The following is a 576,716-nucleotide window of genomic DNA, read 5'->3' as shown; positions in this document are numbered from 1 at the left end:
ACGAATGCCTCCAACCCAGCCCAACCCAGGCCAGTACGCGCTGACCAACGGAGACCCCCTCAACGGCCATTGTTATCTGTCCGGATACATCTCGTTATTGCTGCGGGCCGAGCCCTACCCCACGTCCCGGTACGGGAGCCAGTGCATGCAGCCCAACAATATCATGGGCATCGAGAACATCTGCGAGTTGGCTGCTCGCTTGCTCTTCAGCGCCGTGGAGTGGGCCAGAAACATCCCTTTCTTTCCCGACCTGCAGATCACCGACCAGGTGTCGCTTCTCAGGCTGACGTGGAGCGAGTTATTTGTGCTTAATGCCGCCCAGTGCTCCATGCCCCTTCACGTGGCCCCTTTGCTGGCCGCGGCGGGCCTGCACGCCTCGCCCATGTCCGCGGACCGTGTCGTGGCTTTCATGGACCACATCCGGATCTTCCAGGAGCAAGTGGAGAAACTCAAGACCCTGCACGTGGACTCGGCAGAGTACAGTTGCCTCAAGGCTATCGTGCTTTTCACGTCAGGTGGGTCCCGTGCGCGCACGCGCAGGGCCCAGTCGTGGCCCCGCGTCAACTTGTAAACAAAAACAAAATAGAACTCGCGCAAGGGATCAATCGCTCTTGTCGATTGCGGGTGCTGACAGGCGTTCTCCTGTCACCTCGGGCCGCAGTTTGCAGAAAACGGGGCGCAAACACACCCGAACATCACTTTGGCAAGCTCGTGCGAGTATTTATCATTTCATAGGAGATAAAACATGTTGTGTTTGTTTTGATGACGATGGATGGGCAGCCCTAAATGTTCAGTAGACATTTCAGACAAAGGTGCCTAAAAGGTGAAAGTGTGCGTGGCAGATGGCACGTTTGGAACCGCGAACGCCACACAAAATAATCTATCATGCTTGGGAAAGCTTGAGGAACACTTCACAGGGCTAATATTTCACAAAGTGCATGTATTTTATTGAAGAGCACAATTTCTTTGTATTTGCTTTCTAATTATATTATTTGAGAGACGAATTGATGGCTGGCGCTTGCAAACCATCTATGGGAAGCAAAAGTACCAAAAAGTTGAAACTAACACAGGCCGCAAACTTCCACTTCAACTCTGCCACAAGTTTATACTTCGATGTCACATTTGTTTAAAAAAAAATGTTCCCTGAAACGTTGGATTTTTTTTAATCTACGGTGGTGTGGCTCATTCTTTATTTTAGATTTTGCTTTATGAGATAGCGATTGTGATCACTAATAATTAATTATTTCTTATGCAGTTATTGTTTTTTTTATTGTACCCCAAAAGAAAGAACTGCAGAGTGAATTATATTATATTATATTATATTATATTATATTATATTATATTATATTATATTATATTATATTATATTATATTATATTATATTATATTATATTATATTATATTATATTATATTATATTCCCGACCACTGCGTCAAAAATAAAAAATAAAAGCTTTAGTTCACCGCAAACATATACTTTTCCCATTCATGCAGAATATAACATGTCCTGCTAAATGGAATAAATACAAGATAGCTACCGCAGGCGTGATGTTTCTACACGCAGAGGGGCCATATTTAACTTGTTTACCATTTCCTGTTCTTCATGTGTTCTTTTCACCTTAAATAATCCCAAAATGAAGGGACGGAACGTGTTCATCTTTAGCGACGGCTGTTGAGGTTCCTTGATAGGGTTCAGCGTGTGGCGTGTGTTGGATGAGTTGGGGGAGCACCAAAATGAGGTTGCTCTTGCGTGGCGCTTTGCCAGGAGCGGCGTGGATTATTTGCCTTAAATAAATAACCTCGGTGCTGTCACTATTTGATGCATAAATAATGGTGGTCGTGTTTCAACACAGTTGACTGACATCAGCCCCTTATTGACATGTACTGCCCTTCACTAAAATGCATAAACGCTGGTTTGCAAGTGTGTGTGGGTGTGTGTGCTCCCATGTCAGGGTGTATTGTTGGGTTAGGGTGCAGGGCACACACACGCCAGACACACACACACACACACACACACACACAAGCCTGATTGATAATTTAGCAGTGTGTTCAGCTTTCCATACAGACACATTCATCCCTTGTCTCTTTCTTTTTTTTTTCTTTTAATCTCACCTGCATTTTATTGCAAAGAGGAAAATCTCGATTGGATGGAGTTAAACCATATTGGCTGCTTCGCCTTGAAAGGGACACTCAGCCTTAATCCAAAGGGATTTGCATACATGCTTCTTTGAGCAGCCTCGCTATAGGTCATACTAAATCACCCCGAGTTCTCCGGGTTGCCCTCGGGTTCACAAGGTTATTGTGTCTGGGCCACACTGAGTTATAGCTTGAAACTCACCAATACGCTCCAAAAGCACACCCCCAGCATCCTATCCCTTCCTCACCCCAAATAATATGTTTCAGTGGAAAAAAACAAAACAAAAACAGGCTCGTATACATAGTCAAACTGCTATCTCCAGTTTAAACACAAACACAACATAGACATTTCAGCAGCTCATTCTTGCACATTTTATGTTCCCTCTAAGTGACTATTGACTTTACCCCCCTCTTTCCCTTATAATAAATGTGATTGCTTCTAGCGGCCGTGCACTGTATAGGCTCCTGGGCTTGGAGGTGGAGAATAGGGAAGAAAAACAGGCCAGAGTGGTCTATGGAGAGAAGAGGCGAAATGACTTAACAGCTTACTGCGGAGTAATTAGGTCACATTACAAGCAGAGCAATTTCACATTCATCAGGGCCGTTTGGGTTTCCTTAAAACTTGAATCTCCAGAGTGCAGGCATCAAGAGCATGCCGGCCTTTGGGCCTCCACACCCCCACCTCCCCTCCCAAAAATAAATAAAAAATAGATAAAATGCATTTATGCGCAGCACTTTTACAATGTTCTCGTATGATCGCCTGTTGCATTCTTTTTTGTGACGAATGGAAGTTGCCTCTACTCAGTGTGATGCAGCAAATTTATGCATTGAACCCAAAGTCAAGCAGTCATGCTGATCAATGTTTGCTGATCAAAGTTTTTTGTTCCATGTTAGTTGAAAATACTAGAAGTTGTGTTGCTTAGTAACATTCTTGCCAAATTATATATGATGTCAAATCAAGTGATGGTTAAATGAAAATGTATTTGCAAAACCCATTTGTCACAGAATTTACAATGGAACGTTTACATGTTGACGAATAATATTCCACTGCCTAATTAATGAAAAAGGCAACACCAAAAAAGCATAGGGATTTTTTTGGAGAGTTGAACGGCATCCTTAAAACCCTTTTCTCATATTTTTGTTACGCTAAAGGCGAAACGCAGTAAATGTTTGGTTCTTTTGTACTGTAAATGTGCCTTTAAGAATAACAAGTGCAGCGGCGTTCATTTCGGTCGCTGTACAGTAACGGGATTGTTCCGCACACGGTTGAAAGTGTAAGTTTGCCGTTGGATGCTGACCACCGTTCTTTTGGCAGACGCCTGCGGCCTGTCGGACGCTGCGCACATCGAGAGCCTGCAGGAGAAGTCCCAGTGCGCCCTGGAGGAGTACGTGAGGAGCCAGTACCCCAACCAGCCCAGCCGCTTTGGCAAACTCCTTTTGCGGCTGCCCTCCCTGCGCACCGTGTCCTCGTCGGTAATCGAGCAGCTCTTCTTCGTCCGCTTGGTAGGTAAAACTCCTATTGAAACGCTCATCAGGGATATGCTATTATCCGGGAGCAGCTTCAACTGGCCTTACATGTCCATCCAATGATCCTTATATGAGACTAAAAGAGAGGACACGGACCAAATTTCAGCACCCATCTTCCTCTAAGAAGACTATATATAAGACTTTTTTTCTGACAACTTTGGAAGACTTTTGCCCTCAACCCCCCTTTCTCTCCCCTGTCTTCTGGGACTGAGATGGAATATGTACAGAAAAATAATGGAACTGGACTTTACACCTATGTAAATTTGCTCTCATCTTCAAGAACAATACTCGTCATTTTGTAAAATACTAGTCTTTATTTTCTTTTTTTGTAAGAAAAATTACAAACAAATGGAAAAACATCATATGCGCAGTAAGGAAAAAAATGAATCAAGACTTAGCGGGAAATTAATGTTTCCAAGCAATTATAAGAATTTGTCCTGTGTCTATGTACCTCTCTCTGTTTTGTATTTTTTCTGGTTCTAAACCAGGCTTTCTGTGATTCTATACTAATAATTTTTGATATAACCTTTTGCTTCTTATAATGAGTGCGGTATATGTTGTCGAAGCTATGTTCTCCAAGAATTAAAATTGAAGTGAGAATTTAAAAAACAGGCAAAAAAATAAAGAAATTTAGACAATAAGAAACAAGTCTAATCGCTATGACAATATCACCACTGATGGTTGAACATTATTTTTTTTTTCAACACGATGGACCTGCAACAACAAACTGACCCCTTCCCACCGAACCCACCCTCACCCCCCAGGACATTTTTTTCTGAGAGGACATCTGGGGAACCCCCCCTCTCCCCCACAACCACCTTATACCCCCCCCCCCACCCCCCACCCCCCCGGCGGCCATGAGTGCGATCATCATTCAAAGAGGAGAGACATGAAAAATCAAAAGCACTTTTAATATATCATTTCGAATACATTTTTGTTTGTTTCGTCTTTGGAAAAAAAAATCATTGTTTCTTGAATTTTATTGGTTGTTGCCTTCAATTTGCTTACTCCATGATGCAGCTTTTTTTGCAGAAAGGCTCGGTTGATGAAGTTGTGTGATGGTGACTGTATTATTAAAAGACAAATAGGCAACGATGTTTGTCCCCAAGCATTTTCCTCCGTTTCTTTGAAACACTTTCGCTCTTGAAGCCTGAAAGTCAAATATACTACAGTATTTGCACCAGTGAACACAGATGATGCACGGCATTGGTTAGCATACGACGACTCCATTACATGATACAAGCGATTTGATTAGAAATAAAAATATATATATATATATATATATATATATCATTCACATCTGTTCTAAAGACTGGACTCAAATGGCAAAAACGAAAATTGATAAAGTAAATAAACAAATAAATATTTAAATAAATAAACTGATAAACTATTCAGGCCCGCAAATCTGTTGTAATAGGTGTGGTCAATAAGGAAGCTATATTTTACAGCATGTAAACCAGTCGATAAGCACAAGCTGTGGTGTGATGAATTGTGTGTTGGTGTAATTGTGTACTTAAAAAAAAGCACCCCCAGTTAGCATTCACTCTCGCTGTCACTGAACTTCTACTGACGGGGTAAAATGACACATTTTCATTTTATGACAACACAACGCATACGAAAAACAGTCACACAAAAAGCCGCCTTCCGGTGTGACATTTACATTTGCCTGTTACCAGAAGCAGCAGCCCATTCTTAATCATCAGATGTGTTGCTTGCGTTTGCCTTATGGCCCATGCACATTTTGGCACCGTGGTGACAGGAGGACAAGTGAACGCATCAAGTCGTATACAGTTTGTGTCATCTCTTGTGTGTGTGTGTGTGTGTGTGTGTGTGTGTGTGTGGGGGGGGGGGGGGGTTCTGTTTGTATTGCTGGTCTTACTCTCTGCAAGTAATGTACATATGGGCTTGTCCTCGTGTGCTCCCGCTCGTAATGTGACGCTATTGGGCATTCAATCGACTTAATTGAACAGTATACCTTTCTGTGCAATATGTTTGCTCATCGTTCGATGGATTGCGCGTGGAATTCTGGAGTTTGTGCTAGAAACACACAAAATGATCATATAGGGGTGAATAATCTACTTGTGTTTTTCACCCCGGCTTGATTGCATGCGGGACGGGGATGTTTGTTTGGCTTCAAAAGGAGCATGACAAAAAGCCCATGCAGGCAGGCAGGTCGTTGTCGTTTTATGTTGCCGTGGACTAAATGCTTTGCTGGGTTATTAAACGCAGCGTACAGCTGCTTGTCTCCAACATAATGTATTCTAGATCCCTCCAGAGTATAACCATCTTTTATCCTCTCGCTGAGAGCATTTTGTTGTACAATTGTTACACTACGGGCTGTATAAAGAGAGCGGCAGATGAAATAGTGGCATGTGTTGCTAATTAACGTTTGTGTACCGGCAATACGAGAAAGCACACAGCCGAGGAGAACCGTTCGATGCCTGACGTCACTGGTCCGTGTTTCCAACGTTGCTAATGGTCAAATAATACGCACAGACAAAATACATAAATAGGAATTGCGCATCTCTAACAATTAGGAAAACTCCGGTTAGGGCGTCCTGAAAACAGAGTTAAGCGAGCATTTAGCTCTGTCTGCTTTCATTCATCAAAGCCCATAAGTGGAGGACTCCCAACACGAGCGACTATTTGTGTGCTTTTTACGCAAGCAGCTGGATGCGATTTCACGTTTGAGGTGTCTGTCTGAAAGAGGAACATTTATTATCCCAAATGTCAGCCGGCCCAGGTCGTCTTCTGCAGAAGGGCTTCTTTGTTACGTCGGAGCACGATTCGTGCCCATTCGGGCCTATAGTGGACTTTTATTACGCTGTGTGTTTTCTTCCTGTGCGTTATTCATTTTGCGCGTACAAGTGGTATACGCAAGCTCCCCATTTCACCTTTTGGAGCGAAAAAAAAAACTGGACAACCAATGTCTTGAGAAGAAGTCTCGCGATATGTTTATTTACGCGTGTATTGACTGTGCAGGGCGTCGATGAGGACAAACATGTCTTCTGATAACATCGAAGGCGCAGCCAAATTGGAGCCCCTGCTGCTTTTTAGAATGTCCATGAACGCTATACAAAGGGCCACCTCCTCGTGCCTGCGTGCGTGCGCGTGCGCGTGCTAATGTTTGTGCAGGTTGTCATAGCAATGTGTCAGCTCTGGTCATGTTTCATTTCGAAAGGATTCCTCGACGCTTGTGCGTAAAAGCGCATATCCACTAGAGAGAGAGAGAGAGAGAGAGAAAGAGAGAGAGAGAGAGAGAGAGAGAGAGAGCGCAGAGAGGGAGCAGATTGCTGCGTAAGCGGATCCTTTTGTGTTGATTTAGGAAGACGTTTGCTGTATATAACGTTCAAGGCTGATAATATCATTGCCTGGTCAGATAAATAGAGCATTGGCCGAAACCATCGGGTCAGCTATCGATCCGCTTTCTCTCCTCGAGACAGGGAAGGGGAAGGGGGGGGGGGGGGGGGGGGGGGGGGCGGAGCGAGCCCACTCATTAGCATTCCACAGCCACGGACTAAACGCTGACAACTAACAGAGATATCCAGCTCCACACCGCTGCATGCACTCGCCTTTGTCCTCTCCCCTCCTGGCCCTTCATTTCGCTCTCGCATCACAGCCAACCACTCATTCTTTCCTCCCTCCCTTCTTCTCGCTCCCCTCTCTTCTCTTCTCTTCTCCCCTCTCTTTTGCACAAGAGCCAGAATGCTCCCCGAAAAAAAAAGAGGAGGAGAGGAACGGGAAGGAGGGGTGATGTTGTAAAAGCTGTGCAGAAGTGACAGCGCTAAGCGCAGCGGATTTAGTCGGGACAGATACAATTGTGTGTGACTTGACAAAATAGAAGGCGGGAGACGTTTTGAATTGAAACTGCCATTGTGGGTTATTTTAAACCAGCCCCCCAAAAAGGGAAAGGACATTTGGACCGCTCTGTTTACTCCAGGATCATCCGTCTTTTTCGTGATTTTCCTCGCGGTGGAGAATCAGAATTCTTCAATCATGTCTGCACGCTTGAGAAATATGTCTTAAGTTGCCGCGCAGGGAAAATAGTATGGCAACTTCACCTTTACGAAAACTCCAATATACCAATAAATAGCTCCACGAAAGCGACGTTACTTCAAGTAATGAGAGAAGAACGAGTTTCTTCTAAGTTTGTTTAGGGACAATTAAATTATGCAAGCCACATATGGTTAAAAAAATAATGGTGTGTGTGTGCGTGTGTGTGTGTGTGTGTGTGTATATATATATATATATATATATATATATATATATATATATATATATATATATATATATATATATATATATATATATATATGAAGTTTGAAAAATAAATTCAGTTATTTAATGTTGTTTGAACAATTACCTAGAGTTGTAGAATTTTGCGTGCAATCACCTATCGATTCATCAAATATGAATATATTGCAATTGTTCAGTTAACGAAAGGGTTAATCAAAACAGAATATGTTTTATTATTTTTAATTCTCAATGTGGCCGGATAACGGCTTTGCACATCTTGGTATTTTCTCAGTCAGCTTTAAGATGCGGGTGTTTTTTTATGAGCTGTAATCACTTTCAGTTCACAGCTGTGCATTTTTCAAGAGTTAATTGATTGAATTCCTTGTAGCTTCTCAGTGTGTTTGATACCTTTTGAATTTGATCGTGTTTCTAAACTTCTGACTGCACGAGACATCCATTTATAACGAAAGCACCTTGCGCATACTCCATACATCATTTCACGATGTTAAATCATAATAGCAAAACATTGCATATCGTTATGGAAGTTTACATTATTTGGAAAAAAAGAAGAAAAGTTGACCAATTCTACTGAACGAGTTCATATTTTGTAACACAGTAAATGCACCGCGAAGCTTTATTTTACGTTTTTATATACTATGAAAAAAACTGAAAAAGTTAAATAATCGACAAATCTAGAAATTTACCAGCAATGACTATCGGCTATCCTTTAGAAGAGATATATATATCTCAATAAGTGTTCCAATGACAGCTGTTCATTTGATGCAAACTTCTTTCCAAAGTTTTCAGCCCTCCCACCTTTGCCCCCTCTCCCTTTTCCCCTCTTTTTCTCTCTCCTCCAGCATTGTTGTTTTAAAATATGCATGTCTCTCCGGAATGCCAGTCGCTGGTCCAAACTTTGTGTTCCAACCTCCCACATGATGAAATGACCTCCCCCTCTATACACCCCCACACTCCTGCACTTTTTTTTTTTTTTTTTTTTGTAAGCGAGCTCAAAATGTCTCAATCTGCACTCTTGTTGGAGAACTACCACTTGTGGACTTGGGTCACCGCACCCTTCCCCCCAAAATATTAATTTAAAAAATGGATTAAAGAGAAAAGTACAAGAAAATCAATGGATGTGTAAGGAACATTCACCCAAGGAAAAAAAAGTAAGACTCGTTTCCTTTTTTACGCTTTCCATACCTTTCATTTCACGGTGCTTCCGTGTGACTTGAAAAATGAGACGATGGTTGCACAGCATGTGGGCAACGATTCACGTGTGGGTCTTCATTATTGGCCTACAGTATTTTTTTTTCGTTGTATCGTAGCCGATGCGGTTTTAGGATGCGACGTAAAATGGTATGAAGCGGAAGTGGAACCTTTTCCACCATGTGATGACGTAGATAGAAAAGGCGCACGCACGTGACAACGTCAGTTGGTTCGGTGCTGTCAAAAGCGAAAGTAAAAATGGAAGTGGAATTCTGTGAGGCTCTATACACCTGTTGATATCTTGAAGCTCCCCATTTCCACCATTAGTAATAATAATAATAATAATAATAATAATAATAATAATAATGCAAAATGATTGTATATATTTAATTTAAAATTTATTTTACATTTATTGACTTTTTAGTGTAGAACCGTTTAGCAAAATAAAAAACACTAACATTTCCACGCTTTAGTCAAACAAATATTAATCTAAATTATTGTTCCCACGTGGTCCGTTTGGCGAAGTGATAAAAAATAAAAAGGACTTAGGCCTCATTCATTCTCAGGCATTTTTGCCAGCGCTTGTGACGTTTGTTTCAGTCAGGCAGAAGAATGAGCGTAAAGATATAATCCTACACTGAGCCTGATTTCCTCTGTGTGTGCTCCTTATCCTCTGCTCAGAAACGTCCTTCGAGGGCTCTTCAGCATTTAAATGAACGCACGATGAATTATGGCACGTTTTGCTTGTTATTATAGGCGACATTGTATGGACTAAAGTTTTGGGACACCTGTTTGATAAAGAAGGAACACATGGAGCTGGAACAGTTAAATGCGACTCACAAAATACTCCAGTATATTCACCTAGAGGATTTTTTGGAGAACTATAGCAACAGGGGGATTCTTTATAAGGTCAGAGGTTCAAGGGTGTTGAGAACCGGGCCAGGAAAATAAAATGTAGCCGCTTTGTACATTATCACGCCATTCCATTCAATTGCTCGATTGCAAAAGAGAAGCATGCACTTTTTGGTCATGGTCATCTAATCAGTTAGCTTGCCTGTATGTCAGTGGCGCATTTGCTCTGATATTAACAGCCTCTCCCATTCCAAGGGCACTTTCCCCAACTCTTACCAAACAACACAAAGTGTCCATCCATCGATCCATCGATCCATCCATCATCCATCCATCCATCCATCCATCCATCCATCCATCCATCCATCCATCCATCCATCCATCCATCCATCCATCCATCCATCCATCCATTTTGTTATGAACAAAAGCGAAATACAAAATATTACTAGGTTGAGTATTTCATTTGATTACAATTTGAATGATCAGTTTATCAATTTTGTAGGAACCCTCCACAGTGGGGCTGTCCACAAAACGCACATATACCGCCTCTGTGACTTTGAATCCCCAACTCCACCCCCCATTTATCTTAAAGAAGCTCTAATCATGAACCCTGTGTTGAAAATGCAAGCATGTTGTGTAAAGAAGAAGAAGATAAAAAGAAGAGGAGGAGGAATAAGAAGAAGAAAAAGAAGAGGAAATGGGGGTTTGGAGGGGGGCGGGTAGAAAGGATGATGAAGAGGAGGAGGAGAACGGAGTGGCCCTCTCCCTCTGCTGAGTGACACGACCCCTCACTTCTCTTCAAAGGCCACGCACAGATCCGCGCATGCGCATCTCATTTGAATGGAGACTGCTCGCTGGTATGCCCCCACACCCCCACCCCCGCCCCACACGCGCTTAGAAATAAATGTGGCAATATTGGATTCAGGTGGGCATTCATTGGTCTCCATCTCGGTGCATCCCCCCAACACACAAACACACACACACCCTACCACCTCGTCCAAGTTCATTTGCATCCACTGATTATATCAGTAATGAATAGGTGGCACTGTATGATGCAGTTTTAGGGGTCTTTTTTAGACAGAAGGGGGCTTAGGTAGACACAGTCCTAAAAGGTCAGCAGTACATTTATGTCACGGTGTATGGTGTCACAAGGGTGGCCCATCACAGCTGACTTCCGGCAGTGGGCGGGGGACACCCTGAAGTGGTTGCCAATTGCATGGCACACACAACCATTCACGCACTCAATCACACCTAAGGACAATTTAGTGTGTCCAATACATCTGCCATGCATGTTTTTGGAGCCCAGATAGAACCCACGTGGGCTCGGGGAGAACATGCAAACTTCAAGAGCGAGGTGGATTTGACCTCATATATATATATATATATATATATATATATATATATATATATATATATATATATATATATATATATATATATATATATATATATATATATATATATATATATATATATATATATATAGATATAGATATTTGTCTCCACACCTGTGAGAGGGAATTTTGATATTTATGGATGGATTTATGGATTTTATTTGTGTGTGTGTGTTTACTTCAAACGCGCGTATGCGTGTGCGTGCACGAGTGAGTGTGTAGCGTGTAAGTGTGTGAGTGTGTGTGTACGTATGTATTTACGTGTGTGTTGCAAATTACGTCGAATATAATGTTTCTTTTCATTAAGAGTAGATTATTTAACTATCATTGTAAAGTGGAATTTAGGACGCAGGTGATATCTGTCTGTCTAATGCAAACGTATATATATCAAAATACAATTATTTTGTATGTATTTAAAAAAAAAATCCAACACATGCCAACACTTTTGCCCCTCCTTAAATAAATAATATTGTTGAACTTTTGGGGGGTGTCAGTGAAAGCTTTCCGGATCGCTTCTTTCTCTTACGTGTGTAGTTTTTTTTTAGGTGCACACCAATTTTTTTGTTTTTATTTAATTGCGAGGAAAACGCCCAAGATATAAAATTTCAAGTTACAAAATGTACAAAATGTTCCATTTTAGCTCGTCAGGTGGTTTTAAACAACAAATAATCTAGATGCAGATACAGCAGTAGACCGATTTAAAATGTACCATGGATTTCAACTTTTTTTTTTTCTTGCAACCACTTGCTGAAATAAAACGGAATAAATCAATGCAACACTTATTTCAGCTGCTGCAGCCTCAGTGGCCACAATATTAGGTGCACCTGCATGCTCCCAATAAAAGTCAACGCATGATTGAGTGCAGATGCAGAATGCAATGTATATTATTACGTATAATATTTGTTTTTATGTGTGGTCGAGGTCTTATCAACGAGAGAAAAGACAATATCTATCATCTTTTACTTCCTCACTCGTTTGCTCTCTTTTCTCCCTTTCTTTCTTCGAGCCGTTTTCTCTTTCTAGTTTGTGTGTGTGAGCCCCTCCTGGCAGGCTGTTATTGTTGCTACCTTTGTTTGCTAGATGGCGCCCTGCCTTAGGGGGACCCTCTGACATTGTTCAGCTCACATCTCTGCATGAAAGTTCTCCCCATCTTCGTCTCTAAAATAATATTTTTGTGAACAACTCTTATTTAATAGAAACAGCAGTACATGCATTTTCATTTAAAAGATAAGAACTCAACAATTAATACAGTAATGATTCTTTTAGATTAAACGCGATTATATGAATAGACGGTTTTTTTTAAACTGTTGTTTCGATTGAGGCATTTGGTTATTAAGTAAATAATAAGAAATATTAAATGGGTGCGAATGATTTTAAACAATGTGTTATTGTTTGACTGAAGTAAATATATTCGAAGGAATTTTTGAAGTTGTTCAAGCCCATTTATGGATGATATTCGCATTTTAAATCAATGAATGATTGTTATGTTTTATGTTTATTTATTTTTTTAGGTGGATATTCAAACCGATAGATTGTGACCTCAATTTGGTTCAAATCATCCATCACGTGCAGGGAATGTTAATAATCTTTTTGTGTATCATTTTTTTCCCCCGAAAGGAAATAAACAAAAATCTTCAGCTGATCCATTTTGACGAAAGAGCAACTTGTGAGACGTTGATGGATGTGGTAGACACTTGGAGAGCCTGGTACTGCCCTCTTAAAAAAAAAAATAACAAAACAAACAAAAAACAAAACTAAATGAGTTGCACGGGCTGATAAAATTTTGATAAAGAATATCACACATTGGTAAACAGATTAAATCAAAATGTGTTTGCGAGTGTGTTTTTTTGAAGATGTTTTTAAATATCAGCGCCACCAACACACATACAAACAGACCAAATAACTATATTTGTGACTGCATGCTCCTGAGCCCTGAATATATATATATATATATATATATATATATATATATATATATATATATATATATATATATATATATATATATATATATATATATATATATATATATATATATATATATATATATATATATGTATGTGTGTGTGTGTGTGTGTATATGTATAAGATTTTGGGTTGTAGCCATTAAAGTGTCCAGCGGGCGTTTCATAGCACACGTGTGCATTCTTGCGCAATGTGGTCACCACAGGAGGAGAGAGGAGAGTGCATGATGTGTTTTACGAGGGTGATATTGTCTTTACTTGAAGTCGTCTAATGGTTCCCAACTGGAAGTCATTATCGGATCTTCCATCAGATATTTGCCTCCATTTCGACGAGAATGTCTTCTCGCCAATCTGGGCTGCATGCGAAATTGTTTTTCTCCTGGCCTTTTCTTCTATGTGGTGTCAATAAAAAACGTTAAACTTGTAAAATCACAATCAAATACATTTTTACAAGCACTGTTAATCTGTGTACTTTTTTTGTAGTAGGTTGATGGCTTTGTCTGGTAATTAGTTTTACGCTAACAGTTAAATGTTTCATCATGCGTTTCTTTTGTCTTTCTTTTTCTTTTTTGTCCCGAGACGCTTCCTCCTCTTGTAATGTAGCAGGTTGCCGTGTAGCTGAACCACCCGCAAACCCACAGTCAAAGTATGAATGATTGTCCCACAAGCACGCCACCTTACTTTCATTATTTAGAATTTTTTTAATTTAATAACAAAGACGCAAGTCCCCTTATTGATACAGCATCGCACTCTGTATTTTTGTTTTTCCTATAACAAGCCTTCAATCTGACACTTGCACAAAATGCCCTCCAGGCATAGGGCGGACTTTGGGTTCAATTAAGGCGGAATAATGCATGGGTGATGTCCACAGTTGCACACTAAAGAATAGAAAAAAAACTTTCTTTGTTTTAACGAAGCTCTTTGTGTGCATCTGTGCCATCAATGTCATCCCGGGGCTTAATAAAGTATTTAACAGCAATCGTCTCTAATTCAATCCATTTTGACATTCCTTTCTTTCCCTCTTTTTAATCGAATTTGCCACATTTAAGCTGCCTGCCGCGTGGATTTGGGAGCTCATAAAGCAGCCAATTGGGCTCTATATATCCTCGCGGAGTGACAGGGAATGTGGTGGTTTGTCGTCATTCCTTAAGTAGAAAACAAGATAGTTCTCAGCCACAGTGGGATTTGGACGCATTAAAATATCGCACTGCTCTGCTGTGATAAAAAAAAAAAAGGTAGAGGATTGGTGTTGAGGTAACTTGCTGTCTGTCAGTGTGCTTAGCGGCTCACTGATATGGACGCTGGCTGCACAGACTCATCTCTTGGGCTTTTAATTAACAAGCTGTCTCAAAGCTTCAGCACAGCACCATCAAACAGCACCCCCACGCCCGAACCGAGCAAATGGAGCACCCCGCGAGCACACTGCATGCAAAAAAAAAGTTCAACAAATAAAAGTGTCCAAATCTGCGTCATGCGCTGCTTGCCTCTGTGCGTAAAATACGCACGTCTCATTTTGGCACGTAATTGGATCATATATACAGTATGTCAGTTTAAGTCACGCATATGAGATTATATGCATCGTAGCCCGTGCATATCTGTCATTTAAAACACCAACAATGCAAGCAGCCTATTGGGATATCTTTAATGTGCGTAATGGTGTAGTACATTGAAAGCAGTTATTATGTGTGAAGATATACTATTCACAATACCATTTGGGCCACAGCAAATGGACCCAACCGCTTTCTATGTTCACAAAGAGCCAACAGGAAAGAATAAAGCGTTCTCTCTCTCTCTCTCTCTCTCGCTCGCTCGCTCGCTCTCTCCGTGTCTGCTCTTGGTGGTGTCGCGTCCCACGCAGGGGGAGTGTGATAGCGAGGCAAGGTCAACAACAAGGGGAGGGGGCAGGGGTCGCTGTCCATGGTGCTACGACCACCGGCCTCGAGGTCCTCGTCACTTTTGACAGAGCAAGTTGAGAATCAAGTTGGACCCGACCAAGACCGTCCCGACCGTATGTGGAAGTAAAATGTATTTATAATTTATTGTGTTACAGCTTTCATAGCTAAACACTCACTCTCAAGCAATCCCGTAAGGCATGCGGTCCCCAAACACTGGCCCGTGGCCCGTTAACTGGCCGCAGAGAGACAGATGGTTTTTTTTTTTTTTTTCATCTGCTTTGATGACCTTCCATTTGGCAATATAAATACAGCTCTATGAGGATGATCTAGAACTGGTACAGGCTATATTACTTATTTGGCCATTTCAGCAGTAAGAAAAAAATGTATTAAAAAAGTTAATATTTGGTCTATAATTTGACAACTATTTTTAACGCACAATTAATACCTTTAAAAGGATATTTTGCTGCTTGCTGTCGACTGAAAAATGACATCACATGTGCTCCGGGCTCAGGTAACAACCAATCGAGGCTCGGGTTTGAAACATCACATGATCAAATCCGTAAACAGGTGAGCGGATTTATGCTCAAAATAGCTAAAATATCCCTTTGTATGATGATGAACAGCTGCAAGTATCAGCAAAAAGTACACACGGGAACAATGCGCGCCACTGCTGCCAGTCAGGGTGTATTTTATTTTTATGTATGTTGCTGCGCATGTTTAAACAGAAAGTTAAAGAAACGGGAACTCAGATTGACCAAGGGCGCGGCCTCAGTGAAGCTGCATGTGACTGACTTTATGTGCCAAAGATGAAACTATTTGGACAAGATGGTTTCCGCCCTCGCTTCTGTAGAGACGGCGTAAACGCATGAGGTGGCTTTTCAGAAACAAACAACAATGCTGTTAAACCATTTGAACAAATAACACCTAACTGTTGGGTGCCAAGCATGAATGTGAGAGGAGTTTGCCAAAGTATCAATAGTTTTAAGTCGACGAGCAGCTACCTAACCAAAGCAATTAATAAACTCATATTCTGATTATGCGGGGTGGGATGTTTTGCTTCCATCAAGTTATTTCTTACTGGTTTTTGGCTGAATTGCGTGTTTGATGGTTTAATGCCTCGCGCTAGACGTGCTCGCGAAATTTAGTAAACACACACATACACACGTATACACAGGTAAGACTTAAGAGAAATAGGTATATACATTATACATGCTTTTGTGCATTTGTACAGTGTCTGTCGAAAGTTAGGAAAAAGCTTCAATTTCAAAATGATCTCAAAAACATTAAAAGCTGAAGAAAACAAATCTCTTGAAAGTTCACAGCTGTGAACTGAAAGTCATATCAGGCTATGAAGCTGACATATATACAAATGAATGACAAAAAAAAAAGCTGTTTACTGAACTTTGAAGAACCTAAACGATTAAACATTCTATTTCTTTCTTCAAATTAATATATATATATATATATATATATATATATATATATATATATATATATATATATATATATATATATATATATATATATATACTAAAGAAAAAAAGATTTACATGAAAAACTTTTGACCGGTACATTAATTGTCCTGTTATAAGAGCAAATGACAAACGAATAGCTTTTCCCTTTTGAAATAACCTCAGAGCATTTTTTTGTCATTTAGTAATTTATTCACTTTGATATTTCGTAAGCCTAATGGCATAATTGCACGAATTTTAACGCAAAAAAACACAGTGCGTTAAACAAAATGATCCCGCTTAGCTGATTCAAACTTTGTGTGTGTGTAATGAGAACCACAGTTATTTTTTTTTAATTAAAAACAATTTAATAATATTGTATAAAAAAAAACTATTATAACATATAAAATAAATTGGAAACTTATGTTAAACTAATGATAAGCAGATTCTGTTGTATTTTTTGTACCGTTTCTTTTAGGATTTATAGACTAATATTTCTTCCCAGCTGATGTTTTTTTCTTTTAAGAAAAATCCCCAAGATGAATGACATACCGTCCTTATTCCAATTTTAATACTCTTTAAGTGCGCATTTTGGGTGCACCTGTTACGAGCATAAGTAGTATTGAAAAAAAAAAAGATAATTTCGATTGAAAAAGATAAATTTTTCACTGACAAACTAATTCTCGTTGTTCGTTTCATAATGTCAACAAAGTAAACGCAAAATATGAAAACACCTTTCACTATAAACATGTATTTTTCATATTACGGAGCCTGTCATTACGGTGTTTTTGTGTTTCAATTGCTTTTAAAACTTTCCCGATTGTTTTAGTACTTAAAAAAGAAGCCCATGCAGGCATTATACCGAACTCTTACTTAGCGTCCATTCAGAGCAAGAGCGAAGAAATAAGTTGATTAAACATTCTGCCAATCTGTCACCGCCTGACAGCTTTTGCTGCGGGGATAAACAGCAATAAAGTAGAGTTGGCTGGACCACCAGCACACACACACAGACACACGCACAAACACACCCTCCCCAGACTCTCCTCTTCCTCTCTTTCCATCCTCCCTGCTGACTCAGGTGACAAACACAATGAGGGACACTGGAATGGCTGATAGAGGAAGAGATGGCACAAAGTCTAAGCTGTCAGGAGGGGGGGCGGGCGGTTGTGCAGGGTGGGGTGACACCGAGGGGCGAGGCAGGCAGCAGGCTGCAGGCCCTTTAATAACGCACGTATATTAACTCGCTTAACCACGGAGATTCCGAGCCCCGCCGAGGAAGCATGCAAGAGAGAAGCGTGAAATGCGCATCCAAACTCACACATACACCTGCCCACGGCCCCGCCCACGTGTCCATCACGCGCGCGCACACGCACAGCTGTCAGTCGGCTGAATGGCAAGAAGTTCATTTGAAGAAACTCATCTCTTCCCGATGATATAGAAAAGGGTGTAAAAGGGGGTTGCCCCCTCTTCCTCGCTGCAATAACAACTTCTTCTTTTGAGCCCACGCACACACGCACGCACGCACGCACTCACGCCGTGTTTATCCTCGAAGGGATGCGTGCACATGATGAAACCCATCTATAATGTGCGATTTCATATTGCCTTCAACTGTTCTTTTTTCTAAACTTTTTTCGTGTTCGAAAATGTACAGGGTGCTTCGATAATCACAAATTAAAAGTTCACCTATAGTCTCTATTTAATTGACTGTCCACATTTTAAAAAATATGAAAAAAATTGCCTTCTTCCTTACTTTGACTGTTTCCTCAATTTGTCTGTCAATCAAATATGATATAGCCAGAAGCGCATTGTACAGTGATTTTTTTTTTTTCCATAAGAATGAAACGATTTTTATCCCTGTAAGAAGCCTGAACCGAAACGTCACCATGCAGGTCCGTGCACACAGGCAATAATGATCTAATCTTGATTGTGATTAATCTTCCGATGGTAATCTTGATTATTTCGTTGCTTTGAGAAGAATCTAACACAATTCGATCGATGATTTTTTACTTTCCTTACGATGAAAAATATAAAGAAAAAATTGTTGTTTACATTTTTGACAAGCTGTCAAAAAAACAAAAAACATTGTGACACGAGTAAAATTGACATATTAATTATACTTCGATATATCTCGAGCAGTTTTATTCTTTATTTGTTTGTTGAAACGAATATAAATATGAAAGTACCTCAACCACAGTAAAAATGACCATTCTTTAAACTGTGTGTTAGTGCTCAAAGCATTTCCCCTTGAAGCTGTTCTATTAGATTATTTTTAAATATAAAACAAAGCATAACTTTTCATGTGATATTTTACTAGTATATATATAAAAAACACATTGTCTCGCGTATTCCCTTTACTGTATATATGTTTGGGTTATAGCCGTGCCTGATGCAGCCAAAATGTAGCCCTTTTGGTTTTAATTTTGCTTTGTATGATTTCAATAATATCACTTAAAAACGCACTTAAAATGGGGTTGTGTAACTAGTACTTTAAAGTACTGTGGAATACATTAAAACCGCTGAATGAGAAATTAAACTAATAAGTCTTTATTGTCTGTATAACGTACAAAATCAGAGATAAATTATCTGTATTGTGCGCAGGGGCGTGTGTGTGTGTGTGTGTGTATATATATATATATATATATATATATATATATATATATATATATATATATATATATATATATATATATATATATATATATATATATATATATGAAAAAAAACAATTTAAATGTGCATGCACGCTATATCTAATACACAAAATTAAAATAATTAAACCAGTTTATTTCTTCTTCTTTCCAGATCATGCTCAAAACGCCACTAATAACTAAATAACTAATAACTCCCGCAAACGCCCGGCTCTAATAAATCTTAAAAATCAGTGCCCGACTTTCAAATGCATTATTTTTTTTCTGCACGCGGTAGTGTTGAGGCCGGCAGAGTATCAGAGGAGGTGTAATTGAGGGGGCGGTGAGGGGAGAGAGCCTGAAAGCTACTATTAAAGCCAAATGGACTCAACAACAGCGTCAGAAAAGACGCTGCCAACAGCTGGCCCACCACCGCCCGGACTACATGCACGCGCGCGCACACAAACATCGACTCATCAGCATGGCAGTCCTTTGCATTTCAGTGCACATTCATCATGGGAATTAGACAAACTTTTCTTGGCTTCCAAAAACGAGCAAGTGTTTTAACTCAAAGGCGAAGCGCAGTGGCGTCGGGAGACCGTTTTTACTAGAGCTCATGCCCGGACTGGCCAGCGTGACTGGAGTGGAAAGAACTCAATTGCCGCGCGCTTGAAATGTGGAAGCCAGCCTCAGTTTTGCGACTTGCCTGCGACGCTCGCACAAAACTCCTTCACTGATCCCTCCCCTCTTTCTCAAGTGCTAGTGTCGATCAGTCAACTGGAAAGTGAGCTCCACCTCTGACAGATTGGTATTGGGCTATGAAAACGACACAGGTTTAAAAAGTCGTTATAATGACAAGTGGCTTCTGAATGAACAAAACTGATCAGAAATAACTCCCACGAATGAAAAAAAGTCTTAGTAAACATGATCTTGGTGAGTCTGTTTTTTAAACGACCTTGTATTGTTTAAATGTTTTTTTTATTAAAACAAAACAAAAACCATAAAACATGTATAACAAACATTTGAAAATGACCAGATACAAAGCCAATAAAAATCCTTATTATACTATAAATCTCTGCTTCAGAACCCCAAACCTATTTTGCACTTTACTTTGAAACCATAATAATCGTTTGAAAGCCTATAAACTTTGGGAAGCTAACCCTAGTTTAAAGTCTTAATTGAAGACACCGTCGTCCGAAACCCTAACAATATTTAAAGCCCTATTTGAAACATTTACCCTTGTTTGAAACCCTACTTTGAACCCTCATATTACTTTAAAACTCTACTTTTGAATCCCTAACCATAAAACCTTAATTTGAAACCATGTCCCTAATCTGAAACCCTACTTTGAAACCCAAACACTCTTTTAACACCGCACTTTTCCATTTCCAGCCTATCCCAGCCGCCTTCGGACAGTAGGCGGAGGACTTCCCAGACTGGTTGCCAGCCAATCGCAGAACACACAGCGACAACCGTCCATTCACACTCACAATCACACTTAAGGGCAATTTTGTCAAAATATGTTTTTGGAATGTGGGAAGAGACTGGAATGTCAGACGATGACCCACGCAAGCACAGGGAAAATGTGCGAACGCCACACAGAAAGGCCGAGGTGAGCGGTAATTGAACCCGAGACTTCTGAACTATAAGGCAGGCATGCTAACCGATCGAATCATTTAAAACCTTATATTGAAATTTTGAATCCCGAACACTAGTTTCAAAGCTTAATTCGAAACCCTAACCCTATTCCATCACTACAGTAGTGTACAAACAGTAACTACTATCTTCTACTTTGAAACCCTAACCCTAGATTAAAACCCTACTTTGAAACCATTACAACTTCACTCTGAAACCTTAATTTTTAAAAATGAGGTGTAGTAAGGTGTTAAAAAAGACTATGCACAAAAAAGAATGTATAGTAAGACATGAAAAAAATACCACGTGCATTAGTCATTTCAAAAAAGGGTGTTACATCCTATTAGGCATTAAAAAGTACCTTTAGTAAGGCTTTAAAACAACATGTTTAAACAATAAGGTGTTCACAAAAAGAACATATAAAGCATTTTCTTTTGTAAGACTATGCAGAGTAAGGCTTTTTTTCCAAATTGCTATGTGTACTCAGGTGTTAAGTAAATCAGTTATTAAGCAGTGGTTGTTATGGACTACTATAATACAGGGCCCGCACCCTGGATTTCGATACCTCGTAAGGCCTCCGCTGCAGCCAAAAGCCTCTTGACACCACACCGGCACATTCTGTCTTCCTCATCGGGCTTATTGTGGCTGCGCTTGATTCCTTATTAGAATATGGAAGAGTTGTTTCCATTGGATGAAATAGCTTCTCATGCAAGTCAATGAATATGTAATGAGTTGGGAAGGAAACCGGTCACTGTGCGCAGTTCACATTATGAAAAATAAATCGGATAAATATAAACATTGGATGACTCTGCTGCAGAGGTGCAAAATGCAGAGTTTGGGGGGGAGGTGCAGTCTGAGTTTAGGACGATGATGATGAAATATTGCTAGCGATGGCTAGTGGACTGCGTTGATAGGGGCTGATCACGTGAGGGAGGTGGTGAGAGAAGAAAGAGCGTTCCTGCACTTCTGCTTGTTAAAGATATTTTCCCTTAGTAGGGCAGATAAAACATTGATTGTTGCAGTTAGCTGACCCGTAAAATTTGGGGGTTACTTTCCTCCTTGGAGCTGAGCATATCATTATGCAAATAGTGATGTGACAGTGATCCGCACCAGTGTGTGTGTGTGTCAGAGGGGTGACATTCCAACTGCCCGGCTCCTTTGGCGGGACTTCATCTTTAGAGGGGCTGTTGAGCACATCACACACACACAAACACGCACAAACCCTGGCGCACAGGGCCAGTGCAGGCAAGCGTGACAACAACTCTCTCAATGGGATGAAACAATTAAAATATCAAGCGAGTAGAAAAGTTTTCCATGTCAAGGCGTCCGCGGCTTCACGTTGTCAATGAAAGGGTTTAGGATGATGACGCACTTAAAGGAGTGGCATGAGGATTAAATGAGTCGTCCCGAAGCAAAGATTAAGACCTGGCGACCTGACGCGGTAAAGATCGAAACGGATGCATTCTTTATGCAATCGATTACCTGCTTTGTAACAAGCGAGCAAACAAAAATCGACAACACGGTATTTGTACATTTTATTGCCTTCGGAATCTTCGGTTACGCTAAACGAAGTTGCAAAAAGAACAAATCAACCCTTTATTCAACTAAGACAAAAGGAATCAATAACCAATATGCAAAACTTTTATTTGCATCTAAAGGTTAGATTTACAGGTATCGTCATTAACTGAATCTGTGAAACCTTCGTAACCTTTGAAAACTTTGAAACTACGAAGAGAAATTAAAATGAAAAATACAGACCTCTAATGAAATCCAAACATGAATGCCGGTATTTTATTGAAAGAATACAAAGAATAATCAATGTCTTGAAGAGAAATTGGCAAAATAAATCCCTTTCTATGACTTTGCAGGCGGTTCTTTGGATTTTGGCCGCTCTTTCATCTCCCGTTCGATCTTACTTTGGCTTGTTATTAGAAGCGCTGAGCCTTGTTTGTTCCCTCAAGGCAACAATATATAATTATGGAGAGGGGGAAAATGAGCGGATTTTTTTTTCCTGTGAAAAACAGAAAGATGAGCAACGCTATCTGGAAACCAAAATCATCAAATCAAATAATAAGCAAATCATTTTTTTTTTTTTTTTTTTTTGCTGAAACCAGGAAAGATGGGAATCAAATTAAAAGGAAATTAGGCCTTGAAACCATCAGCCACAGTTGTCTCATTACAGCACAAAGATAATCCTCAAAAGCATTAAGCCGCACACACACTTACACACACACACACACACACACACACACACACAGAATGGGCATGGGGGAGAAATAGGATTTCACAGCTAAAAGTTAAACAATAGTCACGATGGTAAGTGAAGGGGGAATAAGGGGAAAGTACATATTTAAGAAAGTGTCTGGAGGTATCATGAGATTTAGCATTGGCTTTGAGATTTGACTAATGTCGCCGCACGTTAAAAGCGTATCCCGTTAAGCCTTGAGTGGTTTATGAATCTTAAAAAAATGTTATCATGTTTATGTCATATACTCAAGATTATGTGCGACTGAGCAGCCAGTTGTCACATCTAAGAACACAAGAAAAGGACTTTGGTGGAGGAAAAAAATAGATATGTTATACTTTTCCCTAACATCACTCAGGCTTAGAATAATATTGAGATCTTGGATTTCCTGACATGTCTCCTCTATTGAGGCTTTGTGAGTGTATAGAGCTGACATATAGCTCCTGTTCAAAAGTGATATCCTTTAAGTCTATTTGATGCTTGACTTTAAGTGATTTCAAATGTGCAAAGTGACCCGCAGTGGCAGAACTGAGCGCGGCTTGAGTTTGTTTTTGTATTGCGTCGCATCCGATAATTTGGAGGCCTTGGGGGGTGCCGTGAAAAAGCGCTTGCCCTCTTCTCAAAGTTTTACTCCTTCCGTAGCTTCAGAGAAAATCAAACAACGATAAGTTTAACAATGAAATCATAAAAACGGCACCGCAAATGGGGAAAATACCTACACCGAACAACAAAATACAAAGAAAACAACGCTTTCATCGGCACTAAGGTGCCCCAGCGGCCACTGTACCGATCCCGCGTGGCCTTAAGCTACGCAACCCTTCGGAAGCTCAAACGCTCCCACATATTTTGCTTTCGACACTCATTTTGAAACAAAACAAAACATTGTGATGCAAACACCACTGAAGCGAACTCTTGTCTTATAGCAAAACAAAAACAACAACAAGTAGGCTTGTGTGTAAAGCCGGAAGGGAGAAAAAAAACGCCCACAAGGACGTCAGAGAGGCTAGAAAAATATACCAAAAATTGGCCTCCTGTAATCTTCCCGTACGCTATTATTCAAATGAAGTCATTGCAGTTGTTTTACAAATCTTGGTGTTTGCTTTTGAGGGCGCTGCTTCGAGTGGTAACAATGTTGGATATCTCCTCAGCTTCCTCGTCCTCCTTCGCCTCCACGACTTTGCTGAAGAACTTGAAGATGGAGTCAAAACTCATCCAGGAGGTCAGCTCGTGTCGCTCTGTGCCTACACACAAAATCACAGGGGCGAGCAGAAAACGTTCAAATGAAAGCCGAGCTTAATGCCGCTGCAGAAAGAAAGACATAGTACATGGGGGACAGACAGCCTACGGCGCATTTACCCAAGAATTTTAAATATGATTTGACAGAAAAATGCTTTTGTGTGCTTGTGAAAAACGAGAAAAAACAGCATTTTCATTTTTGTACATATTGATCTCAGTGAATCTAGCGTGCGTGTTTGAGAAGAAGAGTGGGAAGATGTTAGCAAAAACCTACACAAAAACAAGAGATGGAAATATTGCCTTCATGTACGGGTCAAAATTCTGTCTATGAGACCAACCACGCAGTAATGCAAAACAAATCATTTACTGAAGTTAAAAATGGTATTCAAACCAAAATATGTTTTCGTCTTTAAATTCAAAAGCAGCCACCTTTTGCCCACCGTTTATTGGCCACCATTATGATTTAGGACCTAAAATGTCCTTTCAGTGCACACCTGTGAATTTTTGAGAGCTTGAATTTCTTGACATCTTAATATTACTCAATTAGAATCAAAAGGTGTTTGCAGACTTTAGATCGGTAATGTACACAATACAAGACTTATTTATTCATCACAAAATGACCGACTAGTATTCGATAAACTGATTTTTGAAACGACAACGGCCACTGCGTTACCTCGCTGCAAAGCTCAGTCTATTTAAGTCTTTTCCACTTGACATACTGTAGCTCTGAGCTCAAATGATGGCGAAAGCAAAAACTGCTATGACTTTGTGTCTCTCTTCTCTCTCTGTGCACTTCTCAGGCCCGAAGCATGTGAGTCAGCACAGCCTATGACCCGGTGGCCCAATGGGACAGACTTCATATGTTATCCAAGCACACATCTGATAATCAACACCCTCGCTCGGTTTTCTATCCATTTCAGGCTTTTGGAACAAAACCGGCGCGATGCACAAAGGACGCACTAAGCGAAAGCAGCGGAGCGGTACTGCTTTACTTTAAAGAGTCGATTGAGAGAAGTGGAGATAGAAGAGGGGAGAGGGGCCGTCTGCTTGTGCTGGGTTTCTCCATGACCTCTTCCAGGTGAGCCAGTTCTCAAGTTTTACATTTTGAAGTTTGTTCCTCCAGAGTGGCTTATGCTTATTTTTAGAGCTAGTTTTGCTGCAACAGATAACCATTTGGGTTGGCGCTGGAGTGCCTGCTATGAGGACAGCTTGGTGGCTAATACCCAACCCAAGACATTCCTATACTTGCTCAAAAGCCAGAGTTGGAAAGTCTGATTAGTTCTGAAGGGTGGTCCTAATATTAATAACAAAACAAAACAAAAAAAAGACTTCCTGTCATCACCTGTTTAGCCATGCCTAACACACTGCCAGGGAGACAACATCACGTCACAAGCCAATGGTGTTCTGCGGAGATCACCTTCAAAATAAACACACTAGATAAAACGTACCCTGCATGCAATGCACGTAGTATCTTTTTATTTTGAAATTTGCCTTTGCAGCAGTGGTTGCTACCAGGCAGCGTTACTTCACTTTGTGCCTCCATTTGTAATGCCATCACATCAAGTCTCTAAACACCAACACACCAGCATTAAAAACATAACAGTCATTTAAATGATGCTAAAAAATTGCTTGTCAGTTATGCTGTCATTGTGCACTACGGCATCTCCATCGTTTGCGCTAGCCGGTTACTGCGTGGTGCATTCAAAAGCAGTCAGAAATTTCGATCTAATTAAAAAAATAGACAGTCCAGCTATGCATAAAATGTTAATAACTGCCACGTGGGCTTCCTATAGAGCTATAAGAGCTGACATACTGTAAATGAAGAAGAATGATGGCTGTAAAATTACTTTGATATTTTATTTAATTACAATTAATGGTCCATCAAGTCACCAAGGTTTATAGTACTTAATCATATAACAAGACTTCCATCTTCCATTCTCATGATTGCCATGTCAATAGATCAATATCAAGAATAAAGTAGCAGTTGTGGTTCACACACAGTTTTTGTGGGAAAAAGACACTTTCCTTCCGATTCAAAACTCAATACAGGTTTTTAAAAAAAGAGGACACTTTAATGTCTCCATTTGTCATTCTCTTTTGCAAAACAGGCTGGAGTAGATTGTGCCGATTCTTTGTTCATTTATAGATTCAAGCAGAAATCATTGCCAATCAAGTAAGTTTGAATCGAAAATCGATTCTAAATCGAATCAAAGTCCCAAAAGCCAGAATCGTGAGGTAGTCAAGGATTTTCACCCCTTGTAAATAACGTCAGTGGCTCCGACGCTTCAATTCACCATGCGGGTTGTTCAACGCCTCTTCCGTTCCGCTTGTCAGCGTTTTCATTTAGCATTTGATCCGTTCGATTAACGCTTGAAAACGCATCTGTGACTGTCTTCTGTGTCACTTCATTCAAGCACCGGCACAGCTGAAGCTTGCTTATGATTAGATTTTGGACTCACAACACAAAGCAAAAATGACCAAACGAATAAATGAACAAATAAATAAAAATTGGCCCAACAATGGCTCTGAACTTGAAACTCCTAAATGAAGGTACCACTGTGCAAATACATTTGCTAGTAATATAATAAGGAAGGTCTAGCAGAAAGGTTACCTTCATACTTCAATAGTCAATACATTTACATGCATGATTGTCACACAAGATGAAAACTACTTTAGATGTATTAATATTAGTATTATAATAATATAATAGTCGTACTAAATCCATAGGTCTTTCTGAATGTACTCTTTTATGGTAACTGTACCTACTAAATTGGTACACACAAACACAATAGCCTTCAGGGAAGAAACTCAAGCTGCTTAGCAACTACCTGTAACTGAACTTGAGGAGACTCCTTTTATTCTTTTTATTTTTTACCTCCCAGTGGGGAGATTACATTTTTCCGTGCGCAGATATTTAGACTTTTGTGTTTACAGACAGAGGAATGAGTGAACACATCCCTGGAAGTAATGCTTCTTTTTTTTTCATCTGCATACTTAAGACTTCTTTTTTGTTGCTACCTGTATTTGTTTGCGACGATAAGAATATTGAAATAGGCTCTCCTAATTTTCTACGGAGGATTAAAGAAGGATAAGCTTCGTATCTAAGATCAGTTCAAGCAGTGAAAAGTGCAACCTTGCTTTGCCTGCTTTCGCCTTCTTCTCTTGCCTCCTCTTCTCCACGGCGTAGAGGAGATTGGCTATAAAAAGGATAGAGTAGAAGGCCGCGGGGATACAATTAGAAAGCACCTTAAAGGCTCTCTCTCTCCCCGTCGACGGGCCTCCGATGACCACTGCGCCGACCCCATGTTTATTAGATTGACCTCTGCCTGGAAACATTAATGGAGATGCCGTGTGTGTACAAGGCCGGAGAGCTTGGGCGTAAACTTTGGAGGGTTTCTGCCGCGTTTGCTCAAAGTCGGACGGAAGAGTCTGAGAGCGAGCCGGGGTTCCGGATCGAAGTCAGCACCTTGGGTCAAGTATAGCGGTCTGACAATCACGAGAGCAAATAAGTCGACATTCTCGGTGAGTGCGCTCCCTGTGCAGGGCTCCTTTTAACACGCGCCTCCGGAAAAGCACAACACAACCTTCTCACGCCGCTTATCTATCATTTATATCCAATTTGAGGCAAAATGTTCATCTCTCACTACTTTTGACTTGCGTTTTGTCCTTTTTATCCGCCCAGCACAACCGATCAATGCAGCGGCGCTCCGCCGTTCACCCTGAACTGCCGGTGAACTCCCACGGAATGCCGCCCTATCCCGTCGGTTGGGGGTCACCGAGGGGGCGTCGCTGTGCCAATATGCAGATGAGCCCATGCCCCTTCCACGACTCTGATCCTAAGCCCCGCCCCTCTATGGCTTTGAATCGAGGGACGGCCCCCTTACAACGCCGGCACCTGCGCCGACACACTAAATAGTCCGTTAACTGTGTAAGCGCACCCTTCGGTTAATTGCCCGAGTGTGTCCCACCTAATGGATGTTGTCAGAGATGCGATGCGATCACTGATTTACAGGCCACCTCAATGGCCAGCCTTCATGAGCCACTAAAAACGAAGGAGGGGATTACCTCAGCCGTGGCACAAATCAAAGTAATATCTTTAAGAGATGTTGGGATCAATGAGGTGTCATCCAGCTATACGCGCTGAGTGTAAAGTGACCCCATAAACATGACAGGACTAGGTTTTAGCAGCTGTTTATCAAGAGATAAGTGGATTTATTTATGAGCAATTAAACTAAAACACTGCAAAATAAAATCAGTCATGGAAATATTCGGCGTGGTTTGCAAAGATCTTTTTTGGCAATACCATGAAGCGCCTTCTGGCTTTTTTCTCTCACCTTACAACAATCGCAACTACATTAGTCAATAATCTTCAATCTTATTCAAATATATTGAACATGTATTACAAATAATGTGACAGTGAGAACAGATGACACTTGTCATTTGGAGAGAAAAAATAAAAAGAAAACAAGATCCACTATTTAAAACAAACAATAATCCATTCATTAAAAACATGAAGTCTGAAGGCCATTACTAAAATTGTGTTATTATTAAAATGAGGCAGTGAGCAAGTTTAGCTTGATAATAATCATAATGACGGATGCAACAATTAGTGTTGAAAACACAAAAACCTTACAGCTGTAAATTCAAACAACCACAATCGATAATGCCAAAAGATTTGCATTTTTTGGAGCCTCAACATAAAATGGTAAAGTGGACATCAACATCCCAATTTTCTTTTTAATAACATGCTATAAGTGGCCTCAATACATCTAATATAACGTTCAGAAGAATAACATCCACCAGTTTTTGTTTTTTTTTTTATCTCAAGTGGGTGGTCATTTTGCCACTTGCTGTCTATAGAAAATAAGATCACGGTTGAGCATGGAAAACAGGCGAGCCATGAATGGTCATTAAGCGAGCCCTGAATAACTGTGGTTACATTTTCAGGCAATTGGCAAAAGGCTCTAGGTTCTTGATAATGGCCACCCTTTGCTCTGATTACTGCTCTGTACACTCATGACGTCACCCGAAATGGTTTTCACATCACAGGGGTGCCTTATCAGGGAAGAATTGTGCAATTTCTTGCATATGAATGGGTTCGGGACCATCAGTTGTGTGGTGCAGAAGTTAATACACAGCCGACAGTTCTATTGGACAACTGTTGATTGAGAACAAATGTTAACATTCATTTTAGAGCGAAAAAACAGCTAAGAAAATAAAATAAATTGAATGAGTCCAAACCTTTGGCTTGATGACTTACAGTAAGTCACATTCCCATTAAACATGAGAAAACTTTGGCCTGAAGACTTAAATCATATTGCCATTTAAGTTTAGATGCGTTTTTGTTTTAGCTTTTTTATGATTAACACAAAAGATTTTTTTTAATGAATGAATACTTTTTCTTACATTTAAAATTGTGTCGTTTTGTTTTTGAAGTCTTTTCTGGGTTTACAAAATTTTGTACAAGACATTGACAAGAAATAAATCAAGTTACAATTACACAAGGATTTTTCTTTTCAATTACACAAGGAGTTTTCTTTTCATTTGTCTCACTTTTCAATTTCAACATGATTTTTCCCACTTCCGTGTCGTTATACTTTTATAGGTTAGGATATTCCTAAACACATACACATTTAATACATTTGTTTGAGATGTTAGCATATCAGTATACTACCTGTTTACTGGTATTACTGTTCACACCTCAGTTTTATAAATTCAATTGTAAAAAAAAAAAAAGGGTCACATTTCCTTTATACTAATGTCAATTTAATTGAGGCCCAACCTAGCACCTGAGCTGGATACCCTCTGAATGCTCTCCACTCAGGGTCATGACAGAATTTCAGTCAAACTCCTGGCCCCTGGCTTTGTTTTTGAGCCTTTTGTGTTAGTGTGTGCGTGCGTGTTTCAGTGTGGGGACTGTATCACTTTTGCGACAGGCACACTGTGCATCTGATCCCTGATATTTAGCCTCGTCCTCTGTCACAGCCACTGAAGACCTTTCAGGGTAATTGACTGACTGTTTGATCCCCTGTGCCTACACTGCTATACAGCGATTTGCCACTTGCAAGCGTTTCTTCATGCATGGCGCGCGCACGCGCGCACACACACACACACTCGCATGTACCCTTGTCTCGCTACAAACGCACGCAGTTGTTATCGTTTGTGTGCAGTGGGGAAAGGGAACAAGAGAGGAGGAGAGCTGTTAAAAAGGAAACACAGAACCTCTTCCATAGCTATGGGCCATGCTTTCTTCCCCGCGCAGCAAACACCGCATGCTGTTACAAATGGTAATCTGCTCTGATTGTCACCAATTTCAAAACAAACGCTAGGTGACTGAAAAGCCAAAGTGACGCCCCGAGTGATACTCCGACAGAAAGCCTGAATCAAAGCGTGCCGACTATAATTAGGTTCCATCTGGGCGACATTATTTAAAGTTGCAACAGTTAATTGCTTGTATACAAATGGCCCATTTTATTTGAATCAACTCTTCTTATTTTTTGCAGTGATTCGTAATTACACCGATGCAACGACGGGTCGGATGGGTGGAAGACATTCATTAAGAGGACTTTGGGACATGGGAAATGTCAAGCGATGATCTTTCCACAAGGTGAATTACATATTTTTAAATGAATAAACTACCTTGACGCGGCTCCAACAATTGATGAAGTCCAATTTCAACAAAGGACGATTTAATCACAGTAAGAGTAGAAATGACAAAAAAAAGGAGGGCAGATGATATTAAAACATGCAGAAGCAAACATTTTCTCATTTCCTTTTTGATCAAAACGGAGCACAAACAAAGCATTTTCTTATCAATTTCCTAACGACGGTAACCTAAGCTTTTGTTTTATCTCGGTGTGGGGCCAGGCGGCGCATTTCTGAGCGGGCCCTCGCTGGATGCAACCTTAGCCGGGCCGCTGTTTGTGGAAACTATCTGTTGCATGGATCAGCCGTGGGGAATCGCTATCTGCATCCTGCTTGTCAGACAGTCGGATTTCCGCCGCTGACGCTCTCTGATATTAAACGATCTTCCGCGGCGTGTGCGCCTGTTGGCGGGGAACGCGTGAGAGTGTGGTGCCGTTTTGCGTGTATTTCTTCTTGTGCACGCAGAAGGACACACAGAAAGGTCAAGAATGTCGTTTGGCCCCCGTGAGGCTGTGGGTCATGTTGCCACTGGAGATGAGGTCAAAGGAAGCCTGGGCAGGTGACAGCTGCCACAGAAACTCGGTCCTCTCCAAGAAAACACGCAAAGCTTGCCTTCAATCCGAAAGCTAATTAAATCCAAATCTGTCTCCCTCCCCACTGCCGCTACACAATTTCCACTCAGGGTGAAGACATCCACAACTGACATGCTCTTAATCAGGATTTGTTTACGACATACCCTGGTTCGCATCTAATTTGGAATAAAAATCAACACAGCACTAAGGTTTAACGCCTGTACCGTACAAAGACAGAAAATATTGAAGAATAACAACTACACAACTATCAAAACAGAGCGTGTATTTGCACTGCGGTTCCTTCCTCTTGAATGCAAATCATTTTTAATGCTAGTCAGTTAAGTGGGATCCGCGTTTCCCTTCGTACCGCTTTTAATTACTTGTCTTATTATTGTGTGCTGTTGTCGGACAAAAACAAGGCAGAACTCATTAAACGCCGAGAGATGAGGAACCTGAATTGCTAGCGACGGGGACTTGCGGGGACTCGCTTGGAATTAAAAAACAGTACAGACAGACATTGAGCAAAAGCAGAATGTCATTGAAATCATAAAGAGCTTTATATTCCATTTCCAAAAGAAACAAATACAACTAAAACATAACTCATTTAAAAGCAAAGTTTCATGAAAAACCGTCCTCCTTGCAAAGTGAACTCATGAAAGGAGGTAGAATGTAATAACACACAAAAAAGTGCTGCAGTTCACTGTCTTTGTCCCCCTAGTCACTGAGCTTTCACTCCTTGACACCTCCCAACCAGACTTTTTTTCTTTTTTTTTTTTTAATATTGACGTGAGTAAGTGGCCTTGGCTTTCAAAAAGGACCCTCACTTTTATAGACTTGGAGCGGAGTAGTTACAAGATAACCCCAACCCAAGGACAGCGCGGGCTATTGGATAGCAGTGTCAAACTCTGCCCTTTTCTCTTCAGTTGAAAAGCAAAGCACAATCATGCTCTGGCCTTGACAGCATCACTGCGTGCCGATTGTTTTACTCTGATCCATGTAGATGGGATAAAACTTTTGAAAGGAAGAAGGGCTTTTACTAACATTTAATGGGTTCAATTCATCCTTGAGAAAAACAAAGCAATGCGGTGGCACAGAGTGATATGTATTAGGCCGGGTGGATGAGGGAGTAGCACAACCACCTCATAATTCTTAGGTCACGGTCCAAATCTTTGCTTCCTCCATGTATTCTAGCTCCCTCCCACATTCCAAAAACATTCATGTTTGGTTAATTGAGGACTCTTATGTGCTTATTGGTATGAAGGCCAGTGCTAATGGTTGTTTGCACTTCTGTTTGTGCCTTTTGATTGGCTGCATGGTGACGAGTTCAGGCTGCGCTCAGCTGGGGACAAGCACTATAGAAAACCAATGGCCATTATAGAATGTTTGTTTTGTATATTTAGATGCATTTCCTTGGTGTATATGAAAGTGCATATATGTGGACTCTAATGAGAAACTTGAAACGTATTAATATTGAAACAAGAACCCGTCAACTGGTCCAAATCTATCAATAAGGAAGGAGACACTATATTCATTTGCACCGAGAGCTAATTTGCATTCAACACAGGCAACTATAATTACAAACCTTAACTAGCTGAAAAGACAGACTGCAAATGTAAACATTCCAACACTCTGTGTGCAACGCAAACATAATAGAAGTTTGAATGTGCACTGAACAGATAAGAGACAAAGTATAATTGACAAAGCAGGAATTACGTTTGTGACGTCATGACTAAACAGGTACCCGTATTTATGTGAATTTTATGATGTGGCAACAGCATGGGAAGTACAACTGTGACATTTTCAAAACAGAACATTACCAATAGAAGGAAATGCATTCACATTCACGGCCGTGTGGATTTCGTGCGTCACACGAGTTTGCAAAATGTGGCAAGACTTCGTTGCTCTTTATGTGCATGCATCATGTTAGTGCCGCTGTGGTCTTTTCGGCTGTCATGGCCGACTTTTGGGAAAAGCTATGGCGTAATTGTCTGAGCTGGAAAAAAAATCGGGATGTTATCGCATACAGTGTTGCAACTGTCTGCAACACTTGCCATCATACCGACAGGGTGTGAATCTTTGCTTTCAATGAGGATGCGTTGGATGAATTTTCTCCATCTTTGATTTTGTGCATACTGCCTCGCAACTGGCGGCATAGTGACGTCATGACATAGTGTTATTGACCTATTGATGGCCAATGAAGAGCTTCTATTTCTATGGTCAAGCACAACGCGTCTCCAAAAGCAGCATGGCTAAAAGAAGAGGATCCAATCAAAGATTGCCGATTAACAAACACATGCATGTGTTGGTATATATGAAAGTTGCATAGGCACAAATGCACACAGCTGGAGTGAAACACTTCATCAGGACACACATTCTGGCCAAAAAGTGAGCTGAGCATGTGCACACTTGAGTATATAACGAAATTCATAACAGACCGCATATTGGTTTCACCAGTTCACTATATTACACGCCCTCCTTACACAAGTGCAAAACCTCATACCACACCTAGGTGTGAAACACACAGACACACACAACAAAGTCTCTCTATGGCACCATAAGGACAACGCCAGGCAAAGAGAAACACACACGAACACTTGCACACCAATATGCACCTTTCCACAATTTGAGACATGCACACACCATTGAGTGACAAAAGAGGTGGTAGCTGAGGGGAGGAGTACGAGAGGCCTCCCTGCACCTGTAAGAAAGACAGGCTGAATTCGGCATTTATGAATAGACAGCCTTGAGAGTAAAAACCCCCACCCCGATGAACCCCCGCCACTGTGCATGGAGAGAGGCCTCCTTCAATAATCAGGTTGTGCAAGTTCAATACACCAATGCCAAAATCATTGTCCTGCGCAAAGCAAAATTAAATACCTGTAGGTATTATATTCTGGAAACACGCAAAAGTTCAGAGCAATTCAAATTGATTTTTTTTTTTTTAAATTACACCATATTAATATCTACCCTTGGGGTGCAATTATCTCACCCTGCCCTCGCTATTTTCAGTGTTTATGCACAGAATAAATATACATACTGTTGTAGTTTCTTCACTCTAAACAAATACATGTGGTGCTGAACAGCTTGAAGAAGATTCAATTATTAGCAGCACCTCACTTTTTCTACGTGTGCCAGCTTCTGGTTGAGTTTAGCTGAATCACGCACATGAAAAGCAGCCGAAGCATGACATCAGCGATGACACGATACTTTTGAACATGAAGTACAGCGAAAAAACAAACTTCACAGCAAGGCTGCGCATGTGCACTCATGAATATGTATTGTTACACCAAGGATGTTTCAGTCAAATATTTTCCGATGATATTCAAGTACCATATTTTTCAGACTATAAGGGACACCTAAAAGCCTTTATTTGTTTTCAGAAATTGACAGTGCGCCTTATAAACAGGTGAACCTCATGTATGGATATTGTATTAGTATCGAATAAGTTGAATAAAATCTAACTCATTTTCCACACTGGTTTGTTTCCCTCAATGTGCAACCATGCCAAAAAGTGAGCTGAGCACGTGCACGTTCGAATATATAACGGAAATCACAACAACAAACTGCACATACGATAAATTACAGAACATTATTTCAAAAGGAGCTTTCTGCCGACAACGGTTACTGTATGAGGAGAAGTGCATTAATGTTTGTGACAGATTTTTTTTGGGTGTGTGTAGTTTTGATTTGCGTTATACATGATGTGTGTTAAATATTAGAAACCCTCACAAGCACTCGATGTGAAGCAGTGCAGTTACACACCATCACTATAATAAACGATCACTATAATAAACATATTGACTGACCTGACCTTGCCAATCAAAACATGGTGATTTTGGAAAATAGTCAGAAAAACGGGGGTTTCCTCTGTTATCCATGACAAAAGGTACTTGTACTGAAACTAATGCTAGGGAGCCTGCAGTATATAGTGCACACAGCTGTTGTCAAAGTCAAAACAGGAAAGTGGAAGAACCACGGCATAGTAGGGGATGTGACAATCCATCAACTGTGTGATTTTCACACATTTTTCAACCGCAATGGACGTTTAACATTGAAATAGACTGAGAGAGCACCACGTGAGCCTCAAGTGGCTTTTTGTCTCAAATGGGCACCCACACATACACCTGCTATTCACATTCCGAGCTACTTGTCACACGACCTTGTGATCCAGCGTGATCCAGAGAGGGGAAGGTTTTGTGTACGTGCGACAGCGTGTGTGTTTATGTGCGAAAAGACCGAAGGTTGGGAGTCGGAGAGTGTGCAGACGAGAGGACAGGAGATGAAGTGAGGAGAAGAGGCGAGAGGTCAGGTGGGGGAGGAGCAGGGCAGGGATGGAGATAGCAGGGAGTGGGTGTTGAGGGCGGGACAGGTCTGAAATAGATCACTTAAGGGAACAAAGTGTAATTAATGGGTCGCCACAGATAAGAGGGCTCTGCCCCTATCGGGGGAATGTGCTAATGGAGTTGACGCACACTCAACAAGATCAGTAGACGACTCCTATTTATTGTATACGTGTGTGTGCGTGAGAGGGAGTGAACGTGAGTAGCGTGATTTAAGGGCAGACAAAAGACGAAAAGCGGGAGGAGCCGACAGGTTAGCATGGTTTCCTCTGTGACGGAGATCTGCCCTCCTTGTAATCAGAGAAAAGCCAGGAGGAAATCCGTGCACGCGCGCACGCAGACCGACTTTTGTTTTGTCCAACTTCATTCAATCATATAACACAAACATCTCAAACTCACGTAGATGCAGCGCGTCAAATCAAAACATGAGGGATGTTATTAGTGTTGGCGGGCCGGCGCGCCTTCTGTGGCTGGGATGTGCTTGTTTATGGAGTGATGGAGTGGGAGGAAGCCACATGCCGCAGTGTGGGTCAGACCCCAAGTCTTCTATAGAGAAGCAAATTGACACAAACCTCCCCTCCGACTTCCTGTCTGCGTGTGTCCTTTGCGTCAGGGGAACCCAGCTGGAGCCAAGCAGCCTGCCCAAGATATGTGTACGAGTGTGTGTGTGTGTGTGTGTGTGTGTGTGTGGTGGATGCATTTCCATGTTTTGGAGCCTGGCCCAGGAGGTTGAGGGAAGCTTTTCTGTCGCCCACGTGCCTCGGACCAGTGAGATGGCCCGTGATGGACAAGGCAAGACAAGGAGGATTTCCCTTGTTTGTCTCAGAGAGGGAGCCGCAGTGCCACACACACACACACACACACGCACACACACAGACATGTGCACGAGTATGCGCACGTACACTGAGGAAGAAGTGTAGGCATGAGGACACAGGTCAGACATCGGACTGGTTTTGTATTTGTGTGCGGGTGTTTTGTGTGTTCAGGGTCACAGGTCCCCAGGTCATGTTCTTCACTTTGCTTGAGTAGGACACACCAAGGCTACATTAATGCTACGCATGTCTTAATAACAGCATAGACCAAACCTCAGGTCGGTTTACATGAGGCAGTTTCAAACCAAAAAATAAAAATGTACAATGTTGTTACATGCAAACAAAAAAAAAATAAGAATTTAAACCTGTGTATGAGTATTAGACAGCACTGCATCAGTATCGGGCTGATACCAGCCTTATCTTCAAGTACCTGATACTTGTAACAGCCAACAAATGTTTGTCTGAGTGAACTTTATCCATTTTAACCCTCCCATATGCATATTAGGATACAAGTATAATTATTAGTATGTTTTTACTAATGTATGTATGAATAAATGGATATGTTTATTTGTTAACAAACGCTCGTCCCTTTTAAATTCCGTTTGTGTCCTTTGTCTCATATTCAGCATTAAGATGCAACATTTTATGATTATATCGCCGGCGTCAGCACATGTGAGGCACATTTTGGTGAATTTCATATTTTTTCAAAAATCGACTCTTGGTCAGTCCAAACGCATGGGTGTGTGTGTGTAATTTATTGACCAAGTTCAAGTGTTTAAAGTAGCTCTTTCATGATTCAATGCTAATGGCCGAGCAAAGATGCCATTTTGTGATGTTATGATTTTAGTGATACAAGGAATATACCTGATGCCAGCAATATGTATGTTTATAAGTTTTATATTAATACTTAGAGTGCATTTTTATTCAACTGTTAGCTCAATTATCACATGGTTATTTTTCATTTCAATTCCGTCCAGGTCTATTGATCTAATACACAAATATATACAGTATCAGTTTTTAAGTAGTAATGGTATCATTCAGTACTTAAGAGTTGAAAAAAATGTTCTGGTGTTGACCTGAAAAAACCAAGACAAACAAAACGAGCAAGCAAACATCCATACATTTAGAAATCTAATCTTTCTAAACCATGAATGAAGCATGTTGATTTGTGAAAAATCCATCAGATAATAGGCACGCTCACAATTTAGTCCAATATTTTTTACGGTCTGCAAATGTATAGCTACTGAAATAATCTGAAAACACAAGGGCGTAACCTGAACACTGGAGTGGAGTAGTACTGCGCCGTAGGTGCATCTTGAATCCAGCACTGTACTCTTGTGTTTGTCATGATAAGTGTTGCGTGTGTGATGTAGTATCAGGGGGTTAAACGGTAGGGGACTCATCTCCAAACTGTCAGGACAAGAGGAGAACAGCCTCAAAGACTCAGTGACGGACAGACGACCGCTCCCAGCATATCTCTACTTTGTCCTTGGACTGTCTGCCTAGCACTGGAGGAGGCGAGCGCGATGGGAGCCAGCAAGCAAGAACAAGACAGAAGGAAGTTGCAGATGAGGGAGACAGAGAGGGAAAGGAGAGAAAAGAGGCGCCCCCTCAATGACATCGAAAGAGATAACTCCCTCTCTTTCTCCAGAGCCTCTTTTCTCCCGCTATCACTTTCCCAGGCAGTACTCTTCTTCCACATAAGGCCTCAAGGGTGAACTGTTTCAACTCGGCGTATGTGTGTCTCTATGAATGAATGACAGAGGTGGATGTGGGGATATGGTGTGTGTGAAGGTGAAAAAGGCAGACAATGTTTAAATCTCCTATGTAATTAGAAAAATGAACACTTATTATGGAAGTTAAAGCCCTGGTATTTTAAAAAAGAACACTTCTTTCTACTATTGAGGAAATCTTAATGCAAATATCATACGGAAACACATGTATTGCCTGCTAAAGCAACAGTTGATACTGCCAACTTTGATTTAAACATACAGTAACATGAATCATACAAGTACAATACAGTATACTGTATATTGCAAAATAAAAAATGTCTCATTTACAGATGTAACGGCAAAAACAGAGTACAAAGGAGACAATCTTAGGATTTGAATCTGTTTTGAATTCAATTTAAAAAGAAAAGTACTAGGGATAGTTTACCCATATAGTCATTTTCAGCTGTAAAGAGTTAATATTTATATTTATTTAATTCGATGATGATTATTTTCCATCCATAACGCCTTTAAAAATGCATTTTTCCACTTGCTGACTAAAATGACCTCTCATGCGCTCATGGCTCAGGTAAGAATCCACCAACACGGCTAACCTGTTTTCTGGATTTGGTCATGTGACAATCACCAACGGAGTTCCGTGAGCAGTTTGCAACTGTGATGCCATTTTCAGCAGACAACAAGTAGCAAAATGAGCTTATAATAGTATTCATCGTATGTGAAAACTAATGAAGTTGTTAAATTAATAATAAAGAAAATAGTCAGCATTTACCGCTGAAAATGAAAAGTAAGTATCCCTTTAAATGCGCAAAGCCCATGGCTCAAACTAATTTGAACAGACTTCACGATGGATAAAAAGCCTTCGATTCCAATTAGCAAACAGATGAAGATGCAAGTTGTTTGCATGTTTGTTTTGGGTGTATTTAATATAATTGTTGAAATATCATGATGGGTTTGACAATGTGTCTACCATATAGCAGCGTGCAGCATCATACAGTATTTGTCATTTTGCATCAAATGCGCACTCAGGCTCCTGCCGGTGAAATTATGTACGGATCACAACACAAACAACAGCTGGCCTGTCGCTTGATTGAAAGTTAACTTGTGGAAAACAAGGCATTTGGTCCACCAGAGGGTCAAAACAATGTTGACAACAGCAGAACCAAACAGCAGGCAAAGGCAACATTCTCTGTCGCTGCCGCCGTCGTCGGAATTGCTCCCCTTTGTAGGCACAGACAACTGTGGGGAAGCGTTAACCTTTTGACAAGCTGCTTCCAGCAACAGTTGTTTGCCTTTTTCATCAAAATGAGTGAGTCAGAAAAAGAATAATTATCTCCATTTAGTTCATGGCAAGGGGAGGGTTTTGCAGCCCCCGTATGGTTGCTATAAATCAACCTTGCAATAAGAAAAGCTGAACTATGCCAAACTATGCTAATTTAACAAACTTTGAAATATAAACTCAACTCTACCACAGCTTTAACAAAGTGCTGTACATAAGATGCAAAGTCAAATACAAATGACAAAATATAGACTACTGGTATTACTATCAAATATAATGGTTAAATAAATAAACAAATAATTATGTTTGCTGTTTATTACACAAGAAGAGCTCTCTTCACATTGGCTTTTAACATTAAGGAAGTCCAGATTTTTTTTTTTTTTTTAATTTGCTTGCACAGCATTCTATTGGAAGTTGTTCATAAACAGAGGCTCATGACCTCAATGACATGTAAAGAAGAAATGGTTCCATCCCATTGAATCCTCTGCCTTAAACATACTATTTATCACCACCTTTGGCTGGACTTATCATACCGGGGTGCAGTACCATAGTCAAATGATGTTGCTTGCAAATACTGTAAATAAATGAATTCATACATTAAAAAAATAACTTGTGATTCACAGGCATACAGAACAACAAAATTGAGTATAATGAGTAAGTTCAACCCACAATCACAAGTGTCATAAAACGACAAAAGAAATAAATTTGTTGACAGCTTAATTAACACTTGCATTTCGTAACATGCTACATGGTTTTGTTTAATTGGTACAACACCAAGACATAAACAAATGTAATGATTTACAAAGGACTGCTGAAATAAATACCCCTGCTATTTGGGGACCACTTTCACACTTTGAGGTTGTGGAATCCGTTCACACCTTGGCACAAAAACCGATCACCCACAACAGCGATCCATCAGTCTATTATCTGACAATATCAGCTGACAACAAATACATGCACGGTCCAGACGTTGTATTATGTTCAAGTTAATGAAAATTCGAGCTGGGATCCTTGGTGATTTTATAACAGTTTCCATGCATTTGGACAAGACCAGAGTTAGAAAAGTGAGGGAGGGTTGGCCGAGAGAGGAGGGAGGTCACTCTAAATTGTCTGCTATTGACTTGTTGGGCAGAGAAACAGTGCTGAGAGGTCAGTATCAAATAGAATAAATTGATCGATAGTCTCACACTTTTCAGGAAGGATGGAGGAGACAGAAGTGGCCATGTTAATATGCCGAAAGAGAGGATTGAACAAATCAGCTTAGGATGGCCCTGACATTTGTTTTCTTGCATCAAGAGACCATTGGAATAGAAAGACAATGAGAGGTTCAGCAAGAGAGCCTTGAACAACATGAGACCACATGTAGATACAACATATAAAACAAGCACTAATTTAAGGCACTGCACAAACCACAACATTATGTACAATACCATGTGAGCAGCAGAATTTGGACTCAGAAGCTGACTGGACATGGAAGTGGAAAACTACCAAATATTATTGTGCAAAAATCCAACAGAACCACAGCCAGTGGAAACTAGAATCACAAAACTAAGCTTGGAAACAAGACTGGCAACCAGTCTTGAAAAAACGACACTTTATAAGCATGATAACATAACAACCTGCCATTCTGACGTGTCACAGAAGACCTAGAGATATAGCCAAAGAAGATGTTGCATATATATATATATATATATATATATATATATATATATATATATATATATATATATATATATGTATATATATATATATATATATATATATATATATATATATATATATATATATATGTGTGTGTGTGTGTGTGTGTGTAAACACAGGAAGTAAACAAAGCCACAACATTTAAATGTTTGAGGTTACATGGCTTAAACCAGGGGTGTCAAACTCATTATTATTGAGGGCCACGTTGCAGTTACAGTTTCTGTCAGAGGGCCGGGATGACTGTGATAAAATACATTTTGGGTTTATTTGTCACACTTCCAACTAGTTTTAAAATCAGAGAGAGGGTGAGGGCAAAAAGCGTTTTGCTTTTTCCCCTAAACAATTTTAAATGCTGAAAACGACTTACAAATGTGGTATTTTGACCGGTAACTTGAATTGGAATGGGCATTTCGCGGGCCGTGTGAAATGATGTGGCGGGCCGGATCTGGCCCCCGGGCCTTGAGTTTGACACCTGTGGCTTAAACTAATGCTTTACTAGCCCCATAAAAAAATAAAACAATTTTTCCTGTCAGTAATATAACACCAAAGTATCGAATCAGGAATTGGTATCAAGCGATCCTCAAAATAAGTTAACTCAGACTCAGATTATTGACCCATGGCTAGTCCTATGACCAAAAAAAAAAAAAAAAAAAAAAGTATTGCATGGCAACTAATACACCAAGGAACAAGCCAGTCACAACAGTAAATACACAATTTTGTATGAAAAGGTAATACATACAAATGACAACAAATACCAAAGCTACTGCATACCAACTGATATCACAATGCTATAAATATTTTATTGAATTTTAAACTTTCAACGGCAGTGCTTTTTGATGCCCTCAATCCGTCCACTTTTTATCGCTTACCTTGTTCAGAGTGCCAGGTGAGCTTGGTCTCAAAGACAAAGAGAGAAAGGTAGAGTATACCTTGCCAGTCAACCACCCATTTGAAAAATGACTTGACTTCGAATATCTTTACACTAGATGAGCTGATGTGCACTACCTATGAAAAGATATCAACTTCCTGCATATGCAATGCTTTTGCGTTAACCTGAAAACACTAAATACCATCAGCGAAGATAGTAAATTTGGTCGCCAAGAGAGTCAAATCACATTCAAACTTTTAACTCATTTAATAGCAATGATTGGTTATATTTTAAAGTGCTTATTGAATGGCACTGTAAACTCTCAGCCAAGCGTACGCTCCCAGTACAGATCAATTCTTCTTGTCAAAGAAGTTTTTTCCTTTGCGCCTGTGTTTCTGTTTCCTCCGGCAGCCTTCTCCTTTCGTATTCTCTGCCACATACTCTCGTCTTCTTCCTCAGCTATCTGCAATCGAGTCGCACGGGCTACATACTGTAGTGTTTGTGCTTGCAGAAAATTCCCACTGTGTCTCCTGGGGAGGGAACTGCGTTTTTCTCTGCTTTGCTCGTCCCTCCTTTTTCTCTTGTACATTTGTGCGCCGGCAATGCCGGAGTGCTGCATCTACAACTGTCTCACAAGGGAATCCACACTATGATGTTACAATCCACTCACATCCACAGGATGCTCTCTCCAACTTTCTCTCTCTGACTGCTTTTTTCTCGTTCCTTCATACTCAAGCCAGGACGCCTTTATACTTGTTCTCTCTCTTGACGTTACCCTATCCTTTCATACATACTTTCTTAATCAGATTATCACTCTTCCCCCATGACACGTTTCACCTCATACGCTCCCCCTCAGTTTTTCCACTGTCATCCCACCACATTTCAATTCCCCAACCTTGTTTGCTTCCCTTGTTCTGTCATGTCAAAATAGCAACTAAAATGCAGGCAGGTTAAAAAAAAAAAAAAGACCAAAAATGTAAAAAAGAAAAAAAAAAGAAAAAAAGAAAACGTAAAGAACCTTACAAATCGCCAACTGAGTCAAATAAATTGCTTTAATTAATCGTTTACAGTTGCATTTATGTGACTGTAAATAAATTATATGTGAGTTGTTTATTGCTGGCATCGGGATGAAATCATTACCCTCAACAATATCCACTTTTCTGGAGAGAACAAAAATACATTTGTGATTCAAGGTAAAGATTTGTAAGAATAACAACCAAATATGACATTAATTATTAGCATTCAATGCAAAAGCCATTTTAACAGAATTTGGGAACCAGTCCAGGGTGTCCCCCCGCCTACTGCCAAATGAGGGTTGGGATGGGCACCAGCAAGCCAGCAACTTTGACAGGATGAGTGGCTAAAGAAAATGGATGGATGAATGGACAGTCTAGTGATGATCAGAAATTATTTCAGGAGTAAAGCTGAGTACACGGAGAAAAGGCACACGGGCACAGTGAGAAGATGCACTCCACATAGGAAGGCCGCAGGGTCAGGCGCACGGGGACCTCGGGGATGGGCTAACCAATCTTCCACCATGGCGCCCAACTTGATTTAAAATGAATAAGTAATTAAAATATTCAATCAAAGCCTTAAAACAACTTTTAAACACGATTCCTTTGATAGAAATGCAGGCCTCAAAGTCAACCGATAGGGTGAGTGAAATTCCCTTGACCTGCTGTCTATGGACAAGGTCTCCAGTTAATTACGTTTCCAACTCCCTGTCTATTACATTCCCAGTTATCCTTGGAGAGTAACACTGTAGCCTCTAAATCCAGCACACGATTTCTATTTCATTCGGCAAAATTTCCTTTCTTTTGGCAAAAAGCATCATATCGGCTGCGTGATACGTGGGATGGGAGATAATATACATATTTGCGTGTGCAAATGTACGTGCATGCATGGTTCTTTTGTGTTTTGTCTGTCCTGTAGTGAGAGATAAAGAGGGATATCATACACTCACACTCTTTTCAGCGCACATTCTGGTCTATGTGTGTGTGCGTGTGCGTGTGTGTGTGTGTGTGTGTTCAAGTGCGAGGTTTTCAATTCTAGAAATAGGGTAGACCATACAATCAGATTTTTGGTTCCAGCTGAGGGCAAAACATGGGTCAGCGGTGTTCTCACACACAAAGTGGGAACCTGATGCCAACGTGATCAAGAGCGTAGAACAAGATGACAAGGGCTCACCATAAAAGACTGGAACACAATCCCACAGTGTAAATGCCAGCCACATGCAAAAATATACTGACATGCACCCAGAAGAGACGATTCGTAGAGTATATTTGTTTGGGTGCAACCTGAACCCGTCTGTGCCCTAAAGCCACATCCAAACAGGTGTTACAATACGTACACGTTTACACACATAAAGCAAGAACAAATGGATACATGAGCTGGCCTGTGCAGTACTGTCAAACTCACAAGAGCTGTCACATTCAAAAGTGACCCTCACATTGTCGGGCATCCACCTGTGCCTTGGACCTCCCCCCTTGTGTGTGGAGAACCCTCATAAAAACACACTGTGACAAAGCTGTGGGCGTTTCATTGCCACTTCAACTTGCTCACTGCTAATATGTGTAATAATGACTTTAAAAGTCATCTACGTCAACAAAAGGACTGGAGGGCTTCAAGAGTCAGAGCACTGCAGCCACAGAAACACACTTTCCACTAATGTTATGCAGTATTTGGAAAAACACATGCTGAATATTCTACATAATATGGTCACCACAAGTAATCCAAACTATGTACATGGTTGACTCGCGAGTTCAAGGTTAGTGGCTACAGTTTTAGTGGCTAGTGGCTATCTAACCTTACCAAAGGGTAAGGCTAGATATGGACTGTGGCTTGGTTAAGAATTTGAGCAGACTTCCACATTACACTGCAATGAACAATCATCAAACCACTTGTGAGTTTTGGGGCTCTTTGCTCAGTTGCTGACGTCAAGTGTGTTTCAAGTATGTGGAGGAGTCAAGGGATTAGGATATGGTTCAGAATTTCAGACAATGCATAAATATACAATCCAATGTAACAAATGCCTCTTGCCTATTTCAGTTTCATAAATACAAAAATATACAACGTAAATATTATAGAATTCTTACAATTTTTGTACATAAATGGGGTGTAGGATCCCACCCAAAAACATTTTGAGGGGTTGAAAGTAAATCTAGTTGCCCTGGGGCAGGCTGTCGGAGGCGTGGCTGGAATTTTTGCACCTACGGCCCCACCGACCGTCCAATGAAGGCAAAGTGGGTGATGTGTCTTGCCCGAGTACACAACGCCACATGACTTGGACAGAGAGGAATTCAAACAGCCAACCCCTCTGTTACGGGACGACCTGCTCTACCACCTGAGGTACGACTTCCCAAGTATGATAGCCACCGGACAAACTGTACAAACTCTAATGATGTCTACGGACGCCATTTTAATGTGTAAATCTCTAGGCGGTGCACAAAAGCTAGGGCTATATCTAGAAATGCAACTGTACTGGTTCATGAGTTTGAATTTGTGTCCATGCATGGTTGGAAGACAAATGGACATAAACCACGGGAGCGTAAATCACATTTAGACACAAAAAGATAAAAACAAGACAAAAAATGCAGTGCTAAAACGTCAATACTACAATTCCAGGCAGGGCAGTTCAGATAGTCAGGGAAAAGGGATAATGTAGGGCTTTGGGCATGAGGGTCCTGTCCTGCCCTCGACCTGTGAATGCTGGCGCACCCTGCCCTGCAGCTGGCTAAATAAAGAGCCCCAGGGTGGGCTGGACAAGGCGGCAGCAGAAACAGACACAGAGTCGGCATTACCCAGTTAATCTCATTAGGGAGGCAGCCCTGCCAAGCTACCAGGGGTCAGCCAGAGTACCACGTCACTCAATGCACCTTTGGCACTCCCTGTAACCCCCGGGCAGGTTTGGGCTGAGACTTATGGTCAACTACAGTGAAGGGTGTTGGGTGAGGAGGGCTGGAAGGTTCAAAGTAAATGTGGATGTCAGGCAGAAAAGCTAATGTAGGCTGTGAAATACTTTCAGATTGAAAGTACAGAAGGTTTTGGGGACCTGACGAGAAGTTTGAAAAAAAAAAAGAAAAAAAACAAATTGCACATGCTGCTCGCCACAGACTTAAATGCAGCTTTTAAATTTTTTAAAAGAGGGATTTTTTCACAACAAAAAAGGGAGCACAAAGCAAGCGCAAACTGAAGTTTGAGTAGATGTAATCAGAAGTATTAGTCGAAGAGAAAAACAAACAAATTGCTGAGAGGATTGACAGAATATAAAAGCACTCTGTCTGAAAACTGTCCTGGCAGAACACATTTTGACACTGTGCAAAACGGTGTTATTGTAAGACATACGAGTCAATATATGTCCCTAGGTACAATGTATGCTCACCATATACTTGCCTAGTTGACAACAAGGATTTTTTTTTCCAGGTAGGAATCTTTTGACAAGTTGGTAGAAAGGAAGAAACTGGATGGCACCGCCCCAGTAACAAGCCATGAGCCCTCATCAGCTTCAACAGGGTTACTCTTTCAGTTAATACTTTGGGCACAGCTAGCTTTCGCTTAGCCTAACTGTCATGACTAAAGACAAAGTTAAATTCATAATAGGTACATGCTTGCCAACTGTACAAATACTGGCTTAAAACGTAATCATAAATTAGCTGAAGAAAATAGTTTAGCTGTTTTCAACATGCATGCGTGGACCAGTGCCTATCCTGACCCTTGAATGCCAGCAAAACTAAGCAGGGTGATGGCCAAAGGCTAAGCTGTTAAAAACCTAAATCTCATTAATGTAACTCCTGATACTAGGCAAATATATTAGTTGAAAGGGAGCACAGGAGATAAAGTGGATGGGTGCGTGAAAGTAAACTGAGGCAAAAGTTTTGACGAGGCTCAAAAAAAAATCTGTTGGCCAGGTCTTCAGTCATTAGCTACTGAGGTGTTACCCTTGACACTTTGAAACGAGATTTCAAAATACTTTTTCATGGTCAAAAAAAATGAGAGGGATCGGCATTTTTGAATTATTGGCTGTTTGACGTACTAGGTGAGTACCAAGAGGGTTGTTTGACTGACAGCCTTGCGACAAGTTACTCCCCTGGTCAGCTTGCCAATGGCTGCCTGTGTAGGAAATTTGGACTGAACATCATAATTAAGATTAGACACACGCTGTAAACTGTCCATAAAATCCTCCATAGCCTATCAAAACCTTCTCCAGCAAGTCACAAAAAACAAACAAACAGAGGTTAAGTCCAACTAAAGATGGAGGTTGCTTACTTACTATGTAAGGGAGTCAAGGGAAAGGGTGAGAGCCTACAGTAGAGTTCAGCCAGATTCTGCATTGCTTTGGGCAATTGGCCAAGGCTGAGATTGGGGTAATCTCATGATGGTTTCAGTGTGAAATGAGATCAGACGAGGGATGGGGAAGGGGGTCACTGTACGAAAAGGATAACGTTGGCCTTGAGATCTAAAATTGTTTAACAAGCTGGTGGTGTAGGGCTGTCTAAACTGTAGCAGTACAGAGAGAAAAAACAGAGCTGGATGCTTTCCCACTTTCGTCATTCCAAAGTTTAAAGCTTGACAAAAGACCTGATCTGATTCCCGAAAGATCTGTGCGGGAGGAAATTACCCTCAGTGTATCAAAGAAAAGTGAATGAACAAATCAATCCAAGGAACACACCACGTGACCATATAGCACTATATAACTGATAACATATTCATACTAAAAATGACCTGGTAAACACAAAGTTAAATTACACAGTGGGTGCCAGAGTCTTCTTATTTAAAAGCCGATCAAGCAAACCTGACAGTTACTTCGATTTTAATGCTTCAGGTTTGAAGTGTGGGAGTACCCTTTTTCCTCTCAGCAGGGGTGAGACAAAGTAGAAGAAGAGAGAGGGATGCGTTGATAATGACTGTCTCCATCGCATAGACAGAAGATTAATTTGCTACTTAGAAGCGCCACTATATGCCCGATGGGGACAAAAGACACTCCTTATTAAAATCAATGCAAGAATTCTTTGAAAATTTTTACACTTTCTATATCGGTCAGGTTGTACTGTCAGGAAATTACAACGCTGGTTGACATAGTAGTGATTAAGATATGTTTTCAAGTAGAGAATGGATAGGACACCCACCCCAATATAAAAAGAAACAACACATTCACTGCCAAGCGGGTAAAAATGGAACTTTGGCGTTTATACCCGTCAATGGCAGTGAATGAGTTAAATCCTTGACCCTATTCTTTTTTCCTGCCTTTGCACTACTTCTGTATTGTGCAACATAACATAAACAGAAAAAGTTCTGCATTGCTTCTCACTACCTCACTTGGCTGTCTATACCTGTATCCGTCCATAAACCCTAAAAATTTTTCCTGTGCTCAAAAGTGATCAATGTTTCATTCCTTGTCACTTTTTTTTTTCCTGGTTTTTTGATAAGTGATGCTATCTAACACAAGCCCTTGGAAAGCTACATGAACGAATGGGACGGATGCTGGCAAAAGGAAATACAGGTGAAGAGAGCAAAGACAGAACAGAATAAGTGAAGAAATCGTACCGTAAAAATCAATGATGGCGATTCAAATCAAATACAGAGCCATCCTATCGAAAGTTCATCAAAAAAATCCACAATGAAAAAAAAACCCACTCCTTTTTCTAATCACCTCTTTTTTTTCCCCTAAATTAATTTTACTGTAGCAGGATTGCTTTTTTTGTGCTTCGAGCAAGCGATGTAGACTTTGTGGCGGTGTTCCAGGCTTGGGATGTGAAAATAGGCAGTAAATCTAACTGTTCCATTTCAAAGATTTTTTTTTTTTTTTTTTACTGTTGCTAATGTGCCTTAAATACCTTACGCCACAGCTGAGTGAGTTGGCACCTGCTACAAGCAATAGCTAGCCTATTACAGCTCAGGACAGTTCTGTCGCTAATTTTCTGATTCAATTAGCATGCCTCAGAGCTTTCCACGCTAATGCTAAAATACTTCACAGTTACTTCTCTGATTAATCACTGTCCATCTGTGAACCATTGAACACACAATTTGCAACCAATGTGTTACTGAATTCTTAAATGTCAACACCACTGTTCTGGACAAGACCACTACTTTCATTTGGTCACCAAAACAAATAATCTCATATGAAACCACTTCATGATTTATGTGGAGTGCCTGAAAAGCTGCCAAGTGAAAGTGTAGAATAGTGAGACTTTAACTGCAGAAAGGTGGGACAATCAGAAAAGCAAGCCACGTCCAATGTGGCCAAGTACAGAAAATGTACTGAATGAGTGAAATCCCAACCCATTAATTTTCCCAAATGCCAGGACCCCCAGTGCTGCATGCTGCATTCCAGGGGAACCACGGGGATCAAAACCCAATGGTCACCAAAGACCAATGGTGTGGTGGTTCGGTTGCCAATAAGTGTTTACTGATGGAGCAAAGTAAAGAATATAACAAAACCAAGATAGAAAGTTGAATGAAGGCAAACTGAAAACCAAAACATGAGGGTAGTAAGATGTATTGCCAACTTCAAACTTGGATTTCATCTTGCCATAATGTATTCACAAAATGGAGACGCTACTTTCCACTCAGCTTGGAAAGTCAGAAAGGAGAAAGCAGAGGTGGTTATACAAGAACAGTTTGCGGCACAACTGACATATCCCACCAGTAGTCAGCTTGTTGCCATCACGGCTGGGGCACATTGTTCTGGATGGAGCACAAACCTTTCCTCTGTTCTCAAACCCGACCCCGATTAATAAATAAATAACCGAGGTCAAATCAGTGTTTGCACAGCCTTCGGCCCAAATTACATCATCTTAAAGCATGTTTGCTGCCTGCATTGCACCGTTAGTGAGCGTATACCATGGAGCCTTGTATCAAGCTTGCGTTACCTTCGTCCTCATTTGATGACCATATATTTGACAATCAATACATGCGATTTGCAACACTGTTTACCAACCCATGGTAATGTTGGACGCCATGAATATAAATTGCAGAATACTCAATATAACTACCATTTAGATGTTTATAAACATATACTTCAGAAACCATGACTCGTCTATATACATATAGGGGAATAATGGCTTATTGCATATAGAGGAGTAATGCAAATGCTTACCGATTACAGTAAGCAGAACAGTTATGTAACACCAATGCGATTTGGTCACATTTTGCATGGTTATAAAGGTTTATCGACTGGTTCAGGGTGGTTGCGTTGTAATGACTGGCCATGCGCCTCACTGTTGATTTCAAGTGTGTGTAGGTCATTTGCCTGACCCTTAGCTCATCAATACTTTAACTTGATCCCGCTGCTTGCCTTTCCCACAAGCTCGAGAGTCTAGAGACGTGTTTGTCTAGAGTCTAGACAAACACATCTCCTGCAACGCCTCCAGAACACTACCCAAAAACCACAGCTTCACTTCAAATTCTGTCTATCACTTCTGTTTTCCGTTTCAATAATTTCTATTGTACTTGCGAGAAAAGAAAAACATTTTTTTGATAAAGTAAGCAAGTGCTTACTAGTGCGTCTGAAAATTATGTAAATATACTGCCGAAAGTTTTACTTTTCACAACAGACCACACAGAAAATGTCAGAGAAATGCCAAGCAAATGTCACTAACAGCTGTAAGGCATTAATCCTAATGATGATTAACATTATGACAAGATGAAATCAAAGTTTGAAGTTGGCAAGATGCGTGTGCTCTGGCACATGATGTCTTTGCTTGGGCAGACAATTTCCCGACGAAGGAATTCATTGGGAAAATCTCCATACGACACATTAAGAGGTTTGTGCCATGAAGGTTTCTCCAGGAAGTTTTCCAGCAAGTGTCATTTTAGCTTTCAACAAATTAGTTGCATATCACAGTTATCTCCACAACAACCCCGAGTTTTATCAACGAAGCAAGCATTTCAAAGATAACGTTAACAATGATCATTATTGAGTGCGACTATCAAGAGATTTATTTATTTAAAAATATATTAATTATTTCGATTGCTGTTCGCTGTGTTATCAAAAGGCACTGCTCTGTGCTGACAACTGCTTTACATTGTGGCTAAATACGATATGAAAACCTTACAACTTGCAGTAAGGTCTTTTAAGGCAGTTTTTTTCCTCATACAAACAGGTACTTTGTACGGTAATGAGCCAATGTTACATTTGCTGGTCAACATTTTATTTTCTAAATCCGTGCCGTTGTCTTTGGGTCATCTAATAGAGACCAGTGTCACTTCTTGCACTATGTTTTGTTTGTGAATAAGGTGTTTTTTGCAAATAAGCCCATCAAATATTTTGTTACTCTGTTCTTGCCATCTGGGAATCGGTTCAAACTCGATTAAAGTTTGAGAGAATACACAGTATGCTATTTTTTGTAATTATTTTTTTTAAATAAATATTATATTTATTTTTATTATAAATATATATATATATATATATATATATATATATATATATATATATATATATATATATATATATATATATATATATATATATATATATATTTTTTTTTTTTTACAATCATTAATTCACATTATTTAAAGATGTGTAAATGTGCTTGTGAATATAATCAAATACCTTAATGGGCGTTTCTGTAGAATGAATTCTGTTAAAATTGAGTAAAATTTCCATTTGTATATACGGACAAGATTCTGCTTTCAAGTGGCTCATTTGGCATTCCTCCCAAAAACTCAAATAAAAGCACAACATTATGAAGATTTAAAAAAACACAAACCCACAGGATGGTTTCATCACTCTCAGAAAAATATGCTGCAATTATGAAGAGTGCAAAGGCCAAAAAGCCACAATGGTCATTTGCTGTGACAGACCAATTCCGAAACATCTCTGTTTTCGTTGTTATGAAGCCATTTGTGGAACACAAAGAGCAAGGGGTGGATGAAGAAGAAAAGGCTATATGAAAAGGGGTGTTGGAAACAGGCAGGCAATGGTCCTTGGTTGAGAGGTCAGAATGAAGGCAATGCGGCTATACCCACTGTGGGCACTCAGCTGGAACTAAACGTGGACGCCGAGACGCCAACTATTGGACCACATCCAAAGACATGCTGGGCTTTCTCTCGCTCTCTTTCTGCTCCTGATTCAACAATGAGTGGGAGGCCTCCCCACCTGCCCCAAAACTCTTCAGTCAATCACTCAGTCAGAGTTTAACATTTTCATTATGGGAAAAACAAGGATGGCTGGGCAGGGGGAAAGATCGTTGGAGGAGATGAAAGCGAGGGGTGAACTCTACGCAAAATTATTTTTTCATCCATATTCCGGCAGCTTTGTGATTGGGCTGCGTGTATTTCGGACCACCCTCACCATATACATATGAAAACAAACACACACGCATGCACGCACCCACACACACACAAGCATAGCCATACACACACACACACGCACACACACACGCACACACACCATCTGTGAACACTAACACATGACAGAGCAAATAGGATTACAGTATGGAGGAAGGCAATGAGGATGATCCAAACACTATAATATCATTTCTTAGAGGGGATAGGAAGTGGTGGGGGCTGGGGCAAGAAGAAGGGTGGGCAGGTGTAGGGTAAATGAGGGGTTTATTAGAAACCAGGGCGGGGGCAGACAGAGGCTTAGTTGGTGAAAAGTTCAAACCTAGACAGCAATGATCTAATGGCTCTCTCCTTTGTGAAGCGAGCTTAGTTTAGGTTGGAAAAAAAGATACAGTACATAAACTAGGGCAGAACTGAGCAGATGAAAGGACACAAATGGAAGTGAGGAAAAAACAAATTGCGCTGAAGTTTAGACAGTTTGACTTTAAGGGCAGCAAAACCGGCATTTGAAATTTCAGTCGAGAATTTTTCTTTTTAAATTAAGGCGAATGTTAACAGTCCACCTGTGCCCTTTCCTTTGAAAATTAAAAATCCCATAGACAAAAGCAAAAATAGAAATAACTCATACTGAGTTCATACCATCACAAAACCTTTATTTTCAAGTACGATTGTGACTTTAGACGGTAGTCTATATATGCCTTGCGATTGGCAAGCAACCAGTCTAATGTGTACTATGTCTATTGCTGCCAATAGAAAATTCTGCTGACACTCTGACCTGATGAGGAAAAGTGTTTCAGAAAAGGTTGGATAACAATAAAACAATGTATTTTCTTCTCATTTTGGAATGTGCCATGAATGGCCGCAGTTGGATGTCCTAAGTAGTGTGAGATGTTTTCTTCTACCAAAAAATAAAAAAGTAAAGATTTCCAAATTGTATTGCTTCCAACCCACTGTATAATACAAACAATATACCGTATTTTCCATTTCCAATTCCATCCTTGGTATGTTATTTATAAAACCGTAAAGATGCATGTCAGTGTCGAGAGGTTGATGAGATTTTAGATCCCAATTTTCAAGGGTTATAGACCATCGACAGACATAAACCTTTGGCCATGGTCAACACAACATGTACAGTGTCAAGTGTGATTAAAGCTCATGGCTAAATCCTTAGTATAACCCTGTCATTCGGAAGAAACATTTCCATATCACTTTATTATCATGTGATTTGTCAACTAATATTGAATGTATTAAAAGAGATTATGGTAGCATTAGAGGATTATAGGTCTTTTAAGGAACCGGGAATGGCACACATGGCTTCAATATGCATACGTCCATGAAGATCAATCACAACAACCTTGCCGTAAATGAAAAGGATTACAGTGAGGTTTGCCAAAATTGTATTGCAAAGCAATACATTTTAAGCCATATGCATGTTTACAGATCACCACCGATTGGGGGAAACGAGCAGACTGCGGGGTAGGCAAACATCTCTTGGGGCTAAAGCAGGGCAGGAATCCCAAGCATGGGTTAAGCCGTAATGTAACATGTATGTCAAAAGCCTCAAAGGCTGCAAGGCTAAATCTCTTGGTCGGGTTGGGTAGGTCCAACGCAGGAACTAGTCGGAAAATCTTACATGAGTGATCCACAGGAGCCAGCCTGACATGTGACTGACTGCGACACCTCAAGATCAAAGTTCAATACAGATTTCAGCAAATCTGAACATGCACGGCATGAGCTTATAGTCGGTGAGGGGAGGGAGCATGGCTTGGCCTCCGACCTTTACCCGTTAAGACCCTTGAAGTTTTTTACATGGACCTCAACTTGACTCCTTCATCTGGGATGTTAGCTATACTAATTACAGCCTGATAGGTGCCTGGTGCCAAACACAATTATTTTCCCTCCAGTTCTCAGACTCTGCTCCAACTGCTGGTCAACCTCACTTAGCCATTGTGAAGTGTTCGCAACATAAAGTTCAACCCGCAAACTTTTACAGAGCTCCTTTCCTATCTAGTATCTTTTGTTTAGCCTTTTTCCTCAAAACATTTGCTTGACGGCAGGAAAGAGTTCTGAAATAGCATCGGAAGATGAAATGACATATCCTGTTCCAATTTAAGACAAACAAAAGGAGTTAGAAAGGGTGTCATGAGTCTCAAATACTAACTCAAGCTTTCTAGTTCTCAGATATATAAAAACATACTTCATGGTAAACTTGACCTGCCTTGGGTTGTGAACAAGGAACAATGATTGGTGGAGAGGCATATCAATGCACTACATTTGACTTTATAAAAACAAAGAAATACGTGTATGCATCATGATTCCAAATATTAATTCATTGTGCACTGGTGTTTCTTTTATGTTCAAGTTTTTTTTCAACAGAGAGTGGCAATAAACAACTTAAAATATTCACCACATCTATCAAATAGCTGCTTGCTGTGAGAACCCCCACCAAATCTGCAGAGCACTAGCTCATAGGTCAGGTCCAGATACCCAAGTCCAGATACTGTCAAAGTAATCATGTATCAATTTTAACTCTCATCGACTTGAGGCTCCGTCCTGTTCACTATATTGGCAGTTTACCACCAGTTTGCTGGGCCGACACGAAGAGGCTGATAATAGGGGGCAATCAGCAAATATAGAGCTATTGGTGATTTCTGAATAACTATTAATGGAAATACACCAACATATATTAAATTATTATCCCTTCTTTCGCAGTAATACCACCAAACAATGTCATAGTCTGACTTGGTCAGCTTACTTAGAATTGCAGTACTCATTGCTTTTACTTTCAGGCAGGGAAGAGTAAAATGACATAGGCAGGCAAGTCACATTTACCGGGCAGTAACTATGGGATGAGATCTGTCTTTTTTTTTTTTTTTTAGCTTGTTGGCCCTGAAATGCAATGAGACCTGCGGAGAATCCGCCGCCTGTCAAGCCACTGTATTTTTGTCAAACAACCAAACATTGGGAGAAAGCTAAACAATGCTTCAACATAAAATGTGTGGGATATCAAGTAATGTATAAAATGAATGACTTTGGAATATTTTTATTTCGGAGTTGCTCCTGGAAGCAAGATTGTGACAGTGGTCTACTACTTGATCTTCTTTACCGCCGAGCATCAGCAGCATTAGTAGTAAACAATTGCTGGTTTCTTTTTATCGCGATGTCTTGGGGGCAAATAAAAAATATCTAGACGGACCACCAGTCGACCACGAGCGGCACATTGGGCACCTGGCGTACATGTTGGAGGTGCCCTACCAAGCCCACTACTTGTACAAGAATGCTGGGACAATGCAAGCAGTTTGATTTCTATTCCTTAGAGAGTTAAATCAGCTACTTAGAAAAACAAGTACTTACTAAAACAATTTTGTCTATTCAACAAAATATAGATGTATTTTGAACACTACGTCCAAAGACGGACAATTTAACACTAGTCTATTAGATGGAGCGCTAACTCGCAAAACCTGCCACTCGGCCCAAACTTGGAAAGTGTGACCAACTTGTGAGCACCGCCGTATCAGGGAGGACGTATCTGTAAGTGTGTCTACATGTGGAGGGCCTGTCGCTGAGCATTCCCATGCACATGCAGATATCCGTGCACACATGCAGTTTGTGTGGGAGTACACGTTGACAAGTGAGCCCTGCCATCGGCGACATACTGGCTGAACAGCATGAAGGAAGAAAGGAGGACGGATGGGCAGGGGTAGTCTCCGAGTTAACGCACTTTGTAACCGCGGCATTCAAACTGAGGATTTTAAACATACGCATGAGATTGTATACACCGGAATGCCTTGTCAAAACTTTACACACAAGTGATTAATGTGCACGCACTTCTGGTGAAATGGGTGTAAACAAAAGCACTTTGTTGCTTTGAGGACACAACAAACAAAATTATTCAAAAGTAGAGCACTATCAAAATTTAGCTGTGTGAAATATCATACAGGCCAAAGAGCTGGCGGCTGTCTGTCAACAAAACCTTAGCTTCCCTAAATGTCTGACAAATACTAATGGTTGAAGTGGACAACATGAGATATGTGCAAATGAATTTTGGTGCCCATTGCTCACTGTTAATGAACATATTAACCCAAGTCAGGAAACACTACAATGTTCGCCATTTACCTTTTGTGACATTGTCTGACTGATGTGCCAATTGAGCAGTTTCTACCTCTATTTTGGGGCGTCTCAGAATTCGTTTGAAAAACCCCATCTTAAATCAGTTCAGAGTTTTTATTGAACATTTTAGAGTTAATATATTTTTTAAATACAGCTCTGTTATATAAGTTGAATCAAGTAATTTCATTATGAATAAGTTTCTGACCAGTGCAAAATTATCAAATTATGTTTAATAAATAGATCTTTCTAATATTTTAGTTACCTTTTTAGGAAATGTTAGGCTAATCATTGAACGAGTGAGAAAACACTCAAAAATCACCTTAAATCACTTCAGTGATTATTGAGAGACTTTTAGTGCAAACATTATGTTTACATACAGATCTATTAAAAGAAGTGCCAATGCTCAAGCCAATCAAGCCCCTTTTTAAAGTGTAAATATAATAAACAGTGCTTTCCAATATTTTGCATTCTTTATTTAGGAAAGGCAAGCCTTATTAAAAATGAGGTGGAAAATACTATTCAGTGCAATATTACGAAATATTGCAATGAGATGCAAACTACCCACTAAGAGGCATCGCTCGTCAAATTGCTCAAGACTTAGTGGGCTATTTTCAGTGAGGTCAGCCGACACAGGCCACAGGTCACCCCAGGTTGTCTAAAGTGGCGACAGGTCAGTGATGGTTAGAAGGACGCTGGCGGATAAACACATCAGGAGGAGGTAGAAACAAGGGTTGGGGATTAGGAGTTGTAGATTTCGGTGAGACAACAGCACAGCCTCTCATTACTCACAGGCACAACAACTCTCAAAGCACTTTATAATTGCTGCTTCTAAGACCGCAACATGCTATGTTGTTGCTTGCCCCTCTCTTCCCGGTGTTGCTTTCAGTGGGGTGGGTGAAGATATCATCCTCTAATTGCAACGTTTTTCCTAATAGAGCACACATTGGTTTTCACAAATTGTTTGTTTCCTGTCAGGGAGATGGTTGGTTAATAAAGTGTATATCTGTCAATAAGCGGCACATGGGATAAAGCAAGGTCACAACTGCTGACTCAAAACCACCACTGAAATCTACTTTGAGTATTCAACTTTTATCTACATGCACACTTAAAAATAATATGATGTTTTCTCTTAAAAACGATGATAAAATAACAATCATTTATGGCTAATTATGATGACTCAAAGATGTCTCAGTTTGTATATTGTGGGAAATGTGGTTGCATAAGTTCTATGTTTTGAACTCATAAATAGACTGAGCATACAGTTAATTACAAACTAACGATCAAATTCCGAAGTTTACAGAAGCGTATTTTAAGAGGCAACAAAGTTTTACGTTTCCAAGACACGCATACACAGACACACAAAAACTGACTGATTTTCAGATGTTAAATCCCAGCAAGGGATTCTCACAACTGGGCATAAAATGTATTTGCGTGTGTGCTGTCTCAATGACGCAGTGGTTAGCACGTCCACCTCACAGTTCAAGGACCGGAGTTCAAATCAAATCAAATCAAATAGAGTTTGCATTTTCTCCCCGGGCCTGAGTGGGTTCTCTACAGGAACTCCGGCTTCCTCCAACACTCCAAAAAACATGCATGACCGGTATTTTGAACATATTAAATTGCCCTTGGGTGTGTGAATGGTTGGTCTCTGTGTGCCCTGCAATTGGCTGGCAAACACTTGTTTGCCTACTGTCCGAAGTCAGCCGGGATAGGCTCTAGCAAGCCTGCGACCCTTGTGAGGACAAGCGGCTGAAGAAAAGGTCTGGATGTATGTATCTGTGTGAGAGTTAATTAGCAGCTAAATAACAGTGAGTAACAATCGATCATTGGGTAACAATCGAAGGTGACATCCTTGTATATTTGCCCTTGAATGTTCGACAACAACCTGATTGAGTTGTGTGATGTCTTTGATGCGATGTAGTGCTGGTTGTTTCAGCCACCTTTGAGCATTTTCAAGTGACACCCGTGTGATTACGCAATAGATTAGCCTCTCCCTACACTAATCTACTTGATCCCATTAACTAAATTCACCTTATGGTGGCACCTATGGGGAACCATTTACAGAGGTTAACATAGGATTATATGTATTTCACTAGTCCTACCTGCATAATAGATTGGTGAGCCAAATAAACGTTTTTTTGAATTTTTGAAAAGATATGTCATTGTAAACATTGTTATAGCTTCCCAAATAGTCTTGTAGTGACTTGGAAATAGCAGATAGGTTCAAATTTTCAGGATATGTATTGAACGTTTTAGCACATGCCTTTTTTTTTTAGAATATTCTAAAAACTTACACAATGAAATACGCTGTTAGCCTTCTTACGGACATAATGATACTCTGAGACGTTGGGATAAGGGTGATTTTTTATTTTTTTTTTGTAGTTGAATGCTAGGCTAGCCATGGTGAGGATTTGCTGTGACCCTCTGGGGTTTATTGGATTAATTTCACCCCATGGATTGAACTTTAAACCAGTCTAAAGTCAACAGAATTGAGGATGTAATTATGAGATTTCTTTCTTGACTGACTTAATTTATATATTGGACAGAAATGGCAGACGTTCAAAAAGATTAACTATAAATAAGACCAACACAGACTGGACAACAAATTTACTATCATCTTCTTTACAGTGGAGAAGTCATCAAATGTGTAGGACGGTTTGTGTTTTTCTACGCCTAAGTGGTTTGCCACATGTTTAGGTCAGGGGTAAAGGCTGGGCGGATTACAGCCTATATCAACTCAATGAGAAAAGGCCATATGGGCAAATGAGATCCATGTCCGTGAAGCACTAATCTGGGGATGCCCTCTGTGTGACCAGGGATGGACACTACCCACTGCAGCTAAGAGGCTTGGAGATTCGTGACCTGCTTTACTGTATCCAGCATGTTAGCTCCCCCACCTGACCTGAGCTTTTCACACAGGAAAGAGCTTGGCCTTGGAGGTGCTAAGACCCTAGTAAATTCATGACACCCAGTGCAACTTTCACAAATGGTTACACACTATTCAAATGAGACTAGAAGAGACAAGACTAGAATTATTTTCATTTAAAATTTCTTTGCTTTATACAGTGGTACTTATGAAATTAATTGGTTCTGGAAGAAATTTCTTCGCTAGAAAAGTTTGTAGGTAGAGATGCGTTTTCCATGTGAATGGCCTAATCCGTTCCAAGCCCCCCACTAATTCGGACATAAATGTTTTAGAAAGCATAACATTGCATCAAAACATGTAACAAATACATGTTACAATTAGATCATTGCACAATAAATTAGCGTTCTGCATTAAAAAAGTAAAGAACAAAGAAAGGAGTAAAGAATAAAAATGATGGTCATTTACCTTTTAACTGCTGTCCTTTTAGCACAGATTCGTCAGCCGCTTTGTAGTCGGTTCTACTTGCCTCACCATACCTCACTTCTCTACACACATACATACATTCCGGACGGCTGTTCCTTAGCGGAATTTGTTTGTAAGTTAGCAAAAAAAAAAACAAACAAAAAAAAACGATGTTTAGTAAATCAAGTGCTACTTTGGGAGGAAGTGATCAAGTTCACTGTTGTCACTGTACCAGGCTTGAGAGGAATTTCAAAATAAAAGTGCACCCAGAAATAACTTTTGATTTAATAATAAATTATAGTTTCAATCAAATATAATTTGAATCAAGAATCGGTTCTAAATCAAATAGGGAGACCCAAAAATCGGAATCGAATCAAGAGACAAAGATTCCCACCCCTAATACATATATATGGGTATGTTTATTTTATTATTCATAAATAACTATATAAATACCATGTATTAATGAAATAAATAAATATATAAACAATTGCGATCTTACGATGGGCACTAACAATGTTCTCTTTGCCCATGAAAAAAAAAAAGATGTAAAAAAAACTAAATGAATGAATGAATAAATAAAATATACAAAGCAGTATGAAAAGCAAGTGGAAAATATGAAAGAGAAGTAAAAACAAGAATGGGAATGGTAATTAACGGAGATTGTGCCCCAGCAATCGGCTGAGGAGCGGCTACCAGAAGGACAAATGGACAAATCTTAAGGAGCTAATAAAAGTGAATAGAGAACAGTCCTCGTGGGCAAATCTGGCACTAAGATGATAATGAGATTATAAGACCTCGCTATATTGCAGCAAATTGTATAAGTGTTTCATTGAACCTTGTTGAACTTTAATTTATGCAGACCAGGCTTTCTCTGATTTTGTATCCATGTTGCTTTCTTTCCTGTTAAATGATGTTTACGGTAAAAGAAAGAATGATAGGATAAAAGGCCTCCTGGATAATTTATGGAATGCAAACGTGAACTGAAGACCAGAGATTGAGCATTGCAGGCATCCTTGTATTTAGCATAATCACAACAGACGATGTTGTGAAAGCTGTTCAAGCAATATTGCTCTTATATTGTCATAATCCTTCTTATGGCCATGTGCAACATCAACCAACCAGACACATTAATTAATGAATATATGGTAAACCTTGTAATAGCTAGTGCGCCTCTAATGATATTTATTTTCGAGTACTTTCGTGGAGGTTAAGCCATATCTCACAAAGTGTGAAAAGTGAGCTACAGATTATATGACATTGTAAATGTGCTTCATCTCTTTAGAACTTCAGTGACACCGAAATATTTTAGGGGAGAAAACCGCAAAACCATTTTCATGACAAACATTTCACTCAAACAGAAAAAAATGGATACAAAAATCAAACATGTATATTCACATAGGTTTATAGGATATAATTTAGGTGGAGTCTATCAGAGAAAAAATGTAGTTTCCCTAAAAAGGTGCACTACGTCATTTGGAGAAATTATTTTCAAAGAGGTTGATGGGATTGAGCATTTTCTGCTGAAACATAAGCAAAATCATTTCCGAAAAACAATTCTCTTAAGGCCTACAAGAATATTTTGTGCCCCACAAAATTAAAATGAATTGAGAAGATTGAACAATAATTAACTTCAATAACTTCGATCAATAATCGCCTTCAACCTCCTCCTTTGTATGCTCATACAAATAAATGGAAGCATCCTTGTCTTGGTCATGTAGCAAAGGCTTGTCTATTGACCACAGCGGCATATCTTTGATAATCCTGATGTAGGGGAAGATACGGGTCGGGCACAAATCAAAGCACTCAACTTGATCAATAAACAGGGACAGTTGCCTAGAATGGTATCAAAGAAATCCGTCAAAGTGGTCAAGTGTTTGATTCAAAGTACACATCCCCAGGAGAAGGGAACCATACATGATGGATCAGATTGCCTCGCTACCATGGAATAAGAGCGTGACCGGACAATGGAGCGAGCGCACCCAAGTGTGCATCTCCAAAAGAATTTCATCAGATGCTTTCCAAGTCATCCGTTGCACCAAATTTTTCAGAAGAGAAGAAAAAACAAAGGAGGTCAAAATGAGGTCAAATGCTGTTGTGGAGCTTGATACTAAATCTTGTCACAATTCAGTGAAATGTTCATGTTCAAAGTTGAGAAAATTAAAAAGAGAAAGACCAACTTACAGGGTTCACCTATAATAGTTTGCTAAGGTCAAAAACTGAATGCAATAATGTGGTATTTAAAAATCTTAAGACGTCTTGAAAATTGCTCTTTCTAAAGGATAAGATGATTCATTCACTGCCTTTGACGGTTACAGATGTCGAAACATTTTATTATTTACTTTAAAACGGCCTGAGCAAATACTGTTTATGATATTGTAATATAGAGCACAACATTTGTGATCAAAGCCTAAGACAGTCCTAGTGAATCTAGGCCAAAGGTTAGAGTTTGGCTCACTAGAGTTTACCTGTCTATTTCCTCCTACACGCGCCAATGCGTCGCAATTGGACTACGTAAACACCGAAACACATTTTAAAAATAAGATATCGCCTACTGCGAGCATTGAGCGGACTTCCACATTAGCAAGCTGAAATAACACAGATGTTGAAGGTGGATGAGGTTAATTTGAGTGAGCTTGAGTTTCCTTCTGGAGTCAGTCATCACACAAACATCAGTCTGCCTGCGTGTGTGTGCGTGCATGTATAGACGGGGTGCCGACAGCAAAAAGATGTTTCACGGTCAACAGTGCATGGATCAGGGAGGTGAGGGTTACTGTAAAACCTGACATGGAACAGGGGTTTATTGTTTTTGTGTTTTAATGCTCTGATTCCCAATCTTAGACTAGAGGCGCAAAACGGGTCCCAGCTCAGATTTTATGAGGCTACCACCTGTCTGAGTAAAAGAACAGTGCATTTTTGGACAAGGACTATATTGCCTAATGGAAAAATAGACATGCTTGTGATAGATTATTTTGTAAATTTGGGTTCTGGGAATGAAAACACAATTCGAGAATGGGTCCAAACGCCCACTTTGTGAATGCCGTTGTTGTTGTGTCATTTAAAATGTGCCGTTTTAAATTTCACTTTTTCAATTTATCGAGTATGTCATTAAAAATGAAAACAAATATATCAGGATTAAAAAAAGACAAAAAAAACAAAAACAAAACCCAAACAAACTAAACTCCTTACAATGGCTCATTAGGTTTAATTACTGCACTGTGTTAGGTTGCATGTAATGGCACACATTTGGTAATTAAAGAACAGGTAAGACATTAACTTACTTTTGTTAGCCATTAATCAGTGTTTACCTACAGAGAGTTAAGCCTTTGTAATTAATAATCGGCTTGGACAATGAGTAATCACGACAGGAAGTGTGTGCATATGAGTGGCCATGTTCCTTTTTTTTTTTTTAAATGAAAGTCTGGTCTTTTGCAAAACTGGTTCAATAAGCTAAGCATTGATAACAGCAAAGCTCAAAACGGTGAGATGGTTGGTTTCCGTCTCTATTCATCCGTCTAAGTGTGATGAGGACACTTACTAAATATCATCCCCAAAGCTAACCATCCCCCAGCGTGCCGTAGTCTCACTTCTGTCTCCAAGTGACAATTTTGGAAGGGCTTACCTCACTCCATCCCATTTTCCAACTGATTTTAATGTCAGCTTACCAGCAAGAATAGTAATTCCCCCTCATTTGCATAAAGGAAATATGCAAACAATGAGGTGGGGTGATCCCATGGAGACAACTTAATGGGGAATAAAATGCTTTTCAATTCAAGCAAGAAATGATAATGAACTGCAAATAAATACTTTCATTTAAGGATGAGGGAATCGGACCCAGGCTAGAAATTCTAGCACAGTCTCAGTGCCATCTCGGTGCTCCAAATGCCGCTTCACAGAAGACTAGCAGACAAACTTCCTCCATACACTACCTCCCCTTGAGGTAAAAGTCTCAGTGCATGGAGAACACAGTTCATCATATCATCATTGCCGCAAACATGGAGGCAGGGTGGATGTGAAGGAAGGGGGATGTATTGCAAAAGAAGTGAGTGAGGAAGAGTGGAACGGATGCAGAGGCAGAAGGAGAAAAGACTTGTCTTTCCACATGTTTCTCTCTAGTGTCATAGTTGAGACATTCTGTTTGTAGGAAACTGTCAAAATAAAAAAGTTTTGAGTTGCATTTCCAATGAACTGGACTACTTTCTAGACCAGGGATCTTCAATCCTGGTCCTCACAGGCCCGTTTCCTGGATGTTTTATATGTTTCTCTGATGCAACACACCTGATTCAAATGATCTGATAATGAGCGAGGTCTGCAGAAGCTGGATAACAATCGTGATCTGATTTGAATCAGGTGTTTTGCAGTAGTGAAACATATAAAACATCCGGGAAACCGGGCCTTGGGGAACAGGCTCGAAAACCTCGCTTCTAGAAGCATCAGGGTCTCATGACAAGAGATGCTTACATGTGTGATGACAAAATCAAAACAAAAACTAAAAAGAGAGGTTTGAAGATTTCATTCATGACACAATCTAAAAAATGTAGACTTGGGAAAAAAGTAAAATTGAATTCAGTAAGGTTTTTATATTTTTGTACAAACACATTCCACGGAGAGATGAATATTTTTTTTAATCGTAAAAAGTCAATTTTTTTTTTTTTTGGTACATTTGGTACAGGAGGATTAATATAGCTCCTAACTTTAACACGCCTTCACAAACTGTTGCGGCAAATTAAATACACAATGCTAACATTCAAAAGAAGATGACGGAAAAGAGTTACTTTTGGAGACGTGATGAGAAATAAAAGAAGTTAAGCATGTCTTTAGGGAGCATAGAAATTTTGTGGGACAGCTAACAGACCACTATTGGGAACAGGTGGATGTGTGCGTATTCCAATTAGGATTGAATAGTGTTTTCTGTAGCTAAGAAACTATATAAGGTGACAACCCCCACCTATACACAGGCCCACTACATACTCTTTGCATAGCAACCCCAACTGGACAATTCATGGCAGCAGAAGAGGTGGCTGCATGTTTGTTGATTGAAGTGCTAGGCCACAGTGCCCCGACACCCTTCCCTCAACCTCGTCACCTCTGCAGCTCCGCCGCGACTCTCGCTACAATTGCCGCTGCCTGCAAACCTGCCGAGCTGCCAAGGACACAAAGACGACCGAGTCAACCTTTGACATGAGAAGCTGCTACCAAAAGACCAGAGACAAGCTGAGTTGGCAGCTTTGTTAACAGGCCTGAGCTTGGAATCTTTTCAGCTCGGTTAAAGTCAATAGAGCGCAAGTCAATGGCGTACACATACGGATGGACGCGGTGTCAAATGGTTTAGTGCTCTAACCATACCATTCATGCCATGTTTGAAAAAAAGGGACCTGGATATATGGACTCAAAAGGCTGCAGTTTTTTCAAGATGCATTAAACTCCAGAAGTGACATTTGAACATGAAATACAGTATGGGAATAATAGGGAAGGCTAGCTGACATTTGAAGTTGCTGATTCACCGTTAGATGTGGAGACGTACCACCCACACAGCGCCATGTGGAACACGGTGCTTTAGCGGTTGAGATGAGATATCGCCATAAGAGAAATTCAGTGACATGTGGAGCCTGTGAAAAATGACCTATACTTTCACAAGCATTTCAAAGAAGAGATATGGAGAGGATAAACAGCAATGTCCTAATTTGGGGACAAAAGCTGTCTGAAAAGGTACCTGTGTAGTCCCAACATGTACAATGGAAATAAAAAGTCCACACACTCCTGTTCAAATGCCAGATTTTTGTGATATAGCATGACATGATCCAGATGAATGTATTTAAAAGTTTCTCCCACTAGAATTACAACCTGAAACTCGCAGACTCAATTGAATAAATGAAAGACAAATCCTTGGTAGGAACTCACACAACAGAGAAAGTGGTTGTGGCTGTATTGACAATTAATCACATATACACTTAAAGGTTAAATGGCAGTCAATATACTGTACACCTGCCACCAATTAAGAAGCGTCTGATGAATCCTAAATAACTCCAAGCTGTTCTAGTAGGCTTTTCCTGGCAACTGTCTGAAGGCTGTCTTCTAATACTGGTAGCTATTTGGAGCTGTTCATAACCCCCTCCAACCTTACAAGGGCCCCAGTACCCGTTGAAGAGAAATTGCCTCAAAGCGTGATGCTCCCACCACCATGCTTCATTACAGGTACACACTACAATGTTAAAGCCAAACATATCAGTTGGGGGTACGGCAGAAAAGTTGAATCTGGTCTTTACAACTTTCCAACACACTTGGTAGCTTCCAAACACAATTGGGGAAATCTGTTATGGTCCAATGAGTTGAGGTTATAAGTAACAATTGTGCAGGAAAAATTTTTAAGATGAGTAAACTTGGGCTCACTTCACAGTAAACAGTATATACAGCCGCATTTTAAAATGTGTGTGTAGACTTTTTATACAGCATAGCGAGGCAGCAAAAAAACCTGAAAGTTATGTTTCCTGACTTTTCAATCTCAGTAAGAAGCTTGAACGTCCTTTTGCATGTATTCTAGGATGTACAGGATGTCAGACCTTCAACAACACTTGCAATCATCATCTCTTATCAATGCTCATGTTGAGGATTACAGCTTTCATCTCTAATCCTACATTAAGGATACATTCTCATGATGGCTGTGACATCATCAAGGCCAGTCAGCAGCAGAGAGGGCACGGGGACAGGAAGCCAAACACCACAGGGGCGGATTAAGCGTTGTGGTCGAGCGAGTGGTTGATGAAAAGGAAAGAGGAAGCAAGGGAGCAACCAAGATGATAGAAATGGAAACCAAATCCAACAGAATCTTTGGTTTATGTATGTGAAAGGACACTGTGGATTTTATTTCTAAGATTATCTGACACTGATTGAGTCTCTCTGCTAAAGATCCATCTCAATCAGCTCGATAGTAGGAGAGCTCTGATCTACCCAAAATGTTTGAACACTGTAGTTTTAGTTGGAATGTAAAAAGTCATATGGGACTGACAAACTGTTTTCAAGACTAAAGAATATATGCATTTTGGACACCTGAGATACCCAAAAATAACTGTGCATCAAGTCCCTCATTTAACCACCTTTCACTTTAGGGCATTACATAGCCAAATCCATGTTGTCTGGACTCAATTCACTTTATGTGTCAACTATATATAAATGTCTTGCATTTATACTCCACTGCTGAAAACAATGTCTGATCAAACAAGCAAAAGGACACAAACAATTATAAAGAAAAGAAAAAAAAACAAATAAATAATATTGTAGTGTGTGAGTCTATTTTAATTTGGTACCTGCAGAGACGCGTGGACAGTCTGGCAGCATGGACTCCAGTGGCGTGTCCAGGGGCTCTGGACTTGAGACCCAGTTGCAACAATGCTATCAGTAAACAAACAAACACGCACACACACACAAACAAGGATGTCAAACCACTGGTATAGGTAGGTAGGTAACTGTACAATGTAATCAGCCCCCATCAATAAAGTGTATTAATAACACGTTTATAAAAGTAATGTTAATCATTTTGCATGTGTACTGCAATGCCATAGATCTACGAGCATCACCCAAAGAGAAGGCTTCCAGAAATATAAAAGACATCTGAGCAAAAGTGGGATTTTTGATGAAGCTCTTACGTACCTAATGAAGTGGCCAGTGAAAATAGGCTCAAAAGAAACCCACTCTAATGCAGATTGAGATATGACAAAGAAGACAAAAACACATAGAAAATGGAAGATGGAGGAAAAAATGGAGATGCAAGAAAACAAAGAAAAGCTGAAAGGAGGGGGGGGGGGTCAGTATTTGCGAGAGGTAAGTGTGAGTGAAGGGGGGTAGGAGAGCGAGAAAGAGACTGGAACAAGCAATTAAAAGCTCTTGTGACATGTTGCTTAGATATCTTGCTGTTTGTTTGTGGGAGAAAGCTGAGGCCCTGTGGATCAGTGGGTGCACTGGGGGAGGGAGTCAGCCCACTTTGCTGACCCATAACCCCGTGCAAACACCGGGGTTCTCTCAAATCCCCCAAGTGGTTGACAGCATGACTGTCAGAAAAAAGGAGTGGACCTCTTTATCTACTTTTGCTCTAGTCATCTACAAAGCCCTCACTTGCGACAAACTCGTAAAATAATACACTAAAAACCATCTCCTACATTGTATACCAAGGTAAGCTTATCTAACACAGTTGCAGACCTCCACCAGGCCCAAACAAAAATGCTTGAGACGTGCAATTGTGCAAATGTAATGGCTGAAGATCATTCTCTCAGGATTCTCATCTTGTGAAACATTATCGGAGAAGTTGTATGATTGATTTGATGCTAAATTATTCTTTAATGTGGATAAATGCAAAAAACTTTTTTATTTTATTTTGTTCCTATAACACGGGGAGGGGGGGGGGGGGGGGGGGGTATAAGAGGCTAAAGTACACATTTTAATCCGGAATGCCAAACATTATGGTGGGCACTCTATGTGACTCGATGTAGCAAAATGAATTGCAAGTAGCACAGGTACATTCTGAGATATGTTGCAATAATTATTCAGTGGGTCAAACTTCATCTTTTACTGATTAAACATTTGTTGTTGTTGACTTTTAGCATAGTCTCTGTCAGTCGGAGGTGTTGTTGTTTTTAGCATAGTCTCTGTCGGTCGAAGGTCAACGCAGTTTCAATTTCATGTAATCAAGATCAGGAATTGTTAAAAAAATGAATTTTGTGAAAAAGTGCTGAATAAAAAAGTCAGTATTGGAAAGTCTAGCAAAATAATCACTCATTACATTGTCCTTGTTGTAAACAGCCATGCATGGAATCCCTGACATATGGATGTCAGGATAAACCGCCGATTCCTGTTAGCTAATGTATTCATTTTATAATTCTCTGTCATTATGAGCTAATATTCGGCTAGGAATCCGCAGAATTTGGATAAACAATCCCCTTGATCTCTGGCCTAGCAAGTGTTATGTTTCAGTTTATGACCCCAAAATACTGGCCTCTGATTGGTGTATTGTTGTTTGAGTCATGCAATAGACACACAGTTCAAAGGTGGTGGGGGTTATATTGATCTATTCATATCTATACCAAGAATGTAATGGGTTGGTACAGTATATATATGAAAAGCTGAGACCATTCTCTTTTTTGATTATGCCAAAAACTCATTTGAAATATTAAAGAGGATGAACATGAAAGCTGCATTTACCAAAGTTAAAAAGTCTGAACAAAACAGTTGGAAAGGAACAACAAAAGCGACCCAAATTGTAGAAAATGTGTGCACAAAATAATTTTAAAAAAAAGTACAGAGGGAGGCTTGGCTTCAAATATCAGTATACAGCATTAAATTGTCATAAGTTCAATTTATTGGGTAGGGGAGTCAATTGTGTAGCCAAGATTAGCTATACTAATTTCACGCTGAACAACTCTTTGCTCAGCTGCTTGGGAGTTTTTTTTTGGGGGGGGGGGTTATATATATATATATATATATGTTTTCTCTTGTCAAAATGCGTGTGTGTGTGTGTGTGTGTGTGTTGAGGCAAAGTGACGGCAGAAAGGGAAAGAGGGCGGCTGCGAAGGAATGCTCGGAGAAGACATTCGCCTGATAAGATAAAAGTTCAATAGAAGAAAGAGAACATGTAACGAGATTACAATGTGCAGCTGGCGTCCTTCTGAATCACTGCTTATCTGCTCTTGTTTACTTTCACCCTGGCCCATTACAGGGTTGTGCAACAACTTTGTGTGTCTACTGCCGCTAGTGTGGGTCACTCGTTGAATTGTGGGGGGTCTTGAAAAGCATACAGCCTTTTTTGCATGTTTGCACTCACCGACCTTGACTCCCGAGGCCTGGGCTGACAAATTTATGAGCCGTCTCTCACTTTACTGTAGCTCTCCGAACACCCAAGCATGACAAACTCTACACGCACGCCTGTAACCATGTAGTCAAGATTCTTCTTCATGTCTTTTTATTTTGCTGTACGAATATTAAAATACAAAAAGGGTATGTTAACCCAGCAGTTGTTGAAAGGAGCGCAATCAAAACATTTTTTTTTCAGTTTCTGCCTGTTTGACGTGTGCGGTATTTTCTCTTATGTCCCACCAATGATATACGTATTTAATACAAGCTTAAAAATATAGCAACTCGTGGCGGAAGTAATTATGATGAAACATCTGCCCTGTGAACACAAATCCTCTGCAAATATCAACAAGACATGAAAAATTCTATTGGGACGTGTACAAAAATTACAGTTATTATAATAAAAGCAATAGGCTCATGTGAGATTTGCTGCAATCCATTTCTGGGAAGTAAATATACATTTAAACTAAGTATGCGCCCAAAAAAAGTCCCACTTTCTTGCTTTCACTTCCAAGTATCACAACAGTCAGCAAATCAAAAAATTACAAGCACGGGAGTATGATTTGCTATGTTTTCACCTCCCTCAGTTTACCACGCCTCGAACTGGAATGAAATTGGAGGGAAGTGAAAGCAGCAAGGGTCCTTGACTGTGACATCAAGTCATCTCGTTGTGTTTCATTTCATTCATTCGGCATGTGTCAGCGGAAGATGTCAGCGGGGCCACAGAGTGGCCGGATGAAGGTGGCGAGAGATCAGAGAAGCAGGGGAGCCTTTCAAGGGAGCGCTCCTCCCTTCACCTTGACCATTGCCACTAGGTCTGAATAGATTTCTTTAGGTAAATCTGCATAGGTGCACACAAATGCTTAAATATTGCACAAATGCGCCAAAGCTGCGGGAGACCACCACGACATAAAGGCAAAGCTTGCTGGCTGGGATTAGACAGCCGCGAAAAAAAGGATGCGACATTATTACATTACAGTATATGCCTCCAAAACGAATCATCGCTTCAAGTCGCAACAGTCCAACCAATCAATGCCGCCATTCACCGAATCGGACTGCCTGGAATGATCAGATGTGTATACATACAGTGCAGGAACATTGTCTGCATTGAGCGTGATGGTTCACCTGTGATGCAATTGAATGGATCTGAGAGTTGCTTGAACATAGACATGCTTTATTTCTACAAGCAGTGGAAAAGAAACACTGAAGTAATAATAGGAAAAAGGCCTTTTTCTCCTTTACAATTTGATTGCAGAGTTCATTTTCAATTAGGCCAAAAAGTGGTCAATAGAAGGGTTTCCAGAGCTGCTTTCCTTCCCTCAAGAAAGTGAGAAAAACAATGAAAAAATTAAAAAATAATCAAAGAAATACAAATAAAATAATAACATATTTCATTTATTTATTTTATATATATATATATATATATATATATATATATATATATATATATATATATATATATATACATACATATATATATATATATATATATATATATATATATATATATATATATATATATATATATATATATATAAAATAAAAAAAAATAATAACATTCTCCCCACTTATCTTTACATCTGGGGATCCTGACTTGGCTAACATAATTTTGCATTTGGTGCACAAAATGGTAGAATTTTTGATGAAAATTTTAATGAAATGCTCATAACTTTGTGCAAAATGTGAATTTCCTAATTATAACATAGCTACACACACAGAGCAATTCATTGAAACAAGACAACATGACTTTTCTGAATACAATAACAATATACAGAAAAAGTATAGGTTAGCATTGTGGCAAGCTTTTCAGTTTCTCACGTGGCATCTTTAGTATAGTGCAATTATACTTAAAGCGTTTCATATTTTTGCTAGGCATTAGACTAGCAACTCGAAATTAGCAGGCCAGGGCTTCCTTCTGTCAAATGTGCAAATGATGCACACATAGAAATCATAGTTCACTTTCTTTTCAAATTTAGAGATGTAAATATTCTACATGTTGGTTAAAAATCAAATAGAATGTACGCGATTGAAAACAAGTATTTATCAAAATATTTGCAGATACTCCATTTCAGAGCTGTAATTGAATTATTGTGAGACGGTGAAACCATACCATCAGAATCTAATAGTGTGCAATATGAATCAATTAAGAAATTTCACAACACCAGAGCGGACTGTTCTGAAAATTGGGCATTAGGATATGGAAACTCCTACGAGAACTATATCTCACAGTCTGCATATTTATGCATTCATCCTTTGTATTTCACCTAACACGAGTTAGGGGCATAAACACGGGTTTATTTTTGCACGGAATGAGTCCAGTGAACAATTAAGTGACTAAACAATTAAGTCAGACAATTATCTAGCTAATGAATCACATTACACGGTGCTGTTGTATTGATCCCTGCCTCAAGACAAACAAAACTGTGTTGCTTGTATACAATGTGTGTGTACACGCCTGCCACCATTGCATTGATTCTCTTTGCAAACAGAGCCGACTGTGACGCATGCTGGAAACTGTGCACTAACTGCAAAAAAGTCTCCAAAGCCCTGAAACAGCTGTCACCTACCAACATCTTAGAAAGTTGTTGTCTTGCTCTTTCGTCCAACCCATTCTCATTTTCTCCACAAGCTCTCAATGGATTAGGATGCTTTATTCATGATTATACAGTAGTGTCTGTATGTGTATGTGTGTGTTTGTATAAGCTCTAGGCAGGCCACTAGAGTGTGACAGCAGGCCAGCACTGTGACAGGAGACACCTTGGAGACTGTGACAGGCTGCCAGCTGTACACCATCATTCACATTTCTCTCTCACACATGCACAGACACACACACACACAGTAGTGTTCACTGCACTACTCCTCTTTTTCCACATAGAACTCTTCATCTCCCCTAGTCCATCTGCATCCCAATCCTTGCCCGTCTGATTTTCATGACCAACTTTTTGTTCTTTTCACTCAGCACTGTGAGGGATTCGAATGGAACGTGTGTCAAGGAAGAGCGTATAGATCCCCAACCTTTGTCTGTACCTTCTTTATGGCATTCACACTCCTTTAAATTGTGTTTTGTGTTTCTTTGCGGTGACGTCATTTGCCCCTCATCTGAACCATTTGGTCCATACAGCCCAACCCAGCGGGCGCTGATCTCTAAATCCCATCGCCTTCTTTTTTACTCCCTTCTCCTCCTCGCCATCCAGTGACCTCTCTGACCTCAGAGGGAGGGAATTATCTCTGTCCAAGGAGAACAGAGCAGTATACTGCTGGGGTGCCCCGACCTCACATGCACCCACTGCTGTGGGCACCCATATTTATACACCTCCCTGAGCATTATCAAGGGTCACTGCTAGCTTCACTCTGTGGGGTGAAGCACCATCTGTGCTGCACTACCAGTGTGTATGTGCGCGTGTGTGTCCCTGATCACAGTGAGCAATGCTAACACTGTTCACTTTGAGGATCCGACTGTGTCAGAGTTGTTAATGTGGTGTACCTGAGAGGGGTGTGTTACTTTTGGTGTCTCTGTGTGTGGCTCCAGGATATATAGTATTACACAGTAAATGAAACGACGCCAAACCCCCATCAGACCAGTACTGCGGTGGACCTGTGTTGGAAATGGAACAAGACTGTACACATCCAATATACACGCCGCCCAAAAAGGAGGGGATATTTGTCATGTCCACTGTTTGGACCCGCTGATAACAGTGTGGCACTGGATGCTCTAGGGCCATTTACCTCCGAGAACATCCTGTTTGAAGTCTCACAATGGTGGGGTACTGTGTTGGTGACTTGTCTCAGTCTCATGATATTAAAATGTGAACACCGAGATGGAGTGGAATGTTTGATTAGATACGAATTGTAAATGCAACAGGAACTGTATCGGTCAAGGCAAGGTCGAGACAAAACCCCTGTTACCATCCTTTATGTTTTGAGACAAAAAGCGGCGCAAAAAGGGCTGGCTCAGCTTGTGAATGTCACATGACCAAACCAGGTGAGTTGGGATTGTTATTACTTGAGCCTTGAGTTCATGTGACATCATTTTCAATTGACAGCCAGTGAAGAAATGTGTTTTTAAGGTTATTAATTGTAACTGAAAAATAGTTCAGCTATCAAATTAACTAGAGGAAATACTAACTTTATACTGCTGAAAATGACTGAAAAAATAGTATCACCTTAAATAAATGGACATGTGTTCAGAAACCTCCTGAAGGTTGAATGCACCTGTAAAAGTTTTCATGTATTTTTGACTCACCCTGAAATTTTAAGCGAGACCTGAATTACTTGAATTTTTTTACACAGTACATTTTACACAGTACATTTATTGTAAAAAAAAATAAAGAAATAAATAAAACAAACAAAAAAATGTTGTCCCTCTGTCTGTCCGTCCTTCTATTATTGTAACTACTAATCAGTTACAGCTGTTACCGACTCTCTTTGGGCAGTAGGCAGGTTATACCCTGAACTGGCTGGCAGCTAATTGCACACAAAAAGGCATTCACACTAATGAACACACCTAAGGGCAATTTGGTGTGTCAGTATATCTATCATGCACATTTCCGGAATGTAGAAGGAAACTGGATTACCCGGAAGTACCTGGGAAGAGTACCTGGGAAGAATATGGATATTCTTCTGTGGTTGACAGTATCACAACAATGCATTCACAGTAGAAGGAAGCCTAAACAACGGATTGGGTTAAGATGAGAATCATTTGAACACAAGCCAGACTGGAACTATACCAAGCTGAGTGAAGTTTTGAAGTTTTTTTGCCTTGAAGGCCCAATAAAAACAAGTATCCAAAATCAACAAAAGTGCACCTTCAATCCGGCTTTTACATTGGTTTGCACAAAGCAACACTCAAAAGACCACACAGGAGTGTGTTGTTGCAATGCAGAAGAATACTGTGTAATTAGTATACTCATACTCATCAATTTATTAGGTTAATTATAACAAGAACATCATTTTTGCCTGTCTCATTCCTCCTTGACAAAGAAGCTGATTTTAGTTCTACTATTCTATGTAATCATCACAAATAGAAAACAATTTAACATCCCAATTATACTCTGTCCCGTGCCTCCCTTGGCTGGAACAAAAATAGGAAACGCAAGACAAGAGGGAAAATGCAACCTTGAATACCTACGACTCGAACAATCAGATTTGATACCAAATCAAAACGCAAGGGACCTAAAAGTGGAATGTTATGAGTGTGAATACATTAATGAATGAAATCTGTATATGCATACTCAGAGAGGTCAGTTGCTGCAAGTAGTGCAGAGGTCGCACTAGAAGAGTTTAGCACTTGCTAGAATAAAGCTAAGAAAGGTAATTGGTGACTTCTAATGTAGAGGTTCAGGTCAGGAAGATGATGCTGATCACAAACTGAAACATTTTACTGTAGCGATAAACTGTACAATATATCGGAAACTTCAAGATGGTCCAATAAAATGTATCCTTCTGTATAATATTATATAAAATAACAATGTTCTATTATGTTGCCAGTATCTGATCTCATTACAATGTAGCGTTCCTAATGTTATGACAGGTGGGTGTACACCTTTGTCACGTGTGTGTGTGTGTGTGTTTGTGTGTGCATGCATTTATTTTACCTGCTGCATCCAGTCCTGGGTGCTTTTACTTGTCTCCTGCAGCCACATGCTGTGAGCGGAATCCGTCAGAGCCACAGCACACACTTTGTTCCTTACCTCGGCTTCCCTGTGATTCATCTACGATGAAGAGCAAAAGGAAAAAAAAATAAAGCTATGATGTTGAGCGGTCATATATTTGCTGCTTGCCAAATGGACATAGCGACATAGTCAATATCAATATCATGACTTGAATATGATGGATGCGTCCGGTTTGATTCTGGCAGCATATTCTAAGGCTATATTTCATACAATGCACCTTCTTTTGACAATGGTGGATACAAATTCAACCAGATGTATAGCATAGTACTATTCTGCAATATAAAAGAGCTGCTCCACTATAGCATGTCCTTGTCATGTACTGTGCAAAAATGTCCTTCCTTGTGCACGTTCAAATATCTTGGCTTCCATTCTTAATACCTTTTCCCTTCACATGTCACAGAAAGTGGCGTCTGCAGGACCATCTTCCTATTCCCCTCTGAATGTCAACGCCAAGGAAAATGTCACACAAAGGACTTGTTACCGTACAACAATAGACTTCCCACACCGCTGGACCCACCCCAAGGAGTACTGGAGCCAGACCTTGGGAGCGAGCCTTTTCAATGTGCTTCACATAAGGATGAAATAGTGAAGAAAGGAGAACAGGGCTTACAACAATAGGTTAACAATCTCTTGCTCTGTACATTTAGTAAGGCCGTGACAGGGGACGTGCAGCAGAGGAGTACAACATTATATTTACTGATTTCTTGCTTGGAAATTTTTACAAGCCACAGTATTAAAGAATCCTCCATATTGTGTCATGTGGTGCATATTTTGCTAGGTGTCTTGGAAATAGGATAGCAGAGTTTACACAGCGTATATATTTACAACAAAGCCATTAACTTTAAGTTTTTATTGTGAGATTGAATGGATATCAAAAACAAATGTGTACACAACTGTTGTGAAAATGTGCGTAAGCTTACAGTAAATATACAACGCGTCACAAAAACATCTGCTCATCGTATTGACAGTTGTATATAACTGTCAATCACCTTGTTTTAAATGACAGTAAAAGCATATTAGTGTCACAAGAAATAGGCCAGGATGTTAAGACAATCATGATGGATAGTGTATGCATAGGAACACATGTACAAGATGAATGATGCAATGCATAGTTGAACTGTATTGTGTCAAATGAGTCTCTAAGACAACAGCAAGAAGGCAAGGCCTATTCAAAACTGAATTCATCCTCAAACTGCCCCTGGACTATTATGAAGGCAACATCAATGCACCTTCGATCCTATCACAACTGTACGTGTGACAGCTGCCTCAAGCAACTTGAAGACGATGGAGCTAATAACAGCTTACACAGGTTTATGTTGGCATCACGGTGTTGGGTGGAAATTTGGAGCATAGTAAAGTAGTTGGTAGGATTTGTCAGTCCTCATTGGAATAAAAGCTGTGTAAAAATATCATTTAACTGATAACCGCAATCCAATGGCAAACAACCACACAGCCATTACAGATAAGTGGTGTCATCAGCCTGGCCTTTCTCAACGTTTGGCTCAGACTAACCTAGATGGAACATTACAGTGAATTCAAAGTTAACAGACTACTTTGCACACGATGACACAATACCGGACCATCACCAAGCACCTCATTGGGTACACTTCATCACAGAACAAGTCCCTCCCCTGTCATGTAGTTCAATATGATCACCAAAAGCCTTAGGCACACTACTTGTGTAAGTTTGTGGAGCACTATAAAGTACACCTGAAATTGTAAATATATTGATGAATTAATCCCACTTTAACATTCACAATTAACCACAGCCTTTATCATAATTATAAGGGCAGACTATTTCACAAAAATTCTATGATTTTGTCAATCAATCAATCCATCAATCTATTAATTCATCCATCCATCCAAAATGTCTAAATTAAGGGAACAAAAAGACATGACGATATAGTTGTGATATATAGAACAAATACATCTGGAAGTCAACTCTTCAACAACATAATATTAATCATGTTGTGTCCTTAGTCACAACAAGGCACTAAAACACATTCTTCTTCCCAAAATATAATTGCTTTGAATTGGCAACAATAGACCAGATTGTCTCTTCTGCTCTTAACTGGTATGTGTTCTCATGTTTCACCATGATTCCCTCTTCAAAGACCGATTTCCATTCAAAGCCACTTAAGCGATAACTTCAATTTACTAAGATTGGGAAGTAAAATATATCAGGGACTCTCCCCAAACAAGGTTTCTAAAATAATTCCATCCTGCATCAATCAGGCCCTTCGACAACTCTGCCTGTTATAACATTCAGTAACAGGTTGACAAATACACACTCAAAGCAATGTGGCACCAAATTATGGTAATCTTGACAATGCAGTTTGCTCTTGGAGCTACAGTGACAACTGTGGTTAGTAAGAGTGGAACGTAAACACAAGCATCTTTGGCACTTAGAACTACAATGGCACTCAAGGAGCACAAAGTCCAACTAAGGCCAAAAAATCTTACTTTTGGGTCAGCAACATACTGTGTACGGGGTGTGTGTGCGTATATGCATTACAAATATAGTTGATTTATCCACAGCTTTTCAGTCTTCTAACAAAACCAAGCCAATCAAAGATCAAATATTCAGAAATGAATGTTTTCAGTCTTTCTAACAAAACCAAGCCATTCAATGATCAAAGATTCAAAAATGAAATTGATTCAAAATCTGTTGTGAACATTAATTGCAGCTGAAAATTAAGAAAACGATCCCTAACTCACAAGTGCACAACCACTCAGCTAAGTTCTGTTGGATCCAGTTAAGACATTTTATATAATTCTACTGACAAAGAAAAAAAAAATAAAATAAACACGTGGCGTTCGCGTTGGCAGAGGGTAACAATGATGCCACATTCTTGCAAGCAAGAGCCCAGTCTCTAACCACCTCTGTTGTCTGCAAGTTATCCCCAATGTTAGACATGCTGATCCACTATGCAAACACATGCTTTAACAAGCAAACAGAGCAGCTGTTGTGTCTCATATTGGGCAGGCAAATGGAACCGAAACGTGGATATACTTGTTGAGCTAAAACCAAAATGCAGATGTTGTGGGATTTCTCCGCTGGCCTTCTCTGTAATGTGAAAGCAGCTGGATATGCAAAGTGAAGTTCAGGTGGGTGTGGGCCATGGTGGCTCTTGCTGTATAGGATTTAAAACAGATAAGGGAACGGCAGAAATGAAAACAATGATGTGAACTGGGAATATCAATAGTGAAGCCTGACGAGCGCAACTGATGTTTGATTTTTAGTGTAGTGTAAAACAGGTCGCCAGAGTTGCTATCCTCATTGTAACATGAATGTAAGTGTACTTCCACATCACATTTACAATCTTCTAAGCCATAAAAACACAGCTGAGTCACCATTGATGGCCATGACTCAACTTCAGCCCCGCCTTGCATCCACTCAAACTCTGGATGAACTATGAAATCCTTTTCCCTCTGCTGCTCCCCTGTAAAAACCAGCGAGGACTCTGAAGAGGGCCCAGTTGCTATAGAGACCAAAACATCACAGATCTCTGACCCCCTGGTTGGCAAAATTCTGCTTAATCCAGCTTTTCACGGATTCTGTGAAATAGCCAACTCCTGCAAGTTTAGTAAATCAAAAACACACAAACACAGACACACACTCATTTGTGTGGCCATTGTATAAGACCTTATGTGTGGCCTTTCAGCAAAGTACAATATGTGGAGTTTAAAGCTGCTTCTCCCTCCAAAGCCAGATAATTGTGGTATTTTAGATTTGCACATAATTGTATCGTCGCCACTGGCAGTTCGTGCGCTCTGCAACGGGCAGGCAAAACATTTATATGAGAGGTAAGTGAGGAAAGGATTCATGGAGTCATTAGAATTATGATTCATCCGGTCAAAGAGTTGATACGGTCTTGATAACGAGACATTGTTTAGCCGTATGCAAAGCAAATATTTTCGCACAAAGACACCTTTTTTTTTTTCCCCCCTATCCCTGTGATGCCCCCACGCTTGCGACTGCTCTGCTAAAGCTACATCCAAATACCGACAACAATAAAAGACAATTATTTAGGCCTTTGATAATTATGTGTCAAAGGCAGTGAAAGCCACTAGATAATTAGGCGAAAAAAAGAATGGTAATTCACAATGGAGATCCCCTTGGGGAGACAGGCAGACTCATCCCTAGAAAGAATGCGAACGGGTAGAAAAGAGAGGCAAGTAGGCAAAGACATAAAGATGGCAGCTCTTTATGGGGCCTTGCTTACTGTCAAAAAGCCAATGTGAAAAGCCACAATTATAAACAGAGTGCAAGTGCAAATAGAAAGCAGAAAAATAACAAGCGGTAAGCAAGTGACAGGAGGGAGGAAGAGTGCAGAGCGTTGGTAGCAGAGTGCAATGATGGGAAGGGAAGAGCCCTATAAGCATACACTTGACTCAACTCATAACGTGCCTGGACTGTGGACTGCCAAGCGGCGCAGATAATGTCAGACTACCCACTGAGCACTGGAGCGCTGCTTAAATATTTGATTGATGAACTGTCCTGTTGCTGCCAAGAGTACGAGGCGAGCAGCGAGAGCAAACAGACACCAAACAAACAAACGCGTATGCGGCTGCGCACCGGAAGCTTAGACAACACATGCGCTAACACCCCCATAAATCTTGACAACACTGAAACACACACGCACGCACACACACATGCGCACACTCTTAGTTGAGCACAAACTCGGCAAAGATAAGTGGCACAGGCTGGAAAAACAAACGTAAACCTCTAACTGATGCTAAGGATTTTGCCACCATAAATCAATAGAGGATAATACACTCCTGGACATGATTAAGTTACAATGCGTTCCCATGGGAATTAAGCAGGAAATCAGACATGCCGGAAGTTCAGCAACATGAGTTTGAGAAGTTTTACACACAAACTTTAGTTTTGAGTTACAGAGTAGCAAAACAAAAAATACAGGCCTCTGCCGAGTCCGTCATCATTTGAACAGTTCACTTCAAAGTGGACACAATAACAGTATAGCGGTCACTGGGAATCCTTGGACTGTAAATGACACCACAAAGTGGCAAAGGTCTATTAAGAACATGGCGTCAGCAGATATTGGTTTTATGCGGTTTTATTTTGCACATTCTGACAAAAGGAACGTCTAAATTATTCAGACCTATCATAATGCATTTCAAAATTTGTCGCACTGTAATTTACCAGGTTGCTTTAGAATTGTGCAACTATACTCATTATACTAATAAATCATCATGTATATCGTTAAGATAAGAGCATTTATTAAACCTTTATTGTGTTTTGAACTGTATATCTACGATGCATATAAAACGTCTATACGCCCCTACTAAAACACCTTTATTGATTATGAATAAAATCCGAGCGAAACAAATAATTTCAACAGTTTTCCATCACCTGTAAGGTTAGGTTTAACCCTAACCCACCATAGTAAAACTAAAATGAGAAAATGTGGGGATGTGGAAAATTACCCAATCATGTTAAACTCATGTTGAATGGGACACCTTTTAAAGTGCCTTTGATTAACCCCAAATAAACTCTCCAGTTCTCTCCTTTATATTTTTTGTTTGACCACAAGCCTGAAAGTTTTATGCAGACAGTGACTGGAATTTTTGAATCGTTCATAACTCATTTAACACTGTCAGCATGCTGTTCTTTTGTTGATACATTTAGGAATTATGGCCAATATGTTCAATCTTGGGTTCACCGATGTGTTTTGGACATTTCAAATTTGTTTTGTGATATATGATTCTTTTTTTTGTTTTTTTTTGCAATCGATGAGTTGACATGTCGGACATTGCAATGGTGGAAAACGTTCTGAAATGTGAACAAAAATAATGACTATTATTTTCATATATATGAAAAAAAAATCCCACCGGATGTGGATCTTTTAATAGGCCCACCTTGGCCAATGCTCATTTTTGGTAGTAAGGTTAAGGGGGTGACCGGTGCCTTGATCAGGGTTACTTTGATTACTCATGAAGCAGACCAACCTCTATCCAAAAACATTCTTTGTCTGTTGCAGTCCTCCACAAACTCCATTTTCATGGACACGGGCCAAAGTTGATGAGGCACTTCACTACTGAGGTGATTCATTTGTGTACAATTGCTTTTATGAGTTTCGGCATGAGGTCACAGTGAGGTGGACAGTGTTGTGGGTGCGGTGCACTCAAGCTCCCCTATGTACCCCGTGTCATCCACTTACACATAAACACACTCATCGCTGGCTGTGAAAACACAGGCGTCTGTCGCCCCACGCTCCAACACCCTCCACAGGAAGAGACAACACCAGCGCTTCCTGTGGCTTTGAAGCGGCAAACCCAGGTCCCCTGTCAGTCCCTCGCTTCCTTTGTCTTAACCGCAGGAAGGAAACCCTCTGCAGCACGATGCCACGGGGGCCCTTGGGAGATACACTGTGCGTGTTTGTGTGCGTGTGTTGAGGGGCTGCGCACTAAGGTCACATGCATTTACTCTCGCACTTGCCCCTACCTTTGGCGTGAACTCTTGGAGAGGCTGTAAAAGGGAGGGAAAGTGCAGGAGGGAAGGGCAACAACTTCCTCCTCTCTTTCCTTTCACCGCTTATCGGCACAGACATGATGGAGGGACGACGAGGGAGCGCGTGAGGAAGTGAAGCCGGAGTGGCGAGCAGACTGATAGGGCGAGTTGGGGAATTAGGTGAGTGACATTGTCAAAGTCAGGAGGTAGCGAGAGGTGGTAGCTCGTGTATGTTCAACGTGCGTGTAAACATGCAACGTGTGCGCACACACCTAAGTGGGAGTGCAAAGGAAAAGGAAGGGCAATAAATATTTACTGACACAGCACAAGTGAAGAATGGCTGTCCACTGGTGGAAACAAAAGGCAGAGGATGAGAAGCAGCGTGCCAGGAAACCTACCGGCTGCGGGTGCTGCGCCTCGTTTGTGCCCGGATGGAAACGAGAGGAAGACGGGAGAGGAGGAGGGGAGGTGGTTACAAAGGGCAAGAGAGGAGAGGAGGAAAAAAAAAAAAAAGGGTAGCGGGAGACAAAAATGGGGCTGCGGGTAATGAGCGATCATAAACAATAACAGCCCGGTGGAGAGCAATTGCTGTACACTCAAGAAAATTGATTTAGTTTCTTGATGATTAATTTGAGTGAGGGTATTTATATGCCAGAGCATTGGGTCATGCAGGATGGCCCCCCCATATTCCTTTCACACAGGTGTTGCTCAGTAATCTTTCTACATAATCAGCAGTTACTTTCAACATACTGAACAATCTTTGTCTGCAATATTTGTGGATTCACTGGCCACAATATAATCTAATGAGATCCATTGCAAGGGAGCTTTTACATTGACAATAATTGATTAATGTAATACTTGAGTGTGATGCATATCACGCTAAAATCGTTGTAGTATTTTGCCTTAATAGATCATTATAAAATGTGAACAAAATGTTAGAAACCCAATCATAAAAGTATATTATTGTTGTTTTTTTTTTTCCTTCATTATGCAGACACTGTCAATGAAAAGATGGCAGATTTATCTGGAAAGGCAGAAAATCTCATTTAAGGATGTTCCACACACGTTTCAGATCCAAAAACTGCAATCCAAGAAGACAAAAATTGCCCGTCTAGATTTCCTTGTCTATTTTTTTAAACATTTGCATAAATGTACCAGCAAATGATACATATTTAATGGTTGTCAGTCTGATGCAGCAGGGCTTCTTCATTTCTAAGAAGTAGTTTCACTTTTACCCACAAATAAAACAAACGTTTAGAGCAGTAAAGGATATAGAGTAAGACTATTTTTGAAGCGAACACCCACAATCTCAATTCCATGTCAAGTTTTCGATTTACAGACATCACGACAGACATAACTACTGTTGCAGTGCTGACGCTTTGAAAATGAAAATACTTCCAAAATGCATGCATTATGCTTGTCCTGAGACACTAGCTTCATGGTCATGGGATCTACTAGTTGGAGCAGGCCAACTGTCAGTTGGCTAATGTTTTTCTATCACGTGGCTGGATCAGAAAAACTCTTATTTTATTTACTTGTGCCACCTAACAAACTCTTGATGATAATTGGCACCACCACTGAGTCTGAAAAACAATCATAAGCCTAAAGCTATGAGTGTGAGAGCTACTAAAAGGTATAGACGAGTAAAGATATCAAGTATGGGTATATTCACTACCTTCGCTCTTCAAGTGTCGCTTCTCTAAATACGTAAGTAGACAAAAAAAGAACATTTTAAAATGGGGAATATCATTCTTGGAAAATACCTATAATTTTTTAAAGGAAATATATCTAACCTGTTCATCTTTTTTCTAATAAAATGTACCACTGCTATTAGTACTTCTTGTCGGTGTCAGTGAGCATTTAAGAGTCAGTCCTCTTAATGAAAAACAAGTGGTATTTAATATCCCTATTTACTACGACAACATTCAATTAATTTGTAATGAGCAAAAAGCACAGTCCAACTAGCAACATCGTAAAAACCTGACACTAAGATAGGCTGCTGTGCAGTAACCCCAAAAGTTAGATTACGTTCACATTGAACTGATATTGACACAGTTAACAACACATTTTAATAAAATTAAGAGAGAATAATGATCAGTGCAATCACTACAAAACCTCCACAAATGGATATTTCTAATTAGGCAACGTTCCTTTACAAAATAGATTGGCAATGCTGTGACTAATTAGCGTCCTGTGTTAATTGGAATAAATCTGACTTTAGAAAATCTGTGTGATGTACTGTACAGCGGGCAGCGTCTCATCATTCCCCAATCAACAGGCCGCATTAACAGCTTTGGTCTAAAAGCTTAAAAGAGAAATTTGCTTTTGTGCATTGGAAATGATCGGATCAGCCTCATCTTCTCTGCCTCCCTCCCTCACCCTTTCTCCTTTTCCTCTTCCCTGTCTCCCAACCCTACGGCAATGCTGTAAAATAGAAACCTAACCTCAATATTTTCCCTCACGGTGCTGGGACTTGCTGGCCCATTAAATTCCCCTTCCCATGTGTCAGCTTGGACGTTTCCACCATGAAAATTCAGTATAATTAAAGTTTCTTAATGATTTATAAGCTATAATAATAGCCGTAAGTATTTGAGAGCAGGTTAAAGGGACAGCCTCTAAGTGCACGCGAGGGGATGACCCTGTTTTAACATAGTTTCGGATGGGTGACTCCCGGCTGGAGACCGCGATGGAACGGGCGAGGGGGAACGACGCTGATGCGAGGGGGGAGGGAAGGAGGTAAAGAGGTAGAAATGGAGTGGGCCTAACAAAGGGTGTGTGCGTTGATATTGACACGGGGAAAAACTCGGGCCTCAGAGAACTCTGGCAAGGAGGAGACAGCTGATTGTGGCCCAACAAAAGCACATGCAGATGTTGCTGTGCACAAAATCTGAAAAAGTTACTGGAAGGACGTGACCTTAGACCGGGAGAGGGAACGATAAATGGACGCAAACAGAAGAGATTTCACAATGACCATGAAAAAAACGTGACACTAAATATGTCAAAGTGAATTATTGTGGATTACATTTCATTGATTTTATAGTACCGTAGTTTGTTTTTTGGCAGGACCCCCCTCCGCACTTGTTTTCCTTTCTTTTTTTTTTATTAATGAATTCATTTGTTTCATTGTTTGACCTTAATATTTCAAACTTTAGAAATTGAAAATTCTACAACGTAAATACCCATACTAAACTTCCATGTAGGTTCAAAAAGAAAAATGAAGAATTCCCCACTAAGTGCAATCTAAAATACATGCAGTGCAAGTCAAACGTTTAGAAACACCCTTACATTCAACTCGTCTAAAACACATAAAGAATTGAAGAAATTCACAGTTTCACTTCTTGAAAATGCACTAATGTGAACTGAAAACCGTTCCAAGTCAAAAGGCATTATCTACATGATAAGAGCTGAGGGGGAAAAAAAATACCAAGATGCAATAAGTTGTTTTCTGGGTAAACCTTTTTGTTTGCAGCATCAAAATGATCAAATACATTTTGTTTTAATTAAAATCTGTTTGTTAACCAAATAATTCCAGCAACATTTCTTCACAAATCAGGACAATTTTAAAATTAGAAAGCAATGAATTAAAAAGTGTTTCCAAACTTTAGACTGGTACTCTATACATAAATGTACCATTTTATTTTATAAAGCATGAATATGAGTGCTCCAGATATTCTATTTAATGAATGGCCCTCATTGCTCTTTTTTGCAGGGTGATTAATGACTGTAATTTATGTATTTGTTCCCCTCAACACCTCAAACCTCAACACAATACAATACTGCAAATACTGCAGAACAAGGCAACAGTACTTAGTAAGTAGTGCTTTATGTTGTCATATGTTGCCAGCTTGGCAACGGCAATGTATTCTGCTACTTTAATTGAAAAAGCTACAAATGTGGCTCAACTAATCCACTCATCAAGTATGACCTCTAAAAAAAAAATATCTTGCATTATTTTAATTATAATCCCTTCAATGTTATCTACTGGTCTAGATCAAGTGTAAAGTCCATATAACGTTCATTTGATTTTTGTTTGGTGTCTTAAATCATTAATCATAAAACATGTTCTATTTATGTGCCATCTGTGTGAATGGAGGCAGCAAAATTGATCCACTGTCAATTAAAAAAAAAAAAAAATCCAGGACCCCTGTTAGCCATTGGCCCTTGGAGTAGTCACTATGCACACACACATGCACAGATGTTTGCTCTCTGCTGCCTTTCTAATGGTGAGGATGATATAATTGCCACTTAAGAAATCAGTGTGTTTTCACACTCTGCCAAAGCAGCAACAATGTGTGGTTCAGCATGAGTGTCGCTGTCCATATCTGGTACATGCACACACACCCACACACGTACGCACACACACACACATACAAAACAGTTACACACTGATTCTTCATACTAACTGCCCAGAGTTGGTGTGCAGCATTCTATTTCCAAAGTGCTATGTGCAGTGAGAATATTTGCAAAAGTTTCACTCACGTCCTTTTTGTGAAAAACTTTAAAAGAATGTAGAGGGAAAAAAAACATGGAAATAGAGTAAGTCATTGTGAACGGGCAAACACAAAAAAAGTTATGCTCATGAGTAGTGTTTGAAAAAAGGTGGAACGACTAAAATAATGGTAGCAACATCTCAAGTGACCAAATTTTCACCTTAGCTGTGAATGAAGAGGGAGGAAGAGGAGAACCAAATGAGAAAACAACAAATCTGGAGGCGCCTGCTGCTCCGCAAATTACTGGTAAAACAGGTTTCAGTGTGTATCTGTGTGTAGGTTCGATTGGGTGTGAGTGTGCGTATGCGTGTGTGAGAGGGGTCATCAAGGCTACGGGAGGAGGATCCGAGAAGGATTAACTTCTAGGGCCACTTCAAAACCAACGCCGAATGAGGAGAAACCGGCTGCCAAATATCCATCCCTCCATCCATTTGCTTATTTAAAAAAAAAAAAAAAGAACGACAGAAAATCATGGGTAATAGACAAAACTACTTGAGCAACAAAGTTTTGCTTTTTTTTTTTAATGGTCCTTAATATTTGCTTGTCTTCTGTGCTGCTGGGGATAGAAAAAAATATTATTAAAAAAACAGGTTGTGTCATCCACATGCACTCAAGGGAAAAAGCCATAAGAGAGCCAAAAATACAGGAGGCTGACTAAAATTAATGGAAATATATAACAATCTGAAATTAACTTTTCATTGCCACTAGCCATGATTTAAAACAGCCTTTCCAGAAGAAAGAGAGTTGAAGACATGTGACAAATTGGACCGACTGAGAGCTACGAGGTAATTTGCCACATCAAGCAAACATTTTACAGTTCAAAAGATTTTATTTTATCAACAATTTGATGAAGGATTCAAGGATAAAACAATAGATCACATTACTTGGATGTTATTCAAAATTTTTTGATTTAGCAACTGCAACCTAAAATTACAAATAATGTGAATTAAGTTTAATTTGATTATTTATTCTTTAGTTTCTTTGTTGAACTCTAAAAAAACCAAAGCCTGGAACATCTTAAAACGCATTTTGTGACTTGAATTATGAAGTAAAATACATTTCTTCATTAAAATGCATAAGGGCAAGTTATTTCAAGATGCAATTAAATGACTTAAAGGCATGCTGCGGTGCTTTGCATTTGAACAATAAAATAAATAAAGAAATAAATACAAAATAATAAAAATAGTAATAATAATATAATAAGAATAATTATTATTATAATTATTACTGTACAATTTCTAGGGATAATATCATTAAAACACCGCAGCCACGCCTCAAATGAAGTAAGCGCAGTCCGCTTGAGTCATATACATAGTCAGTAGATACTGTTGATTTTAAACTGCCTGAGCGTAAGATGAGGGACACTCATACACAGTATGCACTGCGATACACAATTCACTATGAAGTATATTATTAATCTTAAAAAAAGCAATTAAATCAAAGTGGTATAGAGCCTGAAGCTATGAGAACTGTCATTTCTGCTGGAAATGCCACAGAAGATTACAGCTAGGTTTGTGGCTTCCATCAACCCCCTTTTTGATTAGGGAGTCAATTATTTCTCATTACTGAAGATGCTATTTCGGAAAAAGACCTTGTCAGTCAATCATGCAAAAAGTCCTCGAAAAGCGTGAATAAACCATTAAAGCCAGAGAGGCACATCGGGGGAGGAGGGAGCTGTTGGGAGGAAAGCGCGCTGACCCCTTTACTCACCCAAACTCTAACTTGTAGTCAAATTACCTTTTTAACTATTACACCTCTGTCAGGTCTTCGTCGGCTTATGGTAATTAGAGCCTTCAGTGGAGGACATTTGAAAGGAAAACAGTATATTTATGAGTTTATCTCACGGAAGGCATTTACGCAGAAGGTACGTTGGAATGCGGTGATTAGCTTGTCATTTGATGGTTGTTTGTGTAAGAGTGAGTTTGTGTGTCTAAGAGTGTGTGTAAGCAATACGTCTGAGTCGTGGACAATCTCTGGTAACTTGGTATTTTTTGCACATATGAACAAATGTGCATGCATGCAAGCACATATACAGCCGACATTTATTTATGTGTATACGTATGGATGCGCATGAGTGTGAGTGTTTGTGTGTGTACTTTGCCATTGCAACACACTGATGGACGAGCACAGCACATTTCTCCCGTCCTCTTTGTTCTGTGTTGGGTTTGACACCTCAAAACAATAGCAGCACTTCAAGTCGTCCAACCCCATCCACACACTGCCTGGATGGGAGCTGCCAATTAGCACTATCAAAACACCCCACATCATCTGTCTGCTTACCAAGAATGGAAAAGAAAAAACATCACATTATGCAGTGGCCATAAGGAACCGGTGCACATGTGGTGTGCAATAACAAAAGTTGTATAAATGATGCAAAATGAGAAAAAAAGTCCAGAAAAAGTGGCGGGGATAAAGTGTTAGGCATTAGAAGAGCGAGAGGGGAAGATGCTTCTTTTGCAAACCCACAAAGTGACAAGTTCAACATTCAAATCTTTTTTGACTTTACATGGCGGTCGCGGGCATTCACTTGTTCCTTCCTGCGTTTGTATAATGCCATGCTTGGTGAGCAGTGTTTGGTATCAAGCTGGCAGCCAGACATTGGCGCGTGACCCAAGGGGCCGAGAGCCAAACTGGGCAGAGAGAGAGGGGGATGCTCGGCTGTCATACAGACTAGCTCTCTACGGGTTAGAGGTGAGCACAAGTGTCTAGAAGATGACTTTCCGTTAGCCTGCAGACCCGCGTTCAGCTAGCAGAAATGGTGGATGCGGACGTGGGGGGAGAAATGGGCTAGCGGAGCAGAGCGCAGGCCCTGACGGCCACAGGAGAGGTGTTGCCTGCCTGTCTGAAAGCAGCTCCGTGTCATCCATTACAGACTTTTTTTTTGTTCGTATTGAACAAACTGAGCACACATAAGACACACATATCTACAAACAGACTTGTTTTGAAGCCTGGGGAAGAGAAGGGTAGCAAAGGACAGGCAGTGCCCCCTAGTGTTTGACAGAATCCAGACCAAATAAACTAGCCTCTACTAGAAGCAACGGTGCACAAACACACCGGACACAAAGCGACACTTGAAGAGCGAAGGTAGTGAGCGGTGAGGAGGTCATAGCACAAGTGGCATCACATGAGGGAAGAGGAATAGTGGAGAGGCCAGGGACTGAGGAACGGAGAGAGGAAAGTTCAAGAGCGTGCGTAAAACATGGCTGGTACATTCTATATGTCCTCCACTTGGTGTGGAGGGTATACAGCTTAAAAAAAGAATGTATGAAACAAGCAAGATGGTTCTTATGTTATATTCTGTGAGTGTGTTGTAAAAGTACATAAGTTTTTGCCTTTCATGAGCTACTTTAATGAAAACCTGGTTGGATTTTACAGAAAAAAATAAACACACAAAAAATGTAAATATTCAATATTTTAAAACAAGAAATAGTTTGTTTTCAGTATATTGCCGAATTAAATGGAAACCCTATAAACTGGCTAGAAACGTTTTTGCATTGGAGATCAAGCACCGACAGACAGGTAATATAACAATAGATTTATTTATTTTTAAAATTTCACTTGATGCTCATTTATTTTCTGGCTTTTATTTTCAATTATATTTCATGTTGAGTTTTGTTAGTCTAACAAATCTAAAGTTTTGAAGTCAATCATAATTTCAAAATCAATCAAAATAAATGAACATTTTTTTCTGTCATAACCTAGCCCTAAGAGAAACAGAAGCATAAATGATATGGGAATTATAACATCTGATGTAACTTGAAAAGCTAAATTCAGATTACTGAATGAAATCACCACAACAAAGGAAGATTAGCGAATATTTTCACGACATAAAACATAAAAATCTACAACGCGTATGCATGATGACTTTATTTTTGGGGTGAGGATATGGCGTGCCGTGCTGCACTATGAAACATGGCGTCCCCTCCAGTGAGTGTCCAACTGCCAGTCAGTGAACACATCAAAAGCTCCTCAGTACGCTGAGTCTCTCCCTTGCTCGCCTTATGCAGTCCTCTCTCTACCGTCCTTTTGGCTCTTTTACAACCCTCATCGTATTTCACACCACATAAAGCCCTAAAATGGCGCATAAAACAGTTCATCTCCTTTCACTGTCAGCTTTCCGGGCTTAAAAAATTAAATATGTTTTACCGCAAGTACATAACTAAAACACGCCCCTGGAAAAAAAATGCCATAAAGAATTCAAACACAGGCTTGCTATAAGTAATGGAGTATGTAGGGCCCATCATAGATCAGCTAAGAGACAAAGTGGGTAAATGAAAGCCCCCTGAATGTGATGTGGGGGTGATTTTTTTTTCTTTGCTGTCAATCACTTTTCATACTAAACAAAAAAGAATGCCACTGAAGGACCAAATATGAGAATGAAGATATGAATAGAATGGCAAAATAGGAGAAAGATGATTTAAACTTCCACCCTAAAGTCACTGAGTTCACTGACATTTGCACCAGGATCCGCCTTGCTGTTCCTCACAGCTTTTCAGGAAAAAGCCGCTCCCTCTTGTCAATTCTTAAGATGTTTTCTTCTTGCTACTTTGAGCTCAGAGTGAAACCATTCACAATCAAGAGGGACAGAAAAGCAAACGAGACTGAATGTGATGAATTCAAGGCATGCCATGCCAGAGCGGCAATTTGCAAATGTCCTAAGGATTCCTCTTGTATATCAAATGTGTTCTTAAGGAAAAATTAGCAAGGAGGGGGAGGAAAAATGACAAGTGACAAGCGATTCATTGGAGCTGTCAACATGTCATCTGTGGCACATTCAAAGCTCACGTCAAGCGAGCGTATTCCCTCGCTGGTGAAGGTGACCTGGGTCATAACCATCTGACTCACCCAGACACAGCAGGTGAACGCCTGGAAATGTGACAATGAGGAGAATAGCAAGCCAGCACAAAAAAAAAAAACAAAAAAAAAAACGCAGATGCAAATAGTAGAACAGAAAAAAAAATCCCCAATACTTTTTAAAAAGGACAATATGTCATTTGCATGTTCATAGTTGGATTCAAATCAGCTGTCACACAATACTTAAAATCCTGTTTAGATTTTAGCGCTGCGGACAGGGAGTAGAAGAAAAAAGGAGGGGAGACGTAGAAACATTTTCTTATGAAATTCTATAAAAAGTTAAGCACGCTTCTGTCAAAAACGGTGCGAGCCCCAGCAAATGTACGATGACAAGCAAAGCCAAAGATATCATCACATAAGAACGCACTCCAATCATGTGGCAGCCATATTTTGCTTCAAATAAATAAAAAAACAAAACAAATAGCTTTTCTTACGCATAGTTAATAAAGTTCATTAAGGCTATTTTATTTTTAATTAAAAAAAAAAGGTAATTTTGCTCAAGCACAAACAGCTTTTTAAGTAAGTATGTCCCACATCGGAAATCCCTTTAAATTAAACAAAGTATCACAATTAGACACCACTTAAAGTACGACTGGAGTTCTACACATTTTTGTCCAGAAACTGAGTGCTAAAAGACAAATATGAACTAACATAACTAATGATGAGGGGAAAAGGTGAGCAAAAACCATCGATGATGGCCAGAAGATCAATCGTGACCTCTGTCAATTTAGAAGAGCTGAAAACACAACTGACGCCCACAGGGACAAGTTGCCGAAGTCAGCTGAGGCGTCAAAGGCTTGTTTGAAATGAATGACGGCAAGAGGGAGGTCGCAAGAACAGGAGAGTGAAGAGAGCGGGAACTTGCCTCAGAGGCTACGAGCTGAAGGGGAAGCTGGAGTGTGGCAGACAAAGCGGCATACTGCTCTTGTGCGGAGGAACAAAGAAAAGAGGTGCATTATGGGGGTTTGAGCCCTGTGCTGCCACGGTGCTTAAGCGGACAATATACATAATAACACTATTTTGTTGCAATGAAGGACACTTTTATTTTAACCCCAAAAAATGCAAACTTACAAAAAAAAAGGCGACCAGGACAAAGTATTTCAGATACTCATAGTCCATTATTAGAATATGCAATGAAATGTGATTGAGAAATATCAGGATGATTTTTTTTTTTTTCAGGAGTTCTTAAGTAAGAAACAACAAAAGTGTTACGATGAAGAAAGATGGATATTAGGAAATTATGGTCGGACGAATTGTAGTAATCGGAGCATATTTTTTTAAAGACTGCTCATGGAGTTAGTACCACAAACAGCATAAATGTGTGCATTCAAGAAATCGAATGAAAAAGATTAAAGGTACATTTTTCCGTCCATTCTGACGTGAAATTCTATTATCAATCCGTCCTCTTCTTCTGTCAGGTCTGCTGAACCAGAGCTGCGGCTGAACTCTGGGTAGCACTGTCTCCAGGAAAAAAAACAAAGTGATCAATGTGAGGAGGCACGAGACGCTCATGGACAGGCCAATCAATGGTAAAAAGAACCTTGCCCAGGGCCTTATGCAAATGGAAGCACGTCCCATAACCTCGGGAGTGAACATGCGCACTAGATCAATGGGACGAGGGTAGGACCTTACAGCAAGATCAGCTCAGCCAGTAAATATGTAATGAAGACTCCCTTAAGATTTGCCTGAACTCCTATGAACGAGCCAAGATTCTTACATTACAAAGTGGTGCAAAATAATCAACAATAATACTGGAAATACTTAGGTATGGCATGGGCTGGGACGTTCACGAACAATAATTTGAGCCTTGAGAACAGATTGATATTTCGCATCCCTCTTGTCGACAAAGAAAATAAGACGGCAACAAGAGAGAGGCTTATGAATGGTGCCCTCGATAATACTTGTCGCAGATGAGGTTCTATTACATCACCATGGTAACAACGGTGTTTTGACAAACAAACTAAGAGCCCTTGACCAGATAGCCAACTTGCTCAGACATTGCCAATTAACTTTTTCCACAGCAATACAATATGAGGATGAACAATAGAAATTACAGCAAAGTCATAAGTAGCCAATTATCTGCTGAATAATAGTGGTACCAATGGTTTCAGTTTCCATTAAGATTCAGACCAATATAAGACCTGTGCATGAAATTTTTAATAATTGGTGACAAAGACATCAAAATTCAGACGAAACAGGGCCAAAGTACTGTCAAAGAAGTTGGAGACATACAGAGGAAAAAAAACAACAACCATTCAAATGCAGAGACAATGGAAACAATACATGGAAGTGATTCCTGAGGCGTATTGACCATTGCTGGGTTACAGCTGAGAGCAGCAGGTCCTTGTCTGCCTTAAGTCATAAAGTTGGATCAAAACACAAAATATACAATCATCAAGTTTACTAGTTTATAAACAATGTGAATGTAATTAGAGAAACACATTGGATGTTGAATTGCCCTTGGTGGTTGGACACTTCAGATGACCTTTGTAAGCCAAAATGAAGAAAACTAAAGTGAATGTAAAGTGAATACAATTACGCAATATCTATTACTTTTAACTTGTAAAATTCTAGAGTGTAAAAGGAGAAAGCTTGGCAGAATCCATTCTGCTATGAGCACTTCATCACAGATTTAAAAAAAAAAAATGTATATGAGTTTTTACCGTATACGGGCAAGTCTGAAATTAGAGTTCAGTGAAGAAAATGTATAATTACCGTAATTACCCAAATATAGGGCTCGCCTGCGTATAAGACTCACCACTTGTGTCACCAGACATTTTACTTGGGCACGTGCCCCAGTATAGATCTGCTGCGCCTCAGTAAAAATTTCAATAGAAAAATAAAATCACTTCAGAGAGCACATTCTACTTTCTATAGCACTTCATTGCTACTGTATTCACTCCACATAAGCAATGCACACATGGCTAATTAATATGGTAATTTATTCACGTGCAGCGACTTCAGCTAATGCGTTAATACTTCCTCGTCAGCAAGCGAGAGAGAAAGAGCATGACAGAGAGAGAAAGAGAGGGCGGTGAAGTCGGTAAGTATGGAATTCTATTTGTGCCACTATCGACAGATAGGTGATAGCTACGCCTTTCATACCAAATTTTTGCCATATTGTCATGAATAGCATGCGCATTTGTTTCAGCTGTTAGCTTGACTTGGAGAGTACGTAAAATAAATGGGTAGTTAAGGCAGACAAAATGCAGGGAGCATTTTTATTCAACCGAAACTATCATCCCATTTTTTATTTTATTTTTTTTCAAATAAACAGTCCCATCTATTTATACTGGCCGATTAGACATTTCACATTTAAAGCTTTCCGATTTCACATTCATAACATCTACCTCATTTGTTTAGCCTTAGGGATCATTTCCAACATTCCAATAATTCACACGTGGCATTTTTTTTGCCGTAATTCCATGTTTTTCTTAAATAAATGGTCTCATTCACTTTAATGGCAGATTAAAGATTTCACATTTTAAGATTTCTGATTTCACATTCATAACATTTACCTCATTTGTTTCGCCTTAGGGATCATTCTGAACATTCCAATAATTCACACGCTGCATTTTTTTTTTCTCCATAATTCCATATTTTTCTCCGAACCAATTCAACATTCATTCGCAGTGGGAGACAACCCCATTCATTCTCAATGGGAAATTTATCACCCCTTTGATTACTTGGTACAGTGCTTAGAGCATCGGTTCTCAATGCGAAGGGGTGGTGGTTCCATCCCTGATAGGGTTCACTCTTTTCTTTTCTTCAGAGATATATGAATTGTTTTTATATTTTGATAATTCCAATCTCATAATATTGTACTGTAGATATTCACGTGTCGACCGTGAATTTTTCTTATTACAAATATGTACCCTATTCTCATAAATCATTTTCTATTCAAAAAATTCCCATCGAATAACATTGGACAAAGTGACATTTAACTAAAAACATTTTATGAATGTTCGACCATGTTCACTATTGTGTGTATACTGTATGTCAAAAGACCGCAATTAATGAACGAGTTAAATGGAATACATTCTCGTCTTCTGTAACCGGTGCACACAGCTCTATATTTAGCCACTATTAATTGAATGAGCTGGAGACATTAAACCTTTACTTGATCTTCTCTGTTTCACTACTGTATTCTTATGTGTGAAAAAGGATGGACTCTAATGTTGGTTCAGCCTGCTCTCTTCTTTTATTGAAAATAATGCTGCTGTTAGCTGCAACAGGCACTGGCTGCTAACAGCCAAGAGACGTCTGCCCTCTAGCTCGTCCTGTTACGGTAATTATTGTATGTAAGAATACGGTGATATAGAAATGCACATCTGTGCATCAAAACTCGCCTTATGCGGCTGAGATCAATCTTCCTCGAATGGTGTCAAAAAAAAAATAGAAATCTAATCTTTAATGTGACACATACCTTCTTTTGGTCTTCATATTTTTGTATGTCATATATTTGGGGAATTATGGTACATCAATGTTAATTTCCTTTATGATATTTCACATTACATGTTCGCTTGAAAAGAGCAGACTTACATTCGCTATACTATATGGTTAGCTTGAACATTTTAACTTTAAAGATACGGTGCTGGATTCCCTTTTTTATGGGCAAGAGTGGGAACAGGAGCTAAAGAATATTTTAAAACTCATTTACAACCAACCCTTACGTAAAACATGGATATTTCAAATCTATAGTAGTCGTTGTCAGTGGAAGAGTTGAAAAATGCATTCAAGTAAGTTTAAGAGAGTTAATATATTTAAGCGTATTTGAAGTGTGTGGAAGTAATCAAACCATATACAGTAAAAGGCTCAAAGATACCACTTTGCTAGCCTAATTCGGAGAGTGAGATTTCATCTGACTTCACAAAGTCACGTTCTGCTATGGCCACCATTTTCAGGCAAAAAAAAAAAAAAAAAATCCCATCTCCAATAGCCATCGGCTTTCAAATTAAACGCCTGCCACTGTCTGGGCTGTATTTAAGTAAATAAATGCCTCCAGCCACTGATATAATATGGTGTACAAGAAAACCAACATATCGTATTTAGTGACTGAAATGGTTGTGATCAGCTTTGCAGTTGCTATGATCATGTATTTGTTACCTTTGTCTCAATGGCCATGTATTTGTATTCGTAAACTGTATTTGTCATTTATTTATGTATTTATCTTATTTATTGTCTTTGTAGTATCAGATCCAGTATTTATTGTTGTGACTGGTTGGTTCGTTGGTTTCGTTTTCTTCATTGTGTCATAAAGAAGTTATATCTGCCGGTTTTTAAGCTCTTAGGTTCTCGGGAACAATTCGGCAAATTGTCGTTGAGGTCACAAGCTTACATGTCAGACATGTCTCTCTAGTAGTCTAGTTTCCAAGTCCAGGATTTTTGCGTGTAGAGTCATTCGGCTTAGGCGGCACGGTGGACGACTAGTTAGCACATCTGCCTCACAAGAGAAGGGCGGGCCTTCCTGTGTCAGTTTCAGTTCTGGTTGTGGCGTTCCTTTGTTGAGTTTGTATGTAGTCCCCTTGCCTGCGTGGGTTTCCTTTGGGTACTTCGGTTTCCTGCCACATTCCAAAAACATGCATTGAATAGTGACCATTCTAAATGTTTACTAAGTATGTTTGTGTGAAAGGAATGATTGTGTGCGTGTCCTACTATTGGCTGGCAACCAGTTAGGGGTGTATACAGGCTTGTGCTCAAAGACGGCTGCAGCATGACCATGACTCGTGTGAGGATAAGTGTTTGAGAAATGGATGGATGACTCTCATGAAGATAAGCGGCTGAGAAATGAATGAATAAATGAATGAATGGATAGATGGATGAACTTTCGGCTTTTCCACCTCCATGCCCTATCTCATTCTGGGCCCAAATCCTGCTCCTCACATCACACAAACAATCCAGATATGGACACATTGAGAAAGCACGGACACACAAGCAATACCTGAGTGGGCCACACACTACGACACGTGTCATCAAAAAACACTTTTGCATTGATACTTTTTAATGAGCCATGATTTCCTTGTAAGCACACACGGTCATAAACATGCGAAATAGGCTCAATTAAAAAACAAACCCAACACAAAACACAACATACAATTCACGGCGATATTGAAAGACTCACAAATGATTCCAAACCCCCATCCCTCCCCTTTGCACTACAAATGTAATCTAGAAAGCATGGAAGCTCCCAAAACATAGAGAGAAACACCAACAAAGGTGAGCATAATGGCGTTGTATTGAAGGGAATACTTCACAAAGCCTATTGTGAGAGTATCCTTTTCAGGCGGCAAACCCGCTGTAATTTGGTCTGCGTCATCTGCCTCCAGTCACAATGCAGCACTACAGCTTTGAAATGGATGGCAAATGAAGGCCATTTGTACATAATCACAGCAGATAGAAGAATTCAGAAGCTCTACAATGTGTTGTTGAGGTAAAAAGAAAGACCTTGGTCTATCTGTGGCAGCCAGCACCGCCAAGGTCTGGCAAGGGAGGTCTTTTCTCCAGAAACAAGCAACTCAATTCAAATCAAATCAGCTTGCAAGCCGTGACATTTAAACAGTTCAATTTACATCCTTATGTTAAGAGGAGAGACGCTCTCTAAGATGCCTATTCATTGGCAAGGAAATTAGATGTCTATATTTCACTCGGTTAATAGAGCAAATATGCTGTAGCGTCGGTGAGGAAGAAACCCTGTCTTTCCGCTGCGTACAAAGAGCTAGGCGTGTATGTCATTATGAGCGACCCACAAAAAACAGAGGGGACAATATACACATTATAGACAGGTCTGGAAAGAAGCGCCGCGCATGATACGCATGCATTAACACATTCAGGCAAGAATGTAGCCACGCACGCACGCACACACATTTTCTCAGTGTTGATGATGTCTGTCCTGAGGGCTGCCGCCCCGCTGTGAGGGCCGGCAGGCACTTTTGTCATGGTGGTCCTTTTGTTTCACATCAGACAAAACGCCACAGCTTTGCATATGGCTCCACTAATTTCTGCTAGTGTGCCCCAGTCATTTATCATTGCCTCTCACCCTCTCCTCCTCTTTTTCTCCCCTAACGTGGCTCTGATAGCTGCTAACCACCAAGCTGTTCTGTTTAGGATGATGCAGGCTTCTCCAGGCTACAACTGACACACGCACACGCACAGATGTGCGCATGCGTATAAATGCACATCAATACACACATGCAGGCTCAGGTAAGCCCGCAGACTATCTGTGTAGCCACTCGCGCAAAAAGACAGACACACACCCACATCGGCACACGCAGATGGACACATTCACAGGAAACGACACAATGCTGCACCGCTTGCAAGCCCGCTAGCTAAAAAGAAAAAAAAAAAACCTTGAGATTAAAAAAAAAAAGGGGAAAAAAAGAACAAGACATCTCTTTAGCCCTCCTGAAGCAATAGACATGATAGCACTCTAGACGTTCGAGGGTGGTTGAGATGTGCATATAAACATTAAATGAAGAGATTTCCTGTTCATCTTTCTCCGCACAGTTTGCTTGTTTTACACATTCAGTTTTCAAAGGGAATTAAAAAGCTTTTCCAAATCAAAATACAAACTTTCAAATGTCCATGTTATGAGCCAGATTGACAATTAATTAAAGATGTGATAAATGAATGTTTATGCCTTTCTTCATTTGTATTAGCAGTAGGAAAAAAAATGAAAATGTTGATGAACTGCTTCTTAGTAAAATGTGCTTTAAACTTATAAAATAAGAAGTAAATTTCCAACATTGGGCATTAAGGTGCCACCTTACATTTAGGTCGATATGTATTCAGACATAGTTGTCCATTTCATTTGGCACATTTGGGAAAATACATTTTGAGGAAAAAACCTTTTTACAGTCTGACTATATTTGTCATGTAAGAAAAAAAAAAGATCCTCCAGTCTCATGCCTGTGCATTGAGCGGCGAGCTTAGTACAGGATGTGCTTAGGCTAGGTGGGAAAAAACACAGGAAGCAGGTTGGAAATGGACAACTTCCGACAAAAAGACATACAAAAAAAGTCTTAGTTTAATACTTATTGAGCGTTTCCTAGAAAATCCCATTACAAGTTCATTAATCTCGGCTTTGTTGAGAGATTGGTGTAACGTAATTTGCATTTGCTCTCATATGAGGCTTTGTGTCTTCCATGACTCAATTAACTCTGATGTTCTGATTAGATAAATAGACATAGAGGAAATTAAAATGTTGGAGGTGATCTTAAACATAAAATGTCCCAATCAATAAATGATAGTAAAATAAATCCCAGTACTTATTAAATGAAAGCAAGAAGGAAAATAGGAGCAGAAGCGTTAAGACAGCAGGCTGTTACCATGCCAGTCATGAAGCAAGAGTCCTGCACAGAGGGCAGAGTTGGCCCGGCTGCTGCCCCGAGGGTCACCCCGGCCGGGCGAGGGAGGCTCCGCAAGGACAAAAGAAATGAGTATGAAACAGAAAAAGAGAAAAGAAAACAGTGTTGCTAAGGAGAACTAACTTCTCCGAGTTAGGCTGACTCACTCACGACTAGCGGCATCCACTCGTCTTGGGTGGAAAACGGACCTTTAAACTACTCATACTTGTTCGTTTTTATACACAACAGGACAAGTGGGAATAAAAAAAAAAAATGGTTGGCTCCATGCAGAAAGTGTCTCAAAGCCATTTGGCCAGTTTGTTCAACATAGATGATGTATCCTCATTTCTATACTTTGAGGGGCTTTTGCAGCAGCTGGCTGGTTGGCACCCACACACTTGACAGATGCCTTCTTATATAAGATCTTATATAAGGCTACCACATCCTTTCCAATAAAACTGCTCTTTTTTCCACTTTGTGAGCGCATAGGTTAGAGTGGGATAGACAAATCTTCCGGAACACGATCGCCGACACCGATGTTCAGACCCACTCCTGGCAATGAAAATGGATGAAAAGACACGGTACAGATGGCTTCTTGGTTTTTGTGGTTGTGCTGCTGAGATCAGTATGGTTTTTTTTTAATGTAAAACTCATCACTATGCAGAACATTGAAATACATTTTACATATATTTGGCTTGCCTTCTAAGTAAAAATCATTGGTGACAATCAATGAGTGTCAATAATATGCAATAACACTACTGCACAAACCACATACAGTGACAAGTTTAGGGTCAATCATTGGAACTGAAATAATCTAAACAAGTCAAATCTCTTTGAAATTGAAATGAATAGATAAATAAATCTTCATTCACTGTAAAGACAATGTGTAATGGTCATACAAATGCAAACCGAGTTTAACCACAACTAAATTAACGTGAATATAGCAGCATAGCTTACTCAACCCAAGACAGATCATACTGTATATGTAACGTTTAAGGCAGTGATTCCAAATGTTTACTCAATTTCACCACAAATATATTTCTGTTCATTTATCGATACCAGTGGCTCTTACATTAGATGGGAAAATGGGAAATAAACCTGTGTACCTACTGTGTACCTAGATATAGGGAAACTCAAGGAAGGCTTGCCGAAGGCATTTTATATTGCGCTTCAGAGCTGGGCATTCCGTCACCAAATTGAGCCGTCGCTGAAGGAACACCCTGCTTCCGCGAGCACTTCCGCACTTTCAGCGAGTGTTTTATGATGTCAGCCCTCGTAAAAATAGCTTGAAAAGGGGCATCTTTACTGACATGATTGACAGACGTAAACCCTCTTGTCCATGCTTAGTCCGTGTATTGTTTTTAGGGCTTTGCGTCATAAAACACATGCTAAAAACGCAGATGCTTAATGTCCACTTAAGGTGGACTTTGGGTCAGTTCGCTTTGGTGACGAAATGGCTCGCTTTGGTAAAACCTCTTTACAATAAATAGCAAATAATAAAACTCAACCCTATTCATAATTGACTCAGACACGTGACAGATGTACTGAAACATTTCCGTTTGTGCCTAGGAGTTGAATATCACAAACGAAATAAACAAAATACACACAAAATAAAACTATATGTTCATGTATGTTGTTCTTTTGTAAGTGATGTCACCGTATTGTTTCTTTCTTGAAAGAAATGGAGGACATACCCATCTCTGATTCCATTTGCCAGCACAATAAAGCGAATGAATGTTTTTGATGCATTACAATAAGACATAGCCTACATAAGTAAATCATTCACATAGCCAAAGAGATACTCATGTGAGAATAAAACAAAACAAAACAAAACTAAAAAAAAAAAAAAAATCAGCTCCTTGCAAGATTTTTTTCAATACTTGCCTTTTATCCTTTTATACTAAACTTGCCTCTTTTCTATGGCGGCATCTTTCAAAGTGGCAACGAAAGGAGAAAAAGAGAGCTGCAACAGTTAACTTAAATGCACAGATGGAATGTGTGCAAGGGTAAAAGGGTGAAGAAATAGTGGGGGTGAAGCAGAAAGAGCAAGCAGTCTTTCGCCCTGTAGCTCCTTTTTCTCCATTCACAGTCAAAGGCAGTTAGCTCCTCTTTGATGTATCTATAATTAGTCCGTACGCAGTGTTTTTAAAATGAAATCAAATTGCAATGAAACTCTTGAGCACACCACACAGGGGTTAACATGCTCCAGAGCATGGGGAGCGAGCAGGAGAAATTAACAGCGGGCCCTTTTGATAGGCTTGATCAGAAATGTATTTATTAACTGCAAAGGGGAGCAGTAATTAACCCGCAGACAGCTTGTTTTCTCTGGGTCTTCTCATGTGTCGAACAGTTCATCCCGCAAGGCTCAGCACAACACACACACGCGCGCACACACACACACACACACACACACACACACACACACACACACACACACACACACACACACAACACACACATACTTCCCATCCCGCTGGACCAATTTTTCCTCAATTAAGTAGATGGTGTATGTATGCCAGCGTGTGCTTATAAGTGCAGTGAGTCAGTGGGAGTGAAGAGTGAGACACACAAATGTAGAAAGGAAATACTCGTTGCTTTAAATCTTGTGTATTTGTGCATGTGATCTTTCGGCATCCGCAGCAAGGCTTGAGTGCTTTTGGCTAAAATGTCAAAGAGCTCGGAAGAGCTGCGACTGTGTATCAGTGTTCCCAATTAGTTTCAGGTTGGAAAGAGTCAAGGAATCACAACAATAATAGAGAACAGAGGCTGGTAGGGCCTCGAGGGAAACTTGGCGGTGGCATTTACCAACACTGTCACTTAAAATGAACAAAGGATATCTTTCAGCTCTTTGTCTTGAAATAATCTTCCCTGTAGTGCATGAGTACTAGGTAATGTATTTATACACACATATGCATAGACCTGCATGTGCGTGATTTAACAGGGTTCTTACTTGACGATGACATTACTGAGAACCTTGCAGAAGCCTTTAAATACACTGAGATGCTGAGTGAGGGAAACACACAAGGAAAGAAGGGATACAAAGTAGCATGAATACAATTTGTCAACACACAGTCGAAGAGCCCAAGCGATTGTGTTGCTGTCACGGACAAAGCAATACATGAATATTTAACAGCCAAATCAAAGTTCCAAAATACCAGGGGGAAAAATAAGCGAGGTAAATATATGAGGAATAAAATATTTCAGGAAACCCCAGTGGGACAAGTGACCACCTTCAATGGTCCACTAGGTGTATTCTGGTTATATTTTCTCCCCTTGCTAAGAAAAGACTTGCGAAATGTCAAAAACAAAGGAACTGACTTGAGCGGCGAATCCTTATTTTCACCAAAGCAGAAACAGTCTGATTACCTGAATTAACTCATTCATCATACAAAGGCTGTTGCACTAACTATGCCTACTTGCCAAGTTCTAAGATGAAAAATCTTCATACGATGAATTGGTCAACAAATGATAATGATAAAGAAAAAAAATAAGTGGCAAATTCATCACAAAGCATTTCAGACCTTTCCATTGTGATCTGCAGAGATCACATTAAAACAGTCTGACTACAAGTTCAGAGTTACCTTATGCCAATGCCATAACAAAGTTACTAGACTTTGATTTATCTAATGAAGTTTGATATTTTGAAAACAATTGTTTTTTTTTTTTTTGTTTTGTTTTGAGAACATTACAGCTCCCTCAAAAGACCACTGCATTTTAAGAAATGAACTCAATATGTTGGGAAATGTCAAAACAGTAAGGTACTAAGGTATCATGATGGTGTTTTGTTGCACAGTTGTTAACTACACCGAATATTGCAGTCAGTTAACTTTATCGAAACAAAGTATTATAAATTATCAAGGAAAGACAAGCAAAATACTAGAGCAAACTGACGATTCTATCCTTTTAGGGGAAATTACAAAGTTCTATTTTGAGATCCAGATCTCGATGGTGACATGAAGCCATTGAGACTCTTTGTATGCCATAACCCAAAGTCCCAACCAAAGTTCTCATTGGATAGTTTTTGTGTTGCTGTTATTTTCTGACACCTATGCCAACAATGAACTGAGCGTTAAACAATAACTTAGTCCCAAACTGTATGAATATTCAGCACATTACAGTGTCCATCATTTTTCTTTGTTTAGTGGGGACTGAAAACACCTTGCGGAAAGTGAAATATGCGAAAAGTAGAACACGGGCAAGACACATGATTGGCTCCCGTAACAACATAGAACAATCAGGGCAGAAGTGGTTTTCAATTCCTGGGCAAGAGTGGATTACAACTCCTGCCCTGCCCTCACTGGTCAATGTGGCGCTGGAAGACAACCATGTGTCTTGTAGGAGTGCCTGTGAGCTGACTGACCGATTGCTTGGCCAGTCTTGTTGAATCTGTTGACCGTACCTGCAGAAGACAGTCTCCACCTCACACAAGAGTGACAACGCACGCAAGCAATTTTTGCGAGGACAAACCAAAGCGCTATTGTAGTAAACTGGAATTTCAAGTGTAAACTCTGTTACCCTGTGATCATGTTTGGTCAGCTACGGGCTCCACTCTAGATCGATATCGGAGGAGTGCCCACGGTAGTGGCGTTTACAGTCACCTCGTCATTTTGGCAAGCAAGTAACCTTCAGAGTGCGTCTCTCCGCAATATAGCTTTTCTTTTTTATGGGAAAAAAAAAAGTATTCTTATTGCAGGTGCTGAGCCTCTAATAATAATTACAATGCAAGAGAAAGGGATGATCAGCATGAAAAAAGAATTATTACAAAATCATTAGGAAAACAATCCCTCCAGTTCCATACATATCCTGTCGAGCTCACAGGAAGCAATAGAGCTTATCACAGCTGACAAGTGAAACATGTCAGCAATGTAAATGACGATATCACTTCTTCTCCTATTATATTTCAACATACCAACTCTCAAGGCTGAAGAAACCGCATGTCCGTAACAGTACCACAGTTCTGCCATCCCGGCAGAATTTATTGGAGGAAGTCAATTCTTTATCTAGTGGTTGAATGGAGCCCAAGGACAGGACAAAACAAATTGCTAATTGAACAAGTACTCTACTACGTGACTCCCTCAGGTGTCTGGCACTGGCACAGCTATTTAGGTTATATTATACTATTACTGCCCATTTAATTTGATTTTTTAATATTCTTTCTAGGGGTTACTTTTTTCCGACAATTTGAGTTGTCCCACTAAATAAGTTCCTACAATTACAGCAGATGTGTGCCCTAAAATGTGATAAAAGCCAGAGTCTTACTTGTACAATTCCACATAATTCTTGTTATGACAATGTTATGCTTGTTAAAGATAAATAACATCTTGAATTGAACTCGTAGCACAACCTTATGTTATACTTTTAGTGAGATTGTGAAGCAGGGGAAAGAAAACAAAAAACAAAACACACTGACCAGCTCAACAAAGGACAGCCCTCCGTAGCTGTGGGCCACGATGAAGACATGCTTGGCAGCAGCTTTGGTTACAAAGTGATCCCACACATACAGCACGTGTTCCTCAGAGGAGCTGTTTTCCTGCAAAAGGCAAACACACTTTTTAGTTATGGACTGTGAGAAAATACATCTTTTAATGTTGACAAACCTCGATTGAGTCGATCATACATGAAATGAAAAAACAATGGATGTGTTATATGCTACAGTAACAGGAAACAAAAGAGAAATTTAAAAAAAAAAGTGGTTGCCTGAGGAGATATCTATAAAGAGCCACCCTTTAGTCAATCAATAAGTCTTGCATATTGCAAATGCCCTAAATGTAAAACTCAATAAGCTCGGAGAGGTAACGTTTAAATCTTAATTTGTAACTGGTTGCTGAATCAATGGCCTATCTATACGCCAGTGGCGACCACACACTTGGGAAGGTCAAAACAAAAACAAAAGGACAGCTCATACATGTAAAGTACACATGAAGAAACACAACATAAATCATCAGACGCATAATAGCACACACTAAGAATGACTGCACGCATTTTACCTTGGTCCCTTTATGGTCACTGCGTACATTGTAAACAAGTTGACATGTTTAATTAAAAAGAGATGTAAACACTTATTCGGTGCTGCAAAGAACAATAGTAAAAGGAGACGAGTGAAAAGGGCATCCATTAATGAACTTGTGACATTGATTTGAGACTTTGATTTCCTATCAAACTGTCTGCCTGGCAATAAAAATAAACAATGCGTTTCTGCACAACTCACAGAAGCGAACACGTGTAACCGTAGATCACTAACACACCTGGTCTAATGAACAAGGTGTGACCCTGGAATGTACAGTTCAGGAAGTAAGTGAACACCTAATACCAGTCAAAAGGTTTGAAACACTGTTTAATTCATGAAACACTGTCTAATTCAGTGTTTTTGGGAAAGGGTAAAAAAAAAATCTTGTAAGATAATACTTAAGGCATCAGCAGTATGAAAAAATATATGGTAGATGAAAATATTTGGTAAACAACAGAGACAATGTTTAGGTAGCTCTGGTTTGATCATTAAACTGGGGGGGGGGACTTAACTCAAGTCAGCCAGAATGCTGTAATTTTGCTGGCAGGTTCCATTTTTTTTTTCCCAAGAAATGTCCGGCAATGAAATTGCTAATTGAGAATCAGACCATGAAATATGATTCTATAACCATCGATATTGAGAGTAAAGGACACATTTACCTTTGGCTGATAATGACTTTTCTAAAATTGTTTGCATTTCAAAATTAATGACCACATGATAGGTATAAAAAGTTATTGTCTTAGCATTATTTCTCTTTAGGTAAAAGGTTAGAGGTCAAATAACATTTAAGACGATTTTAGCCGATTTCAAACAGTTGTATTACTTTCTCCCAAACAATATTTTATACAATTTAATAGTACATCTCAAAATCCTATTAATTAATCTCTATTTTGCAGTGTAATTCCTCTGCACAAAAGTTTGTGCGCACCATTTGATGTGTTTTTGTTGCCGTGTTTGTCCGGAAGTAAATTAACCTGTCAGAGTGTTTGTGTTTGCCACTAGATTAGCATGAGGGCGGCTATCGTGTCAGCAGCCGCCTCAACTCGCTGGATGTGATGCAAGCGCAAGCAATGAATACTCTGGCCTGCCCTCCTGCCATCAGGGCTACGAGTGCGAGAGTGTGTGTTTATACGTGTGTTTGTCTCTGTGTGGGTGGGTGGGAGGGCAGGCAGAGACAGAGATGTCTGTCTGAAAGGCTGCGACATCAAAGTCTTTTGAAGCCTCGTCGCTTTCCCCTTCGCCATGTCGCCCTTCATCAGAGAGGCCCGTTTCATTAACTCCTTCCCTCTCTTCCAGCTACTGGTACCTCTTGTTCTTCCCCACCACCTTTGTAATTGCACCCGACACCAACCAAGATGGCTGTGCGGCAATTGCATCTTCACTTTGAAAGACGGAGCCATTGTCTGATTATATATTTATAGGTAAATGATATAAAAGCTTCATAATAGCAGCTGGAACGCCTCCATTTCCATTTTGTTCCATTCCCATCACCCCGCCTAAAACACTAACACATATTTTCTGTCTTCACCCTCAGCGGCACACAGAGTGAGTGACGACTACCTGGCATGGCAGTGTATAGTGAATTATCTAAACAACATTTGCATATTGCAATTATTTCCTGGGGTTAATTAGCTGCAGTGGAGCGCACCGCCCTGCGAGACCAGCCTCCTGTCACCAACTGGCTTATGCGCGCACACACACACATAAATAAGTTAAATTTGTATGTGTGGTTGTGTGTGTGTGCCAGGGCTGTCAGAAGATTGTCCCAACTGCACACCTGTTGCCAGCATCCTTCAGCCATGACTGTCAAGGGAAAGTGAGGAAGAGAGCTGTTTGTGTGTTTACAGAGTAGACAGTAACCCATACTGTCCCCTCACATGATATAAAGTCCAATTTTCCTCCCAAGATAGTCTCCACAACTGACACGGCTGAACTGATATAAATAATGATGACATAAAAATCTTGATAGAAATAAAGAAAACTCTTTACACATTTTTTAAGTTCTAAACCGGAGTTAGAAATTTTACCTGCCAGCATTAGTTAGAATTGCACAGTCCAATTATTGAATTTCACTTACATCGTAAACCTGAAATCGTCCAATTGTTTGATGATGAATGGCTTTCAATAGTTGTTAAACAGTCAGGCTCCAATGATAATATAAAGTAAATTCAATAAAAGCTTTGTGGCCCATGTTGAGTTTCCCAGTACTGTGAGAAACCCACAAAACATGCATATTAAATTGCCTGCAGACACAGTCTGTTGCAGTTAGACAGACAATTATGAATCAGATAATATGTATGTAAACAATATGTTTATAAATGCAAGTCCACGGAAATGGTCAGTGGGCTGACACAGCAATCTATGGAAGCATTTTAATGTCTAACACCCTGATTTCGTACGTAAAGATCTACACAAATACCTGCAATTTATGCAGCATTTATTGTTAATAATCGTACACAGATTGTTTACTCACTATAATGAGAAGCAGGGACAAAGGAGACGGAATAAAGTGGAAGGTACTGCCGTAGGAATAACAGCCCCTGATGCCAACACAAACCCAGTGTCCACCCAACCCAGGAAACAATGAGTACAACAACAATACACAACACACTCTGACAAACAAACACTTCAGACCGCCGTGATACTTTTTCCACCTCCCCCTCTTCCTCTATTGAAACCAAACTGGACTAGACTACATCTGATGAGGCACAGAGCTTGTGAAGCAAAAGACTTTGTGGACAAGAAGGAATGTAGAGGATCAGAGTTGGTAAGAAATGTTGCGCTTAGAAAGTTTGCACTGGCCAAACTATGAAAAATAAATAATGATTCGCAATTCAAAATGCTGAACACAACACTACAAAAAGAAGGGCCGTCACAGCACATGCAGGTTAGATCAGTTCAGTATAGTACATTTATAACTCAATAAAACGGTCTTGTCCCTCAGGAGCAAAAGTTGAACCTGGAAGCAGACTAGGTGTGTAAGTACATACTGTAAATGAGTAAACATTTTCAAATACAAAAATGCAAAAATCGAAGAAAAGCTAGGCGTGCAAATCTATTGGACATCCTAGTTTCCGCATGGTGCCTCCATTAAGTCACCTACAAAGAAAGTCTACTACAAGCACCGAGCCTTAAATGTTTTAATATGTCCTGATCAGAACCAGACATGAGTACATGATTGCTTTCATTTAGCTTGATGATTAAACATTAAGTGAGTAAAGTACATAAGTCTGTATTTGCTCTGCGCACAGAGGTTATCAGTAGCCACAGTGTGTAAAGAGTGTGTGTCCTTGTGATTGGTGATGACTGTGCATCGACACATTGCCAAAAATGGGATAAATGACCCCTGTTTCGAACAGCATTTTCAAAAGCGTTTGGCACCGATGTCTGTTTTACTTTTTCTTGGTCTCAGTTTTGTTCTTGTTTACTTCTCTAACGCTAGGACAGAGAGAGAGAGGATGGCTAGAAGCTGTCTGGAAGTCCATGGCTCTGTAAAAGGGGAAGAAAGGAAAGTATGAAGCAAATTAGCAGTGGAGATGTGAAAATGATGGCGGCATTGTGGATAATTAACAGGTATAGGAGCTGTGGCGAATTGGGAATATAATGATGTGTGAGGGGGAAAAAAAGAATGCGGCAGACTAATAAGAAAGGGGAAAACCGTCTGTGTGAATGTAAGTGTGGGTCTCTGTGCGCGTGTGTATGTATGTGCGCTATTATTCCATACTTGACAGTGTATATAGAGGATGTTCTATGTGATATAAGAGGAGGAAGAGTAAGTGAAAGGGGTAGGGAGGTGAAGGAAGGGTAAAAACTATAGCGTACATGTCAGGCCACGAGCAGATTAGCGCGCACAGACTATACAATAAAACAACATGACCTTGACGGGGTCATTCTGCTCTGACAATATTTGCCAGGACATTGTTTCAAATCAATAACTCATTAACAAAGTACAAAGGAAGTTGCTGTGGGTTTGTGAGATTCTTTATTAGAAAAGCGGGGCTGTGGGCCAGAAAGGTCATCGCCGTGACATCTCGGTGAGCCTCGTGCCGCCACTCGGGTTGTCAGGTGAAATTACCGCCAGCCATTAATTGACATCAGGGAAAGAAGAGAGGGCATGCAGACACGGCAGTGTTTGTTCCACAATGACCCTGAGGTGTGCAGTGTATGTGTCTGGGTTTTTTTTATTTTTCTTTTCCAGGTCAGCCTGTATCCACAACATGAGTGTGTGTAGAGACAGAGAAAGCTCAGTGGGTGGGGGGCAGCCAGGGAGGGCAGGATGGATGTGTTTGATGGTTGACCTAACTAGAAGATTGGGAGCAGGGAAGTGAGACCAGCTACACGTTTTCTGCCTTGAGCAAACACACACATGCATACACACTGACACACTCAGGTACTAACACAAATACTTAAGCCTCATTTCCACCAAGCAGCATTTGTCTTAGCTCAGTAAAGTACCCATTTTTCACATTCCCCATTGGCAAAAGTTCTGAAGGGTACTGACTAAGGGGGAAAGACTTTTGCTTGGTTTTACCTGCATTAAAGTGGGTTGGGACTATTGGGGGGGTCTCACGGTGAGGCTCGTTAGAAAACACTGCTCGAGACCATGGTCATTGTAATGTGGTATCCTAATTCTTGGAGGAAGTGGCACAAGACGCACCATAGTCCCCCGGAGGATCTGACCCTTGGTTCCTCAAGGGTAATCGGATAGGAAGAAGCCCAAGAGCAAGGCAAGGTGGATCAGAAAGGTTCATGGACCTGCTTTTGGGCGGAATAGTTACCAGGCGGCCCGTGATCAAAACAAATGCTATTTTAACTATAATTTTTTTAAATCTGCACCGCACAATCCTGATCATGTACTCATGTCTGTCGGGTCCCAGTTTAGAGACATCTAAACATCTTTGCCTTTGGTCAAGACCGCCCTGGATTTTTCCTGACACACCTTATGACTATACTGTATTGCATGCTTGGTATGTTGACTATTGTGGATTTGTTGCCAAGATCACAATTCATAAATATGCATGTCCAAATGTTCTATTAAAATATTTTGTCAACCAAAGCTGCAAAGAAGGAAGTACATAACATTGTGGTTATTTCCCACCGTTTTTTTCTCACTGAAATAATGCACTACTGCATACATGGTATTTTTTTTTTTTTGGTTCTTCTTTGATTGATGTATTTAATTTTAAACCACTTTTGGCGCAGGTGTGTTGTTGTTACTACTTTTTGAAAATGATTTTTGTTTGTTGTTTTCGTTTTTGAATGCAATAAGAATTGATTGAGTGTGCAATAAAAAGATGGCCATCTTTGCTTTTTTCTTAGCTTTGATTACTGATATACCTAAAAAGGTAAACTGTAATTTCAGTTGTCAATTTTTAAGAATTTAAATATTTTATTTGATAAACACTTTTCTTTAAATGTTTTCTTTGTTACTTAAATTTCTTTGCTGTATACATACTGTAGTCAAAGTAGCTATGAGGCATCTCAAAATCAAGTCAGATTGGGGATGACTTCCAAACTATATATTGGAAAGCTCAACAAAACTAACCACTTGGTAGAAAGATGGCTTCAGACGAGGTTCTTTAGAACCTTAAAGAGCTTTAAGAGCATAATTAAAACACAGTAACAAAACAAAAAAAGAAAACACTCTGCAACACCAGTGCCGCCACAAAGAGCCTGATGCAGAAAAACAAAGGTCAAAGCTGTGACTGGATAATCAGAGAAAACACAACGCAGCTACACGGATGGCATACAGCCAGTTTGGCCCTTCTAGCGAGCGGGTGAGCTGCCCTCAAGCTTTGGCCATTGACCTTTCCTCTGAGCGGTTGCAGAGGTTAATCAAGTCCCTACCTGTCCTTGGGTGTGCTGAGCCTTACCTCTTGGCATGAGGCCAAAGGTCAAATAAACTCTGTCTGCATAATTGCATTCGGGCAACAGATTGGGATTGAGATTAGGAAAAAAACAATCTTTAAAAAAAAGACACTATGTTGAATACAATTACTAATGTATGTGCATGATGTCTTTTTATGAGAATGTGATGAAGCTGTGAATTGTTTAGTGAAAAAACTAGAGTCCAGATGCTAAGCAAGGGTTAGGACACCGGTATGTCGTGTCAGTGTGTACTGCACTGTAAGTGTGGCTAAGCGCAATTGAGCTTTTGGCGAATAAAGGATTAAAGGAGGAAATAATATAAGGCCGTGTTTACACCGGCTGTACCTCCTGTGCTCTACGCTACTCTACTCGGCTCTACACCACTACCGTCACTACCCAAGAGTCCATGCGCTCACCTCGCCAGTGCAGTCATGATAATAGTGACCATAACAAGCATGCACAAACACAATGGAGAGCATCTACGTCACTTTTAGGAACCAGGCTATTTTGTATTGGTTGGAACCACAAAGAAGTAGGTACCAGAGAAAGTGAGTAGTCTAAGGCAGAGTACTTCTCGGTGGAAACTTGGCATTTGACGAGTAGAGTACATACAGTACCGTTGGTGGAAATGGGACTTAAGTGGTAAATTGTACTTCAGTTACACAGCACGTTTCCATCAAGCCTCTCAATGTGCTATACATTTGACTATTCGTGCACCCAATGAAGATGCAGCATCAGGAGGAACTGGGAGTTCAGAATCCTTCTTAAGGATACTGTGACATGGTCACAATGGCTGGTGATCCAACACACAATCTCTGGATTGCGAAATGACCTATGTATCAATGAGTATCCCACACACATGAACTGTGTAAGAAAATTCAGCAATGCTAAATTTAAGAAAGACTATCGTGTCCCTGATGCTACCCTGATGCTGAATTATAGTCAGTCTTCCACAAACTGCTTTAAAATGTGATTAAAGTGTGTGTGCCATATCCCTTAAACAATTTGTGACACTACGAAACCATAATAAACAGCTATAAAAAAAAAACGTAATTTTTATAAAGGTATAATGTTAAAGAAAGATGATTCTATGTTTTTCAGTCCCCTTTGCTCTTTTTCCCCCCTTTCTACTTTTCCAGGGCCTGTGGGCCTAATCCCAGCCAGCCAGCCTTGGGTGAACTCTTTGGAAGCTTCTTAAGCCCATGAATGTGCCTTTTGTTCCTGCCATTCCTCCGCTTGGCTGACAGAAAATAGCTAACTGGATTACTGCTAAAATTCAGAGTAAAGTGAACTCCCAAACTTCTATATGGCATAGTGCTAAGAAAGCGCCCCACTGCCCCCTCACTCCTCATCAGCATCCCACTTTCTATGTTCTCCCATCCCTCCTTACTCCATCAAACATCCCCCCTAAACATGGGCTGCTAGTGTGTGATCTGACGCAGGAGGGGAGAAGAGGGATTAGATAAGGTTGAGGGGTTGCAAACTATGGACCTAAGGCTAAAGAGTAGGAACCTTAAAAGCAGTAAAGAACTTATTAATGGGTGTAAGGGAGCATAATAATCACTTCAGTTTTATTAGCGGTATGAGGGGCTCATTGAAGTTAAAAAGGGAATTAATATTGACATTTTCTGAACATACTTGTATTGCTCCATGCAAATAGTCAAAGAAGCATTTTCGATGCTTAAATGTATATTGTAATGCGAAAAGATGCGTATATTTGAGAAAGCGCATTGTTGAATGGCTGTGTGCAGGTGGTCTTGGAGCTCAGTGGGAGTTAAGAGTGTGAGGTGTGGAGAACAAAAAGGTTTGTATGCGTGTGAATGCACGTGCCTCGGGTGGGTTCTGTTCAAAAAGATGAAAACAGGCCGGCTAAAGAGGTTTGATTTGATCCACCACCCACCCTGACTAACGGAGGTAAAAGAGGAGGCTACGCACACATGCACACGCACACAAAAAGATTGAAGGAGGAAAAAGAACTAAGATTTCTGATGAGTGTGTGCGTGTGTGTGTGTGAATGCATATGTGTGACAGCTTACTCCAAGGTGGACTGAGGCAGAGCCTTGGTAAGCAAAGCGGTGCAGAAGGGGGCGTGCTTGGAGGAGGAAAGGTCAAACAAACTCACATCTCACTGACTTTTGGGTCAAAGATCAAAATTCAAGGGTCACCAACAAAGATTCAACCTGTTTAGTCACTTATCTCAACCCGTGCACTGCAATCCCCACATTTAACAAGTATGTTTGGCTGTAAAATGTAAAACTCCTGCTGATATTTCAATTAATTGCTGTTTAAAAAAATAAATGCCTCAGCTCACATAGTCATCATCTGAAAATAGTCTGATGAAGTGCATGACTGACTTGATTGCATGTCATTGACAGGGGCAAATTCCGTTTCCGTCCTCCTTAGCTGTGAAAAAAGAAAATCATGAAAAGCTGAAATCTGCTCAAACTGAAATTAAAAACTTGAAATTAAATATGGACAGGAAACATTCTTTTTTGGTGCTGCATTTTCATTAAAAAAGAAAAAAACAAACGTCATCTTGCTTTATTTTTTGAATCTTTAACCAAAACGATTAAAAATAATAACCTACATGTGTTGTTGTTTTACTGTTTATTTTTACCTGTGTCATTTATTGTGCTTCTTTTTGTTATTTTACTGGGAATTGAAAATGACCTGACGATTTGATGTGCTTGATTAAAATAGAGGAAAAAAATTATTTAAAAAATTATATATATATATATATATATATATATATATATATATATATATATATATATACATATATATATATATATATATATATATATATGAGTTTACAATACTTGTGCACTTGCAGGACACTGCAATAAAGGGAAAAAAAACTCGCACAACAGCTGGGTATTGTCTTTAGCTAAATGCATCTGATCCTGTCTGGCATGCATTACACAAGCATGTGGGAGGCGAGACAAGTTCAACAGCAAGATGTGAATCATATTGCATCTGTCTGGAAACATTGGTGGGCGGGGAAGTCTTAATATGATAATAATCAGTGTAAAAACTCACTGGATTCTGCAGGAAGGGGCATATACACACAACAACAAACACACATCTTTGGTGCCTTAACACACTTGCTTAGAAATTAGTCAGTGCGGCTTATTGATATTTGGTGGTATTTGTTTCTGATTTCCCAAAGGTTTGCAGGTAGGAACAAAAGAGATAAACCAGGATTTGACCTATAAAGCACTGTTAATTTTTGGGCATTCCGGGAGCAGCCTATGGAAAGGCAAATTTCGCACACACAATGGGATTGATCAAACCTCAGACAAATATTGATATCTGAATGTGTGTCTGAAATTTGGAAAACCAAGTATAAACCGGCATGCACAACAATGCCAAGATAGCGCAGGTGAAATTAGAAGTGGTGGATAGAACTTCTGTCATTTTTTTAAAGCCTATTTAGCAATGTAATTTTAGAGCAATTCAATGGCAAACAAATGGCTTACTTTTGAGTCAGGCACAAGAAGGCGTCATGCTATTTCACAAATTTCCTGAATGCTGCAGTACATTTATAGTTAACTATAGAGCTGGGTGTTTAAAATGACCAATTATGGTCATCAAACAATTATGGCAATATCTGATATGTGTGGGTGTTATTATTTTTTTAACTTTTATGTATTAAACCATTTACAACAGTTGTATACAAGTAACACTGCCATAACCATGTATCCTTAAAATTGTTGATGAGCTCATTCTGCGGACCTGACAACGCAAATCTTAATTTTTTTATAAGCTTAGGTGAACAATCCATGAAAGTTGTATATATGCACACACACACGCACACACACACACACACAATTCATACCATTTATTTTTTTGTTTTGTTTTTAAGAATTTACTGTATTTACTTTTGACCCTGCTATTAGGTACCAGAACTGTGAAAATCCACATGTAATTGAAATCCATTGAAAAGCATTGGGAGATTTTTTATTTACTTATTTTTAATTCATTTACTGTTGACCCCAGCTACCATTTGTGGAGAACAGCTACCAGAATAGTGAAAACCAACATAAAATTGATATCTTACGAAATGCATTGGGAGGGAAAAAACAGTATTTATTTACGATATCTTTAAAGATCTATTGTGATTAATCAGCACAATCACAAACTTTTTCTGCCAAAAATCAGCATCGGCCTAAAAAATCCCTATCGGTACGATAATAAAACATGTAATCAAAAGAGAATATACTGTATTTTATAATATATAAATATATATATATTTTTTTTGTCCAGAAAAAACTGCATACTTTCCGTAGAAAGATTTATGAGGTGGGTATGTAGTGTGTTTTGAGACCAAATGAATTTGAAGGTGTTTCGAAATGTTGACTGGTACTGCACATGGGATCCCAGCTCATGAAAGTTCCTAACGTCTAAATCAAACGGTGACCTTGTTACCAGATTACAGCCATAAAAAAAAAAAAAAAAAAAACAAGGCTGTCTGGATCTTTATGAGACAGCAAATAATCATTTTGGCTGCGGTAAAACAAAAGCGGTCTCGAACAATATTGCTTTATTTCACTCCAGTCTGGCCTCAATTATTGTGCACAATGGAAATACATTCATTAAAAGGGTAACTTCCTTTGTTTGACCACAGTGCGCTCCAAACACGGGTGTGTGTATATGCACATCTGTTAATATGCGTGTTTGTATGCAGTCGGTGTCACCTGATAAGAATTTTGCAGTGCCTTTGCAGTGTGTGTGTCGGAGAGATAATAATCCCAGTGGTCAACAAAGACTGACCAGCCCGCCATCATCATGAGGAGGAAGAGAGCGAGAGGGAAAGAGGGAGAAAAAGAGGGCGAGAGGGAGGTAGCCATGTGGTTAACACTTGCTCACTGAGAGGCGACTGGAGCCCGGCCAACCTCTTCACACACAGGCTGACCACACAAGAGCCTCTCTTTCTCCTTCTGCTTCTCATCCTTCCCTTCCTCCCGAGTTACTTAACATTTCCTCCCTGGCCGTCTCTGATGGACGCCTGCCACTCCCCCACTGTCCTTTGTCCTTTCCAGAGTTCCTGCCGCCGATTTTCCCACCTTCTTCCGCGACCCTAAACCATCACCTATCATCTCCGCGCGTGATGAACGTCCATCCCTCTCTTCCTGCCACCACGTCTCTCAAACGCTCGCGCCCCTCCCACCTCCTCAAAAGATAAACCGCATACCCGTATGGGGATCCGCTCCGTCTCCGTCTCCCTCTGTGGGTTGCGGTATTTCTCGCAAAAATCTTTCCTCTTCTTGCCCTCCTTGTTATCTTTACGTTTCTTCTTTTCGATGGGTTCGTCCGAGTCTTCGTTTGGACAGGGCAGAGGAGACGATTTCTCCATCTCCAGGTAGTTCTCATTTGGGTTGAGTACGATCACGCCGTAGCCCTCCTAAAACAAAGAAGAGACATTGTACATTAAAGCCACATCGCTAGGCAAAAGCATCCGTTTTTTGTTTTCATACTTTTATTTTATTATGTTATCTGTTTACTAATGATGCCTTTATATTAGATGAGTGTTCTGTAGATAAAGATGTGCTGTAGATAAAGAAAATTGGTCTGCACCTTATATGAAAATTAAAATTGTATTTCCGTGCAAAAATGGAAAGTTGAATAAAATGAAATAATAACGACATTACTATACTAATATATTAAATAATGACATTACCATACTACGATGGCAAGAACATGACGTGAAATTAGTAAAAAGAAATGATTTCAAAAGAGTGTAAAACAATACATACATTATTATCATGTATTATATGTGTGTTTCTAGTCATTGTTGACTTTGGCCATGTTTCCACACGTCACTTTTTTCCCTGGTAATTGTTAAATTTTTGAGAAAAAAAGCATGATCATCTCAAACTCATTAAAATAACAGGTTACCCTCAGAAACACGCAACCAAGCTCAGACTTAAATCACTAGGTAACTGAATAAAATTCAAATGAAAAAGTGAGGGAGAAAAAAAAACAGCTTTGCAGCAGCTAAAAGTCTGACAAGCACAATTGAAATTCCCCAACAGCGGTTTTAGTCAGTGGACAGCACTTAGTGACTCCAAAGGCCACATGCCACTAAATATCAAACTCAATCGATCCCAGCATCACTCACCAGGCTGGGAGTTTGCTGCTGCTTCAATACACATCCGTGTGTGACTTCTGTATAATTGCCTACAAAATAATATAAGAAAACACGGATATGAGAACATTAAATAAGTGGGGTTTTTTTGTTTTTTTGTTTTGCAGTGTGGGCATTGCCGTGACTTCTTCAACTTTGCTAACATTTCTAATTAACTGTGTTTATTGTCCCGAGCACGCTGAGATTACAGCAGGAAATAGATCTTGTTTCACATTGAAGGTTCACACACAACTGCTATTGTGAATACATACACAGCCCCCACCAGACTCAACTGGACAGACGCACACCCACATACGCACACAGTTTACACATCAAGAGCACATTCCGAGGAGTATGGGGAGACACAAAAATACCTTTAGGGGAAGTGAGAGGGAATTAAGAGAGGTGGCGTCGCTCAGCTTCCTCACTGCCTTCTCAAGGCATCACACACATCTTCTCTTGCTTAATAAGTGTTAACGCAATGTGCGTGTTCTGCCTGTGTGTCCCCTCTGTGCTCAACTCCATCAAACCTGCCACACACCCTTTCCCTTAGCACCTGCCGTCTGTTGACAACGCACAATGACACATTTGCACTTATGTAGATTATGAAATTAGATCGCAACTCACTCCTTTTAAAATGAACGTACCTCTTCCTGGACTTGTATTACAATTTCAATGAGAACTATATTTTCAGTAGATCTGATAATATTGTATTTAAAAATGTAATGATTTATCTTTGATCACAGAGATACTTGGCTTCTATATAATGATAAAATATGTTCTACATTGGAAATAAGTATAATCATTTTGTGAAGGATTTTTATGCAGGTACAGTTTATTTTCAGTTTCTGTTATTTTCAGAAGCTTTGAGTCAATTGTGACCGTGGTGATAATGGGGGAGGATCTATTAGGGAGATTAAACTTGGGCCGGTGACATTACCGAGACATTTTCACACAGAGTTGACGACACCCGAACACACATGCCGACAGATGGATGACCAGATGAAAATGGGATCTGGCTTGAGGAGGGGAAGGAGGAACAGAGACATGCGGTTGAACTAGATTTACACCGGCTCTGTGGCACTGCCCACTGGTGGCAACATGATAACATAGCCGAAGGGATAAGATCATACACAAGATTAAATGCATAGACCAATACAAAAAAACATAAAAGACAAAAGAAACATAAAATATAGAGCATGGCAATTTACTATTATTTTGCATTGGAACTTCTATTTAAAATACCTCGGGGTTTTAACTGAAAAGCTTTGTTCACAATATGTAATATATAGAATAACATTCCAATTTTATCAGTATGGCTTGCTTGAATGTTGTACAAATTAAAAAAATCTTCTGATCCCTTGAAAGCATCATGCAAGGACACATTTACATTATGACTGTATTAGCATCATATATCCAGTTAAAGGATTAAAAAAAAACATTTGTTGTACAATAATAACTTAGCTGGCATCAGGGAGGAAAAAAAAGAGAAGATGTAGCAGTGCAGAGCATGGGACAGACATCAAACACCATCACAGCTTTCTAGTCTGTTTCTGTATTTCACTAATCCTGGTTTTTCCAGGGCAAAAGTTAATGGTCCAACCACACAGGTCCAAGTGTTCACTGGCTAACCCCGAGTGGCCTACAAGCAGGGTGAACCTTCAGTTCCTTAACCCTCGCCCGTCACTCATCAATAACCCTTCCCGCCCTTCAGCATTCTGATGCTAACCTCAAGTGGTCCGAGGACCTTGTAGCTTCCGCCTAATGCCAACACTCGCTCTCGGCCTATAGCCTTTGCTTTGGACAGACTAACACACCTAAGTGAGCTAATACGAACCCTTTCTGTTATGCAATCACCCAGAAGGACATCGCTGTAAAGGCAGCCGCTGTCGTTGCCGCCTGGAGGGGCAGCGCTGCTATGTTCACTTGTGTGTCAGAGACCTATTAGTTGACACTGAGATGTTTACGTTGATGTCAAGTCCGCTAGCTGCTTAGCAATCCGCTTACTCTGTTCTTATGTTACGTGCAAAAGCAGTCCAAACGTTATCAAAAAAAAAAAAAAAAAAAGTGATCAATGCATTTTAACTTGCCTACCACCGGGAATAGAACGTACAAAAACAAGGCATGCATTCCACACAATCTCTCCCACAAGGCTAACAGTTCAATCCTTGTTTGGTGACAGTTAAATCCTCTGAAAGTCTTCTAAAGTGAGGTCATTCGGTCCTTTGTGTTTTGTGCTAAATGTTAAGTCTTACCCACATTAGCACAAAGTGTGTCTAAATCTGATCTTTGTGTTGTGATGTGCTGTCAACGTCTGAATCTCAAACACATGTGCGCTGCAAATCTCGGGTCACCCTCTTTTTCAAACCACTAAATCTCCCTCACACACGTTTGCAACGTCTGGTGTCGCGTTGCCTTTGTGCTAAACACACACGGGCACAGTCCTAAAGGAAACACACACACACACAGTCCTCTAACGTTGGGTCAGTCTTGTCCTTTCTGCAGTGGCGTGCAGGCTGAGCCTCTTCCCATGCCCTGCGGGTGCCCCGGTGCCACCACCACACTGAGTCCCTGCCCCGAGGCCAGCGGTCAAGAAGGTTACCCCGACCCTGCTATGGGAAGGAACCTCGACCTCCATCACCCTGCGCTGGACGCTCCTTAGCACTCTTTTGTCGGCCTGTCCCTCATCACGGCAAAACAAAAGCTGCCGCTGCTACGGAAACCAGCTTGTATCATCACTGGGGAGAGACCTTTCTTTCCATCGTCGCGCCATCTTACCTCAATGGGAGTCTTAGATTTTTTTTTTCTAAATATGTAATGCTAAGAATCCTTGCAAAAATCATTTTAAAAAGTGATTAATCGCATATTTTTCCATGATTATTTGCATTTTTCAATAATGAGTGTATATATAGTTGACCAAACCGATTTTTTTTTATTTCTGATAATGTTCTCAGGGAATATTTTTTTTCCTGAACATCTCACTTTATGGTTTAGTTCTGTCACTCTAGCAGCGTTTGAGGAGCCCAGCAGAGTCAATTTAAGCGGGATAGCTAATTCTAAATTTAAACTAGGGTTCTGAAAAGTGCGCAGTTTTATTTTTGAAATACAAATTGTGAAATGTGAGACCAGGTACCGTTTGGGAGTAGAAATAAGATGAATAGAAATAAGATGATGCTTTTTAACTACAATACGGAGACCCTTACGGGCTCCCTTTATGGTTCAATAGGATGCTTTTCACCCACTACAACCACACATCATTATTTTCCTCTCTAGTTGAATTATTAGCTGTGTGTTTGAGTCTGTGTGTGGCTGATGCTGCCTACACAATGGCCAGTAAATAAGATGGCCCCCGCCCTGCAACCTCTTTTAAGACAGCAGCACCTAGTTTTACCAATTGGGCTGAAAATGAAATGAAATGTGTCTAATACGTATGAGGGAGTGGCGAGCGAGGCGGCCGGAGTGAGAGTGTGTTTCATCTGTGTGAGCGGGGCTTAGCGCAGCTTTGATGTGAGGGCTCTCATGCAGTGAGCAGGCGGCTTTGGGTGAGGGGGAAAAGGACAGCACTTGACAGGTACAAAGGACGGCTGATAGGTGTCATGGATGTGGACAGTGAACGGTATGTTTGTGTGAATTTTAGACGACATGAATGGTCATGGTACAGAATGGCAGCCTATAAATGCACCCCAACAGATTCGTCGACACGCACTTGCCATCGCAGGGTTTGCGGGTGTCCGTTTAGATTGCCTTATTGCTGACGTGTGCTATTTTATTTTTGTCAAGGTTTTATGTTTGGATTGGGGCAAGGGACACTCCCTTTTCTCCAGCAGCTTTCACTTCCTTGTTTCCGCAGCAAGCAGGGCCTGATTTGCTGCTAAGACTTGAGTGACAATGGGGAAAGGGTCACTCAGCATGGCATACATAACCAATAGGATGGCGGAGGGGAGGAATTGAGACCTGAATGAGGCACAATGACTGACAGACATTTGGGGGGGGGCATCTAGTTGCTGGAGTGTCATATCACATGACGGCAAAAACCTAAATAGGCAGGACAGTTAAATAGCAGTGAATAAGCTAAGAACTAATAAGCTCTGTATAAGCTTTTGATTTCCAACAGGGCCACCCTGCTTTATGTGACCTTGACTGTCACTACAAGTTTTGTTTTTCTATCCAATCATTCTCCCTCTTTCCGCCCCCCTCTCTTTTTTGTTTTTAACTGACATACCACACAGATCGCACAGTACTGTCACATTTAGTCACGGTACCCCCGTTTTCATTACAACACAGCACCCCTCTAACCCAAGACCCTCCTATGTTTCTCTAAGAATGGAGGCGCACCAGAGTACTTTACTGTACCACGGGGTGATGAAAAGATGTGTGGATCTTAGGGGTGATGTGAGAGGATATGAGATGGGAATGTCATCAGCCTGTCAGGACAAAATCCATCATTCTCTTGATAAATATGAATGCCCAGAGGGGGCCTGTCAAAGAACACCTAAACTCTACTCAATATTATTATCCCACAGTTTTATGCAAAAAGGCAAAGCAAAAAAGCTGACAAGAGAAAGCACAAGGAGCTGGTATTACAATACCAATACATGGTCAGCAGGAAAAATCACAATGAGTTCATATTTATACGGTACACTCATATCCATAAAATTAGGAACACCCCACATTGTCTCATAAGAGAGAACTGAATAAAATCTCTCATTTGAAATAGCTTGTTCTGAATAGTAGGAAATTGAATGGTTTATTTTCCTAAATTCATATCGGACCTTTACAAAGAAATACAATTCACCCCCGAGTTGTCATAACAGCAAACATTAAAGGCTGCGTAAATGTTTCATAAAGGTTTATGTACATTTGTGTGTTACACATGTTAAAATGTTACTAAAAATGATGCTTATGTAGTTATTTTCAGAACTAAAAAAGTAGTTCCTTCATATACATCAAATAATGCATTTTTAACATATTATTAATACCTTTAAAAACAAATTTTGACACTTGCTGTCGACTGAAAATGACATCACATGTGCTCAGGTCTCAGTTGACTAAAAACAGCCCATCTGTTTTCCGAGCCAAGCTGTGATTAGTTGTTACCGGAGTCCTGAGCACAAGTGATGCCATTTTCAGTTAAATGTACTAATTATACTGATTAAATTTTCTAATTGTTGTCAATATCTTATTACTGTTGAAAATGGCCAATAAACTAAAGGATCCTTAAAACAAAGAAAAATGCCTCTCCAAGTAGTTAGTGTTTCATCAGGTTAATTCATTTACTGCCACTGATGGCTAAAGGTAAATAATTAAATACTTTTTTTTTTTCTTCTCAACTGACAGTGAGTTTGTTGACTGTGCTAGTGGTAAGCATGTCTGGCCCGGTCAAGTTGCTCCAGGTTGAGCAACTGTATGGAATCTCTGATGTCGTATAATAACAGCAGTTATTTGAGCATTAGAAATTTCCTTTTCAAGTCAAGTTAAAATGTTCACTGCCTTTGATGGCTAAAGTGTATATGTCAAATTCTTATTTTTCTGGACTGGCAGTACATGAGCTAACCGATAGTTCTTCCATTTGAACTGAACGTTAGAAGACATCTTCACGTATTCCTCTGAAAGATATTTCTCATGCATTCTAAGACTGTGAAAAAGTGCTCCAAGCAGTGGTGACAACAATAAGGGTTGTTTCATTATGTAAAATATGACCCACAACAGAAGAAGATACAATTCTTCACTCAGGTTAAGATTTCAAATATATGTGATACTGTCGTTACAAAAGCAATAAATAAATAAATAAATAATAAGTGCCTTCTCGGCATCTCTTTTCTATACTGCTTATCCTTATTACGGTGTTTCTCTTTATCTGTTTTTGCACCCACTACATTTAGCCCCAATTGAATTTTCTTTAAATTCAAGTTCAAAGGCTACCATCATTGTTTGCGCTCGCATAAAACTCAACAAGCAAGGGCGATAATGATGAACTTTCTCTTGATCTTAATGAGCACAAATAGTTTAGGTTAGAGTTAGATGTTAACCATTGAGTAGTTGCGTGGGTAATAAGAAGCAAGGTTTTTAACCTTGGCACGGATGTCTGGGCTCATTTAGAAATTGTTTATATGTGGAGCTGAATATTTATAAATGAGTTCAAAGTGGAACAGTGGGGTGGAGGAAGTGAAGAGAATAGCACAGCTTCTGATCCCTGATGCATCAGCTTCTTTTCATGCGCGCATTTACATTTCTTTCAGTTTCCTGTCTCGCTCCTCCCGACCTTTCTATTTCCAGCACCTTGGTGAAAGGAAAGAGAAGTAGAAATGGCACGAGCAAAACTACTCGAGTAACTCACTCATTACCAGTGCCTCGGCCAGTTAGGGTATGTATTTTTCTGGGAAGTGACTGTTAGGACCTTACTAAATGAGAGGGCACCTGCGTGGACACACAACCCACATAACATTGACTGGTGCACACAAACCTGCGGTGCCTGCTTCATCTGCTCTCAGCACCATGCGTTGGGGAGGGATGGGGGCTGCTAGGCTTGTGGGGGTGGATGTAACATTAATCACCGTCCAGGTGGAAATTGTCAGAGCCATCGATTGTGCAAGTAAATGTTACCAGAGTCATTTGTCAACCTTTTTTTTTTTTAGCTTGTCTTTATCAAAGATAAGATACTGTAAACTCATAAACATTGGAATTTAGGAGTTCAGTTTTACTATGCAAAACAGTCTCCATGTTCACTATTTGTGACTGAAGACACAGAGCAGAGTTAGATTATTATTATTTGAATCGTTAATTTATTCTTAGTTATTTGGTTTGGCTTTTGTCCGTTCTGGTTTGGCTTTTGTCCGGCTTTTGTTCTAGAGCCGCTTATCTTCACAATGGTCGCAGGCTTGCGGGTGCCTATCCCAGCTGACTTGTCAGTTAATTTGAATTAGATATTAGAGCATGTTTTTTTATTTGATTATTCTAAAAGGCTTAGCTTCGACTGAGTTACTTTTCTTTTGTATATACTGTACTGTATATGCATGATTTATTGAGTACAAGGGGGAAATAAGCTCACAATACACTACTGCTAAATGTTTGCATGTTCTTCCTGGACTTGAGGCAGTTACAATGAAGAAGGGATATGAGTGTAAATGCTTGATTTGTCTGTACTGAATGTGCCCTGTGAGTAGCTGGCGACCAGTCCAGGATGTATCATGCATCTTGCACAAGCTCGGCTAGGATAGGCGGCAGCTGACATGTGACCCAAGTGAGACTGAGAAGCATATAAAAAGGATGAATGGATAGCTGGTGAATGATTAATACACGGCCATACAGTACATAAAGTACATATTATAATACCTCACTGCAATTCTGAACTATATAGTTTAATGACCATAAAATATAACATATTGTAAAATAAACTTTGCACTGTATTTTGGTTCTACTGTATCTAGTGAATTCAAATTGGGCATGTCTGCAAAAAAATATTGCAATTGTTAGATTTGCGGTTGCACCAACTGAAATGTCCAGAGAACAGATGTTTTTGAAAGCATCATCTTTTAACACATGGATGCTAAATCAAAGCATAAAACGGATGGTTTCGACAACTGTTCTCTTTCTTGAGCAAATTATTACAATGATTATTGAATCCAAGATTAACTCAAATTTCCAGAAGCGTTCAATAAAAGAGCATAAAACATGTGATTGCCACAATATGGTACAAAGAAAGAACACTTGTCCCAAAGCTGGAAATCTGTGGGGAAAAAAAAGAGAGGCGGCTTATTCTGAGGCCGTTAGCATTTTGATTTATAAATTCTATATTGTCTCCCCTAAGCATACACATGTATTTTTAATGGGGGCAAAGAGATATAGATCATAGAATGATAGGTGTGTCCCTGCCCTCCTGCCTAACTATTTAATGTATAAATCAAGGAAAAAGGGCAGAAGAAAGGGAAGGCAAAGAGGCTAGAAAAGAAAGGGAAAGAAAAAAAACGGCAAAATAGAATAAACCCATCTGAAGGCTACTTAATTGTGCACTATTTACACATATATGAGGCAATGTTAAACTAAAGATTCTCTTCTCATGAAGCTTGAGACTAAAGTCAGTGCCAAGATACAAAGATACAAACTGACTTAAGAGTTTTGAGCATTTTGTTAATGAACACAATCGCGACAGCAACAGTGCTCAGATACGTAAATGATTTCTCACAAAAATTTCCATGCAAAAGTGTTATTTGTGGTTCCATTTTCAACATAGTGTTTCAGTATGAACCCTGATCACAGGATCACTGAGAGCTGCAGTTTCTCTCTCTCTCTCTCAGACGTCAGACTAAAGTGAAGCCCGTAGCTGACTAAACATGATAACAGGCAGAGTATACACTTGAAATTCCAATTGATTACAAAATAAATCTAGGAAAAATATTAACATGTTACTGGTGCACCGCTCAGCCAATCTGCCGCTAAGTAGTTGTAGTGTACTCCTGCCCAGGAGTTGTATCTAGTCCCCATTGTCCTCATTGGTCGATGGTTGCGCCGGGATCCAAATGCTACTTCGCGGTTTTACACTTTCCACGTGGGGTTTCGGCCTCCATTAAACGCTAAAAAATGAAGGATTACTGTAATCCCATAAAAAATACTATGTTAAAATTGTCTTTGTTAAATCGTGAGACATATCCACTATTTGTTTCGATTAATAATAAGACTGCACCATCCTGTCTTCAGTTTTCATCTCAGAGAACATCACAGGAAAACTTTAACCTTCACAGGGCAAAGGTCCAAGCGGAATCCTCTCACCCTTAACCCCTGTTATTTTGACCTAAGTAAGAAAACTGGTGGTCCTGCCGACAACCATGCCTGACGCTATGTGTGGTGTGGATGCGTCATATATTAAGCTAAGCACACCCTTAGGCAATTACTTTGATCACTGTGAACACACATTTCTAAGGAATTCTATATTGAGTGTGGATATGCTATTATAAGCAGTACTAGTACACTGCAAAGCCCCCTGACACACATACACACATTCAGATACACAGTCCAAGGGAGAGTGACCTCTTTCTAAGTGGAGCTGCACCACAGGTCCTTGAGGTTGCCACAGCCAATCACAAGCTGTGTTTGAAGTGTGAAGGGTAAACACTGAGGCTGCTCTATCCTGTCATTTACTCTGCTTATTTTCACAGGATGCAACCTACAAAAAGAGGTACTGCAGAATATCTAAGCGAGTGTGCGTGTGTGTGTGTGTTCAAGCACATTTTCAAAAGTGTCATTACCACATGCCTGGGTTTACGCTTCACAGCACACACATGGAGCTACGCATGCAGGCTGGAATCCCCTTCATCCCTACCCTATACGGCCAAATGGTCAAATCCATGCTCTGCTAAGGAAAAAAAGAAGCTTGGACCAGTAGACATTTTCCTATTAACCCAACGCAGGCTTCAAAAACAGTTGAAAGCAATTAACCATGAACAGCAGCTGTAAAACACATAGTCGCTTTCTTTTTTCACACAGTCCCTTCAACATCGCCATTACCACACTACTCTCTAGAAGGTTCTTTCAAATCTCCTTTTTAAAGGACCACCTGTTGTCTATTATTTTTACATAGCACTTTTCCCATAAATCATAACCATAGGTAATTAATCAAGCTGTCAAAACAGAGCCCAGAGGTCACCTGGAAGGGTCGGAGGTGGTTGTGGGGCCACTGGAGGTCAGGGTCACACCGCATTCCTCATTATCAAGTTGGGATAGGAACAAACTGAAGCGAAAGCAGATGAGGGGCAAAAGAGACACACACATAGAGAAGGAGAAGGAGGAGTAGACAAAGGAAACGTGAAAGAAACTGTCAAGACGCCTGCAAATGAAGAAACGGGGGGTGCAATCAATTCTGAGTAGTGAGGCGTCACTATAAGCAGGTGAAGGAGGGGAAAAGGGAGCAAAAAAAAAAATAACTGAACAAAAAAAAAAACCTACAAGCTGTTTCTACTGTATGGACCTGAAATTGGCAGCAGTGAGGAGAAAAGAAGGCAGCGGGATGGGTTGAGGAGAAAATAGGAAATCAGCTGTGGAAGTATGATTGTTATCTTGTTCTCTGTCCTAGTGTGTACGTGTGTGTGTGCGTGGGTGAACGTGTGTGATGAGACAGACTGATAACTTTCTCTCTGGAGTGGGTATCTGTGTCTCAGTGGGTTGACAGTCGGTTCAGAGACACCCTGGCCACAGGTCTAGAGTGGCATGTCACAGACTCAGCGGTACATACTGCTGATTAGATCATACTGATTGGTCCGGAACTCAAACACATGGCTGTAAAAATTGCTGCGGGTAGTCAGAGGCAGCCGGCCACAAAATAAGGTACATGTTTGCAAAGTACGTAGAACCGCACTCACATACGTAAAAAAAAAAAAAAAAAAAAAAAAAAAGAAGAAAAAAAAAACCTTTCTGGGCAAAAAACAAAACACCTTTAAAAAGCAATGGGTATGTAATGGATGTCAATCAGTGTGTGAAGTTAATATTTTGATTCTTTGTGGTTAACAGATCATTTAAACCACTTATTACATTATCCACTTAATATCAGCCTGCTTCATTTTATATAAGGTATTATTTGAACTGGGTTGCACCATTAAAATGTAAAGAAAAGAAACTCGGTGGAGTCGACAGACAAATTAGGTGTTAGAGGAAAAAGATTGCAGAAAAAATGAGAACAATTTAAAAAGTGCAAATGCGCTAAACTGCTCACGCTACCTTCACCCTCCCCCAAACTCGCCGTGAATTCTCAGGCGTGGCTCGTTCTATCACAAACATCACTCTTGAATGCGGTGCCGACCATTGCGAAAATTAGCTGTCACCCTCTCCTCAAAATCTTTGTTAATCTTGTTTCCACTGTTTGCGGATTTATCAGCACATGCATCAATGTCAGTTCCTTGGTTACTGAGACGCACTACTTGGGAGGAGATATAATTAAAAATGTTTGGTGTGTGTGAATGTGTATTGCGAAGTGGCGAGGAAAGTGAAGTCTTCTCGCTACTCTCCTTTCTTCGCTTCCCTAGGGAGCCTGTGTGGTACAGCGTCATAAATGACATTCTTCACTTCACTCTGGCTTTGGTGTAGATGATTGGTTGAAGACGAATGGATTATTAAATAGACTTTATATTTTTTTGTTGAATTAAAAACATTGCTTTGTAGAACAATGATTCCCATTTTAGACAATTCTCTAACAAAACAGGCCAAAGCAGTGAATTAACATGTGTAATCACTCCCTTCAAGGGAATGGTATTTTTCTAAATTATTTCCCGACCTAATGTGTTAAAATTGGCTCTCCCTCATTGACGTACAACGCTAAATGACTCAATGAAGATGTCAGACACATCGTTTGTCCACATTTTACATTGATAATTGGTCGCAAATTCAGATTTCAACAGACACATGCATGAAAAATGATGGTTCTGACATGTTACACAAAAGTGAAGCACATGGGCGGCAGATTTTGCTGCTACATGAACAGAAGTTAAGGCACAGTCTTACGATTCATTGGAAGCAGGATCATGGGACACACTGTGAGTGTGAATCCAATGTAGTCACAAATGGCTGTTCAAATCAGCTTGCAGGCTGTTGTTTAATCAGTATAAGTAAATATATATATCTATATTTTTTTTTTTAAGTCAAACATGGTCTGCAGAATTAGTGGGCGATGATGTTTACTTGAAAGAAAGTGAAATAGTCGAGGCATTAGTAATGAGATGTTAAGAATGCAAGATGCTCAGCTACTCATTGCACGGACCTGTTAAGTACTGCGACATCTTTGCTTTTGTTCCTCCAAATTGTGCTAAGAAGCAAAGGTTGTCATTCATTTATTTATTTATTTTTGCCGGCAGGGCCAGAATACTTCTTTTTCGACCTTGGAGTTTGGGTAGCTCAATGAGGTAAAGGTGTGATAAAATATGTCAGCCGCGCAAGCATAACCTTCGTAGACATGCCCCCACATATTTTTTTCCCTTCCATCTAAACCTAAAGTAAGGTCTGGCAGGTTTGGCTGGGAGGTTGCGTATTCCCCCTCTTCATTAGTGAGGAAAATGGACTCTGGTAAACGCTTGTTAAAGCCCTTACCTACACTCCCCCAGTTAATGGGAGTGATCCATTTGTGTCCGTTTCTGCCTGACAAGGCTTTACTGGAAGATTAATAGTGCGGCGTCAGGCCACGGCCACCCTCTGTCCCGTTCTCATTTCCTTTCTTGTGGGACGCGCACATGCAATAATGGAGCTCTTGTCTTTTGTTGTAACGCCATGATTAGCCAGGGAAGAAAAAGGTAAAGGAACGTCAGGATGGGGGGCACAAACGTGGAGTGAAGAGATTGGGGCGGGGGGGATAAGATGAATTTGGCTTTTACGAATGTTTAAGGCTGTGAATTACAGTCACTTAACAATGGCATATTGATATGGTTATTAATTAATCTGCCTGAAAGGTTAAGTAAGACATAATGAATCATTTATGAATAATTCCTAGCGTTTAAATGCTGCTTTATCTTGGCATGATCCTGTGAGAGGTCTTGGAGCGAGGTGAAGATGGAAATTATGTCGGGAAATAGGACAGAAACAGGCAGAACAAGGCAACGCCGAGGGGGACATAATAGAGACAGAGGGGAAAAAAAGCAAAAGAAAAGAGTGGGGTGAAGTCCTTAAAAGGGCCACCCAGGGTTTCGTCTATCACCCGGGCCCCCCTCGCCATCCTTCTTCCTTTTGGGGATGACACTGTCAAGTACTCTGTCCTTTCAATGAGAGGGCAGAATAATCACTCTTAATAATTACATGGACATTCCCAGGAAGTCCTGTCCCATCCTGGAAGAGCAATTCCCGCGCAGAGAATCCCGAGGTGTAGCACTCTTGGAAACGTGCCATATGAATACAAATGTCTCGGGAACGTTTTTAATTTTTTTGTGTCTGTGTGTCACTGCAATATTGTTTTTGTACCATGCCTGATGATTTCTCTGATGGGCATAGCAGCAATCTGGTCAACACACAAGAACAGATACAGACATGAAAACCCCCTCCTCGGAGTGGGCGCCCACAGAGAGCAGGGCAGTGCAGGGGATTGGGCCTGCTGGTGTCTCATTAAATTCTTGGGATTGTCTAATTGTCTTTTGTGGGCCTAAGAGAGACTAGTACATTATACTCATTGCAATTAACTAAACAAAAGATCTGAACCGCCCAGGCGCTGGGGACAAGGCTGGCTAGGCAGGCGGGCTAGACTAGACCTACCCCGTGCCCACCCGGCCTATCGGCACCAACACAAACACACACCGGAGGGGTCGCGGAGAATGAAGGCGAGTGAAAAGAAAAGGGAGTTGAGTTGGGTGAAGATCTTGGGATTGGACAGATGTCAAAGTTGGATGGGAGACTGCGGTGAGTCAAAAAGAGGAGGAGGGTGTCTGTGCTCATTTAAGACGCACCTTTGTGCGGGACCTGTCTTGTTTACTGCACTACAGCTTAGCGGTGCGAGGGTCCCATTCAAGGTCCGGGCCTTTCACAAGCTACTGAAGGAGCCCTTAAGCCCACTTAACTACCATTTTCACACACTCTGCTCGCTCTCCTCTTTGTCCTTGCCTCCATTACATCAAACGCAGGAACAAAGGCGAGGAACAGAAACTGGGCTTGGCAGAATGGCGCCCATAACAAATATTAATTTGAAAAGGTGTTGGAGAGTAGAATCCACTTTTATGCACAAGGACAACTTGGGATTTTTTTTTTCTATCTTTGGGGGAGGGGAAAGGGGTTGGTGTCTTTCTCCAGGCGCTGCAATGAGCTTGGTTTTCAGGTTAAAGGCGAGGCTGAGGACTAGTTGCACAATTATCTAAGAATGAGGGGCTTGAAATGTGGCGCACTGCTAAAGACTAAGAACCTAAGTGCAGAAACACAACACACACTCATAACGCTTTGTTAAATAAAGGTCCAAACATCAGACATCATTCCCTTGCCGACCTTGCGGTGGAAGGATGAAAAATTGAAACAAACACAAGAGATGCACACTGCAGCTGTTATAAAGACAAAACACACAATTCCACCGGCAAATCCGTCGCTTGAAGCTTGATGACTTTGTGGTTATGAAAAGAAAACAAGTTAATTCCTTAAGAGTCCTTTAAACGAATCACTGACTTTTCCATCCTGCAGGTTGAATGTGAAGCATCAAATAATGTTAAGGTTCAGCATCCACATAGCAAATTACAGATATGAGCAACAGGTTGACCAAAATACACTGCAAAAGAAGATGTAAGTAGTACTGCTCACTGTCCATACTTTACAGTACAAAAATAAGTCTTAAAAGGTTAAGCCAAAACATTCCTGTAATGTAAATTTTGTCAATTCTTAGATGTTAATCCTGAACTTTGACTCGTGAAAACTGCAACCGCTCAGCAATTAGTGAATTAGAAATGCACTCAAGTGGTTCTCCAGACTAAGATGGAGAAGACGGAAAAAAGGTTGGGTCAAATATAACGCAAATACAGTTTAAAAAAATAACCTCAAAGAAAAACCTAACCTAAAAAAAAGAAGAATCTAATATTTGGGTCAGAGTGACCCAACGTTTTGCGTTGTTTTATACACAACAACCCAATTTTTGAGGTTGTTTAAAGCAAAATGACTGATTTATGGGAGATTTTTTAATGCAAAACAACACAAAAAGTTGGGTAAAATTAATCCAAATATTTAGCTTTTTTTGAACAATGTCTGTGGTTTTTTTGTTCGTTTTCTCAACACACTTGTCATAGACACTTTAGAGTATCAATATTGGGAAAGCCATGAAAAGAACTACAGCAGAAAAAAAAAACAACTTACGATTGCGCTAGCCAAAAAAAAAAAAAAAAAACAATTACATTTTTAAATGAGCTGTTTGAAACCCACGTGACTGAAGTGTTATTTGCTGGCCAGTAAATGGTTTTGTAAGACTGACCTTGAAGTGACTGGTGGAAAGATAATTATCTGAACAAGATGTAATCCACAGCCCACCGCTTTTATGGCTATTAGCTCCGAAAGGCACAGACACACACACATACACACACAAGAACACGCACGCACAGGGCAGGTGAAAGGCGCATGCGTTTCCCGTGGAACTCTGTGTTAATCACATCACATGAGAAAGTGGGGTGAAAAGTTTATGCTGCAATTACCCGTGAGAAAAAAGAAAAAAAAACCTATTTTTTTTTCACATGTTTTTAGACACACACAAGCATAACGCACATACAGACTTCCCGAGGTCACGGAGTCACGGACAGGGTAGTGGCATGTTGAAAAGCCCATCCTGTGCATGCAGACGCCACAGCGTACTAATCTGCAGGATACATGCTCCACGCCCCATCTCCAGCCATCTGACATCTACTACACCAACAGTCTAGGTCGTGTTGCTGGTCACACAAACTCTGGGCTGACCCGCCACTGGCACGCAGCAGGCTGGATCTCACCCAGCTACTCTGGCTGACCCCGCAAAAACATGTGGGCCAATGTGGGCACAGCAAATTCTCAGGTGTGGGGTAGAAAGTAGAGGATGGAGAAAGATGAAGCCAAATAGAACACACAACTCCTTTTTGAAGTGATTGGATATACATCGATGTGGGTATCATTTTTTGCTGCACACTCATCATTTATTTTTGCTAAATTATTATTTTTGTAATTTTTTTAGGTCATTTTCTGCAAATGGCTGGAGTTTACTTCAACTGGGAAAAGTAAGCACGATTAAATGATGTAATGGCAAAACAGATTTACAAAACCTGATCAAAATTGAGCTTTGAATAATTTGGAGAATGTTCAGATTTCTATCAACCCCCATTAAAACAAGTTGAAAATGGTTGCGGTTATGTATATACATTCCTTTTTTTCATTGAAATGCCATTCATGATCCCTAACACGGTTGCTGATACAAGAATGGAACCCCAGCTTTCTTCCCTGTTCACTAACAAATGACACCACATGAATTCATTATGCAGCTATGCAATTACAAATATGACAAACCTGTGAAGGTAAGTTCTCACTTTCTGAGAACGACAAGGTACGTTCGGTTAGTCACAGATGAGCATTAATTGCAAATAAAATATAGATTCAATCAAGTAGAGAGTGACCATAGTTATGAGTGAAAAAAATGAAATCAAATTGAGGGAGTCTACAAAACATAACCTTGACTAACTTGGAGTTCATGCACAAGAATTACAGTCCATTCTGTGACCATCCTGCTTTTCAGAACACAGTATTTCAAGATGGTCTACAAAAACAGCAGGAACATCCACTTAAAATCAAGGACAAGCTTATGATAAGTAGTGGAAATCAAAGGTCACAGTCGCAGTGACATCACAGAAAGTGAAAGGGCTGATTAATACTACATTGCACATAAACGTCTAATAGGATAAAAGGATTATGTCAAAGATGATTTATATTTAAGAAATGTCCAGGAATTAAGTTTACTGTGACATCTGGGATGTATTTTTTTTTTCCCAGGCAGTTATCAAACAATGTAACTCATGATCACAAGGGTACACTTAATACCCTTTATTACATCACTGTAAAGTCTTCACGATATATTTTATGGACTTTGGAAAGACATCATTGGCAAGGTAGCCTTTTTGGAATTAGAGCGCTGTCTGAAGTTTGGATCTGAGTAATCCATTTTTACACAAACTATTAACATTTTAACACGTAACCTGGGATCAATATCTTTAGAAAGCTTGCAAAAGAGAGTAAAAATATGTTAAAATTCCTCATGGGAATTTGCGGTTACTACCGGAATCTATTGGTCTATTGGTCATCGGTGTTACATTGAGAAAAAAAATTCCATTCATAACAAAGCAATAACATTCTAATTCCAACTTTAACCTTTAATTAAAACATGGTGGCTAAAAGCTAGTTTGGTATCACTTGAATTTAAGACATAAATAGTCATGAAAAAAAATGTTGCTTAAAATGACTAATGTATTCTTCAAATTCCCCTAAATCTTCTATACGCAATTATATAAAAGAGACATGAACCTAAGATATTCTTGCATGTGTTTGTGCAAGATGCCAGTTAGAGAAACTGAGGATGAAAGAGGAGAAGAAAAAATTGCTCGGAGAGGATACCATCATAGCGGTGCGTCTCTGGGGAAGAGAGGTGGGTGTTTCGATGACAAAGCCGTCTATTTCCATAGGCTCTCCGTGCCTGATCTCTTCAGGTCCCTCGGAGCCACGGCCTTGATCTGGGCAAACACTGTGTGTGTGTGTGTGTGTGTGTGTGTGTGTGTGCGTGTGTGTGTGTAATTCTGCATTTATCTCCTCACATCATTTCTGAGTTGATGCTCCTGAGCCCCAGCTGGTATGCAGTGCAACAATTTCTTAGCCATCCGTTCTTTTTGCTGTGGAGCCTGAATACCACAGAAGAGAATGAATAACACCGTCTAACTCTAATGATCGCTAACCTTGCAGCATTTTAGCATTTAAGTGGGCATATGTTCCAAGGGGGATGGAGGAAGAGTGTTTAAAAATGGAGAGGTAGCCTGGAAGAATATTGGGAGGTTGGATAAATGATGAGAGCGTTGACCATGAAGATTCAAGCTTGTATAAAATGTACTGTATATTTCTACAGATGAACAGGATAGATAGATAGATAGATAGATAGATAGATAGATAGATAGATAGATAGATAGATAGATAGATAGATAGATAGATAGATAGATAGATAGATAGATAGATAGATAGATAGATAGATAGATAGATAGATAGAGTGAAGGAGAGAGTGGGTAAAAGGAGCTCCATCCTGACAATATACTGCCACCTATCTCTGTGATACGGCACAACAGTCCCTGCTGCTCACACATCTGTCCCAGAATCTGTTGCCCAAGTTTAGAGGAGCTGAGATCAGAGACAAGGAAAATGATGATAAAAGCCCCAAAGAGATTACATGAAGACAGTGACAGTTTTAGGAGGCGAGAGATGGAAGAGGGGGGAATCAAAAGGTATCATCTCAGCCTGGAGCAAACGGCTGCAAGCCTGCCAGTCCAGCCAAAGCCATTCTCTCTTCTTCCATCACACACATGAAAACAGCCAAACACACACATAAGCAAATTATTTTCAACATCAAACCAAACAATTTGGTAACATGTGCACGCATGAGAAGATGCAAAAGTGTTAACCCGCCCCCTCCTTTATTTCTGCATCAATCCGCTTTAGGAATTCCCCGGCTCGGGGAAATGGGATGGCTCCTGGGCTGGGCTACCACCAGGCTTGGTTCATATGCAGGTTCCAGTTCATCTGCAGTTCAAGCTTAACCTCATCTGTTTGAAGCAGCATCCCATCAGCTCAGGATCATGATTATTCAGGACCGGCAAGAGGAGCGCACCGTGCCATCAATACAACATCTGCCTTCTCCCTCCGTCTTTTTTTTTTTTTACATGCAACTAAAAACTCCATCAAAGTTGTAGCCCCTGCATTTCAATGGGTGTTCGGCCCCCTTGTGTAGCCCAATAGCAACCATGAGTTCTCTGTTTGACAAAAAGTCCACTACCCTCTACTTTGATGTTTTTACTGTCAAATTTGATGAAACGCCTCAAAACATAGATGATTTGAATGTTTGATAATAAAGATTAGAATGTGAGCGTTGAGGTCTGTGCGCGGATGTGGGCCAGCCATGTGACTGACTGGCCAGGCATGGCGAGTCCAAGGTGTATCAGCTGGGATGAGCTTCAGTCATATAGACATTGGGTCGATGGAATCGATGTATGGAAGTCAGTCGAAAAAAGGCAGCTGGAGATGCGATGTTAAAAGGTGACTAAAGCCACATGGCGGCCTTTCGTTTGACGCCATCATAAAGTTTGGAGTGGTTTGTGTTTGGAGTGGCTTGTGTTGGAGTGGCTTGTGTTCCCTCAATATCAATGCGATACCTCCATTTTGCGTCTATTTGGCTTTTTCTTTGACTTTGTTTGATATTTATTACAAATAAGGACCAGCAGAGGAAATTAGCAGAAGTTTATAAACCAAACACCTCTTCAAATCAACCATTTTCAGGTTTTACATTCTTAACAACAGTCCGGTCCTATATCAAAAAAAAAAGGACAAACTCACTACTTGCTGTCAAATCAAAGAAGTTCATGGGTTATGCACAATACCTCTGTTTTTAGACTTTTTTGTAGAAAACAAACAAAGGTTTCGGGTTCTTTTGCATTAAATACAGACAAATAAATGAAATCGTGTACTGGTCCCCTTTGGATCAGAAATGGGTTATTATTTCTGACCCAAGTGTTATTAGAGTTGACAAACCAGAGAATGATACTGTTCCGTTCCAATTCTGTTGTTAAACATTCTCCAAGTGTTCTCCATGTGACAATCAGTCATCTGAAATCTTTTTCTATGCTATACGTTAAATACTAACAGCACTTATTCCTCAAACAAGGCTTATGTACAGATAAGTAACAAATGAAAAAAGACATATATGCAGTACAGGCCAAAGGTTTGGACACATCTTCTCATTCAACGTTTTTTTTTTCCATGACCATTTACATTGTACATTCTCACAGAGGGTAGCTAAACAATCAATGAACATGTGGCGTTATGTACTTTAGAAATTTGAAATAATTGATAATGTGTTTTACATTCTAGTTTCTTCAGCATAGTCACTCTTTGGTCTAAAAAATGCTTTGCACACTCTTGGCATTCACTAATTGAGCTTCAGGGCTCAATTAGTGAATGCCCAAGAGTGTGCAAAGCAATTTTTTAGACCAAAGAGTGACTATGCTGAAGAAACCTAGAATGTAAAACACATTATCAAGTTATTTCAAAATTTCTAAAGTACATAACGCCACATGTTCATTGATTGTTTAGCTACCCCTCTGAGACGAAATGTACAAATGTAATATGGTCATGGCAAAAACAAACATCGTACTGAATGAGAAGCTGTGTTCAAACGTTTTCCCTGTACTGTATATCAATAAAAAAAGGTAAAAATAAAAAAAAGGTAAAATGTATGTCCTAAACATAGTCAAACTGTTTCTGCATGCTCTAAACGCAGTGACCGCCAAAGTCTTCGACATCAGTAAAAGCACGAAGGACTTCAAACAAAGCAAGCAACACACGCCTTCATGCATCTGTTATCAGCCTTTCAAGAAAACACAGCCTATTTTTACATGGACAAGAAAAATCTCCACTAGCCTCCTCCACTTGTCTTTATTTTAATCTGCAGCAGAGGAGTTCACCAGGAAGTCAGCGGGGTATAGAAGAGTGGTGCCTCCGGCATCGCACACTAGTACAAGCAAATCTACAGGGGATGAGGAGTGGGATGCTGCAGAACCAGAAACATGGCATGATGGAGGTAGGACAAGTAGATCTAAATGTACCAATGAAATAGAGACCGCAATTTGACATCAATAACTACAAACTTGTCCTCTACAAAAAAGTGATAGAACAAGCAGAAACTCTTGGAAAGCTAAGGGAAGCCACGCAAGTGAAGCTGCTGCTAATGATATATCTCACCTAAAGTAGGGCAACAACATATGAATGCAAGAGTGGCAATTGATTGGCTTACAATATTTATACAATTTCTTTCAATGCTCATGTCTCTAAAGTTTGAATTTCATAGCTCATGTGGATGCTACTTTTTGTTTACATGTAAAAAAAAAAAGGTGATTTCAAAAGTAATTGTTTACATTGCTGTGTGTCCATGCGTTACTTTGCATCTGGGAGTGTGTTGCACAGACATTTGCGCGCGAGTGTGTTTCGATAGAGCATCTCTCTAATTGCTGGTGTATTCGAGGGCCAGCTCTTTGATCTGGGGGCTGCGCCGGGCCTCGGCACTCGCTGTGCAGGGTGGTCTCCCATCATGCTCGGCTGATCACAGACGCGGCTTCACTATTGGCTGCCTGGCAGGCCCTCCCATCAGCCTCGCTGCAACACGCCTCTGACAACTTCATTATCAGCCCGCTGATGCTGTGTGGCTCTGCTAGCAGCAGAAGGCTAGTGCTGGCAGAACAGAGCGCACAGTGGAGTGCTCTTACACAAATGCTCAGTATGAGCACAAGACAACGCAGCGAGGAAATGGCAGGTGCGCAAACAAATGTAGTCAAGCTGTAATACAATTAATAATATGAAATTCTGATTATAATTTGCTACAGGACGTGTAAAAGAAAAAAAAGTAAGATTTGCATTGTGATATATTATGTCTAGCCATAGCCATGCATCCAATAATAAAAATGGCTTTTAGTAAGCCTTCCTATATGTGAGTAGGTCAAACCTATTTCTGTCAAAAAAAAATTAAATAAAAAGCTTCTACTTCAATGTATTGTACCAAATTACATATATAATGTAAAAACAGGCAGCATGCACGGTAGGTCAGCGCTCATTTTACCTCTGGAAAGTGTTTGGTCACCGGGACTCACAATACTAAAAAACTTTGGGTCCCAACAGAACAGTGTGGGGTCAGAAAAATTGCACAGACAAAATTTAATGTTTAAACTATTTACAAGATGTGTGCAAAAACCATGAAAAGATATTGACGAATGTCACGGCAAAAATGATTAAATAATAGAATGAACTTAAATGTAGCCTCCATCATCATCTTCTTCGTAACGCTACCACTTATATCACCTTTTTACATTTAGGTAAAAAGTTACATTTAGGTAGAAAAAGGAGTTTCAACATGTCCACATTTGATCCTCTTCTTGATCTTCTGATGCATTTTGTTATCGCTTTTTACTTTCTGGCTCACTGTTACCTGATGATGTATATTACTTGACTTGTCACTGATACTAACCAAATTGCGGAGTTGTTGTTGTTTCGGGCCTATTGATAGCTCTTTTCTCATAGACTTTTTTTTCTATGAGATCCTGCAGACGACATCTTACGACAACAAGATCTCGGGTAAAAACCAGAAAAGGTGAAACTTGAGAGATTCAAACAAACATGGCGGACTAAGTTGTAAAAACTGTTAGAAAGTGGTTAAGTTTTGCTGAGTAAGAGGATAAATGGGACGATGATTAATATTTTGATTTCTAAAAACTAGAGGCAGGAATCTTCGACTGGCTCACGATTCAATTCAAATTTTCAATTCAACTTGAGTCTGCTTTGCAAGAAAAAATAAAAGAGGAAACAGAGTTTAGTTTTTATTTTTGTTGTTTGTTTTTTTACATGTACTAAGTTTTGATTTGTAAGGAACATGCCTTTTTCCCCAAATTACAAACATTTTATATTATAAAATAAAATTAAACAAAATCTAAAAAGTAGAACAAGACACATTGCCAACTCAAGGAAATTGCAGTACCAACAAATTGTGGAAAATGAAGAAAAAAAAATCTCAATACGTTTTTGACAAACAAGATATGAAAAACGTTTTCAATTGAGCAACTAAATCGTATATGCAAAGCATGAAACATGTGCCAGTTTGTTCATCTCTAAGTATACTGGGAGGATTATCTCACAATTGTAACATATTATTTATTTATTTTGAATGTACATTATGTGAGGAGGCATGGGAGGACATCAGAATCTGACGTTATGATAACCTTGAGCAAAAATATCACGGTATTGAAATTACAGCTGTAAAATGTATAACTTTAAAATCATTTTTGGTAAATAGCTTTTTTCTAGATGATACATACAGATTTATTCATAGTATAAATGCACAACAATATTTTGAGTGATTTGAAATTATTCACCATCAAGTTATAGTAGTTTATTTTAAACCATCGTTCAACTACTACGTGTATGAATGAACTGTACAATGTGGATTCTGTCATTTCCAGTTGATGAGTTTCTTTCCTCCTCGAGCACGCAGATGCCCGCACAAATACAGTAGCCTTGTCCTGTCTGTCAGTCTCGCAATGTCGCATGCTTGTTTTCGAAAGCTGAAAACCTCCCAGAAAGGCGACTTTGTTTGCTCGGACGGGGGGAAATGTTTGATTAGTTTTCCCCCTTGACCCACACTTTAGCTCGATTGTCTGCTCGTATCGTACCTTGAATGATATCACATAAACGCAGTAGCATAAACATACTGTAGCAATAATTTCTGGTCCTAACTCGTATCATCGTATGGTACAGCAAAAGCCTCCGGCTAATGCGGTTCTGAAGTCAGTATGTCTAGGAACCCCAAACCTCATCTCAATCATCTCATCATAGATTGTACTATCTATCAAATCTGACAAAAATTCTAATATCCCTGAAACTGAACATCAAGTAGAATTAAAAGCTCAGGGAGATTTAGATTTCTTCTTCTTCTACTTTTTTTTAGTGGAGAAAGGCTACGTTACAATTCACTCACCATGTTTCAAAGAATGGGATGTGGCTTATATTGCACTATTGAGGACTTTTTTCTTCAAGGTTCATGTAAAGTCTAAATGACCGCTCATTTGAACTTTGGTTATTTAATGATCAAAAATATTTTATAAAATAAACGAAGCTCAATCATTTTCCTTTCTTTTTTTTCTATAAAGTCACTGGCCCAAAATGTGTTTACACAAACCTGGATAGATATAGAAATGTGAAACCTATACTAGTGATCAATCCATGACAATAATTAAAACACTTTTTTTTCTAAATCCAGTATGTTCTTAACATGGATATAATGAATTCAAAGGGAAACCTGACCAGAATTACTTTCCTAATAATAGCTCCTGTGCTAAACCTTCTCAGCCAGCACTTTGGATGGATTCTTTTTCCAGGGTGCTGAACAAGACGCGTACTTGTAAAACTGGGCTTTGGTCGGCAGTAAGGCAGGTAATCCAGGTTTATCATGGTCATAGCACAGTGGTAGATGCCTGAACTATTGAACTCTGTCCCTGCAGCTAAAACATGCTAGTGTGGAAGCCTAATTAGCCAGTTGCATGGATGAGGAGGGGGAAAAAGAGGCTATAGCTCTTCCTCCTCTGCTCCACTTTTTTTCCTTTTCATCTCACATTCATGAGCCCTTGGTGGTGCCCTTGGCATTGGGTATGTAAACTATCAATTCATACCATCACACAGACTCAGGACTGGCATTATAAAACCATAGCTACATCTGCATAATGAACACACAGTTTAAAGAAGTTATTTGAGAGGTGACGCTGTGTGGAAAAGATAATTATTAAACAATGCCGAGGCATATTTTATTAAAACTGCATTTAAATGCAGTTTGCTGTAAGTTCTAAAAGGTATAACATTTTGAGACACTTAAAGCCTGTTATTCTTCTTCAAAATAATTTGAGTCAAGACAGAAAACTTATGCTAACACATCTATTGTTTTTCTGCTATTTTATGAACCTTTGAAAAAACCTGTAGGAATGATTCCAATACAAAATGCGCTTTGTACTTCACTAGTCATTTGCATGAAAACAACCAAAAAAGAGTCACTAAAAAAAGAGGCACATTTGATCTGGAAAAAAAACAAACAAAAAAAAACCTGACATTGAAGGGCTAATAATTTTGGGTAAAGATTGGGAATCTGTCTGTCACATTACTGTACATAAAGAATTTTGGGAAGCACTGTAGGTGACTAACATATCGCAAAGTTTATTTTAAAGTTACTATTAAACGTTGTTTACGAATCCATAAATTAAAGGCATGATGCTGATATATATTATACATGAAGAATTTAGATTTTGAATATAGAATGGATTTGACAAGAAAGAAAATAGTCTGGTTCAGGGAGGATCTCACTCCCTGCTGCACATGAGCTCAGCCTTGTTTGCCGACAGACGGTTTGCCTGACACGGCCACACATCAACTGAATTCTAATGGAAATTGAAGAGCAGTCGGCAGTAAATAAGAAAAATACAAAATTTGATGGTGTGTTTGCGTGAGTATGCGTGTGTGTGTGTGTGGGGGGGGGGGGGGGGGGATTCACTGGGGGGAGGGGGGGGTTCACCTGCTTAAATGGCTCTCTGACATCTATAGCTGTCAATGGAAGTGAATGAGCTTATGCTGTTTTTTGATTTGTTGTATGGATCTGAAGTATACCAGTATAAAAAAAAAAGTTCATTTAAAAGTATTGGATGCGGGATTTACATGGGCTTTTATTGGACAACCACAACTAATTGTAAATCTTTCTTCTGCTCCACTCCTCAATTTCTTACACAAGTAGCAAACCAACAGGCCTGCAGGGTTACTCAAGAGATAGGAGAGAAAAGGGTCAAGGTAAAGCCAATTAAGATTGGATATTGGCACAGTGAATGTCAGAAAGTGAGTGTTCGTGCGCATGACTAAAGCTGAATTCCGGACTTCAAGAGGCTGTAATTGCACTTCATTGTAGCTCCGCATGTGTGTGTCAAGCCACAGGCAGACAAACTTAATTTAGCAGGCCCGGGTTTTTAACGCAGGCCTGAAGCCAGTCGGCAGGTTAGAACTGGACCAAAGGGACAGAAATTTACAGGCTCATTGGTCTCTAAATCCCCCAGAGATCTTCTTCCTCACCCTGAAGGGCACAAGAACTCATTTAGTCATTGATGACCACCACTGATCACATCCGTGTGGTCATATCATTCCTTCAGGCACTTCATTACAGTAAAGCTTTATGGAGCCAAAACTTTTTCCGCTCAACTTTCAAGACCTTGACAGATGACAACCCTAAAAAAAAAAAAAACACAGGCATGAGGGATAATTCAGCTGTCATTGACTAAACCTCTGACATGAGTTTTGAAAGTGACTGCTAACATGTCCGACATGTTCCTGAGGATGCGCTTATCTTTTGCGGAAACAAAGTGCATCCATCCCCATGTGGTAAATCCGTGCTTACAATGTTGTCATTGTTGATAAAATCTCAGAACTAGCAAAAGCCTCGATTGCAGCTTTATATGGGAATGCACACCTTGGGATCCATAACAACAAAATCTGCCTTGGAACTAACACACCGAGCACGTAAAATGAGCCACCAAATTTCCGCTCAACTGCTAACAATCTGTTTGGCTATGTAATTAATAAATATTGCAGCAATGACAAGAGGATCAATTATGAATGATGGGTGGCATAAGTAGCCTGAAGCTAAAGAATGCACATGTGACAATCAAAGTTAACAGAATGAGGCATGTGTGTTTGCACAAGGGAGCGGGGTGGATTGCACACACACTTCCCACTGTCACTTTGTGTATCTGTGTGTGTGTGTCATCTTATTCTGTGAGGTAATAGGCAGTCAGCTTCATAGCCAGAGCATGACCTAGAAAGTGAAACCACACGTCAAGGGACTAAATGTGTCACATGGGCTCAATCATTCTCTCTCTCTCGCTCTCTGAAGAAAGAGAAAAGGAAGTGTAGGAGTGTGTGTGTGTGTGTGTGTGGGGGGGGGGGGGGGGGGGGTCTTCAGAAGCTAATTAAGTCATTTGAAATAGCCACAGAGGGTACCTGCATGCAATCTAGCCAAGGCAAAGGGTTGATGAGTCTCCATGAGGCCCTGGGCTAACTTCAAAAAGAAGACAAAGAAAGCAAATGAAAACAGGTAAAAAAAAGAGATGAAAACATGAGAAAAATAGTGAAGGATTTTTTTCTTTTTTAATTGATACAAACACTGACACAAACGTGTTTCTGTGCGTACTAAGCAAAGTGAGAGAAAGGTCAAGCATGCCCCCAGCAGATAATGCCTGCACACACAGGTTGTCAAAAGGGAGCAGGTGGGAGAATGCACATCTATACAGGAGGCCAGCAGTGGACTGAGCTAGTTCATTCAGCGGCCATGTCATTATCTGACCAATCTTAACTACATGAAATATTCCTAAACATCATGTCTCCTGCAAATGATTTGCAGCATGACACCAGTTTTAACTTTTTGAAATTCACCCCAAAGTTTCTTCAGCAAACTTTTATTAATGAAGGCCTCTAAAAAGGCTATAGTTAGAGGTACAGCACACCACAGAAGCGACTAAAACGTTAGCCACCACATATTCGACATGACTAAAAGAAGCAAAAGTAAGAATAGATATGCTACTTTCTGATTATTAGATTATTATTAATATCAGAAGAAATTAGCGCAATACTCATACCGTGATTTTTTCACTATTACACTAACCATTACTGATAAGACCAAAAGGTTAAATTAATGAAACAATTAATATGACTTTCAGGCCATCTTGCAAAACTCTCAGTTTTTGTTTGATATTGGGTTATATTAAAATATAGCGTCAGGCGTGGCTTAGTCAGTAGAGCAGGGTTTTATAATATATATATATATATTATATATATATATATATATATGTGTGTGTGTGTGTGTGTGTGTGTGTGTGTGTGTGTGTGTGTGTGTGTGTTTCCACTTGAGTTCCACTTGGACATAATTACACTTTAATTAAATCAATTAATTACAATAAATTAATTAAGTAAAAAAATCTAATCTAAGGGGTCATTATCAAGACCAATCTTGGCCAAAATGATTGGTGGGAACCAAAGTGTATTTACTAGAAAAACTCTGTGCAATCCCTACTCAAAAACTACATCTTACTGTTCGTATCCTCAACTTTACTTCACACGACATGTCATAGCGCAAACATGCCATCGCCATGTCCCTGTAATTTTGTAACAAAAGCAGTAAAAGCGCGGTTTTTAGATCCAGCAAAAGATTGGTATGAGCCGATTCTCAAGGCTGCAGTATTAGTATCTTATTGGCTATGAAAAAGCGATAGAGACATTTGTACCATGAAAAGTAAGGTTAGAAAAATCTTTTTTTTTTTTTTGTACAACTAATGAAATATTAATATGGCACACTGTCAAATGTTACCACTGTTTTGGTTTCCTGACAAAGCCACAGCATATCAAACAGAACACTGGTGAGGGTTTTGTGACCTAGCATACATACTGGCGACATCAGTGACTGAAATGGGTCACACACATGTGCACAGGCAGTAAGACTGCGGCATTGGCAACATGGTGAGGGCAAACGGGGGGCTGGATATAGAGTGATCAGGCTTTTCTAGGCCAGGTCTCCTGACAATGCACCACTGTCTCGTGTGGCGGGCTAAAGGATAAAGGCTGCGTTTTGGCTTGACATTACGGCTTCGTGTTCCAGACGTACACGCAGACACACAAAATATTAAACACATACAGTATCTTATATCTCACAATAATATGCTTGGCAATGTGAGAACACTGGCACAAAACACTCAAGTGTAGCAGTGGCCAAGGAGGCTTAGGGCACGTTCAAGACCCCAGAATTTGATTCATCTGTTCTTTTTCCATTGCTGCTATAATAAAGCCGTTTGCAGCAGATCTTCTCTGCAGCCTGGAGAGAGAGAGATAGATCAGCTTGTGGACTTCAAAGAGGTTGCAACTAGGTCACCACAAGCCACTGCAGTCATCCAGAGCACAGCATTGGGTCTGAGACATTGCTCTTCACTTTCACCTCCCCCTCCTCTTTTCCCTTGAACTGTGCTTCTTTTCTAACAGAAATAGTTTAATTTGGGAGAGAAAGCAGAAAAACTAAGGCAACAACAAAATAAAAAAACACAAACACCCAAGACACTCGAAATTAAATCCACAAAACAACAGCTAAAGTGAACACCTTACACATTAAAGTATGTGTAAAAGAAACCCTGCTAAATCATCCAATTTTAACCAGCATTTGGCGTCTTCCATATCTTGACTCGAACTGTGCTACAATTCCTATGACGTTGAAATTTCACCTTCTTGCCATCTGAGATCCTTAATATTTACATATTACCATCCTAGTTGCCAAGTACCAAACATCCAAGCATCATGGCAGTTTGTGAAAAAGTTTAACATGTGACCAAGAATGTTATTTAAATAGTGACTATTCACATCACCAACTATATATAACAGATGACTCAAATGTGTGCCAAAAAAAACGGGACTTGAGTTGACGACTTCGCACTCATAAGTCTTCAGCCTGCAAACCACCAACTTCCAAGGCTTCCAATGTTTTATTAGCTGCATACTTACTCAAAATGTGCCTTAATAGATCATGAATTCAGTATTGGCATTGGCAAAAGTTCATTTCAGTGTTCACTTAAGGGTTAAGAAGGATCACTAGCTCTGCCTAACGTTGAATAGTTAACAGCCTCTGGGTGACAAACTACAAAATAGAATCATGGAAAAAAAAGAAAAGAAAAAAAAAACTCACACAACAATGTAACCACCACCAAGTTAATTATAGAAAGGGGAAAAGTCAGCTCTGACTATTGGGACGCTTGGAGGAAGAAACATGTATTGTTAGTTTCTGTGTTTGCTAACCTCCAGTTGTATGGTTTTTGCAAGGGAATCTTAATGTTTGTGTGTTTTCTCATTGTACTTGTCTGAGTCTTGTGTGTCTTCAGAGCCAGATGACATTCGTTTGACTGACATCAGGGGCGACGGCAGCACAGTGGCATATGGTAACTGCCTGCTAACTGCTAAAACTTGACATCAGCACAAACAAGTCAGCCAAGCATGGCATAGTGTGCTCCTGAGAGGGTTAAGGAATAGGCTGTCAGCATACGGCAGAAAAATAACACCTATCACCAGAATTGTAATACCTGCTAAAAGGGGTAAAGAGCCAGACTAAATGCACGGGTTTACGACTGGATGGTGGGATGACAAGTTACATAGAAAGAGTGTTGACAGCTAACAGATTGTAAAACTATTGCATCAGTAGTTTACATTAAGATAAAAAAAATATATATATATATCAATCCTTAAGCATTGAAACCTGTTTTAAAGTTGTATCTTAGATTTCCTTGGAAATGCAAATCCTGCTTTGAGTAATCATTTTCATTTCTAACCAAAGAGCTGATGCAAAAACTATTAACAGAAAGATTTGTTGTGTTGTTTGCCTCTAAACCCCGCATGCCCCTCCAGGACCTTGGTAACCCCTATTTAAGCACTGAGTTTCCGCTCATCGATCAAAGTGTGCCACACACAGTCGAAGAGCATGAGTGTACAGCAGGGTTCAACTTTGACCTGAGAGATGCTCAGTGGCTGATTGTGTAAGCTTGCGTATGTGTGTGTGCTGGAGTGTAAATGCACAAGGGGGGTAACCTATCTGATCACCACTAGCTCCTCACAAAACTCAATTTCCCCCCGGAACATCCACAGCTAAGCACTTTTAACCTCTACAAACCTGCAGTGATGGAAGGTACGTGTCAACTTTACAAGGAAACCAAGCACACTCACACAAGTGCACACATGCCTCTGCGCAAGCTGACAAATTGTGGAAAAGATTGTGGTGGATTTTTTAATGTACGAGTACTTGTCTTTTTTTTTTTTTTTTTGGCTAGTGTGCTGGCCGTAGACAAGCGTTCCCAAGGAGAGAGTGAAGAGGCATCCAGCACACACAGCCTGGGGCTCTCTGGGGCAAAGACTAAACAAGACCTTCCCATTGGGACTCACACACACTGCCTGCAGCTGCAAATGACCTACTAGTACCCACCTCACATACTGAAAACACACACACACACACGTAACACACTATGATAGATTTTATTTTCATTTCAAGAGGGAAAAAGTATCATGTGGGTTAATAAACATGTACTCCCTTATTATGTTCCACGATTAGATCAAATTATCTTCTCTTTGAGTGCTGGTTAACAGCATCCTCCTCCCCTGGGCTACATACTTGAGCAGCCGGAACACCACAAACTAAGACGCTTTTGTGTTTTCACATTTACATGAACTGATGAGCCATTCTGGAACAGGAAAGAGCCTTAAGAAACATGTTCTGCACTGGGGTAACTTGTGGGTCTCATCTAAACTAAGAAGAGTGTTCTGATATTTCCATGCAGTGATGTGCGGTTATATGAAGCAGGGGAGGCCAGGCCTCCATTTTTTATCAAATCAAATGTTCGCACTAAAAACTTTTGAAATGTTAAGGATTGACTTGGCTTTGAACAAACATTGAAGACTTAACATCAGCCTCCACAACGTTAGGGTAATGGTGAACCTAAAGAGTTTAAGGGATCTCGTTAATGCCACCTGCCTCTCCTCGCCAAACAGCAGCTAGCATTTCGTTGAAATTATGAAAGCACAGGCTCTACCAATCATGGCAAGAATGTTAAAGTTTGACATGCTTTTGCTGAGAAAGATTACAGGCTGGCTAACCAGTTGAAGACATCTATTTTCTGGCTTGTCGCATTGAATACAGAACGATTTCATCGAAGCCGTCGTGGATATCAATATTTGCGGACATCATTTCAATAAATGTGTTCTTTTGTATGCTACATATTGTATGCTTCAAGAATGTAGATGAGATGTTAAACAGCTTACTGCTGCCAATGAAATGCGTGGGTTCACATGATGTTTGTAAATCTGATTGATGATGTCAGTGCCTCCCCAGCCATGAACCTCATTGCATGTCACTGCCATGTACGGTAGTGAACTTGTAATCTACTACCGAATTTTCCAAACTGTAAAGCGCACCTAAAAGCCTTAAATTTTCTCAAAAGCTGACAATGCGCTTTATAATCTGGTGCACCTTATATGGTGCTTAAACCGTGAATTTTCATTTTAGGGAGACATAAGAAAAACTCGCCATGTAATTCCTTCATTTTTTACCCCTGCATTTCAGTTATGTATTTTTCACAATTAAAAATTCTATAAGACCATATGACATAACATGTCATATAGGCTTCAGTTTTGAAGATATTTATATGGGAACAATGTGCAAAAACATTTCATTTAATATTTAATTGAATCATAACTATATTCTTTTAACTTCTTGATTCATTTTGGCAGATCAAAACAGTATTTTAATGTAATCAAGAGGTATGGCTTTTTTCTTCAGATAGTAATTTCCACAAAGCATCTTCATTTTTAATTTCTGACAAAAAATTTTAAAAAGTAACTGATTTCTCTGTTTAGTTGACATTCCCTTCAGCGCAGCCTCCATCTAGTGGTTGCGTAATGCCACTCCAGCCACTACTGTAGCTTCTATTCTATGCACCTTATACTGTAATGTGATGCGCCCCATAAATGATAACAGGTCTAAAATAAGGCATTCATTGAAGGTGCGCCTTATAATCTGGTGCCTTTCATAATGTGGAAAATATGGTGTATGGAGAGTTATTTGTAAAGTCCAACATTGTATCCAAAATATTATGTTCTACGCGCTTTCCACTCGTTTACAAATTCCACATTATGTGTTTAAAACAGCAAAATCTGTGTTTTAAACCATCATAGTGCAGCCATTACACCATTTGCTGTTGAAAATGACATCACAGTTGCTCAGGACTCAGGTAACAGCCAATCAAAGCTCATCTGTTTACTTAGTTTGGTCTTGTGACATTTACAAGCTGAACTGTGATTGGTCACAAAGCAATAAACAACTGTGATTAATTTACAGTTGACAGCAAGCTGCAAAATGGGCACTACCAAGTCCTAGATGGATGAAAATGAGTGGATTTTGATGCTTAATTTTTATTCAACGAACAAAAATGTATTAAGTAAGCTCCAGATATAATGTATACCTGTAATGATTGAAGCTGGACGCTCAGGTAGACAGAGTACATTTTTAGTTTTTGTTTCCAGACAAATTTGAAGACAACACCATCTATTTTTCTATTATCTATTTTAAACACCATACCATCAGCTTTTTGAGCTGCTCATTAGCCACTTGTTGCATTGTAAAACAAATGTGACGTTTTCACAATCCCACGCCATGTTTTACACCATTATATGACTTACAAATTGTACATATTCAACATCAAACATTTGTCGACTTAGGACAACCATAAAAAGCAACAGGCTGCCCTCCTTTTGAGGGTGTTAAGAGGGTTATGAGGGTGTATTATGCTACTCCCTTGTCCAATGAGGGTAACTTTACACAAATGACAAACCAGTTTCAATCACAAGGCTCCTAAGCTGCTTTTCATATATGCTCTCATAAATAATTCATAAAATAGCGTCAGCTTTACCGATATTTGAGGAAAAAAAAACTGACGTCTAAAACACAACAAATACATTGCCAAAACTGCTACAATCCTCACATTCATCTGTGGCATGTGAAACATTACCGTTCTAGAGGAAGCCTAAGGATGTTCATATTTTTAATAACGTCCTCTGACTGTCAAACAAAGAATCCTTGACCAAGAAAATCTTACACAGATAATACACCACTATATGGTGAACATATAAAAGCACACAGACACAAGAATAATGTACAAGAAATAAGCACATAATCAGCTATATACACATGCGGTCTAGCACTACAAGCGTACATGTGCAGAAATGAACTCACGTAAGCCGAAAAACACTTAATATGCAAATTTCTTTTTTTTTTTTTTTACAACAGGGGCAACATTGCATTGTATTAATGTGGACATGAGGAGTGGGCTGAAGATAGATAAATAGGTCTCTAGATATACAGCTTGGATCTCAGTTGATGAGATTTCACATAAGAAGCAGCAGCGCTGTTCGCGCAGGGAATACCACCACAAAATAAAATAATGTTTTCTCTCCCAGTGATCAATTTTTAATTTGGCCCGTGCAGCCGAGCCCTTGGCGGGCCTGGCCCCGGTAATTATGGCGGGTTATTGACAGCTGCCCTCCCGCGGGAGGCTATTTAAAAGAGGTTTTAACCCCAGAGCAAGTCCAGGCCCCACACCCGCCTTTGAAGGTGTCAAGTGCATTGATCTGAGCTGCAGGATGTGCTTGGACCTCTCCACCTGGACGTGTGTGTCTATGTGTCTATATGTAGGTGTGTGTTGGTTGTACAACTGCTTACAAGGCCAGAGTAAGTCAGAACAGCTTTTGACCTCCACATGCACATATAGACAGCAAAATTGTCCTCTGGCTAAACCTAGCTGGTTGGATAGAATGATACCTGCTGGCCTCTGTAGCCATCTGATGCCCCGAGATAAAGCTATACACACTGTACATTGTATATTACATCGCCTCACATACATAGACACGCACACACACACAAACACAGCTTGGGGGAGAGGAGACAAGAAAAGTGATCGGACAGTGAGCTGGGCATCCAGTGAAGAATGCCCTAGCAAAAGGCGCAGTGATGAAAAAGACATCAACTGGTTGAAGGAAAAAAAAAACAAAGTCAAGTGGGTGGAGAGAGGTCACATGTTGAAACTTAAAAGATTTTTTTTTTTTTTTTGTGAGTTGGTCTGCCTCACTGCTCCCATTCAGCCTCCCATTGAAAAGAGCAGATACACATGCAAAGGCTTTTGACAACACCACACCCACTCTTCTTTCCAAAGGGGTCTCCGGTGAGCGAGAGAATGGGGTGAGATGGCTGGAGGCTAAGCAATGCCACAGAGCCATGTTCATCATATTCACAATTTCTTCGACAAAGGTTGAACTGAGGACAACCTGGACTTTTTGGTTGGTTCAGATGTTTTTTTTTAAACACCCTTATTAAAAACAAGAGACCACATTTACTGTTTCGATATTTGTGTGTACTGTTTGTCATTTTTGTGAAAACTGATAGTATGACCTGACAACAGTTCACTCATGAAATGATCTGTGAATAAAATCTGACCTCTATGGCCCCAACTTGTACGTATATATATTTTTTAGAAACCACGGCACCAAAGAAAAAAACAATCAGGAAGAGAATGTTACCTGTTGACACTACGGTAGACGACACTATTGGTATGCAACAAAACCAAAAAAAAAAAAAAAGAAAAAAAAAAAAGAATGAAAAGATCCTCAGGCAGTGAGCAAAGAAGCTGACTTTCATTGGAGTTGAAGGCAGCTGAGAGGATTTAAATCTTATGTTGAACTACCAATATTTGCACTTGACTGGCAAGTAAGTATATCGACTCTTTTGGATATGACAATCAGATGTACGCCCTGAAAAATACAACTTCAAACCAATGACAAATAATGTTATAGTAGCACAAGATTTGTTGAATAAAAGAGTAGCTGGACGATTATAAATATTTTGGAAGAAAAAAAAAAGCTGCACGAGGCACGGACGTTGATTTGAACGTATTCGTCCCCAATCAAAAACTATGCATTTGGGACGCCGGGTCACAGGCAAACGAGGGCACTACATATATACTTTCTCACCCAACTGAGTCACCATTGAATTATTCCAAAATGGTACAAAAGTACCTGAACAAGCTTATGACAACTGATCTGCAATTCAAGATTTTGCCTTCTGTAAAATAATTTGCAGAGATCTTCAGTCATTAGAAATGAAAAATATTGGGGTAAAAAGAAAAATTAAATCAATGCGACTATGTCCATGTTTTGTTTTTAACACCAGGGACATCAAAACAATCATCCTCAATACAAAGAGTATACTGTAACGAATGACCCTATCTCTCAATACTTCTTCCTTGATTATTCTGACTGATTTTCTTCCCGCCAACCTTCTGAAAGCCCATAACGCCCACCCTCCACCGTCTCAGTCTCAGGATGCAGAGCAGTGGCAGGGCCAGAAGGTAATGATACAGCTGCCATAGTGCAACAAGCAAACCTGTCGACTGTCAAGAATTGAAATCATGAAGGAATAAGCTGTCATTAAGAGGCCTTCTCCCAGTAGTGGAGCTGTCAGAAGCCTGCCTTCTGCTTACTCGCTCTCTCTATATATACTAGCATCTATCCTCCGCCTGTCCTACCCCATTTGCAGTCACCTTCCTCTCATTTCTTCTTGCTTCAATCCTTTCTGTGTGCTTCACTTTCTCTCCTCTGCTGTCTTCAAACCAATCATAAAACCTGCAACCTCGCCAACTTCCTTTTCACCATATCAGATTCGTCTTTCCATCTCTTTCTGCAAACTCAGTAGAGTAAGCTCCTCTTACCTGTCATCTGAAAAGGCTATGGGAGTAGCGCCGCAACTATGTTCATGCAGGGACAGGCTGCGGGCATGCATGAGATCTGCACCCGCAATACAAAGACTTCAGATTTGGTACTTACTATAAGTGAAGCGGTGATTACGAGTACAGCGTTTGTGCATACAGTATTTATTTGCTTACAGTATTAGTTCATTTTATTCTCATGCACCGATAGCAATATGCCTACTGTATGGATTGGAATGAGTTTTCTGTTGCCATTAATTAATCATGAAGAATGTCACTGCTGCAGAAGGTAAAAGGCAAATAACCCTGAGGTGCGAAACAAAGGTCACTCAATTGTATTATTAATTTTCCCACTCAAAGTCTAAGATTCTTTTAATGCCAATCAACACGAGCCATTGGCAGTGTAAAAGTTCACAGAAAAGAAAGTGCAGGATCAATTTTCATTCAAAACTGCATATCACCCTAAATCAGCTTCTCATGTGGCATAGTGATGTTAACGACATTTTAGAATGTTAGTGAGCATGCGTGTGTGGTGGGAGAGGCCCTGCTAACTCGGCACCATCAGCGCTTTCTCTCATATGCATGCTGACCGGTTGGCTTTTTCGAGGAATGTGATTAAGAATTTCTGAAAGGTGTTCATCTTCGTCATGTGTTCCAGACACAAGCAAACGATAGATCTGCAAATGCAAATCAGGATTATTCATTCAGTGTGTGTGTGTGTGTAATCATTAGGGTGTATTTTGCAAAGCCAAAAAGCATTCCCCATGTACCCCAGTCAATGCACTCAAGTTGACCCTTTTGCTGCAGGCTTTGAATTTCCAATCAACTTCCAAAGAGTTAACTTCACAAAAGCGGCACTGGAGGCAATACATTCTGGATGCCAAATGTTTGTAAAACCAACATAATCTAAATATAAAAAGGAATGCTTAGAAACTCAACAATGCTGAGAAACTCGATTACGGTGGAAATACAGACCAAAATGACAGACTGTTCAATGTAATGAGTTACAAAGGAGTCCAACCAAATTTAAGTTTCTTTACCATTGAATTATTTCATGTATCTTTACTCTATTTTCTAGTATTTATGGAGTAAAACATTAAATGCTTCACAGCAAAGAAAATAAACTAAATTCAGTCAAATATATTTGACTGAATTATATTAGCTTATTGAAATTACAAACTTTTAAAAAATGTTTTCGCTATATAGCTATCCAACCAAAGAGTGCTCTTGCAGTACAATATTATTGACATGGTTAGTTATTGTAATAGAGCATACTAACTCTCTAGACCTTAAGTCTATGTTAATACTGCTTTCAGACCACGGCCATGGGTGGACAGCTGGTTAGATTTCTAAATCAAAAATTGTCCTGTGGCAGTCATGGTGGAGATGAGTACCTTAGTCTGATACAGTTAAACAGGGTGAACGCAATAAACCTTACAATTTGGAAGAGAGTAGGCATGGGCTGATGTTAGATTATGACAGTGTGATAACCATGAGCAAAACTATAACTGTCACAGAATTATAATTACAGCTCTTTTTTTCCCATTGAACAATATCTATTTCCTTTAAAAAATACTGAATTTTCGGTACATTAAGAAATGTGTACCATGTTTAGTCCTAAAGAATGAATAAATAATCATTCTTTTTGGTTTTTGATTGTTCTCAGCAAGACATCGTACCACACTTGTAAGCTATTTTAGACCTCCTCCTTATCCTCTACGTGTGACAAGAAGGTAAATGAAAAAAAAAAACAAAAACAAAATAAACTATGATTGACATCTACCAGTAATTATTTTCAGAAGTGGCTTATTGAGTGAACTCTGCAAGCACTAGTTTTACCGTATCACTGGTCCACTAGACATTAGAATTCTAAAAAAAGATTTTTCAAAAAAAGACATTTTCAAATGAACATTGAATGTTAGCATTTGGAACACTTAAAAATGTTCAGAAAGCAAGCTTGTTCGACTAGCATGAGGAGAAACGTGTTTTGATAGTAAAAGGCTTGTTTCTTTGAAGACATGTTTTGAGAGCCATCTTGTAAGATCCAAAACAAGCCACGTAGGTGGCTAACTGTCATGACTTTATTTTGATTGGTAAGATGTTAAATTGTTACTAGAAGTGGCGAAATTATCCAAATACGGTGTATTTATTGGTTCTGAGGTTTGAAACAGGTTAAGATGCCCTCCTTATACTTAGCCAAGAAGGTTAAAATAACGGAAGAAAAAAAAAACAGTGACCATCTAATTACTTTGAAAGAGGATGCTTGTTGGGTCAACTCTGAAAGCATAAAAAAGCACTCATTAAAGGTGATAGACAGTATTAGAGCTTATGGAAAGCTTGACTTTTTAACACCACAGTAAACTGTATAAAAGAGCATATCAAAACTTGGGAGGTTGTGGCACAGAAATTTAAACCATTGGGCTAAATCATAGTGTACCCCCAAATCCCCATTGCCATACATGAATATACTGTATCGGTTAAAATAAATGGCCAAAAACCCAGCACAGCAAGGTACAGAGCAGTAAACTATGAGATAAGGAGATGAAGATGGGTTCACCATGGAAAAGTTGAGCAGATAATCATGAAGCATGTCAAGAAAAATAGTCAATGCTGTAGAAACCTTTGTGGTGGATATCGGGAAGGAAACCGGAGTGAATTACGTCAGCATCACCAATTGCAAAGAATGGTGTTGAAATGGTGGATGAAACAAAGGCCAGTCATAAATATATATATATATATATATATATATATATATATATATATATATATATATATATATATATATATATATATATATATATATATATATATAGTTGACAGAAAAACTAACTGCTTACAGCCTTACACAGTAAGCAAAAAGCTACTTTATTTCAACCATTTCATATCTTTCAGCACTTTAAACCCAGAAACATGCCACCTCCTTTCAACTTTCAACAACTATCAACTATTTTTGTACAACATGTATACATGTTAAAGGTTAGTCTAAGCAGAAAAAAAAAACAAAAGCATCAAAAAAGATGTCAGTCCTTATTGTATCACAATTATAATTCACGTCTTTTTCCCAAGACCCCCCCCCCCCCAGCATTGCCTCGCGCCCACCCCAGAGGGATCCGCCTTACTTTGTGGACTGCCATACCTAAAAGAAACAAACTTTAAAAGTAGCCATTGAAGCAGGCAAAAAGAAAAAGCACACAGCTCAGGTCAATTGGTGACTCTTAGATGGTCTTAAGTGTGATTGGCTGTCACTGTGTGTCAGCCAGTGACAGATTGGATAGATGTCCCAATTATATCCTCCCATGTCTCTTGCTTAATGTCAACAGACATCAGTCTCAGTCTCCTACTACCCTCTAAAATAAAGAAGTGTAAAGGACAAATCCTATCATTTGTACACTGCTCACCTGCGAATTCAGTAAAAATGAAGCTCAGTCTTTTCCTCAAATGGTACACAATGTCACCAGTTCCTGTACTGTACACTCGCTTCAAAAGACATTCAAACAATTTTCATGCTATGACAGGCTGAGTCACAAACATACACCTAATAGATGCAGACAACACAAATTGACTACAAATGTTTGTGACTGCCTAACCTGTGCATGCCTCAGTACAAGGCATGTCTGCGGTAAACACCTGGATGATGATTTGTCAGAGAGTAGCAACACTATTCCTTGTTTACTGTGATGAACGAGCAAGACTCACACTACAATGTTCTCTATATCTAGCCTGTCAGTTTGACGCTCTGCAACTTGGTGTTGCCTTCCACTGCAATTCTAGCCTGGGTAAACACATTTCGAAGACAGTCGCTGGGTCGTTGAATCATCTGCTTGCGTCCCTTGCAGACATGCGGGCATGCAATACAAACATCTCTTGGAGTTGTTCACAGCAGGAAAGGGGCTTTACACAGCACTGAAATTCTTTATGGCATTCAGATGGACGGTTTGGAGAGCACCCCCCCCCCCCCCCCCCAAGTCAATTTGAACAGCAGGGTGATGAAATTACACAGGTAGAAGTAGCCAAGCTTGACAAATGAACATAGAGGTGGGGATGAAAATAATATGAGCAGCATTGGCCCCTTTTGCTTTTACACATGTATACAAATGTGTGAAACGATAGTGTATCAGAGCAGAAAACAATAAATGTTGTATACCTTCCTTTCGAGGATTTTCATATATAGCATTCCAACAAGAATACATAAACGCATATAAATACGAGTAATAAGAACATGCAACTGAAATAAGCGAACGACCGCTTGTGCTGTTATACGTGTCACATGTAAAGTGCTCATATGATGTAGTCTTCAGCGCTATGTATTGTACAACAACCACTGGACTTCAGAACAGACTTGTGTCAAATGTCTTTTCTGTTCATCGCAAAACAAGAACACCCAACAATGTTTTCACAGACCTGGCATCAACAGACTTTACAACCTTTGAATGCAGGACTATCATTATTCTGGAATAAAAAAAATATATACCTGTATATGGAGAAAAGAAAAAACAAAATAGCAAATAATTATGAAAGTGCCTCAAATCCCTAAGTATTCAAGGTGTCCAAACCTGGATAGTCCTTGAATTATGCACTTTGCAATGTTGGCCGACAAATAATGAATATTACATAGCAATATAAAACATACCCCTCCCCCCACCATGAATAACTAACTAACTAAATGAACAATTTAATAAATAAATACTCCTCTACCTCCATTGCTCTGGTGATGAAGGGTATTTGAGTTCCAGAGTCCAGGTCCTGGTTGATGATGAGTCTGCGGGCCCACTGACCAGCCCGCACCACACCACTGCCCTGGAGCAAAACCATCAGCTTTGATGGATTGGACAAGGCGTTGGAGCTTAGGTAAATAAAACTAGTGGGCTCATCCACAGCGGCATCTACCTGATGTGAAAAGATAAAACCATAATTAACATAATAATAACATTGCTGTTTGAATCGCAGCCAAAAATGCTCTTATGTCAGGAGATATCTAGACTTCTCCAATTACTGGTAGTGCTTTTATGAGCTGTTCCAGTTTTTTCAAATATCATAACATTTCACTTAATTTAAGAAGGTCAAGTTGTTGCTTGATGCTGCTTGAAAGCCTTGATTGTGCAAAGTATCATTGATTGCATGAGTTTACAAAGCAACAACCTTCATCTCAATGGATTTCACGCATTAAAACGCTAACATGCGTCATCACGCTAATCATGGCAAGCAAACAGTCTGAGTGATTAAAACTCAGAAAGTGATACATACAGACAGAAAATGGGGATAAGGGACTGTGTGTGCATACACTCCCTAGGAGACTAGGAGACAAACACTATGCATAAAAGCCATGGGTGGCAGCTGCAAGAACTTAATCCAAGCAGACAAAGACAACTGAGTGGTGGAGAAAATCTTGCCCTTTTATTCTCTGGTGCTCCTTCATTCCCGCTCACCATACTTGGCTTCAGTTAATCTTCTTAAAATCTGTGGTCACAAGTTCAATGCAACACAGGTGGACAGACCCACCACTAACATACAAATGCATACGGCAAATACACTCAGGCGGGTGGGCCACAAAAAAAACAGCAGAAGAGCCATTTTGGAAGGGAATAATGATATAAATAGTCCAGGCAGATAAACCAGTAAATGTGTATGGGGCGTAATGAAAGGAGCTGAATCCCTAGCTAGGGCTTGATTTATGGACCCTGTTAGCGTTGCTGCTAAATCTGCTAGGGCTAACATTCCTATAAATGCGACCTGAAAAATGATCGCAACTTTTATAGACAGAGAAAATAAAGCTGAGAGATAGGAAAGTGATAGATGCAGGGACAAAAAGAGGCAAACATGCTTTCAACAACAAATAAAAGGGATCAAGTGAGTGGGCTGAGCCTGGATGATCAGGTCAAAGACTATCTCCACCATGACAAAAGGAAGTCCTCCTTTAAAGCGTGTGAATACAAAACAGATTAAGCATCAACATGCCGTGGAGCCAAGCCTTTAAAATGATGCGTCACCAAATAGTTTGTCGTGGAGAAACCTTTGTATAAAGGACTGCACATCCTTCCATATCCATCCATTCATCATCCATCCATCATCCATCCATCCATTGCCACTTGTCCTCATTCGCGTGGCAGGCTTGATGATGAGTGTTGGGCTAGTTATTTCAAAACTGTAATGCAGTATTACTTATTACTGTCTTTTCAAAATAATGAGTTACATTACAATATTACTGCATTTGAAATGTAATGCATTACACTACTATTACACTATTTATACTAATCTCACAGTCCAAAAAAACAGTACAAATCATGTGATCTCTATTGTACTGTAAACCTTTCAAGACATGACAAGATATTGAATCTTTATGTATTTTAATCCCTTGATTACCTAGCTTCACCGCATAGGTATGCATTGTTTATGCTTTTCGTTGCTAGACAAAAAACTTCCACAATTTGAATGTTAATATTCATTTCACTGTTAATATTCAAATTCATGTTCGGTTGAGTAGGTTAGGGACAGATGTTTCAAAAATAGATGGGAGAACATGCAAACTCCACATAGGATGACAGGAGCGAGCTGGAATTGAACTCGGGACACTGAACTGTGAGACGGACGTGCAAGCAACCCGTCCACCGTGCCGCCTGGATTTGGGCATAATGTGCACATGATGTACTGCTGAAAGTGTGTCAGTGTGTGTGTACGTGTGTGTGCGGGTGTTGGGGGGGTGTACCGAGAAAAAAACAAATATGTAAGCGCTATAGACAAAGACTAAAACGAGCTTACACCTTAAAATTTTAATTTCTTCATTTTTTAAATCATTCTCTATAATCAGAGCACTTAGTAACATTAATTGATGAAGCTGATGCATTTATGTCAGCTATTATATTGAATGGTTCCTTTTCTCTTCAAGGACACAAATAAAATGGAATAAAAAAGCTTATTTTCGCTGAGCGTACTTACTGGTAGGATTGCTTTCGTCATGTTGTACTTTTTCTCCAGCAGCTCATAAACATACTGAGTGATGATCTAGAGAGAGGAAAGTGCATGACAGAAAATGATATTAGTAACATTTTTTACCATAGAAATTAGATAAAATGATTTACCTTGTGAGGGCAGTTGCCTAGGTGTTTCCATAAAAATGCAATTTTGAAAACCCGCATTTCCAGTGTGTTCTGTCTGCATCTGAGTGTTGATGGTTGTAAGTACCAGAAGAGGAAATCTCTACTACCGGAGACTGGCTGATGTAAGTTATGTTTATCCCTGCAGCCACAGCACTAAAGAACCTTGTATACGACTCATTCCAACCTCAGGACAAGGTTTTCCTGCTTCAGTGACATTAACAACTTTCTATTCAATTTGTCTTGTTTTTTTTTTCCAACTCCTGTCATGCTTATCTTCGTTCTATTTTGCCCCTCCAGACCGCCAGAGTCGTAAGCCTTCGCGCAAGCACAAGACAAGAATGCATACCATCGAAAACGTCATGCATATGACACCGGGGACATAAATAAGGCAGCATCACCTGGTAGTCTGTCTGTCAGAACCTTCTCGCGCGTTAGTTTGCATACTATATGAATACCGCACTTTTTGCAGTTTGTTTCCTTTCGTCGCTTGTAGCCCGTTGACTGTGTCAGTCTGGGTTGCGGTTTACTCTCCGTCCTCCGGTGGCTGCAACGCTTGTGTTGGTTTATCCTCGTTTGGGTTGCGCAACGTTTGATGTGGCTTTGCTTCACCGGGTGAGCTGCGTTGTTTTGTGTGCTATCGCTTTCTGTGTTTCTTTTTGTGTGATTTTCGTCTTTTCTTTGTTTCTTTGTTGGGTCTTTGTAACGTACAATGTCGCATGGCGGATGACCTTCTTACAAGGGCCTATAAAGCTTGTGCGCGCTCGGCTCGCATTGGCAACTCTGTCTCGCACCTGTGTTCGCTGCCATGGCTGTGTGCCCTTATGACGAGGGACCACGGGTAGGCAATGTCATACCTGGTGTGTTTGAACCGCCTTTTGTAGTTGTCTCAGTCCTCCTTGACTGAGTCCTCCAAGGGTACTCTGTGGGACTTTCCTGTTGTCCCTGGGACGTTTTTCGGTTCTGGTGCAGTGGAGACACTGGAATGGTCGCTCAGGGTCCGTGAGGCCCATGTAAGCTTCGGCCATTTCTGGTCCTCCTCGGTTTCCCCCCTCTGTGCCTCGTTATCGTGTTCCGTGGCATAGCCAAATAGGTGGGGTCGCCAGTTTCCTGCATACCCTCAGATGGTATGCTGCTGTGGACACTCGCTCTTCGGCGCGCGTGTCTGATGTGAGTGGCGTTCGTCCCACTGGTGGATTTCGCTCTGGTCTTCGGGTGCCTGACAGTAGACCCGGGCGTCCCCCAAGGGGACTGAGGTGTTGGGGCCGGGCGTGGGGTGTTTTTCCCCTCAGCAGTTCAGGCTTTGGGGTCAGACCCCTAGGTGCTTTCCTCCCTGTCCCAGGGGTACTGATTGCAGTTTCGGCACCGGCCCTCCATACAAAGTCTGGTCCGGGAAACTTTTGTCGCCAACCCAGCAAAGGCCTTGGCCCTCGATCAGTAGCTTACTACTCTCCTGGCCAAAGGGGCCATCAGGTTCCAGGGCCAGGGGAGCGGCGTCTGCACCCGGAGATTATGCTCGCGGTATGGACTCGTTTCGGTCAGGCGGAGATCCACCTATTTGTCATGCAAGAGTTGACTCACTGTTGCCTTTGGTTCTCCCTGATAGAGGTCAACAGTCCACTGGGGCAGGATGCCCCGGCGCATCCTTGGCCGTTTTGTCTCCTATACACCCCCACCCCCCCTTCACCTGATCTGGATGGGGCTCCGGAGGGTCCATCAGGAGGGCCACACCCTGTTGCTGATGGCACCCCCTTTTGACCAGCACGGATGTGGTTCCCTCAGCTCCACAGCCTTTGTTTTTCCGACCCTTGGCATCTTCCAGCCCAATTGGAACTGTTATCCCAGCAAGAGGGGCGAGTGTGGCATCCCCACCCTCATCGACTTTGCCTGTGTGTGTGGCCTCTGTAGGGCCGACCCATTGCTGAGCTGCTTCTCTGATTCAGTCAGGCGCACTATTGTGAACGCCAGGGCTCCTTTCTCGCCTCTGGCAGTCTGGGGGGGCCAAATAGAACGGCAATTACATATGTAACAGCGGTTCTATCTGCCCCGGATGATCGCCAGAGTTACTTGTCACACGGATTCCTTGTCTCTGCATTGTTCGTGCGAGTAGGTTCTGAGGGACAGACTACCGGGTGACGCTGCCTTATATATGTCCCCGGTGTCATATACATGACGTTTTTATTGTATGCATTCTCGTCTTGCTCTTGTGTGAAGGCTTATTCCGTGCTTTTAGCACCTTCTCTGGCGGACATGCAGGGCTCATAGAAACGCTGTTACATACGTAACTGCCGTTTTGTCGCGTTGGTCTGATGAGAATTCTGATTCCAAGTCACGCTTGCTGGTGACTAGTCACTGAGCCCAAAAGCAAACAAGGATCAACATGAGACTGTCTCACAGCAGGGTGCCATTATCTTGAGATTCAATTTTAGGTCGGAATGATGCTGATATTTACTGTAGGGTCAGAAAATATTTGCATGTTAGCTGCAATGTTAGAATATTTTATCTTTACAAGGGTAAAATTATGTCATATTGTACAGTATGTATGTGTGTATGTATGCACATATCCATTTATATTAGATACATGGGCAGGTAGCTTGCTCGTTAGGTACAGGAGGCAAGCAGACGGACTGATAAACTGGTTAAAAAAGTACATGAAGGCAACACTAAGCGACTAAACAAATCATCGAGGCATCAAGTAGGACTTTTCAGAGAGGAACTGAAATAAAATACGGTATGTGACAGCGTGGCATTCACTAGCAACATCAAAACAATGAATATTTGAACAATATATAAATAAATAAATAAATAAATAAATAAATATGAAGAATAAACTAGAATGGAAACAGCAAAGCTTTTCTGTTGCCTGAAGTCTCTTCTCAAATAAACTTTACCATTATGATATTAACTTGCTAAACCACTGTCAGGGCTAATGCACAAAAAAAAAAAAAAAACACATTAAAGACCATCATAGTGGCACGTGATGCAAGTCTTAGAAGAATTATAGATAAACATTTAACTCCATTCACCAGATATCTAATTGTATGTTCTGAAGCATATTTAAAATTCTATCACATGTACAGCAAAGCAATTACAACTTTGATTATTATTCTCCCAAATCACAAAAAAGCTATTCTCTTAAACGCAGAAACAAGCTCAATGCTAACTTAATTTTCTGTTTATGAAGTGCATGCACAAATATCATCTGCGCCAGACAGACATTAGGCTCATGATAGCCAATCAAAGGCCACCCGTCGGACCAAATGAGACGATCGATCTACTATTTGACCCTATAGTGAAAAACAGCTAACAGAACCAAAACAATCACATCTCATCCCCCCAACCTACCCAGTCTCCATCAACTAATTCACTAAAATGTCAGCCGGACTGATGAAGACTTAAATGATTTTAGGCTTCAGTATGCTTCTTTATAACAACATCAATAAGAATCACAGGAAATTTCATCGGCACTATACGTTACATTATTTGTTCAGTGCCTCAGGTGGCTGAGGACACTCTCATAGAAAATAATATAGATCCAGAAGGGGAAAGGGAAAAAAAACAGTACAAAGGTAGGCTAGCCTATAAAAACATAGAAAATGTGATAGAAACTTTAATATTAAATACTGTCTGTGTGCAATGAGATCTTTAGTTAAGGGGAAAAAACTGGGGCCATCGATGGGGCAAAAAAAAAACCCTGTAGATCCCAATGCATCACTGAAATAAACGTCTTAACACATTAGCTCAGTCAAAAGGCTATTTGAAATCATACACATTTGCACATGTTATTTGTAACTTTTGAGGACCGTGTCTTGGTAACTCAAGAGTACAATGACAGAAACTTCACATGGCAAGACTGAATCCTCTCCATCACTGAATTGACTGTTTTGTTTCAAGTGCAGACAAATAGAGACAATGATGCTATAAAGCTTAAGCTGGGGATTGGTGGTGAGTCACAGACAACACAATGAGACGCAAATGTCTCTAGTCAATTGAAGTCAGAACCTGAGTGTGTGCCGGTGAACTCGTGAGAACCTGAATTTGGCCTGCTGTGGCTGAGGTCATCTCCACGTCTGCAATTTATTTGTGCAGGGGAACAATTAAGGGGCAATTAAAACAAGAACAGGGGGATCAAGAAGGAAGAGAGCTCAGTGTGGGAAATAGGAGAAGACAAAAAAGGAGCAATGTGGCGGGAATCCCCAGAAGGAAGAAGCTGGTGCCAGTTCCTACCGTTGTGAACAGCTGACAGGAGGAGCAGTGGAAGACTGCTTGTATGAAAAAAAAGGGGGGAGGGGGTTACTATTGTACAGTTTAAGGCCTTGATAAGAGTCCTTGAAGTGGCTGGGCAGTGATATAAACTCTTCATCCACGTTACAATCCCTTCATAAAACAGCAGGCTGAAGGCTTAAATGAGGAATGCTCATGGAGACTGCAAGTGGTTACATTGTTAAACCCCACACCAAAGATGCAGACAGACCTCCCTCATTTATGGTGCACGTGCCCTTTATTGTGTGTTCATCAATGTGTGTATCTTCTAAGTAATTGCAATAGCCACGCCTGGATTGTAAGACCGTACCTGAGGTGAAAAAGAGGTGATACTCTCAGGCACCATCTCAGACATAATTCAGGATTATGTTTTACACCCACTGTAGTGGAATGCTCCTAAATACACAATTCAATAACTCCCTGACAGGCATGTACTGTATTTCAGTATCTTAAACTAGGGATAGAGCGATAATTGGCTGAGACAATAGGTCAGCTATTTTGTGGCACTTGCCCTCCCCAAAAACAAATACAAATAATAATGCCTGCAATACCACAATTACATGACCATTAAATAAAAACATTGTGAGAACTCAGCTTCGAAGTTTAACGCGCTTCAATGGCAACGACTGAGATGACCTCAACTAAAAAGAGGCCAGTGTCATTTTTGCCAGCAACCCTTAAAAGAGCAAGAATCATTGAAACGTGGTAGTGATGCACACTTTTCAGCATAAGTGTACATGTAGAGCATGTACACAACACATCTCTGTCATCCGGCACTCTCAATATGCCACTTAGCCCAAAATCCGGTGAGCAAGAAAAAAAACAAAAGAGCCGTTTATAAAAAGGAATTTGCGGATGTGCTCTGCTCTGTATTACTGTCTACACTCAGGAGAGCATTTATACTTTAAAAAGAAAAACAAGAAACAATATCTGAAAAACAATGCACACAAGGAAAGTGGCAACAACAATGAAATTTACTTGGAGAAAATGCCTGCAAGAATAAGAGAGCACATTAGGCAATAGAGAAAGGTTGTTTATTTTAAGTCAGTCTTGCATACCAACAGAGAGTGATATTAAAATAGGTCTTAGTGTTGTGAATTTGTGATCTGCCAGTCCATGCGAGAAACAAAGAGAGAGAAAGAGAAAGCCCAAGCATTATTCCCATGAGGGCTCTTGTCATTCTGTCTGAGGAGCAAGGCATCTCCAGGGGATTGAAAGTTCTTAGACTGACAGACTGTTTACACAAGGCGGTATAAGATATTTCTTTCTCTCACTTCCACTCCTCTTCCCCTAATAGTCTCATAATGACCTCCTCAGGTGTTAACTGAGAAGCCAGCAGCGAGCTAATTCAAAGTAAAGTAGTGAATGCCACCGTGGGCGACTGCGGAAGCGACAGATGCCAGCACTGTGACGACCAGCGCTGACACCTCCCTTACCCACCCTTTGTGGGATTCCCTTCTCCTTCCAATCTAATTCACCTCGCCCAGCAACCACTGGTGAGACGGTGCTGGCTTCCTCTTCCCAGTATTTCAAAGTACAGCTAGAAAATGATGATCACGATGATGACGGCGAGTCAAGAAGGTCAGATAGCTGCCATTTATAGGATGCACTAGTATGAATTTATAGTTCTGCTTCTAGAAACCCGGCATGTTCCAGGACATGCCTGGAGTCTTCTGAAGCTTGAGGTTCAGGACCTAGGTTTCCAAGCTTCTAACAAAAAACCTTAGCAAGGTATTGAGGCTGTGCACTAGACTGCTGCTCATCCACAGGCCAAAAAAAACTCCTGGTGTCTCTTATTGTGATCATTCTCAGACCAAATATGTAGCTAGAAGTAGCATTATATTTTGGACAAACATGTCATGTTGCTAACAACACTGCTATGTGTAGTGTGTCAATAATATAAGACATTTACTTTATGGAAACTAATGACACGTTTTAAACAGTGTCATTAGCCTTTTTAAACAGTGTTTTAAACCTGATATGGCGGTCACAACTATTGTTGATAATGCGTGACAGAGACGAAGGATGACAAAAAGAGGCCGCGTAGTGTGGTAGAGATGGGCAGAAAGAAAGCAAGAGCGTGGAAGAGATAAAAAGAAAACGAGACTGCTTTCTAATTCAGCCATCTGGCTTGCTTTACTTCATTATAATATTTTGGCTCTCTGAGTGTGTGCGTGTGTATGCATGTGTGTATGTGTTTGCAAATTTGTAAGTGCCTTCCATGTCACAGATGCCGGCAGAGGAGAGAAGAATCCTCGTTTATTAACAGCTTAATAGAGCTCCATCTGGGCCAGGCCCTATGCTCGTGTTCCATCAAAGACATTCATCACCGAATTGCAGGAATTAGACCACGACTGCCATTGACACAGGCGGAGGTGACCCCGCCGCACAGAGCAAAACCACTCACAGACCTTGCACTGCATGAGAGCAGTCGTAGAGCAATTGTGATGAAAAATACATTAGAGCGACATAAACTGAGGTTAACTAAGACAGTGGATAATGGGACTCGCTATGTGATGTGGTGATACCAAAGGTTAGCGGTTTTACAGCTTTTTAAGCAACTATTTGTCCTACTTACACGCTGGCAGACACCCACAGCTGTCCTTTTTTGCCACTGCCAAATATTGAAACTTAGCAAACAGGGGAACAGTAAATGAGTCGTTTAGAAAGCAGAAAACATTTAAAGGGGCAATTTGAATCATTCATTCTCACACACAAAAGTAACATTTTGAAGTTTGTTAGGTTTATGAAGGTATAATTCTAAAACCTGCCCAACCTCAGATGCTGAGGTTTATGAAGGTATAATTCTAAAATCTGCCCAACCTCAGATGCCGCTGTTACATATTACTTGTATATAAGTCATACTATGTTCTGGTGTAAACAAAAAGCTGAGTAAGACGCTGACTGAGTGGTAGGCTTAATGACATGGCTCAAGGGTTTAGATTTGGGGAATCTGGGGTTTTATCTTGATGATAAAGATACAGTATGCTCATTAACAAAGCTTGGAAAATGTGTGCAGGTAATGCCCCAGAGCCCATCATTATGTGATACAAAAATTGATGGCATTTTAGTATGCATTTTTTCAAGTCATCCATCCATCAATTTTCTGGAGACGCTTAACCTCACAAGGGTCAAAGCAGACATACTGGACACTTCATTTGGTGAGTCTGGACAATCTAAAGGGACAACAAAAAAGACATCAAGATGTCTGACTTCAAAGAAATAACATTACTCAATTCAGATACTATAGGCACCAGTAAGCCCGCGGCCCTTGTGATGATAAGCGGCTATAGAAAATGGATGGATAGTATTGAGCCTTTACATTTTCATAGCTTTTACACATGTACATGACATGCTGTACATGGATACCACATTGACAAGAAATTAAGATTTGGATCAAATAGGTTTATTTTTGATTGACACTTTGTAGACCATGTCAAATCTGGGAGGGTAGTCCAACTTGAAATTTGCAACGTTTCTGTTTTTCTTTTATTATTGATGTATTATTTTCAATTTGCCATCACTGAATTAACTATAGGTCCTCATTCACAAACAAAATACCATTAATTACAAAAAGTACAGAGGTTATAAGTATCAATTGTGCCTTCATAAAAATAACAATGGTGAGATGGATAGACGGACAGACGGACAGATTGATGGTAGATACTGTATGATTTGAGCCTAAGGGAAATTCTCTGCACTTGCTACACCAACAACGAAAACAACCCAATTCAAAGCATACAAAAAAAAAATAGAATACCAATATAGTAACTGTACAAGTACTTCAAAAGATAACACTGGTCATAATGAACGAATTGGCTGAAAGTTCAGAACGAGGTGAAAACCGCTAACTAATTAAAAAAAACTTTTATGACTAAACAGACAGAACTCCTGGAAGGGCTGCCCCTTGTAACCACCGTTTCAAGAAAAGGACTACATTAAATGAGACCAAAAAAAAGGTGTGTCTTAAGTATAAGTGAGAAATTTTTCTTTTCTTGCATTAATTATCATCTGAAAGTACAATATTTTGTGAGCAGTGAATGAATGCATCAGCCTGAATCTGCTCATACGGAATGTCAAAAGTAGTTCTCACGGTTTTAAAACGGTTTAAAAGTCCCCGCATTTTTTTTTCCATCTGGCGGACATCACATCCATATCCACACACTCCCATCTTGCAATGGGTCCCTCCTTTTAGATGAGGTTGAAGTGCAAATTGGACATCTGGTGCTGTGACGTGTCTGACAATACAGTCGGGATCCCATGCACAGTATCGCCATAAAGATATAAAAACGGGGAAAGAACGAGTGGAGGTTGGGTTGGGCATGTCCATGAAAATTTGTGCTGCTGGGGATACACATGAAACTTTTGACCCTTACTCGACATCGTGGATGATAGCAGCATTGGGATATTTTCAGGAGATACGTGGCAAGCCATGCATGCTTATTCTTGCCTTGTGACGTCTGACTAACCATATGTCCCGCATTCGGGGGAAAAATAACAACACAGGGGGGGTGCACGCAGTGCTGTCCCCCCCCAGCTCCAGTTGGCAAGTGAGTCAGCGTGAGCGTCAAGCCAAGGTATCACCTTGAGATGAAACAACTACAGTACATCTCAATCTGTTCACTTGGTTTCAACATTAGGTTCAATGATATCTTGGTCTTCTTCATGCCAAAAGGAAACTGGGTTTTTATTTAGAAGTATTGATAGCACGAAACATATACTATATCTGTCCTGTTATAAAGGCTAAAAAACGTTTACAGAAGGAAACAGAGCAGCTGTACGCAGCACAACCAATTGTGCTTTTACAATTAAAACAAATAGAGTAGAAGTCAAACGTTTTACAAACACTTTCAAATTCAAATGATTTCAAATTAGGCCAAGAAATTCTAGTTCTTAACTATCATAAAGCACAGCTGTGAATTCGGGATCATTCCAGGTCATAAAGCATCATTCCCATTATAAAGCTGACTGAAAACAAAGATGTGCAAAGATTTTATCTAGGCAGAGGGTGCCAACCTACTTTTAATCAAATAAAATTCTGATTTGAGTCTCATTTTCTGCTTTGAAATGTGATCAATTTGATCAATATGTCCTTATAAGGTCGATAACTTAAATATTAACTTATGATCCAGGATTGTTTTTAAATAATGAAAAAAAAACACAAATAGAGACGGTGTTTACAAACTTTTGACTGGTACTTAGGGTTAGGGTTAGTATTCTTAGTATTTTTATGGAGGAGTGCCCCCACAGTCCTTAATTTAAAGATGGAAGGAAGGGGTTTTCAACTAAAATGACCAAAACAAACTTAGCATTTTACATAAACAATTTTGATTTAATTTTTTTTTTTTCAAATAAACATTTGGTGTCTCATTTCTTTGTTTTAGTTTGTTATTTGTGTGTTTTATGTGGTTTACCGTTGCTATTTTTGCAGTTTCTTGTTTTGGTTTTGTTTATCTTCTGTTACTGTTACTGTGTGGTTGCTGTGTAGTATTGACCAATCCCGTGCTAATGGTTGCTTTTAATTCTTGCTTGCCTGTCATTGCCTTACTTTGATTTGTTGTTTTTACTATTTAGTCTTTCTTTAAGATGGCAAGTTTGGCCTGCCATCATGAGTTTCACAAAGTGCCCCCTGCTTAAAACTGCACAAGGTGGTCTCTGTTACGCCTACCTATGATTTTTTTTTCTTGTTTTGTTTTTGTATTTGAGAAAAATAAATGTTTTGTACCTTATAAACCACAGAAGGCTATATCATGAGATAGTATTTTTTATATATATATTCACTTAGTTGAGTGGCCTTGATGGCAAATACGGCTTATTTGTTAGTGTGGTGTCCCTATAATTTCATTCTCCTGCAATGAAATGTATGTATTTTCTGTCATTACACATGCTGAATCCAACACTAACCCCCCACGCCTCATGCTCTAGACAATATTTTAATCATGTGATGAATACACATTTGCATGCATAATGCTTGATGATTATTTGTTTGCCTGTTTGGCCACCCACGGATGCCAGAGTTTACATTTACACGAGTGTTGCCGTTTTCAGAGCCTATGATAGTCTGCAGCCATGTATTTGTATCTACATCCCTTATGGATGTCACTCGATAACACAATAGAAGGGGCACGAGAGAGGCATAGAATCCTTCACAGAAGGTTGACTCTCAAAGGGGCCGCTTTCTACCTGTGTTATGCCTGTAAATGATAAAAACAACCCCGTAATCCCACAAACGGTTCCATCACTTTGCTTTGAACTTCAAAAGAATGCGCACAACAATTAAAAGATGCGTGGAAAGATTAAAAAAAAATACAAAAGAACCTTTGTCTTGTTTTTCTAATACAATATTAAACACCCTCTACATTATTTGGGGTACTATATTAAACACCCTCTACATTAGTTGGGGAGCTTTGGGCAGGCGGGTCCGTAATGACGGAAGTGTATGGAAAGTACTTATTTATTATTATTACTATTAAAGTGGCCACCACTGATTTCTAGCACTTTTTTCCCATCAAAATAGGACTAAACAAATTTGTATTACTAACAGTAATATTCTGTGTCAAAAAACTGGAGTGCCCACTATAGCAATATAAGTGTGTATCCAAATCATATAAAGACACTGTATTGATTTTTTTTCAAGAATCTCTTTTAATTGTGAACACTGCAAAAGCCAATTTAAATTTAAAATTCTAGCAGGCCTACATAGGTCAACAAACAAGGGCTTGTAAATAACCTTGCATATTTTCTAGAAGCCACAAATGATTGCTCACCTCTCCGAGGGCTTCATAACGTTTCTGGTTCCAGCGATGGAGATATGCTCTTGCATTGAAGATAAAAGGTTCCCCTGTTTTTGTGTGTCGAAGCTGACCGTCTGTAAAACCCAGAGACGAATTACAGTGGTTTAAAAAACAGGAAGGGTGAGTACCGATATCAAGTATCAGTATCGGACCGATACCCAACCTTAATACAATGTATCGGTATTTCCGATGGTGGCCAATACTGGTATCGGCCCTTTTAATGTTCAAACATATTCGCAAATCCATTCCAACAAACTTACAACCGCAGTGGGGATCGTAAGTTTGGGCACCCCGGGTAAAAATCTGTTTTAAATAAGCCAAAATAAGCCAGATAAAGATGGAAAAATCTGTGTGTTACATCACAGATGTGACATTCTTAAGTCTTAGCCCAAAAATGTATTTTAGTTTATCAGTTACATTTTGTAAACAAAATTATGGCATCTACAGATTTGACTCACTCACTGCCCGTTAAAATGGATGGATTTTTGACATTGACGTCAATAGCCGTCAATGGCAGTGAATGAGGCAATATCTTGTACTGCAACATTTCGATATGTATACCAATTTGTAAAGGCTTTTTGTAGCCGGCTAAGTCTTTAACTTCTTCCTTGACTTACATACTCAAGTTTTAGAAGTCTTGCAGTTTTGTGGGGTTTCTGTTACGTCTGCTGCTCCTCTGATAAGGTCTATCCATAGATTTTCAATGATGTTTAAGTCAAGAGAACTTGAAGGCCAGATCAAAACCTTCAGTTTATGTCTCAACGTAATCCAATGTGAATTTGGGCGTTTCAGATCATTATTTATTTGTAGAAGACATTCTCTCTTCAACTTTTCACAAATGGCATGAAGATAGCATCCAAAATTTGCAGAAATTTTAATAATTCCAGTTTTCCTTACACTTGTAAAATGTTCCCCGTGCTGCAGCACAAACATAAAGCAGCTAAAGAGAGGTTATTTTCAGTCAATTCTGTGCCCTTTCTTCTTCAAACATACTTTTGCTCATTCTGACTAAAAAGTTCCATATTAACTTCATCGGTCCACAGGACAAACTGATTTTTTTGGTGAAGACAGAAGTGGTTAGAAGAGGTTTTATTCTTATAACTCTTCCATGAGGAACATATTTCTACAAGCACAGTATCTCTCTTTAGTGGAATAGCGAACCGCAAATTCAGTATCTGGCAAATCTTTCAGCATCGATCGTACAATCCATCCTGTGAGCTCTGTCTGATATTTTTCTTAATTTTTTTTAGTTCTTTCTTGACTACTGTACATTTCAAAATAATTATATTGCTATTTCAAGATTATTTGCTATCTTCTTATCGTCTTCTCTTGTTGTGTGATTGTCAATTACTTTCAGTTCCAGTGCTGTAGAATCTAAAATTTGCCATTTTACAACATGTCTCATCTGTAATTTGATGCCTTTTGGTGATTTTTTTTCCTATAGCTTTTTCATTTGCATAAATATATTTGTTTTCTTAACCAAAGCTACCCAAATGTTCAATCCCCACTGTATTTTAAAACATACTTTTTGGTAGAAATACTAAACATTTTCCCATATTGCCATTAGCTATTGGCTTGCACATGCACAATGCCTGTAGCATGTGAACAGATATCATAATAAAACCACATATATTAATTACTATTAAACAAAATGTACTTATTTAATTTCCAAACAAATTTATTGGTATAATGTAGGTCAAATACTCAACAAAAAGTAAAGCTAAATATAAGTTTTGACTTGCACATGCATAAGTCGATACGCCGTGGCATTATCAAAAATATTTATTCCACGTTGGCAGTTACATGCTTCTGTTAAAAAACACACACACACCCGCAATCGCACACACACACACACACACACACACACACTTTCCCATTTCTACTGGCAAACAAACAATTGCCCTAGCTTTGGATTTTCAAGGTTTATACCATTGCAATAAGGCCATCGATCCTGCTGCTAAAATTACGACACAATAAAGGACTAAGCAGCGCTAAATTAAATTTTGACCTTATGACTGCAAAAGCTGTACAAGATGAACCACTAAAATGTATGCATATGCAACCCAAATAGCCAGAGGGCCCTCATAGTTGATCACAGACAACAAATATATACGCCATTTTTCATCGACTGCTAAATTGCTACCATTTTCACAGGGCTAAAACTTACAGTGCCAATGCAAAGCGAGTCCCACAGCACCAGCTTTATAAATTAGTTGTTAAACAGGGTCTAATCCTAATCTTAGTTTGTCATCGCGTTGCATTAGAAAACAGACTTGTGCCTGTGAGGAAGAGAAGAGTGTCGCGAAGTTAGGATAAAGCACTAAAGTACCTTGAAGAAAATCAATTATGCATTCATGGAGGAGAGAGGATCTAAACACCAGTGCCTAAGAGAAGCACAAGGCGATATAATGAAATCCTACAATGGGAAAGGTGTGTGTGTGTGTGTGTGTGTGTGTGTGCGTGCGCGCCTATGTGAGGGCATGCGCGCCTCCACGCCTCCCCCAACACATCCTCTCAGAGGAATACCGTTTTCTCAACTTTTCTTTCCTTTTTCTGTCATAATTAGCATTCTTTTCTCAATTTGGCCACTTAATTAGGTGTACATAACCTTGGATTTCCAGTAATGGAAAAACCGGAGGGCTAGTGAAATGAAGCCATCATCTTCAGTGATTAAGACACCTGCAAACTATTGTACACAGCCTTGTCGGCATCCGCGTCATTACATGGTCAAATTAACATTTTTGTTCCACCTGTCTCAGGCCGAGGTAGTCCGGCTGTAACTGGGGAGGTACAGACTGTAAAAAAAAGACATGTTGGAGACACCGCCACAGGGGATAGTGTGTCTTTAATAAAAAAAAAGCTCACCTTAAAAAAAAAAAAAAAAAAAAATGGGCCAGGGAAGAAGGGGACAAGATATTCAGGCAGGTGGGGTTCTGTGTGTGCGTGTATGGAATGAAGGGAGTGGATATAAGGAAAAGGACAAGAAAGTACAGTAAAGGGCAGTGAAGGCAGAAAGGTGAAGAAGAAGTGTTCATCTCTTCATGGGACACCAAGCTGAGAAACAGAGAGGGGAACAGTGCTGGCAGGCTGTGGCATAATGGCGTAAAGGGGTGCAGGGGATGGCTATGTTCCTCTCCATCTCACTTCTTAGGCACAGTGAGATTATGCAAATGAAAAGGCGGTGGGCAAGGCTGAGTAGGTTTCTGACGGGCCGTAGAGTACATAACATGTCCCACACTCAGCCAGCCAGACAGCCAACAGAGATACTGACAGAGAACAGAGGGAGGGAGATGCAGGGCGGTGAATGCTAAGAACCACCAAACCCCCCCCTTCGCATCTTCATTTCCAACTCCGCCCTTTTCCCACCTGCTTAGGTGAATTCTAGAGATCATTTGGGCATACAAAAACAATAAACGTGCCCACAAAATTTGCCTCATTCATGGCATGCTGTTGTTTGCTTCATGGCTCACAATGTATGACTCGGGCAGGCAAATTCTATAGAATACCAAATCTATCGCTTACTCCCAGGGACAGGCAGTAACAACAATGACACAAAAAAAATCATTGCCACCCAACTGCCTTTCATCTCAGATTCAGTGCAGGTCATTTTCTTGGTCGGAGTCTGGCAAATTTGAGTCAGTCTCGTCATTTCTCATCATTCAAGCTTTCTTCAATATTGTCTCTGGAAAATTGTGAGACCGGACTCAGATTTGTCTGAAAATGAATGGCGCCAGTCTCACAATTTTCCAGATTCATTGTTGATGGATTGAAGGTCCTTTCGTCAGTACTGTCTTGAGACCGACTTACCTGTGAACCCAAAAATATGTTTTGGAGGATTGGTTCTTCATAAGCCATATCTATTTTTGCTTTTCAGCACCACATGTACGCTTTAACACTTGACTGAATAGTCAATCAAAGTCATAATAGCATCAATTAAAAACATTTTTGATCATATCATCCCACTACTGTTGCTTGACTGCAAATTCTACAGAGCATGTCTTCTTCCATTGTGTACTTACGCTTAGGGATGGCCGAATACTGATTCCAAGTATCTGTATTGAGCCAATACCTGACTATTATTTTAAGGTATCGTACTGGCAGCTGACGCTAGTATTAGCCGCTCTCTTAAAACAGTTGTATGATCAAGAATGGGAAATAATATCTAGGAAAAAGAAGAAAAATTCATTGATTTTAAGGAAGATGTGGGACTGAAATAGGCGGGTCTTTCTTTAAACTGCTCATTCATTGTTTTTTGGGAGAAACTTTGCGTCTTAAAAGTACGTACATTTCAAAAGTACATGCGGGATCATTAACTATCAGGATCAGGATTAACTATCGGGATCATTAAGTATCAGTATTGGTGACTACTCAAGAGTTGAGTACTTGAACTGGTATCAATCTGAAAAAGTGGTATCGGAAATCCCTACTTACGCTCATTGAAGGCATATTCAAACTCCTCCAGGGTTTTAGGGAAATTGAAGGGGGGTTCATCTTTCTTCAAGAGTTCATCCAAATCTATTCTTGACAGCAAGTCTGAGAAGAAACAGGATATCATGTCTCATTATTCGATCTTGATTCCCCATTAATTGAAAAAGCAGAGCTGTTTGCACTAGATGACAGTATTTCTATCCATCAAGCCACCCACTGCGTTTTCTTTAGCTGCTTATCTGGTTCGCTGGCCTACTTGTGCCTATCCCAGTTGTATCTGCATATTACAAGTCAACTTAATGAACAATACTACAAATGTTGAAGACACCTTTACAAATTTTTAGTGTAGTGTGTAAAGGCAGTCTTCTTAAGACAACTGTTACATAACATATGAGATTTGTTTTTTTTTGGTTGTTTTTTTGTGCAGGTGAATGCAATAGAGCAAGTAAGATAACAATAATACAGGAACAACAACAAAGACTGCAGCTTTGACTATAGGTACTTCAGTGGTGAGCCACCAGAGGCAGAAAGTTGTTTGAAAGCAATTTAACACATTATACATACAGTATAATATGTCATCATCAGTTCTTTTTTTTTTAACTGTTCATGTATTTCTCATGCTATTAAATGAATAGTAATTGCGCACGGATCTACATGTAGCATATTCTGTGTCATTGTGTTTTTGTAGTTTGAGTTTCGTAGTTTCTGTTCTTAGACCACTGCTATACATAGATATACAATATTTTGTGCATGGCTACACATGGATATGCAATATTTTGTGCATAATCACCTTTAAGTGCTGTGGTTCTCTCTCCGTCTTCCTTGCCGGCCACCTGGGCCATGGCGATCAACAATAGGCAAAAAGCTGGTTTAGCAACACAAAACTGAGAGCTTTGCATCAGACCAGGAGCCAAAAATAACCGAGGTGTCCCCTGTGACAGGAGAGATTGGAAAAAAATAACAAACGCATGCTTCTCTATTATTACACAATAGTGACCGTGTATGTAATATACAATTAATAATGCGGTAGAGTACTATTGGTATTAAAAGGCACGGAGAAAAAAAATATTACCCGTAAGTTTGTTACTTTTTTGGTCAATGACTCGTGATATTACCACTTTGTTCACATTGAGTCTACACGTATCACCGCAGGGCAACAAGCAAAAAAGGCGAGTAAAGACCGGTGCTTTTTGTTTCACGTTTTGCAAAACAAACCAAGACACTAGTTGCACAGAAGGAAACAAGCATGTTGATTATGTTTGACTCACGCCTTGAAAACATGCGACACGACCCTCGATGTTGCTTCCTGGACACTCTCCCAAACAGGAAGTCATCCAAATGCCAAGCTTCCGGGTTACCGCGGCAACGGAGTGGAAGCTTTTTTTTCTTAAAGGTACAGCAGTACAGTTGCTGCTCCAGCTGCTGTTGAGCCACTCCTGAATGAGACGCGTTTGCTGCACTAATTCACGTTCCTAACGTTTATTGAGCCAATAATAAAGGCATCAAGGACTTAAAAGTACAAGCACTTACTAAACTCATGTACCTTAGTAAAAAGTAAAACTTAGGTCATACAAGTCGAGGTGATTTCAGTACAGCCGTACCATAGAAGACTTCACAAACCCATAGATCACAAACCAAGATCTATCATGTAGACCAGGGACGTAAAACCCACAGCAACAGAGCCACATGTGGTTCTTTCTTCCTCCTGCTGTGACTCTCGTTTGACTTTGGAAAATATTTCATTTAAATTTAAATTGCAATAATTTGTTGGTATATAACCTTTCATCAGCTTTCTCTAGCTGCTTATCCTCCTAGTGGTGGTGTTAATACTGTACTCCAAAGTAGACCTGAACATGACTGAAAAGAAAATATTTGATTCTATTTCCATAACTTGACAGTCTTCTTCTAATTCACAATACACATACAAATAAATATGTAGAATTCCTAATAAATAACACATGTATTTAAATAAAAAGAAGCCCATCACCTTTTTTGTATATGGTGTCATTGTGTGGTTTTTCAGGATCCAAGAGCAACTTCAGCAAGTAACTGGTTTTCACAAGCGTAGGGTCTGGGATATTCATACGTCAATCCGCAGGGATCGGGACTTCCAACTGTTGAGGTACTGGGTTTGAGATGTCCAGCCGCGAGGTGTAACTGTTGAGGTGTAACATCCGGGATATCCAGCCGAAGAGATACAAGGTTCTCGACATCCAGCCGCTGAGGTGCAGGGTCAAGAACATCCACCCGACGATACTCGGGTTCCAGAACGTCTAGTCCTTGAGGCACAGGAACAGCTACAGTACCTGGGGGCAGAGAACAGGAGCCAGGACGAAATCTGACTGCGAATAGACATCGTCCACTGGACATGCTCTTGCGCTTGGATGGGTGGTGGTGACTATGAACTTGGACGGGAAAACGCCATGCATTATGTGCTGCCGAGACAATTGTGACATGCATTCCTAAATGACTTTGAATATCAAGGATAACTGACATAAAATCTTTAGACTTTTCAAGGGGACTATCAGTAGAAGGCATCCTTTTGGCTACAGTTTGGTTACATTTTAGATTGGGTTACATTTTAGGACTAAAATGCTCAGGAAAGTACATTTTCCCCCAATAACAACTAAAAAGGAATGAAAACAAAGTATAGCAATGACCACACATTTTTGGTCAAATAATGCTCAGAATGAGCAATGTCATATTTAGTCACCAGCAAGTGGTAGGACTAGGCAAAAGGCAGTCCAAGATTAAAACCGGGTATGTTTGTCTGCTTAATTGATATTTCACAAGCAACGTATTAATCAGGACAGAAAAGCAGTTCTCAGTTTCGCACTTGCATGCACGAACTACCGTAATAATAAACATTAGGTTACTCACAGATGGGAGCCAATCCATTTAAGCATTGTCTGAAAATACCTCTTTTTATACATTGTAGTAATTAATTTAACTTCTAATCTATCATGCATGTGTCATACATAAACTGTGAAAAATGCATTTTTGTGAGTACTGTACACAAATAGACACATGGGTACCAGGCACATGCATCTGTGGCTGTTTATGCTAATACGACACTAAGTCTGCTCTGAATGCATTCAGAATCTGATTTAAATGTTTATGTGGCCCTAATAATCCCCAGATGAGTCCGGTATAATAGAATATTCAATATGTTCTTTGTGGAGAAAAATTCTTTGTAACGATTTGTTGTGATTCATATTGTCAGGTTCGCTAACAGGTGTCAGCTGAACCTAGCACCTCTCTACGATTGAAATAGTATGGTACACAAAATTGGTTTATTCCAGAACGGCTGATAAATACAAAGCAAAAGAGGGAAAGCAGTTATCTTAAAAGAACAATTTAGCAACTCAGACACTTGCTGTTAAAACGTTTTTGTTTTGACAACTACCGTACATTTGCAAAAATCAATGGTGCTGTTGTTGTCGTTTAGACCGTATGTTCTGCAAAAGAAACAGAATTGATTTGCTGAACAGTTTTTGTCTTTTGTGTCGTCTGAGTGGTTTGGTATTTGTAATGTTGCTTCATTTGCATTAGAAGCCAGGCATCCATCTCTGGAAGAGAACCGATGCTTTCTGACATTGCAGCGAGCGTGCCTTAACCTGGGTACAAAAAAAAACAACAAAAAAAAACCTTGAATCTTTCCAAGTTTGTGCACTATTTTTTTTTTTTACCAAAACTGCATAATCAGTGCATTCATCTTTTGTGCTTATTTACTGAGTGCCAAGTTCTGACAAACATGAGAGGATGGAAAAGGGATGAATGAATGGAAGAATGGATGAATGGATAATCAAAATTAATTTATGGTTATACAACTCTTGCATAGGCTCCCATGAGAGTGAATAGGGATACAATATGTAACAAGGAAAGACAAAGCAATCAAAAAACTTCCATAAAATTACACTTTATTTCTAGTTATGATTCTTTCTCTCGGCTTTGTCATTGGCATCCATGTGTATATATATATATATATATATATATATATATATATATATATATATATATATATATATATATATATATATATATATATATATATATATATATATATATATATAAAATGTTTTATGTAGCTATAGTAATCGTATTACTGTATATAGAATATTTTTTTTCCTTGGTTTGCACAATACTGACAGTCATTACAAAGTGAGGTCGTTTTTGGAGCAGGCTGCAATCAAAACAAACATCATCTCTCCTCCCAACTGGATTTTTTTTTTTCAAAAGCAAGAAAAAAAGTATGCTGACATCAACATCTTTATACATGCTGCCTAAAAAAATAAAAAGCTTCCATGATCACACAGTCCCATCTTGTCCCGGGCAAACAAATGTGCCTTCACCATTTCCCAGAACTGATGTCTGGAGATGTGCTCCAAAAAGATGAAATGTGACTGACGCGGTATGGAGAAGAAAAGCCACAGTTAGGCTGAATCATACTCTTCTTTTTGTTTTTTTGTTTTTTGTCACACAATACACATGCATACAGTAGACACCTGCATTATACAGTACACACAACACCCAGACACACACTCTAATACCTTGAGAGTCGCAAGTGCGTATTACAACTAAACATTTACAACATGATAAAAATTCCAACTGCTCGGACTGTTATTGGGCAGCACTTTTATCGGATGGTTGGGGCCCCCCTTGGGTCCGCTCAGCCGTCGTCTCATCTGCTTCACGAGACTCCTGCAGTCCCTCGTCGCAGTGGCAAACAAAATAGGCTCTTTGGAGTTCTTCTGTCATCCTTTTTTCCTCATCATCCAGCTCTGCACCATCTTGCATCTCCCATCTGGAAACATAAACACAGTGCGAAGGGTTATGACAGGGACATGAAAAGCAGTCAGCTTCTGACCTCTAGATTTGGAGAGAACTGCAGGTGACCACTAATGACCAAAAAAGACTTGTCAATAGAAAGAACTGGCTTTTGGTAGGCTGCAGGTATTGTTAGAACAAGCTCCGGCGTAAAATACGAGTCGGGCGTTCCTTTGGTACAGTCGGAAGGTCCAGCAGTCAGTTAAACTTCATAGGTAAGAGATGATGTCAATGAAGTATGATAGTGTTAGAAGATTGCAGTACGAGAGGGAGGAACTAGGGTTAGAAAATTGTTGAGTGTCATGGGTGCATGTGTATCGTCTTGCTTTGCAACATGGTTAACTGTTGCCACGACAAATATAGTTCTGTGTCCACTTTAAGTATGGGCACAGCTTCTCTAACACATTTACTAATTCAGAGGGTGTTGGAGGGCTTCAACATAGAAACATCAAGGGTAGTCTTGTTGGTAATCCATTCTGAGTATTCCAGTGTAGTCCCTTGACTAAAGTGACTGCGGTCAATCAAATCCATATGGATGCTTTTGAGCTTCCGCATCGTACTCCATCCACAGCAGAATTATGCCTGACTGCAAATGATTGCATTTTCATTGCAATCTCACAGTCTCCTTGTATGCCGCCCTGCCTCCTCCTCCAATTCCTCATCGCAACTACAAACATGTCTCATATTGTTGTGTTCGATGTGTGCAGGGTAGGGTGGCCCATGCATCAGGCAGGGGCAAAGCATGTTAGTGTAGATTCAGCCTCTCTCAAGAGTCTATTTGGCCACATCCTGCATTGCCTTTCACTGCAACCTTGCCATGTGTCATGGTTGTAATTGCAACCTGTAAGGGGGTGGGTTTGTTTACGTAAATAAATACATTCTTATTTATTTATTTATTTATTCTTTTGGACTGCATTCTCCTCCCTGAACAAGTGCCTCTCGTGCCTGTTCTGTTTTTGCCTAACAGCAAACACACTATCAAACAAGTGGAGTCGAGACAAAACTAAGAATATGCCGAAGGGGAAAATGCTCTATAGGGCTAGCAAAGTGCAACTTAGAATCTCAATTCAGTCGGGAAAAAAATGATTAAACCAAATAATATACACACACAAAGAACAAAAATCATGTTGCAGAAAGGTAGCAGAGGTTTGTTCGCGCATTGGCGCCACATAAAGGAGTGAGAACGGAAGGAAGACAAGAAGGTACGCTATAGCTTTTTCAATGTTTAATTTTCAAATAGGATTAAGCAGAATGACATTTAGCTGAAGGTTACAGGCTCAGCATTGTCTTAGCTGATATTGATATGCAGGAGGGGCTCTGCTTGTCACTGGGACAAACACTGTTGATGAATGAGAAGCCTTTCCCCAGGAGGGTGTTAAGTGCAAATTTGAAATGAGAGAGAGGCAAAGGTGGGGAGCGAGGAAAAAGAAACGGCACCCACAGATAGGGACTGAATTACCATGATAGTTGCCATGTACACTGTCGCTAGATAATGTTGCCCAAAGTGTAAATTGTTCTCTTAAGTATGGGTTGTGTTTTGAAAACGAGAGAGAAATAATCATAAAAGCATAATAGGTGCATTGACAAGTGTGTCAAATTTCAACAACTACAACACATCGGAGGCTGTAAAAAATGTGGGAATAGACTAAAGTTGACAAGAACTTCATCCTCGTTTCGCAAAGTTTCCGCTGGAATTTACATCTTAATAAGGGGACTCTCACTCTCTAATTCTTATGGGCTCTCCTCATTTTTCATGCATTAATACTGGAACTGCTGACTTGGCGATTCCACTGAATACAGAATAGGACACACATATTAAGACTCATATATTTACAGGATTGATGCCATGGGAGATTGTCTTTGAGTGTGAGGAATGGGCTGCCACACATGTCCTACAGTCTGAGTGCCACGGTGTCACATCACACCGAGTTTGATTTTAGTCAATAAACAGAAGTCATGTGCACAAAGTAAGACCACAAGACTTCATTTGAATGTAATTGACAATAAGCATGAAAAGATGCACACCTTTGATTACTTCACAACATAAATGCTGTATGGACTTAACACAGTATAGTTAGTTGCCAGTCAAACACGTTAGATGGGCATCTACACTCACCTTTGAAAACGTATATTGTGATTGTGATTAGGATCAAATACATTTCCGCTGTTGCCTTAGATATTTCCTAACATTTTGTTTTTTGTTTTATAACACAAGCCTAGGGATTTTTTGCTATTAATTGACTGCAATTTGGAAGTGTTCAAATTTCACCCTGCCTCCATAGGCCTAAAGGATGATGCTGCCACTACCTAGCTTCACTGTTGTCATGGTTTCTATGCACCAAGCATACCTTTTGAAATGTCAAAAAGTTGAATCCAACAACGCATCTTCCCACATGGAAATTTGAAACGTGCAGTCAGAATTGGATTCGGATAAAACTCAATTTGACATGAAAGGCATAGCGGTGACATTGGATGCAAGCTGACGTGAAATATTCTCTCAAAGCTTGACTTCGTTACAGTCAAAGGTAAATGCTAAAATTGAGAGCATCTCCTTGGTAGAAAAGCATAATTTCCCTTACAGTAGCTGGAGGCCTTTACAAATTATGCGCTCAAGGCCACCGCCTCAGGAAATACAGCTGCGTGTTTAAAACAAAAATGAAAACAAAAACAACCGATGACGAGATGAAAATAAGCTACCAACGACCGCATAGGTAAACAAAATAACGACTGTTCCTTCGGACATGCTTAAAAAACTAAAACAACGGAAGGAAGACCATAGACAAAAAAGAACGTGGGTAAAATGTGAGCGAGCATGAAGACAAAGTGCTTGAATGATCATGAGAGGCAGCAGCCAGCGGTTCCCCCTGCAGCTGTCACAAGGCTTGGGGGAGCTTCTCCATTTCTACGAGCACGCGTTGGATATGTTTGCGCCGAGCTGGATGCCCTGCCCGGCTGCCGCTGGGACGGCTGTTTGTTTAAAAGGCTGGCCTGTCAAACAGGGAGCGCTAGCGACAGCCAGACACAGGGCTAAATGACTCTGACAGCAGCCCTAATCAGAGGCTTCGCACATTGCCACAGGGCCTGGAGGATCCATCATAACCCAAGCCTAAATATTTAAAGTGCTAAACTTTCCAAAGGTCACAGGCTTTTCCATGCATGCCAGGGTGACATGTGTCACAGCGGTAAAACGAGGGAAAAGCCAGTGACAGAGAGAGAAAGAGAATATGATTAAATGTCCTTACTCACAATTTTTAACCTCCTGAAAATCCTTTTTAGATTGTCTTAGGTTACTTTTAGCACACAGACATTTAGGATTGCAGTTTGGGATGAGTGTGACGGATTCATTTGACAAGTATATCTATTTAAAAACTAGAATGAGACTCAAAAGAGGACAAACCAAGGCTAGACAATTATGCCAATTAGTGGTAGAGTCCAGTGGACTTTTTCTCCTCTTATTCTGCAACAAAATTACTTCCTCTCAAATTGAGTGTGGATCAAAAGCTCTTCTTGGCTCACATTTGTTGAAGGCTGACTCCCCTCTGGATTGGTAGCCAGTCAATCAAAATGAACCAGAATTACGTGAAATGGCTAAGACCAAAAGGGACTGAGCTCAGCATAGCCACAGGATTGGACCCAGAAAGATGGGTCAAGATTTTGATGCAACTACCCAGACTGTTGAGTTAAATAGAACCAGGAGTTTAAAATGGTATACTTTTTATTGTATTCTTGCCAGAGCAAGTGGATCCGGGTTCAATTCCAGCTCGCCCCAGCCTTCCTATGTGGGGTTTGCATGTTCTCCCCCGTGCTTGTGCGGGTCTTCTCTGGTATCTCCAGTCTCCTCCCAAAATCCAAAAAACATTCATGGTATTGCCTTAAGTTTGATTGCGAGTGTGAATGGTTGTTTGTCTCTGTGTGATCTGCGACTGGGTAGCAACGAGTCCAGGGTGTCCTCCGCCTACTGTGTGAAGATAGCTGGGATAGGCACCAGCAAGCCGGCGGCCCTAGTCATGATAAGCGTCTGTAGAATACGGATGGATATTCGTCTTATTCTGTATCACTAACCATGCGTGTTACTATGTCTCTATGGCTCACATGTTGCCTTGTATTATGTATGTGTATTTGATATATTGATTAAATGCTACTGCTCATATACTTTTTATTTTGGGTTGATGTCATTCTTGCGTAATTTGTCTTGCCATATAAGACAATTCAATGACATGACGTAAAGTAAAGGCACTCGAATGAATTTTGGCACAAATTTCACATTAATTAAGAGCCAGCCACCTCGAATATTTCCTAAGAACACGACATAAAACTAATATCCAAATACAATTTTCAACCAAAACCTGTTGGATCACAATAATTAACCCAAATTTGGGTAAATCTAATACAATATGCTCAAAATCGACGGCTACCCAGCTGGTGAGTTAAGAATAGAACCCATCAGTGTTTAGTGCCGTATCAGTTGTGACAACAGTTTGGAGAAACCTCAAACATACAAACAAACAAATCCAGGAGAAGAAAAACAATTTGAACCCTTGCAAGGCATACACTCCGGCTTAAAACGCATGGAGGGTCCCTGAGTCACCCACAGGTGGTATCCAGAATTTTTGACAACCCAACCGGAGCGTGCCAAATACGAGCGGCTAATTTTAGTTGAAAGTTCAGAGAGTAGGTGTTACAATGACTTGTGCAGTGGGTCTGCATGTGTGCATCTTCAGACTGAGCGTGACCGTGTTAAGTCCATACTATCTCATTTCACGCTCTCGCACTTGGCCTTTGGTGTAACACTTTCACAGGCAACACTGAAGTGTAGTTGAAGCCCGCTGTGCACTTTTGCACTCAGGTGTCCAAAAGTGGGGCGCATAGGAATAAATCATTGTAGGGGTTTAGTTTGAGTGGACAGAAGTGATGCAGCAACCGACTGTAAGATCCCAGAGCTTCAGACCTTGGTAATCTTTCAAATGCTTACACTTAGACTACCTAGACAGATGTGTGATGTAACAAACACAGAATCATATTTATGATGTTTTTAACTCATGTCGTCTTTGCCTAGCGGTTTTCTTAATTTTGGGGAGGGAGGGGGCGTGGCTGAGACGTGAATTAGTTGCCCCATTTCTACCAGCATGCTAGCTAGGTGTGACTAGACCCCACAAATGCGTCTTCCCAATGCTACAATTTACAAAACTGCTCAGAGTCAATATATAAATGATCAAGTGTTATATATGTTGTTCAGATCAGTGGTCCCCAACCCCCGGTGCGCGGACCGGTACCGGCCCGTGGATCACCTGGTACCGGGCCGCGTGGGCTGCACCCGAAATAATGTTTTGGAGATGATTTAGTTTAATGGTACGCGCACATCGGATGCGAACGAGGCGAAAAAGCAGAGTTTTGTATTGTAGTCAATGGAGTTCGCGTGACTGGGCGAGAATGCACGTCGGGCAACGCGATGGACGCGAATGAAGCTACGCGGATGGCCGCGCTCGGTCACGAGAAGCGAAATTTCGCCTTTAGCGTGAAGTAAATTTTTTTTTTACTTTTTCCACGTTTCGCGTCGCGACAGCCAATTAACTTCGTGAACATTCAACGGCTCACGCAGGGGAGAAGAATGAATCCTGGCGGCCACTTTGTGGTCACCAGGAGCGATGTGGCCATGTTTGTTATAGCTACGGACAATGGTAAATGCAGCACCTACTGCTGTACGTAATGAAAAATGGTCTAAATCTTACACACTATACCTTTAACATATCTTATTTGGCATTAGTCCTATAATGCGTGCCAGACAATGCTTTGATTTTCTCTTTAGAGTAAGACAGCCATCGATAATAAAACGAGTGGAAGGATGAACAGCAAGCAAAAAAAAAAACCCAAAAAAAAACAAGGGCTAGATAAGCTTTTGTTTGCAAACGCATTCTGTACATTGGACTTTGGTTCACTTTGGGGTAAACGACAAGTTCACAATACAGGGCAAAGGAACACCTCTTTGACTCAATTTCTATTGAAAAGCAAACATCTAATTCAATTTAGATATGTGCCTGAGCCAGACTATGAGGCGGAGGCAGATTGTAAGTGACAGCCATTGGACAGCTGGCTGGATTTGAATATTGACGAGACAGAGACTTGACAGAAGGGATTATGCTCTACCTTCTGACTTAGTAGCCACTGCACTGATCCATTGTATTGTCAGATCAAGTCACTGTCAGGTCTACAGTATATCCATGCACTGATGCCACTCAGTATTAGACCCCACCTGGGATCCTTCGCAATGCAAGCTGATGGCTCCTCAAAAGCTACAAGACATAGACTCAACCAACATGGACAATAGTCTGCAACATCACCAGCAAATGTATTTCCAAGTAGCCAATAGGGTTAAAGAAAACAAATCTACTTGGAGCTTTGATGTCAACCCCCCCATAACGGACTGAAGTTTACTTTTCGATTCTGATCTTTTGATGACATGCCGTATTTACTTGTCAAAGATCATTCAGAATGTCTAACCCAGTCAGATGATTTAAGCAGATGTGATGTAGATGGACCAAAAAGTTCATGTTTGTAAAAATCAAGAGGAATGAGACTTGGATGGGGATATGTCTATTGTTTCCAGAAGACACAAATGACAAATGGATGGAACAATACACCAAATGTGAATAGATACAGTATTTACAAAAAAAAAAAAAAACAACACAAAAAAAAACATACCTTACTTGTCTTGATTGACTTTTACCCAGATTAGTCATTTTAACAAGGAATAGAAGAACAGCAATGTCATTAATGGGAAACTTAGTTGTATCAGGCATTTAGAAAGACAAGTCCATGAACTCCAAGTATTTGATGCATTTTTTAACTTTCTTTTTTTTTTTAAATCAGACAGTTACACTTGTATTGTATTGTATTTTAAATAATGCCAATATTGTCATGAAAGACTCAAAAGAGTTTTATTGTACTAGTTTCTTTTACAAGATGAGTTGTGCTGGGTTGCACGTCCGCCTCACAGTTCAGAGGTCCGGGGTTCGATTCTGCCTCCGGCCTTCCTGTGTGGAGTTTACAACTGGAGGAAGGAAAAATGCCTGTGATGATGATTGGTTGCCCAACAGAGGTATCTTAAAGGTGATGTATTGTTTTATTCAAGGCTTTTACATTCATACTAAAATATTACTTAAATATCTACTACAAGCTTTGTAGAACATAGTTGATCTTGCGTTAATCTTATATGATGTCTTGTTCATTCTATTACATACCTCCAACTTGATTACATGAATTTATGTTTCACTGATGTGTGATGTGGAGGATTGTTAAGGAGCTAGAGGCTTTAAACATAGGCAGCTAACAATTATAAATAATGTAAGAAATTCCTAATTCCTGAGAAATTAGTGCATATTTGAACTTCTGCGCATGTGTGGCGGGTCAAAATTTCTCATGCAAGATTCCAGTCTATTATTTAGTGTCATGTGTATTATGAGCACACAATTCAAAGCCCTCAGTCTGCATGCTTGCAGCTCCCTGTCTATTCTCACCAGTCATCCAGAGGGAAGTTTGTGTAAATTTGCAGGGGCTTAATTACTGAATAATTTAGACCATGCTGCAAATTAATGTAGACATTTCCATATTAATGTGTTTGCCGACCCATTCCACATGTGTTTGTACTGTGGACGGGAGGATAGCAATTATCACAGCACATCATAGCAGTTGTGCCGGTATTTCAGACATCATTAGGTTGCTTGTCCACCCCTGTGTGACTGTGAGCGCTGTCGATTGGACACACTTTGATATGCTCCTCAAATGAGTTGGCTATGGCTCTGTGCGTAAGCTCTATCAAATATGGCTCTGGGACACATACAAAATGGGGAAGGATGTTTGTTGTCTCTGACAAGGTGGGGCCAGATTTGGTGGGACTGCTGTTTCAGAGAGGAATATAACATGCACTCCGATGAGGGAAAGAGCCAAGAGGTGTAGGCACACACACACTCGCTGTCCTCCAGTGAGTTTCACACACTCGCATGGGACTCCTCCATAAGTCCCAAAGGGCTGACAGCTCTCGACTTCTCACCTACCATCTCTTGACGATGTGACTCTTGTTAGGAGTTCAGCTGTGCAACCGGGCGCGTTTCAAAGAAACGACATGCAAGACGAGGGTGTGACATAGAGAGAGTACCGGGCGTCAATGTGTGCCTAACTACCAAAACGCATTATAGCAATGGGCCACACTGGGCCATATCATTCTCGTCAATTGATCATCAAACAGACTAGTGGTATAATGGCAGCAAAGGTTTAACACATGGAATTTAAATACCTGAAAATTGTCAACATTTATTGACAATTTGCATTGTTGCAAAATAACCTATATAATAACCTATACAGAGAATTGGTTTGTGTTCTGCACATGCTCGAATTACATGAAATCTGGGTCCCTTCAATAAAGAAGTACTTAAATAAATGCTGCGATACCATTGATTGGCTGAATCAAGATGAGGAGTTAAAAAGAGAGCCTAATGTGAATATTCTGCATTGATTTATCCACAGAGAAAAACTAACAAACGAAAAAAAAAACGCCAGAGGGGGGCTGTTCGTCAGTACCAGGCACTGATTGACTACGCCAGCAAAAAAAGTTAAATGCCCACCTCTCAAAAACGGAGGGTGGAATAAGACATAGCATGAAGCCACACTTTTCGATCGAGGATGAAAACAATGACTTTATTACTGTGGCGAGTGACATAAATACTGTAAAGTGACGCACTGACGGAAAATAAGAAGCACAAATAATGTGTAGTTGACATTATACATGCGGCATTCGCTAAAACATGTAACTGGAGATATTGGGCTAGGGTTTCAGAAACCCGAATTTTGACACAACAAAAAACTTATGGCTGGCAATCAGTTTAGGGTGCATTCCGACCAATGCATGAAGACAGCTAGGATAAGCTCCAGCACACCTGTTTCCCTTGTGAGGATAATTGCTCAAGATAATGGATTGATTGCTAGATGGTGTTGTAGGTGGCAAATGTGAGAGGCCGCTAAAGTACATTACCAGTAAGTATGTTTCCTACAAATTGAATCTGCAGTAAGTAAAGGTATGTTCAGGTTTTGTAGTGTTTGCTGATTGGCAACTACATTTTTAACTGCTGTGACAAATGCTTGAACAGTTTGGAAATATTTAAGAATCTGCACCCTAACAATAAATTTGCTCATCCCGTTCCCTGGCATCATTTTATGACCATCTGGTTAAATCCACTGTGGCCTGAAATGGGCTATTGCGGGCCTCGGGAACACAGTACAAACGCAGCCCGACCTGCATGTTTTCAGAAAATAGGCAGAAAGCTGAAGTACCTGGAGAAAGCCAAATCAAGCAAAGGGAGAACCCACCCCAGTAGACTTCCATGTAAAAACAAGGAGCAAAAACAGTTCAAACTTTTTCAATTGGAAACTTTTGTCGCCGCTGCCTTTCCCGACGCTCAACATGTGCCTTCGATCTTCCAGTCCAACAATAGTGTGCTTGCACAAGATCTGCAGGTCCCCAAACTATTTTGGAGACAGTTAATTAGAGCTCCCTTTAACATCTTATCTCCCCCCGTGTCGAGCGTGTCTGCATTTGGGTCTACTCCTTTAAACTTTGTCACCAAATGCATAAAATATCAGCCATGAATTAATGAACAAAGATGATACAGATAAACAGTCAGTAACTTTGAGATTTTGCCCTCTGTGCGCACTATATAAGCACAAACAGTGAGAACAAGCACTCCAACAATCTCCCCACTGAACCGTGTACAGAGGGGAGAAAAAATGTTCATTGTGATTTCACCCCAGTGTTCTACCAGGAAATAGCATATTACTTATTCAGCACCTTGCCTTTGTTATTTGTGCATATATAAACTGTCAAATCTACTAAGGAGCGTTGAGGGTTGAGAAACTGTGACTTGCTCTCAGACAAAGGGCTCGCTCTCGAACATTGATCTGGCAAAACTTCTGTTCAAAGCTCGCCACATATTTCCATAGCCACCATGAATGTAATGCATATTGCACTGCGTTGAACTTAACTTTCTGTATGCGGTTGACTTTAGGTGGCGAAATTAATCGGTTGACAACTAATTAACTATCATTGCACAACTATTTTCATAAGTAATTGTTTAGAGCCATTGTTTTAGCATAAAAATGAACAGGAAGTATTATCTTTGTGCAGTCTTATTTTTTGTTTAAGAAGAACAAGGCAATTGCAAACATCTGCTTTTACCTTAATAAACAATGACCAACCTGCAGTTAAAAATGGCAACAACATTCATTCTTCTTGTTATATTTCATACTTGTTTTTTTTAATTACTAAACAATACCAATGGCAGCAATACTAATTAACAAACAGTAACTGGGGGCTTCATGGTTTTATAATATACTTCAATGGAAAATATTATTTTGTCTGGTTTTCCATTGGAATAGTCATTTCTCAAAATATTGAACAGCAATAGCCCTTTTTGGTTTGGTTGAGTTTGAAGCCATGGAGTGAAAAACAAAAGGGTTGGGAACAATGGAAAGTTTTGATGAGCAAATACCACAGAGAGGTTGATCAAACAGATTTGAACACATTTTCTTTTTTTTTGGTTCACGACAAAACGAGTGATTCATAGTCACTCGTGTTTTGAATGCCAAACCGCAAAAAAACATGCATGATGGTTAAAGTCATGTGAATGGTAGGATTATGAGCATATTTGTTGACGATAGATCTAAGTGGTCAAATGTTGAAGTGAAATGAGGGTCAATATTTGGCTAAAGCATGTATTGTATGCCGTATGTGGCTCATTTAGCCAGACATTATTAGCAGTGGCTCCTGTGGTTTGCAGAGGCCTGCACTGTACTGATTATTCCATTCAGACATTGATCTCACCTTGTTTTGTGTGAGCGTGTGTGTGGCGGTGCTATTGTGTGTCAGATCAGGGCCTCATTCTTATAGTATTTCAAACGGTTAATTTTCCGCCATGCTAATGGCGGTTGTAGAGGGTTAAGTAGATAAATAAAACCTCGCTGTCACCTTATTTAATATCAAATGCCACTTAATTATAGCTGTACATGTTTTCAAACACTATGCATAATTTATTGTTCTGCTCCGTCCTAATCTCCAGATCCTATCACATGCGCTCCTTTGGCTGCTCTTTGCTTATAATAACAAAGTCATAATGCTCCCTCTCGCATTCTTTCTTTCTCTTTCGTGCTGCCAACGGCAGTGTGACAGAGATAAGCAAGGCGGTGAAAAGACATTTTAAGTTGTGCTTCACCTTGTAAGGATTTGGTGCTGTGTTGTCAGCTCAGGAAAACATGCGCGCAACAAACCTCAGGCAATGCTGCATACAAGCATTGTGTAGCTCTTTGAGCAATGTGACATCAGCATTGATGAGCGCACGGCAAGCTAAGGAAGCATAAAGTAGGTCCATCAGGCGTGCTCCGTGCAAAGTACACGGCGTGTCAAAAGCTTTTCATACTGGATTTGAATTTGGCTCTGCACGCTGAGAGGAGCACTAAGGTGTCGGAGAGAACTTGGCGCATTACTGACATTAATGTAGCGGCAATGCATAGGTCATAAAGAAAGGAGTTGAAGCGGACTGCTTCACGTGCTGGGGCTGCAATCAGCGACATTCAATGTCAAAGCAATTCAGTCGTCGTCGTCACTAGATATTGCCCAGGTGAGCCAGGAAACTTTTTTTTTTTTTTTGCATTGTTATTGTGAAACGTAAGTAATGTTTTTATGATATACACAGTATTTTTTGTTATGGTATTGCAGCATATGTGAAGTAATAATCTAGTTCAAATGCAATGTATTGACAACTTATAATATATATATATATAAATCTGATATAGAGTATACAGGATGTGTGACTGCATAATTATGATTGTATATATAAATAAAGTGCAATATGTTTATATATTCACTGAAAATAATCAATCAATAAAAAGAAGGGAGACAGAAGAAGTATGGAAGTAATGATTTTGAGTTTGAACTGCTTTTTAACTGAAGTTTTCTCTCAATGGTGAAAATATTCATACATTCATATCCATTCGTTTTCTAGAAATATGTTGGACTGTTGAAGATAAGATGTTGCCGTAAGGAAGGCAATCAATAACACTTTTTGTTAATAAAATTCTGATGTTATGATCTGCAGTGCGGCTTTTCCCTGACATTTTTTTTTTTTTTGCTCAATTTTTGCTCCTGTGGCATATATACAGTACCGGTGCGGCTTTCAGTTCAGAAAATGTGGTAATTTTACACTATAAAATCACTTTGGAATCAACCTCAATGTGCAGTCAGCAACAAACAAAGGCTCAGCAATACAACTCTTGTCTCAACATCCAACAGTCCTATCGCTTTACATTCAGACAGCATCATGCACCACACAGCTGCAGCTCCGGAGAGGACTGATAACATAATTGTCTGCCATTACACTGTATCAGACAACGGATCAGATGTAATTTAATATAATCTGTTGATTCTGATTCATTAATATTCATATCAACTAGGAACAAGAAATGAGCTAGTTTTAGTTGCGCAAACTGTTGCAGTTTTGAGATCTGCGTTTGAATTCCTGAAAACCGTATGCCTGCAATATCCATGGCATTCCACATACAGCAATAGAATAAATGCCTTTACAAAGGTAAGAAAGCTGTTTAGATTGAGACTGTGACTATAGCATTGTGGTATTGTTAGAGGTCATTATGCTGTGATGCTGTATAAACAACAACCATACACTCTTCTCACTAGTGAATGGTGTTGTTAATCAATGGAAATACTACATAACTGTACTTTTAGATTGGACTAGATTAGTGACTATAGATTGAAGGGAGGGGTGAAAGTAGGGGAGTTAAAACGGCAAATTGTGGCCATATCGACACTCCAGGTATACCCATTGAGGTTGCCAATGTGTACAGCAGCATTTATAAGAAAAGCACAAGCAAAAGATTCTGCACTTTAGCCAGTTAAATGGGTAGCAACACACCTCAGATGGTGTGGATCAGGCTAAATTAGGAATGTTGTATGCATAGCTATGAAGATGCATGTGTGGTTGGTTTTCTGTGACATTGACATAGACACAGTTGTTTCCTTAAGGAAGGTAATGGATGGGAGGAACATGCAGTTGTGCATCTTCTCTTTGGGCCTTCCATCCTGTGCAAGTCGATGGACCAGACAGGCCTGGGCTTAGTATATCACATACATCTCACGGAGAGATATGCATCAATAGGAAGAGGGTGCTTTTGAATATTCACTTGAGTGTTTGGTGGCTGGCTGCATATTAATTGACCGGAGAAAAATCATTCTTTGAACTCAATAATGACTTGATGAATTAGAGAGAAAACAGTCAGTGAAGTTTGCATGTATTTGTTGGCTAGTGTTGAGGTAATGTCTGACTTTTCTTGAGTCGGTGACCATGACCTGGCTTTAATAAATGTTTATTGAAGCGCTTTTTCTCCAACAAAAGAAATACCTTTTGGACGCCCCACATCAATCACACGACGAAAAAAAAAAATCAACAAAATCCTATTTTTGGTCATGATTGGACTTCACAAGGTTCTCTTGACCAAGACGACTTGTTTAAATAGGATTTGTTTTTGCAATAAGATTGTTTGATAAATTACAGGCTGCTTCATGTTCATAATAAAGTGGGGGCTGTGACTGTAATATCACATTGTTGTAGCCCATAATTACTAGAAAGCAGATTGCTTGGCCTCAGAAAACCATCAATCATACACAGTACAGCAATTCAAAACATTTTCCCTATAGAGAAACATCAAGATATTGCGATCGAGTGTTTGAAATGTCAGGGCAAAGGAAACCCGGGCGTTGCACAGTTACGTAATGATTATTGCAAAACTTTCTCCCCGTCACTCAATGTGGCTGTAATATGCAGTGGATGGCCATGGGGGTTCATTAGTGAGAACAGGCTGCTGTTGAAAAGCTCCAGTTTCACCTCTGATCCCAGCTAATGTGATTTGGACCTGAGACTGGTAGTGAAGAGATTAGATGCTGGCTCACCTCAGGGTGGGAACCGGAGAAGCAGACATACATCACGGTTGCTTGCTTTTAAACTCATCATCCTCCAACATCTCATTTGGTCTAACGTGTCCGCAAAAAGTGTTGGATGTTCTGTTGAACACACTTGCTGGCTAATTACTGCTGACAGCATAATTATGTTTGCATGGCTGCCTCTTAGCAAGGTTTTCTTCCTCTTCTTTTAAACAGAAATCTCTTACAGTTGCCATTCCTGAAGATGTCTTTGCGTTTTACAAAGAATTCTACAGTGGACCAACGTGCGTGAGCCATTCAATTAGTTCTGTGATATTGTCAGTGCCGATGTCTAGTGTGAACATGAAAAAATTACATGGGCAGTATTCGGGATGGGCGAGTACCAATACCAGGTATAATATTGGGCCATTGATCTACGCTTGTAGAAAGCCATCTTTAGTCAAACTGAGTGAGCAAGATCAGCCACTGCTGACAAGTGTGTTAGCATTCTCCTTTGGTTTTCCCTCATGACCCTTTCCACCAGTTGCAATGACAGTCCTGTTACTTTCATTTCCTTTTCATTAATCCTGTGCTTTCTCTATGCATTTGTAGACTCGATACTAACAGACCATCCACTTCCATAAACACCACCTTCTTTCTATCCCTGCCTCCTTCCTTTCCTTCACTCCTCTCTCCCCACTCTCATTAAGTCATAGTTGTGGTGATTTGTCAGTGTGCCTGTGTTGATTAATAGGTAGATGGAGCCCCTATATTAGGAGGCTGTCAGCGGGGGCTCCACAGAGCCAGGACTGACCCGCTGAGCTCCTTCACCACCCAGGTGGCCCCTTTGGGGCTAAATGAGCTGTGAAGGGTCCTGGCTATGCCCGCCTGCCCCATACTAAGATGTTATTCACAAACACACACACACACACACACTCACACACACACACACACACACACACATACATACAGTGCATAGAAAAAAAAAGCAGGAGCACATACGGGCATACTCACACATTTTTACTCTGAGATGCAGGCACGCTCACACACCCAAAAGCCAGGCTCTCGCTGCCACGCATCCCTGCGTTAGCACATGATTTGTCACACTCCATCAATGGACAATAAGTTACTGCCACTCTAGCCTGTCAATGGACCTTGCCTTCAACAAAATCCCTCTATGGTGTCTCCCAACCTGAAGTAAAAGGAGGATGCGGGTGGGGTTGATTAACAGAGAGAATGTGAACATGTGTTGATGTATTGATCTGGGAGGTATAAAAAAAGCATGAAGAAAATGTTGGATGCATACGTGCACAATGTACTTCCCGGAGAATACTGTGTTGTGGGCAGCCGTAAAGAACCAGCTAATAATGTGTTGCGATGTAATGCAACCATTATCCTGATTTAGACTGGTGACCCTGTTACCTTTATCCCCATACATTAAGTATTGGGGAGCCATCATGTAAAGCAACTAAGTCTCTAAGCACAATGCAAAACTATCTGATGCCAATTTTTCAAAAAAGATGTCAATATATGCATACCGTACTGTGTTGTTACTTCTCATTATTGCTGTTGGTGAACTGGAACATAGACTGGTTGCCAGGCAATGACAGAACACATACTGTATAATAGCCACTCGCACTGTGTAAACATATGGACAAATAAGAGTCCTCAACATACCCTTCATACTTTTGGAATACAATAGGGGAGGAATCCAGAATTGAGGTTCAGCCTCAGAAAACCAGAACTATGACAATGTTCAAATAGTTTTGTTCTTTTGCTTAATTTCTATCTTTTAATGATCTGCCTCTTCATGAAAGTAGACGTAAACACCATCATTGTTTCCATGGATAAAAAAAGAAAATCCATTTTACACTTCAGAAGTAGATTATTTATTACTAAGAATTGTCAGCGAGGGTCATAAATGCCTGAACATTGTTATCAACCACTGCAGGCTATAGCAGTGCTTGGGCTGCTATTACTGGTGGCATTACTCGCCCTGATAATCACAACTTACTTCATCACTTACACTTCATTATCAGTGTATCTTTAGACAGATGGGACAGACCCGCCGGCAAAATGACAGAGTAGCTGGTAAATGATACTTTGGAAAGGCTCCTTACTGAATAGGTCAACACTTCGTCCTCCGCTATTAGATCATCTGTGATTTATGCTTGATAGGCATCTGGAGAATAGAAAAGTGTTATGGTTCGCCCCCAAAAAAAAAAAGTTTTTTAATTGTACCAATGGCAATGCATAATAATTACATTTGAAGTGATTATAGTCATTATAAAGCCGTTATTTCTAAGAAGGTTGAACTCATGAATAGGAGGCTGGGTATGCGGCTTGAATAGACAGCTGTTACTGAAGATGTAAGTAACAGGCAGCCCTATCACGTTTGCAATATGGACGGCCGTGAAATTAAGACTAAACGTATGGCAATTACAATGACAATGAGCTTTGTTCAACATGTCAAGTATCAATCCAAGCCTTGCCAGGCAGCTTTCATATCATAGTTAATAGGCAGTTGGCGGGCCGGGCCGTCGCCAGCCACTGAACCGAGCTATTCATAAGATGGCCCCAGTCATTGTGCTCAGCGGTTGACGTAACGGTAACACACACATCAGCTACATGTGTCCCCATGCAAATGAGTGCATTAGAGCGGACCCCGAAGAGTGGAGTGTGGCCAATAAATCCAGCCAGGGTGAGGAATGTAGCCTTTACCATGCGTGTCCAACCCCATCTATTTAACCTAATTACACACACCACACCAGGTAATAAAAGTGTGCATGCCATCAATTCTGACATCTCATCCAGGGCACTGTAAGGGATGCCTATTAAGACGTATAAATCCTCAGGGTAAGGATTTTTGCCGGGTATAAAGTGTGTAAAAAGGCATCTCGCTTCTGTCTCTCACTCTCAGTGTCACACACAAAGTCAAGCAAATCTCACTCCCACATATTTCCCAAACTACTTCTTAACTACTTTTCCGTATGCCTACTGGCACTAGAAAACGCTGCTTCCACAAAAGAGTACAGTGTCATTCATCTATTTTTTACTATTTATTCTATGCAAGGTTACAGGGAAGCTGGAGTCGATTCCAGCTTCTATTGAATCAGACTATACTGTAGATTGTTTGGCTGCGAAACACATACAGTTTCATTAAGGTGTACCTCTGGAGGTCCCAAAGTGAGATCTTGATGGGTAAAGGGAGAAATATTGTAAAGCTTGATGAATATTGGCGTTAACATTTTTGTCTCTAGTCCTGCATTTGCCAAAACTGTTCAACCGAAAACATGTGTTGCATTGGAGAGAGGGCAAGGTGAAGATGGAGGCTGATGCTTTGATCGCAACGAAAGACTGATAGTCAGTGTTTTTGTAGCAATGAACACCAACTTACATTGGATAAAATCAAATGAAATGGACTAAAATGCTTAATTTCCCCCATATATATATATATATATATATATATATAAAAGAATGAACTCCTGGTACATTTAAAAGTGAAAATTCCACAATTCGGTGCTCAGCTTTCTATTTTCTACTTGGTTCAATGCAAAAAACAATACCTCCTTTCAGTATTTTTGACGCCCCCTGATTGTTTATCAAGGGGCATTCTTGAACTGCCTTATACGGGTGAAAACACAAGACAAATGAGGATGTATTGCCGTGACGGTACCGATCAGAGCCACTTGCTTGTTGAAAGGCTTAAGTGTGAAGAGTTGTGAAGCCAGCCTTGAGATGCATGAGGTGCCGCAAAAAGAGATGAACCCACTCATAGAGTTCAACTACCCCTATTTTCTTCCCCATCCTGATTTTGGCCAATTGTTTTTCCTAACCCGGTGTTTCATGACACTTGATGACAGGCCTGTTTCTCATGCCGGAGGTTGAGGCTGCAGGTAATTTCACTTTCAAACCACCAGTGTTTTATCCATGGGTGTCTGGAGATGAATAGACGTCATCACAGAAGCTTCACTCACGCACTGACTCACCTTTGTCTATTGCATACCTGAGCTACAGCTGACCCGCCATTCCCACCCTCGAATGTGGATCCCGTGAAGAGGGGATGAAGTGGCAAGGTCAAGCCATGCACAAAGGGGGAAATGAGCTAAGAGAAAGACAAGTAACTAGGATCACTAAGAGGTGATGAATCCCATCGTGGGAAGACATAGCTGTGAACCATCTCAACTTTTCACCTTTCGGTCTAATTAGGAAAATTGAGGATCAATCACGTTAGAGTGGCAGCACTATCTCATTGTACTTGATGGAGTGTACTGGCTCATACAGGCTATTAGGGGGAAAGTGACGGTTATGTAAAAGGAGCAGGAATAAAAATGGAAACATTAGTTAGGAGCTCACTACAGTTACTCTAGACTGACAAGGCTCAACATTCAAATCAAACCAGATTGTGGCTAATGCGGTGCCTGGCATTTATTTTGAAAAACAGAAAGACTTTACATTTAAGTACATGTAATATTCATTAGAGGTTCACTTAATGATACCATATCATAAATATCAGTAAAATATGCCCTCAATAGCAAAGCACAACTGTCACTTTATGTCTGTCATCATTTTTACTACCCGCCTTTTGCAAATTCCTCTGAGAAAAAAAAAGAAAAGACAGAAGCACCTGGATTTCCACTTCAGAGTGTCATCTATGGAATTCAGAGAGAACCTAATCCATCAACGTCTGCAAAAAGAGAGCCTTTCCCATCAATAAGGATTACTCTGTTATCGCAATAAACCAAATTTGAATAGGTAGCTCATATTATAGTCGGCTAAATTGAATGTTTACCAATTCAGCTCATGCAAGACAGTGCTATTTATTTTGTAAGAGTAAGCTTTGTTAAAACCAAAACTAACAATTTAGTTCACTGGGAAGACAGACGGTCTGTATCCCAACACGTTTTGTGTCTGTGCAATACCCAACACAAATTTGAAGATTTCTAAATAGAGGTGCATAATTCAGGAATGACAGCTGCCGAGCGAACATTATCTCGTTTTCATTGTCACATTTCTCTCCGAAGCTCTAAGGTTTTACATTCCTCCAATGCAATTGTCAACAGCATATAATATTATAAACAGGACCCTATCAGCATACTTTTTCACCTTTCTATATGTTTTATAATGAATGAAACATAAACCTTACACAGTAGAGCCACCCCTTGAATGGCTCAGATGTTTTACCATTTTGAGTTTTGTGTCTCTCTTTTTGTGGGGGTTTTTTCAGTGACTTTTGGTGATATTCCAAGGGATGGATGAGAAGAATAAAAACTAAATACTAAGCAAGAAGTGCACTCAACTTTAATAACCATATCTTTAGAAGAAATAACTTAAAGTAGAAGAACAAGTCAGTTAAAATACCTGTTATTTTATCTGGTAACTATATTGTATTTGTAAACGCTTCTCTGTTTTATTGTAAGTAAACAACCCACATTCAATTAAAAAATTAAAAAAAGGCTTCTCTATTTTTCTTTAGTGATAGCTCACTTCCCTTTGCCTGTCATTCTGTTTCATGCCAAAGGCTCTATGGGGGCCAAGTATGGCCGTCACCACCACTTCCTGACTACTGTTTATCATTCATTCTCATCATCACTGGTCATCATTGAAGTGTACAAATACTGTACTTAAACTACATTACAAACACAACCTTTCTAGAATTTGTATGTCACTTTCATAGTGTGGCACAAATGGTTTGGTAACATTACTCTGTGCCGTTCTTCAGTGCAACCCATACAAATGGCCCTAAAACTCCCACAAAGTTGACTCCTGCTTTAATCCACCATAAATGATGTTTACATTCGCGCATTGGGACTATACCATCCCTTGCTTTGATACATTCCACTCCACCCTTGTTTCATGTGAGTGAGCAACCACAATAGCACGAAAGACGACCATAAGCTGCTGTTCCAATAAACAAAAATCACTGTCTTGTGAGGTGTGCTCAGGTAACTTGTGTACAACTTCAACAAACCACTAACATTAATCATTTATCTGTTGTAACAACGGCTCAAAGGCAACACCATTTAGCCTGGCTTGCCCTGAACCGGATATATGCATAGCATTTTTTTTTTTTTTTTAATCTGAAAATGTCAACATCACAGAGATGCTTTTCTACGTCATAGATTTTGAGCAGAGTGGTTATGGACTCACACATAGAAAATAGGATTTATACAGCAGAGAGCTGTCAAAGCTTAAAATTGACATAATTTTTTATGAAACTATTTAGGTTTCCTCTAATTACCCATAACAACTGTAAACGGTCTCAGGGAACGTGACATATTTTTTGATGACATAGCTCTTCACATATGAACACTTTCTTTTATTTTACCCCTCTTCCCCTGAGTGCATGTGTGTGTACATACTGTACATGCAAGTTTGTAGGCTAAGAACAGGCTGCAGACAGTGGCCACTGGGAAATTAAAGAGCACTTTGTCATGCATCCTTAAATGTGTGACACCATGTCTCAGGAGACGCTGCTTGATTGGTCTAGGAAGCATCCAAGAGTGACTTGTGAGTGATGGCCTCGAGGGCTTATATAGTATGCATGTGTGTGCGTATGTTGACTGGTCTTGGAAACACAGGACAGCACTGTGGCTTGTCTGGATGGCACCCTGTCAGAGGCAGCTGGCAATGTCTTGTGATGTTGCCACAAGGGAGTCATCTGCCACTCTGGTGTCCCTTTTTAAGATTCACATCATTTTAACCCATGTGTCCGTATCCAGTAGGACACTTGTTTTAACATAATAATGAAGTGTAGTGTTTTATACCTATGTTTTTTTTTTCTCCTAAATGATCCTAAGCCCACGTTGAAACATGTCTGTCCTGTCTTGTGAACCTGTTGCACTGCTGGCGGGTGTACAAACAAGCAGAAGTTGAATCTGTGACTACAGGAGCAATATCCTGAATGTGCTCATTGGAGCCACAGTGTTGTGACAGTGCCAAAACTGTCTGGGAGAGAATGAAATTGTCTTCTTTTCTTCTTTTTTTAGAATAGACCACCTCTATGTTGTGCCTCTGTCGCTTTTCATCTTGCTAAAGAGCAGAGCGACACTCGTACATTGAAATTGTGCTGTGTAATTACTCGGGATTTTTTTAAGCACTCATCAGGCCGAACTAAATTGAAAAAATTATCAAATTATACAGTCTTCCCTTCTTTCAATGTCAATTCTAGTTTGTCCTCCAGAGATTTACTGGTGGATAAGCAAATAGTGATCATCTGACTGAAAACTATTTAAAGCATACAAATATCAATTTGACACAATACCATGATTAAGTGCTTGCACCACAGCCATCAATACTTAGCTCTGAACTCCTTATACATCATGTGGATGAATAGGCAACAATGTCCATAGACAAACTTTGAAACCGTGTAAAAATTCTTCCCAGGTGAGTGAAAGCTGTTATATCGTCGCAGCAAATGCACATTTTCTTCCATTTTCACTACAATGGTCAGCTGTGGTTGCTCAGTGGCGCAGTGTTAAGCATGTCCGCCTCGCTCCGGCCTTCCTATGTGGAGTTTGCATGTTCTCTACGGGCACTCTGGCTTCCTCCCATACTTCAAAAACTTGCATTGCAGGTGTATTGGACATAATAAATTGTTCTCATACGTGAATGGGTGCGAGAATGGTTGTTTGTCTCCTTGTGCTCTTTGGCTCAATTGGCCGGCAACCAGTTCAGGGTGTCCCCTGCCTACTGCCCAAAGTCAGCTGGGATAGGCACCAGCAAGCCTGCGACCCTTGAGAAGATAAGCGGCTCTCGAAAACGGATGGATGGATAATCAGCTGTCTCGGTCCCGCTAACCAAAGAGTGAATCTAACAATGAAATCACTGCAAATGCCAGCAGTGCAATTTGGAAGTCAGGGGTAGCAGGGCACAAATGGCAATGAACGCCACTGATGACAAAATACAAACTACAAAAAAACTACACAAAAAACATATTGTTGATATTTTTTGACGGATCGACGTTTGTCACAGACAACACATTTAAAATTTGAAGTTATATACTCAAAAAATATCAGAGCTCTTCATCAATATTACGTACATACAGTACAAATCAGGGTATAGGACCAACATACACACCTTACAGTATCTTTAAAAGGAAAAAAAGAGGCCATAGCTGCACGGCCCTCCATATAGATGATGCAGGGTGCAATCAAGATGAGCTAAAATCCAAACTCAACAGGGGTGCCAGCGTAATTGCCGAGCATGTCCCTCATATTTACTATTTTTAATAGGCTGCTGGCTTCGAGCACACAATAGGCTGACATGTTTATTTTAAGCTTATTTGGTTGCACTTTCATCAGGGTACAAGGACTGGCATGGAGTGAGATAGAACGTTTGAGTTGTCTCGCTGCTTTCTGGGCCTGATAGATGTTAGCGCCACTTACCACCTGAGGGGCGAAGGGTGGGTATTGAGGGGTGGCGGGCCTACACAGTGAGAGAAATGGAGGATTTACGCTGGCACTGCATTTTTGTCCAATTAATAGATTGCCAGTGTGTTGAGCATTTTGCATGACAAAGGAGGCTCACATTAAACTGCCATTTGTAATGAAAATGCACTTTGCAAATTAAAAAGTGTAGAAACTCAATTTTCCCTTCCTCTTTAGAAAATAAACAGTCCTTAACCAATTAGAGCACCTTATAATAATTCCATGATTTATTGCAGGTTGTTTAACTTTCAAAACTCGGCTAACCTATATTAAGGTCACAATCCATCATGTCTTGCTTGGATTGCTGCGGAGTAATGGCTGTTGTATTAGCTGCTTTTGATGATGGTATGAAAGAAGTATTAGCACTTGTCAACAAAACTGCTTACAACATAACATTAGTATGCATGAGCTGCTTCGTCTATTCATTATCTTGGCAGGTCCACACACGTGTTTACCGCCTTATAAACCATTTTGCCAAGCCAAGAGCACACTCGCAATGTTTGGTTTTGGGATGGAGTAGTGACAGCGAGCCACAGGGCATGCTCAAGTTGCAGCGTAAACATGCATCGGAAAGACATAGGCATGAGACACAAAGAAGGGTGGACAAGAAAGAAGTTAAAGGGGTGAACGCATCCATGACGGGTCACAGTGTTTTTGTTCTATAATTATAATTACGGAATGATGTGTTTTAATTATTAACTCCAACAATACTTATGAGAATTCTTATCACTTGTTATGCCACTTGTTAATTGGCTCAAGCATAACTGTGCTAGTGAAAAATTTGCTGTTTTATGTTCATAATGACACTACGTATAGTGGCTGATGACACCGTGCCCCTGGATAGAGAGTTGGACGGTCATAAATAGTAAACGTTCTCAACAACGTAGATTATGTTAACCGGTTTGATATGTTTTACCATTATTGACAAGTTGCTTTAATATATTTTCAGTTCATTTACTGCACCTTTATCATTTCCGCCCAAGCACGTGCTTTCTTATCTCAGAGAGTTTCAACAGGAAGTGTTTTTTCTTTTTTAAATGCTTGGCTGGGGAAATCAAATTGTTCCTCTGACATGTTGGAAATTTCAACCGAAAAAAGGCCACTAAATAATTGCTTATTTATAGACCATTAAAATAATCGTCAAGTATAAAGAGACAACGTAAACGATCTCCTTCACAAGAAAGATATGCTGCCCAGACAGCCAGTCCAAGCTGCTTCAGTAAACAAACAAATATCCGCAGACTAGGAAACATGCAGCGTGCGTACTTAGCATTATGAAAGGTAAGGAGAAAACTATCAATCACATAGACATAGAGATTGTGTCGCTCCTTCAGTTTGTCAGCAGAATGGTTATTGACTATTGTGTCTCAACTAGCTTGTTTGTTAACAAAAAGTTGCTCTACATCCACATGCTCTTTTAGTACTTTTCAAAAAAAAATGGCTGAAACATTTCCACCAGTTTTGTGTGCTAGCTGAGGACATGAGCGATAAATCTTGCACCGCATTTAAGTGTGCTTCAAGCCACGGCATATGTTGGAGCCACTTTTCAGAGAAAAAATGTTCAGCTCAGTCTCGGTGATGTCATGGATGAAAGTTAGGTAGGATAAGCAAAGTCAAACATGCGACGTTAAGCATAAGTGATTTCTGTCGCGCATGCATACCTGCGTACCAGTTATGTTCATCCCTGAATATAAACTACGAAGTGGAGTGCCATTGTATTTGTACATTTCTCTACAGTCCCACCTTCAAATATGCAATACAATTTGCAGATAAAGGCAGATGAAATCCTTTGAAGTGTGTCTGGGTTCACTCGTAGATATAATATGAAAAGCTACTACATTCACAATGGACTTTATGTATGAAGAGCTGGCGATCGTTCACACCTAGAAAAGCAAGCTGACATCATTCGGATAGCTCTAAACAGACTCAGGAATGCCCGGCCTTCTCCATTATGAACGTGTCCGGAATGACCCAAATCAGTAGCTGTAAAACAATGGATGGATATTGTAAAAGGGTGGCATGGCGGATAACTGGTTATCATGTCCGCCTCACATTTCAGGGTCCCGATTTTAATACAAGCTCGCTCCAGCCTTCCTGTGTGGAGCTTGCATGTTTTCCCCTTCCCAGTGTGTGTTCTCTCCGGGCACTCTGGCTTCCTCTCACACGCCAAAAACATGCACGGTAGGTATATTGGACATCCTAAACTGTCCTTAGGTGTGATTGGGTGTGTGAATGGTTCGTGTCCGTGTGCCCCGCAATTGGCTGGCAACCAGTTCAGGGTGTCCCCCGCCTGATGCCCGTAGAGAGCCGGGATAAGCACCAGCAAGCCAGCCATGTATAGATATTGTAAAATATGACCTTCCCTATCCTGATCTTTTGACTTAATCTATGGAACACTAACAAATGCCAAAAGAAAGATAAGAGGCTGAAAAATTTAGAATGAAGCAACTGATGTCAGATTCTGTAACGGACAAATATGACATGGCTTTAAAGCATACTGAAAGAAGTAATTGATGAAAAAGAAAAAAAGCGACAAAGGCCCGGAACAAAGAGGGATAGCTGCAGAGATGCAGGGCGCTGTGACAGTGACATTTGCCTCTACAAACGCACTCTCTGGCTTTAGCCAGTCAGTCTGCTGCGATGCCCCCCGACCGTGAGCCAAGAATGCACTTAGGCCCACCGGAGCAAATGAATGGTCCTGTTTTGACTTCTACTATTAGCCTCCTTCTCTCTGAAAAGCTGGTGGCTGGGGTTGTGAGGCTCTTTGTCGGAAGGCTGTGTATCATGCATGTTTAAGTACTGTGCTCTAATTAGCATGGTCAGATGCAATGCACATTCAGTACGGAGCTCTGAATTCTGTGCTGTGCTGTTTTCTTTTGTGACTTGTTGCAGTTTGAGGGAGACAAATGTACGACCTCATGAAGTTTGACCAAAGAATATTGACTCATTGTTATACTGTATTTAACAATCCACAACAACATGGAATGGCAAAAATCATCTTTGGGTATTAGCTTTTCAAAAATAATGCCCTGAATCCCTGTTTGGTTCACAGAACAGTCCGAGACCTTTCCTGGGATATTGCCCATATCTCACAAACTACAAAACTGAGTCTGTCAGGGAATGCAAAGTGCATTTTTGGGGATAGGAAATGCAACTTCGTTTAAAGTATTATGTAGACTACCAATATTATCTTAAAGGTCATACTTGGGGTCGCTCATTGGAGTTGCGGCTGACTTGGAGCCCATTTCATCTGAATTGGGGCAAGAGTCTGGGTACAGCATGAATTGGTCACCAATGGTAAAGCACATCCTCGCGAATCAACTACTCCCACCTACATTCACACCTATGGACACCTTCAATTAACCTAACATACTGGACTGTGCAAAAATGAAGCTGGAGCAAGCATGGTGAAAACGTTAAAACTTTCTACAGAAAAGGCTAAATTGAGATGAAAACCTGGAACTCTTATACCCTTCTGCATTTTATCTATTTTGATATCACTTGCAATTCCACTTTGCACATTCAAAGAAAACGGTCATTTCCATTTGAAGAGGCATAAGTAGTCCTATATGACTGAATGTACAGTATATGGATGTGTCATGTTGATGAGTGGCTTGTCGCCCAGCTATGACAAAATGTCTCCATATGCGATCTCTGATCAGAGTGTTTCTCGTGCCGCATTACATGTGCTGATCACCAAATTTCTCTCTTGTGTAGTGTCAATGCAACTCCCCAAAGATTATTCATGTGCGTTTAACTCCCAAACAGCCCCTCATTAACTGTGGCACGCTGGGCCATACATTGGGCCAAATAAAGGGAGGACGGGAGGGAGCAAAGTCGTCAGGATAAAAGGCCTGGTTCTCTACTTGGTCTTCTCTAACCATAGATAATGGCTGCCAACGTTTCTGTATAGTCTTTTGAAGAAATCAGCACGGACACTTTTAAGGGATTGGTGGTGGGGGCGGAGAAGAGAAGGGTGGAGAGAAGGAGGAGGAGAAGGAGGGAAAGGGGGAGGTGAAGTGGCAAACACAGAGACAAGATTGGACCATCAAACCAACAGAAGGCAAGGTGAGTAAATGCAAAGTCTCGAGAAAATCCAGACGGGATACTGGGGTTTGTGAGTTGTCTGACAAATAGGATGCCAGACTGGATTAAGGATTAAATTGAATTTAATTGACTAGTATTAACAGAACTGAGAGTCCTATGGTCCCTTTCATGTAGCTAAGTAACTCAAGTAATGTAAAAAAGACATCCATCAGTTTGATTCAGTAGTGTTCCACACAATGGTGAACGAGGTATTCAGCACCTATTTTGAAATATCTGTTCAGGTCTAAATAATGTTGCCTCGTTTCAGTCAAAGCTAAAATGCATGACACACCTCCTCCGCGTTGCACAGTGGAAGACGTGGTGGTTAACACGTCTGCCTCACAGTGCGGACGGAGGTCATGGGTTCCCTTCCAGTCCGGGCCTTCCTGTGTGGAGTTTGCAAGCTCTCCCTCTGCCTGCATGGGTAGACTCTGTCTTCCTTCCACGTTCCAAAAACATGTATGGTAGGTCAATTGAACACTCTGAATTGTCCTTATAGGTGTGATTGTGAGTGTAGATGTTTGTTCGTCTTTGTGCATGCTACGATTGGCTGGCAACCAGTTCAAGGGGCGCTTGCCTATATTCTGAAGACAGCTGTGACAGGCTCCAGCATGACCCTTATTAGGATTAGTGGTTAAAATAATGGACGGACAAATGAACTTTCTCCAAACTTACCATACACACATTTCATGTGTGAAATACATGGAAAATGTGCCAACAGAAGTAAAGTCTGTTCTGAGCATGAATGCCTTTAAAACTGGGTTAAAAATGTTGCTTCATTTCCCCCCCAAAGGACATACTTTAGATTTTCCTTTCATAATTTTCAAAATCTACTTTACTTTTATTTGATTATTCATTTGATTATTATTAGTATTTGATTATGAAATTATTTTTAAAGGATTTTATGAATATGTTTAAATGTTGTCAAAATAGTACATTGAGTAATTTGGGTAACCTGCTGTAGTTTTCTCTGCTTTACCTCTAAATGTCATTTGCGCTTATATTTTTAAATGCTTTGAGGTGTAGCTTTGCTTGTTTGAAGCACATTAAGTTGACTTTAGTATGAATAGTGCTATTTACATGAAGCTGTTCTGCCTTGTCATTTTCAATTGAAGTTGTCCTCATAGTGAGCATTTTGCATCTCGAGGCTATGCTGGTGCATCTATAGGAGGAGAACTAAACAGTGTATTTTATTTTAGTTTTTGTCTTTTTTGCATGAATATGTTGTAAATGCCTACACTAGTTTTAATCCACTCCAGGAAGGTGTAGTGAATTTACAAAAATAAAATTAGAATCTACTATACTCCACAAGCCAAAAAACATTTTAACCATGAGAGGGTTAACATATTTTTCAGTTCAATAATACAAATAAAATCACTTTTAATCCAGCTCATGGGCAATCCGTTTTGGCCAACAGCACTCTCAAAATTAACGTCAAAACTATGCTGGCGCCCACATTGCAAATATCACATCCCTAAACTCGAAAAAGAAGCCAGCAGATTTGCTGTGCATGCGGAATTTACTGGCGTAACTAGGCTGATAACATGAAAACATTTTAGCTTTGTTCAAACCACGTCATCAACTCTAGGTGCTGTGCACCTGTTAACCAGAATAAAGATGTTCTTAGAACACACATGACACACACACACACACACAGAAATCAGTAGATAAGCCACATTATTCGAAAGCTTTATCTAGGAATACCAATCCAATCAAATTACTACATGCAGCTGCTTAACTACGGACAGGATTAGATATGCAACTTGTATTGAGAGTCCTTTTCAATCATTTAGTATTAAGTACTACAAAATGAGTGACCGTGCCATGGTAATACCAAGTGTTCAAGAATATGTATTGAACCACCGCCTCACTCAACATAACCATTAGAAATCAGCCTTCATTTGAATCATAGGATGAAAACTCACTCACTGATCATCTCTTTCTGCACCTAGGTGGCCAATCAAATAAAAATGTGGCCTAATTTGACAGTTACTCTGAGTGTGATCTCAGCATAATGTGGATAAGTGCCCTTTATGATGAGAAAGTATTGGAACTAATTCTGCATAGCTTATCATCTCTGTTGTTGTGGGCATCATGTTTCTTTTCTTGTTTTTTTGAGGGGGGAGGGTTTCATGCCATATGCTCTGTATATGACAGCTACATCACACTCTTTGTGTGTATGAGCACATGTTTCTGTGTGTGTGTGTCACAGATGTTGCAGTCTGAGGTCTGGTGCAGATGGCTTTGACTGTAGTTGCTAGTGAACTCTTTCCTGTGAGGAGAAGAAAAGAACCCTGCCAGTTGGACTGTCCTTACAAGAAGGAAAGTGACCTGCTGGACATATGTGCATATGACACATACACGCACGTCTCATGGAAAATAGCACGCAAACTCACCTTACAAAACGTTTTGAAACGGAAAGACATAACATGTTGCCTCTAAATTACTCACAATTACACCTAAGGACAATTTAGAGTGTCCAATTAACCTATCATGCATGTTTTTTGAATGTCGGAGAAGACCGGAGTGCCCAGAGAAGACCCACACAGGCACGGGGAGAACATGCAAACTCCACACAGGAAGACAGGGGCGAGCTGCAATTGAGTCAAGGGACCTTTGAGTTGTGAGGCAAACGTGGTAACAATTCTTCCACCATGCTGCCCGGATTACTTTATTAATGTCATTAATTCACAAAGCCAATAAAATTATGATCACCGACGCATGCATCTACAGTAAATGGGCTTTATTTAAATAATTCTGGTTCAGACCGCAATTAACACTACCATAAACTACAGCAACAACAACAGGAATTATAATACTAATTATAATAATAATAATGATAACCATAACAAAAATGAAAAAAAAAAAACAACAACATTACCTTTATTAAAGTGTCATTTAAATGCAGGTTTTTGTTCGTACGTGACTTTCTTAGAAGATGATGTTGTTTTTGGCTCGTCCCATCATTTTTGTCAATGGCGGACTGTTTTTTGTGCTGTTTCACACATGTAAAGTGAATTTAAGACGCTTTCTTGTGGCAGAAACTGTCTTAATTTGTTTGTTCGTAAGGATAGAAGCGATTGTTTCTTCAACTTTTCCATCCATCCATCTATTCAATCACTCATTCATCATCTATTCACTCATTCAGTTTCAGAAAGGAGCAGATGTGATTCCTCTCTCACCTTTCCTTCTCTTCCTTTCAAGCGCCATCTCTCAGAGCCGTCTCCCTCATTTTCCCCTGCAGGTAAAGGTGGCTCTGGGGGTGTTCAGCAAGACCTCAAGGGAGGATTTGTCTTAGTGCAGAGTGCCACCTTGTTGTCAAGATGGCAATGGCACACCTCTTTCAAAGGCACCTCTGACAGATGCCGACGGAGGAGAGACATCACTTGGTTATGCAGCGTGACATCAATGCACAGCATACAAAGATAGTATCTGGGATACATATTAAGATGAAAAGGGAGGCAGCGGATTGGCCAGAGGGCAGGGAGATTATGTCATGACATGGCATGTGTGTCGAAGCTCAGTCAGACGGTCTCATGGCTGCTTAGCCTGAAGATGAGAGTGACGGCTAAAGCACCCCCCACCCATTTGCAAAGCACATGAATTATTGAAAAATTACAGGTCGATTTTGGCACCACTTTATTTGGAAAGCATATTAAATATTTTATATATTATTAATATGGTGTAAAAAAGACATAAATCACATCTGGATCAAATGATTTGATCCGACGATCTCACATTTTTTTGTGATGTTGCTGTCTATGTCAGTCCCTCATTGTCATCGTTCTATTTCAGTGTTTTCCCAAGTCTATAGGTAAGTAATTTTGAACTAAGTTTATTTCTGAGTATTTTGTTTGTTACTTGCAGTTTTCAACCTTGCTTATTGTTTTTTTTTGGTCACCATTATATGAAGTTATCATTTTGAACACACACAGCCTGTGTGCCTCCCTGCATTTTGGGTCCATATCCTCCTCACCTCCCACACCCTCAGCCCAAAATGACAAAACGTAACAGTCTCAGGACAACTATACTTTGAAACGTCAGGGGGATATAGAACTTGTCCTTAGTTACTAAGGACAGGAAAGTGAAAGCATTTTGCGCTCTCCCACTTACCAAACCGACCATACAAGATTATCATCTATAAAAATGGTAAAGGTATACCTAAAACTGTATCATTTTTAATATTGGCACACAGAAAAATCAATACCAAAAACCTTTCAACAACTGTAAACTTTTTTTTTCACAGCATTTATTCAGGTAAAAGATTTGTCTAAGCAGAAAGAACCCAAAGGCATCAAAGTTCCTGAAAAAAAGATGCCAATCCTTATTTGATCACAATTTCACTTCACATGACAAAAACACGCCCCCCCTCCCCCCCCAGGGATATTTGGAAAAAAAAAAAAAAAACTGTAGTACAACAATTCAAGCAGCAAGAGAATTTCTATTCAAGCCCTCAATCATGAGGAACTACTGGGAAGCCCTTAACCTTCTACGAGTGACTAACACACACACATAATCACATACATATGCAAAAATGTTTTTGTGCGCAAACCGGTTTCTGGCAAATTGACGGCAGAAATATTGTGGAGGTGAAGAACATGGTCAGCGGGCAGGGACCTGCCATGCAGGAGACCACAATGAAATCACTGTCCCACTTGCGGGCCGCGAGCAAGACGGCAGAAGCCTCTCTTACAAGCACAACCAAAAAATACAAATGCGAACCCTTGAAAACACCTCCTGTGTGCCCGACACACTGTCAGTGAAACTGTGAGTGTAAATGCCTGCTGCATACGTGGCCCCATGCATAAACAATGTGCCCTGACATACAGTGGGGTTATACTATGGCCCTTAGCAAAGCTCCCAAGAGCCTCTTAGCTTCCTCCATCATTACATTCTGTACCACACACACACACTAACGCGCACAAATAGGAAAACAGAAAACACAAGAACAAGAATATACGTGTGATATCTTTCACTCTTTGTTAATTAATATAACAATGATACTCTGGACTATGACGTAGTGTTAACTCTTTATGAGCATAGCACACACAATGCACATGTAAATATGGTGCATGCTGCACACGAACAGAACAATATACTTATCATCTCTCTTTTTTTTTTTTTTTAGGTAATACTGTAACTGAGAATTACCAATCCATACTTTGGCTAAATAATTGCTCAAAATCAAATAAACATTTAAGTAAAGTAGAATCCGTGGATTGCTCCAATAAAGCAAGGCGGGGCATGAACAACCCCGGTTGGGTTACCTGGGAGAGTGTCTGATCGTAGACCGGAAACACTTAGTGTCCCCAGGATACATCACTGACAATGCATTTGGATGGGATAATGCTTCCCAGTACATTCTGGAGATAGTTCTTTCAAGTTTTATTAGAGTGGGCAATTGTGTCGAAAAATAAAATCCCAGACTCCCAAACCACTGATGGTACAACTCCTGTCTTTTAATAACAAACAGTTAGCTTTATTTAGCCACAGCCATGTCGCGCTGTCTTTCTGTTCGGCATGAGTGCAAAGTAAACGACAAGAACGCGGAAGCTACGGAAACATATGAGGGCTAAACGTGTTGGAACAAAGATGGAAGTAAAATATTGATTTTATTAATCCTTTGAAATCGTCCATAGCAAAAAAAAATGAATTAATCAATGTGGTGCTCTCGTTTGCCTGTGTCCCTGATGCATAATTTTTGCCATGGAATGCATAATTTCAAATCTATGTGCGGCCAGCAGACGCAAGGTTTTTATTTGTTGGGGTGTTGCCAAATATTTGTTTTACACAAGGCAATCGCAGCCTGCAACGGGAGCCTCCTCTCGATATTACTCAGACTCTTTTGCTGCCTTCGCCAATCACGTTGCTACTTTGATGCTACTTTCACAGAGTGTTAGACAGTAACAAAATGTACACTGCTATTGTCGCAGTCTATGGCATGTTTTTTTTTTCAGTATTTATAAAACCGTTTTTGTCCTGTCTACCAATATTTTACCATCTTTTTCTTCAACTGGAAAGTGAAAATATCACCGCAGGTTATTTGAAAGTAATCAAAGCATACTTTTTTTTTCCTCAGTAGGGCTGCAGAGACTTAGTCTTTTGTTATTAATTACAATAAATGAATTCTTTTTTTTTGTATAATATAAACACAGAAGACCAATGTTTGAACAATATTGGTATGCTCTTGTTATGTTTTCAAGTGTGGCTGAAAATTATTCTTATTTTGTCACCAGCAGCACACATGTGGTGTACCACATGGCCAAAGCTTTGCAGTGCCTGGCTAGATGTTGCACAGGTATTTTTGCAGAAGCATTTTACCTCGGTTTAACTGCATGTAAACCTTTGCTGCCAGGTTAAGCTTTTCTCCACCAGAAGATGCAAGTGGTGTTGGACATTCATTTTTAGCCTTGCACCGGAGTGAATGAAATGAGGGAAGAGTGTGAGTGTTGTTTAAACAATGAGGCGGGAATAATTGAGACATCCAGGGCTTGACAAAATGTGCAATTGCGCTGATGTTGGTGAAGGAGAGAAAGGGAAGAGAGCCAGAGAGAAAGGGAGAAGACAAGGTCTGCAGGGAGGTGACAGTAGTGTATGTGGCTGCGCTGACTGTCTGACCTGATTGCAAATAAGCAAAGGCGCTCCACGGCGGCCCACAAGCACCTCCCTGTGCACACAATTCTTGCCAACACACATTCACAGATGCAACCTCTCTCTTTAATAAGACTGCTTAATGGTGACTGTACATGCCACAACAGTAGAATTTGAATGCGCGTGTGTGCACGGATGGGGACAAGGAGAAGGGCTGCTGTGGTGAGACAGCAAGGAGAAAGGGGAATAGAGGGAAGGGAGGAGCGAGGATAAAGGGGGGTGGCAGTGGGGGGCAACGGTGGGTTTCCGAGGCGCATTTGCAATTTAAAACGCGGTTTGGTATAATGAAAATGTAAAGCAGTGGTTTTATTTTATTCAGTGTGGCAGGTTCAGATTCCCAGAGAAGCTCCACTTGAGCAATCAGTCCATTAATAATTGAATTTTTGTTCAGGAGCTGCGCTCGTGCACGTGCTCGCGAGCATACGTGCGAGCACACACGTGTGTAATGAGTGTGTGAAAATGTAAGAGACAAATGTGTCTTCTTCTTCCAGCTGCTGACCCTAATACGAGGCGGCCAATTAGAGATCTTTATTTAATTGCTGTGCGACACATGCACCTACACACACACGCACACAGCAGCAATGGGGATGGTCTGGGGACAAACATGTATGCACACAGACACGTTCACACACATTGACACACTGAAGCAAGAGGGGCCTTGATGATAATTCCCAAAGAAATATGCCTTGTTGTAGCTGCACTATTTTAAACCCAACAGTCGGGAGCGTTACAATTTTATTTATTTATTTGCCGCTTTGATATTACCGCCCAAAATAACAATACGTGCACTGAAGCATGTACTCGTTACTTTATTGGGTACGACATCAAGCCTTTATAAAATCACCAACATAGCGATATGACATTCATAAGACGGATATGGCCTGTTGGAATCTGCGTTATACTAAAATGTTATTTAGTGTTCTTCACTAAAATTGCAAAGTATTAGAAAGAACTGTCACTACAAAGCAGGGTTGATGTATTGCATGTGACAATAATACAGTATATTGTTCATAACTGAAAAAGAAGAGTGACGTAGAAAAACGAGCAAACAAAAAAGGGTTCAGCTCTTCAGATGAATCTCACTGATTGTGCAGATATATCTAATGAAGTGATCATTGACTGTACCAGCGATGAATAGTTCAAGCCTCTCAAAGAGATAATCAATAAAAGCTTCCAAAGATAAACCTAATGAAAATAACCACTCTGCTTTATTAGCGTGCACCTAAAAGGGGCGGGAACCTCTTACTGTATCGGGATTTGATTCGATTTTAATTTTGGAGTCTGCAATTCGAGTCAGAGTCAATTTTTAATTCAAAACGACTCCGTTCAATGACAAACCACTTCTGCTTCAATTTATAGCTGCACGTATAATCATCATACTACTGCAGTCTGCTTTGCAAGACAGAATAACAAATGAAAACTGTGTCTTTATTAAGTTTTGATTTGGAATGAACATGCCTCTTTCAAAAAAAAAAAGCACGTGGACGACTGCTACTCTTTGAAGCTAGCGATAGATTGTAAAGCTTTTATAGTATCAAATATGCAGAAACAAAAATTAAACTAATATTAAAATAAAAAAAGGTAGGGAAAGGTACATTGCCATTTCACAGGGAATTGCAGTTTCAAAATATTATGTGAAAAAAACAAAAACTACAAATGTTATTTCTGAGTCCACTTATGACAAACAAGACACGATTAAACAAAAAAAACAAAAAAACGGTGAGCAGCTACATTGAGAGTATGGGCAAAGTATGAAAAATATGCCAGTTTGTTCATTTTATTTAGTACAGTATAGACAGCATTTTCATTCATTTACATGTATGTGAGTGAGTAATATGTGTGAGTGAATTAATTAATTTGATTTGCTGTGCAGGCTTGACTTTCCACAATGGGCGTAGTGACATCATAGCACAGCGTGCCTCTGACATAGTACGGAGGCCAACAGGAAACGTATCAATTTCTGTTTTATCTTTAATATCAGTTTAGAATGTTTTAAATCAAACTGTAGCCAATGTCAATTGCAATTCTTATGTGAATCGATATATTAGTAGACCCGGTTTACTGAATAATCTAGCAAATTTAGACTCACACCGGATGACTGTGACAAATCTGTGCATAGAACTGCTAGTTTTCAATCTGACTTTATAGCCCCCCTCATTGACTCCATTTCCTCTCTTTTGGGGCAAACTTCCCACTTTCCCACCTCTCAGTCTCAATTCTTTCATCTAACACCTCTCTCTTTTTATCTACTTCACTCCCTCTCGCTCTCTGTCAGAATGCATAAGATCAGTAGTTAGATCCATGGCCCGGTCCAAGCCAGCCTCCTTCTTCTCAGTAGCCAACTATGACACATTATTAAAGTTGACAGCTCCAGCACACAAATAAAAAGATCAGGGTTTCTGCATTTGTCTTGACAAGAATGCTACAGTATGAAAAGAAATGTGTATAACCTTCAGACAAATGCATAATGTTGCACAAAATCAAAACCAAACCAAAAGATGATGGATTAAAATAGAAAGCAGTTAGCATTTTTAAAGGGGAACAAACCCCTCCAAATTTAAAGCAAGAATATATTGTATGTGCCAGCATGAGTCAAACTACACTACTGCCATTAATATTACGTTGGAGGAATAATGATTACATGGAATAATTCAACATTAGATGGCACCCTGCCGGGAAAAATCATTCTTTGGTGCAAAATGAAAATGACGTCAAAGTGCAAGTAGCGACTTTATTGCTAATACAGCTGTCTTTTTTCAGGGTTTTGAGATGGACCACCTCCTCTGTGAGGAGGATCCTACCTGATGGCCTGGCCTGCTGTCAAGGCATATTTGCACTGATCATATATTGCCTAATAATATGCCACAATGTGATATTTTAGAAACTGGTGCAATTGGTGCAACCTGTTGAGCCTGGATGGGAGCTCCTCCCACCTGCGATCCATTCTGAGGGTTTCTTATTTTTCCCCAGAAGAGATTTTTTTTTTAGTTTTTCCTTCCCCTTCTGGGGACTTTGTTCAAGAGATGCCGTTGTGTATTTGTGATTTTCTGTATGACTTCTTTTTCACCTGCGAAGCCCTTCGAGTCTGCTGTGATTCAGAGCTATACATATAAACTTGACTATTGTTTGACGTCATTTGAGAGAATTTTAAAATTGTTGGTTCCAAACAATTGCTCCTATGCAAATCATGGCTGAGATAGAAAACAGCAGTGGCCAGATCACAGATATATTTCTACTGATATAATTCCATTTTCATTGAGCAGGTGATGTGACGATTGGACAGGTGAGTTTTTGAAAGGTGACTAAAAAATGCCCCTCCCATGTTGTGAAGATGATAGAAGAAGAAAAAAAAAACCACACTAATCTCAGCTTTGCAGGAAGCCCAGAAGCATCATTTAAACAGCGGCGCTAACAGGAGAGCATCGCGGCTCGCTGATTTGCGAAGAGCCGCCTTGTTCTAGATAGAGATATTCAGACTGTCAGTATAAACTGCTTCTGTTTTCGTTTTGCATTTATTTCAATGCTAGACTTGGGGCATAAATTTTTCATCACCTGCTAAGCTATGAATAAAAGATTAAAAAAGGAACTGAGAGGGGAGTGGAAGGGAGGGAGAGACATTGAGAGGAAAGAGCAGCGAGAGCGTGAAGTTGAAGGAGAGGAGTAAAAAGTCTAACAGATGCAGTTGGTGCGCACGTCCAGAAGGTCTCCATCGCCTTTTTACCTCTCATCTGGGCCCACCTGACCAACCCAGCTAACCACCTCAGTACTACCGGCACACACCAATCGCACGTGGTTGACTGGGGTGCAGGGCAAAGATGCTATAATGAGCGAGAACTAGAGGGGCATCTCACCTTCGCTTTATATAGGATTACCTGAGAGGTGAACTCTTCTCAGAGAGAGAATTCATCAGCACATCATCCCTCCCGCCATTACTTCTCGCTCTCTGCCCTCAACGGTCTTTGACAGGCTGGCTGAGAGTGAGATGCTGCTGGAAAATTCCGTGCAGCGCGGGGCTGACAAGTTCACATGTGGGTTAAAGAGGGGAGAGAAATCGAGGGATGGATTGAGAGAGGAATAGCAAGGATTTGGATTGAATGGTTTGCGAGCGCTCTGGCTGTTAGTGAACATCTACACTCTGCGGTCAGATATTTCGAAAGACTGCCTGGTCAGTTAACACAAATAAAATATATTGGCAGCAAGCTCACAAAGCAGCAGTTTGGACGATAAGAAGTGAATTACCTGAGATTATTATTTGCTCCTGTCTCTTGAAGCTTTCTGTAATACTAAATATAGAATACTGACAATCACACGATTTACCTTCTATTTATGTGACCTTTCAGTTCTCGCTTAATTCCGCTTTTTTTTTTTTTTTTTTTTTTTGTGAAATTCAATTTTTTTTTTTTGGGAGGTCGTTCATATTTCCAAATAAATGCAATCTTTATGTGAACTGTGTATGTGAATGCTGAACAGCCCAAAACTGTCCGGCACACACATTGACGACAACGTGACATCACACACAGCGGGCGGGCTTAATGTTTGCGTTTACTGAAGTACCTAGCAATGCACAAATAGCTGTCAAACGGCTGCCAGAACATTTTCAATCTATTACATTTAAGGAGGAAATTGGGGTTGGCCATGAGATTTTGTGCAGTGCCAGCAACGTCTAATGACGAATGAGAGAAGCAGAGAGGTAAAACTAACCTTGCTCTCCCTCAGTTGACTTGTCTTCGACTGGTTCTTTGTTGTTTTGGTTTTCCCAACCAGCCTTTGTGAGCAAAGAGTCAGACAAGTCGGATAAATGTAATTTTTCAGCAGTACGCTTTTTCTGACGTCCGTCTGCCTTCACTCCTCCTCTTTCTCTTTCTGTCTTTTTTGGAGAACCCTAAAGGTTTTGTAGCAACTTTTGCTAGCATTTGAAAATGTTCATAATCCTCTCAACCTTGATTAAGGTTACAGTTCCAGGTAATGGATGACTATTTCATTTGGTTGATATCTAGGGCTGACAGAAAGAATTATTTCAATAGTTGATTAATCAGTGATGATTTATTTTTAATTATTTGATTAATCACAATTATTTTTTGCTTGAAATTAGCTAAAGGTCTGAGCCCTTCACTTCAAAGACAATATAGTATATACACACACAACTTAAGAACTTGTGTTTTTGTATTCCATCCAGCCGTTCTTATTCTCACAAGGGTCGCAGGCTTGCTAGTGCCTATCCCAGTTGACTTCGGGCAAGGGGTGGGGGACAGAAGCCGGAAGTGCCCGGAAAGAAGTCACGCGAGCTCGGCGAGAACATAAAAACTCCACACAGGATGACCAGAGCAAGGTGAATTTGAAGCCGGGTCCCTGAGCTGTGAAGCGGACGTGCTAACCGCTGCCTATCTGATTGTTTTGTTGACATTGTCTTGAGCACAGCTCCATCCAGCGGATTTATAACGCAACCCCAGCCACAACTGTAGCTTCTATTCTATGCGCTTAATAATGCGGTGGACCCCATACATGAATCTAGTTTTAAATTAGGCCATTCATGGAAAGTGCGCTTTATAATCCGGTGCACATTATAGTGCAGAAAATATGATAAACAACACTGTCGGAAACGTCGGCTGCCCTTTAGAACACCTGAAATGTAGTCTGCATTTAAAAATTACATATTTATGGACCTAATTTTTAAAAGTAGTGCATATTTGTTAATTTGTCTCACTGGGATTGTTAGACATAATGCTTAACCAACAGAGTGTCTTGTTTTTTTTTTTTTTTTTTTTACATCATTCACGCATTTAAGTAGATAGTGTGCATGTGAGCACTAAACTGGTAGGTGTTCATATTATATATGTTAAGAACGATATGCGAATTGAAAGGCAGGCATATTTGTATTGCTTGAAAAAAAATTCTGATTGTGTATGTATAGAATATGTGTGGAGTGAAATGACTGCTTCCAGTGTGCAGGAATGCACTGTAACTTCTACACGTGACTTGCATGTATAACAGAGGAACATGGCACATGGAAGGTGCACTGTGCTATTATATCTGCAGGGAATATCTAATGTAAATAACAACTTGTATGCCGTATAGAGATGGGCAGTCACAGCACATCCCCTCTTCACAGCATCCTCACATGCACATAAATGCATATGTAAGCGACTCAAAGCAGTCATATGACCTTGCGAAAGATCGGTCGATCTCTTGAAATACATACATTTGTGAGAAGAAATTCATTTTGTGTGATGTTATGCATAGTCTATATGCCTTCATATGCCAAATGCACATGCTTCTGTCCGCTCAAGCACAAACCTACAGTGTTTAAATGTATAAAAGGTTACGTGTGTGAGGGTATATTATAAAATTAATTTGTGGCTGGTTGAGAGATAATTACCCGCCAGAAGCTGTACTCTACATCTGAAATAAATATTGTAAGAGACCTGATGTTAGATGTCAGTTTCATCTTATTACCTGTGAATGAAGCTGTCTGCTACGCTGCGTGGGTAGCAAAAGTACATGCGAGAAACCATATTGGGACTTGAAAACCTTCAATACAAAATGAAATTAATAAAAAACCCAGTCGGGCCTGAGGTCTGCAGATACGGGGCAATTAGTGGAACCCGGAATTAAAGAAAAGATGGTGAAACGGTGTGTGGCTGTATTGGTGCAAAAAATTAAAAGATGAAAAGATTTAATCAAAACACGGTATTTACGAATGCAATAACCATACGAATCTGCCCTCGTTTGGAAATCATCATTATGACTCAACAAACACATGCAAGAACAATGTGCAAGGTCTGCAAATGGAAAAGACAATTTACTATAATAAGAACTGGTAGGTTTAGCAAGAGGAGGCCATATTAACATATTCAAATGCTAGAGGACTCCTCAGACAGAATGCCATCAATATGCCCTATGCATTGCACCTCCTACACGTCCACTTCCTGCCACCCTCATCGCATCACCACCTACTCACCACCTTTCTCATTCTGCTCATCACTGCTTTTTCCCGCCAAATAGTGTAAGCCCCTAAACCCTCCCCCCTCCAAACTCCATCTTCTGTCAGGAGTGAGGGTGAAGGCCGTGCCAACAGGAATTGGCATGAACCTGTCACCCGACCGTTCCCGCATCCCTTTCCTGCCAGCCTGCTTAATCAAATTACTCCCCTCAGCCGCACATTTCTCAATCAACTTCCATCAATTTGCCCGCTATTCACTGGAGTGGGCAAAAACAGAAGTCCACCCTGCAATGGACCATTCCCACTTCCACGGGTTTCGACCAACGTCTGAAGCTGCTGTTTCCTCTAAATCAAATTTCCCTCCTCTCCCCCTGCTTCCTTCCTGCACGTCCGCTTGCCCACGCTCCAAATGTCAACCAGATTTGGGCACATGGAGTGGCATCTGGTGCCACATCACCCAACGCTCATGGCTACAAAAAACCTCACATCGCGCAGAGTTAGCCTGGAGCGCTGCCAGAGCATCCGCTTATGCACTAGCTAAGTGCGCAGCGCCAGTCAAGTGCTGGTTCGGCTGCGCGCCCACCCGCATCACTCACACACGCGCAATGCGCGCAAACTCTGGCACGCTCAAACCCCGATGGCCCTGTGTGATGACAACGAGACAGAAGGGCCTTGCCTGCTGATCTTCTCCCTGCCCCCAGCACATGCTACACAGATTACTTCCTTAAACCATATTTTCCCAGCATACTCTCCAAACATTCTCTAAGAGAGGGCCATTTGGATAAGATGCGGATGTTACAGTAGGCTGTCATTATGTATCGGTCAGGTAAATAGCATTCATTGATGTGATGCCTTCAGTGAGAATCTACTAAGTAAATAGCTTGACAATGCACTTGTACTGAAGCAGACACCTAAACGGATAGTCAAATAAGGAGACTGAAATGAGTGCTAACGATAAGTATTTGAATGTAACTTTAATTGGCCCTCACTGACGTGGACTTTCTAAGTCATGGCCGTTCATAATGGCATGCATTTATAAAAGTTTTTATTACATGGCCCAGCAACAAAAGAGCAGTGCTGCTAAAACCCAGCGAGTACAAGTGTTGTAAACAATCCAACGTTAGCCATGACTACTAAAGTATGCTAATAGCATGAATTATTTGTGATGAAACACTAACACAACATTTTATCTGTTTGGATATTTGTTTTTCGAAACGCACAATAATTTAAGACTGAAAAAGAAGTGACTATCCTATTGAGCAGATTACTCAATTACAATGTTACTTCAAAATACTTAGCTGCTTGAGGTCCTTTGCTCTGCTTTTCTTGGTATTCTTTGGCGCATTTGTTAGCAAATAAGGGACGTGCATTTGGATGGCTATGCCAGCAAAACTCTTAGCAACGCCGCTGAAGCCCGAGCTAGCGAAAAAGAATGAGAGGCTGCATGTGAAAACGAGCAAGAGGCCAAGAGCGTCCTTGGGCGCACGGCAAATAAGTGACAACTTGTCGATAATGCCTTCTGTCTTTGACAGGGTTTTTTTTTTCTCCTTTTCTCGGGCGCGGTGGTTTATTAAAAATCAAAATGCAGTTAATGTAGGTAATCTATAACTGTTATGCAGTAATTTTGAAAGCGTATGAAAAATAAAGCACCGACATGATATGTCAAGTCTTACTGGCTCATGGAATGAAACGTGAGAATATGAAGTAGGTCAATTGTGCTTGTCATGTTATTTGAGTTTAAAGGAATGTCAGTGAATTACATAGAGTTCCACATTGGCGCACACACACTCACACACAAACACACACACACATGCAGTGTGCGTCATCCTAGCCTCTGTAAGAAACCCACTCGGTGTGCGGCCTCCGCTCGGATGGGAGTGAGAGTATGGGTCCTTGCAGTCATTCAAAGGGAAGTAAAGCGGGCACCTCTGTGCTAGTTTCATATGGGCAGGATTGGCTGAGGGGTAAGAGAGAGTTCATTAAGAGATTTCAAGGCACCTGAACTTCATTTGTCTCCCCAAAGCATCAAAACAGGATAATAAGGACAGGGAGCGAGGGAAATGGCAACAGCCATCAAGTCATGCCTTTTTATTTCTCACTTGAACAATTCCCTCCTTTGAATGGCAAAGCACTTTCATCCTTATCTACAGCTTGTCTTGACATTTCAATATGAAAAACCTTCTTAATGTGTTCCAATGTCAAGGTTTACACAGGGCAAACCTGTCTCCTGGCGCAATTTCGTGGTGATAAGAAAAAAAATACAAAATGACTCACGAATGTAATTTCAACTGACTCTGTCTTTGGTGTTTTAAGGGAACGTGCTTTTGGACATACATGCTGCTGTTATTGCTGTTCAGTATAAGCATCTAACTGATGAATAATCAAATACAGGATATGGTGAGTTCAGTTCAGCTTTTTGGCGGGCATTCTGCATTTTATCTTGATTAGAGCCTTGAAAAAGTTAAATTTGCCAGAGACAGGCCCTTTAATGCTTCATGTTGCTAGCCATAACGCATAAAAGAAAAAACTACACATTTATGAACTTAAGAGGTATTTACTTTAAAGGCTTTCTTCGTTATATATTTTGGTCGTTATATATATTTTGTATGTGCATGTGTGCGTTACTAAACTAACGTGTGCACTCTTGCCCCCGCCTTGCTCATGCCCAGTGAGAAGACTAATAAATAAGCTCTTATAATCATGTTGTCGGTGTCATCCAAGTGTCACTAGTAGATATGAGGCAAGATTGCAGTGGGGTGCTTTGTCTTGTGTGTGTGCGTGTGTGTGTGTGTGTGTGTGTGTGTGTGTATGTGTGTGTGTGTGTGTGTGCGTGTGTGTGTGCGTGTGTGTGTGGAGGGGGGGTGAGAGCAAGAGAGAGAGCGAGAGATTAGTATATCACATCTCATGGAGTGAGTTCATTTTTCGTAACAAAATAAACTGTGTATCTACATACAGCACAGAAAGTCATGTAGAGTACAAATCAAAAGTTTTGAAACACCTTCGAATTCAAATGGTCTCAAAAAAATGTCAGGAAATCCAAGACAGTCATAACTCATGATGCCTATCTGTGAAATGAAAGTCAAATCAGGTCAAAAAGTACCTGGCTGATAAAATACCAAAATGTGTATATCCCACCGTTGTGTTGAGTTGACAAACTATTAAAGACAAAAATGAGCTGTCACTTACATAAATCTGCGGGGATAGACACAGCACATAACTGCAACTGCAATAAGAGAAAAGTCTTTTGCCGAGAGATAGGTCCACATTCATTTAAGCTTGCTGTGTTAGTGCGACTGGTCCCATTGCAGAGAGAATCGGAATCGGACACGCTGAGAAAACAGTGAAGAGTCTAACGATGAAACTCGTCTGTCCATTTGCCTGACCCCGGCTATGCTTCTCGTGAGCTCTTTCACTCTCACTTTCACATGCAGCAGGCAAATAGGTCAGTTGCCATGGTAACAACTGAGAGGCCATGGTCTCCAGGTCTATTAAGAAAAGTGAGGCGCACTGAACTGAACAGTAGTGAAGGCTAAAAGACCGAGATGGACTGAAAATATTCAAGTGGCATCACAGTGCGGATTTATTTTTTATTTTATTTTTTTTATACCAAAGTGAAGTAATGCATAAACTCAGGCGGTGTATAAAAACGTCAGTTCAACAGTTGTTTGCTACAGGAACGCTTCATCATCACTCGGTTACTTGCTTTTTAATTGGATTTTTACGATGAATAATCCGAAAATGTTCTTCTGCTCCACTTATTGACAATGTAAGGAGACTTCATCAAGTATTTAGTACATGTTTCGTGTACTACTGCCATAGTAATATACATGTCATAAACTAGTATTCAAACTGCCAAATACTGATCGGAGTGTATGAAGATCATGTACTTTGGACCACTATCTGTGCCATTTTTCAAAAATGGCTAGACTCCCAGCCTGCCTATTAACTTACTTCAGAGCATATTGTGCCTCTCCAGTACTGATTTGGACCAAAAAGAAAACAAATCCAAACGGTTGTTTGATAGCGCAATCTGGTTCAACAGGCTTACAGTGGAGCACATATTCGTAAGATGACCTTCTTGCAATAACTTCATGATTTCCAATTGGCTTGTTTAGCGATGCCATTCAGTGGTTCAAGTCGTTCACTCTTAATATTGTTGCTATATTTGAGAGTGAGCACCAACGTCCTCACTGTAGATCCAACGGTGATAGTTAAGGTGGATTGTATATGCTGAACAACTGAGGTAGCCCTGCTGATGGTGCACCCGCTTCAATTTTTCAACGTTGGATTAAATATTAATATGTAGCAGCGAGATGATGAGAACAGGAAACAGGGGACAAGGCTGGAGCGACAGTGCTGTACGAGAAATGAAAAACAAGAGTAGCGTCGTGGGAGGCTGTTCATGTCTACAAACTAAATACAATACGGAATAAAATGCAAACCTAGCAGAATTTAGGAGGGAAACAGTATAAAAAAGCAGGTTTCGCCATTTTTGAGTCTACTTCAACATGTTTGTAAAATGCTCGACATGTCACAGGGGGAAAGTTGGGACTGCTTGCCAGTCTGTTTGTGCATATTTCTCTATTTAACGAATACAATTGAGTAATTTTTATGTTTGATATATTTAAGAATTTAATCATATTCTCTTTAGCAATTTGTATTTCACAAGCTTTCACACTCATTGGGCCAACCTGGGACCTCAGGTATCAACTCTTAAGTCACGTGTATATCGAGTAAATTCTTTAATCCTAACACTGATAGTCACAGATGCATCTCATATCGATGACTTATCCGCATGTTGACTTTCATACAACAAAACATTGTAAATTCCCTTAAGTCTAACAGCTTTGCGTACAATTAGACATTCAAATTTCACACTATGTAAATTTTCCCCGTAAAATGAGATTTAATTATCATTATTTGAGTATTCATGAGTGGAGTTCTCATGACTTGCACGTATGTCCTTCAGCTTCCTCGACTGTACGTTGAAGTTCCCGCAAAGGTTACTTGAATGCATTCATACTTTTTAGAGTTGGTCCTCATTATGGTCGTAGGGCCAACCTCAACTGACTTTGGGCAAAAGACGGGGCACGCCTAGGATTGATCACCAGTCAATAAGTGAACACATACACAGTACACAAACAAGCATTCAAATTTACACCAATGGAGCATTCAGTCTATGACAAACCGAACATGCATGTTTAAGAATAGGGGTGACCAAAAGCGAACACATTGAAAACTCCAGGCAGGAGGGGCGGAGCTGAGATTGAAACTTGAACCTTGGAACTCTGTGGTAGACAAAAAAAAACACTCGTCCAATGTGCTGTTTAAGAACTTGGTATTAAGTCTATAGTTCATGCGGAGCTGTGTTTATTAATGCAAAATTAGAATGAAAGAAAAGACTATATAGTTAAAACCTCAAATAGAACAGTAGTGATGTGGGGTTGAACATAGGGAAAACCCTCCGGCTTCCATTCATATGTTTATGTTAGGCTGTATTAAATTAGCATGAGTCTAATATTAAAATAATAACATTTACCTCCACAATAAATGCATTGCCTTACAAAAATCAATACCACGACCCTACAATGCCAAGATATTATCACAAATAATAACAGCAAGGTTGTTGCATTATATTGGGTATTAGATTGCTTCAGTAAAAACAATGGCACAATGTACATATCATAGATTAAATAATTGTATTTTAAATGTCACAAATTCCCATGAGGGTTATAATGTTATGTTGTTAGTGTACGTGTTTCATGTATTGGTTTTGTGTGTAGTTTGGAGTGGTGATGAAGGTTGGGTCAAAAAAGCAACAATGATCACAGAGAATAAAATTATTTGAACATGATTGCATTCTGACCATTGACTATATATACTGTAACTATATATATATATATATATATATATATATATATATATATATATATATATATATATATATATATATATATATATATACACACAGATCTGACAGAAGCAATTCAAACTACCGGTAAGTTGTTGGTAGTAGTTTACATTATAGTATCTTTTAAGAGTTACAAAGGAATCATCTTAGGTAGCGTTCACAATGCAAGCCTAAAAAAAGTGAAATAAAATAACATAATAATGTCATTCCAGAGTGAAAGAAAAATCAATAATTGAGTTACACAAATGAAGACATCAAATGTAGCGGAGTGATGATTGGATCATCTTTTCATTGAGAGAACGGAGTCGAAAGGTGAGAACAGTGTGATTGGAACTACACAAGTGAATTGTTATTGTTAAGGCCTCTGTCATGTCGTCCATGGCCATATTGGATAAGCCACACCGTCTCCATTCAGCACATGAATCAATGGCTCCTGATTAGATTTTGGGGGGTTTACTATGCTGTTTTTGTTTGTTATGACATCTTGCCTCACTTCGTGAGGTCTGCGCGCTCCTTGGTGACAAAAGCGCCACCTCTTCTGATGGAGGAAAAGTGAAAAGGGGCAGAAAGAAAATGGGGAGGGGGCTTGATATTGAAGGCTGATGTACGTGAGCAAGATTTGTCCCTCCTGTTGTGCCCCTTTGCATCTGGCTATGCATGCATGCAGTATATAAACTAACATATGTCAACATGTATTCAGGGTGCCATTTGTAAAATAATATAATTCACCATTGACCTTAAAAAAAATAAAAAATATAAATATCTGTTTCATTTATATGATAAGCTGGCTGAGTTTTAGCTTTCTCTTTAATGAAAAGAATAAAGATGGTAAATAAGAAAGAACACTTGCAAGCAAAGAAGTATTCATTTCAATGGGAGTTTGCGGGTTAGAATGACATCTTGAACACGCGTCCCACACGCATGATGGCCTCACAGATAAGACCAAAGTAGAACATCATATTTCTCATTCTTTGTCAGAAACCAGGGGGGGCCTTAAGCATGAACAACTCATGACTACATTGACTGGAAACCAGTCCAAAGGGGAATCCACCTCAATACCTAAAGCCAGGTGGGATGAGATCCAGCTCACCCTTGAACTTTAATGAGGAAAAGCACTGAAGAATATGAATGAATGGTGATTAGTTTTCAGGTGTGGCCCATGACTGGCTTCTTTGTTGTAACATCTAAACAAACATGCACAGGAGATTTGGCTGACCAAGGTTTTGGGCTCTAAGGGTGGGCAAAACTAAGCCGAGTGGCGGTGAATTTTTTCCGTACATGTGGCAAGAATGTGTGTAGAGTCTCTGTCAGAGAAAAAAAAATATGTGCAGTCACTCCTTACTAATAGCCTTTCAAAATATGCGTACATTTTCTTTTCTAATTATCCATTTCCCCGTATTATGGCAATAAAAAAATAATAAAACAAACAGTACAATACATTACGTGGTAACTACAGAGTCTCTCATCAAATCAATTTTTACACCGGATGCAAGTTTTGAGTAACTGGCTATGAATCAAATGGCTGTCATGTGCGTGAAATGCGGCAGCAGGTACCTTCCCAACACCAGTGACTGCATTACATTCATGATATGGATAAATATTTAATTCAAAGGCAGCAAGAAAATAAACCAATGCACTAAGTGGAGACTGATTGCAGAATCCAGAAGTAAGGCACAAAAAACAGAGAAAGTGTTGAAAAGCAAGTTTGTGAGCTAAAAATCCTGTGGCATCTTCTGCTTGCGCGTCGAGCATTGACTCAGCATACTTGGCTAACCGGGTACTTGGAGTAGTACTTGCTTTCGCCACTGGAAAAGCAGCCGGATCATGTTGCTTAATCAAGGTATCATATTAAAAACATTACTTGTATGACCCAAATCAGTTTTAATTTGAAATCGAGAAATGCATTTTTTTTTTATTTTTCCATGGGATCACCGCTTGGACTCGAGGATAAAGCACGGGGTGCCCAAAACAAAGATGGAGGGAACATGTCAAGACAGTCAAGAGTAGAAGCACCATGTTTCCCTGACCCGATTCAGAAAATGGTCCAAGCTAGATGCAGTGAATGCACCGTCACCCTGGTAACCAGCCCTTCTGTTGCATTTGAGTCCAGAAGAGAACACAGAAAACTGCCTTTCAAAATAAATAAATAAATGCCCCTTACAGAGGAGTCTAAAAAGGGGGGGCAATCCCCTAAAAGGCAAAAGCAGTGTTGGCAAGGGAGGAAAAAAAAGAGAGATAATGTCTGGAAGCATTGTTGTTGGGGCACAAAGCGTACATAAAGAGCAGCATTTAACATCTCTTTAAAACTTCTATCAGCTTGCCGCCTGCTCAATCCTCCTTTATTTTTATTCCTGCTCTCCTTCTTCTGTCGGTATTTCAGTTGGAGGCGTCTTCTTAGATCTGCACCTTTTAATGCTGACTGCTGCAAATCTTTTGAGGCCGACTACAAAAGCAAGCTGGCGGTAAACTTCCCCCTGGAGCAGGAAAAGAGGAGCACTGTTTGGGATCACTCCTCTCTGGGGGAATTTTCTCTACGACACTGTCTGATCTGAGGAAGCCATCATAACCCCGCCCCCTATGGTCTCTGTTCCTCCCCCCTTCTCCCAAGTCTAACCCATGAGAACACCTGCAACTGCAAAAGTGCCAGGTTGTGACCATTTCAGAGTTGGAACTGAACCAATTTTTGTCAGATGAGTGTCTCGCTACCGAAATTTTTATATTTCTTTCAAATGAAACAAGTGTAGGTTTGGATATTGGTGCATTTTATATGCTCATCCATTTTGTTTTGTTGACCATAAAAATCAGACATGGAACTTGTGACGTAGGCAAAGGATGTAAAGACCTAACCCTAGCCTAGCACTTCGTTGGAGGTACTGAACTCCACCAGTTTCGTATGTGCATTCACAGAACCCTATAACTAAAAATAAAATAAAATGTGATCCATCTTTCCATTTTCTATAGCTGCTTGTGCTCATGAGAGTCACAGGTTTACTGATGCCTAGCACAGCTGACGTCAGGCAGAAGGGACACCCTGAACTGGATGCCAGCCAATTGCAGGGCACACAGAGAAAAACAACCATTCATACACCCAATCACACCTAGGGACAACTTAGCATGTCCAATACACCAGTGATGGCCAAGCAGGGTGTGTATTTGCGAACTGACCAGGTGAGTCGGATGCGTCTTGATCTCTGCACCATCGAACCTCTGGGACCGACTCACCAAAACTGCGGGGTTCAATCGAACCCAGGTTAAGAATCAATGCCCTAACCGAACCACGCACCTGTTTTCTGAGTTTGTTTAGGACATTCACATGCTGAGCTGAGTTTGGGTTTTACCCGAGCCCTGAGCAACTACGACGTCATTTTCAGTTGAGAGCAAGTAGCAAAATTGCGACCACCTGAGGTGGATAAATATGGGTGGATTAACCTTCCGTAAACACAATATTAATTCGAGTACTATCTTTAGACTATTTGAGCTGCATGGAACAAATCATTGTAAAGAATATATTTGACTATTGTTTTTATGTTTAATTCTAACAGCAGTTACCTTTATCATTATTCCCTACATGACGTTTTTTCTCCTGCATGTCGCGTTCAACTTTAGAGGTTCCGCAATATTATACATAATCATAATGATCTTATTGCAATGATGCTGTGCTCCGACAGTTCTGGTTATCTTGAGGTTTTATCTCTTGTTCCTATCATTTTTTGCGGGTATAAACACCGTTCCTCTCCATTGTTGATGATGTGACGCCTGGCTCGTCATTGCTGAGGTGGCGAATTGTTGGCGGAGCGATGGCTCTGTCAGGAACGTGCTTATCCTCTCGCTCTGGCCAGCCTCTTATACATAAAATATCAAACATCTGAGGGACAATATGCTGACCCGCTGTGACCTCCACGCATGCGTCGGCACACAAGAGACAGACCCACGCACACAGACTGGAAAACAGACATGCACAGATGAATGCAGGCGTCCACGAGCACGCACATGTACGTGCGTTCACACACACATGCACACACACACAGTCTGCTCACATCCCCCCTTTTGTACGTGCCTTGACTTTTTCCCCATCAGCGCCGCATCCCTCAAATGATGTATTTGCGACATCTGGCGGCACTCGTTATATTCATGGCTACGTCGGTGACATGCGTGACGAGAACGAGAGCGAGAGAGGGAACAAAACGAGTGACTGAAGGGAGGCTTGAAAAAAAAAAAACACCTGGACCTAGAAGAACACAAGTACGGGATAGTATGGACTAAAAGACGTAAACGGCGAAAGCGTGAGATTTTCAAAAGCAAAAGGCTTGGGTACCCCCTAGTGGGCACCCGGTGGCAATCTGGTACCTCTGGCATTGGAAGGGTGCTATGGGGTGGGGCTTTGCGTCGAGCTACTATGAATCCATAGGAGTCAGAGGTCAGCCTTCTTGAGTTGCGGTGACATCATGACAATGGGATACTTCTCGAGCCTCCGAATCACAAGCTGATCCATTCTGCCCGGGCTCAGGGACCAGGCCCCACTTTTCCCACACAATCACACCCATTCACACCCTCTGCCAGAGCGGGAGAGAGGGGAATGAGAGGGAAGGGAGAGAGGGGTGAATGTGAAGACCTCACCCCAAGCACCCCCATTCCATCTCCCTCTCTTTTCTTTCAGGAGCTAGATTAGAGAGATGGCTTAATTCTGTCTAATTATCCGCCCTTACCCTCTACTCTGCTTCTCACCCCCTTTTTTCCCCCTTTTTCTTGTCCCAGTCCCCCTCCCCCCCATATCTTCATGTGTGGATACTAATTAGCTGATGTGAATTGTATCTACTATACAAATAGATTGGGCAATTATGCGGGGGAAAATGATATTACTACCTTTTCAAACATGACATAATTGTACAGCAATGTCACAGCAGTTTGGAAGAAAAGATCCTGACACAAAGTAATAGCCATCATGGAGGACGCCATAACAGCATATCAGTGGAAAATGCTCAAAATCCAATCCAGTGCATGGCTATGCAATTTACATCTGTTGACAAAACTGAGCAATATTATCTATTACAACATGGTAGGTCAGTATCTCGAAAGTGTTTCATTTAAAAACGTATGAAAATGAAAAACAGAGAACTTGTCCAAAAGATCCCCAATAAAAAAAATAAAAACATTGAACGTAATAATATTGGGAATAAACACACCATAATACAGTAGGTGCCAAGTCAATACTTTGGGAAACAGGACTGACAAAGTCACAGACATTAAGTAAATAAATAAATAAGGACAAACATAGTTGAGGGAACTGATTGGTAGTTATAAGGCACTGGACTGCCGTAAACACATGAAAACAAAAACTTCACTATATACACTGAAAATGAGAACAATGAAAATCACTAGATTAATGCAAGCAAGCGTGCAATGCAAAACAGAGTAGACAAACTAAAGCAGGGATTCTCAAACTTTTTGGAAACCTTTTAGAAACCAAGTTTTCCAAGGACCCCCATTTCAGAAGTTTGAGGTAAAAAAAAGCATGTTAGCCAGACAGATTCAATTTGACAGCAAGTATATTTGTTACTTTTCAGCCATGTTGAAGTTTCAAAAATTAAAATTGCAAATTGCATACCTCCTTATAACAAACTGGGTAAATTTCCCCAAAGCTGTTGCTGCCCAATATTTACTGACTAAATAATCAAGCTCTTTAATCTTGATGTGGATTACGTTGGGTCAATTTGGCAAATTTCAAAATGAATATATTTAGTTGCTTTAGTGAAGGGTCATTAATATTTTCACAATTTAATACAAAATAAAATGAGTATATATGTATATGTGTACATTTTTTTATTTGTATTTCATGGACCCCTGCAATCAGGCCACTGAACCACAGGGGTCCACGGACCCCACTTTGAGAACCGCTGAACTATAGCATTCCATTGCTTGTATTGAAATTTTAAACCTCTAAGCAACTGATAATTTAACACAGACACAGTGCCACAACATATTTGGACAGACAATATAATAATACTCAGGGAAATATATTGTTTATTACAATTTTAGTAATTTGGTCATGAAACAAATTTAATTCTCATCTTAAGGGATCACTGTAGTTGGATTGTGTAGGTATCCCTAATTTTGTGGCAATACAGCGTATACACAAAATCATTTGCATTTTAAATACCAGGACACATTAGGTGCATATCCATAATTCTATCAATGCAGCGCCAAACAATACAATGCTGTTTCCGCATGCACTTTCTTCATGTAACAATGTTACAGTTTGCTTTGTGTCTGGGTTAGTAGTCGCACACATACATTACAATGAGATCAACACTTGTGCTGGAAGTACTAAATTGGGTTGAGTTTTGAGGAAGGTTGAGGAATCCACTGACTTTAACAATTTTTTTTCCACACGCTCACACGTTCATAATTCATTCCATTGTTGACCATGACGAGTGCCACTCGTTTTATCTCCCTTGTCTTCTTATTCGCTGAGAGAAATTGTGTGTGTGTGTGTTTTCCCCCCACCTTTCCCCCCCTGACGTCTTTCCGTCTTGCTGTGAGGTTTCACTGCGATCATAATAAAATGTGCACACGAGGGATGGTCGCCTCGGGACCCAGCTGTCGGGCCACTTTGACAGCTTCATTTGTGGTGTCGCGGCTTGATCTTTGCTGTCACTGATACCAAACGCCACCGAAAACAGATTTGGCCCTCCCTCAGAAAAATTCAAATAAATACGTTGGTAACGGCGAAGTGTGTGTACAGCCGAGTGAAGCTGTTTTCTACATCTGCTCTGAACTCCTTCGCCTCCACCCTCTCCCCTGTGCCACTGCAGTGATGCATCAATACCCTCGGGCCTGATCCTTTTGTAAAAAGTCCTATGACACACACACGCACAAACCCACAATCACACACACACACAAATAAACCCACAATCACATACTCATAACCTGCAAACACAAACAACAGCAAGAAACAGTAACTATATATTCTGTTTTACAGAATATTCCCAAAGTGCCACATAGCTGCACGCAAGCGAAAAAGAAGATATGAAGGCAGAGGTGAAAATTTCAACTCGCAGGCTAGGTTGTGGCTTAGAGGAAAACAGATAGCGGGGAAGTAAAGCCAGAGGGAGGCTGATTATGATCGCTGCTGTCAGATGTGAATGCTGAGATGACAGTGATATCAGCCATATCTGCGTTCAGTGACACAGATCCACACGGACAGATATCAGCCCACACGGGGCCCTATAGAGGATATTTATATACACAGCCATAACCAATAGTATGTAAGGACATAGTAATACAAAACACATACTATTTAGGTCAAATTTAACTTGTTTTGATGTTTGACAGCAGAGAAAATACCTTACATGTCATTTTCACCTCTCATGTTTTATAATACTCCTAGAATGACCCCAAACTACAAAAAAAAGTCAAATGAAACCCTTTTGGTTTATCATAAATTTTTTCGGTGAAAAAAGTATATTTTCTAACATGTTTGCATCCAATATTTTGCACTTGTAAATGCTTGCTTAGTGATGCATTGCATAGTTTGACGCAATGTAACAAAACATAAACTGTCAAAAACTGTAGGCTTTGGGTGCCAGGAGATCCTTGGCATTGTTACCATGTCTCAAATGACATTTTTAATTAAACATTCGGAGGACCAAATCTAAAGTAGACACATATTTTTTTTTCTGTTGAGTCAATTAACCCTTACATAAGTTGAGGTCAAATTTAAGCCACTTTTACATGTAACTGCAATGTTATTCTTTTAGCATGAAATTTGATGTTTTTTCTTAGTAGCTTGGCTTAAGCCTAAAACAAGTACAAATCATTTCATCTGTATGGCATTTTAAACAAATATTGTGATGCATTGCTTATGCTGTAGGCAAAAACAGTGCATTTCACAATTTTAATGTTAATATTCAAACTCAAGATCAGTTGGCTGGTTTGACAGATGTTTCAAAAATAGACGGTTTCGGTGGGGCTAACATTAGTAGCTAGCCTTCATCCCTGTTAAGGTGTTTAATGTGCTGTCTAACATGAGTTTTGTATGCTTCATCTTGATACACATTGACCAGAACTATTAATAGACTAATTTTAATAGCAATTGTGCAGTGAAAATTAGCATTAGCTTACCTTGTCATTATTGCTAGTTGCGTCATTGATCTTGCTGAGAAGGTTTCCAAATGCTGTTAAGTCCACTGTGGAAAGTGCCGGCATATCTCCTAACCTCTTGATGTCAAAGTGTCATCCATCAGCGAGAGAGTGCAATCCTCTGCGTGTTTTCTTTTCTCTAACCTCACGTTACTATGGCCCCGCTCTAAATGGTTTGTCAAATTGTTGGTCCTATTTCGTGACGTGGACAGCTTTTTAGGTGTCGTGCACAAAGTGCACCTAACCATTACACTTTTCTTGTCTTTATCTCTGACGAACTGAAAGTAATGGTTGTATGTCCATCTTGTGTATATACTGTATTGTCCATACTCAACCTTGCATTTCATCTTAGAGTGAGTAGATCAGTAAATATTTTGTCCCGGACTTTTCTCCTCTGATCTCGCTGTGTTTTTGGCAGTTTTGTTTTTTTTTATTACTATTTTTTGTGTGTAAAATATTACAGTACCGCATTCCAGTAAAAAGTAATGTGTTACAGTAATTATTTTTGTGATGCATTACCCCTAACACTAGATTTGGCTATAGCTAAGTGGTGGAATCTGATTTCATTTCAGGCGCCTAACAGTTGCTTCAAACATCATTTAGCCCACGCAGTACTGCCCACCAATCTATTTCTTTTCGATGACCTGCTTTGTTCAGTAAAAAAAAAGGGCTTGAAAAGTCGCATTAAACAGTGCCAAGTAATTGTCATCCCATGTTGTCACTTTCTATTGCAAAATTCTAAAAAACAAACAAAAACACACACACACACACACACACACACACACACACACACACAAAAAAAAGAAAAAAGAAAGAGTACAAGGGTCCCTTGTATTTACTTTTTGGTGAGTCAGGATGTTGTCTACAAATGCCTGCTTGCAAAGGCAAGGAAACCATCCCAGGTTTAATTGATTCAATGCTCCAAGAATGAAATGATATGGATGAACGACAGTATTCACAAACATACTGAACTTAACTGTTGGCTAACTGCTCCTAATCCTGCATGTGTGAAAGATCTGCTGGATTCCTATAATGAGAATCTGTAACAAGGGTGTCCAAACTCGGTCCATGAGGGCCAGTATCCTGCATGTTTTCCTGCCCGGCCCTCAATACTGAGTTTGGACACCCCTGATCTATACCTTTAATCACTTTGTGAAAGACATGTAAACGTGCTATTTTGTAGGAATTTATCATTCATTTAGTATGAAATGGTGAGTCAGACCCATTTGTTCGGAGTCTGAAAAAGCAATTTTGATGGAGACTGACTTTGCAAGTCTAAGCCCTGGAAAGCATAGGTGAATAAAGCTCAACGTGGTAAAAAGCATGCAGGACATCTTTTCTGATTGCTTCAAGCTTTTGGATCTAAACTTGAGTAATATGAGCAATAGACCCTACCAACGTCCTTGAAGAAGGTTTGTGGCCTCTTCAAGAAAGAACACGTTTTAGTGAAGCCAACATGTTCCTTCAGTGCCTTCATGAAAGGGGACATTTATGAGAGTGTGTCAACAAGATGAGAGAGCACAAGGAGCAACACTTTAAAAGGTATGATAAGAGATGGGAGAAGCAGCTTTTCAACTTCCGCTCCTTGCTCATATAAGTAAGCATTCTATAGAGGAGAGTGAGCAACAGCACACATATGAAGAGCACTAGTCGAGATTGGCCTTGAGAAGAAGAGCTAGAGAAGGGCAAATCCTCTAACTTGCAAGCCTCTTCTATAAGTCTGTGTAATAGGCATGACTGGATACAGACCAGTGAGGTGGATGTGAAAGACAGTGGAAATGAAGTGTGAGGCTGACCTTGGAAAACATTGATGGGCATAGGGAAGTTTTCCGCCAGATAAGAAGGAGGGTTCTTTGAAAGGCCTTTTGCAAAAGTAACACACACGAAGCAAGGCCAGCTGGATGCAAGGCAAGAGTCACATTGACTCTTTGAGGGTTGGACACGAAAACACACATAAGCCCAAATGCCTTTCCAAAGAAACTCTGACAAGCACTCATTACTAGAATTGAAAGTCAAGAAAAAAAAGTGTAATGAGTCAAGACAGGAAAAGGCCGTCACAACAGTGATCTCAGTGTCCTTACCTTACCCATGATTGTCAGTGGCATTCATACAGATTGTAGTATCACAATGAGTCAAACTACTCTGTGTTCAGTCTTCTGTAAAGGACAGTCTCCATAATGGCAGAAAAGACAGACAACACCTTAAAAATTATTATACAAGCCAAGAAAAAAAAAATTCAACAACAACAACAAATAATTTCACATGAACAGAGCATCATAGCAGTGGTTGGGACCACAGTGAGATGGAGAGTGAGTGGACACGAAAGCAGTTTGAATGCTTTCACCCGTCAACATCACAGGTGAGCTTGATAAGCGAGTGCCCTCTGTTGAAACAAGTACTGAGGAGGTGAGAGGCCTTCCAGCCTACAGTACAAAGCTGTGATCAAAGACTCGAGAAAACATGACCAAAGCATGACAGTGTTTCCCAGACAGACACAAAACACGAGAGTGGTGAGCCATGAGCGGGTGAATAATAGGAGTAAGAGCAGAAAGAGACAAGTGCAAAGACAAGGGAGCCACAAAGGGAGAGTGCAGACACACTTGCCACTTTGCCACATATGTATGGGCAACTTACCTGTCACAACACTAAAAGATGTTGCTGGCTTGGAATCGATAATTCAATACCTAAACAACACCAAAAGATGTTGCTGGCTTGGCATCAATAATTCAAAACCTAAAGTTAAAGGCTATATTACATAAAACCTGGACTATTTTCCATTGAGCAATAAAACGTTTCAGGCAGAGAGAAAAGGAATCTGTCATTTTTTTTCTTAAAATTGTCGGAACAAAATTTAATCTATTTTTCCGAGTCGACCTTACTTATAAGACTCCCCCCTCGTTTTTTTTGGGGTTTTTTTTTACTTCAGTTTGGGTGAATTTCACAAAAACGCTTGTATAAGTCTACCCCTGAACTTACCGGTTAAATAGATCATGGCTATCCAATTATAACACACTGTGTGTGTTATTAAAATGATGAAATCACCGTAGTTTTAAATGCATTTCTTCTTCGTATATCAAATAACTTACTGTTGCGGTTATGGTGGGGCAGAAATGAGAATAATGCGAGGCAGTCCTAACCCTAACCGCAGATACTGAAACTAAGGATGCAACAATAACATTATTTGAGGTTTGAATGTTTTATTTATTTATTTTTTGACACAGGTCAATATTAATTTGTCAAAAAGCCTTTTCATAATGCGTTAAAAGTCCATAAAAAAATGTATCCTAGTAGCCTCGTTGTTGACAACAAAGAGGCAAATAGGTGACACTTGACAAAAGTGCATTTTTTGCAACGTTCTGTGCAAACGATTTAAAATGGATGCATACTATAGTGAATTAGAGGTATATTTATAATAATTTCAAGCCTTGTAAATGAAACAAGGTTACTTATTTCACATTTGAATTAATGTTATTCAAACACAGATAAGTGGAAAATTCATTGTGTTTGACCCCCCCCTAATATGAAGGTTGAAAATGAACAATACTCAACTTGTACTCAGTACTCAGACAAATATGGGAGTTAACAATTACAAGAATATCTTAGTTCATCAGTACGCGGAACACAATCAATTTGCTTTCATCTAGATGTCAAAGGTCAATTGTCCTTGGGCACAATTGTAGTAAATCAGTTAAATATTCTTGCAATGCAATACCGAATGCACAACTGAATAAATGGCTACCTGTAAGGACTTCAACGTGTTCAATTGAACAGGCGAGGTTTCATGCTGAGTATACTAAATACAGTATATTTATGAACTGATATAAATGATATCTGAATATATGATATATATATGATATATGAAATGTGTGCAGTATTTATATTTTTCTTTTGGCATTTTGTTTGGTGGCGCAAAGTGAAATATTTCTAATGCAAAAGAGAGGTCTTGGTTTGATAAAAGTTGGGCTGCACTCAAACACAGTCAAATGAGTGTGCACTGTCCATTAAAAAAAAAAAAAAAAAACTCAAGCTGATTTTGACTTGGTAACAAACATTTCAAAGAGGAATTCAAAAATAAATTGCCCTGTGTCGCATCAACTTGAACGGGTTATAAATTCTAGATGTGTTTGGATGCTGTAGGAATATTAACAAATAAGGTCTTTTCCTTTTCAGCATGATATCTCAGTGGTCCCATTCAAAAGATGTGACAGGCTGAGATGAAAAGCTGCCTTTTTCGGCTTTCCGCATTTGTAGGACAAGTGCCAATGGCACGAGGGTGCCATACAGGAGCGCGAGCACAGACTATTTCACTTTGGGTTGGGTAAGGGTCTGAGTAGGTCTGAGTGTCAGAAGTGATTGCATGCATGCTCGACATGAGAGAAAAAAAGATGGTCAAGATAGGTGGAAGGAAAAAAGTGAAAACAAGTGTAGCGGGAGCTTGTGAACAAAAGAAGTTTCTTCCAGTATAAAGATGGCCACATTAGAATATGAATCCAGGACCTAGGGCACTCCGAGCACTTAAAAAGCCCCTTAAGTCAAGTGTCAACTATTATGTGCCATCAGTGGAGACACAGGGTCACAGAGCAAGACAGCCGAGGTCACTCTCTGTCTCTACATGCACCATTAAACAGTCCCACATGGTACAAAAAGGACTGGCTGTCATTTGGAGACAAGAGCATGTACAAGGCTCTTTATAGAGCAGTTGCAATTGTCTGCATACGTCACATTATGCTTAACCAGTCAATATTTGCAAGTACTCAAAAGTAACATTATACATGACAAGTATATAGAATGAGGCTTCAAAATAATGAACTATCTTCTCAGTGCTATTTGTGTGTACTTGAATGAGCTGAAACAACACCTCGTGTAATTGTCAACTGTCAATCAAATACTAGTTCAACGACCTCGAAAAAATGATGGTATTATGTTTAGCATCTTCCTTGTGTCTGACTTAAATACATGTTTGAGCCATGAAAAGGCGGCAAGAATATATATAACCAGGGGTGCACGTAATGTTTTTCGTGGGTTACTCACAAGAGTACCAGAGCACAGTACTTTCAGTGTCGCTCCCAAATTAGCAGCGCACGGTCTGTGCGTCCTCAAAATGATTCAAAAGTCAATCAGTTATGATTTGCGCGGTTAGTTCGGGACCCAGTGTAATTATTAGTCCAACAAAGTCAGAGGTCAATTTTCTGTCAACTGAAAAGAAACGTAGGAAGTCTGACCTTCACGAAAATGATATGCAGCATCGGCAGCCAGTCCAGGCCGCTTCCGTAAACAAGCAAATCTCTTCAGAATAGGAAGACATGGGATGTGTGTGGGGCGGCTCCTAGGAACAGTGGTTAGCAGATCTGCCTCACAGTTCAGGAATCCAAGTTCAAATTCACCTCACCCCGGCCTTCCTGTGTGAAGTTTGCATGTTTTTTCTAAGCCGCCGCGTGTTCTCTTTGGGGACTCCGGCTTCCTCCCACTCCCCAAAAACATGCATGTCAGGTTATTGGACATAATAAATTGTCTTTGGGTATGATTGGGTTCATGAATGGTTGGTTGTCTCTGTGTGCCTTCCAATTGGCTGCCAAACAGTTCAGGATATCCCCTAAACTAGCAAGCCTGTGACCCTTGTGAGGATAAGCGGCTCTTAAAAATGGATGGATGGCTGGGTGGATGGATGCAAGGATGGGCTGTGCATGCTAAGCTTTATGAAAGGCATGGAAAAAACTATTATACAGAGCTTGCATTGTTCCTGCAGTTTGTCTCGCCACCCAGCAAGAGAGTTTGTTAGCAATAAGTTGCACTATATTCACATGCTCTTTGCATATTTGTGACGTAAAGGATGACTGAAAAAATTAGACCCTGTAACAAACGCAGTGATTCTGCTAGTTGTGTTTCAAGCCACGGCACATCTTGGAGCCTCTTCTCGGGGGAAAAAAAATGTTCAGCTTAGGCTCGGTTGTAGTCATGGGTGAAAGTTAGGTAGGGTGCGTGAATGTGCTATGTGAAGCACGCAATGTTATGTATCAGTGATTTCTGTCACGCATGTGTACCACTTATGTGCATTCCTGTGTAGAAAAGCAGTCATGCCAGTGCAGAGCCACTGGTTCCAAGTCATAAAAACAAAATACAAAGAGAAGACATAAATACTAAAGCATAAACAATCTCGAGGATTTTTTTAAGATTAAAAAAAAAAAAAAAACCAGAAAGAGAATCACAAATGGTGCAAAATAGCTTAACGCTATATGGTGTGCACATCTAAAATGTTTCACTTGTTTACGGCTAAAGGTACATTTTAAGCGATAGTCAAATTTTGTTTTTATTATTACTCTGACAGCACTGATGAGTGAGATTGGTTGGAAAAATCAGTTGGGATTATGGGAAAACAGGAGAGCTGCCAATCAGCAATGTGAGCGTGTGTGCTTTTTGGTTTGTGCCAGTACATAAGCACACAAACGTGTGTGTGAGTGTACGTATGTGTGTGTCACGATTGGGATGACAGCTGGGCTTGTTCAAGAGGCTTACCGAGCATTCTGCCTGTTTGGGAATCAAAAACCTGTGTCAACAACATCCTACAAAGGATGTAAACAGCCAGAGTCAACATGCTTTAGTTTATATATGACTGCAGGGAGCCTCTATTGTATAATGTGGCATTAGAGACAAAGGAATTTTCAGATCATAATTGCACTGGTCTTAGGTCAAAATGGTAAATGACTGAGAAAGAGCGAGTGTAGGAGCTGCGGGGTTTGTATCAAATGTGTGTACATCTGTGTATGTGTGTGTGTGTGTGTGTGTGTGTGTAGAAAAGCGTGTCAGTCCATCAGCACGTCGGCGTCACAGCTCTTCACTAAGTCCCAGATTAACAGTGACAGGCAGAGATCCCTCTAATTATCTCTTCCTGGACCACATGCAAATGGGAAAGATGAACAGAGACATGTGATTGGCCGGATCAGCCTGGGCACCACAGACACTCTAATGAGCATGACGGCAGGATACAACCTCATGATGTACCACCCGCGCCATCACATGGCCTTACACACACCCACAAGAATTGAAGTGCATTAAGGGACCATGAACCGGTATAAGTGAGACATATTAGAATTAGAAGATATGGTGATTGCATCTCTGAAATAAAAAAGTGGCAGATTTATGATGCTCTGTCGCAGCTCCAGTTCATTATTCAATAACAGCTTCCTTGTGGCTGAATTCATCATCTTTCTCCACTATTCAATCCCCACCAAAAATGGGAATGTGTTTATTTGGTAAGGGAAACAGCACACTGTAGGTCATTTTTACAAAAACATTCAGAAACATATTTATAAAGAACAAAAAGGACAAAACCGTTCATGCATCTCAATTAACTATTTGCAGCTCTTAAGAATGTATTTATGCTGCTTGGTCACTAGCGGCACTACAATACAGGCAACGAGACAAAACTGAAGAAGAATTTCACAATTACAGAAAGTGACTCAGCAAGGTATTATTAGTCATTCTTCATAAAGGATTAAAAGATATGGGGTGTTACAAATACACAAAGTATAATTGTTGTTCTCCGATGATTATTTTGACAGTAAGCTTCAATAAGGGGTGCCATAAATCTATTGAAGTCTTTTTTTGAAGAATTGGCCACTATGTCAAACGCCAAATGTTGTTAAGTGAGTTGAGTCCACTGCCCCCATACAGTGCTCATGTGTCAAAATTTTGCTTTAAGTCCAAGCGAGAAAAGATCTGAACATCAGCTCATATGTTGAAATTGTATCTTGATCCTGATTGCCATCTTGAATGGCATAATAAAAGGAAAACTGATGGATTGGAACATAAGGTAAAAGACTTGCTCTTGACATCAGAGTGTTGCAGTCAGCTAAAAAGTCAACTCAGTAAATCAGCCGGAAAAATGGTGAGGGAGCCTGCCCATGTCTTTCTTGAATCAACTCCTAGACTGTGTAAAGTTAGTCAAAACTTCCAACTGGCCGCAAAGCCAAAATATGGAAATATTAAGCCGAAGAGCAAAAGAGAACATTTTTCATAAATTTGATGGAAAAAAAAGACAGATCAATGAGCACAAGGTACTGGCTTTGGAAATTTTGTGGCTGAGTGACTAAAACTGCTTATTAGACAGTCCCGCAACAACACTTTCCACAAACAATGTCCAGCTTTTGAGCTTATAAAGGAATACAACATTGAGTAAAATGTGCAAAATCATTTGTGATAGGATGCAACTTCACCGCCTACTATACCAACTTGAAACTTTCCGCAAAGGCAGTAAGTTATTTAATTAATATAGAGCATGTGTTTAAATTATTTAAATGGGCCACATAGCAGTGCTGAATTTTCTTTATTGTGTGTATCCCCCCCTATCTCCACACAAGGTTGTATGATGATTAATTTATTTTAGCTTTGTGTAACTTTGGCTTTTTCACGTGAACATCAACATAGTGCCATAGTTACAACTAAGATCTTTTTACTCCATCACAATCAGATACTTGAGAGAGGCACATAGTATGTACTACTGTGCAGAACACTTTCTTTATCTTTGTAATACTAAACCCCCCAGTGTATTCGGGGAGCCTTGGGACTTGCCATTTTTAATCAAAACGGGGTGGCTTTGTCTTGTCCCTGTTCCATCTAGCATTTCTATTCATCCTTTGAGGGCTTTACAGAAGATTAAATGGCATTTTCATTTAGCTCTGATAGTACACAGTCTCTCTGCAGCAATTCATCCATCCACACTGAAAAGTGGAAGTGCCCCAGAGGTGGCTGTTCATGCTACGAAAAATCACAATATTTACGGCAACACACTACATAGACATGGGCGAGATGATCCAGCTGAGAGGCTTGTTATATTGTATAATAATCACACTATACTTTCAAGCAGCCTTCGAAAGGCAAAATGTTACGTGACGATTGCTAACCTCAAGGGACTGCAGATGGAAGCAATACAATGGTTAGGATATGATAAGGGTGTAACACAACCAGAAATACAAAATTACTTTTTCACTGGCTGCTATAAGAATAGAAATATTTTATGTCAAGTCCGATTTGGGTGGCCCGGTGAAATAAGTACGTCAGCCTTACTGCTCTGAGGTTCAAATTTGTATTGTATTTCAGGCTTCCTGTGAAGTTTTCACATTCCTCATTTACTTACATAAGTGTAATCCTCCTTTAAAAACATGCTACTTGTCTCAATTAAAAGTTTTCATCCTTAGGAATGAATGGTAGTTAATCGTTGTCTTTATGTGACCTGTAATTGGCTAGTGACCAGTCCAGAGGATAAGCAGTATAGAAGAATAATAGATGGGTCTTGAAAGGTATAATTGCACCATTCTATGTGTGGTTTGCTTTTTCCAATTGTCTTTTTTGCACTGTATTCTCCAACAGAAGAAGCGGCCTCAGGAAGTGTTATGAGAAGAAGACAAGACCTAGATATCTATACGGTCAATGAAGCAGAAAAGGTAGATAAATCCTGTTTTTAATCTTGTCGGCAGTACAGAAGAGGTTAGTGGTTAACTTGGTCAAATCCATTGAGCAATGGCTTTGCCAAGAAGTGTGCCGAAATGTAGTGGCTTACTATTACACAAGTCTGGCAGCCTCAGATAACAATATTTGTACCACAACGTGACCAAAGGCAATTCAATAGTGAGGACCCATGAAAAATGCTTCATGTCTCCATAATGGTTTGACCATGACCACTCCCTAAGAAGACAGATTTGCTTTGACCCACCAGCTCGTTTTTAGAGAGTCAAGACAAATATTTCAAAAAGTACCCTACAGAGGCCTGATGCCAGAGGTGAGCGGATGTAAGGAGGTTGGGAAATAAATATGACAAAGGCGAAAGGCAAAGGAGAGGAGTTGGGTGTCGAGGGGTGGAAAGTGTGGCCTATTCCGCTTGCCTCCTGGATGTGACTTTCACAGCCTGCTGGTGGTTTGCGTGGAAGCCATCACATCTGTGACTGGCTGTATGATTAATGAGCCTCTCAGACTGTCTGTGCAGTCTGAGGCAGGCCATGGCCTTATCCCAGGCATCGTTGATTTATTCGCCTTTGAAGCAAACCTCCAAATATAAGAGCGTACATCCACACACATGTAGGCCCGTCATGATGTGCATGCCATGTGGACGTGCAAAAGCTTGTCAAGAGCACCAGTACCTGCTTACATTCAACAAAAACCTCAATGTTGACATCCAGGGTGGGTGAATGCAAAACACTCCATTTATAAGCAAACAGACTAGAAATGTATGCTGTCTCCATCAACAAAAAATCCCAACACAAACCATCAGTCACTAAAGGGGACACATGTGCAAGGGTGTGACGAATAAATAAATAAATAAATAAATAAATAAATGAGAAGGCCTTAGTCAACATTTTTCTGATTTTCTACTGTGAAACATCTATTTGTTTTCTGCCGTCACAAGACTGAGTGGCAGCTCATGCTCCTTGTTTCTTTGGCAGTCGTAAAATGTATCTTTGGCTAACCTTGAAGCTCTTTGCACCCAACAAGGAGCCGATTGACAATTCAGAATACTAAGTTAGGCATCATTTGTGAAATCAGTTAAATTAGCCAAGTGAGAATAAATGTTACTACCATGTGGCACTTTCAGGATGAAGGCCAAAAATCAAATATGAATTCAATATCGGTGACTGCAGTGTAAGCACAAATGACTGGATGTTCCTTGTCACCATTGGTAGGAAGAGAAGCCAAAAATTGTATTCAGGTAAGAGTACTGTTGGTATAGTTTAATCTGACTTCACCTGAGTATTTGCCAGTCATGGGCAATACTGAATGTCACAGTTGCAGCCAATTCTGGAACTAACAGGCTTTGAATTCTACTGTGAAAAGGGACATTTTTGAGCGGACTGAACAGTATTTTTAGTCTGTTAAATGCAGAATTTGTTGGTTGTGGGTCCATTATATCAAAGTTACACTGTATTACTATTTTGACTACATTAACTCTAAGCACTGTATTGGATTCAAAATCTGCAGCGCAAGCTGATTGTTGAAAATGGAGCCTAGATGCAAATTATCTACACAAACACTAAGCCCCAAGACACAAACACACAAACACACACACTTTCTCTGAAGTGTAAAGTAAGCCCGTTAAACCAGACACATATCGTCTCCCCAGGTTGATCAGCATCCGCCGAGAAAGATGAACACTTTGACATATTTGTATTTATTTTGTTCCCCGAGAAAAAGGCCCTACCATATGGCAGCGCCCTGGAACAGATGGCGGTTGCCCACTGCTTCAAAGCAGGAGCGTCTATCGTGGCAATTTAAGAAGCCGCTCAAGCACAAGAATGCCACAGATTGGCTTTTTTTTCCCCCCACAAAACGGCTATTGTTATGGAGCTGAGTGACAACAGCGAGGTAAAGAAAATGCAGACTTAATGTTGTTCTTGTTCGGTACGGCAAATGCTGCTCGCAAATGCTGCATCTTAAAAATACACGATAAATATAAAAATGGTCCAACCATGCATGGTCTTTTGCAGCAGGGAAGAGCTGAAATGGTTACGGATGAATGTCCTTGGATGATAAAAGGTGCTTATGATGGAGTGGAGGAGCTACCCTTTGACACATGTAGCTTCATTTCTCATTGCCGGCTAATTCTTATCAACCACAACCTTAACCTGTGGGCACACTCAACCAAAGTAGCTAAAGTCACCTTGGCATTTGAAAGGCTCTTGTACCCAGCTATACTCACTTCATTCAAATTGATCAGAATGCAATGAAACATGACAGCACAAGGCCTAACATCTTTAAGTTAGCTGCTTCAACTTTATTTTTTTCCTAAATGTCATTCTATTACATTTGGTCATAAAGAGCAAAACACCAAGGTCCTGTTAAAAAACAAAGTACAGTATTCAATGTAAAGTGGATTTACTTTAGAATCAAAACTTTTGTTGGATGGTTCAGCAAGCCAGGTAAAACAATCAAGATGCAAACGTTGGCACACCTGCAATTTGTACAGCTGTTTTTCATTTTGGCTAGACTTAAGAAAAAGAGGAAAACGACTGAGGTACTCTACATCTATGACAGAGGTGTGGAACTCCTGGCTTTGAGGGTCGGTATCCTGCATGTTTTCGAAACCTCTTACTCAAATACACATGATTCAAATGATTAGGATCATTTTCAAGCTCCCGCAGAGCTTGCTAATTAGCTAATCATTTGAATCAGCTGTGTTGGGCAGAGAAAACCAGAAAACATGCAGGATGCCGGCCCTCAAGGACCGGAGCTTGACACCTATGATCTATGATGTGTCCTGTCCAGACGTGACTATGGACCTTGACTGGTAACAAAGGCTGAACTGATGCCTATGTTTCTTATCTGGCTTCAAGTGAGTCCCAGAATAACTTATTGCTTAAAATCACACACTGCAACCCCACTAATGGAAATGGAGTCAGCGATAGATGCGGTGCGAAAACTACTACTTTTGTATGTCATTTTAGAATACTTAAATCACCTAGAAATGTAGTTGCCAAGTCATGCTTTATCACAGCATGACTTGAACTGTGACTGATTCCAAAGGTATGATTAAAAATGAACTATAGTACTGCTTTCATTTTTAATGCCTTAGCATTTATAGTCACATGCGGTACAGTATAGATTTATTAACTCGTCTAATTAAACTTCTAATGCTTCTGTTTATTCACATTTATATTATTTTGCTATTTTTGAACCATATTACTTTTTTTTTTTTAAGTGAAGGACCTTATTCTGGCGCTTCAATCACACTGAGCAACACCACTAAAGGCACCCTATCAGCCAACGATTTTGTGGAAAACAAGCCGTCTGAAAAAGTTAGTCCACCCACAAGCGATCTATCTACACATTCTCACAGCAGTGTAGCAGGAAGCCAGGTCAGCCCTGTCAGTCGGGCTACCCTGGGGGTCCTGGGGTGGTATTAATCAGTCTGGTTTCTGCTGAAAAGCTCAATCTGCGGATGATGGATGAGCCATCATGCTGAGGGAACTGAAGTGATGGGTGACAAAGAAGGACACACAGACACACCTGAATAAATTCACTGCCTATCCTGTCTAACCCCAATGCTACGTCGTCAAGGTAGCAGGTTGAAAGTGTGTGTGTGTGGTGGGATAAATGTCTCAGCATGTGTCCTGCTCTGCTAATGAAGTCATCTGAACAGTGATTTAACGGCGCCGGTGTAAAAGCCTACCACCCTTAACTCATAGCCTTGCTCTATTAGAATGTGATATAAACTCTGGGCACAATAACTGTCCTGCCACTGTAACAATATATAAGAGGCCACTGGCCAATGGGCCACACTGCTAACTTACACAGTCAATAAGAAATGGAAGTCATTCAAGGTGAATAAAACTTGTAAAATGGCAATATGAAGTATCAGGAAGAAGGCCTTTTCAAACTCAAAACATTTTTGACCCACTGAACTGTTTGATGCTGAAAAAAAAATAGAATACACATAAATGCATTAACATTAATACCAATATATCGAACTGTTTAACCGGAAGAAAATGGTATAAAAAATTTTGCTGATTTTGTTCTAAATCACATTGTTAATTTGATTCAGAAAACAAATGTTGTCAACAGCAATTGGAAAAGTTTAGAACTCCTGCACATACTTTAACAATGCGAGTGCCACTGCACCACTGTAGGTGTGTAATTACACTACACAGCGGAAAAGCAAAGCCCGTTTCTCTAGGCGCCCCCCGCCATTGCAATGGGACGTGCCCCACTATTCGAGGTCTGCCCTAGGCCCAAAATGGTAGCCTGTTGGCCCGTCCTAAAAGTAGCTCACCAGTGATGAAAGGTGTAAAAATGGGCAAATTAAATGAAAGTACTTGTAGATATTTGTCGAAATATTATACATTATAGACAATGTTTTACATGGATTATTTGCCTGCTTGGCAGCTTGTTCAACCATTGTTGCTCATTACTGTAGGAAATAACCAATGTGATTCATGTCTTCAAATAGGCTGACATCTTTCATGTTGATATTACTAAAGTTAACTTCCATAACTGTCACTTTAGCTGTATTATAATAATACAGTACAAAGAGAGAAAATGGGTGGAAAATAAAAACAGGCGTGTGAAAACTTCTGAGCAGGAGTCGCCAACCTTTTTTTCGTGACGGATTGGCCAAAGATTTTTATTGTGGGTCAGGAGGGCAATTTAGTTATACGTTGAAGTGCACGTAAAATATGAATTCACCATCAACGCCAAACTAATGGGAGCCCTGAGCTTGTTTTTCCCTTCACAGAGATGTGATGTCGAGAGTCTCAAAAATACTTTTGAGGCTGCAGCCATTTTTGATAACAAAAAGGTAGAGAATTCATTCCTTGTCAGTTTATGGGTCCTTTTTGGACGAAGTAGCGCTCAAAGTCCTTATCACGAGAAGTCATTATTTCAATTAGGACTCCCGGTAGTGCTCGTTAAAAGCTTTTTTTTCTTCGAAGTTGTAAGCTCATCACTTGTCTCTTGACTGGGCCTTTCCCCCTTCCGAGTGAAATTTTGACACTCGAGTGACCAAAATGAATCTAAGATATCTGGACAGTTGTTTCACTATAGAAAAACTATTGGCAGTCGGCAACTCATAAAAACTAATTGGAGAAGCTTGCACAGAGCACAAAGAGCACAAGAGTTCAGTGGCGTTCCGTCACGTCACTGATATTGCAGTGGGCCTTAAGTCTTCATTGAACTAACATCTCATACAATATGGTAATGTTATGTTGTTATTCACAACGGATATTCCACATCTGAATATTCTGGTTGAATTCTTAATAGTACGACTTTAAGTGAAAACTATTTTTCAAGGGCACCTTTGAAAAAAATGCCAGGCTTGGTAAAGGTAACGTTCTGTAGAGCAGACCTGTTCAAAAGTACAACTATGTCACGAAAACACTTTGGACACAAGGTCAAACTGCTTGGATTGTATGATGGCATTTGTTGTGAAGCCCTTGAGAACACAGTCAAGGGTACTCGAGTCTGCATTCGAATAAAACGTGTTATTATCCGCAGTAACAAACAGTGAATCATCTGAGATCATCATCCCACGAATGGCCTTTGCCTTGCAACTGTTTTAGAATAGGAGACGTTGGCAGCTTACATCTCGCCAGCTATGAAAACTAACTTCTATGCTCTTCGGGAGGCTTTCAGTCAAAACTAAAGCCATTCTCTAAATGCTTCATGGAATCTGCTCCTCTGGTCCAACAAAGACAGACTAATGAGGCAAATGACAACATTACACACACGTTTGATACAGTGAGATTAGAAAACCTTTACCCTCTCAAATGCCCGTGCCTAATCACATCCGTGGGTGCTATTGTCTCCCACTCAAGTCGACCCCCTATAAAGTAAAGCCTCTATTTATGAATGTTATTGGGTTCAGGTGAACAAATGGAGTAACTGTTTAACAAAGAGCAAAACAGACTACATGGCGAGGGAGAATGTCATTATGTGCGCATGAAGAAAAGAGTGAGGCCTAAAGAAGACAGAGCTCATCACAACACAGCACAGAACTGCACACTTCACCCTTATTAGACCCGTGTCCTTGGCAGATGCAGAGCTTGCCCTTTGTTAGCAAGGTGTGTGTGTATGTGAGTTTTACAATGGCGGTGATTTAGAATGGATTGAGCGTAGGCGTGGAGACAAGGTGCAGTAGCCTCATGGCTCCCTGTTCGCTGGCAGTATGACAGCTGGGAATGGAGAGCAGGGAACAGCCTGAAGTATTGCCATCTAATATGTGTCACATACCTGCATAAATATTTATGCCCATTTCAGAGCAAGAACAGGAGAGGACAAGGCAGGTGAGCACCATGAGAAACCATCAGTGGACTTTGGGCGAAGTCAATAGTTGCCGAACTAAGATAATGTTAATAGGGTTTTGACATTTTTGCAGAGTATCCTCATATTTTGCAATGACACACAAAGGCTTGCGAAACTCTTCCTGAGAACTGGTTGTGTGTTGTGTGTGTGTGTGTGTGTGTGTGTGTGTGTGTGTGTGTGTGTATGTGTGGGGGGGTTCATTTGACCCAACCTCTAAAATGAACTGACCCAAGATTTTCAGTTTTGGATTTGTGTTATTCTGGATTATTCATTTAGCCCAAAAAGTTGGGTCAAATGTTTTATGCGTAAGTCCATTTTCGACCAAACTGTTTTTGGTTGACAAGTGTTGATAATGGCGATGACGGTGTAATGATACTCCTGTAAAATGAATATTTTGGAGATACCAGTATTCAGCCCGATGCCAGCGATATGTACACACGTACACTTTTAGTCTTGGTGTTCATGCAAGATGCCGAATCAGTGGTTTACCTGTTGGCCAGCAGAGTTCTGAGGGTGATTTGGCACATGTCTTGATAAGTTGGCAGCAGCTTTGGCCACTCCCAGGGCCACTCAACCATGGCAAACTGTATATGAATGAATACAGACTGCTGTTAGATTCAAATCAGGGTTAATAGCATCACTGCTACAGTTGGGATCCACAAATAAAAAAGTCAGGAGGTTTCCCAAACGCAGGCAACAACCACCATAACATTAATCATGTCCGCAGTCTTTTTTTTCCGTTTGTTTGTTTCTCCCCCAATAAGATCGCAACTAATTTATAAATTCATTTCAGTGGATGTCATCATTATTTGTGAAAAGATAAATCAATTTAAGGGAGAGAGTCATTAGTCTTCTAACTCCTCTGCTTTTTTTCTATCCCCCTTGCTCCAAAAGCACCGCGGCACCACCCATTCTTCTACTCTGTTATTTTTCTTAACACATTAACACACTTGGCATCGGCACAAGATAGGGGACGCAAATATAACTCGGAGTATTCTGACAGCCAAAATGTCACTCGCAACTGCAGACTGAGCTTTATTGAAGAAAGGAGAACTCCATCCATTCATCCATCCCCTCTCTGATCATTCTTCATGGGAGATTGATGGAGGTTACTTCACCCCCTTCTGCCTCTACTCTATTTGACAAACTACACAGGCATCTAAAGTGAGGAAGTCGTGTTAATCATTCTCTTAATAAGATGTTTGCAAAGCTAGTCGGCTCTTGTAATAGGCAAAAAACAGGACAGGGTATTAAAAGACTATACCGGAAAATTGGTAAATGAAATTGGGCAGAGATAGTTGTGTGTCAATTGCATAAGAGTGAGTGTGCATTTACACAAGTTACAAGAGGAATGTCCATTGTGTGTGAACACACTGACAGTGGCCAGAGGACACACTAGAAACGCACAGAAAATCCTTGATACGTTGTTATTGGTAAATCAAGAAGATAGACGCCTGTATTGTGGAGCCCTGTACACATTTTATGGGAGCATCCATTGGGCGTCTTTGCTATTAGCAAATGAAAAGTGGAGGTTTTGCAGATTACTTTTTTTGTGCATTTATTCTGCCAATAAAAGCAAGTATTGAAAACCTTCGATAAATACGTGTTTGGTAAATGGAACTGAACAATATATTGGGCAATGTAAGCCCGCAAAAATTGAGTCACACTTATCATCTCCTATGTAAAATACAGGCTCAATTGAGGTCAAATGTGAACTTTTTGGGAAAACTTGAAAAATGCAATGCTATAAAATGAAATCAATTGGAAAGTCAACTTTGGGAATGACCTAATAATATTCTCCAGTAATAACTTGGTCACTTAATATATGAATAACATTTCAGTACTTAGAAGAGACACAAAAATGACCGATTCTTGCACAACACACATACACAGTGCATTGAAAACTTTAAAAATGATAGAATGATATACATTTTCATACACTGTGAGTTGGAAAAGTAGTCAACTGCGCTAATAAAATAGCAATTTAAGGTCCTTTTACTTACCTGATTCAGCTTCTTTTTACCAATCCGGTCAAACTCTTCGAGAGGGTTGAACTTGATGGTATGCAACCGATCATTAACGTCAAAGGTGACCACACAGGGCGAATCACAGTGTGAGTCCGGGTTACCGCTCAATTTAGACATCAGCCATTCCTGCGGCCCACACAGAAATAAACAAATGATATTACCAAAAGAAAAAGGAAAAAACTGAAAACTACAATATGACAGTAGGATATTATTTGTTTGCTGCAGTGTTGTATAAGAAAAATAAATGCGAGTCATATTGTGCATGAGAGAGTATGGAGTGTCGTGGATGTCCTGTTGTGAATTCAGCACACCCATCCATCACTTTGACAAGGCTTGTGAACCTGCTCTGCCTCCATCTCAGCGCCAGCTCAAAGTGTCCCTGACCTGAGTGCTCTTGTCTCAGCCTTGGTTAGATGTTGTTCCAGAAAGCTAAAGCCTGCTTAGGTGGCCCATTCAAATTCTATCACATTCCCATGCAGAGTTATTGCTGTTTATGGAATCCATCAACAGCGACCTAATGTCTATGCCGCACATGTTGTTGCTATTCCAAGAGGTATCCTTAAAGACAATCTATTGTAAAATATATGGGAACTGTAACTACGCGCCTGACGGTCATTGAAGGCCACTTACTTTATAACTGTCCAAGGACTGAATTGCTTTGTCATAAGTCACTTTAGTTATGAATTGACCAATATAAAAGGTGGGAATGTTATTCACTAAATCAATGTGACATATATTGTTGCGGAGTTGTAGAACTATATCTGTGAACAAATTTACTTTTTTATATTAAAACTATACAACCTATGCTCTTCAATACACTGTAAGTGGCAGGACAGTGAAAGTAGGTGGTGTAGGACAACATCAAGAATTCCCGACGGTACACAAAGTTGGACAACAAGACATTTAGAGTTTAAAACTATCCAAGAATCCATCCATCCATCCGCCCACCATCATAACTGCTCATCTTCACAAGGGTCTCAGGCGTGCTGGAGCCTATTTCAGCTGCCTTTGGGCATTTGGCGTGGTACTCCATGAACTGGTTGCCACCCAATTGCAGGGCACATAAAGACAAACAACAAATCACACTCACAGACACACTTAAGGACAATTTAGAGTGTTTAATGTTCAATATGACTACCATGCATGTTGTGTTTTTTCCTAATGTCTGAGGAAACCGGAGATTTCTCTGGAAGGAAGCCCGAAGAGAATTGTTAAATATGGTAAAGGCCGAAGCTGGAAGGGATCTCACAACCTCTACGTGTCAGGCAGATGGGCTAACCGGTCTGCCATCATGGCGCTCAGTTAAAAGGCCAATGATTATTCATAATGTATTTCTATTTAGCTTTTCATGTTTGTTCTAGTTCACACTTAAAATGCTAGTGCTGCAGTGATACATTAGAGTGTGCTTAAGCAAGGATTAAGTGTGTACAGTGTAATACTTTAGAGTTGAGTTTTGACTGTAGAAGTATGTTGAATTTAAAGCACATCTTAAACTGATTAGCTTACAATTGCATAACCTCATTGCAGTCCTGTTAAGCATAAGGTTTTAGTCATTAGAATGTTTTGGTCATTAGCTTTAGCCTCAAAGCCCCCCCCCAAAAAAAAAACAAAAAAAAAAACCTCAAGAATATGACGTTGATTTCAACTTCAACTTCTCTTATTTTGTTCATCAAAATGAAGTATGACTGTAAGAACAGCTTTGAATCAGAATGAGTATTTGGTCTACATGACACAAAAATAGCAGTATGGATAAAAAAAAAAACAACAACAATAAGACTAACTATTCCCTTAAAATGTTCTCAAAAGAGAGTAAATTGTGGCACACCCTTTTACTTACTGTACCTTACATGTGATGAGTATATTATATATGGAATCAGTACAGGTGCACACCCTTTTGGTCCCATGAACAACAGACAAGGCAGCATGTACCCCCGAAGCAATGGCAGCAGCAACCTCTTTCTTCCCCTTCCTCCTGCCCAAGACCTCCCCCAACAAGTTTTCTCCAGCCCGCAGCCTCGGGCCAGCAGCCACCTAACGTGCTGTGGGGAGAGGGAGTGCTTCCCTACCTCATTGCCTTGGATGATGTGATGGATGTGGCTCAGGTAGTCGCTGCCCCCTGCTTTGTGGCAGACCCCCAGCAGCATCAGGCCCATTTTCTGCTCGGTCAGTTCGGCTGCAGCCATTCCGCTTTCTTTGCTTTGCTCCTGGACACTGGGAGAGGAAAAATAAGGAGCATGGGAAAAGTGAGGAGTCTGCAAAAACTCGCGGGGGAAAAAGCGTACGGGGAGCAAAAGGGACTCTCGCTCCTTATCCTTTGAGAGAAAATTGAGGTAATGATGTGTTAACAAAACAAAATTCACTACGGGGCCACAAAAACGGTACACCTACACAGTGAGAAATTCCAATTGAAAAAAAAAAAACTAACACAGCAAGATAAAATATATTGTGCAACATGAGGTTTTAATTTATGTTTATTTGCGTTTGTTTAGTTTTTGGTAAAATTTCATCACCTCATACTCAGTATCTAACATTCTGGGGGACAAGTTTAGCTAATTTAGGACAATTTTTGAAAAGTGACAAATGTTTAACAATGATTCTCTGATGTTGGATGTTTATGAGAGCAATTTTTTAAACTTTTTTGACATTTATTGTGCTTTAAAAGTTTTCAAAATGTACTTGGATCATTACTAGTTAGTAGTGTTTGTACTTTTGTGTCAATTGTTGGACATGCTTGAAAAGAGATACAGCCTCATCAAAGCCGTGGCATGAAGAGAAAGCCAAAGTCATGACTTGACTTTCAATGCAAGCCATTTAAAAAAAACATTTTTATAAATTATTTTTTTCCAGCTTAATGATAAAATCAGTGCTTCAACAACCTTTTATCTGCCCATTCCTATTTAAAAACAAAACATAAAAAAAAAAAAAAAAAAAAAATGTTTGACATCAATAGACATTGATGGCGCGTATTGGTAGAGTTCCCGTTAACATCCTTTCACATAAACAACACTGAAAGTGTGAAGTATATTTTTTGAACACAACTATGCTCTACCTCAAAACTAGAGGCAGTCCAGAAAAAAAAAACAACTCCTTTTTGGATTCAGCAAAATCAAATAAGCCTAAAATCACTTTTTTGGCACCGAAACAAGTAACCAGTTTGCACTTTAGCTAAGTGCTCAAACGTAAAACATATAATATGGCAGAAGCGTACAGTACAAGACAGTGAGTCATTCACATGCTCATACAATGGCACCCATATGACATTACTCAAGCATAAGTTTAGACTAATTTCAATCAAACTTGAGTATTACATAACGGCAGAATTTGTGATGTAAATGTCCCATCTACCTCACGAGACGCCCTGTGAATTGTCACAAACGACAAAAATGATAACTAAATGAACGGTAGCGCAATGCCTTGCACGGATTTCACGACTATTTTGTGAAACACTTGTCAGGATTCTTGAGTGAAGGATATCGGCGCACTAAAAGTGATTTGTGCGTGTCTTCAGCATGTCCTGCGTGTGTGTGTGCGGAATTGTGTGTCAAGGTCCTGACGCATGTACAGTCCTCCAGCCCTGACAAATGCCCCCATCATTTTCCTAGCCTTCTTATACAGATGGATGTCCCGCGACCGTCCATCAAACCTTCTCCTTCGCATGCACTTCCTGTCATTGTTCTCTCCCTAACTCTCCCTACTTTGTAATTATAAGGAGGCAGGAATAGTGCAGGCTGACAGCCAGTCATTGGCCACTTGACATTGAGGATGGCATATAGGAAGTGGGGTCCATCCCGTCCATACGCCTCCTCATTCTTTCGCCTGCCGTCCCCAGCGGTCGTGTTGTCGGGGACGGTGGCTGTGCATCCGTGTCAGCACCTGCGCTGTGTATCCTTTCCTGTCCATCACTGTGCAGGTGAAGCAGATGATTGGATTCAGTCAGCGGGGTGATTAATGAGGGCCCCTGTGGATTTGGGACAGCCTATCAATCATGTCATTAGGGCCAATGTGCCCTGAAAGAGGCAGACCTCCGCCAAGGAATAACTGCATTCATCTTCATCTGTGTATGCATCCCGTCAGCCCAGCCAGGGTCAGCATGATGGAGAACAATAATCTTCTCCTCTACAAATTACTTTGCAAAGACAAGGTGGGTGTCTACAAGAGGGGGCGGGGTTAAGCTGGTAAAAGACAGCGGGCAGCGAGTTGGCAGAGCATATGTTGTTTGAGAGACGGTTTACACGATTGTGTTCATGTGCGAGCGTGCACCTACGTGAACTGTTAGTAGGTGAAGTTATTTTTTCGGACGATCGCTACCTGCCACACGCGCAGGATGTCACTTATTCAGACACTGTATCGGGAGTGTTTACAAGTCGGGCGTCACTTCTCTGTGAAGGTTAGTTTAATGAATAGTAATGAGCTTACTGAATGCCGCGGACAGGTGATACATAATCACTCTTCCTTTTAAACCCCAACACATGCACATACTTGCACGCACACACAGACACCCTCCCCATACACACACACTCTTCCCAGGGTCCTCTCTTTGCACCCTCCCATCTTTCTCCTTCAAGTCACAACAATCCGCATTTTACATGGATTTCATTTATTTTTTAGTTGTATGTGTCAGCTTGTTCTTTTTGTCTTTGTATGACAACATGAAACGTGACTGGCTCAAATACGCAGACCAAAAAGTCAGTGGTCAGGGTGCCATTACATGTCACAAAATTAGTGATTGACTCACATTGATCCATTACAAGCATGTTCTAAAAGTACAACGGGTATAAAACATTTGTCACCTGTTCAAATGCAAAGTATTTGTGGTAGAAAAAATATAGACCAACTCAAATAATTTCAAAGGGTTTTCAGTTTTTCCAGTAATGTGACATACATGTACAACTTTTATACATGTTATTACCCCAAACAGGTTCAGATGTTCTGACTTTTTTCTGACTTTCCTAAGCTTCTAGAGGAGGACTGAGTTTAGTGCATCACTGACAGCGCTTTGAAATTGTTATTGTTTTTTTTCTACCTTGACTATAACCATTAGTATGGTTATTATATTCATATAGATTAATATTATTCAAATTTAAGATTATTTGAAGAAATTTTATTTCTCAAGTGTGTTTTAAACAGTTAGTTCTTTGCATTCATTAGCACCAAAATTAGCTCTCATTTTATAAAAAAAGAAAAAAAAATGGTGACCCCTGGCTCAACACTTAATTATTAGAGTTTGTAGGTGCAGGAAAAAAAATGCATTGACACCACAAAACACAAAGCTCAATCTAAAATCGAAACAAGGTACTTCTTTCATTAACTTTACTTGAGTTTTGGTCTTGGCCCCACTAAACCCCACTAGGGTCACATCTATAGCTGTACAAGAACAACGGAATATAGACAATGACTGTTTGTTGCATCACCAAAGTAAGCATACAGCTTTTCAGGCTGAGACGCATCCAGCCAAAAGAGCACATTGAGTTTCAACATGAGCTCAAAAATCTGATTTTGACTGGGAGTCTGAACAAGGCCTAACTTATTCTGGAGATTGTTGTAGTAGCTTCCATTAAAATAAAACGTTTTACCCAACAAAGTTGTGACCGACCTTGAGGGTTGCTCTGAATTCCCTCAATGTCACTGGTGGACGGCCCATTCCATTGACTACCTGGCCTCAACTATAATTTTAGTTTTAATACATCAGACAAAAATGTCTCATGCAAAAATCATTCATTCAACTAAATGATATGAATAAAATACTACCGTGTGTGAATATTCAACATTTCCAAGATGAGTGATGAATTACACTCTCTGGCATGCATGAACACGTTCACATTAGGGATACACAAAAGCCAGTTTGACCTTGACCTCTGTTTAAATACACAGTTGACCCCTCACCTGTTTATGCAGAGCTTGCGAGCCTTTAGCAGCTGCATGTTCATCCACTTTGGTCGTTTTTCCTCTAGAGCTTGCAGTACCTTATGCACTGTGGGTTTGGGTACACCCTATCGTATACATAAACACACACAAGAAATACATGGCTCGATTTCAGCTGAGTTTGGACTTGACTTAACAACAAGATCTTGAAAGAAGCTACTTTTGCTTCTGTTATGGCTTTTTCTAATCACCAGGCAAACCCATTGAGGATGCCTATTACGGCTTCATACAATAATCATTGGCTATACCTTATTACAGAAACTACCAATTTCTCTTTAGAGTTAACTAGCCCTGAACAACCACAGCAAAGTACTTCCTCGTGGCTATTATTCTATTATTCACATCTTTACCTTCTGTTGATTCCCTATTGAAGCCTGCAGACACTCAGCCAACAGGGCCAGGTGATCCTTGCCCTGACAGTTCAGGGCTAGCCCACTGATTTCTTCAAGTATGTGCGGGTCCCCGAGACTGTGGATGAGGCAGTTAAACAGGGACCACAACAAGAGGCCCATCGAGCGCAGTTGCCGGGCATGCTGAGAAAGGTGTCTCTCTGCCACTTGGAAGAGGTAGCGAATGGGTAGAGGCAAGGATGCAACAACCAGCGGAAGGTTGGTGAAAATGAAGGACATGGCTTGAATGGCAACGGACGTGAAAGCTGCAGGAAAGATTTATATGCATGGTGTTAATTATAAATGAATGCTACTTAGAAATGCCTAATCTTATAAATACAATCATCATTTGCTTACTCTTAGTAGGAGAGTCTCCCTTCGCAGTCACCCTTCGTGCTTCCACTGGTATATAATTCCAGCTTTTGGGCACCTTGGCCAAGACATGTTGTGGAACAGCTCTCACAATTGATGGCTCGTTGGGCTCCTCCGTGACCTGCCAGTCTGTTATCATGGTAACCAGGTGTGTCAGAAGGGTGTTGGTGGACTTGGTGACTATTACCCTGATATAGTCTACCACGATGGGCACTTTCTCAGTTGTGTCTAGCAAAAGAACAAAATGACATGACTGTATAAGTTTATTTGAAGAAACATAACGCACAGGATGATGTTGAGTCGACATGCTTCGATACGGTTGGTAAATATAGTACAAAGATGTATATAACAAAATAGACAACACATCTTGGAAACAATTATGAAATCCTAAAAATACTTATCTGACAAAGTAAGATGGTATTTTGTCAGTATTAATACAGTATGTAATGCCTATGTTTTGATATATGGTTAATTCTGCTTAACAGGATTATTTGTTCATGTTTTTAAAATTAAATCTATTGACAATGGTATCTACATGTATTGTGAAAGTAGTGCGTGAATGTTTCTAAACTATTTCCTCATACTGAAAAAAGAAAGATGTGCTATGGTGTATTTTGACTGGAGAATATTTTTGTTCGGGGGGGGGGGGGCTGCTTGCTGCTCTAAAAGCCACATCATCCTTCTCACTATGTATGTAATTTGTGTAAAATCAACAACGGCCAGAGGCGGCGCCAAAAGTTTTCAATGTCGCAATCTCACAGTGGCCGAGACCGTGCTAAATATTGTGCTGACAATGCTGCACTATCGTTAGCTTAGCACAGTAACTACGGTTCAACAGCTGTTAAGTGAAGCAAACGCTGCACATACCAGTTCGCTTCCGCCTTTCTACAAGCCAGGTGAGTGCTCTTGCTTGGCTCTGTTTTGTATTGAATGCTCAGCTGGTCGTGTTGGATCGCTCCCGGTGACCGCAAAGCGGCCGCCATGATTCATTCCTGCCCTCTACGTGAGCCGTTGAATGTTCCCGAAGATGATTGGCTGTCGCGACGCGAAACGCGGAAAAAGTAAAAAAAAAAATAATTAACTTCACGTGAAATTTCGTTTCGCGTGACCGCGCGCAGCCATTTGCGTCGCTCCATTCGCGTACATCGCGTCGCCCGACGTGCATTCGCGCCCAGCCACGTGAACTCCATTGACTACAATACAAAACTCTCCGCTTTTTCACCTCGTTCGCGTTCGGTGTGCATGTACCATTAAACTAAATCATCTCCAAAACATTATTTCGGGTGCAGCCCACGCGGCCCGGTACCAGTTGATCCAGGGGGTTGGGGACCACTGCTATATTGTGATTGAAAAAGTTTTAAAATATGTCATTAATTGAGGGTGCGCTTTATAATCCAGTGCGCCTTATATATGGAAAAGGTTTGGAAATGTGTCATTAATTGGCGGCGCACCTTATAATCCAGTGCGCCTTAAAATCCGGTGCGCCTTATAGTGCGTAAAATATGGTACTATAACATCACATTGTTTGCTGTATATATCTTTATTTGAATTAGGTTGTGTTACTTTTATGATTTGTTTGCAGCCTGGTTCCAAGTGCCTTATCTGGATTTAAAATAATAATAAAAAAAAAAAATTAAAAGAAAGAATTAATGCTTATATTGCTGCCTTCAAGTTTGAGCCAATCGACTCTGTCAAAAAAGGCAGAGACGCTATCTGAATGTGCAGTATGCTTTATAACAAGTGCATTCTACAGACCTTTTTGAAACTGAGAGCTACTTCTTTGGTAGTGAGTAACACAAAGGGCTACCAGTATATGTGACGACACCAATCATGTTAATGATTTTTCACAAAAAAATAAGGAACAGCTGTAGTAAATATGTATAATGTACATGTCTAAGTGTTTGTAAAATTCATAGAAAATCACCAATGTTCTATCTCTTGTAAGCTATTTACAGATGAGGCCTGCGAGCTACTCATCTAATCTTTGGGGGCAACCTGGTGCCCTAAGGCACCACGTTGGTGACCCCTGCTATAGACTACAAGTAACGTTATTTGTACTGATACCCTGCAGCACGCTGCAGCTAAAGTAGCAAGAAGGATTACATATATTTGCAGATTTTTAAGATTTATGAGCACTGCAACTCCCCCCCCCCCCCCCCCCCCCCTCCAAAATTAGCAGGCCCCAAAATTTGAAGCAAGGGTTGAATTCCCCTTTGGATTTTACACTACCATTACCACACATATTGTGAGTCCATTGGGACAGTCCACTTCCTTATCATGTCACAACTTTACTTTAGACATAAATGTCAAATCCAGGGATTAGATTGCTGATATATTCAGCTAAAATGTCTGTAATAAAGCAAGTAATAACCGGTCACATTCAGATGTTTTCAATCAATTTCAGTAGCCCGACGGTGAAAGTCTTAGTACCCTCTCAAGGTGTCGCACAGTGCGTCTTCTATTGCTCTGCCCTTTCATATCCGGCTCATATTGATAGCTGCGAAGCTACCGCATGAAGCTGTATGGCAGCTATAAATTTCCCATAGCAGCCGCTGTAGAAGCAAAGGCTACGGGACAGATAAAGTATGCTGGCAGTATTGGAAGTGCTGTGAAATCTTATGGGACGTCTAACAAATGTGCGACCTCAGACCCGCAGAAAAAGACTGGAGCGGAACACAAAATGATATAGCTGTTTGACGAGGCACTGCGCCGAGGCAGGTGAGACCTAGACCTATTTTTCAAAGTCACTTGGTTTTCACACTTTGCAGCCGCTGCTATTGTATCGACTCGAGTATTGATTTGAAACCACTTGCTACTACATTGTGTGATGTAAGTGAAGAAGGCGAAACTTCTCTGTGTAATCTATGAGTGGTCCCTCGGTAAATAGCTGGTAACAGAAAGTGAATCGCCAAGATTTGGCACAATCGAAAACTTAAACTAATTTACCTGTGGGAATAAATGATGATTGCTTGACATTGAGTAAATCTCTCTATCTGGATTTAATTTATACTTTCTCTAGCTCTGCCTTCACTGTTACTGCAAAAGCAGTTCATCATCAAAATAATTAGCTTTTCAGAAAACTGGGCACCAAAAAGAAAGCATGGCATATTAAAAGCAGGTTTCTGTTCCAACCATCATATATTCTTAGCAGAAAGCGAAGCTTTAATTATGTGATTTTTTTATTTTTTTTAATAATTTGGTCAAGTCTCTATCAATGTCTTTTCATACAGGCTACAGAGCAAAGTACAGCTTTAATGGCAAGTGCAGAACTACAGCAGGAGCCTTTAGGAATGACATACAGAGCCATTCACATGGCGATAATAAAGACAAGACCTTGTGGAGGAAACTCATTCATTTTATTCAATAGCTGCAGGCTACTTTACCTGACAGAGTGTAGAGATGTTCAAATACATGCAGACTCTCCAGGTATGGTTGAAGGATCTGCGTTAAGGCCTTGGGGGTGTCATTCAGGCCGCAACAAATGTTGAAAAGTGCAACGACAAAGGCATCACCTGCTTGACGTTCCTGTGAAGATATTTCAAAGTGCTTGTCCTGGCAAAAATCTGGATGGAGAAAAAAAGGTCAATAAAATAAAAGCAGATGAAAGAATCAATCAGTAATGTACTAACAACCACTAAATGTAGATGTAAAATGTAAACCGATGAGAAAAAAGTACATTTACAAGGGAAAATGGCTGGAATAACAATGAGGGAGATGATTTTAAAAGAATAAGGTCATATTATTGTAATCATAATTGGCGATATCGTAAACAGTCCTATTGTGAAAGACGAACAGCATTTTATACGATATTATGACCCTGTGCTTTCCTTTATTTTTCGTCTTTCTTAGAATTGATTATTGTTAAATTATGCAGTTATTCTTCCAAAAATTATAACTTTTGTTCTCCTCAAAGGAAATATTGTCTATTTTTAATGATAGAAAGTCCAATTCAAGATTTTTTGACACCAAAATATGTTATAACATATGAATATAACAATTTGTTGCCCTGTTGAAAACACTAGTTTGGAGAATCCTTTCCTAATCCTTTAGTTTCATACATTTTGATTACCTTTCAAAAATTTTTGCTGCTGGGAAATGAAAGTTGAGACCTTAGGAGGTTGTCTTGTAGAAATCCCCAAATCGACACCGTTGTCAAAAAATCCTATTTTCTTCATTAACTAATTTCAGTGACATAATCTGGTTTTGTCAAAACACATTACATTCATACAACATTCTTATCCTGCTCGTAAAGAATATATTATAATATTGTTGATCAATTTGTCAACATTGTCTTGTTATAAAGTTTTGAAACAGAGAGGTAAGGTTCTTTGTCAGAGTAACTGTGTGCCTATTTTTGGAAAATAAAATTTAAGATGATTAACCTGTTTTTAACCATAGCATAGTCGCGGCATAGTCGCTGAATCAAAATGACAACACTGGAAAAAAAGAAAAAAGCCATATACCCATTTTGAAAGCAATTTTATTTATTTATTTACAGTTTTAGAGGAAAAGAATCGAGATAAAAAAGCTTATTGTGGTCAAAGGGTTATGATGTATACCATACTAAACCGAATTTTGATTTTCAGTTTCTTTTTCCTTTCACAGAAAAGAAAAAAAAAACATTGGAAAATGTCAAGGCTCAAGAAGACACGTGTTAACAGAATGGACGAACAAAAGGCATTGTGGATTAGAAAGGCAAGAAAAACTCACATCTGTGTTGGATGATTGTGGGGGTTCAAAAAAAAGAAAGAAGCAAATTTCAAAGCTCTCTAGCTGTGGGATGTATAACACATGGAGACAGGAAGTGAAAGAGAAGAGGTTTTGACAGGGTGTCCTTGTGGGGCTAGCTGTCTAAGCACACGGCTGATGGAGGTGTGTGTGTAACTCCTATATATGTCTATACACAGTACAGATATTGTCTTCTAAGGGTGTGTGTTAAGTTGACAGGGGTTGCTGAGCAGAGACCCGTTGCTCCAGAGGTGGCAGACATCCAGCGGTCTGTCAGAGATGACATCTATTTGAGTAGTGCGTGAAACACTACAGTCAGGAGTCTCATGAGATTTTAGTAGGGTTCTACATCAAAAGTAATACTTTGTAATTATTTGAAAACCCGTGCACTCTTGAGGAGGACGAATGGTGCTTTCTTTGGGTGAACTATGAATTGCTGTATTTTGAATAGAACAGGCAAGATTTTTAGTCCCATGCATAGCCATTAAGAATAAGCTGGATAACGGACAGCTTAGAAGCAACAGCACCCCTCAAGATCCAAATAAGGACTGATTTCTTATATGTGATATCATTCACTTTTTCCTACTCATGCACAATACATCATACACTCTTAAGTGTTGAACCAAGCCGACCTATAATGTCGGTTATGCCACTATCTTGTTCTCTGCCTTTCTGGTAATTGGTCCTTGAGGAGAAAGTGTTCTGGGTATCAGTGATGTGACCGTGACAATCCGTAGGAACAAGAATGAGAACAAAGAAGGTTCTCTGATTATGGCGCAGCATATATCTTTTTAGAAAAAAAAAACAAATAATATGACTTTGTTTCAGGAAAACAAGTATGCAGGAAATCTTATTGAACAACTGCTATCAAAGAAGAGAAATTAAAAAAAAATATGAACAACCAACTACAGTATATAATTTAAAAAAAAACAAAAAAAAACCAGCTGGATCAAGGATAACCCACGTTTGGTCAAACATGGAATGATCCACCACTTGGGTCATGTTGACAACTTTCTGAGTTGTTTTTGTTGTTGTTGGTAATCCGATTTTTGAGATTTTGTATAAATCTTAAAAGAAAATTACCCAATGGTTGAGTTATTTTGTGCAACTCATCTGAAAAAGTTGGGTCAAACTCACAAATGCATTGAGTGACACAAATTTGGTCATTTTTGACCTAGCTGTTTTTAGAGTCAATCAAGCTAACTTTTTGGATTAAACGTATAACACAAAAAGTTGGGTCTGCCCCTTTTTAATCCATCTTGGGTTTTTTTTAACCCTACTGCTTTTAAGAGTGTATGGGACATGTGGCGTAAACTACACAGACGTGCCCACATATGGATGCACATGTGTAGAGATGTTGTTGTATCATTTTTGAAAAATTGTTGACTAAAAACTAATTTAAGGGCATTCATTTGTATTTCAGATTGTGAGTACGACTAACTTTATTATCTGAGTACACCAAATGTATTTGCTTTAATTGGTTTTCAGATTTGTTTGAGGAAATGTTCAAAACTCCCTACTTTTTCTTGAAACATTTTTATATATATATATATTTCTGTGAACTGTACGAGTACTATCATACAAAGATTCTGTGGCCTGTGAAACTGGATAAAAACAATTACTCAAGCATTGCTACAAGAAGATGAGTTAGGCTTTTATAAAAAATAAATAAATAAATACATGCGCAAAGAAAGCAGACAATAAAAGAAGCTAGCAGCATGTGGTGACCTAACACTTTATTATGACACCTTGTGCTGCTTTTCCTTTTCATTTGGCCCCAATTTGTATACCCACACACAGCAAACACATCTGCTTATGGGAGTGTAAGCTTTCAGTCACGTCTCCGTCTTCCCACTTTTCGCTTAATTAGGCCGTCAATGCGGTACCACGTAAGAGTCAGCGTTTCCTATGTTGATATACGACGTGGCGCGGAGGCATCCCAGCGCCTCGGAGCCAGACTCTCTGGTCAAGCAAGAGAACGCAATGAGAACACAGTGAGAGTTGTTATTAATGAGGTCACTATAATGTGAATTAATGTGCGAATGCACAACAGTCTTTAAAGGTTAGACTGTTGCCAGTAGAGGGGAGAGAAGGAAGAATGCAAAATCTTTAAAGGTCAGCATATGTGCTCTGGTTGGGTCTGTTGAGTGTTTATTACTGCGCTCCATTGATTTAGTGGCGTTGATGACCAAGGTGAGGATGATGGGGATGATGATGACAAAGATGATGATAATGATGGCCTAATAAAATGAGAAGGAGGTCATATCATGTCTCTAAAAGTTACAACCTTATTACTCAGAGCATTGGGTAATATGCATTAGTCAAAACTTTTATACCGGTATTTTGTTGAAGAAACTAATTTTTTTTTTTTTGTAGATTTTTGTTTGTTCGTTTTTTTGGGGGGAATGGAGGAATAGTAGACAGACAAATTTAAGTATTATCTTAAACCATAATGCTTCAGATAAGGGTCAGTTTCCATGAAGTAGAATAAACACAATACTTACAAGAGTTTTCTAGGAGCATACGGGGCAGGTGACAGTCTCTGTGAAGCAACATTCGTAGAAGCAACCCGGGATTGCTTCCCGGGTCAGAGGTCAACAGCCGGAGCTGCCATGCAGATGGTTCCTGGCCCATAAGGCCATCCCTGAGAGTGGAGAAATAGAAAAACAAGTTGACAGTTTTGCAGTGTCAGGTGAGAGACAAGAAAGGAGGGAATTCACTATTGTGGATGAGAAGGACAGAATTCATACAGGATATGTCCTGAATTGTAGCATGTACTGTATAGTAGAATGAACGAACACAGCACAATGGAACCTAAATTCAAAGTGCAGTTCGACTAATGTTCCCTTTGGAAAATGTTTCGAAAATATAGACTACAGCTCAGTGAAAAAAATTGAAAAACTGAAAATTTGGTTGAACTGAAATAAACTAGTCTTAAGGGTGAATATCCATTTTCTATAGCCACTTGTTCTCATTAAGGTCGCTGTCAGTGTGAATACTGCAATACCAAAATCATGCTATTTGGTGAAAAAAAAACTGGGAAACCACACAAAGCAATACAAATGAACAGGGTTTGTGATGCTAAATTCCTTAGGGTAACAACAGATGATAGGTTCAACCGGAAATAACAACTACAGTCCAATTTTAAGCAGTAGTCATTTTTCCCCTGTTTTTACTAATGTAACTATATGGAATACTGCTATTTACTTTTACTGGAAACATATTTGAAAAAATAGGTACTCTTGAGTACAAATTTTTGTTACTTTACCCACTACTGAATCTCCACTGCTGAAGTGGAAAATTTCCATTGTTTCGTCTGGGAAAAAGTCTTTCAAAACCCTTAAAGTATAGTTCAGGAACCAGTTGGGTTAAACCTTTGTGGTACCCCTGTACTTTGAATATATGCAACAAGGTTAAAATCCTTCAGTGTCCCTCAGCCTACTCAGCAAATGTCTTCCCTCTCACTAGTATTTATAATGTGCACCGGGAAGGAATTAGCTCTAATCGCGGCCAGCTAAAAGCAAATTAACATTTGGGAGACAGCCAAATACATGAATATACAGCACTACCCCCCTCCTACATCTTTTGTATAACCAAGAGGCTGCAGCCAGCTGCGGGTAATGAGCCGTATCCTTGGTGTGTGCAAACGTGGGTGTGTACACCACTCAGTGTGTATGCTTGTGGTTGGGTATACATGCAAGTGTGAGGGCATGCTGACGTGTGTGTCAATGTGTGTGCGCGTGTGTGCCTGCATGCTACTTTATACATCTCAATAAAATCTAATGGAAGGCATGGCCAGAGTTTGTCTGAGGCGCAAGGAGGCGGGAGGCTTCACAGGGGACATCTACACAGAAATTAACCATTCTATTTGAGTCGGAAAGCTACGGCGGGGTGCACCCCGCTGCTTGACTGAGGCAAACTATGCCTCCATCTGACAGAGCAATTTATGATGTCAGTGCTGCCGCAAATCCAGACGAAATCCTCTTTTAACTGCACTGATAAATCTCGGCGGCTACGGCGCACAGTTGGCTTGCAGAATCTCAAACACACACATACGCAGACTTACACAAAAAGTGAGAGACAGAGACAGACAAAGAGGAAGACAGATGTGGCAGCGGTACAATACTTCAAGTAACACATATTTGCAGGCAAACGGTGCAGCAATACATGTAGACACCCAATCCATGAGCACATGCATATAGTATTTATTTTCTACACAAAAAATTGAATTTACTCAAAATGAGATGAAAAACATCGTGAGAAAAACATCGGAATACTTATAATAATACTTATAATCGGAATATTAAAAAATACATTAAACATATACTGTACTTAAAAAATGTGACATTATTTACTACAGCTATCTGGCAAAATAAAATTAAGTCAGTTTAACAAGATTTTTTTTCAATGTATCAGGGTATACTGAAATTATTGAGTAACTAAATATAGTTGTGAGATTCTTTTTTGTTTTGTCTGCTTAACTGTATCATACTGGCATCCAATAGCCGAGTCACACATAGTACAATTATGTTACTGGCAGTAAATATTATAGATTACTATTTTCAATTCATGTAACTTTTATTTTATAATGTTTTTGTGAGTCTGGAACGGATTTGCGGTATTTCCACTAATTTCAAAGAGAAATATTATTTGAAAACTATGTTTAGTGCCAAGCATGGTTACAGAAGGAATTGATTTAGCATCTTAACGGCACCACTGTACAGTATTTTGTTTAAAGCCTGTATGTCTGACTGGTATTTGTGTACTTTGTGATTGTATTATTGTTTCATTTGATAATCATAATTTCTTTTTTATTTTATTTTATGGCCTAAGGAAAGATTTGGTCTCTTGAGTCCCGGACCAGTACGAGGCAGTGTGGGCTTGGCTTTGAGCCTCTGGTGCCGTTGTACACAAAGAAACGAGGTTGGAACAAAAAAATAAAGAGGTCATAAAAATAAACTAATTCCCGATTGCCAGTACATTGGAGCATGAGTGCGGGGGTGAGTTTGATTTGTGCGCCATCAGCATGCAGTGACATCACCTCTGGCTGTGAGGAAGATTGCAGGGGAGGAAGGGGGGAGTCAAGGGTGAGGGGGTGAGTGATTGACTGCACCTTGGAGGTCACACAAGTAACTAGACACACGTGTAGGTATGATCACATGTACACATACACAACACGATATATAGTGGATGCCTGATGTGTACAGCCCTCATAAAGCATCAGCAAGAACCAAATGAGTGTCAGCGGTGAAGGTTTTTTTTGCAGCTTGCGTTATCATATCCGTACAGCGTGCAGCAGGTGAAACTATGAATACTGTGTATCTACATGTAAGCTGATGGAACCTCTACCGAAACATATTTTATTTTAATACTCCTCAACCTTTAATGTGATATAGGACCTGTAAAAACTGTTCTTTAATGGGCACTCTTTGCCGTAGTTTGCAATGGTGTCGAATTGCACTATCCTCCTCCAACTCAAAAAGGTGTGCGCGCATCATTCCCTTGGATGAAGTACATGTTATATATCGTGCCTTGCATTCACAACGTACTGTATGGATTGTTCTGAGAAGATGTTTGGTTGGAGAGCATTTAGCCAGTGGATCGCAGGCCTGTCCAACTGGTCTGGCGTTGACTCATTGGCATCATTATTCATAAATGTTCTGGAAAAGAGAGGGTTAAAACAGTAATTATGAAAAACACTATTTCAATAGCTAGCATTTTGCAACATACAAACCTATATAACAGAGGGAGGGGTGCAGTGCCAATGACGAGTACTGTCAGGAGTTGTTCGCACAAGCTATGGATCTGGTAGGGCCAGTCGAAGCCGCCCGCCACAATGGTGATTACTGAAGAAGGGTCACGGCGGAGTAAGGACTTAGGACTTTCACAAACGCTCCACATCAGCTGCTCCACAAACAGCAGCACTGCTGTGATGTCACATCTTGTATGAAGGAAAAAAAACAGATAGCTAATGTATAAATGTACTAACTAATATATTAACAGGATTTCTGGTGCCTTATGATGAACTATTTCTACAAAAAATCCACAAAACACACAGTGCCAATAAAAATTTAGCAAAGACAGTCTAATTGTGTTCAACACCGCCTTCAAATATTTAGCGAATGGTAAACAAAACCTCAAGTTATCAGCATTAAGAAGATTGCAGTATTGTACCTAATGCTAAAAAAACAAATGCTAATCAAAAGAAAATGTTTACTGTGTACATTTTTTTAATTCACATTACCGATGGCAAGTTTTTTGAAACAGGATTCTGACAAATAACGCAGAGCAAGACCTGCTACCAGCATTACTGATGAAAACACATCTTAAAAATAGTCTATTGTGCAAAGCTGGGGAAATTAACAAAAGCTGGTTATAGTGTTTGCTTCTGAGTTATATAGCTTTAGTCTTACCAACTGAAGATTGTTAAAATGCTTCAAGAATAAAATTATGATGCTCTTCAACTGAAATTGTAAATTGTACTATTACTTGGAGCAGCGTGATGGCCATAAGGGTTCGTAAACTGGTGCTAAACCATAGTCGGAGAAGGAAAATTTATTGAACTGTGTTGCGTTTTTAGCTATCAAGCAGCACGTTGTATTCGGGAGGAAAAGATGACGATTGAGAGAGATATATAATCTTTAGCCTTCAGGGCATAGTTTATTCAATACCGCTGCTGGCCACACGTCAGGCTCCGTACAACTGCAGCTCAAAAAAAAAAAACACACTACGAGCGCACAGGAAGGAAGTTCCAGATACGGTAGCCCAGAAGTAACCCAAATAAATACAGCGCCCTCCTATGGCACAACTCTTAGTCAGTAATACAAACATAAATAAAACTGTGGACACATCTGTCATTCACATTCAACACCCCCACTTGTTCACAGGTTCTTGAATTCAATATGAAACAAAACAAATGAACTTTCTGCTACCAATAAACAAAAACAAAATCAACGTGGGCTCTGTGTCTCATTTCAAACTCCAAAAATAACAGATTCAAACTTCTGCAGTTTCATCTTGGTTACAGGTTTGGTCATAATGTCAGCCATCATATCATCCGTAGGACAGTAAACCAACGTTACTCTCCCCTCACTTACAGTGGACCTGATAAAATGGTATTTTATATCCACATGTTTAGCCCTCTGTCTGTTTACAGGGTTTTTAGCAAGAGCGATTGTTCCTTGGTTGTCCTCGTGTACAATTGGCTGTGTATACTTGTAACTGTCAATACCCTCTAGCAACTGCTCTAGGTATAAACACTCTTGTATGGTAGAAGCCAGTGCCATGTATTCTGCCTCACATGTTGAAAGGGCAACCGTAGGTTGTTTCTTAGATTTCCATGACACTGGTGAGCTGGTTTTATTGAGATATATACAGTATCCCGTGGTACTGCGCCTGTCGCTGGTATCAGATGCCCAGTCAGCATCACTATAGGCTTGTATGCCTAGTTTCTCATTGTCGTTTCTTCTGAAACATAGACCTTTATCAGCAGTGCCTTTGAGATACCTTAGAACATGTTTAACAGTAACCCACTGCTCCTCTGTAGGCTCAGCAAAATACTGTGATAGTCTGCTCACTACAAAGCTCAAGTCTGGTCTGGTACAAGTGGATAGGTATATCAGGCTGCCTACAGCCTCCCGGTACAGTCTGAAATCATCCATCTTTACAGCATCCACAGAATATTCAAGCTTCTGATCACAGGGTGTTTCTCTAGTTCTACAGTTTTGCATGTTAAAACGCTGTAACACCTTGTTAATGTACCTTTCTTGTGACATTTTTACACATCCATTTGACTGACAGAAATCGATACCCAGAAAATGTTTAAGGCAACCCAGATCTTTCATCTTAAACTTTCCTGCGAGCACCTCTTTCACTTCTCTTAGAACCATCTCATTGTTGGCTGCAATGATCAAGTCATCGACCCATATGATTATGATCACCTTTTCGTCTTTTGACTCTTTTTCATAAACACAGTGGTCGGCTGGATTTTGTGTGAACCCGTCCTCAATTAGACAGTCATGTAACACTCTGTTCCAGTTACGCCCAGATTGTTTAAGGCCATAAAGTGACTTTTCAAGCTTATAGACTAGACCATCATCTTTCTCTTCATAACCCTCTGGTGGATTCATGTAGATTTCATAGTCTATGGGCGCGTGCAAATAAGCTGTTTTTACATCCATCTGGTGTGTTAGTAGATTCTCCTGGACCGCTTTTTGTAACAGCACCCTGACACTCGTAATGTTTGCTGTGGGTGAAAACGTTTCCCCATAATCTATTCCCATCACCTGGTTGTATCCCTTAGCCACAAATCTTGCTTTGTATTTGTCTTCTCCATTTACATCACTCTTGATGGAGTAAACCCATTTACCCCCCACTGTTTTCTTGCCTACTGGTAGGGTTGTCACAGTAAATGTGTTGTTGTCGTTTAACGACTGGACCTCCTCATCCATTGCTTTCCTCCATTCTTTAGAGTTAGCCGATCTCATAGCTTCCCTAAAGGTTTGTGGAACACCACATACAGCCCTGTAACAGTAATCTACTGTAGTGTGAACCACATCATTATCACTGTCTTCAGATACATAGTCATTTAAGTGACTTGGTTTCCTCCTCTCTCTGGTCGGATACCTTTTGTTCTCAGGTTCAACAACTGTTACACTCTGTTGTGCTAGATTACCGCTAGGTGCATCCATATTTTTTACACTTGGCTCGTGAGCCTCCTCTGCGCTTTTCTTAACCTCCTGTGTGGTTTCCTTACCTCTAGGCTGTCTCACCCTGTCATATTCGTCATTTGGATTTGTCTCGCATGTTTGTGTCTGTTTCTCTACCACTGTTCTGCTTACAAACTTCACCAGCCTATGTTTAAGCACTCTGTTTATGTCTGGGTGATAAACGAAGTACGCCGGGCTGTTTTTGTCGTATCCTACAAAACGTCCCTGGTCACACCTGGAATCCAGTTTTCCCTTGTCTTGTTTATATGTGTAACATACCGAGCCAAATCTTTGCATTTTAGATAGGTTAGCCTTTTTGCCTGTCAGCAGCTGGTAAGGAGTCTGCCCTGTACGCCGGTTAAAACACCTGTTGCGTACAACCGCTGCTGTTTGTATTGCATAGTGCCATAGTGGTTTTGGTAGCTTACTCTCCACTAACATGCACCGACCCATCTCAAATAAAGTGCGCCAACCCCGCTCTGCAGTCCCGTTCTGGTGAGGTGAGTACGGAGCTGACGTCTCATGCCTGATTTTATTCTTTGTCATCAGTGTTTGAAAATCATTGCATGTATACTCACATCCGTTATCGCTCCTGAGACATAACACCTTCCCCCAAGGGGATACGTCTGCTAGAAACTTCTCAGTAGCTAACACGGTGTCACTTTTCCTTTTCAGAAAATATACAAACACTGCACCTGAGTAGTCATCAGTGAATGACTGCACATATCTGTAACCATCAATTGACTCTGTGGTCACAGGACCTGCAAGGTCTGTGTGGACTAACTGTAAGGGTGCCTTTGCTCTAGTATCAGGATCTCTGTTTCTCGTTTGTACAAACTTTCCCTGTATACATACTTCGCACTCTTGTTCAGGCCTACATGCCTTACCTTTGATTTTCATGCCATCAACCACATTTTGCAGCTTTAGAACATCATCGTAGTTGCAGTGGCCTAATATCTCGTGCCATGTTTGAATGTCATGACATGCATTACAGTTGTCAACAGTAGACTCACCCCCAGTATGCAAATAATACAACTTGTTATACACATGTATATCAAACCTGGTACCGTTCTTTGTTATCAGTGCATCCCTGCCTTCCTTGAAAACGACCGTGGCTCCTCTCGCAGTGCCTGCCTTCACTGAAAAGATATCTTGTGGGTATGATGGTATGAATAAAGCGTCTCTCAGCGTCGCCTTTTGTCGCTGTCCTTTATTGTCTATCAGGCAAACCTCAGCAAGCCCTCTCTTCTGTGCGACCCCGCTGCAACGGGTGCCGTCTGCCAACTCAACGCTGTGCTTTTCCGGTCTGAATGTGTTGTCAAAGTTTTTAAACCTGGTCACGTCGGTGATGATGTGGGACGTGGCTCCGGTGTCCACCATCAGTCCTCTCTCCTGGATGCCGCCTTCTGGCTGCTGTTGGGTGCTGATGTCGACGTCCCTCGTCTTGAACGCGAAGTCCTCGTCACCATCTCCTCCCGAGGCTTTACATGCTCCATCCTGTCGCTCTTTACTGTCCTTGTCCTTGCGCCTGCATGTGGCGTCTTTGTGTGTGTCACTACGGCAGCGACTACACCATGTCTTCTGTCGACAATCTTTAGCTCGATGGCCCTTTATGCCGCACTTGAAGCACACCATGTCTGTGTCGTCTTTCTGCCGGTCACGTCCATTTGTTTTGGTGGGCCGCCTCACACTTCTACCCTGAGTCTTCATTACACTGTCACTTGACTCAGCGCGTATATTTTCAGTTTCCTCAAAACTTCTTAGCTTAGTTTTGAAATCTGCAAACGTTATATTATCATCTGTGTGCGCTACATGTATGGCGAATGGCTTATAATTCTCAGGCAGTCCTTTCAGTATCATAGCCACAAGCAGACCATCTCCCAATGTCTCACCTGCATTCCGCAGTGCTGTTATGGCGGTTTCAGCTCTAATAATATAGTCCATAACACTCTCGTTGTCGGCCTTTTGAAGCGACGTTAGCGTGGTGTATAGGTTGATTATGCGGGGTTTTCCCTTCCCGGCATAATACTCTCTCAATATTTTTAGAGCCTTTCTTCCGTCGTTGGGTGCATCCCTCATAATCAGTGAGAGACTCTTATCATCCAAGAGTAGTATCATCTCGGCATATGCGTCTGCATTTTTCTTCTCGTCGGCTGCTCTTTGTTCATCTCCAGCCGGTTCTCTCAGGACCGTGTCCTTCAGCCCTAGTAGGTGGAAGTGTCCCAACATCTTGGTCTCCCACAGCTCATATTTTCTCTCATCTCCGTCAAATGCCAGTCGAGGCAACCTGCTTGTCCCTCGGTGATCCATGATGCTAGCCTGCTCCTGCTACGCTAGCCCGTCGGCACACTTCTCGTGTTTTCTCTACACGGTGGAAGTCGGCAAACTTTTCTCCCGAACAACTCCTGGGCCCATAACCTGTTGCGTTTTTAGCTATCAAGCAGCACGTTGTATTCGGGAGGAAAAGATGACGATTGAGAGAGATATATAATCTTTAGCCTTCAGGGCATAGTTTATTCAATACCGCTGCTGGCCACACGTCAGGCTCCGTACAACTGCAGCTCAAAAAAAAAAAACACACTACGAGCGCACAGGAAGGAAGTTCCAGATACGGTAGCCCAGAAGTAACCCAAATAAATACAGCGCCCTCCTATGGCACAACTCTTAGTCAGTAATACAAACATAAATAAAACTGTGGACACATCTGTCATTCACATTCAACAAACTGAAAAAACAATTGTAGTTATAATGAAATAAAGTGGAAGTAAATGGTTATTTTGGGACACCCCATATGATACTTATGACAGTAATGTTTCTACAAGTACCTTATCTGCAGGTGTCTCTTATATGAAGGCTGGGCCCTGGCGTATCTTTGCACCAGCACCTGTAGCGTCTCGAACAACACTTGGCCGAGCAACTCTTTGGCCAACTGTGGCGGGAGGATGGTCCACAGATCAGTACGAAGACCACACAGAAAGTAGAACCACATCTGCAGTGAGAAGGAACAGCGTTCACCCTGTGAGAGAATAAGGAAGATATGAAGATATACTGTATTGTGAAATGGTCACTGACAGAGACAAAAGGAGGAAAAAATAAGAATCAATGATGAAGAGAGAAACAAAAGAGAAGAAAAGGATCGGAGCGAGAATGTCTCAGTGGTCAGACCACCTGCACTCTGCACCTGGTTTCCTCTCCCACTGGGACTGTAGTGTTGACCTGGACGCATCACACTATCACTTTGAAAAAAAACGGAGAAATTAAAACCTTCTTTGAGAAAAATGAGAGCAAGGATATGGAGGTCCAACAATAAGCCATTGTACCATACATGGTGCTCTATACTGACACATTGTCAAAACTGCTCCACTTCTTCAGGTTAGCAGCTTCTCATTTTCTTTTCACTTCACTTCATCAATCTCATATTTTACTTCTTGTCTCTCCCTCTCCTACCTGGAGCAAGTCATTTAGGGATCTGTGTTTGATGGGAGCGTGACCGGACTCAATGTCCGGGATTAAGAAGCCATCCTGTGCCTGTGGACCCATGAGAACAAATCCAGACGCGCAAGACCTAAGAGTAGCTACGAGCACATGTTGAGGTTTGGATGGACTGTATTCAACTAAATTTAGTTGTAGAAAAGATCTTTGCAAAGAAGTTTGCATTTTGGCTTCAGTTATCTTTTTTTTTTCTCATTATTCAAATGTACACATGTGTTGTTAATATATGACATTAACTATTTCTCTCCAATCATACATCAGTGTCAATAACCTTGTGTAAGACAAAGGAGTTTGAATGCAAGTTGGAAAAAGGTGCTTTGCAGAGTTCTACGAGATCCAAGGCACGGAGAGAGAAATTTGATGCATCCATCTTCATACTTGAGAAACACTCACACATGCACACACACACACACACACACACACACACACGCGCGCTCACACACCAAATGCAATGCACAATGTAAGATGTGGCACCCCACACAAGTACTCAGCACAAATACACACAGGCGTGCTTGAACAAAAGCGCACACCTGCGCACAGCAGGTCTTCCCGACACCGCTGACCCAGAGAGGCAGGCAGGAACAAAGAGGCAAGAGCAGCGTATAGAAGGAAATAGGGGAGGTTTTGATTGGTTTAAGGGCATGAAGGCAGGGAAGTCACGGGGGCCCTTTTGCTACTTTCCAGACAGTCCCACTGTAGACTGCAGACTTCAGACAGCTGAACCCCTGGAGCCCCTGGGGGTAGCATGGAAGCCACAGATGTTCTCAGCAAGTTCATAGTAGAAGGTTCGGTGAGAAAGGGAAGGTGGGAATGAATAGAAAATATGAAATAAGATGCAGGAAAGCTCCAGAGGGTTCTGAAAATTCTACAGAATCTGAGTCAAACGGCAAGGTACAGAGGACTGTTCTTTTAACACTGATATGAATAAAATCAAAAGGTGCTGATCACAAAGTAAAAATAAATGAATAAATGCAACAACAGCAATTTTTCAATTTTATTGTAATGCAACTAACATTAACTTCAGTACTAAAAATGACTTGCCTAAGCTGTTTTGTCGCATCTTTAGAAAAAAATACTGAAATAGAGTGAAACCTTTAAAATTGCCGGTTTAGAGTAAGGCAAAACATTCTGCAGAACAATTCTAAATTCAAACTTGCACACATCAGCATAGTGCACAGCACCTCAATGCACCACATATGTTTTTAATTCAATCGGCATCGAATGATTAACCCTTAACTATTTTCATTTTTGCCGATTTCACAATCATATAAGCTGTTTTATACACAGCAAATGTTCTGCATGTTTACAACACTTTACCTCATAAAAGGGTTTGGGGTCAGCCCAGTGATGGCTCTCCGCATCCTGAAGCACACAGGTGGAACAAACTTGGATACAATAGCTGCTCAGTTGATCTTTTAAGGCGTCAATGGTTTGCTGGTACTTTTGGACTGGCAGCAAACTCAAGTGTCTGGGAAGACAGGAGGGCAAAACACTCCTATAAACTGCAGCGCTAGAACAAACACGAAGACTCACATGATTTATGGTAAAAGTTCAGTCGGACAGATTGTCCCCTTTAAATCTGCCTGCCTTGATACTTTCCAGAACGAGGTGAGAGGTTAACAGGGGGTGTAGGAAGCTTGAAAATGGGGGAATGACTGGTGAGGAGAGGAAAAGTACTTTACGACGCAGAAGGAGAACAGGCCTAGAGTAGGTGGAGGGGTATACAAGGCCAGAGGTGGAAAAACAGGAGTGTCAAGGGCAACTATGATGCCTTTGGAGGGGGTATATGGAGAGCAAAGGTTAAGGGGCTATTATGAGGCATAAAAACTTCCCAGATGTAGACACAATGTGGGTGTCATTACCACTTGTCAGTCATTCATTTCAAACTGCACCCTTGCTATTAATGTGATATGTAACATCTTGTGGTCCAACTTTCTAGCCTTATGTGACAAAACCAAGCTATATGACACATATATACTGTACAACATTCTGCTTACACTTTGACTAAGGTAGAGGATGCGTCTTTCAGCAGTGCATGGTAGTGCTCCAATCGCTGCAGTACATAAATGCAAGTGGCCATCACAGCAGGCAGGTTCCTCAGCGGTAGAGAGGATGGTACTTCCAGGGCTCTCTGCTCTAAACGACCCAGTACAGCTAATGTTCCCTGGCTACATGCCTCCACAAAGCTTGATCGAACATCCAGCAGAGCGCTGTCCCGGCAGGCGGCTGCCAGGGGTAGCAAGGCATCCAGCTCATCAACCACTGGAACACAAAACTGAGGGGAGAGAGACATAAAAATCCTAATAAGCCAGAAGAATGCATAAAAATAAAATAAAAAAAAAAAACATGCATTTACAGTACAGGGCAATCTTTGGGTGTACTTATAAGCACTTTACAATTATCTGCCTCATTAACCCACTACTCACACGAATACTGGGAGGCCTTCACTGCCTTGCTGAAGGACACTTGAGTGAAGAGATTGAACCTCTAACTGAAGGATTAAAGGATGCGACACTCCACTTCTTTAGCCTAACATTACAAAACACTTAAGTGCATGCACACAAATGTGGAGTAAGAGATGATTAAGCCCTTTTTTGCTCAGTTTTACAGTATTACTGAAATGGACCAAAAGCTCTTCAATAAAGTCAAATAAGTTTTGTCACTGAGGAAAAATGTCACCTCACTATGTACCATTAAAACGCAACAACACAATAATTTAGAGAAACACTGTAATCATTAACATACAACAGAAAAATATAAACAGTTTTAGCCACAGTAAATATGTTGCTCTTGTTATAGGAAAAAGTAATAAAGGAAATGATTGAAACAAGGTTATTATGGTTGACACAAAAGTATTCTTTTACCAGCAGGATTCTTGGTATTAGCATGAGTTTGACTAGTGCAGTCCTGCGGCAATAACTACAAATAAAGACGCACATTATCTATTGCGCAGTTCTCTATTTTACTACGATAAATTAATTGAATATTACCCAATGTGCTTCCAGTAGCTTTGGCAATCAAAACCCAAGAAGTCACATTCATTCATTTAATGAATAACTGTTCTAGACAAAAAAAAAAGTCTGCAGAGAAAAGCAAACCTCCTTACAAAACAACTTTGCTGCTGTGAAGGGTGTGTATGTACCTGTTGTCAGTAGCTAACACTCTTAACTACCACTTTTTCCCCTTTCAATTTGGGCATGCTAGTAGTGCTTTCTAGATAGCTCGGTGTCTTGGCTCTGGTGGATTGTTTCCCAGCCGAGCTAAGAAGTAATTGGTGGAGATGCATTGTAACATCACAGCTTGGCAAAATAGGACATTGACAGAGGAGAAAAAAAAAGAAGGATTGGATTGTGTATTTTCATACTTGATGGTTGCCCATGCATTCCAGACACCTAACTATTGTTATAGTCAATAATGTAAAGAAATTTTCTACAATTTGCCTTTTCGAACTACTTAATTTGAGTAAAATATCAGTTTTTGTCACAGTTTGGCAGTCCAGTCACCTAATTCTGCCTCTCACCACACTTGTTCACCTATTCCCTGCCAATCAGCACTAAATACCAACAGTTGCTACAATTACCTGCTCTGTATTTAACTCGGTCTCTCCCGCCCAAAAATCGCCAGATTGTCTTGATGCACTACTCAAGCTTTCCAGCACTGTTCCTCGCCTGCTTACCCGTGTTATGACCTAGCCCGTACCCGACCATCCGATAGGCCGCCGACTATGCTTCCTGCACGTCTGTATCCGACCATACGCCAGCCTACCGACCTCTGTTGACTGCCCGTATACCAACCCTGCCTGTACCAGACCATCCGCCAGTCAAAGACCACTCTTGCTTGCCCGTGTATCGACCTTTCCTGGCCCTGGCTGCCCATCACAACAGCTCTCACCCTTCAGACTTCAAGTCAACAAGTATTTGCTAATAAATAAAGAGACTATAACTCTACTAACATGTGCTCCTGGGTCCACTATTCACCCATGTCAGTTTCAGATACTGCATCTGACTTGAATCAGACTGTAACAGCAGTCGTGTCTTTGCAAAGTTGTGTCCATGAATGGTTCCAGTAATTCAGTATCAGTGACTGTGATAGTGCATTCCTATATGGCCTTTTCATACCCTCTCCATTTATGCATGAGTTTTCTTGGGGTACTACAATTTCTTCTCAAATTCCAAAGGCATGCATTGAAGGATTATTAAACACTCCAAATGGGGTGTCCATTGTGTCGAGCGCGGCCAAATGGTGGCCCACCTAGCTATTGATCACGTCAACTGCGTCATGTCAAAAGTCTGAACCCCCCCCCCAAAAAAAACAAAAAACAAAAACAAAAAACAAAAGAACACAGGGTTGTTTATATCTAATGTTACTCACAATGGGAGTTACAGATGATCAAGTAGCAGATTGTTGTCACAATCTTGCACCGGGAGGAACTTAAAAAAAAACTAAAACGCGTACCAAGGCCGTTTTGTTCCATAAATTACTTGATAGCCCACATTTTGACGCATTGTCTAGCTTCCTCATAAGGTTTGGCCTCCCTTACAGTGGCTTGGAAGACAGTAGATTCTCCACAAGTGTCATTTGAATTCTGGGCCAACAAGCTAAAAATATAAAATAAAATAATACAGATCTAGGCCCAAAGTTACTGCCCGATAAATGTGTTTTTTTTTGCCTGGGTCATTGTACTTTTTCCTGCCTGAAAGTAGAAACGGTAAGTGCTGAAAGCCTAAGTAAAGCTGAGCATGTTAGGACTTTGTCTCTTACTGCAGTTGGACAAATCTGAACATGTGAGTGACACAGCCCAGATGTGTATTTTCATTGATGGTTTTTACTAAACTGCCTTAACTGACCTGCAATATCACTAAAACATTGTTTGGTGATACCACTGCAAAAGAGGAGATACAAAGACTAATATTCATATATTTTGGTGTCTTTTTTGGTTATTGGCATGTCAACAATAGCTCCGTACAACGGAGATATATTTCTTCTTTCATGGTTTATTGATCCCTCACATGTATTTGTATTTTTAACAATGAATCATCCAGAGCAACTTGCCTCAGTTTTTTGCCAACCAGAAGGTTTCGGATTTGACCGTGAGCCCTTGTAACTACCGGTTCATTAGTTACTAGAAATAATACCTTGTAGTACCTAATTTGTCACCGGAAAAGTGTCAATACTAAATAGTGTCGAGGTGCGCTGAAGAAATAAAGGCAATGGATAAGCATACGGTATCCTGTTATGAAGCGTACCTTAGCTACCATGATGGGAGTGTCTCTTTCTGAGTTTGTGGTGAAGTTGTCACAGGCATTTATGTTGCCATCATTCATGCTCCTGTGTCCACCTAAATGTTCCAGCAAGATTGAGTAATGACCCAAGGAATGAAGGGTTTCCTCCTGCTGAAGACTCTTGGTACAAATGTCATCCAGTACCACTTTGATACAGTGAGCCATATGAGGAGCCAACCCGCAAAAGGCTGACCTCCAATCAAACTCCAGATCCTTCAAACCGCAAAATAGACACATCATTAATCTTCCCACTTCCGAACAGCTGTAATAATTAGAAAGAAAGCTGTAATAAAGGTGTTTTTAGGGTCAACCGTGGGAGAATATTAATCACCTCTGATGTGAGAAATGTTGGTGTTTCAAATGTCTTGCCTAATCCTGTCATGTCTGACTCCTCTTTATCCTCTTTAGCCTTTTTCAAGATGCCTACATGGAAAAAAAAAACATGTATTCATATGATATACAGTATGATGCCAGGAATATGTCATTTGAGGGCCAACTGCCCATTTATCGAAGGCAGGTTGTATGACTAATGATATACAGTACTGCATGATTACTAACTTAAAAGCAACTAACTTTATACCACCTGTATACGATGAATTCAATTGCTCTATGATTGACCCACTAGTCAAGATGGATTGTGGTAATCAGAGAGTATCAGAAAATACCCCAAAGAAGGGGGGCAAGGAACAGGTGGTAGAAGCTAATAGCGGTGGCGTTACAAGTCTAATTTTCAGGGTTTAGAATCCAATTCAACCCAGATGGCATAAACTACAGTCTGGAAGGGGTAATTCCAGGAGGGGGATAATATGTAGATGTGTGTGAGTATGTGTGGAGGGGTGACATAAGACAACCGTACAAGATGTTGGGCTGGGTTGCAATTAAAAAGCATGCACATCAAGGCCAGGGTATCCTAATCAGTAGGCGAAGAGTGAGACCCCAGGCGAGGCAATTTAGGCGAACACAAGTGCATGGAATGGAAGAAGGAGGAAGCAGCCAGCACATCACTTTTTGACCTTTAAGCCCGTTTAATGAATTTCTGGTAATTAAGCCATTTGATTGCCTGGAATTAATGACTTGGATAACTGGCCTTTAAAGGCTGTTTACCTCTCAGTAAATTGAGCCTTTCTGCAAGTCTTGTTTTTATAAATGTAACCTTTATGAAAATTATGGTATGCACCAAAAAGCTCTCAGTTATTTCTATGCTCCGAGAGTTCAACTGAGAAAGGATAATAAAAGAAAAACTCCATGCACAGTAAATTTATTCTAGACAGCTAGAATGGCACTCAGTAGAGCCCAGATCTCTGCGTAGGCTGATGAAAAAAAGCAGGTAGACCGCTTCCTCCAAGTTTAATGTAGGGAGAGTCATTGTAAATTGATTCTGCTATAAATAAAAAGAAATAAGTCTCATTGTGAAATAGTCCTAAATCACAGTCAATATTGTTCTACCCCAGTTCTGTGCTTGTCAATGATAATGATCAGTACAAACTAGGAGCAATTAACCCAAAGGAAGACATTTTGGTAAGCCTGTTTCTGGATTTATATACTTGTATGACCATGTTATTTTTCAAACTATAGGAACAAAATTGTATTACAAAAACAAACTTTTGGCATTAATATTCGACTAATGTTTCATTTAGCAATACGCAGACAGTGAAGCATACAAAATGTCACTTATTATTGGTTACTGTATGAGACCTTACCTTTGACATAGGGAGCCTCCCCTGGAAGATTAATGAAGGTCATGTTGGTGACCATCTCTCTGACGTTGCCCTCAAAGGCTAGCAGTGTGCAGGCCAGCTGAGTTAAGGCTTTCAACTGGTGGGAGGTCAAATTGAAACTTCTACTTTTAATGGGTAGCTCCATTGGCGCTGTGGAGAGAATGAATTGTTTGTGGATGTTTCTGACACAGATACAGAGAAGTTGAGAGCCGCGCTAAAGTTTACAGTTCAGTAAAGAATAAACAATTTCATGAAAGTAGGTTTCTGACATGCGCTCATCATAAAACACCCACAACCCAGTCTTGCCTAGCACGACACCTCTTATAAATATCGACCCATTCATGTTTTCCCAATGCACTGCATAAACAAAGAGACAGTGAGAATATGCAAAACTCGGCACCCGCTACAAGTCACACATGCACATCCATCTCTCTTGGTACAAAACAATTTTTTTTCCCTCTAACCCGACAATGACCTCTTCGGCAAATATGGATTTCCCATTTTGGAGGCTGCCAAACACATCACCCGGGGGATGTTCCGCATTAAGCTGGAGAATAAATGGTGGGGAGATGTGTTACCATACTTCCAGACACATGCACAAATACTTTGTGTTTGCCTAAATGAGCTCCATTGCAAAGGCATTTGGGACTGGATGAGCTCAGCATTAGCCTTGACTCTCAAACTGTTGTGATGACTGAGAGGGGGAAACGAGACCGATAATTGTAACATCATAGTCCCTGGATCCAAATGTAATTTTGCCATATTGTTAAATAAAATCTGACAATATGACAACACGCTGTCCCCAGGGGTCCATCGCTTAATCACGTTTGAGATTTGACCCACTCATGATGTCTTTGTGATTATGAGATTATGTTTGTGAGGGTTTTGACGGTTTGTGGGCACACTGTGCTTATGAGCATGTAAAGCTGGTCATTTTGAATAACTTAATTGAGAGCGGACACTTTGGCACACATTTGCACATGTCACTCGTGGATTATAATTGCCATGCCGCAACCAGACTGTGGCCACCACGGGATATAGCCTGACCTCAAGTTTGTTGATGTTTGCAATTGTAAGCGTACACATCTATTTTTGTGCATGTATGTGTGCAGGCATGTACGAATTGGTGTGTGAATACTGGAATGATCATTTGGTGTGCGGTTTCATTGCTGTGCAATTAAAGTGCATGAGTCTGCTGCTCAGCATCTCTTCTGTAATGGGGTCCGGTGGGACATTGTGCGCATGCTGCATGTGCACACGCGTGACCTGGCTGACACCCACGTGCTTGCCTTTGCCTCACCATCTCGCACATTCATGCACGCAACACCAATCTTGTCTATTTGTGAAGACACCAACACATCAACTCGGCGCCTCAGTGTAAACAATCCAAAATTGATGAGGCAGGGACATGTTGCAGACAAGTGGCTGGATTCTCTGAAATTACGGCCTAAGACTGACCACTAACCAGAGCATAGCATCCCTTAAACACCTCCAACGTTCCCTAATCACTATGCTGGTCATCACCTTTTCTAGCGCAGCATAGTGTGGTTCGCAACATTCAAGACCATTTAGCACCCTCCCTGAGTAACACACAGTACTTTACACAATACTCCACTTGGCCATGACCTTGATGTTTAACAGGACCCTTTTTCCCACCTCTCCTCCAGCTACCCATGCTATATCTGGATTTATTGTTGTCTTCCCGGCCAAACGGCCCTATAGCCATAGCTGTCTAGTACACTGCCATCTAAACCTCATTATACCTTTGTCACAACAGTGAGGGCAAATGGAAGCTCTCAAAGCAGCTTGATGGAGAGGGTGTGCTTAAAAGCACCCAGGTGTGTCATACAGCATTGTGAGTAGCATGTCCCAGAGAGCAGAATGACTCAGGGCACGAGCAGGCAGAAGGGTTCAGCCAAAGGTCAGTGTAGCAAGAATCAATGAAAGACGGCTGTTGCAGAAAGCAGGCAAAAAATATGTTTAAGTAAGAGAGATCATCCATACGGTGTGATGATGTTCTTGCAGACAAAAATCAATGTTTCCTCATATTATCAGATATATCAAAACAGAAGATGACGTTTAATAGCCCTTCGTGTGCAGGGGTGAGTGTGTGTGCGTGCCTGTGTGTGAGCGCCTGTGTGTCCGGCCTCAGTTTGTAGCTTTTAACAACGACAACAATGTAACACAAATGGAACAAACAAACAAAGCAGGTATTTTTGGCGAGCCATCAGTCTTCTCGTCTGCCTCTCCTATGGGTTCCACCGCCAGCACTTTAGCACACACAAACACACATACTCACATTCTCTATCATGCAAACACAAACTGCTCTTGACTGGCAGGGAGCACAAACAGAAGGGAAAGACTGGAGGAGGTGGTGGGGAGAGGGAAATGGGAAAAGAGAGGGAAGGAGAGAAGCGGGAAAAAAGGAATTCCCTGAGCAGTTGTTATTGATTCCGGTGTTTACGGGCGAATAGTTTAATGCCGTTTACAAAACAGAGCAGATGCAACCAGTGAGCAAAAAGGTAAACAATTGCTGTGTGGCGGGCTGCCAAATCCCCAGACTGATGTATTAAACTCACGATGAAGAGCATTTCCCCTTTGGCTGCACTTATTGCCACTTCATTTCCTCTTAGCTCACAACAAACTCTCCTGCTTGGCGTCTCCCCTGCATCTCTCATACACTCCCATTTATCTGAGGAGGGGATGGGGATAGCACGCTTTTTACCGGCTGGCTATTTTCTGTCCTGCTCTGACCCAGGAGGCCCAGTTCTTCCTAACACAGCCATTAGTAAGGGAATTGCATGTGTCTGACATGGCCGAAAACCAATTATGAGACACTTTCTACCAAATGATACCCAAGTCTTTGGGGAATGGGCAATCATGCAATAATTTGGCCACTGATTTAATTTCTCTCCAGCATAGCATCTCACGCTTGCTTCTTCTCCTCCCATTCTGCCTGTTGGATGTGTAAATCGGACCACCGGGACTTGGGCTGACCCCCGCTTTCCACACTGGCCACGAGCTTTTATATTCGGCAAATGGACATATGATGCATGCACTTTACAGGTGATTTCTGGTGCATGTTTAGCCACGGTGTAATTCAATGAAGTACAAGAAGCTCAAAAGTCCAGTGAATTTTATCCCATCATGCACAATAAAAGGTCAAGGTGCATTACATTTTACATAAATTCCTTCAACGATGCCAACCGTACCGCAATGCTGTACAGTGTACGCAGATAAAATGAATTACCATAAGAAAGAGGAAACTTTGGCTCTTGCTTCACCCATGACATGAACGGCAAGGTTGGGCAAAGCTAGGTTCAAAGGCTACATTGTTTGAAAAACAATCATGCAAAAACATCTTCTGTATACACGCCACAGGTGCAACACCCCATACTGAGGCCAATGTCAAAAGATGAGAAGGGCTGCACTGAAGTGTGTTTAATTGAATGGCTCTGCACTGAAAAAGGAAAAAAAAAAAAAAACACATTGCGTGAACACAAACTTTCAAAACAATGTGAAAATGTATTTTGCTGCATTTTCTATGAATCACTTTTTAGGAATAAGTATTCCTTGTATTGTCACTTAACTTAAAGATCAGAGTAAAAACACCTGAGCAAACTGTTTTAGAGCTAACATCAGGGCTGCTTTGCTGTGCTAACAAGCAAAGTTGCCATGAACGTCAATTCAATTGTATAGCCCCCCACCCCAAAAAGTACAAGTTGTGTTTTGTACAATGTTTGACGTTAGAATGGCTTGAATGGTTTGATGATAGAATGGCTATGTTGTTCTAGTTTCCATAAAATGGATTCATCCCCAACAGTTTTGACACAAAGCCTATTCAGAATCTAAAACTGACTACATTTATCATCTTTGTCTTTTTGCACCTTTGCTGTGTCCAATTCAACTTCATGCGATAATATCACAGGGTGTCAAGTGGAGTACTATGTGTGTCTTTTGTGCATCTGTGAATGAGCGTGTACTGTACGTGTGTGTGTGGGTGAAAGTGCGTAGAAGGAGGCTATAAGCCACAGTGGATTGGCCGACTAGGCCCTGTGACAGCTGGGGTCCTCTTTGTCAGTTTCAGCCCACTGCTCTCTCAGACAGCCTTATTATGGGAGGCGTCCTGCTGTGGTTCCCAAATATGGATGCTCACACATGCACACACACAAACACAGCAAACCAAGCCTTGGTGGTCCGTCCTTGGGGCTCAGCCCACCTAGGGTGCAGCATAGAGCAGCCTGTCCTTCACAGAAGAGTACTGTAGCAATAGTTGATATCTATATTAAGTTGGTGTGTGTGTGTGTGTGTGTGTGTGTGTGTGTGGGGGGGTAATACTTTAGAGTGTCAAGGGAAGAATAATATTTATGAATGACATCTACATTTGTTATCACGTCTGTCCTTGTTTCTCTTTGTCGTGTGATGGGATTGACATTTTATCCTCCTACTCTACGTGACCCAAGCGACCTGCACAAAGAACATAAAGGATTTGCAATGTCTGGCGAGAGAAGCATTCCATTAAAAAAGTACATCTTTCGTGCCCTCGTTTGCATTATAGTTTTCAAGTCTTCTGTGAACTAGATACTCTTTATTACAATGTGCGGCCTGCTCTCGATAAGCTAGTCATTTTTGTCATTGCGCTTTCAATAGAAGGTACCAGGAAAGTGCTCATACCCTTGAGCATTTTCAAAGCAATGCACAAAAGCCCATTGTGATGGCACGAAGGCCAAAAATAAATGGCAAACATAATTCAGATCCCCACGGTCTGGGAAAGATCATTTTCTTTGATTTCACTCAACTTACTGAAACCAGCCTTGCATACATAGACAAACATCTGTAAACCGAATGCACCATAGACACACACACACACACACACACACACACACGCTCAGGTGTATATATAAATTGCTCAGGACCCACAACCCACCTATCCCAAACACCACCCTTTTTCTTGCCCATAATTACACGGCAGGATGCGGTTGCACGTCCCCGGCTGACAGTGTGTATAAACTCAGGCAGAGATATGATCTAGTGAGGAGCTGCTCTTATTAAATATTAACAAACGCCATTCCCGAGTAGCCTCAATCCCCACAAGCACCTCCACTGCCAGGCAGCGACTCAGGCGAGCTTTCTCACGTCACTACGCAGCCTCTTTCCCCACTGAATAGACTGCTGCGCGTTCACCAAGAAAGAGTTCAAAGACCGACAAGAGGGTGAAGCGGGTGGGATATATGCTGGGGGCGAATGTGCTTGTTGTACATGTTCAAATGCAATTCAGTTTTTTTAATCTATAGGGACCTGCCAACATTGTCATACAGGGAAATTAGTGAAAGTGAAATTCAAATGATCTCTATCAGAATGGGGTTGCAAAGTATTTGAACAGAATTTTAAAAGTTTACCTTTGCCCCAGTGGACGATTGTTAGGGAATAAAGGAGACATATAAATGCAAAGAAGCTGTGCAGAAAATGTTTGATGTTCATGCAACCATTTCTGCACACTGAAGTGCCACTGGAAACACATACACATATACACATATATATATATATATATATATATATATATATATATACACATATATATATATATATATATATATATATACACATATATATATATATATATATATATACACACACATATATATATATATATATATATATATATATATATATATATATATATATATATATATATATATATATATATATATATATATATATATATATACACTCAACCCTGCAACTTTAAAATTAAGAAGTTGCATTCGATCAAAGGTGACTGAATACAACAACAACAACATGCACTCATATGTTATATGTCCATATCGATGAACATCATATCTGGGCCATTAATAACCACAGTGAATATTTACATGCCATTGCTCTTGAGAATGGACAAATAAACACATAAAGATTACTTTTCTATTGTACATAAAAATGAGAGCTTACATGTTTTTTTTAATTAATCCATCCACTCCTTTAAAATTGATATAATACAATGAATATAATAATATAACTGATATAATAAAGAAAAGCCAGCCCTCCAAAAAAAAAATAAAAATAAAAAAACATCAAAATTCTGAAATTAATTACTAAAACTACATAGCAGTGCCCAATCCCAAAACATGCACGGTGGGTATATTGGTCACTTCAAATTGCTCTTAGGTCTGTTTGCGAGTGTGATTGATTGTTTATCCCTGTGTGCCCTGCGTTTGGGTGGCAACCAGTTCCAGGGGCCGGCCACCTACTGCCTGGAGATAGCTGAGATAAGGTACAGCAGGCCCCATGACCTTAGTGAGGATAAGCAGCTAAGAAACTGGATGGATGGCTGTACTTTGTTTGAACAAAAGACAAAACATACAACAGGGAGGAAGTGAGACAGTAGCTTTTAATTTTCCTATTTAAGTTCAGATGCACACCTGTAACAACATACAGTAAGTCCAGCCAGCTGATTCTTTACAAGAAAAAAAATATTGTACGAAGACAAACTATGGGAAACCCTGATGGGACAGGCTGAAATTCACATCAACTCTAAGTTCCCAATGATGCTGATGCACTGACAAGATAACTTCGCCGTGGAACCTCACTCCATTCCCTTTCATGTACTGTACAGTACGCCTGTTGTAAACTGTATCAGACATCGCTCTTTTCCACATACTGTATTCCTTTTTTTCAACTCATGAAAGGACAAACAGACTCAGGGAAATGTGCTGGTAAAGTTAAAGCCTGAGCAGCCTGTCTTCACATCTGTCTAGGTACAATGTCAGTGTCTGCCTTTGAGGCAGTAAGGTTAAAAAGAGATGGCAGATCTTGCTGTTGAATGCTGTTAAATGGTTCAGTGGTTTGACAGTGGCTGATGCTACAGACAACGCCGCTCCCTTGGGAGCATGCAGAGTCTCCCAGGCATGGCTCATCAAAATATACCTACCGCCTGCCTCCACTGCAGGAATCAACAATAACGCAGCAGGGGAGGACAGTGAGATCTAAAGAGTCATCGGATGCTTATGAAAATAGAATCATTTTGTGTTACCCTGGCCATAATTGTCTTGACAATTATGGGCGTAGCATACAGTATAGACAGTAGAAGTGTGAAAGCAGATTATGTGTTGCTGTTCAAACTGTGGCTCAATAAGAGCCACGGGCATTTGGGTGGTGAACATGGGGGTTCTCAAGCTTTTTTGGGGAAGTGAAAAGAAAGGGGAGGGCGATTACACAAATTGTAATCCCAGCTGTAGCCCTCAAAGCTGTGTTGCAGCTGATGGTTAAACACACACACACGCATACACACGCAAACACCTCAACTGAGCGCGAGCAAAACTGCACAGCACAGGTCCCTCGTTCCCTTTGGAGCCGTGTTCTGCCTCCGGTGTTACATTTGACGGTTTGTTGAGCGGCACGTAGGTGTGTAGCCTCCGCTATGTTACGTGATCAAACAGGCCGACTGACGCATGGCCAATTATCTTGGCTGCCTCCTCTCATCTCACGTTTAAGCAGAGGGGAAAGCAAAAACCAAAGACAGAGGGAAAAGGCGAGGCAAGGCTGCCGGCGTGTTTATCCAAGAATGGCAGATGTAAAGATGCTTTTCGCGCTGTTCCACAGGGAAACTGACATGTGCAAAATTTTTGAAAAAGTAAACAATGGCTCACAAGCTTTAGATTTTTTTATGTTGCGTAGCCTTACCATCAGCGAGTCCTAAATAAGTCAATACAATATGAAACAAACAAAAGGAATATGCAGGGAATTAACTACACTTTTTTCTAGTCCCGGGCTATGACATCAGTGTCAATGCCATCACACTGACAGTCTGAATGTTCTGCCACTCAAAAATCTGTGCACAGAACTAATTCAGCAACTCTTTGTTCTAGCTCGTACCGCCCTGTAAAGCCATAACACTACACAAAAGAGGAAGGATGGTTTGGGATTCTTTTCTCCATTTAAAGTACTCCTGAATGGACTTGGCCTCAAGGAGGTGAAGTTGATGGCATTGTGTCATGGTATAACCTTGAATATGCTTCACAATCCTTGCAATCATCTTCTCAGTTCTTTCCAATTGCAAGATTAAGCATGAATTAAAAGTGTTTAAAAGTAGTTTGAGTTGAACGAGCCTTGACCCTAGAGGTGCTGCATCACTCTCTTTCTTGGTGAAGAGGGTAGACTGAGTCAAAGAGGAAAGAGGTAAGCAATTACAATGGGAATAGTTACAGACAATCGCTTTTAAGGATCTTGGCTCAGGGCCTCTCGCGCGACAGCTGGAATGTAGTAGAAAAGGGAAAATGAAGAGATGAAATATTTAAAGGTTAACGATGGTAAAAGCAGAGTAGCACATCCAAATATATAACTCGAAACAATCAAACAATGAAAAAAGGAAAAGAAGTGCTAAAAGAGAAGTACAACAGTTATGTACAGTACTTACCGACTGTGGCTCGAGATTTTGATGAATATCTTTTTATCTTGTTGCAGGGTACAGTATTATCTCTTAAGGCTCTCTCATATTCTCTCTCCATCAGGGAGGACAATTCACTTGCTATAGGTCGGAGGTAGGATGCATTTAGGAAGCCCAAGATGGTGTGTGGCTCAACGACACTCGGAAGAGTGTTTAGGTCTTCTTTGAGGACCTGGGTCAGAGCTGGGACCACCGAGCCGAAGGCCGCAGTCACTCGGTCAAAGCCAGTTACACCAGCTGGACAAGAAGAGATGGCCGAGTGCAGACGAGCCAGTATGCCTTGACTTCTTATTCCCTGGATGAAAAAAGCCAAATGAAAGTAAAGTATCAGTATGAGACCGTGTTGATTTATACTGAAAATGCATGTTCACAATTTTCCTTCATTACAAGACAATCGCTGTTCACATCCGTCTGGTCATTGAAGATTATCCATTCTTAATGCCAGGCTTGGAGCTGGTCATATTAACTTTTGTAAAGAACCACTTTGCAAATCCACACAAAATGGCTGTGTCCTTCCCAGCCTTTTGCAAAACGTTTTTTGAACAACCTATTTCTGTGTCGAATCTTAAACAACAGCTCTGTGGTTCATCATTGTTTTTGTTTTTTTTAGTTGTGAGATTGGCATTTAAAGTAAAACCATACAGTTTCGTAAAAATACTCTGTTTTCTGCTGCCTTACTGGTCCAAACATGGCAATATGACTAATATTCAATTCAATTGATACACACATACACATTTTATAGATTTCAGGAGAGGGCCATTTTGCTACTTGCGCGTGACTAAGAATGACATCCCAGTTGCTCAGCAGTAATGACCAACCTCAGCTCAGCTTGTGAACATCGCACACTCAAATTCAGAAAACAGATTAGTCTGGAGCAACTGTGAAGTCATGTTCAGTTGACAGCAAGTGACAAATTGACCGCCACATGAGATGGATAGTAAGATGTGGATTCTGATGCTTAATTTGTTGTCCATAGTAGCGATAATAATCAGAATGTTGTGTTTGGACGAGTGGGGGCACACAGGAAGGCTCGGTCCAATAACCAAATTGGCAATATATAGCAATTTTAAAAGTCACAGTTACAGCCAAAACCGGTAAGCTTGTTTCCCTCCCGGTCTTCTGCCTTAACTGTCTTAATTGCACTGTTCAGCTCTCACTGTGTGTCACACGTGAGTCTTCCTCTGCTGCAGTAGCCAATCACATTGTCCATTTCCTGCTTTGGTATCGATATAGTTTTGCTCCTGTGGCTAATTACTGTGGGTGGCGGGGCTAACATACAAAACATATCGCATAAAAGCCATTTTCTCACTGAAGGTTTGTTTTGATTTTATACACATATTTAGTTGAACTTAGCATGGTAAGTTTTTGTTATTGTAACAAATACTGACAAACAAAACTTGCTGGATATACTTTGTTGAAAAATAAAACAGTTTCTATAATGTAAAAAAAATGACTATTTAGTGACACAGATTTTAAAATGATATATCTTCAATACCGTGATACCACGATGCCAATATCATACCGCCAGAGTCTGATATCGTCCGATGCTTACACAAAGGATACATTTTTGTAATGAGATATTTTGGCGTGTCTTCCCCTTTAAATACTCACAAGTATTTTCAGGTTTTACAGAAAAAAAAACAGTATTGCTTTAAACTGCAGTAAACTGTATTGCTTTTGAATTCTACAGTATTTAGGCACACGGATGTCCATGATTTTAAGCTGTGAAACAAATAGTTGCTACCTGGTAATGAGTGAGCACTTCACACTCAGGGTACAAGAAGCACAGCTGCTGTAGACAGTGGAGTCGTTGACTGTTGGACATGGATGGTACTCCATGAGTCATTGGTCTTTCGGTAGACAGTCGCTCCAACAGATAGCAGCGGAGTTGGAGACGGACATCTTCCCATGCGATGTGAATCTTAAACAAAAAATGCAACGAAAGTGACTTTTAGTCTCTCAAAATAGTCAATTTGCTAACCGTGCATTTTACAGTCTTCTCAACTAATGATAACTATGAATAACTATTATTACATGGTGCACAGAAAATGCATTACCTCGGATGAAGATTCATCTTCGATTGTATGTATCAAGGGAAAGGGAGCAGCAAGTAGTTGATGAGAGAAGGCCAAGGATGGAGATGGGGTACAAGGGAAGCAGATACCACTTTGTGATGAGAGGTTGAGCAATAGCTGCAGTGTTACTTCCTCACGTCCTTCTTCTTTTGACCTCAAGTAATCTTGCTTCAAAAAAAAAAAAAAAAAGCCATGATCTCAAACAATATATGTGATCCCAAAATTTAGCATGAACATGCTGTGCACTAACATTATGGAAAGTCTTCAAAATATATGGCAACACCTCAACAGTTTTAGAAAACACAATATTTTTATGGCTTTTGGTGGACTATATAAATTAGTTTCTAGTTTCTGCATTGCAAAGAAACATGTATCAATGCAGCTTCAAAGCTATTGTTTATTTATTTTATTTTCTTAGAGATTTGCACATTCAAATGAATTCAATGACAGAAATTAGACTTTACACCAGTCTAACAGATCAAGATTGCATGATGTTTGGCATTTTCCGCAAAATCAGTGATCGGTTGTAATGTCAAAATTTGACAATGATCAATTATGTCAATGATCGGTTCCGCATGTTATATGTTATATATGTTATATTTACAAGTTATATGAATGTTTTGAGAGGTAGTGTTACATATTTTATTTGCACTGGTGTGACAGATCATTTAATTGGAAAGTTTGCTGTAGCATCAGTTTTTTTTTAAGTATTTAATTCGTGTTGTAAAGTATTTAATTAAAACAAAGTAATGTAATAATAGTAAGTTGTTGTATGCATTGTTTTTGTCTCGAGTTCTGTTTGCTTTAAGTGACTGAACTTTCATTTTATGTCTGGCCATAAAAAGGTTACTGACATTTTTACAAGTGCATCTGTCAGTTTAGTTTTAAAGTCACTGATTGGTGGTCATCATTGGCCTCAAAAATTCTAATTGTGTAATGTCTAACAGAAATAATCATTATCAAAATTCCGTAGTTTCCTCATGTTTGTGCTAGATATTGCATGGAGTGATTCAACCTGGATGACTACTGGAGGACTGCTGACCAAAACTAAATTTGTATCATATTCTGGAAAAGGTCAAGACAATATATTATTCCACTAGTGTGAGTAATATAATTACCAAACAAGTGAAGAAGGACATGAGTTCCTGGTGTCCTGTGCTGACACTGTTGTGCATCATGGGATTGAACCACTTCAGGCACTCTGTCGGGCTGGGTGGACGTTCGGGGTCTCCCATTTTGGCCTGTATTTCTACCAGATGGCGTTCGATACTGAGAGACACAAGTAAATTGCATAACTGGAACAGCAAAGGAAGCTATTGCAGGCCGTAAATCCATCCATTATAATAGAAAGACCACATATTCTACTAAACTTAAATGATAACCTAGATATGCATTTGATGCATGCTGCTTTTATATTGCCAATAAATCTTTCCAAACCTCAATTCGCCAACAAGTGTGTGACTATCAAGATTTACAACTGGGTGTCTACAAAACAACTACTGGGAGATGCTTACCGCAAGAGTGTACACACACCAACCACTTGAAAGAAACCCAAACACATGGACGCCATCTTAAACATGAAATATCAGAACCAACAGTCCTCATCACAGTTGATCCTCACAAGCTTTGTCTTTCTATCATAAGAAGACTGAAAGCAGATGCAGTGCACACAGTAATATATCAATGTGAGCGTGTGTGTGCTAAGCAGCTGGTGTGAAGTGGTTACATATCAGCCGGCACTCCTCTTGCCATCTCATGCCTCAAACAAGCACATGTGCCAGTGTGCGAGCACGCACACGCACACGCACGTACACACACACGTACATGCACACACGTACGCGCGCTCTTTGAACACAGTGCATCAGCACTGTTTCTGCTTCATCCATCCATTGATCCATTTTTTCCCCTTTATCCAAGGTCGGGTCGCAAGAGCAGTAGCTTCAGCAAGGAGGCCCAGACTTAATTAGAATAGGTGACAAATAGAAATTATCTATCAATTTATAGCTGTTCCAATGCAAACATTAAATTAATACATATCATAATACTAACATGGAAATAGAGTCTTTACAGAACATTGACAGTCGAGTGGTTTTTTTGTTTTGTCAACATTTCACTGTGCAATTCATAAAGGTTCAGTTTACTAATAGAATTTACACTGTAATGAACTCATTTACGCCCAACTCAGTCAAGATGATTTTTTGATCTACATAGTTTTCAATGACATTGTGTAAGTTAACTTATTCAATGCCAAAACTGTTTAAATGGATCTTAGACATCTAGCCATCAATGGCAGTTGACTTAATAAAGATTACTATGTTGAACAGAATCCGATCCTAGATGGAAATTTAGCTTTACTTCTGTTAAAATAAATAAATAAATACAAATCAACCAGTGTACTGGGGCAGATTATTTGCGATGTATTTTTTAGTATTTTTTGTTTGTTTGTTTTATGTGCTGAATAATTAATGTTAAAAGTCTAATAAATAAGGAGTATATGGTGATAATGTCATTCACTAAAAACATAAATCCTTTTAATGTACCTATGCGTATTCATGCGTGTGTCACTTTGTGCCATGCACGGTACAGGCTCATTTCCCCATCAGAATGCTCATCCCCCAACTGCGGGTCTATAAACCGCCTCCTGCCTGCTCCCGGGCCATTAACACATCCAGATGTCTTACAATGGCAACACATTAAATAAGCGTTCAATCTGACACACTTTCATTTCAGAGGGGAAAATCGGAAAGGGATAAAATGTTATAGACTGGTCCAAACGTCTGTGCGCGGGAATCAACGCTCCCATTTTAACAACCTTGTCCTCCCCCCATGCCATCTTTAAAACAGGCCAGATTATGTGTCTTGTGTAAATAGCTGTTTGGACAACTTGGTGTAATCTTTCCATTAGTATTCTATTTATTGTGTGTTTGTGAAAGTGCATTTTCCAAAAACATGAAAAAGCTCTTCTTCATTGTGCAAAACTACAGAGTGGTTGGTTATGTTTTGATGTTATTATTTTATTTTGATCTAATAATGAAGCAACCTTTTTTTCTCTTAAAACAGGAAATTCCCACATTAGGCAAATTTATTAAATAGATTAATAAAAAAAATACATATATATATAAAAAAAAAAAAAAAAAACTGGATATGTTTCTGTGGCAGAAGCCCTGTTCTACAAAAGCTTAAGAACAGACGCTATATATGTTTATCATTCACGTTCTGGGCTTCAAACCAGGGTTTCAAACAGACAGCAGGTGTAAAATGGTCTTCCATCTGTAGTGCACTTTTCAGTCGCTCACTGAAGTTCATTAAAAGCACAACACATAAATGAAGTACAATTCCGATAAGAGTTTTACAACAGAACTGAGGTCACTTTTAACTGCCGGACGTCTAGCTTGTTAGTCTGGGATCCAGGGAGATGTTACATGACGAAATGAGTCACAGACTTAAATTACATCGTATGAATAAAGACTTTGTCATTGCACAAACTGTAGTTCAATAAAAGTCACCTAGCATCTACGGTACATCCTGTAGTGACGTGCAGTGAGGTTCATGGCTGGGGAGGCACTGACGTCATCAATCACATTTACAAACATCATATGAGCCATCCATAGCAGCACACATTTCATTGGCAGCAGTTAACTGTCTATGTTTATAATCTAATATCTGCATTCTTTAAGTTAGTTTGTTAGGTTTAGCTTGCGGGTCACATAGAGGAAAATCTATTCCCATGTGGGCTTGACCAAATAAATCATGGTACCGGTATATATTGCTGTTTTTAATTATAAGTGAATATTAGGTGCATTTGCTTGAATTTCAAAGTTAATACGATATCAAATATTCTACAGCTATGCTTTTATGCTATACATCTTGAAACAATTAGTTTCATCTGTTTAATCAACACATCTAACAATCACAGTGAAAATGTTTTCTATTTACAACATTTTTAAGCATTTCAAGGGTTTCATCACTTCTTCCTCCTTAAAATCCTGCACTTTTCTCAATTCTTCTCATCACTTGCACCTTTCCATTACACCTCCTTACAGACACGTGCTATAAGTTATCTAGTCAATGTGGATGGTGTGTGTCAGAAAGTCCATCCAGCACTCAACAGTGTTGTGACCTTTGGCTTGCTGGTGTGAAAGCTACCTGCAGCCTAATCAACGAGGCAGGATTAGCTCTCATCCCCACAACTTCCCCTGGCAGTAGCTCAGACACTGGGCAAAGGCATGAAAAGAGAATGTGAGAAAGTGGAAGGTAAAATGGGGGGTTAAAAAAAAAAGACAAAGTAGCCACAGTAAATAAAACCATTCAACTGCTCCGGTAAAGAGGACAATACCACGTGATGGCAAAGAAGCGGAAGCTGAACGTAACAAAAGACCCCATGAGCGAGACGAAAATTGATTCTTTTGGCCTCTTGACGAACACGCCTGTCATCTCCTTGCACTCAAGCTGCTTAAAAGCAATCTAATTGTTTTTCACATCGGCCGAGCTAGACAGTCACTCTCTCAACTCTCCTGCCACCTTCCTTTAACCCCCCACAACCTTCAGTATCACTGAAATAGAAAGGCAGCAAGGAGGTCTTTTATTAGATATGATGGCACATTTCACAGCTCCCTGACTTACAGAAACCCAATCCCACGATTAGTCAGCGCTTTGACGTTATCTTAAGTTCCTTGTCAGAATTAATTTACTGTGGGTGGGCTGCTGTGGGGCTGTCTGTCGCGCTCTGCTCTCCACTGCTTGCCTACAAGAAGGGGGAGGGGGTGAGTGGAGGCAGTAAGGGCAATAAGAAGATTTGTTTTGTTTTTTTCTCAAATAAACCCGACTTCCATTCACTGCCCGAACAGGTAAATATCGCCTCCATCAAAGGACCCCATTCTGTAATGGGAATAGGAGCAGATAAGGTTGAAGGAACCCACTGAAAACAGAGCCGAATCTGACCTGGCCTGGGCCCACTTAGTGCCCTCACCTCCCAGCTATCGCTGCCACCAGAGACCCGATAAGACTGATTTGGTCAGTGAACATACAGCCAACGAAAAATCATGCACAATAACAAAATAGTGATTATCACACACATCTGATACTTCCTAACAGAGTCTTGCAATTTGAGAGTAGTAGGCAACCAGACAAGGTCATTTATCTTGGCTGAATTCTCCTGGCCCGTGCTAAAACTTCATTTGGGGTCTGTCCCTGGTGGGTCATGCGAAGCTACAAGCCACCAAAGGCCACACTGTTCCAGAGTCCCATCTGATGAAAACTAATGGATTACAGCATTTCAATTTGAGGGAACCAGCACTGTTGTCAGACTATCTTAATCTCCTTCAATTAGGGAGAAGCTTTGGGGCAGATTTCGGATACTTGAGAACTCAGAACGAGGCAGTCACTAGCAATCAAGTTGGAGGCCTTCACATTGGCAAGCTAGCACTATTTCCTTTCAGATATCCTTTCCTCTCCTACACTTCCGTAATTGATTCCAAGTACAGATAAGTCAATTAGGTGGCACTAGATGTGAGTGTGTGTGAGGTTGTGGCGGAAAAGCCCACCCTAGTTGAAGCAAAAAAAAAAAAAAAACTCTTTGCCAGGTTTTTTGCAGGCAGGCAGAACGCTATGTCGCAAAGGCCTGACAGAGATGCTGACCAGTGGAACCCCATAGCGAGCGAAGGATTGCCTTATTTTTAGCCCCATTCTCCATTATCTAGACGCTTTGTTCTCATAATGGTTATCCCTCTCCCATCTGCAGGAACACAAAATAACCCTTTAATGCTTAGAAAGCAGAAAAATGGCCCGGCCTTCAGTAATAAGCCTTGAATTACCTACCCAAGGGTTTTCGTTTCAAGATGTGGAATCTTCAATTATTATGTTCCCATTTAGAAGGAGGAAGGAAAGAAAGAAAGAGGGAGGGTGAGAAAAAGGGAGACAGAGAGACAGAGAGTGAGTCTCAGACAATAACGACGCCAGGATGAGTCTTTGTTCACTTGCTACATTTAGCCTGTCCTTCATCTTCCGCCCTCACACGCACAACGCTCAAACGATAAAAGACCTGAAATATAGATTTCTCTTTTTCGTCTCCCCATGCATTGCTTTTTATCAGTCAATTTGTGCAATCATTGACATGGTCATTTCTATCTTTTCAATCTAACATTCAATTCAAACTTAAATGTTTAAAATTTTTTTTTCATCACCTTGTACTTAAAATGAGTTTTACATCAATGACAGAATTATTGAGTGTGTCACATAAGAATAGAGTAACATTGTCAGTTGTGTTCTAGGTTGGATTGTGTGGATTGTGGCAGCGGCAGTTCTAACTTCACGACTGAATGTTTTAGTGTGTATTACCTTAAACTACATGACACTGAACGATCACAGAAAGATCACTGAGGCTTCTCAGAGAAAGAAGCAACCTCAAATAAAACTTATAAAAAGTTAGGATCATGTCCAGTTTTCAGTGAGAAACAGCAGATTTGTGTGGTGTGGGTAAATCTACTGTCTGGAAAATAGTGCAGTGCATGTTTTAATTTTTTTCATTTCTGCTGCTGATTGCGCTGAATCACACAGCTTAACTTTGAATCATGGTTAGCTTTTAAATAATTTCCTTTAAAAGCTTCTGCTCTGTCGCAATGTTTTTTTAAACATTTTCTTTCTCCATACTTGATCACTGTTTCAAACTCCCAATCCACACACGCAGATATAATGTACCGGTATGTGAAAAAAAAAGAAAATCCCATTTCAGGTTTTCCACAGACCCTCACCTTTGTATCACTTGATTACCAGTCTGAGTACCTTAGTCTCTGTATTCTGGAACTACTAAACCCTGATTTAAATAAAACCTCAGGAAATAATTCAATTAGTGTGAATTAGGTTAAACCAGATTGGTCCTGGTTTTATTTGAGCTTTGAGTGGGAAACTGGGCCACATATACGTATTAATAAAGTTCCTGTATTGGAAGCATCCAATATTGTGGCCAGCGAAACTAATACACGGGATTAACCGTTTTCCATATTCTTGCTGATGAATAACTGTTTCTATGTGTCCTTATTGTAAACAATTCAACACTGTAGTGGCATCCTGTCTGATATAACCATTTTGGTGTTAAACAGCCTTGTATCTAGCTCCCAGAGAGATATTTTCTGTCTTGGAAGCATGTGATAATCATAAATCCTAACCACAAAAGATCCACTATTCATTTTGGCCTTCTGGATCTCCAGTAAAGAAGAAAAAGACAACATTGCTTGCTTAAAAATCTTACAAGGACAACACACATACCGCTGTAATCAGTCTAACATCTTTTGGCTTTGCAGGCAGACAGACACACCTACTGGTACTTCTCTGCAAAAAATGCAGCTTTCATAAAGGCGAATAAAAGCAGATAATACTGTGACACCTTGAATTATATTAGTTTAAAGCTGTGAAAAAAGAAGCAATGCCAAGCTGAAGGTGGTGTGGTCCTTCTGCATACTTCAAAGTGAGAATTTATTTATTATTTATTCAAAACCTCAATACCATCTATTAAACTGGTTTTGCTGGAGCATCTAAAAATATGGATACAGATAAAATAAAGATCTAATGAGAGGATCTGAAGAATCAAAAAGAATGTTTTGCTTTTTCTTTAGATTTTTTTGAAAAACGTATTTATTAATGCCACCACAAGATGGTACCAATACAAGAATGGAAGACAAATGTGTTGACAATGATAATGTTTGGCAATGTCGTAGCATCCTTAGTTTTACTAAATTTGTTCCGAGCCCACTTGCTGGGCATAGTAGCTTTGCATTTTGAACAGACTGAATATTTTTTACACAGCAGGTTGGGTTGAAGATTGGCAAAAAAATTAGTATTATTTTTAACCATCATCAGTATAGTGGTGGCTAAACATAATACTTATTTTATTGCCAACCTGGTATCCGATTTCTTGGTAGCTTTGCAGAACTCAATCAGTGTGGGTAGATGTTACCCCTGCTTGGATCAAAGTTCCTCATTCCAATGCTCATTCCAATGTGCTGGGTTAAATAAAACAGAATTTCCTTGGTCCATTTTGGACCCTGTGCTGGGTTAGCTATTTTACCCTGACTTGCCCCTGTAAGCTATTCATATACAAACACAAATAGTAAAACAGATGTAGATGTTTATCTTCTATATCCTTTACACAAAAATGACTAAGATCACAAAAAAAAAAATGGTGACTTTTGGTGACAAAAAGTCTCTTTTTTGTCTCTGTTCACACGTGCATGTCGGTTTTATCCAGTAATGACTCGTGATGGCTAAGGTGGAAACTCCAGAAGAAGCAGCATAGTGAATTGAATAGCATAACAAACTGGTTCTTTCATTCTTTTAATTCTATTTAATTAGTTATATTGACGGATGACATGTGTTTATACTGTACTTTTTTTTTCATAAAAATGCAAAATTATAGAATGCTACTTATAATTATTGAAAGACAAAAACCAGCGAATGGATTAATGGCATGTCCATTTATTACAGAGTGGAAATGCAACTTGAGAATATTGTTTTGAGTAATGGGCTTGGCCACATGGCAAATTAAACTTGTATTTACAGGGGCTGCTGTACATTATTCCTATGTTCAGATTTGCTCAAATGTTTAAACTTACCTGTTGGCATTGAGTTTGAGTTTCTCTTCTGTATCTCTGATGAGCTGCTCAAAGTCCAGCTCACTGGAGAGTGCAGGGACCACCAGCTCAACAAAAGCTTGGTCTTCGGGAAAGTCTTCTGGCCACTCCATTCTGCGTTCCAAAGAGATTCAACACATCAACAAAAACAGGAGATGTTGCGTGTGCAAAATGATGTCACAAACAGGTGTGACTAATGACAGACTTAATCAACTACACAAATTGATGAGCGCTGGAGTGCGGTTATTATTGCGATAGCCAGTCAAGAAACAAACAGTAAAGTGGTTGGCAATCATGTGACACATGAACACTGTTATTAAGGCCTACAAAATCAACTGCACCCGAAAGAAATGGAAGGTTATCTATCACTTGCCTAAAGAGTCTGCAGCCTTTACCCTGAGATGATGAATTGCATCGAGATGACCCCTGATTAGAATGCATTCCCTCTAACCAATTCCATCTTCTACAGACACTACAGCGAGTTAACACTGAGGAACAACACACTACCCAAAATAATGAGATGCTCTTCAGTTGAACCTTTAAATAAACAGCCCATCTCCTTATGGCTGTGCCAGAGCTGAGGGGCCAACAGCCCCCTCATCCCCGCGGTGCTTAACGTTCCTGCTAAAAGCCAATCCCCCACCTGTGTAGCATCACTGGGTCTCGCATCAACATTGTCATTAAGCAGAGTCAAGTGGAAGGTAATGGAGAGTGTCTGTGTCAATTTGGGTTTCTCACACTCCGCCTGCCGCTTGGTCCGCCGTCATGAGCTCTGATTTTAATAATCCCTGTCAAACGGCAAACAGCTCGCCGTACTGTGAACCACTTCCTCGCTGCTGCACACACTCGATGCCACTCTCCCTGACAGGGCAGACAGGAAGCTCAACATTCATTTAGCCTGCACAAAGGGAGGCCTGTCCAAGTGGACAAATATTATTTTCCCCCACATTGACAGCCCCACCAGTTAAGCTTGTCCTTTATTATTTTACCTCCTCTACTTCCCTCTGTCATCATCACGCTCCATCTGCACCCCTGCCTGAGAGCACGTCTGAAAGCAGCTATTGCTTAAGGGGAAGCTGTTCACTCTATGGATTAGAAAACTCAACACTGTCATGGTAAATTTTGAACCAAATAGTGAGTAAATGAGGATATGCGGGCAAACCACATACGCTCAAACCTGTTGTCACACAGAAAAGTTTAACAAGATAGTTCTCGGTGGCACAGTGAATAGCACGCCCACCTCACAGTTAAAGGGTCCCGAGTTCAAATCCACCTGGCTCGTGCCTTCCTGTGTGGAGTTAGCATGTTTGCCCCGAGCTCACGTGGGTTCGCTTCAGGCACTCTGGCTTCCTCCCACACTCCAAAAACTTGGATGGCAGGTGTATTGGGCATACTAAATTGTCTTTAGGTGTGATTGGGTGCGTAAACGGTTGTTCATCTATGTGTGCCCTGCAATTGGCTGGCAACCAGTTTAGGGTGTCCCCCCACTTACTACCCGAAGCCAGTTGACACCAGCACCAGCAAGCCTGCTGATTGGGAAGAGGAGACTGTGCTGTTGCGGAAGACACGTGAAACAAGCAAGAGAGTGCCACTGAAGCCAATGCCAGAGAGCAGTGAGAACAGGTTTTTTTTTGGACTTTGACCATTTTTTGAACTACTTTTAGTTGACCTTTGTGAGACAGTTTTTGAATCCAGTGAACAGATTTTATTTCTAGTTTTTGCATTTCTGATCATCTGTTTTTCCTGCTTTCGTTTGTACTTTGTAAAGAAGGTATCTTTTTCTAATAACCAACCTGATTTCGATTACTGCCTTTTGACCACCTGTTTTGGTCAATGGGATGTTCACTTGAAGTGCCCCAAAGAAGTGCCCCGAAGACAAGCACAACAATTGGCACAAATCATGCAGCTGTGTTTCTTGGTGACATTAGGTCTTTTCAAAGAAGATGTTGAAGTGAAGGTGCTCCAGTGTACTTACAGGTGCTGCTCCTGGGACGGCTGGAGCAGACACTTGCCTGCTTGGCACAACACTCCAGCTATGAGAGCGTTTGTGTTTATTTTCCATGCAAACAAACACATACAAATACAATACGACAGCTCGTGTGCCACAGCCAGGCAAACGCACTGGGCAACATGAAGGATGAGTTTGAAAAGAAATACAGTATTTAGCAGCACATATCCCAGCCTGCCATTTTGAAGCCACTTAGAGGATGCTGAGTCAATGTTAACATTGTTTTTTTTTAAAAAGGGCCCAAACAGAGCTATTAGTCAATCCCATAAATTAAATAGGTGTATATAGGTGTTTGATCCTAATAACACTACACAGGTCTGTATCAATAGTTCTCACCCAGTGTGCCATGAGATACTGTATCATCAGGTGTGCAATGGGATATTTTCCAATGCCAGTTATTTGACGAAATATTCTAATTACAAATTTTGTGTAGATTTACCTATGCCAACCACATATTGTAACAGGCAAAACCATACACGTCCACTAGATGACATAAGGTGTATAAATTAATTAACCTGTATCACCACTTTTTTTCCGGCTCTGCGGTTCTAAGTGTGATAGATATTTGCCACTTTTCTCTCTACCTATGTAAAACTCTTAAAAACACCACGTAAGATCAACAACATACAAGTGAGTTAACTTCAGCTTTACGGAAAAACAGTGGCGCATTTCATTGTGTGATGTGAGAAAAACAAATCGACCAAGCGTGTTATGATCCATACATTTGTTGATCACTTCGGGGGTCAGGTGTAGTAGAGAAGCGTTAGTTCATTTGATCTTTTTTTTTTAATCAAAACATTTTATCAATTAATCATTCGGCCATTCATTAATACCCAAAGAAAACGAAGCCACTGGCCATTTTTGGTAAAATCATATGAATGTATCTAAAAATAAAAAATACTGACTGAAAATAATTTTCTCAACTTGTAATACAATTGATGCCCCTTAGTATTTGGCTATTTCTGACTAATTCAATTTTTTAACCTCATATATTTCATACATTTTGTGAGATGTTATATAACACACGTGAGCGGAAGACACAATGGTTTGTAAAGTCTGTAGCTCATGGGAGTATTCACTGCCACCGCTTTTGATAATTTACAATCACGTTCATTCTTACCTTCCAAGTAAAACCTCCTTAAGGATCTCCTCTCGACGATTTATGTACCCGAAGATCGACATGCAAACATGCCCATCATTCAATTTGGTGCAAAGAGACCATATAAATCACACACATTTGCGAAATTCACACTAAATGATCAAATTATTCATGAAAAATACGTAACGTAGGTAAGATTAAGCAATTGTTTTTTTTTTTAATTATTTGCCAAAACACTGCAAACACTGCTCTAGATTTTGATTGAAAATAAAAACGGATGAGGTACACGAATCGTTTCCTAAAGAAAATCATTACAAATGTTTCGCGGGTAAAACCATCCTTGATAATCTATGAGTATAACAATCCATTTGGTCGTTTTTGTTATTTCCGGCATCTCAAGATTCCGTGACAACAACCCGGATATACTAACCAGAAAACTTCCGCTCTACGGAACCGTACATTTTATATCTAAAAGGGGGTTTATCCTTCTTCAATGTGATAGCAAATTACGCAATTTTAGATTAAAAATTATTTAAAACACTTTTTTTACGATTTAAAATTAAAAAATGAACATTTTGGGTGGAACAATATCGACAGTTACCTGGGTGCATTACGGTAAACAATACTCTTTTTCGATGAATCTCCCTGTGCATTCATCCGCCGTGCATCTGAGAAGACGCGCCACAAGAGGAGGCAAACTCGAGTTTGGGTAAACTCTAACAAGTTTCTGATGTATTTCCACCTTAGTGCGTCGTGTGATTTTCTTGGTAAACTTTGAATTTACTTGACAAGAGGCAACAGAATACACCAAAGTAAAATATTCATTTTAATTTCAGGATTGGTGCTGATCGGTTCTGAGCATGTTTGGACGGACTGAACAGTCGGTGTGAGCTGACAGCTTGTTAATTATGATAAGAAATTAGACTTCTTTGAAATTGATGTTTTCACAGTTGATGATGGACAGCGGCACTCCTGTGTTCCAAATCTCTGGGATCAAAATTCGTGACAAGAAGAGAGCTTTGCTCCGGGGAATCCATCAATTGAGTGGAAAATATGTTGGGGGTTCCGTAAGTAGTGATAAATAGTTCCACGTCAACAAGATACAGTTTAACGTCAATGCTACATTTATTTATTTATTTATTTATTTATTTTTGTCAGGTTTACAAGAGCGCTTGCACCCATTTGATAATCCCTCAAGTTTTGGCCACTGAGAAATTTTTGTCTTCTTGTGCTGCAGGTTGGTCATCTTGTTAGTGAAGACATGTTAACTTGTACTACTCATGTAGGCCTGTTTGTCAGGAACAAAGTGAAAGTGTTATTATGTAGATTATTGTGACGAGGAAGCTAACTAAATGTCCCCTAAGTCAAGAAGTGAAACCAAGTAGAATCAAATGCAACGTCACTGCAAGATAAGGGCTTACCCCAAGTCACCTATCTATTAATGTACCAAAGAGGCCTAATTTAACGTGAAGTTGGCAACGAGTATAGAACTCTGTATAATACACACGAGTAAATAAAGTTTCAATGCTGCCTATCCAGCATTCAGTAGGAACAATAGACAATATAAATGCAACAAATATTAACAACAATATTTTTCCGCTGTCAATGAAAGCTGGTAAACAGGTCAAAAAAGAGGATGTTTGACATACTGCAAGACAAAATCACAATGCCACCAAAGTTGAGATAGCAAATAAAAATATAATTAAAACTAAATTTTCTAATAATAAACTGATTATTAATATAAACCAAATATAATCTCAAAGAAATTGCCTCTAAATTGGTATTATAGAGGACCTAATACTGTAGATTAAACTAGAACAAATATCAGAACGCAGTATGGAATCACAAACACGTCACACACTTGCTGTGCAAGTAACACGTTACTATTTGGGTATCTTCACAATTTTGTCAACTTCCAACCCCACTGAACGACTTGGCACAGTAATCGTATTTCTTTGGTTATGGTTTTGGGATAGTGAGAAGCTGAACTCAAAATTGTGATTACATTTCTTTTTCTTGTCCAGCCCTAACAGTAATACGGTCTTAAATTGTAGGAATTGACACAAGTATGATATCACTTACTCTAGATAGGACTCTGACTGTCTCACAATCTGTCTCACAAACGATCTGATTAAACTAATCTTAAAATGATTTCTGTTTCAATCTATAGATGTGAAAATAAGTATCATACTGCACTACTTCAGTTTGTTTTGCAAGACAGGATAATAAAAGAAGACCAAGTGTATTTTCTTTTTTTATATTGAGTTTTGATCTGTAAGGAACATGCTTTTTCCCACAGCATTTGGACAACTGCTCCTCTTTGATGCTAGCTATACGTTTTATAGCTTTTATAGTATAAAATAAGATGAAAAATGTGCATTTGTACAATACAAGGTAGAACACGAGACAGTGTCATTTTACAGGAAATTGTAGTATCAAACTATTATGTGCAAAAAATGTTGCCCAAATAATATTTATCAGTACATTAATGACAGAAATAGAAATGAAAATAAATCTTTTCAAGCAAAATTGACAGTATGGGAAAAGCATGAAATGTGTGCCAGGTTGTTCATCTGTGTGCCTACGAGCATATCGGTAGCATTATCAGTCACAATCCCCAGATTAAAGGCCACTCATTAGCAACAGAGGGAAACGTTGTATTCACACTTGCAGTTGTGTGGCTTTCATGCGTGACCAAGTTTGCAAAATGGGAAAAGACTGCATTGCTCTCTGTCTATGCATCACATTGGTGACGTCGGTCATTTCAGTCAAGGAAATGGCAAGTCTCTTTGTAAAGCCGTCGCTGCTGTCTGTTGAAAAACCTTGGGGATTGTGTCGCGTTCCTAGGCTCTAGTGTTCAACATTTTTTTTTTTTTTTTTTTACTGCACTGTAAGTGTGTAAATTTTGCTTTCAACGTGGATGGAACGGTTGGATTTCCTCCATCTTTTTTTTTTGTTTATCCTACCACGTAAACTGAACTTTCCTGGTTTCCCTTGTTTTATCTTTTTTGTATATAATAATGTGGATTATGAGAGGTTTTAAATCGATTCTGAATAGTAGTAAATGAGAATTCCATAAATGTGAGTCAGTATTTTGGCATACCCCTTGTACTTACTTTCTCTCTTACCAGGAAAGTGGGTTGTCACTCCAGAATATGTTCTGGACAGTGTAAGGAATAATTCCTGGCTACCAGAGGGGCCCTATGAGGTGGCCATGCCCACAGATACCACGCCTGCCTTCTATACCATTCGACACTGGAGGGAGAAGGTAACCAGTGGGGCAATAACAGGGGCCTTCCAAGGATGGAGTGTATTTCTCATCTTCCAGGATTCTTCCCGTTTATTCATGTTTAAACGGTTGGTCGAATCACATGCAAATACTATTTAAAAACATTGGATCATCCAGTAATCAAATTCTATTTTAAATAAACTAACCAGGGTCTTGGAAGCTGGTAGTGCCACAGTTTACACCAATGCTCCTCCCTCCCACGCCTCCATCACACATATTATAGCAAAACCCATGACACAGGATGCAAACTGCTACAATGCTCCATGCTTCCCCGTAACCTACATTGTGCAGTACCTCTTTGAGGTAAGTCAAATAATATCAATAAAAGATGCATCAGTGATACTTTGGCAACTGTGCTTTGTCAAAAAATATTTCAATATGGAATTTAAATATTAATTTTAATATTTCTGGCTTGTTCATTTTGCAGATAGACTTTTTACAGAGGTTAATTTTGGCAGCAGTGGCTCTGTGGTGCAGTAGTTAACACGTCCGCCTCATAGTTCAGGGAGCCGAGTTTGAATCAACCTTGCACTCCGGCTTTCTCCCCCTCTCCAAAAACATGCAGTTGTATTCGGCATACTGAATTGTCCCTAGGTGTGATTGGGTGTGTGAATTGTTGTTCGTCTTTGTGTGCCTTGCAATTGTCTTGCAACCGTTTCAGGATGTTTCCGCTCACTGTCCAAAGTCAGCTGGGATAGGCACCAGCCAGCCCGTGACCCTTGTGAGGATAAGCGGTTCTAGAAAATGGATCGAAGGGTAATTTTGGCAAAGGTTCCACTCATTTGTAGCATCTTTCGGCCGTACAATAAGTTGTGAGTTCAGTTTTGCAAAGCAATGTTTCATAGTGTTTTCCAGTGTGCTGTACAAGTGTGATAATGTTTGTGCATAGCAGCAGAAAACTTCTGCTAAGAACACAGTTCCTGCTAGCACATAGTTGTTATCTGTGTAGTTTTGTTCTGCTTCCTAATGCAGAGTCCCTGCTGTCATTAAACCTTTCAGGTTAAGTGGCCATCAGACTGGTAAAATCCAGTGAGATAAAGTGATAGTCTCTTTTGCCACCATTTTAATTTTATACTGACTTGCACAGATGTATGAAGTTTGTGTCGTCTTGTTGGCCAGACGTTTTACTGAACCATAGAGCATTTTAGACAGACAGCCAAAATATTCTCAGACTTATGAATCCTAATGAGAGTTTATTTAAAACATATTTCTATGATGCTGTAAAAGGAGGCGCATATTCAGAATAAGGTTGTTACTCCTGGCAAAGGTGGATTTACTATTTAATGAACTCACTTTGATCAATCCCCCCAGAGCTATTTTGTCGACACGAAGCACAACATAACAGAAAGTAATGCAATAGAGGAGGCCAGTGTTGTCACTTTTGGCTTTTCTCAACTGGAAGTAGACCTCAGGAACCACGCCATCAAACAGGAGGTGAGCATTGTAAATGGATTTTTAGCAAGTGCATTACATACATCATATCATCTGATCTTGAAATCTATTCCTTAGGGCCACCCAAGACTGCTCTTCCTTGAATTTCTTGGTATTCTTCAAAACTATGACCTCCATCGTCCTCTGTCACAGGTGGGTATTCACACTTAGTGTAGTTGGACTTCTGATGGTGTTCAGCTTTAAAATAACCAGGGGTTTCATTAAAAAGTCCAGGTCATTCAATTGTCTTCATGGCATACATTTCAATGGAAAGTGACATTGTGAGCAAGGACGTAGAGTCCTCAGGTCACCACTTTAGCCGCCACTGTCAGCTGATCTTGCCGTTTTGATTGGCGTACTTATTAACATGATTGTCATTTCTGTATCTACCCAAGCAGATCACTATCAGATTGCTATTATTAGTTCTTGTGCACATTCATTCTCTTTCATCAGAGTCCTTATATTATTCAGCAAGCACTAGGCTTGAAGAGATAGGCTTGAACCCCAGGAGCGATGTCCCATCACATCCAATTTTCATTATTCTTTGACCCTTACGTTCCCTGCACTTTTGCTGTTATATCCATTTTTCCATTTTTTTGTGACTTTCATGTTAACACTGTTTTTTCATTTTTAGGCAAATGAAATAGATTTCATTAACATTGATGGCATGATACAAGGTGGCCTCTTCATCGAAGCATTGGACACAATCCGAAGTGCACTGCTGCCAGGGAATCTGCCACCAGCACCATACCTGATGTCTCTGATGAAGTACGCACAGCAGGTAGGACCAGGATTACCAGACTGTATACATTCCCAGCTGTTGATTTAGCCTCAGGATAGAAAGTACAATGCAACCCGTTCCAGAACTTTTAAAGGTTGGATTTACACTGCATGGTTCTAGCGTCAACAAAGATGTTTCTTTCTGCCTTAAGTGGCATTATACAAATCTGCGTCATGATGTATATGTAGAAAAAATGCATGGAATTTTAAAATTGTCAATCTTGAGAAATAAAAGAAGCACTAAGTACTGATGGCACACACATTTAACGGTTATTAAACCTTGATTTTTAAAGCACAATCAACCAACCAACATAGCATGTATCATTTGACATGTTCATCCAAGCAAAGATATAAACTTGGAATTTGGAATTAAACACTTCAAACTGCAGTGTAAACCCAGCCCAGAAGTCCAGACTGGATACAATGTAACTCGAGTCAATATTATTATTGTCACTCATAAAAACATTATTAACACTTTTATTTTTTTAAACCTTCCATCTCAGGGTAGTGCCACAACCACATTCCTGCGAAGCTTCAAAGAATTGCTGCATAGGTTATTAGATACCAACCCTCCATGGCTGGCTACCGCTAACGTGAAAAAGTTTTACGGTCAAGTGTTGCAGTGCCCTCAATGTCAAACAGGCCAGTGGCATTTTCTAGAGACAGCCATAAGGTATTCTTTCTATCTTACGACCAATAGTTCAGCTTCTCATTTTTTTTCTATCTTATAGTGTTGTTTTAGGAGGTGAACAATAGATACTTGACAAAACTGATGGGAGTACTAAGCATTAAGAAAATATATACAGTGGGCCCCCGTGTTACGAACTTAATCCGTTCAGCGGCTACGCTCGCAACTCGAACTGCTCGTATGACGGGCAATCCAAACCTATGTTAATTAGTGAATGCGTGCAACGCGTGCAAAAACCTTAGGTAAAAACATCACGACTTTATACACATATTAAAAATGAGTAACATAATTGTCAGAGAAATCTCAGAAAAGAAGACTAGGACAAGCCTAGCTGCTTAAACAGCAAAAAGAGTAACTCAGACCAGCCAAGATTGACTTTTCTATGCCGGGCATAGGGAAAAAAGCTTGGGCAAATGAACTTGTGGGTCTTCCAACGCTAATTTCACTGCCCAGCCGTCCCCCCCTGGCTTTTATTGAGCAAAAGCATAGCAGATTACAAGACACAACAAGAGAGCCAGCCGGGTGCCACCGGCAGCTGGGCCAACGTCCCGGCTCACACTTTCGTGCGTCAACAGCTCTATCTAAGGACAGGGTCAAGATGAACTAGGATTGCATAAATTGGTAACAATGAATAAGCACTTTATGATAACAACCTAATATATCATTCCCTTCACAATAATCTACTGTACAGTTAAATTAAATTACATATACAAAGGAAAAATGACATTTACCTTTGGGGCGACGTGACTTGAGCTGGGTGGAGGCGGAGGGGAGCAGAGACCAACCCGCAGAATTTATTTATTTATTTTCTTAAACGGTAACTTTTCTCAAACGAGAACATATCACCGGCGATTTCCTTCTCTTTAATCCATAATAGAAGAAGCCTCTCCATTTTGTTGATCATCGAGGTCCATTCCCCGGCAAGGAAAGTCTTGCCCTTAGAAGATTGCCGAGCGGTTACGGCCATACTCACGAGCAAGGTTAACTATGCGTGCGCCTCCTTTGTATTTTTTTATTATCTCCTGCTTGGTTTCTATTGTCATCATCCTCTTACTTCTTCCTTTACCGCCACTTACATTTTTAGAAGCCATGTCTAACAGATAAAGTTTGCAAAGTCTTCACAACATTCCTTCCTTCCGTTTTTCACTCATTTTCTCTCCTTCCTTCCATCCCGACCAGCTGTGCCATCAAGCTAGATAAAGGCGTTCGACCAATAGCATATCAGCATTTCTATGATTGACGTGACGCCGGCCAATAGCATCTCCGTGAGTGAGATCGGGACTGTGACCTTAATCGACCAATAGCATATCGGCATTTCCGTGACTCCGTGACTGACACCGTGACTGAGACAGTGACTGTGACATTGTAAGACCAATAGCGTTCATCGTTACTGTGACAAGCGTGAACATTAGATTTCATTGATGCAGCAAAGCGAAAATAAATGTACGAACACATTGACCGGCATGTTGGATTGTTCGTAAGGATTGTTCGTAAGACGAAAGGTTTGTGCATAAGTGGGGGATAAAAAACTCGTAAGTGGGGGATAAAAAAATCCACGGTCCACGCTCGAAATGTTCGTAAAAGAGGGAGTTCGTAAACCTGGGGCCGACTGTATATATAAAATAAAGAAAACAAACATTTTCTGGTTTGTCAAACTTTAAATGATAATTGATAATTAACATGTTCAAATCACACTTTTTTCCCCCCCGGAATGGCATTGGTTCCCGCTAAATGTGTTATTTACTAGTGCTATGTGATTGCCTGGCCACTCCAGGGTGTGTTCTGCCATTCACCATAATTTATCTGGGAGAGGCTCCAGCTCCTACCTAGACATGAACCCTGATTAGGATGGTACTGGTAGGAATGGAGAAAATGGATGTTGCACAAATGCACTCTAAAATATTTGTGTCTGTCCCTATAGCTACTGCCTGTCAAGTGAGGCCACTTGTCACCGACTGCGTGGACCAGGACTGTCAACTCTCTTACACTTCCACATTGATGTCCTGGAATTTTTTCTCAAGCTCTTCCAGGGGGAACTTTTCTCTCTCAATGCGGGGTACAGACTTAGCACGCACTACAGTTACACTATAATGTGATTGTTTACATTCAACACACCTTTCCCTTAGAGATTTCAAGCCGCTTCCAGAACCAGGAGTCTGTCAGGAGACATCAGCATCAGTTCCGTTGCTGTATGGTACCTTCTGGACTGTGTGGGAACGCTCAACTCTATTGTCGTGTGCTATAAAAGAGCTTGTCCGGCTCATGATGCAGGCTGCCTCTGGGGTAAACATTTTAGAATGTGGGTCAGATTGGTTGTGATCTGACGTGTCTATTTACTGCTCTTTTGAGTTTTCCAACATGAGCTGTGCCTCATGTTTCCCCAAAGGGCCACACTGACAGCAACAAGAAGCACCAAATGCAACTCCTATCCATTCTACTGGACCTTCTGTCTGTGTTAGTAGAGTTTTGGTGTACACAGCACTTCAAACTGAACCAAAAGCTTGTGGAAAAAGGAGTCAAAGACCTAGCAGAGCACTTTGCCATCAAAAGCCAACGTAAGGAAGGAACATGTACCCAATGTCAAAAAACATTTAATGTTTACCATGACAGTTAAATTGTGTGTGTGTGTGTGTGTGTGTGTGTGTGTGTGTGTGTGTGTGTGTGTTTTTTAACATTAAAAAGATTTACATACAGTTATGGAGTATGTGGCCATGGAAATAGTGTTTCTATCAATTGTGGTATCTTGCAGATCTGTCTGAAGTAGTCCTTGCCGAGATGGTTGCAAAAATTTCCTCAACCAGACTTAAACTGGCATTGCTGGATGCAATATTCAGTAATATATGCTGCAAAAATGGAATTGCAGTGGTTGCTGGACCTCTGTCTTTGAAGAAAGTGGTATGTGCGTGTTAGGGTGATGTTTCTTGTTTGTATTCCTTCCCATCATGATACCTTTTTATGTGCTTGCCAAAAATGACTATTGAAAAAAATGAGGATTGTTGTCCAGATGAAACTCTTGTACATGACTGCAAAAGCTTACAATAAATGTCAAGCTGTTAATCAGCATTAAAGAAACCACACTAAGCAAGATAAAGCCCAGCTCCCCCTAACTTGGTGTTTGCCTGTATGACATTTGACAGGTGCTGTCCTACCTGCCTGCACTGGGTCATTTAGCTCAGAGTCACAGCTGGACACAGTACACAACCAACAGCTGCACAAGCAAGGAGACCAACTGCAGGTAAGCCTCCTGTCTGTATCACTTTCACTTTCATTGATAACATGCTTTATGGAAAATAATCAAATTCACTTGGGCTCAACATTGAACTGCAAACTCATATACTGTAGCTATTGTATCTGGTTCTCTGCAAGGCCTTGCGTTTAATTTTTCTTCCCTTGCTTGTCATTCCTCAGTGTGGGACTAGTTGACCAGAAGGTTTAATTTTAATTCCCCCCAAAAAGTAGCTGTTTTATTGTCACTCAAAATGATTGTATGTGAATATCTCCAAAAATGTACGTAACTAAACCATATATAGCAAACCCACCAGTCAGTTTTGCCTTTACTTTCAATTTTGTCCATTTCAGTTGTTTGCCTTTCGAAAGGTTTACGGCAAAAGCGGGGAAATGAATAGAGCAGGGAGAAATGTGAGTCTGATGGAACAATAGGACACCTGGAGAGAGGTGTGTGTTTGAGAGTGGCTGAAGAGCAGGAATGCATGCAGGGGCAGAAGGAGAGAGGCAAATGGAGGTCAGGCAGAGCGTGAGGAGTTGGCATGCCCAGGTCTGATCTTATCTGTGGATGCTGGCTGACAGGAGGGGTACAAAGAGAGGTTACACAGTTGCACACACACACATACACAGAAAAACTCTCTTAGGTCTTCTCATACGACTACGGACTCAGCTTTCAGCCCCATCTCCACCTCTCATAATCCCCCCTCGCATAGTGAATCTTTCTTCGCCATCTTGTATGTAATTACACACATACACACACTTGGTCCTTATACAATCCCTTATAACAGACATCTGCTGTTTCACTGGCGGGTAGTTGGCCTGGAGAAGGGCAGGAGTCATCAGGGAGCAGGTTCATGTGAAGGCTACTAGTTCATGCATTGGTCACATTCTACCTCCCCCTTTCTCTCTGCTGCCAATCCAAAGATTGCGTTTTATTCGTTCGCACACGCGAGGCAACGCAAACGAGCAAAGGCAATGTGTGTGGAAGAGATAAAGAAGTGCCGAGGGCCACGTGCAATCATTTGACCCTAAAAGAAAGAATAAAATTAAAATGACAAAGTGTGTGATGAATTGAGAACAGAAACCCAAAGAAAATCTTTTTTTTGTCCGTCATTTCATGGCTGAAGGTTGTGTGTGTGTGTGTGTGTATATATATATATATATATATATATATATATATATATATATTTAAAGAGCACTGACTCTCATAATCAATTAACACATCTTTTGTCTGTAAATCTGACACACTGCTCAATCTTGCTTTGTTGATTAAACGCATTTCCAAAAGGGAGCTAGTTTGACTCTGTATATTTTAAGAACCGTTTAGGTAAAATGTCTTTGCTGTTGATTGTTAGAGTAATTGTCACACAAGGCGTTTAGCACACGTCAAAATATAAATAGGCCAAATGTGACGGTAAATTGTGTCATTTTGGCTTACTCCTCAAACCTTTCATCTTTAGAACAGATGAAACTCAGGAAAAATGTTTTGTGCTTCAAAGGCGTCTGACCTTGCTTATTGTCTTGATTGAACTGAGGAATTTGTCCACCAACAAAATACATCTAAATGTTGAAATGCAGGCAAGCTGTTGAGCAGCTTCTTCTGTTCATACATGTATTTCATTGTCAAAAGTTGCGAAAAATAATAAAATACCAGTAACCCATTGCCATCAAACCAGTAAAAATTAAAACAATAATTGACCTTGTAAAGATCAAAGTAGTTCACTCAATTATTCCTCAATTTCTTTTAACTCCTTTAATGATAACCATTTCAAAACCGAACCTGCTAGTCATTTTGAGTATTTTGACTGACCATAGTTATTTTATTCATTCATATTATTAATTTTCTTATCTTAATGGTCATACCAGAACTATCCAAACCATTTCGCCACACATTCCCATTAAAGAAAAAAAAACAAAAAAAAAACGAAACATAGTTGTGAATGGCGCATCTCGGTAGGGTTTCCGGTAGAGTTTCCATTTCCATCAATCACTTATTGATGACACATAATTTTTTAGCGACCAAGGGAAACGTATTGTTGTTAGAGAACAGTTTGACATCCTCACTAGGGCTCAAGTTCAAACTCAAAACCTTCAGTCTAGAACAGAGGTGTCAAACTTATTTTTAACGTGAGCCACATTTTAGGGTCGGAATGACTGCAATAGATTTTAAGTGGGTTAATCACACACGTAAGGCCGGTAAAAAAAATGTTCAAAAGAGAGATTGGCAACTTTTTTTTTCCCTCAAATTTTTATAAGTTGAAGACAACTTGCACCTTTGGTATTTTTGCCAGAAACCTGAAGGCAAATCAGCATTTTGCGGGCCACATGAAATGATGTGGCGGGCCAGATCTAGCCCCTGGGACCTGACTTTGACACATGTGGTCTTGAAGACTCAACCACCTGAGCCAGAACTACTTAATAATTGATAGTTCAATACAGTGGTTTATTTGAAAATCAACATAGGTCCCTGGATGTCTGTCTCATTTAAAAGGCTTTGTCAAATGTAGTCCTCCTTCTTTGTGTTGTGATTGATGCATTACTATCTGATGTCAGGTTGGCAAAACCTGGTAGGATACATACTCTACTAAAGTATCATAGTGATGTAAGGTTAAGATCACAAATATGCAATGCCACCAAAATATCGATATAAAAACAGTCCTCAGTGATTTGTTTAGTTTAGTATAATCAGGCAAAGCACATCAGGAAGGCTGTGTTGTGTAAACGCGCTTCTTATTGCTACCACAATGATTTCCAGCGAGTAGGTCGTCAAGGACGCACGCTGCCTCAGGCTCAGAGTAGCATGGTGCTCTCCAGTTGAAAGAAAATAAAGTATACTAGCTAGCCACATCCTGTCAGGCTTCTCATCAACCAGTCTACATGGACAGGGTTTTCATGGGTGACACTCCCTCACTCTTGGACTCTCTCAAATACAAACACATACCCAACCCACACACACTGAGCGTAACGCAAGGTTCCTCAGCCTTGTCCCTGCTAATAACAAGCAAAGTGACAGGACGTGTGTTTCCTCCTCACTGCTGGGAGCTCCTACCTTCCTTCTGAAACAAGCCAATTACCAGCGAACAAGCCGCCTCCCTGTAATACTGATAGGATTTTGCTTCAGTGCAATACACATGAACACACCTGTCAAGACTCCATGCAGGCAGATCCCACGTACCTGCTCGCAGGACTAGTGACAGCCCACAGCTATTAGCACGCCACTACTTTGAAGAGGCTTCACTTTCTTTCACTAGTTATTTTTCCTAATGTGCTCGCTCGCCTAGAATTCTGTGTCTGCGTTTGAGGCATTAAGTAGGAGGAATAGTGCTTTGGAAAATAACAACATGTGTGTTTATGTGCGTGTGTTTCTGTACAACTAGAGGGGTGTGGAGTTGATATAATAAAAGAGGAAGAATTCATTTGTTAATGGGGATTGATGGATGTTCCCCAAAGCTTGCACCCTACCATAGTGAAATGTCTAAAATTTCAATGAGTGGCCATCTTAATGTGAATCATGGGTAATTTTTAATAGAATTAGAACTGCGTGTATTCATGCCCATTTCCATAAAACCCTTTTGACTGTGTCCTTTGTGTCCTGTCCAGAACTCTGAGTCCAGTGAAAAATGAATCAGGGAAAGAATGCATCCCAAGAGCCTTCAACAAAGTTAATGCAGCAGGTAGAGCACTCAAACACACACACACTCACACCCACACACACACACGCACCCACACACTCACACACACTCACACACACACACACACACACTATACAGCTGCCAACGTAGCTGCAAATTTGCAAGAAGTGGGCTTTTAATGGACTGATGAACTGCACTGGGTCATCAATAAAGAGAGAGCCAGGATGGTGCTTTCGACACTTTACATTTAATGAAGAGTAGATAACCTATAGAAATGTACATTGCCATCTTATAGTCAACTGCAAGGACACTTGTGCTGTACAGTTCAGTGCAGTTCGGTCTCCACTGTTTTCACATAAAAACAAAATGCATACTTCAAACCATACTTTGGTTATGGTCCTTTCCAGGAGTGTGAAACTTTTTTCCCCCCCTGCTGTCCACATTTTCGTTATGGGTTTACCTCAGAAGGCTATGAAACCATATAAATGGATAATGACCTCATCACATCCATTGTTCAGTTGAAAATGTTGTTATATGCAATATCTATAATGCAATAGCTCAATGTTATCAAAAGTGCAGATTTAGCAACAAAATAGATATAGACAGATGTATTGCTTTTGTTTGTGACATAAAATGAAGAGGACTCTCCTCACTGAGCTATGGTCTCATCTGATAGTTCAGTTGATTTGCATTTTTTGTATTTATCACAAACATCTTGCTCAGTTTGGCGGAGGGACATTCGAACTTTTAACATTCTATTGTAATAGACGGATAAATAAATTGCATGGATGGGAATGTGTTTCATGCACCAAACAATAGTGCATATTAGCGTTTACTGTTTCCCCTCACATCTCTTTTACTGGGACATTAAATGCAGCAATTAGGGGAGCACTGCAGATATACAGCGGCTACACCGGTGGAACTTCCTGCAATTAAAGCCATGGCACTCGGTGTGAACTCTCGAAGGTGTCAGAGCTCATATCTCCCCTGCTTCACCTGATCAGAAAGGCCCCATGCTGGAGGGGATGAGGTGAAGGAGAGCAGTGGGGGGTGGGATCTGGGGAGCTCTGAGGCTTTTGGCGTGTGTTGTTTTTCCGCTACGTGACGTCTATACCAATGTGGTGGCCATTAATTTTTGATGAACCATTGGTACAGCATTCTCCCCTCTCACTCTCTCATCCCCATCCGCTTCCTTCCCCCCTTTTTTGCTTTTCTTTCACCCACAGCTGTTTTCACCCACATGTATAAACTTGCTTGGCTTATTCACATCTTCCGTGTTGCCTCTGTGGAACCCCTGTGTCTTTGTCACAATAGCAGGAAAAGGTAGTGGGATTTTTATTTTTTACTAGGGAGTTCTCTGTTGGAGTTGCATATTAAATTTTGGATGTTCAGCAGAGATTTCAGTTGCAAAATGTGTCACTAAGCACTGAATAGTTTGTGTTAATCTTCATGTTGTACCGCAAACAAAACATCTGAGTTGAAATTCATACAGCATATTATATTCCAGAGTTCTATTTGCATATGAAGACCTTTAGTAAGTTTGAGCCATCAGTTGAATTTGTAAAAGCGCAGAAGTGCAAATCTAGAAATATTTATTTTTAGTATTTAGTATTTATTTTAAGTAGTATTTTTAGGAAACCTTGTGTACCTCCTTACTGAACTTCCATCCATTTTCCATAGCCACTTTTTCCTCACTAGGGTCGCTGGCTTGCTGGTGCCTATCCTCCTTACTGAACTTGTTTTCTTGAAATTTGCAGACGCCCCACGTTAGTGTTGGCTGTAAAACCAAATTTCACTGGCTAAATCAAGTCCTTGAAATGTTCCACTGATTTTGTGAATACTATTCTATCTACATTCAGTTTGTACTCACACCAGGCAGTTCACGTTGGGGTGAGTCACAAATACTGGAGTCCATATATAGTTCGACAAGTGAGAGCCGTTTGTCCCTTATTCAGTTCTTGACATAACAACTTGTAATGATCAGCACAGCTGCATTCCCCATTTGTTGATGTGTTTCAGTGGTACATTCTTCTTAAAAGTGACTGTAGATGCTGTACAAATTTCATGATAGCAACTAGGGCTGCACGATTATGTCCAAAAATAATAATGATTATTTTGGTCAATATTGAAATCACGAATATTCATAACTTTTGGTCAAACCTGTCTATTTAATACACTTTTTTAAACAAGTAGTATATTAGCAAGGCTTTGAGGCTTGATTTGTAAAAAAATAGTAATAAACTAAAATATATATAGTAAATAATAATTCAAACATTCACCAAAGACATGGCAAAAACATGGCAACTCAGCTAACTTACTTGCTGAGTGCAAACCAATGAAAAAAATTAAACCTACTTATAACCAAGAACATACTACAACAGGCCCGTAACAACGCCCCTCAACAGCCTTAATTTTTTTTTGGGAGAAAAAAAAAAAACTGTACTAAAGTACCTGAATCACTCATTTTTGGTAATTTCAAAACCAATTTATTCAAATTTTTTGCCAATTGCATTTTCCAAAATGGGTCTCGTTTGACAGCTAGAAAGTTTCAGATTCTGATGGTATGATAACCTTGAGCAAAAACATCACGGTATCGCGTTGTTGAAATTACACTTTCAAAAGATAATTTTCAAAATCTTTCTGGGTAAATTTCCATTTCTCTTTGTTTCTAAATATCAATTTTCCTACATAATAAAATGTTTTATTTTTTTACTAAATATATAACACAGCAGTGTTATAATATTTTTTTTTTTCACTTACTAGTTAAAAATGTGTTTCTTCGTTTCCAACGGACTGACTATTACAATTTGGTCTGGCTTGATTAATCGGCGGGGCAACGATGACAGTAGGAGGGCGGGGCACTGACGACTATTGGACCAGCAAAATAATGTAAGATGCCCACCTTTGGAGATAAGTCTCATGAAAACTCCATGATCCGGAGATTACGGTCGAGTAATCCTCATACTTCACTGAATAATGCCTGTTTGGGGTTTTCATACTAATGTTCAAATTACTCATTGTAGGTTTGTCAGGGGCATAGATGAATTGTCATTGCGTCGGAAATGCAAAAACTACACGACAGTAGCTTCAGTTGTCACTACGGCTATGGTTACCCTCCTAAGGCTGGTCACATCTATAGCTCTGTTTGACAACCTAAACTCATTAGCCTTTGGAAAGGTTCTGCATCGTTATATTGCATGTACTGTAAATTGTTGCAATATGTATCGTTACACACAATATCTGGGCAATAACACTTCTAACACATTCTTTAATAACATTTGGTCCGAGGATTGGCAAGCCAAGCGACTCTTAACAGGAGTGCAGTATTTTTGGCTATGAGATGTAAAGAGCAACACCCCCTTTGAACATTTCCATTAAAGTGTGAAACAGGGAATTTATAGAAAGGACAGGCGGATTTATCCTTTCCGTGCTTGTAAATGCTGAGTATGCAATTACCCCAATAATAGAAACGTTGTGTCCAAATTGGAGCCATTAAAGTGATTTAACAGTGCGTGGATTGGCCCTGGCATTTGCGGGAATGTGTACACATGGGGTGTAGTGAAATGGATGTTTAATCACAGCGTTTTAGAGCTCAGTAATGGCACACAACTCTGCCTAGAACTCACAGTACTGCTTACTCATTAGTCGCTGCAGGTTTTCCGCCAAGCTCCTCAAACCGTCTGTTCAAGTGGGTGTGGGTTTGAAATATCTTATTTACTTCATTGTTGGTACTAAAATGTGACAAAAATTTGGGTTTGTTCATCTAATGGCTAAAAAAATGCAAACAAATCGTTCCCCAACAAGAACTGTTGTCAAAAGATTTAATTGATCAGTTCAAATAAAAAATTTTAATGAAATTTGAAAATGTTTTTGATAAATCATGCATCATACTTCCAACAAAACCGTAAAATTTCATAAATTATTAGCATGGATCTCATGTGAAATACGGAATGTAGACAGAATTTGAAGTGCAAATGAGTTAAATCTTGTTTCAATTTTTTCAAGATTTTAGGATAATGGAAAAAGATTGAAAAATGGGTTAAATATGTCTGCACGGTGACATGAGAACAGTATTTCAGAAAACGGGTCTTAAAGTAGGAGGTATTGCTTAAGCGTCACCTTTATCCTTGAATGTTGGATTTTTTTGCAGCTCAACATAGTGCTTTGTGCATTCAGTGTTTTAGATGAAATCGGGAGGACAAATCATATATTTGTGTTGTGCTTTTCTTGATTTAATAGTATAAGAAACTTTGCAAACAAATTGCAGCCTTAGGCACCGTTTTTAGAACAGCATATTACGTATCGTGTATCTGCCCCCTCCCTGACACGTTGATGGTTATTGATAGTTGCGTTCCTATTTGTAATTAGAATTGACATCCCTCAAAACTTGACTCTTCTCATTGATACTTTGGCTTTGATGCCTCCAGGGGAATGTACTGTAAATTCTTTGTGAATAAAGTGATCCAGCATTGTCAACACTTATTCTTTATTTCTAGCTTTGGAAAGCATCTACTTTCCACCTGTTTCCCTATTTGCCTCCTCCCGACTCTCACTCATCCGGCAACTCATTGTACTTTTGCCTGTGCGCACTGGAGTGGAGCCCCTGTACAGACGTGGTCTCCTAGGGAGAGCTTGAATCTTTGCTGTACCGCATTAAGCTGCCGAGCACAAAACCACTCATGCTTGACCTTTAAATTCTCTTTGAAGTTCAGCCATACCTGCAAAAAGGGGACTGAAACTCACCAATATATGTTGAATTGAATATCGCATTAGAGGTGATGTGAAGAATTGATTACAAATGAGAAAAACAACATTCAAAAATGTCAATGCAAATATGTCATCTCACTGTTAGTTTGCTGATTAAACATCACGTGGCGACAGTGTCAATGCCCAGTGAGGCGTTTGAACCCGGGATCAGTGAGGAATCCCTTTGGAGGCTTTGTGCGGGGCCTCTCTTGCAGAACTTGCTTTCAAATCGCAAACAGTGGATCGGCATATAGAACACAAGACTACTCTAGCAGCACTTCCATTTATCCACTTATCCAGTCCTGTTATTAACTTTGTTCCAAGAATTTCAGTTAAAAAAAAAAAAAACATGCAAGAACTCTCCTTTGAATTCTTCCATCCTTTCTTTTTTTCCCTTTGGAAGCATGCCCCCCTTTTTCTCTAATCATTGCATAATTCCTGTCCTCATTGGCTGCTTTCGCTTTAGGAGGTCATTTTTTTTCTTTCCCCTAATGTTTGGGAAAATATTTGGAGTATTTCATGACCATATGGATGGGAATATTTTTACGCACCATAATTTTGGATTTTTGTTGTTGTTCTGTTCGTTCTTGTCTTTTGGGCGTTTATGTGTTCCCGATCGAAGGCGAGACTCTCCTCCACAGAGCATGCAAGAAAAACCAAGTCAAAACCGTACTGTCCATTCTAGCATGTCCTGGCATCGATGTCAATGTTAAAGGTAAGCCTTTTTTCGCCTCAATCTCAGCCCCCCCTCCAACACAAACACACACCACCACCACCACCACCAGGACTCATTAACACAGTAGGGAAGGCAAAAACGTTGGAATTAAATGTACGAAAGTATAATCATTGTAACCTTTTGCTGAAAGGTAGAGTGTGTTTTTTACTTAGCTAGATTTTCAAGCTTGACATAGATTTCTGCTGTTTTATGGTATTGTTTAGTAATGAGTTTCTTTTGTTTGCCTTGGTCAAACATAATTACTTTTCATACCTGTTTATGTTGCAGTTTCGAAAGGTTTTTGCTATTTTGTAATTACACTTGAATGGCAAATATAAACTTGGCTCTCATTCGTGCGTTTGTTGGAATCTCCAATTTATGGGCATAGGCTTATTTGCCTAAAAGAGGTCCATGCGAACATTGAGGAGCTCTATTTGTGTTTTGGTTTTTCAACAGAATCGTAGATGTTTTATTTATGCATATTAAACAGTTCAGATTTATGAAACATTATTTTTAACCTACCATTTATGTGACCCACAACCCCTTGTGAACAAGAGTCCCTCAATTTTTATTTATTTTTTTAATCTATGTATCTTTTTTTTTTTTACATGGACCAGTCATTGGAAAAATATTTTTTTAAAGTTGCTTTATCTTCTGTTAAACTGTTTCCTAATTCTGGCATTAATTTAGTTGCTCGCCTATTCTCTAGTTTTAAGTCTTCAAACCTCAGGTAGAAAAGTGCTACTATATAAATGTATGTCCATTGACCATTTACCATTTATTTTGGGGCACTTTAGACTATGTAGGCTGGACACCTCTGCATGAAGCATGTAACAGTGGCAGCACTGCATGTGTGGAGGCTTTGCTACGTCACCATCCCGCTCCTGACATTAATTGTGTGGTGGATGGGGTTAGCCCTCTGCACGACGCCCTGCTCAACAGACACATGGACATCGCCAATATACTTCTGGAGGCTGCAGGTGGGTCATCTTCACAAAGGAGAAAATTTTGAAGACAGCAAGTAGTGCTTTAACTATGCCAAATTGATGTTGTCTGAAGAGTTGCTCAAAAGTTGCTTTAATTATGGCATCCTGTGGGTCTGACCAACTGTTTTAATCATTTGTAGGTGTGATTCCCATTTGCTATATTCTATGTTACATGTTAATTAAGTAGCATTTACTGTACGTTCTCCTGCTATCCATCTACCGTGTGGTCATTTATTTTACCAAATAGCATCCCCATCTCACTGATAGAATCATATAATGTTAAAATAAAACACTTGTCTGGCCTGTAAGCTGTCAAGCGTGCCAATGCTTTAGAATTGGCCATTTAGTTAATGATTTACTGTGGTGGTTGGCTGCTGTAACTGAAGCAAGCTTTTAAGTTATGTGGCCAACAAACACAGCTGAGCTTATTGGCAGATGAGATGCTGCATCTGAAGTTATCAGCAAAGCCAATTTTATGGTAAATGGCTCAGTGCCCATGCAAAGCCAAACTGGCTTGGCTTGACACATTGTACCAAACTTAGCTGGGGCTGTTCACACAGGTCAACTCATACACCATACTACGTCTTAAATGGATACTACGTCTTAAATGGAAGGGAATAATAATAAATGCTGCTACCTATAAAGCGCACTGTGCAAAATGTTTCGTATCATATATGGTGTATCAAAGATCCTGCCATCCAATCTGAACCGCTTAACTGCTTAGGCATAGTCTACGCATAATCGGGGTTCTTGCGACAATGCGGTAAATGTATTCGGTTTGCCCTATCTTCTATACGTGCCAGGTATTTTTTTCTTAAAAAATTCTCTGAAAGTGGAAATTTCACAAAGTCTTCAAATCTGTATTTGTGTGATGCAATCATAAACCAAAGCGTTGGGCATTACAAAATGTCTTAAACTTTATTATTATTAATTCAAACACTCATCATCACTCACCATTAATGATTTTAAAATGTTGATAAAAATGCAATTAACATATTTTAACCTAAATGAAAACTTGGATAAATAAAAGGTAGTAAATACGATTGGCTCGCTCATTGGAGGATGTTCATTAACCACAAAATGGAAAGCAAACTAAATATTGAGCAACATTACAGAATACATTGCGTTGGAATGTAACAGTTTGTATTTTCATTAAATACTACACTCACCTCCACATCACCAGGGTTTGACTAATTATACTTAATTTAATGTGACTTTCCTCATCAACAGAAGTACATATTCTGGCCTCCATAAATGCATTAGACTGGAGTTATTTGGTCCCACAGAGAAAACAAAACCCTCTCCCTTATTTTTTTTTCTCTGCTTTTCCTGCAAAATGGGGAGGTTGAGGGAATTAAAAGAGGTCAGAGAAAGAAACACCGCCTGTTACGTGTAAAAATTAAAGCTACGGATAAAGTGTGTGTGTGTGTGTGCATAGCAGACGTCTGGCTTGCTGAGGGTCAGGTCTCCTCACAGGAGCGCAGCTTTAAAAAAAAAAAAAAAAAAAAAAAAAAGGAAAAACAAGCAATGAGAAGAATGGCTTCAAATGGAAAGGAGCTTCAGGCTTTTCTATTCAACTTGTCTCCTTATTGTCTACTCTTTCCTCACACTTGATGTCCAGCGGCTTTTGAGGAGGCGGCCCGCTTGACTCCAGGCCCTAATGTCTCAAGTGTGCATTTTTGCTAAATTACGTCTTGCTGGCATGGCCATCATGACTGATCTACTTTCTTGAAGTTTTGGCTTGGGGGGTTCACACCCGACCTGGTTACCCTAACCATTGTTTTGTTGGGGGAGGGGGAACCCATGTACACACATAAAACTCCTTTTTTACTATTTGCTGTGGAGACTAACCATGTCCCCCCTGTTAGAAACTAAACTAGTGGGCCGAATGCCTTTTCTATATTCCCGTTGTTTTTTTCCAAGTGCCTGCCGGAGTCTCCTGGAATATATGTTGTTGTTGTTGTGTTTTCACCGACGCATCATTCACTCTGTTGTCCTTGTTTCCAGCAGACAGGATGAGCCAAATTGGCAAGGTTTGCATTAGGCCAGAGAGGGCAACGCTGACACTGGCACGGCAACAAAGAATTTTTTAGGAATGATCTCACCCCTTTGTAAGCCTGTCTGCTCGGAGGCCTTAGCCTGTGTGTGGTGGGGTGGGTCCCTCCAGGCTTGTGGAGCTGGCAGGGAAATGATGCCACGGCTGAGGGCAAGGCTAACTCTCACACTCCCCTACCGTTGTTTTCCCATTGCCCAAGGCCACGCCACATGACCCGTCTATCTGTGTGTGCGTGTGTGCGTGTGTGCGTGTGTGCGTGTGTGTGTGTGTGTGTGTGTGTGTGTGTGGCATGAAGGCATCCACACATAGAGTATAGGTGCTATTATTTGTTAATCTACAAAGAATTCAGATGCAAATTTAGGTTTGCGTGCGTGCCTCCATGCGTGTAAATGAGAGAGTCTTGTCTGTGGTGCCTCTTGAATTGGCAGCCCTGTTAACACATTGCAGGTTTTTTTGATTGGAATGGAAATTGACCCAAGATTGTGCAGTTCGCACTGAGGCAGACAGAGAGCATGTCATAGAAGAAGACAGTGGGGACATAAAGAAGCATTGAGCCATCATTCCACTGCCTTTATATTAGCTTGCCGGTTTCCCCCACTAAACATGACGGTACAAAACTCTATAATAGAAGTTAACCTGCTATTTGTCCCCCTTTCAAAACAAACTTCCCTGTAAGAATGTCTTCAGTGGCCCTCCACCTTTTGCTGTGAATAGCAAAATCCACAAATAAAGTATATAGTGTTTATTAGTATTGTTTCACAGGTTTAATGATGGGAATATGAAACGGACCGACGATTAGTTGACAGAGCGATGATTAGAGTTTTCCACTTAATAAAATGACGGTCTGACGATTGAGGACTGACGGACCCGCAAAAAAATACAAAATGCCCACTTTTATGTCAGAATATCATCCTGACATTATAGGAACATAGGGGCATCTCCCGTTACCATTCTAGCAACTTTTCCAAGACTTTTGGAGTCTCTGAGACTCCCTCACAGTAGAATACAGTCACCCCTGCAACTCACCGTGTTGAAGACTGACGGACCCGCAAAAAAATACAAAATGCCCACTTTTATGTCAGAATATCATCCTGACATTATAGGAACATAGGGGCATCTCCCGTTACCATTCTAGCAACTTTTCCAAGACTTTTGGAGTCTCTGAGACTCCCTCACAGTAGAATACAGTCACCCCTGCAACTCAACCGTGTTGCACACAAAGGACTTTGGACGAATACACACACGCACATGTCCCATCACTGCCAAACTTGTTAAAGAGAGTTCATTGCATGCTGCCTTTATTTCCCAGTGGGTGTTGTTCTGCGTAGGCCTGTCATGATAATAACTGTATTAATTTATCGTTCATTGAGGGGAAAAAAATGGTATACAGTGTTGTTTTTTTAAACACTCATTTCCATGCGTGTTTTTAACATGCATCAACATTGACTTGCACTGCTTCTTCCCTCCCCTCCGTCAACTTGTAAGCGGTAGTGATTGCTAACAACGGCTAATGCTAACTATCATTTCGCTGAATGCAATTTTGCTCCCCCCCTCCAATAATTTCATTGCTTGGTTATGCCCTATGGGTTCTGCAAGCATCCGCTACCTCTGCCACAAACTTTAAAAGATTGACAACCAGCACATGATACCCATTTGGAGTGCCAGAATTACAACCAAATCCAAGTAGCACAATCTGTATACAGTAGGCCCAATGCAAAAACTCTGGTGCATAGAGAGCTTACAACTCACTTGAAATCTCTGTTCTACAGTATATATTTATAAAATCAAACATGGCAGTCTTTATGCATCATATTAGACTTCTTTAATAATGTAAATTTTTAATTAGAAGAGTATTGATTAGATCACTTGGAGCGCAACCTTTATTGCTTCAATGTATGTATTTTACATGAGAAAAATCTCATTGGTAACCCAAAAAAAAAAAAAACACACGATATCTTTTTTCGTTTCTGGGAAAAAACGCAATGTCTGGAAATAGTTGTTATTAGAACAGGCCTTTCTACATTTGTTGTGTGCTTGGGATTAAAATTGGACCAAGTATTTCTTTGTCGGTAACAGTTACTTCACATGAGGAGGGTGAGACCCCTCATTCTGTACACTAGTATTGGTCAGAGGAGCAGGGAATGGTTTTGTGTCATATTTTGTGTCCTAGGACGAAGACCACTGGCCAAAGAGGCCAAGATTTTTTTTTTTTTTTTTTTTTTTTTTAATAGCGTGTCTGCATGAAATAAGATACTTAAATTCTAAAGGACTAGGTAGGGGTGTGAGGTCACTTTTTAAGCCGAAATTAAAAAGAGAATAAAATATGTGCTATTCTCATTTGAGAGTTTATTGCGCTGACTCACACCTACATCATGTGTAATATAAGTCTAAAAATTACTAACATAAAAATCGTACAAGGGTACAAAATCATAAAGTAAAGATCCTCAATAGAACCAGAGTAGGGTCCACCACGCTTTCTGTTTTCCATCCCATCAACTTAGTAGAGCACAGAGCTTTGCCAAGGCTAAACAATAAAATTAAATTAAAAAATGATGTAGTGTTTGACCTCTAAAAATAAATACCACTTTTAAGAAGCCATCACCGTTTCTAAAAAAGGCCCAACTACCTGAAATGCGACTTCTTTGAAATCTAACAGCTATATCGAGAGAAATTTTGTAGCACTTCATAGACTGTTTCTAATTCAAGTTGATCAAAACTTAATACTTGCTCCATGTCATAATAATTAATTAAATACATAAAACATCTATATTTGATACTCTTTGTTGCAAATCGACTTTATATTCCTTTATGGAGGTTAGTGAAATCTTTTGGGGAGTTTATTCATTAATGGGTGTTTTTCACAACCTGTGGGGGCTGTTGTACTATGACAAGCTGAGTGCATCCTGCAGTGTGCGGAGGCTTTTGCTCTTTTGATTTTTCTAGTTCCAAAGGCCACCTCTAGCTCACCTCTAAATGATCACAACGCACTACCTAGAGCGGGGAGCTCGGTGAGTATAGTGTACAAAGTGGAAGAATCCACCGAAAGAAAATTCACAAGCTTGACTTTGCCTTCACAATGTCAAAGGCTTCTTAAAAAGCAAGTGAAGAGGCTCTGTCTTCATGTTGCTTTTGCTTTCCATCGCACTGATAATGTCAAAAACTTCTAAAATTAACAGTGTACAGTTTGTTATGATGATGAGCCATTTATATGCGAGTAAGAGCAGTGGGAAGTTTATAATCCTCAAGTTTTTGGCATGAATAAAGATTATTTGTAAAACCAAAATAAAGCTAAACCTATGCAATTCTGTTAGAATTAGTGCTAGCTATGGCAGCAATGAAAAGTGGCATCCTAAAGTGAGCTGCATATTTTTATTTTTAAATAATTGGTGCAGGTCTTTGATTTGACTTTCAACGTGTTTTTTCTAGTATACCGTAGCAAATGTCTTAATTTATGTTAATGAGCAAAAAGCAGAAGTATGCTTGTGATTTTTTTTATACATATTTATGTCACCTTACTCAGCTAGTGTCTCTCACATACATATATGTGTATATATATATGTGTGTATATATATGTGTGTATATATATGTGTGTATATATATATATATATATATATATATATATATATATATATATATATATATATATATATATATATATATATACACACACACGCATACACATATCTAGCAAAATAGGGCCCATAAAATGAATGAATGTTATTCAATACCAAAACGCCACTTAAGATCAGCCAATAATTCCCATTAAGACCATCAAGTTTAAGAGACTCAAAAATTTGTAGTTTTGTTGTTCAATATTTTTGTTTTAGGTTTTAATATGAATGAGATATTTTGGTTTACATAAATGTTTTGGGGTGAGATAAAAATTTCTTGTTTCAATGGTTCCTGTTTTGATGCCTTTTGACAAAACATGAAAGCATTCAGTAGACAAGACAGAAAACTTCTTTATTTGAGGTAGGTTTACACAATTAAGAGGTCAGCTTCACTAATACACAAGCACTGCCTAATTACAATCACAGTGTAAAGGAAGGTGGAACTCAAGGAGGACTGACAGGGTGTGTTACCTTTGCCTTTTTTAACTGTATATTAATGTGAATTTATTTAGGTCAGGCTGCGTTTCGTGTATGGCATTCCGTTCAATGAACCACTATTACAGTTCCCTTCTTGTTTCATTGTGCTATACCTGCATAGCTAGCCTCTCCCGGTGGACTGTGATGTCATGCCCCTGGCTGAGATTCACTCATTCATCCTGCTTGCGTTTGCAAGCGGTGAGGGAAGAAGTGAGGATGCTTAGCGTCTCCTCAGACCAGACAAAAAAGGCAGGACTGCATCTTCTATGCCTTCCTCTCTGCCTCTTTTTATGCCAATTTGACCCCCTCCCCCACTCCCGCTTTTATATTCCTTGTCTTCGCCTGCCCTCTAAAGGCCAAAGGGCTTTGCACTCAGTGTTTGTATGAGTAGATTGGGCCTGGCTGGTTGGAGGAGCAGGCTGCAGAGTTAGCTCAGCATATAAATACCTCTGCCGTAGTTGCAGAGGACTCACGCACACACACAGGATGGTGTAATTACCCTGTGCTCCGGTGTAATCCCCCAGGTGCTGTATTTATCTCCACCGCAGCACATGTGACACCCAGTGCCAACCTGAATGCACATCTCCTGTCATCCCATTACTGTGTGAATGTAGGAGTGTGTAATCAGCATTGTGTTGTTGTGCGCATGACGCTTGTCAATACAGAAATCATTTGACACCAGTTAGCATGAGTTATGACATTATTATACAATTAGACACTTGTAGCATCATATCGTCCAAGTGATTTGTAGTCTATGGATCACAGTGAAAGGATATATTTGCTGCAGCGAGTGTTGGAAGGATTAAGAATACAGGGTGCAAGTGGACAATTCCAATTAAGTGTTTGCATCCAAAAACTTAAACCATCTATGTAACACCAAGTTACCGATGGTGTGGTGATACAAACGTCTGGCTTCACTGCATTGTAGTGTGCCTCAATCCTCAGTCGGTGATATACTAAATTTGAGTGGGAATGCTCGCGTATATATATAATATAGATGCAGGGATGGATTTTACAAGTACATTACAAGTGAATCATCTCCGACACAGCTGTTTACAATCACATTACATTCTGTTTACACACCTTCACACCAAACCTTTTCCTCTTCAATCATATATGTGCTAGAGCTCGTCCCAGCTGACTTTGAGTGAGAAACAGGATACAACCCGAGCTGCTCACCAGCCAATGACATGTAAAAGTCTATCTTTCCACAAAGTTTTACAGTGGTCCCCAAACTACGGCCTGCGGGCCGGATCCAACCCACAGAACAATACCAGAGATGCATGGGACGTGACATTCTAGAATGGGGTTAAAATTTGGTTCAAGTTTGGTGACCCCTGTTTTGGAGTGTGTCTGATACACGGGAGAAATTCATAACAACTGGGCAGTGAGGCATGCAAATAAATATGTGGTGTAACCTAGAGTGCAAACGCATGCTCATGTAGCTTTCAGGCAAACTCAGGCACCATCAAACGATCACAGACGCAGTCAGTATTCATATTACGCACTTTGAGCCCAGAGCCATGCTGCGGGGCCCCTTCGCCTCCCCACTCCACTGTCATCTTTCTGCTCACAGCCTGCTTGTCAGTTACTGTTGAGACTAAGCGAGAAGGCGACACAGCAAGAATTGAACTCAATCTTTTGCATTTCTGTCCTGTCCTATCCTGATGCTTACCTGTGATGTCAGGGTTGCGCCTTGAACAGGGAGTTGTGGCAGGCCTTTCACACAGACATGGAGATAATCGTATTCACCTTTGGATTAGACATCCAAGATTGATCGATTAATCCATTGGTTGTCAACATGTCCTAAATTACAAGTTTCAAAGTGTGTCATAGCATTAACAGCCTGACTATTCCCTCTTCTGCTATTTCTTCTGAATCCTGATACATGCAACATAATATTGTTCCAAAGTCACATTCAAGCACCAAACATCTTATTTACGCTCACATTGACATACAGCACCTGTTGCCATATAGACCGGTGTGATGGACATACTGTAGATGATTCCGCATACTCTGATGTTGATAGCCTGTCAGCTTCTGTTTGTAATGATTGTACATTTTGACAAACCATGCTGACACAAATGTCCTGTTTCAAAATGTGAGATGTATGAAGAGAAATTTGTCTAAAATCATCTGTGTTTATATATGTTTTTCACCCAGTTATATGAGATTTTTTTTATTCTTGTCGGAATATTCAATATTCCATTGGAATTTTCTGTAGGAAATCTGAATATCAAAAATACTTGATACCAGCAGTTGTGTTGTTTGACCTGTGAATTTGAAAAAGTATGCTTACATAAAAGTTGATAGTAGTATAATTCCATAAGTTATGCAGATTGCATGTTTTTATGACTAAAAGCTAGCTAAACACCGACCTTGGCAGCTCGCAACTAAAGAACAAGCCATTAGTTCCTGTCCATTTTCTAAAGTGTCGTTGTCAAAATGTGACTTTTGCAGCCTTCTACGTTTTCCGCCGCAAATGTGTGGGGTCGATCAGCAACAACTCCCAAAATGGCTTTCGACAGCTCTTCTTCACCTATTTGTGTGTCACACATGGAGCCGTGCCCTCGCTCTCATGTGGCAAGGCTGAGCAGCCAAGTGGCCTCGAGGGCAGGTGGCCGCAAAAATGCTTCTACCCGAACGCAAACGAAAGGGCCCACACTTGACTCGCAGGCCCGATACTGGCGGTCTGCCGCCATAAAAACTGACATGGAACCTGCGCTGGAAAAAAGCTGGGCATACACTCTACAAATTAATCAGTTGGCTGACTCATGTTTGAATGCAACTCCACACAGTAGACTAGTGGCGAGTGAAGTTTTTCAGTTCAGAGGTTCTTAACCCTTCTGGGTTAGAATCTCCATCTCCGGGCTTCCTTTTTTGGAGGTTGTCATTTTTTTCTTTTTTTGTTGTCTTTGTTTCTACTGTAAAAAAAAATATATATGTATATATATACACACACACTCACACACTGTATATGATGGTCTTCTCCAGGTTCCGAGCTTCTCTGGCAGACAGACCAAAACGGCCGCACCGCACTGGACCTTGTCGCCAACGCAAGTCAGAGGGCGGAGCTTATCCACAGCGCGCAAGTAGGCGACACCTGCCTGAACACTAAAAAGGTGTTGAACCACGCCCTCCTGGAGGCGGGGTCCTGTATGCTGGCTCACCTCATCGTTTGCTACCTGCGAGAGAAGAGACCGCCCAGCTGCACGCATCCTGCCGACATGGCGTATACCCTGGCACGCTTCCTGGAGGCACACTCCTTTCAAAGAGTGACGCAGGGCTGGATGGACCAGCGAGCAATAAGGCTCGCGAGCGACACCCAGACTTTGTTGGAGATGGCTAGAGGGAAACACTTGGGACAAGTGTGCGAGGCGATAAAGTCGAACCAAGGGGAGAATACGTTGCTTCTAATGCGGATGCTGGAGACTTTACAATCTGAAGGACAAGACCTCCTGGCCAAAATAAATTCACCAAGTCAGAAAAGTACCATGTGATGTACCAAGACTGATCCCGTTCAGGTACATTGAGAAGATTCCTGGACGTATATTTTTGCACATGATTTGTACTCTTCTGCACAGGTTTAGAAACTTTGTTTTCCTTATACAGTAGCACAAAGTAGGAGATATTTTTTGGTAGGTTATGTACTCAACAAAAATGTTGAAACTTGAAACTTATTTTTATCATTATACGGCTGAATTAAGTGCCTTTTATAAGTGTTTTATATATATATATATATATATATATATATATATATATATATATATATATATATATATATATATATATATATATTCAAGCTACCTTTTCGTTTTCGAAACTGGTTTGCTGGAGTGCATCTGAATTTATGTGCTGGAAATAAAACAAGTATCAACAATTGAGTAGTCTTTAAACAAAGGAAAACACTTGTGTTCAATTTCCACTTTTTTTTAAATCTGAGATTGTTACTCAGATGGACAGATAGGTCACTAGATCTAAAGACAGAACACTGACATTCAACCTCGTAAAGATAAAAACAAATTTATTGTTTTTTTTGTTGTTTTTTTTTTTTTTTTACTTCGATGCATTTCAGTTCCACGAGACAAGTGAGCTAGCCCACACCTGAGCTTTTCCCGCTGTCACATGATGTCACAGGTTGAACACATGACGGTGATGTCGCAGGCAGGCACAAACATTGCAAGCAAACACACAAAAAAAGACATTTTAGAAAATGAGGCAGGCATACAGATAGTTTACAGCGCCAATAGCAGACCGTCAACAAGCATACAGTATAAAATACAACCATCATTTAGGTCTAAGGTATGTACACGTGGAGTTAAAAAATAAATAGTCTCAATTCAAGTGGGTGCAAACTTTTTCTTCTTCAGCTGATGATACATTCATTTATAGCAGGGTGTCCAAGAATTTTTTTTTTTTTTTTTTTTGTGAGGATTGCATACATTAGCATAGAAGGACACAAGGGTTACTTTACTTGATTTATTAATTATGGTATTTTTTCAAAATTTTACTAAGGGATGTTTGAATCGAATACTTTTTTTAGGCCAATACCAGTGCAAATGCTCAACTCTTGGCTAGTCACTAATACCAGCTATTGACAACACAAGTTCTTTTGATACAAAAAAATTCCCAGAAAAAAACAGACAGGTAGTTTTAAAAGAAGACCTATCTATTCCAATATAACATTTTCCTTTAAAGAATCATGGAAGAAATGGCAATTTTATGTTCTGTTGAGTTTGGATTGTACTACTGCTCCAAGAGAGTATCCAATGATAGTATTTACTGTTTTTGTGAGTACTTGTAGTTTGACTTAAGGCCGGTTATTGAGCCGAGACAGATACTTGTTATTGTACTCGCCCAATACTAATCATAGTGATGTGTAATGGATGAAAGGTGAGGGAGTGAGACATGAGAATTGTTTTTTTGGAGGTCAGAAAGCAGTACAGTGCAAGCAAACGAATCACACATTGCCAAATGTGGATTTTAGGAGATGCCACAGGCCACTAAGAAATAGATGGAGGAATGCAACCAGCACCCAGGTCAGAGTTTGACCCCCCCTGATTTATAGCTTTGAAATGCAAAGGACACAATAACACTTTGGTTTGCTTGCGAATGTCTTAAAACTGTGTTTTTGTAAGCTAAATACAGAAATGAGTGGACACACAGTTGCTGATCATTTGAATCAGGTGTGTCAGGGAAAGAAACCTAGAAAACATGCAGGATACCGGCCATTGAGGACAGGATTTGGACACCCCTGAGGGCCTGTCTCACTTTTTTTTTTCTTTTCCAATTGCGCCAAATAGAGTCATGGAATTGTGCACTTTGAGTTATTTTGACAAAGAAAAGGAAGAAACAGAACAAACAGTGGTTGAAGGTGTAAGTTTAATGTGACTGTGCCACATTAAAAACTTGCCCTTGCGGGGGGTGGGGGGATTACTGGTGCACACTACAATGAGGGAAAATGCAGCATACTGTAAGTTATGATGGAGGCGGCAGCAGCAAAGCATCAGTATACGCTGCAGGGAACGTCAAATGGCAAAGAGGAGAACAAGTGAAAGAAAAAGCCACCTTGGCTTTGATTCTGTAAACACACAAAAGCCTCGCTTGCACACACGTGTCACGCACTTGCCTCTCAGATCAGAGTTTGAGATGGGGTGAAGAGAGAGGGCGGCCCGGGGCACAGCATCGCACGCAGCGTGTGTACATGTTTGCGTGGGTCTGTATGTGTGCTTGTGTGAATGTGTGTGTAGGTTTGTGCATACGCGTTTCATGTTTGGGTGTCTGTGTGATAATGTGCAAGTCTGTCAGTGTTATGTCTGCCCCTCTGTATGTATGTGTGTGTATGGGCATACTGTACATTTTTATCCGTATTTGTGTGTGGGGAGGTGTAGGCATCTTATTTAGGGTAAGTGTGTAGACTTGTAAAGTATGTAATGACATATAATTGCATGGTTTATCTTCCAACTTTCCAACTTTGTGAGAGGGGTTTGAGAAATGGCCTTTTTCTGCTGCCCGGTGCAAAACACAAGGCTCCAAACGGCACAGATGAATATGATGTGGAACAACTTGCGTGCAGTCCTTGTGGGATGAGCTACATTAAAATATTGTGAGCCAAGACCCTCAGTACTCTGTCACAAATAAAAAGAAATAAGTACATCCCAGAAGCATTTGGAAGTCAAAGTGCATTTAAAAACACATTCTGTGCTTGTGTATAAAAACAAATGCAGAGTTCAGTATCGCTGAATCCATATGGCTGCCATTGAAAGTGGTATGATTAGTGTGAGGAAGACAACATGGTACCACTGTGACATTTCAACAGTGGAATAAGCCTAAGAGGGGGTATTAGCAAGGCTTGTTTACCGATAAACAGCAATGCACTGCATGTTGTTGTGCGTGTAATGAGGAATAGAATGTAGTTCAAGTGGAATACACACAAGGACCCATAAATGAAGTGCATCCATATCCTTCCTTTTCACGCTGGTTTTAGCAAAACGGGGATGTGATGATGCCATTTTTTTTTCCCCCAAAATTAAACTTGAGGCGCCTGTGATGGACACTGAGCGTAACCCCAGACCGAGAGGAAGAAGCAGGGGGAAGTTCTATCCGGGCGTTGTTGGGTTTCAATCGGCTCCTCCTTGTTCCTCAGAGTCCAGTAATGGAGCAGCAGCACAGGAAATGGACAAGGGAAGACTTCTACCCGGGGTTGTTTTTCTTCCTTTTATTTGGACTGGGATTGGGATCTAGTTTCAGCTCTCGGTACTGCACCTGTTAAAACACACACACACACGCACACGCCACCCGGTCAGGTGGAGCGAGCAATGGCTGCTTGAATAGTGCACAAGCCTCCAGAGGCTCTCTTACTCCAGCTGTGTGGAACAGTGGCCTCAAGGAAGGGATTACACACTGATTACCACACAGACACACACATGCACAGTCAGTCCTCGTAATATACATAAACACATGCTTCCACAGATGTGAAACAGTGGCCTAAGGGAAGCGATCACACAATCAAACAGAGGACAGGGCAAGGGCTCATGGGAAAGCCTGCAAAAGACAACAGACTCATCATGGAGAGGATGGAGTGAACACAAAAACACTGGAAGCCTTTCAAAGTGTTCCTTTTTTGTTTTCACCTTCACTCTCATCCACATGACTACTTTGTGGAGCTGATTAGCAATGTTGTTTTCATGTAATACAGATTTGATATGCAGCAAGTAATTCAATGAATTAAATCTGCAATAAAGAAATACGCTATCTATGTCATAATCTAAAGGCATGTTTTTTTTAGCATTTAAAGCAGCACTCGGGAACATTTCAACCTTCATAAAATATTTCAAAGACTGTACTCTTCTGATGAAAACATTGACTTAATAAATGATATCTTTGTCATGGTCTAAGGGAGCCTGTACTGGCACTAAGTAACTTTGAGGAGGTTGGCAGGAACTCTGGCAAACAAAAAACTACAAATGAGTTGTCTGCATACGTCGGCATACGTCATTCCCCCCTTTCTCCATTCATTACGAAAGATGCAAGTTAATTCTACACACGATTACTGTTGTAACGGCAGAAGCTGCAAACAAGCAAAATGCCTTTTCTGAGAAGGCAGAAAAAAAAAGAAAAAGGGAGACTACTCGGAAAAAAACATAGTCAGGAAGAGAGATGGGAAAGTCAGGTCCAGAAAGAGAAAAACCGTGCCACACTTTGGCTTGAGCCACAAGTGCTTCTACTCAATTTGTAGATTAAAAAGATCATTTGACTGCATCATGACTTCTCGACAAAACCGGAAAAACATTACCACTTTTGTTCTGATGGCAACTAACGAAAACTGAAAGTAAGTTCTTAAGTGTAGCAAATGTATTCCGTCTCAAACTAAATACGCCTGCTGCTATTGAATGAATGGTTGAGAGTGGAATTGTGGCGCACAAAATGTAGAGGAGAGTTTTATATATATATATATATATATATATATATATATATATATATATATATATATATATATATATATATATATATATATATATATATACACACACATACACATAATAGCTGAACCCAGAGCCTGTGATGATATACAGTTAATATACAGTGACAAATCTTTACCACCATGAGATTTTTGAAATACATTGAGGTTTGAGCGCATTCATCAAAATAAAGGTGAAGAACGTCAAAGAGGTCGTATGTTGCTGTCATGGATAAAAAGTTTGAACATCCCTATCCTAAATGATGGACATTTATACAGCCCTTCACACTTCCACGCAAACACCCATGACGAACTCGCCGAACACATGACAATCGCGGCAGATCTGATCAGAGCTAGCCACAGTGAATAAGCACACATAGCGCCAGACTGGTGGGATTCCTCCGAGACGGATGTACAGTCCGCTACTTCGCCTGTCTGATTGATTGACGTCCTCTCTGATTTTCTGCTACGACAACAAGTTGGCGTCAGTATGTTCACTATGTTCTATCTCGTGGTGGACAAGCGAGGGTAGTCACTGGTGAGTGATGGCTGAACAAGCCTTCATCTCCTTCTGCTGCTTAGGGGAAGCTCTATCACTATCCACCGTGCGAGGATGAGAATGTGTGAGTGGAAGTCCAAATATGAAGACAGACCAAAACCAATGTTATGTACATGATCACTACGGACAATGACGTCCAGAAGAACCTGTTACATACAGGCAGTTATGGTTCAGATCTCAATACATTCTCAATTGAAATGCGGACAAACAACCCTAGAAACGCTGATTAATACAAGATTAAAAACAATCCAGATGGAGAAAACAAGAGAAGCATGAAAGACAGAAAGATAGCAGGAGGAAGGGCAGACAATTGAGTGAGCAACAAAGAGAAATGGACGGAGAGGGGCGGGGGTGGGTGGTGGGGGGACAATAAGTGCAAAGAATAGAAGAGTGAGTGAGATGGACAGAGATATGTGGACACCCGGCTGATGACAGAAACTTTTCTCATGTGGGTGTGGATCCTTTTATAGTGCTGCCAACTAAAGCAGACAACAGGGCAAAAACCCAGGGGGCTGAGTGCAGTGTATATGGCCCTGTGTGTGTGTGTGTGTGTGTGTCGGTGCGTGTTTGAGAGGAAAACTGCGTGTTACTCGTTGGCCTATAACAATCTTGGCAGACTGCCAGTGCAGACAGTCATCAGTTAGATAGGTATACTGATGGCTGTACAAATGAGTGAATACATACCCAAGAGATACTTCTAGGGAACCGGAATATTCACACCAAAGTTTTGGAGAAAACAGTTAAGTTCTAACTACTAAGTTTCACTTCAATCACGATAGTACTAATATTATTTGTGTGTGTGCGTGTGTGTGTGTGTGTGTGTGTGTGTGTGTATACACATGTGGGAACATATAGTTGATAGATAGTTGCGATCCAACATATAGTTGATAGATAGTTGCGATCCAATCGGATCTCGAGTTGGAGACAGTAAGGCCAGCTTGAAGGCCTCATGTTGAACGTGACATGTATGCCCATTGTGAATGGACACCAACAAGGCTTGTTTCGTATGGTACAACTGAACATCTCAATTTTAAATGTTCAGTTGTACCATACAAAACAAAAATTGTTGATATGATCGTCTGTTACATCCGCGGCGTTTGGATGCCGTTCACCAGTATATACAAATTGAAATGACAAGAGTAGTAGCGGGATTATTTAGTGGCATTTGGTTGCATCTTTGGTGTGTGGTGGACTTTAAACGTTAGAGCAAAAATATCATTCCTTTTTTTTCTACGTTGTTGCATAAATGACAAAAATACTCTCCTGGCAAATAAATGAATAAATAAATGTTCTTCTCCAAAGGTATACAGCTAATTTTCACATATTATTTGTTAACATGCTCCGGGAAAGACAGAAAAGTAGGACAGCTATTGTACAGAATCGCAGACTGTTAGCGGTCCCATTATATGGCCAAACGCCTACAACAGCAGAAAAAAAAGGAAAGTGGCAATTTAAATCCGAACGCTGACATTCCTGTCCAAACGCAAAAACTTTGCGTGCACATCCAAACAAAGAAAACTTTCCTTGTCTGTAACAAGAAGCGAAGGGGATTGACAAAAAACAAAAAGGTGAGGAAAGAAAAAACAATATCTCAATCAAACAATCCTTTTCCCTCTGTGAAGAGCTGCCAGCTAGGAAAGAAAAGAACGGGGCTCATGCGTCACAGGTTCAATTCCACCTCACAGGTGACAGGCCTGCCTGACGCTATACCCTTGGCTCCCTGCTCGCCTCACCTATAATAACATACACGGCAAAATAATGCCGACAACAAGCGCTAGTTAAAGTACAAAACAAAAGAAAAAGACAGCGGCGGTGAGGAAAAAGTGGGGCGTTAGCAAAACAAAAGCAAATCGCAATTGGGTGAAAGTAAAATGTGGCGAGCACAGAAGCAATTTGCTAGCATGAGAGGGAACCTTGAAGCGAACGTAGACAACAAGAGAGGCGGCGGGTAAAGACCCAGCAGTGCTCAAAGGCTGCTCCACCCTCGCTTCTCTCCCAAATGTTGACAGTACAAGTGCAAAACAGACTTTGAAGTGCGCTCGGCTGAAGGGGCGCCATGTACTGTGCCGCCGCACTTAGCAGTGTTACCCACAAAGCGTCCCGCAACCTGCCGCTCTTCCTCACCCAATGTCTCTCAGATTGAACTTTTCACGGTGTTTTGATTGCGCCAGTGTGGGCAGACGAGGCGTAAAGATAGGTGGGTGGCAGTCAGAACAAGAAAGTGCAGCAACGAAAACTAAAATGCAAATAATTAAGTGACGTTGGGAACTCCATTTGAGTTCTTACTAGGGCTCACCAACTTAAAATAATTGATTTGTGATCGTTTCCGCCGCTCAATAATATTGCAATTTAAGATGCAATTATTTTTTAAGGTCCACTTCCCATGTATTTTCAAACAAACTCAAAGAATAAATTAACCTGCATGCCAAAAAGACGAGCTGACTAATTGCACATGCCGCGGGCACCCCTTGGACCTCGACCTAGAGTGGAGCCTGTAGCTAACCAAATATAACAACAAGAAAGCAGAGTTTACACTCTACATTCCAATTTATTACAAAACCACTAAAGGTAATATCTTCCCAAAGCTTTCTTTTGTCCTCATGTCTCTCCTTCTGCCGTGCTTGAGTGTGATCTTCACTCAATGATCCCAAGTACTGACATCAAAAGCGGACAGCGTGAACACGTGTAGTGCCTGTGACCTGATTGACAGATTGGCTGGCCAGTCATGTTCAAGATGTTGACTTTTGACAGTACTTGAAGCATTCTCCAAGTGAAAATCACACACATGCAGCAGAAGGAGCGCCGCGAGGGTGAAAGAAACCTCCCAGAGCTTTTGTAATAAATTGGAATTTTGAGTGTAAACAATGCTTCCTTGTGATCATGTTTGGTCAGCTACGTGCTCCCATTTAGGTCGACGTCCGAGGGGCGATACTCCGAGGGCAACTCTGGCCCTCCGTGTTTGCTGACTATGGCCAAGGGATGGAAACAGGAAGGGATAACAGTACAGTTACTGTATAAGGTTTAATTATCAAAGATTTAAGTAGTGTACTGCAGTAATATTTGACTCAAATATGTAAAGTATAAATCCTTTACACATCTACAAAATTCTGAAACATGCATGAAAATGACGGGATGAGGTGAGTGTCCTAATTTGCGGATTTCACATTTTGGGGTGGGATGAAGGGATTCGCTCCCCATTAACCGCAAAAAGTGAGGGGACACTGCATATTTATTTGCTTTGAGTACAGTTGTTAACTTTCTAAACTCTTTGAACTTACAAATATTTACATGCTTGCGAGGACAACTTGACAAAATTCTACCAAACAAATGTTACATACGTCATGTAAACACACCTGAGGCTTCATCACTTTAACCTTTTACAGTTCTTGAAAACAATGGATGTGTTTCCATTCTTGGTTCGGTAAGACGGTTCAACTGGCTCAACGGTTTGTTTTGCAAAGAGGCCGTGGCACAAATACAATACATGCTGTTCACTCGCTGGAGAAAAACAAGCAAAAACACCTCAACGGAAACATCCACAAGTCAAATTTGTGTTTGATCAAATTTGTAGAAATATCGCTTTTATTTAAAAAAATAAAACTGTAATGGAAACGCAACCACAAATGGCATGTCGAAATGGCACAAACTGGGGAGAAAACAAGAAATCCAATTTTGCAGGTTTTCTTTCTTTTTCTTTTGCTATAACAGATACCGAAAAGAGACTAACTGGCCGCACACTAATAAAAAAGAAAAAAAAAGTTTAAGGTTGTCAAATAAGGACAAAGCAAAGGTGAACGAGACCCCTAGTGGATGTGGGCGATAGCATCTGGCAACACATCATCCTTTAACTATCCTGCCTTTGACCTGTTTATACACGCCGTGGGTTTAATCCGGTCCATAAATGTTGTCTAAAAATATTAACCTGACTCCCTGCTGTTCATTAGTCGCTAGATTGGAATCTGCGCTTATTTTTGTACTGGGGCCAGATCGAGCGCCTTTACACCAATCATAAATGGCCACTTGGCATGCTAATTGCATTGGCCCTACTTACGCACTCCCCAGCTCGCATGGCTAATTGTGTCGTAAAACATAATATTGCACTGACACCTCCCAAACGGCAGGTAGAGAAGACGTAGCCCCATAAAGGTGCTCAGTTTGGTCACGTTTGAGAGGATATGAACTCCCTGATCATTTCCGTAAAGATGGCATATGCTTGTACTCTATCTAAATCGATACATTTTTCTCTGATAGAAATAGCGGCTCTAAAATGCATGTGTGGTGCTCTAAGCCTGACTTTTAAAATGCTAACTACAGAGAACCCGTAGAAAAAGGTGGTGAAAATGTCTGCCTGTCTGTCACAGCCTCTTCACACTGAAGATTGTGACATACGAGTGTTTCACAGAGTTATTAGGTGGCATTTGTGCCTACTCTCCCTATTTTTGGAAAAGAAAAGGTAGGTTGCATTTACTGTACCCAACAAGGTAAAAAGTCAAAGAAATAAATTCCCAATACAAATCTCCACATATGTAAAGATGACATCACAACACGGTGACTGGAAGTTAAAATGACTCTACTTATTTTATCATTTTCAGATGTATTGCGTCTCAATTTGCGAATGCCACATGACCAAAACCAGAAAACAGATGGGCCGTGATTGGATGACCCAAGCCCTGAGAGCATGTGTCGTTTTCAGTTGACATCGAGTGGCAAAATGATAATAATCATTCATAATCATTCTGAGGCAATGCCATGGCAACATTTCCATATCAATGTTCTCTAATCAATGAACTTCCAAAAAAATATCAGTACATTTTTCTGTTGTGCCATGTTGAGGGGAAAAAAATAACTTGTGTGCTCCAAAGGGCTCCTTTTGTTATTGTTTGATTACATTCAAATGTGTTGGACAGTGGCTCACCAGAGTAGGGAATAAAATCTTCATTTGAAATATATTGATCATTGCTCATTTCTTACTATCAATTGCATACGCTGCCTTAACTGGCCTTGACAGAGTCTGGACGCAAACAGAGCAATGGTTCCCAAACCTTGCCTTACAAATATCATCACCATGACCAACATTTGGCTACGGTAGACTGTTATTCATAAAATAATAATTAATCTATGTGGATGAAGTGTTTAGAGTATGGATGGATGGATTAAATGCAAAATTAAACTGTACGGTGGCGTTGTTTCTTTTTTAGGCCAAACAACATACAGTATTTTCTAGAGGAATGCAAAAATAAAACCGTAACCTGCTTTTACCTAATTTGCTGGTTCATTGCACTCCATCTTCACATTTTCCAAACAAAAAAAGACAAAAACTGTTACAGTAGCACTAAAATGACCACAGCTGACACAACTATAACTGCATGTACAGCACAGCAGACCAGAATGCCCCCAACCCCCAAACCTCCATCCAGCAGGCCCTCATTAGGGTCCTTGTAAAGGCCTTGTACCTGCTGGGCTTGCGCCCCTTTACATCCCTCTCCCTTTAGGCTCCAGGTGTGTCAGGTGGTTGCATTTCACCAGAGGGGACAGCTTGGGATAATTTAACGTGACAGCTACCTGGCTCGTGCAAATAACTACAACAGCGTCAGCTCACCCCCCCCCAAAAAAACAAAAAAAAAAACTACACAGCACTGTATTTTTGCTCAACGATTGAATTGGGGAAGGCACAGGGGGTCTTGCGGAGGCGTGCAGACGAACGAGGAACATGACCTTGTAAAGATGAAAGACAGCAAGCGATCAAAGAGGAAGTCGATGTGGCAGGGGGATTGGTCATATCAGGCCCGAGGTCACAAAATGTGTGTTTTTGTGCAAGCATGTTGAACCGGTCACAGCAGGGCTTCGCATATACGACACATTCCGCTGGTGCTGAATATCATGACCGCTGCTTAATTGCACTTTAAACTGCATTTTGTTACAGCCGGCACAGCATGTCACTGCAGAGAACACATTTACATTGTCCCTAAAACACATTTCTAGTTTTTAGCGACAAGGAAATCTGATCTCTAAGTGTGTGGAGACAAAACCGCATGGAGCTGTTGATTCATTCTTTAGAGGCCAAATGTTGGGGAAAAAAAAGTTAAATAATAGCGTCTCACTAGGGAGCTTTGTGAGAATAGATGGAACCAATCAGCCTCGTTATGCTCTGCACACTACACTCACTTAACCTTCTTATCTGATTACATGTCCTCAGTGCGAAAAAACAAAGTACAAAAAATGCAACCAGCTATAAAAGGACAATTAAAAGAATCAACACCTATGAATAATAAATAGATAGAAAGGTAAAGATGACAGAAGGTTTACCCACCACTTGGACGTCAGAGGGCACTCGGGACAAAAAGTCTAAGATCTCATTGTTATCAATGGTGTAAGGGTCTCGCAGCTTCTTGGTGAACTTATTTACTCCTGCGTATAGAAAGACATACGAAAAAAAAATTGAACAATTTAGAAAATACAGCAAGTCACAACATAAGTACATCAATTGTAGTATTGATTTTATAGGTATACAATTTCAGCCTTTACACAAACATATTTTGCTAATGTAACAAAAAAATGTTGTCATGTGATTTTAATAATAAAAATATAGTCCTTTATAAAAACATGATAGTGCAAGAAAACATACTGTAATAACTCCAAAAGAAATGGCAGTTTTTGCCACATTTTTTTGTTTTAAATCAATGGGCATTGTGTTGTTCTCACGAGTTTGCACATATGAGCAACACGACACCAGTATAATGCGGACCTAAGAATGTGTGTGTCTAGGTCTCATTTCATTTCTTCCGTAAGCCCTAGTAATATTAGAGGATGAAGAATATGCGGTGAGAATGTCTATATGTGTTCCTCCACCATTTGTATTCAAATATCCATCGCTTTAAGGAACATGGCACCGATACCGTGTTAGCCTATCAAAGATATTTTTCATGATGTGCATTAGGCTAGCAATTATGTGGCCGTTTAAAATAGACATATAATTCTCTTTTTAGTTTAATTTGACAGCAAATTTCAACTGCAATATTAAATAGCTTAAATATTTGCTTTTGGAGCGCTTTTGGACTAAAAACACATCTATACTCAAAAGCATTTAGTTAAATTAGCCTGTCTGCAGCCTTCTTCTTTTTTCCTGCCCCCCTCTTCCGGCCGGGAGAGGGGGCTAGCTAGATGGTGAGGGTTGACTTGACCGCCTCCATTGGGTCCTGCGCTGGTCGACCATCACGGGTTAGGAGTCTTGCCGTCTGCGGTCGACCTGGCTGGAATGCGGGATGGTTCCTGCCCAATGGCTTTGCCTGCTGTCAAGACATCACTGCACTATATAGCACAATATGTTTTCTGTAATTTATATTGTTTCTGTGTTCGGTACATGCAGCATCCACTTCAACCTGTGGGCCTGGAAGGGGGCTCCTCCCACCTGTGGTCCCTTCTGGAGGTTTCTGATTTTCCCCAAATTGGGGTTTTTGAGTTTTTCCTTCCCCTTCTGGGAGCTTTGACAGGGGATGCTGTTGTGTACCTTACATTGAAAAGATGTCTCTGTATGACCTCTTTTCATTCTGTGAAGCCCTTTGAGACTTCGGTGATTTAGGGCTATATAAATAAAATTTGATTGATTGATTGATTGATGCTCCCAAAAATTTAAGTCAGGCCACTTTAATCTCAAGGTACTACTGTTACGCTACCTGTGATATCGCTTACCCCAGGCGAGCACAATGTATCTCAGCGGGATGAAGTAAATAATGACGGTCGCCACTCCAAGAGCGACGATGGCCAGCCAGCTTAGGAAAGGCACAGTCCAATTAAAAGTGCTGGAAAAAGAGGAAAAGGGTCGTGAGAAAATATTGACAGAGGGCGCCGTCGGCATGTTCAAGTGGTATATGTTTGAAGAGGGTGGAGGATCATCTGTTTGTCATGCTGGCAGCGTTTGCGGCGAGTAAGTTCTAATCAGGCTGGCAAGGCAAAGTGGGGCAACCTGGCACGACAGAAAAACACTGGGACGTGCGGAGCAGAGCACAAAGCGTAGCGGGCCGGGCGCCGAGGAGCAGGCTTACGACTCACTTCTTTATCCTCTCGCCATAGGAGGCCACTTCATCCAGCGCGTTCTGCACACTGATACACACGTCCTGAATGGCATAAAGCTTGTTCATGAAGCCCTTTCTCTCGGAGTCCTGCAAAGGCACAGATAGGGTTGTGGGCAAGGGAGGCATAAACAGGCAGGGTGCAATAGGAAGAGATGTAAGGGAGCAGGGAGCAAAGAGAAATGGAAAGGAGAGAGGCTGGGCAAAGGCATCTTTAGCGGAAACAATACATGTTAAACAGCGTCAAAGGCTTGCGCCGGGAGAGCCAAATTGCCGGATATCCTGTTCCAGTTGACTGTGCTCATTCCAGGCGGTAATAGAGATATAAAGTCGGCAGAACAAATCAAAATGCTTTCCTCCGTACAAAAGCTCACACAGACAATTTGAATATGTTAATAGAACGGCAGAATTAAAGAGAAAGCCAAATGGAAACATCACTCTTTGAGGACCTCTTTTTTTCTTTTTCTCCAGCTCCCTCTTGGTGCTGCCAAGATCAGGCTGAGCCCAATTGTGCAACTGCTTGGCAAGCTGTGATGATGTCACCAGTCATGACATCATTATCATTGACGCCATCAGCCACCATCAACAGAGGCGTAGGCGGGCTTGTCTGCTTTTGACAGCCAAAGAACCTGAGAATTTTACTGAAAGAGTTTAGTATATCATGCAACAGTTAGGGCACCTGGTTATTAGTAACGAGAGCAATCTGGACACATGTCGGTTTGTTGGGTACGCATGCTTCTGAATACAAAAAAGGGCAATGACAAGAGGTTGGCTACAATCATCAGAAACATGGGGTATGATCCTGAATGGGACCCTAACTTCACCTGAATAAAAGAGTAAAAAAGGAAGTACCTTCCAACATACCAAAACTTGGTCTAGCATGCCTGCAGACCTACTCGCACGTCTACCACTAGCACGTCTAGTTCCAGACGTGTTTGATACAAAAATAAAGGCCAAAGTGATGAAAAAAAAAAAAAAACCTCTTGCTCCCTGAAAAACATTTTGTCGTACTTATGGCCATACATTTTTGTTGTGTGTTTTGGAATAAAATTTTGAATTCAGCAATTGAAGCACTCATGTCATGATGAAAAAGAGGCAGCATATTACAAAGTGTGCAGCACTTCAGATGGGCGCAGTTGTATCCGTTTTTTAAATAAATTAATGTAAAATAAACGTATTTCTGTAAATTACTCAGTATTATACTATGATGAAAGTCTAGGTAACCTATCAAACTGTATAGCAAGTTACTCCGTGATACCCTTTCTAGTACTACTATGAGTGTACATATGAGTGTACTCTTGACACTATGTATCACGATGAGCCTTTACCACAAGCTTCCCATTTGGACTTCTTAAAAAAATGTATGCCCTCTAATCTTTTCTGCTCTCCATCTATGATCTGATAATGTAAACAATGGACCGAGACCTTTGGGGAGTCCACATTGCTTCACAGAAAACTACCTAGGGAAAAAAACTATAATTAGTCACAAAGCAAAGGGATTGTTTTTCTGTGCAAATACTTGACAGGTTTGGCATTATTTCTTCCTCCTCTGGAGGATCAGTTCCTCTGATTCCATCTGCTTTTCATTGCTCACTCAAACAAATCTCAGAGCATCCACTCCGTACTGGTTGCCCATCCAAAGCAGGTCGGACCGGATCAGGACGGTTTTACCTTGGAGGGAAACAGGGGAGAGGTGTGAGAGCACGGGCGGGGTGGATAGGATAAGTCAAAGGTCAGTGAAGTATAAACCACTGCCACATGCCCCTCGGACTGCGCTCTGACTCCTATTTCCTGTCTTCAAACAAGTCTCGGTGAGGCGGGAGGTAATAATAACAGAGAGCCACGGAGATCCCTGTTTTCCCAGCTTCCCCACTCACTGCGCACATATGGAGACAGGCAACCTGTTCCTATAAGTGAACCCAATACACACGCACACCCCGCAGCTATTAGATAAGCTTGATTTGCACACCTGGTCTAGCTGAGTAACTCTATAAACATTATTAGGTATTCCACGACACAAAGACAATAACGGTCTAATCCTTTACTCAGTCCGTTTAGGCGTAGACTACAACGCCCCTGACTGAATATCAACCGAATTGATGCGCGGTGGTTTGAGATCATAGTCCAGGTTAAAGCCTAAGCTCTTGGCTGTTGATATGTAGCTAAAATGAGTCTCTAAAGAGGCCCACTCAGACACACAGTAAGAAAATATAAAAACAGGCCTGTCGGTCCATCTGTCTCATCGCGCTCCTGTGAGGACAACTGCCTGTTTTATTTTTCCGGAGAAAAAAACGAATAAAATGAACTGTGCTCGGCTGTGACTTGGCTAAAGGTTCAGCCGCGCTTGACGGCTGCGACAAATCCCGGCACCTGAGACGAGAGTGCGCAGCTTGAATCATTCCGACAGATAGTGTAATAAGCCCGCCTAACGAGTGAGGCATCGTGCATTTTAATGGACTGCAACTGCAGGTTCATGTGCAATGTGTTGTGGCGATATGTTATAGTAACTACCGGTTCAGTCAGGGAGTTACAGATTTGTGACTGCAGTCAAATAAAAGAGCACTCAATCTTAGTTCTTTTGTCTATTGCAAATAAGATATGCTCTAGTATGATATGCTTTCTTTACTGTGTGTTCTTGGCTGGTATAGGCAGTAGATAACAATACTGCAGTACTTGTTGTACATGATAAAAGCAACGGTAAGCCTTTCTTTAAGCCCTAAAATGAACGGGATTTCAATTCAGAATGACATTAATGGTAAACAAACCACTACTATCAGGGGTTGAAAAAAGTTCAAGTGGATATACAGAACAGTACAAGACTTTGCAAGATTACACTAAGGCTATAACTGCAAAATACACAAGTTTAACTAACATAGCAAATACAAAATATATTTCTGGTCGAATAAATCAACCAGGTTGTTGTGAATTTGATGCAGGTAAGTACCAAAATGCGTGTAAAAATCGAAACAAACAAATCGAAGCACAGGTTACCAAGGTTACCTTTTTTTTTTTAAACATTAAGACCTAACTGAACCTATATGAGGTTTCAGGGTTTATTTTAAATGTTTTTATTTTGGTGCTGTAGGTAGAGAGGAAGGATGGTTGGACAGTCATTTGACAATTGTCGTTTACTTTCTTAGACAATACTTAAAGACCGTTTTTCATATTACACATGACAAATACTGTATATTTTTAAAGTACAACTAATACTAAAACTAACAAACACAAAACTAAATTGAATGAATGTCAACAAAATATAGACTCATGAAAACTAACAAGCGTACTCTAAAAACTACTTAAAAGTCACAATGACACAAAAGTCCAAAACTCAATTCTGGCATGCAAAACACATTGCAGTAATTTGTAAAAATAACATGGGGTGTATTTGGCTGTGCAATAATGTGGAACTACACCGAGGTGTCTCCTATTTTGACAACCTTATTTAGCAACATCATGAGACGGGCCAACGATGTGCTTGGATTAATGGAATATAATGTTGTGGCCACCGCCTGCATATCAAAGCCTGATGGAAACACGCTTTAGTAAACTCCACTAAAACAAACTGACACGATTTCCCCTGGGCATCACAAACTCCTTGACATCAATTAACTCTCATCGGGCAAGCACGAGAAATACCTTGTGATCTTTTGCTGCGAGATTTGTGTCCAAGGTTTGCATCAGATGTTTAAAAGTGTGACGTGAATTCTAAGCCATTACTTTAACATTGAGCCACTCCGTTTAGAAGTGCGCGGAGCAGGTTCGCTGCGGGAGTGCTCTCATCAAGGAGGACAGGGAAGGCAGCGTTTGTTGAGATGATGCCGATGCGTGGAGGCAGACAGTACACAGAAAGAGCTAACTCAGGCTAACCGCTTGCTGGCGACTTGTGGTAAACTCAATCAAATACTTGATGAAACATTTACCAAATGGAATTTGTGCAAATCACCAGCACCACCTCCGTCATCACGCACAGAAAGGGAAAAAAAAACTTTTCAAAGACATTTTGTCCTTCCGTGACCTAAAGCCTCGAGCCAAACTCGAGCGGACACTGAGGACAAAGTCAATTACGATGGACTCAAATATCTGTCCTATATCCATAGCTGAAAGCACAGAGCCATTTTGAGAGTTGCTTTAACCTCAAATCCCATTGTTCTCTCTTTGCCTTAGATCATAAATATGACAAAGCTAAGAGATCTAATATAACGGCATATATCGCCTTGACACTGCATGATTAGTCTGAACCAAACGTGACTGCTGTGCTAAACCCGCACCTGTTTCTCTTTCCTCTCGTACTGTAAAAATTGAAATGTCAAATGAAAGGCGACAGAATGCTAATACGTGGCTCCCAGAGGGCAACTCAAGGCATCCTTGTTGATTTTGTAGAGAGAGCAGACATGAGTTCTACCGCATGAAAAAATAAGCTTTTTTTTCCACATTTGAGTGAAGCTGAAGAATGCATGATTTGCAAATCCAGTCCATGAATAAAAACTGGGATTTTTGCATATGTGCACACACAACAGGCTGACATATTTTCTATCATTATATTTTCATTATTTATAATGCATAAAGGGGTAGCTATTCATTTGAACACCTATCAGATAACCTCTTTTTTAGCAGTCTTAGGAAAAGTTTCGATTCAGCAATGAGCCAAGCTTATAACCTCTGGTGTTACATATATAAAGTATTTACATTGCTCGACTTTTCCTGAAGGGGTTCCATAAACAGCACATAGGAATGAATACACGTAGTGTGAATCCTTATTCTCCCAAACGGTCTACTAATTTCAACAATATCACACGGCTGTCAGGAAACGACAAGTCAAGACAAAAGCCCTTCGGTCGGTCTCTGCTATAGCGAGTTGGCGCCTAGCCAGCCTTGCATGAATAGGACAGATGTTCTTTTTTTCCCTCCAGGCTCCTATTTTTTTTTTTTAATATCTCCTATACACCTCCAAAAATATGGTCAAATGTGGGAAAAGACCTTTTGATCTCCCTCTCTGTCGAGCTTAATTTTTAGACTTTAGAGAATGTGCCCTGGCAATCAGCCAGCTCATCATATACACACATAAAGGCAAAGGCCACATTGAAATATGACGTGTGTTTCCACTCCCACATCTGCAAATAGATTCCGGTGATAGTTAAAAAACCTTTGCAAACTTGGTACATGGGCAACGGTTTATTCGAAAAAAGGCAAAGTCAAACTACAGTTTAGGACAGCCTGCTGGAGGTAGACCAGGCACTGGCAAGGTCCTACACAAGTAATTAGTCTCTTCACCTCCTCACTGCCCACAGCACGGATAAATATACACAGAAGTTAAATTCAGGAGCCAAGGGAAAGTCAGGAAAAAGCGGGAACTTATTTAGAGTCTGACCTCTCCTAAAGATGAAGTTGTCCTCACATACATAGATGGGTATTTTTAAAATCGATTTCCCATTCCCTCAGGTCCAACTCAGCGTCCACACCAATGGCTCTTAAAAAATGGCTGTCACGTGCATGCCACAGCAAGAGGAAGCACTATTACCTCTAACAACAGTTATGTTAGCCAGTCAGAAGCTTGTGTCCGTGTCGTATGAAGAAAAACGTCCCCTCAACTAATGAAAGTTTAGTAAACTCCTTAGTCAGTGACAATGAACACAGTGTGCATATAGACAAAGCAAAAATATGTGTTAAAAGTTTTCAAACGAGTTAAATCTGATCTGTTTGTGTGGCCTTAGCGTGTGTGTCATCACCGCCAGCACAGCAAAGCACTCCATCACTTCCAAGGTCAGCAGACCAAGGCACGAACATGATGACAAACACCCCGCGACCTCCTTGCTTGTCCCTCTTTCTCACCTTCCACAGCCCTGAACCCAAAGTGCAAAGCACCTTGCCCAATTTCCCCCCATCCTGCCTCACCTCTGCTCCCTTGCTACTGTGGTCTCCTTTGCCTGTCCTTCCGTGCATGCAGCCCGGCTGAGTGTGATGGATGGGACAACATTAGTCTTGTCCTCTGTTGGCCTGGTTTTGCGGTTACACACCATCTTTCTTTGTCCATACATCACGTGGACACCATCTTTGGGTCGCTCCCAGGACTTTATTAACATGTAGAATTATAGTGAATCGAAACTTTAAAGGTTTTGTTGTAGTGTTTCATGGTATACTGAAACTAAAAGTGTAATATGTGAGCCCTAGCCGCCAAACACACCACATTTTTCAAAAATCTTTTTTTTAAAGTGACCTCCATGAACGTGCTGAGCGTTTGCGTCAAACTTATGAATTAAGAAAAAAGTACACTTGTGTTTCTAACTTTTCAGATTTGTGTGTGTGTATTTTTCATTAAGGAATACTCATTTAATTAGTAATGATGTAATGATGCTGCCTGCCATCAAATGAATTTTAACAGCTGTCCATAATATGAATTTTAACAAAAGCCCAACAGGGGGATAAACTGTGTATTAACCTGCATGTGCAACACACGTGATGGACCCAACCCAACTTATAAAGCAAGAAACTCTACTAATTAACCCCAATAAGGCACACCATTAACGGAGATTATCGAGAGAATGCCAAGAGTGTTTAAGGAAACTACAGTATAATACTGTAAACAATGTTATTTTGTTTTTACGAATGCATAGAGTCTAAGTGTGAATTTTGGTAATGTAACAGCATTAATGCATCATGAGAGTTTAAAACATTTGTCAAAAGTATTCAAAACAAAATGTAATCTGTTCAACAAATTGTATTCTGTAGATCTGAAACTCAAATAGAGTAGTAGCTTTATTAACTTCAGTTGTTTAAAAAATAAAGTTTTTTTTTGCTCTCCGTAAGCCCCTTGTGGCGGAATTCCTTCTAAATCAACAACAAAAAACTTTTAACATTTGCTTTTTTGAAATTTGTTTGGAGAAACGCACGCACACTCACACACATAGAGAAAAGTGCACTGGTGTGAAGTGATGGGATCACGCCTTCAAAAAAGTAAATAAAATATGCATCCTCTGTGCTCATTACAGATTTATGACTCTTGTTAAAAGAAAAGGTGGCGGCTGCCTGCTAACACGTCTGACTTTCAAATCCAGACGACACCGCTGTCAAGTGTTGTGCTCCACATTCCGTCCAATGAGAGATGGCTGAGCGTGAACGCGTGCCAGCGTCGACATCCTATTTGGTGACGGTACTCTCCAGAAGTTACTTTGGGTGCATGAGAGCACACAGGAACTCCTCACCTACAGTGCGGCAAATGCCTTTTCTAGCACTTTGATGCATAGTTCATCAGAGAAAAAGCGCAGTTGGTTCAGCCGCTCTTATATGGGATTCAGAACAATAACAGCCATGGAGTAAAACATTGCAGCATAAGACATAACGAGCAGTGGGATTTTCTGTGCTATGTGGAATATTTTTATTTTCCTCTGGCAACATTTTAAGAAAAATCGCTCTCAAGCGCGCTTAAATCACCCAAATGCCATGGCACCCGTCTACCCCACCCCTCCATCGGTGTAGCTTGTAGGCTCTTGATTAACTTTTGGCCATCTGTCCGCATTAAAAAAGAAAAATACAGCATAACTTTAACTCAGCACAACCAAATTGTACCAGCTATCACAGTGAAACTAAGTACAATTAGTGAGGATTAGTAGAGCTAGGGCAGTGGAGTGTTTTGTAACGGTCTGGGTTCCGCTTGTCATTTTTCCACCCTGTAAAACTTACAGTACAAAGAGGTTTGGTAGAGCTGGGGTTAGTGGAGCAAATTATAATGATCTGGGTCATTTTTGTCAATTTTCTCTTCAAAAGAGAACCACTGAAAATCAAAAAACACACTGCAATGAACGCATCGGGGGGAATGAGACACACTTAGGACAATGGAGATGAATCAGGGTCACCTTTATTTACTTCAAGGCATGCGGCTGTTAGTTTGTGTTAGTGTTTGAAGAAAAGGCTAAAGGTGGAAAGAAAATGGACTAATGTAGCAAATTGGAATTGTGGAGTACAGTATTGTAAGAGCAAGAGCTAAGGCATAGCAACATTGGAAGCAAACGGCATATGTGTGATCAGTAGTTTTTAGCAAAAAGTAGCTGTGTTGATTTGTTGATTTTGCCAGGTAAAAACTACTAATAGTGACAAGTGTGACCTATCAATGAAGTTGAAGTTTCTGAGATTTTAACCATGTTACCTTGGATGGATGGAATGAATGAATTATTTATTTCGAACATATAGTCGTGCATATTAAAAAATATATAGTTTGTACATACAAAAAAATGAAAACAATCGAATTTTTAAAAAAGCCACGCATAATAAAACCAACCAAGCAAAAAAATAAAAAAATAAAACATACCATGTATGTTTCATTTATTAGTTACAACATTTTACTGTAGAAAATGCTAAAGCGGTGAAAATTTGTGTTTGGGAACACACAGTCGGACAATCAAGTAGTAAATAACTCACCCACCAGTGGAGCTGCTGTTATGAATGCTGGTTTCCAATGGGACTGATGCGATAGAAGGAACGACATTTATTGAGTGTGGGCTCTTGACACTGTTTTGAATATTAATGTCACCTAAACACCGGTTTTGGGACCTTCATTCATTCTACTGGAGGAGGCTCTAGCAACCAGCGACCCACGGAAGGATAAGCGGTTAAGGTGATGGATGGATGGATGTTTTGTGGCTGATGTCATGAGAGTGGCAAGGCGATAAAACAGGGAGATGTGTGGCTTCAGTACACAAGACATTTCACTTCCTGGTTATTAAGAACGGTACCATAAAACTCATATTCAGTAAGAATTAAATCACCAATGTGCCAAATGTAATTTATGTGCATGTATTTTACCGTGAAAAGCTTAATATAATCATTATATGAGCTCTTTATAGCTTGATATTGATGCAATGCTAATCAGATGTTTTTGATCTCTTGTGACAGTTAGCCAATTGACAGTGGACTTTCGACTTACTCGTCTGCCGTCATTAGGTTGTAGCCCTCTATGGGGAAGCAAAATGTCAAAAGTAGACGTGAAAAACACAAGAATCAAATACGAATATCGAAGACCAGCCAGGATCAAAATGGTCCATGGCCTAATAATGTTCTTTCTGCTGTCCTTAAATCACATTGAACTTGACTCTTATTAAATTACTGTATATTCAATTACAGACATGTCGTAGTTTAATCCCATCCTAATGAGTAGCAAGTCATGTTAAGCAGAATAGTGTGCATCGCAAAAAAAGGATCGCTTCAACTATTCATTGGATCCGTTTTATGCTGAATGACATTTTCGGGTTTCAAAAGTTGTGACGCCCGATTCCCATACATCGTGCCACTATAATACCGCCGCACGGTGGAGCACGTGTCAGATCAGATTTGACTGTACTGAACCAATAAGCGGCGTGGTGTGTCCTCTTCAAAGGCAGAAATTACAGCTGTTAGCTTGAGTTACTCCCAAAGTCACCCTCAAATAGCTCACAGCCCATAGTCCCACTGGCAGAGCATAGTTAACACATTGTCACACTTCAATCTACAGCTGTCACCTTGCAGTACTAGAGGGAAGCAATATAAAAAAAAGGAGCAGACTGCCATGCTAGAGGCCCCATTAGTACACTCCATCAGCTGAAAGAACAGACAAGAGTGGAGGCCCCCAAGGTAGGACTGGGTTAAGCGCAGACCGTGCAAGTTGGGTGGTTGGTCACTCGTGACGCGGACAAGGGACAGGTACAATGAACCCGACCAGACAGGAAGACAGGCTGAAAGGAAGCGATGTGAACCCAAGAAGACAGTGACACACCATCAGGAGTCAGTATCGGACAGAGAGTAAGCACACGCATGCCCACTTGACTTACCACCATTGCTAGCACCCACTCAAAGTGCCAGGAAGCCAAAATATCCTCAAGGACATGGTTTTTATCTCGGCTGTCGTCCCCGGCCTCTGGTTTAGGGCCCTTGTGGATAGATTACAGTCAGATTTGTCTTTACTAATTTTAAAAGATGTAAAGCTACAGCTATAGGTTTAAAAATGGTGACTATATTGGTTAGACAAGGTTCTTTTGATCGTCTATACTCCACTTTCACAGTTATATTTCACACTTTGCATGCATCCCTGAAATTACAAGCATTTGTGTTGGTCCTGTGCGGTGTTGTATTCAAAATGCTCTCTATTACAATTTTTGTCTCTCTCTTTCCCAAGTACTTGACTCATTTAAGCATTTGCATGATTAACCCTACAGACATTTTTGTGCTGGGGTAAGCAAACACCCCACAGGACCAATGATGTTTCCAACCCCACGCGACCAAAGGAAGGTTAAGAAATCTTATTTCATGGATATTACAAGTCTTTTCAAATAGACTGATATAATATGTACATTTATGTACATAAGACATCCACTGTCATACTGAAATATCACCCGTTACAAAATTGTATCTTAGTTTACCAAATCGGCAAACTAAAAGAGTAGAAAAATGTGACAAAAGATGTCTGGAGGGAAACAAGATGGTGAGAGATTATCCACCTCATGTTTGTGTGTGACAAAGAAGGGAAGCAAACAATGCAGTGTGGTTTGCATAGAAAGACAATGATCCTTCACACCTTTCACCCTCCTCCCTGCTTCCACTACTTCTTCCTCCATTACCCAAACATGATTAAAATGCAGTTCCTACTAGAGTCTCTGCAGAACGTCAAAGAAAAAAAAGCTGAGATGGGATGGGAAAAATGAAGCGGAAAAGTCAATAGCATCTTTTACAGTGGAACGCTTTTCATCCTTCACAGGCAGCGAGAAGAAAAGAATGCAGACTCCCATTATGCCAGCAGAGACCCCCTTGATACCTGAGGACAACCCTGCTGCACTGCAAGCTCAATAGCCTACCAAGAACATTTCTGTGACACATTTCTTTTTTTTCATAGAAGGGTGATATAATTCCCACCGCTCTCTTTAGTGCAATTACATTATGCCGTGTTGCTATCTGAGCGATTGCGTAGGGCCATGACTGAGGGAGGAGTGCCTAAACTCTGGAAAGCGTTGCTGCAAAAGAGACTCCAGCTTGACCAGACACAGTTGTTTCAGAAAATTAAACATACCAGTATTGAATATCTTCCTTTGGTCGCGTGGGGTTGCACTCCAATTTAATCATAATTTAAATTAGGTGTGTTTTACCTATACTAGGGTTGTCTTACTCATTTTAACTCAAATCTCGCATTGAGGAAAATCTATTCTCAAGCGAGTGGGGACAGGTAAAATCATGCTATATACTGCATCTTAAAAACAGAAAAGCATGTGAAGCAAGTGAAATAAAAGACACATACAGCAATTTATTTTTCACCATTTGGCATCAAAGGGACTGCCTCCTGCCACCAGAATCATAATGGCACCCTCTGTCTGTTCAAGATCCTCTATGAACTGGCTAGTAATCTATAAAAACTAACAAACAGATGGACGAACAAACTCTAATGTGACACTCTTCAATTCAACCAGTCTGTTTGATTTTAGTTATACATAGCCATTTGACTATACCAAATGACGGCTCTAAAGCTGCCTCAAACCTTTTGCACAATACTGCAATAACATTTGCTCATAGTATTATACAGTGTGTGCATGTTCTCAACAATTGTGCCACAATGTTCCATTGGATGAAGGGATTACACAGATCAATATTGATAAACATCAGTCCTGGACATCCGGATGCAAAGAAAAAAAATCTGGATGCATCATGTGGTGTGCGCGTGTGTGCGCGTGTATGTATGTGATACGGCTAGATAGACATGGAAAAAGAGACAGGGAGAGCAGTGAGCAGTAAGCCCGTGAGCAGGACATGATTGCAGTGTGTAACTTATCTGTGTCAAGTCCTCCTGAGGCTAGTAGAGCCTAGCTGAGCGGAGCACAGGCGCTTCAGTGACCAGTCAACCGTGTGAGGGTAATCTCCTCTCTCTCTTACTATCTCTCTCACTCTTTTTCGCTCGCTTTACCCCCCACCACCACTTCTCATATGGGAGACAACTGTTTCACTACACGCGCACACATGCACACACACACACTTACACACACAAACAGACACAAACGGCTCTTGAGTACATTACCACAAATGCCCAAGCCTGTGCTGAAACTGCAGGTGACAAGGCCCTCAGGTAGAAACATTACCACACTCTGCAGGGCCAGCAGACAAATGTTTTGTCGCAACAAGCTGCATTTTTCTGCTTTTCAGCACAGTCACACCAAGGTATATTGAACCGTATTAGATCATAGTGTGTAAGTCACGAATTTACAGAAGGAGAAAAAAGAAAGGGAGCGCTCTCAAACTTGTCTCTGCTTATTTCAAATCAATTTGTCATTTTAATAATCTAGCTTAATGGTCATTTTGTACAGAGTTTTCTTATCGTCTCGTTTCTGTATCTTACCTACACTTTAGTGGTGTACAGAAAAAAAAGAATGCTACGTTGTTGATTGCCATGAAGTGAGGGTCAAAAAGCATACAGTGTTGTTTGGGATCGTAATCATTCTTTACGTTCGAGATGGAGCTTTTCCTGTAAATCAAGTGAGAAGAATGTATCTTCCCAAAGGAAATACTAACAGATAAAGATTGGCCTTTGTATCATCTGTGGTTGATAAATAACTAGAGCATCGGATGTCATGTCACAGTGTCAATGTTGTATTATTCATGGTGACAGTGTTAGGAGATATGGATCTTCTTCACACCATTGTGTATGGTGTATTATACTCCTCTGTCTTACCATCTGTAAAATCAACAACTCCTTAGGGACAATATAAAAGCTTTTATATATTTTTTTTTTTAAATAAGATATGTATAAAAAGTCTACACACCCATGATGAAATTGCAGGTTTTTGTGAAATGTGAGATCATGTACTGGTAAATTTAAGACTTTTCCGGCTGTAAATTGACTTACAACATGTAGAAATAATTTGATTTGTTTTTAAAAGATAAGTACAGTAACAACTTGACAGAAATAATGTGGGTGCAAATGTGCGCATGTTTTGTAAATGGGGTGTAGCTTTGTTCATTGTTACCCAATCACACTCAAATACAGTTTAAATCCAAATAAGAGTACACCTGCAACTATGTAAAGTAAAATTAATTAACCGCAATTCAACTTGAGGCTTTTGTACTAACGCTGATTGCTATTCTGAACGGTCTATAATTCCCTCCAATTTATCCATGGCCCCAGTTTCAGCTTGGGTTAAAAAAAAAAAAAAAACAGCCCTAGAGCAGGATGCCATCACCCTGCCTCACAAGAGGTAATGTGTTTTTTTTTTTTTTTGTTTTGTTTTGTTTTGTTTCATTTTGGGTTTTGTTCACATCAAACATACCTTCAAATTAAACCTTGGATTCACTGGACCATAACAGTGAATGGTTACTTTTGAATACTCTAAATCCACATCCCAGTTATAAGTGGGTCTGCAAACTTGTGCAAACACATTATTTTTGTTTATTTATTTATTTCAATCCCATTTTCAAATCATTTCAAGTGTGTTGTACGGATTATAGGTCAAACTAATGGTGAATTTTAGTTTTAATGATTTACCTTAGTCTGACATTTACAAAAAAACTGCCATTTAAACAAGGGTGTAGAGTCTACAGACTTTTTGTATTCTACTACATACTAACCTGTTTTGACTATAACAAGTGTGCATCCTCGATCATTTAAACGACGGACTGTCATTGAAATGAAATGACCACTATCAGATGCTGCTCACGAGAAAGTCACTTTAGATGTTACCACTGCAATCACTTCAGTCAAAACACATACGGTAATTCAAGGCAAAAAAAAAAAAAAAAAAGCCTGCAAGAGGTCTTCATCTGAATGAAAAACAGGTGGTCTAGTTTTTGGCCATGTAATACCCCATTTAGCCTTTGGAGCAAAGGTTATCCTGCTAATAGCTGCCTTGTGGCGTACATGGCTGGAGTAAACATCTGGTACAAATTGTGCACACTTGCAACATGTGCTTCAAGTTCAATTAAAATGAGACTTTGGCGCAATTTATCAATCTTTTTTCACTCTCCTCCTTCCACTCTCCCTTGTCCCTGCGCACATAAAAAGAAGCCTCATTGACATGTTTTCAAAGCCTGTCAGTCTGAAGCTGTGCTCATTGCACAATGAAAAAAACACCGTTATTGAATGCAAAAGACAAATTTGTTAGGTCTTGAATTTGTTCTCCACTTAACCAGGTGATAGAGTAACAGCAGGAGAGAGAGACTATTTGTCAGGATGAAGGCAAAAGCATGCAGGAGAAGCATCAATCGATGGCTGGCGAGAGTGGGGGGAGAGATGTAGGTGAAAAAAGAGGAAAATGCCCCCCTTTAAACTTCCCTACCGCTTAAATGAAATGCTAACAGTTGAAGGGAGCAATAGATCAAAATGTATGAAGCCAGAGTTGGTAAATTGTGGCCTTTGTTGCTGCTGCGCTATCCGGCCATCCCAGCCCCCTGCGAGCACAGAGCACGGCCTGCAATAATCAGTTCGCCACCAAAACGGGAGGGAGGCCGGACAGGCTGCTGCCGGACCTCATTTCAATATGAAAGTGCCCAATGTATTTCAGAATGTATAATCTGCTGCTTTTCAAATGCTATAGATTTGTATTTTTTCCTGAAAGGGAGAGGGAATGTAGTGACGGTACACAGACGGGATGAAAACTCTGTGAAGGGAGAAAGATTGAAGGTTGCCTAGCGCATTTCTTCAATCTGTACCCAACACCTTTTCAGCCTTGGAACTTCACAACCATGGAGGGGATGTAATACTCACGTATGCACGTCAGCCAACTGGCATGCCGGCTGAACGATTGCCTGACTTATTGCTGGGACGACGATTTGACCATCTGCACCGCGTGTGCGTGCTATTTCTTTTTTTTTAAACCCTTTTGCCGGAAACTTGAGCATACAACCGCAAATAAGCCGAATACGTGGATGAATGTGGGCATTTTAAAGCAAATTCAGCAGATAGAATATCCTTAGGGCAAAATAATTCCCAGATATTAAATTGCCTGGTCAAAGGGCTTCACGATTACCACGACAAACCTCTCGAGTCCCCCCTCACCAAATAGATTACCAAATCAGACCATGCAAATTGCCACATCTTAGCCTACTAACCTTTATATTGCTGGAGTGTGGCTTTAAGGCATTCACTAATGGCTCATCCAGTTTCATTTTACAGACTTTGCTCACTTGAAATCTTACATTACAATTTCTATCAGGGTTCAACTTCCCTGTTGAGTAACTTCTTATCACCCCGTGGCATCAAATTGAAATGTATCTCCAGCACATGCGATAGGTGAAAACACAGCTGCTCCAGCATTTCAATTTACAATTACCAAGCACTGTAATCTATCTAGTGGCATTTGTTTCAGTAGCTGTTTCTCCTGTGTAAACGAGCAGAGGCAGTAAAGCAGCCACCTGTTGTTACCTGATAGTGTCTGGACAAGCCCAGATGCTGTTTTATTGTGACATAAAGGACCAGTGAATGGACCTAAATAGCCAACTAAGCACTTTATATGGGGGCATGTTCTCAGGAAACAGAGCTGAAGCATGACGGTAGTAATGTAATTCCGCCAACATGTTAAAGGTGGGGAGGGAGCAGAAAACACCACATATGACCAAAAAAAGAGAAATGTAACTGTCAAAAAGCTTAAAAAGCTGTTAAATGTTTGGATATGTGCTTGTGCCCCAACCCTTGAATATAAGGGCACCTGAACCCATCTTGAGGAAGCTTGTGTGCGCATGCGTTTGTGTGTATCAGTGATGAGGGATAATTACCCTGTCATCTTTGTCAAAATCCTCATCCTCGTCCTCCATCAGATCCTCCATTGCTTGCTTGAAGAAAAAAATACAAAGCAAAACAAAAAAATCAGAGATAAAACATTTATGTTGTGGCGTGAGATCAACATTAGCTAGAACAGCAGATTATGAGTCAAATTAATGCTGATTGGTGAGGCTTTTTTTCTGGCAAAGGTCTTTCAATGAATATGAAGAGCAAGTGGGCGTGCGTGTGTGTTATAATGTGTTTCAAAATGAGTTCGAGTTCATATTTAATTTTAGAAACATTCTATTGTTCAAATATGTTGACATTTGTGAAAATGCTGGGTATAGAATTTCAATGTGCGGAGGATTAACATCTATTCATCCATTTAAATCGCATTGCACAAAAGCATTCACAACCTTTCAGCAGGATGAGACTGTGGAGCTTTGGTCTTTTTTGACATCAGTGGCATCCATTTTATTTGTAAACTCTACCTCCCCATTTTGATGTATGATTTAAATGTGCTATGCATACATGTGCAACCATAATGGGATATGTAGTTAGATATGTCATGTGAGTAGAATTTGGACCCAAAAGCAGACAGCAAAGAAGAAAGTCAATATACGGGAAAATGAAATGTAAGTACAACGAGCATCGTAAACTAGACTTGAAAAACTAGACTCGGCAACTAGACTAGGATAACTAGACCTGGATTGAACGCAACAAGACCGCCTGACAGTCTGACACGTCATTGAGAACCGAGAGCTTAGACACCGTCAATACTGCACATAAAAGGACGGAGGTGACAAATATATATGACCATAGCAGCGGCATAGCAGCTTATATCAAAACAGGACCGATCCAAAATGTTAAAAACTGTTTTCTCTTGGACAGGAGTGGGGAACTCTGGTTTCTCAAAAGCTGTAGCCCGCCTGTTTTTGATGCCTCCCTCTTTCATCATGCCTGAGTCAAATGATTTGGATCATTATCAGGCTTCTGTAGAACTTGCTGATGAGCTGATCTTTTGAATCGGTTGTGTTGGAAAAGGTAGGCATCAAAAAGAGGTGGTATATGGCTCTCGAGGGACTGGAGTTCCCTACTCAGGCACAGGCAAGGGGTGGCAGTTGTCACCTTTGCCAAATCGTTTGACACCCGAATTGCCACCTCTGTTGGCAATGAATCTATCAAATACTAAATTGAACATTTCAATATTAAATGTCCCATATATAATATTCATTGAGAGTGAAACAAAGTGTTTGTTTTTCTTTCTTTTGTTTGCATGTGTGTGTGTGTGTGCATGGGGGTGGGTTGTAATCTTTGCCCTCTAGAACCAACAGTGCTCATAAGTAACGGTTTTATATTTTGCCCGATGCCAGCAATATGTGTGCATGTTTTTCAATCATCGGATTATTCCACCTCTAAAGTCCCAATGCAACACAATGAAATGACATGACACAAAAGAAAAACACAAACATGAGGTGGTAACAAAACATAAACAGAAGCAGATAACAAATCAAAGTCAAAAAGGTTCGTGTTAAATCACATTAATGCTGCACAATAAATTTAATTTTAATCGCGATCACGATATTGGCTGCCACGATTAATTAAGCTGTTCCTGGGCAATATTAACATTCAAAAAGCCAGCTGCTACCTTTCATGTCAAATCAAGCACTTTGACATACCACCAGGGGGCAATGTTTCCCACATGTTTGCATGACAAAAGCCTCTGTTTTTCTCATCCTAACATATTATTTACCAGTGTGAAAAGGGGTTGAGTTTCTCACCTGATTCCTAATATATACAGTGGTGTCAATTGAGACCCATTTTGAAAAGTCCAATTGGCAAAAAAGTGAAATAAACACAGTTTGAAATGAACAAAAAATCATTTTTGACTGCTAATTGATTTAAATTTGCTTAAAAGTAAATCATGTTGGTTCTAAGTAGGCTTCATTTTTTTCATTAGTTTTCACACAGCAAGTAGGTTAGCTGTGTTGCCCTGTGTGCCAAGTTTTTCTCAGGTCTTGGGTGAATGTTTTATTGAATATTTACTTATTTATTTTAGATGATCATTATTATTATTTGTAAGTATCAAGCCTTGAAGTCTTGTTTATATACTGCTTGTTTAAAAAAAAGGGCGATAAATAGACATGTTTGACCAAACATTATGAATAATAATGAATTATAATCGCAATTTCAATATTGGCCAAAATAATCGTGATAATTATTTGGGCCATAATCGTGCGACTCTAGGTCACATGGGCAAAAAAAACACACTGCCAAAATACTTTCAGAGATTTTAAAATTCCCCACCGACTACTTGGACCCATCTTGTCAATAATTTTAACGTACTAAAGGGTACTCATTAGGATAAAAAAGTCATGAGGAAAACTCATGAGCCAAGTTTTCATAGCAACTACACAACGCGCCATGAAGTACACGTGTGTAAATTTTCTCACGACAAGCAACTCAACAATCTTCAAAAATATATCCCATGTAATCTAAATATAGATGAATGCATTTGTTCTTCGCCCCTGCTGTCAATCATTCATCAATCACGCCTAAAATACAAGCTTGTGTAATTGCCTCCAATTTAGTAAACAAACAAGCTCATGAGCTGCCACCCCCTCGAAGCTCATTGTTGTGCTGCATTCAGTGCTGGAAAACCCATCAAACCTTCTGACTGGCCTTACCGCCCCCACATCCCCCTAAACAGCTCACACACCAGCTTGGAGACATCCAAAAATCATGACTTAAAGGGACAATAGCTTTTGTGCTTTTTGTTTTTCATTGAAGTAAGTGAGCAAACTATGTGGCGGCTGACATAAGCCTCTTATGTAAATGCAGCTTCCCACACAAACAAAGAGGAGTTCAGAACAGCAGCGGGTAGAGTCAATAGTGCGCCGTGTACTTGTGTATGCGTGTGTATGCGCTCTATCAATAACTCCCAGTCAGCGGGGCAAGTGAGCCGTGTGTATGAATGGCACTCCTTATTGAAACTGTATAGCGGCGGGTAATTCCCACTTCACAGAGATGCCGTCAGCCCCTCGACAAATGAGCTTGACTGCTCGCATAAATTCGCCACTACGTTATATAAGTAGCAGAGAGGGAAAGTCTTGTTCTCAGCCGCGGCAAAATTTGTCCAAGAGTTATTGTCATATGAAAGCCTTCCGGCTCCACAAACAAATGAGCTATAACTGTTTATAAAGTCATCACGGTTTCACCCAAATCCTTTCATCCTTGCCAAAATACAAACATATAATGGATTCCTCTACACAGAGGCTTTAGAGGGGCACGCCTGGCGCACACTCCGAACTTTAAACAAAGGGAATGAGCGTGAGTGAGCTGCAGAAGCATGACCTGGAGAGACAGAGGGAACGATAGAGTCGTTTGTCTCCTCCTGCTCTGCGCTCCGCTCCGCTCTCTCCTCCATCGCCTCTGGTTACACAGAGACGTCATGTTTCCTGCGACGAGACGGTGTAAAATTAATAAATAAAAAGGCGCCGAACATGTCATCTGCCCTGAAGATTGCCACGGCTAAACGCGCGCACTGAAGCTACTGTCTCACTAAGGGGGGGATATAAATTACCTCTGAATTCCAAACATCTTCCTCTCTATGTGCCTCACTCCTTCTCTCCTCTCAGACCCGTGTGCTGCTATATGATATGATTTGCCCGCTTATCCCCTCCATTATCACGCTATTTGAATTACTATCATTACAGCGGCGGCAGCCTCAAAGCAAAGCTGTCGACGCCATCGCAACGAGCTAACAGCGTCCGCGGAGCCGCTTCGGTGAATTCGATATAGACGGAGCTAGAGATTAACATATTCAAACCTATTCAAATAATACAGGGATGATGCAGGGTGCTCTCACAGATTACGCCGTGCCCTATAAATTCTTACAAACGTGGTGATAATAAACAGCGTGCACAAAGAGTATAAGCAAGCACAATGACATTGAGAGCTTTACATCGGTTGCTGAAACATAAAAATGTCTAAAAGCACTGATTTACAAAAGACGCTTTTCAAAGATGATTTGCTCTAACCTCAGTTGCGCATTAATATGTTGTTCTAATTATTTGAACCTAGACCTATTAGTTACCAATCCACCCGTTTGTTTTCTACAGCACTTGCGGGTTACAGGTGAGTTTGCGCTTATCCCAATTTCATTCCTATTTGGTGTACAAGGTCGGTATCACCATCAAGCTAGCCGCAGCTACGGCACAGGTAGCACATAGCCGTCGTGGTGCATGCAAACTTCAAAATAAAAAATTCCAAAAAGCGCATTGGCAAGCTTTTATTTTGGAGTTGTAGCTTGAAGAGTTATTGATGAAAATACACATTTTCATCATTGAAATCCAGTTTGTGAAATCTACAAAAGCAACCTCCTTAAATTCTCGACTTTCACTTCCAAGCAAACAAAAGCTTCGAATTAAAAAGATTAATAGAGCTATCTAGCCACCTAAGAAATATCAAACATTATGAAAAAAATAAACAAAAACAAAAAAAAGAAAACCAGATTGTTACCTATGGCTTGATGTAATAACACTGGCCAGAGCATTGGATTTCTTCTCTAGCTCTATTAAAAATCTCCTTAGTCTGAGCAGGCAGAGTTCCACTATCTGCCAGCCTAACCTTGCCAATGACAGCCGCGGGGGGAATTGATGCCTGAGCAGACATTCCAGTGAACATGAAGATATACTTTCTCTTTTTTTTTTCCTCCAATGCCTCCATTCCTCCCTCCATCTCTCCTCTGCTTTTTCTTTGATACGTTGGGGGGGGGGGGGGGGGGGGGGGGGGGCTTTAACCTCTGCAGCTGCCGAGGTTGGTCCGACTTGCTGGCAGGGGGATCTCAAGGCCCTACTTGGTATGCGCTCTTCATGAGTGTATGGGCATTTGCGTGTGTCTGTGTGTGCGTAATGTCTATGCCACACTTTCTGCCGACTGAGGGAGGGCTGTGAATGTGATAAGGGGCTGCTGGCTGGGCTTGGCTGACCCATGCGGGCCCTTCACAAGCTGTCAGAGGCGCGGCCCTCAGAGGGGGGCCCCCTTCCATCTGCACTGCCCCAGCCAGGGTTGCCCAGCGGGGAGCGAGATTGGGGTGAGGCCTCTGTACCACTGGGACTGGAAGACAGGGGGGGTTGGGTGTGAAGGATGGTTCCATATTAATGAAGATACGCCTTTATTATTCCAATGAAGAAACTCGATGCAAGCCATATCTCCTCATTGCTTATTTGCTGACATATTTGCTTATCAGTGCTGACAACATAATGAGCACTGGAGAACCCCATTGCCTATTGTCAGAACAGTTCATGTTGGTCAGATGTTTGTTCTTGTTTTTTTTTTTCCCTGCCAAACAACATATTTACGCCGTGTCATACTTTTTGTGCCAAACACATATTTACATTTTATCAAGTTTTCACAAAGACACAGCATGGGGTCTTGAGAATATTTATCTTGGTTCCACACTTTCTGGTAAATTTAACCTACTGTGTAACCTATACTGTATAAGAGTAATATTGAAACCATTATATTATAATATTGAATATATTATATTATAATATTGAATTTTCAGGGACCATCTATAGCAATATTGGGACCATACAAATGCCCTCTTTATTCAGTTAAAACACTCAGTTTAAGGACCTATATTTAACCTATATTTAAATACCAATCTATTAATCAGGGGTCACGTGGGCACTAGGTAGCCCCCAAAGAGCATGTGAGTAGCCAAACAATACGAATGATCAGTTCTGCGGCGTATTGGGACCATACAACTGTCCTCTTTCTTTAAATAAAACACTAAAGTTTAAGGACCTCATAGCAATAAAATAATTCAAATCAGTTTATGTTCAAGATACACAAGAATTCACTCCCTGCACATAACCAAAAATGTTCTTCACAAGAGGGGCAATGTATAATTTGAGGGGAAAAAATATTTTAAAAGCCCTACACCCGAACCACACTTAAGAGTTCGTGTGTGTGACAAGATGTGGTGTAAATCATTCGAACTTTGGAAATTTTATCAAAGAAAAATTTGGTAATCTTTAAAAAGCTTTTTTAAAAAAATCACTTCTGGCATATATATATATATATATATATATATATATATATATATATATATATATATATATATATGCAGAAGAAGAAAAAAATCATTAGAGGTAACAATTGATGATTGTTTTTCATTTTTTAGTTGTGATGTCACACTAATGTAGCAGTATATTCTTTTGTTTCTTCTATATACGGCATGATGTATGAACAAGATATAAAAGCAACATGAGTTATGGGAATAATGATTTTGTTAGTATTCTAAGTCATTGCTGATGTGCATCTAACAGGGCTTTGTCTTTTACGGTATTTCGCGAAGGAGGGATAGTATATTTTTAAGTCCTCTGAACTTCCACCTACTCCTTTTGAGTATCAACTGTAATCTTTTTGTTATTATTTAATTTATTTAATGTTGTTTTTATTTTAATTTTCTATTCTGGTAACATGATGCACGAATGAAAAAAAAAGGGTGGGGCATGGGTGTTAAGCTTGAAACCTGATACTGACTTTGGTTTCAAAGCAATGGTTGTCGGTTCATCAAACATGACAATATCACATTATCTGTTAGCGGGTTGCAATATCACTCTACGAACGCACTGTTTTCACTAGGTTTTGTGTAAAAGGCATCAACTAAGGATGTAGAAATAGCAAGCTGATTCAGTGCATCGGTACATAGTCTCACGTTTGTAAAATTTCTATGACATCAACCAGTGGGTCCCTCTGGCTTTTTCAGCCCCATCTACCGTTCCTAGCATAGTTTTACTTTGGAGCATAGACAGCAGGCTGCGTCTGAGTGAAATTTTTGGCAAGGCTGTTCGAAAAACATACCGTTGAATGTTGCAGTGTTGGCAACAAAAGTAAAGTAACAATAATTGGTTGAAATAAAACACAATTTAATCCAAATTGTAAGACAATGGTGTTATCAAATATCATTACATGCGATTGCCAAGTATTCTAATTTAAATGCCTGGACTCATACTCATGAAGTGTTATATGGTGCATTTCATGTATAAATGGATAAGTGCCAGGTCTTCTTCTATGGTTACAATAAACCATGCGACAAGGAAATATCACACCCTCTTTTTTTCAAGCAAAGTTTGTAATTTAGACATCAGTAACTATGATTTTGTATTTGTTACTTTTCTCATGTTTATGTATTTATCACATAAGTTCCCGTATTTACCGTTTACTGTAACAAGTTTGTTTCTTGATTTTTCCATCGCTATGCAGTTGCATAGCTTATTCTGCACTCATATCACGCTGTCTTCCCAGTTTCCTTCCAGGCCTTCAGTAGTTTTCAGGTTTAATACTCTATCAGTAAGTAACTTATTTCTCAACTTCCATGGCCAGTTTGCTTCCGAGTCCAAATTCTGCTCCTCACGTGACACATCTCATTAGAGAAAACCACATGTCAAGAAGAAAGAATACAAAATGTTGACTGTGCTCAGCTGCAGGCCTGCTGTTTCGCTAGTAAAATGTCACACAAGCGCTGGCTAGCGGAACTGAACTGTTTGGTTTGGTGGGGGAATGTCAGCTTTTCTCGATGAGACGTTCAAGTTTTGTCACCGGCAGACTAGACAGTTCATGTACACACCAACAAACTGCATAAACTTTCTGTAGGCTTTAAGCCCAACGGCTAAAGAAAAAAACTCTACAACAGGCTTGCCACATCGTCAAAATAACAACTAGAAGCGAGGCAGACACCAGGAGCCGCTGTTAGCAAAGAGCACGGATAGTCACAAAGGTTCACGGTGATCAAGGGAGTTATTCAAATGGATGAAAATGAAGAGAAAGCAACACGCAGACGTGATGAAACGGGAGGCTGGGAGGATTCGGCAACGGTGTTCCCGATGCTCCCGGTGCTCCCGTCCCGCTTCAAACCCGGCGCGTCGCTTGTCTTTCTGCCTGCCATCCTCGCTGCCAGTTTAGCAGAGCGAAAGCGAGGCAGCCGGATGAGCACAGATGAGCATCGCTGTGTCGCGGTGGCACGAGGGAAATCAGTAGGACACAGGCGCTCCCAGTTAAAAGTGACATGACCTTTTGATTTTGTCACCTGTCACCAAATGCCATATCTGACTCTGCGCTGAGGAGCGCCTGCCATCCGCCGCCGCGTTCCTCCTCCTCTTCCTCTGTCTCCCTATCTCTCCCAATGCCTCTTTTCCTGTCTCCTGCTCCCAAACCATCCTCGTTTTCGACATTCATTTACTTTTCAGAGTCTATCCGGGAAAGTGGCGCTGTGACTTTCTGGCGCTCTAATAGGCTGTTTCCTCTTTTTCCTCCCCGCTTTCTTATAATATTTACTTTTTCTACCTGTGTTGTGCGGGGCTCTTAATGAGGGCAGATGTCAAGGCACAGTGTGTTTAAAGACGCCGACTTTTTTTCTGAGACGAGAGCTCGGGGTGAAAATAGACAAGATAAAAATGGCTATGAAGTCTTGTTCTCGAATGATACAAAGCTATACATTATAACTGACTCCCAAATGAGCAATGCCGCGCTGTCTCGACTGTTTCGCAGTCAAGAAAGTAAATACGAAAGTTGTGCAAGTAAGGTTGCATGGATAAGATGCACATTTCAACAGAAACTCCAAAGTTCAGCACAATCTGTTGTGTATTTTTAATTTGTCACAGAATCAAAATGTCCTATCTTGAAAACTGTATTCACTGTACAGGCAATGTTGAAAATAACGTGTTACATGCTATATTGTTATCTGGTTAAAAGTAATGAAATAATAAAACCCTTTGAGTGACTGAGGTTTTAGTGGAGCAATACTGACACCAGCTAGCATTTAGTAGGTTTCGTTGGAATTAGGTCTTTGTCGGCTATAGAAAACTGGTGTAAATCATGCATGCTGGAGTTAGACTTAATGGTTCACATGACTCATTTGCGTTAAGTTCTATGGCAGTGTAAACAGAAATAAATTGGTTATCCTCGGAACTCAGATAGGAACCGAAATGAGAGGATAAGCGGTTACAGAAAATATTTCTTTTTTTGTCGATTGTCCAATTCTCTTTTTATTCTGTTGGGTTGTATTCTCTCGCTCAATTAATTTGGAATAAAATTGAGTTGTCAATGAGTCACCTGAGATTTACTGATGTCCCATGCCTTAACATGAACATTTTGTTTGTTTGTTTTACATTTAAAGCCTTTGGCTTCCGATCGCGGGGTGAATAAAGACACGTTTGCTGTGTTGGAATTGGAACGAAATTTCAATCGAAGCTGTTAAGCACGCTGTTGGAAGACTGTAAAAACCGTCAAGTACCTTCAAGCCATTTAAGGCTTCTCTTCTGTAATGGGTTGCCTGATTCAATGGTTGAATCTAAGCAATGGTCTGTAGCATAGGATAAGGAGGAAGGTCCTGCAGTGTGACGAGACCTAATTGCCCGTCATCTTATAGTGGAAAGAGACATCAGCCTGTTCGGTGTGTGCCCTCTACGAATGTCTCCACAGCAATTAACACATTTACAACATCTGCGACAGGCTTTTTGAGGCCAACGGAACGTCTGGGAGGGATGGGATGGGATGGGATGGGTGTCTACTTAACGGATGTTATACATGCTCATGCAAGCAGGCAAAAATACAGAGGGCACGATGCAATAACGATTGGGACTTTGAGCCATTAAAAACTACACTGAGCGGAGAGCAAATAAATACGGAGTTATGGGAAGTTTTCGATGAGAAACCTTGAGGAGGTCTTGGCCAAAAATCTCCAGTGCTCTTCGTCATGACGGTGCTGTCGAGGGAACATCTGCATGGAGCAGTCCAAGCATGTGTGGAAAGACCCTTCAACAAATTGCACCTGTTGTTCAGACTAAGGCACTGGGTAATTATACAAGTATATGTTTGTTTTAAGTATGTAAACAATAACTGAATTAAATAAAACAGCCTCATGGCATGACATAAAACTATGATCAAATATTGATACTGAAGAGTTCTCAAACAAAGGATTGTCACTATTGAATTATTTCATTAATCGGTTATTGTATTGATTAGTTTATTATTTCATCAAATTATCAGATAAAATTACATATTGCATTAAAGAAGTGCAAAGCAAAACCGTTTCTTGTTTATTAAGCAATTCCAAAGTGATTGATGCACTCACCAAACGTTTTGAAACTGATTCACTGAATGCTTCGGTCATCGTTTCCCAAAGTAAAAGCAGACGATGGGGTATGTTTTTTTTTGATCAAACATGAAAGATAACCAATTTGCTTTCATGGAGGACTACAGAAAGCTAAGAGTTGCTGTTGAAAGGCTGAAATCCAAAGATTTTAACATTTTTAAGTTGAACAAATGTGCTAAATGATTGCTCGTTTATCCAAATAGTTATTGATTAGTCATTTCATTTTGATGTCTCTACTCAAATGTAAGAAGCCTGGAAAAAAGAGACATTGGTGCTTGCTGACAAATTACATGTACTGATGCTGCCCTCGCAGTTGTGTCATTGTCTGATGTTGTAAATATACACAAAGATATTTTAGGACTGTATTATTCATTATTGACTGAGCTGTTGTAAAGGTGAAATTGATTCACGTGTTTGTTAGAATTTTGCCACAATGCCGGCTGGTCTTCTTGTTAAGCAAACTCAGTCTGGTGGCAGTTTGTGGTACTACATGTAAAACAAGGGTCGTATATAATAATTGAGAGAACCGGTGCAGGTTTCAAAACAACACAGAGTGCATGTGGGGAGAAAGTCATGTGATTCATTAAAAAAGCTCTCCCACTTTCAGCTACATGGCACACACGTGCAGAGAGGTGCATCACACGCAGCATAAAGTCGAGAAAACATAAAAAGTTGCTTCTCTTTTAGTTTAGTTGTTTGTTTGAGAGGTCATGTTGTGGCAAGACATGAAAGTCAGGTAATGTTGCTGAGGAGTCGGGAGTCAAAGGTCAAAGTGCCGGATGATAAGAGAAGAGGTCAGCGACCTCGCTTGTGCATCACCCCTTTTAATCGCTGTTCTGAGGGTGCTGCAACTGCTTAGCAGGTACTGGTCAAGGTTGGAGCGAGGGTAAGGAGTGCTGATCTGAAATCCGCTTGCAAGGCAGCATGTAAGCACAACAGGCAGTGACCCTGAGTGGCGAAATGCGGCATGCAAAGAACTGCGTATTTGTTTATCAGCGGGAGGAAGGACTACGGGCCGTCTTGTGGCATAAAATAGGAGAAGGGCCCTCCCATTGAACCCATCAGATGAATCAAGGCCCTTCAGCTGATTAGCAAGACTGGACTCAAGTGTATACGTTTTTGTTTGCGCGTTTGCACTCTGTGAGTTTAACACACATCGCCTTGGCATCATCCTCACCCAAAGACTTTTGAAAAACCGCAGCGCTCCGGATGCTGACCCGAGCTGGGCTCAGCACAATCACTCGGTTTGTTGTTCCAAGTAATTAAAAAGCTTCTTCCCCCTTCTATTTCTCTTCTCGGCCAAGAATGGAAGACAAACCATGACTTCAGCTTGATAAAGAGGAAACCGCATACAGCGAATACTTTGTAATGTCTGAGAACAAACAGGGACAAGACTCATGGGACACGCGTGCTCTGCATGTGAGCGCGAAAGAATCATAATGCACGGTTACAGTATTGAACGTATGCGGCAGAGCACAATTAAAGAGAGCAATTTATCCTACTTAAATCCGATGATGCAAAACCTACCAGCACAAGATTGGCTCACTTTTAACACAAGTACCTCTCGTCTTAAATATATTCAATATTTCCATCCAGACTGGCCTTTTACAAATGAACAAAATCCACTTCTAGAATCTAAACAAAATGGCATTGTAGTGTCAAAATTAACCCTCGTGGAAGTGTCCTCCACTTGTACACTAAGACTCTTTATATGATACTGATCATTGAGTTAAAAATAAAACTATGGTATTAAATCTAACAGTTTAAAAGAAAAAAGAAAAGAAGTTGTAAATCATTTAAAAGACTGAACAGAAATTAATGGGATCCCTAAGAGACACTCACCTCACAACAACAGTATTAACATGTTTTAATTTTCCAACCAATTGCTGCGACACTTGAGGCGCAATAGTCCCCTTTCAAAGAGGAGAGAAACGCCATTCACCATCGAGTGGGAGTTGCATGCACTTACTCATACGTGAAGTAAGTGGAAACGTACAACAATGTATAACCTCTGTTGTCTCGTTTTAATTAGGAAGTGCGTGAAAAAGGAATGTCATTGGAGCGGGATAAATAGCTCGCAGGTAGAGAGAACAAATCCATCATGCAGGGTTTTGGCTTGAGATATGAGCGGGGGATTTATTTTCTTTTTGTCAAGCAATGTCGCCATCTACAGGCAAGTAGAAATGATCATCTATAATAAGTGTCATTCGCAAGTTTAAAGCTCATCTCATGCACTTTGGAGGTTGCACACTGAATTATGTGGCAAAAGGTAAAATAAAGGTATTATATAGAACTTTTATTCAGATTTAATTCTGCTTTACTTTACATATACGATATGATTCCATGTAATTCTAAGGTGTGTGTTTTGAATATTTATCATGACAGCTTTATAATGCTCGGCGATGAATTTGTTCATCACAATCAAAAGGTAGAAAATTACGGTTGAATTCCGTCCACTGAAAAATTATCTTTGAAAGGGAATAAATATACACCTGTAAAACAGGCGAGACAGAAAGCAAGTGAAAATCCGGTCCCTTAGCTGGTTATTTCCAAGTTGAACTCAGAGAGGACATTTATGATTAAAATTAATCACTTCATTGTTCACGCTCACGCTGGCAATCCTGCTCTCGCGTTCAACTTGGTACTCCCCCGAAATGTGCCTGACCAGTATGAAAAACATGTCTGTTTCCCATGACATTGCTTTGACATTATTTAATTGGGAGAAGAGATAAAACATAAATGAATTAAATAAATAAGCTGCCAGGTAAATGGCGGAACATAGCTGAATGCGACTGCCTATTATTTCTTCCCTTTCTTTGCCTCAAAGATGGCAAAATGAGAAAGCTGAGATTGCAGGGAGGGCTATTTTTTTTTCTTTTCACCTCCAAAATAATACGCACATTTATTTATACATTTGCATACATTTTATGGCTGTATTTTAATCCAAAAATGAGGTTTTAAATGCATGTGTACTACATCCCTCATCATTGTTTCTATTCAAATGCTGCCTTTTGGGTTATCTCTACGTTATTGGTTACACCGAGTTGCACAATGGCTAGCTATGATTTAAGTATATCTAATCTTGTAGAATTATACTCAAATGTGATAATATTGTGGAAGAGACAAGCGCGCTGTGTCCCCATCAAATAATGGCGCCACAGTTTTAACGGCGCATTGTGTGCCCTGCAAAGAGGCTTTTACAGTGGAATGAAAGAAAGGCGGAGGGATATCGGCCAGCTTACAGAGGCCGCACTCACCACATCTTGTCTTGTATCCTTGCCCGATGTGATGAGAATGTAGTTCCAGGCCAAGGGCAGCAACAAAGCCAGCGGAATCATATAGAGTTCGAAGTTCCACACCAGTACGACAAAGAGCTGGAATGAAAACCAAAAGACAAAAGCGTTACTCAATGGGAAGAGGGAATGCCAACAAAGTGGCGAGGGATGTTTACGTTCGAGTCTTGTGAGGCCATCGTGCGAGAATGTGCCGACCATATGTGTGATTAGAGACGGCGCACATTCATATGCAGAATCATAACCTCAGAGGAGCAAAGCGTAAAAATAAGATGGCGGCGTTAACAAAGGGGCAGGCCTGGTGGCACTGAGTCCGGGTTCAACACCCTGACCCTCAGGGCTTCGGCGGGCCTTCGGCGGAGGAGGACGATGATAGGGAGGATGAGCGGTTGCGCACCGGCCGTCAGAGTCTCATGCCAATCATCCCGGGGGCTGGAGCCATTGATCGTTTCTGACCCTTCCCCACTAAAGCTCAGCATCTGACCTCACACCGGCCACACCCGGAGTCCCTAACCTTGTCAATCCAAGTCGCAATGCCCCATCTAAGACTTGTATGGCTCACCTCTGGACCCAGCTGCCAAAACCACAACCTCTGTGCCTCCCCTCTCATCACCAAACAAGTAGGGCAATGTCTGAAAATTAACCTTTGATAAAACCCAGCATTCTGGCCTTGACAAGTCTTTTTAGTCTCTGTGGGAAAGCAAAATTGCTAATGATGGAGGCTGCTTATTTCATGCTGACATTACATTAATAGTGGAAGAAGGCAGTGATGGCAACATTTAAGCTAATGCAAATGGAAGCCTGTGAAAATAAAAAATGCTGCATTGTCAAAAACACACACACATAAGCTTGAGTATATATATATATATATATATATATATATATATATATATATATATATATATATATATATATATATATATATATATATATATATATATATATATATATATATATATATATATACACACACACACACACACACAAACACACACACACCCTTATCCTTTTATGATTACCCACGTTGCTGCTGTAAAACTAAAGTTTTTCCATTTGTTGTGCTAATAAAGGATTATTCTATTCTCAAAAAACGCACATGTGCATGTAGTCCTGTTAAAATATAAGAGTGGGCCAAAACACAGAAACATTCATCGCTCAGCCGTCAGTATATGAATTTCTTTTCACCCACCCACACATAAACACATGCATCTCAGCCTCTGAACAAAAAACAATCTTGTTTTGTCTTCTTTATCACAGAAAAGTTTGGCAACTCATAACCAAGTACTTTTTTTATTGGAAAAAAAAGACAAACTGAATGTGAAATTAAGCAAAAACAAACCAAGCATGAATTAAAGATAATGCCTTTCAGAAATGGTCACAATGAATGTATTTTTCATCTAAATAAATAACACTGCTTGTCCAATAAACAAATACTGCTTCCCCATTTCTGTTTTTGATTTATTTATTTATTTTTTGAACCAACTTTGAATGTGTGTATCCAACACCCTGGGATAATCTAATTCCTTAGAAATCACAATGACAACAAAAACTGCAGAAATTGCAATAATTAATGTTGGCATCACCTAAAGCAAAAGAGCCACATCACTCCTTATAAAAAGACACAAGTTATTTGTCAGAACACCTCAGAGGAATGCACACTTATATATCTTAACATTTTCTCTGCAAACATCCTAAAATATATCCACCCTCCTAAAAGCCATCAAGACTCCAAAGGTGCAAGATCCGGAATGTTAATTAATACATGCCGAATGAAAAACTGTTCAGATGAGGTGCTGACACACTCTTGCACTAAAATAAACAAAGAATCTCTCTTCTTTTAAACCTGTTCCGGAAAAGCTGGAGGTAAACAATCACAATCATTTCTCTACTCATATTACAAATATCCAACGAGAAAAAATTACAGTACATTGGCAAAAGATTGCATCTGCTCTTATCACACAACTACACCTTACTCTCCTGTTTGCTTCAAATCTTGAAACCTTCTTTAATACAGTATCTTTAAAATAAAAAAAAATAAAAAAAGCTACCCTCAAGGCTGTTAACCTGTAGCCGCCCTCTCATTTCTTTTCCATTTGGCTATCGTAGCTGAGGGCCACATTGTGACGGGCAGCTGGAAGAAGCGTCGGGCACCCGGGCTTTGAAGCGGACGGCTCTGCCCTGTCTCCGTGCCCCGCGGCTGGTTAGCAGGGGCCCTGCGGTGCCGGGACCTTTCCAGTGAGACTGGTCCATCACAGCAACCCCCCCAGCGCTCCCTACGCTACATTGCAAGCTCTTAGCCTGGGGATGAGGGAGTGGGAAGGAGCCTGCTGCGGATGTCAGTGACCAAAAGAGGCAGGGGAAAAACAAAAACAGAAAGAAATGAGGATGATAGCAGAAAAGGAGGAAAATGCAAAGTGAACCCCGAAATAACTTGTATGGGAGTCATTTGAAGATGGCCGTGGACATTAAAGCCACCTGGGATGGTTTATTGTGATAAATCGCACAATAGACAGACATTTCACTCTTGTATTCAACTACAACAGGGAGTGCAAATAGTTAAATAAATGTAGTTCATGTGTTGAAGCTTGCATACTTTATGCACACTATGTTTAATAAAACGCATATTTTTGGTGCTCACATGAAAAAAGTAAATCACATTTATTCATTGAATGACTATTAATCAAAGGTTGCGTTACATTATCTGGACTATCAGAAAAAAAATAATGAATATCTAAATCCAGTATTATGTTTAATTGTGTATTGTATCTATGGAGAAAATAATAAAAGTAGTATGTGATTATTAATTTAGCTCAGTAAGCATTGTAATTTTCGAAGGTGATTTTAAGATAATATATTTCAATAGGTAGCCATTTTGAAAAAATTGAGGATTACAATAAAATAATGTACTACTTAACTTTGAATTAGGGCAATTAAATGGACCAGAACAAACATGGTGAAAGCAAAATCATTTTGGGATCAATTTGGGTGGAATAAAAAAAGAGTCCTAAATCAATATTCTAATTGTTTTTGACAATCCCTGCTGTTGGATTCTGTCATTCTTTGATGCTCGGTTCAGTATTATGATATCCCCGAACACAAAAGGATGTCACCAACACGGAAAAGTCCAAATGTTTTATTCAAGCAGTCGGTGCTCATGGAGAGCTGGAGCCGGCGTTATTTGTTTCAAAACACAGCCTGCGTCCTCGCGGGTCGGAGCCGCGGCACTGCGGGAGGGTAATATTCAGTACTTTGGCTTACATTAACCACACACCAGGCAAACTTTTTTCCCCTGTTCTGTCTCAGTGGAGTCAAACCCAAGTTTGGATTTCAGAGGTCGCCTTTATCTCCCTTACATCATTTTCCATGCTGGCACTAAGTGTTGCCAGATAGCAAGTAGAAGTCCTGTTAAGTTTGATGTAACTATTGAGAGAATGGGAGGAGAGACTGTGTGTCCTGCTTTGGACCAGGCCTACCGATTTCGAGCATCCTGCAGTGGTGCTAGATTGCCCCCTGCTGGAAATCTGCAAAACACGGCAGTGTTTACTGTGCGTGCCGTCCTAAAGCAAGCCAGATGCTCCAAACTGATTGTGATTTAGTTTTATGGTCTTAAAGACAAACCCGACGACACTTATACAGTTTAACTACCACAATGCCACTAGATTTTTATCATTCACCAGTCTTTATCTCTGGTGATTAAACTCTTGACTTGATATTCTGTGTTAGTCTTGCCGCTGTATTTCAACTATAAAATGACGAGAGCGGTAAAACCATCGGGTAAATCCTTCAAAGTTGTCCCTTGCTGTGGGCAAAGACGAACTCCCGACTCGAAAAGTTCTACAAGTTCAGACAGCTCCTTTGAAAAGGAGTCAAAGGAGCAATTTAAAGAGACCTGGACTGATGTGTAGTGTACCACTGGCTTCTCTGGTGTGTGCTGTGCGTGTGTGTATAGGCGCATGTGCATGCGCACCCCAATAGATACCTGTCTTTGCTTTTTGCCTTTTTTTTTTCCTAGCAGGCTGAATTTTTTATCTAAATGCAAAGCAGGTGATAGGTGCTCCAGTTTCCTCTAGAAGTAGCTCCCTTGTCTGGGCTCTCTTCCTGATAAGAGTCCTACTTTGCCCGACATAAAAGCACCCAGTATCATTCCCCGGTCCTCCCCCGACAACCCCCGGCTCGCTGCCCTCGCCCTTCCCCGAGCCGCACAAAGCTGCCTGTATTTGCCTCCAATTCGGGGCCCAATTGCAGATAAAGTTACAGCAAATTTGTTTGGAGGAAGAGCCGTTAAAGCCGGTGGTCCCTGGGGCGGTAGCGGCCTTGTCGTGCGGAGGCCGCCGGGAGAACAGGCGGCGAAACAAATGCAGAACCCACCTTCTCAAGCTTTCGAGGGGGAGGTGGCGATAAAGAGGAACACTGCTGGCTGGACATTAGTTAGACACACTCTCTTAAAGCAGTTGGGTCAAAAATAACCAAATTTGGGTCAATAAGGGGCCTATCAACTGCTTGGGTCAAATTTGCACAACTTTTTGGGTTGTTTTCTACAAAACAATCCCCCTAATTTAGTTGTCTTGTAGATAATGGCCAAAAGGTTGGGTCGAATTGACGCAAGTAATGGGTCAGTCTCCCTAATAATAATAATAATAATAATAATAATAATAATAATAATAATAATAATAATAATAATAATAATAATAATAATAATAATATGTCAAATTAAAGAATCACAAAACAAACAATTTTTGTTTTTTCTGGGTTGTTCATTTGACCCAACTTTTTGTTGAGTTCTTTTGTCATTCAATTCAGTTTTAGTCGGGGGATTTGTTTCATGCAAAAAGTTGGATGAAACAAACAACCACAAAAGTGGGTTGTTTTGTGGGTTCATTTGGCCCAACTGTTTTTTTTTTTTTTTTTTTTTTTTTACAATCCCCCCCCAAAAAGTCGTTTTGTGATTTCTACATTTACTTTTTGCTTTAAATAAAAAGCCCACAATGTAAAACCTGTTACATTTGAACAAAAAACAAACAAACAAATAAACAAAAACAATAGCCAACACTTGGGCAAATCTGATTTTCTGGAGTTTTCATTTAACCCAAAAAGGTTAGTTAAGATGGAATGAGGTCCACTCAGGACTTTTTGAGTTAAAGGAATAATATCAGTCTCTTTTTGGCCCTACTGTGATTACAGTGCACCTTGTAGGTGTGGAAAGTGTAAAAGAGGGAGACAAGTGTCATAGAGGCACACGAGACATCACGCGGGACAGGAGGTGAAGGCGGGCCGCTCTGTGGCGCCAATGCCTCGGGCAAAGCTGCCGCGGTGGCACTTTCACCATCGGGGTGGGTGGGAGACGGAACCGTGGGTGTGACAGCGAAACACTGCATGTGAGACGATGCAATCTCTCTTGCATGCTCACGCCGATCACAGCTGTGCACACGCCAATGGAAATGGCAAATTTAGCAGGAAAGATAGATCGCTTTTCTAAGGAATGAATGTGATACTGCAGCATCTTCCACACAGCCGCCATTATTTAAAGAATAAACCAACACACTCTTTTTCCCTCCGGGAGGCTCGCTTCTGTGAGTTATGGCGCACGCTTAAACGTTTAGCGCCTGCCACTATGCCACCTCTGCAAGCTAGCAAGGGCCATTCTGAAAAGTTAAGTGCAACATCTGTCCAAAAAGACAGAAACACACACCCGTGTGAACACACACGTGCCCGTAATCACACACAGACGTACACCTTCACAAAAGCACCACCTTGGCCAGATGGCCCCCCATAAAAAGCCACTTAAAGAGATGAGCGAAGTGATTAAGAGGCCTCTGGATGTGAGGGAGGAATGAGAGAGTGATGAAGAAATGGAGGAGGAGGGGAGGGGGTACCTGTGTAAAGAAGAGGTCCTAAACACCCTGATGCTTTTAGCTAAATGCACACTCCCGGGCCGGCACACTCGCACGAGCAGGAGGGGTGGTCGGAAAAGCAAAATGATGCTTGAATTTCAGCCTTTCAATAAACTATAAAACATAATGTCCTTGGCCTAGATATTCGTTTTATTACATTGAAATACTCCATTTAAGTATGTACCGAAAGAATAAACTGTTACTCGGAACCGGATGGACGTTCTGCATTCTTTGTCTTGCGAATGGGACTCCCAAGGACGGGCCTCTCCTAAATGCTGCTCCTACAAACTTTTCTGACCTTGTTTTCTACATGAATTCATTTTTGGTACTTCCCTTTCAATTTCTTCAAGGCTGAGCACAAGGACAAGCCTGCCGTTACTGGAGAGGAAATGTGCCACTTGAACGCATGCACACACACAGACTGGAAAATGTTAACTGATCAATATGTTGTCTCGCCTGACCCATGTGATGACAACATGTGTGTGCTACCTACACACACCTAAACACACGCAAGAATACGCTAAACTGGGTCACCTAAATGTTCCCAATAATCACCGCCTGAACAAGACAGGTCCACTTGTGCCGCTATTCAAAATGTCTGTCACCTCATGGTCCCACAGGAGATTGTCCCTTAGCTCTCCTATCCACACTTTAAAAACCGTTGTGTTAAAAATAACACAATTATGGGGGGTAAAATAAAAGAATGAGCCAATATTTGGGTCGATTTGACACAACCTTCTGGCTTCTTTTGTACGAAACTACCCAAAAAGGGGTGCTTTTATACAAGACAACCTCCGAAATGCAGTCGGGCTGTATAAAAAAACAACACAAGAATTTGGGTGAAAGTAACCAAAATATTGTGTCTTTTATGAATTTTTGACCCATAAATGAGTCATTGTTGACAGCATTCAGAATACCAAGCATTTTCTAATGTTTTTAGTTGCTCAATTTCATCAGTAAATTTTAAATAGAAACAACAACTGATCATTTTGATGGGAAGTTTCATCAATTTTTTTAAACAACTTTTTTTTTTTAACTTACTATGCAGTCAACCCTTGCTGGTGATTGGGAACAGCAGAGCCCACAAATACCGAAAATGTACATAAAGTTGATGTCCATTGATGTATGCATTTGGAAAAAAAAATAATATTAAAAACAAAATTGTACAAATCCTCTCCTAAATTCTGATCATTATTCATTTTGGGCGGACGGTAAACATAGAACAGAATAGAAATGTTCCAATGTTCCCAACTGTAGCACAGAATGCTCCTGGAGTGAAAAAGATTGTGTTTTTGTTTGACGTCATCAATCAATCGGCAAAGTATGACATCACGACCGATCACCAATTTTGCATAAATGCAAAATATGAGCTGATCTGATCCAGGCAATGAGATCCAAGTGAATATTGATGACTGTATTTCTACTATCAAGTCAGGTTTTCTGGACTACATCTTTATTTCTCTCATGATGAAAAAATAAAATAAAAATACATTATTCAGACTGGAAAAAGAACATTGCCTCCTAAGCATTTATCAACTTATGCATGAATTATTTCTATAGTTTGAAGGGCCGGTGATTATTTGGATTATTATTGCACTGACTGACATTCGTGTGACTGAAGTTTCTCCGCGATTGAAGTGACGTGTACTCACCACAAACGCGCAGATGCTCCTCTGTGGAGATTCCCATTCAAAGCAGCTGTTGATGTAATAACCGGTGTTGATGAGGAACATGATGCAGCGCCGCACTCTGTTGAAGTTGCGCAATAGCAGCTGCAAAGTAGAAGGGGACCGAAGAATGTAATGTCAAATTGAATGTCATCAGAGAGCCTAAGGATAAAGAAAGGGTTTATCACGTGCATCAGTCCATGTGCAAATTTGACTGTCAAGATGACATTTGAATGCGCTTTTTTGATCATTTGCAGTGATTCTTTAGTCAGCATGATGAACTTGCCTCACCTCGTAAAAAAAAAATAAATAAAAAAGATTTTTTTTTAAATATTTTTTTTTTATCCTGCAGTAACTCATTTCACAGTCATTTTGAAAAATTAAGTATCATGTTGCTTCAGTTGAAGATTTTCAGCTTTGACCTGACTTAAAAAATAAAGCTCTGTAGACCTGATGAGTAGTGTATGCTGTGCCTGTTTTGGACAGCCTACTAGAACTAAGCTCAGAATGACAGTGAAACAAGCCTTATTAATGACTCAATGGTTATTTTTGTTCACTCTTGTTGTACTTGAGCTATAAACCTCAGAACTAGCTTTACATTCGTGGCCAACAAGGCTTTAAAAATTTTTGATCGTAAGTTGTTCATGTGTTATTTCATTGTTGCGAGATGAGAAGGGTCATGCAAAAAAAACTGAAAATTATTGTTGCTAAATTGTTCAGGACATGACACAGTGAAAAAGAAAACATGACAAACACAATTTCTATATTCATCAAATAACACCAAATTCTACAAATCTGCCATCCCTCTTGACTAAATATTAACTCATTTACTGCCAGCCAATTTAACTCATTCAGTGCCAACCTTTTTCAGATCCTACTTCACCCTAACATGTAAGAAAAAGAAAATATATAAACATGTATCTGGAGGAGAATATCTACATTCTCAAGACAAAAAAAAAAATACGCCCTTGGCATGAAAGTGTTATTATGCTTTATTTTGTTTCTTAAATAGGAGTGCAGTTAAAATGGATCTTTGATGTCTATAGTAGTGGTAGTGAATGAGGTAAACAACAGCAAATAGATCGTTTTAAGCAGAATTGTTGCAAGCTCTACCTCAACATTGTTAAAAAAAAGGAATATTTTAACTTCATTCATGTCATGTCATTCGTCTTTTTTTTTATGGTAGAACTAAAATTGTTGCATCATAGGGAGATAAAGATAGAAATAAGATTAGAAATAAGGTGGTGCACGTTTTCTGCAATCATTCCGTGCCTTGCCTATTTCTGTATTTACTGGAATTTCTTTTCTTTGTGTTAGTTTCATAACAAATTGGTGGAGGAGCATATCTTGGCGAAAAAAATAAATAAATAAAAAATTGAAAGAAATATACAGTAAAATGCAACGTTTTCTTGCATTGTTAAAAGGTTGAAAGTGCTTTTTTTCATTCACAAGTGCCTTAATTATTTCTAAAAAAAAAAAAAAAAAAAAAAAGCCCTTCCTAAACGGTCAGGTCATCAAGTAGGACGTCGTTGGCAGATCCTTTTCTTCCAACTAATCAGCAAGCAACAGTAGGGGTGTGCTGGCACAAAACAGCCCTTGTGGCCTCAAGAGGCGAGCCTTCCAAAGCAGCCAGTGACATCATCATTGTGAGACGCTGACATGGGTCATCTCCACGAGTCAGAGGTGAGATTGCGATTCTGCCACTTGGGGAAAAAGAAGCGCGGGCCGGTGCAACAGAGACTACGTAGAATGAGGGGGGGGAAGAAAACGCATGGCGGTTTGAAACAAGGGCAGGATGGGAGATGTTTGTGTGTGTGTGGCACTGCGTCAGCTAGTGATGTGTGTGGCAGGGCATGGCGCAGCATTGACTACTAAGCCCAAACGGTCACTCATATGACATGTGTGATGTGGGCCGGCCCCGGCTATTCAGCCCTTTGTGCTGCTGCCACACTGAGCGGCGTGACAATGAAGTGCAAAGCAGCAGTGGCAAAAAGGGCCATCTATAAGGACGGCCAATCTACTTATGCACCCCGCAGTTGACAGCTTGACATTTCTATTCACCAGGCCGGGGTGGATGCGAGGCGGCTGACAGATGAGAGAGGGAGCGAGGGGAGAAGAAACAAAAATGAAACGCTGTTTTCCCTCTTCAATCACCTTGTTTTATCTTGCCCGCACAGTTGTTGGGCTTTACGAGACGCCGTTTATCCGGTTAGCGTTTCGGACGGCGAGGCGGGACACGTGGTACTCTAAACTTTCATTTCTCTATTTTTTCAACTCTGAATCTGATCAAACAAATGTGCATTTTAGGCAACTATATTTTTTCAAAGATTTTTTTTTTGTACTGAAAATCCACATTGAAGTAACAGGACTCAAAGTTACAAAGAAAAAACATTGATTAAATTTAGCCACTTGGCATGTATCATATCATCACCCTGGGACATGGTAGTTATTCATTAAAAATTGTTTTGAAGATAAATAAATAAAGATGACCTCCGCAGTAATCAAATACTGTAAGGGACCTTACTTTTGGCCTTTTGACCTACCAAGATTCTGAATTATGCAGCTTCCTGTGGCAAACGGAACGAGGAATATTTTATATTCTTGTCGGGGTCATTTGTTAAAAGTGAAAAGCCAGGAACATGGCGTGTGTGCATTTATTTGTTTATTTATTTGTGTGTTTATAAAACGTAAACTAAAAGTAGAGTTTGGGTGGAAAAAGATATTTTTTATCTATGACATTTCCAAAGAAATGTCTAATTTTAAAAAGTCATAAGCTATTTTTTCAGTGGTCAGGGTACTTTACTCTTACATTCTATTAACAACACTCACAGATTTTGGTCTGATACACTTGGCTTAGTAAAAAAAAAAAAAAAAACAATAAAAATAAATTCACCTTCATATTCATAGATTTGATTTCCTAGTGATGGATTTGTGACAGAGCCAGTAGAATGGCCCAAACACAGAATGTACTGAACACTCAAAAGAAATTCTGTTCTCATATATATATATATATATATATATATATATATATATATATATATATATATATATATATATATATATATATATATATATATAATAAAACTATATAATATTTATTTATTTATATATAATAATAGTGAAAGAAAATAAAGCATGGCTGCCAGTTCATCCCCTAGTGAAAGCGCAACACTAAAATTCACATCTTCTCTTCATTTTCTACAAACACAATGTGGCAAAGAAGTATTTGGGGAGCAAGCGATTGACCTGTTTGGACACTTTGGGTTCTTCCTCTATGTACTTCTGCTCAATGGGGATCAACGTCCTGAGACCCGCCTTCACCTGGAGGGACAATCGAAAAGACTGTGAAGTCATTGTGGAAATGAATGAGGACTTTGGAATCGACGCAGTATATTCCAAGATTTCTGTTGTCACGTTGCAACGCATGCATACTACACATGCACCCATGTGAGAGGCTGGAGCAAGCGGGTGGGGGATGAGTAATAAAATGGCGGCTACAGGACACACACACAGTGACAGTGAACGGGTGAACAAAGGATGCTGAAAGGAAGCCTTCCAAAGGGAGACCCAAAATGAGGATGAGGACATACCGGATAAGCAATGAGATGTGAGCGAGGGTAAAGTGGGGGACAAACACAATTAAGAGAACAACAGTGAAAAGCAAGAGAAAGGGGGACATTTTATAGATATAATTTTTTAAATATAGGAAGAGAAAAAAAAAAGACTTACAGCATTAAAAATCACGTCTATTTCAAGAAAGATGACCCCTTTGGTTGGCCCTGTCAGCTCCTTGCTTTTCAAGACGTAGGCTTTGCGTTCTCCATTTTGGATCTGCGAGAGAAGGACATGACAGGCGTCTGTCTGGCAATACCCGAATGAATCGGCTCCCCGGGTCACCTTTGAACCCCGGCTGCCGGCGTTGACAGGGAACCCAAAACAACTGTGGCAACTCTGACAAGTACCTGTTCATTACCCACAGCAGCTCGCCTCTGTCAAACAGAAATTAACTATCCTGGGGAATCACACTGTACAGCCCACAGCAAATATATACCACGCACGCTTCAGTCACAAGACACCCATATGGGAAGATTTTCAACGGGACGCGGCGAATGGTGTCATTCCATCTTTTGATCAGTGCCATTTTCTCAACGTCTCTCACTCAAGTGCATACTTTCTTCTCACCTATCAATCTCTATTTTTTTTAACTCATCAACCCTCCTCTTTGCTCCACCATCCTGTCATCTCAAACACTTACCAACGCATCAGCGCGTGTGCAAAAATAACCTATGCTTTTTATAGCTTCAATTGCGTCTTTTCGTTCCATGTTTGAAAAACGACAGAAACATCGGGAGTTGGACTCACGTTGAGCAAAGGAATGGCCACTTTCCCCAGGAAGTCGGCGCTTCTGTCTCGGTCCTCGTCGTAAACAGTGACCTCGAGTACTGAGTGGATGTCCTTCACGTTACTGGATGACGTGCCCAGACAACAAGAGTGAACAGCACGCTTACAATTTCAAAAGCTATCGTACCAAACGGAAGCTTCATTTCCTGGAGAAATGCCCCAGAGGTCATTCCAAAAGCTTCATGACGTTATTACACAACATTTCAAGTGCAAGTTGAAGTAGTGGCGTCATTTGTAAAAGTAGGCTATCGAGGCGGCTGATGTTATGTATAGAAAAGAGGCTACTGTATGTGGGCGACGTGCACTCAAAGAAGGATCAAATTAACATGTCCCATCACTGGGAATTCCATATACTTAGACTCAATAAAGTTGTAGCAGATATTTAAGAATTGACGTAAACCTTTATCGAGCTTATCATGGCCCAGCTGCAGTGTTATGTCCGTATATTATCTGGAGCCTGATATGACGTTTGAAAGTCATTTGTTTGTGAATAGTAGTGCATAAATTAGAACACAAATGATACTCACAAAGTGAAGACCTTATTCCACTCTGGGTTAAGGTTTTTGTAGACAGTGTGAGTCTGCAACCGATCGTTACTCAGCTCCACTATACAGAATGGGTCACTTTTACCTAGGAAGGACAACGAGAAGAAAAATAAAATATATTTGCAACTATATACCGGTCTAACTTTTGGAAACGCCACATGGTGTTGAACAGACTAAGAATTGCAAGCTATTACTCTTGAAAATACACAACAGCGGAATGAATGTCATTTCAGGTCATACAGAATCATCCATATTATATCACAAAGCTGACAGAGAAAGTACCAAGCTGTGCCAAGCTATTATCTGGGTCAAAAGGTGCCGACTTTGGAGAATCTAAGTTATGAAACATATTCTATCTTAACATTTTTGCTTACCAAAATTTTCCATATAACTGGTGTTCCAGTTTGAGAAACATCAAACTCACATTTTGGTGAATTATGTACTTGTTCAACAATCTATAATTATTGTATTTATTTCTACTTCCTTAATTATAATTATTTTTTGTATTTGTATTTTTTGTCCCATATATTCGTAAGGAATAACGAGGTCCTCTTTAGTAAGTTTTTCATTGGTGTGTAGTATGTGTAGTGGTGGTGGTAAAACAATTTAAACAAAATATATCAAACACGTCTTTTGAGAAAATATTAAGAGGACTGAAAACAACATTAAATACGATGGCTACAACTCAATGAAGTTGGAATTGAGTTCAATCCCCCAGTGGCATTTGCGTGTTGTGTTTGTGTGTACTTATGTGTGCGCACACATATGCTCGTATTTGTCTGCGTGTGAGTTTCATCGATCTGTGTGATTTTCTTCAAATGTTGTGACAAGGGCAGGACATTTAGTAGGTGTGCAAAGCAAATGTCACCATGATCAATGCGGTGCTGTAGGTGTTACCTCTCATATCAGTTGTTGGGGGTCTTATTGATGTAGCGTGTCTGAAGTGCATATTGACAGCTACGACTCAGACAATAGAAAACACAATACAATCAAACAGACAATGGCTAAGGAGTGCATATAGTGCTCCTGCATCTGTGTGATTTTCTGTCTTTTGCTTGGTTATTATTCAGCACAAATATGTTCTGTGCCCCTGTTTTACAAAGAAGGTTTTGTTGATATATGTTTCCAAATGAACGCATGATTTTCAGGATGATTTTGGTGATTCATTTGGCTAAATTTGTGCTCAATATTTAAATATTTTGTACACATGCCAAGGAAAATTTTGATTCTGGGAAAAAAAAAAAATGGTTGTCATTCATATTAAAAATTACAAAGTAAGTTCGAAGCCTGTTTGGCCAGGAATCATATTTGGAAACAGAAGAGTTCAAACTAGAGAACCGTGTAGCTAACCTCGTTCAACAGCCAAAGACAGATTGTGGTCATGACTAATTTAAAATTGAGTAAAATTAGAGATTATAATGGAATATGACATTAACAATAAACAACCAAGAAAGTCACGTACCGATAATTAAAAATAAATCCATTTATGATCTAAGAATTTGCCTCAGGTTGAACATTTGAATTTCAATAACTTTTAATCACTTGCCCATAAAGGGGTTAAAGAAATAAATATATATGAAGTCATCCCGGAGCTTCTAAAGCATAAAAAAATCATAACTGATTAAATTTAATTGCAATCAGTGAAATTAAGGGATGAAAACTGACAGCTTGCCACCCCCCACTTTTTCAGCCTAATAATCTATTTTTTTTTTAACGGCTCAACACACTGCTGCCGCAGAGTCAGTTGCCACCAGTGATGAACTTTCACCCTATTGGCTGCTACAACCAGAGGCAGCTGTCTTAACCATTACACGCTCACATTTGAGCCAGGGTCCAGGTAAGGCTCCTCCCACATCGGGTCACGTCTCCGCTGTGCCTCCTGAGGGTGCGCGGAGGGGAGCGGGTGCAAATTCATTTCTGAGCGCCCTAAGATAAGTGTGGAGGATGAATACGGCACGGATGAGGGAACGGCTGTAATTGCCTCGCAGGAAAGCTTAAAGTTGCTCGGGAGTTTGAGGTGCTCATCACAATTAATTATAAATCCAGACTTTCAAATTTAAATCCATTTGCATTTTCCTTGCATTTCACCATTTTAACAGGCTGTGCTCTTGACCCGAAAGTTTTGTGCGGACCTCCGTCAAAGCTTACAAAATTTGGCACCTGAAAAACGATTGCATGAATTAGATCATGAAAGTAAAGTCGAATTTTATTTAATAGGCAATCGGCATAGAAAAGGTTGTCAGCAGCCCACAGCGACCTAATAGGACAGTGAAAGACAAAAGATCTACTACGGTTTGTATACAAGTGTCTGGTAATGGATGGCCCTATAAGTGATTAGTTTTGAATCTCATATTGGATCCTAACCAACAGCCAGCGCAGAGGCTGAAACGGAATGTCACGTCTTAATCTACGGCTTTCTTGAAAGAAGCCTGGCAGCAGCACTTTGAGCTAATTGGAGATGGTCTAAAGGAATTTGCTCATAAAGGTGAAGAGAGAATTGCAGTATGATGTGAGGAAACAGTAGCCGTTGCGGTTCTGACGTGCTTATCATGGCCTTCGAGGCCTGATCAAATATGGTCCCATACTCATTTCGAGCCCATTTTCAAGCACCGTTTTTCCGTTTTAAACAAGATAGAAGAATCGCCAAATTGTCTGTATGTAATGAAGGTATAGAAACTGCTCAGTGACGTGCAGTCAGGGGGCGGAAGGAGAGGCGGAGCCTCACCTATCAATCTTGAAAAGAAGAAAAGGGTAGTTAATCATTAATATTTGCAAGACTGGTATGTACTTATTAACCCATTTTCTATTTGAATCCAAATTTAAAATGGTTTATATTTTGTAAGTCCTGTTCAAATACTGGATGGAGAACCGCTGTGAGACTATACCTTGCTGTGCCGCTCACAAACTACGCGATGCTAGCAGTCTTTCGTTAGCCCTCTCTATATTGCAGATGAAATGCTTTCAAACACTCGTTATATGTTCTGTCTTTTGTATCATAATGATGTATGAAATGTATTTCTAATATGTGTTTAGGCTCGGAGTTAGGGTTAGGGTTCAGTAAAAATAAATAAAATAAAAATTAAAAAAAACACTGGTTGCGGCAAACAGTACACCAGACACATGGCAGAGGGCGCTTGTGAGCCCAGTTTCTTGTACCTCCGCCTTCACAACAATCATCTATAAGAATATTATTATTAATATGTTAAGTAATTGTTTTAAAATTACATAAATATATTCCATGATTTTATTGGACAGGCCAACTTGGGAATAGATTTTCCTCTGTGCAGCCCACAAGCTAAAGCGAGTTTGACAACACTGGCTTGAAAAATGCAGATTTTAAATTTTAAACATGAACAGTTAAGTGCTGCCAATGAAATGTGTGCTGCTCTGGAGGGCTCATATGATATTTGTAAATCCGATTCATGACATCAGTGCCTTCCCAGCCATGAACCTCACCGCACGACACTGAAACTGCTTGCCAAATACGCATGGGTTCATCGACTGTAGTTTTATGTTGCAATACCTCCATTCACCGCTAAATGGCAGACATGGTAACCCATGTACAGTACATATATCCAGTCTTTTCTTCCTATCTTAAACCATGAGTAGGCCAAATATTTTTTTGCAGATTTGGAAGTATGTGTAGGACAAATGGAGGACCATGACAATATTAACATTTTGAGTGAGTTTCTTTTTGTGAAAAATTGCACAAATTAGTTTTTGTACTTATTGTTGGATTGTCCATCAGTAGTATGCTGTCCTAGAATTTTTTTTTTTTTAACCGAGAGCCCTTTCCATTGGGGAAACAAGAAATCACATCATATGGGCTGTTTGTTGTTGCTTCAAACCCAAATATTTCACATATATAAAATGGCACTTTTGTCATACTCCTGGTTAGGAATTTATTGGTTCTATGTGCCCTCCCTGACAAGGAAATTAAAGCTCCTACTGGCATTTACAGTAAGTCGCTCTTCCTTCATGTGATGTACAGTCAATTGAATGGACACTGTTAGCATTCGCTTGGTACACGTTGTACTGGGCAGCCAATCGCTTACACAATAAGTTCCATTTCCAGCTAATAGCTATCACTGCGATGTTTCTGTATGACATCAATAGGACTGGTCTGTAGTGCCATCACACACTTGTTGAGTTTGAGGCATATTTTACCTAACGGCCTCCAATTTGTTCAAGTTTGGGTGTGTCAACTTTAGATGTTCTACTATACATGGTATCACGTATGCGTGTGTTTGCATGAGTGTGTATGCTTTAGAACATCACGCACACAGCAAATGGCCTTGAAAGTCATCTACAAACTCATAACATTTCTAATATGATTTAATTTTACAATGTGTTTCTTATTTTATGCATTTATGAAATCATAAATGTATAAATCTTGCCAAAATCCAAGTGAATTTGCTTGAAAACTATCTGAAAGAGGACTACAATGACTCAAAGATACAAGAGAACAAACCGCAGTACTCGAGCGAGATTTGAAATTACGGAATAATGCATTACTATTGAAATGTCTCACAGTAAAGCACGTACTCAAGAAGCAAGACAAGGCACAATGTTGGCTTTTGAGACTGTTTTCAGTTATCCCTCTCGTTCTACACCACAAAAGCACTTCAATTAGAGTAAGAGATGGCCCGAGTGCAATGCGAAAAAGAAAGGGAGAGCGGAGACAAGAGCGGAGACAGACAGGCAGCATGAATGGGGACCAGAGAAGAGAGAGTGAACTATTTTTCTCTGTATGACCTCCCCTCTCACTCTCTGCCTGTCCATCTGTTTGTCTCTCGCCTCGCTCCTGACCCTCTCTTGGGCTCAACTGATAAAATGGGGTGTTCATGCGCTGAGGGCTCTCATGCCGCTCTTACAGAGCTATTCTATCTGCCCGTCACACATGCACCGGCACACAGGCATAAGCATCATTAGAATCTTCTTCCCTTTGCTATCTGGAGGTGAAAGAACAAAGCGTTCTTGGTGCGATCAAAAAAGGAGGGATTCATACGTAAATGAAGATTAATACAGTTGCGCCTTGAACAGGTCTTTCAAGACACAAGCTGTCGTTTAGCCCGTTTTTTGCTTTGACTGGTAAGTGCAAATTTATTATTTCATCAAAGAATACATTCTTCAAGCTTTTTAATGCCACCATTACATGATTTCACTTCACCTATTCTAAAAAATTGTGTCTCATCAGCGTCTCGTTTGCTTAATACTAACAGAATGGAAAACATTATCATCATCTGCAGTGTTACAGTGCAACCCTTAAAGCAACTCATATTTGAACATACATAGTGGAACAACACCTGTCAAAAGATAATACAACACTAACAACACGATGAATCATCAAGAAAAGGAATGATTTTTCATTTGTGTTTGTATGACTATTGTGCTGCCTTCCAGTGGTCAATGTGACCAGGCCCGAAGGAGCAGCAAAATGAATTGGATTGAAGAATTAAATCATGACGCCTGACGATGTTTTGATGTGTATGCCATATTATATATGGTGCAAAATTTTTTACTATAAAAAAACATGTGCCAAGATGACTAGTCCATTCATTTAAATGGGCAACGATGACTTGAAAGTGAATCTAAGGCAATACATTCAACATTTGAAATGAAAGCTGTTCAAGTTAAACACAACTGAAATGTTTCAATGAACAAATGGAGGAAAATATGACACCATTACCTGAATACAAAACACGCGTTTAAGCTTGTTCTTGTTTTGTTCACAAGTCGGAGGCAAAAACATGAGGCAGAGTGGAAAGCAAAAAGTAAATAGATAAACAACTTTGCAATAGCATTCATTTTTCTGGAAGCTAGCCATGAAGCGCAGACTGAATGATGAGCTGTGAAACAAGGTCACGGAGTAAATTTAAGTTCCCAGTGAAATACAAGAGCCATTAGCCGCTGCTCTCTGGCTGCCCGGGTCTCAATAACCCGAATCAAGCAGTTCCACTTTGTATTGGCTAACACAGACTGTGGCTGCTTCCAATTGAGAAACACACACACACACACACACACATTCTCTACTCTCAACTAGATAATGCAGAGTGAAAAACTAGGCCTGTCCACTGCAGACCTAATTAAAAGTAAGAATTAATGGAGAACGGGAGGATTCGGCGGGAGTAAGTGGAGACAGAAAAGGAAGGAAAAGGGGAGGGAAGAGGGAGATTTGTTGGTTCAAATGCACACTTTTTCTCTATTATTCAAATGAGCACCCTGCATCTTTCTCCCTAAAACATAGAGGCAAATTTAGTGTCCAACATAAAACCAGCAAATAAAAGAATTAAACTCACTTTCTCAACATTCCTGTATCCCTCAAATGCAAAACTACATTCTATCTTGGGCTGAATTCATGGTGGTGTATAATGTGCCATACACGTTGACAACATCATCAAATCCAAAAAATCCAGTACCGTTATTCTAACAGCAGATCATAAAATGAAAATAAAGTTTTAAAAAAAGATGTCAACTTATACAAAGTGAACCCATATAGTATTTAAAGCACCTTTTTTTTTCATTTGGTTTTGGTACTCCTTCCAAAACGAAATTATAATAATTGTACCCAGTCAAAATTGTGCACACAACACCACATAATGGCATTGTAAAAAAAAGCTTCTTTTTTATCATTTAACATAAAAAAACAACAAATCGTATGTACATGAGAATTCACGGAAGCTCAATATTGAGCTCAAGAGCATTCTGTTTCCACTGATAATCTATGAGACTGTTTTCCAAACTTGGATAAAGTCCATCTGAGTAAATTCTGTTGACTGGGCATGATTCAAAGTCGCACCGCTATCGATAGATAGGTGACATCCACTGTTGACAACGCATGTAAGAGCTCAAACTAAACAGGTCCAAGGTTTGTTTAGAGACTAGAAAAGTTAACGGCAGAACAGTTGGGGAATTATATTATGATTATATATATTATAATTATAATTATTTTATATTATTAATTATATATATTACATTTGGAGTTTCACGATGGCAACAGTTTCAGTTTGGTAAGAGGAACGCTGTATTTCCTATATTTGAGTAAGTATTCGATGGTGTACATGCGATTCACAGGAAGTTCCTCATCAGAATGTTTGGATGAAATTGTTTTCACACCTGTGACATCTGCTGCCATCAGTCCTTCGGCCCGGATGACTTTTACTTGCACCACACCAACATCTTTCAGGTTGTGCAACGACCTCCACAAGCTCTGAAACGGCACAAGGAGAGGGGTGAAAGGTCAAAGCGGCAGGCAAATTAGCATTTAAGAGAAAGATGGGTCAATAGCCTGACATTTCATTAAGGGAGGAAAAGGGTAGAAAATGTCCTTTAGCAGCTCTTATTTGAAAATATAGAGCTGGCATTTATAGATAGGTCCAACAAGAGGACAAATGAGCAGATTTCCTTTCAAAAAGTAGCTAGGTGTGCACGTTTGATACACTTTTCTCTTCTGTTCTATGGAGACTGAAATAGAATCCATTTGATGATGGTGAGGTTATTTCTTTGAGAAGGGCCACAAAAATTGTAGAAACAACATGAAACTGCATGAATTGTAATTAATATCTCACATTAACATTGAAAGTCAATGCAAAGATTGCAACATTAGCCTTTTCCTGTGAGTTTCGCCTGACAAGAAGTGGAACCTCAGGCAGTAACACCAGTAATACAACAATAGTGAAATTCAGGTGAGAACACACATTCAGTGGTGTGAATAGCAAGGTTTCGATACTTCCACATTAACACGAGCGCTTCACTCTGGTTTGATGCCACCAGCAGGTGGAGAAAAGAAACACTCTCATTTGGAGAGACTACAAGAAAAGAAAAAAGAAATCTCAAAGGTTTACTCTCACATGCCATGCAAAAGCTGTTAGCTTGCCATTATTTCAAAAACAAAAACTTGTACAACTCCACTGATTTTTTTTTTTAAATCTTTTTGAGAAGGAAAAGTAAAAGTAAAGTGTGATATCGTGCACACTGTTCATACTAGGATGTAGCTGTGGTCAGAAGGAACCAATAATCTTAAAACTCATTGAGCGCTTTGAATAGACTTTTCTGTACTTTTATTTCCTGTGTATTTTGTTTATAAATTTACATTGCTTTAGGAATTTTGCCCAAAAAGCTACACCTTCATTTCTTGAATTGGGGGCAGGTGTGCACTGCCTCTTATTTAACATGAGCTTAAATGTGATTCATGAACAGACATAAAGTGGGTATGCACTTGTGAAAAAACTTTCTTTTTTCTTTTTTTCTTTTTTTCTTTTCTTTTTTTCTTTCATGAGACACAAAAAGATGGTTCTGCAAGTAATATTACATTAATGATAAAAATGCTTTCTAATGATTCGTCTTTCTTTCATGTTTATATCTCAAAACCCTGGCATTTGAATAGGGGGGTTCTAGAATTTTTGCGTCCACAGATTTTACATGAAGGCATCATGTAAGAAGCAGCCTGCACATGTAATTTGGCTTCTACAATAATCTTAAGACCACAAAAAAAAGTTAGTGTGTAGTGGCAAGACACAACAATTTAATACCAATTTACAGGTCTGAGTGACCCCCACAAAGGTCACAATCCACATCGTAGAAAAGGAGTTAGGTGTTTGTTCAAATCGAGTTTTATTCAAAAGCAACAGCCCTATCAGCCACACACGCAGACACACACACACGCGCATACGCAGGTGCTTTTGTTCATGCCCAAACACTCAGGTACACTGAGGCCAAATTGAGGAGCATGTCGGCGCGTCTTAAAAGCAAGAGTGGAAATGCACTTCACTTCAATTTATTTCTCTCTCGCTGGCAATAACCCTGTCCATCCCCACAGGAGTAATTATAATTTAAATCTCAGAGTCAGGCCAGGCTACAGACTTAATTCATTATAACTAACTCTGTCAGACTCTGCCTGTTTCCGGCGATATCATTGTCCAAAAGCTCTGTAAAGGAGATGAGAGGAGAAAGTGTGTGAGAGAGAATGGGGGAGGAAAGAGAGCGTGAGAGAAAGAGGGAGAAAGAGAGAGAGAGAGAGAGAGAGAGAGAGAGAGAGAGAGAGAGAGAGAGAGAGAGAGAGAGAGCGATAGCTTGTTTAGAAAGGCTCGGGTAACTTTTGGATTTAAGGCACGATTTCTCTGAAGATAAAAGTGCTTGTTGAGAGAATAGAGAAAACAAGTCAAAAGTGCGGGCATGCAAAAGAAAGACGTCAGGGTTCAGTGTACCTGTCCTGCTCTTCAAACGTTTGCGTCTGGATTTGTCAGAGTTGTTATTAAAAGTCTGTGTACTGCATTTAGGTTAAATGTGCATGTATAAATAGGCCTGTCAGAGTTATTAAGTCATTCACTAGAATCAATACTATCCCAGTGAACATTTTTTCAATGTCAATGGAAGTGAATGAGTTATTCTTATTCTTTGTTAGCAAGCTAAAAATGTATATTTGACGTGTAGTCAATGACTTAAGCATTGACATTTTGCAATTTCCGGAGGTTATCTAGCATCTGATTTTTTTTTTTTTTTTTTTTTTTAACAGTTCTTAAATTTAGGCGCAGACGTGTTTTGATTTAGTACCAAAACTCAGGGAGAATGACACCTAACCACACAAAGAGTAAACAACACTATGTGAAAAAATAACTCATCCAATGTGAGAAAGCAGAGGCATTTTTAGCCTGCGAATCACATTGCCAAACCCAACCCTTCTTCGCACCATATGGACAACCCGGCAGGAACATTTTGGGTTTGATCATGATCATCGATTGGTGTAAACAATAAGTCAATCCTCCAATAGGGTTTGAATTCACACAAGTAAAATCACGAGCAGTAGATCGAGCGAGGGAGGGAGCAGAATTGAAGGGAGGCCGACCTCTGTGTCCTCATTTACACATATCCCCGCAGCAAGACTTGGGGTACATATTTATGGGAGGCCGATCTTAGAGGTGATGAAAAAGCTGGAGGAACAAAAGAGGATCAATGTAAAAAATGGAAGGACAGTCACACACTGTCACTGATGTTTTTTTGTCATGCAGCACGCAATCGCACACATGAATCACAGAAGACGTACAGGCTTATGACTCACTGTCATCTTTGCATCTTGTCACCTTTCATCATGGCAAAGTCACATTTCACACTTTGGCACACACACACACTCAACGACTCTTCTAATGAATGCAGCTAAGTTCAATATACATGGAACTAAACATATAACGATGAATATGTAAGATAATGAAAAAGGTACATTGGAAATACTGTCTTTATGAAGAAAATAACACATTGGTGTTCAATGATAAAGTGAGATAGCGTTGTCACTACAGTATAAGTATTTCATATTACATGTTAAAGCTGGGAGCTTTCTGCCTGTCTTCCACATCACCGTTCTGTCATATAAATGACACCGACATGGACCAAGTCTTCCTGCCTAAGGAGTTTGGCATCAAATTTTAAAAGGGAATAATGTTGTGACAGGGATGTTTCACACTTGCCTCCAGCATCTTCCGAAGTCGTTTATTGAAAGGATTGCCAGACAAGGCAGCCCTTAAATCATTGATACTCACAATTTTTACATGTACCGCCTATGAAAGATACTTAGCTCGCCAAATACTACAGTCATAAACAACATTAAAATACAGTAGTGCAGTAGGCCTTAAGTGCTCACCGGAACAATCCGAAGAGGCTTTAATCCATGCATAGTCTGAACATTAATACTGCACTGAAACGTTGGACATTAAATGCTTGGTTAATTGAACACTCTAAATTAGTGGTTCTCAACGTCTTTTAATAACGTGTCCCCTGTGAAATATTTTTCCAGTCAAGTACCCCCTAACCAGTGCAAACCATTTTTTGGTTAATTCATAAAAAGGTTTAAAACAGAGTGCTGTGCCCACATTGTTTAATTAATTCATAGTTGTCCCTCAATAACTATGCGTCAATAAAGCGGTTACAAAAATCAACTTAATTAGAAAAAAATGTGTGCACACAAAAGTGATTTAAATAAAGTGTCCTCCTTTGGGATCATGCAAAGCTTTGGGTTCACAATACAAAATCATTAACTTAACTTTAAATAATTGATTGACAGGTGATGCTAGGTTGCATAGTGACAGTTTTGGTCAAACCATTCTGATATGACATATATATATATATATATATATATATATATATATATATATATATATATATATATATATATATATATATATATATATATATATATATATATATATATATATATATATATATATATATATATATATATATATATATATATATATACAGTATATACAGTATATACAAACATATATATATATATATATATATATATATATATATACAGTATATACATATATATATATATACAGTATATATATATATATATATATATATATATATATATATATATATATATATATACAGTATATACAAACATATATATATACACATATATATATATATATATATATATATATATATATATATATATATATATATATATATATATATATATATATATATATATATATACGCACAAATGCTATTTTTTTAAATATAAACCACTGTAAATTAAAAGAGGAGTGAATGTCAGAGTGAATAATTGTTTGTCCACATGTGCACTTACAGCTGGCATGTTTTGATCCAAGATTTTCTTTTGCAACAGCCAACCTCCTCACAATCTTTGTTGTTGTTGTTTTTTTGTTTTTTGTTCTTTCCTGGGAGGGGGGCACCTGAGAGAGCAGAGTGCTAATTGGTGAGCTCAAACTATGAGCCGGCAATATGTCTCAGCACACGCAAGTAAGTATCACGCAATCTAGTCGGCATTAGCAATAGTAGCTGAGTCCTTTGATGGACAGCAGCTCCGAAACATCTAAAGTAAGGAGCAACTACATATCCCCCTTCTTGTGGACAGTTTACCTAAAGATATAGCTGGTAGAATCAAATAAGAGCTGCTGCTTTGTCATATACAACCAATGATGCAATACTCATTATTCATTATGGAGCGGGTATAATAGTTTCCCATATTCTGTCTGTCTTTCAGTTTGTTATGTGACCGTCTGTCTGCTTGTGTCCTTTATCCTAACCCGTGTGTGTAGGTAGACGCGGAGAGGTGCCACCGCTCTTAAGAAGAGGTCACAGCATTCCCCCCCATCCACAACTTCTCGTGACCACCCCAGGCCCATTAAGAGCCATTAGTGTGTGTGCTCCTTTGCCATCATAATACATAAATCTCTCCCGCTCCTGTTCGGGCTGTCTCCCCGCACGTCTGGGAAGCAGTAATTAGCGATGAAGGAAAGGTTACAGTGAGCAATAGCAGATCCAAGGCAATTGTCATTAAGTGAGTGCATTGCATCATGTTGCATATAGCAATGCTGCTGGCTGCATTTTAAGTAGTTTGTGGTGAAAATACAAGTGTAAGTATCTTACAAACACCTTGTGGTAAAGTTACTCTAGGTACATGCTGTGTGTGGATTGTACAAAAAAGTAGTTCAGATTACATTGCATCCATCCATCCTCACTTGGGGTTGCTGTCTGCCTGGTGCCTATTGATGGGGGACACCTTGGGCTGGTTGCCAGCCAATCGCGGGGAGAAACAACCGTTCGCACTCACAAGCACACCTAATGTCACGTTGATAGTTTAAGTTCAAATCTAATTATCTACACGCATGTTTCAAATAAGTTCAAGACACATTCATCCGAGTCATTACATAATGCCGATGAATGTGTGTGTTTTATCAGAAGATTAAAAATGGAGGACAGATTTGGACAGGACTGATTAGTGGTCTTTGAACAGACCTCTTTTATATTAATGGTGCTACTTAAATCTTATCAGCCCTCTTTAATAAGAAACATCTTTATTCAATTTTATTACGAAAAGAGAGCTTTTGTCGGAAAAGGATGTGCAATTATTTTAACGGGTGGAGAGCCTCCATTTTCTATTTGGTCATGTAATGGGAGGGCCGCATCGGGGACGGACAAAGAGATGATGATGCTAAGTGAGGTACTGTGATGGGAAGTTTGGTGGCGAGAGGGTGGCTGGGGAAAACAAAAGTCGGAAAAGGGAGGAAAGAAAATTGGGCCTTCAGCCGAGCAGAAAAACGGGGTCTGCGCAAGTTGTGAGAGAGGTGAAATAGCTTTTTCTTTTCATTTTACACGGCTTCCCTTCCAGTGCAACCCTCAGCCTTTACCTCTCGCCCCCTATTACACACACGCTCCGCATCCCCATTTTGTGAGCGCCGAGGGCCATAGTGGCTTTCTCGGTCATCGAGCTCCCCCCTCTGATCAGGCGCCACTGTTGCAGTGCGGAGGCTTCCCGCGGCCAACCAATGACAAGGCTCTCCAGGGTTAAGAAGGTTAAAGAATATTCTGAACATTTTTTTTGAGCCACCCGCTCACACGCTAGGCATAATGTCACACTCACCAAAATAAAGACTACTGAAAAAAAAATGCAGTGGGGTTCTACATTACTTTTCCAGTTTTACTCAATCAGCCTGAGAAATGTGATTTATTTACATCAAATAATGAACTTTTTTTATCAATCCATTGCACTGACTTATAATGACAGGTAATAAAATTAAATGCTTTTCCTCTAGATGCTAGAAGGTCCAATTAATGTATGTCCAATGCTTGCCATTTCTTCCGTAAAATAAACCCGACTAAACATTTCCATATTTCACATTGGATACATTTGTGACTCGATTGATACATTTGTGACTCGATTGTAACAAGATCATCATTATTTCAGGATATAGTGGCGCCAGTCCTTTCAGCTCAATTTACAACAAGCAAAAAAAAAAAAAAAAAAAAAAAAAAAAATATATATATATATATATATATATATATATATATATATATATATATATATATATATATATATATATATATATATATATATATATATATATATATATATATATATATATATATATTTAGAACACTGTGTGGTATTTAGAACAACCACTTAATTTTAATGCTAATATGGGCAATGTCATAAAGTGGCAAACGAATGACAATTATAACATACATGATCGTGAACTAGCATTTTAACTCGTTAGTGGTTTTTGCCCATTTTGTTTTTACTTTGATTGTCCAAAGGAGAGATGGGGCTGAATATATATGGATAGGTATGTTTCCCCTGAACATTTTGTGTGGTGAAAGTAAAATAAATAAAGTACAGTATTAATTCTTGTGTTTAAAAAAAAAAAAAAAAGCCTCCACAGGTTAAGTAAGGCATATGTGAATAGGGGGTAGCAACACTTGTAGACAGACAAATAATACTCAAGCATATATTCTTTATCATTTGGGATGAATGACTTAAATCAATATTGATGATTGAGTCATTATAATTGAGTAAAATGCTTATTGTCCTTTCCCATCCTAATATGATTAATACAAAAGAACTTGGGCAAAAAAAAACAAGAAAAACTTACATATCTTTGCTTGATCTGATGTCGTTCGTGTGGGTCATCCAGCACATTAACTGACAGGTCTGAGATGGAGACGGCAGCAGAAGCCGTGAGCGTGACCAGCATCACCAACACACCTTCGCCTTCCTCTAGTGGCAACTCCAGCTTGTGTGTGTGTTCTTTGCTGAGGAGGGACAGGTCGATTGTACACCTGAAGGACATACAAACAAGCTGTGATGAAATCATTTCATCAAATTTGTGTTTTCAAAATAAGATTGTGGAAGTGTCCAGAATACAGTATAGTCCCATTAATGGATAGAACCTGAATGATTCATCATATCAAAAGAGATTATAAACAGTTCCATGCTCCTAATATTGTGGGGAGAGTTTGGGGCTGGCCCTTTTCTGCTACATAGCCATAAAAACACAGATGAGAGAGTTTAGTGTGGATGAACTTGATCTCAACCCGATCGAAGACCTTTGGGATGAATGAGAGCAGAGAATGAGAGCCAGGGCTTTTCGCCCAACATCAGTGTGCGACCTCCCAAATATGCTTTTACAAAGAAAGGTCACAAATGTTCCCAAAACACATTTCTAAACCTTGTGGAAAGTCTACCCAGAAGAGCTGGAGCTGAAATAGGTTCCAAATGGTGGATTGACCTCATTAAAGAAAAAAAAAAAATCTATGAATTAAGAATTTTGAGTTCATATGGCCGGTGAGCAAATACGTTGAGCAATCCAGCCATATTTGGACAGCACTTTGTATTTGTACAAGGTCTGGGTAGAGCAACAGATTAAAATCTCAGGAGAGCTCAAAAGAGCCTCGTACCTTCCCATGAAGTCATCCTTCTTGCCAGCATCTTTGTCCCAGACTGTAATGTCCACGTAGCCTCCTTGCTCTTCATACATGTGGAAGTCAAACTGTTCCCTCCATTGAGGATTCAGAGTTTTGGGAATTGTCTTAAGTGCACAAACGAAAAAGCAATGCGACGAATCAGAAATGTCGATGACATATATGACTTACTTGAGTTATTGCCCAGTACCTTGCTCTTGTACTTTTGGTGGCCCATCCTAAATTTGACATAGGGGTCACTTCGACCATTGTCATCCATGGGCTGGAGGCCGCGACCTTCGATTAGACTGATGCTGACAATGCCCCGCCACAGCTGAGCTTTTCTGTGTACATCTGACAGCCGCATACTCTGACACTGTCGTGAGAAGACACACATTCACGCAACCATGGGCCATGCGCGTACACACAACCACACAAACAAATCCATACATATATTAGCACACAGACTTGAGGCATTTTATTGACAGGGAAACGGCAAATAACAATGAAGAACATGAAAACACACAGGAAATCACTTGAATACACTATGAAATCATCAACCTAAATGACCTTTTTGCATTTTAAACCTGACATCCATTTTTTTTGCAGCGTAACATGTTCGGGGTCAGCAGCATAACAGTGACAATGAAAAATAAGAGGAAATGCAAGCATTCGTTTGGCTGTCTAATCCAGAATAGGCTTGAAACCCAACAGCAACTAACATTTTTAATTTTAGCAGTCCATCTTCTAAAGTGACGAGCCAACCTATTTAAGTCTGTTTTCTCACCACTTACAGGCCTATTTAACCTCTCTTTGAATCATTACAATATCCTTCACCGCAACAAATGCCTCCCTCCCCCTCTTTTCATCCATCTTCTTCCTTGTTAGGACGAATTTATTAGCATAGCTTTTGTTTTGCAGATGAATTTCATTAAACTCCGAACAAACCCTGCCGCACAAGCGCAACCCTTTGATCTGGAGACGGAGCCTCTTAATTTCTATTCTCCAGACATTAAACACTGCGATGGCTCATCGCCGTTCAGCTAACCTCCCATGCAGCTACATCCATGTCTGCCGGTTTGTACAACTGAAATTACGCTACGTGGCAGCGTATGCTAATGACCGGAGGTCGCCGTTACGTTGTACTCGAGCAACAACGTTTATGGTTTCGCAAGTACTACATAGTTGCGGTTGCTGGAAAAAAGAAGGGCTATTTTCTTTGGGAATCTGTATCTCTGTGCCAGAGCACAGCAGGAGAGCGATCATGTGATGTTCAGGGGACTGGAAGTCTCGAAACAAATCTACTTTAATAATATTCGCACACAGTTCAACTTTTATAAGCCCTTTGGAGGAGAAAACATGTTTGAAGTGCCAAAAAAAGAAATTGCCTAGTGCTGAAGATGGAGACCTGGATTTAATCTGCCTCTGACTCATAATTACTATCGCAAACTATTTCTTGAAGAGTTTGCATCTTCTAATATATGTTCATGGCTTCATTAAAAAAATAGTTTGTGTAAAAATAAAACCGTGCTCTGTGTGCAGCCAAGCAAAAAGGCAGGGAGGGAGTCAAGAGCAGCGCCTTTTCTGGGAGGGGAAGCAAGTTCGTTAGTGTTTGCGCGTATTCCCGGCTCGCAGGCGGGGTGGCCCAGTTCGCAGACTTCAAAGGCGCGATACAGCAGGACGTCTGCCCAGTTTCAACCGGCACTCTCCAAATATGTATCTGTGTCTCGAAATTGTTCATCAAGAGGAAGGAAGTAGATGCATTATCTGAAGCCTTATCTGTTAGTTTATCCCTAAAATGTATGCGCAATATGTGGACAACATTATTAAGACAACCTCTATAAATGAGAACTTTAGCCTGTACTTCTCAATCATGGTGAGGTAACAAACTTTTTTTTTACCATTTCCGTTTTCTCTTGGAATTTTTTGCATGGCTAGAACGATGCCCGGTGACATGATTTGGCATTCAGCATGAACCCCCTGTCTATCATATAACAACTGGATACAAGCTGCCGGTTTTCTTCGCAGAGGTGTCTGGGCTTCCTCATAGAAAAAGGGTGAGAAAGTCGGGCATCCGCAAGGGACTTGAAGTAGGAGCCAGCAGAGGCGACTCAAGCATCTGGTCAGGATGCTTCCTGGATGCCTCCCAGGTGAGATGTTCCAGGCATGTTCCACCAGGAGGCGGTTTCAGGGACGACCCAGGACATGCGGGAGAGACTATGTCTCTCAGTTGACCTGAGAATGTTTGGGGATCCGCCCAGAGGAGCTGGACGAAGTGGCCAGGGAGAGGGAAGTCTGGCCTTCCCTACTGAAGCTGCTGCCCCGCAAACTGACTCCGGATAAAGCAATAGATGAAAAATGGATGGAGGGCTTTATTTTACAACTACAACATGCCATATAAAGCTACAGTCAGTCCATCAATCCAGCCGTCCATCCACAACTTACAAAACAAGCGTTTGGATATATTTATATATAAATTTTGACCCTTGCGTACGAAGTCCCCATGGATTTCGCCAGCCACATTGTTTTGTCCCACTGTTTTCGTTTTGCTTAGTTCACTTTTATTCAGGTCTGCAAGCCAATCTTTTGGGCCACAGCGATGTCGATAACACAGTTGTCATAGTAATTGATACCGTAAACCAAATACCTTGACATTCACATTTGCCGCATACTGAAACTAGTATAGGGATAATAATTTCTGCACTTATAAGTCTCATTTTACAAACTCGAAAATACAATTAATCATTCAAATGTGGCCGTGTCGTTAACAACTCTTGTCTCTGTGATCTGAATTTACGAGACAATTTACATTTACAAGAACTATAGGAAAACATGGATGAAAACGTGTGTCAGTGAATACGGGGATCTCAATATTTTTTAACCATATAGCATAGAAGCTTAGTTAGGTCTGCAAGAAACAACTTGACAAGACAATTTAAAACGAACCCGTCAATAATACTAAGAGTGTAACTCAACTTTCTGTATGCAATGTAAAACAGACATATTACATGCATGAGTCAATATGTGAAAGCAGAAGGAAAACATGCCTCTTTCTGATCACCTACCAGCCACAAGAAAAGAGGAGATACAGAACAGGTTCTAAGATGATGCATTGTCAATCTACATGCTTTTCAATTCAGCACCTTTGTTTTTTGTTTTTGTTTGTTTTTTTTTAAGATAAATTACTTTTTCAAGCTCCCTAAAACTAAAATAAGAGCTTTATTTTCTTACAAAGCAGCTGCAACAAACTACCAGAGGTGGGCAACCTCAACAATTGATTGGTGCGCCATGCAATTCTAAGATTGGAAAAAAAAATTCTCAGAGAAACTGATCACGATGAATCATATTTTTTTGTCATAAAGGTAGAATGTCCAACAATTTTCATTGGATTTAACCAAAATCTGAAAAGGTTTCCCACCGCTGCATTAAGTCAAATAAAGTTGAAATACGTATGAACGGCAAAATCGCATTGTTTTGAAATGCATCCAAAATATATTGTAACTTACCGTACTGTGTTTCATAAGTATAAAGTTTTGTGTAATCATGTTAGTATATTGCAGCTGGTGGAAAATAAAGTAATGACAGCGCCGAGCATGAAAGCAAAGTTGGCAACAGCACAGAGGGATGGCGAGATAGATGAAAGGAGACAATACATCCATGTACCAAGACACCAGTGAAAAGTGCACAGGTGAGGTGCAGTATGTCGGTTTGGGGGTGTTTACATGCGTTTTTAGTTTACCTTACTAGATCGTTTCCAGTTCCTTCTCAAAAGCATGGTCTGTGAATGAGACAAAGCGATTACAGCACCCCCCACTGTCTCCCACTTGAAGCTGCAGGGGGACAGGTTAAAGGGAAGGCGGTGTGAGGTGTTCACAGTGGCTAGTTGTGACCTGAGTGACAGGGTGGGGTGGGGGGGCAGGGGAGTTAGATTAGGAGAGTGAGGCATTTGTCAGTCATGCAAGGGAATAAGGCAGGAGTGACTTGCCTTGGTAAGTCTTGTCAAACACAAACATGCGCGCACATATAAAAATGTTTTTATTGTAGTAATGCTGATATTATCATTAGAGACTGGCTTTTGGTTGTCTTTTATTTATTTATAAGCTAGCTATGTTCCTTCTTTGTACTTTTAAAAGCTTTTTACAATTATAGAGTGAGTGGAAACTTACAAATATTGGCAAATTTTTTTAAAGATCTGTGTGGAGGTTGCTACTTTCTTACAAGGTTCTTGGCACTAATCGGGTCAGCCGTTCACTGCTAAAAGTTGGGTAAAAGCTACAGGCTTTCATGTTTCTCTGCAGTACTGTACACCTTCATCTTCATTAAATTTACTTTCTTGCATTTTGACATGCTAGTCCTTTTAAAATTGAAACCAGATTTTCACCATTCTAACGTCAACATACTGCAAAAATTCACAAGAGATGTGCTTTCATTTTTCTCGTTTCGGATATTTATAGTTTATACGCGAAAGAGATAATTCACCCCATTCAAGTTATTCATTCATCCACAATGAGGTCCGACTTCCCTCATTATTTATTTACCATTCATTTCAAAGGAACAGTCTACATTACACATTTTCATCATTCCAATTTGAAATTCAAAACATTCAGTTTATTATTCTATTCAGCTTGGGAACAATTTTCAATGTACCAAAATTTTGCAAATGCTGAAAATTCCCTATTATTGACTCAATAAAATTCACTTACTAGGACATAATCTACCCTATTCACTACTCCTTAGCGTATTTGATTGATCCAAACTACTGTATTCCACTGATCAGCTCATTCAAGCTTTTTTTATTTGTTATTAAGATTCTTTTTTTTTTTTTTAATTTCCCACGTTTGGTCATACATTGGCATTTCATCGGGAAAAAGGAAAAACATTTTCAACACTTTAGATTGATAGTCAACAAAAATACACCCACATGTGTGGAGTGACTAATGGTATTTTTTTCCTTCCATTCTTTAGTTAAGGATTTAACATACACAAAGTCTATTTTCATGTATTTATTATCACACTGCGGGTTATGTGTGTTTTCAATGCGTTAGTACCGTGTTAGGAAGAAACTGAGTCAAAGAAGTAATAATCTCCCCAAAGCATCGCTCCCTCAGCTATCAAGCCTAATCAATGGCATCAGATAGCGCCATCCAAAAACACAAGAGTACAGTCTTGTACTCGTGTTCTTCACAGTTGGAGGGATCCAAAATGGTGCTTAACCTAAATAGAGTTTATTTGTTCTGTCAAGTGTGGACTCTCTGAACTGCAGAACTAAATAAGTAGCAAAATTAAGACATCAGATCAAAAGGAATAAAGTATTTCCCCCATGACTCCCCCCTTGTTCTGGGTCGAACATGCAGGGGTCCAATTAGGCAGACAAATAATTGAACAGAAATAAATACAACTCGGAAGCATCTAGCGCATGAGCAAACATCCAGTGCTCTTTGAACATGAAACTTTTACACCGACACGTTAATTACATTGGCACTTGTGCATATGCGCTTGCTGATTTCAGGCGTTTCAAGTAACTGAGCATGAATGGAGCCAGAAATTTCAGGTCAATACACAAGCAACAGAGCGAGGATAAACAGCAAGTAGGTTTTCTTACAGCATCTCTCGCATCCCCCTCTCGCGGAGATAAAGTGACCGAGAGTTCCAGGCTGCCGAGATTATGGTCTGGATAATGTGGGTCCTTTAGGTCCAGGGTAACATCCAGTGTCCTGCAACGGTGTAGAATAAGCCTAATTAAATATACCATTTTAATAAAAAATGTTAAAGAATAGCAATGCAAAGGCATCATACAAGAAATGCATGCACCAAAAAAAAAAAATTGCCAAAAGAGTATGATGCTACTGGATTAAGACAGTAGAAAGAATCATCAAAAGTAACAGTATAGGTTGTCGATATATTAATAACTTCAGCCACATATTCCAAAAGTCATTCTCTTGCTATAAGTTTCAATAATTGCGATTGTTGTCTAACTGGTCTAGTTTATGAACCATTAAGCTTCAAATACTGTACTATGAGAAATTTCCAAGACGGTCGTGTATTTTCCTCAAACTTTAACAGCAGAGAAGCCCATCATAAACATACAAAATTGAGGGGTTTTGACACAATCAAAACACTTCTAGGAAATTAAAATAGCATATTATATGGAGACAGTTTAAAGCTCAGTGAAATGGTCAATTTAATATTAAATGGAAAGAAATTAATTTTAATTATTTGTACTATTTACCCGCCCAAAAATATTTATTTATTTACATTTTCTTTATATTTAAAAAAAATATATTTTTTATTGATTCGGGCAGTGTTTTCAGTGCATGGTTGATTAAAATATTATGTCTTACACTGTGAGTCTAGCATTAAATATAGCTGAGAGAGAGAGAGAGAGAGAGAGATAGATAGATAGATAGATAGATAGATAGATAGATAGATAGATAGATAGATAGATAGATAGATAGATAGATAGATAGATAGATAGATAGATAGATAGATAGATAGATAGGTAGAGATCAAGTCTGATATCATACTCATTCCATAAATTTAAAATACTATAAAAATGTCCAAGGTGTGATCATTTTAGTTTAAATAGATAACAGCCTGGTATGATGTTCATTCCATTAAAAAAGGTTGAATTCACGCCAAGCGTCCTTTTATACAAAGTATCAGAGCAGGTACTTCCAAATTTTACCACAAGAGGGAAGCAAGAGATTATTTGTTCAACCACTGAGTGGCAGTAAATGGAACGGGCATACAGTATAGCTTTTTTTTTCTTTTTTTTTTTTAAATCATTTAAAGCAGATGATGTGCTGACTAGAGATAAACCACAAGATGTAGTAAGGGGGTTAAGTAAGCAGAATTAGGTCAAGTAGCTAAATGTTGTACTCAAGTGCAATGCTCTTGCTCCAAATAATATGAGTCCTCCAAGGTTTACTTCATTAACACTAAGAATGTATTTAATAAAAAAAAAAAAAAAAAACTCAAGTACTGTGTGATTGTTGTGTAACTTATTTTGGAAAAAAAGACCACGAATGTCAAATAGACAAGAAGATCAAATATGATAGGTATAATAAGTCAACATTCAACATGGCACAACCACTTAGTTATCACAATACCTTATCTAAAATACTGCAAGAATATGTGGAAGAAAATGACCCAAAAATGGCCAAAATACTTAAATTATTATTTTTGAGCACATCTGCCTCCATTTTCTAGCATTTGGGTCCACATTCTACTCAATCCTATCTGCAAAATTACAGACACAAATAGCTTCAGCATGTTAATCTGAAGAAAATGGTCTAAAATATTTAACTGATTTCTTTCAAAACCCATTAATATGATCACATTAATTGATAAGAGTGGCACTTGACCCACTCTTTGAGAAGGACTGGTGTAACGCAATGAAAGTAGTATTTTGTCTGTTGGCTTGTTTTTCCTTAACAACGGAAGTAAAAGTAAAACAAATGGGTGAAACCTTCTTTGACAGGTTGTTTACCCAAAATTTTGCTGATGTAAATATAACAAAAGTAGCTCGCGACGTGAGCTACAATATGGAACGGGGAAGAAAAAAAATGAAAGCTAGAAAGCTGACCTCTGATGCTCCAACGACTCCAGGTAGAGATATGCTGAGCCCATAAAGTCATCCTGGAGTCCAAAGTCATAGTCAAAAACCTACAGGCATATTGTGTAACAGTAAGCATGGACAATCATGAACTTTAATATCAAAATACATCGTTTTAACAGATTTAAAGTTAATTTGTATTTAGTTCAACTTGCAACAAACATTTCAAGGTAAGCATATATAGTACATTTGAGGCTTGACAAAAAGGTTGTACCTTGACGTACAGCGGCTCCCTCAGACTTTCCACTAGGATAGATGCTCTTTCATCCCATACTGGATTGAGGTTTTTATGGATGGTTTTACTTCTGAACACTTCCTTCCCTGCAATCTTGAACTTCACATATGGATCACTGGTTCCTGGGAGAGAAAGTACACAAACAGAGGAAAGGACATTGCTTCAACTACACGTCAAAATATCAGCGTTATTCTATAAAAAGCAAGCACGAATCAAATTCATCATTTAGTAATACAATTCATAAGTAACTGTATGATTCTAAGTCAACCTGCCCCCAAAGATCCTTCAATTTTAGCGATGAAATTGTAGCTGAGATTAAGCAGCAATTTGGAAAGGAAAAAAAAAATCTAATATGAAGGACTGTACGAAGAAACACATTGGCAGACATTGAATTACAAACATAAAAAGCACTGTAACAAGAAGACCAAAAGTAATGAGAAGCTTGTTGAGGTAATAAAAATAACTGTTTAATTTGCTCCTGGGTAGTGCATCATTGATTCCAAAAAACTGTGCAGTTTTCTCATCAGTCGGTTGCAATCTGGAGCTCGTCAGATTCATTTGGGTGGGAATTCCACATTAAAATCATGGTCACGACACAACAAACCAAAGACGTTTCACAGAAAATGTATGCACAAATTCACAAACTGGCTACTATAATGAATATAAAATCTATAATTTAAAAAACAGTGATTGATCATGACCCAAGCGATTGAGAGATATCACCAATGAGATCAATGTTCTCTTTGACTCTCTAAGCAGCCATTCCAGTGGGAAAGAAGCATGTTGTTTTGGTGTGTTTGTCTGTTTGATTTCATCCCCATTATCCACTGTGACAAAAGTGATTACCAGAGAAATGGCGAGGGGAGGAAGCGAATCCTATTATCAAAGCATTCCCACTCGGGTGTTATACTTTCAATCAGTATCTTCAAAGCAAAGAACAGCAGCAAATATATTACTCCTTATAGAGGAGTAGATGCCATCTGTGGCTGCTAAGGTGTTTGGATTAATCTTAACAAGTGCAGCAAGTAGAAATAGGTTACTCTTACAACATGGCTTTTCCATATTTTTTATGTTTATTATTTATTATTATGTTTGTTTTATGTTCATCATATGGCATGAAAATTTAGAAGCCAAAACCTTCCCACTCCTCACCCCAAATCCACCACCAACACCAACATAAAGGTAGTCATTAAAAATAAAGCGCATTCTTGGGGCATTTGATATGAGGCAATACAATAAATTACAACATTTTTATAGTAGAAGGATAACACTGAACGGAAGCCATTAAGCAACCGTCTGGTTTCAATTAATAACTCGCGCTGGCCACAAAACAGCATGCATATCCTGGTGTTTAACTACCTCAAACTCCCAAAAGCCACAATTTTCCATTTTAAACGTCTGCGCATGCAGTTTTTTTTTTCAGAGGCAGCTGGTCAGTAGGTGGCGCCATGGCACCGACCCAGCACTCATTCATATATGAAACTACATTAATGGGGCAAAAAATGAAAATTGACAGTGAAAAAAGTTGTTAATAGAGTCTCGTTTAAATTTATTAACATGCTCACTAGCACTTCTACTAAACAAAGAGAAAAAAACCAACAGTGCATCAGACTAGAATAAAACGGGGTTCATTGATTCTTTTCAGGACCTGGTTCAGCAATAAGGCTTGGCCTGCTGCATGGAGTGATGCTAACTCTTTATTCTTCTTTCACTGGTGCCTTTTGGGGTTTTCAGGTGTGGGGTGTTTGCACTGATTTCAGATACCAGTCACTTAAATACGTATAATTCTTGACATCTAGGCCAGGGGTGGGCAATTCGGGCTGGTGTCCTGCATGTTTTCCAGTTTTGTCCCCCCCAACACTCCTGATTTAAACCATTAGCTCATCAACAAGCTCTGCTGGAGCTTGAAAATAATTCTAATGATTTGAAACGGGTATGTTTGAGAGAGAAAGCTGAAAAACATGCAGGACACACTGATCTAGGCGTTTAAACCAGCAGTGTAAATCCAGCTAAGTTTCTTTAACAGTGTCCAAAAGAGTGGGTATGGAGCCACTGACAATTCTCTCTGCAGTCCTTATTGTCCATAGTTTTTGTCCTTTTTTGTGGTAGGCAGCGATACCGGACAATGATAAATGTGCCCAATGTGATTTAATAGCACACTTCCTCAGTCGCCACAGAAAGTACATCTTCTGCTGGATCTTTCTAAGAATGGCGTTAATGGTAGTCACCCAATTCAGGTCCGGAAGGAAAGCAGCACAAGTGCAGGCCGTGGTGTCGGGTGAGGCTTTGAAATGGAAAGTTGGAAAGTCTGATGTTGTAGAAGGGCGAATCGAGTGTGTACTCAGCTCAAGAGACAGTCCGTTAGAAAGAAAAATGTTTGCATTGTCTACTCCACACTGTCACGTCTCCCGCTAACTGCTCATCCATCACGAGAGGGCGGAGTCACCGGCCGCACACCTGACTCTCCTCAGTCATCAGGGGCCTTAAGTGCGGCCGAAGCAGGAGAACAACGCCGGGGTATTCCTCGCCATCCGTTGTGTTGCTACCCAGAGATACCTACCTGCATTCCCATTCCTCGTCAGCTTCATAGTTTTTTGGTTGTATTTTCATGTTCCGAGTTTTTGTCGGCTCATTGGTGCGTATTGTTGGTTTAGACATTTTGTGCCTCACTTTCGTGTGTACTTTGCATTTTGGCTCTGAGTTTTCAGTTGTACTTTTCCCTTTTGGCATTGTCTTGTTTTCTTCAAAGTTGGACGTGCACTTTTTGTGAATTAAACCTTGATTGAACGTTCTTTAAGTCTCCAGTCCATTTGGGGTCCCATTTCAGTCCGAGTTCTGAGGTTCATTCGTAACACACACACATGCTGTTATGGAAGAAAACTTCAATAAGAAGTAAACCAGATACATAAAGCCTACACATCTGTTTGTATACTGTTTTTTTAATATATTAAAAAAAAATCATACTAACCTATATATCTTTGAAATTTTCACAAACGTCAAATCTAACAAGTATCTACTGTATGTCGCGTGTATTTCAAAGCAATTGAACCTGAGGGTTTCACAACTACCGTGGTTGTTCGCTGACTGACATGCTATTAAAACCCAACATCACCCAACAGTTGAAATAAATGTGTTGAAATCAAATAAATGGGAGCTGGCATCAGGTATTTACTCAGCAGGCACATTTGCCTGACCCGCGGCCAAAGACCTTGGTAGTACCTTTGATATATGCTCCTTTCCCGCTGCTTCTTCTTCCTGACAGCAGTTGAAAATGCACATAAAGCAAAACTGTTTATTGCTGCCGGAATAATTCAAGAGCAGCAATCGGAGGGATGCACTCCGTTGACTTTACAGCAATACAACAACAAAGAGACTAGTCTGTGACCAATAATCAAAACAAAACAAAAAAACAGAGAAAAGAAAATCTGATTTACAGCATTAATACAATGTCCCAGTAAATGGCGCATTACAGTGACACCCAAAAAACCTCCAAGCTTCTTAATTTTGGCAATCTATTGCTAATTGCTAATCTAATTGTGTTTAAACTTAGAACCTAGCCCATCGTGCATATTGTTTTGAGTCAAGGCTCACAAAAGACATAACAATACAGTAAGATTCCAAATATTAATTATTCAGCTTCTTCATTTTCATCATCAATCTGTAATTCCAATTACATAGTCATGATCAATAGCTCCCTATGCCAGCACAGTGAAGAAAATGGTCTTAAAATATTAACTAATGAAATTTGAAGATGTACTGTAATTATATTTCCACTGAATCATGTGCTAAAATAGGCTTGATAGACCTTCGGGAAAATGAGTAGCTCAATTTATTATGAATTAATGGTTATTTTGTTGAAAACCAATCATAAGACCCTTGTAATGCAGAGCCTCCGCCTCCAAGTTTTCAGATAAATAACTGAAAACTGTGACACTACTTCCTAAGTAATACTAAGTCAAAGCTTTCTCTGTTAAGAAAGATCTGAAAACAACAACAGTAACTACACGAGTTTTAGTTATATTTTCCAGAGGTGAAAGATAATTTGACCAACATTTCTATTTGCGCATGATACTGGAGACAGCCAATTAGTTTTATCTGTTAGGATAAGTGCAATTTTGCAATGATACAAAATGAATAACTATTCTCTCGCTGTATAGTACAGGAATGTAAATCAACCACAAAATCTTATGATAGATCTGAAAAAAAGACTTTCATTTGTTCAACTAAATCAACTGTTTGACTGAAACCATTTAGATACAGTGTACATTGTATCTGCATGATCAGATTTGCATCTTCTCTCCAAAATCAATTGTATAGAGAACGTTTCACTCGTCGCGGCCGTTGACGGACGGATTTGAGCCGACGAGTAAAGCATCATGGTTAAAGTAGCTATAAAATACTCCTCCGTGCCTGCAGACACAGAGAAGCCTCTCGCTCAGACGGTGGGTGGCTCAAAGAGTGTGTGTATGCCATGTCAGGACTGACAGATGGCTGCAGCACTAGGGGTATCCTATTACCCACAATGCAAGAGGTGCAGTAGGACATATTGGACGGAACTGAAATACAAGTCATTCCATGGTCCAGTAGTGACAGGCGCAATACAATTATTTTATATTCAATCATGCAGCCGGATGCCTTTGCTTTGTTGATTTTCTAAAGTGCTCACTCATTAACTTTCACTGATTTGCTATATATGCTGCTTCGAACATAAGAAAACACTAGAAAAGTCTGCACAAATAGAAAAAAAAGCAAAAGCACATTCTATCGCACTATTACCCCTTGCTAAGATATATACTCGGAACTGTACGATTGATGTATTTAAGGAGAAATCAGTCATGTCATTTTTTTTAAGCGATATGTTCTATGCGGCTCCACTAGTCTTAACACGACATTCTGAATGGTATTGTGATTGTGAAATTTGACTTGAGCAGCAAAATCCACCTGTTTTTAATTCATCTCATCATCAGGGGGAGACCATTTTGTCAAATTCCGTCTCCTAAAAATGACATCCCAGTTACTTAGGGCTCAGGTAACACCAAATTACAGTTCACCGGTGTTCCTAGTTTGATCATGAGACATTCATAAGATGAGATATGATTGGTCATTACTTGAGCCACATCAAGTGGCAAAACGACCGCCCTCTGACGTGAATAAAATAGGCTAGATTTTACTTCTGCCATCAACCCCCCGCAACATATTAAGCAGTTTCTTTCGTTGCCATTTTAAATATAAATCACTCAAATTAAGAGGTAATACCAACTTTGGTTGAATATACAGCATTTGATGTCTAAATGGCAATTTGCTAGAATAATATATATATATATATATATATATATATATATATATATATATATATATATATATATATATATATATATATATATATATATATATATATATATATATATATATATATATATATATATATATATATATAAAATAAAATGTCTTATTTAAATTCCTTGCAAAACAACATTTCAGACAATATTGGAACCATGAATTAATCATAGTGTGGCTTTTAGTAAATCAAGAAATACATTGGCTCACCCAACATGCTAACTTTGTTTGACCTCCACACCTTTACTATATTTTAACTAACTAGAGCTGTCAAAAACAGTTCCAACATATCCATTCACTGCATCGAGCTAGTAACATGTGAAGGTTGTTCTGTCCATATCATATTATCACGTGTTGTAGACTGCTCCTTTCAAATACTATTGATTGATACAGTCAATATGACAACTTAATTTCGTAGAGTATTGACTTTCAATTAGCACTCTGTCTCATATTCTGTGTATGTGCTGTCCCAAGGGGCTCAAACACTCTGGACTTTAAAGGTAGTCTGGCAAACTTCATACGGAATAGTTTATTTGTACCTGTTGTCATGGTGACATCTGTATAATGAGACCGAGGGCTAAATGTTTATAGCCAACGAAAATCTAGTGATAAGTGCGGTCACATTTTGCATATGGGTGGGGTTTCATTTATTTTGACATTTTCACTAACAGGCACTGATAGAAACATCGTCTGTGTGATCACAATCAACTCATCGCTGTGACAACTTGAAGACTGCCTTCCAACCCGTCAGTTATATGATGATAATGATAATAATGCATTCAATGAATTGTCTTCTACAATTAGTCAAGAGAGTGTTGATGTGTGCTGATGTATACAGTAATCCCTCGTTTATGGCGGGGGTTACGTTCCAAAAATAACACATGCAAAGTGAAATCCGTGAAGTAGCCAGCTTTATTTTTCTTATTATTTTGCAATGCAACACTAAACTATAGAATAAAACCAAAAATCAAAACCTGTTTTAAAGCCCCAAATTTATTTAAGATAATAATTTTAATATAGTAGTACAAAGTTGGAAACATTGTCACTATATTTCACAGTATTTCACAGTCCCAGCTATGCGTCCTCGTCCTGCACCCGCACGTTGTAATGAGTAGTTGTTGAGCTCTTTCTTTTTCTGAGCAAGAAGATTTTTAGAAAGAGATATGCCCGGACATCGAATTAAAGTGAAGCCTCTTATGTCATAACAATACACTTGAAATTTCAATTTATTACAAAAGAAATCTAGGTAAAAGTCAGATTTCGAAAGCTGTGCATTTCCCCGTTGTTCTCTATGTAGGCACACAGACCCGGTGTGTGCGTTTGCTCTCGGCACGCCTGCGAGTCACGTGATTGGCTCCCAAAGACCAAGCTGTCAATCAATGTGCTTACGAGCATGTTTGCAACCTGTGTACTGAGCTGAGCCCACTCGGACACAGGAGAGACACAGGAGAGACAGAAGCAAGCTTTTGGATCCTCTTGCCTTTTGTAATAAATTGACCAGTGAAAACCCAATAGAGTACAGCGTCAATATTTTATTTCGAGACAACAGTAAAGCCCCTGAACAAATCAGGATTCAGAGCACAATGCGCTGTAAAAGTAGTCCCCACTCTGTAAAATATCCGTGAAGCAGCGAACCCGTGAAAGATGAATCGCGAGGGATTACTGTACTGTACTGTATTTATGAATGAAATAATTTCTGGTCTACTTTCTGTCACCAAATATATAATGCATGTAACGTAACCTTTTGATGGTGGTGTGTTAAAGGCGAGTATAAGACTTTTACAACAAATATAAAATATACACGTTATTCAATCATAACTCAGCACAGCACCAGGAAGGTGGCAAACTGCATAAAGCTGAATTTGTAAATCATACTTTTGTTTTTTGATAAGCATGTCACACAGTTTCTTCACTTTGTCTGCACAGGCCCGATTGATTGGAAGCAAGATTGAAATACAAATGGAAAAAAAATCCATAAAAAGAAATATACAGCCCCTACCTGTGCGATCTCTGATGGCCAGGTTTTTTCCTTTCTTTAAGACAATATCCAGCTGGTACATGGCTGGACTAGGAGGCGGAGGCTCTGCATTACAAGGGTCTAGTATATTGATGCCCTGTGGAGGCAAAATGAACTTTATGAAAAACAACCAGACAAGCTAGTTCTCAGTGCAATTTTTTAGCAAAGAGAATGCAAAAAAAAAAAAAAAATAAACCCCAAACAAAATGAGTCTTAAGTCACATATTGTATAATTTGTGTAAGTTTGCCCAATTGCAATTTTAATACTCTTCACCAAACCTTAGTTTATCACAAAGTCGATGATGCAAGTATGGCGTTTCAATTAACAGGCAGGCTACTTCGGAAGCTTTGCCTCTTTGGAGGTTTTCTCCTTAACTTAGTGGGAGAAGCCCCAGCTGCCACTCGACATAATTCCCCTTGGAGCCATGAACAGGCCACAAGATGAGTCAAGCTATTCTCCTTATGGCTTCCCTTCCTTTTTAATCAGCCAGTGTGTGGGCAATCATGTGTAGTGATGACACTAAAAATAGCAATAAAAGACAAAAAGATTAAATACAATTCTCAAGAAGCACCAGAGAATTAATAAGAGCCAACCGAGACTGGCATTAGACTCTGCTAAGAGACGTAAAGGAGCACACGTCTCAGAATCGCTAGAGCAGAGGTGTCAAACTCAAGGCCCGGGGGCCTGATCCGGCCCACCACATCAATTTATGCGGAGCACAAAATACTGATTTGACCTCAACTTTCTGGCTATAATGCCAAGTTGTCTTCAACTTTTAAAAACTTGGGAGGAAAAAAAAAATAACAACCTTTTTTTGTCCCCAATATCTCTTTTGAACATTTTGCCTCAAAATTAGATAAGTGTGTGACAAACACACTTAAGATTTTACTTTACAGGCATTCCGGCCTTCTGATGTAAACTACAGTAACAATGTGGCCCACGATAAATATTAGTTTGACACTCCTGTGCGAGAGGAAAGGGATGCAAGGTAAAAGGAAGGCCAAGGAGAGGGAAATTATCATTATAATATACTCTTCTCAGAGAGTAAAACCTGTTGGAAAAAATAATCTTTGAAATTAAGAGGAAATAAGATTATGAGAAAAAGAGGTTCTGTATTTAGTGTTAACACAAAAGAATAAAAAAAAAAAAGGCTAATAAGCATACTGTATTGCATCATACCAATTCTTGATGATTAGTGATATCATGATGGTGATTGGCCAGCATACCCACAACCCTGGTGACAATGCAGAGTATGTACATGTAACGGTTGTTAGGGGAAAGTTGTGACTTTTTTCAGGATGCACAGAAAATGTGGTCATCAAATCACTCGAAAAAGCGCATTTTCGCCTGTAAGATGTTTGCCACCAGAGCAAGATGCTGTGATGACAAGAAAGTTTAAGAGCTCAATAGACAAATTTGATGTTGGAAGTCATAAAGAGTCCGGATGTTGGCATGGACTGTCTGATTAGTTTAGAAAACACCGTCACAACGTCTGAGTCCTGGTCTGTGAATGATAAATCAAAGCCGAGAAAATATTGCTACAAAAATCCAACGGCGAGTCAGGTCATACCGTACGGCAAAGTAGGAAAGGAGAAAGTTCATTACATTTGCATCTTGCTCTGTAAATGTGGGTTTCACCAGCTAAAGCACTTTGTATTTACATAAAATGATCTCAAGAGAACAGCATTGCCTGCAAAGTGCCCACAAAGTTTCGATAAGGGCGTTTCCTTGCAATTGGGAATCAATATCACCTAGCTGTTCCATTAATCAACACTACCTTGATGTAATACAAGATGCTGCCATACTGTTAAACACCCTAGACCCTAGATTGTAGAGGATAAAAAACAGGAAGGACCCTTTTGAGCAGATACAAACCCTATACTTTATCTTCATCGTCACTACACTCTAACTCTCCAAGTCAAACTCTCCACAGTAAAGCTCAGGAATTCATCTAATATGTTTGTGCCATATGTTTATTTAGCTGATCTCATAGAACCACACTTCAAACACCAACATCTAGAGGTGCGCATATAATACTTTGCCTCACTGAAGATGGCACAAGGAAGCATGCAGGTTCATGATGGTGCTGCTATTCATCTATGCAGAGACTATCAAGTACAATACACCTGTACTTGGTTAAGTTATGGCAGAACTGGCACAATGTTGTCAAAGTGTTCATATTCAACTTAAAAAAAATATGTTATATGTATTATACAATTCAAATAATTATGAGGCCAGAATGTTTTATATCATAATTTTACAAATGAAAATTCAGTGTCTTCCTGTTAAACGGATTCACAGAAGCACATTGACACAGGTGACCCACATAACAAACAAAACATGATCTATGTCTAAACTCATTTGTCAAATGCACATTGTTTACTGCAACTTGTCCGGCATAAAAATCCATATGAAGATCAATAAATGCATTCCATTTCATATCTTGTATTCACACCTCTTCAAATAGCTTTTATACGTCCTGGATCAATAGGAACATCAGAATAGAAGCATACAATTTTGGACGGCATACTATAGGTATTATTTTGTAAATATCGTCTAAAATTGGTTTAGTGCCTAATCCACAGCACCACCTAGTAGATAGCCATTATTTTGAATGTATCCTTTAGACATTGCACATTGTGTACATTTGGAGACCAGTTCAATATTTTTTTTTTCTTTAAGTGGTAGCCAATCAATGGAATAAAGGATCAGCTCTTGGCACAACAAACCACCATCTTAGCATGCAGCACAGCTACGAGTTACATTTATTTGACTGTCAACAGCTGTTTGTAATCAACTGCATCTAGGTTTTATGTAAATGAACAACCGCTTGCATGTTTAATAAGTGTATTGCTTCATAATGTACTCTAGCCAGTAACATCAAGAAAAGATATACAGTATGAGTCTTTAAGGTAATGCACAGAAAATTTCTTCAACGAGAATCTGTATTCGACACAAGGTCAATATTCTTTACTTCTATTAGAATTTTACAGCTGTTCAAATTTTCCTAACTCATTCAATGACAGGGACATATTTTCAATTTTTTTAAAGAGTGTGGACATTAAATCCCAGATACTAGTATTAAATCAATACCTAAGTATCTGGAAATTGAACGTCTGGACTCTGAAACACGTGAAAATAGTCCCTGGCATTGAAGGTGTTAAGTGCAGTCATCTTTTAAACTGAGGTCTCAAAGTACAGTGAGGCCTTGCACTATGAAGCTACTAAGCATGATGAGGGGGAAAAAAAACCTATTATAGTCAACTTTCTATTAAATAATTTTATGAAGCCAGTCACATTTCTTTAAATGAAAATATGTTGATAATATTTGATCTGATGAAATATTAAGTTTCATGATAGCTACCGACCAAATCAGCCCACAATGACCATCCATCCATTCATCCATATTTTAAAAATGTGTAATGAATTTGTACTACTTGATTGCGTACCTATTATTCCTACTCAATCAGCTAGTTCAAGCCGGTTTAGTTTTTAAAAAGTATGTAAATAAGTGCATGGGATTGAATGGCTGGACTCTGCAAATACATAGAAATGTGTCTTCTTTTTTTTTTAATCTGTTCTTAATCTTTTTTTTTTTCACCTTAATTTAACCAGAAAGAAAATCCATTGAGATTTACATCTGTTTTGCAAGGATGTCCTGGAGAAGATTTTACAGACAGCAAAAGTTTACAAAAGTTCATTAAGGGTGGAAAAGAAATAATAATAATGATAATAACAATAATCATAGAAGTACTGTGCAGTGATCCCTCCTACTTCGTGGTCTCAGATTTCGCGGTGTCAGTACTTCGCGTTTTTCCAGGAAAATTTAAAAATATTTCAAAATAAAAAAATATTTTAAAAAATTCGCAAAAAATGGAAAAAAATGAAAAAGCAAAAAAAAGTACATTATACAGTACTGTATTCATCAAATAACTAAGTAATATTAGTTTCTAACTATGTTAAGAATTCTTCAAGCGTTAGTTTGTCACTTTTTTTTTTATCTAATTTTGAAATGCATGCTTTTAATTTGTCGCGTCGCGTTGCATTTCCGTTTCTTGTTTTACGTTCTCTGTGAGTCATCCGGCTCATACGGTGACGTAGTGAATGACAACGTAAACTCATATTTATAGTTTATTATCATTTATGTTGATAACGCACACTACTGCCTATGTTTGGTAAGCGATGAGTGTTTATTCTGTTTATGTGTTCGTTTGTGTAGAGGTTGCACTTTACAGTTAGTAGTTGTTAGTTGTTGCTAACCCGCTAATGTCGGCTAAAAATACAGTAAATTCATAAATGTTCCCCGCCTATTGCCCATAGGCACCAGCAAGCCCGCGACCCTTGTGAGGGTAAGCAGCTCAAAAAAATTGAATGAATGGATGGTTTGCTGTAATCGTGTGTGATCTACAGGCAATTATTATCTATTAAAGGAGTAGATCAATTCCACACATATTTTCACTTTTTGCCACAGGGCTCAGTCCCTGCCATCATATGGTCTACGAACATCGTACACCAAATAGTCCTAATCATATTCCACGGTGAGCCTTGTCTCCGTGCCAGATTTGAGTGTCATTCCTACTGTGAAGAATCTGGTTCCACCTCCACACTGACAAGACCCCAGCCTCCACACACTGGCAGGTTGACAGCAGCGTGTATCCCTCACACTCGCACCTTTGCTAAAAATAGCTGAGTCCCAAGGAGTAAAAGTGTAGTGTTATGTTAATGGTTAGAAGGGAAGGAGGGAGGGCTACACGTATATGAGAGCATGGTGTACCTCATTCATCGATTCGCAAAAAATATAGTGAAATATGTAGAACGCTTACTGTGCATTCACACATATGACAGTGAAAAGAATCAAAGTGTATTTCTTGATTATGTGAGTGGGAATCTCTCCAGCGCTCTCAAGGCAGCCATTAACTTAGCTTCCTGGCCCGTGCATCACAATAAAGATGAATTTACAGTAATGAGCTTTAACACAGTCCAGTTGCCACCAATCAGCGTGAAGAGACTCCAGAGCGCAAGACAATCAAAATTTTATTCCGATTTACCAAGAACAATGGATAGTTTTCATTGTGACGGCAACCCAGAGCAAATGAATGAATGATTTAGTGCCATCGCAGAAACATTCGGCACTTGTTAAATGCTGCTCTTTGCTACCAAAACACAACACCTGAAGTGCCTATTAATTATGCACTCGGTGAATACAATGACAAATTGAAACGAGTGGAGTGCTATGAAAAGCAATCCTTTGCAACTGTGAAGTGAGGGATAAAACTGAAACGAGAGATAGCAGAAGGCATGCATTATTGTAGAATTTATTCAGCACAATAAAAGGCTCACTTGAGTATTTTCATGAGACCGTTCTCTCTTCTTCCTCAGGCAAGCCTTTCTGAATGACAGAATGGTGGCTGGAGATGATGAATTTCAGTCTATGCATCTTCCATCTTATACACAGTCTTGAGTCGGCCTTCCTTTTTGCCCTCTTTGGGTCCTACTTGTGCCTTTCTTAGACAAACTGCAAGGTTTTGGCTACAATCCTCCCATTCCAATCACGTTCTGCACCCGGCAGGACGAGGACTGATGTTCTCTCATAAATTAACTACATCTCCCCAAATTGTCTGGTGGTGGTGGTGTAAACAGGATCATGAATTGCTGTGTCCAAGTTGATCAAGTCTTTTCAAGCTGATTTAATTGGCTCCGAGCCTCCTGTCACACTAGCACCCAGCTCAGGTTACACGCTATTCGATATCGGATACAACACGCCCACTCCACTTCCACACACCCCCTGTCATTGTAAACAATAACAGCCACACTAAGTGCACAGCCAAACTGTTTTCTATTTACATTACTGGCATGAAAAAGTGAAATTGACCCCATCTGTGTAAGCAAAGTGGCTCAGTATGTATGAAAATCATCTCTGCATGCAAATGTGAAAACGTGCCAAAGTGATGGAAACATTTCCGTCGCGCCGGACACATGCCCCATCACCCCCTTCAAAAGACTGGCATGCTATTAGAGGGGGAAAAAATGAAAATGTGCTCTCAAGCAAAACGTGTGCATGCAATCTGTAAGCAGGTGTGCCATTCAAAAATGATAGCAGAAAACAATGACACCTACCGTGTGGTTTTGTCCCACAGTTGAGAGAGGAAACGTTAACATCCAGACACAAGGAATAGTATATTATTCCCGCTAATGCCTTTACAATACAACACGTTTGCTCCGTCGCACAGCACAAGCCAACCAGATGTGACGTTCTTGATAGCTCCACAGGCACTCGGTCTCTCTCCCTCTCTCTTGCTCAGTCTCTCTGGCTTTCTCCTCGTCAGTCACAAATGTAGAGATGCTCACTTTCCGCACACAAATCTGACTTATTATAAGTTGACAGGGGGCAGCCTGCCAGGAGGAAAACATTCATCATTGTTGTTCTGCTTCCATTTTCTATGCCACTTGAGAGCTGGACTCTATCCCAGCTCACTTTGGGCGGGACGCCGGATACAGCCTGTTGCCAGCCGATCCATATTGACCGGGGTTCGGCAAAACTTTGGCTCTTTCATATGTGTGACTAAATTTCATTATTTGAATGGATAAATAATTGAATGGATGGATGGTTCATTTTCAATGTGATAAGAAAAGAAAATCTATTAAAAGGACAACACTATCATAATACAATAACAACAACAATCAATGACGAAGAAATACTGAAGCTGAGCAAAGCACTTCTGATATGTTTTTTATGCGCAAAAAGAAGTGTATTTTATCCCACCTTTCCTCATTGTATTTTTAAAATCAATTAACACTATCATTCAGCCATATAAAATAATACAAAAGAACATAATAATAGCAGTAATGATAATGGTACACTTTGTGGTGATAGCATAAAAAAAAGAGCTACATACCACCATTCAAATTCTGCATTTACAGTGTATCTGAATGCAAGTCACACAGCCATTTAGTGGCTGCTAGTGTAAACAACAATGGTGAAGGACAAATGTAAAAGTGGAAAATGCGGGAGATGAAATCACAGAAAAGCCTGTCTGTAACTAAGTTTAAATCAATGATTTAAAAGATGATCATGAAAGTGAATGTATAACCTGTCATGGTAATTCTCTATGTTTGGCTGTGGGGTGTAGTGCAGTCAGTACAATAATAGAATAATAGAAAAATTAGCTCCATCCAGACCTGCAGATTTGTCACATTGGCCATTAAATATGCAGTAGTTTGCTCAAAACATGTTTGGATATTCATTTCCAACTGTTGTGGTCTTCTGCTACTCGGCTTGTTGTGCCAGAATGTGTTAGGAAAATATGCAACGCTGCAGTTTTATTGATTGTCATGCCAATCAGGCTGATAAGTGTTGATGGATTTAGCTAATACTAGTCGTATAATTAAATGTTTTTTTTGGTTTTTTTTTACTTTAACAATATGCCAGTGAGTAGCTGAAACTGGAATTCTTTCAACCTCGAATAAGACACTGCAACTGCATCTACTTGCTTGTGACTTTTTACACATCACAGAGAACACACGTGCTATGTGCACACGTTTGCATGCACAGCTTAACATAGAATCTATGAACATATAACATTCACAATATGAAAGCAGAGCCCATACAGGCTTTGCGAGCTTTTCTTCCGCCCTCATTTTTCTAGTGCAGCATTATCACTGGAGCGGATTGTAGGAAGATGCAGGAATTATCAGTGCGAGAGAAAGCAGGGCATCATTAAAGGGAAATAAGATAGATGGATAAATGTGATGGACCTAAAGAGACAGGGTGAACCTGGACATCTACTCTTTCAGATCTATTCTTTTCCATAGCCGATAATGAAATACCTTACATAATTTATTGTAGACTTGCAATCAATAATCAATCAAAGAACTGTAAGGCACCCATGGGGAGTACATGTAATTTATGCAGTGATAAATGGACCAACTTTATACTAAAGTTTGGCTAAGAAAAAAAATTACAACTACCGGTCTCGTCTCATCCAATTTTCCTCTAGTTTTCCAGCTGTTTTTTTTTTTTTTTTACATGAAACCCCAATCTCCCCATTTTACTGTTTAGCGTTTCTGAAGGCTTTTAGCTCTGTGCCACAAAAGGAGCATGACAACTGGGTAAATCTAAATAAACGATACAACTGCATGTATTTCTCATTTAAATTTCCGATACCAGTGGCAATGCAACAAGCACAACAACAATCAAATGAGATCCAATACAAGAGCTGCATCAAAACTCCACCGATGTTTGATAAATGTGTGAATGTGATTTCCTAATCTATTTAAACCACTTTAATGTTGTGCTGTTCTACACATTTCAAAACCTGATCCAGAAAGCCAGATTTCTTACTTTTTCCCACAGGATGTTCCCAAATGAAGCAAAACTATTCAAACCAATGGAGAAATTCAAATAACAAAGAAATTCACCTCAAATTAAACAGTCAAAACATTCCTCCTAACCCCTTGTGTTACGTTCATTTTTTAGGAAGAGAAATGGTGTTCATACGTCAATTTGTCAGCTTTTCAGCTTGTCGTGCCAGATTCAATACAGACTAATCTATAAGGAAGGAAGGTGTTTCTTCGGTGTGTCGTTTTGGGTTTCCTCGTCCTAGCTGGGGTCTGTAAGTCAAAAAAAGAATTGACAGCCAGTCTGTGAGATGCTGAGACGGGCAGGACTATATTTTCAGCCACAATGCCTCTGGAGACTTTTCACATTTTCTCCAGAGTAATCTGATTTGATACTGTGGAGACAACGGCTGGTATAGATAGGAGAGAGACCATCTTGCAGCTATTAGGACAGTGTGAGAAAAGTAGGAAGCGCAACTTCCACTACTCTATAACCCAGGTCACAAGTGTCGCTGTCATCTGCTGGGCCCTGGCACTGTCTTTATTGTTTTCTGTAGACAGTTTTGCCGGACACATATTTGGCCATGAAGACCACTGTAATTCATGCATGTAGCCGGATTATATATGGTATACATGTATATATTGTGAAAAATACATGGTGAAAATTCTAATGTGAGTCAGGGAAAACTGAGTGATGGAAGGTTAGGAAGTGCAGAGAAAGAAGAAAGATATTCAACCGTTCAGTGTTTAATTAAGAAGAAAGTAACCCAAGTGGCTGCCAATGCAAGAAGCTGACGTGCACTGGGAGCCGGGCCAGACAAGGCATGACCATCATTGTTTTTTATCCAATTTATATGTCGATTTATGACAGCGGTGTGTTTCCTTCTTGGTCAATCTCTACATCTTTTTTAACTCTCATTTCTGCTTGTCCATCACTTGCTACTTGGAATTCTATCGACTACTTGACTGTGGCGATGCATTATGTACTTCAAACTTCTTGTCAATCTTCTCAGCATTCTTAGACGTGCTCTCAACCCTAATTGAGCAGTTGAAAGATAAATGTGAGAAAAATGGAAAGATAATGAGAGAATATTAGTGAAAGGTGGCCTTGTGGTTACCACCTCTTTTTTATTGCTCTGTTGTTTCAGTTGCATTTAATTGGACACGAAAGGTGAAGCTCCCAATTTACTCGTGATTTATTGATTCCCACCCCTCTCACGACAAACACACACACACACAACCTGAACTTTTTCATTTTTACCTATTTCGTTTGGAGCGGGCTACAAGAGCTACAAGAGTAATTTCAGTTTAAGAGCTTTAAAATATAAATTGACATTTATGGCAAAAATGTTGCAATAGACATGAGCACAGGTGGTTAATTCTTGCGGTAGATGAAAACTCCAACTTTTCAAAGGAAAACCCTCTCCACAGAGACAATGTGTCATATCATCATCCCACACTCCAGACTTGGAAGCTGAGTGTTTGTAGTAACAAACCCCATGAGTCATCATTTTTCATTGTACTGTAGTTGCACCCACGTCAACACTCACACAGCTACAGGATTCTAAAATAACCGCGGTGAAACTAATTGGTTCCTGACAACTTCCCATTGTCATTATCCACAAAAATAAAAACAAAATCTCAAGGGTCTGTCAACTAAAGCGACGTTTTCTGTGCCGCTTTTCAAAGAACATAAAGGAGAAAAAACTGAGGGTGATGAGTAGGACGGAAATGATTGTAAATGGAATTAATATAAATGATAAAACATAATAATATATGAATATGTAACATTATGAGTTACGTTTTCAAAACAATTTTCATTTAAAAGAAAATGAGAAGCAGGCAAACTCACCATTGAATCCATGGATGTCACAGATATTAAAGGGAAATTCGCTCAGGCCGACCAAGCATATTCACACAGAGACGAGTAATAGCGACTCCGTGTATCTTTACAGCCAGATAGCAAGATGACATGCAAAATAACGGGAGCAGAAATCTTTTCCTAAAGTCACAGGCTCAATGGAGGTCACCAGAAGTCATGCGCGGGACACGCTCACTCACGTCAGCCTGGCAAATCATCACGTTTGTAGTTGACAAGCATCACGCGGCCGACGGGAATAACGCTCTTCCCCTTGTGTAGAATTTGTCGAGTCACAAATATATATCGCTCCATATGTCTACTATGTGCCCTTGGGACGAAAAATAATAAGGGGGAGGGGAAATGAAGTCAAGAAAAGAAAAATATGGCAGAATGCCAAGGGCAACCTGAGAAGTCACGGAGTGACATGAAATGAGTTAAATAAAAAGACGCGAATATCCAAATGTTCTAAGTCTTTTTATAGATTATTGGCCTAGCTCTAGTGATAATGATGACTTGGAAATAGCAGCCACCTGTTGTGAGAGGACACTCCAGGAAAAACAGAGCAGCAAGCATGGAGCTTGAAAACCAGTCCCCTTGTAATGTGACAGAATTGCAACCATTACATACTGACCCACATCAGATAAAATAACGCACATCAAATGGCAATTCATTCATTACTGCTAGCTGCTGTTTCACTTCAAACTACTGCCGACTTGAGCTCGATTACATACATAAGTATGCAACTAAAGGCAAAGCAAGGCAGCTTTATTAATATAGCGCATTTCATACAGAAGGAGATTTAAGGAGCTTCACGTGATTATATTTCAGTAAATTTCAGATAATTTACAAACAAGAGTTAAAGACATTTAAAAGTAAATAAAAGATATAAGGAGCTCACTTAAATACATCCAGAACATAGGAACAATAATGTGACATTTGAGAGCAGTTTTAAAAATGCTTCCAAAATCCTTGTAGCAATTCTTCTCCATACATTTACTCCATAATATGCTCAGAATGTAAGTCTATTCATTTATTAGTGGTTCATTATTACTGTTCATAATGCTCTATTTTGTTTTATTGCCTACTTTATTATTTGCTCTATTATGAGGTGTAGTCTGCTAGGGGAATATGATGAACAGAATAAGAATTTTATTGTGTGGTACAGTATTACTATGCATATGACAATACAACTCTTGGATCTTGACATTACTCAGCCATTTTCAGCGGTAATAAAAAAATGTATATTTTATATACCTGTAAGAACACATTTTTCCACTGGCTGTCAACTGAAAATGACATTGCATGTGCTCAAAGCTCTGGTAACAACCAATTACCTCTCACCTGTTTTCTGGCTATGGTCATGTGACATCATTTTCAGTTGAAAGCAAGAGGCAAAATCTGTTCATAAAGGTAATGTCGATGAAAAATAATTGAGTTATCAAATTGATTCTGGACAAGATATTAACCTTCTACAGCTGAAACTAGCAAAATAAGTTTGTATGTGTAGACAAAGTGTACACTTTTTACTTCCAAAAATGGCTGAAAGTTAATGTTTGGCAAGAGGGGAGAAAAGAGAAAAGTGTAGTTTTCAACATGGACTTGAAAGCATTAACACTTGTGGCAGATTTCACTTCTGTTGGAAGCTCAATCCATTTGTGTGCAGCATATCAGCAGAATGCTGCTTCACCATTTAGCCTCTATTCTTGTCATGTTTGGTTGGGGTTTGTTTTTTTATGTTTTTGGTGTAATGGGTTTTCGGGTTTCTGTTTTTGTGGGGGTTTTCAGGTTCTCGTTTCTGTTCATGTTTCTGTTCCCCTTGTGTCAGCCTTTCTTGTCTGTGTTCTCGTTGGTATGAGTTTGTCCATCTCTCTGTTTACCCGACCCCCATGTGTACTCCAATCAGCTTCCCCTGCCTCTTATTCCATCCAGCTGTTTTGTGTTTGCCTAATTATTGGCCAGGGTATTGAAGTTCCAGTTTTGTTCCTGTTAGTTGTTGGGTTACTGCCATACTTTCGAGTTCGCCAGCTTCTTCGTTCCGAGTATTCCGTGTCTACCTGTCTGAGTAACTGCCCCTGAGTATCCCCCGAGTATGTCTACTTTGAAGTATTATTATTATTATTATTATTATTATTATTATAATCTCGCTGGCAATCATACCCTGCCTCTAAATCAGCAAGGATGGCCATCATTGTACCCACAATCCTGCGGACAAGTGCAATTGAAAATGGATGGATGGGTTTAGTATAATAAGTAAACCTACCAACAGCAAAGAAAAAGCACACATACATTAATTGTGGAATTATAATATAATGAGGTGGGATGAGAGGTAAATCAAATAAACCACCTCCCCAGTGGATTTCATGAGTCCATTTTATTATTGTTTCATGGATGCTGCTGAGAGCCTCATTTGCAAATATTCAATATCCACTCACCACACAGGAAGCAAAACCCACATTGAGTTGCAAATGACAACATGATTAGCATGCAGCCCTTGGTCACTTGCCTCCAGCTCCATATTGTCTGCTTGGACCTGCTCTGCCTTTTATCTGGCCCCCTCACAACTGTAAAAGCTTCCATGCAGAGCTCTCTTGCACTGCTCAATTTCAATCGTATTGAGGGCGGAGGCCAAGCAAATCAATGTGGAATTCGATCAAGCAACGTTCATTACCTCTTGGAAGCATTCGTGCAAATGATTGCAAGGAAACATCCAGCAGAGGGCGCAGTTCAGACTGATCCAAGTTTGTTTGGAAAGTTAAAGTGCACTTACAATATACTGTATCTTTATTTTTAACAGACATGTTTTTAAAAAAAATGCCTTCTGCTGATGTAAACTCTACAAGAATTATCGACCTTCATTCAGACTCAGTTGTGCTTGCCAACACAAAAAGTACAGTCACACAAGGATTATTTCTTTAAAACCAATCATTTGGTAGATTTGTGCTCAGAAGGCAGTGTGCTGTCCCTAAATATATGAGTATTTTCCATCCTCTGGTTGGTCAGATCATTTATTCAATAGCCAACTTTGATCAGCTTCTTTCCACATGTCAAGCTGCTATCCTGTTATTGACACCTATGCATGCACTTTCCGATCACCCCGTGCAAAAGGTCATTTGAAAAGTAATTGGAGCAAGGTTCTCCAGACAATCAATGTCATTTTGGCGCAACTCTTGCGTGCTTCGGTTGTGAGGATATTGAGCTTCGAATGATCCTGGGTTCTCCCTGTGACATGTCACTGTTTTCTTTTGCTTGAACAAACCTCTCATATCTAATTGTTGGGCAAAGGCAAACGCCTTCCACTGCTGCCACTGTTTTGTTCTGAAATGATCGATCCTTGTAGGAGGGCAGCTTCTCCTCATCTCTCATTGATCTCTATCTGTTCTCTCATTACCCCGCCTGGCATGTCTGCCTCGGGTTCCAGCCTTTCTAACGGTATATTGTCTCCGTTTGACATTTGTGTGATAAGAGAGATCCAGCAATACTCTTGTGTGCAATCATTCACATTATTGAAAATTGGACCGTTTTCTGAGGAAGGCTGTCTGATACTGGGCAACAATGACATAGGCCAAACAAAAGGTCAGTCCCTTTATCTTCTGATATATATTTTATATTATTCCTAGGATGCTCATGTAAACTGATGGGTGTCTCTATCAGATAGTGTAATGATGGAATCACAAGAGTTAAATGAGGGAGAAAATAAAACAAAACGTATCTCTCAAGGTAAATTGGTGGACAAGGTGGTCATAAATTTTTAAAATAACTGAGGTCAAGGTCTACAGAATGAAAAAAGACAGGACTGAATGATGGAGAATAGTCAAATCAGTCAGACAACCAGTTTTTTTTTTTTAATCTAACAGCAAGCTTCTGGTCATTTAGAATGTAAGTTTTTTTTTTTTTTAAATGGCACTTAATACAAAATCTCTCTAGTCTAAGTCCATAGAAACAGGTTAGATCAATGGTTGTAAATTTCACAGGCAAGTACAGGCCAGTGGATCCACGATAGAGAGGGCTGCGACACTGTGGGAGCGGTCATAGCTGACTTCTATCACAACAAATCAATGTGGCTCTTTTCATTTCCTTTTAAGTGTGCACTTGAGTCTCAAAATGGTAGAATCAAATCTGTGCTGAAAAGGTGGCAATTTGAGATGGATTTCCAGTTTTCTCATCGTCTGTAGCTGTGCTGCACACAAAAATATCTATAAAAAAAATCTTTATTTAAATTAAATATAGAGAAATGATTCAGAGCATTTGATATCCACTGCGACATATATATATATATATATATATATATATATATATATATATATATATATATATATATATATATATATATATATATATATATATATATATATATATATATATATATATATATATATGAATAAATATGTTATGATAGATTGTATGTCTATCCTGCACCTCAATGGAATATGTTCTAAGCAGGCATATGATACAGATCAACTTTCCGTCACCAAATTGTCACTCGACCTTTCAATGAAAATAGAAGCTTTCCAGTTCAATCTAGAGAAATACATTCCCACCCTAGAATGCTTGTGAACGCTAAAAGATGCTGTAACCAACCTGAAATGCTAGGCAAAATAAATAAATAAAAAGAATTTAGAACTAATACACTGGTTAGTACATCTCAGAATGTCATAGCAATCTCTATGGATGTAGTGTGCCTGAGAAGCTGAAAGCAAAATCAGGGCAATGTCTTTGAGCAATGAAACAAATGGCTAATTGTATTTGTTGCTCTCTCTCATGCTCATTTGGCATAGCCTTGCAAAGTATGGTCTCTCTGAGACAAAGTAGTTTACATGCTGCATGCTGCACAGAAAAAGAAAAATGTGGTTTTAACGACGTGTAATGATAGCCTTAATGTAAAAAAATACATTTCTTGGTATCCACACAATGAGAAGGTAAAAGCATCTAAAAAATCACCTGTTCAAACTTCATTTTTTACATGTTCTCATTTTGATACATTTTAGACAAAATATTGAGTTGTTTAAAACTGAAAAATGATCAACATGATTATCTCTGACCATTGACCACACGGAGTTAACCTTAGCAAAGTATGCGACTGATTCCGAAATGTTCATTAAAAATTAAATGTAATTGTTGCTCACAGTCGGATTGAGCGACTGTGACTATTTTTGCATGTTTCTCACTAATTTTCAGTGAAAAGAAAATGCCTGCTTCAAGTGTGGGAGGAAGACACTTCACCGCAGCGTGAGCGCTAAAAGCTGCCACATCCAAATGGTGTTACACATTTCTTTTGATTGCTTTGGCCAAATCAATTTGCCACAGACAAGCGCTGCGGTCAGCGCCAATCAAACGCGTGTCAGTGACAAGCGCTAGTCTCGCAAGATGCAAAGAATCCTAATTCTAGAACCGGCATTGTGACATTTCTAGAGGGAGGCCACAAGCTCTTGGCAGATGTACAAGCGCTGAGGATTTACACCAACACTGCTCACTTCACAAGCAACGCATGCCAAAACAGCATCCATACATGTGGGACAAACGTAGTCCAATGTATTCTATCCATGTATGTTTTATATCATAATGATACATTGCATGGGCATACATATGCCTGCATTATTTTATCTACGGCCGGTCGATAGATGATAAATGGATCAGTAAATTGATGTTATCTTGGAAAGAAAGAGTTGTATTTGCTTGTATTCTCAAGTGCCAAGTGTCTCAACATTTGTGAAAACATAAAGCATGAGGTGATGAGGAAAAAATATGTCTTGACACAAAAACCTACTTCTCTGCTTCATACAGTATGTTGAATATTTCAAAGTGTTCCATCTGATCTGAGTAGGTAACGACTTGAAAGACAGGCCACATCTCACAGCAAAAAATACACGCTGAGTTTTATTTACTCCATTATGACCTACATTTGTTAAATGTTACTCGGCTTGTTCTAATTTGGTATTCATTGGGAGCTCATTTTTTCTTTTCCATTTATTTAATATACCACTGTTTTGCTTTGGAAGTCATATTGAAAATGATTTATCTGGGTATTGAAATATTCAATATAACATTTCCACTCATGTGATCAGTCAAAATGTAAATACAAATACATACTCCAAATAATGCTCCATACAGGGTGCTAAATAAAATTGTTCCCATTTGATCCGTTGGCCTCCCACTTATCTGTTAAAGGGTCATTCCGTCCTAGGTATCGTTAGGCAAGAGAAAGGGTACACACACACACTCATTCACACCATTTGTCGTGTTGGATGTAGGACAAGGTGAAAAGGGGAACAAGTAAATTCAGTCTGATATCATCTGCTTCTTCATTCGGATGAGTCACAAACACACACTGGAAATGAAAAATGCTTAAAAAAATAATCATGTGAAATTAGGAATAAAGCGGCATGCAAAATTTGGCATTTCTTCATCTTCACTCACCAAATAACCTGTGCTTGTTACTACAGTTTTTATACATAATTTATGAAATGACGTCTTGCAGCTCTCATTATCATCATGGGAACTTATATTGCAACCATTAAGCCCACATGGCATTAACGTGTAATCCTAGTGTCATTGTACTCCACGGCATCCATATTAATCATTCAATGCAGGTCCAGATATACAGTGCATGCATAATAAACAAGCAAGGGGAGGCAATTTTCCCTAAGTTCTTTTGTAACGGTGTGATATTAGAATATACATTTCCCTGGGGAAAAATTAGTATATTGAACGCTGCTAAAGATGCATGTTTTCGTTGATTAGCAAGCCAATGCACACACGTGCATTATTTTGTCTATTTGGGGGAGAGAAAAGGAGCAGTTTTCGTTTCAGTTCATTCATAGTTCATACTTTATAGTTCATAATACAATCAGTTTAATCCGTTTATTGTCGTTAGGTTAAAAGTTCCATAAGTCAAACTGTTCATTAGTAATCATTATTTCAGAGGCTGAACTATGTAAACGTGTGCAACCTTATAGTAAAACGTGGTCTAAATAATTAACATTTGAGAAAATGTGTTTTACAAAAGTACAGGGATTTTCTCGATTTTCTGTCATGATCTTATATCACCATTTTAGTGGATTCAATATCTCTGCATCCATTCATTTCTTCCGTTCTGTTTACTAACTGCAATGCAAAATGTGAAAAGTTCCCCCTCAAACATTTTAGTTGAGACTGATGACCACAAACTCACCAGTGGAGGTTGCCAACCCTTTCAATATTAAGGCAATGTCATAAAACACACAGACACAAGCCAGTGTGAGTATGATGTATTATTTAACTGAAATGGCATGTGCAGCAATGATGCTGCAAGATCAATGCCAGTGAAGCCCTTTTCAGTTGAGAGCATGCGGCTCGGAGATTTAATGGCAGCTCAAACTCTAGTAAGAAGGAGCAAGTGTACTTAATTGTTAAATCACTTTTGGACAGCTGTCTGGATGGTGCTGAACACTTGGCCAGTGTCAAAACGGGTGAAATTAAAAGGGCCTTTCTGTAATGAAAAACAGTTGTATATTGTGCGCAGCAAAAATATGAAAGATACATTGTTTTTGTTAACATTTTTCAAGAGATAAAAGTCTCGGATTAAATGTACGATTAATGTTTCCACACATGTTTAAATACATGTTATGAGCAATTTTCCTACGCCAAGACAAGCCTTCTACACAATTCTGGAGCTGCTGATTCGACAATATCACTACAGAAGGTGCGCTATAGACTGCCAACAATAAAAAAAAACAATCTAAAATGTGCATGTTTACTGCCTAGGGGAGAGAGAGTACTCTACTCATATAAAGAAAGCTGTTTCTTAAAACAACAACAAAAAAACTTGCAAGCAGCCATTCACTTTGTTCTGTTGAATAATAATCACACAGACTTGATTTTGTTTGCTAAGCTTTTCTCCCCAATCTAGCTAAACATAAACATAAAACACAGCATTTGGAAACTATTTTGTTAAGACTATTGCTTGGTTTTATTGGAAAGTGTTTTAAATTTTGCTTCAAGTGGCGCACCATCTGTACCTCTGATTATGTGCATTGTCCCTATGTAAAATGAGCCAAAACCTCAGTGTTTTATTGCAAATCTGAGGGCTGGCATCTCTCGCACCGGAAAACCAGGCCTTGTAATCATTGCAGGCCATTTCACTGCAGAGATACTGACACCCTGTGAATGTGGTTGAGCCCATTGCTCCACAGTCCGGGACTAAACGCAGAAATCTAAAAGACTTCAACAATTCAACAACATTTCCTCCCGCAGAGTGATGTTTGTAGTCTACCTCTAGATTTGGCCTGCCTTCAAAAACCCTAAACACTTGTGGGATCAGCTAACTGTTTCTGTGCAAAAAAAACCACAAGAATGTGGAAAGCCACCCCACAGCAAAGTGTGACCAAGCTAGTGATCAACACGAGGAGGTGCCAGGCTGTCGTGGCTGCTTGTTTCTTCCACATGCTACTGAGGCTCTAGGCCATTTGCTAAAACAAAACCTTGTAGCACAGTCAAAATGTCTTGGTTCTTGCTCGTTACCAGTGAAGTCTGTTATATTACTCAGTTCAGGCAAAAAAAAAACAACGCAATAATTTTTTTTTAATTGGGTCTTTGACTAAAGAATCGGTTCATTTTGTAAAGCTGTAACAAATATCAATTTGTGTTGTTATTTATAAATGAGGCATTTTCTAAGTGTTTTCCTGATAGATTGGTGAGGAAAATTGCTACAAAAGATAAACACAAGAGCCATTATATTTTCAGTTCATGATGTATTATCTAATATTTAATGTGGCTCCATTTGCATGTTCCAACTCATTCACTCTTAATTTGAAAAGAAAACCGTACTGTGATGAAACCTACAGAAACCCTATTGAAATCTCGAAGTTGAATGCATGTTAAAGTGTATACATTAAGACTTTAGCAACAATGTTGCTTAAAACTGATAACACTTTCATAAACTGGTTCGTGGACATCTCAATATCCGAGACAATTTTCTGTCTTTGCAGATGTCAGTATTCAATGATTCTATTAAATTCTGCCTGAAACCCTAATCTTAATTTTACCGTATCAGCGGTCTCCTCAATTACTCCAACACCATACAATCCGCAGTACATCAAGCACGTCCAGTATTCTACACCGCATGATACGTAGAGGCGTTCCTTAGTGAGGCACACTCGGGTCGCGAATATACTGTACAATATTACGTGCCAGTGACGTTGCGGTCATGCGGCCCATACTAAATGAGCAGTGTAAAATCATGCACTGTGCGAGTACCTTGCATCGACGTCGTAAACATCATGAACCTCGTAATTACATATTCAGGTCAAATGCAATATGAATGATAGTGGAAATGTCATATACACGTTGTTGGATAAGTCACGGGAGTTGTAGCCTACTCACAGAATCACTGGGCTTCTTCCTCTGCTGCTCCTTTTCCTGCAGGACCACGGCCGGGTCCCCCACCAGCTTCTCGAAACACGCCGAGCCCAGCGAGGAGCTCTTCTGCTGGGACGCGACGAGCTGCGAGACGTGAATCTTGGGGCTTCCGTGGGCAGTCAGCTCGGGCTTGCTCCCCGTGCTCCCGGAAGCGGCCCCGAGATGCTGCCCCTCCGCTCCTCGGCTGGTCCCGGCCGCCGCCGCTGCGTCGCCGCGCTTGTCCCCGGTCCCGAGGGACAGCGGCGGAGAGGAGCAGCGCAGATTGGGCTGCGAGGACGAGAACACTCGATCCAAGTGTTTCTTTTTCCTCTTGAACATCCACAGCCCGGACTCCTTCTTGGTGCCCTCCGCTCCGCCGCTAGCGCGACGCTCCGAGCCCAGTTTGGGACTGAGCCACGGCTTGGTTTTCTCCTGGAGAGTCTTCCACATCCGCCGCTGGTAGGACTCTTGTCCCCTGGACGTGTCTTCATCCTTGGCTGCTTTTTGCTCCATGGTGCCTGAGCAGCATCCACCCAGCCTGAAGCGTGTTTGTGTGCGTATGTGTGTGTGCACTCGCGGCGTTCTTCAATGCTGATCCGGTTAGGACCAACACACGAGGACGACGAGGAGGAGGAGGAGGATGACGATGATGAAGATGATGATGAGGATGACGATGAAAGTTGACTTGTAGTAGATGGCATATGTAAGCGCTACATTGGACACAAACTCAAATCTTACCGCTGTATTCCTGTTATGTAAGTTAGATCAGAGAGTGGGAAAGGGTGTACATGACATGACAGTAGAAGAACATGTATTCTCACTTTACGGTGTCATTTACATACATACATTTTTTTTCACATATTCTTCACATTAGCGCTGCAAGTTCGCTGGTGTGCATCTCAGACTAAATTCAAAATGCAGTGTACAACGTTGGGTGTCATAGAGCACAAATAGGACTCTATTTTCATGCCCGGTGCAACTCCAGTGCGGGGCACACTCGAAATTTACACAGGGTAGGCGAGACCAAAATGGGTTTATCTTTTCATTTCAAAAAGGGGGTTGTGCGCCTATCTGTTTGTCACACACTTAGCTAGTTTTGAAATCAGAGGTCAGTAAAAACTGTTCAAAAGAGAGATGGTTGGGAACAAAATGGGTTTTTTTTCCACAAAACTTTTAAACGTTGAAGGCAAGTTGCAAGTTTGGTATTTTAGCCAGAAACTTCAAATCAGCATTTCGTGGGCCACATAAAATGATGTCGCGGACCGGATCTGGCCCAGAGCCTTAAGTTTGACATCTGTGATTTCAAGTGTACGAGACACCCTTTTTGCACACATTTTACAATGTTTTATGAATTAGTGTAATATGCATGACACAATGAACGTGTCTTTCCCCAATTTAACATACATGAACAATCTCATGGATTCCAAACTATGCTACAAAAATATTCCCTGCCGGATGGGATAACCATAAATGACGTAATTGAGTGACAATGGTGTCTTGCACGCTGCACAATGTGCTGTTGGCTTTTTTTTTTTTAATTCACTTCAAAGTTTGAGTCCATGTACTATGCCACCCAGTTGTGTTGCTGGCTTTAATGCAAAGCCATCTTCAGAACGTAGACAAGATGACTACCAGTGTGATGACATCACACACATACAGGCCCAAACCCAGCAGCATGGCCAGTAATCTGATAACCGATTGCATCATTCACAGAATGTTGCATTGTCTGCGGTGACTTTCATAATCTACAATCAGGGGCAAATTGTTTATTGCTCTGCTTTGTCACAAATTGTCTTTTGAGTGCATTTTTTCCCAGCAGACTCCCTCATTTGGGTACATGCCAGTTTAAGAACACCAGATTTAAGACTTTTTTTTTTTAAAGACCACTTTAATCAAATGTAATCCCTATTGTTCATTCCATGACCACAGCTGTCTGGGTGAGCCAGATCACTGAGTGGTGAATTTGCATGGTGGCAAGCTGCTGTATTTCATTCACGGCGCAGGTTAGATTGCCAGCCAATGCCGCAGTGTGCTGTCACCGGAATGCCAAACCTCGATTTTAAGAAATAAATAAATAAATGGTTGGGTAGTGTCAGAAAGGGCATCTGGTGTAAAATCTACTCCAAACAAATTATGAGAGTAGCTCGCTGTGGTTCCCCTCGATGGGAGAAACCTAGAGTCCTAACAAAACATTAACAAATCGATTTTGTTGTATTTGCCCCCCCAAAAAATCTCATTTGAGATACAATCACAGCTAGAGATGACGTAGGTATTCAAGGACTTTTTTGCAGTTTGCGTTCAAATTCCAATTAAGGGATTTATCACCCTGGCCTTGACATTACTGAGCGATGATGGAAATGGAAGGAGCGTCATTGAGTTAACCACATTAAGAAATAGGTTTTGTTGTATGTGGACTGAATAGGAATGCGTCAGACCCCTACCTCCCCACAAGGAGCGCAATGTCACTTGTACAGGTATTGAATCAGTTATAAGTTATATAACTGACATTTTTTTTTTTTTTTTTTTACAGAAAAAGAAATCCATGAATCATGTAGTGTACATTGATTCATCCTTGAAGTGGAGAACGCTTGCGGCTGTGGTGTGGAGATTTTCTTTTCCTATTCATTTTTGACAAGTGCTCAGAGAGCAATAGAGGATAATGTATATGGATTTCATACATTTGGAAATTTGATAAGGATCCATTGAATGTTTTGAATGTTTTAATCTCCTCGGATGTCAACGGCACACGATCCTGATGTATGAATTGGTCAAACTCTGATGAATTTCATTTTAAGATTAAAATGAAAAACCATGGTCCTTGTTTTACATAGTGTGCGTCTCACTTTATCTGCCTCCCAAAAATCTCATTTGAAGGAACTTCTACTTTAGGGTAAGAGCCTGTCACACGGAATCAATCCGGTTTGAATCCAGTTTGTGTACTTGAGAGCAATATAAACTGAACTTGAGAAAATGAGCAGCTTGGGTGGAATGTTGTCATAATCATGGTGTAATCCGGTATTCTTTAAAAATGTCCCCAACAGTTTACACAGCGGAACACATTTTCCACCACAACGATTTTGAAAGTCATATTTGGTGAAGGTGCAAACTCTTTTGAGTTCTATCTTGTTTCACGTGGATGCGCTTGCACTGTTTTATATCTGGATGTGCTCCTCTCTTGAAATAGGCTAAGCTTTAGTGAATCTTCTCACCCACACGCAGCAGTACATTAGTGCAGCATTTTCTTTTGCACTGCTGCAATGTGCACAATAAAACGCAACATCCTCCCCCTTTGCTGCTTGTTCATCATAGCCCCTCATTAACACTCGAGACTTTATTGAAGTGTGACGTAAACATTAAGTATGGATCATAGTAAATGAAATGAATGAGAATCTCATCCACAGCTAGAGATGACGCAGGTATTCAAGGACTTGTTTGCAGTTTGCGTTTACTTTCCCATTATGGGACACGTCACCCTGGCCTTGACATTACTGAGCGATGATGGAAATGGAAGGTGCGCCATTATGCTATGGAACATTGAGTACTTCTGCAATGGCCTCCAATATGAGAGCTGTATGAAAAATACTCCAATTACAAGATAACCACGCTCAATTCTAAGTGGTTTAAATTAAGTGAAGCTAAATTGTAGTTGTATTTTTGCAGTGCTGTACATATATTTGAAGGGAACTAAATAAGGGAACTGACATATTAGCAGCAATGCTCAGCATAGTTCAGCAACACCGCATTTCTAAAGGTTGAATTTACAGTTTTAAATCTCATGTTTTGGCTAGTTAGGATCGTTATAAGAAAAAAAGTCTCAAACATGTTTCCTTGCGATCCAAGAGATATCCAAAGTTTGCTTCTTTTAAGAGTGCACACATTGTCAGCATTAATGGTTTGATCAATAGGTGATAACCTAAACTTTGATCTGTCTTCCCCCAAACCAAACAAAATCCCTTTTAATGACAGCCAGAGGCAAGTCCTCTTTGACTTAAGTAGATAGGGGATATGAACATGTGAGCCAAACTGCTCATTATCGACTTTTCTACTGGATGAGAATACCTGATGAATCTGAAGCGTGCATGTTTTTCCTTTTTAACTCTTTATTTTGCCTTTTTTGGAATCCAAAGATAAAACACAAACAACACAACCTCAACAGTGAGAAAAAACACAGTGTGAATGAATGCAAATGCTAAATGTGCTCCTCTTGTGACCGCAATTGCTTCTAATTCAATTTCCCCACTCAGACAACTTGACACACAAGGTAGGATAATAGAAGGTCAGCCCTGTTGAAATGAAACGATTGTACAATTTCACTCTGCACGTGTGTGTTGATTGGATAGATACACTAAAATATCATCTGCTACTCCATTGATACAGCTAACAAATGCACGCTCACACCATTGACATGTTCCTGGAATCAGCACAACTCGCAGGAATTAAACGCTTCGTCTTGCTCTCTATCGCAGCATTTCATCTTCTCAAGTGTCCTGAAATAACATCCCTCAGTGATTGAATGTGACTTAACTGAAGAGCATGAGCCATTACACAAAGCGTGATCTGCATGGCTATCTCTTCCTGTGAGACAGACAGTGGGCAGCAATTCATTGCTTCACTTGCCGCAATATTAGGTAGACCTTTGCAATCCAATGAAAGCCAGAGTGTCGTGTTTGTCGTTAGCAGTGCTGATTGCAGCCCTTAATATTTGTGTTTAGCAACACTGAAATGACAGTTAAATAATGAACGAGTCCATACAGCCATCCATTTCTCATTTCTAGCTTGTGAGCTGGTGCCTGTAACGACTGATTTCAACTCAAATGTAAACAATACATGAATACACAAATGCTTCTGTGACGTCAATGAAGTCAATGAAAACGGAGCGCTAACTTCTACGTACAGTATTTTGAAATATTTATCACGCCTCAATATTACATTAAAAATAATGGTCCTTTACGAAAACCCATCCATTCAACCCTCCATTTTCCAGAGCAGAGGTCACCAACGTGGTGTGAACGGGCACCGTGTAGACCCCGAGGATCACATGACTAGCCTGCAAACCTGTTCCGCAAATAGTTAACAAGCGATAGAACATTGTGATTTTCTAGGAATTTTACTCACGATTATGCATATATGACATATACATTACATTACACATGATTTACATATTTACTACAGCTGTTTCTTAATTATTGTGAGAAATTAATTACATGATCAGGGTTTTCACATTAACTGGTTGCCCTTTGTATTACTCAGTACCAAAGAAGAAGTTCTCACTTTCAAAAAGGTTGGTGACCCCTGCGCTATCCCTGCAATGATTTGTAGTCTGGTTGATGTTAATGTTGTAACAGGCAATTTTTCATTTCACTTTAAGATTCACAGATGAGAAGACATGGTTTAGCTCTGAAGAAACACACACTTTAGAGACACATCCAATGACTTAGAAAAACTATAGGCTACCTCTTTGCAATTACCCTTTTTGGAAATTGCCCTTTTAATTCAACAGTTCTCATCCACTTAAGAGCATTATTGGAACGTTATGTAAGATCAAGCAGTGCAGAATGAGCAAAATTGCTGTTAGTGGGAACCAGCCAAGTAAACAGTCAGTCTACTTATAAAAGTGCCCTCAGCTGACAAATCTAAAGTAATTTCACACCATTGTTTGGATAACGTGGGAAACTAGCCACCGAGTTTTGCTTTTTAAATGCTGAACATCTGATTGCAAAGTATTTGATGGTTAAAGGGGTAGTTTGTTGTTTACAAAAACATGTTTGTCATATTTATTGAATTTGTCAAAGACCAAACAGTAAAGAAAAAAATGTTATTATAAAGAGTTTGAGAAGCCTTAGTGTAGTACACCATGAGGTTATTATGGTGGAGGACATTCTTAGACAGAGGAAGTTGCCATGCTGCGTTGCCGGATGACACTGTTAACCAGACATGTGCCCCATCCTCCGCTTCATCATCCACACTGAAGCAGGTTCCTGCAGAGATGCAGGGTAGCACATCATCACAATCACATGCATAATCAAAAACGCAGTCACTCACTCAGGGATGGAACGGATGCAGCGTTCTTGCACTTTAACTCTCCATACTATGCTGCCTTTTAAATCTTTAATCTTCTTTAATCTGCAGTCTCCACCACATCCCATTCAGTGGAACACACTCGCACACTTGTACACTCAAAAGTTGATTTGATTACAGCTGATAGGATGATGTAGCAGCATGGGCCAAGCTTCTCTGACTCCCTTCATCCTCTGATATATATAAGAAATTACACCGTGATGTGCGCTGGATTTTGACTAGAGATCATCAAGTTATGTAACTTCTGAAAAATTATCAAGAAAAAGTAGCATTTGTGGCTATGAGGTTTCCCCGTGAGAATAAAAGACAAAGGAAAAATGTTTATGGAGAAATATTGGGGAAAATTGGCTTGACAAACTTGTTTTCTAATAGTATGTGTCTGAGCATGAAATTCAGGAACCAAGGAAACTTTAGCTATTTCTAAAATGTGGTTGTGTCAGCTATTCGACAATTCTGCCTTATTGTAACCTAGAAGTTGAGGTCATTTGCATAATAACCATTTATAGCAAATATTATCAAATATTACACATAATACATCTTCAGCCCATGGCACGGCACCTAGGTTGTATGAGTTTCCTGAGCGACAGACACACCCCAGCACGAGTTTCTGAAAATGATGCTATAATACTATCGAGTGGGAGTTGGATTTTGTGTTTGGCAAAGTCCTTTGCTAAGTGTATTTCAGTGGCTTGGCTGAAATGCTGCATTTAATCATGGGATTCAGTGTTGACCTTGCTCAGAGTTCCGTTGAACACACAGATTAGCATTAGCTAAGTGATGCATTTCCTTGATTTATCTGTACTTTTGTATTTGGTGAGATTTCCATGGGCTGGTCACATGGTTGTGCAATCTGGGAAGCAAAGTTGAGGGCTCGCTCAATGAAGATGGAAAAGCATTATACGAGTGGAAGACCATGAGTCAGATCCACCCCTGAATGAGCCGATTTCATCATTGCAAAAAAAGATGCTGTGTCCATAATTCTCATGCTTTACTGTACAAATGCATTGAAAAGTAACACTGACTAAAATTGCTCAAAATTCCAAATGTAACTATTATAAAAGCCAGCAAACTGTCTAAGCATGAAAAAAAGGCAATTATGAAGCGGAGAGAAGATGGAAAATCAATCAGTGTCATCACACAATCATTGGCTATCATCCATGCAACAATTTGGAACACCATGAAGAATAAGGAAGCCGTCCAAGACTCTTAACTGTTAGTGACATCCAAAACATCCAAAGGTCCTGAGTGAAGTTATCACAATCTTCCTTTCCAAAGAGACGTCATGAATGAAAAAGCAGAAAGTTACACCATTTGATGCAGACTGAGGAAAGTAAAAGACCGACTGCACTAAGCAAAAAATGCAGACACAAGACACAAAAATCTAGGAAGAAAGCATTTGAGGAAAATAAAAGAATGTCCATGATCCCACACAGATAAGATCATCTTTGAACATAATGTCAGATCATGAATTTAAATGGCTTTTTCTGGGACACGGTCACTAATCTTCCCTAATAATGTATGTCAATGTTGTGTTCTGTCATTCAATGTACAGTAAAGGGCAGGAAAATCCGTTTTTCAGGATCATTCCTGAAAAATTGATTCACTGTACTTTCAGAGGCTGTTACTCAAAAGATTCAGAAGAATGCATTCAGAAAAAAGATACGTTGACCTACTGTACGCGGAGACTGTCACAGGAGTGGATTCGATTAAGGTTTGACATCCAAAATGATAGTGAGAACGCACTTTTGTACGACAACGCATGTCCATATTATAGCAAAAGAAAGCTGGTCTCACAGTGCAGCACATTAATCAGCCAATTAGCATAATTAAAGGCTGTCATCAATAGAAACATAACTCAAGTCCCTCACTGCTAATTAGTTCTGCTTGTGTTGAAAGCACAAAGCTGGCTCATGGCGCTGCTTTACCAGCTCAAATTCAAATCATGCACCATCACATAAAGACAGATTTTAAACAGATCTTCGCTCAAATCTTTGGATCCAACAACAAAACGTTGAATAATCCGCAAAAATAGTTGACAAATGCAGTATCTCAGGTGTTGCTCTTGATTATTGCTGGAGTAGTAAAGGCAAGTTGCACCATCAGCATTTTGTATGGCAGCCCTTCACAGTTATCCAATCAACTGTGTCATGATGTCTAACACTTCATTGACACACAGGCATGCTGACGGGCACTTGCGTTACATCATGACTTTGTAGCACGCATTACTCTAACTGCTGGGTACAGACAGTCAACTCAGCACTACTGCAGCGCTTGAAAATGAGCGATGGGGGAACAAATCTTTCAGAGAGAAATGTAAACGAGAAATATCATGACATTTTTCCAAATCATCGTACTTTTGAGTTCCTGGGATGTTACTCAAACGTTTGTGACGTGCTCACATTATCGATTCTCCCCATTTACCGCAGGGTGGGCAAATACAAGTAGTGTTAACCAGGGGCCAAACTACCATTGGTCTTTGGCTGGTAGCAATCATTTTCATCTTAATTTGTGGAGGCTGGAATTCATCACCAGGCCACCAAACACGACTTGTCAAATAGTATGTGGACATGTGGTGCATGTAGCAAACAAGCCCCCAAACAACCTGTGTGCACCCAGTATATAGTATATGGCCACATAGACTGTTTTTGCCCTATTTATTCTTCATCGTGGCCTCATACCTCTCCTTAGAGGCCTTCCCACTACAAGAATTTCATTCCGTCCCGTCACCATCAATCCCTGCTTTCCCCTAACCTCATCTCAGGTGTGATGGCAGCATCTGCAGTTGTGCGAGGATGTGAGAGACAGCAGAAAATGACAGAGCTCAGCTGTAAATATCAGGCTCAAAGAGCTCAACGTCAGTGGGATACACAGCGCATTAATGCTGACACAGTAGGGGAGACTTCCTGCTAAACTGCCAGTGAAGACACATTTTCACTTGTATTTGACATAGTGTATGCTACAGTATTTGGATTAAACAATGATCAAAACAGGTAGGTATTTAGGTAAAAAGAATCAAAAACTTCAAAAACATGCATGGCAGGTGTATTGGACATACTAAATTGTTCTTATGTGTGATTGGGTGCATGAATGGTTATTTGTCCCCCTGTGCCCCATGATTGGCTGGCAACCAGTTCAGGGGGTCTCCCGCCGACTGCCCCAAGTCAGCTGGTTGGCACCAGCAAGCCTGTGACCCTTGTGAGGATAAGCGGCTCTAGAAAATGGATGAATGGAAAACAAACCCACGCCCTGTCAGCATCTTAATTACACCGAAAGCGCGACTGCCGAGGAAGAGGCAACATCACGTCAACGCCAAAGGCATGCTACAAAGGCCAACTTCAAAATAAACACACCAAATAACGTCGATGCGATGGCCATAGAACGCTTTCATTTTGAAGTTGGTCTTCCCCGCGCTGGTTGCTATCAATTAGTCCCTTGACTCGGTTTTTCTAGCAATCACATCTCTACCAACATCAACCGCCATTAAAAAAAAATCATAATCAGTCGCTGAGTAACGACACTAAAAAAGTACAACAAAACAATTACACTGTGATATGGCACAAATCTCCAGTAGGTGCTTGCCACTAACCAAAAGGTAAGTAGTGCATTCAAATGCAGTCAGATATCTCCAACTCAGACAGAAAAAGGTGCATGCATTAAATGTTAATAATTACAAATATCTACACAATGTGGCCGTTCTATCAAGCTATAAAAGCTGACATATATCAAGGTGTAATTAGGTTAGTATTTTACTTAATTACAATTAATGGTCCATCTCACCACATATGTTTACGATACCTAATCAATTGACAAAAGTCCCATCTTGTATTCTAGTATGTGAATGGGGCAAAAAAATACAAATTAGAGTAACAGTTGGAACCACAACATGCTTTTTCCTTAAGCCCATAACTTAATAAATGTAAAAAATTAAAATAAAAATCTATTTGTCATTCTGTCTTGCAAGGGGGACCGGAGTAGACCACGACGACTCTTAGAACATCTCTAGATTTGAAGCAGAAATCATTGTCAATCAAATTATTTTAAATGGAAAATTGTTTGTGAATTGAACGGTATATCCAAATACCTGTATCAGAATCGATGAGATTTGTGAGAGAGGCACATCCCTGCTAGATGGATCGTATGTTATCTTAAAGATTGGAAGACGTTTGAATGGATAAATTTGAAGCAGGTCAAATTTCATTCCTAAATTCCAGAATCCCCAACTATCCATTAATAATAGGTATGACCAAAGGTCTATTTCAAAACAAATGATTTCATGTCAGACTTTGTCAACAGAATTTCCTCATGCAAATTAAAACATAATCCATTTTTTTCCCCTATTCTGTGTCACACTTAGTTATTAGCATTCTGTGGCGGCTGTTTTATGACTTGAACATAAAAGGAAGGCATTTATTCATTGAATACTTGAATGCATGGATGCCAATTCTAGCTGAATGTTTATGCAATGGAATGCCCGCTTTGTGAAAGGTAACATGTAATTTACAGCTTTTGATTGAGTCCCACCTTATTAGATACATTGAGGGACTAGAGCGCAAGAGCCGACTGAAGAAGCAAATGAGATGTGAAATTAACTCACGGGAGGATGTAAAGCTCTGCTATCCCTCTCTCATTTCTGCTTCGTTTTGCTATATTTCTTTTTAGAACAATACAGAATCAATGTTTCTGTTTAGAATATAAACTGTTCATTGGAAAGGTGACGGTTTGTAGAAAGCAACTGGTCAACACACAAAAGGATGTCTGTCGGTGATGGAGGCATGGACCGTAAAGATGATTGAAAAAGCAGAGAAAGCCGATCCGGGCTATTAGTGCACGCCACAATGGACCTCAGGAGAGATGACTGCTCAAACTCCTTACCTCAGCAGACATCTTAAAGGGTTAAAGCTAAGCCACGCTTCTATCCTCAAAGGGCAAAAATCATATTTCAAGTGACACAAACGTGACAGAGCATAATCAAAGAAAAGACTATTCTTGCAAACAAGCGCTAGCCACGACATCTTGCTAATTAGCTGTTACCTAATAAGATGATGCCTCATTCACACTTCTCTCCACACAAATGCGCAGTCAAACCAATGCACAAAGTGCATTCTGTCTGCTGTTTATTATTCTTTCAGTAAAAGTAGATCAAGTTGGTAAAGGTTTTTCAATTCAAACAATTACAAAAAAATGAAATCAAAATGAATTAAGCAGTAAAAGCAATGAAAAACAATCTGAGTTTTAGGAAAATAAAGTCATCATATAATGATATTACATTCTTTCTGTGACTATCATAAATTATGTAACAGAAAATTGTATAATTTAACAAGAATAACATTTCAATAACCATATTAACTTTCATAAATTTTTGAAAGACACATTCAAGGTTAACTCAAATCTGACCTTGATTATGTCTTTGCAAATTGCTGTATCTGTAATCCATTTTACACCTTCAGTTCATTAACCATCAGACCAGGCAGTCCAGATATTCATGGTTGTCTACACTCCCAAACTGTTTTTGTATGATTTGTCGATTCTTCTTTCACCCATTCAGGTGACACGTAAATAGTTCCTCTCTTGCACTGTCAAAAATGCCTCCCCTCCAAGAATGTCATCTTATGTGTTTTGATGAGCCCTAAAACTGGTCTTTAAAAGCCAGAAGTGCAATATGTGGAGACGGGAGACATACTGTATAGTTGGAATCATTTAGCGCTAGCATAGCAAAGGATAACGGATGATTGACTGAAGGTCCTGGCAGGAGTAATCGATACACTACCCTCACAATGTGAGATATATTAATGGAGGCATAGAGAGGCTGTGAATTGTGTCAGTGTCCGGAAAGTAATACGCACTGTATTCTCCGTATACAGTATATGATTTAGTTCTAAGAGTGATTTTATGTAGGATATCCATCCAAAAGAAAACCTAAATGCTTGTGTAGCTGATCAATTTATCAATGCTGATGCACTCTCTGTAGGGGGGACAAAAAGCAAGCGGCATTTACAGTACATGTACTCAGCATTTTGCTTCTACAGATCATTAACTTTCACATGATGTATGCAGGTTTACATACTGTGCGTTTCTAAAAAAAAAAATGTGACACTGATAATGCTCATTTTACCTCTGAGAACTATGAGTCCCAACAGAAATGTTTGGAGTTCCAAATATTGTGTTGTAAAAAGGACAAATAAGTTCAAGTTTCAATCTGCATTTACAAGACGCGAGCATAAACCAACAACAGACATTAAGAAATCTCTCAGTGAACTTTATTAAAATAGAATGAACTTACGTCTAGCAAACGTCATCATCTTATTCATATCTCATCCACGGATATAATAGTCCATTTTGGTACAAAAGTCTGCTTCTTACTTTGACTGTTCGCTTGTTCAGTTTGTCATTGATACCAAAAAAAAAATGCAGAGTTTACTTTGTTTTGGCCAAAAAATGGCACTTTTTTAGAAGAGTGGAGGGTGGGGGGGTTAAAAAAAAAAAGATCCCAGAATCTTTGTCCGCTGTGCAATTTTTCTATGAAGTAAATTTGAATGATTTAAAAAAATTGGCCATTTGAGAGGCACTGCACCGTCCAGACCAGGGGTGTCAAACTCGTTTAAACTTGTGCAAATCTATTCCCAAGTGAGCCGGACCAATAAAACCACGTATGCATTTATTGTATAAATACTTAAAACGCCAACTTCAAATGTATTATTATTTCTTTTTAATACTGTCCAAATAAAACAAGTACAACAAGTTATTTTAAATTGAAAATGGTGTAACATCACTATTAATCATAAAAGCTAAATGCTGCGTTAAAATTCTAATTGTTTCAAGCCGTTGAAACTCAGTGGAAATTCCCCCGACAGCTCGTACAGCAAATGGATATGGTTGGCTTGATACAGGGAATAACGTTAGCTAACTTAGCATGAACTTAAGACGGACTTATGTTGCCGAGCTAGCTAAGGACGTCATTTACCTCCCTCGTTCCTCGCTGCTTTATCTCTGCTGCGGGTGAACAACTTTTTTCAGGTGCATTTACGTAGGCTTGCCGTGTACTACTTCCCTGCTCACAAATATAGAGCAGTTTAATTTTTCTCAGAAATTTGGAAGATTTCATTTGGAGGATACCGACGGACTGCCAACCTCTTTGCAAATATTTTCGACCATATACTTTGAATGCACTTGCAAACACTTTCAAATATATTCAAACGAGTTTGCTGGTCTAAAATTCTGTAAAGAACAGATACGTTTGCGTATTGAAATGGAAGTGGCAGTAATCATTACAATCATTGTGGTTGTGAATCAGCTGAGGAATAAACTGTGAAACAAGTGAACCAAACACAAGTTGAGGCCGCTGGAGCAGATAACATGTTTTGTTAAGCTCAAGGTAAAATCTACATGAGCTATCAGCTCTAATCAGCAAAGAGTAGTTTGGAGCCTGGGCTAACCACAAATTGCATGAACAAATGAAGAGGCGCCTTCATTACGAGATGCAGCTGGTTAAACAGAACCTCCTTCAATGTGGCTGACAAGTGATGGTGACACCTTGTCATCGGAGAAAAAGCCTGGATGTGTGCGTGGTGAGATGAAGGGGGGGCAGCGGCGCGTATCACGGCTGTAGTCACAGCCATCACATCTCCCATGAGCCCCATTGTGAAAGCCCCCCCTCCCCACGTACCTTTCACTTCACTTCCTGTCTGCAGCTCCTATGAAAGTGCAGACAGCTGGAAAGGAGACAAAAGCCTTCATTGCTAGATTGCTCCACAAGTTACTGCACGGACTCCAAGCTTGCAGTCTTATTGAGCACCTATCAATCAGTCTCTGAAATGTAGGATGAATGGGGATGAGATGAGGTGAGCGGATGCATAATTGATACCGGTTGTAAATACTCAAAAGTACGTGGAGGAAATCTCTGGAGGGGAACAGATCTTCAAGCCAGATTGTTTACTTAGCAATGATTGTGGTAGTTTTACTTCAAAAAGGTCCTAAGTTTTTCATCTCATGATACATCTGCAATCATGAAAAAAAAACCTTAGCATTTGCTTTCTAGCGTAGTCTAAAAGTGCTAGGTTGACTTTGTTTTTAATGTTTGCAGAGCCATATTTACACATTGCAACCAATTCATATAATAACGATATATAGACTGATTAAGGGATCAATCGATGGATCAACTCGCCAGGAAATGATCAGGGTATCTCTCCCTTTAGTTTGCCCTCTGTTCATTGGTTTCATTTAATATTCAAGAAGGATCACTGACATCAAACTAGGAAATGCTAAAAATAGAAATAGAGGACATTGGTATCATTTATAAAACATAGTGTTACATTCATTCTTCAACTGGAGGGAAGGTTTTACTTACTAATCTGCATCATGCATAATCATCATCATCAGTATTGTGTCAAACTCTGATGAGAATCATTCTTAAGCTTGGTTTAATCATCTTCGGCTAAAAGAGGCCATAACACGAACAATACCCTTCATTTCCAAGCATTCCTTACTTGTTCTGCACTCTCGTAGCCCAAAGTAATTTTAGGAATACCGGGGTTCCCACAGGGACTGATTTGATAGGAGGTACACATTTGCCAAATGTAATTTACATGCACATATTACGAAGTACTAAAATATCATGTTATTGGCCCTTCAATGATCATCTTCTGATTTTCATCTTCTAGAGTTGAGCGGCATCTGATCTACAAACCATTGATGTACATAACCATAACCTACTGTGCTAGAATGTGGGTCCTATGTACCTGATGTACAATTCTAGGAAGAAAAAAAAGAGCAAGAGAAAAGAGGAAAAAAAACTTTGTCAAAAAAGTTTTTCACCAAATTTGCTTGGCCAAACTTCCATCGTACTGATCGGAGAAGGTGATTCAGCCATGATGATGTGGCATGTTAATGTGCAAAAGAGAACTTATTCCTCAGGCGTGCAGCAGGAAATTATTATTTCATATTAGTCACCCTGAAGATTTTTCAGTGTTCACCAATGCAGTTCCCGTAGCCACCAGGTAGCCCCCAAGGATCACATCGCAGGCCTTAGAACATTAGAATATTGTGATTTTTCTAGGAAGTTTACAAGCGATTATACATATATTACATTTGCATTACATGTTAAACTTGATTTATATATTTACCTGCTGGGACCTGGCACAAAACCTGTTTGTGTATGTTCTTAATCTTGGTGTGTCTTAACTTGCTGCAGTAACACCGTTCAGGTGAAAGATTTGGACAGCGTTAGCAGTCAGAGCTGCTAACAGTCTGGTGAGTTCTTACTGAATGCAATGAGGGAACAGGTGTGCCCTGATTCAATTAGGCTATGGTTGCCACTTCCTCCGTAGGGGGAGGGGCACCTTAAACTATGTTGGTATGAACAGAATCATTGAAATGTTCACCTAAGGAATATATACTCAATGTACATGTACTCATTTATACATATTATTAAAATATATATATGTATATAGATAGGTTGACTTGTTCCACAATGTTAGTTGTGTTAGTTGATGAGGCTCACTTCAGTTTGTTTGTTTTTTTCTTTTCCCTTTTTGTTCTATTTATATTGTACTGGGGTTAGGCCTACAGATAACCAGTGGTGGTCCCTAAGGGCCAGCAAGGCTTTCTTTGCTGGTCTAATTATACTCAGAAAAACACATTAACTCATAAATATTTTAAAATAAAAATATTCTCATTGGTCTGTATGACTTACTGTATAGTGGATGACTACCAGCGCTATATTTTGTATTATACCAGTAGAGTTCAACGGAAAGAGAAATTTGTTTGCTCCCGACACCTTGTTGTTGCTGTTTTTTCTCCCTGTGATGGCAGAAGGGGAAGAGGTCTGGTTGCAGGTACATATACTTGGCACACTATTCATTGACGCGTCTTCAAATGTATGCCAGAAACATGAGTGAACAGACACGGTTTCAGTACTAGAAACCCTTCGTATCAGTACTGAAGAAATAGCTCTCAATATTAATAAAGAAGGCGGTAACTGCTGCAAATGTTTTTTGTTTTCCTGGCGTTGGGACGCTGAAAACCACCATCATTGACTAAATAGCAGAAGAATAATTAGCACCACGTTCTAAACATCTCAGCTAACCGGCCATATGTGGAGTCGTACCGGTGTTTTACCAAATAAAAAAATATAGTGTATTCAAAGAGTAAACACCTTGGAATTAAAACAGACCGTTTGGCCCGTACGGGGATCGAACCCGCGACCTTGGCGTTATTAGCACCACGCTCTAACCAACTGAGCTAACCGGCCATGGACATTTACCCGTAAGTCATTAAAAAAAAAAAAATTATGCTTACTGGATTCAAAGCGCAACACTCCTTTCAATAAAGAAAGGAAAAAATTAGATTGGCCCGTACGGGGATCGAACCCGCGACCTTGGCGTTATTAGCACCACGCTCTAACCAACTGAGCTAACCGGCCATGGACATTTACCCGTAAGTCATTAAAAAAAAAAAAAATTATGCCTACTGGATTCAAAGCGCAACACTCCTCTCAATAAAGAAAGGAAAAATTTAGATTGGCCCGTACGGGGATCGAACCCGCGACCTTGGCGTTATTAGCACCACGCTCTAACCAACTGAGCTAACCGGCCATGGTCGCTCCGATATGAGTCCATTAAAAAAAAAAAAAAAAAAAAAAAAACCAGTAGGCCTACTGCGCAGACAGCTCTACACTTCTTTCAAGAATGAAAAAAAAAAACGAATTTGGCCCATACGGGGCTCGAACCCGCGACCTTGGCGTTATTAGCACCACGCTCTAACCAACTGAGCTAACCGGCCATGGACATTTACCCGTAAGTCATTAAAAAAAAAAAAAAAAAAACATTATGCCTACTGCATTCAAAGCGCAACACTCCTTTCAATAAAGAAAGGAAAAAACTAGACTGGCCCGTATGGGGATGGAACCCGCGACCTTGGCATTATTAGCACCACGCTCTAACCAACTGAGCTAACCGGCCACAACAGAGTTCTCGCGGTACATTTTTAGAAAAATAAATAAATAAATAAAATACTGCATTTACGGGGTGAACACTTCTTTCACTAAAAAAAAAAAAAAAAAAAAAAAAAAAAAAAAGCGGACTTGGCCCGTACGGGAATCGAACTCACAACATTGGCGTTAACGTTCTAACCAACTGAGCGATCATGCAAGTACATTTTTATATATATATATAAAAAAAAACAATAAAAACAACAGTCCTGTACCTAAGAGGTCTACATTTCTTTCAATAAAGAAAAAAGAGGTGGCCTCACCCGTACGAGGATCGAAACCGCTATTGACGTTTTAAGCACCGAGCTCTAAACAACTAAGCTAACCAACCTCCTGTTACTAATAGTCAAAATGGCAAAATTGCTCATGGTAGATTAAGAGTCATGTCTAAAGGGGTACCCTACTGTCGTTAAACGGTATCAAGCAAGGAATTCATCAACACTCCTCCATCCCATCGCCCCCCTTTGTTGCTGTCCAATATTATTACCCTTTGAAATGTATGTTATCCATCCTCTTATGACTTTTATATCTAAATTGAAAGTCACACACACACAAGTACTCTGCAATGTTGGGTTCAAATGCCTAGATTGCAGAGTCGCTGAGGAAGACTTCGGAGCTCAGTCAGTGAACACAGCATTCACTTTCCAGGGATTGCTTGGAGCACAATCACCAGCTATTCCGCATGGACATCAAGAAACTGCTACCAGTACATGAATGGCGTTTTTACAACTATTGACATACTTATTTTTTCAAATTTCAGATTCAAACAGTTATTTTGTTATTCGTTCTATTGACTCATAACTGTCAGCTCAGTTAAAATTGATTTTTGACTTATAGCTGTCAATGAAGAGAATAAGCTAACTTAGCCTAGTAAAAAAATATCTTTGATGTCTACAGTATTGCTATCAATGGTAGTGAACGAAATAACTGGTTTTCATTTTAATGTGAAATCAATATGAAGGAAATGTTTTTTTATTTCACAATGAATATGGACACCATATGACTAACTTCTTTAAAACTTGAATCATAGCATGTTGATAGGGGCCTTAAATCATGAGTGAATAATTTGATATTTTTTCAAAGATGCACTGAGGAAACTTTCAAGACAAAGAAACAATCTGTAAATGGAAGTCCAGCAATCGTTGATCTCCGTTCATTTTGGCGTGCTCCAAAAGTACCTACGTATGAGTGAAAATCCACGTTAAAAGTCATTTGAGGCTAATTCCACCAAATGCGCATGTGAAATGACGATTGCATGTTTTACCTGAATTAACTCATCGTCATTTTTTAAATGCAGGTGCCGAAGCAGGTACCAGCTGGCCACATGTGTCACAGTCGCAAAAGATTCTTGAGAGCGGCCATAAACAAGCTTTTCTAACAGTCTCCTTGTTTCCCTGTAGATGGCACAAACGAAGAGTCACGGCTGAGGAAAACAATCCTGCTGAACAGTACTTATGCTTATTATTAACAGGAGAGTGGTACGGTTCAAATGGATAATAGTAAGGGGACTCTTGGAAAGCGTGGCGGGATAGCTACTGGGTTTCATACATGGACCTCTTAGAATGTCAAGAGAGACTTGAATTACCCGTGACGGTTCTCCTGAGCCTCTCTCAATGACAATAAAAGACCCCGCTTTCCATGCTAAGATAAGTGTATTAAAAAGGGTGACGGGCGATCAATTTAACTTTACACACATCTGGTTGGAACCGAATTAAAGTGGAGAAGATCCAACTTTGAACAGCAAAATAGCAGGGCAATGTCTGGATTACATTTCAAAAAGAAAGAACGATCGTCTGTGCTGTCAAAAAACTTAACAGTTAGATTGCTGATTGAGAGCGGCATGTGCACACTTGTTGATCAAGCCAGTGATGGGTGGGGGTGACATATGTGGGTAAAAAAGCCTTCAAAGTGAAGCATTTTAGTCTTTTTTTTTTATTTTATCCACTTTAAGTTGGTGTTGATGGCAACAAACGCTCTCAATTTCAGTCTTTGGCATCTGATCAAAGCAGCAGATGATCACTCGGTGGGGCAAGGAATGGCCCCGTTAACGACTTGACATCACATCCGTTCCCAAAATGTCTGCCCTTTAAAAATAACCAGAGTGATTTGGGGCCAACTGTTTGAGCAAATACAGGACGACGCGCAAAAAACGGAACTCAAGGTTTTTAATCAAACTTTACAATACTGCTCCCTTTACCCATTATGACATCAATTAGGGATATCTGGAGGTACACTTTAAATCCCTTTTCCATTCTCAAGGGGAGCACACGACCACTAGGCCACTGAGCTGGTAATGACCAACTTAATAACCAATCTAAATGAATGAAATGAATTATTAATCTCAAGTGTTGGAAACGAATTACTGTATTTCATGATGCAATGTTAATGGTTGCCCCACACTGAGAATATATTTAGTTTATTGTTGCCTTTCAACCTTCTCTAAGGCCACAGATGTTTTCTATACAATAACCACGTATCTTACAAGAGGATCTTTCATGCTCTGTTGTGATGGACACCTACCTGGCCCCCATCTTGGTAACAAATTGGAGGAGGGCCTGGAAGAGGAGAGCCACAGAGGAGGAGCCCAGCTTCAAGGCTTCTGTCGTAGCTTGTAGGACCAGATCCTTCCAGTCATTTCCAGGGATACCTGCCTGAAAGTCATAACAAGCAGACACACGAGTGGGCATGAATGTGGAATTTGAAATCTTTCCTTTCTGTAATCGTAATGTGACTGCTTTTCACCTACTTACGCTGTCTTTTCATTCACTTCCCCCCCAAAAGAAAATCTCAATCTGCTGTATGACTATAAGATTGACATCGTTCTCTCAATTTGAATCACAAAAGTAGCCTCTGGTTCCCGTTCGACTTTCCATTTGACCTTGTTTGATCCTAAAGCTGGGTGTCTTTCATCTTTTCTGCTTCATGTTGTCCGAAGCACAGTTTATGAAAACAAACACACACTCACCATACACGGCTTCAGGGCGAGCAGGCCGAGATGCAGCAGGCTGCCCACTTGACTGCTGTGCAGGCCAAGCTGGGAGCCAAGCTGCAAACTCTGTCTGAGAGCCATGACTGCTTGCACCAGCAGACCTTGGCTGATGTACACCGCGGCCAGCCACTGAGTGATGAGGAGATGCAGTTAGAATCACAATACTAGTTTACATTATTGATGAGCTTAGAGCTTAGTTGTGATGACTGAAAATTGAACCAATTATAAAACTATTGGAAAGTAGTGCCAAACATTCATAATATATTTAACAAAGCCTAAATTCAAATCCCATAATATCAAATATTGTTCAGATTGTACTTCTGCGAGCTCCTTTAAACTGGAAATTTGTAGCATCACAATAAGATGCACAACATGCAGGTGCTACTGCAGAAAATAATCAGTCATCTTTGTAGTCAATAAACATTACTACAGTATTTCCAGACTATCACAATAGAAATCAAGTCAACCAAAAAAAAAATGTTTTTCTGTGAATGTTATCCACTACGAATGTGAACGATGCGGCAAAACACAATTATCTGAAGGATCAGTGGTGCTTAAAATGACTGTGATAGGTCATTCTCACATGCCACGCCGCAATATTGTTGGGGTTCAACATCACTGCACTGTTGAGCTGCTCCAAGGCAGATTCGGAAAGAAAAGTACCACTGCCGGTCACGAGGAGGCGCTGACACTGTACTTGTCTCAGCGACAACAATACTTCCGGATGCTCAGGGGACACGCTCAGGACCTAGAGCCCAAGTACAGCAAAAAGAAACTCTGATTTAAAAAAATAAAAAATAAAATAAAAGCTAGTATACACTTGTGTACATTTGCATCATAAATAACATTAGTTATTTGCAAGACATTTTGCCAAACTTATTGTGTGTGTGTGTGTGTGTGTGTGTGTAATGTCACCTGTAAGCAGAGTGCTTCTGCTTGCTCAAGTTGCCCGCTCAGCATGAGACCGCTTACTGCCTGTTGTAGTACCCATCCTTCCAGAAGCTGGGCTAGGGGGCGCTCTATCGTCTCCATGCAACGCACTGGTTTTATACATAAGTCTTTCATTAGCTGCGACTTCAATCATGCAAATCACAATCGGTTATACGCCAAGTATACAACTTATGTTCTGCTTGGGGATCAAATTTTTTTTCACTCCACAATAATATGCTAAACGGCTCTTATGAATTTGTCAAGTAAATCAAACAAATCAACAGTGATACAGTGTTCCCTTGTTTTTCATGATAAATGGGGACTGCGAACCCCTCACAAAAGAGGATCCGCCCCCAGAAATGTTTGTGCATGTGTATGTGGGCACTGAAATATTTTAAATAAGTGAAAAGGATTTATATTTTGCACATGAGTCAAAGGGGTGGCACGGTGTGAGACTGGTTAGCTAGTCTGCTACTCTGCTAGTAGCGGAGCGGAGTACACATTTCAGAGGTCCCAAGTTCAATTGCCGCTCCAGTCTCCCTGTGCTCGCGTGTGTCTTCTCCAGGCACTCTGATCTCCTCCCGCACTCCAAAAACATGCAGGTGTATTGGATACTCCGAATTCCCCTGAGGGGTGATATTAAGTATGGATGGTTGTTTGTCTTTGTATGCCCTGTGATTGGCTGGCAACCAGTCCAGGGCGTCCCCGCCTACTGCCCGAAAACAGCTGGGATAGGCTTAAATCTTGAATTACTAAATCTTATACAATAACTGTACTGTTATTTCGTCCTTCCCTTGGCTTAAGGCCCTGGCACGTCGACCTAGAGTGGGGCCCTTAGCTGAACAAACGTGATAACAGGGAAGCATTCCAATTTATTACAATAGCCCTCCTTCGTAACATCTGCCCAACGTTCTCTTATCTCCTCACTTTATATAGTCCTCCCACTGTGCGCGTGCGCCTCATGCACTTCTCTCTCACTCGCATGTGAGGTGCACTCAGAGACTGCTGCTGGAGGTACTCAACAGAGTCAACCGCGTGGACAAGACACATGAGACAATCAGTCAATCAGCACACGGGCTCTCATATAAGACATACGATTGGCTCCCATCACGACATCGATCAATGACGGCAGGAGTTGTAATCCACACAAACTGAGGAAAGGAGTGGGTTCCAATTCCTGCACTCCTTGGTCGATGTCGTGTCTGAAGCCATTCACACGACTTGTATGAGTGTCTGTGGCATGTGCAGTCAATTGGTCTTTGTTTGGCATGCAAAAAAGCTTTAACAGCACGTCTTCTCACAATATCATTTTTTTTGGGGGGGGGGGGGGGGGGGGGCACAGAGGATGCGAAAGATGAAGCGCGAAGTGGCAAGGGAACACTGTAGTTCATTTCTTTGTGAGTAAATTTACACCTACAGCTAGGGTCAAAATCATGTTTTTTTTTATCCACGGCTAACATAACACACATACCTTTCTGGGAAACCACCGACATGAGGGTTTGCTCTAGTCCTTGCCTACGTGCGGCTGAGCCTGAGAGATAACAGCAAGTATTTTCTGTGTGACAGGCAGCCATTAATCCTGCCCACGCTGCTGGATCGTCTGGAAGTAGAGGCAACACTGTTCAACCAATGGCACCTTACAAAAAAAATGTGGATTCAGAACCTAACTGTAATATATAGGCCAGCAATAGATTTAAAAATGTTTCTCGGCTTTAAGAAGTACATTCTTATTGACACGATAGAATAATGCATTTGCTTTGGGGTTTCCAAATGTGTGCCTTAAAGATGTGAAGACATCTACCAGGACAGAGCAACACAGCTCTCTGCATGGTCTTCAGAGCATTCCTGTGAGCATCCTCTCCAGAGTGTCTTCCACAGGCCAACTGGTTCACTCCACTGTACAGCAATGCTCTCTACAGATTAGAATATTTTACTTTTAGCAATGTGAAAATATTCCCCCATCTAAAGTATGAGATACACCTACGGTATTAGAGCCCTCAGTTTTGGCAAAGGCTGGTATCAGTACTTGGTACTATAATCAATCAATACTTACAGTAACAGTGGAGCACTCAATGAATACTTAAGAGTGGAGTACTCTGACAATGGTCTAAAAAAGAGTAGTATCAATCCTCACAAGTAGAATCAATTATGAAGTAAACTGAAAATTTAAATAAAGAGTTCCTGGATGTTAACGTTTAAATTATCGGTCATCACATATTTTTAAAAAAGCCGATGCCAGTATTTGTCAAAATACAAAATATTGCCACCTATAATAGCCATACAGAAGACTAAGAGAGTGATGTTAAAAAAAGAAAAAAAGAGAGACATTTATGAAGAGAGACTGCAAATATAGAGACACTATTCTACCTTGCCCTGGGTCATACTGGAAAGACATGCAACATGTCCAGCCATGGCTCCTCCCTGGAATACAGCATTACATCACATTACCTTTTTAACATAATGTGTCAAGGAATGCTCAGCGTGCTTCGGTGTTTGCATATGGCTTACATTTGCCTTCCTGGGGGAGTACTTGGGCACCAGTTTGGACAATAACGACCACAACGATGAATTCCACGGATAGCTGAACGAAGCAAAGGGTTCAAGTTAGTTGACATGCAAAATGCAACAAGTATTATTTTTTTTCATTAGTCTTGAAATAATACACTTTTCCAGATCATAAAATGAAACAATACACTTTTCCAGATCACCTGTGTACAGCTCTGGAGGCCTCTCTTTGCACTGCACTGTAGTTGCCCTGCAGCGCCAGTAAGGAGCAGGTGAGAAGGCAGCGTCGTTCGATCAGAGTTGCACAGGACGAGCCTTGTTTGAGAAGCTCGATACGGGCAGCAGCGGCTAAGGTTGTATCATTGTGGACCAACCCGAGGGCACATAAACACAAAAGAGACTCTAGTACGGGTTCCTTCAGCATTGAGCTGTGAAGGACAGACAGGACCACTTAAGTCAAATTGGAAAATTCCCTCCACACACCTGATAATCTCTCACAGCACACTAATGTCACTAAAATATTGGGTATACCATTTGAACAGCAAGGTCTTGGCAGAGTCGACATTGCCTTGCTGGTGCTGCAGCAGGGCAAGGGCAGTCAGAACATAGGCTGTCTGATTTTCACTGGAGGCCACAGCCAAGGCACGCTCGTATGCTAGAAAGCACAGGGATTTTTTTTTTATTTTTTTTTGCATTTTGCAGTGGCTCAGATACACAAAGGGCTTCAGGGCTGCTACTCACTGCTGATGCTCTCTGGTATGAGTCCCGCTTTGCAGTAGGCTAGAGCCAGCGATGACAAATCACTGAGCTCCTCTAGCGGAGTGGAGTTAAAAACTTGGATTGCCTCCTGCCACCGGCCACAAGCACTGAAGAGGGACACAGCGGAATTGGTTTTGTGAGGCGCAACAATGGTACTCTCAATAAAACACGTCATTTGCTGGGATACAGGAAGACTTCTCACCTTAGAGCACGAGCATAGTTGCTTCTAGCAAACGATAGTTGTTCTGTGGGGGAAGTGGATTGAAGCAGCTCAACAGCTCTGAGGGAACACAATAAAAAGCACAGAAATTTATAAATAAACAATACTGTTGATACAAGGGATAAACTGTACCAATATTCAGCACTCTGACAAACATCAGCATTGACGTATTTTAAAAATCTGATGGCTGACAACAGATCAGTTTAAAACTGTAGTACATTCAGGAAGTTATTTCTTTTAGTTTTAAGTTACTTTATAAGAGATTGTGCTGACCCAAGGAAACCATCATTTTCTGATTGTGTTTGAAAGTAAAGCAAAAGTAAGAGAAAGTAAGTTTCGACAATAGATCAGTTTAAAATTGTACTACCTTCAGGAAGCGACCCCTATTTCTTTGAATTTTAAGTTACCAATAACGTTATAAGACATTGTGCTGACCCAAGGAAACCATCATTTTGTTTTTGTGTTTGAAATAAGGGAAAGTAACTTTTGTTATTTTGACATTTGGGAAAACTTTCTATTGACTTAAGTAAATGTATTAAGACATGCTGATGACCCTAGGAATGGGAACTTCAGAACAATTTGTTGACGATAACTATTGTCTAAGACTAAAATTATTACATGTAAGCAAGGCAAAAATATTAGAAGGTAGACAGGTGGGGTTAATGAGAAGAGAGGGAGGATGGATGGATGGATGGATGGATGGATGGATGGATGGATGGATGGATGGATGGATGGCGAGCGGACGGACGGACGGAAGACAGACAGACAGACACAGACAGACAGACAGACAGACAGACAGACAGACAGACAGACAGACAGACAGACAGACAGACAGACAGACAGATAGATAGATAGATAGATAGATAGATAGATAGATAGATAGATAGATAGATAGATAGATAGATAGATAGATAGATAGATAGATAGATAGATAGATAGATAGATAGATAGATAGATAGATAGATAGATTTTCTGTTCTGTGAACTCACATGGAGCCAATAGCTTGATCAAATTAGAACATGAGTCATTCATGTGCTGCCACCTTGTTGTCATGTAATACTACTACATTGAGATCTTTTCATTTTACATTTATTAGGTTTTGATTAGTAAGGAACATGCCTTTTTCCACAAAAACAAAATGTGGACAACTGCTACTCTTTAAAACTAGTTATTAATTGTATAGCTTTAATTGGATAAAACACTATAAAACAAAAATCATGTGCATATCACCAAAAAGGTAGAACAGGATACGTTGTCATTTCACAAGAAATTGCAGTTCCAAAATTGTAGTTCTACCTGTGATAAGCTTGTACAGCCTGTCTCTTCAGCTGCAGATGTTCGGCCAGGAAGCCCAGCATGATGAAGGCATCAGCATCAGACTGGATCCTTTCTGGGAAAAAAAAAAACAAAACATAAATATAAATAAACTATATATATATATATATATATATATATATATATATATATATATATATATATATATATATATATATATATATATATATATATATATATATATATATATATATATATATATATATATATATATATATATATATATATATATATATATATATATATATATATATATATATATATAACTATATGTGTGTGTGTGTGTGTGTGTGTGTCACAAGAGCATTTTCATGACCCACATACAACTACAGTATACTTTGATGGCATACCGGTGTATTTGCTGAGTGCCACCTGGGCTGCAGAGATGGCATTCATCTGGACTATGTTGTAGCGGTAGAGTTCAGAGTCTCTCTTGCTCTTATCCAATAAGGTAGAACACACCCAGTAGGAGTAACCTTTCACTCCCTCCATCTAGATGAAGGTGAGTAATCAAGTAAAAAGGAGAGAAAGAGATATCACAAAAAGGTTATATGTGTATAAGGTTAAAATTAAAAAAGGATGGTGGTCACATACATGTGTGCTAAGTTCAGTGGTGTGCCTGAAAAGATCCATGGTGTCATAGCTTCCCACTCTCTCTGCTATCAGCGCCTGGAAGGATGGGAAAATGTCAAACCGCAAATTAACCACTGTACTTACCATCAACAGGAATCAAAAACACCCTCTTGACCCCCTCATTAGTCACCCAAGCATCAAAGTCAATTTATTCTAGAACTATGAAATAGATTGTACCTGTCCAATCCAGCAGTTGACATACAGTGGCTCCAATGACTGTGCAACCTTGAAGGCCTCATGTGCAAGCTAGACAAGAGATTAACAATGGAAGAACGTATATCAATCAATAGTAATAAAACACAATAAACAAAATGTTGCGTGTAATGTGAAACACACACCTCAATATTGTCCTTTTTCATATACAATGTGCCCAGATTGGTCCAGGCAACAACATTCTGTAAAGACATAATAAATCCTCAGCAAAATATGTCGAGTCACATATGCGAAGTACCAACATGAAACCCATCATACGTACATTGGATTCAGCCTGAATGGATTTAATGAAGCAGTGTTGAGCCAAGGCCAAATTCTCCAGACCTGGTGTCATGAAAAAAAGATGAAAATGTACTGTATTTGTCCGTGTACAAGTCCACCTCATGAATAAGATACCCCCACCCCCTTTTTTTTTTTACTTTAATTTGGGTGAATTTTAAAAAAAATGTGAGTCTAAGTCATCTGATGACTTTATTAAAACGACATTATTACAGTCCTTGTAGACGCATTCATTCATCGTCTATCGAATAACATACTGTTGCGATTTTGGGGGGCGGAAACGAGACAAGTGGGAGGCATTCTATATGTAAAAAAAAATATATATATATTTATATATGTATGTACAGTATATGTATATGACTTTATATACACAGATGACTCTTGAGAAAAAAATTCATTGAATATTAAATTTTGTTACATTAAAATAATACCTTTGCACGTTTTGATTACTCCTAAAGCGTTCCAATAGCTATGGTTGCCACTGTCCATCATTATTGCCTTTCGTAAACACTGGAAAAAAAACAAAACACAGTAAATTTACAGAGTAAAAACAGCAGAGCAGAAAAAAAGTATTGCTGTTATTACTTGTTGCGCTTTCTGTTGTAGTAGCAATTGCTCATCTTCTGCATGACAGGTCAGGTGAGCCTGATGATAAAAATTGAGACCCAGGTCATACCACAAACTGGCAACCTCCGGCATGAGCTTTAATGCCCGAGTGTAACATCTGTGGATACATATAACATACAATAATCAGTGTTCAGATTGGACAGAAAGCATCACATTATGTCAGAAAATGTCAGTAAGTAACCTTTCGCCAACTCTGACAGTCTGAGCTTGGTTCAGCATGTGAACTTGAACTTGTGGGTCCAAACCAGCCAGCGCTGCCGGCATCTGAACCTGAGCCCTCTTTGGAGACACAGTGTTGACAGCGGAGCAGGCATCTCCCAGCAGCTTCCACAGACAGGACAGGTCCGATCGAAGCTTCGCAGCCCTGAGGAGTACAGGAATGAAAAAGACCACATCAGCTCCATTTCCTCCTGGCAGTCCAATCCAGTCAAATTGGGTCTCTAGGCCTGTGGAATGTGTAGGTGGAATGGAAATACTGTGGAAATACTTGTTCCACATGGAACAACCATTTGAATTAACAAAATGAATTAGTTCAACATGGAAAAGTTGTGTCACCCATTATTGTCCAAATACAACTTACACAAACATAAATTGTTGTCTTTATTGAAATATGGCATATAAATATGCAGGGAAAAAAATGGATTGAACCAAAATTGCATAAGTTACTGCTAGATGTTGAGGCCCATCGTCCCCATCTTTCCCCATTTTTCCCCATCGTCAGACGTTGTGATGAACTAATGTTAGTTTTTGGGTACTAACTGTGATGGCTAGAACTTTAGGTTACAGTTCATTGATTAGACTGAGAAATGCACTGTTGTAAACATACTATGGGAAACTGAAATGTATTACCTGGCGGAACAATGCTGTAAATGACAGTTACAGGAGCCATATTTAAAATTCTAACTTACTTGAAGAGGTTTTGTATAGCTTGCTGAATCAAGTCAATGGCTCCACCATCTCTGCAATCCACCATTAAACTTTTTGCCAGGGCGAGCTGACATTCACCAAGACCTCAATGAGACACAATTCAAGACAAATTAAACGTTGAAAATGAGAGAAAAAAGTTGTGGCATCGCACACACATTAATCTACCTTTAAGGGCAGGGACATAGTCGTGCTGTGCTGTGATTTGCAAATACTCAGCGACAGCCTCTTTGAACTTTCCTAGGGTCTGTTTGATTGCAGCAGCCTGGTAAATGCTGTAGATGGAGCTGGGGTGAAGAACGTGGGCTTTGCCGAAAGCTTTCAGAGCTGCCGTGAAACTTTGGCGATTTAGGTAGGCTTCACCTAAACACTCCCAACACACCCAGTCCTCTGGATCCGCTCTGAGAGCTGCTTGGAGACTAAAAATAAATAACGCATGACCAATAACAATAAAAAATGCTTGACTTTTCGCAATCAAAATAAGCATTTTTCGGTCCTTACTCTGCAACGGCCAGTTGATGCTGTCCAATCTTTAAGTAGTAAAGGCCTCGTCTCATCCAGGCCCATTTAGCAGAACCTGGAGTGGCCTTCTCGATCACTGACTGGAGTATTGCCAAAGCGGTGTCCTGTAGCACATTCAGATTCAGAGAAGCATGACTTTTTTTTCAAATTTAATTCTGACAATGATAGGAGAACAGAAACACAAAAAAACACTAGGCACCATATCTTCATGCGCCATGCTGAGATCGACTGCAGCCGCACCAGACTCAGCATCATCACTGTCTAAGTCAAAGGCCTTCTTATAGCAGCCACGTGCTCGAACTGAGTCAATGGCCACCTCCCGATAATAATGTCCAAGGTAGCGGAACGCGCAGCCAAGGTGTGGGTCCAACTTTGCAGCCTGAAACACACACAAAAGGGGTTAAGAAAGCAACAGACCTTTTAAAAGAATCCATTACGTACTTCTAACTAACCTTGAGGAAATGAGAATGTGCTTTGCTTCTGTCTTTACGGGTCTCTTCTCCCATAGTCCAGTAGAGTCGGCCAAGCAAGAAAAAATACTCGCCACAGTCGGGGCTTTGTGTGGCTGCCTTGAGGAAACTGGAGAGCAAAGGCAAAAAAAAAATCATAATGACTAATCTTCACGGTTAAAAATGTGGACCACCACTGCTTCATCTGACTGCTTTTACCTCTGCTCTGCAAGCTGTTCCTGGTTCTGGGCTAAGTGGGCCAGTCCCTTCAATGCCGATGCCTGGCCCAGGTGAGAGTTAGAGGCTTCCAGCTGTGATGACACCTGCGAATAATACCGGGCCCGGGGTAAAGATTTTTTTTTTTTCCAACAGTTTTTTTACACAGCATTTCTGTGTGTGGACACACTCACCTTTAATGACTCAGATATGTTTCCTTTGTTAATGTATGCACGACCTTTAAGGGCTACTAATAACGGGTCTTTGTCAGCATCAGGGATCTAAGGAAAGAAAGAAAAAAATGTATAGACAGGTGAACCATGTTATTAAGTATGTCATAACACCAAAATCAATGTGATTCAAGGTGATTCAAACATACATCATAGCATGCAAATTAACCATCGTTATGTTTATTTTATGAAATAAAAATAATCAAGGGTCAATGTGACCTGCTAAATGTTTAGATCTCAAAAAAAAGTACAGTTCAATTTCGCTGGCATAACAAAACAAGGGTTAAATGGCAGGTGTGATATTATACCAGGGAAAATGTCTCTAAAGCCTCCTCCGCAGCCTTCTCCCCTCCACTCCTGACCAAAGCTTCAAACTTTAGCTTTAGCAGTCGTATTTTTAGTTCCTTGTCTCCAGGTACGCACACAGTCAAACCTATTGACGTTAAAACACAAGCGCACACGATATCAGCTTGCTGACGCTGCTATTAAGAGGTTACTTTAATAAAGTACACGTTACGAAAAAATACCTTGGGCACACGATTTAGAGCAGTCTGAGTATTTGTGCACTTTAAGCTGAGCCTCCGCCAGACTGTACCATGCTGGGCAAAAATTATTTTTCTTCAATCCTAACAAAATAGAAAAGCAAGAAACTCCTGAATCCAATCAAAATGTTTAAATATATATCTTGGTACAGGCCAAATCTTTGCTCAACAGCGCCAAATAATATAGCCAGAGCGTGTGTGTGTGTGTGTGTACAAACCTTGTGCAAGATCCTTAACGGCATCTTTATACCTGCCTTCTTGGAGTGCTTTTGTGCCAAATCCCAAATCACACAAAGCGTTACCCGGTGCCAAATTACGAAGCCGTGAAAAGCAATTGACGGCCTCCTCACTCTGGACACCTGCAACTTTACAACACAGCATGTAACCCTTTTCTGCATATTTTATCTGTAAATATCTCTAAAGAGGTCAGCATCTACACTGTGTGAACCTTTTTTGAGGTAGTGGGAACAAAGGACTTCAAGAGGATAACTTTGGGCTGGGTAGAGAGAAAGCATTGACTCGCATGCTTGTCTCATTTTCTCTTCTTCTTTGGGCAGCTGTGGAAAAAGACATTCAAGGCGGTGATAATATTTTGCCCAACAAGCATGATGTTGGGCAGGGACAAAACATTAGCCCAATAGCATATTTGCCTAAGTCAATATTTTAAGCCCATGGGTATAGTATTTTGTATGAGATTTTTTGCAAGTAGGTATTCAACTGAAATAGGCAATTGTGATATTATGCTGACGAGATGCTCTTACCTTGGAAAGACAGTTAATGTAGTCGACAGAGAGCTTCCGGTGTTCTTCTCCAGGTGTCGGCTCAACAAGAGCCATGGCATTCTCAAAAGCTGTGCTCAACTGATACACATCACGACATATGAAAGACACAACTAACAGCAGAAAGTCATCTTTGTGCAGAAGTGCAAATCTTACATGCTTTTGAGTTTCAGTGTCCTGCTCATTGTCGTTGAGACAGTTTAACAGGAGCTGGGCCATCTGTTGCCATAGCTGCAGTAAGACTTTCTTGTCTGCGCCATCGTCCTCTTTCAGTTGGATCAACTGGAGCCAAACCTTTGCTAACTATATAGGCATGCGAGAATAGTCAAAGGCACAGGATGGATGTGCATTTCAATGAAGGAGATTGTATGGAAATCCTTATTTATTTCAGGATTTAGTATTAAAAAGTAGAACTCATAATTTATCTGTAAACACTACACAGAGCAAAATATTTCCTTATTTAATCTGTATCTTTTATGAATAATTTTGAAGTTTATTGCGCAAACTAACAAAAACAACCATTCCAATGCATTTGCCTATTATGTATGAATACACCAAAATTAATTTTATATCCAACACATTTAAAAATCCCTAACTGAAATAAAGCTTACTACAATATTCTACTCTATTGAGATCCACTTGAATGAAAAGTAACTATAAGTAATGAAGGAGGTCAATTACAAACCTTGGAATATTCTTTGTCGGATTGATAAATCTCTTGCAGCTTTCCAATCATCTCGTAGCACTTGTTTTTGTCCGAGCTGGGAACAGAAGATGCAGTGACACAATTTCAACTGAAAAACTCATCTCAGAAGTGTCACATACAGGTGGTGTCTTCAAACGAGTACCGGTATTTGTATTTACCTTGCATAGAGCTCGACGAGCTTCTGATAAACATTTGGTAGCTCAATTTTAAAATCCCACTGATCTGTCTTCTCGTACAAATTGCTTAGACCCTATTAAAGAAAACAAAGCAAGAGCTTGTGTAATTTAACAATACACAAGTCATATATATCCATTTTTACCTGCCATGCCAATAACTGCTCCGGATCCAGCTCTACAGCCTTCCTGTAGGCTGTCTGTGCCTGATCTGGTTGCTCCAATTCACTGGCAGCCAAACCAATAAACACCCAGGCATTGTAGTTGCTTTTTTCTAGCTTCAAAACAGTCTGTCAGAAGAATAAAGTTAGACATGTAAGCATCTTTGAGTGTGTGTGTGTGTGTGTGTGTGTGTGTGGGGGGGGGGGGGGGGGGGGTACAAATGGGTTGTAGCATTATAGCGGCAATATAAGTGACATTGTCTTAACCAATGCTCATTTCGTGACATCAGAAACGGATGATAGTGCAAACATTTGAGAAAAAGCTATTTGTAGTCAGCAATAGCAAAACGGAGAGAGGTACGGTGCCTTCATACGTTGTTCGTTAACTAATAACGTCGTATGTCGAAGACTTCTGCGCAACATTGCATTCAAAATTGTGGCGACACCTTTCGTTTTCTACTCACTTTACAATGTTTCAACGCCTCTTTAAACTCCTTGCTTTTTATAGCCTCCTTGGCACTCTTCAGGGCGGCTTTCACTTCCTTGCTCGACATTGTGTGCTCAACAGTGGACTAGAACTATAATGGAAACATTTAATTCAGGTACCTATTAGCTTTTAGTCTGCTTCTTGAAAATTAACTACGCTTAGAAACATAAACCGCGGGTCTTTATTATAGTCATTTGTTACGCAGACGTCAGAGTGGATTCTGTATATGTGAATTAAAGTTAAGAGTGGCCTGATGTTTACGTGGGCAACTTGCAGATATTGTCCGTGACCCGGAAAAGCATGTAACGTCATTTCTTTAACGTTTCACAATAAAATGCCAATTAGTTTTGTCACCATTACAACGGGAAGGCAGAAAAGTACAAATACAAAAAAAAACACACACACAAATTCGAAAGAAATTATGCAACTAAACATAATACACCATATTTACACTTTACACACTAAAATTAAGGATTATTGTCAGACACAATAGAGTAGATCATTGCGAACTGTCCAGCCACCTTTCAATCAGTCTTTCATTGGTTCCAGCATCTTTTTGCCAATCAACATACCACCTGAGATTAGCTATGATCTGACTATAGTTGCTACCAACACTTTGGCGCCAGGCACCAAATTCTTTTTTGTTGTAGACACGAACAGTTGCAGAAACATTTGGATAGTCTACAATGCTGCGTAACTGCTTGTCTAGCTGTGTCCACACATGTGGGAATTTGAAGGCCACGTTGTGAAGTTCTTCCTTGTCCAGGGTTAGATCTGCAGTAGAGCAACAACAAGAACAGAACACATTATGCTTGATTTCAGACATTACTTTGAAATACGTAAGAGTAGTTAGGTTCTTACCAAACAGCTGAGGAGGCACACTTAGTCCATCAGCGTAGGATATGTACTTCCACTTGCCTCTTCTCAACATGTAGGTTGAGGCATTGACATTGCAGCCATGAAATTCACTCAGAATCCAGTCTGGACGTTCTTTCTTGGGAAACGTGCTGTACTTTGACAAAAGAGGAAGCAACGTGTGACCACTGAGGTTCCCTGCTCTTGAGATTCCAGCAATATCTGCAAAACAAAGCAAACGTGAGTATTCATAAAAATGTGTAAATATCACTCAGAGTGTCAATACTCAATGACTGCGATACATTTTAATGTTTTTTAAATCATTATCTTTACCAAGCAAAGTAGGGTAGAGATCAACCAACGACACAAGCTGGTTGACCTTCAGGCCTGAAGTGAGCCTGGGCCCCATGATGAGCAAGGGAACATGTGAGCTTCCCTCAAACATGGACATCTTGTAGAACTGACGGTGCTCCATAGCGAGCTCCCCATGGTCGGCCGTGAAAATCACTACAGTGTTGTTGAGCAATCCTGTATCTCTCAATGCAGAAATTACCTGTCCTATGGAGAGAAAGGTATCGTGTTATCATACATCAATTTTCTACAGTTTATCTTCATAGTTATGCTATCAACCAACCCAACATTCCATCCGCTTCAGCGCACATGGCATAGTAGAAGGCCCGAATTCTCTTGACTTCCTCCTTTGTGAAATCACCGCTGCAGTTTTTGGTAAAAGTGGAGTAGTAGTCAACAGGGTGCATGGCATCCCAGGGCAGCCACGTGGGAACAGTCACCAGCTCAGAACGAACCTGCAAAATTCAATGATTTAGAGCCAGGAAAGCAGTTTGCAACGGGAAAGACAAATCATGCCTTTGTGAGCCAATAAGGAGACGAGCGAAAGGTGGATCCTCCGGCGGTGGGGCCCAAGGAATCGGTCTTGTAGGTGTGAGGTAGGTTGAGGCCGAGGTAAAGAGCGAAAGGCTGCTGTGAGGATGCAGCCTTCTGATGGATCCAATCTGTGGCAACATCTGTGTTTTTCCAGTCCACAGTATTGACCCTCTCTGTTGACATGTTTCCAACCAGCTGAGTGACTGGCCGGCCCTCTTGGCGTAGTAGGAAGGGAACCTCCCGTGTCCAGGCCTCAACACGATTACTGCAACATCAATACTACTATTTAAAATATAAATAAATGTATACAATATGTGTCAGAAATGGAAGAAGACTTGAGGCTAAAAACACATTTTCAAACCCAAACGGTAATCCCCCTTGAGTCTAATGAACTTTCAGCCTTCATGCAACACTCACAAGCAATGCCCCCCCCCCCCCCCCCCCCCCCCCCACACACACACACACACACACAGGTACCTGAGTGTATGTCCCCCTGAGGTGTAGTCCAGTTTGCCTAGCATCTTTGTAAGGAATCCATTCTTCTCCAGCATATCCATCCATGTGGTCGCATTTGCATCAAGGCACTTGTAATTGTTCCAAGCCTGGGTGAGGTGAACAAACTGGCCGCTCCACATGGCTACAGATGTGAAGATATTATGTTCCAAACGTTTAACTTTATACAATGTTAGAAAGTTGGATTATGAGGAACTTTGTATTAAGATAGTGACTGATGGCTTGCCTGCACGGGATGGACAGCATATAGGAGAGTTGGTATAAGCGTTAACAAAAGTAGTCCCCAGCTCTCTGAGATACTTTATATATGGAAGAGCCACAATTTTGCTGCCAAGATCAAATGTCAAGCGCCCATCCTGCATAGACAATAACAACTGCAAAATAAGATATATTAAGCTTTTAATAAATTTATTTCAATATAATATGTTGTGTGTGTATGGGGGGGGGGGGGGGGGGGTAGATTGCAGTGTGTCTTACGACTCTACGTAGATTGTGCTGACATTTTACAAGATATGCAGTATATGTCTTCTCAACAAATACATAAAATGTGATCATTTCTACTCACAAATGCATCAGCCATCACCATCACGATATTAGGTCTTTTTCCGTTATGACACAAACATCCAGTATACATTAATAATAGACACAACACCGCGAACATTAAATTCATGGTGATATGGAATTGATGTTGCAATTAAACGGAGGAAAAGTAAGAAAGAAAAGTACGTCAGAAAATTCCTTAACTATTTTACAGATGATACTTCTGCATTAATAGCATCCGGGTTGGGTTAACAAAATAAGAGGACTTGTGTCCGTGAGGAAAAATTTATAGATGCGCGAGTGCGTAGGCGTGTTTGTGTGTTGGGGGGGGGCATAAATAAAAGATATACGAATTTGAGTATATCAGACAAAATTAGAACAACTTTCGACTTGAACTCATTGGGTCATCACTGTTTACGACACGTTTGTTGACCGCTCTTTTTTTTTTTTTGCTGGGGTTGGGTTAACAAAATAAGAGGACTTGTGTCCGTGAGGAAAATTTTATAGATGCGCGCGTGCGTAGGCGTGTTTGTGTGTTGGGGGGGGCATAAATAAAAGATATACGAATTTGAGTATATCAGACAAAATTAGAACAACTTTCGACTTGAACTCATTGGGTCATCACTGTTTACGACACGTTTGTCGACCGCTCTTTTTTTTTGCTGAGTTTCATGTTTATTTTACAACTGATGCCTAGAAATGTTTTGTGCTTCAAATATTTATACTCTCAACACAAAAAATGAATTCCGCCTTCAAACGAGCAATCGCTGTTAAGTCTTTATACATGTAATGACAAAGTAAGACCGCTAGATAGAAGCATTGATCATTCTGTTTATTCTGATTTAAACTTTTAGAGCAGCCTTACTGAGGCACGGCACTTAATTGAATGTGCAATCAATGTGACTTTGAATAAAGCAGTCTTGTATAAATAAATAAACAAATAAACTTACAGGAGGCTTTGGAGCAAACTTATTTTTTGTTGTTTTGTGTGTGTTTTTATTTAGGGATTGATTAAAAAAATATGTTAAAACCTTAATACACAAAGCATGTCAAAAACCTATTTTGAGTGAAAAAGACCACTTAAATAATGATTTGAGGGTAAAAACTTTGGATAGCTTCTTGTGAAAAATTGCTACAATTTTTCCTTGTCATGCTTTCAAAACTCACTGAAAATGACAATACATGTAATTAAGGACAATCATGTAATGTGAGTATGTGTATATATATATATGGGTTCATAAAACAAATAAAAAAATAAAACATTTAATTGCCTTGCATTCCAGCCACACATGCAGTCCATAAAAACACACTGCAGATAAGCATCTGGTTATCACAGTGATGTCCAAAGTTGGTCCTTGAGGGCCTGTATCCTGCATGTTTTCCAGGTTTCTTTCCATGACACCCCTGGTCTACCAGGTGTCATAGTCATTAAGTAAAACATGAATATCTAAACCACCCAGACTGCCTTTATGGTTGCAAAGTAATCACAAACACATTGGTGTTTTAATAGCAAAAAAAGACTTTAAATTATTGTTGCACTTTTCTGTGTCCTTAATTTTCTGGGGGAAAAAAGAAAAGATTTCAACTGCGGAGATTTCGAATCTCACTAAATCTGCCCCTGTTAATCTGAGATATACAGTTTATTTTGCATGCTGTTTCCATATTGAATCATGTGTGATCCAACAAAATTTTTGGTCTCCCAAAACATGCATCCATCAATTTTGGATTGCCTAGCAAAAACAAACAAGCAAGAATACAGTCAGCCAGACAAATAACCAAAAACAAACAAACAAACAAACAAACAAACAAACGTTGTTCTGCATTTAACCCGCCTTCAACAGCAGTAGAAGGTGGTTCCTGGGGAGCATCTACATTCTTCAAGCAGCGGGTTATGGGACTCAAACCAACAAACGCTACCAACGTATCCGAGTTGACTACGAATGCGTGTGTGATTTTTGGTTTGTTTGATTTGTTTTGTTTTTGCAGTAATGTTTAGAGAAGCTGCAGTGCTGTTCAACAGGTGGCGTCGCATCACCGTGCAGTAACCCCAATAGGCTGTAGGAGGCGTTTTGAGCTTGCTTGAGTTGTTTTTCTGTTCTACCACAATGGGATCCCTGCCCCCCATTTGTGAATGGATCCCTTTTTACATTTTCATGCAAAAACAACATCATGTGGAATGGAACATGTCGTGTTACAAATGCTCATGACCCATTTCTTGTAACACCTCCAGCATGTCTACAAGTTCATCGTTGTAAGATGCTCCTCGTGATTGTGGAGTGTTGTGGAGCATATGTGCGGATTATGATGTATAAATGTGGCATATACATACACAGTGCAGTCAAACCATGTGCCCCTACATTACTGGGAGCAGCAATTTACAAATATCTATGTGGGGATGATGCTCCACTTGATAAAGAAACTAGGGTTTCTATTTTCATCCCTTGTATTACCTTGTATGCGATTTTTGTTGTATACAAATTGGTATTTGTATATTTCGTGACAGGGTAGTATCTTAATGCCATCTTTTTCAGCTGTTTGAGCAAAACTTGTCATCTGGCCCTCTCCTCCTTTGCACAAGGCGGAAGGAGGGGGCAGTGAGGGACCGCTGCGCATGCGCACGGGCTTGTTTTTCACATCTCGGGTCGCTTAAAGTGAGCCGAGCTGCCAGGCTGCCTCGTCTTTAACCGGAGACCAAGCGGCAGAGAGGCGGACGATAACAGCATCCCTTGCTGTTATTCAGCCTTCACGCATCTCAATGAACCGCACACATCCAAACCACTGATCGTGCCTACTGCTTCTCGCAGGGAGGCACCAACATTTTTTATACTCATCCTTCCCTTCAGACACACATTTTGTTCATCGTTTTTACGTGTGTGTAGCCTACTTTTTTAAGACTCCAACCATGGTGCTCGGGAAGGTAAAGAGCTTCACGGTGAGCTACGACTGTCTGAATGACAGCAACGTGGCCGTGTTCTCCAGCGGGGACTGCGTCTCAGGGAGGGTGGTCGTCGAGGTGACCGGCGAGATCCGCGTCAAGTCCCTCAAGATCCACGCCAAAGGCTTTGCCAAAGTTCGCTGGACCGAGTCGCGCAACGCCGGTTCCAACACCGCCTACACACAGAACTACACGGAGGAAGTGGAATATCTCAACCATAAAGACGTTCTCATTGGACACGAGCGAGGTAAGACTGGATTTTACTTGCGTCCTTAAGTTTGCGGGGGAGAGATGCTGCGGTATCACAGTTGAATTAATTGATATGAAAAGTGCATCGTAGAGAAGTTCCAGTTTTTTTTTTAGTTGGCGTTTGTCTAAGTTCTTATGACAGCCGCATACGACCTGATGGGAGTCAATTTGTCAGAATGAATGACAGCAGGAGCTCATTTGGATTTTTCCCCCACTCAATTTAGGACATAAGAAGGACAAAACGGGGGTTTTCGAAGCGGGTCGGGAGTGTTTGAGCATGCACGGTTGTCTCCGTGGCGTAATGTGTGATATTTAGCTCACATTCATGCGATAAAATATGTTTCTTTGTGGCTTTTCTGAAGTTTCCACCCATTGTTCAAAGCGGTTCAATCCTGTTCAGAAAACTGGATTGGGAGTAGGCGGGTTTACTGTTCTGGCTCCGCCCTCGCCTCTATGTGACTGGCTGAGGTGCTCATGTGTGGCCCAATGACGTAACCATTGCGGATAGTGACTAGAAAGCAAGTTTTTGACACTTTGCGTTACATTCAATAAAATATCAAATGACGTATTCTAAATCCTTTATTATTGCGTGGGAGAAAAAATAGAAATCACCCCAAACTAAACCATTCATCATAGTTTTTGCTCGACTTTACCTACTTGCTACTGCTACGCAAACAAAAATGGGGAAATCTGAGCACTGGTGCGTTTTCATTGAAGTTACGGTGGTTGTCTAATCGTTCACAATGATATTTTTCTGCAGTGATGCTACACTAGGGCGATGCCGCAACAAATACATTCAAAAATGAGCATACTGGGTTCAAACAACTCAGGAAACTTAAATCTTATTCTGGATTTAGCAGCTGCCAAATCGCGTCGTTTTTTTTCTATTTTAAATACTTTATTCAAGGTAGTGTCTTTATATGTAATGTCAAACAACAGTCGTACGAGTGCTGTAACAGCTGCAAAAGATGACTGAAAATTCTCTGACCACAAGAAATGTATGACTAAATAACTGCAAACATAAGAGTGCTATATGATCAGACAAAGGTGAGATAACGAAAACAAAAGAAATTATGTTATGGCGTCATCAAAAATCGTAGTTTGGCCTGATGTCATTTCGCCCACAATCCGTAGGGAGATTCCTGTTTTGAACTGCCTTGTGTTCACAAGCATATGTTAACCGTTTCCCAACATAAGTGGAGTATATCGGTTGTTCAGAGTTCATTAAGTGGTCATTAACAGCAAAATGAAGTCGCACAGGGCTTCCCGTTCCATAAAAGAGGATAAAAACGCGTTAGTGGATTTTCCAGAGCTGAGCTATGCAGGCTGCAGCATTGCACAGTGAATGTGTAATGAATGCATGTGTATGTCTATGTGCAGAGTGGTGGGGGTGGAGTGGGTTGGGGCTGTGTGTAGGAGCTGCTTGCACCGGTTTAGGCCGGTCTCCTCCTGCTGCTGCCTTTGACTGACAGCTCTGCACTTGTTTACCACACTTCTGCTGCTTGCAGGAGGGGAGGGACTGCTGAGCTGGCAGAAGCAGCTTTTGACTTTCCTCCTTATGGCGTCAGTGGCAAATATATATTTATTCCACATTGGAGCCTTAAAGCTGCACATTATGGTGTGGTTGTTGCTAAGCAGACTGGTGTTTTTTTTTTCTTCTTTCTAATGGATTCCACGGTCCATGCAATGAACATTGAGATTCGGATCACAACTTTTCTCGTGCGCTTATGAATCGATGTTTACTCCTGGAACGTTACATCAGGAGTGGGTACTTATTTCATCTTAATAAAGTTGTCTCAAGACTGCACGTCTTGTGAAAAGACGACGCATCGAACAATGCCATTTGGGTAAAATGTGTAGTGGTATTTTCTTTTTTTGTTTTTCTGCATTTGCATGGTGGGCTAGGTCAAATGCGCTTGTACCCCTGCAATGCATACCCTTTTCCAGGCAAATATCATAGTAAAATCAATTTTATTCTCTTCTGTCTCCCCCACCCTCTGTTTTTTCTTTTACTTTTCTGTGGTATGACTTTCAGATGCCCTCGTAGAGCAATGTGTCCAGGTATGGTATACATGTGTTTGGAATAGCGTCCGCCTTGTTTTTCAGATGATGACAACTCAGAGGAAGGACTCACCACTATCCATTCAGGAAGACACGAGTATGCATTCAGCCTGGAGCTTCCACAGACGTGAGTGCTTTTACCCCGCAAGAAAAAAAATTACCTCTTGATGAAACTTTTTGTGTGTAAATGTAACTTTTTGCGCATCCTTCACAGACCTTTGGCTACCTCTTTCGAAGGGAAGCATGGCAGCGTGCGTTATTGGGTGAAGGCAGAACTCCACAGGCCGTGGATGCTGCCCATTAAGACCAAGAAGGAATTCACCGTCTTCGAGCACATTGACATCAACACTCCGTTACTGCTGGTAAGGAGGAAGTTTGACACAACAGCAGTGACTCATTCGAGACACGTTTTTCCTTTTGCGTGTCACACCCTCAGAAACTTTTACAGCTGGTGTTCTTATGCAATTTCAAGACTGTAATTTACAGTTACCGCCCCAGTGCTGTTGTATAATCTCAGAATTTTGAATGAAACTCTGGTTAGAAATTCAGGTCTTTCTCAGAATCGAACTTACTGATCAAAAGATCGGAAATGCATTAAGAAATAAAGTTGTTGAAGAGTTTTAATGCTCACCCGTGAATTGAAAGTCAGTCCACGTCCTAAAGCATCATTCATAATGAAAACCTGACTTAGAAAAGATGTGCAAGTTCTACAGAAAAAGAGTGTGATTGATTTTGTTTATTGTGATTTCATTGTTTGAAAAGCCCCTTTCTAGGAATGCAGTTTACGAAATTTTACTTTAAGCTGACAATTGATCCGATTATTACCAAGTTATGTCTAATGTTCCTTTTGGTTTCTGTCTCCCACCTCAGTCGCCACAGGCCGGCACAAAGGACAAGACACTTTGTTGTTGGTTCTGTACCTCAGGTCCAATCTCCCTAAGTGCCAAAATTGAACGGAAGGGGTACACCCCAGGTAAGGCTGCAGACGATACGCTTCAGTCATTCACGCTATAAACGTTAAGTTACTTCATTGCTGAGTTTTCTCTCCCATGATGACGTTGCAGGAGAGTCCATTCAGATCTTTGCAGAGATCGAAAACTGCTCGTCCCGAATGGTGGTGCCAAAGGCAGCAATCTACCAGACGCAGACTTTCTATGCCAAAGGGAAGATGAAGGAGGTCAAGCAGCTGGTGGCCAACCTGAGGGGCGAGTCGCTGTCCTCGGGCAAGACGGAGACTTGGAGCGGCAAAATGCTGAAGATCCCACCTGTCTCGCCCTCCATCCTGGACTGCAGCATCATCAGAGTAGAATACTCGCTCATGGTAAGCATGTTTGAATATTAATATTACGAGGAAGAATTTGAGATCATTTAAGTGCAGTATCTAGTCAAATGTTTGGAAGCTCCATCAAATTCAAATGGTCAAGCACCTTAGCGAATCAAGAAATTCAAACTATTAACGCTTGAAAATACATAGCTGTGAACTAAAAGTCAGCCCAGGCAATCATATTGCTGACTAAGATAACACCAAGACATTATCTTGGCAAAAGGTGAAGAATTTGATACAAAACATATTTAGTTTAGTTTAGATGAACTTTTTTACTTGCCAAATCATCTCATAATTTCTTCATAATGTCAATGAATTATGTATTAATCTACAATCCAGGTAAATTTAAAACAGAGAAAAAGGTATGAATTGTTAGGTGTAGGCAACGTTTTGACTGATACTGTTTGTTGGTTGTGTTGAATTAATTATTGGATAATCATGTCTAGATAAACAATCAAAATAGTGTGCCAGGCGTTCACATGGTCCCAGAATCATGCATGATTACTTATGACACTGTTAAAAAAGCTGTATTCAAGAAAGTTTCATTTGTTACATGCACTTCAGTGCATTTATTAGTAAAATAGTTAAAATGAGGCTCGACGTGAGTATTTCACCAGCCTGAAATTTCAGTTTAAGGGCCACTTTGCTCCTGGTTTAAAAAAAAAAAAAAGAAAAGTTAGTCTGAGAATCTGCATTGACCTGGCCTGCACCAGGTGTTACCTCCACATGCTGCTAAGAACATTATCCCGTATCTGCGGCAACACCTGCCTCAAGGCTGTAAACAGCTACAAGGATCTTCCTCGTATCGACCATAAGCATCTGACCTGAAGACATTGACCCACATTCTGGGGGAACCACTCCATGTACAGTATATTATCCTGTCAGATCACTTAACCTGTTGATGGTATTTGTCCATTTTTTGAACTTTTATTCTCCTAAGGGAGGGGGTCAGTATATATGGATATCTATAATCCTCCTTTACATTTTGAGTGGTGAAAGTTTAAAGAAAATTCATTCTTGTTTAACAGCAAAAAACAACAAAAAAAACCCCACCCACGGATTAAAGAACTTGTGGCTTTTCGGTATTCCTGAGCCGTCTCCTTTTGTGCTTCTTAAGGTATATGTGGACATACCAGGGGCAATAAACCTTTCCCTGAACCTGCCGCTAGTGATCGGAACCATCCCCCTGCATTCTTTTGGCTCCCGCACATCCAGCGTGAGCAGCCAGTGCAGCATGAGCTGGCTGGGGATGGGTCTGCCCGAGAGGCCCGAAGGTAGGCTGGACTCCGTGCTTCTACGGAAAGGTTTGGTTTTGGAGCGAAGTTTCCGGGAATGCTAATGCGCGTCTCTTTTCCCGTAGCTCCTCCAAGCTATGCAGAAATTGTGACGGAAGAGCAGCGACAGAGCAGTCTGGATGTGCCAGCAAGTCGCGAGGATCTGGATGGACCTCTGTTTGCCTACATCCACGAGTTCCGCTTCCAGCCGCCCCCTCTCTACTCGGAGGTAAGCATGTCTTAGCGCACGGTTGCATACTGACGGACTTCCTCAAATGCTGGATGCTCACCGAGTAAATGAAAACCTCAAATATGACAACCGTGTCATGCCACAGCCCACAATGTTTGAATCTTTAAAGTAAAGAAAGTTATGTTTGACTGATTGACTTCCAACGATGGCTACGTACGTGAAAGATCCTTTTTCCCGTCTGGCAACAAAAGAGTCAAAGATAGCGTTAATGCACTTAAACATTTCATTATTTAGATGATGTTAAAGCAAAAGAATTATTTAATGTGCACTGTCAACAAAAGAGAATAGATGCTAATGTGGCATCAAAAACATTCAGCATTTATTTGTACAAATGTATCTAAGTTTATTACGATGTAACACAGTGGTATACGGGAGCCCTCTCCTGGTTTGCCCAAGAATCCCTGAATTAGATCTGAATTGTATTTACAATTTGTATTACAACATGAACTAGAATCATATGTGTTAGAGTGAAGCCGTTGAACTATTAATCCAGTACAGTACACAGTGTATCTTTCATGTTCAGTTCAGTTGTACTTTTAAACGAAACATTTGCATTTAAGCATTGAGCAGTGTTTGTTAAAAATAAAAATAAGAAATCTAGTTAAATTTGAATTTTATCCTCAATTTCCGATGAATCATTATTTACACACTTATTTTCATTTTTCAAATGTTTGGTTAGTGTTTGGTTAGCGTTCAACACGATGATGTCAGTTCCTGCATTATTCTTATTAATGCAATGAAGATTGATTTGCAAAACAATGTATCAAAACTAATTTCTGTTACAAAAATCGCAATTCAATTTTTTTCATAAAATCATTCAGCCCTCGTTCTCGTTGTATAATGTAAGATACAGATACAGGTCTTAATATTTCAGAATAAAATCAGTATTATTTGTTGCAGTGGTATTTGGAGAAGTCAATATTTTTTGAGGCGGGATATGCATTTTGCCTTAAATGATTACTCCTCTCAACATTTGAGCTACAATGTACCACTGCCGCTATTGACGACCAAGATAACTCCCGCAAATACTTATCAGTTCATACCTGCCCCCCCAGGTGGACCCCAACCCCGACCACGCCGACCGTACAGAAGTGCGCAGGCCTGACGCCTGTCCATCACGCTGAGACGTCGTCCAAAAATTCCCTTGGCTGACTCGGGAATCCAACGAAATCTGCACGCTACGAGGCTCCACGTTGTTCATTCTTCTCCTAAAACGGCGTCGCTGACGACAAGTGAGAAATCCGAAGGATCCAACCAACCAAGAGGGACTGAGTTGGGATTGGACAAATGTGTTCCTTCAGTCACACAAAAGGAGAGTGGGACATGGTTGTGATGGCTTACTGGCTTGCTGGGGGTGGGCGGTGAACAGACCTTTTCCATCTCTATGGCGAGCCTCTAGTAGCGAAAAAGAGGCTGAAGGTGTGGCACATAAGGACACGAGGCTTCACCAGTCACGTCCAGACTGCATTAGTGAAAAAAAAATAACAGAAAAACAACGCCATCACCCAAGATGCGGACGTCCCGGTCGCCTTCCATGAGAGCGCCACCGACAGAGCAAAAGTCCTCCTGCCTCATTTTGGGATTTTGTTTTGCACATCTTTCTTCTTGAATTGACTCGAGTGGCTCTGTTCGACTGCTTGTTTTTCCAGACTGAAAAAAGACGAGAACAATGCACTGATTTTTGGTTTCCTTTCAAGCTTTTTCATTTTTTTTTCTTTCTGACATTTCCTGAACGACTTATGACGGCGACATTTTTTTTTTTTTTTTTTTGGAACTTCGACAAAACCAACCGCAGCACACATTTGTCTGCCTAGAAGCTCTTTTGAAGACGTTGTCTCTTCTGCTTGGATCCAGTATGGTTTCCCTCCTTTTGTTCACTCAGATCATAGAGTTCTTGGTATGGGTGTGTGCGTGCGTCTGTGTGTGTATTGCGGGAGGGGAGGGGGGTACTGCAGGTGTCCTTTTGCTACTAAAACGGGAAGACTTTTCTCCCCGATTTATGCCTGCTGCCACTCTTTTCCTAATCTCGTACTGCCCAAGAGCACTGTGTCAAACAGTGTGAACATTGCAGAAAGTTTTAATTGCACTGTTTAGAATAATGACTTCTGTTTGTTTCAAGCTACCAAACTAGACAAAAGACATGTGAATGAGTTAGGCGGCTTTTGTTGACACATTCCCTTTTGTCCTGCTGCATTTTCTCATTTTATCTGACCGGTGAAACCAGAATGCTTTATCAAAAAAAAAAAAAAAGAAGAAAAATGACAAGCACTGACGCTGCTTCTAATTTGAAGAAGCAAACCTAATTGCACAGTCTGGTCAGAACAAGTAGTAGTAGGTTGACATGGGTACTACATTGGTTTTCTCACTCATTCAACGCAATAGACCAGCTGCGGTAATAATGGGTTTGTCAGTAAATAGGAGGTGCAGCACTTTTTATTTTTTTTTTAATTTAAACAATTAAAAAAAAAAGCATTACATGGTTAAGGTCTGGATTATAAAATGGTACTAATCACGTTTAGGCTAAGCAGCGTTGTGTAGGACCTGGACACATTATTTAATCTTGAAAGATTAGTTTACATTATGTGGCGTGCGAGTGTGTGCATGTGTGGAGATCCAGCCGACTATGAGAACGCTTCTGACGACAAGTGACAAACTGCAGATCATTCAAGTGATCTTATCTTTGTGGCCTTGACACAGAAAAGACTTTTTTTTAGGTTAGGTTTTTTTTTTCTTTTTTTTGCCTCGCGCATTCTTGTCAACTATCCATATGCTTATATTGTCAATTCCATTCAAAAAGGGAAAAACAAGTCCTTTTAGACGCAAGACAAGACAGCCCAGAGAGGCCTCCTAATTCTTTTTCCACTTTTCCGCGGGCATTGATGTAGTTTAACAGACAACCCACACGGTCGGTCTCTCAGGCTGTTGATCAGCCCTCCTCCTCCGAGGAACATGTACTTGGTAAACTGCCTTCTCCGCCACTTTTTTTTTTCCCCTGTTATATTTGTTTGACACTCTTATGTTTCACAATGATGAATAAGCTGACATAATTGCTCCACGCCGGTGGATTCTGCACGAGTCCGCCAGCCGAGTAAGTCCAAAAGTAAGATTAAGCTGAAAAAAGGCAGGAACTGAAATGTTCAGAGGACAAACGGATCGGGGCGATGACGTCTGAAACATTTTCGAAACAAAAGTGCAATATCACTCGCTGAATCTTCTCCGTTCTCTGTTTCTGATTTCTGTTAATCGTGACGATGTATGGATATTCTATGAATATGCTATGTTCTGAATGATTTCATCTTTTGTCTAGTTCTTCCGTTTTTGATTTGAATAAACATTCGAAACGACCATTCAACGTGTCTGGTGACCTTTTCTTCAGCCGCTGAATTAACTGAGTTATCAAAGCGAATCGCATTTGTTACCCAGGCACAGGTCAAATTAGACAATTAACTCCACAGTCAAAAGTTTGGAAACACCTTCAGACAGATTATCTCTTGATGCGCAGCTGCGAGCCAAAAGTCATTCCAAGTCCGAAAGTATCATCCAAGATAAAGCTGTGCTGACTGAGGAAAATAACAAACGCAAATCTTTCGTATTGCTAAAAAGTGCTCATTTTGAAAAATCTCCCATTATGGTTTGAACTTCATTTATGACTTCAGGAAATGATTCCATAAAAGTTTCTGCATAGTCAGGACAAACTTGAATGAATTTGTAGTAGTTGATAAACTTTTGACTGGGTTGTTACCTCTTAACTTCCACAAGTGTATTTTATCGGGGTTAATGTCTAGAAAGCACATGTTGCTGGACCGCGTTCCTAAGCTCAGTATGACAGCGCCTCTAGAGGCTGTCTGAAGTATGATCATATTTATAAGATCAAAGTTTATATTTTGATGTCTTTTCAATTATAGTATACCATTCATTGTGTTTACGTGTTTAAAAGTTAGCCAATAACATTTTCAGGAAATAAATGACCATCCAGGACATACTAAAATGCCCTTAGGTGTGATTGGCTGTGTGACTGGTTCATCTCTGTGCGCCCTGCAATTGACTGGTAACCAGTTCAGGGTGTCCCCTGCCTACTGCCTGAAACCAGCTGGGATAGGGACCAGCAAGCCTGCAAACCTTGTGAGGATAAGCGGCTTGAGAAAATGGATGGATGGATGGATGGATGGATGGATGGATGGATGGATAAATGACCATCCATCCTTTTCCTATGTTCTTATGGTACGATGGTACTTTTGTCAAGTTAGTTACATTTTGAACTTGGACAAAAAAAAAAACAACAAATTCAGGTGACTTGAAATACAGTATATTCCAACTGACAACAGTTATTGAATGAAACCAGCATATATATTTTTAGGTAAGAGGGACTGTAACTCGAACCAATAACCTCTCTACTCCCATGCATATATGCTAACCCCTTCAACAACGTGCTGCCCCAAGTACGCTCATAAACATTATGGAAGCGCATCCTTCAAAAGGAATCTTGAAGAATGTCCGTAGTAAAACCACGTAATGACTTCCAGTCGCAACATAGCAGTCAATGCTGATTTATTGATTCCTGTTGCTCAGTAGGACCCCTGCGGAGTAATGTGAGGGCACCACACATAAACAGGCCAAACATATCACTGTGGTGATCTCGTTTAGCTATATGAGCAACTATGGGATGGATGGTAAACTGTTGACAGAGGAAAATGCAGTTCTCCAACACAACATTTGCCATACCTTTTGATATGTCTCTTCTTTTCGTTTGAGTGTAGATGTATGTCATTTTTATGTTCGATTGGAAAAGTTCAGTTGTAACCTTCAGCAGGCCACCATTGACCCACACTTTGTTTCGTAAGCCAATTATTACGTCAATCTGGTTTTGTTTTTGTGACGCTAATCAATTCTGCTGGAATGCTGACGTGCTTCAGATTCGATCATTCTCGAAAAGATTGGGATTGCCGTGCAACACGTCCGCAGGGGAGAGGGGAAAGAAATATGCGAGAGGAAGAAAGATATTAGCTGTTGCATAACTGGAGAAGGACGTCTGATCCCTTGTGGGCTACGTGACTGAACAAAAATGCATTTTCGGGAGGGTGTGGGGTGCCGTGAGCTTCACTGCTCCAGTGATGACTCAGCAGTTGTGTCACTTTAGTCTGCCTTTGTACCCCCCACCCCCACCCTTTTAACTTTTTAGTGGAGCGGGAGGGTCAACCCTTTATGGGTGTTTGACCCTATGAGGGAAAAGAAAAGGAGGAGAGGATTTTCCCTAGCGTCGAGCACGTATGCAAGCGTTGCTCATAAATGCTGACGCTACACGGGCCTCAGCTGTTTCCTCACATGGGATAAGCCCGCTACCCACAATGCATGGCAGTGCACTCTGTGGCAGTATTGTGACATCATAGCAGTTACACACGCACGCCTCTCCATTGTCTGTAGCACTTGTACTCATTTGGGTCATTTTGGATTTTGGGGATGGAGGCTGGATACACCTGAGTCTGGTCATCAGCCAGTCACAATGAACCCTAATGGGGAGAAATAGCTAACCAAATGCAGAGTCAAAAGGAATACATTAGGTAGAGGATTTTCATGTAATAAGTTGTAAAAAGTACTTATGCTACTTACTTATGAGTTAAAGTTACCAAGAAATTGTGTACCACATTATCAACATAGTAACAACATAAATATAGGGTTGTTTTGAACCTCGGAAGTGGACTGATCTATTTTAGACCCAAATTGGGTTGTTCTCCACCCAGCTGCATTTAGAGTGTTTTTTTTTTTTAAGACTGTGATTCTTTTTTGTTGTTGTTGTTATAACCAAAAATCATCAAAATTAAAATAAACTGTCAGGCTCTCGACATGACTGCCTAACTAATTTGTTGGGAACCAAAGTCAGACTTTTACAGAAAAGGACTGTTCATATTCTGATGCTGATATTGCAAAATGTGCCAATCAGATGTACTGTCATGTAAGATAATGTGCTTTTGTTAGTTTTTTAATTAGACGGTTTTACTTTCATTTCAAAAGAGACAAAAGAATAGATGTCATGCTGTTATGTTTTTAGTGTGACAAAATGAAATCCTGAAATACTTATTTGATCTATTTAACACCAGTTTCTGTTTTTGAATTGATTCCCACGTGATTTTAATTTATTCAAATGCATCTGTCTTTTACTGAATAATATTCTCACATTGTATCTACAATAATTAGATTGTAAATGTGCTCAATATTGCCACACACATACATATTACGTTGTTTACTTTCTCCTTTTACTGTACACATTTTCATCTTGTAATGACTGTTTTTTTCCCGTTCACATCCTCAGGAAAGTCACTTGACATGAACAATCTTCATCATCTCTTGCTGAAAGAACACATCATGGATCCACACACATGCACTGCACAGTCACACAGAAGCTTCAGTGCTGTGTTACAAAGCCAGTATTCTTCAGCAGACACAAAGAAAAAAGGAGCTGCAGATGGACATAGAAGAGGAAGAGGGGAGTGGAGAGTGTTTTTTTTTTTTTTCTGTCTAAGCAGCTGTTTCTTTCCAGTTCTAGAAAGGTCTACTCCAGCCTGCCGCTGAGAGAGGCGCTGTTTTTCGACCTTGCCAGAGGGCACAAGTTGTTTACACCAACTTAGCACGCCACAGTGGACGGCAAAGACATAAAACCATCACTATGTAGACTATATAAACTTTGAAAAACACGACACAGAGTTGTCACGTTTCTTTTTGCAGTTCATCCATAAATGAATTTGCATAACGATATTACATGTAAAGCATGCCAAAAGTAGCTAATGTGCTCCGATGTATCAAGATTTTGATCGCTTGCATTGGTATTCGTTTCGCTTTACCGTTGGCTTTAAAGTATTCTTATCACATTTCCACTTGGTCAAAATGACCATTTTGTCCAGTACGTTGATGCTTTTCAGCCTACACTGAACCAAGGTACACCAACAAACAAAAATGTCGCAAAAAAAGAATACACGTCAATTTTGTATCTTATACTATCAAATTAAATTTTTATAACATTTCATTCTCCCAATCACTACATATAGGAAGTATTGATGGACAAACAAAGATACATCATTGATTGTAAGTTAAAAAAATAGTTTGGACAAACTAAGTAAAATTTTATTTTTCATTGGCTCATACGTGATTAGAAAGCATGGTTTTACATTCCTTTGGTCCTGAGGTCCACATTAATTGACAGCTTTGTGCGAAATTTAATTTAATCAAATTTTAAATTATGTTTTAATTCACAGCACTATGTGAATATCTGGATATGCTTAGAAGCTGTTCATTTTATTCTGACTGTTCAGTTGCTGTCTAAACATAAATTATTCCAATTTAATATTTGTGGCACTACGGCCAACAACAGTATAGTTCAACATATAAACAACTGTCCTTAATACATTGTTGCTAATTGAAAAGGTTCTAGAATATCCTCAGCGGGGCTTTAGAGCTGGTTGCGTGGCTCTGAATTTAGCATGGAGGGACACCTGATAGCCCAGGACCCTCACCACTATTATACCAGAGTTCATGCATGCTTATAACTCTGAGGCGCGAGCGTACACACATGCATACCCTTAGCGAGCTTTCTCAATTGGGCCTGAGCTCTCACCTCAACCTTCAGGTTATGCTCTATCCCTCAAATATGTGACATCATGTCCTCAACAGTGTTCTGATGGTACAGCAGCGAGAAAACATCCATACATCCATTTTCTGTAGCCACTTATCCTGTTAGGGTCACAGGCCAGCTCGTCCCTATCCCAGCTGTCTATGGGCAGTATGACTATGCTCTAAGCATATGCAGTTATTTCCAACATATTTAATCGCTAGTAATCTGGTGATCAGTCATTGGGTTAGCTTCAACTAAATCATATCCTACTTGACAGTGTGTAACAAGTCACTGCACTTGCCACTGGCCATTATTGTTCATGATTATTATCGATCGATAAATGCACAACTTTGCTCATAAATTGGAATTGGCACAACATAGCTCACTGTCCATGTTGGGGAATGCACCACCAGAAATGCTAGCCTGCTACGGTCTGATGACTTTCCCAGGATTATTAGGCTTGGATGCAGGAAGTAAATCTAGTCCCGCTATGGCGTGAATGTGACAGTAAACCGTTGGTTTATCGTATGCATCTCTATGACAACTGTTTTTGACGTATGCATGGCCCAAGTTGGCTCGCTGGTCTTGCTGCCTAAAAAATAAAAAAACAATTAAAACCTGTGACCTAGGTGAAATTGGGACAAAACAAATATATATATATATATATATATATATATATATATATAAAAATCAGGACAAAGACAAAATAGAAAAAAATAAATAAAACAGACTAACATCTACTTAAATGAATGAATCTGAAGTTGAAAAGGAAATCTGAACTTTTTGAGGTGAGTGGGATAGTTTCAACGGCTTCTGACTCTTCGATTTCACGCTGAAAGAACTGTGCCATATAACACGCAGTTTTGAACATTACAAACACCTCCCATCGCATACAATAATAACTTAGCATCGCTGTGTGATAACCATTTGACTACATAGATACGCTCCACAAATGCTGCATGTCTAGTCTATTTGCGGAGCTGAAGGCCAGGAATGGAGAGACACATTCTTTCAGGTTATGTCACCCAGGAATTGGATGCACACTAAAGGGTGCCGGCTGTGGGGGCGGGGTGACCGTGCGTTGCTGCATAAGGAAATAGTTGGGATGATGATTGCATTAATATGGCAAATGTTGCTGAGATGTGTTGGACGGCTTTGCGAGTTGACACTCGATGAGCATTTATGCAACCCTCTGTCTCAAAAATTGCCAAAAGTCCTTGGTCACCTTTCGACGTGTTCCAAGGGCTCCGCATGCCAGATGGAGGTTTGCTGTTTCACTACGCATCTTATTTTACCCTCAGCTTCCTTTTAATAGCTCGGGCTGACTCACAACCTCTTTCCCGATCCCCCCCACCGCCAAATTCTACTGAGTCACAGGCTGCAAAGAGCACCCAAACCCCCCTCAGCTTTGACCTCCCTTCTGTGTGGCTTTCACTCTTGAAAAACAACAGGTGCGTGTGTGTGAGTGTGTGTGAGTGTGTGTGAGTGTGTGTGCGTGTGTGCGCGTGTGTGTGGGGCGCTCTCTAGTCACGCCTCGCTATGTTAGCCGTCTACTTCAAACAGCCAGTCTGCAGAAGCCCAATCTCTGGGCAAACCATGCCAACCTTCTGATGTCTACACATTTAATACTGTTGCTCTACTCAAATGTGTCCACGCCTTATTACATACGCATTCTTTCCAGCCAGTCTACACAATTAACTCGCAGCAGGGATTATGTTCAAACATTTAGTCAACAACACGCAGTACACTAATGTACCCTGGCAACACAGTGCAGTAACGGTAGGATGTCTGCATCACCATCCTTATTTTCAGGATTTAAATCTTATCTCCGGTCTTCTTTGTGAAGTTTACGTTAGAGGTTAGTTTGTGACGGTCCAAAGTGGGGAATGTGAAGGTCAATGATTGTTTGGCCTGTGATTGGATGGCCGCCACTAAAGGGAGGCACTCTTCCAAAACCAGCTGGAACAGGCTCCAGATCACCATAGACACCAATTAGATCAAGCGGTATAGAAAATAGCTGGATGGGTGTTCCTAATATTGCCTGCGCGGTGAGCTTGTGCTTCTGCGTCATACGTCTGAGGTTCTTGACTTCAAATCTCAACTGTGTAGATATACTGTACTTGCAAAACTTGATTAGATTTGATTTCCTCCGTAAATGTCATCTAATCAGTAAACGAGCCACACAAAATTATTTCAAAAATACTAAATGCAGCTATCCCAGTGAAGAACACATTGCTCTTCACTGATTTTAGATTCTGTTAGAATCTCAAGCCAGAGTATGTACCTCCACACCATCTATTCTATTCTATTCTATTCTATTCTATTCTATTCTATTCTATTCTATTCTATTCTATTCTATTCATTTGCATTAACAGTAAGTGGCTGAATTAATCATTTAAATTAAACTTTGCTCTCACTTTTTTGTCTACTAGAGATGAAAAAGTCAGTGTTTATATTATACCAGTGGGCTTGATAAAACATCACATGATGTTTCAAAGCAGCTCACGTGGACCAGCCCTCACTAACCCAGATTCCCGTAACTGCCTCAAGGTGATAACCTACTTCCAAAATAACATAACACTCTGGCCTTGTGCATACCTCATCAAATGTGATAGATTCCAGCTTCAACTGTAACTGTTTTGCCCTCTTAGTACAAGTACATTTATTTTAAGTTCATTTGCACACATGCATAGTCTGGATCTGAATTTGCGCATTCAATAACAACAGTATTGGAGACTAGTGAACTGGTTGGCACCCGTTAAATTGAAGCTATGTGTAATCATTTCCATGTCGCACTTTAGCTATTTGTATTTTTAATGAGAGCTTAGCTGCTAGTGTGGCACTACATACAGTAGGTTTAAATCCTCACTGCTGGATTTGACTGGATGACAAATTTCTCCACCTTCAATTTGTTGCCAGATAAGCTCAGATGCTAGCATCTCATGTTCCCTCATTTTCCACTCGTCCAAACAGGACTGGACCAGTGAGCAACTCCCCCCCCTCATCCTTAACCTTTGCTCCTCTGGGCCGGACCAACAGCAAGCCTGCTCCGACTGCACAGCTGCTGTCTGCTGTGCTGAAAGCAAAGGCACGACCAGGTGGCTAACACGCGCACGCAAACAGTCGAGGCACCAGGCAGCGCTCGGACATGCATGCAAACTCATTCGAAGATTGTTGCTGCATACAACTTGTTGCTTAGCAACAGTCCTTGTTGTGGCGATTATAGTGTCAAGTGACAATTTAATAAAAGCCACAAATGACCTAAAAGCAGTGATGCTCAAACACCGATGAGATGCCAATGACAGCGGGATGCAAAATAAAATAAAAGATATGTCTACACAACACTTCTCTTTCGTTGACGCGTAAATGTCACTGTCATCAAGGCTGACCTTAAGTCTGACCCAAACTGGTCTGCTCCGGTTCCGTGACTCACTTGAATGACTGCTGGATTATGAGTTCCTGCATTGTGCGTAACTGACTCAGAATTTTGCAGTCCCTTCCTTCTCATTTTGACAAATAAAGCCCAAATGTTTTTTTTATGACAGCACGTCACAAAAAAGGATGACATAACACAGCAAACAAATGAGAAAAAACAAACTATGCTGCTCAAAGCACAATTTTTTAAATTGTGCATTTGCATGTCAAAACTGCTCTATTGTTAATAACAGCTAATACTTTGTTGTGGAGACGTGCTCCTTGCAGCGCATATGATCACCCCACATAATCTGGTGTACAACAATGACTGCTAGTGTATAGTTTAACATGATTAGGTCTCTCGGTGCTACAGGATTGAACTGGTTTTGTGTGGTTGTGCTCAAACACAAACAGCTAGTGTGCTGTGGAGACTTTCTCTGTCTGATGGGTTACTTGTGACATCATTTTGGAAAGGTCACATGACGTCCCACCGAGCTCCACATTAGTGCCCCTCTTACGGCACTGCGACAAACCCACGCCCCCTGCTGCATAGTCCTTCAAGTGGTCTGTTGTCTGTTAACTGCTATGTGTGATAATGGCTGCTTATATAAGGCTCTAATGAGATTTGAAAAGACAGAATCGCCGATCGATGCAAATCTCATGAGAACAACGGTGTCGTTCCTCACTGACGACCGCGACGACTATTTTCGCAGGGGCGGTTACTTGCTCGAGGCACGTTGGGAAAAGGCCAAATGAGGCTTTGTCCAACCGACGGTCCTCCAGGTTGAAAAAATATTTAAAAAAATAACCTGTTGGTCTAAGAGCTTATCTGTACAAACACAACTATTTCAGGCTGCGGCGGGGGTTAAAAATATCAGCGAGGAGCGGTCCGTGTCAACTGTCCAACAGTTACACGTTATGCAGCATTCATGTATGCAGGCTTTGCATTTTGGATGTGCATGCAGCGAAAAGCAAGAACATCCCAGGATTTGCTTGAACATACACATAAGCATGCACAGAACACACATATGAGGGCTAGTGGTGCCGCCATCTACACAGTCAAGTGTGTGTTTGTGTGTAAGTCATTTGCCGACATGATGTGTCTATTACCCCCGTCCCCTAGACGGCTGTTTGCTTAGGACGAGGGTTTTGTCTTTCACTTTGCAGACTCGTGTTTCAGCTTGGAGTTGAGTGAGAGCTGAGAGGGGCAACAACATGCGCCGGTCGCATGCTTCTCAAGTATAGCTTCTCAAACTTTCTGCATCGAGTAATTAAAAAAAAAAAAAGTCGTATACTGCACTGTCGTTAACCTACCTTCTGTGGAGTAAGTTAATGACAAAGAGTTGTAAAAGATTAAATGCAGAAAAAGGAATACAACTGAGCTGTAATTTATAAATATAAAATTTAAAACAGTTTGAATCAAAAACTGTTCGCATTGGGTCAAAACAGGACAGACTAAAAATGTTTTTTTTTTTTTTAATATAATTGATTTAGGGTCAAACAAAGCTGAAATAGCAATGCAGTTTTTTTTTTTTTTTTTAATAAAAATAAAAAGGCCAGGAGGTTTGCATAAAACACTCATGAATTGTTGTGTATGTATACATTTCATCTTAATTTTAACACTTTATGCAAAACAACGGCCTTGGAGCCAGCATGTAGTGTGCAATGTATTGATTCTCTATTTGAGTCAATTTGAGCCAACTTTCAGCTTTGTTTTCTTGCAGTCCAGAATGATGGGCTAAATTGACCCAAGTAAAACGTTTGTTCACTTTATACTTTTTTGTTGGTTTTGACCCAATTGTTTTAGATTGTAAGGTTCTGGATATGAATCCGAGCTCTAAGCCCCTGAGTATTATTTATATGTTCATGTGTTTTTTACAAATACTAAGGCCTCCACCCTCATTCCACCAGCAACAAAAATATTGGCTTCCCTGAAGACCCTAAATTGCACATGTAAATATAAGTGCAGGTGCTTGCTTGCCATCATAAAATAAACCCTGCCTTTAACAACTTCAAGTCCATTTTGATGTTGATTATTACATTGAGGTGAAGTGTTGCTATCTTTAGTGCTTGTAATACAGTTGGACCAGCCAAGACACCTTTCATGATGCCGAAGTGAAAGGTTGTGTTACATAAACTTAAACTCCACCACACATGATTTAAAACAAAATAGAATTCGTACCTCATTATGCATGTATCTTTTATTCCTTGATTTCCGTATGCAGACATTCTTGCTTAAACTTCCAAAAGCCAAAAATAAAGATAGCAAACCTAATCTTTTACTGAAAGAAACACACTTTAAAACAATGTAAATAACAACGTTTTTTCTAGGCGTTAAGGTGTTTACTTCTCACAAGGACATCAACGGAAAAAGATGTTTCAAAGGAGTGAGCACAACTTAAAATGAGCACATGAACACATTTTGTGTCTATTGTTCTTTATTCAGATTTTACTTTACGCAAATGTTTGATAAAAAACAAAAAACCTGTAACTGCGTACAATGAATTGAATGTCTGTAAAGACTTATACAAACATTTTTGGGAGTGAATGAGTTAATGATGGAAGTAGAAAGACGCATCAAATTTTTGTTCCAATGTTTGATAACGGAGGATATAGTAAATGATTAGGTTTTTATAATTTCAGCGATTTTGTATAATTACAATATAGGATATATCTCAAAGTTTTTCACTGCCCCTTTTACACAAAATTTTTGTTTTCATTATTTTTTTATCTACCATGTGTCTTGCTGCTTCTGCAGTGTAGGATCACGGCCCCCCTTTTTTTTGTTTTTGTTATCTGCCTGGCCTTTGGATTGAGTGCACGCTAAAGAGCCAAGAGGCCACGTCACCTTTCAACAACCTCAAATAAAAAAGAGGGATGACAGTCTTGCTCTACAACCCAGCAATGCGGATTTGGTTCTGGCTCTAGTTACCTCCGCAAAGCACCAAAGCAGAAAGGCAAACACGGATTAACATGCTAATTTAGTCCCTCTTTGCTCGCAGAATGAAACCGCAGCCTTGTTTTTTTTTCCACCTTCCTTTTTCGCCCTTTAGACAAAAGTGTCAGCAGCATGGGGAATGTAGTTTACGTCATGTGTGTAATACACAGATTGCCAAATCCTCCGTACCACTCGGCACTTTCTGAAAGAAGTAACATGCTATCGACGAACACATTTGCCACAGTCTCCATTTTTTGGTTTTAAAAAAGGGCAAGGATAGGTGCTGTAAGCTCACGTCATGCGCACGAGCTTATCTTGCACATTTGAATTCGAGTCTCGTAGTGGTCCAATCTGGTTTGTGCAAGTTTTTAACTCACAGGAAGCCGATTGAATGATTCAATACAGCTACACTCACATCACTCTGTTATTGATTTTGCTGCTGCTCACACAATGTTCTGTGCAGGTCACGCCGGGGATGCCAAAACGGAGCAAACATGAAGAATCTAAACGACTATTAATCACTGGCGGATTGATTGTGACACAAAACGTCACAAACGTAGAACTGTGTCATTCGAAAACAATAGATGATCATCATGTTTCAAACTCTTACACCCAGTGGTTGAATTTGAAATGTGACACTATCTTGGTTTTTTTTTGTGATGACAGAGTTGCGATTCTTGTCACTAATATACTCTCAATGACCTCAATATTCAGAACACCTACACAACCTACATTAAAGATCTATATCAAAGAATATGCTTTGACAAATACAATGCTCGGTAAGTGGATTTTTGATACAGCTCATATTGGAGCGCAATAAAATGTGAAAAAAAAGAGATTTTTTTAAAAATTTTAAACAGAATGAAGGGACTGTTAATATCCATTAGATTCGAGCAGAGATGAAGTCTCTGCTTAAAAAGAACTTCAGGAACCCCAGGTCCTTATCAAGCAGCCGACTGTCAGCGTGAGATAAGAACGTGCGCGTCGCAGCTCCTGATGTAACACTAATAAAACACACTGCAATGGTTGTGTAGGCAGCAGTTGTGGCAGTTTATGAGATTCAGATCAATCAGCAATTTTAAAATGAACAGGAACCCACTATCTTGATGACATCTGCTCAATTCTGCTTCACTCTTCTGAAAAAATATTAATATATACACTTCTCAATGGAAGGCTTTGCTGACCCTGTAGTCATGCTGTGAGACTCACTGAGTGTCAGGCAAGCTACACTTGATAGCATTCAGAAGGGATTGAATGCAAACACAATCTCAATCCCAAAAAGAGACAGTTTTCCTACAATTCCTCATTTTTCACCCCGGTTTTCCTTACATTTCCAATGACACATTCAACAACAGATTCACTTAGTTACCATTCACAATCATTCCATATCAAGAATGATATGAACTATTGTTATTGTTGTTATATGGTATACTGTACATATAATCGTTCAATATCCCTCCACATCACTCAATATCACTCCTCCATTCCATATCATTCAATATTATGCCACATTTTTCACCACTATCATTCCATTAGTTGCGTAACTGTGATGATATCATATAATTTGATATCGTTCCACAAGAGTCTATGTTTTTTTCTTTCCATTCAGCAATCCCGCACTCAGACTCAATTTCTAGTTGTGTTTTTGCCCCAATTTTATGAAAGTGTTAAAAACTGTCATGAACGTACGTGGGATGGAGAAGTAGGTGATGAGAATCGTTGGTTGGTAAGTTTAGCTGACATCGTGTTAAAAATATTACTTTGAACTGACAAAGTGTAACTCCGAGATGGATATCAGAAAGTTATTTGCCCACAGCAGGGATAAAGCAGTGAGGAATGAGTGAGGTAAAATAAGTTTTAGCTAGCAAAGCTACATAAGTCTATCTTAAGTTCATGCTAAGTTAGTTTTTTAACCCCACCCCCTTGTACAATACGTACTAAAAAAGGGCTATCTTTATGCCCGAAGCAAAGTAAACCCCGCACATTTTTTTTAGTATCAGTGGCAAGTCAAATAATACACAATCAGGGAACAATGAGCCAGAAACGAAAGAAGCGAAAACAAAACGCTTGAAAAACTCGAGAAGAATAAAAGACATGTTGAAACGAAACAAATGCACACTAAAAGTAAAAAGCAAACTTTTCTACCAAAATTGTCTGCTATATCAGTGTTTTTTCTCCATGAGGCTCCTGAGCAAAAATGAGTTTAACCCCCCCCCCCCAATAATCGATTATTTCAGGGAAAAAAGACATTGGACACATTCCATTTTTTTGAGAATCGTTTTTGCTTCACACACACCAAAAAAATCCCAATAAATTTCAGAGTTTGTCAGTTTCACTGTAAGTTTTTTTTGCTGGTTGCGGACTGGCAGAGACTGTAGTTTGTCTGTATTAAATGACATTTTGCTCATACATCTGTTTATGCGTGGTTCCACTCTATGTGGCCCCCATTGGCAATGATGAAAAATGGTGGCCCCTTTCATCATTTAAGGAGTCCTTCCCTACGATAAATATTAGTTTCCTTCTGCTGCTCCTCCAGTTTCACCTCGTTCCCCCTGAGGATGGAGAATGAGGTCATGAGCTCATGAAGGGGAGAGACAATTCAATTATTTGGTTCTGCACTTCTTCAAATGACACACTTCTGTCTGTTTATTTGCAACATTGCCAAAATCTATCAGCCGATTAGAGCAAAAACAAGCAACATGTGTCCTCAGGTGGTAGATTTTACAATTTATTTATTTTTTTGCTCCTAATAACAATTTAGAAAGGGCAGTCCACAACTACAGTACAATTTCTGTCTACCTGATTAACTTCTAAATGATTAATATACAAAATATATAAAAACGCATTTGGTATGTAAACTACAGTGGTTCAGAGACAAAATGCAATTGGAACTGTCATCAATGTGATTCACAATCTATTGCAACTAATAACAATCTCTTGGGCAGCCCTAATTTTTCTTTTCCCTCTTGCGTTTTCTTCTGATGATCAATTACTAAAATTTTCATAATTTAAAATGTGTTTAAATGAACTGTTTTTGTATGCTTATGTTAATAGTGTCAGTAAAGTCAATTCAAATTTAGTTTGACAAATATTGAACAGTTCATCAAAAAGAGGCTTGAAGCTGTTTATTGCCACTCCCAGTTAAAGTCTGCCGTCAAAGTCAATAGACTCCTACATTGTTCGAGGAATAAAAAGAGCCACATTAAATAAACAGAATAATATTTATTAACAATGTTAGATAAGCTCTATCACCTTTAGTAGACGGCTACAAAAAGTCCAAAATGTCCTCTCAGTCAAACAGCATCCATTAATTTATTCCCACATTCAGATTCAGGTTCATACATCCTTATAAAAGCAGTACAAATCATATCAAAGCCCTACATACAAATGTTCTACTTAAAAAAAAAAAAACACGTAAAAAAATTAGTGCAAATACATGTCATCGTGGTATAAAAATACTGCCTTGTGTTGTGAGGACCAACAGTGTTAGAGGTGTGTGTCAGCAATGGGGATCCTTCTTAGCTCCACAATTTGGGAGCTGCTCACGCTGCCCCCGTCTTGACTGCCAGGGATGGACTCATTGTCGCTCATGTTAAGCCCGCTCCCTGAAACACACGCAAACGCATTGGACAGGTGTTAGTAGTGTTGCTCTTACGCAGTCAACCCCAAAGACATATTTAGACATTTTCTCAGAGTAGAGAACGGTTAACACAAGATTAAAGTACACTGCAGTAAACTTCTGAAGCGCTCTCACAATCTTCACATGAAGGCCTATGATTTCTGTCCCCGTCATACACAGTATGACGTAGCGGTAATAGTGTGTGGTTACCAGGCGCAACATGGCCGGTTAGCTCAGTTGGTTAGAGCGTGGTGCTAATAACGCCAAGGTCGCGGGTTCGATCCCCGTACGGGCCATCAAAGATAAGTTTTTTTTTTTCTTGCAAGAGGTGAGCAAGAATTGATATACGTGATATACCACTATCGGTGTGTTCTGAATGGTTAACAACAGAACTTGGTTGGTTAGAGTGTGATGCTAATTTTGATTGCAGGTTCGTTCCCAGAATGGCCCATTGAGCTTTTGTGGTTTATTTGTAACTGAATGGAGACAAGCAATGCAAGATTCGGCAGCAGAAACCAGACCATTTCAAAGGCACAGGAAAAAATGGTGTCATTACACAGCTGGTGCTTCAGTGGCCGTCTCCCAGCCTGGGAGGCTGTAAGTTCGATCCCTGACCATTGTGACCATATTGAAGTGTCCTTGAGCAAAACACTGAACCCCCAGTTGGTCCTGATACTGCATCATCAGTAGGTAAAGTGCATTAGTGCCAGAGGTAGAAAAGCACTATACAAGTGCAAGTCCATTTTCCATTAACCATTCAGTAAATTGTAATCTCATCCCAGACACTGTTCCTTTTTTCATAGGCGAACTATGTCCCTGGTCAATGCCGAAAATCCTCTATGCTTTGATTTGTAAACTGGTGAAATACTGTTCTTTCCAAGATGTATTGATAAATAGTCTGACAATAATGGACAATTCATCATTAATAAGCATTTCAGAAAAAACAGAACTCTTTTTACAGCTTGTATTTGGACGGTAAAAATTTGTTTCCTCTGACCTTGTTTCTTAAGTTTAGTCTTTCCAACTATCTTTAAGCGATTTCACTTTTGCAAGATCCCAGAGAGAAGACCAAGATTATTCGGATTCTTTTATGACATTACATTCATTGGAATGTTTTCAAGAAATCTGAGAGGGATTACCAGCTGTCTGTCAATCACCTCAAATGAGAATTGTATTCTTTAAGCACGAAAATGCGTCGCATGCCATCCTCACGCTCCATGCTGTGTGTGCATGTCAGTCAGGGATGATAAGAAAATGCTTCGCTTTCACAGTAAAAGCAGCATGTTAATGATCAGCCCTCAGTTTTACCGTATGCTGACTAGACGAGCGCGTTTAATGGCTCACAAGCAAATGAAGTGTGTGAACAGCCTCATTACTGGGCTTGAATCCCCGACCTCGCTCACTTATGTAATTGTGATTAGACAATTATTTTTCCAGCCGACAGCCTCGCTCGGCTGGTCTTGAAACGGGTGAAAAGTTCAGTGACATGTGGCAGAGGGGCGAGGTCAAAATTCTCGGCTGAATGTCAGGCCTCAACGCACAAGTTCGTGTAGTATCTCACTGGTTTGTAACCATTGACAGATGCTATTTGAACAATTGCTTCGTATCACTGAGGGGAATTTAGAAAGAAATGACTGCATATGCCTGAATACAGCCTATTTAATGCCCGAATACAAACTATTTAATATTAATCGGGCATTTGCACAATTCACTAATGATTCAATATAATAAAACATTTTTCTGTTTTCTACTAATTACAACGAGCTACATACAGTATCATATGGAATTACAGGAGTTACGGGATCTAATACTTGTACAATGCCATGTGGTGTACGGTATACATCAACACCCCTCCGAACATAATGGCCTAAGTCCTTTTTTCCCCTCTAAAATCATCTCATCATGATCTTGACTATCCCCCCAAATAAATTGGTATTCAGTGTTTGTTTGAGGATTCTAGATAGGGAAAATGACTCAGGCCATTATTTCAGGATGATGACATGTGGTTTGCATAGAAGTCTATTTCTGCAGATAGTTCAATGAGAGGAGTAAGGGAGTTACTTCTTTAATTAACATGACATTATCTTTGCTTAAGAATTGCATGCATGACTCAAATGGAAACCATGTTGACTGACAAGCTGTATTAAACAGCTAATGGCGTCTACCTATTATAAGGAACAACCTGGAAATGTCCTGTGTACAGTATTTGCCAAATATTCAGCCCTCTGATGTACTGTTGGTAAATGAGAAGCAAAATAAAATCAAATAGACCTTGCAGCATGATGCAGTACAGCTGTCCACCCCTGTAAAGAACAAGGACCATAACACACCGATTGATAAGTGTATACGTCCGGGACAGCGTGATCTTTGTGAAGTTGTGGCTGTTGCTTTTATTTTAGAGGCTGAGTACATTCGTTCCGTCATTCCCTTATGTGGGAACACTACAGTGTGGTCTATGTGTCAAACACATATACAGAATACAGAGACACTAAACCGGTTTGTCCGGGTGGCATGACGGCGGGCGATGTTTCTTCTCGTTTGTTAGCATAGTTATTTGACTATGATGCGATTTTCATACATTTGGAAATATAAAATGAATTTTTCCTCTGTCTTTTGTCATTGTGCCACATACCGAGGCGAAGATGAGTACAAAACTGAAATATAAACGTCTAAACCAAAATTTTAAGCTTTTCAGATTTTAAGTTTGCTGAAAAATTGCCACACTAATGACAATGTGCATCTGTATAAAACTTAAGAAAATAAAGGCATGCATTGTTTTGCAAAGGAGTCACTATAACACAATTTAGCAATATGTTGCTCTGCGTTCCAATTAATTTGCTATTAATTTGATAATATAAATGTACTGTTAATGTAGGGACTTTATAAATCATCACATTAGATTTCCTTAAACCTGGCGAAATCCAGTTAAAATTTCACCTATTTCCTGACGTGCCTTCAGGGGTACCAGTACTTTCATTTGAGAAGCACTGGGTCAGTCATGATTTAATATGAGGGTGTTTGTTGGACTTGCAACCTGTTTACACTTTGCTTTTGCCAGAATTTGTATGATTAAGAAGTGTTGAAAACTCCATTCACGTTCCATCACTTGACTGCAGTCAATTTGAGCAAAGTGATATGGTGGTTTCAACTTTTTGTGTTGAACTGCATTTATTTTAAAAAAAAAAAAGGAAAAAAATAGTCACGATAGAGCATTTGGAGAGTTTTTTGAAGTGGTATTTGGTGAAAAAAAGCACCTATAAATGCATAAAATAAAAAAAATACATATGAAAAAAAAGAATCATTGTTTGAAATGAATGAATGAATGAATAAATAAAAAAAAATGTGTGTACATGTGTGTTTTTATTTTTGCTAAAATGTGGGGCTCATATTCTGTGTTCTTACCACCTTATGGGGAACTATTTTTGGCCGTGCTTGTCCACACTTTTTGAGTGTTAAGACTTAGCTTTTGAGTTTGGCGTGTGTGTGTGTGTGTGTGTGTGTGTGTGTGTGTGTATGTGTGTGCGCGCTATCTCTCGCACATGTCCGCTCACCAGTTTTTAAGGCAAATATGAGGTCATCAAACTCCTGGGACTCCTCGTCCGCAGAGACCAAGTTGGTGTTGATGAAGCCGCCCTCGGCAGGGTATGCCCCCATCACAGGACTGGGCTTGAAACCATTCGCGGGCCGAGTACCGGTCCTCAGCGCCTCGGGCTCCCAGTCTGCCGACACCTGGCAAAAAATCATCAGGCAGGTTTGATAAAATTCTTGTCATTTGGCAGCAACTTTGCGTCACTTATCGATTCGACGGCCCAAAAAAAAAAGAGGAATATGACACCATTACAAGGTGACACTCATTTAACGCTCACGCACACACAACGCGCCAGTGGAGCCGTCATGTTTCTGTGATGAGTTTGGGTCAGCCAGAGTACAAGCACCCTTAAGGGTTAAGAACAAGGCCACAGTGAGTTCATGGGGTGAAAGGGAGGTCACATGGGTGACATTTCCAGGGTTAAAAAACCAGCAGATAACTCAAGCGCGAGACAAAACGGGCGAGTCTTATGGAGAGTCATAAAAGTCTGAGTCATCAACTTGGATTTTTTGGGGGTAGCTAATGTATTATACCAGGAAAAGTACATTCAAGTTTTAACAGGAATCCATCTATTAATTTTCTCTTGTTATCTCAAATGACCTTAGGAAAATGGCACACTACACCTCGGAACTGTCGCCTATCGATGGGAGGGCTTGACAAGAACTCATTCGGACTTAAGAGAATACTCAGCTTGCCTTTTACGGCCATCCATAAACTTGTCTAACCTCCTCCATATCACCACGCCCTGCAGGTTGCCTTCCTCCGTCCGCATCATTGTCTACAATACCCGGGTGTCCAACTTAGAAGAGAGGGCCTCTGCTGTTCTGCTGCCTTCATTTACATAAAGAAAATGCATACTCCCTATCACAGTTCATGGAATTTGGAGTTTGCACAATGAATGCAAAATTGTCATTAGCAAAGAAATGATGAAAAATAAAATGTAACACGGTGTATCAATGGACTCTTTTCAGACCAGCTGTAATTAGTTGTTCTTATGAATTACTTTTGGTACAACAAATAGAAGCAATAACACAATGATTGTGCTTTTAGATTGCTCCTCTTTACCACTCTTCCATTAATTTGTACTTGGCCGGGTTCGCTCCATTTTCCACTTCATATTAATTTCACAGCAAAATGCAGAAAACATAATCTCCTGCAATGAGCTTAGGTACCCCTCGGAGGGAAACGCTTCACTGGAGGACCATCACAGCCCCTCTGCGGTGAACCAAATGACGTTCATGTAAAAGCTAAACTTCTTCTATTGAACTTTGCCCGCCACTGCTTGTTGTAGGGTCAAATATTTTATAAATATCATATCATGACTTATCTTGAGCTAAAAAGCTGTGTGGTGTGACAAAGGGAAAAAGTTCAAAGTTAAAGTGGAGACCCGCTATAACTTTAGCTCAGCATAAAAATATGCTTTCGCGTGCTCATTTGCGCACATTGAATTATACACATTGAATTCATCCCGCCTCGTTTGGGGTCATGTTCGTCAGGTGCAGTGCATCAAATTGCATTCAAGATGAGACTGAAACTTTTTAATTTGTTCTGTTTTTTCTTTTTTTTCATTTCGCCGCAATTGATTTCCAAGATGAGAAACACCTGTGTGCAGTCATTGTCTTGAAGTGGTGCAGGACTCTTGTCGCTCTCAGCGGGCTGAAGCTAAATCCTGAAGAGGCAGGAGTGTGCTCTCATGAATAAAACAGGATTAGCGGATTCCCGGCAGTGGAGAGACTTCTAACGCTCTCACTCTTCCTTATAGGGTATTCTCCAGAGACAGGGTTGAGGATACAGAGCGACGGGTGCCTGCGTGTGTACGCAAAAACACTCTGTGCGTGTGTGGCTCCGACAGACCGCTTGTACGAGTGAAGTTGTACAAGATGAAAGGCCGATGACTATTTGACTGTTTACCCAGCTCGATGTTCCATAATGTGAATCAGACTGTGGCATGAATGCGCCTTGTGCGGTACAGCACGCTCAGCTGATGGGAGAAATATGTGAAGGAGGAGCAGATGTGGGCACCTGGAGACATGGGAACGAGGGCCTGGGATAAGGGGGACCCTGAGAAAGGAGAGGAGGAAGGTGCGGCCACTGCACTTGTTTGAGTCAAGAGATAGTCACACCAATTATGATGACAATTTGAGAGATCAACTGACTCACGTTTTTTATGTTATTTTGTGGTAAAATGACTAAAATAGAGGAGGTTTGATTGGAATAGCTATTAATAATCATTAGGATGGATTGCCATGTTGATCTTTTTATCATGGGCGGGACAACAGTACAGTCATAACCAGCGCATGAATTGGGTTGAAAACAGGAAGTCTATTCATGTTAGGTTTTTGTTTATATTTAGAACATGTCTCGAAGCAGAAGGCATGAGTGATTTATAATTACAATGGAATCGCTTAACTGCAAAGTTAGGAACCTGATAAAATAGCTTCTGTGGTGAAAGTAAAGGACTGAATTACAATATTTACCGCATTTCTTTGAGTACAAGTCTAGTTTTTTCCCCCCCTCATTTTCAAACCCCATATTTGGGGGGGGGGGGGGACTCATAACCGCATATATTCAGCTGTCAAAAAAATAAAGCATTGAAACTTTTATTGTTACGCCATCATTTCAAGCATACGCGCATGCATACTGTAGATTGCCTCGCAGTCTTGTCTCATTTCCGCCCCCCCCAATAACTGCAACAGTATGTCATTCGCTATAAGACGTAGAAATGCCTCTAAATGTAGAGCTGTTTTGGCATTTTAATAACACACAGCATGTGTTTTGTATTGTACAGCCATGATCTATATAACCACTACAGTCTGGGGTAGACTTATGATCGCGTTTTTTGTCAAATTTACCCAAATCGCAGTAAAATAGGAGGGTGGATGAATAAGTGAGGTCGACCTGTACATATACTCGAGAGAATTACACCTTGTGTATTTAAAACAACCATATGGCTTTCCTTTTCTGTAAACTCACTAATCTCTACCATGAAGAAGCATCTATGCGCTTACATCACTCCCAAGCATAAAAGAAAATAGATGAGTGGATTTGTTCGATTATATTGATTCAAAATTGGAGGTTGAGCAGCATCCCAGAATGAAACATCTCTACCATTACAAGTTGATAAAGTCTCAAAGAAACACATATCATTACTTGGATTTGCATGTGTGTGTGTGTGTGTTTGTATCCGCATGCAAGCGTATTGTGTGATACCTCTTCCATGGCGCTAATGAGGTTTTGTGTTGATTTGTTGATGTCAGCCCCAACGGTGGTAAGTCCCCCACCCTGATAGGTGGAATCCGAACCATCATGGCCACTCATTTCCACGTTGTAAGTGGCTTTTGCCGGCCAACACAGCTGGTTGCGCATGACAAAGTAGACCGCAAACACATACAGGCCCTGTGAAGTTAGCAAGAGAGGAAAAATGAATGGACAAAGCTTCACAGAAATAAACATCTGTTCAAGCAGCGCTAATGAAGGATTACTTCATCGTTGGGAAATGACATCATTGGTACCCTGGTATTTGTGCTTGCACCACTTCCGCAGCATTACCAAAACCTCTTGGTCAAACGGTGCCAGGATGTGAATTACCCCAAAACACAGGAGTGCCAAATACCGCATGGCCATATTGTATTTCACGACACCCATCACCGGGCGATGACCACAGCCGCAGACATAAATGATGTTTGAGGGGCGACGGGGACTGTAATGTGTGAATGTGCATGCGTAGAGGTGCGTGGATGTTTAACCCATTCTTCTCTTTGCGGTTTGTTGGTTAGCCAAAACATTTGAACTTTTTTCTTAGTTAGACATACTTATTCTGAAAAGGAATTTTCATTTCACTTTGTTGGCAACTGCAACTCATTTCAACATCAGTAAAATGCCTGATGTTGGCTTATTCTTTCACTGCCATTACTAATTGAAATAACAAGAGCTTTTTTCGCTGTTGTTGTTTCGAGGTGCCATTCGGCTTCGGAACGATGTCAGGAAGGGGGCGCGGCAGCCACACGGTGAGAGGCGGGGTTTTCAGTTTGAGATTCACAACCACAAAAATGCATCCAATTCTTCAAAGGTAAGATTCTGTCATGACATTCAATTTAAGAGTTTGCGTTCAGAATTAATTGATAACATTCCAACTCATAATAAGTGGAAGCCAGGACACACCCGCCACTAATTAAAGTGCCTCTAACCATACCTAAATACAGGTTGGCTTTTCTTGTGTTCTTATTTTCTTCCTAACACAATAGGAATGATGCCCATTGGGATTCTAGGGTGGGCATGACATTTTAGGAGTTTGTTGATTACAAAATATACAGTCCTCCATGTGCTTACTGCCCTGAAACCATGTGTCAAGGTTTGTTTGTCACCAGCCATGAAAGCAGGTCCATAGTAATAAAAAACATGGGTGCTCAAGCACAGATCGTTAGTAGCATATACAGCCAATAGGAACCGGCTTTGTCAGAGGCCTGTTATGTAAGTGTGCTCTGATCACTGGAGAGGACATATGCTTAGGGAAGGCCAAACAGAACAAATTAGAGATGTAAGGTGATGGACCATAAATTGGGGGCGGGGGTTCTAAGTATCGGTAGATGACATGGTTGAATTTGACATTTGAAACGATTGAGCGCAACTTAAAAGAACACCACCAAACATCACCAAGCACAGCTCGTTCCCCTAGCAACGATTCTCAAAAGCAGCTAAATAAGCCTAATCACCAAATATGAAGTCACAATCTGCGCCGCATACAGTACTTTAGCTCTCATGGTGTAGGTATTATTTGTCCAATTTTCATAGGCAAAACAAAAGTTGAATGAATAGGAATTGTAAAGCAGCCAGGTTGAAGCCCGACTGACGTGAACAATCGGTTGCAATGGTTCAATGAGGTGAGTCAGCGGTGCTAAAGAGGGAAACGGCTGCCGTGATTGGATTAGACTGAATCATTCAGTCTACTGTGTCACAGATTGGAAGCCATGATTGAGATGGATCAAGGGAACATGGAAGTGAAGAGGAAAAAGGGTGATATGTGGCTTCTAAGTAATTGACTAACAAAGGAGTTACACCTGCCTGGCAACACACATGCACACACATCCACACACAGTTTTGTTCAGTAACGAGCAGCTGTTTATTGGCGCTAAGTACAAAACTGCTGGGAGGTATATGCCACACAATCACATTCACAACAAGAGTAAACACGGAAACTTTTTATAATGGAAAATTCCCAGCACGATGCCAAAGAAAAACAAGACACCAAATCTAACTAGGAGACTAACGTGGATTTGTACAGCTGCAAACACAATAATGTTCTGTTTGTCTAAATGTAATTTGACAATGCTGTGGTTCCACACCATTGCAGATTAGAATTCTAAATATAAAACAAAAATGGGGCTCTCAGATATAGTCCTGTATATCGAGTTGCCTTTCCCCAATCAAATCAACTGACATAATTAACTAATCCATTCTAACCGGCCTAAAGATTGCACTCTATAATTAATCCTTGAGAAAAATTAAAGGTTTGACAGATTGTTTTCTTCAATTTAGCGGACATTAATTATCCTTCTTTGTACGTACTATACCTTGGTGGTCAAGTGCAGTATAATACAAAGATGAATGCCGAAAAAAATGATGAATGAATGCTGCATTCATACTGCGTCACCTCTCAGAAATTATTACGAATGTTATGCTTGTGATTATTGTTACGTTGACTTTTTACATGTACCACTGTATTAAAACTGACATTTCTGCAAAAGTTAAAACACTGTGACTTTGAATTTTTGTTCACATGAAGCCTTAAAGACTATCAAGGCAAAGTTATTATTTTAAAGACACAACGACGATGCATAAAATCCACCGGAAAACAAGCTGGAACACATACATTTTTGGTTAGGGGTATGCCAAAACGTCTATTCACAAACGAATCAATGAGTGAGATTTTTGGCCACGGCATTTTGTGCAATGCCAATGGATTCTGATTTGAATCGTAGACACTAAAATCTGTAACGAATTAAATAGTAAACAAGAATTCCCTCACTTTTTAGTGCAGACATGATTTTTAAGCCAAAAAATGTTCGAAAAAGTACCAGCGTTGAGCCAATTGCAGGATCTGTACCAAGCCCTTGGCTTTAGTTCTGAAAGTATACAGAGGTTGAAAAGCTGAGGCAATGGGAAACTCAAACTTCTTCAAACATTTGACATCATTTCAGTTGAGGAATGTCACATCAGTGCTCAAAGACCAGAAAATGTTCTTTTTTTTTTTTTTGCACCTGACCAATGATCCCATGACCTTTGACTCTTAGGGGCATGGTTACGCCAATGGCCACAAAGAATCGTTTGCATGATGTCACAATTCACATTAGCCCTCTGGAAGCTTAACATTTTGTGTTGGCGTTGACATCATACTGCATTGTTTCTAACAAAGTAAATTTACTTTGGTGCCACACTGTTGTCTTTTGCACATATATGCCACATATCACCCACTGCTACCACACACTTTTACAGGCGCATTACGTCTGCACTGTGGTGATGAAAAGAGAAACGCAGTCAGACTTGAACGAGGGGGTAGCTATGAGGATGGTTGTGTCTCTCTCTTTTTTTTTTCTTTTAGAAGTCTATGCTCATTATTTTTCCAAGACGCAAGGTCTTTTTGGTAAAAGAGTTCACTGTCCTATTTAAAAGCCAGAGTCAAATTAACTTATGTGAAAGTGAGCAGCTTTGCAAGTCCAACACTGTTTAAAATTGTATTGTCTGTTATACATATTAATGGCTCCACTTGCAACACAACTAACAAAACTGTAGAAAAAGGTTCAGAAAAGTGAGAAACGATATTAAAAACAGACTCAGATAACTTTCCTAGGTGGCTATCATATGCTGCAGAGTTATTTTGTTACAAAAATACTGTACTAAATTTTGGCATTGTATCAAAGCAGTTAAGAAGCTTGGTTATAAAATGACATTAACACTTGGCATTTGAATATTGGAAATTTTAGACCTTTGTATCTATTCCTATTTTCTCTTGACTTCACCAAAATTAAGTTAAGGAATTGTAGATGAGCTCCAATCTGTTCATGTTTGTATTTCAAGCCGACACACAGTAAAGAATTAGGACCGGTATTCGGCTCTACCCTTCTAAAAAAGTATTTTGTTATGACGCAAGCAATATTTTAGTTTCATCATTACTTTATACTATAAGCATCTGGCTTGAAAAACACCAACAATTTCGAATGAAATTTGTGCATGCCCCAAAAGAAGATGAAGTAATCCAATGTAAGTGAGGGTAGTGGAAATGATCCTTATAGTTGAGAGATTTTATGTGTTTTCAAGCATATAAATGAAAGTTTGGGGGCCTCTGGAAATCTTAAGACCCTAGCCCTTGTACAGTATCATGTTTAGTCCTCCCTCAACCTTAATCCTCCACAATGACCTGTACAGTATTCACGGATCTTCGTCATTTTTGTGTAAATGGATGGACTGCTAAATAAATATTAGGCAAGGAAGTAATCTCATGATCTCACCAGCAGGCAGTTAGTGACGATGTAGAGGACAAGCATCCACATGTGCTTGTAGCTCATATGAAGTCCTGCCCACAACCATACTAGAGAGATGAGCAGAAACAGGTAGAGGACCAGTGGAACCTCTGCAACACAAGACAAAAGAAAATGTCAAAAAATCAACATGAAGTCATTGAACACAATAGAACGTGAAAAGTAGAACATGTTAAACAATTTACTAAAAATACAGACAATGCACAGTTGCAGTGGGACTGCTTACAGGGGCAGACCACATGGACTTATGTGGACCCTGATTAAATCTTTAGATTGCCAATCTCAGTGATTGGCACACAGTAAAGAGCACTTCATGCCCCCGTATGTAAGGTGTACTTGTACATGTAATGTAATACTTAAGCAACTACGCTAATTCAGGGCCATCATGGTATAATATCTAATATATAATACAATAATTTGATGTGTTCCTTTACATCTTTTTTTGTTTTTTTTTGCATCAACCGGCGCTGTCAAATGTTTGGAGGCAAAGGTGAGCTCAGATGCGGCCCCTTTGGGCTCAACTAAAAAAACGCATGACTTATTAATCTTTTTGTACGGTGCGGTGGGGGAAAGGTGTGTTCCAGCTGATTTACAATAAATCCAACCACATCCATTGAAAAAAAGGAACATGAGGCTCAAACCAAAGTGGGGACAGAAAACTTCCTCTCTCTACTGCTGAAGGGGTGGGTGTTCAGCTTGAACATTTCCCCTCATTTAACAGTGTTACATCAGAGCTAATTACAAGCAAAACAACTCATAAAGAAGCATCCCCAAAAGCATCATAAATGAGAATGCCTCTTCTTAATGGGGAATGAAAATGTCCACGAATGTGTGTGTGTGTGTGTACTGTATGTGTGTGTTTGGTGGAGCCGCAGGCTTCATTGCTGCTAATTCTGTGAAGCTGAGAACATACTGCATCGACTTGGATAAGCCAACATGGAGCACGTAGTAAGTGTGTGTATTTGAAAGTGACCTTGAAAAATGCCCAAATTCGCTGCTGACTCACTAGCCGTCTACAGAACAGACTGTACACTTCATTTCACAAGTAGGATTGAAACACGGGGCCCACGTTTCACTTAGGTGCCACTTCCACCATCATGTCAGCTTCTTTCTCTACTGGCTTGCGCCCCCTATCCCAGTGCAAACTTGCCTTTGCTCTGTCTGTCTGGCTCCTTCCACATCATTGCTTGTCTTAGGACGTTCTGTCTCTTTACTCCTCCTCGACCTCACTCTTTTTGGACTCTCCAGCTGACTTCTCCCTCTTTGCACATCTGTCTCAACCTCCTCCCTCCCCACTTTGGAGTTTTCCAACCATGTAAGCACATTCCAAAGCTGAGATGGAACTGAGCATCTACAGAAGAACAGCCAAGTACCAGTTTGACTTCAAAAGTACTGCATGATGTGAAAGCATGGACGACTTTAGTTTTCTGCAATAATCATTGTGTGAATTTCAATACAGCTCACAGAGAATTGTAGTCCTAAGATCCAGTGAGAAGGAATTAAAAATAAAATACAATATACAATAGACCATCAAGCATGACATCAGTTGCTATGATTATTTAGTTTGCATAGTTATGTCATATAAGAGAGACATCTGACAGTGAACAATGATGTCATCGATCTGCACATGTCATGTTGTGTGAATGCTTTGCCTTGCATTTGCACAAGTATGACTGCTCATTTTATCAAGTTATATGAATGTTTTCTGTAGCATCATTCCATATTTTCAATATGTACATAAAGTAGCAGACTGAACTTTCACTTTGTATCTGGCCTTGTATCTTGTATCTTTGTTGAATAGCCTTTTAGAGGTCATGGGTGTTTTTAACCTGTGGATCTCTGTCAGTTTTGGACATGGCAAAGTACTGTATAGTAAGTAAGTTAGTACAAAGATGAAACCAAGAAAAAAAAAAAAAGAAGTGGAAAAAAACACATTGTCATTTCAAAGGAAATTGCAGTACTAACATATGTAAAAAAAACTGTTGCACGAATGAACAGTATTCATATTTCTCAGTACATTTATGACAAAAAAGATATGAAAATAAACTTTTTCAAGTTGGCAGCTATGTTGAGAAGATGGGCAAAGCATGAAACATGTGCCAGATTGTTAATCTCTGACCATATCTGGAGCTTTATCATTCACGATTGTAACATATTATTAGTATAGTTTTGTAATACATGTTTGTGAATTAATTTGGAGTTTACATATATTGTTTTGTATTTTATCAAGACTTTGGTTTGTTTTATTTTATTCTGTTTTGTGGGCATGCTGAAGTTTTGTGTTGCGTTGATTACAGACCATTTACTGTCTGTTCTGTTTGAATACTTGCTCCTAGTTAGCATTGGAGCAACAACACCCGTGCGGACTGACCGCTATTCCGGTCCTTCTTGATCTATCTTGTAGGTAGGCAGCGGAAATATTTATTACGGCTTCAACGTGATTGAGACCCACGATAGGAGAAAGACACAGAAGTAAGATGGGCGCCTACAGGAAACAGATCGCTTTGATTTTATCCTTAATATCGATTTGATGACATTTTCAATTGATTTCAATTGGAGTAAATGAGCATCCTAATTTTTATGTAAATCATTTTTTGGCACACTCCTAGTATTTAATATCTTGGTCTAGCAGTCATGTCATATAATGTACAACAATTTCTTTTGAGGTAACATCAAGAGTGTTTAAATAAATAAGTGGTAAAACATGTGAACTGTGTGGGCCAGGGTTGCCATGGCAATGACCCAAATGTTATTGTTTTCATCACATGCCCCTGTAGCATCAATATTATTTTGAAAAGGTTTTCAGGTCAAATCGGTAAATACCGTCGCCATACAAGCACGTGTATGCGATGAATGATACATACCCATGCTGACTGCAGTCAGTATTATTACTCAGCAGACACGGAGGTTGAACAGGTCAGTCTGGCTAACAAGAAATAAACACTTGAACCCCCAATGGCGTGAGCCTTCTCATGACCTATTGGGCGAGCTGCTTTCGCCGCAAGACGGCCCCCAGTTTACATTTATACGACGTCCTGCTATGAGAGAATAAACTGAGAAGAGGGAGTGGGTTCAACCAAAACAAAGAGCGGCCGATGCTGACACGGCTGTCTTGCAGAGGTCGGCAGCTGTAACAACAAGCGTCCGTATTGAGCATGTGCAGAGCGACTGGGCGCTTACGTGCAAGTCATGTGGGTGAATCTGCACGCACGGCAGCACAATGTTTTTGCATAAACATTTTGTTGTAAAGCTGTGTTGTATTTGAAAATCAATGGCTGGAGTTTCAAGACCGCATATGGAGGCTTTGCACACGTGCTGATTTAACCTCGCAACCCCACTTTGAATGCACCGAGTGGCATCATGCAGCCTAGACAAATATACAATATGTATGATTCAGCATGAGAATAATTACATTGTAAACAGAAACCACCTTAAGTGTTTGCTTTACAAAACAGCACATCATGAGTTTGGGAGAAAAACGGAATATTAATTCAAAGACTGGAAAAATAATGTTTTAAAAAAAAGCACTATGCAAGCAAACCTCACCCATCTCGTTTGTGTGTGCTAACATTCCTCACCGATCAGGGATCAAAGTGCAGTGAGGGAACACCGGCAGGCATAAGAATGCAATACCAGATATTTAATCAGCTGAAAGGAACATCGTGTCATGTAAACACACCTTACGGAGACAGTGGGTGTTCTGATAAGGCTTTACTTTAAAATAGAGGCCATTGTTCGTTAATCCATACGTTCTGAGGGTATTTTCCCCCCCGAGTGTTCTTTAGGTCTGAACAAAAGTGCAAGAACATGCATTTCGATGACGCCGGCAATCTCACATGTACTTTCTGAGTTTCTACGTGCGACCCAGCATGCTGCACTCTCACACAGATTAGCCAGAAGATTATCTCATCCCTTTGTGGTTAAAGTCAAACATTTGGAGATGTTTTTGAAACTGGTGGTAAAATGATAAATTCCTGCCTAGCTGTGCTTTGCTCTCATACTTCACACACCCAGCAGTTTGCTTTTCTTACCTGTTGTTCACTCTTCTGGTTCTCTCTCACTCAACAGACAACATCCTGCTGTGTTCCTGACTCATTATCCTCGCTGTACACAAAGCTTATTCTCACTTTTAACAGCATATTTCGTTGCTGCTATTCAGGGTGTGACTCAAATTAACACAACATAGTTTCTTCATGACAATTCCAACACCGTCTCACAAAAATGAGGACACCTTTCTCATTTTTTTATTTTTAATTTCACTAGGGATGGGCGAGAACCAATACGGTGACACCTGGCCTTATTTTAAGGTATAAAAACCGTATTAGTACTATTGGGTATAAGTAACCCAACCCTGTATATAGGACGTAACCCAACCCTGTATATAGGACGTAACCCAACCCTGTATATAGGACGTAACCCAACCCTGTATATAGGACGCACCTCTAATTTGGGGGCAAATTCGAGTATTTTTGATGTTACCGTGTATAGAACAAACCAACAGTTTGGCGACATTGTAAAAACTAAAGCAAAACAGAATGAATCACACCTGCCTAAATTCGTCATATTTTCTTGTGTTCAGATCCGTAAGTTATGTATTTGTTGTGGGTTAAGGTAAGAGTTCATTTTGCCAAAAAGACCACAATTACCACAAATACCTTTCCGTGTTATCTAACCAGAGCACACAGCTCCATACCTTGGCACGCTTAATAGAATCAGCTGGAGACATCATTACCTTTATATGATTCTGTTTTAGTAATGTTCCTGTGTGTGAAGAAAGATGGATTTTATATTGAAAATAATGCCGTAAAAGCTTCAGCCAACACGAGCTGCTGTTAGCTGAAACAGTGCAAACTGTGTCAAAGAAACACAGTAAATAATCAACTCCGAAAACTTGCAGCATTACAGCAGAAAAATATGTTGGCAACATCTTTCATATTAAGAGATTTGTCATAAACCTGTGCTGTTGGTACGTCCACGATAGATGTCGTCGTATGACTTCCACTGCTGAGAGACTTGGTAGGCGTGGATGAAGACGACCACTACGGCAACTAGGCAGATGAGCGGAACCAACACAGCTGTGCACAGGGCAGCGTAGATGTTCGGAATGAAGCACCTAAACACACAAGAAACGGAAATGGAGAAGACAAGATATATAACCATGAAAGACAAATCATGTCAAGACACCAGTAGTAGCCAATTATCTCTGACCACATACCTCAAACTTTGGCGTGATTGACGAACTAACTTCTGGGTGTCATCTTTAGTAATATGTTACACACACTCCGTTCTGGGAGTACAATGCTTGTCAACAATATTCTCCGTGTTTCCTGCAGTACAACATGCTGACCGGTGGATAATGGCAGGTGTGTCTCAGAAAATGGTCATCAGATAGTTTCTTGCTGCTGGCTTCCTACAGTTCTTCATGTGATTGTTTGCACAATTCTCCCTGTCTCAATTTCATCACAGCATCCATTTTCCCAGCTGAATCTGGGAAAATCCACACCCTCTTATTACTAAAGTGCAAGTGGCAAGCAAGCACCAGAACTCTCATGTGACTTTGTCTATTTCACAACTGCAGTGGGAGTGTGGAATCCAGATAGGACTCTAGTCTTGAATGACTACAGGGAGAACTAATTGGCTCAGCTGTAGCCATAACATGGCAGGAGGTATGCTAAATAGACAATTGCATCACATGGATGGACTGTGAGACCATAAACACACTATTTAACATGAAGATTTGTCCTCTAGTGGCTTTGGGTGGGGGGGCTTACTGTACTGAAAATCTCAGGGAAATCCTGCCGATAGCACATTAGGCTATTTACTGACTTTAGAAAGGGTGCAGAATCAATCAATCAAACAAACAAACAAACAAACAAACAAAAACCAGCAAAGGCAACGGAAAAGGTTCTGAATGTGCAGTGGTTTCACAGGCCAAAAATGAGTTTCAGTTCATTTCTGTTCGTCCAGCTAACAAAAGTCATTCAAGGGCAATAAAGTTTAAGAAAGTACATTTTCAAATTTTGAGAATTTCTAGTTATTTCATATTGCTGTGACCTTTGGCTTGCCACAGCGAGTTACTCACATGAATATTTTAGGAATGTTTAAACTTCTTTTTTTTTCGAATAATTGACATATCAACCACTAAAATGGAAGACCGAAGTTCAGTCATTTGATTTAGATATTAAAAACATATGTGATTCAATAAATTGTAATTAAGTAAAATAAAGTAATTTCACTCATCATTCTTCTTGATATATTTCAGCTTTTATAGATTGATTGAAACACCACTTATAACATTTAATGTATTGATGGACTTTTTCTCTCCGGTTGTATTTGAATGCACCATGAATCAAAAAATCAAAGCATGCTAAGGTTATTGCATTGCCATCTAGGTATTATTTGGTCTGTTTGTTTCGAAGTCTGTTTGCAACAAGCCGTTGGCGTGTTCCATCTTCCTGGATCGGTATCGATATGGTGCGCATCACATTAATGTATGCATGTTGTCACATCCATGTATGTACTAAATAAAACATGACCTCGCACCGAGTGAGCAGATAATTTCTTCCCCAATGCACACTGCAAAGTTGTAAGCTTTTTGAGGGTGAATCGGTTGTAATGTCAAGCCTTGAAAGAAATTTGATGCAGGTAGGACTTAGTAGCAGGGTGGAACCACTTTTAAATGAATTCAGAGGAAACACTGTGTAATTTTGCGTTTCATGACCGTAAACATCAACTGGGAGTTGACAGTGTACCTAATGTTGTGACTTGTGAGTTGCAACGCTGGACCGAGTATCAGTGTGACAGTGGTGACGGTTAGAGAAACGAGTTATTAAGATGAATGCTGCTTCTTTCCCGCAAAACAGGAAGGCTAACTTTACTTCTCTGGGCTCACTGAATACCCTTCTGTATTTGCAAATCTCACATCTATGCAGCCACTGTCTCACGGCCACTTACCCGCCCACAGGAAGCTGGCGCGCACACTCGGTGCAAAGGATAACAACCACACCTTGGACTGCCAGCTAATTTTAGAAGTGATTTCAGGGTTCAAACTTTGTTGGTGTTTGACTTTAATGCTTGCGCACAACTGGCACCAGCTGTAGAGAACAGCACCTTGCATAAATATTACTCTACATATTGTGTCAAGCGGAGGCTAGCTGTTGCGTGTGAGCTAAATAGGGTTGTTTTTAAGGATTAACGTTCTTTCTACTTATAGAAATTAAGCAGTTATTTTTAGCAGATAACCACTAACACACCCAGACCCAGTGTATGTGTATGGTTGTTTTCGGTTTGCTTTTCTAATTTGCTTTGCAAGCTCTGTGGTGAAGACTCAAGTTTCTGTGTGAGGAGACGCATACAAATGACTGACTCATTCCTTGGCTCATTCATTTGATTGGCTGAGCCATCGCCTCACATGATGTCACAAGATCAGGTGTTTGCCACAGAAAAAAGTTACATCACTTAAAGAGAAATCCAGAGTGTCCACTTACACATCCCCTTGCACCAATCCGTAGACGGCGTGGATGCTCCAGTCGAAACCTCCGAGCAACACGATGACCAAGAGGATGATAACCGAAGCAGGAAGACCCCAGCCCAACAGGAAGTACAGCAGATATCGCCGATCGGTGTGCTCATCGTTCATTACAAGCACCTGCCAGAAATTCACTGCCTGGGGACCAAGACATTAATGAGAATGACAGGACACAAAAGTATACTGTATTTGGATTTTTTTTCTCATTTTGGGCTTGATTTACAAACATGTAGATGGCAATCCACTATCCTGGCACACACATGACTGCATCAGTCTAACAGGCAAAATAACCACAGTTCATTTGCCTTATTTGCCTTATACGTATTAAACCTGAGATAAAAAGCGGTGGCTGATTTTGGGCCTTGTGTGCGCAATGATGGCTTTGAAGCACATGCTCATTTTTGGAATGCCAGAAACATATATTAGCGTGACACGATCTAAAATGACTTGGACCCAATCACAAGAAGGAGTTACAGTGGGAAAATGTGGAAAAAATGGTTTCCAGATGTGCGATTCGTGTTAGGAACACACTGTCGCACAAAATGAGAATTGTGACACACGTGAAAGGAGTTAAATCAAACAAAACAATGGCTCTAACGTGGTTGTTTCCCTCAATTTTTTTTAAGCAGTACTTTCACTTTTACACCAGTCACTTCTATCACCTCAAACTTTGTTTTGTAGTCGCAGAGATGTAACAAATTTGCCATGGCTAAAACCATTGAAGCACACACTCAAACCCTCTTACAAATGGTAATTTCCACCATATTTCAACTGTTTCCAACTGGGCTGGCATATTGATGTTTGCCGTTTGAAATTGGGATTTAAAATCAGTCCTGGAACATTTCTGACACACACTTGTGTGTTCTAGCTGAAAATAAACTGGGATAGGCTCCAGCTCTCTCGCAATCCTAACGAGCATCATTAGTATACAAAATGAATGGTTGGGTTGCAGTGTTTGCTTTGTAATCCAGCAGGCTATGACTTGCCCCACCACACACATTGTTACGTGAGCACCTGCTCCCTAAACATGGGCAGGTTTGAGCACCAGACAAGTTTGTTCAGATAAAAAGCCTTGGGCAAACGCCTGTGCCATGAGCAGAACTTACAATTTGTAATAATTAAATTGAGTTGTGTTAGGACATAATTTGTAATCACTGAGGACAGAAAGAACTGGCCTTCTCTTTGTTCAGAGTAATGCGCCTTTATACAACACCAATAAAGCTGATGATGTTTGTGATTGTCCATCTGTCTGCTAACACATTTGCAACCACAGCCCTTGACGTGATGTAACAAAAGGTTACGAGATGATCGCCTCCTCTGTCAGGCAACCTCTGCTCCCTGATAATCATAACCACATTTTATAACAAGTGTCGTCACGAACGCTGCTGCCACACACACGGCACTCACAAAACCCAACTACGCTTGTGTAACAGTTCAAGTGTGTCACGAAGACAATAGAATCAAGAGATAAACCTTTTGCCTTGGACGTGTGCCGCCTGGAGTCGTCACAATAAATGGAAGATGTTGTCTCTGAGGTGAACTCACTGACTCTTGATAATGAAGGTCGGAGTTAGAAGAAGAGTTTGCAAACCAGATTGTTTTTCCTGTGGTTCGCTAGACAAGTGTGTTTATGTCTTGAGAGTTTTGTCTAAGGAAAATGTTAGAATGTGCTCAAGGAAAATGATATGTCTTGTTTTTCCGATGAAATGTCTGTCAAAAAAAATGCAGTGAACCTGCCTAAGAATTACATACAACGATTCAACCAAGAAATCAAGTTTTGTGCTTTATATCAAGGTATTTTTTGCTTCTTCTTTGGCTATTCAAAAGGAACAGATTTGATCGGTGTTGTAAGATTTAATTGATTTCATTGTTTTATATAGAAAACTGGTGTAAATCAATAATAATTAATCAAATGCTCAATAATTAAATTTGTGTCAAACTGTTACTTATGTAACTTATGTAAGTATTGCCTGGAGAGTGCTTTTTTTTCCAATGGTAGCTCACAGTTCAGCGGAATATTTTATGACCATTACCTATGGAAAATTGTTTTTAAATCCAAATAAATTATGGCTAATCCAGTTAGGGATTGTGATCTATTTGTAGAGTACAATGGTGCTTAGATTTTTAAGTATATCATGATCATACACTCATGATTCAAAAGCCTTTTTATGACAGATTAAAATTATAGTGGAACTGTTTTTGACCCATTCACTGACCCATTCATTTCTATAGCTGTCATTGGCAGTGAATGAGGTAAATCTTCCACGTAATGGCACACTAAGTTATTTACCGCAAGAGATGCATTTGTGGACATGCTTGTACTGCATTTCTAAAAAAAAAGTATGCCCACGGATGGCTTTTTGTGGGGCCTATAAGTAAATTACCTAATTAATTAATTACCTACTATTGTAGTTACTATTTGCATTAATGTTCTTTTTATTTAATATTTGGCACTTTAAACATACCAAGTTCATGTGATACTCTCCGCTGCATCATTTGTTATTGCAGCAGCATATGGAAAAACTTAAGATAGCTTATTGCAGCCCGCTCAATAAAATAAATAATTTTGAAATTGGAAATTTTATATTAGCAGTTATCTTTTTATTTTGAACATTTTGCAAAAACCTTGTCATCTCGTCCCATGCCTAATATGATCAGATAACGCCATTAACATGTAATGACAGGTATAATAATTAACATTCACTGCTAGCCAGGTAAGAAATAATCTTTGACATCTATAGCCAGAATGGCAGTGAATGTGTTAATCTCTCATGTGTAGAGTATCCAAATGTCAGAGCTGATATGACATGAGAGACCTGGATGGTCAGTCAGTATTTTGGCTGCTCGTGTAGTGGTGGTTTGGAGTGACCATGGCATGATAGGTCACTATTTTCCCTATTACAAGACAGTGAAAGCATGAAGCTGTTATTTTAAGGGTAAATTACCACTTGTTGTTGCCTCAACTGTTAGGATGAATAATTGCCGGGTCATCGACGACAGAGCATCATGCCCTGTTGGCAGGACATGAAGGCAAAACACTGCGGTGTTTGTGTGACAAACCAGAAAAGAGAAAGTGCAAGCTAACATTTTCTATAGATGAAAACAGCAGCCCAGTTATGTAATAATATGCACTGCAGCCTCTCCTAAAAGCTGATGCACTGAGCCCCGCCTTACAGCCAAGCGAGCAAAATCCGGTCCGGATCCAAATATTGCCTGCCTTCTGGCAGTGTGTTAGTGGATGTTCCCCTGACTATTAGATGTGCACGTCCACTCATCCACTGGCAAAGATAAACACACCCCACCCCATTCATATTGCGCATATCGATTTTCTTGTGGTTTCAGATTGGTTTGCTGGCGCCCGTTCATAGCAAGAGCTGGGCTCTGAGTGTCTGCCTGATAGGAGTGGTGAGCCATCACTGGGATCAATGAAAAGACTTTGGGGAGGGCAAAGAGGTTTGGTGACTGCCATCAATTACAATCAGAGTTCCTGTGATATACAACGGCATATTCATTGTCAGCCTCTGTAGTTCCAAGAGCTAATGTTTTGTGTGTTGGTATGTTGAAATGTCACCGTGTAATATTATATATATATATATATATATATATATATATATATATATATATATATATATATATATATATATATATATATATATATATATATGTGTGTGTGTGTGTGTGTGTGTGTGTGTGTGTGTGTGTGTGTGTGAGTGAATTGAGCATGTCATGGAGCGGAAAGGATAGAGTTTCTTACTTATTTTATATACATACATGCTGCCACCTGAAGATATGGTGCCGTGCCGTGTACCCCCAGTTTTTTTCGATTTTGTTGTAAAGTCTTGATTTGCTCAAACATGTTCCAAACACTTGTTCAAATTGATGAAAATTTAAACCTTTAAATTAAAGTAATGCCTTAGCGATGTATTTACTCAGAAATTCATATATCAAATGATGTAAAAAAAACCCTATGTGTTCCCTTATGTGAAGGTATTAACTGCCCAAAAAGCACTGATCTGTCACAGTACATATTATAACTAACACTGTAGGAGATCCTGAGTAGCCTTATTCAAGTGATCATCTTCAATACTGCACCAATAATAGAACAGGTACCTCAGGAATTTATAATTATGATATGATCTACAAAAGGCCAGGGGATGATATAAACAGAGTGAAGTGTTGTGAATTGTGCAAGAGTACAAATATAGGGACCCGTGAGACAGAGAAAAAATAAGTTATGAGTTGTTTTTATTTTTTAATATTATCTAGAGCATTCTGGTACGTACTGAACTCATAAGCTGCAGATCAAAATTCAAATAAGTTCTCTGTGAATCATTAAAATGATATAAAAGAGATCTACATAGAGCTGGTGTTATATATTTGGATTTATTTGGTTTTAGGTGAATCTCTTGATCTGTAACCAGGAAAACATGGCAATGTTTGGTGTTCCAGAAGTAGAGGGATTGTTTTTATTTTTCTGGCTAGATGTGAGAGTTATGCCTGTGTGACTTTGTCCTTTATGCAAAACCAACAAAAGAAAAGACCCCCCCCCCCCACCCTTTTCAAAAAAGAGGGCAGACGGTCATGCAAGGGGGTGTTAGGAGCCACTTGTGTGAGGTGCTACTAAGTGGTACCAGCCCGGGTTCAAAGGTCACGTTTTTCAGCACTCTAGTACACTTTCATATCAACTCTCTTATGAATAAGCCCTCATGGTTCATAGATTAAAAAAAAAAATCTAAAAGGAAAAAAACCTGATACATTTTGCTGATTTACCAATTGATAAATCCACAATTCACAGGCTCAAATATTTTTCAAAGGGCTTGCTTGACTGCTTGATTAAAAAGTAGAAAATGAAGGGTCCGACTGCTCCTCAACTGACACCTGTTATTACCTGTATGAGCATCCAAAAGAACTGGCTGAGGTGGAAGTAATGAGAGAAGAGCGCCAGAGCTGCACAGCTGTCCTCGGAAAATACTCGGCCACGGAACGTGGACACCAGGAAGCAAATCTGAAAAGCACAACAAACAAGAAAAAAAAAAAGAAACTGATGAATTGCATAACATTTTAGAAACACATCTGATATAACCCATTGTAAATGATTTTTTCATTCTGTAATGTTTATTTCAATTTCATAAAAAAGAACACACTGTGCTAAGCAATATATAACGCAAGGGCTTACAAAACTCTAATTAACACGACACAGACTTTAGGGAATAAAGATCGCGTGGATGGGAGTGTGGAAAAGCCAATGAGGGGAGTAGACGATACAGTGACACGGACACCCACCTGAAAGCAATATTGTGCTCGGATAAAAGAAAGGCTGCTGCCAATTGGGCAGGACACTTTTTACATAACCCGCGGGCTGTGGGGCCTGTGCCAAGGGAGTGCCACACAAGAGAGGCGTGAATGATAACCTTTTGTCAGTTGCTCCTAACATTACATCTATCAGATAGCACAGCGAGTCAGGTAACAATAAAGGAATGTGCCTGAATGGCACATTTATTATTAGTGACAGAATGGTGTCTTAAATTGCTACTGTATAAATCAAGGATGTCCAGACAAAGAACTATATCCAGAAAAATGCAAAGAGGAGGGCCACCTCACAAATTAAAAATTAAAATTTTACCATTTCAAAAAATAATTTAAATTGAAGTGATATCTTGGAACGTTTGATTTCCATTTTTCTTTTTGTTCTTTGATTGTGAGATATCCATCTTTTTTCAGTAACTTTTTGATGAGGGCCACGTTTTTACGTTCTATAAGAACAAGAAACGGGCTGGTATAAGAACTGGCAGCGGACTGCAAATGGCTCCTGGGCATCCCTGGTCACCACTGGTATAGCTTGTATGTTCTTAGTATGCTCTTTCTAACTGTGCTCTTCTTGTGGGAAACTTAAGTGGAAAACATCAAGTAACTATTTTTGGATTTTTCCAATCTTGACTGAGAGCCATATATTTTTTTTTTACATAAAAATGACTCCTGAGTCAGTCATTTCCCCGTCCAAGGCCTGCAGGGTGTGAGTGGGTGGGATGGCACAGGAAACAACCTCATGTCCTCATTTTCTGGAATTGAGCCTGGGAGGAGAAGCTATTCAGGTAGTTTTGAGCCTGCCAACATGGTGGGACACACCCACAGAATGAAAACAAAACAAAACAAAAACAGTGGGGAATATATCTGGCAAGTGGAGCCTTTCATCTAATGAGGGTATAAGGACAGAGTAGTTAGAGCACTGCACACTGCCCTTAAATTGTTTGGATGGGCAAGTGGCAAAGCACAGGTTAAAAACTCCACACTCCACACAGGAAGGCTGGAGACAAGATTTTAACCCACGATTTGACCTAACATATGAGGCAAATGCGCAAACTAATAGGACACTGCTGCTTGATCACAAATGTATGTTGGAGTATATAAAAGTAGAAATCTTATTTTGCAGTGTGTCTGATCTAGAATGATTCAAGTCATGACTTTCCTTTTAAATGTTCACTTGAATCAGCATTTGACATGATGGTTGCAGAAATAAAAGTTGAATTCAGTACAATGTAACTCCTAAAGTCAAAAGCGTAATACAAGTAGTCCCGCTAAAATCACATGGAACTTAAATTTGTCACCACTACACATTGATACATGTCATATCAAAAAAGCAACTTTTATAAGTGTTATGTTTTTTAGGCTTTGCCTTATTCTTATTCTTCAACATTTTTTCCAAAACAAAGAGCAACTTCCACAAGTGTAATCAAGTGAAGAAGAGTAAACACCATCATACAAACTTGCATCCAAAGCCATGAAAAACCAACCAAGTGCAGATCTTGTTAGGGTTATGACAGAAAGTTGTATTGATGCTTTTTGAGATAACAAACATCTGCAAGACAGTTCAGCATGTTTAAAAATGTTGCTTAACACATTGCCAGTACAGTTAGGTTGTATAATACAAACAAATTGTGTTTAAACTTAGAAGGTCAACTGTGCATGATCCTTATTACGTTACTCTAGATGAGTCTGTTCTACTTATCATTGGCACAAAGAAGTGTTTGTGTACTGTAGGTTTGTGCCATTCCCTCAGCTTAACAAACCTACCGCAGGAGAAATACACCAAACTGCAATTCAAATGACTTAGTAAAGCTAACCTAAATACCAAGCTTATGATATAGACAGAAGCTGACGTAACAGATGCAGTTAAATTCCAAGTAAGTAAAACGCATAATGAAGGGCTTAGAGACAGGGCGTTTGCATGTGCATGACCTAAAAACCGACTTTGCTTGGTAATAAGATCTGTTGAAAAACACCTACTGGTAAAAAGCCTCTAGGAACTGGTGGTTAAGCGGAAAGCTCCCTACGCTTACCGGAGAAGTGATCAGGAATTATTTTTTCTTTTTTATTTCTGAAACAACTATGTGGATATGGTTATAAAGAAATAAATCTCAATGATGATGAAGGTGGCAGTGTAGCTTGTATGTACGGCCACAATAAAAGTCACAAAAACCTCAAATTTATCCTGGATTTGACCAAGACAAAATCCATGGTTTTCAATGTTTTAAAAATGTTGGTATTGATGAACCTAGCCAAGAAAAGCAGAGTACATCATTGCAGCATGCGATTAAACGAAGCAAACACATGCAAGCGTACTGCACGTATTGCTATAGAGATGACAGCGACATGTCGGTCATGTGATGCAAAGCAGCCGTTGAGGCCTATGCGTATGCCTGAGTATAAAGAAGTTTTAACTCCACTGTAAATTAGCCAATTGTGGAGTAGTCCCAAAAAGTAGTCCACTAATCAGCAAGCATGTTGCATGTTGGGCCCTTTAGGAAGAGCAACGCTATCAAAAATGGATGTCATAGCTAAAAAGGAAACATGATGAGGAAGCAAGAGTAATTTTACTATGAGAGTAGACCTATCCAATCTTTTCCAACAATGACATGCAAAGTCAAAGTCCGAATTATGGGTGGAAGTATAATTATGCAGCCCCCCTCTTCATCATACACAAACTGACCTTGGATGAATCTAAATCGGACTAGACACACAATTTGAATTGTAGGATGCACCTGTTGCTTATGTTTTATGGTGAGATGATACAATAAAAGTGCTGCTATCAAAGGACATGTTGAAAGTCAACAGCTAAAGGAACTAGTATGGATTTGGCAGGCTATGGCCTTTATGGAGGTCTTCCTATATTGTCTGACTTGGGCTCTATGTGTTTGAAGGTCACAATTGAAGCATGTGACCTTTGTTCAGATGCTTGTGAAAACAATGGAGGTACATGTTAGAAACAGTCAGGTATTAATGACCTCTGGCGGGGAATAGGTTATCAGGGTGGGAAGTTGTCAGGTGTGGCCGGGGGGGGTTTATCGGAACCTATCTTACAACCCTGTGCTTTGGTCCCTGCCAGACTTGCCTATTGTGCAAGGCACAAGGAGTCGCTCTGTCTAGACCCTAAGGCTACAGACTAACTCATAGCAGAGAACAGGGAGGTACAATTCAGTGCAACTTGTGTCATGTGATGGCTTGCCTGCAGGAGCGAAGGACTGGTTGAACAAGAATAGAAGTATCCAAAAATAAAAACAGATCGATTGCAAAATTGCTCTGGTTTTCAAGGCTTGCATGAAATCATCCCAAAAAAAAAAAAAAAACTTTGGATGAACCAACACAAGAAAATGAGATCCAACACCACAGCAGAATTCAATGGTAGTGTGGCGAAATAGTGCAATGACTGACGGGTGTTTATAATATCTTGCACTTTTGACAAATTAGGTCACAAATTTTGCAGATTACAACCCCAGTATTAAAAATGGGCACTTTTGAAGCAGACACTCCACGGAGGGCATTACCGGGTACTTTACCTCAAAAAACACCCAAGGCAGCCATCGCACAAATGCAGCTTTAACATTTAATACGTTCATCCATCTATTTTGTCACACTTATCCTGGTTCGAGTAGCCGATAAGTGGATGTGATCGAATGTACGTTACTTTTGGCATGTCCCAAAAATTGCTCTGCAACAGTGTGCATAATGGTGAAATGATACAGACCCCATTTCAATACATGGCTTCATTGTCCACAGCATGTTACTTGATAAAATTAATCATTTTGATCATGTACAGTATGTTTATATTTTTATATTATATTGAATATCAGCATGTGTACTGGAAACGGGTCTCCACCTTGTCACTGATATAACTGTCCCTTTAAGTACTGATGCTTTTAGTGACATAACAAGTAGCATATTAACTTTCTTCAAAAAAGGCTGGAAAAAGTGGCTAATTGCAGAGTAAATATTTACAATATTTTGTTATCGTTTTATATGTAAAGGTGTCAGATTAACAGACTAATTGTGATCAATGAATTAGCATCATAGTTAGAGTTAAAGTTATCACTTCACAGCCCTAATCATGTGTATGGTTGAATGTTGTTGTCAACCTCACTTTTGCACTCTTGGTCTGTAAAATACATATAAAAAAAATAAGCAAAAAACCCCTCCAGAAATTTTAAATATACTTCTAAAGTAGTACATGTTCATTTTGCTAACAGAAACATGTTTCTCAATGAAGGTCCACCATGTGCTTGCTATATGCGTGTTACCAAAAGTGTCCCCCCTGTCAGCAAAGCCACATATTTCCGGTTTTGATTTTTCTCTTTTTAAAAGATGTGATTGCTTGATCAAAGTGCATGTATAACAGCATAACATCTACCGGTACTTGATGAATATGAAGTTCTTTGGAAAAGCTCAAGTATTAGGGTTGAAGTGGGTAAGTAAGGCGCCTTGCACTAACATTAACTCTTATAGAGAATTCTTTTAATTGCCTTTCTTCCAATTATATTTACATGCAGACCAAGCAAAGGCAACACTTGGTCGCTCAGCCTGTGCGCTACTGGTGGTTGTTGCTCACATCCTCGCTGAGACTTTCGCTGCTGATCAGTGTAGCCCAGTATGCTGACGCTATGGAAGCTGTGCAGCAGCTTGGCTATAAATAGCACTAGGCTGCATTACATCACTGACCAATGTAGGGAAGGGGGGGTGAGAGGACCCAGAGATGTCTGCCTGCCAGACTATCCATCCACCCTGCAAAACACTTAACCTCCTACTCTCCCCTCCTCCAGTCATTCTATCCCATTATTTCGCATAGCCCCAAGTTCCTCTTTATCCTCACCAACAGCCGCAATACAACCAGGCCCCCCCACCCTCTTTCATCCTCTTTCTCAACCCCCCCCTCCGCCCCCCTCCCCACAGCTACCGGTCTGATCTAGCTGGTTCCAGCCGCAGCCTGCACCCTGGCTGCTTGCCTGGGTTCACAATGAAATACAGCAAAGCAAAAACAGAAGTAAGGAATGATGAAGACATGCTTGGCTCTTGTAATGTCCGCCCATTAGTCAAAAGCGCTTGTTCATGTCCGCACATGATTCATTTGAAGTTCTCTGAGACGGTACTTCCTTAGCGGTATTCATGTCACTAGTACAGTTTGTGTTTCCAAGCCATTTTTTTTTCCACTCCTTGTGCTCCTGCCTTGTACTGCGCTCGCAGTCTGCTCACGTGCTACAGTTTGTCAGTTGTGGCGGACGTGCCGTTTATGTCCTGAAGCACACCGGACAGGGAGTTGCACGAAGCAGGTCACACAGGGCTGGCTGATAGCTGGGTTAGTAGGCCAACCTATGTGTGTGTGTAGATGGACAGCGAAGGGAGTAGAGGTTTGACAGGTGAGGTTGTTAAAATCTAAAAAGTGACACCACTAAAAATTGCGTGCATGATCACAATGAAAAAAATTGCTCGAACCTCGGCAGCAGCAAGTGCCTGATCTCAAATACCAGTCGCCTGCATATTTCAAGCCACACTTGGAAAGTCATAATAAGATAAGGCATACTATGCGCTTTTTGGGGTTGCAATTCCAGTTCACTCAGGCCACACGATTGAAGTAAAGTTCACCGGTGTTTGGGGTAGAACCTCGGGCCGATGCATACTTGCTGAGCCAGCTGTTGGCATATAAACACCCTCTCCCCTTCGGTGTGTTTCCCATCCAAACAACCAGAACATGGAATCTATCGGTGACTGCGAAGACGATTCCTAGAATAAAGGCTAACTTTAGCTCACATAGAATTTGGACCTTGGAGTACAACACATTGATAGTGTTGAAGCGGCCATAGCATTTCAACATGTACATGAACACATTTACACGTGTAATTAGACCGTCTAGTAAGGTTTCTGCGTTCATCTCCAAAGAAAAACATCATGCATAGCCACACAATCCATCCCATGAAGTTGGGCCATCATCAAAGGGTATTATATTCCAAAAACACTGTTAAATATTATTCACTTGATTCAGCATTTTGACTTATAAAAAGTCGACCACTGTTCATCTAATTTTTCAAATCTCTCTTACTTGTTGACCACTACATAACAAAAAAACAAAATCACTTATAACATTTATAACCATACGGACGCCTACGTTCAGAGAGGTTACTGTTAAAAAAGCCACAAAAGGAATCATCGGCAAAAAAAGTTTCCAAAGTCCTTCTAGATGGCTGAGATCACTTTAGTTTGCTTTTTTGTTAGCAGCATTACAATGACTGAAATTATTGACCAATTTTTTCAAAGAAATGAATTTTGGTGCGTGCCACCTGCATCAGATTGTTTTTCCCAGCCCACATGCACAAGCTTGAGTGTGAATTATTTCTTTATGACGGAACCAAATAGAGAAGCCAAGCACCACACAACCACATGAAGCATATTTAGCTGAACTCCAACAGGCCTCCTCTGTACTTATATTAGCACTTAAATCGAAGAGTGCCTAGTGCAGGAAAACGACATCTGCTTTCCATTAAGAAGTGTTACTTTCAAGGAAATTCTCTTTTCGTGTCTGGACGACAGACTGATAGATAACATGTGAAGTGCATATACAGCATCAACCAGCAAGGTCAATAAATTGCCCACAATTTGCAGGACTATATGCAACCACAAATTGCAAAATAGCATCACTTCAGTCATAGCATGACCCATTTCATAAGGTTTCTTGTGGTTTTAGGGACAATACAGCAAAACACCATGCAACATTTGTGTCTGTGCGGCCTGTGTCCAGCTGCTCCTGATTGCACGTTCTACACCTGCACCCCATTATCTTGATTACCTTGTTCATTTAACCTGATTCCTGATTTTGATTTGTTGGCAATTTGTGGTATATTTTCATCACAATGCAGCATTCCTAATTTTAGCCAATGAGCCATACAAAATAATATTGAGTTTGATAATTGACTTTTTTTTTTTTTTTGCCTCACATTTTTATCCTTTGATGGCAGAATAAATGCGGACCAAACACAGCCAGCATATTAGACAGTATTTTGGAGCTTTTTTTTTTTTTTTTAACCACATGTTGCATTTGAGTCCCTTTACCTTGTACTGTTTGCGATGGCAAAAAGTAATTGTAAAACCAGAAAAAAATAGTATTATACAATACAAAATAATTAAAGTACAATAAAAACAATAAAAATACATTTCTTGTGCACGGTCCAAGGCCAATTCAAAGATGTGTGTTCTCTCAGTATTCATTCCTTTATCGGTTTCATCCCAAATAGGTTGCTGTTGAGACATGTGACAAATGGCAAATTTCAAACCAAAGTTTAACAGACAAAAGCATAATGATGTGTTCAAGACCAGAAACCTACAGTACCGTTCCAAATAAGCTTCACTCATCCAACATAACCAAAGAGCAACCACAAAGTTGATTGACAACAGCCCTCATGGCGATTGCTTTGTCAACATGTTGAATAATTTGTTTTATTCACGTCATACTTGCTGCTAATGCCTTCCAAAGGATTTGCTCTAACAATGTTGTTGTTATTTAATTGTTGTACTCCAGGAGGCTTTGATTTTGCATGGGCGTGTCTAAAAATGATTTCGTTTCAGTGATCACAAATGGACAGTTCCTGAGAGACTAGCACAATGGCTTCTAGGTGCGAGCCAGTCAATAAAAATGACACATTTGGGAAGTACCGGAGAAAAAGCAGGGAGTACTCCAAGACTATTTACTTCAGGCTAAGCTTGAACTTGACACAACTTGTGGAGCTCGACTGACTCCTACAGGTTAATGTAGAAACTGCAGAAGCTTGAAGTCAACTGTGAGCTGTGTGTTTATAGCTTGTTTGGGAAATGAGGGTATTAACACGCAGTGCCATCTGTGCATTCTATTTGTTCGTGCATGCATGGATGCGAGCATATGCTCGTGTCTTCTTTTGTTTTGTGGACAGCACCATTAACAATTGTGGTATTTTGATCTTTACAAACAGAAAGTGTACTTTGTGTAAATGATCTTTCAGTTTGTAAGGCTTACGGGTCGATGGAATAGCCTTGATTTCAGAAAACAAAAGATCTTATAATAGATGTGATTACAGTTGATTAAACCAGCAGCGATATCCTTCCTCTGTTACAGACATCCTGATTCCCCGAGGAAGTTAGGCGACTCATTTCAGGCAATTAAGGCGGCTGCAGCCATTATTGTCTCCATTTTGTATTCTCCCATGTTGTCAGGCAATCTTGTGAAACCGAAGCGCCAATGTGCTCAGTGGTTTCAGTGTAAACAAATGTCCTCCGAACCGACAAAGTTCACTTTACATGCACTGTGCAGCCAAAACAAACGGTCAAACTCCAAAAATAGAATGTTACTAAAGAGTTTTGTAGGTCCCCACTTTGTTTATCATCTGTAGTGTCAGCAGTCTTGTTTGTTCTCTTACAAGTCTGAATCAGGTAAAGGGTTCATCCAATTGCATGGAGGATTGCACGTATACACAAAAAAAAGCTTCGGAAAACCGCAATAACAATATTTGTGAATACTCATACAAACGTTAGACCTTGACTATAAACGATGATTGATATTATTTAGTTTAGTGCAGTGATGACATAAAAAAAAAAGATATGAATCAATTGACATCTGAAGATGTTTTCCCTCAATTTAGAAACATTTTTGTGATAGACCAAAAGATCTATCTACAACAAAAACAAGTTCAAACACGCAGTTGACATTATGCATTAAACCGATCTAATCAGCAAGCAGGGGGCATTAAGTTAGAGATAATTCGATTAAAGTGATGAAAAATACTTGAACTTTGGCTGTAATGCATCACAATTAACTTGTTAATTTGATACGTCTAATGTTACCTTTTGATAAAACCTTCTTCCATCTTTCTGTGATAAACTCAACTGATAGTGCCAGTTGTTACAGAATTAGGCTCTGCATATAAACAATGTGCAATGTGTTAATTTCTATAGCAGCTACCAGCCAAGTTAGAGACTAACAGTAGAAGCAGGCCGAAGGTGGGAGGTTGGCGTGGCCTCCTGTTACTGTTTATATTGTGCTTTTTCTGAAAATAGAGAAAAGTTCATGGAAGTGATTTTGAGGTCACCAGCTATTTGGTTAACAGACATTTGGCAAAACTAAGAGTTCAGAAAGGGCAGTCACTTGCAGCACAGACAATGACATCTATCCCATTGCCATTGCACATGCTCATTTCCAAGGCAGAACAGGGACTGTGTCCATCAGTTGGTAATATTAATTGTGTTTAATTAAGTATTACGTAATTAAGTAGTGATTGCAGGTGTTCAAAAGCTTGTGTTTTTGAATGGCGGATGGGGGATCAGCAGGACATGAGACTCGCTGCAAGAATTCGGTCTGTTTAGCGATAACAACGTGTTGTAAATAATATTTTGAATTGATCTCAGGTGTAACTCCAAGATGTATATCAGAAAGTGATTTGCTCCAAGCAGGGATAAAGCAGTAAGGAATGAGGGAGGTAAATGAAGTCCTAGCAAGGCAACATAAGTCTGTCTTAAGTTCATGCTAAGTTAGCTAACATTATTCACAGTGGACTTGTTTGTCCAAAGATTCCGGGATCTGTTTTCTTTTTTAAATTTATTTATCCCCACCCCCTGCTAAAAAAGTGCAATCTTTAAGCACAAAACAAAGTAAATGCAGCATTTTTTTTACGATCAGTGACAAACTAAACAAACTCAAAGTAAAAATCTGATAGATTTTTCCCAAACCTTTTGTTTGACCTCTAAAGAGCACCACATTTGGATGTTCCAAAGTTGAGATTTTATCATGGTTTGAGTTTTCCAAATAAGTGTCATATTTGAACAAAGTAATGTTTGTTTACAGGGAGTTCTGCGGGGATCTTTGATGAGAACTCTGGTAAGGATAATAAAACAAAAAGTGGGGCACTGGACTGCCTGTAATTAGATTAGGAAAAATCATCATTGGTCAAACTGATGAGTCACACAGGATGTGCCCTGTTACTTCCAGAGGGATAAAGGCTTTGAGAGAACCAGAGAGATTGCAGAGAGGTGCCTGATAATATTCTTAGTTATTCCCAGCAGAAAGATAAAAGGGGCCCTGTACAAGGACATTCGTTGTCATTTCCAGGCAACAAAAGGAAAAGAAATGACAAAAACGTCACTTGAAATATGGTGACTTTTATTTGAGTGAGATCTGTTGATTCCTCATGAAACAACAGCAACATGAAAGACAACTATTACTCCTCCTCGGCCCAAAACAAGCCCAGACAGCGGTTCTGTCACAAAGACACTCTGCCAGTTGTTTCCATCCCTCAGATTCGATTACGCAACTTGCATTAGTCTCCCTGCCTCTCCCTCACACACACATGCATAGAAAACTTTTTCCCCCTCAAAAATAGCTTGAGGAGCTGACGTCAAACACAAAATCGAATTGTTTTTTTAATCCGATGATTGATCGGTCATGATGGGAACGTGTAAACTTCCTGAGGAAAAAGCCTCATTTACATTACGTTGCTCTATCTTCTCAACACGCCCCCGCCCAGAGTCGGCCGACTGTACATGCAAACCTTGACTTGACCCTCTAATACTTGTACACGAGACACTTTTGGGAATCCCTGCAGTAACCACAAATGCTAGTTTGCTCTGTTGAAATACGGGAAGGGTGGCGGGCGGGAGAGTGTTGTGCATAGAGGAGGCCTGTCACGTATGTGTTTACGGGCTGAGAAACAAATCTCTCAATGCTGGACCTGGTCCCGGAGCTAACAGGAAATCCTTTCACCAGAACAAGAGTTACCTAAACACTCACTCAGATAAAGGACAACAGTGGGCATACTAAGGGGGGAAACACTTCACTGAGTCAGGATGAGATGGGATGGAGTGGGTGCTGTATTATCACAACACATTGAACCATAAATTGTGTTTTCATTGGCTTTTACTTTTATTCAGCGAGAACTTGTAATCCTGTTCGGTAAATGCGGGAACATATTTCCTGAAAGCCAACGTTTAAAAGCACACAAACTAAAAATCACAGGCAAGTGAAATGTAGCAAAGCCAATGAATGATTCCATTGTGAAGTTTGGACAAGCACAGCGCACAATAGTGATTTAAATGCTGCGGGGGTCAGCAACCTGCGGCTCCAGAGCAACATGCGGCTCTTTCAACCTTATGTTGTGGCTCTCAGTGGTTTGGGAAAATAAATAATGCTTGGTAAAAACAAGAAATGGAAATATCACGTGGCCTCCCAATTAGAAGCACGCATTTTCAGAGTAAGATATAACTGGACATTAAAACATAAAGTGCTTGAAGAATTCTTGACACAAAATGTCATCTTAATGGCCCTGCGTGTGAACAAGAATGGATTCAAACATTGGGTCGGATTGCCAGTCCTTTTCTTGAAACCAAAACGGTAACAACCTTGGTTAGCACGAACGGCGCTAAAAGCTAAATGACGAGCATGCAAATAGGAAATACAGAGAGGCCTTCTCGATTAAGAGGAGATATTTCAACAACACAGCAATATTTCAAATGTCATAAAGTGTTTGCGGCTCCCGGTGTCGGCTTATTTGTGATAACCGGGTCAAAATGGCTCTTTGAACGTTAATGGTTGCCAACCCCTATGCTAACATTAACAATACAAGTTCCTCTTGCTCCAGATGTTCTTATGTCACTGCAAGAGCTGATTTTGGCAACCACAGACATTAAATTACCATATATACAAATATTTCAACACAAATGGTGAACTCCCACATGTAGACAGATTGCCTAACAATTTCTCACAGACATAGAATCTTTATTCTCTTTGGGGCACAACTGGAGCTACTACCACCCTATTCTAAGAAATGTTGTGTTTTAGTGTAATATCGAATTATTGTATATTTTTCATGGGAAAACCCACATTACAACATACACATGTATACAAGCTACTTGTGGTTGCATTATGTATTACTGTAAACTGTAAGCGCTCACACAAATAACACATGGGCTGACATACATGTGTAGGGTAAATTTCCATTTCACTCATGCAATTTTCAGTTGTCTTGCTGAGCACAGATTGCAAGTTGGAGAAGCCATCGTTTGCACTAATTTCTCTGATGGCAAGGCTAGCACAGGACAAACCATATTTATTTTGTGTCAGTGTAAGAGTTTCGGCATAAGACATCTGTTGTGGTCTGGTTGGCATTTATAACAATGCAAACTAAGCCAAATAATGTCTATTACAGACATTGACAATGATACACTTACTGCCCTTACAACGGGAGGAAACTGGTATATGTTCAAATAATGGGAAGGGAAAGCAACCAGACCTCACTGAGGCATGGTTTTGCTCTTTTTTTTGGACAACTGTGGGCCATACTTGGAGACATAAATCAAAGCATTGAATTCAATGTTGTCCAAACAGCCGGTGGCATCAGCACCGCCATTGGAGATGAATAGCCCACTACATCAGGAGTAAGTGGCTAGAGTCCGTGGGTGCAAATCGATGGTGAGACACCACAGGGCAACCTCATCTTGCTGATTAATTTCATTGGGTCAGATATGCGAGATTGCTGGACTTTTTAACTTTATAAAGAGGATATTAATACCTTATCAACAGGATTTTAACACGGTATAAACTGGATTTTTAAAATTAAATGATGTTCAATTAGGCATTTGAATCCAGACTCTGCACTCCAAGTAACATGCGACCAAAACAAGAAGACCAGAACAATAGCAAAATGTCTTCATTTCCAAGTAGGAGGCTTATACATGCATAGAAACAGAACAGGATGGAATTTTCCATTCCAAACCCATTTAGGTCCAGGGGCTCTTTCCGGGCCATAAACGGGTTGAGCCCAAGGTGCGTAGCCCCCAACGACTCAAGGCTGATGTTTGTCAACCAAAGAGAGGGGCTACCTGTGGAAATTTACCAGTCCCGCACTAGTTACACGCACATACGCACAGCATAGAGACAAAACAGAGACCGCATATCTTGCTCACTGCTCATGTGACAGCTTGCGTTTTTAATGGGCAAGGGTGCGGGGGGCATGGTTTCGTTGTCAGGACACCGGGGCCCGCAAACAACAAAAAAACAGGTGACATTTGGTTGTCTTTCCTTTGGTTTATATATTCATGCATATTTACAAAGATAAAAAAAACAAAAAAAAACAATGTGGGCTGGCTGAGCAGATGGTGTGCATGCTCTTTTTGTGTACAAGGAGAATATTAATGTTGCTTAAAATGTCCTCCCCAAAACACAGGGCAAGGTGCTACAAAGGTACAAGACGTTGGATTTTTGGTTTGTTTTGATTTATTTATTTATTGTGGCCTTTAAGGGGTTGGAGTGTGATGCCATGCTACATGGGAGGTTTAAAAAAGAAGAAATGTTGCACTACCTGTGTTCCGAGGCAGCTCACCATCATGTGAACGAGCAATTTAGCAGCAAACATTGGGAAACCGGAGCACAGGACATGTGCAATAATGGCCAATGCAAAGGCTGAAAGATAAACAGAGATAAGAGCTGTTGTTGAGAAATGTAAAATGTAAAGAAATGTAAAAATGTGGCAGGTAAGGTTTGAAAACTGGAAGACAGTTGTTGTTTACAATTACTGTATAACATTCCTGTATCTGTCTGAAATTCCTCAACATTTGCACTAATTTCGTTTCTGTATTTGCCACTCATCTAGTGCGAGCAACATCCGAAAGTTTGGATATATAATGAAGGAGGCGGACTTGAAATGACTTTTAATAATATTCAATGAGATGGAATGAAACACAATGAGCTGAATGGGTTGGTTTAAATGGTTAGAGTCAATCAATACATGTGGAAACAAAGTGACAATGCAGATATTTTGAATTTGAGGCTATTAAAAATATTGCAAATGGAAATAAATGGCTCCAGGGCACTCCAGCTTCCTCCCACATTCCAAAAAAACATGCATGAAAGGTGAATTGAGCACTCTAAATTGTCCTTAGGTCTGATTGGGTGCGTGAATGGTTGTTTGTCGCTGTGTGCCCTGCAATTGGCAGGCAACCATTTTAAAAGGGAAAATGTGGTATTTGTTGGTCATTTGGAAATATTTTGCATGTTAAGAACAGTTTCAAAGGTGAATTGAATAAGGTTGAATGATTAAACATTTAAGTGGGAGTGATATAAATGTGTAATGTTGAATGTGCTCTTGGGAATGAATCATAACTATTTGAATTCGGCTTCATTGAAAATGCACAATGAACATTTGGGTGAAAAAAATATGAGTTTGGGGAAAACAAAACATTTGGAATGAGAAAAAAAATAGAGACCCCCCACCCCTTATGATTTGTTTATTCTGTTGCAATTATGTGAATCGAATGAATTACGTGAGATAAAAAGTGTGGAAGGAATGAAAAATAGGCTCTTGGCCTTCACACAATGAATCATTCAGGAGTCATTGCCGTAGCGATGCGGTGTACCTGAGATGCAGATGAACCCAGAGGCATAGAAGGCCTGGTTATATGATGCAAGAGGGGCAAACTCCGCATACGCTGTGTAGATAGACAAGTGGGAGCAGGCGCACTCCACATAGCTCCCGCTCTCTTTCACAACCCTGCAGTACTGACCATCCGATGACCAGCTAGACCATTGAGAAGACAGACATGAAATCAACAACAAAACAAAACTAGGTCACAGGTATTTGAGCATTGCAATTCAGTTGATTTAAGATAGCCGATATGAGGTCAATTGTTTCTCTGAGTTTTTTGTATCCTTTCCCTGGCCACGGCTCTCTCATTTCAATTCAATCTCTCAGCAGTGTGATTATTGTAATGACATTGTACAGGGAGCTGTTCCAGCAAAGTCGAACCTGCCAAATCTCTAAGCTCCAAAGTAGACCTGCAGAATGTCCTCATTAAATTGAAGGTGAGTGGGAGGATTCAGAGTTGCGGGCAAAAATATGTGTCCTCTGGCGCTGTGCAACTTAAAAAAATTTTTTTTGACCTTGCCTAAATATTTGAGGATAGTCGATAAAGGGAAGCACAAGGCACTAGCTTTACAGAGCATTTAGATGAGGGAAGGGCCTACAGTATTTGAGACAGTAGTGTTTAATGAATCACTAAATCAATTTTCTTTGATGGAGAAATAATTTGATAATCAGAAATATAAATTTCTTTATCTCTAAAGGAATCCTAAGATCATAGACCAATTGGATGAAAAATACAATGTTAAAAGGAGCATACGCTAAATAAAAAAGGCTTTGTTTTGGTATACATTTTTTTTAGGACAAGGGGTGCAGCCTGCGGTGGGCTACCTTGCAGTGGTCTGGTTCCACAGGAGGCACACAGAACGTCCTGGTTTGAGTGGCTGACCAGAAGTGTGGATGCGATATATCACCTCCATACCATCTCCAAGAGGTCTAGACTTTCTGTCCTGTAGGCTGGCAGAGAAAACCTAACACGTGTGCAGAAGAGGTATAGCCGTTTGGTTTCACGGGGTAACACTGCCACCTGCTGTTTAAAATCCAGCGGAGACACTTTAAATCCTACCTTTCCATTGAGAGCATCTGTTGTATGATTGGAGATAAACCAGAGGTCATTTCTAAACTCTGTTAGCTGAATACGACTGAGGTTGCTGCAGTCAGGGGTGTAGACAGCTGGAACTGCCAGTAAAGTGTCAGGAAGCTGGAAGAAGTCTGCATTACGACCTCTAAATTTGTGCCCATTGATTTGCGTGGGATACCACTGGAAGGCAGAGATGGACATGTGTGCACATGTGTCTAAGATGGTGCCCCCTCTGGAGAAAACACACAGACACACATGATTAAGAAAATAGGAAGACGTAAGAGCCACTCTGACCCATATACACGAAATTCTTAGTTATCATTGATTGGTCCTTTCTGGGTTATGTGTGGGCTAAGTGGGCATGGGTTAGAACTGGTTAACCGTTTAAGTCTTGTATGGGACACATTTGGGCTGGATGTGCATTAGTTTGAACTGGTCAAACATATCTGGATTCTGGGTAGTAGACATGCGGGCTAAGTGGGCAGGGGTTAAAAATAATTAACCATGTCTGGGATACATATGGGATACATATGGGCTAAGTTTCCAATGTTTAATAAAAAAATTGTTATCCTTCACCCAGCTAGAACCCAGTTCAGGCCCAATCAGAAACCAGTTCAAGCCCAGAAGAGCAAATACATGTGGAACACGTTTGGACCCCACGTAAAATTGTCCAATCGAGACCCACCTAACACCCAGTCAGATACCCATGTAAGTCCACGTGGGCAGAGACATGTGGTGACCTGGTGGAACCAGAAGGAACCCATAAGGGGTAAACACCAGTATTGCCTACATGGGTCACATATAGTTCACACAGATAGAACCCAGTTAAGGCCCACTTGGATGCCAGTTCAAGCCCATATAGGCAACCACACTTGGGGAAAACATGGGTCACACATAAAATTGTCCCTTTAGCAAGTACCTAACACCCAGTCCGAAACCCATGTAAGCCTATATGGGCTCAAACATGTGGCGGCCTGGTGGAACCCAGGAGAAAAACCAGAAGGAATCCATAATCGGTAAACCCAGGTGTAGCCTAATGTTTCTCACATAGTTCACCCAGCTAGAACCCAGTTAAGGTCCATTCAGAACCCAGTTAAACCCCAGATGAGCCAAAACCAGTGGAACACATTTGGTCCCCACGTAAAATTGCCAAGTATGAACCCATCTAAGACCCAGTAAAAAACACATGTAGGCATACAGTATGTGGGTTAACACAGATGTGCCTCTAGCGGAATCCAGGAGCATAACAAGATGGTACCCATGCCCAGATGCCCATGTTAAAACCCACATGGGGCTCAGGTGGAAATGTTGCCTGGGTTATTAAGCCTAGAATATGGTGCTGGCCACTTAAAAGCAGCGAGCAGACCAAAAGTCCACTCAAAAAGACCACTGATTTCAGGAAGCAGAATCATGTGTTTGAAAGTACAATATACTCACATCTCACAGTGACCTTGTGTTATGATGGAGTGTGCAAATCTTTCAGCCACTTCCGCAAGATGGCTAAGGCCTCGTGTGTCGGCCCTCCTGGGGTTGGCCAATGCACACAGCAGGTCATAGGTCAAATTGCGGCTGCTTTCGTGGAGAGAGGCTTGATCAGACTTAGCAAGCAACTAGTTCAGGAAAAGAGAAATGCAACAGATTTGTACAAGTTATTTTCTGTGTGTGTGTGTGTGTGGGGGGGGGGGGGGGGGGGGATCAATAGTCCTGATAATCTCAGCAACAGCACATTGGTTCAGAATCAGTCGTCTAACTCACCTTCCCAAGGGCTTCAAGTAAAGCTGTCATCTGCTCTCTGGAAAGCACGGAGGCAGTCCTTTCGATGAGCCTTTGCAACACCTGGTTCAGTGCTGATGGGTTGAGTGGTTGATGGAACTTCTCAACAAATGCCCACATAGTCGCACTAGCAACATTTGACACAAGCGTCACATTTGCCAGGCCAAAGTCAGTGTGCACTCTGGCGCCCCCTGTAGCATTGAACAGCTCCACTTGAAAGCGCTTCGGCCGGGGAAAAGGCGAAGCCAGGTCAGGGGTTAGATGAATGTCAACGGATGTGTTATGGTGACCCGCATCAAATGTCAGCTCGCCCTCCTGCTGAGGAAAATCCAGTCCTTCTTTGGCTGGATGGATTACAAATGGTCCGACCACCTCCTCCCTGGAAAGCTCCTAGAGGGAAAAGGAATTTGTGAGTTGGGGTTACATTAAACAGGATTCCATCCATCTATCCTTTTTTTTAAGCCGCTTGTCCTTAGCATGCTGGAGCCTATCCCAGGTGTCTTTAAGCAATAGGTGGGGTAGACCCTGGACTTGTTGCCAGCCAATCGCAGGGCACACAAAGATGAACAATAATTCATCCTCATAAATGTACTTAGGGACAATTTAAAGTGGGCAATAAAGCTACCATGCATGTTTTTGGAAATTCGGGGGAGACCGGAGTACCCAGGGGAAACCCACACTTGCACAGGGAAAACATGCAATCTCCATCTATATATTTTCTATGAAGCTTTTCTTCATTAGAGTTGCAGGTGAGTTGGAGCTGACTAGAACTGACTCAGGGCTGAGCGATTGCAAATGTGTAATCAGATTTTGATTCATATTTAACGTGATTAAATCTTCAGAGTTGAACACAAGTTTTGTTAAATCTACTTTCACGACTCTAACGGCACACCTGTTTGGTTGCAAACATGAAGTAGACAAAATGAAGTTGACTGAGCAATGCTTTTTGTCCAACATGCACCAAAGCTTGTATAAGCCTCTGATTAAAGTTAAGAAGATGAAAGCACGACGGCACCACCATGTGTTTCTGTGTGAAGGTTAGGATTTTTGTTGAGTGCATGCTCTTCCTTTAATCTCCAATATGACAAGGTTCGAGTGCCAGACGACTACGTCTGGAACTGACTGAGTGCATTCAGGGTAAAAGAAAGAAAGATGAGAAAATTCTGCATGGGGTGTTATCAATAAACTTTATAAAATAGATTTGTACTGAATGTTAATATCATTAAATACAGTTTGTGTGGACACATGAGATGAATGACAAAAGTAGGTCATAAGCAATATACATCCTCGCCTAAATTAAAAGTGGAATTTACAACCACTCCTCTGACTATTCCGATTATGTGACCTGAACAAATTAAGAATAATATTGCAACATACCATAGTACGATACTGTACTGACATTGTCGAAGCTGTGCTCGCTCTTCTGTACACCTGTAGACTGAGCTTTGTAGTTGTTGGAATGGCAGTGGGAAACCTGTGGCTGATGGCGAAGTAAACAACGCCTCGTGGATCGTCACTCTCTGCCAAGGTGATGTTGGCAAATCGACTGGTCTCATTTATGGTGGCGCCTGGGCCCACTTGAAAGACTTCCACCAAGAACCAAGTGTTGTATTCTGGTTCCTATGGAAAAACGAATGATTTGGAGTTTATTTTAGGAGTTTATTGTAATGTGTGTTAATCGCCAAATGATCAATAACGGAGCTCACGTCATCATCTTGGACCTCCAAAGTAAATGCACAGAAGATCTCTCTTTTCCTACATAGTGCAAATCCAGAAGTTTGCAAGAGCTGTTTGGTCAGGTCGACTCCATTGCTGACAAGAGTCGGAGCTGCTTTGTTAAAAGTAGCTCTCCAGAAAACCTGCAAATCCTCAAAGGCCCTAAGTATAAAATGAAAAGGACATTGACTGTAAATTTGATCTTACACAGTCAGGATATTTGGGGGTGATCACATTCAATGAGTTTAAAAATAACCCATCACTGATGACTGATCTGATCACAAGATGGAGCAATACGTATATTTTACATTTGTATTTACTGCAGTGTTTTTCACCTGTTTTTGAACCAAGTTCAACTTTTTTCCCCTGTAAAAATCTCGAGGCACACCAACAGCTGAAAATGTTTACAATTCGAAACTCTGTAGCCAATGTTAACAAGATAAATCATAAATCATTCTAATCAAAGTTTTATCATCAGAAATCAAACACTGATTAATAACCCTTCTTTCAAAGTACCATGAGGTTGCCTATTGGCAAAGAGTATTTATTACATGATTACGCTGCAACACGCTACTCTTACAGCTACAGCACATTGTTTCCAAAAATTAAAAAGAAAAGATAACAAAGCGAAATTGGAGAATTTGCCATGGCACACCTGACTCCATCTCACAGAACTCTACTGTGCTGCCCTCTAAATAATAAACCCTGATTTCCCTACTTATTTCTTTTGTTTTTTTGCCATGGTTTAACAACATTTCCTTGCCCAAAAGTGACAGATGCACAGGTAACAATATCAATGAGATCTAGAAGGCATTTGTGAACTGAGCAGATATAAAGCGAAACTCCAGTCAGGTAAAACAAAATCAACTTGAGACAGAATTAATAGCTGCAGCAACTTATTGTCAATTAAATTACTCCACAGCACCAAGTAAATACTGTAAGTAAAGAAATGATGCTACAGCAAACATTGCTATAACTCTAGAAAATGAACAGTCACACTGGTGCAAAGAGATTACCTGTTTTCCTGCCTCTGAACAAATAACTGAACAGTTTTGTTCACTGAATCTTCTTCCAGAACGAGGCCCACTAGTGAATTGTGACTGAAGCCTACTATGCCGTTATGGAAGTCACTCCCTGTTATGTGTGAAGAGAAGAAATTAATAATAGTATTCATAATAATGATGACGATTATAGTAATGACCTATCAGTCATGTTCTGGAGGGTGACCATTGTATTGAGAGGTCATGTGATGCAGTCCAAAATAAGTCCTGGCGATTAGCTCAGAAGTCAAACAATGAATTAGACACAGAACAGAGCACATTGTACAAGCTAGAAACACTTGCATCAACTAGCTGCCTTTCTTTTTCAATGTACAATCAAAATGAGCACATTTGATAAGCTTACCAAGGATGGTGATCTTGGAAAAGGCCCCGAAGCCCTGGTGTTGACTGTCAGTGATCTGTGCGCCACCTTCAGGGTCGCTGAGATAGACAAAAAACACCTCCTGTCCTTCTGGTTCGGAGTCATCCAGGATGAAAAGTGTCACCTCAGTCTCATTCTGACCAGCCGGCAAGTACGCAAAGCTAGAATCCAAGTGGAAGTCTTGATTCTCTTTCGCTAGAGGCCAAGCAGGCTCGAGCGTGAAAGGAAATGGTTTGGTGCTTCCGTCTGGAGAACATCAAAAGAATGCAGATGAATCCAAAATTTTAATGAGAAAAATGATCACTGAGTCAATTAAAGTACAGTACCTCCATATGCTTGAATCTTAACTCGTACGTCTCCAGCCACACTGTCTGACCTGCGCACCCTGAGGAGAACCCTTCTATCTTGCTGGGTGTCTCCATTCGTGTCCTCGGGTACTTGCACTAGTCCAGGACCTATACTTAGCACCCCACTTTTCACATCACTTGCCAAGATGGTGATAGTTGCCAGACTGTGTGGTGGGTTCATTCGAGGAAAAACCTCAGTCCAAACAAAGTTTGGAGTAAGAACTTCCACATGAGTAAGGTTGACGTAAAAGTATTCATCAGGCTCTGAGAGGGAGTCATCCAGGATTGACAGCTGGAGGGAACTGTTGGTTTGGCGAGGAGAGTCAAAAGCCAAATGGCCCTCTGGCACAGAGATGAAATCTACTTCTGCAGTTGCGCTGCCTGCTATAGTTGCGTAGGACACGCGAGTTCTGTTGCTACGAGAACCGTAGAGCCTCTGGACATACAGAATTATAGTCTGAATGTCTTCTTCAATGACCAGCTGGCGGGATTCAGGAGAAAACTGGTAGACTCCCAGGGGCTCTACTTCTGCCAAAGTGAATCCGGACCTGTGCAGACACAGCAATGCTTTTGATTTAGTTAACTTTCGATGTGTATTTTACAATTCATTACAAGAGCACGTTGATTGTCATTTTTGCTTTAAATTTTGACCTTGGTGACATTTGGATTTTCTTGCATAGGTAAGACACGGGCAAGTCCCACTCAGCTGTGAAAGTCTTACCGGAGCTTGAAATGGCTGCCTGCAGCAGAGCCAGAGGTGGCGCCGTTGAGGTACAGCGCCTGTGCTGTTGGCTCAGTTGCATCAGCCACAGCTGTCAGATGTATCAGTTTTGACCTCTCTCCATGTAAAAAGGCCAGCGAACCTGAACGTGAGAAATAAGTACATTTCGGATATCATATCAAATGTCGTATTCTTGTGCCTAAGTTAGGGCAGAACAATAATGGAAAATAGAGACATTTCTTCTAAAAATTGCAATTGCAATATTTTTTTTTTTATATAAAGGAACAGTCAATTCGTGTATTTGTGTATTACAATTAACAATATCATATCTATTATCGATAATATACAATTTATTTGTTCTTCACAATTGCATGTTTTACCTACCAAATGCTTTGACATGCAATCTTGTGGGCATTTAACATGACAACTGCCACACAAGTGTGATACCAGCATATTACTGCATGGACACTACTTTACATCAATAAAAAAGCCAAACTAACTAAAGTGCAGGTAATAAAAGTAATGCAAACAAATATGTGGCTTTACCATTTACACAGCTTCAACTTTTCATGTTGCATTAAGCATGATGACAAACAATGAATTAAAATGCAACTTATCCACATTAATAAATAAACACAATGCACATAGCCTATTTATGAAAATAAAACCATTTTCCATTCAGTAAAATCACACACTGAGGTGTAAGGAAAGTAAGATTACGAAAGTAAGGTACTTGCTCGTACTTTTCAAATGCCAAAAACCAGGTGCATGTTTAGCGCCATCTTATCGATTAATGACAAGCAAGAATAATTTCATCTGTCTTGATTTGATGATCATATATATTAATCATACACTCCCCACTTTCCCAGGCGCAGATCACGACTGCAGCACGATCATGTTTTTTTGTTTTTTAATAAACATGTGAGGCAAAAAAGAGCAAACATGCTCGATACATGCCTTAAGTCCCCCCCCCCCCCAACTGATCATTTCAACAGCACGTTTTGTTATTAGCTAATCGCATAATGACATCGCAATGAAGTTGCCCTAATCGAAGTTATCCACACACAGCTCTAAATTTGTTACCTGAATTTGGCTTGATCGTTCCGATTCTAAAACCAGGTGGAGACTGTCCAGTAGGATACCCTGCTCTCCATTGGACGTTGATATCCCCAAACAACCCGGTCCGTGTCACCTTTGCCTCGCATTTACCTGTATCAACGTCTGGGACAAATAAACTCAGGGAGGCGAAACCTACCTGCAGAGCATACATGAAACAGACAAATCAGACTGCATATTTCCATCTGCAATAAATGGGAGCCCTATTATAAGCATAGTATAGGTGAAGAATTTTTTGTCATAAAGGTGATGATAACCTCTGAGCTAGCAGCTTCCTCTGGTACGGCCACCATAGCAACAGAGGATTCGTGATTGAGGAGGGGTGGTGTGCCAAGTAAAGGACTGATCATTCTTACATTGGTTAGCTCTACTCTGAAACTCCCACCATACGACAAAAATGCCTGCCAAAGAAAAAGTAGTCAAATGAAATGAGCTTCAACTGTGTTTCGTCTAGATTTTGCATAAATCGTAATGTTTTCCAATTCATACCTGGCTGCTGATGTGTACTGTGACCGTACGGAACAACTGTCCCTCAGTAAACAGCAGTTGTCCTTCAGCTTGTCCTTCTACGAACATGTCCATGTCCATCCCTTCTTCTGTCCCACCACTGATCCTGTAGCCCAAACTGACATTGCCAAACAGTCCTGCGAGCCGAGTCGCATTCATAACCAGAACTCTGCGGACCTCCGCCCCTGACCCCACCACAAACAAAGACTGCTGCTCAGGATTCAAGGAGAAGACGCCGTGGGGGTCATCATTCGCATGTACCCTAGAGGATGAAAGAGAAAGATTATAATTGATTCAAAATGTGATTTTTAACCCTGAAAATCAGTAGAACCTACCTAATGTTTGTCTGTAAAAAGATTGAATTGGCATTCAGGGTAGCACCACCCTCCACTGCTGTCAGTTGAACAGTGTAGAGCTCCTCCAATTCTGGCACAGTGTCAGGCCTCAAGCTAACAACTATTTCAGCCTCGCGCTGGCCTTCCATGAATAGAACAGAGCCAGAAAATTCCAAAAAGTCTATAGCTTTGTCAAAGTCAGAGAGGATTTGCCATTGAACCTGAAAAATGAAATCAGTGTTTCATGGAGTGCATGCATTTAGGTATCTATCATAGCTTAGCAATGCCAAATTTGAAGTTGAAGCATTAAACTGGGTTCTACCGTAATGTTTCCCATGGCACCCTCTCGGCGTGTTACGCCCAAGGAGATGTTTAACAGACCCTCTGCTGCTGTGGGCTCATTATAGGCATGTTCCAGAAGTGCTTCTTCTGTAAATTGAACTATGCCATTTGGGTCACCAAATTTTTCAATCTAGAAGCAAAAATCATAACTCATTCAAGTAAATACTTGAAAAAATAGATATAAAATAGATATAAATACATGGGATTGAATATCTGAACTCTTAAAAAAAAAAGAACATAAAAATATGTCTATAGAATTGAATGAGCAGTTTTTCGAGTTAAATCAGATGCAGTTTTGAGAATTTCTAATTTGCTCGTCATGTGTTGCTCCGGTACAAGTCACAAGTCACAAGTAATTTAAAAAATCAAAGTACCTTCAGTGTTATGGATCCAGCCTGAGGATCAATGTCCACATCCCCAGAGAGAAGGCTAAGCTCTATGACAAAGTTTTCCGCCACCTCCACTTCACCATGGGGGAGGATCCGAAGTGCAATTATGCGTGTGCCTCCCTCCCCATCATTGAAGAAAAAAGATCCATTCAAAGGCTCTCGAATGTCTGTATTTGACGGAAGGAGACGCTCTCTGCTATTGGGACCAAGGACAATCCAAGCAACCTAAGTATTGAAGATAAAAACACAAGCATAGTTCAGAACTAGCTCATGAGATGGCAGATGCTTTTGTGGTACCGTTGCATTGCCCAAAAGGCTTGCCGTCCTCTCCAAGACAAGTGTGAGTGTTCGAGTGTCATTTGGGTTGTCGATGGTGATGAGGCTTTCGTTGAGGAACCGCACCACGCCACCTGGAGAGTCGTTCTTGTTGATGGTCACCCTAGCGACTTGGTGAGACCCCAGTACTGCTCCCCCCGTGGTTCCAACCAGCAGGATCTCGAAGATCTCTGCGGGTTCGCTATTGCAGATCATTTCGGACATCAGTGATTATGAATAAATAACCTCATCTTTAACGCTCCATGTGGCTCTCACCTTTCCATGTCATCTAAAATTGTAACATTAACAGCACCGGTTTGCTGGCCCTCCACGAACGTCACTGAGCCGTCGTTTGCAATATAATCAAGTCCAGGAGTTGCACTTAGGCCTTTGGAAACGTACTCCACGGACACCGTTCCAAATGAACCCGCTGCCCTCAATACTGGGATCAACAAAGTGCCTGTGTCCTCCTCAACTGACGGCGGCACAAAAAAATTGAAAATTGGACTCAGACACTCAGGTCTTTAAGGCAACTTGATTTTGTCTCACCTGAGATGTTTATGTGGTCATGCCCGAATTCTATGATGCCTTCAGCGTTGTCATTCATCAGTATTACGACAGTTAGAGAAGAAATTTCACCTATGGCTGGTGGCTGGTCCAGTTGGAGACCTGACTCGTTGGCTGTGTAATCAACACCACTGACCAACAGGAGGAGACAAAGATTATAAAATCATTTGCACAAAGTCCTATAAACGCAATGCAGGACTGGACATAAATTGAAAACTTCAGGGAACGTGTAACGTATCGTGAAGAGGTAAAACAACCTCATATTGATTTTCTTGTATAATTACATAATTGGACGTATTTTTTCTTTGTACCTGACATTGAGCAGCTCCACATCAGTAATGTTGAAGTAGAACATCTCAGGCCCCTCTGGAAGACTGTCGTCAAGGATACACACCGAAACTTGTTGTGATGTCAGACCCGGAGTGAAGAGCAGGCGTCCCGAAGCAGAAGCAAAGTCCTCGCCGCTAACTGCTGTGTTGCCTGAGGTCTGGTAGGTGACCCACACGCTTCTTAAACTGCCCAAAGTACGACTGATAGTCACGTTCACCTGAAGGAAAATATTAAGGGGTGTGTGTTTACCAACTTTGGGAACCAAGTGCTATAAAGTGAATTTGAACTTCATTAACAGAATGACAAAGCACTTAGTGAACAGACGTATTTTTTCCCCAATGAATTAATTGTAGTGTGTGTTGGTAGTGGTGGCGTAGAGAAACCAAAATGGAGCAAACCAGGCGAATGACATAGGTTAAAATTTTTAAAAATGATTTTCATACTATACCTACAGCATGTACTTACTTTTTCCTGTCCCTCAATTGCACTTATTTGCTTCTGAGTGAACGAGAACATGCCGTAAGGGTTGTCGCTGGCTGCCATGGTTATTTTGGCATGTTGTGCAGTGGGGCTGATTTCCAGTCCTGGGGTCATGGACGTTAACGTTAATTGGAAATTGCGACGTTCCTCGGGAAAGGAGTCATCAACAGCCTGGAATTGCAATAAAAAGCACACAAACGTATGTAGTATAGGTGATGAGGTTATACTATCAATCTCTTGTCTTATCCACATGGCGTCACGAAGGTCACAGGCGTCTTGGTGCCTATCCCAAATGTCTTCAGAAAGTAGGCGGGGTACAGCCTGAACTGGTTGCCACAGAGAGCACACAGAGACAAACAACCATTCACGCTCGCAAACACTCCTAGGGGCAATTCGGAGCATCCACTATACATTCCATGCATGTTTTGAGGAATGTGGAAGAAAAATGGAGTACCCGGAAAAAAAAAAAAACACGGAGCACGGAGAGAACATGCAAAGTCCACAGGGGGAAGGCTGGAGCCGGAAGCGAAACAGCGACCTCTGCACTGTCAGGCAGACGCGCTAACCACACTGCCACCAAGGTTGTTCTGTTCACCAGGAAATAAATTCGATATTCCACATTGGTCAGTACCTTCAGAATGAAAGAAGCAGAAGATTGCTGGTCTTTCATAGTTACTGAGCCAGAGATTTCTGTGAATTCAGCAACCAAAGCAGGAGTGATACTCCACTGCACCTGAACTTCACCAAACACACCTGGCCCTCGGAGAAGGCTGAAAAATAATTAAAAAAAAAACAACAAAAAAAAACATCAAAATCATTTCCTCACATTAAATTCTGAATAAAAACATAATAAAATGTCTTCTCTTCCCGTTATCTTCAACTCACTTGACAACAGCACTGCCATCATAAAGACCTTCAGGTTCTCCGATGAAAATACTCTTTGAGGAATGTGCCAGCCCTACGATTCCCAGGGCAGCCTCGTCTGCCATGATACTGATGGTTGCCAAACCTGGATTATAAATAACATGAGAAAGGAGGAGAATTTATATTGAGGAAAGGGCAAAACTCCAAAAATGTTATTCATTCTATCTCCGAAGGATTACTGCTGTATGTACCATTTGAGGGGTCAATGACAGCAAGGCCGTCACTTGCAGGAAAAAGCTTGACAGTGAAGGCTTCATCTCCTTCCAGTACACTGTCAGCAAGAGCTCTTATCACAAACATCTTCATTGATTCTGTCTGGAAAGTCAAGAAAACAGCTAAATTGCATCTCTCATTAAAAACAAACAAACACATTAATTTAATAATTAATTAAAGAATCCTAATGATCAGCTTTTTGTCTTTTTGTAAATGTGCAGTCAAACTTCAAATTTAGTGAAGAGTCATCAGCAGAGACAAAGATGGGGGTTTAAATAGCTTACTAAAAAAGAAAAAAAATAATCAAGCACTTTGCAACACAGTGTTAAAACACCGTATTAATTCTTTGGGATCCCATCTCAGATCAAAATGCCCTACTTAAATTATATCTAGCTGGTGTTGCAAACATGGCTGGGGGGTGGTTCTGATGGGCATAAGTAAACCTAGAAGACAAATTTTGAGAATTGTTTTTGTGAGAAGACAAAGAAAAAATGCCTATGAAGACAAACTTGGCAGTTTTGATCAACAGTTGTAGTTTACAAGAAACAAATCATATTAAATAATCTAAGAAACCTATTACAAAAGTCTTTGAGATTAAATATTATTTCTCTATTTGATGATTTTACATTGATTCCAAAATTATACTCAACTGAATATTGGTTACCAGCTTTGAAGAATATACTGTAGTTGTTGAACAGTTGTTGCCATGAATTAACAAAACATTTTTTGTTTCCTCATTAGATTATGGATACAAAATAATTCCCATGGAAAGTGTCCAATTTAGTATATTCTGGAATTTTGCAACGCTGTTATATATTCAGGTTGTACCTCTGTGAAGACAATAGTCCCGTTGAGAGGTGAAAGGTCATGAACTGCTTTTCCTTCCAGCTGCCACAATAGTGTCACAGCCCCCTCGCCTCCACTGCGCAGTACTGCTAATTGAGCGACGGCAGCGGGATCATCAACAAACTCTGGCTCACGCACAGTCACCTTGGGGAGAATGTAAGTTTCGTGACTTTATCTTAAAATTAAACATCATATGTACACTGTCTATAAATTGTCATGATATTTAACAAAAACTTCCAAGTGAATAGATTAGAGGTCATGGACAACAAGCGCAACTATAGATATTGTTTCAGTGAATCAGCTTGTGCTTGCACCTCAAGCTGTTGGAATCCAAATCGTCCTAGAGGTGAATCATTGGCCGGAATGCTGACAGTAACTGAGGTCATATCTCCTAGTCGGGCGTCACCAGTCACCCACAACAAAGTTACTTTGAACTGCTCCAAAGCCTCCACGAGGTCCTCATCCAAGATGGTGATAGCAATTACAGCTTTTCGCTGGAAGAAAGGAGCCATTAGGGACTTGTCCAAATGGGTACTATTTGAGAAGATGGACGTACCTGCCCATCTTGGAAGGTGATGTTACCAGAAGACGGGCTGAAATCATTAATATCAGCAGTCAGTGGCTGAGCCTCCCAATAGGCAAGCAGTCTTCCAATTGCACCGGCAAGTCGCACCACTGTCAGGTTGAAAATGTTGTCGGAAGCTGGCATCTCATAAGCAACCATAACTCCAGGACTGTCCTAAAGTCGGATTATAAAATGATTTTTTTTTTTTTTTTGTTACCAGTAATTACGTTGTCTCTTCAGATTTTGTGTTTGAATCTTTTAGCGGGATCGAACCCCGCACTTACTTCTGGTGGAAGAAACTGCAAGATTCCTCGAGGGTCATCGTTTTCCTGAATGGTTACTTCAGCTACTTCCATGCCAGGTCTTTTGACAGAGGGCTGGCCTGTCCCAGCTAGTCTATTAACTAGCTCCACACTGGTGATATTTACCAGGAAACTTTCTGACAGTTCTGGTATGTCATCCTTAAAAAATAAAAATTATGCAAGAGGACAAACATATATTTTTTAAGATATTGCAAAGTACTTTTTCTCCCCTTCTATAACGCAATAATTCATTCTTACTGGAAGTATTGTGATGGTCACAAGGGCCACAGTTGCTCCTCCTGTCATAATAAGAGTGTCATTTTTGGCGATGTAGTCCTGATCTGCTGAGGCCTGGTTGGATGGAGGGTGATACAAAGCTGGCCTGGTCTCATAATGTATTAGCAGCTCACCAGAGGAGCCGTGCTCCCGTACAATGGACAAAGTCAGATTGACTGGAAAACCTGCAAGTTTGGGGGAAAAAAAAGTTGTTCAACTGAACTATTAAACACGGGAGAAGTTCCATGGATGAAGGCGGGCAAAATGTGAAACATTAAACGACTCTTTTGATATGTTTCAGACTAATCTGACAGCTTTCCCGGTTCCCAGATGGATTAAGAAAAACCTTGGATTAATTTTATCCTGGAAATGCTGAAAGAACTTTTACAGTAAGTCTCAAAGTGTTTTTTCCCCACAGTAACCACGTCTTAAACAATATAATCAGATTACTTGTTAGAGAACACATAACATTGTCAAACTGCCTGCTGGATAGTGGCAAAGTCTAAATATCTACACAGAAAAAAAAAAGATTTTGTCCTTCGTGACTGGACAAATACTTACCCAGTGGTTCTTGTGTTAGAGTAATCTGAGAGTCCAAATGCCATCCAATGACTCCATAGGGGGAACCATTTGGGAGGATGGTGAGGAACGCTTGCGCCCGCATATTGTCAATGACAGCAGCTTGTTGTACTTCCTGCAGCTCCACTGTGGTCACATCCATGAGGGTGATAGTAACGCTCTCCCTCAGTTCTGCAATGCCATCCGCTAGCACAGTCAGTGGAATGATGGCAACCGACTGACCCTCTGAAAATGTAACCTATGAGTATAGTAGTATAGTCAGTTCCTAATTTGTTGCTTTGCAGTTGTTGATTTAATATAGGATAACAAAAATTAGATCGCTGTCAATATAGGAGGGTATTTGTATGAAAACATTTTCTAGTCCATGAACACAAAACAAAACAAAAAATTAGCAACTGAGAACTATAGTGTGCTAACTCCCGTTTTCTTATTTTGCAGAAGAGTAATTTATGGCAAAAGTAAAATATGCTGGAATTATTTTTCATTGATTTAGATGACATAATTGAGCCTATTGCTAATTTTTACATGCATTAGGATCTTCCTCAGATGTCAGCATTTTGCCAAATTAAATCTTAAATAAGTTTAATACAATTCATGATTATATGAATCATCATAATAATATACGGTAAAATACTTATGATGGTTTGTGTAATAAAATGTTTAGTGCAACGGCAGTCTGAGTCCAAACAATTGTCAATTAGCACAAATACTTAAATTATTTCATTAAAGATTACAGTCATTAAAATTAATTTATTTCCCTTACTAAAGCTAATGGACCTATGTACATGCAAATAGAAAAGCTAAAGCAGTTTTGTACATGCACCCAACTAAATTATTACTTAATTTCGTTTATCAATCTCTGAAAAATTGTCTGGAATGTTTTTGAGGTAAATGAAAGTGGTTATATGGGTGTGGTCATGAGTTAGCCAAGTGTTGCATGGAAAATTAGGAAAAGATTTAAGATCCTCAAATATGTCCAAATTTGAACTGAATTTACATTTTGCGCTTAAAATTAAATGATGAAAATTGTAAAAGAAGCTTTTAGTTCTTAGTGGCTCAAGAGGCAATGCATTCTGATTTCAGTGTGCAAACTAGCTCAATGTCTGCCGTCCGAACCCAAACCTCCAAAGTACAAAATATGATGCATCAGCATTACTGAGGGTCATTCACGCACCACCCCAGAAGTGGGATAAATGTCCGCTAGACTCCCACTGGCAGTCCAGTGAACGGTCAGGCGGCCAAATGTCCCCCTTCTTCTTTCCACGGTGAGTGAGATCTGATGATTCTGCTCCAATTCCTCAACATCCACAGAGAGAGAATTCTGGAAAGCACATCAGTACATTAGAAAAAAAAAAAAAACATACAACAAATGTGACAACGACTGGTATTTGACAGCATAATGTTTGTTATCTTGCCTGTGCAAATCCAACCACTCCATGGGCGTTGTCATTGCTTGGAATCTTAACGGTCACCTGACCCCCAAATCCAATCTCCGCCCCACCCTTTGGATTCTTCAGGCGAATCTGAAAGTACTCCCGCTCTTCAGGAATATCATCATCTATGACATTCACCGCAATCTGTAGCTCGCTGTCACCAGGTAGGAAATGCAACTCGCCAAAACTGGAATGAAAGACGACAATACAATAGTTTTGTAGAACTGAACTACACTTTGCAGCCAGAGTTGCAATATGACAACACACACGGCAATACCTGGGTATGGCATCTGACTGGTTGGAAACTGAAGTTAACAGATAAAGTCTGGAGCGGTTCTCCTCCGAAGAAGCCAAGATAGTCTTGGTAATGTTAAGAGACGGAAGTTTCAAGGAGAAGAATTTTATCGCTGGGGGGGCCTTCAGAATGATGGCGAACAGATTGGTATCAGACCTCCAGGAGTAGAGTGATGAGCTATTTCGACCAGCCAGCATAATGTAAACTGGAAGAGAGAAATGAACCACATCACAACTCACAGACCTGTAACATTATACGGTGCACCGTCACAACATTAAGGATTTATATCAGTAAACTGCCATCTTGTACTTTTCAGGACAGCGCTTACCGAGTTCAGCGGGATCAGTGAATGGATGAATTGAGGTGAGGCCTGGATGTGTAATGGACTGCAGAAACTCAGGTGAAGGATGCCCTAATCTCCACAGGAGTACCTCACAGGAAGGAAGGACACCTGAAAAAAATGAAAGATATTCAATATACAGTATATATCACTTCATTTATGTAGAATTATGGACATGTTTGTCCGAGATCCCAAGTCAGACAATTTGTGAGGCACCGGATGCCCTTCATAATCCGGCATGGGAAAACATAAAAAAGCTCTTTGTCAGATCGTGTAACACTGCCCATAAAACCTTTACCACTTTACGTGTAATATCCAAACGGGCATCAAACTACTGGACAATTCTTAGAGTAGAATGGCAGAAATACTGTACACAAACTTGCTCAATAATCAAAACTCAAGGTCTTTGTTCTTGGATATTGTTAGTTCACCAGAACAAAAGGCACATCACCTTGAAGAAGCACCAAGAAAAGTGTGTCCTCTGCTCTTGTCCGGGCTGTTTCCACTTGTCTGACTTTGCCTGCAATAGGAAGGGGCTGTGGATCCCCAAATCTCTGGTCGGCCCAGCGAAGGAGGAGGCAGCTGCTCCTCTCACTGTTTAAGCAAACTGCTAAATAAAAAGTTTCTGTGTGGGTGAATGGAGTCACACTAACAATATCTTCTTGAAAGTCAAGCGTCTGCAAGAGTGTGAAGGAGCCGCTGGTCCAAATAAAAATCTGCATTTTGCAAAAAAAAAAAAATGTCTTCAATAACTTTTACAGAATGATGGGATGACTGGAACAAATCAGAACAATTGACATCACCTGACTTGATGCTATGAGAAAATCTTTGCCATCAATTGAGAAGTGCTTCACTTCCAGAGCATCAACGCCTATGGTTTGTTCCTAACAACAAAAGAGAGATGAAGACCACAAAACTCAAAACAAATATGCGGTGAATGATGAAAAAAAGCAACGGGTGTTGTACTGACCAAGGAGACATTGAGGTCCATGTGTACTTTTAAGATGCTGAGGTTTGCAGCAGTGGTGAAAGGCGCGCCACCATGTGTGATGGCAATGTAGCTGGTGTTTTTAAGAGCAAACCCAACACAGTGACATGGATCCTGAATTCTAGCAGACTGGAAAGCCAGAAGAGAGGGTTATGTAAATATAATGTGTCCCGAAAATGGCAAGAACATTTTTTTTTAATTTGTTTTCAGGTATCATTGAGACAGATTGTAGACCATCAGGATTTGAGAGCTTAAAATTGGCAGTCTGTCCGATCATTGAAACAAAATAGAAAAAAAGGGTATGGTTTTGGAATACCCTCTGTTTGTAATTTACCTCAACAGGCACAAAGACTCCTTGCCATTGATAGAGAGTGGCCAATGTGTGGGAGAATCCCACAGCCGGACTCTTATCCAGTCTTACAGCAAGTATTGTCGGCATTCCAGGGACAGAGCACCACGTGGATGTTGGGCTGTCCTCGAAGCTCTGATACAAACCCAGTATCGGGAGAGGGCCCTCTTCAAGACACAATTAGACAAGAATGAATTATATTGACTTTTTCCAAAAAGGGTGATTGTGGTGATTGTGGACTCTGGATGCAAATATTCATTGGATTCACCTAAAGCAACAGCTGTATCAGACTGTGTCTCCCACTCCACACTGACAGTGGACTCCAGTCCATTGCTGCGAGACACGGTGAGAAAGATGGGCCCACCTCCTTCATTTGTCACCACTTCTGTGCTACCTCTGCACAGGAAACAAAAATGTAGTTTTTATGCCACTACACAATTGGCCATCCTGTGGCATAACTAAACTAAAATGTTTGAAGGAATTTGTGATTGAATTTGTTTCCAACCTATCGAGAGTGGGTCCAATACGGAACAGGCCAGATGGAGCAAGGTTCTCTAAGATGGTGATGACAACATGTAGTTGGTCACCTAGACGTGCGCCGTCGGTTGGGTTCGACAGGCTCACTGTAAACGTTTCATTCACTTCAGGCTCAGCGTCCAGCAATGCTCGGATCTCCAACATCTGGAACAAAACACAGGAAACCTCGTTTTAAAGCTATATTAGAATTATTTAGCCATTTTCAACACTGACAATGTCATATTTTGTCTATGAGTAATTTAATAACTATATTACTTCATATGTACAAATAAAACTTTTAAAATCACAATTTCCACTTACTGTCGACTGAAAATGTCATCACATCTGCTCAAGGCACGGGTAACAACCATTGACAGCTCACCTGTTTTCTGGGTTTGGTTATCTGACATTTGCAAACTGAGCCGTGATTGGACTTACCTGAGCACGGTACATTTTATATTCATTTTTGGTCGACAGCAAGTGGCAAAATGTGTTTTAAAGGTATAAATTGGCCACAAAAAATAATTTAGTAAATTCAGTATAGACAAAATATTCATTGACCTATTACTGCTGAAAATGGCTGAATAGGTTTAGTATCAATCTAAGAGTTTTAAGAATCGGATTCAGGAAAATTAAGTAACCCATGTGATGTGATCGCAAAAACAAGAGTTTTAAAAGCGGAACCAAAATAAGTCATGCTGGCATTTTTTTTTTTTCAAACTACGGTTGTATGTCAAGGATTCCAAAAAAATCTACATCACATACCGTATGTATATAATGTAGCAAAATATTAGCGCCACAAAAACCCTGACAGCGTGTACCTTTTTTTCTAACCCTATACACGCCTGAAGCTCATCATAATGTCAGAATTTTATCATTACTGTAACACAACACACGACAACGTTCCAATGTCACATTTTAATTTAGTCAATGCATTAAGAGTAAGAATTTCACAGGGTGGTTTTGTGCTATACATGTGACAAAAAATATCTTTGAATCTTGCATATTTGACACAAAAAGTACATTAAGTACAGTTGCATCTTTAATTTTAGTTAATGTATAACTTTTTCCCTGAAAAGAGGTTAAACAGGCTGCAATTGTTTCGGTCTAAAACTACTATTAATTCTCCTCACCTTAAACCTAACGCCATCCTCGAGCACCACAAAACCTTGAGCTGGCATGAGATCATCATTGGCAAGGCTGCCATTTGCATCCGTTATGGTAAACTGAACAGTCACGGTACCGAACGTGCCTTCCTCTGGGTTCCGAACCACATAAAGTGTGGCCACGCTCTGGCTGAGTCCCAACTCAGATGTGGGCTCCTTCAGTAAGAATGTCTTGCTGGTGTTAAAAGACAAGACGCCGTGTCCATCGTCGCTCGCCAGGATGGTCACAGTGGCTGAAATACAAATAAAGCAAAGCAATAAAAGATCAAAAGAGGCTTTGGCCACTGTCCCTCAGGGGGACTATATGACTAACCTGTGGTATTGGTGCCAAGTTCAAGACCGGGTGATGGATTGGACAGTATCAACTGGAATCGTTCAGCACCCTCCGGAATGATGTCGTCAATGATCTGCACTTCCACAAACTTGTGCTTTTCCCCGTTGACAAAATGGAGCACCTAAGTGGACCGAAGGTTTACATAGTCTGAATATTTTACAGGAGAATCCATATCTTAGAAGGTGTTTGCATGATTTTACCGATTCACTGCCGTTATAGTCAAGGCCTTGTTGAGCTTCCAGGTTCTGAGCATAGAAGAAAAGAGAAACATTCCCATATGTGCCTTTGTTCCTATAGGCCACTAGGGTCAAAATCCCTAATGTTTCATTCACTTCAAACCTAGAAATCAAAAGATATTAGCATGAGTCTTTGTTTGGATTGGAACTTGAGCATGTCAGCATGAGACACATGCAGTGCTTTCTTACATGGTGTTTGTCCATTCAATAACTCCACGTATTCCATCATTGGCAGCGATGCTGACCTCTGCTACCAAACCTTGAGTGTCTACGGCACAGGATACATGATGAGGATTAATATGCATGATCATCTTATATAATCATTTCAAATTCTACTCTAGCATCATTGCACAACTGTGCAAACTCTAGAAGCGCTAAAAGGCATCTGAGCAGTCATATTTGACTTGGACTTCCCTTTGGTCATTCAATGACCAACTGATTGGAAAGCCAACTATGGTTTTGGTTTGGTTTGTTAATCTGCTTGCATCTAGACCACATAATTCCTCTTTGACGGAAAGCATCAATCTCTATCCAAACCACACGACCAATGCCATGTGTGGCTCTGACTTCTTCCATTCATAACCTCGACTATGGTAAGAATTAGGGTAGACCCAGTGGCAGTAAAAAGCCAGTGCACTCATTATAAAACCTACAGCAATTAAGGCTGTCTGAATGTTAAGATCTTTATACTACACCAAATTACCTGGTAATGTGCAATATGCGACTTCTACTCACACAGAGCAAAGTAGCGATTGTGAGAAAGTATAAAAAGAAAGTTATTCAGACAACATGTATAGTATACTCACGATCCATCAAAAATAATTTGTGGCAAAACAATTACAAGCTTAAAACCCAACAACAGAACAAATTCATACCGAGTTGAGGAACTGTGGCAAGAGTTGTTAGGAGTACTGCAGATGTAATGTTGACCAAGAAGTATTCCTGCAACTCTGGAATGTCATCCTGGAAACACAAACAAGTAGAAATGACTATATATAACTATATAATACTATATATATGACTATATAATACCTATTCTGTGTAACAAATGACAATGAGTTGCACATGTCCTTTTAACCTCAATAATAAGACTCAATATGAGGAAGGAGAGTCTTTACCTCCAGTATGCTGACCGGGATAGCCACAGAGGTCTGACCCTCCTGGAGAATCACAGAACCAGTTCCAGCCAAGAAGTCTTTTCCTGGGTCAGCAAGAGCACCTTCTGCCTGGGAGAGGTCCTCCAGGGACCCTTCGAGAATCTCATAGCTAACATTCACAGCTCCTGCGAAAAGAAATGTGAAGAATACAATCAACTTAATTACACAGAAAAAGGATAATACAATTTCACATCAAATAGTAACACATATTAAAACACATAACAATCTTAAAAAGAACAAACTGACCTGAAGCTCCAAACTCCCTGTTGATGTAGATATTTATGGTTTGCTCTCGCTCCTCAGTGGCCACCTTAAGGGATGATGGTGCGATGGTCAAAAGTCCGTATGGTTCGTCACTGGTGTCCACTGTTAACACCGCCATACTTCCCTGAACATCAAATGTGGCGTGGCCTGGCTCCGCAACACCTTCAACATGAAAATGGCATTCTGAATTGTCTTGCTGTTCTAGGTTTTGTAGAATAGTTTCACTCATAAATTTCCCATTTCAAAGAATGTTACCAAAAGATTGGATGTCGGTCAAGAAAATTTTGTATTCAGCTTGGTCCTCTGGTGTGACATCATCTAGAAGGTGGACAATAACGGTATCATTCAGCTGTCCCTGTAGGAGAAAATGTTGGTCAAACAAGTTCTTAAAAGATATTAAACCTAATTAGCCATTTTCTATGTTTAATTTGATAACTGCATATTTCATGTACAATTAATAATACATTTTTCCACTTGTTTTGACTGAAAATGACATCACAGTGCGCTCAAGTATCAGGTAACTACCAAAAATGTGTTTCTAAAAGTATCAATTGTACATGAAAATTACTTTAGTTAATAAATTGTAGACACTGCTGAGTGGTAAAATAAGCACATGAACATCTTACAAGATATGAGCAGTGTTTTACCTCATTAAAAAACAGTCTCCCTGAAGTGTGAGTGAAGGTCTGGTCAACAAGGGGACCTTGTATCACCCAATCCACTGTGACATTACCCAGACCTGGAGCAGTCCTCAAAACTAATAAGGACAATGTTTCGCCTATAAAAGCAACAAAAAAAATGTTTAGTATATGTAGAAACTATCTGTCATAGCATTACAACTGGTTACAAACCCTCTCTGGCGATGAGGGAACGGGATGTAGGATGGAATCCCACAATGCCAGCCACATTATCATTAGCCAGAATCACAATGTTGACAGTATCTGAACTGGGGAGGATACGACTTCCTCCCTCTGAATTAACAAGACCAATCATCAGGCTCTCGTTGTCTTCTGGTTCCGTATCGTCTCTGATTACAATCTCTACTGTCTTCTTCAGATCACCTGCAGACGCATTCCAAACAGACCGGTTTCAAAAGTAAAGTAAACATGTAAAATGTGTATTCTTGCAAATTAACGGGTGATACCCTACCATCAAAAACCAGAGTTCCCCCGGTTCCACTGAAGTCTCTATCTGGTGTGGCTCTTCCTCCAACAAACCTCCACTCTACAGTGACCACCCCCAAGTTGCCTCCTCTTCTTTCAATGACCAAAGGAACCGCCACCAACTGTTCTTCACGTACCTCAATGTACAGTCCATTATTGGTAGCATTGGGACTGGTGCTGTATATCAAAAATACGCCAAATGCATCGCCATTCAATCCTATGGTGACCACCGCTTTATCTGGCTGGCCAAGAGAGGGCTGGTTCCTCTGGTCTGCAGTCAAATTCATCAGCTGTACCTTCAAAATGACACAAGACAATACACTGCTATCCTGCAGACGGGTTGCACTAGATTTAAATTATTGTGTCAAAAACTACAATAAATCAGTAACACCATGATGTAAAATACCTTCAATATCTCTATGGCAAAGCTTTCATCCATTTCGGGGAATTTATCAGTCAAAATGAGCACAGTGAGGTTTGCTTCACCAAAGCCGTCCTCCATAAAGGCACTTTTGGTCGTCACAGAGATGTAGTCGCTCCCTGCTGTGGCCTGGCTGCTGAAGAGTACAGCAGCTGCAGTCATATTTTTCACATAGGTTGTGACCTGAGATGCTGTTTCAAGTCTGTCAGCCCCTGAAGTCACCCAAGTGCAGGAAGACGGGATTGTGTTTGAAGATAGGGAGAAGGCTTGGCAGGCACGTTCTCTCAGGCAAGCAGCAGCACAGGCAGCCAAAGAATCCGTCACACCACTGATGTTGAGTGACCCTTGCGGGGGTGTAGATGGAATTCCTGGTTTTGGGAAATCATAGTAGGTCAGCAGGTTCTGGCCCTCCGCCTGAGCTGAGTAGATGGGGTCGATCTCTGAGGTGCTGTACAGGATTTGCAAGCGGCCATAGAGCCCGCCACTGAAATTCAAGCAATTGGATGATTAAAAGGATAACATAAAAAAAAAGCAAACATGTCATGTATCAGTTTTTAAAGGTACCTTCTTTGGACAGTAATATTGGCACTGAAGACTCCTTCGAGTGGTTCTTGGATGCGGTAAACAGACTGCCCAAAGTAGACTGTCCCATATGGATTGTCGTTGGCAGGCACTTTAATGTTAACAGATGTTTCACCTCCAAGGTTTCCACCATTACTGGCACTGATGAGTTCAATCTTTATAATCTAACAATAGCAAATTTATTAAGGATTGAGTGCAAATATTTTAACGTGATTTATTTTTCTTTTACCTCAGTGATTTCAGGAACTTCATCTGCTAAGACCTCCAGTCGAAGCGTCTTTATGGTCTCTCCAGGAGCAAAGGTCACATCTCCCGACGTGGGTCTGATGTCCCCCACTGCTCTTTTACCATTGACAGTGGCCTGCCAATGGACTACCACTGTCCCAATTGTACCGGCCTTTCGTACTATTGGCAGTGCAACTTCAATGGAGTTAGATGCAGGTTCCTCTATGGTGACTGGAGCAGCATGAAAAACTGGGCAGGAAAAGTAAATGTAAAATCTTCTGCAGCCATACAAACAAGTAGTGTCAGACTGGACAAAAACTAACCAAAGGCACCAAAAGGGTCATCAGAAGGCAATATGGTAATAATGGCACGTGTGAGTTCTCCCAGCAGAGCTCCTCCCGTAGTCTGATTGATCAACTCAACAATAACAGTCTCCTCCAACTCTGGGACCACATCATTAATTACATAAATGGGCACAGACTTGCTGGATTCCCCTTCAAGGAGGACGACATCAGTGGAGGCAACACTGTAGTCTTCGCCTGCAGGAAACACGTTTATCCGGATGAGGGGTGTAGACAGCAGATGGTAACGTCTCATATTTCCACCCAGAAACTTACTGACTCTGGCGGTCAATGGCACAGCTCTGAACTTGACCGATACATCTGCAAATATCCCCCCGACACGTGTGACGTTAATAATGGGGCCAACGTAGTCTTCTGCCACGCTGACAGCAGAAGCTGACAGCTGAAGGACACCAAAAGCATCATCACTGGCCTCCACGATCACCTGGGCTACAGTTTCCATCCTTGGGCCAAGTGAAGGGGAGTGTGAAACTGCAAAGAAACATTAAGTGAAAGTTAAGTCATTAGATTGTTAGTTTAATACTAATGCTAACAAATAACGGGGAATGTCGTAGGCACTGACAAACATCTTTAAGATATTTGACCACAAATAGTGTAGCAACACATATGGACAGACAATACAACAGTCATATATTATCTATCCTCTGTGAGAAATGACTACTGCTGAGGAGTAGCAGCCTCTCTCACTTTTATTAATTGCATTTATATGTGTATGTGCCGGGGGGGGCTTCCGAGCGATACTGTCACTTACTAGGCCTCTCCTGCCCTCCTTTGACGAGTTGAACGTTGATCAACTGTACGAACACTGATTCGTCTCTCTCTGGGTCCTCATCATCCAACACTCTGACGGTGATATTTGCTTCGCTCTGATCGGCCAAGAAAACTACTGAATCCAAGAGTGGAACAAAGTCGCGCCCTTCAGTGGCTCGACCCACTCCAGGTGTTCTGTATGGTGCTGGATCTGCTCCCTTTAGTGTTCTGAATGTGACTTGCACCTGGAAAGTGTAAATGGTGAATAAAAAAGAAGGAGGAAGTGAAAAAAAACAAAAGTTGTTGTAGAAGAGTCACACAACAATACACACCTGTCCCATCAAGCCTTTCTGTCGTAGTATGCTGAGGGTAACAGCTGTGTCACCTTCAGGCACGCGGATGGGCCTTGTGGTGTTGGTGAACACAAAAACACCATAAGGGTTGTCACTGGCAAGAACAGTTAGAATGGCAGAAGTCCTGATACCCAGACGTCCATGAGACACATTAACCAAAGACACTGTAAAATTCCTGTCCAGCTCAGGGACTTCATCCTGGGCCACAGTTATGATGATGCGCTCTGATGTCTGCCCAACGTGAAAGAAGATGTTACCAGAGTGGTTCAAGAGTTGCCCTTCTGAGCTGGGATCGACCTCCCAGTACACAGTCACATTGGAAAGATCACCAAAGGACCGATCCACCTGGGAGAGGGAAGAAAGTCAATGCAAAAGAGGTTCAACTGTTTATGACACATTTAAGGCCATTTGTTTTATGCTGATATTATTTGTAACTCGGCCCAAACTGTAAGCAAGCATAATTAAAGAGTAATTAAACATCTCAAACAACCTTTCCAGTAGACTACATACAAAAGCCCAGTTATTTTATCCAAATTTGTTATTATGACCATAAAACCCCAATCTGTTTCGAATAAAATTCAATAGATTGATTTCACATCAATAAATTGTTACAGTGACTAAAGACTGTTTCATCTTTTCAGTTAGAAACTAACAAGGAAAAGTTTGATTCCAATTTAGGCTAAGGTGCCAAAGATATCTCTACTTAAAAATGTTCATAAATTTCAGCTAGTGCTAAATGGTAATATATACAGCTGTGCTCAAAGGTTTACATACTCCTACACTATATAAACGGATGAGCACAACGATGGCTGTGCCAGAAAAAAAAAAAAATCTAAGAATGCTAGAAAAAATTTCAACAATTTCAGATCAAAGGTCTCACATTATTCGCCCGTTCTGGGTAAATTATAATTCACAAAAGGTTAAATCGACAAACCTTTAGCACCACGGAGCTTTGCCCATCCTCAGGTTCTGTCCCATTAACAAACAGGAAGTCGGGGCTGAAGTCAAAGACTCCGTGAGCATCATCAGACGCTGCGATGGTAACCGTGATGCGCGAGGCAGCTCCCAAGCTGGCTACACACACAAACACACACCCAAATCTCTCATGATGAAAATATATAAATGTTTTGTTTAAATTTAATAGCCAGGCTCTGGAATCCGTTAAGTCAAGAGGCTTCTAAACATTTAAACAAATTGAACTTATATAATTACATTTTGATACAGGTATTCTACAGAATGGTGGAAACTTACCATGGTGGAGAAAGGATGAAGGCAGCAAATCAGAGTCACTCTCCCCACTACCACTTTCCTCAACATGCAGAAAATGACCCACTGATAGATCACAAACCAGGAACACACATGGGGAGGAAGAGTTGGGTGGGGGGTTCACACCAAGGTATCAGATCAGGAGATTCAATATCAAAAACACATTGGAAGGAAAACTGATGGGGAGATCATTCGAAAGACACAGAATGCACAAGACCAGGAGGGTTTCTGACACTTATTTCAAAGCCAAGGATTTCTGAAACCCTGCACTACAGCTCTGGATTTTGTACAATTTGAAGGAACCGCTGCTAAACATGACAGGTAATTACAGAAACCCTACAGGGAACAGCTCAAACAAACAAAAAAAAACAAACACCTGCTGAACAAGAAAATACAGTTTTGTTTACTCACCTCCTCCATCAGTATTGTAAAGCTCCACTCTAAAGTCCTTGCCCAGTTCTGGAACAGGATTGTCAATAATGGTGACCTGGATAAACTTTAACCTTTCCCCTGGTAGAAAATCCAGCACACCTTCCGAGTCCTGATAATACAATATTTAAACTTGCTCAGATATATGGAATAAAATCCACCTGTTCAATTAAAGTCATACAGTAGGGAAACCTCATAGTCTTCGGGGCTAGATGCTGTGAAGGGAGTGGTCCTGTATCCCACCAGTACCCTTCCCAAAAGGCCTTGAGCCCTGGCCACGGGCAGATTGACCTGTCCGTCTTCCTCTTTCACAGTGATATGTGCAGGTTCTAAGGCAGGTGGGATCAATCCTTCACTCGGTGGACGGTCTTGGAACTGCAGCAAGCCTTCAAGCAAAAAATAGAGAGACTTGTATTACGCTTCACCACTGGGAATTCACCACTGAGAATTAACCCGTGTTTCAGGTGTGTAAGTGAATACCATAAGGGTGGTCACTCGCCATGACAGTGACAGTGTTAACAGAATTACTGGGGTCAATGCTTGCACCGCTGGTGGGAGTGGAGCCGGGCTTCCCGTCGCCGGACCGCGCTGACACCAATGTCACTTGAAAGGTTTCTGCCAGCTCAGGGAGGGTATCATCCAGCACGAAAAGGTTCAGTACCTAAATGAAATGTGCACAAAAATTCTAGATTAAAATACTGAAAGTCGAATAGCATTTAAATACAGGACTGCACAAATCAGTATTTGGCAGAATGAGATTACAAATTTACCGTGCACTTATTGGATTGGCCACTAGATGAAGCTGGTTGTCAAGAAACACAAACTTATATACACAGTACACGCTGCAAATACAATGAACAAAAGAAAACGGAATTCTGCATTGACAAAAAAATTGTAACACTACTGGGAGCTCCTCCCACCTCACACATTGAGAGCTACGATGCTGCCATTTAATTTGCATGTGAAATTTTGTTGTGAGACCCCAAGACAGAGCTCTCACAATTGCACACTATTTGCTATGTTATCATTTGGCACCAAAATCCAAAGTGATTCCAAATAAATAAATAAATAAAATTGATCCATACATTTTCCACAGATGATTATCTTCATTAAGTCAATTAATCATGTCACTTGTCAGCAAAGTAAAATGTTTTTAAAGTTTAATGTGTTGTAAATTCACTTGAGAATACTCAGAAAAAGATTTTCTTTGTCGACGAACTAATTAAATAAGCAGAATACTGTGAAATGCTTATTAAAGATGCAAAGAAGTGCTTTACTGCTGTTAAATTAAACAAAATAACAATGTCAAAAGTTGGCATTATTATCTTTGATCTGGACTCATCCCATGCAAATCAGCATGCTGGCATCAGTTACAGGGCACTTATTTTCACCCACATGAGCAATCACCACTTTAAAAAGGCTTTTGAAACTGGTGAGTCATTGTCACACACCTCTGAGCGCTGCCCACGCACAAAAAGTACAGCTCCAGTAGCATTGAGAAAATCAGCATGTGCGGGCGTCTCCCTGTCCGCGCTATCCATTTGGCTAACAGAATAGTTGACGTAAACGTTGTCCAGAGATCCTCGCATTCGCTCAATCACACATGAAATTGTAGATCCCTCCTCCGTGGTCTTCAAGAAGAAACAGAAGGAATGGAAACACGAGGTGACTTTAAACGTTAGCTTACATCCCAAACCTTTCAATGTGTAATTCCAGCACATTCATGTGATTGAGAAAGATGGTTGTGTTTCTAATGGAATGCCATCCTTCAGCCCTGCCACCTGTTGCGCTGATGAACTTGAGCAACAATACGCAGTCTCCAATTCCTGTGTCGGGAATCCTGATCTACTTCTACAGGAATGCCCTGGACCGATACACCATCGGTGGCCACACCATCTGTCGCTCCACCTGAGACTCAATGCGGTCAATCGGACCAAAAAGGGAGAGCGTGGGCTTATTGCAGCCAGGCGTGAGGACTAATGAAATATGCACAAGTGGGGTTTCGTTACATGTGTCTTTGGTTTCTTTGTACAAAGTAAGGACAGTTATAGTTTTATGGGGTTAATCTATTAACATGATGTTTATACAGCGGACTGTCCAACATTGACCACTGACGCTGACTTTCAAATGAATCTAATTTCAAGAAACATTTTCCACTCTTATTTTTAAATTTCATGTTGGCATTCCTCTCAAACAAATATAAGAAAAAACTAAAATTAGGTCAAAGTAAAAAATTCAACACTTTGAGTATGTATCATGGATATAAAAAAAGTGGCATTTGCCCCAAAATTTCTATGGATAGTTTATTCAGGAGCCTTATCCATTCAGCTACAGTGCAGCATCAAATTTAACCAGACTTTTTTCTATTCTGCTTCTATTTATGCTTCCGTAGTTACCCTTCTTCTCCAACAACGAGAATTCTGCTAAAATGTTATGGGGCCACAAACTTTGAAATAAAGGCTCAATTCGGTGTTCAAGATTACTTTTGTAAATGCTGAACTTTCAAGACATAATTGCAGCATTTGCAGGCAGTGGTTAAATTCATTTCACTTACATCAGGAATGCAGCCACCGGTAAACCCAAAAAGCCCATTGGCATTGTCGCTCTTCATGACGCGTATCACAGCCGTGGGCCTGGGCAGGGGCAGGCGGGCACCGCCACGTACAGCCACCAGCTGAAGGTAGAACACCTCCTCCCCTTCCTCTTCGTCATCATCCTTCACTTCAACTACAAATGACTTCTGGCTCTCGTGCGGTTGATACCGTAGGTAACCTGAGATGATGCGCAAGTCCAATTTTGCTGGCTGGCTGTGAAGCTCGTGCATGTGGCTGCGGTTCAGCCGACTACGGTACAAGCGAATATCTTGAAGGAAGCCTGTGTACCGCTGTTGACCCCATGGATCTGATCCAATGAATATAGACGCAGGACCTGGAGTAGACCAAGAGAGAAAAATCAGCAATACAGTTATTTTACATCAAAAGCTGTATAAAGGAGCAGGAGTTGATATTACGATTTTACATTGGTATGCGATATTATGTGACCTTTTCTTGACCTTCTTCAATTTTTTGGTCTACTCCCATTCAAAGCAACATAATATAGCAAAAATGCAGGAAATCTACAACAGTGGGCAGTTACAAAGCTGTGATGCCAACCGAAATAACTGCAGGTTGAGGAACTATTGGAAGACAATGGCATCTGACACAATTGATTATTATATACATGTTCATTATGTTTGAAGTTAACTAAAGAGCCATTTTGGGTATTTCCCCCCAGAGCCATAATTCAAGGGCGGGTTACTCACTATTGTCCCTGGTAATTAGAGAGAAAGCATGAAAGAAGATTCTGAGCGATTCCATTGAGCAGTAACAATGTCCAACTAGGCGCACTCAAGTGTTAAAGAGACTCAATAGTTATGAACAAAGAGGGCAGGACTGACTGAGAGGTGGGTGGTGTGTGTGTTTGTACATTATGTGTGGGCGTGCATTTTTAAGTAAGGACAGGCTTCATGTACATCGACATGAGGCAACACAACAACATCCGCACAATTCAAAGACTGTGCAACAATTACAACACATGTGCGGCCTCTATGACACTGACCGTGGTGCTGAAACTGCAATCTTAAGAGACACAGTGTAAAAGATTGTGACTTTGGATGGTATTATCCATCCATACAGCCCATTTCCATGGCATTTATCTTCATTAGCATCACGAGTAAGCTGGAATTTATCCAAACTGATGCGAGAGACGGGGCACTCCCTCGACGGGTCCCCAGCCAATTGCATGGTTTTATGAGCCAAATAGCTGGATTTGGAATACTAAAACAAGCTTTTATGACATTTAATGAAAAATTGTGTTAATGAAAAAAAGGACTTGAAATTAAAGGTGCAAATATTTGTACTAGGAAACATTTGGCTTTTTTTCAACTTGAGTCAGCATGCCATTACTTTTAAAGTCTTTAGACCAGTTTTTCTCAAAGTGGGGTCTGTGGGCCCACGGGAGTCCGTGGCCTGACTGCAGGAGGTTTGTGAAATAATTGGGCTTATTAATAAAAAAGTAAATAAATAAATATCATACTTATATATATTATGAAAGTATCCATGACTCTTCAATAACATAGTCAATTCAACCAATTTAATACATTTTAAAAGAGGTAAAAATTTAGAAACTTGTGGCAAAATGTGGCATTTTATTTTGTAATGCTGTTTTTGACTTGGCAGCAACCTGTTTGGGGGAAATTGACCCGGTTTGCTATAAGGGGATGTGTAATTTGCAATTTTTTTTTTTCTAAACTTCAATATAGCTGAAAAGTAACAAATATACTTGTTGTCAAATTGAATCTGTTGATGAATAAAAACAGTACCCGATACTTATGTTTAGCTTGAATGTCTTTTTTTGTTCTTTTCTTTTTCCTGCAAACATTTGCAATGCAATTTGCTTTCTAAGAGGGATCCCTGACCGGGGGCCCAGTTTGAGAACCCCTGCTTTAGACAACATGAGAATTGTTTTTTTTTTTTTTTTTGGACAAATCCAATCAACAAGAAAGACAGTATTTATTCTCATTAAAACATAATGTATGAATGAAGTTTTAACTGAAGTTACAGATGAAAGAACATTGCTAAAGGTAAGTCAATGATTGTTAATGTAGAATAATTTACCATCAGCGATGCCTTCTCCTTTGATGCTCTTCAGGCCTCCAGGGATGGGGTTTCCATCAAGAAAAAATTCAACAATTCCATCATCCACCGTAACAATCACATGTAGCCAAGTATTATCTTCTACAAATTTGGCAGCAGCGGCCTGGGCTACTTGTGTATTATTTGATCCTGTGACAGTGTAGAACAACTTTACTGTGACGTGAGAATCATTGGTGTGAACTTTCACACCATAATACAAGGTGCCATTTGTGATTCCTTTGGCAACTATAAAGCCATCAGTAGCCTCTTTGGGGACCAGCCACGCTGAGAATGTAAAATTGCCCGGGAGCGGAGGTGACTCTTCAGGTGAGATAGTCCCATAAGCTCCGCGACGTCCAGAGAAAAACCACGTGTCTGTTCCAGAGTGGTGTCTCCGGGCACGAGGCCTGAGCTCTACCGCATCTGGGAAGGAAGCTAGGAGTAGCAGGTCATCCATCAGAGGAAGACCCTCTGGAAAGCGTTCAGATAGAATCTCCCAGGCGACCCGCACGTCGCCAAATGTACCCTGCTGTCGGAGAATGGTAAAGGAAGTGACATCTGCCATATCCTCCTCAGACACTACATCCTCTGTTACTTCTTGGTCCAAATTGCTGGCCGCGATAGCAAACACGCCATACGGGTCATCATTAAAGGGAATGATAAGCGAGGCACTCAGAGAAGTTTCAGCAAGTCGGCCACCATCCCCTGGGTATCCGCCTGTAAATATTAAAGCATACATTAGGCATAACTGGGTTCGGCAATATTCTACACCATTTTAAGCAGTCATCATCCTTTTTTTAACTCACCAGATATATTAACCAGCCTGAGAACAAACAACTCATTGAACTCTGGAAGCCCATCTGAGATGGCCGTCAGGACGATCGCTTTGGAATCTTCTCTTGAGGTGAAAGTGATGGATCCAGAGGTGTTGCTGAACTCTTGACTTTCCAACAATGGGGTGAGGGAGTCATTGGCAAAAAGATGCCAGAAGACTGTGACAGTACCAAAATGGCCCCGTGCTCTCTTGACACTGAGGAGACACATTGCAATAGACAGCAAGATGATGACAATTTATAATGGCTCCTTCCTTGAGCGGCACCAATGAAAGTAAGAAAATATGTGATGTAAAAACTATCAGCGCGAAATATCTGAAATTATTTTAAGACAGAGTCTTACTAGAAGTTATTGCTTTTCCCCTCCTCAACAGTCTTTTCTGTTGGGTCCAGTGAGAAAATCCCGTTTGCATCATCATTGGCCTCAATGACAACTGTAGCTGTGTCTGCTCCATACACCACAGCGTCACCTGCAAAAGTGTGGTTAAAGAAAAAAAAAAAAAAGAAAGAAAGAAAAAGAAATTGTCATTATATCCAGCTTGAAGACTATTTCTAATATTTGCCTAATGATATTAACACCAAATATGAACTGCATGTGACTGATATTCATCAGAAGCAGTCAGTGAGTAATTTTTGCAGTCACGTACTTCAGGTTGCCAGACTACGCTAATCACTAGCACAAGCATGCTGAAATTTGCTCATAATTAAGCGACTAACTAAAGTTAAGCTCCCTACAGGAATTTGATTAAACTCTAACATGAGGGATATTGATTTCCACATCATTAGCAAGACACCTTACACCACAACTGCCCATTACGCCGTCTATGAGTAAACAGAGAGAGGCCAACTGAGTCACTGGTCTTTGTTTCTTCGACTATTTCGAGTCTGGTAATTAAGGTCCTGTTGGGGCCCTGCCAGTCTTTCATTTCCCTTGCCTGACACACAATACTGAGATTAAGAGAACACTCACTCAGCTCTGTCTGCCTCGTCCAAGGCACTCATATGAAGCTGCCAATAACAGAGTTAACTATATAACATATAAATGTGAGTGGGGAATAAATTGACCAGTTTTCCATTTAAGGTTATGAGTTTGTATTATTTTTTGGGGAGAAATAGGTAAACATTCAATTTGACACACTCACCCATGAACTATCACTAGATATTGATAGGCAGTACTATACAGTAATTAGAGGCTTCCGTTTGTCATGTCTTCTTTTTAAATACTCACCGGTGGCATTGTGCAAGACAATGTAGAAGAGCTCATCGGTCTCTGGTATATTGTCGTCTTGTATGGCCACAGAGATGTTCTTCATCCATTCCCCTATGCCGTACACCAACAATGTGTCATTACTGAGCAGGGTGAGATCGGCAGGTGACGCGTCAGCATATTCCACACGGTACGCCACTGTGCTGACGCCGTCCACTCGACCGGCCCGCAGAACACTGAAGTTGGCCACACCGCCTTCCCCAAGTCGCACAATGACAGGTTCTTCAGAATATATAGACAAATTTATGGAAGAGGAATGTGTAGATACATTATATGATTTAATGGTAGTAAAACAACAAGTTCTTAATGGTAAACGTCTAACCAGAAAAATAAATAGGGTCGTCATTTTTGGCGATCTGAAAAGTGGCTGTAACCCTATTTCCCAGTCTTGCACCCCCGCTCACGTTCACCAGAGTGATTGTGAAATTCTCCAACTCTTCGGGTATCTAGGGACAAAAAAAAACATAACACAAAGCCATGCAGTTAAGTTCATTTCTAGCAGCCATGAATACAATTTGGAGCTTATTTCTTCACTATACTTCATCGGGTAAAGATAGAAGAGTGAGGTTTTTCAAGAAGTCTCCGTCCTTGAACGTGATAATTCCTTGGATGGGGCTAACATCTTCAGATGCAGCTGGCTCCAAAGCCCATGAAACGGAGACTTCTCTGAAGAGGCCCCTGGTCCGCTCCACAGAGTAAGTCGCTGTGTGTTTGGAAATATAGAGATGATTTGCTTCAACATTCAACAGCAAATGTTTCTCCACAACACCCATGTGTGCTCCTTTCTGCCGATCTAGGTCACATAAATGAACAAAACTACCTTGGTATGTTTCATGGCCTTTGCTCTCACTGACGGCCAGTGTTCTCCCCGAGCGTCCAAATTCAATGACTCCAAAGGGGTCGTCATTCCTGCGCACTGTGACGTTGACCTCATTATGGCTTCCGAGGCGACTGGGGGGAGTGCCGTGGCTCTTGAGTACCACGGAGAAAGTCTCATCCAGCTGAGCAAAAACAGAAAACGTTTAATCCATTTTCGATGCAGAGTTCCTCATATTGGAAGTCGTTTGAGAGCAATTTGACATTTTGGACCTACAAGTTATGAATAATCTTACTTCGGGCACACCGTCAGACTTGGCCACCAGAGCCACCACCACCTCCCTCTCGCCTGGTTTAAACTCCAAAATGGCTGTGGCGCCGTAGAATTCGGTGTGGCCTGCAGGCATGACATCATATCGCACCAGCTGTTTCAGCAGATGTCCCTTGGTTCTGACCACTTGGAGCTCTACCGTCTCACCCTCCTGGAATGAGATATTACCACAGCTGTGAAGGAACTAAGAAAGTACTGAGTTTCTGAATACAGTATTTATGATTTTCGGGTGCTTACGTTGATTAACCATGGACCTCTGGAGGATGGCGAAAATTCAAAGACTCCCCCGGGGTCATCGTTTTCCATTATGATAATGTCTCTGGTGGTGAAGCCAGCTTTCAGGATTTGATTTTCAACATTACTCCTGGGACACAAATAAGAATCGATTTTTACCAATTCAGACAATGGTATCTAACTTCAGTGTTAAATGGTGCAGCAAGAAACATAAAACAGTTTAGTCACGTATGGTTTTTGAAATTCATAATTCTTAATTCATTCAGTCCCAGAGATATATTTTTACCTTTTCAAAGACATTTAATATTCCAGGCACTTTTAATTAAGCATTAAATTAAACCATTATTTTTGGTGAATAAACACTAAAGTAATCGATTATGGTTGTAATTAAATACTAAAGTAATCAATTTCTTCAGGTACTAAATAAAACAATTGATCTAATTACTTAAAGTGACTGAATTCAAAGGCTGTTAAGTAATTACTCAATGATTACTTTAGTACAGTACTTAAGTAAATGGTTACTTTAGTACTTAATTCATTTATACCACCCACTTTGGGACCATCCTTTACTGCCTCATACAAGAACAAATGAACCTAGGATTGAATGTCTGGACTCTTAGAAAATGTACAAAAATGAATGCCTAAATGAGTTAAAAGTAGATTGAAAGCCTATTACTGGTTTGCAGATGACACAACTACTATTTTAAACCCCCAAATTCTTTTGTGACAAAAATCAAGTCCTACACTTTGCTCCTCAGCAAGGCGATATGTGCGTTTGTGTGTATGTGAGAAAACGGGAGTGAAGTAGGCATCACATGAAGGCTAAATTAGAGACAAAACAAGACAGCAAGAAGCATTCCAAGTAACCAATCACAGCCAAGTCACTGCATGCGTACAAAAGCAGGCATCTTCAAAAGGGCAAACAATCAAGCTTGTTTAAATTGGAATGAATCGCATGAAGTGGATTCTCTGTTCAGCTCTCAAACACGAATTTCTTTTGGATTCCCTATTTTCACACCACCAGAAAATCCCTAATGATCCTCATCCCCATGTCAACCAAAGACTCGAGAAATCCTGAAGTAGCCCCTTCTCCGGAAAACAAAGTCCTGATTCACGCTTGACAAAAGGCCCAGGTTCACTCCACTCTCCACTTACCCAAAGTACACGATAAAGCGTGCTGTCTCCACCCTGCAGAGATGAGGTGGGAGAGAAGAGTGCTGTGGTTCTCATCAGAACAGCCACAAACACAGCACGATACCCCCAAATCCCCCCTTCGGCTTCATATTCATCTAACTTCACTGGCGTTAATATGTCATATTCAGAGACTGACACAATACATGAAATGTATCAAGTTGGCTGATTTTATCATTCATTCTTTGTTTGCATACAGTGTTCCCATACCTGTCAAGGGTAAGCAACAAAGACTCATTGACTTCAGGTATGTTGTCAGCCATGATTGTAAGGTTGATGAAGGCATTACTCTGGCCAGACAGGAAGAAAACGGAGCCGTTGAGAGGTTCCAAATCATACGAGTTTACATCCTCACGGTTGACGCCGGTTGGTTTGAGACTCCAGAATACGACAGCCTGACCGTCTGTGCCGTCACGCTGCAGTGGGAGGCTCACCTGCAATGCAAAAAACGGGCCCTGTAAGATCTTTGTTCAAACATGACTTTATTCAAAAAGGGCAGAATACAAAATATACAGCCATTATTTGTTTGTCTTTCTGTTTCATGAATCTTACCCAGCTAGAATTGCTGTCCTCTGGTTCATAAACCACAACTGTGCGGTTACTTGTAAAACCAATTTCACCGTTAGCAATATCAGGGGTGAC

The 576,716-nt window shown here is 40.2% G+C and overlaps 9 protein-coding genes, 2 long non-coding RNA genes and 6 other non-coding genes across 36 annotated transcripts in view; 6 read left to right on the top strand and 11 right to left on the bottom strand.

The window, feature by feature from the left end:
* The window catches only part of nr2f1a (nuclear receptor subfamily 2, group F, member 1a), a 6,705-nt gene extending 2,339 nt beyond the window's left edge, over nucleotides 1-4,366 (top strand). The window contains exons 2-3 of the mRNA XM_088419169.1: nucleotides 1-515; nucleotides 3,451-4,366. The exon at nucleotides 1-515 is cut by the window's left edge and continues 13 nt beyond it. Of these exons, the coding sequence (XP_088275295.1) occupies nucleotides 1-515; nucleotides 3,451-3,725 (790 nt within the window). The 3' untranslated portion in view covers nucleotides 3,726-4,366. The remainder of the gene's footprint in view (nucleotides 516-3,450) is intronic.
* Nucleotides 4,367-8,893: 4,527 nt separating this feature from the next.
* On the top strand, nucleotides 8,894-29,858 carry LOC148429441 (uncharacterized). Its single transcript, XR_015864751.1, has 5 exons — nucleotides 8,894-9,067; nucleotides 24,316-24,386; nucleotides 25,324-25,481; nucleotides 27,766-27,925; nucleotides 28,086-29,858. It is a non-coding gene; the product is annotated as an uncharacterized LOC148429441 (long non-coding RNA).
* arb2a (ARB2 cotranscriptional regulator A) lies at nucleotides 22,550-177,336 on the bottom strand. 2 transcript variants are annotated; one of them, XM_088407703.1, is made up of 11 exons: nucleotides 177,186-177,336; nucleotides 176,708-176,849; nucleotides 175,921-176,022; nucleotides 171,463-171,563; nucleotides 160,275-160,340; nucleotides 158,037-158,228; nucleotides 116,809-117,018; nucleotides 105,150-105,269; nucleotides 75,501-75,617; nucleotides 67,371-67,455; nucleotides 22,550-24,408 (listed from the first exon to the last, which is right to left on the bottom strand). In XM_088407703.1, exons 1-11 carry the CDS (start codon nucleotides 177,249-177,251, stop codon nucleotides 24,248-24,250), a joined length of 1,362 nt encoding a protein of 453 aa, XP_088263829.1. In that variant the 5' UTR covers nucleotides 177,252-177,336; the 3' UTR covers nucleotides 22,550-24,247. The 2 variants fall into 2 exon arrangements, with proteins under 2 accessions (XP_088263829.1, XP_088263838.1); XM_088407712.1 differs by lacking the exon at nucleotides 158,037-158,228.
* Nucleotides 177,337-179,978: 2,642 nt separating this feature from the next.
* On the bottom strand, nucleotides 179,979-305,913 carry kiaa0825 (KIAA0825 ortholog). Of its 6 annotated transcripts, none has more exons than XM_088407650.1 (23): nucleotides 305,567-305,913; nucleotides 302,421-302,552; nucleotides 294,933-295,083; nucleotides 293,797-293,982; nucleotides 293,484-293,660; nucleotides 291,710-292,034; nucleotides 283,279-283,446; nucleotides 281,910-282,001; nucleotides 281,543-281,791; nucleotides 278,294-278,571; nucleotides 277,614-277,764; nucleotides 275,630-275,820; nucleotides 269,831-270,037; nucleotides 269,646-269,756; nucleotides 266,601-266,740; nucleotides 262,752-262,931; nucleotides 259,354-259,596; nucleotides 258,958-259,262; nucleotides 258,569-258,675; nucleotides 254,752-254,896; nucleotides 252,662-252,811; nucleotides 251,148-251,242; nucleotides 179,979-180,721 (listed from the first exon to the last, which is right to left on the bottom strand). In XM_088407650.1, exons 1-23 carry the CDS (start codon nucleotides 305,626-305,628, stop codon nucleotides 180,538-180,540), a joined length of 4,029 nt encoding a protein of 1,342 aa, XP_088263776.1. In that variant the 5' UTR covers nucleotides 305,629-305,913; the 3' UTR covers nucleotides 179,979-180,537. The 6 variants fall into 6 exon arrangements, with proteins under 6 accessions (XP_088263776.1, XP_088263785.1, XP_088263800.1 ...); XM_088407659.1 differs by having other exon boundaries at nucleotides 275,630-275,793; XM_088407674.1 differs by lacking the exon at nucleotides 305,567-305,913 and adding an exon at nucleotides 299,632-299,660 and having other exon boundaries at nucleotides 302,421-302,554.
* A 214-nt stretch (nucleotides 305,914-306,127) lies between these two features.
* Nucleotides 306,128-334,886, top strand: slf1 (SMC5/6 complex localization factor 1). 3 transcript variants are annotated; one of them, XM_088422334.1, is made up of 18 exons: nucleotides 306,128-306,254; nucleotides 306,382-306,612; nucleotides 306,704-306,782; nucleotides 308,677-308,902; nucleotides 308,984-309,137; nucleotides 310,146-310,268; nucleotides 310,344-310,418; nucleotides 310,900-311,046; nucleotides 311,549-311,718; nucleotides 313,655-313,789; nucleotides 313,860-314,016; nucleotides 314,120-314,288; nucleotides 314,483-314,628; nucleotides 314,871-314,968; nucleotides 318,559-318,632; nucleotides 323,959-324,051; nucleotides 324,849-325,031; nucleotides 334,176-334,886. In XM_088422334.1, exons 2-18 carry the CDS (start codon nucleotides 306,484-306,486, stop codon nucleotides 334,679-334,681), a joined length of 2,664 nt encoding a protein of 887 aa, XP_088278460.1. In that variant the 5' UTR covers nucleotides 306,128-306,254; nucleotides 306,382-306,483; the 3' UTR covers nucleotides 334,682-334,886. The 3 variants fall into 3 exon arrangements, with proteins under 3 accessions (XP_088278460.1, XP_088278462.1, XP_088278461.1); XM_088422336.1 differs by having other exon boundaries at nucleotides 306,213-306,254; nucleotides 306,496-306,612; XM_088422335.1 differs by having other exon boundaries at nucleotides 306,224-306,312.
* Nucleotides 334,887-335,188: 302 nt separating this feature from the next.
* Nucleotides 335,189-440,045, bottom strand: LOC148429437 (multiple C2 and transmembrane domain-containing protein 1-like). 8 transcript variants are annotated; one of them, XM_088417652.1, is made up of 22 exons: nucleotides 439,393-440,045; nucleotides 419,819-419,933; nucleotides 412,462-412,604; nucleotides 412,218-412,297; nucleotides 410,235-410,346; nucleotides 408,372-408,410; nucleotides 404,844-405,008; nucleotides 404,630-404,760; nucleotides 403,825-404,011; nucleotides 396,545-396,638; nucleotides 389,411-389,513; nucleotides 388,845-388,947; nucleotides 388,212-388,313; nucleotides 387,729-387,803; nucleotides 384,468-384,587; nucleotides 376,889-377,005; nucleotides 363,481-363,537; nucleotides 357,567-357,665; nucleotides 347,750-347,859; nucleotides 347,390-347,499; nucleotides 346,011-346,108; nucleotides 335,189-337,946 (listed from the first exon to the last, which is right to left on the bottom strand). In XM_088417652.1, exons 1-22 carry the CDS (start codon nucleotides 439,918-439,920, stop codon nucleotides 337,875-337,877), a joined length of 2,760 nt encoding a protein of 919 aa, XP_088273778.1. In that variant the 5' UTR covers nucleotides 439,921-440,045; the 3' UTR covers nucleotides 335,189-337,874. The 8 variants fall into 8 exon arrangements, with proteins under 8 accessions (XP_088273778.1, XP_088273820.1, XP_088273787.1 ...); XM_088417694.1 differs by lacking the exon at nucleotides 439,393-440,045 and adding an exon at nucleotides 425,955-426,140; XM_088417661.1 differs by lacking the exon at nucleotides 408,372-408,410.
* Nucleotides 440,046-455,657: 15,612 nt separating this feature from the next.
* Nucleotides 455,658-455,731, bottom strand: trnai-aau (transfer RNA isoleucine (anticodon AAU)). Its single transcript has one exon. It is a non-coding gene; the product is annotated as a tRNA-Ile (tRNA).
* Nucleotides 455,732-455,828: 97 nt separating this feature from the next.
* trnai-aau (transfer RNA isoleucine (anticodon AAU)) lies at nucleotides 455,829-455,902 on the bottom strand. The gene has a single exon. It is a non-coding gene; the product is annotated as a tRNA-Ile (tRNA).
* A 98-nt stretch (nucleotides 455,903-456,000) lies between these two features.
* Nucleotides 456,001-456,074, bottom strand: trnai-aau (transfer RNA isoleucine (anticodon AAU)). Its single transcript has one exon. It is a non-coding gene; the product is annotated as a tRNA-Ile (tRNA).
* A 113-nt stretch (nucleotides 456,075-456,187) lies between these two features.
* On the bottom strand, nucleotides 456,188-456,261 carry trnai-aau (transfer RNA isoleucine (anticodon AAU)). Its single transcript has one exon. It is a non-coding gene; the product is annotated as a tRNA-Ile (tRNA).
* Nucleotides 456,262-456,366: 105 nt separating this feature from the next.
* Nucleotides 456,367-456,440, bottom strand: trnai-aau (transfer RNA isoleucine (anticodon AAU)). Its single transcript has one exon. It is a non-coding gene; the product is annotated as a tRNA-Ile (tRNA).
* Nucleotides 456,441-457,425: 985 nt separating this feature from the next.
* Nucleotides 457,426-472,271, bottom strand: skic3 (SKI3 subunit of superkiller complex). 2 transcript variants are annotated; one of them, XM_088428572.1, is made up of 40 exons: nucleotides 472,126-472,271; nucleotides 471,647-471,790; nucleotides 471,486-471,577; nucleotides 471,307-471,382; nucleotides 470,778-470,924; nucleotides 470,604-470,702; nucleotides 470,291-470,399; nucleotides 470,061-470,207; nucleotides 469,828-469,926; nucleotides 469,609-469,733; nucleotides 469,265-469,351; nucleotides 469,074-469,177; nucleotides 468,858-468,984; nucleotides 468,605-468,784; nucleotides 468,385-468,509; nucleotides 468,052-468,302; nucleotides 467,868-467,970; nucleotides 467,141-467,323; nucleotides 466,918-467,056; nucleotides 466,764-466,842; nucleotides 466,316-466,377; nucleotides 466,179-466,235; nucleotides 466,018-466,086; nucleotides 465,802-465,876; nucleotides 465,558-465,699; nucleotides 465,169-465,262; nucleotides 463,855-463,932; nucleotides 463,635-463,759; nucleotides 463,425-463,548; nucleotides 463,097-463,321; nucleotides 462,897-462,969; nucleotides 462,756-462,809; nucleotides 462,190-462,301; nucleotides 461,860-461,988; nucleotides 460,374-460,498; nucleotides 460,042-460,206; nucleotides 459,435-459,587; nucleotides 458,990-459,120; nucleotides 457,734-457,863; nucleotides 457,426-457,647 (listed from the first exon to the last, which is right to left on the bottom strand). In XM_088428572.1, exons 1-40 carry the CDS (start codon nucleotides 472,213-472,215, stop codon nucleotides 457,570-457,572), a joined length of 4,707 nt encoding a protein of 1,568 aa, XP_088284698.1. In that variant the 5' UTR covers nucleotides 472,216-472,271; the 3' UTR covers nucleotides 457,426-457,569. The 2 variants fall into 2 exon arrangements, with proteins under 2 accessions (XP_088284698.1, XP_088284706.1); XM_088428580.1 differs by having other exon boundaries at nucleotides 470,061-470,201.
* Nucleotides 472,272-472,635: 364 nt separating this feature from the next.
* arsk (arylsulfatase family, member K) lies at nucleotides 472,636-475,175 on the bottom strand. Of its 2 annotated transcripts, none has more exons than XM_088428591.1 (8): nucleotides 474,967-475,175; nucleotides 474,628-474,775; nucleotides 474,366-474,525; nucleotides 473,871-474,153; nucleotides 473,638-473,809; nucleotides 473,337-473,561; nucleotides 473,010-473,225; nucleotides 472,636-472,922 (listed from the first exon to the last, which is right to left on the bottom strand). In XM_088428591.1, exons 1-8 carry the CDS (start codon nucleotides 475,069-475,071, stop codon nucleotides 472,648-472,650), a joined length of 1,584 nt encoding a protein of 527 aa, XP_088284717.1. In that variant the 5' UTR covers nucleotides 475,072-475,175; the 3' UTR covers nucleotides 472,636-472,647. The 2 variants fall into 2 exon arrangements, with proteins under 2 accessions (XP_088284717.1, XP_088284726.1); XM_088428600.1 differs by having other exon boundaries at nucleotides 474,628-474,757.
* Nucleotides 475,176-477,608: 2,433 nt separating this feature from the next.
* Nucleotides 477,609-486,381, top strand: arrdc3a (arrestin domain containing 3a). 2 transcript variants are annotated; one of them, XM_088420608.1, is made up of 8 exons: nucleotides 477,609-478,123; nucleotides 480,232-480,313; nucleotides 480,401-480,548; nucleotides 481,057-481,159; nucleotides 481,251-481,507; nucleotides 482,628-482,784; nucleotides 482,871-483,013; nucleotides 484,090-486,381. In XM_088420608.1, exons 1-8 carry the CDS (start codon nucleotides 477,844-477,846, stop codon nucleotides 484,156-484,158), a joined length of 1,239 nt encoding a protein of 412 aa, XP_088276734.1. In that variant the 5' UTR covers nucleotides 477,609-477,843; the 3' UTR covers nucleotides 484,159-486,381. The 2 variants fall into 2 exon arrangements, with proteins under 2 accessions (XP_088276734.1, XP_088276735.1); XM_088420609.1 differs by lacking the exon at nucleotides 477,609-478,123 and adding an exon at nucleotides 479,661-479,889.
* A 13,810-nt stretch (nucleotides 486,382-500,191) lies between these two features.
* On the bottom strand, nucleotides 500,192-576,343 carry adgrv1 (adhesion G protein-coupled receptor V1). Of its 2 annotated transcripts, none has more exons than XM_088424697.1 (85): nucleotides 576,285-576,343; nucleotides 574,887-575,013; nucleotides 574,615-574,800; nucleotides 574,323-574,503; nucleotides 574,042-574,205; nucleotides 573,825-573,948; nucleotides 573,464-573,724; nucleotides 572,579-572,705; nucleotides 572,209-572,432; nucleotides 571,385-572,119; nucleotides 569,284-569,657; nucleotides 568,181-568,360; nucleotides 567,210-567,390; nucleotides 566,922-567,115; nucleotides 566,712-566,841; nucleotides 566,286-566,366; nucleotides 565,969-566,108; nucleotides 565,014-565,379; nucleotides 564,683-564,926; nucleotides 564,187-564,402; nucleotides 563,893-564,108; nucleotides 563,574-563,818; nucleotides 563,327-563,508; nucleotides 562,748-563,246; nucleotides 562,328-562,637; nucleotides 562,030-562,239; nucleotides 561,826-561,956; nucleotides 561,434-561,533; nucleotides 561,161-561,340; nucleotides 560,876-561,039; nucleotides 560,633-560,720; nucleotides 560,461-560,484; nucleotides 559,947-560,025; nucleotides 559,722-559,860; nucleotides 559,501-559,642; nucleotides 559,155-559,420; nucleotides 558,011-558,186; nucleotides 557,774-557,901; nucleotides 557,491-557,672; nucleotides 557,139-557,285; nucleotides 556,972-557,052; nucleotides 556,620-556,884; nucleotides 556,157-556,279; nucleotides 555,811-556,033; nucleotides 555,516-555,720; nucleotides 555,275-555,421; nucleotides 554,083-554,338; nucleotides 553,504-553,706; nucleotides 553,228-553,404; nucleotides 552,935-553,117; nucleotides 552,693-552,872; nucleotides 552,361-552,522; nucleotides 551,511-551,634; nucleotides 551,281-551,404; nucleotides 551,027-551,165; nucleotides 550,381-550,566; nucleotides 549,897-550,132; nucleotides 549,568-549,716; nucleotides 549,295-549,493; nucleotides 549,001-549,220; nucleotides 548,689-548,928; nucleotides 548,295-548,444; nucleotides 547,973-548,193; nucleotides 547,620-547,899; nucleotides 547,388-547,531; nucleotides 547,098-547,269; nucleotides 546,015-546,156; nucleotides 545,273-545,841; nucleotides 544,929-545,192; nucleotides 544,541-544,658; nucleotides 543,515-543,686; nucleotides 543,186-543,428; nucleotides 541,791-542,198; nucleotides 541,473-541,645; nucleotides 540,021-540,267; nucleotides 539,786-539,925; nucleotides 538,953-539,113; nucleotides 537,899-537,999; nucleotides 524,149-524,265; nucleotides 519,220-519,398; nucleotides 516,688-516,845; nucleotides 511,703-511,824; nucleotides 507,408-507,593; nucleotides 504,160-504,337; nucleotides 500,192-500,594 (listed from the first exon to the last, which is right to left on the bottom strand). In XM_088424697.1, the coding sequence occupies exons 1-85, from the start codon at nucleotides 576,335-576,337 to the stop codon at nucleotides 500,476-500,478; spliced, it is 16,482 nt and encodes a 5,493-aa protein (XP_088280823.1). In that variant the 5' UTR covers nucleotides 576,338-576,343; the 3' UTR covers nucleotides 500,192-500,475. The 2 variants fall into 2 exon arrangements, with proteins under 2 accessions (XP_088280823.1, XP_088280824.1); XM_088424698.1 differs by having other exon boundaries at nucleotides 571,385-572,107.
* On the top strand, nucleotides 500,831-500,904 carry trnai-aau (transfer RNA isoleucine (anticodon AAU)). The gene has a single exon. It is a non-coding gene; the product is annotated as a tRNA-Ile (tRNA).
* Nucleotides 539,036-541,650, top strand: LOC148429427 (uncharacterized). Its single transcript, XR_015866746.1, has 3 exons — nucleotides 539,036-539,169; nucleotides 539,318-539,397; nucleotides 539,757-541,650. It is a non-coding gene; the product is annotated as an uncharacterized LOC148429427 (long non-coding RNA).
* Nucleotides 576,344-576,716: the final 373 nt, after the last annotated feature.

The sequence above is a fragment of the Hippichthys cyanospilos genome, chromosome 1 (genome assembly GCF_059441005.1).
Source record: "Hippichthys cyanospilos isolate Australia breed blue-spotted pipefish chromosome 1, RoL_Hcya_1.0, whole genome shotgun sequence".
Lineage (NCBI taxonomy): Eukaryota > Metazoa > Chordata > Actinopteri > Syngnathiformes > Syngnathidae > Hippichthys > Hippichthys cyanospilos.
Note: the sequence above shows the minus strand (reverse complement) of the source record. Positions and strands in the feature narration are given on the sequence as shown.

What these genes read in the sequence shown, in the direction of transcription:
- arb2a (XM_088407703.1), bottom strand. Translation starts at nt 177,251, where the DNA reads ATGACTTCCTGTTTGGGAGAGTGTCCAGGAAGCAACATCGAGGGTCGT. An exon ending in TCATCACCAGAGCAATGGAG is followed by an intron (nt 117,019 to 158,036) that starts GTAGAGGAGTAT and finishes TCTTTGTTTTAG; the next exon opens with GAGGGCTACGGCGTGATCGT. An exon ending in CCCAGGACTGGATGCAGCAG is followed by an intron (nt 67,456 to 75,500) that starts GTAAAATAAATG and finishes GTTTACTGATAG; the next exon opens with CATTGTTGCAACTGGGTCTC.
- kiaa0825 (XM_088407650.1), bottom strand. Translation starts at nt 305,628, where the DNA reads ATGTCGATCTTCGGGTACATAAATCGTCGAGAGGAGATCCTTAAGGAG. An exon ending in TGTCCTTCTTCACTTGTTTG is followed by an intron (nt 293,983 to 294,932) that starts GTAATTATATTA and finishes TTTTTTTTGAAG; the next exon opens with CAAGATTACTTGAGGTCAAA. An exon ending in CCCCTCCCTCTGTTATATAG is followed by an intron (nt 269,757 to 269,830) that starts GTTTGTATGTTG and finishes TCTCTTTTCCAG; the next exon opens with AACATTTATGAATAATGATG.
- slf1 (XM_088422334.1), top strand. Translation starts at nt 306,484, where the DNA reads ATGTTTTCACAGTTGATGATGGACAGCGGCACTCCTGTGTTCCAAATC. An exon ending in TTTCTAGAGACAGCCATAAG is followed by an intron (nt 311,719 to 313,654) that starts GTATTCTTTCTA and finishes CTGTCCCTATAG; the next exon opens with CTACTGCCTGTCAAGTGAGG. An exon ending in AGCAAGGAGACCAACTGCAG is followed by an intron (nt 314,969 to 318,558) that starts GTAAGCCTCCTG and finishes TGTCCTGTCCAG; the next exon opens with AACTCTGAGTCCAGTGAAAA.
- LOC148429437 (XM_088417652.1), bottom strand. Translation starts at nt 439,920, where the DNA reads ATGGAGCAAAAAGCAGCCAAGGATGAAGACACGTCCAGGGGACAAGAG. An exon ending in GGGAGCCGCTGTACGTCAAG is followed by an intron (nt 412,298 to 412,461) that starts GTACAACCTTTT and finishes ATATGCCTGTAG; the next exon opens with GTTTTTGACTATGACTTTGG. An exon ending in TATGGCGAGAGGATAAAGAA is followed by an intron (nt 347,500 to 347,749) that starts GTGAGTCGTAAG and finishes CTCTTTTTCCAG; the next exon opens with CACTTTTAATTGGACTGTGC.
- skic3 (XM_088428572.1), bottom strand. Translation starts at nt 472,215, where the DNA reads ATGTCGAGCAAGGAAGTGAAAGCCGCCCTGAAGAGTGCCAAGGAGGCT. An exon ending in ACACTGAAACTCAAAAGCAT is followed by an intron (nt 470,703 to 470,777) that starts GTAAGATTTGCA and finishes GATGTGTATCAG; the next exon opens with TTGAGCACAGCTTTTGAGAA. An exon ending in TACAACAGAAAGCGCAACAA is followed by an intron (nt 466,843 to 466,917) that starts GTAATAACAGCA and finishes TTTTTTTTCCAG; the next exon opens with TGTTTACGAAAGGCAATAAT.
- arsk (XM_088428591.1), bottom strand. Translation starts at nt 475,071, where the DNA reads ATGAATTTAATGTTCGCGGTGTTGTGTCTATTATTAATGTATACTGGA. An exon ending in CTCCTTATTGGCTCACAAAG is followed by an intron (nt 473,810 to 473,870) that starts GCATGATTTGTC and finishes TGAATTTTGCAG; the next exon opens with GTTCGTTCTGAGCTGGTGAC. An exon ending in TGTGCCTCCTCAGCTGTTTG is followed by an intron (nt 472,923 to 473,009) that starts GTAAGAACCTAA and finishes GCTCTACTGCAG; the next exon opens with ATCTAACCCTGGACAAGGAA.
- arrdc3a (XM_088420608.1), top strand. Translation starts at nt 477,844, where the DNA reads ATGGTGCTCGGGAAGGTAAAGAGCTTCACGGTGAGCTACGACTGTCTG. An exon ending in TCAACACTCCGTTACTGCTG is followed by an intron (nt 480,549 to 481,056) that starts GTAAGGAGGAAG and finishes CTCCCACCTCAG; the next exon opens with TCGCCACAGGCCGGCACAAA. An exon ending in GAGTAGAATACTCGCTCATG is followed by an intron (nt 481,508 to 482,627) that starts GTAAGCATGTTT and finishes GTGCTTCTTAAG; the next exon opens with GTATATGTGGACATACCAGG.
- adgrv1 (XM_088424697.1), bottom strand. Translation starts at nt 576,337, where the DNA reads ATGGCTGACAACATACCTGAAGTCAATGAGTCTTTGTTGCTTACCCTT. An exon ending in TTCTATCTTTACCCGATGAA is followed by an intron (nt 573,949 to 574,041) that starts GTATAGTGAAGA and finishes TTTTGTCCCTAG; the next exon opens with ATACCCGAAGAGTTGGAGAA. An exon ending in TGGAACCAGACCACTGCAAG is followed by an intron (nt 539,114 to 539,785) that starts GTAGCCCACCGC and finishes TCAATGGTCTAG; the next exon opens with CTGGTCATCGGATGGTCAGT.